The sequence below is a fragment of the Corythoichthys intestinalis genome, chromosome 12, assembly GCF_030265065.1.
Source record: "Corythoichthys intestinalis isolate RoL2023-P3 chromosome 12, ASM3026506v1, whole genome shotgun sequence".
Taxonomy (NCBI): Eukaryota; Metazoa; Chordata; class Actinopteri; order Syngnathiformes; family Syngnathidae; genus Corythoichthys; species Corythoichthys intestinalis.
In genome coordinates this window covers 39,938,440-40,372,137 of record NC_080406.1, presented here as the reverse complement: position 1 = coordinate 40,372,137, position 433,698 = coordinate 39,938,440, and the positions used below count along the sequence as shown (strand labels likewise).

The following is a 433,698-nucleotide window of genomic DNA, read 5'->3' as shown; positions in this document are numbered from 1 at the left end:
ATAGTAAGTTGAAAATGAGCGTTTTTTAAATTACCCATCATTCTTGAGGGGAATTCCAAATCAGGCTGCTTAGGCTATACTTTTCGCCAAGATCATATCCATTTAATATGGTAAGCCCACCGGTGTCTTGCCAATGTAGTTACCCCAGTCAAAAATTGTATCCCCTGGGTGGAGCCACTGCGCTGCACTGATTTGCTCGATTTCCGTGTTTTGTAGATGTAGTTATCCATGAGGTTTTAAAACATGGCACATCCATTAAAAAAAAAAAAAAAACACATTTTTTTTTCTGTCGCATAACGGAACATACGTACTGAATGTAAAAAAGGCAATGTTTCACTGTTTTACTCATAGGATGACCTATAACTGTTACTACTGTAATTCAAGTCCTGTATGGAGTTTCTCCATTTTAATAAACATCGATGTCCAAAATGTATAACTATGCTTCTTTTCTGACTTCAATTAATTGTTTAAGTCGACATAACTCATAACTAATGCGTGTGTGTGCGCTCCTGCGGCCAGTGGACACAATTTTTGACGGGGGTAACAACATTGGCAAGACACCGGTGGTGGCTCTGTTGTACAATTAGTGTCTTACAATTAGCGTCCAGTAGTTGTTGTTGCTTTTGAAAGCTTAGGTTTGAAAAAGATTATGTATATCCAGCTTGCCTCTTCGGTCCTCGGGTGGTTTTGGAAAAGCAAATGACGGTCTAAGGGGATAGTCACATGATCTGTTCGAAAAATCATTCTGACCCATTATAAAAATATCTTTTTTGTTCATTAAATTCATTTTTGTTGATTGTTTTATTGCTTTACAACTTTTATAGACAATATTTTCCCGGAAAATTCTTAATTTTAAAATCATATACAGTACTGTATAGGAAAGTCAATTGCACACAATGACTTTTTTCACCCACCGGGGGTGGGGGTGGCGGGGCTAGCGCCCCCCCCCCCGAAAATCCACTTATACTTCCGAGCAAATTTAAAAAATTTAAATCTCAAATATTTAACTCTTATCTGAAAGTTATAGGGTATGCAATATAAACTGACATCGAGAACATATTCACATTCCCACTCATTTTCACTAAACCCGTGTGAACTGATACAGACTATACTACTACACATTTTAAGTTGAAACAGTTGATGCAAGAAAAAAACAAAAACAAAAGGACAAATTGAGCACATCACAGAAAGAAGAAAAGTCGTGGAAGAAAAATCTTGTGTTTTTAAGTGTCATTATCTGATTTTTTCTTCTTTATTCGAAGGAGAAAAACGAATTCTAAAACCAATATGAGATACACTGTTAGTATTATCATTATTATTTCCTTAGTAATTAAGATGTTACGTTAAAGGTCATAACACCCAAACCTACTATGACTGTAATTGTAACCATTGGGGAAAACCCCCCCCCAACCTAAACCTAGTTTTTTTGCCCAGATAAAAAAGTAAAAAGGGCACAATGAATACTGTATCTTCCTCATTTTGTTATTGGTAATTGCACAAGCGAGCTGTGGCACGTTGGGAATTTCACAAATGACAATGTTGGTCTGATGTTATCCAATCCTCCAAACTTGGTTTCCTTTTTTTTTCTTTCTTTTTTTTTTTTCTTTTTTGAAGGCTTCTCACGCTACCTAGCACTGCTTGTAGAATTGTGCGTGCAAATGTGCACGTGTGAAGGGTGTATGCAGGGTTAAAGAGGGACAGAATACCACACAGTCACGCACACTCCTAGCTGGTGTGTGTCACATACACCAGTGTGTGTGTGTGAAAGTGTGCGTGTAATAATAGGCAAACCAGCTGCAAGTTGATAGTTATTTTAGAGATAACACTTGGAAGTGATTCAAGGAAGGGGTGTAGCCCTCATTTCAAAAGTTGGAGGCGAAAGGGGGTGTTCCAGAGGAAGCCTGTTTTTGTGAAGAGGAAATATCACCCTTCCTCACAAACATGTGCTTCCTATCATAATGGACAAAGAACTAAACCAGTGTCAAACTCAGAGCGAGGTTAAACACAATGTAAGTAAAGTATAACTAGCAGACTTTAAGAAACATGCGACCTACTATTAGGGCTGCAGCTATCCATTATTTTAGTAGTCGATTAATCGATGAACTAGTTATTTCGAAAATCAAGTAATCGGATAAGGAACATAAAAAAATAAAATACCTGAGCTGAGCTTCAAATGGTAAAGAAAAATGGATCTATGTTCAACAAAACAATTGACTAACTTACAGAGCAAAAGTCCGCTAGCTTAAATGCTATAAAATGCTAACAACTTTTTAAAAATTTTACATTGGTCAAATGGTTCAGACACATATTCCCACAAAAAAAAAAAACAGCTAAATGTACCTTTAAACTGAATTAAGAATGCATTAAAAAAAAAAAAAAAAATTAGCTCCAACAAAAACTTAGCTTATGTTGGTATTCCCAGGGAGCAGCTGGATTCAGCCATGTGAAATGAGGCAGTATATCCACCCAAATCAATATAACTAACAACAAACCATTACAAAGCCACATTAGTTAAACGAATACTTGAAGCAGCAAAATTTATTTCGGATCTTGTTTTCTAATCGAATACTCGAGTTAATTGATTAATCGTTGCAGCACTACCTACTATAAGTCGTTCTAACTTAAGATTTTAAGTAGACATACTTGAAAGTCTTAATTTCTCTTAAATAACTTGCTATTTTGTGTATCATTAACATTAACATTAATTTGATATAAATTAAATGAATTAACTTGCATTATCAAGCTGGTGGGCAATACTTAACTTTCTGATTACACTGAGCTTGAAATGTTTGTAGTAACACAAAATACCTTTAATACAAAAGGCATTTTTAAAATATAATTTCAAACTGTCCACATCCTTAGATTAAAACCTTTAGATCAGTGGTTTTTAACCTGGGTTCGCTCGATGAGTCAGTCTAAGGGGTTCAGTGAAGGTTAAGACATGCAGGGCCCTATTTTAGGTAGCTGACTAAATCAAGGCAAAGTGGCGTTTTTGATCAGGTTTTGGACTGGTTAGTCCTCAATTTACAGGCTTTATTCCAATTATTTCAGCTGATAGTCATCTATCTGATGGGAGGAGAAACTGGTTTGCTCAGTGGAAGTTTGAGTCTGACTTGGTATGAGGAAGTACAACAGACCAACAGGTAAAGTGCACTGCGTTTACATAAGAAAACGACATTTGTGTCACATTTTACGACATGGATATAGTATGTGAGGCAAGGATGCGATAGATTGAGAATGTCAACACGAATATAAAAATAGAAGCAATGTGAAATAAATTTGAGTTTATTTCCATTGTGAAAAGCAAATCAAAAGGCATAATCTTTTGTTGTAAATTCACCCTCTATAATGGATTTGTGAGAAGATTCATGTTTATTTTTTTTAACATAATGACTTTATGAGCAAGTTTGCTGGTTATTTTGTGCAGGGTTTTTCATTAAATTTGATATCATTTGAGATGTAAACAAGACAGAAATTGCACACTGAAGGTTAATGCAACCAAGCAGGTTTAATGTTAAACAATATAAGGTATATTAGTCTAAATATGAATGAAAAATTTTAAGATATGCGCATTGGGCCAGTCTTGGTTTAGCATAAAGATTAAAACATACATTTTGGCCTGTTTAAAAACATGCATATGTCTACAAGAGAAGAAATTTGAATGGAAATTCACTTAGGTTTTAGCTTGCTAGCTTTGAAATATTGATTTTAAATCTGAAAAAAGAAAAGGTTTTTCTGATTCCTAAGGGTTCAGTTAATGCACGTGTGAAACTCATGGGGTTCAGTACCTTTAGCGAGGTTAAGAACCACTGCTTTAGATGTAAATACTTTTGAATCACCATTATTCATTCATTCATTCATTCATTTTCCATGCCGCTTATTCCTCACGAGGGTCGCGGAGGTGCTGGAGCCTATCCCAGCTAACTTCGGGCAGTAGGCAGGGGACACCCTGAATTGGTTGCCAGCCAATCGCAGGGCATCACCATTATTCTTCTAACACTAATCAGTCACTAACCTGTCAAAGGTATCAATATGAAATCGGAATATTCTCTGAAATCGAGCTGAGGTATCTTTTTTTTCTGCATAGGTCTACTGAGGGTTTCTTTGTACCCAAACAAGATGGCCAGGTTACACAGTGTCAAACCCCAGTCACACATTGACAGACACATTTGACTGAAAAAACCAGAGGCAATCATTCCCACTAGGACTGGGCGACCTGTTGCCCATTAGAAGAAACAACCCCCCCCCCATATGGTCTGATCACGGTTCTTTTCAACTTTTTAAAAAATATTATTATTATTATTTGCAAAACTTGGATTTTATTTTTATTTTTAGAACTGGTAGTCTTTTTACACTGCAAAAACACTCCTCCTCAAAACTAGTTCAATTCTCGTTTTCAGTATAAATCTACTAGAAATTAGTGAAATTATCTGCCAGTGCTTCAAGTAAATTTACTTAGATTTCTTGAAATAAGAAATTTAGCTAGCTGAAAATAAGCTTAATAGACTTATTTTAAGCAATAAATAAGTATATTTAATCTTTAAAAAAGCTTGTTTGTCAGAAATGTTCTTGATTCAAGAATTGATATGTTCAAAACCTTATTTGAAAGCAAATTTTTCTTGATGAAGGTGAAAAATGACCAACTTTCAGATGGCTTAATCAGACCAAATAGTAATATTTACTTAAGGTGGGGGTCTTCAACCCGCGGCTCTAGAGCTGTGTGCGGCTCTTTAGCGCTGCCCTAGTGGCTTTTCAAAGGTTTTTGAGATGGAAATATAATTTTTGTTTGAATTTGGTTTCTGTATTAGGACAAAAATGACACAAACATTCTTTCAATTCATTAATATTGTAATGAAGTTAAACTTGAGGTGGCATTGTACAACAGAGTAGTCACGTGGTGTGTCATTCTACATAGGATTCACTGCATGGAAAATAAACATTTAATCATGAAGGCGAATAATGTACTTCTTGCCAACGTAGTCATTTTGATAGTGGGCTAATATAGCTAATATCGATACATACAGCTGGTGTTACTTTCATTATAAAGCTTATACTAGTACAAGGCTTTTAATTTTTTGAGGCTCCAGACATACTATATCATTTTTTTTTTTTTTTTTGGTCAAATCTTTCAACATTTTGGATTGCAACCCCTGACTTAAAGTAAGTAATATCCTGATGCATTAATCTTTAACACACAAAAAAAGATGGAGAAAGTTATTTGACTAAAGAAAAATAATCAGATTGAGACTATAAATTTGCAGCATACAATGGCATCTACCGATGTACGTTAGCAATAAGCTAGCAGACGCACTAAGAAGGAAATGTATTTTGTATTTTGGTACACAATACGTGTCATTTTCTTTGCTTTACAACTGACCTCACTTGGAATCTACAAAACTACTGAAAACTGTCAACATTAGAGGGAATGTTACCCAGCTAGTCATTATGCATTTGCATATGAAAAGGGTCTATTAAATTTCAAACGACTGATCACCGAGATCGATATACTGTATTTATTTTCGATCTGAACTCATTGGCCTATTGACATTGATAGATGTCCAATCCATTAGAATTGAAGGGTTGCCAGCAAATGAATGAACGTTTCCATCCCAGTTCAAATGGATTAGACATCTACGATAAACAAACACATTCAGAAGGATGAGAAGACCCATATGATTAGCCTTCTTCATTAGTGGCATGGGAAGTGTGGTGCTGAGGGTGCTGCAGCCTCTCCTGGAAAAAAAAAGTGTTTTGGTAGATTCTTTTGTTGTTGTTAAAAATAAACGAATAAATAAAACATATTAAAACAATACAGTATATAACTTTGGGGATAATGATCTTTATTCAGGAATCACACAGGGTGTCCATAGCACACACACCAACAGAGAAATGCAGTACATAAGAAAACATATGAAGAAACAGAGGCTAGAAAAAAAGAGGGCGTCGGTTTGGTCTCAACCTTGGTAGGGGCGATACAACAGCATAACCTGCATGTACACTTTTTGCTGGGGATGGGGCATTAATAAGGCCAAACAGATTGGGTGATCGGGTGTCAGGGCTACAATGAACCTAATTAACTGATAGCCAAATAAATTAAATCTGTATTGATTTATACTAACTTTTATGTGTACTGATTCAAGTGATGAACCGTTCGTTTCCAACCTTTGTTTTCAAAAAACAATTTAAGAAACATTTTTAAAACTTCCAGAATAAATGTCTGGATTTTATTAGCAAATTTAAATTGCAATATTTGAACTTAATTTAAATTATATTAGCATTAACAATAAATACAAATGTGTTAATAATCTCTTAACTATCCAAGAATGCAAAAAAAAAAAAAAAAGGTCTGAAAGACCACTCAACATAGTCTGTCTAAATAAATGTATTAAATATAACCGGGAAAAAAAAAAAAAAAAAAAAAAAAACTCTTAGTGACTTAGTCAGGGATGAGAAAAAAGATACTTAAAATTGGTGCCTTCCTTCAGGTAAAAAACTACTGGTTTTGTCCACAAGCATCTCAAAAGTGCATCAGTGGTTTGACCAATTATTCACTCGATTATGATCAATGTATGGTTATCTGCCAATTATTAACTGGATTCTTGATCGATGTATGATTATCTGAAAAAATGTTTGCATAAGCTGCAAATAAAAATACAACCCCTAGCAACAAGTATGGAAACACCAGTCTCGGACAAACACTCACTCGGACATTTTATCATGTAGAACAAACTCATATAAAAAGCTTGAAAAAAATAATGAATTAGTTCAAAAGTGCAACTCATTAGCATTCAGAATCACTAAAATGAATAAAAAACATTGTGGTGGTCAGTAAATGTTACTTTTATAGAGCAAGTGCGGGGAAATATATATGGAATCACTCCATTCTGAGGAAAAAATATGGAATCATGAGAAACAAACAAAGAAATAACAATCAAAACACATCTCTAGTATTTAGTAGCACCACCTCTGGCTTTTATGACAGCTTGCAGTCTCTGAGGCATGGACTGAATGAGTATTCTTCATCAATTTGGTGCCAGCTCTCTTTGATTGCAGTTTCCAGATCATACTTGCAGGTTGTAGCCTTGCTGTGGACCAGCACATTTCCACCACAGGTTTTCAATCGGGTTGAGATCTGGGCTGGCCATGACATTGACTGGATGAGTCTTACTCCAAGGAATGCTTAAACAGTTTTAGCTCTGTGGCATAATGCATAGTTATCTTGGAAAGTGACGTATTTTCAATTGATGGGGTAAGAAAGCTGTCTAAAATTGTAATGTAAACTTGTGCATTTATTGAAGATTTAACCACAGCCATCCCACCGGAGCCTTTGCCTGACATGCGGTCCCATATCATCAAGGACTGAGAGAATTTAGATGTTTTCTTCAGGCAGTAATCTTTGTAAATCTCACTGGAACAGCCCCAAACCAAAGTTCCAGCATCATCACCTTGTCCAGTGCAGATTCTTGACTCTTGACACCTTTTCCAATGCAGATTCTTGACTCTTGACAAGATGATGATGGCCTGATCAGCATGTGTTGTCTTTTTTCTTTTACAGTCAACATTTTCCTGCGAAACAAAGACTGCATCCTGGGACCTCTCTCTAAGCAGCTTCTTGCTCACGTTTTTCTGGTTCTATAGTTTCCGGCAGAGTTCACTACATTTCTCACAGTTTAATTAACGTTAACAGTCAAAAACACACACAAAAGGACACTGCTTTCTTCGCAGCTTTCTACTTGAGTTTTGCGGGTTTGCAAGTTCCCACAGATTAATGTAATGCTAACTCTGATGCAGGTCAGACTTTCAGTAGCAAAAGTAGTGGTGTGTTTCCCACCTCCATAACAATGATGCCTTTTTACATCACTAACAATGGCTGCAGCTGGCCGATACAAAACTTCTAATATCCCTCATTTTTGGCGGGGGCGGAGGAGGCAGAGTGTTGTCGACATGTTGTATTTTTATGTCAGGACTCAGCTCGGGGCTGGCTGCGTGTGGGTTGGTCAAGTCATCAGCCAATCAAAGGTGGGTTTGAGGAAAAAAATGGACTGGCACATTCAGCGAGTGAAAAGGGGTAAATTAAAGTCTGAACATAATGAAAATAATTAACTTAATAATGGTAGGATCTATTCTATCCTTAGAACATATGGAAAGACAATCTAAATGACCTATATAACTGAACTCATTATATAATGCAAATAAGGTTGCGTAAAAGTTGGTGGGGACAATTTAAGCTTCCTGGAAAGTTGGTAGTGTTATGTCCCTACCATCCTTATACAAACCTACGCTGTTGGGCCCAAGCTATCAGTGCACAATAAACAAGAGGGCAATAAACAGGCTTTTCCGGCAATGGCGCCACATGCTTGAACTATACAGTGTACCACAAACAGTTTGCTGAAGACATTTCAACAAAGCACATGGATTACAGGAACCATGTCCTATGGTCTGATGAGACGGGCGGGCTTTCTTGTGTACCGTCTTCAGAAGAGGCTTCCTCCTGGGGTGAAAGCCATGCACATCAATTTGATGTAGAGTGCGGCGTATGATCTGATAACTAATAGGCTGAACCTCCACCTCTTCAATCTCTGCAGCAATGCTGACAGCACTCCTGTAGCGAGTCACATGACATTTTGGAGAGAAAAGGACAAGCAGTACTCAATTTGGACATTTAGGAATGTACGTATTTACTAAGGGGTGTACTCACATTTGTTGCCAGGGGTTTAGATATTAATGGCTATATTTTGAGTTATTTCTAGGGGAAAATTTATTAACTCTATTATATAAGCTGGACACAAACTAGTTTTCATTATGTCAAAGTGTCATTTTGTCTGTGTTGTCCCATGAAAAGATATAGTTAAATATCTGCAGAAATGCGAGGGGTGTACTCACTTTTGTGATACAGTGTATATAAAGCTCTTTGTAGAGTCTGTTATTTTCATTAAAATATTATTTTCATATTCATTTAACGATACATGAAGTTAAACATCAAATTTCATAATAGCGCTTTAAAGTTGGGTAACCCAGAACTAAAAAAAAAAATTGGCTGGTGCTGCACCATTTAGGCACATGAAATAACAGCCTCAGCGCATCATTATAGGCTCATCAATGATTTATGTTGAAAAAGGTTTTTTTGTTAATAACATGGTCACCACCTGACATCTTGCCTGCTACCGGGTCACATTGAATAAGACACTGTTGGAAAAGTTAACTGTTGACAGAGGAGGCGTTAACATGGTGAAAAAAACAAATCAGTGATTAGTTTTCTTTACTAAAACAGCGTAATTTTCTAAAATTCAAATGAAGATGATTATAATGATAGTTCTATCTACCTTTGGTGTCTTCAAATAGGTAAGACATGCATGTATTGTAGCCATTATTGTTTGTTGCCGTGCAAAGCGCTGTTGGATATTCATGTGCAATTTATTTTAGTATTGTGAAAATAGGTGTTAAAATGAGGCTTATTGGACCCTTTAGTTTTCAAAAGTATTTGTGTGTCATTGTCTTGCTGCACTGATTTGCGTCATAATAAAGGGCGCTTTTATTTCGAGTACAAAACCTCTAACACACACTGTAGGTGAAATAGAACGCTGTCTTTGTAGTAGCCTAGTAGTTGTACAAAAACTACGAAACGGCCGTTTTTAGATGGGAAACACTAAAAAAAGATGCTCAGCACCCCTTACTGTGAGTGACTTCCAGTGCCCCTGATCTTCATCAATGGCAGTGCAAGAGTTAAAAAAAAAAGTCCATAATGAAATTCCCTCATAATAACATACTATTACAGTTAGTATAATGATCTCGTCTTCTGTTGTGGCATTTCTGAGCTTATTGGCTTTGGAAAGACGCCAGGTTTTAAGGTATAAAGGGTCCATTTAAGTTATCCCATTAAGGGCTTAAAATGCACATACACAACAGTCTAGACAAATCTCGGTTGCTTTAGAAATGCAATCAGAATTCAAAAGTTTCTAGTTGCATTTGTGGCAAATAGTAATGTGCAGAAATATGGAATACCCTCATCATGTAATGAAATATCAGTTGAAACAAGGCAAAGGGTGAAACAAGGTCAAAGGAACGTCAAGCCCACATGTTCAGGCGTGGGGGAGTAGAGGCACGCTCAAAGTAAACTTTGCACTGCTTTGCACAAATCAGTTGTATAATCCGTTAACAAAAGCCCTCAATCTTTCGCCTACCGCTGACTAGTTAAGAGGCAAATAAAACACGTTTGATGCTTAGACTGAAAATGTTATTTAAAAAGTTGAAGCTGTTTGCCTGTTTCAAAACGTGAAGAATGCTCAAAGTTCCATAAGACATGCGATTGGCAATGAGAAAGGAGCGTGGCAAGAGATATGATTGTGTAATAAAGAGGAAAATAGTCAAAAGCATATCAGCAAATGATTTACTGTTGTAACTTTACACCACTACTCTGTCTTGTGCTGTTGATGCCTGATATAAAAGCTTCCAAGGACCGCATGCTCGCTCACACCCGCACACACCTCAACTAGGAAAACAACACGGTCTTGCTCTTTTTTGGTCACTTTTGCTTCTAGGGAGAGAGGAAGCAATGACTGTCAGGGTGTGGTTTTCTGCTCTCGGGCTGCTGGCCGGGCTCTGCTGCTTCATTCTGGGGCCTGCCGAGGGTGGAAAAGTACTAGTTTTTCCCGTGGATGGAAGTCACTGGCTGAGCATGAAAATCTTGGTGAAGGAGCTGACTCACAGAGGACACGATGTGGTGGTTTTAGTGCCTGAAAGTGGAATGCTGATGGAGAACTCAGAGGGCTACCGGACTCAGTTTTTCCAAGTGCCCTACAACAAATCTGAACTGGACAGGTCGTTTAAGCAGCTCCAGGGCAGCGTCTTTGTCAAGGCGCCGGCATTCACAGACTTATTTTTTAACGTAGAGCTTTTGGTCAATTTTACGACATTCCAGGCAAAAGGCTGTAGAAGTCTCCTCAGCCAGCCATCTCTGATGAGTCAGCTAAGGGATGAAGGTTTCGATCTGGTGCTGACAGACCCTTTCCTACCGTGCGGCTCCATCCTGGCTCGTATATTTGGAATCCCGGCTGTTTACTTCCTGCGCGGACTACCCTGTGACTTAGATTCCAAAGCTAACCGCTGCCCTGTTCCTTTATCTTACGTTCCCAGATTCTACTCCGGTAACACAGATGTCATGACTTTCCCACAAAGGGTAAAAAACAATTTAATGGGGCTCGTGGAGTCTTATTTGTGTGGGCTCATGTATGCCCACTTTGACGATCTGGCCAGCGAGTTTGTGGAGGAAGGCATGACCTATAAGAAGTTGTTGAGCCACGGTGCTATTTGGCTCTTGAGATACGACTTTGTTTTTGAGTGGCCTAAACCCATGCTGCCTAATATGTTTTTAATTGGTGGTATCAACTGTGCAAGGGAGAAGCCCCTGCCTGCAGTGAGTATTCTGACCATGCATGACATCTGGATTCACTCATGGCATTCTATATGCACATTCTAGGAACACACACTTCCTTTTTATAAAACCAGGCTTAAACCTTCCATGGTGGTCAATCAGAACTAGCAAAATCCTGTTGTAACTCTTTTCTTTGACCCCTTCCTTGACCATTTAATTACAACTGTTTGAGTAGTTAATCAAATCACAAATAACCATTTGGAAACCTACATAAAGGATGAAATGGGATTGAAGGATTACTTGTATAATCTTGTTTGCATGTTTAGCAGATGAAAATGTTGTTAAAGAAAACTTTTTTTTCACTCTCTTGTTGCCTTTGTCAAAGGTGTGCCATGTAAAGTAAACAGAGTGGAAGGGATTCTGTGAATCTGCAACCTTGAAACTACACAACTGTAGAGTAGGAGAGACTGATGACAATTGCCACTATTACTCATTGCCGGCCATTGACTTATTGACATCAAATTCATTTACACTGTTAGGACAGTTATTGATGATCTTTTAGTGCCATCGACAGTGCTAGACGTCCACTCCATTTGGCTTTGGAGGAACCTCTCCTTGTCATAATGGATTGGACATCTGGTGCTGTCAATTAAAGCCAACACGTTAAATGAGTGCCCTGTAAAGAGTTAGCAGAGGTTTTACAAATTGCTATACCAAGGGTCAGCAACCAGCGGCTCTAGCTATTTAGCGCTGCCCAAGTGGCTCCCTGGAGCTTTTCCAAAAATGTTCAAAAATGATAAAAAGATTGGGAGGAAAATATGTTTTAGTTTTAATATCGTTTATATCGGAGGAAAAACATGACACAACCATTCTTGTAATTCATTAATATTGTAAAGAAGTTAAATGGGGCGGCATCATACAACAGTGTAGCCACAAGGTGCGTCATTCTCTATAGCAGTGTCAGTGACCTTTGCTGAGTCATGGCACATTTTTACATTGGAAAAAATCTCGCGGCACACTACAAACCAAAAATCTCCCAAAATTACTTTCTGTACGGTATATTTAGTTATAAAATAATTTCTCAATATTTATACATACTCAGTGTGAAGATGAACACAAAGTCGATATCCTGGCAGGAAAGTTCTTCAACAGCTCTCAGTCGCTCTCTTTTTTATTTATGTATTTATTTATTCATTTTTTTTATAGCAGTTAGGCTCGAATAGCTCAGAACTATAAGGCAGGGGGACTTTAGCAATGTCTTTTACCGCATCAGCATCTCGCTGACAATGACTTTGCAGCCAGGCCAAAGTGTGGCACTTTTTTGGATTTAGCAACAAGTTCAGCAACAAGGTAACTGGCTTTGAGGGATTTCTCATTTACCTTTATAGCTTTTCTCAAAAAAGTTGCCCGTTTCTCTGTGTTTTCACAAAGGCGAACAAAATAGTCCTTCGACTTGTTTTGAAGCGACAACTACTGCAACTGCTGATGTCGTGTTCAAGAACTGCTCGGATTTCTAGCCATCAGCCTTCTTGCTGTCCGCGACAATGTGTTGGAATAAAACACAGGGGGAGTATTGACGGTTGTTACATATGGATAAAATAGAAAGGCCACTTTCGTGTATATTGACACTTGACGTGTCTAATCAAATTGTTGTACAGTAGACGTGCTGGGGTCCACATCGCGGACAGAAAGGTGGCTGATGGCTAGAAATCCGAACAGTTCTTGAACGCGACACGAGCAATACCTCGCTCATCTGCACACGACCGTATCTTTCTACCTACTTTTTCTTTCCTACCGCAACTCAGTCCGACGACGTTAAAAAAAAAAAAAAAAAAGCGTTATTGGATCATTTCCCGCGGCACACCTGACGATATCTCATGGCACACTTGTGTGTCGCGGCACACTGGTTGAAAAACACTGTTCTATAAGATGCACTGCAGAGAAAATACACATTTACTGTATTTTTCGCACTTTAACGCGCATCGGAGTATAAGGGGCACCTTCAATGAATGGCCTAGTTTAAAACCGTTTTCATGCATAGGGCGCACTGCATTGTAAGGCGTGGTTGGCGTTGCGTTATGCATCCACATGATGGAGCTGAGCTAAACATAATGTCATGCCATGATTAACTAACATTGATCCATATACAGTATATTGTAAGGCACATCGGATTGTAAGGCACACTGTCGGGTTTTGAGAAAATTGAAGGCTTTCGGGTGCGCGTTATTGTGCGGAAACTATGGTAATCATGAAGGCTGTGCTTGTTGCCAATTTAGTCATTTTGATAGTAGGCTAATATAGCTAATATAGATACAGACAGCCAGTGAAGCCTTTATTATAAAGCTTTCAATTTTCTGCGGCTCTAGACATATATATATATTTTTTTTTGCTCCAATATGGCTCTTTCAACATTTTGGGTTGCCGACCCCCTGTGCTATACTAATCAGCCTCAAGCGTCTACTAATACAGTGGTACCTCTACATACGAAGTTAAATCATTCCAGGACGTTGTTTGTAAGTTAAAAGAATACATAAGAATAAGAATACATTATAATTCCATTCATTCGTTCCACAGCCCGAAAACCTACACTAAATCCTTAATAAATACTGCTGGTACCATTACAGAGGGCAATTATACAGAGCAAAACAAATAAATTAAAAATAAAAATCGGAATAACAATATAATAATAATAATTCCTGAAATAATGTCAAGAATCGGGTTCTAATGTGGCGGATGTGTTTTTCGTGCTGTACCGCTTGGCTGACGTGACAGTGAGATAGAGAGTGTTGTAGAGATTTTACTTTCTCTTTAGATGTCCTGTTGTTGTTGGCGCCAACTGCAGAGGACAGTAGACGTGTTCTGAAAATTCTGAAATAAAGGATTAAAAACCAGACGAAGCTGGCGATTTTTGTGTGATTTAACCACAATAATAAGTGTCACCTTAACTTAAAAAAACTGGCGAACGGAGATCGGAGGAGGACCGTCGAGACGGCCGTATTGTCAAGCCAGTTCACGGACACGCACACCATGCTCATATTTTTCTATCATTTATATCATCTTAATTTCAATGGTAAGCGTCACCTTTTTCCCTTTTTCACCACCTGCACTAACCTTCTTGGAACCCATGCTGATTTCTCTCATAAGAAAATATGCCGCGCGTCTGTTTTGGGGGAAAACGAACTGTGGCGCGGACATAAATCATCGTATTTCAAGCTTGTCGTTGGATGTAGAAACAAATGGCGAATCAAATCTTACGTCAGATGTCGAAAAGATCGTATGTCGAAGCAATCGTATGTTGAGGTACCACTGTACATTGCATAGAAAAGACCTTCTGCTACATAAAAAAAATGTTTGGCTTCATCTCTTTTTCTAAATAATTTAATTTTAAACCAGCAGTATTGCATCATGTTTAAAAAAACACACTAGAGATATATTTAATATACTGACAATATTGCCATGTATGATCCTGGCAGGATTTGGAGGAGTTTGTGGAAGGGTCAGGTGAGGATGGCTTTATTGTTTTTACCCTGGGCTCCATGGTTTCTAATATGCCAGAGCAGAAAGCGCTACAATTCTTGGATGCCTTTCGGCAGATTCCCCAGAGGGTAAGACACCAATAGTACAATCAATGACATGTTCCACTACATATCACACCATATTGCGCAAATGAACCTGTTGTCCATACATTAAACATGAGTATGTTACAGGTTTTATGGCGATATACTGGAGTTCCACTAAAGAATGTACCAAAGAATGTTAAACTGATGAAGTGGCTACCTCAAAATGATCTTTTAGGTAGGTTTGTGTTTTTAGTCAACATTGTGCAGGCTGGAATGTATTATCAATTGTAATCATGTTTCAAAAGCAAACTTAAGGTTTCCAGTTGTCTGTTTGTAGTTTGTGCTACGCTCCTTTAATGTAAACACTTCTTTTTCTTTCCAAATGCTGCTCAGCTCATCCCAAGGCTAAATTGTTCCTCACCCATGGTGGGACCCATGGTATCTATGAAAGCCTTTGCAACGGCGTCCCCATGCTCATGTTGCCACTGTTTGGGGACCAGGTGGACAATGTTCACCGCATGGTGGTGCGTGGTGTTGCTGAGAGGCTCAGCATGCACGATGTGACGACAGAAAAACTGCTGGTGGCTCTGGATAATGTCATCAACAACAAAAGGTAAGACAGGTTTCAAGTAGTAAATAAAGTAATCCGATCTTCTCAATGTTTATGAATGACAATTGAGAACATGATTGGTTCATCAAAACATGACTGCTACTTTAAATATTTCTCATCCTATCCTGATGAGTAATGATGTATGGTATTGTAATTTTTTAGCGTGTTTTCTTTCCACTTGGGGTTATTTTGGAATTATGTTCCAATCAAGTGACTGTCGCCAGTTCATTTTGGCCAGTTTCTTCACAAACACCGCTGAAAACTGTCTTGAGACGAGTAGTGCTGTGCGAAATGGAAAAAAATCTCCTATCGCGATATGGGCTATTTTATATCATGATATCAATATGCCTTATACAGTCCTGGCCAAAAGTAATGGCACCCCTGCAATTCTGTCAGATAATGCTCTATTTCTCCCAGAAAATTATTGCAATTACAAATGCTTTGGTAGTTATAGCTTCATTTATTTTGCTTGCAATGAAAAAAACACAAAGAGAATGAACAAAATTAAATAAATCATCATCATTTTACACAAAACTGGGCCGGAAAAAAGTATTGACACCCTCAGCCTATTACTTGGTAGCACAACCTTTAGACAAAATAACTGCGAACAACCGCTTCCGGTATCCATCAATTAGTTTCTTAAAATGTTCTGCTGGAATTTTAGACCATTCTTCTTTGGCCAACTGCTCCAGGTCTCTGAGATTTGAAGGGTGCCATCTCCAAACTGTCATTTTCAGATATCTCCACAGGTGTTCTATGGGATTCAAGTCTGGCCACTTTAGGAGTCCCCAGTGCTTTCTCTCAAACCATTTTCTAGTGCTTTTTGAAGTGTGTTTTGGGTCATTGTGCTGCTGGAAGACCCATGACCTCTGAGGGAGACCCAGCTTTCTCAAACTGGGGCCTACATTATGCTCCAAAATGCGTTGGTAGTCTTCATACTTCATTATGCCATGCACACGGTCAAGCAGTCCAGCGCCAGAGAAGGCAATGCAACCCCAAAACATCAGGGAACCTCCACCATGTTTGACTGTGGGGACCGTGTGCTTTTCTTTGAAGACCTCGTTTTTTTCCCTGTGAACTCTATGTTGATGCCTTTTCCCAAAAAACTCAACTTTAGTCTCATCTGACCAGAGAAAATTCTTCCAAAATGTTTTGGGTTTTCTCAGGTATGTTTTGGCAAACTCCAGCCTAGCTTTTTTAAGTCTCTCGGTCAGAAGTGGGGTCTTCATGGGTATCCTACCATAGAGTCCTTTTTCATTCAGACGCCGATGGATAGTACAGGTTGACACTGTTGTACCCTCGGACTGCAGGACACTTTGAACTTGTTTGGATGTTAGTCAAGGTTCTTTATCCACCATCCGCACAATCTTTCGTTGAAATCTCTGTCAATTTTTCTTTTCTGTCCACATCTAGGGCGATTAGCCACAGTGCCATGTGCTTTACACTTCATGATGACACTGCGCATGGTAGAGACAGGAACATTCAGGTCTTTGGAGATGGAGCCTTGAAATTGTCCATGCTTCTTCACAATTTTGCTTCTCAAGTGCTGAGACAGTTCTTTGGTCTTCTTTCTTTTCTCCATGCTCAATGTGGTACACAAAACGACACAGGACAGAGGTTGAGTCAACTTTAATTCATTTTAACTGGCTGCAAGTGTGATTTAGTTATTGCCACCACCTGTTAGGTGCCACAGGTAAGTAACAGGTGCTGTTAATTACACAAATTAAAGAGGCATCACCTGATTTTTCAAAGGGTGCCAATACTTTTGTCCGGCCCATTTTTGGAGGTTTGTGTAAAATGATTCCATTCCCTTTTGTGTTTTTTCATTGCAAGCAAAATAAATGAAAATGTTATGATTTACATTTACATTACATTACATTTGTAATTGCAATCATTTTCTGGGAGAAATTGGGCGTTATCTGACAGAATTGCAGGGGTGCCAATACTTTGGGCCAGCAGTGTATATGCCATATATTTGATGTGCCAACACGACGCACCCATTGGTTGGATGCGCAGGCACAATGTGTGTTAACTGACACCACTATTTACAAACAATGGGAGCGTCTTCAAATACCACACCAGACGCAGAATAAGTTCCTAGTTTATCAGTACCTACCGTTGACTGTAGATTCGTCCAATTAGCGATGAGTGTACATTTTAACCTGGTACCTATCTCTTTGGGTTCTTTATTATCATTTTTGGATTTGTCGTTGTGTTTTTTGATTGTTTTTTTTTTTTGCTATGTGATTTGCCATTGTGTTTTTTATTAATTTGCCCATATGTATTTTGATTTGCCGTTTTTTTATTTTTTATTTCGCTGTTAACACAGACGTGGGTAAAATAGCCAGCTTTAACAGGGAAGCCCAGACTTCCCTCTCCCCAGCCACTTCAACCAGCTCCTCCGGCGGGATCCCAAGGCGTTCTCAGGCCAGCCGAGAGACAAGACCATATTAGTCCAAAATGATGACACAAAAATCATAAATTTCAGACCAGAACAACAATACAAAACATCACCTGTCCAAAGAGCTTAAGTGCCTTCTAGTGGAGAAAAAAATTTGTTAACTCTGATTGGTATAATCGATGTGGTTATTGTTTGAATGTGAAACTGAGACGGCCACTGTCGGCATCTCTGGCAATAATAAAGTCAATATGTAGAATAAAAACAAAAAAATGTAACGACTTTAGTGTAGCAAAAGTAGGGGAGTAAAAGTAGTGTTTCTTCACAAATCTACTCAAGTAAAAAGTATTGCGTGGTAAAACAACTCTAAGAAGTACCGTGTTGGCCCGAATATAAGACGGTGTGTTTTGCATTGAAATAAGATTGAAAAAGAGGGCGTCGTCTTATATTCGCGGTCCTGACATTATACCCCTTCACGACGCTAGATGACGCCAGATATTATTGAAGCGATGTTCTGTTATGACAGATCTCAGCTACTCTCCCCATTCACGACGCTAGATGGCGCCAGATATCATTGAAGCGATGTTCTGTCATGACAGATCTCAGCTACTCTCAAGTTTAACCAGTTTGCATTATTTTATTGCAATGTTTTTCCTTATTAAGATTTGTTGCAAGATTACAGTTACAGTTAGACTTCACTTTGATGGTTAATGCAGTTTTGTTGTTTTATCACAATAGATTGGTTTATTTACATTTCAAAAACCAGAAGCCATTCATTTACAAATGTGATTGCACTTTAGTTTACATATTTAAATGTTCAGATATTAAGATTTGAATAAGGCAAAATAACATTTTTTTCCCTCTCAAATATATTGTTATTATTATTTGTTTCAGATGAACTGTAATTATTTTCTGTATAAAAATTAATTTGGTGTTCAAAAAGTCTTTTTTCAAACTTGAGTCTTGAAAAAGAGGTGGTCGTCTTGTAATCAGGACTGTCTTATATTCGGGCCAACACGGTAAATTTTTCTTAAAAAGTTACTCAAGTAAATTTAACTGAGTAAATGTAACGCGTTACTACCCATCTCTGGTCTAGAGTGTAAAATATAGAAAACTATATAAAAGGCATACACTATATACAACTAAAATGTAGTACAGATGTAAGTAAGATGTACAAGTGGAATCTAAAGTGACGGTGAATTAGGCACTATGACAAAATAAAAATGCAGATACAGCATTGTATGTTTTCTCACACACAATGTACTTCTGTATACCTTTGTAGCTATAAGGAAGATAGACATGTAAAATGTCAAAACATTTGTATCGATATACATCGTCATATTGAACAATACTAAGCCTGAGCTATGCTAGCTAGTTTGTCCAATTGATTTAAACTGGGAGGATTGGCGGTGACTGCTCATCTTTCAGTGCCGTTACGGTGGCTAGACAACCAATCCAATTTGACTTGGAGGGGCAAATGAACTATAAACGGTTAAAATATATCAAGTAGAAGGATGCAAAACGTCCCATTAGTCACAAATTGGTTAAAATATATCAAGTAGAGGGGTGCAAAACGGCCTATTAGTCACAAAATTGATACCCCTGTTTTAAATTGATGTGTTGAATGGCTTTGTACAGGTACAAAGAGAAAATGGAAAAACTGTCAGCAATCCACCTCGATCGCCCAATTCCACCTTTGGATCTGGCAGTTTTCTGGACCGAGTTTGTCATGAGGCACAAAGGAGCCGCACATCTACGTGTAGCCGCACACGAGCTCAACTGGTTCCAGTATCACAGCCTGGATGTCATTGGCTTCCTGCTTGCTGTGGTTGCAACTACGCTGTACGTGACTCTCAGATGCTGCTTGTTCTTTACCCGCAAAGTTTGCACAAAGGTGACTGTGAAGAGGAAATCAGAGTAAAACCTCTGAGATGGATTTACCATAAATATTATGTACTGATCTATAAATGTTTTAATGTGTGAATTAATGAATATGTGTGTGTGTCTGGGGTAACAGTCCTAATTTTAAGTTGATCGCTGAAAAAATTAAACTATTTTTGACTAAATGGCAAAGTTTCATCGGTGTATGTGCTGTATATTTTTGTAAGTACTGTCATATAACGGGCCTTGTCTGTGACGGGGCCTATTCCTAAACTGCCCCAGAACTTGAATGAAGATCAAGTTTTTAAAGATTGTAGCTCTACTATTTTGTTAATTTAAAAAACTAACCTCATAAAGACTGTGAAGACATCAGATTTTGGGTCATGTAGGCAACAGTATTAACATTTGGCATACAAATGTGACCTACATGACCAATCGTCACATTTTTAAATGATAATCATCATGTTCTTACATGATTGTTATCATGATTTGACATGATACCATCATGTAAAAATGTTGTACTGGACTTTTTTTTTATGGTTGCAGCGATATGCTTCACAAATGTATATAATTTCTATGAATAGATAAAATTCTAAATTACAAACAATGAATGAATTAAATTAAATTGAATAAAAATAAAAATACATTGTGCTTACGGCCCCAATATTACTTGTACGTTTTTATTATTTAAATTTCATACAATTTAAATGAGTGCCAAAAGAATAAACAAAAAAAAAAAACAAAAAAAAAAAAACATGAATATAGAAAGTTGCTCCATTGTCTTCTGAAACTCTAAGTATTTTATGTGCAGCTTTATTGGATCACAAATAGACCTACAGTACTTACAAATCTAATACATAATCTTCATGACTAAATGACAAATGAATTCCATTTGCAGAACAATATGTTTGATCTACTGTAATAATTACCTTAGTTGACCACTATGCATGTAGGAGGGCAAATTTCAAACACTGGCAAAGTATGAAATTGTCACATTAAATTGAAACACAAAACCATGCTACCATGCTCATCACTGAAATTTTAGCTATGCGCACCAGTGTTGTTTTCGTCAACGATGACGTTAACAAAAAAATTTAGTCAACGAACACTTTTTTCATGACAAAGATAAGACGATAACAAGATAAATACATGTTTTGGGAAAAATAACGAGTCTAATACCAGTTTATGTCTGACAAGAACAAGACGAAAATGCGCAATGGTTTCCGTCACATGTTCACAATATGTGATATTATATGCGAAGCTAACCTGCATCGTAGCAGTGTCTGGTTGTGTCACTGATGTGACGTGTTGGCCCCTGCCACTCACCAGTGCGGTGTCCTCTCCACTTTCAAGGCTTGCACACACGCACACTGTAAGATTTGTTTTCTTATATTGGCCAGAAAGAATATGCAATAATAATAATAATACATTTTATTTGTACAGCGCTTTTTTCCAATGCTCAAAGACGCTTTACAGTAGGAACAAAAAAACAGCAAACAACGAGAACAGAACAAAACAAAACAATAAAAAAAATTATTATACAGTATGTTAAAAGCTAGTTTAAAAAAGGTGAGTTTTTAACAGTTTTTTGAATGTGGGAAGGTCAAAGCCTACACTGCTGGCCAAAAGTATCGGCACCACTGCATTTCTGTCAGATAATGCTTAATTTCTCCCAGAAAATGATTGCAATTACAAATGCGTTGGTAGTAATATCTTCATAGTTCACTTGCAATGAAAAAAACACAAAAGAGAAAACTTAAAAAAAAAAAAAAAAAAAAAAGTAATTTTACACAAAACTCAAAAAATGGGCCGAACGAAAGTATTGGCACCCTTTGACAATTTGTGATATTTCTCTAATTTGTGTAATTAACAGCACCTGCTACTTAACTGTGGCTCATAACAGGTGGTGGGAATGACTAAATCATACTTGCAGCCAGTTAAAATGGATTAAAGTTGACTCAACCTCTTCCCTGTGTCCTTGTGTGTACCACATTGAGCATGGAGAAATGAAAGAAGACCAAAGAACTGTCTGAGGACTTGAGAAGCAAAATTGTGAGGAAGCATGGGCAATCTCAAGGCTACAAGTTGATTTCCAAAGACTCGAATGTTCCTGTGTCTACCGCGCGCAGTGTCATCAGTAAGTGTAAAGCTCATTGCACTTTTGCTAACCTCCCTAGATGTGGATGGAAAACAAAAATTGACGAGAGATTTCAACGAAAAATTATGCGGATGGTGGATAAAGAACCTCGACTAACATCCAAATAAGTTCAAGTTGTCCTGCAGTCCGAGGGTACAACAGTGTCAACCCGTACTATCCGTCGGCATCTGAATGAAAAGGGACTCTAAGGTAGGATACTCAGGAAGACCCCAGTTCTGACCCAGAGACATAAAAAAGCCAAGCTGGAGTTTGCCAAACCTTCCCTGAGAAAGCCAAAAATGTTTCAGAAGAATGTTCTCTGGTCAGATGTGACAGAATTATCATTCTTGATTCAGCTCAAGCTGTGTGCAGACACACTCTTGCGAGCTCCCACGAGCAACTTATCTCAACCGATAAGCGCTCAGGGCCAACTTAGGGCCAGCAAGCTCGACTCCCAGTATGGCTCCAAAGAATTTGAAATCTGGAGAGTTGGATGAAATAAAATCATCCATACAGAAATTGGAGGACTCCTTGACTGGCTTGATTCAAAGCCAGAATCAAGAAAATCAAAGGAGAACTCAAGAAAACGTCAGAGAGCTCCAGGTGTGCTGAAAACGAGAAACTCAAGCAGGCTGTCGAGGAGAGAGATGTTCGCATCAAAAGGCTGGAAATTTTGGCTGACGATCTCGACCAGTGCCGACGCGTAAATGAGCTCATCATTTCGGGATTACAACTGACGCCTAGCCTAGGTGATACAGTGGCGCAACTGGCAATCGCTAAGCTGAAAGAGTATGGAATAAACATGGAACCGCTGGACATCCGTCGCTGCTTTCTGCTCCCATCTGGGGGGAGACGACCGGCGACGGTGCTCATGAAGCTGGCAGACCACAAGACCAAGACTGCCCTGCTTAACTAGCGCCGCCACCTGAAAGGGTCGAAGATTTTTTTGAATGACAACTTGACTCGCCGAAATGCCGAAATTGCAAGAAAAGCACGTCAGCTCAAGAAAGCTGAGAAAATAGCCATTACCTGGGTCTCGGATTGCAGGATCCTTATCAAGATGCAAGATATGATGATTAAAGCTATAAGGAGTCTTGAAGAGCTGACCCCATTCGAAAATTTATGATGACATCTGAAGCCACACTTTAGCTTGATCCGGACCACAACTTTTACAATAGCATGTTGGATAACTGTAAATACTACACAGCGGACCAGTTTAACAACTCCGTGGATGGTAAACTGAAACTTATCAACGGCAGGAGTCTCTACAAGAATTTTGAACACATTAAGGATTATCTACTAAAGATAACAAAGGCTCTGACTTTAATTTGCACGGATATAACATGGCACAAATGAATCAGGCATCGAAGGGGGCAGGGGGTGTTGCCTTGTTTGTTAATGAAAATTTTAGGTTTGAAATCCTACATGACATGTGAATTAGGATTGACAATCTCCTGGAATGTATTACAATTGAGCTCCTTATCCCCATTTGTAAAAACATAATTATCTGCTGTGTCTACCGAGCTCCTGATTCAAATGTCCAGCTTACTGAGTATATGGAAAAGATACTGTTTAAAACAAATATTCTTTTGTTGTGGAGACATTAATCTTGTGAAAAAATATGTACAACATGTTGTTTGATTTTTCCTCACACATTCATGTCTGATGAAACTGTTACAGTGATCTTTGTGTGCGGCAATTGTTGCCACCATGTACACCTTAAGAATGTACCCTTTAAAGAGACTTAGCATTTTGAGTCGCTACTCACATCAGCTGTGATACACATAACACTTTTGCCACACACATAGCCACAACAAAATGTTCCCACAACAAATAGATGCTAGAATGTCAGGGACAATGACAAAGCCATAACCTTGTACGCCCTGAAACTCAGACCACTAAGCCTGTGTACGAGACAGCTAAGTGATCAACAACCGCAATGGAGCTGCATGACTGGACGCTGAGTTACGAGAGAGCTGTGTGATCAACAACCGCAATGGAGCTGCTTGACTGGACGCTGAGTTATTGTAAACCCAGATTGTTGTTTGTGTTATTGTACAGTTTGTGGCCATGTGATGTATGTAACTGTACCATGTCTGATTGTGCGTCTTTAGCTGTATGGGGGGACGGGAAACTGATAAGCATATGCTTCCTCACGTCTGCCTTTGTCTTTTTCCTCGGTTCTTTCTTCCTTCGGGCAAATCATATCACATTTTGTAATTGTCAATGATTGTAAATGATACAGATGATGATGACAATAAATAAATATTTCAATTTCAATTTCAAGTAGAGCTTTTTGGGAAAAGGCATCAACATAGAGTTTACAGGCAAAAAAACGGGGCCTTCAAAGAAAAGAATGCGGTCCCTACATTCAAACATGGCGGAGGTTCCCTGATTTTTTTGGGGTTGCTTTGCTTCCTCTGGCACTGGACTGCTTGACTGTGTGCATGGCATTATGAAGTCTGATGACTACCAACAAAAATTTGCAGCATAATGTAGGGCCCAGTGTGAGAAAGCTGGGTCTCCCTCAGAGGTCATGGGTCATCCAGCAGGACAATGACCCAAAACACACTTCAGAAAGCACTAGAAAATGGTTTGAGAGAAAGCACTGGAGACTTCTAAAGTGGCCAGCAATGAGTCCAGACCTGAATCCCATTGAACACATGTGGAGAGATCTGAAAATGACACTCTGGAGAAGGCACCCTTCAAATCTCAGAGACCCGGAGCAGTTGGCCATAGAAGAATGGTCTAAAACTCCAGCAGAGCATTGTAATAAACTCATTGATGGATACCGAAGCGGTTGTTCACAGTTATTTTATCTAAAGGTTGTGCTACCAAGCATTAGGCTGAGGGTGCCAATACTTTTGTCTGGCCAATTTTTGGAGTTTTGTGTAAAATGATTTTTTTTTTTTTTTTCATTCTCTTTTGTGTTTTTTCATTGCAAGCACAATAAATGAAGATATAACTACCAAAACATTTGTGATTGCAAGGCTGAGTAATCATCATACACGAAATGTAACTCATAGCGTTAGCATTCGTGTTAGAATTAGGCTAATGCTAATGGTGAGCGTCCTCTTAAACTCTCGGACAACTTTCTTTACATACAGTTCGTGGCGTCAAGGTGTGTATAATTAATTGAAAATAATGTACTGTTATTCTGCTGAGTGTACAGGGTGACCCCAAAAAAAGTTTACACTGCTATAATACAACTTAAATGCCATGTTTATTCAGCTTAGAATTAGAATTTAATCACAAATTATACATTATTGTAAAGAACATGTACAGTACACTCTATTTTTCAATGTGTCCTCCCTTAAGTGTCACAACAGCCTCCAGGCGCCTGCGGAAGGCTTCTTTATGTAGGATGCTGTCATCTTTTCCCAAGATCTAACAATGGACCTCTCCAAGGCTGCCACAGAAGTTTGTGGCTTCTTACAGGCACTGTCCTCCATAGTTGCCCATATGCTATAATCCAGGAGATTGAGATCTGGACTCTGGGGTGGCCACATATCACCTTGTCAATCAACTTTTTGGTCCGCACAGATCTTCACTTCCAGACCCAGGTTTTCTTGAGGCTGTTCCAGTATCTTTCAGCTTCTTTTTAACTTTGTAGACTGCACATCTGGATATTCTCAGATTTGCTGCAATCTCAGTATGTGTCAGACCGGCACGCAGCAATTCAGGTACAGCTAAAGTTTTCTTCATTTTCAGCAGAAGCACAGGAATTGTAGAGACGAGCGATTACCAGCTGCATTGAGTGACCTTAACGAATCACTTAAGTATGACAACCTATTTAGATATGTTTCAATGGCTTTTAAACAAGCAGTCAACTGAGTGTAAACTTTTTTTTGGGTCACCGTGTATATTGCCACCGGGCTGGCGTTGTCCTTGTAGACGCTACAGTATGTGCTGATCTTTCAATGTTCATTCAGAATAGTTGGAAACCTTTATTTATTCATTTTTGGAGTAAAATTTTTAATTTTAGTTTTTATCAACAAAAACTTGATAAACACATTTTTAGATGACTAAAATACAGTATGTCTAAGACTAATAAGTACTATTGTCCAAAAGGCCAAGACTGAGACGAAAATGGAAAGTGTTGCCAAAAACAACAATGATGCACACAAAAAAAAGTGTCACCTCCACCTCTGTCAGCACCTCCTATCAATTTCCTGTATGTATGTATTGCTTTCGAAATGACTTTGACATCAGCAAGTGTTCAACCTGCACAACTGTAATGATGTATGTCTTCGGCACCCTATTTGCCATTCAGCTGCTCTCTGGGTTTTCAGGTGAGATGACATTCAATTACTATCTGTACATAGCGAAGTACAAATAATATTAAAAACATAACTGGATGCGCTCTCTTCACATCAGAGGCAACAGGGAGCAGCATAGTGGGTGGTAAGGTTGCAAAGGCTCACTCCAAACCCTACATGGCATCACTGCACGTCAATGGAGGCCACACATGCGGCGGCATACTAATCCGCGAGGACTTTGTTCTCACTGCGGCCCATTGCAAAAAGTGAGTTTGGATGTATGCAGTGCACTTAAAATATCTCCAACTAGGATATACATTTTCATCATAACATTTTTTCATTTATCCCATTGTAAACCTAACCCCCCTTAGGTTGGATGTGGTGGGTCGATACATTTATTTGCAAGATTTATTAAAGATTAAAATTAAAAGATAGAGCTAATTACAGTGATCCCTCGCTACTTCGCGCCCTCAGTACATCGCAGATTTTTTTCAACAACAACAAAAAAATATACAGTATTTTATTTAAAAATGTGGCTAAATGCATGTTAACATGCACAAATCATTGTTTTCTTTGATATATACACTGTATTTAATTTATATCATATTTATTACAATAGCAGTGCTTAAAAACCTCAGTTACAGTGGTACCATAGGCAGAGTTTGACTTTTGGGGCAAGTTGATGACCCGCCAAAACGCAGTGTCAGCAAAGAAATTAAAGAATATTTAGGTAATACTTTACAATAAGGGTCCCCTAATTAACATTAGTTAATGCAATTTTAGATAATAACTAATGTTTAAGTAACATTACAATAAATAAAATAATTGCTTATCTAACATTTATTAATATATTAATTAACATGAGTTAATGCATTAGCTAATGCATTAGCTAATGCCATTAGTTAATGCATTAGTGATTGCATAACTAGACAGTAACTAATGGTTTGGTAAAAAAAAAAAAAAAAAAAAAAAAAATATATATATATATATATATATATATCTATAGGACTATATAGGGTTAGGGTTTGTTAACTTAGCATTTATAATTTCTTAGTTAGGGGACACATGTGCTACACTTTACAATAAGGGTCCAAAAGACATTCAGTAATGGTTAATTAAGGTTAAGTAAAACTTATGCGGTATGTTCACGTGAAATAATACCATACTTAAGGTTAGGGTAGCAGCACCCAAGGACTCACAGAGCAATGTTTCTCATTTTAAAATAACACAATCAATTACTAGTACCAGTATACATTAATAACTATTTATTAATGCACTAATGTATATGTGAATCAATGTTAAGTAATGTATTATACAGATATTATAACCTAACCTTAAGTATGGTATTATTTCACGTGAACGTACCTCATAAGTATTACTTAACCTTAATTAACCATTACTGAATGTCTTTTGGACCCTTATTGTAAAATGTAGCATGCGTATCCCTTAACTAAGAAATTATAAATGCTTAAGTTCTCCCCTCTGAACCTTTATTAACCATTACTGAATGCTTTTTGGACCCTTATTGTAAAATGTAGCACGTGCGTTCCTTGACTAAGAAATTATAAATGCTTGAGCCACCCCTCAACATTTATTAAGCATTACTGAATGCTTTTTGGACCCTTATTGTGAAGTGTAGAACATGTGTGCCTTAACTTAGAAATGATATATGCTTAAGTTAACAAACCCTAACCCTAAACCCTAATCCTATATAGGCCTATATATTTTTTTAATTTTACCAAACTATTAGTTACTGTCTGGTTATTCATTAACTAATGCATTAACTCATGTTAATTAATATATCAATAAATGTTAGATATGCAATTATATTAATTATTGTAATGTTACTTAAACAGTAGTTATTGTCTTAAAATGTATTAACTAATACATTAACTCATGTTAATTCATATATTAATAAATGTTAGATAAGGGATTAAATGAATTATTGTCATGTTACTTAAACATGAGTTATTGTCTAAAAATGCATTAACTAATGTTAATTAAGGGACCCTTTTCGTAAAGTGTTACCAATATGGATAATAATAAGTTGAAAATGATCATTTTTCGTTTCCCACCATTCTTGAGGGGAATTCTAAATCAGGCTGCTTAGGACAGCTATACTTTTCGCTAAGATCATCATCCATTGAATATGGTACGCCCGCCAGTGTCATGCCAATGTAGTTCCCCCTCATTAAAAATTGCACTGCGGTGCACTGATTTGCTTGATTTCAGTGTTTTGGTGATGTAGTTATCTATGAGGTTTTAGAAAATGGCCCATCCATCAAAAAAAAAAAAAAAAAAAAAAAAAAGTCGCATAACGTAACATACGTACTGAACGTATGGCATTGCTTTACTGTTTTACTCGTAGGATGACCTATAATTGTTATTACTGTAATTCAAGTCCTGTATAGAGTTTCTCCAGTTTAAGAAACCTCAATGTCCAAAATATATAACTGATTTTCTGGCTTCAATTAATTGTTTAAGTCGACATAACTCATAACTAATGTGTGTGTGTCGGCTTCCGCAGCCAGGGGATGCAATTTTTGACGGGGGTAACTCCATTGGCAAGACACCGGTTTTGGCTCTGTTGTATAATTAGCGTCTTAAGTGGAGCAAATTGAAACTCCGCTCACCATTTTGGCTGTGCTCTCTGGCGTTTCATGGTCCACGTTTTCAAACCTTGGTTCTTGCTTAGTAGTTGTTGTCGCGTTTGAAAGCGTAGGTTTGAAAAAAATTTTTGTATATCCATCTTGCCTCTTCAGTCCTCAGGTGGTTTTGGCTAAGCAAAGCAAATGACCATCTCAGGTGCTAGTCACATGATCTGTTCGAAAAATAATCTTTCTAAGAATCTAAGAATCTTTTTCTCTTCATTTCATTCATTTTTGTTGTTTGTTCTATGGCTTTACAACCTTTATAGACAATATTTTAACGGAAAACTCTTAATTTTAAAATCATATATAGGAAAGTCAATTACATGCAATACTTTTCACCTACCTATGGTTGGGGTTGGCCCCCTGGCCCCCATAAACTCCGAGTGGTACTTCTACATGTGAAGTTAGTTCACTTCAAGATCTTGTTTCTAAGTCAAAATGGTTTATGTCCAGCAAGATTTTCCCATAACAATACATTATAATCCCATTAATTTGTTCCACAGCCTGAAAACCTGCACAAAATCCTTGATAAATGCTGCTACTATTGCCAATAGTAATTACACAGAGCAAAACCAATAAATTATGAATAAAAATCATAATAATAATATATTAAAAGTAATAATAACAGCTGTAATAACGTAACAAATTGGGTTCTAATGTGGCGTTTGTGTTTTGTGTGGTGTACCTGAACACATCGCATGGCTGACTTCACAGAGTGAGGGAGGACTTTTTACTTTCACTTTGTTCAGCTGGGGCGGACAGTAGATATGTTGTGTTGTACAAATTCTGAAATAAATGATTAAAAACCGGACGAAGCTGGCGATTTGTTGGCAATGTTATCGTAATAATAATTGTCACCTTAACTTGCAAAGACTGGCGAATTGAGGTCAGAGGAGGACCGTCGAGATTCTCGACATTCTACGGCCTTATTGTCAAGCCAGTTTACGGACGCGCTCACGATGCTCATATTTTTCTATCATTTCCATCTTCATTACAATAGTAAGCAAGCCCGTCGACGGGGGGGATAACCGTGTATTTTGTCCCGGGTTTCAGGACCATAGGGGCCCCTGAATGACCCTTAATTTATTTTACTTTATATTCACATATTTATTTTTATTTAAATCATTGTCTGATTAAATATTATGTTCTACTCGATATATACTTAAAAACTTTAACATGTTAGATATTTCAAATATATATTTATTCCTTTTTTTGCACAACCCCACCCCCCCCACCCCCTCTGTCTTAGCAGAGAATGGTTTGACCCCGCTCTGGCGCACTCAAGGCTACACTACGTGCGTGCCCTGAAGTGGGAAAAATATATCTGTCTTCAAATATATCTGTCATTGTTATAAACATGGCGACTCGTCATAAATCAGGTGCACAGAAAAGAAAAAGAGATGAAGATCATAGAGGTGAACGAGAAAAAATTATGACGTTTATAAAAGGGGGACAAGAAGCCAGAGAATTAGGGCTAGAGTCGGTTGTGGACGGTGATGTCAGTAAGTGAACAACAGCCGCTAAAACTGAACATTTTACATTCGCGATCACCATGACCAAAGCCCGATTCGAGTCCGTCACCAGCCGCTTGTAGCCTAGTGAGGTGCGGTATGACAAGACATGTTGGTTAGTTATACTGTTTTGTTGCTTAGCAGGCAGGCATAGCACTCTCAGTTGTATTGTATTGTAGCCTACATGGGACAATAGATGGAAATAGTTTGTTTATATTGTGTCACATCACATTACGGTCTGTTAAATTCTCCTATCCTTATCAAATTAAATAATTTGAAAATTTACACTCATTGCTTGCAAAGCGTTAAAAGTACTGCGTATGTTGTCGTGACAAGCCGGTGGCAGGGGTGGGGTGGGTGGGCCTATAATGGTTTCTTGCCACGGGCCCCTGCAAGTCTGTTGACAGCCCTGATAGTAAGCCTCACCTTTTTCATTTTTTCGCCACCTGCACTAACATTCTTGGAACCCATGTTGATTTCTCTCACAAGAAAATCCGCTGTGTGTCAGTGTCGTCGGATGTTGAAACAAATGGAGAGTCAAATTTTACGACGGATGTCGAAAAGATTGTATGTTGAAGCCAGTATGTCGAGGTACCACTTTATACATATATTGTACATATAAAGTCTTTTTGTTGTTGTTTCGTTAACCGTGAAAAACGAGGGATCACCGTATATTAAAACTGTCAGTGAAAGGAAGATGAACCCAAGTTGCCTGAGCGGAAGTCTGTAACAAAGTTGTACACTTGTTCGTTTGTTCCTTTGGTTGTTAGTGAGTCAATAGAGAAAATGACAGTTATACTTGGAGCGCACAACATAAGCAAGCACGAGAAAAGCCAGCAACGGATCCACGTGGCAGAGTTCTATCTTCATCCACGCTACACCCCTGGAGGGTACACCAATGACATTATGCTACTTAAGGTAAACAAAAGTCATGAATTGTTTTGTTTGAAACCTGAAATGTTATTTTGATGCTTTCTAATAGAATGAATATAAATGTGTGCTAGTAAACTGCAGAATCACTCAATTAAATGAATTGTACATACATAATAACATACACACATAATAACATACACAATGAATTCTACATAATGTCACGGTACCTTAAGAGACATTTAAAAAAAAAATTGTTAATATACTTTTAATATCTGTTTCAGTATTTAATCTTTAAGTACAAGGCAGGCAAAAATTATATATTATATAAAGTATATATATGTATACAAATTTTAGAATAATTCCTTTATTTGTTCTTGAGTTATCTTGAGCACAAACATACACCAAACAGACAAGACGACACATATGGAACAGAATACATAACCTCTGCCTCCCATAGCTTTCATCTACCGGCAGAGGTAATGTCAACCAATTGTCAGAATCTGCTCTCTTACAGTTGGAACGTAAGGCCACGCTGAACAGAAACGTCCAATTTATTGTTCTACCAAAGAAGAATGGGAAAATTCCGGCCCAAACGAAATGTGTCGTTGCTGGCTGGGGCCAAACTGAGAAAGTGCCCACTTCTGATGTACTGAAGGAGACCACCGAGAAGATACAGTTCAATTTTGAGTGCAAAAATATTTGGCAGGAAATATTTCATTCAGATCACATGATATGCACCAGGCCCGACAAGAAAGGAGGGGTTTGTTGGGTAATGCATGTCAATCACTAAATAGCATGCAGACAAATGTATCACATAACATATTAAGTCACCAACAAACCATAACTTTCGTTTTGTGTCCCCTAGGGAGATTCCGGGGGTCCGTTAATCTGCAACACTACGGTTCAAGGACTAGTGGCCTTTGTCTACCAAGATGACTGCAGTAATCGCACGATTCCGCACGTCTTCACCAAAGTTCACCCCTTCCTTCCTTGGATTAAGGAAGTGATGCAAAGGAAGGTTGTGGTGTAAGCACATTGCAAAATTTCTTTACTTGCTAAACGCTTATTAGATGGCAAATTTCCATACACTGCTGGCCAAAAGTATTAGCACCCCTGCAATTCTGTCATATAATGCTTAATTTCTCCCAGAAAATTATTGCAATTACAATGCTTTGGTAGTAATATCTTCATTTATTTCACTTGCAATGAGAAAAAACAAAAGACAGTGGAAAAAAACCAAATAATTATCGTTTTACACAAAACTCAAAATGGGCCAGACAAAGGTATTGGCACCCTCAGCCTAATACTTGGTAGCACAACCTTTAGACAAAATAACTTCGAACAACCGCTTCCGGTATCCATCAATGAGTTTCTTACAATGTTCTGCTGGAATTTTATACCATTCTTCTTTGGCCAACTGCTCCAGGTCTCTGAGATTTGAAGGGTGCCTTCTCCAAACTGCCATTTTCAGATCTCTCCACAGGTGTTCTATGGGATACAAGTCTGGACTTATTGCTGTCCACTTTAGAAAGTCTCCAGTCCTTTCTCTCAAACCATTTTCTAGTGCTTTTTGAAGTGTGTTTTGGGTCATTGTCCTGCTGGAAGACCCATGACCTCTGAGGGAGACCCAGCTTTCTCACACTGGGCCCTACATAATGCTGCACAATTTGTTGGTAGTGTTCAGACTTCATAATGCCATGCACACGGTCAAGCAGTCCAGTGCCAGAGCTAGCAAAGCAACCCCAAAACATCAGGGAACCTCCGCCCTGTTTGACTGTGTTCTTTTCTTTGAAGGCCTTGTTTTTTTCCCCAGTAAATGTTGATGCCTCTTCCAAAAAAGCTCTACTTTTGTCTCATCTGACCAGAGAACATTCTTCCAAAACGTTTTTGGCTTTCTCAGATAAGCTTTGGCAAACTCAAGCCTGGCTTTTTTATGTCTCTGGGTCAGAAGTGGGGTCTTTCTGGGTTTCCTACCATAGAGTCCCTATTCATTCAGACTCTGACGAATAGTAAGGGTTGACACTGTTGTACCCTCAGACTGCAGGACAGCATGAACTTGTTTGGATGTTAGTCGAGGTTCTTAATCCACCAGCCGCACAATCTTTCGTTGAAATCTCGTCAATTTTTCTTTTCCTTCCACATCTAGGGAGGTTAGCCACAGTGCCATGGGCTTTACATTTATTGATGACACTGCGCACGGTAGACATAGGAACATTCAGGTCTTTAGAGATGGACTTGTAGCCTTGAGATTGCCCATGCTTCCTCACAATTTTGCTTCTCAAGTCCTCAGACAGTTTTTTGGTCTTCTTTCTTTTCTCCATGCTCAATGTGGTAAACACAAGGACACAGGAGAGAGGTTGAGTCAACTTTATTCCATTTTAAATGGCTGCAAGTGTGATTTAGTTATTGGCACCACCTGTTATGTCCCACAAGTAAGTAACAGGTGCTGTCAATTACACAAATTAGAGAAGTGTTACATGATTTTTCAAAGGGTGCCAATACATTTGTCCAGCCCATTTTTGGAGTTTTGTGTAAAATTATAATGATTTAATTTTTTTCCCATTCTCTTTTGTGTTTTTTCATTACAAGAAAAAAATGAAGCTATTACTAACAAAGCATTTGTAATTGTAATCATTTTCTGGAAGAAAGTGAGCATTATCAGACAGAATTGCAGGGGTGCCAATACTTTTGGTCAGCTGTGTAGTTGTTCTCAGTTTCTAGAGAAGTAGGTGCCGTTCATTCAGAAACAAAACCAATAACTATAGGAAAAAGTGTTCTTTATTGATTTTAGCATGAGACAAATACACAACATAAATAATTAAACACATGATGACTGTCATGTACGTTTGGATTTATAATATGAATAAAAAAATAGATGTATCCATCTTGTAGCTTCTTTATTTTTTTATCACAAGGTAATGTGCATATTTGACTGGTTTAAACATAAAATCATAATTGAAAATGATTAATGATACTGTAAATGTATTTGTCCATGGAATAAAAGAAAGTAAAACTGGTTGAAGGGACAGAAAGTTGTGTGACAAAACTGCTTTTGTTATCGTTTAACCACAGACCGCACTGTCAGTCATAGTGCAAAGTCTTAAAGTTGAATCGCTTTCGGTCCGTGAAGCCTGTCATCTGCACACACACAACGCATGTCTTTATGCTTTAAGACTTGAGTACATTTTAAAACATTCTGAACAATATTTAAATACTATAGGAGCGCAGTGTGGATTTTAAATTTTACAAACGAAATTCGTTAAAATCAGAACTCACCTGACTTGGATCTCTTGTGAAATATCTTTTTTCAATCACCTGTTTGAAGATACGGCTCATGTTTTTATCACATCACAGTATAGCTTCATGGCATATACATTATGTTAACCCAATATCGTATATCAAGTGCAGTCAATGGCTTCGAAAGATGCCAGTCCTCCCAGTTTAAATGGAATAAATAAATAAATAAACAAACTTTAGAGTGCTATATTTCCAGAGTGCATACTGGTATTATTATTTTTTAAATTGTATTTTTTTTAACTGAACATTTTATGACTAAATATTATTATTAATTCATGAAAAAAGATTGATAATAATTTGGAAAAAAAAAAAGTCAAGTTATATTCGAGACCTGGTGTCCACATGTTGACACCACAATTTAATTCATGTAGGGCGCACCCATAGGCGGAGATTGATTGGGTGGTTGCAGTGCGCTACCTGGTGGCCGAAAATGTCATTGCATGTAATTGATGAATTTCAAGGGGGAAGTTGAGAATTTTTGACATAAGGGCTATATAAAGCTTACTCTTCGAGTTAGTGGGGGTTTAATTAGTCAGTGGAGTTGATTTATACAAATTCTGTGTAGTTTGCTAGTTATTTGTTAGTCTCAGGGTCCCAGAGTGGCTAAGCTAGTGTGAGTCAATGGTGCCTGCTTTGCATAGCAAAAAAACAAAACAGAAAAAAAACGTATGCAAACATGAGAATCACCAATGACCCATGCAATCAATAGTGTTGGCTATGGTTCCAGGATAACATTACTAAAACTGACCATTGCATGTCAATAATTGTAGTATGAACAGTAACTTTTGTAATACAGCAGCTCTGCAGGGAACAGGTTGTCTAGGCAAGCAGGGCGGAGTGATATCACATTGGTTTTTTCAACGCCGTTTAATCTGTGGGAACGAAAGGGCCACCCCAGCAGACCGAGCATGAGTGGCCGAAGCACTCCTTTCTATTGTAGTCGCATTACGCATCTAAAAAAAAAAAAAAAAATAGTCCAGCAGAATGAAATGAAATACGGCAGTTTGGTGCGACATTGTTTTGGTCATATGGGTATTTCAAACAGTGATCTGCATTTTGAATTTATTTGACTATGTTAGATCTGTTAATATCATTTTTTTTATTGGCATGCTAAGCAGACATCAGTGTTGTTTTCGTCAATAACGACTATAACGAAAATATTTTGTCGAAGAACAATTTTTTCATGACGATAACGAGATCATTACGAGCTAAAAACGTGTCTTGGGAGACTAAAACATAACGACACAAATGCCAGTTTTCGTCTGATGTGACGAGAACAAGACGAAAATGCGCTATAGTTTCTGTCACATAATCACAATGTGTAGTTAGCCTGCAGTGTCTGGCTGTGTCACTCATGTGACGTGCTGTGCCCCCCGACAACTCCACCGCTAGTGTACTCTCCAGTCTCCCAATGCTTGTTTTAAAACACACGTAAGATTTGTCCTTTTATCTTTGTCCTTAAGAGAGAAAATGCAGCGTTGTTTTAGCCTTTAAAGGTCTGTGTTGTGTGATCATCACACACTAAATGTAACTTGCATTGTTAGTATAGCATTCACGTTCATGTTAGTATTAGGTTATTGCTAATGGAAAGCATCCTCTTAAACTCTCGGACAACTTTTTTTTTTAAATATACAGTTCGTGGCGTCCAGGTGTGTATAGTTCATTGAAAATGTACTGTTTTCCAGTTGAGTGTGTATTATCACATAATAAATTTTTAGAGGCTTGTAGATGCTATAATATGTTCTCGTATGTCAATGTTTATTCGAAATATTTTTTTTTATTAATTGGAGAGAAACTTTAGAATTTTACAGGCAAAAATATTGAGTAAACGTCGACTACAACTAGACAAAATTAGTCTTGGAGTTTTCGTCAACAAAAAGGAGACGAAGACAAAAGCATTTTGAAATGACTGAAAAAGGAATAAGACTAATAAGTATTATCGTCCAAAAGTCTAAGACCAAGACGAAAATTAAAAGGCCTGCCAAAAAAAACAACACTGGCAGGCACCATTGACTCGCATTAGCTTAGCCACTCCGGAACCCTGAAACTAACAAACTGCACGGAATTTGTTGAAATCATCTTCAAGATTAAGCCTACTGTCAAAAATTCTGAACTTCCACTTTAAAATAAAGACCTATTTGTTAAAATGTTGTCTATCAAAGTTGTAAAGCAATAAAAAAAAACAACAACAAAAATGAATGAAATGAACAAGAATCCTACAAAGTATTTCCTAATGGATTAAAATTATTTTTTTTCATAGATCATGTGACTAGCAACTTACAGACGGTCCTTTAGCCAAAACTACACCTGAAGAGGCAAGATGGATATTTAGAATTTCTTTAAACCTAAGCTTTCAAAAGCTTCAATAACTGAGCTTGAACACGAACAGTGTCAAGATATAAATATATATATTTTTAAATGTAATTTAATTGCTGACACTGCATTTCGGGGTGATCAACATGCTTTGCCCCTCCTCCCACAAAAGTTAAACTCCTCCTTTGGCCACACATGTATCCCAACTGCCTACATGATCCAAAATGTGATGTCCACCCATGTGGACAAAAGGTCTTTATTGTTAATTTAAGCTATTATTGCTATTTTTTCCTCGCGCCTTCTTGTAGAACCGCCCTTTGTAGAAGTGCAAACTTAACTAAAAAAAATACTTTCAGTCCACGTCAATAGCTGTGCTATTGCTATGTCATTTTGTCACTATCTCACCTTGTCAAAGAATCTGCTGAGCTTCACTGCATTGGATGTGCCTGCAGCCAAATATCTCAGATTGGTACAGTCCTGAAGGAACAAAGTAGAATTTGATATTTCAATTTCAAAGCTCAAAGATGGTCAATATTGTTGGTCTACAATAACATAGGATTTCGATACAGTATGTATCTCCAAACATCTTCTGTGCATGTTACATTGATGTTATTCTAGCAGAACAACCACTAGGGGTCACCATAACTATTTGGACTGCCAACGTGACGTCTTCAGCAGCAAGTTTTTGATTGCAGGTCTGATAGCAGTTTTCCTGAGTTAAAAACAAAACAAAAAAACCTTGACATACAAGATTGATCTCCTCCGCGTTGAAGTCTTCAGACAAGAAAGCCGTCCGTGTGAGAACTTCACTCCGTTTGGTTTCGGAGATCTGGTCAAACTTGGTGCCAATGAGAAGCAACGGCACCGGATTCTCTGCAAACTGCTCACGATCATAGTCACTTGCAGGGGAAAAAAAAGGATACGTTATCACTTCACAGATCACCCCAAAAAGTGTATTAAATTTCAAGGAACAAAATCAGATGTAAAAAATTATTAACTTATTATTTTTGGACCAATTGGGAGAAATTTGACAATTCTGCACGTCACATCTGTCAATCTCGCTTGAAAACACACATACCCATTGGAGACAATGACGCCCGTTGGTGACGAATCCTTGTTTAGCGCTTCCAGTGACCAGCGATAAAGATTCTGAGATGATTTCTTATTTGTCAGATCGTGGACTAAAATAATTCCTAAAATGATAAAACAGGTGAGAACAGCAATGCTTTCCAATATTGTACACACGTGGACACAACTCTACCGTTGACTGAATTATAAAAGACGGCTCTGGTGCTTTTTATACTGCTGGCACTGCCGACCGAGCCCCCGACATCCCATAATTCAATGTAGAATGTTTTTTCGTCTGGGGTTCCCTCTTTGTAGTCTTGAACCTGTATTGCAAAATTCAAAACACATTTGATGTGATATTATTGTTCACAATGACAAATCACGTACAACAGCCAGCAATCTTGTTAGTTTTATTCTTAATTGAAAGCAACCCTACCCGTACATCTACTGAGCATCCAACAGTCCAGGATGGATTCCCTAAAACCTGGTTCTGGCACAAAAGATGTACTAAGGAGGACTTTCCTACACCTGTGAACAGACAGTGCACAATGGACTGAGGATCTGAATAAAAGGTAATACCTTCTTAGTAATTAGAAAAGTGGTGCTCAAGTTGTAATTAATATTATCTAAGTTAATTCTCTTACCATAACCACAGCATTAAAATATAAAGTTGCTTATTTATTAACAGTTATTCATCCAGTGTTAAATAAATCAATAATAAAGTTAATTATATTTAGACTACAGTACAAGATGGAGCATGACCTATGGAGCTAGAACTGCGGCATAGTATATTTTTGAATATGGTATTATACCATGTACACATTTAGTCATGAAAACTACGTTATTCCAAAAGTATGCACTTACCGGAATCACCTAAAACTAGCACTTTAACTCTATCGAGAGAAGCCATGATTTGACAGTAGCAACGGGTGCCAGTTTCCGGAAGAAAACATGATAAAACCCCGCCCAAGTTCAAAATACCGCAATTCTACTGGCCATTTACAGTTTTGCTTCTGAGTATTATATCATCTTATTGGCTAAGCATGTTCTCATCTGCCAATTAAAATGACAAAAAGACGTTTTCTTCCGGTTTTGCGTTTTCTTTCCGGAGCAGCTGCTCAAATTCGAAGCAGAGTGAATGCTAGTAAACTTAGCCGGCGACAAACTTAAAAATCAGCAATTCCAGTGTTTCTCTTCAATGATGTTGTGATCACTCTGAAGTGAAAACGGCTCCAGAGGACATATTTTGCGTTTATTTGGAATTCAACGGATAAGGAGGTAAGTTGAACTCGTGAGAAAGCACTAAATCATCAGTGTTCTTCGCATTCAGATTATCTCAGGTACTACCTTTTAATTTCCTCTGGTTATAATATACCTAAATAGAGTGGCTAGCATGCAGTATTAATTGGTTTCATTTGAAATAATATAACGTGTTAATAGCTTCTGTTATTGATAGACAGTAGTGTGAATTAGATGAGTGATTACTTCTGAGTTTCACACACATCAAAAGTTGTGATAAGGATGTTTAAAAAAAAAAAAAAAGAAAAAAAAAGAAAGAAAAGCAACAGCAAAAACAACCCATCGACCGTGAATTACAGAACATATATGGGTGATTACTTCATATTTGTTACGAGTAGGCATGTGCCGGTATGATATTCTGACGGTATGATAACCTTAAGGCAAAATATCACGGTTTCACGATATTGCAATAGGGAATGGGACGTACTACGTCATTGTTTGGACGCGCCTCCATGCTGATAATATGCCTTACTTCCGGTCCGCCAAACTCAACGGGGATTGTAACGTGTGGTAGTGCTAAGCTAATTCCTTTGGTGTATTAGAAAGAAATTATGGGTGTGTATTGTTGTGTTACCGGGTGCAACAGCTTCTCCTACGACAAAAAAAGGGCGAGGAAAACTGGACTCACTTTTCACCGTTTTCCTGCATGGAGGACCAAATATCAGATCACGAAGGCACGACGGATGGCTGGGGCGCAGCGGTTCGTCGGAAAAGCATTTCTCTTGATCATATTTCTGCTGGAATGAGAGTGTGTTCCCGTCATCTCTACTCTTGTAAGTTGAACGATTTATCCGTTTTGGTTTCGATACGTTTTTTTTTTTTACCATTGTGTAAATCTGCCTCGGTAGCAATGCTAACCTACTACTCCTCCTCACCTACCTGTTGTGTTCCTAGGAAAACCTGCACATTAAATGCTGACAACACATCCCGATTGGTCACCATATCTCTTCTTGGGTTATTCTGAGGTCAAGCGCACCACATCGGCGCGTTATGAGAGGTTGGAAAGGCGAAGAGTGCACGCTGAAACTTCTGTTTGCTGTGCTCTTACAAACACGAGCCCAAGTGTTGTTGTGAAAAGTCAATAAAATATGAATACCAAAACATGACTTGAACAACTTCTTGACAAACTGTAACTGCTTGTTGTTTACTTCAGGTCTTCATAATAAACAGGTGTAAAAATGACAAAGTCAGGTGACTTAATGTTGTTATTCTATTTGGAATATGCATTGACAATTTTTGGACAGTGTTGTAGACAAGAACTGGGACTGATAAGTTGCAATAGATTTATTTCAAGTAATGCAATTTCTCCAATACGATATTTGAATTGACAGTTTAAAATCTTTAAATTAGTGCAAACAAGGCCCACCCTCTGACGGGGGCAGCAAATATTATATAATAAATTATAAGTAATACACAAATACAAGATTACAATAAACTTGTCTTTGTCAAAGCAGTTTAAAACACTATTTACTGGCCTTGGGTAAATTGCCAGACAGAATAAATATGTGCTTTAAAGTTCTTGCATTTCCATTTTAAGTATTGCAAGTACTAGTCTCCAACACAGTATTTGAACTGACAGTCTAAAATCCTTTTAGTACAAAATGGCCCACACTCTGGCAGGGGGCAGCAAATATTATAATAAATAATATAATACATTATAAAAAGCTATATACTATATAAATATAAGATCACAACAAAACCTGTATTTTTCAAAGCAGTTAAAAAACATCCAGTGGCCTTAGGTAAATAAAGGTGTATAAATATGTACTTTACAGTTCTTGCATTTCTATTTTAGGTATTGCAACTTTTCCAACACTATTTGAATTGACAGTCTAAAGTCTACATTAGTGCAAACAAGAATATTATAAATTAAAAATAAAAATAGAATATATAAATTCATCATTACAATGAAACGTGTCTTTGTCCTAGTGGTTAAAAAAAAACCCACTTCACTGGCCTTAGTTAAATAGCCAGGCAGAATAAATATGTGCATTAAAGTTCTTGCATTTTCACAAGTTAAAAGCCCGCAGTTTATCGACAAGAAGGGCAGACCCTGATGGCGTCTGCTGCAGGGGCTTGTTTGAGTCCGACACAGGACAAATAGAACCACTCCATTGAACAAATTTTCTTTGTCAAATGATCCAAGAAGAGAGATGGTGACCAATCGGGATGTGTTGTCAGCAGGTTTACCTAGGAACACAACAGGTAGGTGAGTCGTAGTAGGCGAGCATTGCTACCGAGGCAGATTTACACAACGGTGTAAAAAAGCAAAAACGTATTGGAACCAAAAGTGGATAAATCGTTCAACTTACAAGAGTAGAGATGACAGGAACACACACTCATTCCAGCAGAAATATGATCATAAGAAATGCTTTTCCGATGAACCGCTGCAATCCAGCCATCCGTCGTACCTTCATGATCTGATATTTGGTCCTCCATGCAGGAAAACGGTGAAAAGTGAGTCCAGTATTCCTCGCCCTTTTTTTTGTCGTAGGAGAAGCTGTTGCACCCGGTAACACAACAATACACACCCATAATTTCTTTCTAATACACCGAAGGAATTAGCTTAGCACTACCACACGTTACAATCCCTGTTGAGTTTGGCGGACCGGAAATAAAGCATATTATCAGCATGGAGGCGCGTCCAAACAATGACGTAGTACGTCCCATTCCCTATTGCAGTTTCAAAATGTGTTTCTTTGATAAATCTGGGTTAAAAAAATCCATTGAACAGGATTTTTATTTTTCAAAACATATTAGCAAATTGAAACAAGTTAAAAACAAATAAATAAATAAATAATGTAAATGAAATTAAAATAAATGCAGTCCTTTTGGTGAGCCTACACCCACAGCTCAACATTATTACCATCAGAACAAAAATAATTGAATTATTTTCCATAAAGCATGTGTGTATGACTTGTATCTTGTTTAAATTGTGCACATACTCTCTTTCTCAACACAGACAGTTGCAAGAGAGAAAAAAACACATGTTTTACCACCACTAAACACGCTGGAGTTAACTCTCGTAGCTAGTGGAAACGTTCATGACGGTGTTTAGTAAGCTTTAAGTTTGTGGAAATGCGAAATCATATCAGAGGTATTTCCTCCTCGGCAGCCATCCTCCGCAAACTTGTTTGACATGTCGGTTGGCCCTCCTCCTCTAAGCCATGGCCGTCTGTAACTTTTCTGTAGCCGAACTATTCCCGTACCAGCGATTTCGTTTTCTTCGATGGGGAAAAATGTTCAGGAGTTTCACCTCCTCCAGCCATCGTGTAGCACAGCTGACTCACTGACACTGAGCAACAACCGGTGGTGGAGGGTTGAGCCTTACAGCTGCAAGTGAGCGATTTCTCCTTGCATTTTGGGACATAAAAAATATCCAATACCTTAGGGACGGTATGATTGCAGTTTTGAAACCTTGACGTTTTCATACCACGGTATACCTTTAAACCGGTTTGTGGCGCATGTTTAGTGACCAGTGTTGGGCACGTTACTTTAAAAAAGTAATTAGTTATAGTTACTCGTTACCTCTTCCAAAAAGTAACTGAGTTAGTAACTGAATTACTCTATAGTAAAAGTAACTAGTTACCAGGGAAAGTACTGTAACTATTTCCGTTACTTTAAAAAGAAGTTGTAGTATGTCAAAGAATTTGAAATTTTCTGAGCAGTATTCGAGTCAGTTGAATAGAGAAGAACAGACAGGTAGTTGTGTTATAGAACCTTGTAATATTTATTGCACCTTACCAGCAACAGATTTATCCTACACTTAAAGTGCAACAAAAATAAACAGATTTGAATTGATTACCACAGATGTCGACAAAAGCTTTGCCCCGGGACATAAATTACACTTTACATGCACGGTCTTTCCTTTAATTTCGACCAACTTGAAATAGTGTTTATATCTCCACCTCGTAAAGGACAAATTTTCCTCTGAATGCTCTGCCATTATATCCCTCGGCATCTGTTTTGCGTGTGTGTATTTGCCGCACGCGCTGTTCCGGTTTGTGTGTGAAAACACCGGCTCTCAAGTTTGTTTAAAAAAACAACAACAACAAAAACAAAAACAAAAAACTTTATTAACAACGAATGCACGTGCGCTATTAGGCTTGAGCGTTTATGTCACAGAATGGGGGATCACGTGAGATTTGACAACAACGCAGCCATATTTAAGCAAGTCTGGCTCGCGGGACATTAAACTTTAACTTGCCAGTTCGATAAAGAGTCAAACTCGTTACTAAGGCGAAGAACAGATATGTGATCAAACTTAAGGATGTGAACAATGTTGAACCTTATGAGCAAGCCGAAGACAAATGGAGTAAAGATGTTGATGGGCTTCCACAATTACGCGAAATGGACATTCTGCTGTATTTATTGTTTGGTGTATGTTATTAAACTCATCAGCGATTCCGAAATTACAAATCGCTACAAAGCTACGAACAGTTTTGCTGCGGATGGATGCAGGACCTGCACATTATGACCGTATCAAACGACAACTCAATCGTTCTTGCAAAGGTAGGCTATGTGTGGTTACTATTTTCATTGCCACAAACCTGAACGCACCCCAAGTCTTGGATGGCAAATAAACAGAGCAGAGTAGACTCGCTATAGCTGGTAGTTTCTTCAATTTATTCAAAGTAAGTAACGCACCGCTTTTGACCGTCAGTAACGGTAACGGCGGAAAAATAATTAGTTGGATTACTCCGTTACTGAAAAAGATAACGCCGTTATGTAACGGCGTTATTTATTACGCCGTTATTCCCAACACTGTTAGTCACTATTTGAAATATTTTTCATAATCTTAGTTTGGACCACCTTCTTCCACAGCACAAGGTGATGGAACCAGAACTCTTGACCGAGGTCCCCGCTGCATTGAAACGTCTCGCCAAGATGGTAGTGAGGGGGTTTTATGGGGTGGAGCACGCCTTGGCCTTGGATGTGCTCATTCGCAACCCATGCGTCCGTGAGGAAGATATGCTGGAGCTGCTCAAGTTTGACCGGAAACAACTGCGCTCTGTACTCAACACATTAAAAGCTGATAAGTTTGTCAAGTGTCGTATGAGAGTAGAGACGGCACCGGATGGAAAGACAACGCGACATAACTACTACTTCATCAATTACAGGTGATTTATGGTTCATGATCGTGCCTTACTCATCATATATATTATCTTTAACACTAATTGAAAATTGTCGCTCTCCATTAAAATGTATGGAAAAGCCATAAATCTGTTCTAAATTTCTAATTTCAATGTGTTTTAAAATAAGGAAAACAGAAAATTTCATCAACTAATTGAGTGCATAGCATGTAGCTCAAAGTCAGGCCACATCATCAGTGGCTAAAAAGCCGTTTGTATTTCACGTTAAAAATGTCTATTCATCCATGACAGAGTCCTGGTGAATGTGGTCAAGTATAAACTGGATCACATGAGACGACGTATAGAGACTGATGAACGAGATTCCACCAACCGTGCCTCATTCCGATGTCCCTGCTGCTTTTCTACTTTTACTGATCTCGAAGCCAATCAGTTATTTGACCCCACGACAGGTAAGATTATAAAGTGACATCATTCAAGTAGGTAACTTTCATTTGGTCTAGGGGTGCACGATATCCATTTTTTGAAACCGATACCGATATCAATAACTTCCTGCTCCTCAAGGCCGATACCGATACGATAAACGATAATATATATATAATTTTTTAATGTATATCAATCAGTCAATATCATTGACGATGCCTCCCCTGAACAATGAGCACTGATCTAAAACAGAAACCCAAGAGGTATTGTGCTTTGTCAGCAGATAAAACATTTGGTGCAACAGGAGAGGAGACTTTTGTCGTCTTGGTCTATGAAACAACTTTCTTAACCTGGCAATTACAGAACAGCAAGCCTATCAATAACCAAAAGGCCTCTCAATGACTTCTAAACTTAACTCTGTAAAATACAAACATTTGCTAATTGCCTAGTAAGGTTTATAACTCAGTGAAGGAAAAATACGGCCTCTAGAACAGTAACAAGCCTTTGCATACTGGCAAAACAGGAGTGGAAACAAATGCAAATCCCAATCCGACACCAAAAATATTATTAATAGGCCCGATAACATGTATTGTTATTGGGTATATTGGGATGACGTCATAATTCCTATTATCGGACCGATAATTATCGTGCACCTCTAATTTGGTCATCTTTGTTTTTACTCTATGTACAGCTTGTCACTTATACACTACATAACCAATTGTAGAGGTGGGAGATTTATTTGTTTATTTGTGAGAATTAAAATGGTGTTGCACTTTACTCCCCACTGCAAGACGATATTGACTAGACCTGCACAATATATCATTTGAACATTGCCATCGCAATGTGCGCATGCGCAATAGTCCCGTGGGATTGTTTTATTTTTATTTATATATTTTTAAATGGTAACTTTTGTTTTTCTTCATAAAAGCAGCAAAAAAAGCAACCTTTTATTAACACCAGTCTTCCTCATTCACATATAAACCCCCTTAGCCTGGAATAAACGGTATTACAGTGGGGAGAACAAGTATTTGATACACTGCCGATTTTGCTGGTTTTCCCACTTGCAAGCCATGTAGAGGTCTGTAATTTGTATCATAAGTTCTCTTCAACTGTGAGGGACGGAATCTAATACAAAAAAACATAAAATCACAGTGTATGATTTTTAAATAATTGCATTTAATTGCATGAAATAAGTATTTGATACATCACAAAAATCGAACTTAATATTTGGTACCGAAACCTTTGTTTGCTATTACAGATACCAAACGTTTCCTGTAGTCCTTGACAAGGTTTGCACACACTACAGCAGGGATTTTTGCCCACTCCTCCATGCAGATCTTCTCCAGAGCCTTCAGGTTTCGGGGCTGCTGCCGGGCAACACAGACATTCAGCTCCCTCCATAGATTTTCTATCGGGTTCAGATCTGGTGACTGGCTAGGCCACTCCAGGACCTTAAGATGCTTCTTACGGAGCCACTCATTAGTTGCCTTGGCTGTGTGCTTTGGGTCGTTGTCATGCTGGAAGACCCAGCCACGACCCATCTTCAGGGCTCTCACTGAAGGAAGGAGGTTGTCAGCCAAGATCTGGCGATACATAGCCCCATCCATCCTCCCCTCAATACAGTGCAGTCGTCCTGTACCCTTGACAGAGAAGCAGCCCCAAAAAATGATGTTTCCTCCTCCATGTTTCACGGTTGGGATGGTGTTATTGGGGTTGTACTCATCCTTCTTTTTCCTCCAAACATGACGAGCCGAGTTTAGACCAAAAAGTTCAATTTTGGTGTCATCCGACCACATGACCTTCTCCCATTGCTCCTCTGGATCATCCAGATGGTCAGTGGCAAACTTCAGACGTGTCTGGACATGCACTGGCTTCAGCAGCGGGACCTTGCGTGCGCTGTAGGATTTTAATCCATGACGGCGTAATGTGTTTCCGATGGTTTTCTTCGAGACTGTGGTTCCAGCTCTCTTCAGGTCATTGACCAGGTCCTGCCTTGTAGTTCTGGGCTGATCCCTCACCTTCCTCATGATCAGTGATGCCCCACGAGGGGAGATCTTTCATGGAGCCCCAGAACGAGGCAGATTGACCGTCAACTTGAACTTCTTCCATTTTCTAATAATCGCTCCAACAGTTGTTACCTTCTCACCAAGCTGCTTGCTTATTTTCCTGTAGCCCATCCCAGCCTTGTGCAGGTCTATTATTTTATCCCTGATGTCCTTACACAGCTCTTTGGTCTTGGCCATTGTGGAGAGGTTGGAGTTTGTTTGTTTGAACATGTGAACAGGTGTCTTTTATACAGGTAACAAGTTCAAACAGGTGCAGTTACTTCCGGTAATGAGTGGAGAACAGGAGGGGTTCTTAAAAAAGAATTAAGAGTGTATCAAATACTTGTTCTCCCCACTGTATATGATTACGAGGGATGTCCCGATCGCATATTTTTGTACCCGAGTCTGAGTCACCTGATTTTGAGCATCTGCCGATACCTTTGACGCTCACATTGCCGCGAACAGCCTCTCAGTTACACAATGAATGAGTTGCCACAGCACAATTCAGACTTTGTACAAAGCTTAACGATAATTAACACATTTGTGCCTTTGATCGTAGAGCTACCGAGGCGTCCGTGGCCAGATCAAAGCTACAAACCTGTCAATCATCGTGAACTTTGAGTACCAAACGCTGCACTGGTGACCAAGAAAAACAATTTGGTTGCACTGCTTAGCAGCAGATCCTTTTAACCCGATACCGATCCTCTAAAAAAACATGCGATCGGCCAAATTTCCCATCATGAGATCGGATCGGGACATCTCTGATACCTACAATGTGGTCATAGTGATCCACCAAAGTATTCCCAAATGGAGCGATTCAAGTTATCTAGTGAAAATTCTTCTAGTTTTAATATGGCAATATATAGCAAACCCCCAAACAGTTTTTAAAAAAAATATCGTTCAGCCCTAATATTGACCGACAGCAAAATATGCCTTGTACAATATCTAATTAATTTTCCTCTCCACAAATGACTGTGGTTTGAATGTACAGTTTTTAAAGTTTTCTCTTTTAATTTTCACTTTGGCTTAGAAATATAATGTATGGTAAATGTCATAAAAATGTGTGACTTGTTATCCTGATTTTGTTATGCAGGAACATTTTCTATAAATTGGGTGTAGTCCCAATTGTGCTATTTAATACCCAGCTTTAATACTGCTTTGATCGGCTACTCAGTTACAACGTGAAGCAGCAAAATCTGGCAATTTCAATAAAATCAACACGTCAGCACTCTGCGTATGATAGCGAGCACTCGAGCTTAGGTAATTTTATACTTTTAACGGCTGTAATTAATTTGCAGGCTATAAGTGTAATATAAGTGAGAGGCTTGTGGAACCAATGTACAGTAGGACTAGTGTTACATTTATTTTAGGGGGGGGGGCTGATGGAGGACTAGCTACTGCGAGTTTCCATTTAATGAAGTAAAATGTGAAATGAAGGTTTTGTCTTATGGTACACAGTAGGGTTGTTCCGATCATGTTTTTTTGCTCCCGATCCGATCCCGATCGTTTTAGTTTTAGTATCTGCCGATCCCGATATTTCCCGATCTGATTGCTTTTTTTTTTTGCTTCCGATTCAATTCCAATCATTCCCGATAATTTTTCCCGATCATATACATTTTGGCTATGCATTAAGAAAAAAATGAATAAAATTCGGACGAATATATACATTCAACATACAGTACATAAGTACTGTATTTGTTTATTATGACAATAAATTCTCAAGATGGCATTTACATTATTAACATTCTTTCTGTGAGAGGGATCCACCGATAGAAAGACTTGTAATTCTTAAAGGACAAATGTGACTTTGTATATTGTGACTAAATATTGCCATCTAGTGGATTTTTATGAGCTTTCAGTAAATGATAATTCAGCCATTTAACTTCTGCCCAAATGCATGATGGGAAGTGCAACCATGACTGTGCGTAATGGTACCAATTGATATATCTTCTCAGCGTTGGGAAATAAATTAGGGTGTTAAAAAAAAAGATCAACTACTACCTTTCTTCCCCACATTGCTTCCCACGATATTTCTGATCGTTGAGAGAGGGAATGTAAGGCTTTAGCCAATTAAAAAAAGGCTTCAAAGACTGCCAAAATTCTCTCTACTCATTTTACGTTGCCCTTTAGTTCTATGTATATGTAATACGGTGCCATTATAGATTGAACGCAACAATGCGTGAGTGGGTAGTGCAGCGCATGCGTTAATTTCGTTAAATATTTTAATGTTATTACCGCTGTTGACGCGATAAATTTGACAGCCCCACTTTAAGCCAAAACTAAAGACTGGATGAGTGTAAGACATTTAGCCTATAACGTTAAATACAATTAGAAAACGATTTAATTTAAAAAAAAAAAAAAAAAAAAAAAATATATATATATATATATATATATATATATATATAATTAAAAAAGGCATGTCCGATATTTTTTTGCTGATTCCGATACTTTGAAAATGACGATTGATCGGGACATCTTTAGTACACAGCATTTACTGATGCCTTCAACCACAGTCCCTCATCCTTGATTGTTAAATATCAGTGATTCTGATCAATGAAGTGAAAATGTCACATTGTCTGGACGGTTTTGAGTCTTTTGACAATGTGACGTATTTGTATTTGTGAAGTATTACAAAGTTGGTAGATAATCATTACAGGTTCAGCCAATAACTCTGATGCAGATACATTGCTCATTTGAATTAAGAATTATTGCATTAACGTCTTACTTTGCATGTTTCACAGAGTTTAAAAGTTTTTTTTTCCCCATTCATTTTTTTTTTTTTTTTTTTAAAGTAGTTTTTTAGTGTGAATGGCTTTTGCGGGTGTCTTCGACACGAACAGCAACACACAAAGTAGACACGGGGATTGTGCTAATGCTGGAACAGTTCCCATTATTGACAGTGAAATCAGCACGGGAAGCAGATGGCCTCTTACAGGAAGCAGAGGATGTGTACACAAGGTCCCAAACCCCTTAGCCGCGCAGTGCAGTGTTCAGAGCATCCCCCTTGAGGAAAAAAGATGCACAGTGGAATAAATTACAGTATTTGAGTCTGCGTTGTCATTAAAGTGGAACGCATAGAGCATCCACTTTTTATTTTTTTTCTAACAAGCCAATCTCTGATACTCTTAAAATTGGGACACATGCATACAAACTATTGTTGTTTCACGGCATTTCACTTCATTTATTGATGTGGGGTGCAGAGCCAAATAGATGAGAATTGTGTTGATGCGTGGTGGTTGGACCATGACCATTTGGACATTTATGGCTGTCAGGGGATTTATTAATGACGTCACAGTTCACAAAAAGAGCAGGATGAATTCGGAACAGTTTTGCAATCATGTTATTTGCTCGTATTCAGCCAAATGCTCATTGAATGACGTGCCTCAGTGCAGATGGGCAATGAGTGGAAACATACTGTGCAAAAGTTTTTTTAAAGCAAAAAAAGTGGAATTTTGTTAAAAGGCTTAGTCTGTCACCTGACCTGAATCCGAACGAGCATGCATTGAATTTTCTTAATACAAAATTGAAAGAAATTCAGATTGTAATTGACCAAAAAGGATTTCCAACTATTCAAAAGTGTAAGTTTGAGTAATGACAGATTGTTAGTATTTCCTACTACCGTAATTTTCGCACTTTAAGGCGCACCTGACTACAAGCCGCCACCCATCAAATTTGACACGAAAACGGCAATTGTTCATAGATAGGTTGCGCTGGACTATAAGCCACTGCTGTCATTATTGTATTATAGGATATTTAAACCAAAAGATATTAACCGGTAACACTTTATTTGACAGCGGCATCATAAGACTATCAAATGAACCTCCATGAAGCTTTGAACCAATTGGATGCAAAGATCAAGCTTCATTTGACCATTACTGCTCCTTTGGGGAGACAGTCAACCCTGCTGCGACTTGCTGTCAACACTGTTGTAGTCCAACATGCCTCCGAGCATGCATTGCTGCGCTACAGATGCAAATAACAAACAAAATTCATGTTCTTTGCTAATTATTTCTTCAGTTATTGTTGTAGTTGTTTCATTACTTGCTAATTAAGGAATTTGGTAACACTTTATTTGACAGAGGGACCATAAGACATGACATGACACTGCCATGAGCATTAATGAATGCTTATGACAGACATCATTTCGTGTCATCCGGAAAATGATCTCACTTTTGAATGGATGTAAAAGATCCGAGCTGGTCATAAAAGGAGTTAGTGACATAAATTGCCAAATGACACTGAACGACACCTGTCATAAGCATTCATTATTGCCCATGATAATGTCATGTCATAAATTATCAATCAATCAATCAATCAATCAATCAATCAATCAATCAATCAATCAATCAATCAATCAATCAATCAATCAATCAATCAATCAATCAATCAATCAATCAATCAATCAATCAATCAATCAATCAATCAAATTTATTTATATAGCCCTTTACAAAACCCGAAAGGCCCTCAAAGTGCTTTACAACAAAACATGGCTCAAAATAAATAAAAGGCAGGAAAATATTATACAATGACATTTAAAAAATAAAATAAAACAAAGACAGTGCATCGCAATAAAAGTCCAGCAAGTAAAACAATAAAACCGATAAAATCGAAAAACATTAAAAAAGCCCTTAAGCTAATAAAACCAGGCTATCCTAATCTTTGTAAAAGGCGAGTCTAAAAAGGTGTGGTTTTAGCCGAGACTTAAAAAGACCTACATCCGTGGTGGTGCGGATTTCGGGGAGAAGGCTATTCCACAGCCTGGGGGCAGCAACCGCAAAGGATCGGTCTCCCCACTGTTTAAGTTTTGACCTCGGAACATCTAAAAGAAGCTGGCCGGTCGAGCGAAGAGTCCTGCCAGAGTTACGAAAAGGTAAAATTTCCGATAAATAAGATGGAGCCTGGCCATTAATAGAATTAAAAACAAACAGTAAAGTTTGAAATCAATTCTAAAATGGACTGGAAGCCAGTGGAGTGATGATAGCACGGGGGTAATATGCTCACGTCTAGGTGTACCTGTTAAAAATCAAGCAGCAGCATTTTTAACAAGTTGCAGCCAAGAAATCGAGGACTTGGGTAGGCCAACATAAAGTGTATTGGAGTAGTCCAGCCTTGAACTTATAAAAGCGTGAATTGCTTTTTCAAGGTCGTGGCGACTAAGAAAAGGCTTCACTTTGGCCAAGCGACGGAGCTGGAAAAAACTTGCTCTTACAACAGAACTAATCTGTTTTTCAAAGTTAAGTCTGCTATCGAATATCACTTCGAGATTTTTAAAGTGTGTCTTAAAAATGTCAGCCGGAGCGCCAGAGTTTGGCTCAAGGGCTTTCATCATGGAAGGTGTGCCAAAAGTAATAAATTCAGTTTTGCTCTCGTTAAGGTGTAAAAAGTTTTGTGCAAGCCACTGCTTCACATCAGATATGCACTCCATCAATTTAGCGAGAGCAGTTTTTTTGTTAGGTCTCAGGGGCAGATAAAGCTGCAGGTCATCAGCATAAAAATGAAAAGCGATATTATGTTTTTTTATAATTGATCCTAAAGGTAGGAGATAAAGCGCAAAAAGAACAGGCCCTAAAATAGAGCCTTGCAGTACCCCGCAAGACAGAGAAGTTTGTGAGGAGGAAAATTCCCCAATCATTACCGAGAATGTTCTATGTTGTGGGTATGATTTAAACCATTTTAAAGCGTTACCAAGGATACCTATGACATATTCTAAACGAGATACAAGGACTGAATGGTCACCTGTATCGAATGCTGCTGTGAGGTCCAGTAAAACAAGGATAGCCGGGTTTCCATTATCTACAGAAAGGGCAATGTCGTTATGTACTTTTAACCACGCTAACTCAGTGCTGTGTCTGGACCTGAAACCTGATTGGAACTTGCCAAGGGTGGAATTTGTCTCTAAGAAGGTTTGCAATTGAATAAAAACAACTTTTTCTAAAACTTTGGAAAGGAAAGACAAGCGGGAGACGGGTCTAAAATTGGACAGCGCAGAGGAGTCGAGATGGGTTTTTTTAAGAAGGGGTCTGACTACAGCCTGTTTGAAGGCAGCTGGGACAGAACCGGAACTGAGAGAGGTGTTTATGAGAGACAGCAGACTTGATCCAAGGCAACTAAAGACTTCCTTCAGAAGCCTAGTTGGTATTACATCTAATGGACAGTTAGTGGGTTTCATGCCACTAAGTCGGTGAGAGATGACAGTGAAATATGATCAAATTGCTCAAAGGCATTGAGCAGTTCTGAAGGACGTACGTTATCGGATGAGAAACCAGAGTTGCGGACATTTTGCCTAACTGAAGGCAAAAGTATGACGGTCTTATGGCAGTCTTATGACACCGCTGCCAAATAAAGTGTTAAGTATTAACCCAAATAAATCATCAAATAAGCCACACTGGACTATAAGCAGCAGGATTCAAAATGAAGGAACAAATTAGTTGTTTATAGTCAGAAAATTACTATTTTTCGTCCCTTAAAATGTGAAATCATATAAATTGTTGTAACACCTGCACTATTTAAGTCATTTGAACATATATATCTTTGTATTACAGCTGAAAGCCTTCATTTCAATCACATTTTGTTTGTTTCACTTAAAATATATTGTAATGATGTTTGGAGTCCGTGTAAAGGGCCAAATATTTATAAACCTGACTAACAAAAACTGCTCTGAGTGCTTTGTTTTATCTTGGCATGCGGTTCATGACACAAAGATACTCTTTGAGAAAAGGCACAATTTGTACTGACAATAATTAATCGATGAAAATCAACTTTTGACAAAGAATATTATTTTGGAAACCGATTAAATAAAATGTTTTAGGGCAGGGGTGAGGGATTTCATGATTCCTAGTCAACTCTTATAAGGGTCTTCACACAGGTACATTCCGTTGCACGTTCTGTCAAACGGAAGTGGAAGAAGATGAATCTGTGTGTCCTGATGCCAGGACACTGGTGGCACGATTTAACGAACAGATAGAGCCCATCTATGTGCTACTCCGCGAGACCGAGGATGTGAACTTGTCTCACGATCTGCTGGAGCCCGAACCCACAGAGATCCCTGCTCTCAAGCAGAGGTCAGTTTCTGCCACCGCAATCGTGATTTGGACCATCAAGTCCGGAAGATATGACTTGGCAGCAGAAAGCCACTAACGTGGATCTTTCTTCTAGCCGTGAACGCAACGCGGCGGCTGCGGCTAACGCTGCGAGCGGACCACACCGAGAAGCCTGGTCCAACAAAGGCTCATCCTACGCTGATCTCTACACCCAAAATGTTGTCATCAATATGGAGGCACAGGGTGACCTGCAGAAGCAAGCGAGTGAGGGCACGGCATCCAAGGAGAGGCCTGTCTGGTTAACACAGAGTACTGTGCAGGGCGCTTACACAGAGTCGGACTTGCTGAAAAACCGTAAGTGTGCTTTTTCTTACTCCTCTTAAGCTTTTTTCTTTACATTGTCAGACTTAAGCAATTAATATACAATAGAGCTGTTGGCTTGTTTTTATACAATGGCAACTAGCATTGTGTAGTAGCGTTAAACCAACAGTCGCTCAATTAGTGAAATGTATTTTAGTACACAATTTGTGTAATTTTCTTTTTCTTCACTGTTTACCTCAGTTGGAGTTTAATAAACCATGTAAAATCCATCCAAATTTCATCATATTTCAGGGATTGTTCAAAATCTACTAAACTAGTCAATTTGCGTATGGTCAATTAAATATGACACGGGTGCTCACTGGGATTGATCTACACTCACGGTGACTCACCAGCCACTTTATTAGGTACAACATGCTAGTAACAGGTTGGATCCCCTCTTGCCTTCAGAACCGCCTCAATTCTTCGTGTCATAGATTCAACAAGGTGCTGGAAGCAATCCTCTGAGAGTTTGGTCCATATTGACATGATGGCATCACACAGATGGTGCAGATTTGTCGGCTGCACATCCATGCATCCATGATGCGAATCTCCCGTTCCACCACATCCCAAAGATGCTCTATTGGATTGGGATCTGGTGACTGTGGAGGCCATTTGAGTTCAGTGACCTCATTGTCATGTTCAAGAAACCAGTCTGAGATGATTCCAGCTTTATGACATGGCGCATTATCCTGCTGAAAGTAGCCATCAGAAGTTGGGTACATTGTGGTCATAAAGGGATGGACATGGTCAGCAACAATACTCAGGTAGGGTGTGGCGTTCCACCGATGCTCAATTGGTACCAAGGGGCCCAAAGAGTGTCAAGAAAATATTCCCTACACCATTACACCACCACCACCAGCCTGAACCTTTAATACAAGGCAGGATGGATCCATGCTTTCATGTTGTTGAGACCAAATTCTGAGCCTACCATCCGAATGTCGCAGCAGAAATCGAGACTCATCAGACCAGGCAACGTTTTTCCAATCTTCTATTGTCCAATTTCGAAGAGCTTGTGCAAATTGTAGTCTCAGTTTCCTGGTCTTAGCTGAAAGGAGTGGCACCCGGCGTGGTCTTCTGCTGCTGTAGCCCATCTGCCTCAAAGTTCGACATACTGTGCGTTCAGAGATGCTCTTCTGCCTACCTTGGTTGTAATGGGTGGTTATTTGAGGCACTGTTGCCTTTCTATCAGCTCGAACCAGTCTGGCCATTCTCCTCTGACCTCTGGCATCATCAAGGCATTTCCGCCAACAGAACTGCCGCTCACTGGATATTTTTTTTTCCGGACCATTCTCTGTAAACCGTAGAGATGATTGTGCTTGGAAATCCCAGTATATCAGCAGTTTCTGAAATACTCAGACCAGCCCTTCTGGCACCAACAACCATGCCACGTTCAAACTCACTCATATCACCTTTCTTCTCCATACTGATGCTCGGTTTGAACTGCAGGAGATTGTTTTAAACCATGTCTACATGCCTAAATGCACTGAGTTGCCGCCATGTGATTGGCTGATTAGAAAAGTGTTACAGGCAGTTGGACAGGTGTACCTAATAAATTGGCCGGTGAGTGTATATCATATATATTTTTTTAAAATTAAAAAATCATGAAATCACCCAGCCCTAATGTATGACTAGCTATTAATTGGTTTAACTAATGCACAAGTTTTCCTTCTCGCCATTTTGCTAACGATGTCGTAGTAAGGGTTATGACCTTTAATTTATCAGGGGCATTTTTGGTGTATAGTATAAAAGTAGTGCTTTACTGGTATCTTTTAGCAATTATAGATAAGCCCACACTTTTTTTACTTGACATCGTAAAGTATTATACATTATTTTATTGCTCATCTTGTATATAATTTAATGTCAGAGTTTCTCATTAATGTAGCCATCTTAGCCATTCTCTGGTCATAGAAGGTTATCGCATTCGGTCAATGACTTTCACTGAGTTATCTTAGCAGCTGACATTTTTCAATAGCTGAGGGCACGTCGCAATCAGAGAATTTCTTTTGAATCATAATTGCTTAATTTGAAATATTTGTTGGATTGTTTGATTTATGAATGAGCAAGCTTTGCTCGTAAATGTTTCTTTGTTTTCAGAAATACTTTAATTTGTCACTAGGAACGTCAAATCCATTTGGACTAGCAAGCTGCAGTGAATTAACGAATGTGCATTCACTGCAAACCCTCCCTGTTCAAATGAATAGGATGTCTATCATTGTCAATGTCAGTTTTTGAGTCGCAAGTCACTTCCGAGAAATGAATATTCTTGGCGTAAGTGTTTATTTAATTTTCACAGGTGGAGACACTGTAGCCGGCATCCAAGATGGAGCAGGTCACCCTGGAGCTGGCCAGTCCGAAGAAAACGAGGAGGTAATGCGGGCCTTGCTCATCCACGAGAAGCGAGCTGTAGCGGGGCCAGGTGGAGGCGGAGCAAACGCCGCCTCCAGGGGACTGGCGTCCGCCGCTACCAATGCTAGCGACTCAGAGAGCGACACCAGTGAATCCGACGACGAGGCGCCCACTGCCCCTCCTCCTCATGTAGCCACCGCCGCTCCTCGACGAGTTGCGGAGGATGAAGAGGAGGATGATGATGACTTTGAGGAGGTGGGAGATGAGCCCACGGTGATGGTGGGAGGCCGGCCGTTCTCTTACGGTGAAGTGAGCCAGAGGCCGGAGCTTGTCGAACAGATGTCTGCGCAGGAAAAGGAAGCCTACATTGAAATGGGGCAAAAACTCTTCCAAGACATGTACTTTTGAGCACACATGCATACATATTTTGTACAAACTTAACAAGATGCTGCTTCCCAAATCAATCCATTCATTAGCACAGTGAATGATCCAAGTGGGCACATATGCTTTGTCAGTGTGCCTCAAAGGTCACTCAGCGTATAGTATTCATTCCGAAGTATGTTGTAGATTCTGCAAGCCAGCTATGCATTTTGTGCCAATGTTTTTCCTCGGCTGTTATTTCAACAGGCGTCTTTTTTTTGTTGGTATTAATACAGCTGTTTAATTTGAGACATATATGTCCAAATCTATCATTCATGCTACCTTGAGGGATTCTGAGCAACTTGCTCAAAGGCTCAATTAATTGCTCAATAAAAAGAGCAATGCGTTGTGACATTTCAGTTTTCTAAAAATAAATTTAATAAGTTTTGAATTGTACAAGACTCGCATTGAGTCAGCCGTGTCTCGACTCATCTTGTTATGCTTTCATTTCAACTGCTTTAATTTTCCTAGTCCCAGTCACTGTAAATGTCAATGCAGTTGGACTAAAAAGCTGAGGGCTAACACCATTTTAAAATGGCTATGTGTAAGGGACAAATGCTTCTGCTGCCCTTTCCTCAAGGCTAGACCAGGGATATTGAGAAAAAGGAACTGCTTGTCTCTAGTGACACAGCATCTGTGAGTCGACAGCATATTATTATTAACCACTGGGGTTGGAGCCAGCAACATGGATTTGCACGTATTATATACAGGTGGGCAAATAAGTATTTAGTCAACCACTAATTGTGCAAGTTCTCCTACTTGAAAATATTAGAGAGGCCTGTAATTGTCAACATGGTAACCCTCAACCATGAGAGACAGAATGTGGGAAAAAAACAGAAAATCACATTGTTTGATATTTTAAAGAATTTATTTGCAAATCATGGTGGATATATGTATTTGGTAAATACCAAAAGTTCATCTCAATACTTTGTTATGTACCCTTTGTTGGCAATAACGGAGGCCAAACGTTTTCTGTAACTCTTCACAAGCGTTTCACACACTGTTGCTGGTATTTTGGCCCATTCCTCCATGCAAATCTCCTCTAGAGCAGTGATGTTTTGAAGCCGTCGCTGTGCAACACGGACTTTCAACTCCCTCCACAGATTTTCTATGGGATTGAGATCTGGAGACTGGCTAGGCCATTCCAGGACCTTGAAATGCTTCTTACGAAGCCACTCCTTTGTTGCCCTGGCTGTGTGTTTGGGATCATTATCATGCTGAAAGACCCAGCCACGTCTCATCTTCAATGCCCTTTCTGATGGAAGGAGACTTTCACTCAAAATCTCTTGATACATGATCCCATTCATTCTTTCCTTCACACAGATCAGTCGTCCTGGTCCCTTTGCAGAAAAACAGCCCCATAGCATGATGTTTCCACCCCCATGCGTCACAGTGGGTACGGTGTTCTTCGGATGGAATTCAGTATTCTTTCTCCTCCATACACGAGAACCTGTGTTTCTACCAAAAAGTTCTATTTTGCTTTCATCTGACCATAACACATTCTCCCAGTCCTCTTCTGGATCATCCAATTGCTCTCTAGCGAACCGCAAATGGGCCTGGACGTGTACTTTCTTCAGCAGGGGACACGTCTGGCAGTGCAGGATTTGAGTCCCTGGCGGCGCATTTTGTTACTGATAGTAGCCTTTGTTACTGTGGTCTCAGCTTTCTGTAGGTCATTCACTAGGTCTCCCCGTGTGGTTCTGGGATTTTTGCTCACCGTTCTTGTTATCATTTTGACGCCACGGGGTGAGATCTTGCATGGCGCTCCCACAATTGCTCCCACAGTTGATTTCTTAACACCAAGCGTTTTACCTATTGCAGATTCAGTCTTACCAGCCTGGTGCAGGTCTACAATTTTGTCTCTGGTGTCCTTCAACAGCTCTTTGGTCTTGGCCATAGTGGAGTTTGGAGTGTGACTGACCGAGCTTGTTGACAGTTGTCTTTTATACCGATGAGTTAAAACAGGTGCCATTAATACAGGTAACGAGTGGAGCCTTGTTAGACCTCGCTAGACCTCGTTAGAAGAAGTTAGACCTCTTTGACAGCCAGAAATCTTGCTTGTTTGTAGGTGACCAAATATTTATTTTCCATTCTAATTTGGAAATAAATTCTTTAAAAATCAAAATGTGATTTTCTGTTTGTTATATTCCACATTCTGTCTCTCATGATTGAGGTTTACCCATGTTGACAATTACAGGCCTCTCTAATCTTTTCAAGTAGGAGAACTTGCACAATTGGTGGTTGACTAAATACTTATTTGCCCCACTGTATGTACTGTATACATATTACATACTGTACATAATGTACATGGGGGATGTCAAACTCATTTTTGTTGTGGGCCTTTGGAGGGCTATAGACCCCACTCACATGACGTCACAACCGCGCCTCTGCGCCATATTGTCCGTCAGGTCGTCGTGTTTACGCATTACCGCTACGTAAATTCCTCCTATTATGGCGTGTTTTTCTGCTCGTTATCATTAATAATCATAATGGTGAAGGCGTGTGTGGCGGTTGGTTGCAGTAAAAGAGAAGATAGACGGAGAGACTTGAAATTCTACCGTATTCCGAGAGACCCGGAGAGGAGAGCGAGATGGACTGCTGCAATTCGACGAGAAAACTGGGCACCAAACGATCACCACAGATTATGTAGTAGTCATTTTATATCTGGTAAGATGCATTTAATATATATTTAGAGGGTTTTGGGCTGACAACCACAATTAAGATCATCGCGAGGCTAATCGCCGACAACATACAGTTTCAAATTCAAGATGCTTATTTCTTCCACCATCATTATATTTTGAATAATATTTAGCTGGTACCAAGTGAAAGAAGCTGGCCTCGTCTACAGATCATCAGTTAAACAGGTCAAACCTTTTGCAAAGGGGGCCAGATTTGGTGTGGTAAAAATGCGGGGGGCTACCTTGGCTGATTTACATAGAACAATATATTTAAACAAATTTTAGCAAGCCCTTCTGTGTGTCACATTTGCTTTATTTTTTTAAATTCACAATTTCAACAGTCTCGTCTTTGTGGCGTTTTCTTTCGACACTCGGGCTCTTGCGAAATACTGCTGCTGTGAAATTAAACTAGCTTCAAGTTGCTATAATTTCTCACTGCGTATCTTCCCTGTAATGTTGTCGTACATTTCAGCGTGTCTTGTTTGGTAATATCGCATCACATCGAACTCTTTGAAAACAGCGACTCTGTCTTTACAAATGAGGCAGACACAGTTGTTGCGTGTTTTATTGAAGAAATAGTCCTATATCCACCTATCCTTGAAGCGTCGGCCATCGCAGTCAACTTTTTTTTTTTATTGATTGTCACCATTTTAGAAAATTGGAAGTAAAGGGTCACACGGGGTAATGTTGCTTAGAGTGCTGCTCTTAAAGTTTTTCAAACTTTCGTGAGAATAGGCTGATTTTGTGTGGACAAGATAGTTGTCGGGGTAGCAGATGTCAGGCAGAGAGGGCGAAGACAGCGGGTCGAAAAATATCGATTTAGGCATCAAATATGGATCTGGCGAATGGATAGACTGAAGCTTTTCCACATAACGCCTTTTATGCAACGCATCCAATGAGTTTACAGCATCTGAAAGCACCGGGGCTTCCATGAATTGCACTATAAATTGCACGACAAATTGAAACCATTGAGAATACGGATAAACAATGACGGACAATATGGCGGCCGGATACAGCGACACGTCATTCTGTGACGTTGGTGAGTAGGGTCCATTCATTATTATTATTCATTATGTTTGCCAAATAGGACTGCCAAAAATAATCGACTAATTGGTAACTAATCAATCATCAACTAAATTGACACATGGACTTCATAATGTATTGACGGGACACGGGGCGTGAGGCCGATGCATAGGGGGTCTATCTCCGTCAAAGCTGACCGAGTGGAAACACAGACAAAGAGCTTTTTCTGTTGAAAATTCTTGTTAATAAATGCTTAAATACCTGAATTCTTTATCGATATGGACGTAAAACAGTCTCGATTCTTGGTTAAAAAGCAAAAATACCATGCAGGGAGCATTTATTTTATTTAAATATTGCGAACTATGAGGCTAGTCAGTTAGGGAATTAGCGGCCGCCAAATGTAAACAAAGAACTTTTTTCCGTTGAAAATTCATGTGAATAAAAAAGCTTATATCTCTGAATTCTTTATAGATATGGACGTTAAAGAGTGTCGATTCTTGGTTAAAGGCAAAAAAACAACAACATGCAGGTAGGATTTATTTTACGTAAATATTGCGAATTATGAAGCTAGTCAGTTAGGAAATTAGCAGCCGTGATATGTAAACAAAGAGCTTTTTCTGTTGAAAATTCTTGTGAATAAATGCTTAAATCCCTGAATTCTTTATAGATATGGACGTAAAACAGTCTTGATTCTTGGTTAAAAGCAAAAAAAAAAAAAAAAGCGCAGGTAGCATTTATTTTATGTAAAAATTGCGAAGTATAATGCCAATGCTGTAGCGGCTAATTTCTCCCATTGACTTTTTTCACCATGTTTCAAAATGCATGCATGGTACGAAAAAAATAATAATTACCTTGATTTCTCGGACAAATCACTCCTGAGACAATCCTTCCTATTAGATGCAGTACAGCTTTCGTACTTTTTCAAACTAAATCCGGCGTTAGATCGCTGCATGTGACTGACTGCTAATAAATGAAGCAGAGTTTGGACGGTCATGTCAATACATTATGAAGTCTATGATAGACAGTTATTTTGGTAGAATTATTTACTTGTATAAAATGTGTCCAAATCTTGCCCTTTATATATGTATTTTAAATCTTTTTTAAATTTCTTATCCCCACGCACCAAAATGAGGGTAAAGGTGGAAATCTTCTTTTTTAATTCATTTATTATTTCAATTATTTTTTTTTTTTAATTAGAAAAATAAAAATGATGATTTTAAATTTAAAACACTTTTTAGCAAAAAATTAAGCTACATACAGTATATCTTTGAGGACTACAAATTTTTGTTAGATTTAATTTTAGCGAAAAATATGAAGTCGATGTATCTGATTTCCTTCTGTGGTCTACACTAAATGTTGTAGCGGGCCCGTGATGGGAGTTGATTGAACAGGAGACCATATAATCTTTCCCCACCAATGACAGCAGTAGATGTCCAATCTACCCTCCCACTTCAAATAGAGTGAACGTCTACTAGTGATGAGGTCATTTCAAAGCAAAAGTATGAAAAGAGTCACATGATTGTACCTCTATCATCTTCAATAACACTGAAAGATTTAAAAGGGGTTTTTCAAGGCAGACTATTCTACATAAGTGTTTTTTTCGGACCCCAAATTACCAGTCTGAACACCCCATTTTAAAGACCATCCTCATGTTGCTGCATAAGTTGATACAGTGCCTTGCAAAAGTATTCGGCCCCCTTGAACCTTGCAACCTTTCGCCACATTTCAGGCTTCAAACATAAAGATATAAAATTTTAATTTTTTGTCAAGAATCAACAACAAGTGGGACACAATCGTGAAGTGGAACAAAATTTATTGGATAATTTAAACTTTTTTAACAAATAAAAAACTGAAAAGTGGGGCGTGCAATATTATTCGGCCCTTGCGTTAATACTTTGTAGCGCCACTTTTTGCTCCAATTACAGCTGCAAGTCGCTTGGGGTATGTTTCATTCAGTTTTGCACATCGAGAGACTGACATTCTTGCCCATTCTTCCTTGCAAAACAGCTCGAGCTCAGTGAGGTTGGATGGAGAATGTTTGTGAACAGCAGTCTTCAGCTCTTTCCACAGATTCCCGATTGGATTCAGGTCTGGACTTTGACTTGGCCATTCTAACACCTGGATACGTTTATTTTTGAACCATTCCATTGTAGATTTGGCTTTATGTTTTGGATCATTGTCCTGTTGGAAGATAAATCTCCGTCCCAGTCTCAGGTCTTGTGCAGATACCAACAGGTTTTCTTCCAGAATGTTCCTGTATTTTGCTGCATCCATCTTCCCGTCAATTTTAACCATCTTCCCTGTCCCTGCTGAAGAAAAGCAGGCCCAAACCATGATGCTGCCACCACCATGTTTGACAGTGGGGATGGTTTGTTCAGGGTGATGAGCTGTGTTGCTTTTACGCCAAACATATCGTTTTGCATTGTGGCCAAAAATTTCAATTTTGGTTTCATCTGACCAGAGCACCTTCTTCCACATGTTTGGTGTGTCTCCCAGGTGGCTTGTGGCAAACTTTAAACGAGACTTTTTATGGATATCTTTGAGAAATGGCTTTCTTCTTGCCACTCTTCCATAAAGGCCAGATTTGTGCAGTGTACGACTGATTGTTGTCCTATGGACAGACTCTCCCACCTCAGCTGTAGATCTCTGCAGTTCATCCAGAGTGATCATAGGCCTCTTGGCTGCATCTCTGATCAGTTTTCTCCTTGTTTGAGAAGAAAGTTTGGAAGGACGGCCGGGTCTTGGTAGATTTGCAGTGGTCTGATGCTCCTTCCATTTCAATATGATGGCTTGCACAGTGCTCCTTGAGATGTTTAAAGCTTGGGAAATCTTTTCGTATCCAAATCCGGCTTTAAACTTCTCCACAACAGTATCTCGGACCTGCCTGGTGTGTTCCTTGGTTTTCATAATGCTCTCTGCACTTTAAACAGAACCCTGAGACTATCACAGAGCAGGTGCATTTATACGGAGACTTGATTACACACAGGTGGATTCTATTTATCATCATCGGTCATTTAAGACAACATTGGATCATTCAGAGATCCTCACTGAACTTCTGGAGTGAGTTTGCTGCACTCAAAGTAAAAGGGCCGAATAATATTGCACGCCCCACTTTTCAGTTTTTTATTTGTTAAAAAAGTTTAAATTATCCAATAAATGTTGTTCCACTTCACGATTGTGTCCCACTTGTTGTTGATTCTTGACAAAAAAATTAAATTTCATATCTTTATGTTTGAAGCCTGAAATGTGGCGAAAGGTTGCAAGGTTCAAGGGGGCCGAATACTTTTGCAAGGCACTGTAAGTGCGATACGTCATCTTTAAATTGTTTCGAGAAAGAAAAATGTTCAGATTCAAATGTCAGTCTTCACAGTGGAACTCACTGAGGTTGGGTACCTCTAGAGGGAAGCCCTCCTAGCCCATATATCTCTTTTAAGTCAGAGGATGGACACCTGTAGGGCAGAGCCTCAAAGGTCAGGAAGAAAACAGAGACTCAGCCTCATTAAAACAATCCCCACCCTTCAGGATAGTGCAATTAAAAACCTAATCCCATGCTGTGCCATTGATCCGGCGAGGCTAGCGCAAGAGAGGAAAATGTGTCGAGAAGTTGCATAGCGGCTAAACTGAATCCAACAAGGAAAACATAATGCAGGTGTAAAAACTGAAAGGTCCATGTGCTGTGTTGAGGTGATAACGGATTACTGTGGGCTATATTTTTTTGGTTTATCATAATTATGTTTGTAATAATAGATCGGATTAACGTGGACATCCAGAGGACAAAGGTGGCATGAGTTTTGTGGCTGTGTATGACTGTGTGCATTGATTAATGCTTCGCAGGGTTAGCCTGAGAAGATTACATAAGGATTGATTGATCGAGGTGTCGCTGTCACTCTTCATCCAATAAAGCCTGAAGATGAAGCGCTTAATGATCGACCTGGTTTGTGTGTCTGCCACTTGTTTTGAAGTTGCTTCCATGGTCCTTTCAGCAATAGGAGGGCTCTATAAAGATTGAATCCATCCACTGTTATTCGTCATCCTTTTTGGGAAGCGTAGTTTTACCTTGTTCTATTGTAACCTTGACATGTATCAATCTACGATTGCGCCCTTCAATGCTGTTTTGAGGTATGAGAATCACCGACATTTTGACTTGCTAAAAGCCATGCCACGGATTTTCCCATAAGGCCAGATATTAGTTGCCACCCTGACACTCATACTTAATTTATTTTCCTCTGATCAGATGCCTAATTATTTGAAGTAGGCACTCAACCATAAATCCCTAGATGAACTGGCAGATTACTGATTTCAAAGCTTTAAGTAAGTTATCACTTGCTCCTCATTACTCAACAAGACAATTGGATTTCCTGACTAATGCTTTAGGCATCTGTGTTAAATCATCTGTCTTTCTGAAAGTATTAGTACATCCTTACTATTTGACTTTCTCACATCAAAAAGTACGGGTGTAACGGTACATGTATTTGTATTGAACTGTTTCGGTTCGGGGTGCTCGGTTCGGAACGGAGGCGTACCGAAGTAGTTTCTGATGTAATGTAAAGTGCTGTCAAATTTAGCGCGTTAACGGGCGGTAATTAATTTTTTGAATTAATCACGGTAAAATATTTGACGCATTTAATGCAAGCGCGGAATGCCCACGCATGCATCCCATAATCCCACCGTTATTTACGCCCCACGGACGGCTCGCTAAGGGCGTAACATAAAACGAGCCACACACACAAGTTGCAAGTGGACACAAATTTATTCACATAAGTCGAACTCGCAATGAACAAAATATACAAAATGCGGAAGGAGATGGCTTCAGCGTAAGCCCAGGCCAAAACAACAAACAAAATGAAACTACACTTAAACCCCACCCGCTAAGTAAACCCTGATCGTAAAAAGGAAATTAAAAAAAAAAGACCGCCACTACCCTGGCTTCTACACTAAACAAAACGGGTTGAACGAAAACGGCAGTTTACTGCTGCGGTGCTCTTATTTACAGTGGTGAACAAAAACGATCCAATAACGAATGAACACAAAATACCTCACTGAAAAGCGGGAGTGTAACAAAATAGCGATCACAGGTGAACAGGTCAATGAATGGCGAGCAAACAGCTGGCGAGGAGGTACGCGGCATGTATGCTGTCAAATGCGAACTCTGAGTGTTGACTGTAAAATGACGAGCGGTCAGATGACTTTTGTTAACGCTGCCTTTATTTGGTTAACAAGACTCAGGCACAATACAACACACACGCGGGGATGCGAGCTCAAACAACGGCCTAATAGTACTACCTTGTATTGGCTTAGCTGCCGTAAAGCAAGTGTTGTTATTGCCGCAAATGTAAACAAAGGGCTGCACAATGGATACATGACAGACATCGGCTAGTTTCTGAAGTTGGCACCCTTCCTCGGGTGGCCCATCAGCGGCGGCGACATAGTCTGCCCGTCCGGCGTCAATCAGAGTACGTCACGTTGAGAGGGGAGGCAGCCAGCTGGTGGACGCGATGATCAGCTGACTAACAATCTCAAAAAAGATAACAAACGGCCAGGGCTGTCACACCACTCAGAACAGCAGCGTGAGCAGCGTGGGTAACGGTTAAATGTACAGTGGGGCAAATAAGTATTTAGTCAACCACTAATTGTGCAAGTTCTCCCACTTGAAAATATTAGAGAGGCCTGTAATTGTCAACATGGGTAAACCTCAATCATGAGAGACAGATTATAGGGAAAAATAAAACATAAAATCACATTGTTTGATTTTTAAATAATTTATTTGCAAATCATGGTGGAAAATAAGTATTTGGTCTATACCAAAAGTTCATCTCAATACTTTGTTATGTACAGTTCGCTAGATAGCATTTGGATGATCCAGAAGAGGACTGGGAGAATGTGTTATGGTCAGATGAAAGCAAAATAGAACTTTTTCGTAGAAAGAATACTGAATTGCACCATACCCACTGTGAAGCATGGGGGTGGAAACATCACGCTTTGGGGCTTTTTTTCTGTAAAAGGACCAGGACGACTGATCTGTGTAAAGGAAAGAATGAATGGGGCCATGTATCGAGAGATTTTGAGTGAAAATCTCCTTCCATCAGCAAGGGCATTGAAGATGAGACGTGGCTGGGTCTTTCAGCTTGACAATGATCCCAAACACACAGCCAGGGCAACAAAGGAGTGGCTCCGTAAGAAGCATTTCAAGGTCCTGGAGTGGCCTAGCCAGTCTCTAGGTCTCAACCCCATAGAAAATCTGAGGAGGGAGTTGAAAGTCCATGTTGCCCAACGACAGCCCCAAAACATCACTGCTCTAGAGGAGATCTGCATGAAGCAATGGGACAAAATACCAGCAACAGTGTGTGAAAGCTTGTGAAGAGGTACAGAAAACATTTGGCCTCCGTTATTGCCAACAAAGGGTACATAACAAAGTATTGAGATGAACTTTTGGTATTGACCAAATACTTATTTTCCACCATAATTTGCAAATAAATTCATTAAAAATCAAACAATGTGATTTTCTGTTTTTTTTTTCCCCACATTCTGTCTCTCATGGTTGAGGTTTAACCATGTTGACAATTACAGGCCTCGCTAATATTTTCAAGTGGGAGAACTTGCACAATTAGTGGTTGATTAAATACATATTTGGCCCACTGTAAACATGGAAGAAAAGAAAAGCAGGTTGGCGCTCTTGGTGGGGAATTCAAATAAAAAAAAAGAATATAGATGGAATTACGGTGGCCCTGAAGTGCAAAACACAACGGCAAATCAAAAAACACAACGGCAAATTAAAAAACAAAACCGCAAATTAAAAAACACAACTGCAAATCACATAACAAAATAACAAATTAAAAAACAAAACCCCAAATCACATAACAAAATAACAAATTAAAAAACACACCGCCAAATTAAAAAACACAATTGCAAATCACATAACAAAAAAACATTAAGAAAAACACAACTGCAAATCACATAACAAAATAACAAATTGAAAAACACAACGCCAAACAAAAAAACACAACTGCAAATCACATAACAAAAAAACAAATTAAAAAACACAACGCCAAATTAAAAAAACACAATTGCAAATCACAAAACAAAAAAACAAATTAAAAAACACAACGACAAATCACATAACAAAATAACAAATTGAAAAACACAACGCCAAATTAAAAAACACAATTGCAAATCACATAACAAAAAAACAAATTAAAAAACACAACGACAAATCACATAACAAAATAACATTAAGAAAAACACAACGACAAATCCGAAATGACATTACATATCGGCCCGAAATGAAATTACATTTGGCCAACCGGAAAAGGTAGGGACCAGTCAAAATGTTAACTCATCGCTGATTGGACGAATCCACCGGAAACAGTACGCTCGAGACGGAAGACTCGACTGCAAGACGGCGCCGACCAGCAGGGATAGTTACTGCTCGCTTTTGGTTCAACATTTGGCCAAAAATACGTAAAACACAACTGAATTCTTGAAGTATAATGTATTGCCAGACCTGTGGAAAGCAGTTGGTGGAATCTTCACCTAATTTTTGCAGCGGCTGTGACAAGAGGCTTCGAGAAGTTTCTAATGTCAATGACGCAGAACGTCCTTCGAGTAAGTAAAACAGTGCAGTATGACTTTCTTTACCTCTGTAAAACGATACATACGTTTACTGGAGAAAGCTAACATTATTCATTCGGATACCAGGCCTTAATAAGATTTCCTTGACATGTCCTAATTATATATTTTTATTTTGGGAATGAAAGCATTGCGTAATGCATGCCAATCAAATGATCTACTGCACTGTTGCCATTCTTATTTCAGAGAAAGTTGCAGCCGTTTCCCTGGAAGAAGTTCTGATGTTCACTACAGGGTTAGCAGCATTTCCACCAGCCCTTCCACGCATCGAGTTCTTGACACTCACGTTCCACTCGCCTACACTTGTGCCAATACATTGTCAGCTTTATTTTAAGAGATATATGGTGTCTTCAAGCAATCCAGAATTCACCTGGATTTGGGTATTTTTAATGTACTGTATTTACAATGTTTTTTGTATTACGTTTTGAGAAACATCCTATGAAATTTTTAAAGTAACAATTAACTCAATGCCATTGACGACGCTAGACCACGTGGCTCTTTTCAAACTTCAGCTGTGAATTTAAATATCACCAGCAGACATATAATCCATTTAAAATAGGTGGGGTGACAGAATGAACATCCATTCCTTTGCTAACCCTCCCATTTCAATAGATTTGACATCTAGCGTCGTCAATGGCATTGAGTTAATTACACTGTATTGCTGCGATTGTCCCATTTTCCGTTCGAGGTCTGTTCGCATTCTCATTGGGATGGCACAAAGACCCTTGACGCAATTAATATAATCGGTTGTTGTCACCTACGTCATCACGACCACCTGAGCTGCCATCTTTCGTGTATCTCAGTGACCTGGATTACATCCGTCCCGGTCACGTTTGTTTTGTTGACAATTTTGCGGGTAAGCAGCCACGCGAATATCACATCGAAATGGGAAAAAGCCAGAAGAACGACAAGACTCCTTATGTGGAGAAGCTTGAAAAGGAAGCGGGAGATCGGTATTTGTCAGTTATGACGTCAGTTATGGTGCCTCTGCTGTGGTCTGGAGACCAAAGATGACATGGTTGCGTGTGATAATGAGATCTGCCCCATTATTATTTAACCTGTGTTGGTTCTGCTCTCTGTGCTCCACTTAAGTTAGTGGTGGTTGGTAGTTTGTGATTTGTTTTAACTGACAATTTGGCAACATTAAAAGTACCTGGCCAAAATAGTTAACTGTCGTCCTTTGTATAAACATTATTATGCGTGTGTGTGTATATATATAATACAGTATTGACACATACTGTACTTACAAAGAATAGGATTCAAGATGACTTAATGTTTTATTAAATACAATCAAGTCACAAAATACAAAATATCAATAACAGCTAAGTTTGAAAGGCTGAAACGGTTAGCATAGTAAATGGTATAACAGTACAAACTACACAACAGTTGGGCAAAGGTTTGTAAGGGCACCGCATACATAAACAATCTTATCCAACAATGTGCAATCTTCGCCGTCACATGGCAGAACCAAGTTAATAGGTATAGTTCCTGTTGGATCTTATACTTCTGGCAAAGATTACCAATTACCTGTTCAACATGGATCCTCAAATGTGCTATATTCCTAGTCTCCTCCACATCTCTACCAGCTAACTGACAGCGACCGTTTGTGAAAGCAGGGAGTTTGACCTCTGCACATAACATACCCACATGTTCTTGAATATCAAAGCCTCTGTCAGTCAGGTTATTAGGTTATTAAAAAAAGCACTGTTCAAGGTGATATGTTTGTCACTTGTGCGACCACCCCAACCTTTTGACATCAAACAAATTCCCCCCTTTGGTGGGATTCCAGTTAGGTATTTCATGGTGTAGTTATGCTTGTAACTTGAAAACATTTGCGCACACGCCTTAAGATTTGATGGTTTCTCTGTAAAAATGTCAAAAAACTCAATAATCACTGCAACTCTGCGTCTGAAGGACTCAACAAACTCGTGAGGCATTGTTTTATAGAGTGTTTCTCTGTTGGGCCAAACAATTGCTCGTCTCAAGTTAGCATGTAAAAAGGGCACCATGCCACTGAACACTCAATACACAGTCTTACGGGAAACATGGAATATGTGTGCAATGTGTAGTGTAGGCAGGTCCAAACGCAGGCGCATGAAGGTCAGAAGGAGCATCTAAAGGGCGCTGACGGCTCCTCCTGTAGCTCACCAACGTCTTCCTCCATCCTCAATTTCTCACGCCTACTTCGCCTAGAAGAGCGGTCCACGTTGGTGGGCTGAACACATGTGTGTCCCAGGCGTAAGGATGGTGCCCAGTCAGGGTCTGCCTCATTTATTTCATATGTGGGTTTTCCTTAAATTATAAAAGTCATATCAGTCATACAACAGGTTAACATTAGTAACTTAAAATGGATTTTAAAGCTTTGTAGTGTGTCTAAACTGGTGGGACCTGACCTCATATGGCACTGATTTGTATGCAACAGACTTTTTTTTTTAAGTTTAACTGATCATTAGGCATAACAAACAAGCAGAAGATTCTTCTGGTGATTTAGTAGATCTGTAGTCTCCTCCACAGAGTGCTTGGTCAAGCATATCAGTAGCCTAAGCGGGAGGTAAATATTGCATTTTTTTCTAACACATCTCCCATACTTATAATCATTCATTGTGTGCTGTTACATCTTCATTACTACCCTTACTTTGTTACCTTTGAACTGTTTTTTGTGTACTAGTACCATATGGTGAACGCCTGTTGCTTATGCACAGTTAGCCAGTAGGGCTACAGTTAGCCTCTCTTAGACACTAGCGTGGTTAGCCAAAGTAAACAACACAACCACACGCCATAAGCGTTTAAATGCAGTCAGTATCAGCATCCGAAGAACATTAACACTTCCAGTTACTTACCTTTATGGAAATGTAGGGAACAGACCGACATGTTTTCAGTTGATGAATAAAAAGTGATGGCCTTTCTTCTCACCGCTGCCACCATTCGAAGCCTCTTGGTCAACTCATCTGAGTTCCATATCTTCTCTTCCAGGCGGGAATGCTAAAAAAAAAACATATCCCATCCTTTTTGCATTCGTTTCTATCATGGGACGTAGAATGGCAGTCTTTCACACAACACGAGTGTACCATTTTCAACGATTACCACGCAGAATGGATGCCTAGCAAAGGATCACGTCGCGGGCTTGTTGTTGTTCTGCAATACACGAAAACCCACAATGCATTGCGCCAGAAACGTCACGAGACAAGAACCGATTGCACGCGATTACAGACGGATTGTTGTTTGTTGCGCCACAAGCCAGCCACATTATTCTTCTCGAGAATCCATACACCCAGAGCCAGGCCAAAGGGTTTAAGTTTATCATAGCCATCCACGTGCCTGTTGTAATTTGGCCTCATGGAGTGGTACGTGCGTCTCACAAACCTTTTGCGAGTATGTCCAATAGGACTTCATACGTATGCCCCGGAAAAAAATATTCTTTTATAGCGGCAGCCATGTTCGCATCTTCGGTAAGGCTCATTTTGAAATTCCACGCCAGAAGCGGAGAAACTTTCTTGTTCATCAGTACTACGCTTTCCGATGGATTTGTCCAATCAGCGATGAGTTAACATTTTGACTGGTCCCTACCTTTTCCGGTTGCATAAAATGTAATTTCATTTCGGATTTGTCGTTGTTTTTCTTAATGTTATTTTGTTATGTGATTTGTCGTTGTGTTTTTTAATTTGTTTTTTTGTTTTGTGATTTGCAATTGTGTTTTTTAATTTGGCGTTGTGTTTTTTTAATTTGTTTTTTTGTTTTGTGATTTGCAATTGTGTTTTTTTATTTGGCGTTGTGTTTTTCAATTTGTTATTTTGTTATGTGATTTGCAGTTGTGTTTTTCTTAATGTTTTTTTGTTATGTGATTTGCAATTGTGTTTTTTAATTTGGCGTTGTGTTTTTTAATTTGTTTTTTTGTTATGTGATTTGGCGTTTTGTTTTTTAATTTGTTATTTTGTTATGTGATTTGGCGTTTTGTTTTTTAATTTGTTATTTTGTTATGTGATTTGCAGTTGTGTTTTTTAATTCGGCGTTTTGTTTTTCAATTTGTTATTTTGTTATGTGATTTGCAGTTGTGTTTTTCTTAATGTTTTTTTGTTATGTGATTTGCAATTGTGTTTTTTAATTTGGCGTTGTGTTTTTTAATTTGTTTTTTTGTTATGTGATTTGGCGTTTTGTTTTTTAATTTGTTATTTTGTTATGTGATTTGGCGTTTTGTTTTTTAATTTGTTATTTTGTTATGTGATTTGGCGTTTTGTTTTTTAATTTAAATTAATTTAATTTTAATTTAAAAGGGAAGAGGGCCACATTTATGTGTACACTACACACACTTTGCACACATTATAAATAATAGTTTTTTTTTTACTGTTCTAAGGCACTGTTGTGTGTTTGTTTTTGCAGAGAAAAAGAAAATGTCTTCAACAGAAAGAATGTTAATGTTAATGCTATCTTGTGGATTTATTGTTATAATCAAGAAATACAGTACCTATGTACAGTATGTTGAATGTACTGTATATATCCGTCTTGTGTCTTATCTTTCCATTCCAAAAATAATTTACAGAAAAATATGGCATATTTTAGAGATGGTTTGAATTGCGATTAATTACGATGAATTAATTTTTAAGCTGTGATTAACTGAAAAATTTTAATCGTTTGACAGCCCTTACCTAACCCTTACTTTTCGAGGCTGTGGTCATAAAGTTGATATGGGATACTTGAAACTGATCAGTGTTGCAACTGTTCAATTTTGCACATCAGATATTTTTTTTAACGAAATGTCTTCGCTAATGTTATTTATTTTTATTTTGTTTTTCAAAATATCTACATTTCAGAAAATTGTATCTTCTATTTTTGAGCATAATTCTAGCTTTGTATAGGCTAATGTTCCTATTGTTGAAAGCACAAAAGTGTGTAATAAACAACTAGCACATTTATATTTTGCATTTTGTTTTTTTTACTGTACCGAAAATGTACCGAACCATGACCTCAAAACCGAGCTACGTACCAAACCGAGTTTTTTGTGTACCGTCACACCCCTATCAAAAAGGGTTGAAAAATTATTGCAAACAAAATAAAGTCATTCAGTTTCAGTTTTTTTCTTTTTTTGGGGGGGGAGTGGGAGTGGGGGGGTTATGATATCTTATTAGCTGCCATTGACGCTTCTAAACATCCAATACATTTGGACTAGAAAGGCTTTTTTTCAATGAATATGTTGTCGGTGTTTTAAAAAAACTAATGTAATTTTTTTTTTTTTTTTTAAATTGAAAATTAGGTAATTTTTTTATAATTCTTTTGAACTGGGAGGGCTGTAAATGATCATGTTTTTTTTTAAATGAAAATGTTAGGGGTTTTCAAATATTTTACTGCTATTTTTTTTATTGTTAAAAATCAGAATAATTAAAAAACATTTTTTGATAATTCTTATGAATTTAGAGGGCTCTAAATGATCGTGTTTCTTTTTTAATAGAATAATGTACAAAAATATACGTATATTTTTTTAATTTAATGCATTTTTTAATTGTCAAAATGTTTTTTTTCTTAAATTAACAAAACATTTAAAAACCTCATCTTAAAATTTTGTTTTTCTTTTGCATCCCCTTTTTTCTAATGAACGTTTTTATCCGATTTACGGTAATAGATAACAATTCTTTTTAACAGGGAAGGCTAAAAATAATCATGTTTCTCTTTTTAAATTAAAAAAAAATATTTATAATGTAATGTTTTTTAATTTTTAAATGCCCATTCTTTTAAACTATTTTATTTCTAATTCTTGTTTGAATTTTTATTTTTATTTTTTTATTTTTTTAATGATCTTATTTCACTGCCATTGACAGTGATAGACTTCCAATACATTTTGACTGGGAGAGCTGTCAGCACCCCGTCAATGACACTTAACGAGGTAATTCAAACATGAAATAAGGCCTACATTCCATATATATACTGAAGATAAAAGAAAATCCCTATCATCTATGCCCTCGACATGTCTAATTCTAATCCGTTACATTCTTTTGTGTGTCGTTGTGAAGACGCGGTTCCTCCAGCACTCTCATTCTGGAGACTTGATTTGAGTTGACTATTGACAGAAAGACCAATAGTATGACCTTCCCAAACCTCTGATCATTTCTCACCCCAGTGGGAACGGGCAGAGGGCTCACCTATTTTCATGGCTGATTAGCTTCTGGCTACTACTCGAGCAAGTTCTACTGCTCCCCATTTTCGAAATACTAATTCGCTTTTTGGGAGAAGCGTTAAGTTTAGTTGAAAATAATAATGTGTATCTTTCAATTCTTGGTGGTAACCCAAGTGTGCAATCGATGTGGAGTACAAGTGTCTTCCTGACTTTTATGTTCCTGAAGTGCATTTGACATTGAAGTGTAAGGCGCCATCTGAAACATGCATAACAGAATAATGGTAGCAAAAATAAATGAAAAATGTAATAGTTCTTCATAACTTGTGTCTTTTGAATTGAATATGAACACAGCCTCTTTTGGTTTCCAGTCTGCCCTAGTGTTCTACCAAGCTGTCTTTATTATTAGCCAAGCTGTTCAGGCCACGAAATTGTCAATCAGTCTTTTGAACCTTGTCATTCTGTCTTACTTATTTTCGGAGATTTTATAGCACAGTATCTGCTGTTACAATCTGTCTTGGCCAGCACATTTCATAAATGACAGCAACATCTCCATAAACTGATATGCATGCTGTCACAATAATTTAGAAGGATGGCATAGGAGTGCAAATTACCAATTTCATGACAAGGGGTGTGACAAAATATCGAAATGGTGATATATCGTGATACTTTGTATCCCAAAAGGTTATCGATATGCTCCTGCCAAGAATCGAGATATCGTTTTAAAAAGGTGTCAATGTCTAAAAAAAAGAAAAATAAAATAAAAAGGAACTAACAAGTTGCTACCAAAATCTTCCACCATAATAGTGTCTCAGTTAACTCTAAGGCTGCATTGATGATGCTCGACGCCCAATCCATTTAGACTGGGAACATTCGTTCATTCAAAACCAGAGCGTTCAGTCATTCTGTCGGATTTTCAGGGCATTTACAGGTCATGCTGTTCATTTTAGGGTATTTACAGGTCATTTCCTGTTGAGTTTAAGTCACTGCCTATTCATTTGGGTGATTCTCAGGTCACTTCCTGTTCTGTAACTCAAAATAAACAGGAAGTGACCCATAAAATACCCCCAAATCAACAGGAAGTAACTGAAAATAAACAGGTAAATGACCTTAAATGGCCCAAATTACCTCATTGCCTAGCACTAGCTGCCACTGACGTCCATAGACGTTCAATCCGTTTGAAGTGGGAGGGTGGCAGCGTATGAACGAATGTTTATTCGCTGCCACCCTCCCAGTTCAAATGAATTGGACGTCTGCTTGTGATAAACTCATTCCAATTTACAACAGAAGCTTGTTTTTTCTGTTTGTTAGTTGTTTATAGAATATCCTATGTTAGGTTTTGTGTTTGGTTTCTCCATGTGTGACTTGTCCCTGTGATTACCCATTGCTCTCACCTGTGTGTGTTTTCCCAGTGTATCCTGCAATCTGCATCCACCTGTGTTACCCAGCTGTTCCTCGTCTCATTACCCCTTGTCTGCGTATATAATGACCCAGTTTCTTGTCACTCTTTGTTGCGTCATTCTGTTAGGGACGCGGGCAGGCAGGCAGGTTGTGTGGACCCAATTGCAGGGAAACAAAAAGCGAGGCAGAAGGGCGGTACAAAAGGTTTTAATTAATGCCAACAAAAAACAAAGTACCAACAAAACGACTGGGTTATCCAAAAACTCTTAACAAACAAAAGTCGGGCTAACAAATAAACTTACTTTCAAAGCAGGGCGAGTAACACGAGGAACTGTGTGGGAACGCAGGCATGAACGTGGACCAGTACATTGACATTGACATAGACACAAAAAGGAGTGACAAGAAACTGGGTCATTATATACGCAGACAAGGGGTAACGAGACGAGGAACAGCTGGGTAACACAGGTGGATGCAGATTGCAGGATACACTGGGAAAACACACACAGGTGAGAGCAATGGGTAATCACAGGGACAAGTCACACAAGGAGAAACCAAACACAAAACCTAACATCCTAGAATGATTTCCTGACCAATGTATCGATAATCGTTGTATTGCCATATCGTCAGATCATCGTTATCGTGATCTTTGTATAGCGTATCGTATCGTGAGGTACCAAGAGGTTACCACTCCTATTCATGATGATATGATATTGATTATTTGGACAACAATACAATACTTGCTGATATTAGCAAGTCAAAATTAGATTGTTAGATATGTAAACAAAGTGCCTGTGGCACCATAAAAAAATCTTAAATAGCATTATTATTGGAAGGAAAATCATATTTTGAGACGATTCAATTATATACAATAATTTGGAAAAGCCGTATAGCCACTCCTGTAATTATAGCGCTCTGGTGCCTCCATCTGGATAATGACGCCGGTGGAGTAGTGATTTGAGAATTCAGCCCAATGGAGGAGGAAGCTTTTTCAGCGATTCTGGTTCAAGGTCTTTCAAGTGACATTGTCGATCCAGAGGAAGCCTGTGGCATGCAGCCATATACAGTATGTTTGAGTCGTATTCGGAGGAGGAGGATGATTCAGAACGACAACAGAGCGCCTAGAGGGGTTAAAGTCTACACAATTGCATCTTCCCGGAGGACAGGGAGCATTGTCACCCACAAAATGCAAGCCACCTCCATATTAATACGAGTGCATGATCCCAGTATTTGACATAATATAAAACATGTACCTTACTCACTTCCTTGTCCGTCCAATGGTCCCACGGTTGTCGGACTTGTTTTGCCCATTTTTCGCGGTGAACAGAATCTTTTTGAAATAAAAGGCTCACACCAATTTTCCTGGTGTAGCAACAAAAACCTGCAGCTCATTGGGCTGGCGTGACACGAAAAATAAACAGATTGATCTGCAAAATCAGCTGGATCCGCAGTCCTTTTGCATACAATAGCTAACTGCATAGTGAAGATTATGTCTCCTGTTAACGTCACATTCGCCTTCTTCCTCAATTCGAGACCGTGGTCGGAAGTCCCTCATTTTCGTAGCGCGGGATTAAATTTTTTTTAATAAATATAAAAATATCGCGTCTGTTCACATCCGTGGTCCATTTCATTCAGGAGCATAAAATACCGGGTGTAATATGAAATAAACATGCTTTTTTGTGTCGCAGGCACTTTAAGACAATCACTTCATTTCACAGAAAGACATAAAAACCTACAGAGTACTCGGTTTTGTTCTTACAATATTCCAGACATTTGAATGATTTTTTTTTTTTTTTTTTTTAACAAAATAACATCTATAAGGTATTAATCTACATTGCTGGCCAAAAGTATCGGCACCCCTGCAATTCTGTCAGAGAATGCTCAGTTTTTCCCAGAAAATGATTGCAATTATAAATGCTTTGGTAGTAATATCTTTATTTTGCTTGCAATGAAAAAAGACAGAAGAGATAGGAAAAAAAACACATAAAATTCCACAAATGGGCCCGACAAAAGTATCGGCACCCTTTGAAAAATCAGGTGACGCTTCTCTCATTTGTGTAATTAACAGCACCTGTTACTTACCTGTGGCACATAACAGGTGGTGGCAATGACAAAATCACACTTCCAGCCAGTTAAAATGGATTAAGGTTGACTCAATCTCTGTCCTGTGTGCTTGTGTGTACCACATTGAGGATGGAGAAGAGAAAGAAGACCAAAGAACTGTCTGAGGATTTGAGAAGCAAAATTATTGTGAGGAAGCATGGGCAATTTCAAGGCTACAAGTCCATCTCCAAAGACCTGATTGTTCTTGTGTCTACCGTGCACAGTGTCATCAACAAGCGTAAAGCCCATAGCACTGTAGCTAACCTCCCTAGATGTGGACGGAAAAGAAAAATTGACGAGAGATTTCAACGAAAGATTGTGCGGATGGTGGATAAAGAACGACTAACATCCAAACAAGTTCAAGATGTCCTGCAATCCGAGAGTACACCAGTGTTAATCCGTACTATCCGTTGGCATCTGAATGAAAAGGGACTCTATACCCAGGTAGACCCCACTTCTGACCCAGAGACAAAAAAAAAAAGCCAGGCTGGAGTTTGCCAAAACTTACTTGAGAAAGCCAAAAACGTTTTGGAAGAATGTTCTCTGGTCAGATGAGACAAAAGTAGAGCTTTTTGGGAAAAGGCATCAACATAGAGTTTACAGAAAAAAAAAAAAACGAGGCCTTCAAGGAAAAGAACATGTTCCCCACAGTCAAACATGGCGGAGATTCCCTGATGTTTTGGAGTTTTGTGTAAAATGATTATTCATTTTTATTTCTTCATTCTCTTTTGTGTTTTTTTCATTGCAAGCAAAATAAATGAATATATTACTCCCAAAACATTTGTAATTTCAATAATTTTCTGGGAGAAATTGAGCATTATCTGACAGAATTGGAGGGGTGCCAATACTTTTTGCCAGCACTGTATGTTATGAATTTTGATCGATTTCGATCTGATTATGCTTAACAAATTGACATATCCTTTAGAGAGATTAATTCTAGTCACTAATTGAAGACATTTTTGAATTTGTAATAAGAAACAGAACTTATTGCAATATGTATCAGGGGTCGCATTAACCGAATATTTTCCGTCGTTGACCGATTTTTTAAAACGGTGACGGAAACAACTGAAGTCCATCCGTCATTTTGACCGGTTGCAATTCACACCCCAGACCACAGGGTGGCGAGTGAGCATATTAATTAGCTATTGTCTCTCTTGATGCATGACGTCGTTGGCCTTACTCTGAAAAATGTCAAGGCAACTGAGTGTCCGAAATTTCTTCAAAAAGCCCCAAAACGACGATGGTGTTGATAAAAGAGGTGAAAAAACAGGGACTGCACAAGCAGGCACGCAATTGAAGTCCATGCGCACCAGGAGGAAAGTGTGAGACTACGTTCAGGCCACAGCAGGTGAACTGTTAATTTCCTTGTTCCATATGCTACATATGGTAGGCTACCTACCTACTGGGGCCACAGTCAGCTGTTTTTGTCACTGCGGAGAAAAAGTTACATATTCATCTGCTTGATGTGTGATGGCACGGTGTGGATTCTCTGTTAAGCTTGTTCGGGCAGAATATTAATTTAAAATGAAAGAAAACTAAATACTATTGAATATGTTGAAGCGGTATGCAATGTTAAGAGTCTTGTTAGCTGTAGGCGCACTATCCTATTCCCCTCACTATCCACTCGCGGGGGCCTGCGCTTGTCAGTGACGTTCCTTATTCTCGCTATATGATTATACAACTTTAACATTTGTTAATAATACGCTCTGTGTGTAGTATCATCCATCGCTTTTCCTTTTTAAATGGGCACTTATAAGCGAACGCAAGAAGTAACAACGGGAACATTTTTAAACAGGCATTTCACGGGAGAGCATTTTGACTCTTCGGCCAATCATATAGCGAGAGCGAGTGGATAGTGAGGGGACGGCTCTTAAGTGTCTCTGTCACGTGACTGTCGTAGCCGGTAACGCGCTCGGCCAAATGGACACACAAGTACGGAAAGTGAATTATGCCAAACAAAGGGTCAGCACAATGTCATTATCATCATTTTAAAAATTTAAGTGACGGGTAAAAATAGATTATGACCGGATTTTTATGACCCTGTCAGTCAAAATGACAGACAACGAAAAAGTCTAGCGCAACCTCATATATATGCATATATAAAGTAACTTCCTGCAAGTCCCTGGTTTTGAGAAGATTTCAAATTTGCATCACTATAGTGAATGACTTTTCGTTGCTTAAGTAACAGCCAAAACAAAAGTCCCTCTTACAAGTTCCAATGTTGACTGATGCTTGATTGATCACCTAAAGGTTTTTTGTTTCAGTGAAGACATCAAAAGTAGAACAGAAAATACAGTTAGTACATATAATATGTATCAGTGAAGTGGCAGAAAAACAAACAAACACAAAAACAAACAAGCAAACACAACAACTGCACATACACCGAGACATAAAAAATATACAACCTACCATGAGGCTCTTGGTTCAATTATAATTTTTTTTTTTTTACCTGTCATGTTAACTTATCACAAACGTGTGAAATATGCAATCTTTTTTATCTTTAAATTGCATTTTGTCTTTCTCATTACGGTAAGTTGATTTCATTGTCTGCTTCCATGCTGGGTTTCACACTATCTCCTCCGCCCACCACCAGCAGGCCTAGTAGGAGAAGTCCCATGAGTTTGCATGTTGACGTCACCAACTCATCATGCCAACACTTGTTTCTATGCCACCCAGCTAAAGTCTCTTGGCATAATTAAACTTTCAGTCCCCCTTGGGAAAGTGACTATTCATTAATGTGTGAGTCATTCATTTCAGTTCTGCGCTCACTTTAAATCTTGTGCTGCCCAAGCTTTCTCTGTAGTCATTAACTGTGTTGAGTATGAATCAATACTGTCGTCACTCTACTATGTGGCACAATTATTACCTCTCAAATATAAACATTAGGTCATTGAGCTTTATTTGGCTCTATATCAGAGCCTCCCCTACAGCCATTCTTACTTATGATGACTGAAATGGGATTATTATTATTACTTTTTTTTTTTTTTTATTAACAAAGATTTTGTTTGAGCAGCAATGCTTCAGTATGCCAAGATAATTGTGCCCTAAAATGGGGAAATTAGTCCTGCCTTGAGATACATTTCAAGACGGTTTTTTTCCCAAATCAACTCCCTCCATTGAAATGAATGGCAATCCCGTGAATCCTTTCCAATTTTCTACAAAAAAAAAAAAAAAAAAAATTCTTGGAATTTTTATGATTAGGGAGGGCTCAAAGAATCATTCTCTCTTCTTCACCTTCCTGGTCAAGACACAAAAAAGGCCACTCCTTTATTATTCATTGATGAATCAGAATGAAATTTGGTAAGTATATTCTTGGGATGTATACAATTACGCAACCTTGAAGCCCGATTTTTTTTTTTCATCTTAGAGCTGATGAATTAATTGTAAATTGAATAAAGGAGTAATTACGGACTTGCTATGTTAGTTACCCCAGTTTTCCCAAAGATGTTAGCATTACGTCACATGCTCTTGTTTGGCTACAGGGCGATCACAATTCATTTGAACTTGTTTATTAGAAAAATATACTCTAATATAATGTACGTTATAAAACCTGTGTTCTTATTTACTGATCATATTTTACTTTTCATATTTTGTTTGAATTCTCTGGTTTATTGTTTTTGATTGTGTGTGTGTGTATTTGTAACTGTCAGCACCTTGCAGATGACTGCATACTTCAATGGTGTACCGCACGCAAAACGTCACTTTTGCTCATTAATATTCATGACGTTAGCAACTGTTGCTAGACGGGTCAAGCTCGTGTTTTTCCCTAATGCTAAATGCATGTAAATAGTGTACGAACGAGATGTTTACTGAGCTAAACCTACCAATTCTCTCTGAAAATTATGTCCGTAGTGCCAAATTCACTGGTAAACATGTGGAAGAACCAGGGCTGGGTGATATGGCCTTAAGTACGTATCACGATAAATTGAGCAGATTTACCTCAATAACGGTAAATGACCATAAATTCGCCCAAGCAGACAGTTATATTATTTGAAAATTTGAATCAATTCATGGAATACAAATTAACTGTTTCTCGTTAAATTTATTTACCAGCTTTCAATTTAACAATTGCACATGCAGTCTAAACATTAAGTATTAAAAACAATCTTGTAAACAATAAGAATTCTAGTGTGAACATTTATAACAGCTTGTATAACAACTTGAAAAATGTACAACATTATAAAAATCAATATGACGACTGTGCAAACATGTAATTCTAACACAAATGACTTGCAGCTTTAACAGTACACTTCAGACAAGTTATTGGTAATGGCTGCTGCGACATAATTATTGAACACAAGTGTTTACGTCAAGGTTTCAGTTTTTTATTTTCCCAAAACATTTTTTAATACATGCACCCCCCCACACAGACATAACCAGATTAAAGCTGTATTGCTCTGATGCCAATGAAACATTTAAGGTTTTATGATGGCAGAATAAAGCAAACACATACAGAAAAATAGCTGTGGCCATTAAACTGTCATATTATATATAGGCTTCACTGTTGGATTATACTTTATGCTGAGTGTTTTACCATCATGAAAGCTTTCAGACAAATCACACAAAGATGCCAAATAACGCGACATAATGATTGCTACATGAAGTCCGTTCCCAGTCCACTCATTAATTTCAGCCGTTTCAACAAGGTTAGAGCCACTATCAGACTCTTTCACGTTCTTTTGTAGCCGCTGTCATTAGCCTGTGGCTTGGCTACCAGAAGAAAGCACTGAAAGCATCCTCTCCTGAAATCGTGAGAACCAGGGAGGACAGCGGGTGAAAGCCCGTCTGGAACCCGCCAAAAGTTTACTTAATGTCGGGTGAAAGTTTGGCGACGCTAACTTAAGCCCGACTCCATCCCGTCCACTTGTAGCGTTAGCCGCTGGCGTTATGCGAGGCTGCTTCTATGTTGACTCACTTCTGGTTTAAGATGGTGACGTCACGCAAAAATAGTATTCGTGCAGTACACTATTTTGTTGTACTTGTGAAAAGATATTTATTCCTGTTCTGTTTTTTGTTTAGGTTTGTGTTTTTTTGTGTTTTTATTCCAATGAAAATCAAATGTTTAAAAAAAATTTGATTTTTTTTTCAGAGGATAAAGAATATAGTTGTACACGTACTGTAGGCATTGTTATATTACCAATATGTTGCTTTTTGTGAAGTTATGATGAGAATCGGCCAAATGACGACTCATTTCAAACCTTCAAGTCGGGTCACCCCTGCACAAGGATTTGTGGAAATGAAGTGCATATACCTGTATAGAATTCTATTCATTTTTCAGTGATAAAATGGTGCAGGAAACCTTTTTTTTTTTTTTAAAAATTCCAATCGCATCATCTCACAATGACGCCTAGTATAAAGTATTTCCATTGCTAATCGACTTGTCTTGACTCAGCAGTAGAGTATCTAATTTGCTTTGTTGCAGAAAGAAAACATGTCTTGGCTCTGAAGAGTTATGTAGAAAGGCAAACCATTCAGGTGGAACAGCTACAAGCGCTGAGGTAAGCGTCTCCCATGTTTTCTCTGTGAAGGTGACTTGCAGTTTTTTTTTTTTTTTTGAGGATGGCTTTATGAGCAATTTATGCTATCCCTGTAAATGGCGGCCAATGAGAGGGTTTTCAAATGAATGAATGAATGCCTTTATTGTTATTGTACAATATTACAATGCGGAGTGCAAAATAGTCAACTACATGCTTTTAATTTGCAATATTATTGAAAAACTACACATGAAATCACTAACCAATTGGATGGTGCAGTCTCTCAAACTATTGTGATTATGATTCAAATTACGACCGTTTGATCTGAGTGCCTTTTTCGTATGAAATATCAATAGACCGATTGAAGATACCAAAAATTCATTTCACTATCCCTAACATTTGATTCTCATCCTTGAATTTATTTGGTGTCATCATTTTGTGCAGGGACTGTCAGCCTTTCACATATGCTCTCAATAGTGATTCAACACCCAGAAACCAATTTCCTTGTTCCATGCAATCCGAGAGACAAATAGGCCTCAGACATTTGACTTGACAGCCTAATATTCCACGTGTCGAAGAGACCCCAAGTGCAATTATGTATGACGCCAAATGCTTCACCTTCAATAGCTTTCCACCTAAAACAAAAGTGAAATGTTTTATCAACCATCATTGTCTCTTGTACGTGCTGATTACCATGGCCATGGGAGTCTGCTACAACCCAGAAAAGTCAAAGCTGTATTACAGTTAGATCATTTCATTAGAGCTAGAATATACCGTGAGTTGGCTATCATTGTGTACAATTTGCAGTCGTTTGAGTAAGTTTTAGAAAGAGTGAGACATAAAATCAATTTGAACTTGGATGACTAGAATTTCACGATGATGTTTCAGTGCCATTGGCGGGGATAGAGGTCCAATACATTTGGACTGGGAGAGGCTGGCAGTGATCGTTCAGTCTGGGATGCTCATATTCGGCGCGATTGAAGGCGCGAGACGTCCAATCCATTATCACTCGTCCTTTTTACCCCTCCCAGTAAAAATGGATTGGGCGTCACGCACTGTCAAATGGCAGGTGAACTAGGGTGCCACAATTATTTACTAGGGTGCCACAATTATTTACTAATTTGATTAGCAAATGAATCGTCATCTATTTTGATAGTTAACGCACCATTTAGAGACATTGTTGACTTCAAATAGGCAAAATCATTTTTTGAGCCTGTGAATAAGCTTTTTTTTTTCCAAAGGAAAAAAAAAAAAAACGGGTGGGAAACAATATTCTCTTTGCTAACTTTGTTTTTTGTGACTAAAATAGGAATAACGTTAATATTACCTTGTTACATATCTATTCATTTATTTGTCATCTTTGTACTTTATTTATTTACAATTATTAATAAAAGGGAAGTATTGGTAAATGGTGCGTGTACCTTTGGTCATTCGTTTTTCCTTCTAATTTTGGAAAACAAAAAACTGAAAATTAGGCCCATTCCTTTTTGTTTTCATGTGTGTTATCATAAAAATGAGAACTGAATCGTCTCCCGATTGAAAACCGGTAATTCAATAACGGAAAACGAGCCTTTATACGTTTTTCCAATGTCAATTTATTGGATTGAAGTTAAAAAAAAAAAAAATGTGTGGATCACAGACTGAGACCAGAAATAGCAAAGAGGTTTGTATTTAATAAAAAGTACAACAAAGGAAGCATGCCAAACAGTACGCGAATTTATCAAAGTCCAATAGAAAATAGAGCACAAAAAAACCAAAATGATCAAATTAGGATAGAAACGGAGGAAACGTTGGAGAGCACTAAGAATATGCATAGACAGCTGTAAGCAAGGCAATCGTCTGACACAGTTGATAGACACAGTTGTCCTTAAATACAGTGTGCTCCTAATGCATCACAAAGACAGCGTGCTCCTTAATGCGTCACAAAGAGCAACTGAGAACAAAAACATGACAGCATGTGACACCAAGTTCGCTTTTACAATGAGCCCTGACCCGGAAGACGATGTTCTTCTTCAACAAGACGAATAAGACCCTGCTGCAGCTGCATAATATTAATTTATAAGAAAAAGACCCTGCTGCAGCTGCATAATATCAATTTATAAGAAGAAGAAGAACATTGTCTTCAGGGTTATGAATCATTGTAAAAGCTTGGAAAACACAAGTATTGGACGTATTTTGTTTTTCGACTTCAGTATAATAAACTGATATTGGAAAAACAGATTAAGGCTCGTTTTCCGTTATTGATTTACCATAATTTCTGGACTATTGGGTGCCCCTGATTACAAGCCTCACCCAGTACATTTTTAAAGGAAAAGCCATTTTGTACATACATAATCCTCTCCGTCTATAAAGTACGTGTGCCCACATAGTAAAATGAGATATTTACAAAGAAATACAAAGAGTTTTCTAAATTTTAATAACATACCTTAACTTTTCTTTCCAAACAGCGCTAGCAACACGGCAGTTACATAGCAGCACCACAGCAGTACAGACCTAACCGGGCTGGTTATTAGAAACATAAAAGTCTTTGTTAGCCATCTTCGTCTTCCTCCTGTGCACTGAAACCATGGAAGTCTTCATCCTCAGTGTCGGATATGAATAGGCTCAGATACACTTCTTCACGCACCTACTCAGTCTCTCGTTCCTTGTCGCTTTCAATGTCTCCTACAATGAGGCAAATTCACTCCTGGGCTTGTGCCGTCCTCTTCGTCATGTAGCAGACCGGCTTTTCAAAACCCGTTGGTGATGGTGGATTTTTTTTTACACTGCTCCACGCTGTCAGGATCCAGTGGCAGACTTGTGCAAAAGTTGCTCTTTGGATGCAGCCAGTTTTGGTAAACGATCTCTCTCGCCGCTGGTCATCCAAGCCTCCAATTCAACTTGGAGTGCCACTTTAATTTCTTCGAGCATTTTCCATGATGCGGGTCTGCTAATTTTACTCATGCACAAAGATTAGGGTCTGCTACTTTTATTCATGCACAAATCACAAGTTAAATTACCGTTAGCAGTGCAAACTAGCGTCTTCCTCGACACATATATTCCACGTGTCTTATTCTTACATTTTATGCTCGAGCACCCCTGGCGGCCGTTCGAAAAATCGGTAAATTAGCCACATCGTTGCACACGCTGAAGGATTCAAAATGAGGTAAAAAAGTAGCAGCTTGAAGTCCGGAAATTACGGTAGCAGTTTTTAATTGGGAAACAGGAGACAATTCATGTATCATTTTTTGTTAACACACATAAAAATAAAAAACAGAATTGGGCTCGTTTTCCGTTTTTTGTTTTCCAAAATTAGAAGGAAAAACAAATGTCCAAAAGGTACACGGACCGTGAACGTTGTCATTTTTTCATTTTTGGATTTAAGTGAAAACAAAGGAAAACATTTAATGCTGTTGTTTATTGTTTATTGTCATTGTCATCGGTATCATTGACAGTTACAATATAGCATTGCGATAAGATTAACCCGAAAAACAAAACAAAAACAAAGAAAAGACAAGGGCTGACGGAAAAACGAAGAAAAGACAAGGGCTGACGGGAGAAGCCTGGGGTTATTAAATCCCGTCCCCAATTAAACCAAAGGACGCACATCATTACATGATAGAGTAGGCGTTTCACATTGTGGTACAAGTACTGTATTTTATTTATTCATTTATTTAATTTTATTACACATGAATTATCTTCCCAGAAGTCATTGATTCAACGTAACACTTTGCACAAGCTTTCTGTCCTCTGTTTGCTCATTGATTAGGGTAGAGTTTGTCTGATTTGTTGAAGGAGGATAGCTGTGGGAGTCACGGAAATCCAGACGTGAAGGTGTTGGCCGGACATGGGTGTTGGCTCGATATAGGTCATTGTTGTGAAAATTGTTGTCCAGAGTACTTATTGACCAGTTACACAGTTCCATTATACAAAAATTGTTGCAGATTTAATCAACGCTCGACAGCATTCGCGTATGTCAGCAGTTGGAATGTTCAGTCTTTGCGACAGAGTTTATTATTAGGGCATGTTATGACTACCTTATCGTTAGTCTCTGAAAATCCTCCACTTTTTGTTATGGGAACACTATGTGGTGTCTGTGTGTCTGCCAGAACGCCCTACTTTGACTCTCGTCCAGTTGTTTTTTAATACTGGAGGTCAGTCAGGTAGCGACTAAGTATACTGTCCTTATATATTTTTTAAAACGCTGCTAGGTACCCCATGTTGGTCAGTGCAGAGTCAAGAGCATTTCAGAGCCGGGCCCCTATGTTAGTAATCGAAAATGATTTTAAGGTAGTTCTCACATGGCTATAGATAAACACATTTTCCCCCCTCAAATAATAATTTAATTCCCTTGCTTGGAAGCGAATTTGTAAGTTATGCGGAAGACAATTTGTATGTGCCTTGTACGTCATCTGAACAGTTTTGAAGTGTATCAAATCATAAAATCTTAAAAACTTAGACTTGATGTAAAGCTCATTTGTGTGTGCTCTTTATGGTGCTTTGTGGATAATCCTAATCGCTTTCTTTTGAGGCATCAGCAGAGGATGAAGGTGGGCTTTGTATGTGTGTCCCCAAATTTCCGCACAATAGTTGAGATACGGCAAAATCAATGCACTGTAGAGTAAGGGTGTAACGGTACATGTATTCGTATTGAACCGTTTCGGTACTTGGTGCTCGGTTCGGAACGGACGCGTACCGAACGAGTATCTGACGTAATGTAACCCTTACTTTTCTTGGCTGTGAGTCGATCAGGTTGCAGTTTCTTTGTGTATATTGTATGTACTCCGTCTTCTCTACTATAATGAGGACCAACACGGTAGGACAGTAGGCTATAACCCAGAAACGTCAACGGCGCGACAACGTGGCCGCCGCGAGAACGCAGTGAAACGTGGCCGTTAAAGTCAATCAGCCAATGCACACCAGTCGCAGTGCGGCCGCGTGTTGGACGCGTCCCAGAAGCGGCTCAACGCGATGCACGCGAAAAGAACGGCAGAGTTTATTATTTGACACGAGACGCGGCCCTCCTGCGTCAATACTACTAGCTAGCAGACCGGGCAGACCGGAAGTCACTCGCGTAAAAATACGGTGGATCCGGTCGATTTTCAAACTAATATGCAATCGTAACCCACTTCTTGAGTACATCAGATCTCAAGGTGGTAGATCGGGGCACAGTTGACTTGTCTTTGTTGATTTACAGTTGTTTTCTCTGCTATAATAATAACCAACACGGCCCCGTGTTCAAAACCCTCCTACCACAACAAAACAAGTAGGAACTAATATTCACATAGGAACTAAAGTTATACAACATAAAATGTACAATATAAATAAATACTACATCACATTTATAAAATACAAACACATAATAAAATAAATAATAGCCCATTTAAATAAAATACATTGAAATGAGCTATAACACCTGTAATTAAATAATAAAAATAATCCACAGATCTTGCTTACACAATTACATTTATTAATTTCTGTGTGGCGCTTTAACTTAAGAAAATCCACCAATAAAGCTTTTGAAAACCGTTTAATTAGGGGGAAAAAATTCATTGAGGCATTTCATTTATAAAATACATGTTAAAATCTTTGTCATTGGGATTGCGTTTCTCTTTAGCACAGGACTTCTTTTTTCTTCTTTCTTTCAGAAAGAAAGCTGACCAATACGTGGGGTCTGAAAGGCAAATTGTTGTTGGATTATTATCTTTAAATACCTGCTACTTTTTGAGCAGAATTCTAGCTTTGTATAGGCTACTGTTCCTATTGTTGAAAGCACAAAAGTGTGTAATAAACAACTAGCACATTTATATTTTGCATTTTGTTTTCTTACTGTACCGAAAATGAACCGGTACGTACCGAACCGAGATTTTTGTGTACCGTTACACCCCTAGTGTAGAGTTTTTGGAGAGCCTTCTCATCTAGCACATTTTGGACTCTAAAGGGAATAGAAATGTTTCTGGCTAGCTTATTTTTCAGATGGCTTACATGTGCCTTCCATGTTAATAAATCATCAATTACTACTCCTAAGACTTTGTGCTCTCTTACTCTCTGTATTGTCACATGGTTTATTTGTATGTTTAAGTGCTCCTTGAGACCCTGTCTGCCAAATAGCATATATTTTGTTTCTTCCAGATTTAGAGATAATTTATTAGCGTTGAACCATTGCTGCAGCTTTTCTAGTTCGACATTTATTAGCTTAGTTAGACCTATCAGGTCATTCCCTGAACAAAAGATATTGGTGTCGTCCGCAAAAAGTACCATTTTTAATAGCGATAATATTTTCTTTTATTTATTTATTTTTATTTTATTTTAAAAATCCTGAAAGGAAAAAAAACGAAATATTGTCTAATTTTTGGACTATGAAAATTTAAGATGAATTTTATTTTAGTAAAAAAACAACAACAACAACAAACGAACTAAAAAAAAAGTTATTTTCTTCTGCAGGCCACGTGAAATGAGGGGCTAGGCCGGATCTGGCCTGCGGGCCACCAGTTTTACACTCCTGCTCTAAATGATGACAAACTAATAAGCATTTTCCTCTAGTTAATCACATCTCATTTGTATTCTGCATTGATTCAAAGAACACCTCCTATCAAGGCTTTGAAATCAGAATCAGACAGAAAATGAGGAAAAAAATTCTTGTTTTCATCCGCTGGTCAGAAATGAATCTCCCGCTTAATCAAGCATGTATTTTCCAGCTCGTTTGTATGAGAACGATGAAGCACTGAAGCATCACAGCCTTTTCTTCACCTCCTCCACCTTGACTCAATTATGAGTGTTCTCGTTGACAGGAAGCAATTCGTAATTGGAAAATGATTAACTCATTAGCTGCCAGTGATGGTGCTGGATGTTCCAATCCATTTGAACTGAGAAGGTTGGCAGCGAATGAAAATTCATTCGCTGCCAACCTTCCTAGTTCAAATGAATTGGGTGTCTACTAGCGATAAATATCATCTTCGATGGCTCTGAAATAGTTAAAAACAATTTCCACTTTGTTTCTCTTTTTTTAAACGTCCGTCGATGTCGAATGACCTGACCTGATTTGCATTTAACACAACCTAAAAACACGAAAATGCTGCACGCCGGTTCTGACATTAAACATTTAAAAGCGCAGCTTGTGGTCCAAATGTAAACCAAAGGTCAGCCCTGCCCGGCATCAAAAATTGAACACACAAAAGTGGAGTCTTCAGCCGCTCCCAAACTCCAGAACAGCGTTGTTGGCGCTAAAACAGTCAAAGCGAAGATGGCAAATTATTCTTATTTTCTTGCATTTAAATGTAAAAAAAAATCTGGATTTCAAACAAGTTTCTATTTTAGATTGTAATTGAATATTTTTGAACATTTTGGTATGCATGAGTTAAAGCTTGCTCACTAAGAAGCATCTAAATTGCTAATTATCAATGAATATTTCATGGTAATTCCATGAAACTGCATTCATTTAATTTAGAGTTCCTGCAAAGGGAAAATATTGTCTTCTAAATTTTATACACCAAATAGAAGAACTATCGTAACAAGCCTGCCAACTCCAGGAGAGTATCAATTATATTTAATGTTGTTTTAATTTTTAAATTATTAATCTACATTGTTTCTTTCAATGTTTTTTTATGCTGAGGCAAAATTTTGAATTAATAACATTTTAATTAAAACAGAGTTTATGCCGGTCATTAAAAAGCATTCAAAGTCATTAAATGGATTTTGTCAATGTTTGAGACATTAAAAATTATATAAACTTGACGAATAAAAAAAAAGTTTTTTTTTTTTAAACAGTATTAGAGTTGTCTGATATTATCGGTCTGTGCTCGTCATCATACTACGACACCCAATTTGAAACATAATCAACAATAGGTTGATAGGAGAGCAGAATCACGTCACTGAAGCATGATGGGAAAGATCATGTCGAATAGACAAGTTTCCTGAGTGAAATATGGGCGGCGCCATCTTGGACAATGTATGCCTCGAGCTTCCGGTTTAGGACGATGTTAAAACTGCGAAATCAAGCCAGAGGAATCCACAGAATCTTCCAAAACTGATTCTGCACGACCTAGATAGACGTAGATGAGATTGGATGATTGTTCTTATCACTTTGTTAATCAATCGTGAACAAAATTATAACAACCTCTCAGCCTGTGTTGACGTGAAGTACAGATTGATACGCCGGCCAATTGAGTGACCAAAATGAGGCGAAATTACAAATTGTATTACATTTTCCGAGTGCAGAAAGGCTGACACTGATTTTGTTGTTACAAGGAAATACTACAAGGTATGAACATATCATATAAACCAAAATAGTATGTCACTTTTTTATTGCAGACATTTATCGCAAAAAAACATTAGGACAACATGATTCCATTTCCTGTTTTATTTAAAACGATTGGTGTATGTGCAAAACAGGTCAATAAATCACAATTTATAAAATTCTTAGAAAAATATTAACGAAGGTTGAGCATACGAGGAATGTGTTATCAGACAGCAGAGCTTAAGCCGCTTTTCCAAACATTCACCTGACATCACGGAGACTCTCGGCGGCATCCAGACGGACTTTATCCCGCTGTGTTCGGTAATTCCAGCTCCAATAGCATATCTTAAAGTTGCTGCAGTTAAAAAGCTAGTAATTGGATCTCGGGATCGAGCTGACGGTCCGCTTCGAGGCAAGCTTCCCCCAGGTAGAACAAAATAAGCTTGATATACCGTATTGGCCCGAATATAAGACGGTGTTTTTTGCATTGAAATAAGATTGAAAAAGAGGGGGTCGTTTTATATTCGCGGTCTAGACATTATATCCATTCACGACGCTAGATGGCGCCAGATATCATTGAAGCGATGTTCTGTCATGACACATCTCAGCTACTAGTTTAACCAGTTTGCATTATTGTATTGCAATGTTTTTCCTTATTCAGATTTGTTTCAAGACTAGTTACAGTTAGACTTCACTTTGATGGTTAATGCAGTTATTGCAATTTTGTTGTTGTATCACAATAGATTGGTTTACAGCAGTACTTGTCAATTATTTTGTTACGCCCCCCCAAGGAAGACGTAAATGTTTCGCGCCCCCCCAAACTCTGCCGCCACTGTAAATAGTATCATTTGTCTATTACTATTATAAGTACGCCTCTGCCTCACATTGTACCCTTTTTTTCTATTAGAGAAAATAAGAGATCAACTTATAAAGTATAACTTTATTAACATTGTTTTGTTTGTAAAAGAAAAGACTTAACACGCATCAATTTGCCTGAATTAAAAAAAAAAAAATCACATCCAAACTGTAAAAATACACTCAAGGTACATTTTTGACCATTTGAAACTGAAAAATAAAATCAGTAAATACTAACAAATTCAAATTGATTAGAAACATTAACTCATGAGGACAATATACCAAAAAAAAAAAAAAAAAAAAAGACCGAAAAAACAAAACTGAATAGAAGAATAAAAAAGTGTCTTTGGACAGAAGGACAGTTTTTATTTTCGCTGCTCTCAGTATCACCTCCAGTTTGCAATGACGTGGGGTTCTATATAAGTATTACCATTACCATATTGCACTGAGCATGCTAACAGCGCTCACCGGTTTACTGATATATCACTGACAAAGCGGGACGATTGTTTCCAATATTCGGCATGTTTTCGCTGAAAAACAACCAAGCAGCTTATCAATGAGATTGGGGTCTAATGTCTTTAAGTGGCGTCTTAATTGATTTGGCTTCTGGCTGTCCGCTATAATCATTTTTAGACACAGTAAACAGTGGTCTTTCCTCGTTTACCACTGTATTAAATGTCAAAGCCAAAAGGCAAACGGCCCGAAAAAAGCGCATTCTCGGCGGCCGAGGGAGAACCGTAGGTGAGGGCGGTCGTCGTTACGATCCCAAGCCGAAAATGGCACTTTTCAGGCGGACACGTGAGAACCGTAGAAGATAGTGAGTCGCTGCGTGAGTCTGGCCGGAAAACGGCTTTCAAAAACGGCGCACAGCTTTCCAGCTCTTCATTCATGAGTCTCTTCGGTGTGCTCTTGCTTACTTCAAAAAGACTGCGCGCACTTTGAAAATGAGAGCGCCACTGCCACCCACTGAGTGGATGTGCAAGTGCACTTTATTCTAGTACGGAAAAAAAAAAAAAAAAAAAAAAAAAAGCATGTTCCCCGAGGTCACACGCCATTCATTTACGAATGTGGTTGCACTTTAGTTTACATATTTAAATTTTGAGATATTAAGATTTGAATGAGGCAAAATAACATGCTTTTTCTCTCAAATATATTGTTATAATCATTTGTTTCAGATGTACTGTAATTATTTTCTGTATAAAAATTCATTTGGTGTTCAAAAAGTCTTTTTTCAAACTTGAGTCTTGAAAAAGAGGGGGTCGTCTTATAATCAGGGCCGTCTTATATTCGGGCCAATACGGTATGTCCATCAACGTACAGTAAGTGTTGCTGTGAGGCGCATCAATTTATATTCCCTTGCCTGACAGCATTTTCCACCTGTAAACAAACGAACAAAAAACTTGTAACGCCTTCTTTTATTCATGCCATCCAACACGTACTGATTAGCAATAGGCTAGCAGCAATAGTTGTAGTAAATGATATTAAAGATCATGATTACAATCATCATCATAACATAATCATATCATAATTTTAGGTTTCATATTTTCTGAGCACATGCCTTCCATAAGACAGCAGCAGCATGACTACACGAACTCCCAGGACCTGCGGGACAGTTTGCAGTATGGACGTCTCCCTATGGTGATAGCAGCACCCATGGTTTGTGGTAAGGAGCATTGAGGCACTAGTTTGGTTTTACATCCGCCTCCATGAAGACAAAATTCCTGTGATCGTGTATGAGGACACAGCGAACTTCGTGGCTGCGGAGGTACTGGAATGCCTCTGAGCTTCCTGATGGCGTTTCCATCCACTGCCATAGTGTCAATAAAATACGATAATATTTTACCTCAGCCACTTCTTTATTTTGTCTTCCCATGTCGAAATGGCAAAAGATGCGGTATTTCCAAATTGTGATTTTTCAGGGTTTTTAGTGAGTAATGCCACTCCAGCGCCATTGAAGTCAATGGTAAAAAAATTGGAAACGGAAGTGGTAGGCAGACATAAGGAAGTAAGGTGGAAGTCAGAAACTTGTCTGTAGGGCAGCAGGATCTTATGGCATGATTTAAAAGTAGGAAGTACATACAGTCATATGAAAAAATTAGAACACCCCATTAAACATTTGGTTCTTTATTAAGAAATGTTCACGTATCAATATCTGATCTTGGTTTTTCCTTATTGCTGCAAAATAAAGTGTTTTAATTGCAGGTAAACAACAAAAATTAACATTGCTTTACTCATTACACTCAGGACACCCTTCCAACTAATAGCTAGTGTTACCCCCTTTGGCTGAAATAACTTCAGTGAGAGGCTTTTTGTTGCCATCTACCAGTCTTTGGCATCGGTCTGAAGAAAGTTTGCCCCACTCCTCAACGCAGAATACTTTCAGCTGTGAAATATTTGAGGGGTTTCATGCATGTACAGCCCGTTTCATGTCACCCTACAGCATCTCATTGATTTTTTTCACAGATGATCTAACATGTTCCTCAAGCACCTTCTGATACACGATAGAATTCATGGTGGAATCTATGATGGTGAGGTGGCCAGGTCCTGCTGTAGTGAAGCATCCCCAAACCATGACACTTCCACCTTCATGCTTTACATTTGGTATGAGGTTCTTTTTCTGGAATGCTGTATTGGGTTTACACCAAACATGTCCTCTGTTCTGGTGGCCAAATAATTCAATTTTATATTCATCTGTCCAAAGATTATTCCAGAGGTCCTGGTCTTTGTCTACATTCACTCAGGCAAACGTCAGTCTGGCCTTCATGTTCTCCTTGGAGAGCAAAGGTTTCCTCCTTGCACACCTCCCATGGAGGTTAAACTTGTGAAGTCTCTTTCTGATTGTAGAGGCATGCACTTTCATATCAACAGTAGCAAGAGCCTGCTGTAGGTCCCGTGATGACATTCTAGGGTTTTTAGACACTTCTTTTTAGCATCTTGCGGTCTGCTCTCGGGGTGATCTTGCTTGGATGGCCAGACCTAGGCATGTTGGCAGTTGTTTTGAATGTCCTCCACTTGTAGACCATTTTACTGACAGTGGAATGGTGGATTTTATTATTATTTTGAAATCTTTTGAAATTACTTAGTAGTCTCATAAGTGTCTACAATCTTCTTTCTGAAGGCCTCAGACTGCTCCTTTGATCTCAACATGGTGCACACCAAACTAAATGTGAGGTTTAAATAAGGCAAGCCTCCTTCAAAACACTGGGTAATGATGTTCTAATCACGTGCACCTGATGTGATACGTCTTTGTGTGATTTTAGCCATTTTAAGTGAGATTGAATACGGGGGTGTCCTAATTTATTCCTCAACAGAAATTCCATTAATTTAAAATTATTTTTTTACTATCTGTCTATTTTTATTATCTGAGTCTCTCAAGATTGGTCAAATTAATATTAACTATCCATATGACCAAATATGTTAGAAAACACACAGGCTTCCATAGGGTGTCCCAATTTTTTCACATGACTGTACATATCTTCTACCCTTCTGTATTGTATTTTTGCCTCGTACAGTGGGGCAAATAAGTATTTAGTCAACCACTAATTGTGCAAGTTCTCCCACTTGAAAATATTAGATAGGCCTGTAATTGTCAACATGGGTAAACCTCAACCATGAGAGACAGAATGTGGAAAAAAAAAAAAAAAACAGAAAATCACATTGTTTGATTTTTAATGAATTTATTTACAAATCATGGTGGAAAATAATTATTTGGTCAATACCAAAAGCCAATCTCAATACTTTGTTATGTACCCTTTGTTGGCAATAACGGAGGCCAAACGTTTTCTGTAACTCTTCACAAGCTTTTCACACACTGTTGCTGGTATTTTGGCCCATTCCTCCATGCAGATCTCCTCTAGAGCAGTGATGTTTTGGGGCTGTCGTTGGGCAACACGGACTTTCAATTCCCTCCACAGATTTTCTATGGGGTTGAGATCTGGAGACTGGCTAGGCCACTCCAGGACCTTGAAATGCTTCTTACGAAGCCACCCATTTGTTGCCCTGGCTGTGTATTTGGGATCACTTTCATGCTGAAAGACCCAGCCACGTCTCATCTTCAATGCCCTAGCTGATGGAAGGAGATTTTCACTCAAAATCTCTCGATACATGGCCCCATTCATTTTTTCCTTTACACAGATCAGTCGTCCCGGTCCCTTTGCAGAAAAACAGCCCCAAAGCATGATGTTTCCACGCCCATGCTTCACAGTGGGTATGGTGTTCTTCGGATGCAATTCAGTATTCTTTCTCCTCCAAACACGAGAACCTGTGTTGCTACCAAAAAGTCCAATTTTGGTTTCTGACCATACCACATTCTCCCAGTCCTCTTCTGGATCATCCAAATGCTCTCTAGCAAACTGCAGACAGGCCTGGGCGTGTACTTTCTTCAGCAGGGGGATACATCTGGCAGTGCAGGATTTGAGTCCCTGGCGGCGCATTGTGTTACTGATAGTAGCTTTTGTTACTGTGGTCCCAGCTCTCTGTAGGTCATTCACTAGGTCCCCCCGTGTGGTTCTGGGATTTTTGCTCAACGTTCTTGTTATGATTTTGACACCACAGGGTGAGATCTTGCATGGAGCCCCAGATCGAGGGAGATTATCAGTGGTCTTGTATGTCTTCCATTTTCTAATAATTGCTCCCACAGTTGATTTCTTTACACCAAGCGTTTTACCTAGTGCAGATGCAGTCTTCCCAGCCTGGTGCAGGTCTACAATTATGTCTCTGGTGTCCTTCGACAGCTCTTTGGTCTTCCATTTTCTAATAATTGCTTCCACAGTAGATTTCTTTACACCAAGCATTTTACCTATTGCAGATTCAGTATTCCCAGCCTGGTGCAGGTCGACAATTTTGTCTCTGGTGTTCTTCGACAGCTCTTTGGTCTTGGCCATAGTGGAGTTTGGAGTGTAACTGACTGAGATTGTGGACAGGTGTCTCATACCGATAATGAGTGAAAACAGGTGCAATTAATACAGGTAACGAGTGGAGCCTTGTTAGACCTCGTTAGAAGAAGTTAGACCTCTTTGACAGCCAGAAATCTTGCTTGTTTGTAGGTGCCCGAATACTTATTTTCCACTCTAATTTGGAAATAAATTATTTAAAAATCAAACAATGTGATTTTCTGTTTGTTTTTTCCACATTCTGTCTCTCATGGTTGAGGTTTACCCATGTTGACAATTACAGGCCACTCTAATCTTTTCAAGTTGGAGAACTTGCACAAATCGTGGTTGACTAAATACTTATTTGCCCCACTGTATTCTGAAATGTCTTTTGTGACAAGAGGCAATATTTTCCCATTGAGGCATGTCGTAACCTGAAATTTCCATTTTTCAGCCCCTAGCAGTAATTGTTTTTTCTCTATTTACGATGCAAGTCTAGCTGATTACGAGATCAGTCTGCATCCGAGTTGCCAGAGGTCAGTAATCTGTAGACTACTTAAACTAAGGGTGCTGCAATTTTTACAAACAGGGCAACCTAAAATACGGTTAAAAACTTTGCTTGAGATGGCTTTTGGTTCAATATGAACTTGTCAGAGTTGACTTTTTAATAATCATCACAGAATCAAAATGTAAAAGCGGGCACATTGCGCATATGTGTTATGCTTAGAACAGAGGACATCAAACGTTGCCACAGGGCAGTGGCTACTGGTGATGTAAAAGCTTATGTAATACCACTCGCCCTGGGCATTAAGATAAGGTAATTATGATACCTGATTTCTCTTGAATATATATATATTTTTTCACATAGTATATTATGACATTTTATACCCAGTGGTATAGCAATAAATGTGGCTAATGTATTCATTCACACGCTGTGCATTAATATTTATGCATCTCATTCGTTTTAACCTTTTAGATTGGTCTTAAGTCATGCAGGGACGTTGTCATTTGTCCAATTTATATCAATAGCCTTGCACTTTTTATCAAGGGACTGTCACTTAAAATGTAAGTACTACCCAAAGTATAAATAGAATAAAAACAAAAGCTCGGAAGCATCTTCTTCTCTCATCTGAGTGTACTTGGAAAACAATTCTCACTCACAACATAAAGGAAAATAGAAAATAGTCTGAAGTATGTTTGTGGCCTTGTTAATGGAGAACTATGTGCAAAAACCACTCATGTGGGCTTTCTGATACCTTTAATGACTTTCTTTTAAAATATTAAGAATGGTCTTAAACCGGCCTGACCATGCTGAATGTCTCATTTACCACAATTATAAAACTAATCGACCCACAGGGCAATTTTACAGAACCTTGACTTTTACTACTTAAGTTATTTTTCCTTCTTCACAAGTCAGAATTTAAAATGTATCCTATATTAAATAGGTCAGACTCAATCACTTGTTAAGTTGAAGAATGTGAGAAATACATAAAAAGTGTATAACTATACAAATGTGTTTATAGTTGAACATATTCCTTTGGGGTAATCTTCAGAGAATCTCTTCAGTTTGGAAGGCTTTTAGTTGGCATGTTCTTTTAGCCTTTGCAGCAACGTGACGTGTTAATAGTTGTGCTACACTCACATTTCCTAACATAGGTCATGCGTTGCCAGTACACTATGAAATATTTAAATGTTTTAAAAATGCTCAAGAGGCAGGCTTTGGGCTTCATAGAGCTCAAAAACAACCAGTGAACTGAAAGACAAACAGGCTAAAAACAAATATTTTTTTATGTTTGTTACCACATGGATGTAGAGAGAGCGTGAGAGAGGTTTCAGGACATTTGAAATGTCTTTCTTTAAAACAACTGGATTGGATTATGTAGTATAGTGCTCAAGTGTACACAGGGACCTGATTTGGCCAGTAAATTTAATCATGTGTATCGACCTAATGTTTTGACTCTAAAGTGAAATTTAATTTAAAAAAGTTGTAGTCCAAAATGAATGATTGGGAACTACAGAAATCAGAGGATATTTATTGTCCCTGCACCCCAATGTTTTTTTTTTTTTTTTCAATTTAAAATAAAGAGAATAATTACACACTTTTCCCTTTTTTTGTTTTTGCATAATTAAAAAGCAACCAAATTAAAAAGAAAAATAAAGAAAACATGTTATTTTTAATCTTTTTAGTTTTTCTATTGAAAAATGTAAATGTATAAAAATATTTTACACAAAAAAAAAAAAATGTTTTTCTTTTTTTTTTTTTAAATACAAAAATAATAGAGAAAAATAACAATGAAAAATGTAAGAATATTTGGTATTGAAGGGCTCAGAAAAGATCATTTTTAGATCAATAATGTCTCTAACTGACTCGATCGATTGATTCAAAATATAGTAGTTTTTGTTTTATTTGATAATCCATTAGTTGTTGATTAGTCTCTTATTCACGGCAACTCCGAAGGAAACCATAATTACGTTTTTGCCCTTGGCAAAGATGAGTTTGACACAGTCTGGTTTGGAGTACAGGTAGTCCCCGGGTTCCGAACGAGTTCCGTTCCTATGCTGGGGACGTAATCCGAACTTCCGCGTGAGTCGTAATTAACCCTTTAAGTACCCCTAAATACTCCCTAAATCTCAAAATAACTATCGAAAACCATGTATTATACGTCCCTGCACTGTTCTTCCAAGATGTTAGAGCTAAGTCTTAGCTAGACAGCGAGCTAAGCTGTAATCTTTCCCCTCTCTCTCTCACGCGGCTGCGCGAATTCTTCATGGGAGCAAATGCATTCTCCCTCGTTTGTGCGCGTGCGCTTTTCTATGTGTGCAAATACATTCTTCTTCGTGTGTACATACGCTCTTACTTGCATGCGGAAGTACTACCTGCTCTACGCTTCCTGCGCCAAAATAAAAGCATGCGTGGGTGGTGGTGGGCGTCGGGGGTGGTGGCGCATCCCCCTTATCCTATCCCTGAAGGCCGGTTGATGGGGGTGTGGATGGCCTGGGGGACCACACTGGATCCCTGGGGGATGAGGATGGCTGAAGGCTGGTTGATGGGGGTGCGAATGGCCTCAGGGACCACACTGGATCCCTGGTGGATGAGGATGGCCCCTTTGCTGGGCTGCGGGAGGAGGGATGGGCTGCGCTGCCCAGGTGGCACCCACCCGGCATTTCCATTCATCTGCAGGACTATCACATGTTAGATGGCACTCACGCATGACTAGGTGAAAATAGACACACTAAAGTAGAGAACCTCGGTGTCAGGATTAATGATGAGACAGCATAGAATGCAGATAGAATTTGCAGATGATATGGTGCTGTTGGCTTCATCAAGCCGTGACCTCCAGCTCTCACTGGGGTGGTTCGCAGCCGAGTGTGAAGCGGTTGGGATGAAGATCAGCACCTCCAAATCCGAGACCATGGTCCTCAGCCGGAAAAGGGTGGCATGCCCTCTCCGGGTCGGGGATGAGATCCTGCCCCAAGTGGAGGAGTTCAAGCATCTTGGGGTCTTGTTCACGAGTGAGGGTAGGAGGGAGCAGGAGATTGACAGGCGGATCGGTGCAGCGTCTGCAGTGATGCGAACTCTGCACCGGTCCGTTGTGGTGAAGAAAGAGCTGAGCCAAAAGGCGAAGCTCTCGATTTACCGGTCGATCTACGTTCCTGCCCTCACCTATGGACACGAGCTGTGGGTCGTGACCGAAAGAACAAGATCCCGGATACAAGCGGCCGAAATGAGTTTCCTCCGCAGGGTGGCCGGGCTCTCCTTTAGAGAGCTACTCTTCCGCGTTGAGAGGAGCCAGTTGAGGTGGCTCGGGCATCTGGTTCGGATGCCTCCTGGACGCCTCCCTGGGGAGGTGTTCCGAGCATGTCCCACCGTCGGGAGGCCCCGGGGTCGACACAGGACACGCTGGAGAGACTATGTTGCTCGGCTGGCCTAGGAATGCCTTGGAATCCCGCAGGAGGAGCTGGCTGAAGTGGCTGGGGAGAGGGAATTCTGGGATTCCCTGCTAAAGCTGCTGCCCCCACGACCTGACCCCGGACTAAGCGGAAGATAATGGATGGATGGATGGACAGCATAGAATAGGATGCCAACCTACTCACACTCACAAGGGATTCACATAAATACTGGGTTCTAGACCACATGGCTGATTTGTGTACACTCCACCCCTCCCAATCACTTATCTCTCAGACCACCCCCCCTCTTTCCTTGGTTATCAGGCCCCCACATGCTGTCAACCGGAAATACAACTAGCTAACGATAGCACCAACATATTCATAGTTAGTTAGTGTAGGCGTTCAATGCATTTCTTGTCGTTGTTTGTGCTTCTTCTGTCTCTCTCTCCCTCTTTTCTTCTGTTCCCGAATTGCCCCCTTCCCCCTTCTGTTCCCCCCGCTGCTTTCTCCTAATAAAAGAAATAAAAAAAAGAATAAAGTAAAGAATAAGATACTGTGAGGTACTATAAGGTACTACAAAAAAACAAACAAAAAAGTCTACTACTGTATAGAGTAGTGCATAACAACAATAATAATAATAATAATAACAATATCCTAAAAGATAACGCAAATAAAGATACATTGTCGTCAATAAGGTGAGTTTCATTTTTTTCTCCAAAAAGTTTAATTCATTGAACTTCATATTTTTGTATGCTTTCTTTGTCAAATTGAACAAGCTCCCTGCTTTTTTTTCCAGTTAATAATCTGCAAAAACAGATTAGACATTCACACGTCTTAATATTGGAGCTTCCTGAAATGTTGAACATTAAAAACTTGTTTGACGTTTCACTTGACCTGCAAGCAGCCACCATGTTATTCTGCTGAAATTTTCATTTGCTATTGAAGCGCAAGAGAGCAAAAGCTAGAGAGAGAGCGATAGGCAGAGCAAGACCGAGGCAGGGAAAAAAGGAGGTGGGGCTAGGCTTGCTGAGTGTTTTCAGCACCGTGGACAGCTCCAGTCTCTGCATGTGTGTCTGGGCGACAAGCAATCACATCCACCCTCGAACAAACATCCAGCATTCATCTGTATCTTTGTGTCTCTCCGTCTTTGGAATTTGTGGGCTCTTGCTGCTCCTGCACCGTGAAAAGTGTTTTTTTTGGTTTGTTTTTTAAAGGAGTGGAACCTGCCTGCACCAAGTTCTTTTTGTTTTCCACTCTCATCAGAGCATGGCTGCGACTCGTCTCCGTGACTGTTGCTGACGTGTGGGATGTTTGTCCAACCCGCGCGGATCCTTCTTTAGGATCTAAAGAAGTTTGAGCGCTCCAGACACATTCATTCTGTCAGGATGAGGTGCCCGTGTGACTTTTTAAATTTCACTTAAACACAGCTGAGGAGAGAGTGGGCTGCACAGCCTGATACATCTGCAGCAGCAGAGCTTCTCATCTAAGTGTCTGCGAAGAGCCACATTTCATACTCTTTTCCATATTAGCGCAAGACAGAGACGTCAGAAATGAAGAAGTTTCGTAAGGTGTTGGACGGCTTGACCACCTCCTCTCCGGGTGGCGGGACTATGGGATCGCCGTCGTGTGGCAGCGCCGCCGGGACCCCCACAGCGGCGCCCACCCCCAAAGAGATCGACGTGCAAGAGACTCTCGTGTCAGAAAACTTTCAGCTGTGTAAGGTGGGTGCATGACTAAGCTTTGTTTGCCTTAGCCGGGCCGTGCTTCTGTCCTCCACGCCCTCTTTATTTACATTCACACACACACACTGTGTTGACACCGTGCCATTCTCTGCTACAATTTATGTTGAATTGTGCAACATTTTACCCTTTGGAACGTTTGTGAAAGTTCTCTTCGACAAAAGAACGTTGAATGTTTCACAGCTTGTTTGTCATCCATTTCCATGGGCGCGCATCTGGCTAAACTGACGCGAGTGCAGTTTTGGGAAGCTCCCACCAGCATGCACATGTGATCCAAACACCTAGAGAGCATGTCACTGAATAGCTGCCTTGCTGTTGCATCAGCGAGCACACATAAACGCTGTGCAGGCGATGACATAACTGGTGTCCCTCCCTTGCATACAAAGTGCACACAAGAGGGACCCTGCAGTACTGTTCTTATAGTTGACGTGCTTTTCATCGGGGGAGGGGGGGGGTGTTGTGTGGAGCAAGAGGAGGGGGCTGGTGCTGATGTGCGTGCTAGCACTGGGGTTATACAGTAGGTGTATTTATAGCACGATGCATTTCAGAGCTGACTGCAGTGATTATTCCTTGCGCTGGAAAGAAAAGGGTGAATTTTGGCGAGCTCTGTGAATAATTCATTAAGAACCCAAGAGAATGTGCGTTGTTTGCGGTGTTATATTTTGGAGTGGCGGCAGGGTGGGAGTTGGGCTTTTATTTCTACAAAGATTAGAGGAGGAGGTTGATTCACGAGAAAAGGATGCTGCAGAGCACCCTCAACAAGGCAGACGGGGAGGAGAAAGTGCTGGAAAACCAGCAGCGGGATTGGCGAGTCCCATGCAGGAAGCTGCGCCTTCTCACTGAGTGCCTTAATGCACTGTTGATATTAAATACGGACAGTGGATTGATTGAAGCTCTCGTGTAAAAAGCACAAGTGTATTGAATTCCGCCTCAGTACTGTGTGTGCAAGTGGATATGTACGTATGTGTGGGGAGGCTATCACTCCTTCCATCCATTTCTATCCTCAACTGAGTTCAAAGGGTGAGGGGCAAGTTATAAAGCTGTCTCATGTGGCGTATTATCAGTCTTAAATTTATGTGTGAACTTTGACCTCTCCAAGTCATGCTACTTATGTATAAGACTATTTATTTCACGTGTCTATTCAACCTCGGGTTACTAAATTATACTGGTTTTTAATATAAATTGCTGAAGTCATGCCAAAAGACAGAACAACTTAAATGCTCAATTGTGGAGAAGTAAAGTTAACTCAATGGCTGCCATAGTAACGGCTATAAATGATCTTTTCATCCTTCTGCTGTGAATTCAAAATAATTTTTTTACGGATAGATTAGCAAATGTTCATTTCAGTGTTGTTTTTGGCTGCCTGTTTAATTTTCTTTTTAGTCCTATGGAGGATAAAACTTATTAGTCATTTTGTAGTCATCTCCAATGTGTTTGTCTTCCTCTAGTTTTATTGTTAAAGAAAACTAAGTCTTGTATTAGTCATCGTTTACTAAATGTTTTTCTCTGTAAAATTAGTTAGCATTAGCCTAATGCTAATGGCGAGCGTCTCATGAAACTAGGGGTCAGCAACCCGAAATGTTGAAAGAGCCATATTGGACCAATAAAACAAAACAAAAAACAATGTCCCAAGCTGCAAAAAATTAAAAGCCTTAAATAACCCTAATAATGAAGGCAACACATGATGTATGTATCTGTACTATATTAGTATCTATATTAGCCGACTATCAAAATGACTAAGTCTAAAAATACATAATGAGCCTTCATGATTTAATGTTTATTTTCCCTGCAGTGCATCCAACGCTCCAGGTGACTACTCTGTTGTACAGTATGATGCCACCTCAAGTTTAACTTCATTACAATATTAATGAATTGTTTCTTTGTGTTTATTAAATTATAGTAATGCAATGAAGAAATCCGATTTTTGATGTCATTTTTATCTTGAGGTTTCGGAAAACAACAAAATGTAGCGTGTATAACATGCCACTTATCTGCGCATGTCTTTGATTTTCTTCATTATCTCAGTTTTGTTTTTTAAGTCCGCAAATAGGTGTTCTGATATGTTGATGAATGTCTCCATCATGTATTCACCATCTGTGAACGGTTTTCCACACTTTATTATCTCCCGGGTTGCAACAAAACATGCAGCAGTAATGGAGTTTGGTGATGCAATCCACTTCTTAAAGCTATTTTTGCGCTCCTCTAAGTTTTACAGAAGTAATGGAATTGCACTTTTTCTCTCACTCCCAACTGGGTACTCGGCTGCCGGTTTGTTTATGATAGCCACCTGCCTGGCACCCCACCCTGCTGATAGAAACGTGTGTCGCAGGCTATGACGCAAATCTTCGTTGACAGGAATGTTGAAATTTAATATTTATTCTACACATTTTTACAGCATTGGAAAACATTAAGAATGTTTCTGTCATTTTTGTCCACCTACAGAAACCATATAAAAACAAAAAAATTATTTCCCTGAACCATCTTTTTCCATTTTCAAACATTTTTTAAAATGCTCCAGGGAGCCACTAGGACAGCACTAAAGAGCCACATGCGGCTCTCAAAACAGATGTTGCTGACCCCCGTCTTAAGCTCTCGCAAATGCTGTGCTAATGCTATGAGTTGCATTTAGAGTGTGATGATCACTCAGCACAGATCTTTAAAGGCTAAAGCAACATTGTATATTCTCTCTATCCAAGACAGGAAAACAAATCTTACCGTGTGTGCAAGCTGGAGTGACTGGAGACGACACTGTCACTAGTGACACACCAGACACTGCTAGGATACAGGCTAACACACATTATGAACATGTAACGGAAACTATTGCACATTTTCATCTCGTTCTCGTCTCGTCAGACGAAAACTGGCGTAGTATATTTATGTTTTAGTGTCCCAAACATGTTTTTAGCTCGTTATCGTCTCATCATCGTCACGAAAAAAAGTATTCATTGACGAAATATTTTCATATATCGTCACCGGTGACGAAAACAACAATGGTTTATTTGCTGCTGTCCTTCCCATTTCAAATGGATGAGATGTCTACTTGTGACAAACTAGTTTATAGGCAATACTTTTGTCATATAACCAATTCCTGTCTTTGTCGTGTTTTTTCCCCAGCAACTTCCACCCCACGTCCAACCAAAGGAGAGGCAGTTTCCTTGGTTGCACGGTTTTCTCACTTAGTCCTCGATTTGCTTTTATTTTAATGTGTTGTTGTTAATTGGGTGAATGTTATCTTTAAGTAGAAATATTGAAGGAATATCAAAGCATTTTAGGACCTGCAAGATTTTGCCTTTTGATTGAAATACGACTGTTTTCACACATGGGACCCCGCTGAAGCGGGTTTGTGAAGTGAATGAATGCTTATTTTTGTACAATTGTGAAATAGAGAAGCGTGGTGTCACTGAAGAACGATTGTAACCACATGCTTTGGCCGTAATTTGAATGTTCAAGTTAAATCGCATCAGCTGCATGTTAATGAGGATTTAACTTTTGCAGAAACCCAAGCAAAGATGACCAACTAAATAGCTTGAAAAATGGCATTCTGGGCAATTTCAAGTCAAATTGTTGTGCAAACCTGGTAAAAGGGTTATAAAAAATAATGTAAAAAAAACAAGACCTTAGTGCCACTTTAAGATAATTGCTGAAAACACGCAGAAAGACTGAGAACTATTTTAGTGACTGAGAACTATTTTAGTACTTAGTTGTAGAGATGTGAAGTTAACTCTTTGGCTGCCATTGAGGGTGATAGACATCCAATCCATTTGAACTGGGATGGGTAGCAGTGAATGAACAATGGTTCAGTTGCTTTCAGTTCAAATGGGTTGGATATCAAATAGTAATAAACTAGTTACATTTAAAGAAGGAAGAAGCCACATGATTGGACATTTATCATTGTCAATGGTAGTGAAACGGTTAAACTGTTACAGTTTTGTTGTTGTTGTTGTTGTCATTTTTGTTGCATGACACTGTCCTCTAAAACAAACTCAACAATGATGGCAGACAGGCATGTGCTGGCATGAGATTCTGAAAAAAACAACAACTTTTTTTTCCATTGAATAGGATTTTTCTTTTTCAAAACATATTAGCAAATTGGAACATTAGTATAATGTTAAAATAAAAAGCTAATCAATTGATTAAAAACACCAAAACGTTCTAAATAAAATTAAAATAAATGCTAGACACACTAAACACGCTGGCGTTAACTCTCCTAGCTGGTGGGAAACGTTCATGACAGTGTTTACTAACCTTAAGTTTTGTATAAATGCGAAATCATATTGGAGGTATTGCCTCCTCAGCAGCCACCCTCCACAAACATGTTTTACATGTCCCGTCTGTAATTTTTCTGTAGTCGAAGTATTCCCATACCAGCGATTTCGTTTTCTTCGATAGGGGAAAAAGTTCAGCAGGTTCACCTCCTCCAGCCATCGTGTAGCACAGCTGACTCTCTGACACTGAGCAACAACCAGTAGGGGATTGTTGAGCCTTGCAGCTGCAAGTGAGGAATTTCTCCATGCATTTTTGGGACATAGAAAAATAGCTAACGCCGTAGGGACGGTATGTCAGAAAATTTTTGCGGTTTTGAAAACTTGACGTATTCACACCACAGTATACCCTGAAACCGGTAATCGGCACATGTCTAGCACACATATGATGAATATGCCATTCTGAAAACAATTTAGCAGCAAAATAAATAAATATAAGTACAACGTACCAGTTTAACTGTGTAACTTCACACCAGAAAAATATTTCGAAACATTTTTTAGCAGTCTCTGACATCAGTTTTTTAAGGTTTTCTTATTTCTGGCAGATATTTACCCACATTGTTTCCTTTTGGTTCTGTTTGCACTCGCTGTGTGCTGACATTGCAGCCACATGCTCTTATCATACTTGCTTGTGTCAACGCTTCCAGAAGAAGAGTAAGCAAAGAAAGGATTTTGTCTTGTGTGGTCCATGTGGTGCTTTTATTTTAAGAACATTTTATATACTCATTATTTTCAGCGTTCACCTCCGTGTAACCCAGATCCGGCAAGAGTAATAATGTTAATATTTCAAGCTAATGTAACGCATTATAGCCTATTATAGGAAGATATTAGTGAGTCAATTTGAAAACGATCTTGGGTGCGAGCCAAATTGAGAGTGCTTTTTCTAAGAGGTATTGTTGTGTTTTTCAGATGCTGGCTGGATGTTTTTTATAGCATGATTATGCAGGAATTACACAGCGGATTCCAAATGTTGTGAAAAAACAACAGCATCTTATGTAGTCTGATGTCATCAAGGGCGTCTGTATACTTCAGGCATGTCAAACTCCTCTTTGTTGTGGGCCACATCGTCGCTAAGGTTTCGTCGAACACCATTGTGTCGAGTAACACATACAAAATGTTTTACTCATTTGGGTTCCATTGACGGTGTAAAATGAAATAATCTACTGCAACAACAGTCAGAGGCAAAATTCTCTACAATGACGCTAGACAACCAATTTATTTTGACTTCTCCCAGTAAAATTGGATTGGACGTCTAGCACCGTCACTGGCGATGAAACTAGGCCTGACTCATCGACAACTAATCAGTTATCAATAGAAAAAAAATCTAGATTGATAGTCAGTTAATCATTTGACAATGACGTTGTTAAAAGAAAAAAAACCTTAACCCTAATAGAAGTTTTTGTTACTTTGTTTTTTAATGTTACTGTACTGTATTTCTCTTTTTGAAATAACAGTAATAATGAAAATAAGGAAACAGTAAATATTTTCTTTGTTATTTATTTTTAATATTTGGTTTGTTCTAATTGAAACTCGTAAAATTTTAAAAAGTTATTAATTTTCTTTTTTTTAATTCATTGTATTTCATTTGCAAATTTTAATTTAAAAAATGAGGGAAATGATAATCAAGCTCTTTTAATTTTGACATTTAATTAAAAACCCAGGAAAAAACAGTAAATTTCTCTCTCTTTTATTATTTAAATGTATGATATTAGAAAAGAAAAGACAACACTGTATATTATAATCTCCAATTTCTGGCCTACAGAAAGTTTAGATAAATTTATTTTAGCCACAACCTTGAAGATTATACACATGATATACCTTACTTTTTAATTTGACGACAGGTAGTCCCCGGGTTACAAACGAGTTCTGTTCCTATGCTGGCGGCGTAACCTGAATTTCCGCCTAAATTGGAAATAATGCTTTAAATTAGGGCTGTCAAAATTAACGCGTTAATGGGCGTTAATTAATTTTTAAAAAAATTAATCACGTTAAAATATTTGACGCAATTAACGCAGATGTCCCGCTCAGACAGATTTAAATGACGGTACAGTGAAACGCTCACTTGTTAATTGTGTTTTATGGAGTTTTGCCACCCTCTGCTGGCGCTTGGGTGCGACTGATTTTATAGGCTTCAGCACCCATGAGCATTGTGTAAGTAATGATTGACATCAACAATAGCGGGCTGCTAGTTTATTTTTTGATTGAAAATTTTACAAATTTTATTAAAACGAAAACATTAAGAGGGGTTTTAATATAAAATTTCTATAACTTGTACTAACATTTTTCTTTTAAGAACTACAAGTCTTTCTATCCATGGATCGCTTTAACAGAATGTTAAAAATGCTAATGCCATCTTGTTGATTTATTGTTATAATAAACAAATACAGTCCTTATGTACCGTACGTTGAATGTATATATCCATCTTGCGTCTTATCTTTCCATTCCAACAATAATTTACAGAAAAATATGGCATATTTTATAGATGGTTTGAATTGCGATTAATTGCGATTAATTACGATTAATTAATTTTTAAGCTGTAATTAACTCGATTAAAAATTTTAATCGTTTGACAGCCCTACTTTAAATACCCCCGAATCTCGAAAATAACTATCCAAAAACATGTATTATACGTCATTATACCGTCCTTGCCTAGACGTTGGATCTAAGTCCTAGCTAGACAGCGAACTAAGCCCCGAAATGACGATGTCAGACGTTCGTGCGCTTTTCTGACTTTACTCAGCTACACATGACATCAGCACTTGCAGAATGAAACTAAAAGAAAAATAAAATTAAATCAGTTTCATCTTCATTCACAGCATTTTAAATTTGCGTGTATAACTAGCTGCTGATAAAGCAATAACAATCCGCACAAACGATTAGCATGTATCAGTTAGCGTCCGCACGTCATCAAAAACCATCACATTAACTCACCCCAAGTATTTAACCGCAATTGAAAATGCACAATAAACAGTACAAAAGGTGTTATGTACAGGTGTTGCCTTTGTGGATGCTTCACAAGCAACAAATGTGCGCGCAGGCTTTCTTTCCCCTCTCTCTCTCACTCAGCTGCGCAACTTTTCCGGGTGTGGGCGTGCGCTCTTCTTCATGTGTACATGTGCTTTTACTCGCGTGTGGAAGTACTACCTGCTTTATGCTTCCTCCGCCAAAATAAAAGCATGCATCACAAAATAAAAGTCAACATTATTAAAAAAAAGACTGGATACAAAATAGTGGACGAGACCAGCTTTGTTAAGTTGAAATCGCATAAGTCCGGTACGTCGTAACCCGGGGACTACCTGCATTTTCAATTTACCTATTTTAATTTTTCACTAATTTTACGAATTCAAACTTACTTTCACGGGCCACACAAAATGATGCGGCGGGCCATATTTTGGCCTACGGCCCCCAATGTGACACCTGTGGTATACAATAGCTTGACCAGTTCACTGCTACCGTACAGTGATTATATCTCAAATTCCTAAACACAAGACGAAACAAACCTCCCAAAAAGATATTGAAACAGCAATTCATATCTCGAAAAAACTTGCAGGTTAGGTTACACAGGGTATCCGTGAATTGCTCTTCATGCATGAAAAAAAAAAAAAAGACAAATTGAAATTTTTTTAAGCCTAACGTCTGTCAAATAACCATAAAGAAACTCTTGAGTGTGGCTCTCAGCTCATCTTCTCTCAACCTTTTCTTGCTAGAAATGAGAGGAGAGATTCAATGAGTCGCTCAGCCACCTGCTACCTCATCGTTCTCCCTTGATTTCATTCAGTCTGTGGAAGAGTTTGAAAAAAATAAAATAAAAAATCAAAATGAAAAAGCACTATCAGCACTTCTGCAAGCACAATTTCTATAGCAGCCTGCTTTGAAATAACGTGAAACGAGAGAAAAAAAATGGCATCTTCCCACACTGCAACAGTGAAGACAAGTCATGACTAACTCTGAGAAGTAAGCCAGAAAGACTCCCACACATTACCACACACACACAAACAAACACTAGTGCATATACTGACATCACCATGAAAAGATCAAAATATTAACCCATTATAGGGCAAGTAAAAAAAGTGTGGTCACATTTTGCATCATGTAGGCCATAATATTAACATGTGGTATACCGTACAAGTGTGGCCTACAAGTAATGTCCACCATTGTCATGTCAGGTGTCCTTATACTACTACCTTATATTACTATGCATCGTATAATAAGTTCCGTTATATAGGTCATTTAGATTTAGATTGTATTCCCGTTCTTGTAAGGAGAGAATTGACCCTACCATTATTAAGTGAATTCTTTTTATTATGTTCAGACTTACATTTATGACTTACCCCTTTTTTCTTGCTAAATGTGCCGCTCCATTTTTTCTTCTCAAAACGCACGTTTGATTGGATGATGACTTGCACTGATTTAAAAATGTATTGATTTATTTTCTACATTTTTTATTTAAAACTATTTTATTTGCAGCCAATGCAGACATTTTTTCCATGTTATCATACATTAATAATAGTCAAGGTAAAAAGTTTTCATTTTTTTGTTGAGTTTTGCTGTGCTTGTGGATAAAATCAGTAGTATTTTACCTGAAAGAAGGCTCAATTTATATTTATTTTTGTTATACCCTAAGAATTTTTTAAAATTATACTGTACTTATTTATTTAGACAAACAATGCTGATTGGTCTTAAGACAAATGTTTTTTTTTTTTTTTTTTTTTTTCTCAACAAGTACAGTGGTATGAAAAAGTATCTGAACCTTTTGGAATTTCTCACATTTCTGGATTAAAATCACCATCAAATGTGATCTGATCTTTGTCAAAATCACACAGATGTAAAAACAGTGTCTGCTTTAACTAAAGCTACCCAAACACTTATAGGTTTTCATATTTTAATGGGATTAGCATGCAAACAATGACAAAAGGGGAAAAATATGTAAGTGAACCCTCTGCCTAAAGAGACTTAAAGAGCAATTGAAACCAATTTTTACCAAACAATTTAAGTCAGGTGTGTGTGCCCAATCACTGATGAGTGGTTTAAAGCTGCGCTGCCCACTATAAAACACACACCTGGTAACAACTGTCTTGATAAGAAGCATTGTCTCATGTGCATCATGGCTGAGTCAAAAGAGCTATCTGAAGACCTGCAATCAAAGATGGCATGGTGGCTGAGTGGTTAGCATGTCCGCCTCGCAGTTTTGAGATCAAGGTTTCAATTCCAGGCTCCGGCCTTCCTATGTGGAGTTTGCATGTTCTCCCCGTGCCTGAGTGGGTTTTCCCCGGGGAGTCCGGTTTCCTTCCGCATCCCAAAAACTTGCATGGTAATCCAAATTTTCCATCGCTATGAGTGTGTGTGTGAATGGTTGTTTCTCTCATTGTGCCTTGCGATTGGCTCGCAACCGATTCAAGGTGTACCCCGCCTACTGCCCGGAGTTAGCTGGGATAGGTTCCAGCACCTCCCTAGTGACCCCTGTGAGGATAAGCAGCATGGAAAATAAATGAATGAATGAATGAATGATGTGCCAGGCTGATCTGCAGCTACAGGAAGTGTCTGGTTAAAGTTATTGCTGCCAAAGGGGGGGCACAATATATTAAATGTGATGGTTCACTTACTTATTTTCCTCCAGCTGTCATTGTTTGCATACTATCATTAGTTAAAAGTTTTTCATCTGTGTGATTTTGTCAAAGATCAGATCACATTTGATGGTGGTTTTATGCAGAAATATGAGAAATTCCAAAAGGTTCAGATACTTTTTCATACCACTGTATTTATTGTGTACGTTAATATAATTTAAGTTATGTTCAAATATTGCATTTTAAATTTGCTGATCAAATCCAGACATTTATTCAGGAAGTTTTCAAAATGTTTCTATTATAGTTTTTGAAAACAGGTTTCAGTCGAGCGGTGTATCACCTGACCAATACACGTGAAAGTATCAGTCGTTACAGATTTATTTTGCATTGATCATTTAGCCTATCCATAATAAATGTAACCCTGACCCCCGTTCACCCAATCTGTTTGGTCTTATTAATGTTCCATCCACAGCAAATAGTGTAACTTGCTGGTTATGCTGTTATATCGTCCCTACCAATGTTAAGACAAAACCTACCCCATTGCTTAAAACAGTCTTATTTTCCGTGCTTTGCACATAATTTATACAGTTTTGGCACACATTTCAAGAGCATACGGAAAGTAGTAGATAAAATACCTTGTGCGCCCCAATAAAGAGGCCACTTGACACTCATGCATCATCACACGTGTTTGAGTGCTAAATGCTTAATATATCCGGATCTAGATCTTGTTAAAATATCCACCCGAGGGACATCTTCAGGCCATTTTCATCTGTGATATCCTTTAAAAAATTATTAATATATTAGATTTGTGTTGACCCTTTATGCTCGTAAAATCACTCTCCCAAAAAACCTTTCAATGTCAATTAGGATAATGGGGTAGGACACTTTTTAGAGGAAACTCTTCCGGCTTTTTAATTTTTTTCAGTTTTCTAGCTATCCCAATGCAGAAGTTGAATCTGAATTGTAATAAGATTTGACTGAGCTAACATCCATCTTTGCTAACATCTGGAGTTGATACTGAAAAGCTTTACAGCTTGGTTCTTTTTGAATAGGTTACAATGCATTTTGCCTGAAATGTCAAAAAGCAGTTGAAAATTGTGATAATACCAGGTTATTCATAAATAATTCTGTTCAAGACCCTTAGTAATGACATCTTTTGACAGCAGCTCAACAAACAAAAGCTCATTCTTCTTCCTCCTTTTTATTGGATTACATTTATATGATCTGCTTCAGTTACTCCGCATGAGTAGCGCTACTCAATATCGTTCTAATAGCTCTGTAATGTTGCTAGTAGAAGAAGGATTTGGCATTGTTTCAACAACAATGACTTGATGATTTGACTGTACTCACAGTTTTGCAATGAAATGAACACTTGGAAACAGCATGAAAAGTCCCCATATGGAGGATTTCTATAATTATAGAAATGAATTATAGTATTTTTGTTGAGAAAATGTTGAGTGATGCCAACCATTGTTCTTTAGGCATTATTGAACTGTTGTGAATTGTATTTGTTTTGTCTGATTCATGCTGATGAGTATGTAGCGGACAAAGGGGTAGGATGCGTATAAGTTTTTTACTTCTTCCTACTCCTTTTCGAATCTTATGTTTTGTTTGAATTCTTGTGTATCCATAATGTGATGCATGTTTTCGAAATAAATTCAATCAATCAATCAATCAATTTCCCTTGTGATATTTTTGTTTGACATGGAACTGATTACAGCTCACTATATTTACTTTTTGTAGCGTGAATTGTTTAATTTGGATCTAGCGTGAACACAATATTATAGTGTATTGTGTGGCATAGACTTCGTAATGTATTGACGGGACACGGGACGCGGGGCCGATACATAAGGGGCCTATCTCCGTCAAAGCTAACCGAGTGGAAACACAGACAAAGAGGTTTTTCCGTTGAAAATGTATGTGAATAAATGCTTAAATCTCTGAATTCGTTATAGATATGGGCGTAAAACAGTCTTGATGCCTGGCTAAAAGCAACAAAAAAAAAACGTGCCGGTAGCATTTATTTTACGTAAATATTGCGAACTATGAGGCTAGCCGATAAGGAAATTAACGGCTGCCAAATGTAAAGAAAGCTTTTTCCGTTGAAAATTTTTGTAAATAAATGCTTAAATCCCTGAATTCTTTATAGATATGGATGTAAAACAGTCTCGATTCTTGGTTAAAAGCAAAAAAAAAAAAAAAAAAAAAATTTAAAAACGTGCAGGTAGCATTTATTTTATGTAAATATTGCGAACTATGAGGCTAGTCAGTAAGGAAATTAGCGGCTATCATATGTAAAGAAAGAGCTTTTTCCGTTGAAAATTCTTGTGAATAAATGCTTAAATCCCTGAATTCTTTATAGATATGCACGTAAAACAGTCTCAATTCTTGGTGAAAAGCAAAAAAAAAAAAAAAACCTGCAGGTGGCATTTATTTTACGTAAATAATAAATAAATAAATAATTTTGACAAATAATAATAAAATGTTTCAAAATGCATGTATGGTATGAAAAATATAATAATTACCTTGAATCCTCGAACAAATCACTCCTGAGACAATGCTTCCTGTTTGTATGCAGTACAGCTTTCGTACTTTTTCAACCTAAATCCGTCGTTAGATCGCTGCATGGGATCGACTGCTAGTAAATGAAGCGGAGTGTGGGACGGCCCCCATCGGGAAGGCATGACACAGTGAATGGCGAATGTGTCACATCAGTACATTATAAAGTCTGTGTGGAATCAAAAGGCGAAGCTCTCTATCAGTTCATACCCTCACGTACTGTATGGTCACGAGCTGTGGGTCCCGGATACAAGCAGCCGAAATTATTTTCCTCTGCAGGGTGTCCGGGCTCTCCCTTAGAGATAGGGGTACTCCTCCCCATTAAGAGGAGCCAGTTGTTGTAGCTCAGGCATCTGGTTCGAATGCCTCCTGGATGCCTCCGTGGAGAGGCGTTTCGGGCATGTCCCACTGACGACCGAGGACACGCTAAAGAGATGTCTCTCGTCTGGCTTGGGAACGCCTTGGGATCCCGCTGAAGAAGCTGGTTGAGGTGTCTGAAGAGATGGAAGTCTGAGCTTCCCTGCTAAAGGACTCCCCGATCCGACCCCGGTTTAAGCGGCAGATAATGGATGGATGGATGTGTGGAGTCTACTTATCCAAGCCAACATGAACCACTTGAATCACAGAAAAATAAGATACCAATGTTAAAAGTGACGTGAACTACCCTCACCACATTAATTTTTTCCCCCTGCTCTTCTACCCTTTGGTTTCCCTTTTTCTTATAAAGAATTGAGAATCTGTTAGATATAGCTGATGGCAGCTATACCTAACAGATTCCACTCTCTGTTCCTTGTATCTGTCACTGACAGGGCTGGCGATCTCGTCCAAAAAAGATTATATTTTTTTCTTATCTTCCGCTCTTGATTCTTTCAGGATATTTTTAGCTTGGTTTTTATTTTAGTAGTTTTATACTATTGCGTATACGATTGTATATTAGCATTAAGCTAGCAGGCAGACGCCAACACTGGACACTTTTTTTTTGGGACTGTTCAAGATCTACCAAACTTGTCAGTTTGCATCTGCATATGCATTTGGTCGATTGAATATGACACGGCTGATCACCGAGGTCGATCTAAAAATTTGTCAGATCTTCGTATCTTGATAATACAATTGCCTAACCCTAGTTGCAGTTTTTCAAAAAATTTTTCAAGTTTCCTTAGGTGGAATGTAATTTAAAAGATAATTTCCATGTAGGTTTATGACATTGTTTGCCATCGAAGATGTTTATACAGTTAATTTGATATTATACGTACAGTATCATTAATTCAGAAAAGAATTGGAATCCCGATGATCTGGACACAGTTGTGGCTCATTTGTATAATTGCTTGACAAGTTGAAGCTGCTCCAATCTTTTCTGTCGACCATCAGGTCCTTCGTATGACATCGCCTTACTCTGTTCATAGCCACCCTGCGGAATCTCAGTGATAACGATGACTCATTGTGATGGGCTTCCAATGTATCTCATATTACCATGTGTCAGAAGCCTCAAGGGGTTTCTCGTGTAAGAACTTAAGGTGGTGATGTCTGCCTAAAATGGAGAGTTGAAGAAAAAAGAAACACTATGACAGATTGAGAGTTTGACATCAATTTAGAACGTAGAACTCTGCGGCACCAACGTAAGCAACTAGGCCTCTGAGAGCCAACTTAATCATGTGGGGTCACTGGCATTTGGTGCAGAAGGAGTCTTGAGTGAGGCCGGCATGTGCAGTCTCAGCAACACACTCTCATTCCCTTAAGTAAACCTCTGCAGTTACTCTCTCAAAAATGGATCCCTTGGCACAGGAGGAGCGGACTCCTCTGGAAGGATTAAGGAAATATACCCCGGTGCTTGTTGCACATAGCAAAGGCTCAGAAAATATGCTCAAAAGTACCGGCTTTGCTTACGGCCTAGTAATTCATAAAGCTAAACTTTAATGAATAAACCATTATCACCTTTACTCAGGCACAGGTGCACTTAAAACCCTTGTTACGAGGAAGGGCATGCAATCTGGGCATGCAATCTACTTGCATTTGATTGGCTAAAATAGTATGCCACTTCCTGGAAATACCTAATAAGTTTTTTTCTCCACTGTTATCGATTGTTCGTTTGTTCATTCATCTTCTAAGCCGCTTATCGTCATGAGGGTTGCAGGGGTGCTGGAGCCGGCACATTCTTCGGACTACTTTTCCATTTATAAACATTTTTATTCATATTTTATTCTTGTTGTTGCACAAATGGCGCTGCTAACTTACGACCGAATTGCACTATTTCTGTGTTGCACATATTTCAGTCTAAGCAAGCTATAATTACTTGCTTATAGCCCTAGAGTATATATTTTCCTATTCATTTATTTGATTTAATTTTAATTAAAATACATATGTTTTATAATGGAGTGCCACGTTAAATTTTGTTGTTCACAATGCTCATTCCGTTGCTGAAAATAAGAATAAAGATCTATTCTATTCTATTCTATTCTATTCTATTCTATTCTATTCTATTCTATTCTATTCTATTCTATTCTATTCTATTCTATTCTATTCTATTCTATCTTAACTGTAGACATTAGGTGGGGTTCACCATGAATTGGTTGCCAGCCAATCGCAGGGCAAAGGGAGGCAAATCTATTACAGATCAGAAAAGTGAAAATCTGTTTTTTTGGCAATTTATTTAACTGGATTTTTATCCGCTGGTATACATATGATGAACGTTTTTTCTCCCTCTTTAAGTTACTCTGGCTAGCTTAAACGATGATTTGGCTAGTCTCCAGGCTGCCGACCCTAATGAGGAATAGCTCTACAGCAAATGGATGGATGGATGGATGATTCTATCGTAAAGTACCAGCTTCTAATGTGGGTTGTAATGCTATAAGTAGAATACCGTCTGTCATCCTATTTCCAACCACACATCACCTACTTTATTGCTCCATGATATTAACGAACCAGCCGGTGACAATAGAACAAAGACTGAGAAAGTATTATCAAAGCAATACTAAAAAAGTGACTTGGTCGGACTGAGTACTTTTATAGCAGAGGAAGAGCAAAGTTTACTGGCGCATCTTTGACAGCAGCTGTGTGTCAGGAATGGAATAGCTCTTTCTGGAGGGAATGTGATACATTATTAGTTTTATACTTTGTGGGCACTCGGACTGAAATGAAAAAACGCCACTGAACCATGGCCTCTGTGCTATTCTTACTTTTTTTTCCCCTCTCTTTAAGTTTAGACATTATATCGTGTCTCTGGCTTCCTCTCTTTCTGTTACTAGGTAGCCCCTCCCAATATGGTGTCCCCTTGGTAAGAGTTGACAGCAACGCTTCTTTCATCACGTATCGTATACAGTGGTACCTTGACATACGAACAACTCGACATACGATCCTTTTGACATCCGACGTAAAATTTTGTCTTGACATGTGACGACATGCTCGAAATACGACAATTTACAACTGCGTTGCAATTTCATTGTTTTCCCCAAAGACGGCAGCATGGCGGATTTTCATGTGAGAGAAATCAACATGTGTCCCAAGAAGGTTAGTGCAGGTGGTGAAAAAAGGTGACGCTTACCATTGAAATCAAAATGGAACTGATGGAATATGTCTACGCTCTCAACGGTCCTCGTCCATCCTTCGTTCGCTAGTCTTTATAATTTAAGGTGACAATTATATCGGTGATATCGGTAGGAAGTCGCAAGCTTTGTCAGGTTAATAATTATTTATTTCAGAGCATGTGCAAGACAACATGGCTACTGTCCGCCGTAGCTGATTCTAACAACAACAGAACATGAAAAGTGAAAGTAAAAACTGTAACGCACCTCTCACTTCTCGTCTGTTACACAGTGTGTTCAGAAACAGCATGCAAAACACAACCGCCACATTAGAACCCGTTTCGTCAGATCATTGTTATTATACTACAAGCCCTAGCAAAAAGTATGGGTCACCTGTTAGACGAGCACTCACTCAGACATTTTATTATGTAGAACAAACTCAGATAAAAAGCTTGAAAAAAATAATGAATTAGTTCAAAAGTGCAACTCCTTGGCATTCAGAAACACTAAAAGAAATAAATAAAAAATATTGTGGTGGTCAGTAAATGTTACTTTTATAGAGCAAGTGCAGGGAAATAAATATAGAATCACTCCATTCTGAAGAAAACAATATGGAATCACTCTATTTTGAGTAGAAAATACAGACACACCCAGTTAATTTCCTTTCCTTAATGGGGCCCCTGCCTCAGATTAGATCTGCTCGTTAGTCAGCAGTTAAAAACAGTGCACTTATCACACCTTGGAGGGCTGCTGGACCAAGTGGATTCACAAGAATCATGGCTCCAACAAGAGTGATGTCTCTTGAGACCAAGGAGAGGATTATCAAACTTCTTGAAGAAGGTAACGCTACACGTATGGTTGCCAAAGATGTGGGCTGTTCACTGTCAGCTGTTTCAAAAATCTGAACCTAGTACAAACAGCATGGCAAGGTTGTTAAAGTTAAGCATGCCGGTAGACCGAGGAAGACATCCAAACGTCATGACAAACAACTAAAGGTCATATGTCTTGAAAACAGAAGATGTACAACAAGACAAATGAAGAAGAAATGGAAGGAAGCTGGAGTCAAGGTATGTGACAGAACTGTGCAAATTCGCCTAAAGGAAATTGGATTTTCATACATAAAAGCTAAAAGGAAACCATCATCGACACTTAAACAGAAAAGAACAAGACTGTAATGGGCTAAGGAGAGGTAATCATGGACTGTGAATGACTGGATGAAGGTTATTTTCAGTGATGAATCAAAAATCTGCATTGGGCAAGATGATGATGCTAGAACTTTTGTTTGGTGCCGTTCCAGTGAGATTTACAAGGATGACAACATCAAAATTCCCTCAGTCCTTGATGATATAGGGCTGCATTTCAGACAAGGACACTGGGCTGTGGTTAAATCTTCAATAAATGCACAAATTTACATTGAAATTTTAGACAGCTTTCTTATACCTTCAATTGAAATGATGTTTGGGGATAATGAAATCATTTTCTAAGATGACCATGCATCATGCCACAGAGCTAAAACTGTTAAAGCATTCCTTGGAGAAAGACTCATGCAGTCAATGTCATGCCCTGCAAATAGCCCAGATCTCAACCCATTTGAAAACCTGTGGTGGAAATTGAAAAAAAAAAAAAAAAAAAGGTCCACAGCAAGGCTCTGACCTGCAAGGATGATCTGGCAACTGCAATCAAAGAGAGTTGGCACCAAATTGATGAAGAATGCTGTTTGTCACGCACCAAGTCCATACCTCAGTGACTGCAAGCTGTCATAAAAGCCAGAGGTAGTGGAACTAAATACTAGAGATGTGTTTTGATTGTTATTTCTTTGTTTGTTTCTCATGATTCCATTTATTTTTCCTCAGAATGGAGTGATTTTATATTTATTTCCCAGCACTTGCTCTATAAAAGTAACATTTACTGACTACCACAATGTTTTTTATTCATTTCTTTTAGTGTTTCTGAATGCCAAGGAGTTGCACTTTTGAACTAATTCATTGATTTTTCAAGTTTTTTATCTGAGTTTCTTCTACATAATAAAATGTCTAAGTGAGTGCTCGTCCGAGACTGGTGATTCCATACTTTTTGCTATGGGTTGTATTATTATTCGAATTTGTATTTATAATTTGTTTGTTTTGCCATGCGTAATCGCTATTTGTAATTTTACCCACAGTATTTATGAAGGATATAGTGTACGTTTTTGGGCTGTGGAACGAAATAATCAAATTCTAATGTCTTTTTATAGGAAAATCCCGCTCGAGATACGACCACTTCGACTTACAACCCAGGTCCTGCAACGAATTAAATTCATATGTCGGTTTAATGATGTTTTTTTCTGATCTTCTTGTTCTTCTGACTGTTCTTTCTGGGAGGGCTGGTAGCGATCGGTCGATCTCCTCGGCCAGTAGATTGAATGTCTAGCGCCGTAAATGGCAGCCAGAGATAGTTTATGAAATAACATTAAAGCCATGCAAACAGAACGTTGTTGATCTTTTTGCTTAGTTTGAGTGTTGTAATATGTATATTGCTAAAGTTACTGTGTGGTCACTGTGAATATAGCTCATTTTTAAAGCAACTCTGGTTTGTCTAGCACAGTCAGCAGCTGATGAATTAACGAAATGCTATCTTGTTACGATTGGTGACGTGGGGGAAATTAGAGTGCACTGAAAATCCAGATTTAGACAATTTTGATATGTGTTTCTTATATTTGGCCTTTTTGGGTTGTTGTTATGTTGCAAGTGTTAACAATTTTTTGTTTGGCTTGACAACAACAGTTATTTTTCTATTAAAAGTCAATGAACTTTCTGAATGAACAAGGTATTGCAGTCGTAAATATGGTCGAGCTGTTTATCACTCTTGTAACATTTCGACCATTTTAAAGGTGATATAGTTGGAGTCATGCCTAGTTGATTTTTTTTTATTAGTGTTTGAAGGTGATGCTGTACTTATAATTTATTTCACTGACTAACCGGCAATATGAGTTCTCGAGACTGCAATGCATTTCAGGCAATTATTGTGCTGCGGAATCAAAGGACAGTGATGTGATGTGTTACATTACAGGTCATGCGAATTGTTTCAAACTAAATGTAGGAATTGTGGTTGAGCAATGTCCGTGTTTGTGTGTGATTGTGTACAATTTTGCTTCTGCTCAATTATATGTAAGCCTCCACAATGCTGTGTCCACTCGGTCTGTAGGCTGCGGACAGCTTGCTTCACCTCATGTTGTTCAAATGCAATCAGCTGAGCTTTTCAAACAGACTCTCTTTGCAGTTCAGTGCACTCTCTTTAACAAATCAAGCCTGGCAAGGGTGTCTCTTCTATAGCCATGCTTGATTAAGCGCCGCGCTAATATGCAGTAATTTTACTGACATGTGGCTTCTAGTGAGTGCAAATTCTCACATATGAGGCATGTGTATTGTGGCTGTTTTGTTTTTTTCAAGCTATTTACAAAGTACCTTCAGCTACCACCAGACATCATGTGTGAAGAAAAGTGAAACAGGTGAAACACTCTTCAAAAGTATAAAAGGAAGAACATGATACCCACTAAAAGACATTTGCCAAAGTGTCATTCAAGAACACAGCTTGTTAAAAGATGTCTTTTATAGGATTTTCTTTCATGTTTGTAGATTTCTTCAAAAGCGCCAGCAATTTTCTTTCTTCAAATAAAGCAGGAAATGGACTGATTTATGCACCTTTTAGTCACTTCTAATTGCACTCTTCAGACTCACAAAAATATGGGCTTGTGGTGCTTGTCGCAGACTTACTGTGATTAAAACCTGGCCTTTAACACAATAAAGTCTGAGAATTTGTTTGAAAAATCAAGCGTTTCGTTTCTGACGTTCTCGCTGTTAGCTTGTGAATCGTGGATTCAATTCTAATTTCAATGACAGTGTTAATAAAAGTGTGAATGGTTGTCTGTCTCCATATGTCTCCTGTGAATGGCTGAGGATCACTCTGTTTTAAACGGACCAGAGTTCTTTTTCTCAGATAGTTCGCTAATATGAATGTGCATCCAAACTGTAGTTTGTACCAAACAACTGAACTCTGGTCTGCTCAAAAATCGTAAGTCTTGGTCCACTTTAAACGCACCCTGCTTCGCTTGTGAATGCAATCGGAGAAGGATGCGCCTTGCTACTTTATGTGCAGCGTCACAGCGTGAAGCTGTTATGCTCTAGGCCAGGGGTGTCAAAACTTTTTGCAAAGGGGGCCAGATTTGGTGTGGTAAAAATGTGGGGGGCCGACCTTGGCTGACGTCCTTTACGTAGAACAATATATTTAAGAAAATTTTAGCAAGCCATTCTGTGTGTCACATTTGCTTTTTTATTTTTTTAAATGAATAATTTCAACAATCTCACAACTAGCCTTTGTGGCGTACTCTTTTGAATCTCGGGCTCGTGCGAAATACTGCTGCTGTGAAATTAAACTAGCTTCAAGTTGCTTCAATTTATCGCTACGTATTTACCCTGCAATCTTGTCGTACATGTCAGTGTGTCTTGTTTGGTAATATCGCCTCACATTGAACTATTAAAAAGCAGCGACTGTCTCTTTGCATATGAGGCAGACAGAGTTGTTGCGTATTTTAGAGAAGAAATTGTCCAATTTCCACCTATGCTTGAAGCGTCGGCCATCGCAGTTGATTGTCGCCATTTTAGAAAATTGGGAGTAGAGGGTCACACGGGGTAATGTTGCTTAGAGTGCTGCTGCCTTTTAGTGGGTAAATGAGGGGCAGCATTTAGTGTGTAAGCTACTTCATATGATGGTAGCAGTACTGCTGACCAATTTATTAAGTCTGTGTGTGGGCCAGACGTTATTAATTTTAGGACAGAGGCTGGGGGCCGGATGAAATTTGTCCACGGGCCGCATTTGGCCCCCGGGCCGGACTTTGGACATGTCTGCTCTAGGCTGTGACGGCACCAGCAGGGCATCCTTGGAAACAGAAGTATAGCGCGGACGCTATTCAAAATCAACAATGGCAAGATGACAGACGATTAGCCATGGCTAAATGTTGTTGTGCTGCGCAAAGCAGTAGCATTTGATACACAGAATCGGGTTCTAATGTGGCGATTGTGTTTTGCATGCTGAACGTACCGTGTGAGAGTGACTGGCCGAGATAGGTGGAGTTTCTCGGTCCAGCCGTATTGTGAGTCTCACTTAGAGGTAAGATCAGGCATAAAAAATCCAGCCCAATCCGGGTCCACGGGTATTAAAGCCCGACCCGTTCCGATCAATTAACTTGATTTGTAGGCCCGAGTCCGAAACCCCCCCCAAATTTTATGTTTTGTTTGTTGGCCCGAGCCTGAAAACTCCCCCGAAACTTTATGTTTTATTTGTGAGGACTCAGGAGAAGGAGGCAAGGAAGGGGATGCGTCAGTCAGACCTGGACAGAGCACTACTTGTGAAAATTGACTGGTTGCATTTGTGATAATGCCTGTGCATAATGACAACAAATTAAAGCCTATCTTTTGTAACACATTCTCCCAGTTAAACAATACTGTAAAATGCATATTCAATAAACATTTATATTGTTTATAATTGTGTGTCTGTTCTATCAGGTGGATAGTTCATGCTGCCATTTGACATTTATTTTAATTTCTTTGAGTTGGCAGGAAAAAAAAAAGTTTTCTTAATATTTCAATATTCTACATATTTTTATGATCGTTATAAATGCATTTACACAATGAAATAATGCTGGAAAAGTTTGTTAAATATATTTCTCGTATGAGAGCAAAGTGCCACATTCGTTACATTCATATGTTTCTGATGCATCTTCAACAATCAATTTGAAGCCTTTCCACACCCCACTCTTACCGGTGCGTGTTTGCCTTTTTTAATTCCCCCATCTTTCGTTTGTTTTTAACTTCTTGCTGCTCCATATCGAAATACCTGGTCAAAAATATTAAACGGATGCGTACTCGTGGAGGGGGAGATCGGAGACCACGAAGAGAGCGGGACCACAGCGTTCACGTGCGCATGGCATGTTGTGGCTCTGCGGCTCGTGTTTGCAAATACCATAGAGTGACTTCTCTGTTTTATCCAAATTATTTATTTAATAACAAGTATTCCTCAGTTTAACATCCATGCATCATTTTAGTATACATATATAAATATATACAGGCCCGAAATTCGTGTCAGGTCGGGTCGGGTTCGGGGTTAAGATCTTACCTCTAGTCGTGCTCTTCTGTAAATGACGACAATTTGACAGTCCAAACGAAAGTGAGAGTGATGCGCTCCTGTGTGATTTGGAGTCCCTTTCGTGGTCTAATTTTGTCCTATGCATTTTTTTATATGCTCCAGTTTTCTCGGCACTGAGTTGAGAGGGAGGGGCCCCGCCGCTGGCCAAGCGCCGACTTGCTATGCTTTGCTACATTATAATTTTTTTAAAAATTCAAACTTAAATGCATACAAACTTCTGCATCACAAAACAGTCAGTTGAAAATTGACACATACGGTTGCATGGTTGTATTATCATTGCAAAATAAAAGACAGTAATAAAAAAATAATAAACTATATGCAGTTTAAGATGTAAAAATAATGCTATGCTACATTACGTACAGTGTCACAGCACCACACTGTGACACTCCATGCTAAGTCCCCTCCCAGGAGGGAGGTATTTCCTCTTCTATTTGTCCAATCAATGAGTGCGCTTATCGTCTACGTTATGCTGCTCTGAAAGTTCGGTTGGTGCAGTGTGAATTGCTGCTTTTTTTTAATTTTATTTTTTTTATTTCAACAACTCATTTGCAAGTGATGCTGTGAGGTAGCTCTCCAACCAGACCCTGGTCCTCTTGGTCTAGTGCAGTGGTTCTTAACCTTACTAAAGATACTGAACCCCACAAGTTTCAAAAGTGGATTCATCGAACCCTTCGGAATTAGAATATAAAGCATTTTTTTTCAAATTCAAAGCCAATATATCTAGGCTAGCAAGCTAAAAATTTGGCAAATTCCTGTTCAAAAATTCTACTCATTTTGACAACATGTTTTATAAACAGGTCAAAATTTGAGACCACGGTGCCCATTGGTCTGTTGTATTCCCTCATACCAAGTGTGAGTCAACCTTCCACTTAGCAAACCAGTTTGTCCTCCGATCAGATCGAGGACTAGCAGTTATAAGAAAGACTCACCAAACCTCTGGGGTTCGATAGAACCCAGGTTAAGAACCACTGGTCTAGTGTGAAAATCCTAAGTTGGATAGAAAAATTCATCATTACTACCTATAACTAGAAAAAGCAATATCTGGAGAATTTTGGGGTGCTTTGCTCTGCTGGTCGGTAAACTCACATGGTTATTTTTCTGTTGATTTTGCGTCACTTCCTGTTCATTTTGGGCCATTTCCGGGTGATATCCTCTTCATTTCCAGGTCACTTCCTGTTCGTTTTTGATCACTTACTGATTTGGGGGCAATTCTGCTCCACTTCTGCTGATTTCGAGTCATTTCCTCTTGATTTAGGGACTTTTTTTTTTTTTTTTTAATTTAAAAGTACAACATGCAAATGTCACAAATTAGGATGGTTCTGTTGCAGTCTTGTTATTTGTCTAATGCCTTTACTTATTAATTTTCCCTCTAAATATCATTTGGCATTGGGCAAGTTAAAACACTAAGCGACACTTTGTATTCAGTCTCTTCTCAAATCGCCACAATGGAGTATCAGAACAAACTCCTCCTCCTCATCGTTTCTTGTAACAGATGCATTCATGGCTAGTGAACCCACGCTTTTATCAGAGGAAACATACGGCTAACCTTTTCAGTCGACCTAAAAGGTTTTCCCGCTTAAATGCTGCCAGACAAAATGCACAATTGTATCTAAAGGAAAGGCATATTCATCCATTATGCTGAAGCAATCAACGCTTATTTCAGACTGAATGTATGCAAGCACATTTCCAATTTGCAAACCACCTTGGCAACTGCTGTGCCACTTTTTGGTTGGCTACATAGCAAGTATGCTACTAGTTCTTTGTATGAAAATGATTTATGAAAGATAATTGGCTCATGTCTCCTTCTGCCACTGCCAAAAATGTGAAGAGTTTACAGCCTCAATACTTGTCCATTAAGCTTGAAGGGAAGCTTCTGACTTTTTAAAATTTATTTTCAACTACCGAGCTCTCATGCTGCACACTTATGCTTATTTGCGCTCTTTAGTGTGTGCATTCATCCTTGGAGAAAATCAGCCTTGGCATCAGTGTCGAATGTAATGCTTTCAGCAAAACAAACACAATAAGCTCATTTTTGGCTTAACTGGAAAACAGCGATGACTTATTTTTCCTTTTTCTTTCCTTGATGTGGCTATAGATTAATCAAGACTCCACTTTTTTTTTTTTAGTCAAAAGAAGTAAATATGAGTGTATTTGAAAAAAAAACTGTTGCTGAAATGCAATGTGATTTCAACTAGGGCTGCAGCTATTGAATATTTTAGTAATCGAGTAATCGACTGAAAATCCTATCGATTAATCGAGTAATCGGATCAAACATATTTTTTAGGTAAAGAGCAATTATAAATATACATGAGAAAACAAGACATTCCATCTAATATTGAACCATTTTCAGTCAATCAATGTCTTTATTTTCGATGTACATTGTTGAAAACAGCCAACAATTGCCTCTCTGATGTGACTAGAACAATAAAAAAAAGACCAATTCACTGCTTCCACTCCAAAAACTTTTAGATCTTATATATATATATATATATATATATATATATATATATATATATATATATATATATATATATATATATATCTTACCTGAATATGCCATTACGCTTGATAACACACATCACTTAAAAGTTAAGTGTTTTTCCCACGTGTTTTAATTGAATTTCCATTTGTGTCAAGCCATTTTAATTCTAGTTAAGTTTTAAGTTACTCTAAACTGTAAGTCCTGATAGAATTTTGAGTTTTTGAAGTGTTCAAAATAAATGTATTGTAACATATCAGGTTATAATATGGCAGGGATATTTTCACGCGTTCCTGAATGCACTGCATGACGTGCGGGGGTGAGGGAGGTGCGGGAGAGCGAGAGACCTGCCTTCCTTTTGTTGTTGTCGTTCCACAAGTTTGCAAAAAAAAAAAAAAAAAAATTGAAACCTAACGAAGCGGGTGACTCTTTGTCAACGTTACAGTATAATACCTGCTGTATTAGAGCACATTAGGGACCAGTGCTACTTGGTGTTTTATCCAGCAATGACTACTGAGCTAAAATTGACAGTTAGCTTTATCATATTTTCATTTTACACCCTCATCACTCTACAGCGCTATGTTTTCACAGATTAAATAAAGCCTGTATGTAAGACACGTTAGCCACGCATTGACAGTGGTCTTAATAGAAACCTAGCCCTCCGCAGGGCTAACATTACGTGAGCGAGTGACAGTAACGTTAATCGTATTTATTAGCGCTGAGAATTGTACTGCTTTAAGATGGCGGCTGTTTACTAACACCGCTGACTCTGTCATTTTGCATCTAGTTTAACATACATGTGATATCTATGAGACACAACAGATGCTACCTGTTACCACCGTAACATCATGCGGGCTAGTTTTTAGCAACGTCGGCGTAGTTTGGAGCAGCTGTCGGCTGCAGAAAGGTTTTTAAAATATTTTTTTAATGCTTCTTGCTCTAAGCACGTGACGTCAGCGCGTTATCACGCATTAAAAGTAGTCTGGGCAAAACATGATGCTTAGAGCTGGCTAAATTAAACGATTCCTCGAGGTGAATAAAATTACTCGGATCAGTTTTTAAACTCGAGTTACTAGAGTTCCTCGAGTATTCGTTTCAGCTCTAATTTCAACCCACTTCTTTATTATATAATACATCATCATTGAGGATTCAACATGGTGCATGCAGGCACAAATACACATGTAAAAAAAAACAACAACAAAAAAACTTCCTATTAGTCATGCGAACTTAAGATTTCAAGTACAAATAACTTCTTAAGTTCTCTTGTGTATTCCTAACTCGAGTTTATATAGCAAACACGATTAACCTTTTAAGGTCTGGGCCTATTTTGTCTGATTTTGCATGCCTTTAAAGTTGCCTTTATATTTCAAAGAAAGAACTGTTTACGATGGCCTGGTTTGGTCCCTTTTTTTGTGACACCTTGAACTTCATGTCCAAACTGTTGTTTCCTTCACTGACCAATTATAAATCATAATTTGGGCCCAAAAAGACCAAAAATTCCAAAATCATTTTGTCAAAATTTTTAATATTGATGTCCAATTGACAACCAAACATGCGTAACAAACCGTTTTGAAACTTTGTAATATTTATTCAACATGTTAGGATGAACATTCAACCAAAAAAAATTACAATAAATAGTCTTATATTTGACAATTCAACATAAACAACAGGTATAGCCATAGGCGTTTTTTGCCTTTATACATGCTCTAGTCAAAACAGGTTATATACAGCAGACCAAACAGTGAAGAACAGTGAAAAAATATATAACATCTAACACAAAAAGTGTTTAGAGGCCATCTCTTTATGAGTTTAGGTATTGCGGCCCATCACCTGATGAAAACTATGTACACACAATCAAGCTTCTTGAACACACATTTATATACACAAATTGAGAAGACTGATTGTGGGGAAATATATATATATATATAACATTGGGAAAAAAAGTATTTTCAAAAATATTTACAATAAACAAGTTAAATTTTTTTCAGGCATGCCACTCAGAAAAGCAGTTTCATCCTGGAATTACACACAGGGCTACATCACACAGCCCACACTTCCATGGGGTGTCGGTCCTCTTTCCACCCTTCCACCCTTCCATTTTCATTTCACTTTACTTTCATTGTCACTATAAATGTACATGAAAAAAAAGTCAGTATTTATGAAAATAATAAAGTATAAAATAAAAATATATACAGCAATAAATAATAATGGAAATCTATATGTATGACAATAGAAAGAATACCATAGCTGAACATGTGCTACATCCCTAATCTTCATATAGAAAGAAGAACACAAATGATAAATTCCTGCCTGGGATACACACAGTGCACGTACGACTTTGATCTGATATGCACATTTTATTATTATATACACAAACACACACTTATATTGCATCAAAATTAACTTTGTCTTGCAATATCAAAAGAAACTTTTTCAGCATAAAAAAAAAAAGTGAGTTGGTTTACCTCTGCTCGTCGATGGCGTCACCCACGTGTTCAAATCCGTCACTATCTTCACTCGAGGATCTCTTCCGAAGAAGACGATGATGACGAATTTGGACCATCCTCTTCCTCAAGTTGATCAAAAAGCACAATTGCTTGTGCAAAATTTAGTTTTCCGTTCATTCTCAAAGTCACACAAAGTCGCTCGCTCGATCCAAACGGTCTCGCTCGCCACCTCGCTGCTTCAGAACACTCCTCCCTCTCGTTCGGTGGAACCTCGCACGGCAGTTATAGTTATAAAAAAAAAAAAAACGCATTTTGTGCTTCCACTGTGACTTCGAAAGCGTTCGTTTGATTTGTGTTTTTTTCATGGAGCTTCCGTTTTGAAAAAGGACAAGAAATAATGGAAATATAGACATAAACAAATGATCTATGCAGCGTTTTAATGTTTTTTTGAGAGGACAATAAAACTATAAAACTTAAATGACAATATCTCACGTTTTAGTTGGTCAATTGACTTCAAATAATAACGAGAGTAAACCGCAACTTCCGCACTTTAAAACGAGACCAACCAACGGCATGTGGGTGACGTAATTAAAACGTGAGGGCGCTTCAAAGACGACGTGCGCTGAGGACGCGCCGGCGCGTCCTTCGACTCTCAAGGGTTAAATGAGTTGAAATAACTTGAATTATCAATTTTATGGGCCATATTTTAATTTCTGAGTAAGCTGAACTTGAAATGATAAATTGTGTGAAATTAGCATCACTCCTGTTGCCTTGTAGGCTTGTAGGCTCTAAAAAGCCAGAAATGTTCTCTTTTACTAAAATATGGTATTAGAAACACATATATTCTTGTAATTGATTTAAAAATCTATAATATTTAGTACATGTTTTGACCTACGGAGGGCGCCGTGTTTTCCGCGCGCAATGCACGCTAGTGGTGATGACGCGGTTGGGCTGGACTAGGAGAATAGCTGTGCTAGCTAGCAAGCGAAGCTCGTATGACGACAGGCATGATTTTGTTACATTCTGCTGCTAGTCAGATTGTTTTTTTACAGAGCTGTGAAATGAGTTCCCAAAGTCGTACCTGCACCCAATTCCAGCTCATTAGCAGTGTCTTTAAACCGATCCTAGGCGGCTTACCGAGATGTTGGCTTTCTGCGATTTGACAGTTTGAATTCTTGACGCCTTCATTGCGAGTTGCATCTTTGCCTTGGTTTTTCCGTTCGTCTGCCTCACATTGCGGTTTTCCCTCGGGTGTTTTTTTTTTTTTTTTGTTGTCGATCCAGATCTACTGTCACGGACCCTTTTTGTGTCTCCATTTTCGCTATCGAGTGTTTTTCTGTGTGTTCAATAAACCCTTTTACGCAATCCCTATGTTATTGTTCTCTGCTTGCTTCCGAATTCGCGGACCTTAACGGATTGGTTGGTTTTCATCTTAGGACTTGGTACTGATTGCATCTCATAGATTGGATATATCTTTGTGAGGAAAATCATGAGTCTGATGTGGAAGTATCTTCATGTGGTCAGCGCTCGTCTGTCGCACGAGAAACGCACGTTCGAGTCCCGCTGGAGACCTTCATTTAATTGCTTTTGCTGCTTGTTTTGCGAAATATTGACAGTGCTTTCCTGCTCATCACTTTTCCGCTTGGTTTCAAATTGGAAGGGCATAACCGACGACATGTTTGTGTAGCTAAAGAGTGACACTGTGGAAGCCCGGCAGCGCCACCCAGTGGCGTCACCGCCCAGATTGCATTGCGTCCTCAACAACAATGGCGACCTTAAACTAATTTTACAAGTTTTATTAAAACTAAAACATTAAGAGGGATTTTAATATCAAATTAATATAACTCATACTAAAATTGATCTTTTAAGAATTATATCTCTTTCTATCCGTGGTACTGTGGTTTACTTGAAATGTTCATGTTGTATGGTGTAAAGGATAGATAGTTGAAACAGGAGAATGCCATTGTCAGTGGCGTAAGGCAATGCACACAGGAAAAAGGTGTCGATAAAAAAGCTACCGTTGGGTCAGGTCGGCTCTTTTTTCAGTCTTTTTCAGCCCGTGACACTCAAGATGTTCTTCCACATCTTTACCAATGAATTTGGCACCAGGGACATCATTTTTGGACAGAACTGGTAGGTTTGGCTCAATAAACATCTCGTTCGCACACTATTTACATGCATCTAGCATGAGGGTTTGACCCCCCTAGCAACAGTTGCTAACGTCTTGAATATTAATAAGCAAAGGTGACGTGTTGCTTGCGGTACGCCATTGGACATCTATCATCGTCATTGGCACTGAAAGCGTTAAGAATTAAGAAAGTTACAGCTTGTACAGTTTTAAGTTGTTTAACTGTGTTAATCTTGTTAACAAGAGAGAATTAAGACACTAATAAGTTTTCAACTGACCAACATGATTTTGGTGTAATTGGAAGGTTTATCTCATGTTTATTTAGATTTTTTGGTTGGGGGTAAAAGTAATGTAGTTAAAATTTAGGAACTTTTGTAAAATACCTTGTGATTATCTGACGACCAGTGTATGGAGAGTTAGGATACACGGTGAAATTAAAAAAAAAAAAAAAAAGTTTTATAGCAATAATAACAATACATTGTATATCTAGGGCGCTTTTCAAGCCACACAAAGATGCGTCATGTTGAGTTTTACATGATAACCCTTTTTTTTTTTTTTTTTTTTTAAATTAGTTTTTCATCAAAATGTGAAAATTCAAATGAAATTGGTTAATTTGAAGTGTCTGAAAGTTCTGTCAACTTTCTATTCATTTATTTTACACTGTACATGCATACCTCCCACTAATACAGGTATTCGATTATTTGGACTAGCTTTATCAAAACCAAGGGATTCTTGGGCTAGTCAACTTATTGGCAAACATTGATGGCGATATATGTGATCTAGCACTGTCAATTGCACTAATGCTTAGAATTTATATACAGTAATGATATTTTTACATGAACCACTTTGTCAGAAATTAGAGACAGTGTGATTATTACGTATTCTCAATATTTGCAGCTTTAGCCGCTCAGTGTACAATCGGGTGGCAGTGGGAAACATGGGTGCTGCTTTCTATTTATAGAAACAGAGGTCTAGACCATCCCTGCAGCTCGGCACCGTTTGTAGAGCGATAGAGAGAGAATGGTGGGTGGCGCGAGGTGATAGAAGGCTGCAAGGTTTAGGATTTACGGGGAAGGCTATCCAATAGATCAGGCACGTGTGCTTAAAGGTAGTGTGGATGTAGAGATAAACAACACAGCAAAGTGAGAGAAAAGGGAGCCAGAGTCAGGAGCAAAGTTGATGTAATGCAGCCTCTGGCAGATAACACTGCTGCTTTGTTGCGGGTAAACAGCTGGTATATATCGAGTGACGTTTTTTGTATTTTTTTTGGGTCGATCTGAACTGTCGAGACAAATGATACACTGAAAAATAGCGGAGAAAAAGCCCGTTATAGCGTCAGCCTTGCAATATGTATGAGCTGCTCTTGGAAGCATCAAAGTAAATGCACTTCTCATCCACGCCTTGACTGTCTTGTATGTATATGTGGGGGTGGTTCTTCTGCATCCCAGCAACAGTACACTTGACTGGGGTCAGAGCACCTTATCTGGGTCTGATGGAAACTCCCAGAAGACGATCGTTTCTGTACATGAATGTCTCTTCTCCGTGTGCCTTAGCTTTAAATGTGGCTGACATGGCAATTGATTCTTGACATCATGGGAAAGAATATGACAAACATTGTTTGAATAGTAGCAACAGTGCACTTGATAGAATATTTTCAGTAGTGTGTCCAAATTTCTTCAGACATTTCGCATGAATAAAAATTGGACTTCAATGAACCACAAAAACATCGCTTGATTGCCAAGACAAATGATTCTTGACATCATGTTGAAAGAATATGCCTAACCTTATTTGAACATTTGCAACAGTGCCCTTACCTAATGGTAGATTTCAGAAATACTGTATTGGCCCGAAATAAGACGGTGTTTTTTGCATTGAAATAACACTGAAATAGAGGGGATCGTCTTATATTCGAGGTCTAGACCCATTCACGACGCGACATGGCACCAGATATCATTGAAGCAATGTTCTGTCATGAAAAATCTCAGCTACTCTCAAGTTTGACCAGTTTTCATTATTTTATTGCAATGTTTTTCCTTATTCAGATTTGTTTCAGGACTACAATTACAGTTAGACTTCACTTTGATGGTTAATGCAGTTATTGCAATTTTAATGTTTTATCACAATAGATTGGTTTATTAACATTTCAAAAACCAGAAGCCATTTATTTACGAATGTGATTGGACTTTAGTTTATATATTTAAATGTTCAGACATTAAGATTTGAATGAGGCAAAATAACATGCTTTTTCTCTCAAATATATTGTTATAATCATTTGTTTCAGATGTACTGTAATTATTTTCTGTACAAAAATTAATTTGGTGTTCAAAAAGTCTTTTTTCAAACTTGAGTCTTGAAAAAGAGGGGGTCGTCTTATAATCAGGGGCGTCTTATATTCGGGCCAATACGGTACATGTACGGTATGCCCAAATTTCTTAAAACAAGTTATGTGAATAAACTGGACTTGAACCAGTAGCGGAACAAATGTGAACAGGGCCCTGGTTGGATAGGCATAATCATTCCCCCTTCCCACCATGAGTGGACCGTCCAATGTTTAGGGGAGGGTGGGGGCTAGTGGGCCCCTACAGACAACCAGCTAGGCGGCTGGCAGAGATATTTTAACATCTAAACACTATATTGCAGCTCCGCTCGTCATCTTACCTTTCCGTTTGACCTGCCTCTCGCTCAACCACGCCCACATTATGCCCGCAAACTGGGCCCCTTGGAGGGCTCGGGTGCGGTCACACCTCCAGCGCCCCCCTAAATTCCACCCCTGACTTGAACTTTAGCTGCATTCCTGTGATGATTGTAGGGCTGCAACTATGGAATATTTTAGTAATCGAGTATTCTACTGAAAATTACATTGATTAATCGAGTAATCGGCTAAAAACCTTTTTTAGGTAAAGAGCTATTATAAATATACATGATAAAACAAGACATTTCACCTAATATTGAACCATTTTTAGACAATCAATGTTTTTATTTTAGATGTACATTGTTAAAATCAGCCCACAATTGCATCTCAGATCTGACTACAGAAAAAAAAATCACTGCTGTCACTCAAAAAAACTTGAAAACTTGAAAAAAATGTTCTTAGTTCTTACCTAAAAATGTCATTATGCTTGATAACATACAGCACTTAAAAGTTAGGTGTTTTTCCCACTTGTTTCAATTGTATTTCCATTTGTGTAAAACTATTTTTAAGTTTTAGTTAAGTTTTAAGTCTAAATTGTAAATCATGATAGTTTTTGCAGTGTTCAAAATATATGTATGATACCTGCTGTATTGGAGCAAATTAGGCACCAGTACTACTTGGTATTTCATCCATCCATGACTACCGAGCTAAAATTGACAGTTAGCTTTATTATCTTTTATTTACCACCCTCATCACTCTACAGCACTATGTTTTTACAGATTACATTACATTAGCAAGGTACAGTAACGTTAATCTTGTTTATTAGCGCTACGCTAACTTCATTTTACCTTGTCCCGAGTATCGCTCCTACGCTCTCGGAGTAAACGTGGTGCCTTCAGTGGAGCGGGGGCTAGGCGGGTGGGTCGCGCGGTGGGACCCAGCCCGGGTTTCGGGAGCGGTCATCGGTCGGCGGGGCCACCCGGGGGTAGTGTTATGCAAGCGCTGTCTTACTGTGAATACATGGAAACTAGGGATGGGAATCTCTGGCATGAAGCCGATTCGATATGTATCTAGATACACAGGTTACGATTCGATTAAAAAACGATACGTTTTTAAGGCCAACCGATTCGATACGATTCGATACAGTTTAAGAACGATACGGTTCGATACAGAGTGAAAACGATACGATAGTAAACATTTGTTGTGTGTGTTCGAACAGTATTTTAAACATATATAAAAGACCACATTTCTAATAGCAAAATTAAACAACAAAATTTCATACCAATGTTGTTTTATTTTTTTATGAAAAAAATAAAAATAAGGCTTACTATATGACCGTCATTTTGTTGGATGGGATTTATAATAAAATAAAACTCGAGTGACAGACAACAATAAAGTGCAGTAAATCAATTAGTGCATTTCCTGGTGTTTCGAACACAAGAGGTAAGCAATTTAAGTGCAAACTTTAAACGTAAACATCTTACCAACAAAAAATATTAATTATATGCAGCAGCTCTAGAAAAAAAAGAATTAAACCCGCAATGTTATCATAAATAAATAATAAATTATGCTTTACCACTGGTATAATTGGGGGAATAAAAACATGGCATTTTAGACAGACAGGTCAATAATCATTACTTTTACCTTATACACAGCAGTCTTTCACTTATGCCTGTGCTTCCACATTTTTTTTTATTCCTCATCACTGTCCATATCTTTTTTGAAGGGCAGTTTTTTTCTTGAGGAAGATTAACATTAACATGTGGATTAGTTTAAGTAGACTGCGTTTCGTGGGAAAAAAATCTCCAAAGGCGCGTGCTGCCCTTTCCACCATTGTAGTGGGTTATTTTTCCAGGGTTAAAAACTCACGATCCCTGTACCGCTCCTCACTTCACACTAGCTCTGTCTCATGCGAACAGATCTGGCTGCCTTCCTCACTTCAAAGTCCGACTTTTGTATTTCCTGGGTGCGTTGAAAATCAATCGCTGCACGTCGCTGGCGTCGGTGCTCAAACTGCCCATTGTTTTAGCATGTTGCTTCGTTGCCACTACCGGTTTCGTTTTCGTTTTGGGCTGTGAAGAAAAAGCTATGGAGCGTGCGTTACAGTGGTTTTATTAGCTCTTGCGTTGTGACACGCCCGTGACGATCGGGCAATGACGGCGACTAGTAGCGGTTCTGCCGAAATGCATGGGAATAAGAGGCAACCATGCCGTGAGTTGTGCTTGTCCATATTATAGCATGCGTGCTGTCTCAATCTAAGCGCGCTGTGTGGTGAATGACACAAGCGCAGCAAGTGAAGTAAAAGCTAAATTATCATTCCATTAAGCAATGCATTGAATTAGGCATTAGAAGCCGATTCTTGTGCTCGCGATAGCCGAATTACAGTTCTACTATCGGTTCGTTGAATATTTAATGGCAAATTACCGTTGAATAGTAACTTTACAATCGATACAGCTGTATCTCTCACCTGTAAAACCGGATATCCGGTCGTATCGGTTTATCGTTCTCAAGCTTAATGGAAACAGTGTTTGCCTTGGTCTCTAGTTGGACTGTCCCAAACGACTAATTTCCTCCCGATTAGTCAGCCGACTATTTTTACGATTAGTCGACTAATCTAATATATATATTTTTTTTTTACTAATTTAATATTGAATTTTTTGGTAAAGCTTATTAATTCACAAAAAACATTTTGGAACACCTACATTCTTTATTAACGTATAAATAAATAACATAAATATCAATAATAAATCACGAACAATGAGGTCAAATGCTGCTAGCATTAACTGGTGCAAAAAAAATGTAAATTGAAACACTGTGACGTTACCTTTTTAACAGGAGTCAAAACAATTCTTACTCTTTTTGCGAAATGTCATTGTCTATATCGTTGTAAATGTTAAAATTAATCGCAATGTCCCGGACAATCATTTTCAGAATACTTTGTGTGAGTTCAGACGCTCTTTCTGGTTGGCATTCCGCATTTTTTTGGCAGGGGAAAAACTGTTCAACCTTTTTTTGTTTTAACCTGAAAATAGATAAAGCCGAGGGCACACTGAAATATTACCACAAATATTTGAATGAAAGGCACACCTAGTCATAGTAGCAAAAATTAAATATATAGTATTAATTTTACAGTATACTACTATATGTATATACACAATAATACAATAATACTTTATAATATAAAGTAACTAACATGCAGTCATGGATTACAGTAAGAAGGCCAGTGTTGTGTTTCCATATATATTTTTAAATTATATTATGTATATACAGGATGTATATATATATATTAGGGCTGTCAAAATTATCGCGTTAACGCGCGGTAATTAATTTTTTAAATTAATCACGTTAAAATATTTGACGCAATTAACGCACATGTCCCACTCAGACAGTATTCTGCCTTTTGGTAAGTTTTACAGCAAGGCTTTTTGTGCTGCAGCACAACAGCGAACTCTTGTGGTCGCTTTGCGACATGGTTTATTTTTTTCTTGCTAGTTCATTATGGCTGCACGACGTCTCGGGCTGATAATGTTGTGCTTATATGATCCATGGACAAGATTTGTCCGTAAGTATGGTTGTTGTAAAGAATGCACATATTATGTTAGTAAGCGAAATGTTATATTTTTTGTATGAGACGCTTTTTGTTTATGTTTAGTGAACCTGTATAGCGCACTAAGCTAACGTTGTTGCTAATGCAATCCTTGTGTACTTTTTGTAGTTTTACGACGGTCTAAAGAGGACAATGGTTTGAGGCCATTTTATTAATAAATCAGATGAAAAAGGAAGAAGTCTAATTATTAAGGCATCGTTCACTAGCTGTCTAGCTTTGGAAAAAGTAGACGCTTCGGAATGAGGACAGCATAGACAGATTTAAATGACAGTAGAGTGAAATGCCCACTACAGTCTTTATGTACCGTATGTTGAATGTATATATCCATCTTGTGTCTTATCTTTCCATTCCAACAATTTACTTTACAGAATATATATATAATTTACAGAAAAATATGGCATATTTTATAGATGGTTTGAATTGCGATTAATTGCGATTAATTACGATTAATTAATTTTTAAGCTGTAATTAACTCGATTAAAAATTTTAATCGTTTGACAGCCCTAATATATATATATATATATGTATATATATATCTATATCTATATATATATATATATGTATATATATATATGTATATATATCTATATCTATATATATATATATATATATATATATATATGTATGTGTATATATATATATATATATATATATATATATATATATATATATATATATATATATATATATATATATATATATATATATATATATATATATATTTCCCCCCCAAGTGGGACCTTTCATGATCCTAATACATTTAATAATAATAAAATATATAATTACATTATATATATCATTATTATTATTATTTTTTATCAAATGAAAATGCACGTTGATACGACGCACATAAAGGCAACTTCAAAAAAAAAAAAAAATCGTTTGAAAGTTGTATGGACTTACAATCCGCTAGCTTGTTGTTTCTTGTTGTCTTCCGATATACACCTGGGTGACGGCGCTTCAAGTGTTCGTTCATAGCCGACGTGCTACCGTGGTATGCAGCTCAGCTTAGCATAGAGTCATCATCATCATCGGCGATCACTCGTAATCGAGTATGATAGTCCACCGGGGGGGGGGGGGGGGGTTATTTGTGGGTCCTCAGATGGCTGAAAAGTCCAATTCTAGGACCACAGACTTTCGTGCAGTGTGGGCATGGGTATGTGTTACTGGGGGTGGAATATGATGTGGCCTCATGGGTGGTAGTTTTCCTCTCCTTCCTGCGCTGTCTTTTGACTGTGGCAGCCCGGCGGAGATTAAGTTCATGGAATGTGGCTCCTTTGCATAGACTGTCTCTCCATGCAGACCTATTTTGGGCAAGGTCTTCCCAGCAAGCGCTGTTGATGTTGAACTGCTTGAGGCAGTTTCTTATGTTGTCGTTGTAGTGCTTCTTCTGCCCTCCAGGAGCTCTCTGGCCTGTCAGCAGCTCTGAATAAAGGACCTGTTTGGGCAGCCGCGTGTCTGGCATTCGGACAACATGGCCGGTCCATCTGAGTTGATGTTTAATGACGGTGGTGCTAATGCTGTCTATGTTTGCCTCCTCGAGTACCCTGACATTTGTGCGCTTCTGCTTCCACGTGATGTGCAGGATTTTACGTAGGCACCTCTGGTGGTAGGACTCCAGAGCTTTTACGTGCCTGCTGTAAGTGGTCCATGTCTCTGCTCCGTATAGAAGTGTAGGCATGATAACAGCCTTGTAGACAAGGATTTTTGTCCTTGCCAGCAGGTCGGGATTTTCAAAGACCCTTCTTCGGAGCTTTGCAAACGCTCCTCCGGCACAGGAAATTCGATGGTGTACCTCAGAGTCAATGTCTGCGCTCGAGGAGAGGTGGCTGCCCAGGTAGGAAAACTGGTCCACATTTTCAAGGACTGTGTTATCGATCATTATTGTTGGCGGGGTTATGGTGGAATCTCGTTGAGGCTGATAGAGCACCTTGGTCTTTTTAACATTTATGGCCATTCCTAGGAGCTTGTATGCTCTAGCAAAAGCATCAAGTATGGTCTGGAGATCTTTCTCTTTGTGGGCGACGATGGCATTGTCATCTGCGTATTGTAGTTCCACAATAGAGGTATTGGAGATCTTCGTCTTGGCCTTGAAACGGTTAAGATTGAAAAGCTTGCCATCTGTTCTGTAAATGATCTGGACTCCAGGGGGTAGGCTGTTACTAATTAGGTGGAGAATGGCTGCAATGAAGACGGAAAACAGGGTAGGGGCAATTATACATCCTTGTTTGACCCCAGTTGCCACCTTGAAAGGCTCAGTCTCACTTCCACTGCAGAGAACTGTTGCTGACATGTTGTCATGCATAGAGTACACACAGTAGCACACTCCATATTTTCCTTTAAATAATTTCAGGCTCTGGCTAGTCTGGTCTTCTTTTATGGCTTTATGCCGCTTTCACCATGTTACCAATTCTGCCCTTCTTGGTAATTGGCATTTTCAACTGCTCGCAGTAGTGATAAAGATTCACTTGACTCGTTGTCGTCGGTTCGTCCAATTTCCTCCTCAGGAAGGCGAAAACACCGAAAGAAGTCGGATGGCTTTTTATGGATACTTTTATTGACCAAAACAAAAACAGCCACTTAACTCCGCGCTGCCCGCACACTTTTCCAACTCTCACCGATCTCGTTCCCTCCCTCTCTCTCGTTCGCCCACTTTCTCTCCGCTCAATCTGACAATGCTGGTCACATTGATAATAACAGTGGCCTCCTTGGGGGTGCTGGTAACAACCGCTTGCATCGCGAGCGCCCGCCATTCTAAATTTTATCTGCATTTATTTTTTTTTAACCCATCATTACCCGTCGACGGTATGTTTTACCCGTCGACGCATTTACGTCATCGATGACGTCGACAACGTCGACTAGTCGGGACAGCTCTAGTCTCTAGCTTGAAAAGCTGCCACACTTTTGACATTTCCTTTCGCTTCGCTTTCGTCGGCTTCTTTGTCGCTACCTCTATATTCATGCGTGGTTGAAATAAAAAATATCCACCACCTGTCCCTTGTTCCTCTACACACGTGATGTCAGCGCGTTGTGCCACGTTAAAAGTAGAGATGCACGATAATATCGGTCACCGATAATTATCGGCCAATAATGGCAATTATGATGTCACACAGATAATCCCGATAAAACGAAATTCAACCGATAATGCAATCCGATAATTATATACTTGATTTAGCCTCCAAATGTGCGCAATCAACAGTTTTGTCCAATTCTGCTAGTTTTAAGGAGGTGTTTTTGCAGTGTAGTAATGTGATATATGTTAGGAATGGCTTACTTTTAAATGCATTTTGTGCAACTTGGGTGTTTACGCCTTAAGTAATTGTTGCCAAAAGCTTACTATTACACAATGTCATTGCCATTGTTTAGTTGTTGGAATTTACTACTTATTCACATTTGATGTGGAAAAAAATAGCACTAAATTACATTTTTGCACAGTAACATTTATCTTTGTATACTTTAAAATTTTACATACATATTTGAATAGAATTATTGGCGTGACATTATCGGTTATCGCGTGGAAGGGGCAGGTAATTATCGGTTTTCGATATCGGTTGAAAAATGTATTATCGTGCATCACTAGTTAAAAGTAGTCCGGGCAAAATATCATAGTTAGAGCTGGCAAAAGTAAACGATTCCTCAAGGCCAGGGGTCGGCAACCTAAAATGTTGAAAGAGCCATATTGGACCAAAAAAAACAAAAAACTAAATTTGTCTGGAGCCGCAAATAATTAAATGCCTTACATAGGCCTTATAATGAAGGCAACACATGCTGTATGTATCTGTATTAGCTATATTAGCCTACTATAAAAATGACTAAGTTGGCTAAAAATACATAATGAGCCTTCGTGATTTAATATTTATTTTCCCTGCAGTGTATCCCAAGCACCACGTGACTACTCTGTTGTATGATGCCACCTAAAATTTAACTTTCTGTTCTGTTTCACTGCTTTTATGAAATTAAAGAAATGCAATAAAGAAATCCAATTTTTAATGTCATTTTTACTTGGAGGTTTGAGTTTGGAACATGCATAACATTCCCCATATCTGGGCATGTTTGATTTTCTTTATTATCTCGGTTTTGTTTTTGAAGTCTGCAAATTGGTGTTCTGATACTGTATGTTGATGAATGTCTCCTTCATGTACTCACCATCTGTGACCAGTTTTCCACGCTTTATTATCGCCCAGGTTGCAACAAAACTTGCAGCAGTAGTGGGGTTTGTCGATGCAATCCACTTCTTAAATCTATTTTTGCACTCCTCTAAGTTCTTCAGAAGTAATGCAATCACACTTTTTCTTGAACTCATAACTAGGTACCCGGCTGCAAATGTAGCATGCCTTCCCTGGAAATGTCTTTCCACATTACTCTTTTTGTTATTTGACAACTTCTAGCCACAGAGTAAACATCCAGGCAATCCTTCCGCATTGGCAATGAATGCAAATGATTCGGTCCAAGAAATGTTGAATCCTTAGTTATTTTTCTCTTTTTTCCTTTCTGATCCATGGCCCATCACACAGCCGCTGGTTTTGTGACAATAGCCACCTGCCTGGCATTCCGCCCTGCTGATAGAAACGTGTGTCGCAGGCTATGACGCAAATCTTCATTGACAGAAATGTTGAAATTCAATATTTATTCCACACATTTTTACAGCATTGGAAAAGGTTAAGTTTGTTTGTGTCATTTTTGTCCTCCTACAGAAACCATATCAAAACAAAAAATATATTTCCCTTTTCCATCTTTTTAACATTTTTTAAAATGCTACGAGGAGCCACTAGGGGGGGCGCTAAACAGCTGCATAAGGCTCTTAAAACACGGGTTGCCGACCCCCGCTGTAGGCGGAGAAAATGGCTCAATCAATTTTTAAATTTGAGTTACTCGAATTATTCGAGTTATCTTTTAAGCTCTAGTTGATTGTGATGATAAATTATGAGGACTTCACTTATTCCTACTAGTTATACACATAGTTGAAAACGGAGTGAAAGATATTAATTTTGCTTATGTGCTGTAAAAGCTTAGCAAGTAGTTTTTATTTTGTATGGGAATTTACATTCATACTGAACTGGCATACATGCTCTTCATATCGCTGTTTGTGTTGTTTCTCATTTCCCCCTATCTAACTGCATCACCACCGAGTGAATTCATTGTGTTTGTCCACAGACGGTCATATTATCCTTCCAAATTCATGTCTGTGCATGCCTAATTAAAGCTCAAAGGGCCAAGAAATGAGGTAGAGCAGAGGGGTTACACAAATCTGGCAGCTATAGCAAACAAACAACCTCCAATATTGTTGATAGAAATCTATAATTAGCATCAGTCACATTAGAATTGTTTAAATTTACATTGCACATTGTACACCACTCCCACATCGGTTATGCCCATGCCTCCACATCTGAGTGGAGTAGATTAAAGGAAGTGAGGCAAAAGCGGGAAATGTAACATGACGGATGGCTGACAGCTGCATACATTGAATTTCGGAGAAGCTGCTACAGAAGCGGGATCAAGGTTGCTTTCATTTCTGATCATACCTAGCTGACCTCGTACACAAATTTTTGTTTTTGAATATCAATTAGAATTCAGCTCATCAAAATTCTGCTGCATTGTCACTGTTGTCCTTAATTATGTGCATACAGAGTCAGTAGTGTGTATGTGAGAGGCTTGCCTGGAATGACAGAACTGCCTAGGGAATACTTCTTGTTCTTATGAAGTTTTGTTGTTGTACCAGTGTTAGACATTGTTCATTTAATTAAAAAACGTGCTTTAAAAATGAAATATTTTTTTATTGACGACTCAGTAACTTTTGTTTATTACCATTTTTAACACTGAAACTTAGAAAAAACATCAACATTTCTATGGTTCTAGCAGCTTTAATATTGTTTCATAAATTAACTTACTGGCTGGCATTGATGGCGTTAGACGTCCAATTCATTTGGATTGGGAGGGTTGGCAGCCTGCAGCTGATCATATTTTGACCCAATGTCCTTTGATTCGAAAATATGGATTTACAAAATTTTAATTTAATCTAATGTCACACACTCTAAAGCATTCCTGTAGGGGTGCATAATCCTGCTTTCAGACATGCAAGAGATGTCGGTGAAAACACTTTGTTGGCTATTATTGGCAATGGCATACAGCTCGGAGGCAATCTTTCAGTTTTTTTTTATTGAATTAAATGCCACAGATGTTGAAAAATGCTTGAACGGAACAGTAGAATGTCACAGCCAGAAAGCATTGATGTCTGTTTTCTATTGTTTTTTTTGTTGCAGACGGTGCGCCATGGTTTCCCCTACCAGCCCACTGCTTTGGCCTTTGACCCTGTGCAAAAGATCCTGGCCATCGGCTCCAGATCAGGTGGTGTTCGAATGTATCCTTTCATCTGCTCACTCTAACCTCAGCGCGGAGAGACACGCAGCCCAACTGTATGTATGCTAAAATTTACACAAAACAACGTCAAGGCCAAATAGCACAACGCTATGTGTGAGGTCATATCTGACCAAAAGTCACCTGTGAGAGTTTGTGTTTGCTTGTCTAAATTTAGCTTTGCAAAATATATCAGTTCTTTTTATCTTTGTCAAGGTTATGAACGGAACTTGTTCCGCCCCACAAATTCATGTGGAGCTGTGCGACTCAGCTGAGAAAGAACCTATTTGGTTTCATCACGATAATAATCAATGATCCTTCAAGGGAAAATTCAATTTACACTGTTGTATATTTTTGTTGGATACTGCACAGAGAAGCAGACAACACGCATCCAGGCTTGTAAAGGCTAGAAATGATAGTGAGGGGTGAGTTTTAGGGAGGGATAATTGTGACTTGCTAACATATAGCCATCTTGGTAGCTCAGTATGCAAACTAGTATCTTGTCAAAAACTAGTTATGCGATATTCTTTCTTGATAGTGTCATTTTTTCCCCGTGCTAATATCCCACTTGGATGAAGTTATTGACATAAATTATCTCAGTGGTGCATTTCAAACACATTAAAATTTACATATTGCAAAAAGGCAGGCTAGTTTACCTGGTTATTGACATTCTTCTCTCTATGTATGCACCTCAATTGAGTTGTAAAGTGGCCATCTAAAGGAGAGGTATGCATTTTCTCACACTTCAAAACAGCATTTAGGCCTTGATGTATGAGATATGCTTCAGTTAGATAACCTCAAGTATCAGCACACGATTCATCTTCTTTTTGGAGCGATCTTGAAAGGAGTCAGGTTGGGGCTGGAGGCTGTAATGTGTCATGCAAATTCGCCGCAACTCACCCCATCTTATACTATAGGGTGTATCAAGTAAAAATGTGACTTTGACTCTTTGCTATCTATCTCGACGGAGAGACCCTACCCGGCACCATGGTAAGATAGAATAGAATGGGGGAAACCCAAAGGCAAGGCACTGGCTGTTCCGTTACATAGCGAAAAGATTCCATTTGTACACCACATAACCAGAGTAAAATATATTTAAATAAAATTTATGGAGACTTTTTTCTTTGTTGTAATATATATGTGTGTGTGTGTGTGTTTCATTTGGTCTCCAGTAATTTTTTTTTTAGTCATGTAACAGTATCTCAACCGCCATTTTGTCACCAGTCACGATCTTATTTTTTACTTTATTTTATCAATACGCGTGAATATGTGCTTTTAGATAGTTTTTTTTTAGATTTAAGGAGTATTTAGGGGTACTTAAAAGGTTAATTCGGAATTTGGGTTACGTCGACAGCCTAGGAACGGAACTCGTTCCTAACCCTATATATATGATATCTATATATACACATACATATACATACAGGTAGTCCCCGGGTTGGGAACGAGTTCCGTTCCTACGCTGTCAATATATATATATATATATATATATATATATATATATATATATGTATATAATTTTTTTAAAAAATCGTCGTCTTGCCCACCCGGGCGGTATGGTCTCTCCTTTCAAGCTCGGGTCCTCTACCAGAGGCCTGGGAGCTTGAGGGTCCTGCGCAGGATCTTAGCTGTCCCTAGGATTGCGCTCTTCTGAATGGAGACGTCGGACATTGTTCCTGGTATCTGTTGGAGCCATGCACCCAGCTTGGGGGTTACTGCCCCTAGTGTCCCGTTCACTACTGGCACCACTCTTGCCATCACTCCCCACATTTTCTCCAACTCTTCCTTCAACCCTTGATATTCCTCCAGCTTTAATGTTCTTTTTTCCTGATGTTGCTATCGCTCTGGATTGCTACATCTATCACTACTGCTGTCTTCTGATGTTTATCCACCACCACTATGTCAGGTTGGTTGGCCATCACCAGTTTGTCTGTCTGGATCTGGAAGTCCCACAGGATCTTGGCTCGGTTGTTCTCGACCACCTTCGGAGGTGTCGCCAACCTTGACTCTGGGGTCTCCAGTCCGTACTCGGCACAGATGTTCCTATACACTATGCCTGCTACCTGGTTATGTCGTTCCATGTATGCCTTGCCTGCTAGCATCTTACACCCTGCTGTGATGTGCAGGACTGTCTCAGGGGTCTCTTTGCATAGCCTGCACCTGGGGTCTTGTGTGGTGTGATAGACCCCAGCCTCTATTGCTCTTGTGTTAAGGGCCTGTTCTTGTGCTGCCATGATCAGTGCCTCAGTGTTGTTTTTCAGTCCGGCCTTTTCCAGCCACCGGTATGTTTTTCCCATGTCAGCTACCTCCTCAATTTGTCAGTGGTACACACCATGCAGGGGCTTGTCCATCCATGATATATCATCCATGATGATATATACAGTGGGGAGAACAAGTATTTGATACACTGACAATGGGAAAACCCACTGGCAGTGTATCAAATACTTGTTCTCCCCACTGTATACATACATACACATACAGTACGTACAGTATGTAGGGTCCGCCATATTTTGTCTTTCTCTGTGTAATTTTGTTGATACTTATTCAGTTTTTCTCTTTTATATGACATTTGAAAGCTGAAATCCTTTATTTGCTGCAACATAAAACATTGTTTATTAAAGCCTATTTACGCTACGTAGAGCTCAATGCACTTTGCTAATCTTTGAGGGACTGAATAAGCCAACATTTCAGTTCGATGTTCAACTGTCGTTGCCGTAACAGGCCGACCTGAGTGCGACAAATCTTCCACTGTACTGACCTCATCAAACTTTTTCACAAGACTCATATTTGCTGGATAGGTTGGAGGTGCGGATCGAAACTGCCTTTGAAGTTCTCGTTGGGAGAATGTCAGAGTCGGGGCTTTCAAGAACTACACTGATCCATCGCTACTCCGCGCTTCATACTTTTCCCATTCAGTCCATTGTGGATTTTTTTCAATTAAAAAAAAAAAAATACAGATGAGCTCTGTCAGGTTGATCACGTAGTCTCACTCTCCCTCCCTCTCCCTGCTCTGTGTTCGTCAGGCAGTGCACTGGAATTGCTTATTAAACTTAACAATGACTGACAAAAGTGTAGGTTTTATCTTTCCAGAAGTTCAAAGCGCTACATGCGTCAATCATCGTTTAACTTGTTAAACAATTGCTGTGGCAACTCATTCTGTGTAAGTGAGCAGCTTGAGCGGATTTGAGTGGACTCAGTCAATGAAGCATTTAATGAAGCCAAATTTTTTTCTACTACTTTATTCTTGTTTAAAATAATTCGGTGGTACAGTAACATGTTTAAAACTTATCATAATTATTACATTTAAAGTGCTTAGAAACTATTTATTAAAAAAAAATACTTTGGGAAAAAAATTAAAAAACATGTCTTATATGTATCTCTTCCAATGCTAAATCTGAATAAATACATTAACCTCACAGTTTAAAAAAAAAAAAAAATTTTCTTTATGCGTGGTTTTTGACTTATTGCGGCAGGTTCTTGTCCCCATTTACCGTGAAAAACGAGGGATCACTGTACTACAAAACCGCAATTTTTTGCAATTGGTTGGACATCATTAACATACAAGTATAGCTTAAATGAAAATAGAAATGCTTTCGGGATAAAAAAAAGAACAGCTTTAAAATGAAATATAGAAAAGAAATATTTAATAATTATGAAAATACAAGTATACTGTATATGTTATATCTAAATCCATATACTGTATATATTTCTTTAGTTTTTAGTATTTTTTACAATATTTATTTTTACTAATTAATATCTGTAGTAATTATTTATTCTATAATTAATTATTTAATATTGAATTATGAAATATTTGTAATTCAATTAATTATTTAATAAATGTTAAAAAATTTTTTTTTAAATCTAATATATTAATACTCTGCTATGTAATTTAAACTAATTTAATCCAAAATTTCTGGACACATCATCAGTAGTGTACCTCAAGTTCATCAGGTTATTCCGGCCATTACCAAGAGACACTTTCACTCGAAGAAGCTTTGATTAATTCCTACACAAATTCACTGATGCAAATTGGGATTGTGTACATCTCTGTTTTATAAATTTGCATAACTTTCTAGCACAAAACACTGTATGTGGCATGCAACAATTATCAATAAAGAACTCCCAACAGAGCCATGTGGGATCTTATAACTACAAGCATAGCTACGAGTCTATTGCATCTCAATGCACTCCTCCTCTTGCTCCTCCCTTTCCCTTCCACTCTGTCATTTCACATTGCATGGCTGTCATGTCTCAGGCTCACAACTGTCCCTCCAACAGCCCACGCCTTGGGTCACCCGGTCACAAGGAAAGGAGATGGCATGTCAGCGGGACCTAGGTAGAAGATTATACTCTCATAAATACACAGTGTTCCTAGCATCCCCGTCGGGAACCAGAGGCAGAGGCAGCAAACAATTATCGATGCTGCAGTTGTTGCGCTGCTGGTCTTGCTGGGGAAGATGATGAACAGACACAGTGTTCTGCTGCTAAGAGGAAATGGAAAAAAATCAATTGGAAAATCTGAAATGAGACATGCAGCAATGTTGTTTGAAGATGGGAGAGAAGGTGAATTTTAGAGTGGGAGAAAGAAAGTTGGATAAAGATGTCACTGATGAAAAGCTATTAAAACGTGTCCTGATTACGTGATAAGCGCCGCCAAATGAAGCAATGTGATCTCCTTTGTGCGTCTGACAATCGTGCCATCGCTTCCCTTGAAATTCTGCCATGGCTGTGAAACGAAACAGAGATTGCGGCTGGATGGAAGCCCTTGAGTGACTTAGCATTTGTATTTACATGCTGCACACATCGCAGTACTCTCATGAGGGCCCTCGCTTATTCTCATTCTCCATAGCTACACTTTAAAAGAAAAAAAAAAATGTTTTTCTACCTTGCCCTACATCACCTTTAACTCTTCTTGATTTAAGCTTGCATTTATTACATTAAATTACTCTACCCTTCACAGCCTTCCTCCCCCTTGTGTCCACCTGTCATGGTCATCCCATTTATTTCTGCAGTGCAGCAAAATGGTGGAATTTGACACGAATAGCAACCATTTCTAAAGGATTAATAGAAGTTAAATTACCAAGCAAAATTGTTCTATTAAAGACCACTTTACATTTTTTGAAAGTAAGAAAAAAATAACATCAGGTAGCTGTGATTACACTTGTTCACAATGTGGCACATTTTGGTTTTGTATGCTCTAGTCTACATCATACTACATTGGGTGTGCAGGCTTGGTACTGACAGTGATAGACAATGAGCTCTGCATACAGAGTGACATTAAAGCAGCAGGAAAGCGTTTCAGCTGATACAACAAAGAAAAAGGTGCGATATAGGCCACTGCAGTGTAAAGACATAAGCTATGAGGAAAGAAGACCAGTGTTGGGCATGTTACTTTAAAAAAGTAATTAGTTACATTACTCACTACTTCTTCCAAAAAGTAACTGAGTTAGTAACTGAATTACTCTATAGTAAAAGTAACTAGTTACCAGGGAAAGTAACTATTTCCGGTACTTTAAAAAGAACTTGTTGTATGTCAAAGAATTTGAAATTTTCTGAGCAGTATTCGAGTCAGTGGAATAGAGAAGAACAGACAGGTAGTTAACTTGTTAGGTGCTTCAACAGATTTGAATTGCTTACCACAGATGTCGACAAAAGCTTTGCCCCGGGACATAAATTACACATTACATGCAGGTTCTTTCCTTTAATTTCGACAAACTTGAAATAGTGTCTATAACTGTCACAGATTACTTGAAAAAGTAATTACTGTTTACTGATTATGCCTCAAAAAAGTAATCTACTCTAGTAATTACTTTACTGATTACTTTATTATCAAAGTAACTAAGTTACTTTAAAAGTGATTTATCGGTTACTTTTTCATCAATTTTTCTCTCTTTGCTGCCTCAACATAAGAATGACAACAGAAAAATGACATCACATGTAATTGACTTTCCGATAATTGAATTTAAAGAGTAAGATCAGAATTTTTCACATAAGGCTTAATCTTTGAGTTAGCGGGGGTTTAATTAGTCGATGGAGTTGATTTCAACTACCATTGACTCGAGCTACCTCAGCCATTCAAGAGGACTGAAACTAACAAATATCTGACAAACTGCATGGAATTTGTTGAAATCAACTCCACCGAATAATTAAACCCCTGCTAACTTGAAGATTAAGCCTAATGTAAAAAATGTTGAACTTCAGGTTGGGGGTTAGGGGCGCCAATGTAAAAATATGCAGATTGACTGCACAATAATCAACAGCACACAAATGAATTCATGCAATAAACAATGTAATAAACACAAATGTGGGGGCAGGCGTGAATGCGAGCACACAACCCGGAAGTGCGCCGTACACACACATGGTCAATTTGGCCACAAAACAAGGCGGCAACTAAGCACTTTACACTCAATCGGACGTACAACACATCCCAAAGATGCTAAACGGACCCGTCACCTCACAGCATAAATGTGCTACACGAATATGATGTAAACAATGCTTGCCGACTTGGAGCGATGACTACCCGCCGTTGCAATGGCAAAGCTACGAAACGGTCGTACATGTAGCAGCTTCAACCTATCAATGTAACCCTCCAGAATGAAGGAAAAATACTCACGCTCATTTATTGACACACACAGATCAACATTCCCTCGCACATCTCAACAGGTGGCTGTACTTGGCTCGAATGTGCACCCCATGTTGTTCACGCCTTTCTTAGTCCCAAAACACATAGCGCGTGTGACTCGAAACCAAAACAGGAATTAACATTGAACGGTTACAATGAAAACGAATCCGGAGTGAGAAGATGGGAATCGTTCTAACATTTTCTATTCGAAATGCAATGACAACATAGTAATGCACAGACACCGAGGAAACTAACTTTAATCAGATTACTGATTCAAATGAACGCAAAAAATGAACGCATTAGATTGCTCGTTACTGAAAGAAAGTAATCAGATTACAGTAATGCATTACTGACAACACCGGGTAAGATATTTACTTGCATAAACTAGGGGTGTGCCATCTTAGGCACCCCACGAGTCGATCCGTTTCCGATTCAGGGTGCTACGATTCATTTATTGAACGATGATCACGGTATTGACGATGATCACGGTTATCACGATTAGCATGATTATCGATGCATCTTACATTTTTAATTAATAAAGTAGCCAAACAAATTTATGTCCATTATTTATTTTAAATATCCCAATGATTCAACAGGAACAATAGAGGAACATTTTTTTTTAACAAGAAAGTGCAAAAACATTAACCATTTTAAAGGCAGTACTTATTTCTCAACATGCCCATACAACACACAGCTGACCTTGAGATACTCTTTTCACAAGAAGTCGCAAAAACATTAGCTGTTTCAAAGGCAGTACTTATTGCGCTCAACAATACAATAAAATATACACTAGTGGAATGAATTCCACATTTTTGGGGAAAAAAAAGTGTCTTTAGCAAGAAGACTTCTTTTAACCAATATACTTGGTCTTCACAGATTTCTGTACTATTTTGCATGTTTGTAGTGTTACCGCTGTACTTAATCCTGGTTTTAAACGTTCTGCATCTGTTTGTACACCAACAATCAACGCACAAATTGACATGGAAATACACGTTAGCGAATTCGCTAATTAGCTTAGCGCTCGGCGCTAACTGTTAACATCTCAAAAACAACAACAATAAAGGCTAAACAGTACAAGAGTGTTCGTGTACTCACCTCTTATAGACACACACAGGACTTAGCAACACACTCGGTACATTTTTCAATTGACATGACTTGAAACTACTGCTGGACAACTGAAAGACAAGGAGCAACGAACTATCTCTCTTCCTCTAAAAAATAACTTGCGCAGAGAAGCGCGACTGCCGGGCTCTGCCTGTCTCATGCACAAATTTATTTTCCAGTCTTTTGAAAAGGAGTAAATCTCGTTAAGTAACCGGCAGCATCCATCATAACATTGTGCGTGTCCGTTAAAGGTGTCCGGGCGGGTCTTGAATTTCGTTCCGCTACGAGTGGCTGTCATAAAGTTATTAGGGAAAATCATCGTTTTTGAACATTTATGAATCGTAATCGAATCGTCACGTGTCGAATCGCGATGCATCTAATCGATAATCGATTTTTTGGCACTTCCTTACGCGTAAACACTGTGACACATGACTACAACTGAAGTCAGACAGTATTTCAACAAAAGCTGACATTACCCCTATCAGGTATACCGCATGTCAAACGGATGACAAACAGCCATTCACAAAATTTAAACTCTTCAATAAATCAACTATGTGCAATGCATCATTTTAACAATATGATCTAGTGAGGAAAAGCATGCAGAAATGGTAGGAAGGTTCATTTCATGCAGTCCAAGTGGTCTTGTGTCAGAGTGTATAGCTTTTTTAATGCATTCTCTCCACTCCCTTTCATTTTTTACAATTGTAATAGGAGATGCATGCTCCATTTGTATCCCACAAGTGGCACATTCAGTAAACATCCGGTGCAGTAGTAGCCTCCTGGCTTCAATTTCACGTCCACAATATGCAAGTGATGCATTGCATCTACATAGTGAACTGAATTTAATGCTTTGATATTTCTGTCATATCCTATGGGCGTTTATATTACTACACACTTAATATTTATAGCTATGTTATTATATTACAGTATGTCAGTCAATGTATAACATCATTACATTTATATTCTACTTCATCACCCGCAACTCATATTACACCCGTATGAACTGTTCGTCATGGTTTATATTTTAAGTATAATAATATAATGATTTACTGTCAGTGGCTATAGCTGACAGGATGCACATAACTGTCTATAAAGATTTGCTGCTTTTGTTGTGCATATACTGTAGATTATTTTGATGAACGTTTTAGGATGCTCGTGACTTTCCCTCCCATTAAATGTGTTGCTGAACAAAAAGATGCCTCACTGATTTTTATAGATATTGCAACAATGATAAAACCGTGAAGTCAATTTTGTTCTTCCGAGTCTGGTTAAGGGTCACAAAATAGTTAGAACTGAAATTCTTTGAGAAAGAGGCTTTTCTATCCTTTTCTTTTAAATTCCATTCCATTTGAATAGTTTCTAGTGTTTAGCTTAAATTTTCACAGTGTTTTTTTTTTTCCCCCAGAAATTTAACTAAAGGTCACTGGGGATGTGACATGATATCTATATACAGTGGGGCAAATAAGTATTTAGTCAACCACTAATTGTGCAAGTTCTCCCACTTGAAAATATTAGTGAGGCCTGTAATTGTCAACATGGGTAAACCTCAACCACGAGAGACAGAATGTGGAAAAAACCCCAGAAAATTACATTGTTTGATTTTTAAAGAATTTATTTGCCAATCATGGTGGAAAATAAGTATTTGGTCAATACCAAAAGTTCATCTCAGTACTTTGTTATGTACCCTTTGTTGGCAATAACGGAGGCCCAACGTTTTCTGTAACTCTTCACAAGCTTTTCACACACTGTTGCTGGTATTTTGGCCCATTCCTCCATGCAGATCTCCTCTAGAGTAATGATGTTTTGGGGCTGTCATTGGGCAACATGGACTTTCAACTCCCTCCGCGGATTTTCTATAGAGTTGAGATCTGGAGACTGGCTAGGCCACTCCAGGACCTTGAAATGCTTCTTACGAAGCCACTCTTTTGTCGCCCTGGCTGTGTGTTTGGGATCATTGTCATGCTAAAAGATCCAGCCACATCTCATCTTCAATGTCCTTGCTGATGGAAGGAGAGTTTCACTTAAAATCTCTCAATACATGGCCCCATTCATTCTTTCCTTTACACAGATCAGTCATCCTGGTCCCTTTGCAGAAAAACAGCCCCAAAGCATGATGTTTCCACCCCCATGCTTCACAGTGGGTATGGTGTTCTTCGGATGCAATTCAGTATTCTTTCTCCTCCAAACACGAGAACCTGTGTTTCTACCAAAAAGTCCTGTTTTGGTTTCATCTGACCATAACACATTCTCCCAGTCCTCTTCTGGATCATCCAAATGCTTTCTAGCGAACCGCAGACGGGCCTGGACGTGTACTGGCTTCAGCAGGGGGACACGTCTGGCAGTGCAGGATTTGAGCGCCTGGCAGCGCATTGTGTTACTGATAATAGCCTTTCTTACTGTGATCCCAGCTCTCTGTAGGTCATTCCCTAGGTCCCCCCGTGTGGTTCTGGGATTTTTGCTCACCGTTCTTGTTATCATTTTGACGCCACGGGGTGAGATCTTGCATGGAGCCCCAGGTCGAGGGAGATTATCAGTGGTCTTGTATGTCTCCTATTTTCTAATAATTGCTCCCACAGTTGATTTCTTTACACAAAGCGTTTTACCTATTGCAGATTCAGTCTTCCTAGCCTGGTGCAGGTCTACAATTTTGTCCTTCGACAGCGCTTTGGTCTTGGCCATAGTGGAGTTTGGAGTGTGACTCACTGAGGTTGTGGACAGGTGTCTTTTATACCAATAATGAGTTCAAATAGGTGCCATTAATACAGGTAATGAGTGGAGCCTCGTTAGAAGAAGTTAGACCTCTTTGACAGCCAGAAATCTTGCTTGTTTGTAGGTGACCAAATACTTATTTTCCACTCAAATTTGGAAATAAATTCTTTAAAAATCACACAATGCGATTTTCTGTTTTTTCCCCCACATTCTGTATCTCATGGTTGAGGTTTACCCATGTTGACAATTACATGCCTCTTTCATCTTTTCAAGTAGGAGAACTTGCACAATTGGTGCTTGACTAAATACTTATTTGCCCCATTGTATAGTAGCTTGGCTCTTTCTATTCCAATAGGTCATCGATGCTCTCACCACGAATCGATATATTGTACATCGTTCGAAAAAGATGTTACTGTTTAAAAAAGGAACCAACCTGCTACTACCAACATTTGTCTCATCTCTATGTTCACTGGCTGCCATTGACGGGAGAGGAGGGGCGTTTATTTGTTCATTTCCCCTCCCACTCAAAATGAATTGGATGTCAAGTGCCGTCAGTGGAACTTGAACATGAGCATTAAAAGCAAATAGTAATATTGTACCAACCATAGTAGACACCTATATTAGAAGTATATCACATCTTTACTGTTTCAATATCAGTCTTTTCTGCTTCATTGTGAACATCGCTTTGCAACTTATTCCATAAAGTGACTCTTGGGTGCTACACACTCCTATACTACAGTTGGCAAGTAGAGACCTGTAAATGCTATCAGGAGACATTCAATCAGCAGCAAATGAGTCTGTGGCAGGACTGATCATGCCTCTCTGTGACAGCGTGTGCCGATGCATAATAGGCTTAAGTTTGGACGCGGCGTTTGTGGTTACAAAAATTATGCAAATATGCACGGCGTGTGTGCAAACACATCTCACACACTTTTGCATCTGATTATGGCTTTGGACGCACTCCGCAGCAGCTAAGCTACTGAGAGCAACAAAGTGATTGTGTTTGGGGGCTGTTCATACAGTCAGCTAATGACACAGTGAGATAGTACTGAATGCTTAATTGATCCAGTACAGTCATATTGTTTTTTTAATTGAAGCTATAAAGCTGTTTTGTCAAAAGCGTATATACAGTACTCTCATTTAGCTTTGAATTGACTGTACCAAAAGCTGCCTGACCTGTTGTGTGCACACAATCAATTTACATGAACCAAAATCCATTGAACGAGCGTGCTGATGTGATTGTTTCATTGCCTGCTATTGGCAACGATGGACATCCAATTCATTTAAACTGAGAGGTAGGTACTGGACCGTCATGAAGTTGGCCCCCCATCAGACAGAAATTTATATAAAAATGATGTCAATCATTTGTGCTACGTTTGTGCTTGTTTGTGCTGTAAAAAGTTTCGTTTGTGCTGCTTTCATTTTGAAGAGATTTACAATTTTTTTTATAGGTCAATCTGAGGTCAACCAGCCCAAATTTTGATTAAAAATGGCTAAAAATTGTGTCAGTTGTTTATGTTTCGTTTGTGCTGTTGTAAAAGGTTTCATTTGTGCTGCTATCATTTTTGAGACATTGATATATTAATTTCGAGTAATGACGTCAGGCAGCCCCCTATTTATTACAATATGGACCCATAATGGTACCAATCATTTATGCTTCATTTGTGCTCTAAAAATTTTCGTTTGTGCTGCTATTGTTTTTTTTTAGATATTGAGATGTTAATTTCGAGCGATTACGCCAATGGCGTACCGCAAGCAACACGTCACTTTATTCAGGACGTTAGCAATTGTTGCTAGGCAGGTCAACCTCCCGTTTGTCCATAATAGTAAATGCGTGGAAATAGTGTACGAACGAGATGTTTACTATGCTAAACCTTACAATTCTGTCCGAAAATGATGTCCCTGGTGCCAAATTCACTGGAAAAGATGTGGAAGAACATACATATGTTCAGTTAAAGACATGGCTTAAGTGCCGAGGGCTGAAAAAGACGGGAAAAAGAGCCGACCTGATCCAGATTTAGCTTTTTTATCGACACCTTTTTCATGTGTGCATGGCCTTACGCCACTGACAATGACATTCTCCTGTTTCAACAAGCTATCCTTTACCACCATATGCCTGGTCTTTCATATATAATATATCCTCTAGTTGTCTTACGTCTCTGACCATTGTTGGGGGCCATTTAGATTGCTATTTTTGTGTAGCTCTCGCAAATGCTGCTCAGTGACAGCCAACAAACACTTTTAATGTTTTCATTAATAACAAATCTTAATTCTATAATGAATTTACACTTCCCTCCTTGCTAAAGTTGTTTTTACAACAGAAAAGGTAACAGTGGCAGTCAGATACCATTTTAATTTTTTTCAGGTCATTCATTGTCAGACAGAAGCAGCACAGCAAAACGCTACGCTAAAAAATAAATAAAAATATCAAAATGGCTTACCTCTTCTTCCTCTGTAAGACTATGGCCCCCAACAAAATGTTTACTGTATATGAAATGTAAATGGCTTCACCTTGCTGGTCTTTTGGATGCCATGCAAGTTGATCCATTCTTCCCATTTTTTCCTCCGACTTTATGGTTTCGGGAAACATATGAAGTAAACATCCGTCATATGTCGTAATGTATAGAGTTGTTTCTACAAGTTCCACAGCAGCAGTGTTTGATCGGCATGTTCTTTTTTGAAAGATTACCGGAGAAAACAAACAGAAATAACATAGATTGTGTGCGAGGGCATGTCTATAACAACCCACTTCCGCGTTACGATAGTAACGTCACGGTCTAAAAATAGCAATTGTGCCGTACGCTATTGCAGCCCCTCTGTGGCAGCTGACGGAGTGTACCAACTCTCTCAATAACAGAGGGGTAGCACAAATGAATGGCACCTTCGCAGCCCCCTATTTACTGCAAAATGGAGTGCCATTTGTTTGTGCAACATTTGTGCTAGTTGTTTGGACACCCCTCTATTATTGAGAGAGTTGGTAAGCTCCATCAGTCATGGAGTTGGATAGGGAAAACCTGCGAGTGACGTCATCACTCGAAATTAATATCTCAATATCTCAAAAATGATAGCAGCACAAATGAAACTTTTTACAGCATAAATAAGCACAAACGAAGCATAAACGATTGACGTCATTTTTAGCCTTTTTAATCAAAATGGGCTGGTTGACCTTAAATTTGACCTATAAATTAATTGTAAATATCTTAAAAACGATAACGGTACAAACGAACCTTTTTACAGCACAAACGATTGACATCATTTTTATACTGTATAAATTAGCGTCTGATGACTTCACAGAGGTGAAGTTCAGTCAAAATGGATTGGATGCAAGGGCGTTGGTTTGGTCTCAATATTGGTAGGGACAATATAACTCGGGACGACAAATCTATAAGACCAAACAGATCGGGTGAACAGGGTCAGGGCTACTTTTCTCACAAATATGAACCTAATTAATTGATTGACTAAATGATCACTGCAAAATAAGTCTGTATTGACTTGATACTAACTTTCATGTGTATTGGTTCAGGTGATACAGCGTTTGATTCGGACCTTTTTTTTTTTTTTTTTTAAAACTACTAAAACATTTTGAAAACCTCCAAAATATATTTCTAGATTTTATTCACAACTTTAAATTGAAATATTTTAACATAATTTATATCAACACACACAATAAATGCAAACGTGTTAATAATCTCTTAACTATCCAGGATGGTAAAAAAATAAAAGTAAAAGTCTTAAGACCACTCAACATTATCCAGCTAAATAAATACATTTAATACAACTGAAAAAAACATCTTAGTCAGGGAATGGCAAGAAAAAATAAAATAAAATAAATAAAGAAATAGAATTGGAGCCTTCCTTCAGGTAAAACACTACTGCTTTTGTCCACAAGGACAGACAAAAAAAATATAAGGTCCTTTGGGCTTCTTTGGGACCACATAAATAAAATAAAAATTAAAATTGGGGAGAAGGGGCTAAACCTCCGTTCACTACATATCTCACAGTTTAATTAACATTAACAGTAGAAAACATATAGAGGAGGACACTTCTTTCTAAGCAGCTTCCTACTCGAGTTTTGCAGGTTGCAAGTTCACACAGTTTAATGACATGCTAACTCTGATGCAGGTCGGACTTTCAGTTGCAAAATTAGTGGCGTGTTTCCTACCTCCACAATGTTGACATCTTTTTACATTACTTACAGTGACTACTGCTGGCCGACAAAAACTAACAAAAACTAAAAACTAATATCCCACCTCTTCCTTTAAGGGAGTGGAGGAGTTGGCGTGTTGTTGACATGTAGTATTTCTGTCGGGGCTGTGTTCCTGTGTGTGTGATGGTGGGGGGAATCAAGTCATCAGCCAATCAAATGTGTGTTTAAGGGAGAAAAAAATGGACCGGCACATTCAGCCAGTGAACAGGAGTAAATGTAAATCTGTACGTAACGGAAATAATTCACTTAATAATGCTAGCTTCAATTCTATTCTTACAACATAGACTGAGTAGACAATCTAAATTACCTGTACAACTAAACTCATTATACAATGCAAATCAGGTTTCTTAAAAGTTGGTAGGGACAATTTGGGCATCCTGAAAAGATGTATAGTAAGCAAGTAGTGTTACAGTGAAGAAAATAAGTATTTGAACACCCTGCTATTTAGCAAGTTCTCCCACTTAGAAGTCATGGAGGGATCTGAAATTTTTGTTGTAGGTACATGTCCACTGCAAGAGGGATAATCTACAAAGAAAAATCCAGAAATCATGATGTATGATTTTTTTAAACAATGTATATGTGTGATACAGAAGCAAATACGTATTTGAACACCTGAGAAAACAAATGTTAATATTTGGTACAGTAGCCTTTGTTTGCAATTACAGAAGGCAAACGTTTCCTGTAGTGTTTCACCAGGTTTACACCCGCTGCAGGAGAGATCTTGGCCCACCCATCAGTCAGGTTTCTAGGCTGTTACTGAAAAACCCAGAGTTTGAGCTCCCACCAAAGGTTTTCTATGGGGGTTAGGTCTGGAGACCGGCTACACCATGCTAGAACCTTGTTATGCTTCGTACGGAGCCACTCCTTAGCTTTCCTGGCTCTGTGCTTCAGGGATTATCAAGGAAGACCCAGGCATGCCCCATCTTCAATGCTCCGACTGAAGGAAGGAGGTTGTTCCCCAAAATCTCACAATACAGTGGCCCACTCATCCTCTCTTTAATAGAGTGCACTCGTCCTGTCCCATATGTAGAAAAACACCCTCAAAGCATGATGCTACCACTCCCTTGCTTCACAGTAGGGATGGTGTTCTTGAGAACTCATCGTTCTTCTTCATCCAAACACGGTTATTGAAATTATGACCTAGGAGATCTATTTTACTCTCATCTGACCACAAAACTTGTTCCCCTGACTCCTCTGCATCTTACAACTGGTCACAGGCAAACTTCATACTGGCCTTGACATGTGCTTGTTTAAGCAGGGGAACCTTACGTGCCATGCATGATTTCAAAACATGACGTCTTAGTGTAATACCAACAATAACTTGGAAACGGTGGTCCCTGCGCTTTTCAATGCTTTTCCTCACCTTTCTTAGGATCATTGAGACCCCACGAGGAGATATCATACATGGGGTTCCACTCTGATTGTGATTGACCATCACATTTTGCTTCTTCCATTTTCTAATGATTGCTCCAACAATAGACCTTTTTTCACCAAGATGCTTGACAATTGCTCCGTAGCCCTTTCCAGCCTTGTGGAGGTGAACAATTATGTCTCTCATGTATTCGGACAACTCTTTGGTCTTGACCATGTTAGAAGTTTGAGCCTTACTGATTTTATGTGGTGGACAGGTGTCTTTATGCTGCTATCGACCTCAAACAAGTGCATCTGAGTTTTAAAAGGTGGACTCATAGGTATTTCAGGGTCAGAATTGTAGCTGATAGACAGGTGTCCAAATACTTATTTGCAGCTGTATCACACAAATAAGTGGTGAAAAAATCACGCACTGGGATTTTTGGATTTTTCTTTTTAGCTTCTCTCTCTCTCACAGTGGACATGCCACTACGATGAAAATGTAAGACTCCTCAATGATTTCTAAGTGGGAGAACTTGCAAAATAGCAGGGTGTTCAAATACTCATTTTCTCCTCTGTATGTTCTTACCGCCCCTATGCAAACCTACACCCTTGATTGAATGTCTAGCTTTTTCAATGGCAAACAATGAGTTAAATGACTGACAAATAAAGATGTCCAATTCATTTCAACTGGGGGAACTAGCTGTGAAGGGTCATGTTTCAGTGCCATTTCAGTAAATTACAGTTACTGTATAGTATTATTTAGAAACAACAGACATCTTATTAGTAGCGCAATACAATCCTTCAAACAGGCATAAAACATGCCCTCCCACTAGTAGACACGTGTAAGTTATTTGTGTTAACCTGCACAATTAAGCCCATACATAAATGAACAAAAAGATAAAGTCAATATACAATGATGCATTTTTTAACTCAAAGGAGTAAACATACCATGGACATGATAGCATCTTAATTTAGATGATTGATTATCAACCTGTGTGCCTGGCACCCTCGTGTGCTTTACATTAAAAGGCAAAAGGTACAATAAACTGGTGTAACCATTTGTTTTACCGTACATGCAACTGATTGTTATAATTTCTATCAGTTTTGTGTTCTATTAAAAAGCACGATATTTCACACTGACTTGATAAATAATTGTTTTCTAAGAATTGGCACTTTTTGTCAAGTTGTTTGTTAGGTTTGTGGTTTGTCAGTGTAAAATAGAGGTATTTGATCAATTCAGGTTAGCAAACACTGTCTTAAATATAATGTATTTCAGAGGACAATAAGTAGTAGCTCGCAGCGCCTCAGAAATGACATTTATTGATCGATCAACAAATGTTTTTTTGGAATCAGCATGATTGCTTGTTCAAGGTTTGTTGGATGTGTTATTTATGGGGAGCTGTGATTAACTACATATTGTCCTCCAACCTGTTAAGTGTTTATTTTTTTTCTTATTTGCTCCGCATTCATTTTAAATGTGCCACATTAAAAACAAAATCACAAGGTTGGTTATTTTTCTGTTAAAAACATCTGGTGTGTTTCCTTCTTTCTTTTTAAAGAGCTACTGTCTGTCCTCTGGGCTCCATTATTATGATGTCTCTCTGGTTAGGAAGACCACTCATTTCCTTTTAACGCCATAATGATGCCATCAACTGACATTAGTTCCCATGATGCTCTGCAGTTTGTAGCCTTTGCCACATGGTCTGAGTCTTATTGCTTTTGTGTCCTTTCTAACGTGAATAGCAGACTGGAGGACAATGCGATATGTTTCCTCGATTGCTATATATTTTTTTACCCTTTGTGGTTTCAGTTACTCTATTCATCCTTTCCCTGTTCTAGATTAAATTACTAGGATAAAGTGTACGTAGGTTGAAGAGTATATTAGTTGTCAACGTGTGCTTGTGTCAGATTCAAAGGAGAACATATGAATATGGTGTTTCACATTTAAGATGTAACTTGATCTAGAAATTTTCTGATTTACCATATATGCACTCTGTGTTTGGCAAATTTAACTCTTTGGTTGCCATTGAGAATGTAAGACTTGCAATCATTTGAGTCTTTCTATCATTCTGCTGTGAATTAGAATGAGTTTATCACCAGTAGACGTCAAATCCATTTGAACTGGGAGGGCGAATGAAGAAATGTTCATTCGCTTACAGCTCTCCCAGTTCAAATGGATTGGACGTATATTGTCGTCAATGGCAGACAAAGAGTTAATTGAGGTTCCCGACCTTGGTGAATTAAACGACCCTGATATGCAGTACAAATGTAAAGCAATTACTTTAAATTATGCTCATCCTTTTCGTCCCTACATTTCCCCATACCCTCCTTACTGTCATTATTTGCTCCTTGGGAGAAAGGGCGATAAGGTCGAGGATTGAAAGGTCAGATCACTAATAATAGCGGTGCTGAAAAAATCTCGGAAAGGCCACTGGTTTTTAATCAGGATTCATACTACTGAATCCATTGCAAAAATTATAACATGTCACAAGATATCTGCATTAATTCATAGGCTGCTTTTGACCATGCCAATTGAAGTGGGAGGGTGGCAGCATTTTCGTTGCCACCCTACCATTTCTGGATTGGACATCTACTACCGATAAACCAGGGCTTCAGACTGCGACCAAATTATCACATTTTGCGAGTAAAATTAGAGCCAGTGCTAGTAGTTTTTTCCATCTACTCGCACATGGGCTGACAAACTCCTTCACGGTTAAATCCACTGGTGACGATGTGTGAAGTGGTCGCCGCTGGTCAAGCGGCGGGCGGGTCGGCCCCTCGCGAGTTGATGCTGAGCCAACTGGAGTATATAAAAAATGCATATGGAAAAATTAAACTGCGGCTCAGAAAATGAATGAATGAATGAATGAAAGGGAACCCCAAGTCAAAAAGGCGTGCAATCGCTTTCACTTTCGTGCCTTTTTGGACTGTCACGCAACTGGCGCCAGCTGAGGATCTGCCTTTCTTGGTCCCTGATACACACGCGTCCACATGGTCGTCTTGCTTAGTTTCTGCTTCCAGGAAATATTCGCGGTGCCACACCATGTTTTGTATTTCTTATTTTCCAAATAGTGAGTGCGCAACTGCGCAAGGATTGTAACATCTCAAGTAATGATGTTACACTTTATAATTTTCTCAAGATTGATTTCAATCGCAACTCGGTGATTGCTTGTAAAAGCGGAGCGTGACCACGCTCTCCCTCCTGTGTAATGCATTAAAATGCGTTCCTGAAAGAAATAGCGCTCACAAAACTCGGACAAACTGGCAAAAGAACATTGAATATACAGTATAAATAGATATACAGTAATCCCTCACTACTTTGTGCTCAAACTTTGCGCCCTTAGTCCATCGCAGATTTTTTTTTCAATTAAAAAAAATATATATATAATACCGATGAGCTGTCCCGAGCCAATCGCCTAGTCTCACTCTCTCTCCCTCCCCCTGCTCGTTGTGTGTCAGGCTGTGAGTGCACTGGTGTTGCTTGTTAAAGTTAACAATGATTGACAGACGTTGATGTTTGATTTTGCCAGAGAACCGAGCTTCTAAGCACCGCATGCGTCAATCATCATTTAAATTGTTAAACAGTTGCTGTGGCAACTTATTGAGTGTAAGTGAGAGGATTTGAGTAGACTCACTCAATGAACAGGCATGAAAATGGGTCAGGGGTTAAAAAGGTGAGAAGGGTGTGGAGGAAATATGTTCCAGTACACTGTACAACCCAACAAAATATTGAGCTCTGTCGACCCACACTGTGTTTCGGCAGGGCCGTGCAGAGACCGTTGGAGGGGCGGGTGCTCGTCGATCAAAAGGGGCACATGAACATGTACTTACTGTAATACACCTTAAAACAACATAACTTCAATTTTAACCAGCTTTAGGTAATAATTGGCTGCAACTGTGACATAATTTAATTAGGAGGGGGCAACAGTGAATAGAAATCAACACTGTCATCAACACTTTCTGGCTGTCACTCAGTCTGTCTGCCTCTTTTCTTCCTTCAACCTCTGCATCAAAACTTCCTTCCTCAACTTGTTCATCTGAGAACAAACCACATCAGATGATCACTGAGCCACCAACAGCTCAGTTTTCTCAAAACTATTATTTCATTATTATCCATACTTAACAACTCTAGCACCTAATAATTAATAAAGCAACGGCATAAAATCCTATAGAAAAATAACATTGTAATTGTGTTTATAATTGTATTTTACACCCGACTATCCTTGCAAACTTATTCTTACCAAGTGTGCTATTCACCCTGCTGATGAGGTATCCACTGCCTTTAGCAGATTCATTCAACTCTTTTTTTATCCCTCAATCTCCTTTCCTTACAAGACATATCTATATAATGAAATAAAAATCTTATTTAAAAAAAAAAAAAAAAAAAAAATCTGACTCCCCGGTGGCTTTTATTTTTAAAGCTTTCTTAATTTCTTTCTCTCTCAATAACTATGGAGGTGGATTTGTGTCTTCATTATTCAATCCCCCAAAAAAGTTGCTTCAATCAAAAACAAAGTTGCTTCAATCAAAATAAACATTTTTAATCCCAAAAAGTCACTTCAATTAAAAAAAAATCGTTTTTGATTGAAAAAAATTAATTTGAGACACAAAAAAGCATTTGAAAACTATTTTTCTTGATTGAATCATCTTTTCACATTGAAGTAATGTTGTTTTGCGTTTGGGCCACATTTTGGCTAGGATATTTGTGTCTTTATTATTATTCAAACAAAAAATAAGTTGCTTAAAACAAAAAAAAACAAACAAAAAAAAAACTCACTTAAAAAAAAAATTCTACCATAGAAAAAGTTTGTACATGTGTCCATCATCGTTTTACAAAGTGAGCAGCCTCAGAGGGTTTGAGTAGACTCACTATGAAGCATTTAATAAAGCCAACCATTTTCTTACTACTTTATTGTTGTTTAAAAATAATTCGGTGGGGCAGTAACATGTTTAAAACATGTAATTCTTACATTTTGAAGTGCTTAAAAAACATTTATAAATGATACTTTGGGGTGAAAAGTGAAAAAACATGTCTTATATATGTATCTTTCCCCAATGTAAAATCTGAAAAAATGCATTGAACACGCGCAAAAAAATTGTGGGGGTGGGCGCTACTTCGCGGTTTTAACTTATTGCGGCGGGTTCTGGTCCCCATTAACCGCGAAAAACGAAGGATCATTGTATTTCTGAAAAGCTTTAAGAAGCAAGAATCATTCTCGCCACTCGTCGGGCCGGTGTTGTGCCGACACCGGCCGTCATCTCAAGTCCAAGCCGAAAATAACGCGTCTCAGGCGGACGATGGGAGCAATGCGAGGCGCCCCCCTCCATCCGAGAGCAGCCCGCTTAATTTGGTTCAACAGTGCGTTTCTTCGTTTATATTACCGCTAAATACACAAGCTTGACGCCAATTTAATGGGAGCTATTTTTTCACGGGAGATTTGCCTAGCTCTAGCAGTGTTCAACGCAATCTGCAACGAATAGCAGTAACTTTATTATATCGCAAAATATGAAAACGATTGAAACCTTTACTCACCAAATTCAGTCTGCTGGCAAATACAGGCAAGTGTGTATTTTGCGCTCTGTCTGCTTCGGTGTGGGTAAGGCCTGCTTTTTGTTTTCGCAGCTTTGCAATGCAACCAAAGGCTCTCCTAGCATTCCCTGTACGTAAAGAGTGCGCGCGATTGGAATAATGGAACGCAGTTTGGGCCGATGATTGGTTCTCGTCAGCGAAGCATCTGGAAGGATTTGCTGACTTTCCAAGTGTCACTGTTTTAAAGGACCGATTTCTGAATTGCTTCGTTTCCGTACTAAGTTAATCACATGATGATAATAATAATAATAATTAAATAAAATCTCCCGACCCCCCCCCTCCCAAAAAGAATTTCTCCTCGGATCTACGCAATTCACGTAGGTCGCCCTTTTTGACTTCAAAACGGCGAATTTCGCCGAAAGGTGAGAGATTTTCATGCCTGAATGAAGTGTTGCGAGTGCTGCCTAGGAACAGACAGGCTCTGTGTGCATATGCGCGGGCGGGGGCATAAGGAAGCGTGTGTGTGTGGCAACGTTCGAGGCAGCCGGAAGTGTTGTGTTCGCGGCAATAAACGCCACATGTTAAAAGTGATCCTGAGCAGTTTGTAATTTCCAAGAGTCACAGCCAAGGGAGGTACCAGAAGCATTTAATAAAGCCAAGCATTTTTCTACTACAGTACTTTATTCATGTTTAGAAATAATTCGGTGGGACAGTAAAATGTTCAAAACTTATCCTAATTATTACATTTGAAGTGGTGAAAAAAACATTTATTAAGATACATGTATATGCATTTTTCCCAAAATTATATTTTGGGAAAAAAAGTGAAAAAACATGTCTTATATGTATCTCTTTCCAATGCTATATCTGAATAAATACATTGAACATGGCGGGAGGGGGTGTGCTTTACTTCGCAGTATTTCACTTATCATGGCGGGTTCTGGTCCCCATTAACCGCGAAAAACGAGGCATCACTCTATATAGATATATATGTATTTAGATAAATGTGTATACACACACACAGACGCACACATACACACACTGTATGGCTCTTGTGGAATCACATTTTAAAATATATCGGGTGTTTTGGCTCTCTAGGTCAAAAAGATTGCTGACCCCTGACTTAAACCCATGACTCTCTTTAGATTCTGCTTTTAAAACTTTTTTTAATGTAAATATATATTTCTTTTGTCGTGAATGCGTCACTCCACATCCAGCTCGGTCTCTCTAAGAAAAACTTCCCATTTTAACCTAATTTGTAAGTAGTATACTTGTTGATGTAAAAACTGATAGAGAATAAAATATAGATTCAGAAGTTTGTAGTTTTATGCATTTATTATGAAAGTATTGGTTAGACAGTAAAAATTTGAGGAAAACTTTGCATGCCAATTTACAGTCTGTTCCCCTGAATCATCTGCTTGCACCCCTAAAATTTGAAGTCGGGGCAACTGTGCTCCGAGTGAAAAATGTTAGTCTGGAGCCGTGTAAACCCGTTTAAATTTCAAAGCAGGATGAAATAAGCCACTTGACGTCTATCATCATCAATGGCACTGGAAGAGTTAAAAGGATAGCAAGCGCTTTGATCAGTGTGTCTATCTACTGCTCCCAATGCTGCACTTGTGTAATGTACAATCGTTTCATATGCGGAATTTACTCTAAAAAACGACATAATGAAAAAGGAGAAGGCAGTGTCTGTTTGCCACAGTGTTCAGCTTTTGACTGTTGGAAAAGGATGGCGGGTAAATATAATAATTGGGCAAAGAAAGGCAACAAGCAGAACAAGAGCGAAGACTTATTAGGAGTGTGCGCCTATTTTATTTTTACTTCTTTCTACCTGTCTGTGCCTTTCACATTAAGGTCATTTAAACTAAATGATTACTATTTCTTTAAGTATGTAAAAGTATGATGCAATATGGTTTGGATATTACAGAATGTGTTCATAACACATTATGTATAAAATAGAAAATACAATAAATGATAATAATAATGCTATAAAATAGTAAAAAATAGATACCCTAGTCGTAACCAGTGCTGTTAATAACAGAGTTAGAATATAACGGCGCTACTAACGGCGTTATTTTCTACAGTAGTGAGTAATCTAATTAATTACTTTTCTCATCTTGGCAACGCCGTTAGCGTTACTGAGGCGGGATAGGCGTGCGTTACTATACGTTATTATGTTGGTTGACTGACGCGAGAAAAGTCATAGAAAGACGGACTCGCGGAGACAAGAAAGCAGGGCAGGAGTGGGGAGGAGGCAAGGGAGTGTGACGCCGTTGTAAAGACGATGCTACTATGCTAGGTGGCTCCAATAATACCTGACTGTAGCCGATAGCCTACAAACTACGTCCGCATGATGCTTCGGTAGATATCACATATATACAGAACTAGATGCCAATGACAGACACGGCGGCATTAGCAACATGTATAATAAAGAACTAGATGCGTTGGTAAACAGCGGCCATCTTAAAGCAGTAGACTTCTCAGGAAGGCTCTGTTGTAGAGAACCTTCCTAGCGAACCTAAGTAACTTTTTATCTCAAATGCTCCTAAATCGGCAAAACTCAACTTAAATCAATCTTTAAATGATGAAACAGTTTTAAAAAGGAACTAATGCAATAACGGGAGCAATTTTCCCAATTTTAACGGTTGATTCCCAACATTAAATGACTTCCACACATAGCAAAGGTTACTATCTAGTTATCGCAATATCCGCAATATCTCTGTGTCTAGTTATGTTTAGGGTAAATAATTGGGCCAATTGTCCCAAAAACTTCACATTGTGTGACCTGTTTTTTTTTTTTTTGGGGGGGGGGGAGAAATACAAACATGAAAATTATCACCAGTTACTTTGCCAAGTAACTAATTACTCTTACATTCAGGTAACTGAGTTACTAATGCTATTACTTTTTAGGAGAAGTAATTTATAATTGTAATTAATAACTTTTTAAAAGTAAGATTAACAACACTGGTCGTAAGACATTTATGTTGCTTCACAGATATTTCATAGGACCTCAAATTTTCTCACATCCATAAGGCACTTCTTTCTCATACAAGTACTTGTGGAGTCGCATCCTGTGAAGCGCAAGGTAACCTTCAGCTCTAAAGAGACAGAACAGCAAGAAAAGGACCTTTGCAACCTTTGATATCCTATAATAACAGGAGGATGCTTTGTGTGTAGAAAACACGGAGTGCAAAGTTTAAGCGAATGACATGAAGGTGCTGCAGAAGATGTATCACTCTTTTTTTTGCAGTGTTGTGGGAAGCAAAGCAGTTTACGAGGTCCCGCATGGTAGCACCGTTGAATGCTGGGACTTTCACTGAGCGTTCTTTAAAAATGACTTCACTCTTCAGGTTATTGCCTGATGTAAAAGAGTGGATCTTTGGAATTACACAGGACAAACAGGTAAAAGCTTGTGCTGGAAGGGTCAGTGATGTAAAAAAAAGAAAAAAAAAATACTGTAAAGTACAGACAGCTGTGTTTCCCAATATTTAACCGTAGAACAAACAACAACAAGAAAACAAAACAAAAAACAGGGAACCTGCACAAAATTCATTGTCAAATTAACTACAAACTTCATTTCAAATATATATTTATATATAGAATTGTTTTGAATCAAGGTAATATAAAAGGTATGTATGTGAAATCAGTCTGATGGTGGCGACATCACAGTTCTGCCTTTCTGGATCTCCCCCTTCTCCAACTGGAATTTGAACCCACGTTGTCACTGCAGTGTTGTTAATCTTACTTTAAAAAAGTATTTAATTACATTTACAAATGACCTCTAACAAGTAATTGAGGCAGTAACTCAGTTACCTTATTGAAGGAGTATTCAGCAGAGTAACTGACGTTACTTTTCATGTTCTACACATTCCATACGTTCTATAACACAGGTGTCAAACCGATTCCAGAAAGGGCCAAGTGGGTGCAGGTTTGCTTTCCAACCAATGAAGAGGACACCTTTTCACCAATCAGATCTTTTACATGTGTAATCAGTTAAACTTTGTCAGGTGCTGCTTGTTTCAGTAGGAAGTTCATTGGTTAAACTCTCTACACGGTATCGGTTGGAACAAAATCCAGCACCCACTTGGCCCTTTCTGGAATCGGTTTGACACCTGTGTAACATCTTTCACATCACATCACATCTTTAGATTTACTGATTGAAGAATAAAAATGCTATATACAGTATTTTAGAACATTTGGTATTTGTTTGGATCAAATATATTAGTGGAGGGAATCGTATTTTTTCTCGTATTTACCGTTTGACTGTTTGTATTACTCTAACACACTTAATATAATCAATCAGGGAATAGTATGTTTTCTCGTATGTATTGTTTGACTTTTTGTATTACTCTAACGTACCAAATGTAAAATAAATACCATTTATATCATACTTTAAGGAAAACAAGCAGAATATATTTGATATAGAGCATAAGAGATAAAGTGATGGCTTCTGACCACGGAAGTCCAAAGCGTGCGTCATGCAGCTGACTGAGCTAGCTTGACACTGACTACCAGGTGATAGGCAAGACATCTACATGCCCAAGTCTGCAACACCAAATCCCGCAATCAGCTCTTCAGGACAGTCCAGAACAAATGGCGGGACGTCCTGTACTACCATAACACCCAATAACAAAAACAACTCTACGCTTGATAGCTTGGCCCCTCTCAGACGTCAAGACAGGCCGAACCTCTCACCTCAGTTGCCTCAGTAATCATGACCCAGCAACGAACGGTGATTCACGAACTTGACCGCCCAAATATGCTACAGAAAATTTATCCTAAACAAGACCCAGGTACACCCTTCATCCGGCCCACCGTACCGCGGACTTTAAAAAGGCTGAACGTTTAGCTAACAACTGTCGCTTCTCGGGGACATTCCGATGTGCTCGTTGTTTTGCTGACCCTGGATCCAGAATTGCCTCTTTGTCGGGGAACTATTTGCTGTTTTGTCGTTTGATCGCTGTCGACCTGAATAAATTGTCAACTTGTGTTTCGAAGCCTTCAAGCCAGCTTTCAAAATGAAATCAGTACAAGGGGTTAAGACTAAGGTGAACGCGCGGAGTCTAGCCTAGTTAGCTGCGCCAGCGCGGGTTGGGCGGTTCGGCTGGCGTTTTTCCGGCAATCTGGCCAGAAGGTCAGATTCCTTATTTAGTCTGTTAATCTCTGAAACTGTATCTTAGGTCTACTGCACAATAAACAGAACACTATCCTTAAATATAAAAGTTTTTGAACACTACCTTTGAAATACCTGGCCCATCGCTGTCTTGTTGTGTTTGCTGGAGCATGCATTGAAACAGGGCATGATAACCACCTCCTTCCCTCCTCCCCTTTCCCGCTTTGCTATCCCCAGACAGGCAGCTGATGGTGACAAAATCAGAGAACTCGCCCTTCAATCAACCAAATTGTTGTAACGCGCCCCTTCACATCCTCAGTAACGGTAACGGTGTTGCAAACATGGGAGTAATTAATCAGATTACTCACTACTGAAAAAAATAATGCCGTTAGAAACGCTGTTATACTCTAACGGCATTATTAACAACACTTGTAATCAGTAGCACTGACCACTAAGCCAAAGGGACAATCTAGTGTCAGCTGCTAGTACACTCTTTTAAGATCACAGAGAGTCATGTTTTCCTCGCCTTCTACAGGCAAATCATCGAACTGTTCAGCAGTAGTTCAGTAGTTAGCAGTTTTAGCTGCCAAGATGATATGTGTGGGTTAAAATCCTGACATAGACTTCCTAATTGTACTGACGGGTCACATCCATCAGCTACTGTGCAACGCCTTCAAGTAGGGGGCTGTCCTACAGTCCACTTCAGTTATTCGCAGTAGGTAGCAGTTAGTCAACACATGCAGTGATCCAATGCCGGCTCTAGGTACAAAAAGTACGAAAGCTGTACCGCATACAAACAGGAAGGATTGTCTCAGGAGTGATTTGTTCGAGGATTCAAGGTACTTATTATATTTTTCGTACCATGCATGCATTTTGAAAAAAAAAAAATCAATCGGAGAAATTAGCCGCTACAGCATTGGCATTATATTTTGCAATATTTACGTAAAATAACTGCTAACTGCATGTATTTTTTTGTTTGTTTTGCTTTTAACCAAGAATCGTGACTGTTTACATCCATATCTATAAAGAATTCAGGGATTTAAGTATTTATTCACAGGAATTTTCAACAGAAAAAGCTCTTCGTTTACATATGGCGGCCGCTAATATCCTTACTGACCAGCCTCATAGTTCGCAATATTTACGAAAAATAAATGCTACCTGCGCAGTTTTTTGCTTTTACCCAAGAATCGAGACAGTTTTACGTCCATATCTATAAAGAATTTAAGGATTTAAGCTTTTATTCACAATAATTTTCAACGGAAAAAGCTCTTTGTCTGTGTTTCCACTCAGTCAGTTTTAACAGAGATAGGCCCCCTATGAATCGTCCCCGCACCCATGTCCCGTCAATACATTATGAAGTCTATGATCCTGACTGAAGATAGGGACAATGAGCAAAGTGCAACATGATGTAATCAAGGTACATATCAATTACAGTATAAAAATTAGAGCCGGGCGGTTTACTGAAAATGTACCGTGAACGAGATGGTTCACAATGACCGACATAATTTTGACCATGTCGGTAAATTCATTTTTCTAATGAAACAAAGAATAAAATATTTTCACTTTGGTTATGTGTTGTTTGGCTATGCTCATTCCCCTTTAAGAAAGCAACCAATGTGCTTATGTGGGAAGTCACATGGCTATCAGGAAATCAAACAAACAGAAGCCAGGTACGCTAATGCCAGCGGCTAACGCTACAAGTGAACGTGATGGATAATCGTGAAACAGTTACTGGTAGCTAGGCTACAGGCATTTCGGGTATAGCATTAGTCGACGCTCATAGTGTGGTGCCAAGAAAGTTGGCTTCACCACCTGTGATGGCGGCTCTAACCTTGTCGAAGCGGCTGAATTTAAGTAGTGGATTGGCTACGGACTGCATCGAGCAATCAGTATGTTGTGTTATTTTGTATCTCTGTGTGTGTTTGTGATATCTCTGATAGCTTTTATGATGGGTACAGCATTAGACATAATGTACTATATAATCCAACAGTGTTGCCAATAGTATCACCGTTTAACGGCCACAGCTATTTTTCTGTACGTGCTTGCTTTATTCGGTGTCATTACTGCCATCATAAAACCTTAAATGTTTCATTGGCATAACGGTTTGAGCAGTATAGCTTATTGTGTGTGCGTGTATTTCAGAAAATGCTCTGGAAAAAAAAAAAGCTGAAACCTTTAAGTAAACACTTGTGTTGAGTAATCATGTCACAGTGGTCATTAACATTGTTAGGTGTCGCAGAATGGAGGGGACCCCGGTGCGGACACGAAATAGCACAATGGTTGTGATTTCTGATGGCGTTTATTCAAACGAGGTTGATGAAGGTTGGGCAGGCGAGAGGCGGACTGCACTCCAGGGAAACAAAGTAATTTGTTCCTGTGACAATAAAAGAGTTCGTGAGCAGGGGATTAAGACAGAAAATATAAAAGGAACACACAAAGCAACTGATGACGAAACCAGACGAGTTGATTGGGCGATGAGGTGGGGCGACAACAGGCTGCATGCACCTGTGGCTGCTCCACTCGTCTGATATCCAACCTGCAATTAGATGGAAACATGCACACCTGCCCAAGGTGTTCAAGGTCTCAGGAGGGGGTAGGGGGGCAGAGGCCCTAACAACATTAAAGGCCAAATTATACCGGACGTGTTTGCGGTCCAGATCCGGCAAGATATAGCGCTGGAGCCAATCCGTTTCTATTCTATCCTATTGTTCAAATTATATCGGCCGCGTCAGCGCTACGAATTGACTGCAAACTATTTCCGACGTGCTAAAATTTTTTATTTTAGCCGCGGACGCATCCGTCAAGATGGGTGGAGCCAGGCCAGGAGTCAACAGGCCACGTGCTTATTCACGGTTTAAACACCAGCGAACATGGAAGAAGAATGGAAGTGGAAAGTCACAAAGTGATTTATGATGCAGCAGATCATTTTTATATTGACAACATTAAAACAAAGCTGCATGGTGTTTTTCGGGCAGAGATATCAAACACATGACGTGCTGACAACTTTTTTATTAACACACGGCGCTAACAACACTTGCACAACCTGTGGCTCTCAGCAAGCTGTGTCTCTCTCTCTCCCGCGTCACATGACCAAAACAACATCACCGTTCCGTGCAATTCAGGGTGCGGTGAGTTTTTATGCAAGTTATGTAATTTAAAACGGTAATTAAATAGTGACCCAAACCCATGGTTAAAGCAAAATTAATTCGGGAAAAAATGTTCTGTCAAATCAAGTCAGTCCACCTCTCTCTCTGCTTCTCTGTTGAGTACAGACGGCGTGTTTGTCGTTGTTTTTAATGCCACATTATCTCACGTGATCACGTGAGAGCTCACGACGGCATGAAGCTGCCGGACTGCAGTTGTGCGCAGCCGGTATGTTTTGTCCTATTTTTGACGTACTGCGGAGCACGCAGTCAACATGTAGATTGGTGAATTCGACAGAGGCCGGACTGGTATAATTTGGCCTTAAGTTGTCTGATACTCAGTCCTCTGTTTGAACTGTTCAAACCGCTCTTGCTGTTAATCATTTTTGTTACAATTACATTTTTACACAGTGGCCATATTGATATTTATAATGTTGAACATTGTTCAAGTCATACAAGAGGTTATAAATGTTCATACTTGAATCCTTATTGTTTACAAGATATTTTTATATACTTAATGTTTACACTGCATGTACAGTTATTAAATATGTTAAATTGAAAGCTGGTAAATAAATCAAGGAGAAACGGTTAATTTTGATGTCACACTTTGATTTAGATTTTCATATTATATGAAAGTCCGCTTGGGCGAATTTATCGTCATTTATCGTTTTTGAGGTAAATCTGTTCAATTTACAGTGATAAGTACTTAAGGCCAGATCGCCCAGCCCTAATAAAAATATAACAATATTGAATTTTACTATTATGATTTTAAGTGAAAAGAAAAATCTACAAAGATCGTCAATGAAACTGATGGTTACTCAAGCACTATAATGTTTTTACGTGTATTTTACAGTTTTCCCGTTTCTTTTTTAACAATAAAATTACAAATACAGCTGCCAATATTTTACCGTAAATTCAAAAGTTGTTTTTACAGTGCAACATGTAAAAAAACAAAAACAAAACGTGTTAACATGCTTATCATTAACCACGTATAAATTCAGTGCTGCCAACACGACATTACATCCAATCTGTTAGTCTTTAATTGGATCCGATTACGAGACCATTTGAATGGAATGACTTGACCCTGCTGATAGTTTCTCTAGCGTAATAATGAAGTTGCTTATGTGACTATTTAGTATTCCTTTTTTTCTGCATTGGTGCTTTTCAAAAGACATTATTTTACATACGGATTACTTTATTTGGAGCAACCAAAGGCGGGTTTTCTACATTTGAATCAAAATTGGAAGTACTGTGATATATTTCTTTAATCAAGTGGTTCAGTGAGAAAGCTTGTGTGCTTTGCTGTGCACTCTGGCAGAACCATTCCGCTGGAAGGGAAAAGAACATTTGAAATACAGTACATTATACCAGTCGCAGTAATTACACAATAGACAGAAAAAAATGCATTAGATAATTAATAAATGAATAACGTAACTTAAAAAAAAAAAAAAAAATAGTATACACAACAATCTACCGATAGATCATGGAGAATAGACAATCTTTTATTTATAATTTATTCAAAGTTGTATACTATACAGTCATGTGAAAAAATAATGATACCTGATAAAATATTCAGTTCTTTTTTAAGAAATGTTCACATATCAATGTCTGATCTTGTTTTTCTTTATCTCTGGAGGAGAAAGTGATTTAATTGCAGGCAAACAACAAAAATTAACATTTTTTACTCATTAAAATAAATATATCAAGAAAAATGCATATTCTGAGGAAAAAGTTTGGACACCCTACCACCTAATAGCTAGTGTTACCCTCTTTGGCTGAAATAACTTCAGTGAGACACTTTTTATCGCCATCTAAGTCTTTGACACCGGTCTGAAGAAAGTTTGCCCCACTCCTCAAGGTAGAATACTTTCAGCTGTGAGATGTTTGAGGGGTTTCTTGCATGTACAGCCCGTTTCAAGTCACTCCACAGCATCTCAATGGGATTAAGATCTAGGCTTTGACTTGGCCATTCCAGGTCTCTCCATTACTTTTCAGTCAGTCCTTGGTGGATTTACTGGGATTTTTTTGGGTCATTGTCATGTTGCAGGGTCCAGTTTTGCTTCAGCTTGAATTTTTTCACAGATGACCTCAAACACCCTCTGATACACAATAGAATTCATGGTGGATTCTATGATGGTTAGCTGGCCAGTTCCTGCTGTAGCAAAGCATCCCCAAACCATGACACTTCCACCTCCATGCATCACAGTTGGTATGAGGTTCTTTTCTTGGAATGTTGTATTGGGTTTATGCCAAATATGTCCACTATTCTAGTGTCCAAATAATTCAATTATAAATTCAGCAGTCCAAATAACATTATTCCAGAAGTCCTGGTCTTTGTCTACATTCACTCTGGCGAACTTCAGTCTGGCCTTCATGTTCTTCTTGGAGAGCAAACGTTTCCTCCTTGCACACCTCCCATGAAGGTTAAACTTGTAAAGTCTCTTTCTGATTGTAGAGGCATACACTTTCACACTTACGGTAGCAAAAGCCTGCTGTATGTCCCGTGATGACATTTTAGGGTTTTTGGAGACTTCTTTTAGCATCTTGCGATCTGCTCTCGGGGTGAACTTGCTTGGACGACCAGACCTGGGAATGTTGGTAGTTGTTTTGAATGTCCTCTACTTGTAGACTATTTTCAGGACAGTGGAATGGCAGGTTTTATATTCTTTTGAGATCTTTTGAAACCCCTTACCAGACTCGTAAGCGTCTACAATCTTTCTGAAGGCCTCAGACAGCTCATTTGATCTCACAATGGTGTTTTCTCTGACTTCAACAGACAGTCACTGTTGAAAGTTTTCTGCTTTGAGGGGTGGGGCAAACTTTCTTTAGAGCAATGTCAAAGACTGATAGATGACTACAAAAAGCGTCTCACTGAAGTTAAGGGGGTAAAAGAGGGTAACACTACCTATTAGGTGGTAGGGTGTCCTAACTTTTCCCTCAGTTAGAATATGCATTTTTCTTGATATATTTGGTTTAATGAGTAAAACAATGTAAATTTTTGTTGTTTACCTGCAATTACATCTTTTCCAGAGATAAAGACAAACAAGATTAGACATTGATATGTTAACACTTTTTAAAAAAAGAACTGAATATTTAATAGGGTGTCATAATTGTTCACATGACTATATATAAGACACACTTGGATGAGCTTCAGAAAGATAACTTCAAAGTTTGGAATAAGTCAACAACTACAGTGGGGAGAACAAGTATTTGATACACTGCCAATGGGTTTTTCCATTGGCAGTGTATCAAATACTTGTTCTCCCCACATATATCCCAAATAAAGTATATGTATCTTATCACTTTGATAAGTTAATATGATGCAACAGATGAGCAGTCTACTGTATTTGCGGCATCTGCAAGTGAGACAACATAAGGTGAAAACTGAGGTTATAGCATGCAAAAACTCTTGCTGCAATAAAGCTGACTTTACTCGTTTGTTGTAATCGCTGACTCAAATTATGCAAATCCAGGCATGATCTGTTTGCTTATGTCCACTTTTCGTTTTGCATTAAACACAGAATATTAACAAACTTGGAATGCATTGCATTACATTGATTGCACAACCTTAAAAGTAAAACTTAGTTGTTTGTCCAAAACAAAAGTAGTTGTTAATGTACTTTCCCCAGCATTTTGCCCTTCTTTGTCAAAGCCAGAGCCGCCCCACTGACTTTGAATAATGCAATTCCAAATGATTTGGGTAGCAGGTGTTGAAGGTCAGATTGATACTTTAGCTTTACTGCTGCGCTAATTGCAATTAGCAAGTGATTGTCCTCGCTGCTTTTCACTGATTGATTTGTGGCGTCACTCACTGTTGCCTGTACGATATTCTTTGTTGTCTCAAGGAGAACACATTTGTATGCGTGAAAACGTTAACATTTATTATCTCCTACCAAGGAATATTTAGGATCTGTACTTTTGACCTTGCTAGGTCAGCCAGCAGGGATGTGCAGAGGGGGGAGGGAGGGCGGAGGGTGCTTCAGCACCTGCCCTTTTGCCCCTACATGCCCAAAGTGCCCCTTTTTGACGGGCTTTTTTTTTTTGCTTGTGTGTTTGCTGGCCGACTGTGCAAGACATGCCATCGAGTACTTCCCTTGAACAACGCACACACCTTTAAAAAACAAAACAAAACAAAACAAAACAAAAAGTTCCTCTTTGACCTGGGTGTGTGGCGAGGAGTCCAAGGACATCTGGTGGTTGGAAACAAATGGTGTTAACCTTGCAAACCGTGTTCGAGCAAATAGTGAAAAATCTTACACCAGGTTTATTGTGGGGATTTAAAAAAAAAAAAAAAAAAAGTTAATTTCTCTGATAGTTTTCTACTTTAATAAAGAATTAAACCCCTCACCCAGCCCCATGGCTATTTCGATCCGTGTGTCTCTACTATCTATAGGCAACCATATTTGTCCATTCTCTTCACAACGTTATCTAGAAGGGTACACATCTTTAAGTTTTCATTTTAAACTAAATTTAATATTTGCAATCCATCCCTTTATTTCATTTTTCTTTGATTCCAGTGTTTGTATGAAAGGTAATGTGATAATTTGGTAAATAAATTTGTATTTTGTGGTAAAATTTATATTTTTGTATTGTTCCCACTTTTTAAGTGTTCTGTGTTCTCTCTTCACAACATTATTGCGAGAGAAAGAAATTAAGAAAGCTTTCAAAATAAAAACATCAGGCAATTTGAATTTTTATATCTAAGATTTATATTTTAGTATATAGAAAGGAGTTTGAGGGACAAAAAATAGATGGATGAGGCTGCTAAAGGCAGTGGATACCTCATCAGCTGGGAGAAGAGCACAATATGTAAGAATAACTCAGTTTACAGTGATATTCAGGTATAAAATCAAAAAATTATAAACACAATTACAATGTTTTTGTTCTATAACATTTTATGTCATTACTTTATTATTAGGTGTTAAGAGTTGTAAAATATGGATAATAATGAAATAATAGTTTTGAAAAAACTGTGCTGATGGTGGCTCAGTGAACATCTGATGTGATTTGTTCTCAGATGAACAATAAGTTGAGGAAGGAAGTTTTGATGTAGAGGCAAAGGAAGAAAAGAGTCACAGCCAGAAAGTGTTGATGACAGTGTTGATTTCTATTCACTATTCCCTCCTCCCAATCAAAGTCTGTCACAGTCACAGCCAATTATACTGTAAAGCTTGTTAAACCAGAAGTTATGTTGTTGTAAGGTGTATTAACCCTTAAATACCTGCAACATGAAGCAATTATGAGAGAATTCCAAAATTTGAAAAATAAGGTCCTAATGAAACTTTTTTTTTCAAATTTGTAAAAAGAAAAGTCAAAATGAATATGTGTAATAAGCGCTCTAATATCTATAACCCTTGCTAAATCCTGTTTTTTTTTTCCCTCATGGAACCTGCAGATGCATGTGTTGACTTGCATCCATCATATTTTTTTGGGAAAAGAAATGTCAAAATTCTGAATTAGTCTCAAAATCATGAAATTGTAGGTGTATCAAATGTGATACATTTGCCAACAAAGGGTTAAATTATTGTTCATATGCCCCTTTTGACCTATAAGCACCTGCCCCTCCATCGGTCTCTGCACGGCCCTGTCAGCTAGCATATTCAAACAGCTAAACACTCAACATACGTCTTATACACACTAGTCATCAAAAAACAGAGTACCGAATACTAGCTATTTCATAGACTGTTAGCATATAGCGCCCATGTTTGCATAGAGCTAGTGGTTGATAATTAGCCACAAACATCACACATATAAAACTAGATCAGTGTTGCACGCTGTGAACCAGTGGGAACCAACATTGTCATTTTGCGTCGGTGCCATTCGATAAACATTAAAGTCAGTGGTCAACATTATAGAAATAGCTGTAGCTTGCTCATTTTTTTCTCCACCAATTTTCAAAGGGCGTGGTTTGTCACAAACGCCCAAGATGCCGTAATTTTACTGCATACTTAATTTTTGATAACATTTCATCCAACTGCAGCCTGAATCATAGCCACATTCAATTCAATTTTAGTGGAGAAAATAACCCACCTTATACAGTGGGGCAAATAAGTATTTAGTCAACCACCAATTGTGCAAGTTCTCCTACTTGAAAAGATTAGAGAGGCCTGTAATTGTCAACATGTCAACCTCAGCCATGAGAGACAGAATGTGCAGAAAAAAACAGAAAATCACATTGTTTTATTTTTAAAGAATTTATTTCCAAATTAGAGTGGAAAATAAGTATTTGGTCACCTACAAGCAAGATTTCTGGCTGTCAAAGAGGTCTAACTTCTTCTAACGAGGTCTAACGAGGCTCCACTCGTTACCTGTATTAATGGCACCTGTTTTAGCTCATTATCGGTATAAAAGACAACTGTCCACAACCTCAGTCAGTCACACTCCAAACTCCACTATGGCCAAGACCAAAGAGCTGTCGAAGGACACCAGAGACAAAATTGTAGACCTGCACCAGGCTTGGAAGACTGAATCTGCAATAGGTAAAACGCTTGGTGTAAAGAAATCAACTGTGGGAGCAATTATTAGAAAATGGAAGACATGCAAGACCACTGATAATCTCCCTCGACCTGGGGCTCCATGCAAGATCTCATCCCGTGGCGTCAAAATAATAACAAAATCGGTGAGCAAAAATCCCAGAACCACACGGGGGGACCTAGTGAATGACCTACAGAGAGCTGGGACCACAGTAAGAAAGGCTACTATCAGTAACACAATGCGCCGCCAGGGACTCAAATCCTGCACTGCCAGACGTGTCCCCCTGCTGAAGCCAGTACACATCCAGGCCTGTCTGCGGCTTGCTAGAGAGCATTTGGATGATCCAGAAGAGGACTGGGAGAATGTGTTATGGTCAGATGAAACCAAAATAGAACTTTTTGGTAGAAACACAGGTTCTCGTACTCAGTTGCATCCGAAGAACACCATACCCACTGTGAAGCATGGTGGTGGAATCATCATGCTTTGGAGCTGTTTTTCTGCAAAGGGACCAGGGCGACTGATCTGTGTAAAGGAAAAAATGAATGGGGCCATGTATCGAGAGATTTTGAGTGAAAATCTCCTTCCATCAGGAAGGGCATTGAAGCTGAGACGTGGCTGGGTCTTTCAGCATGACAGTGATCCCTTAACATACAGCTAGGGCAACAAAGGAGTGGCTTCGTAAGAAGAATTTCAAGGTCCTGGAGTGGCCTAGCCAGTTTCCAGATCTCAACTCTTTAGAAAATCTGTGGAGGGAGTTGAAAGTCCGTGTTGCCTAACGACGGCTTCAAAACATCACTGCTCTAGAGGAGATTTGCATGGAGGAATGGGCCATAATAACAGCAACAGTGTGTGAAAAGCTTGTGAAGAGTTACAGAAAATGTTTGGCCTCCGTTATTGCCAACAAAGGGTACATAACAAAGTATTGAGATGAACTTTTGGTACTGACCAAATACTTATTTTCCACCATGATTTGCAAATACATCCTTTAGAAATCAAACAATGTGATTTTCTGTTTTTTTTCCCACATTTTGTCTCTCATGGTTGAGGTTTACCCATGTTGATAATTACAGACCTCTCTATAATTTTCAAGTGGGAGAACTTGCAAAATTAGTGGTTGACTTAATACTTACAGTATTTGCCCCACTGTATATCCTGCAGTACAGTCCGTCATAGGCTACTAGTTACTTATGCCACCAATTTCACCAATAGGCATTTAGCCATACATATAACAATTTGTGTCCACTTCATGACCGAGACAGGGAGCATAAAATAAGGGGTTAAATTCATTTATTTAGTGTGCATAACAATTCAATTGTTTTGCTGTATGAATCTTTTTGTCGTTTTGTCGAGAGCATGCTGAGAGCTCTTGAAAGGTTGGTAGGTTGCCATGGAAATGCCAATACATAAAAATGTTACAATTGAATGTTAAAAAAAAAAAGCCTACCTTAGGGGGCAAAACAGTTTTCAAGCATAAATTGTAGTGCCGTGTAGTTGGTGAGCAGAGAGAAGTTGCAGTGAATCTTTGCAAGGTGTCATGAAGTGGGAGTGTGCAGTGTAGCACATCATATCGCATTAATTCATTCTGTCTATCTTCTAAACAACAGACTCTTGCCGAAGGGCCTTTCCAGTGCCAGCTGCCTCTCTTGTTAATTTGATTCCTCACCTCATCGCCCGGGCCAGGGGCAGTCGCACACAAATGTCCAGGCGTTGTTGTCTAGACATCTGTTGGCCGTGACAAAAAGGTCTTTTTGATAGCATTTCCCTGATTTTCATGCATTCATTTTTGTTCCTGTTGGTTTGCCAAATTCACTACAGATGATGGAAAATGATTCATATTAGTGCTCATTACTGCTGCAGAGGAGCCTGATGAGAGGAGATAGACGTGGGAAATGATGCACGAGTGAGGCAGGTAATGAATGCAAACACTTACGGAGCTATTAGAAAATAATTTCTCCAATTTTTCAAAGGTTAACATGTAAATAGGCCTTTTTCTTTCTATCAAATAGCAAACAAAACTCTTGATTACATGTAATTACTTTCCATTTGTGCGTCCTTTACAGTTTTATTTCAATACATCACGTGCTATTTTTTTGTTTTTGTTTTTAATTTTAGTTTTTATACTGCAGGTTACTTACTGGCTCATACATGGAACACAACTGGTAATGAGGTGCTTGTATCATGAGAGTCCACTGTATATATCCCAAAAAGTTGTATGTCAAAAACAGTAGCAATTGCTATAAGACTGCAAGGGAAGCTCTTTTCCCTCAAAATGTCAAAAAATAAGTGATCAAATATATACTGTTGTGTGTACCATGCCATTGACTGACTGTACACTCAAGCTTTGCTCAGAATTAGCTTTTTATCACTGGTTATGATACGGCTTGCTTTTCATGCATTCGTGCAGCCTCACAGTTAGAGGTGCATCGACAACTAATTGATGAGCAAATTAATCGACAACTATTTTGATAACCAATTAATCGTTTAGGACAGGGGTCGGGAACCTTTGGCTCACGAGCCAGATCTGGCTCTTTTGACGGCTGCATCTGGCTCGCATAAAAAAAAAAAAAAAAAAAGTTTCCGTTTACTCCTTTGCACATTGTGCGAAACAGCAACGGTCATCGGTCATATGCTGGTGTTGAGCAGTAGTGAGCAGACGTGACTTTTGCGACGTATGTTAACTAATTTAATACTCCAACAACACTGGTGCAATTTGCACTACATATAATCAAATAGCAACCTAGATGTGCTACGTTAGATACCCCCCAAGTCCCATGCCATTGCCTGCGTGGGAGACGTAGTCCGTATACTACAACCGAAAGACTAGAAAGCCGGTTCGCAGTAATTTTATTGGGAAAGTGGCAAACATACATGTCGTTGTGTCTATCTGTATATTTATTTATCTATCAATTTCATAGCCAAAGCAGATGAGGCACAGACACTGTTCAAGTGGGGTCGCCGTATTTTGCTGTCGAAATAGCGGCCGATGTTCGCATGTACGTGAAGTAAACTTCCCTCGATTGTAGTTTCATTTTCCACGTTTGGCAGCTAATTTTAGAAACCCGTTTGAGAAGGTGGCAACAAGAAAAAAAGACGAGGATATCGTAATTTTCAGCAGGAATGGAATTTGTCTTTGTGGAGAGTTTTTGATCACTTTTCGGATAAAGACAAGATAAATAAACAGATAAAAATGACATGCCTATGTCGGCAAAAACTGTTCACGATCTTACCATCACAATGTCAAATCAAACTGAGGCAACGCAATTGAAGGACATAAATGTGGCATCGTTTTTTCTCTCGCTTTGGATGAGTCAACAGACTCAGCAATTTATCCCAAATCAGCGTAATTGCAAGGTTTTGACTATGAACGAGAAAACAAGAGGGGAGGATTTATTCAAGTCCTTCACTGAGTTTGTTAAAAAAATCTACCGATGGATAAACTTGTTTCGGTGTGCACTGATGGTACTCCGTGTGTGGTGGGGAAAAACAGGATTCGTGGCGCTTCGTGAACATGAAAAGAGACGCATCCGAAGTTTCTCAAGGCCTGCATGAAGCTTAACCCCACCCAGTATCAACCAGACTACAAATCCATCAGCAAAGCCATGCACCAGTAGTCACATTAATGGTAAGAAATACTCATCATTGATGAGCAACAGCATAACAATGTTATTAAAAAGACTTCAGAGACTTGTTATACTTTAAAAGTGTTGAAATTACATTAAATGCACACATTACTTGTATTTTTAGTTTTAAACATATTGTATGGCTCTCACAGACCCCTGGTTTAGGACCTCCTTCACTTTAAACTTTCTTGAAATTATAACATACATATAACTTCTCAGTTGTAAATATTGTCAGATTTCTTTATTATATTTTTGTTAAGTGATTTCTTCATTATAATTTTGTTAAGTCAAAGTAGGACATTAACAAAAATCTGCTTTTACTTTGGAAAACAACAACTAACATTTTTGCCAATTATCCGACATCTTACTGTCCAAACTAGCTTCTTCATAGGGCTGCAATCACTAATTCATTTAATCGATTAATATTGATCAATGAAATAGTTGCCAACGAATTTGATAATCGATACCATTGTAGACTACGGTTAATTCTGGAAGCTGTAATAAAATATTATTTTTGAAGGAAATAGCCATCCATTTTGTTTTCATTGTTACTTACAACATGCCTAAAACAGCTTCAAGGTAAATTGTGAAGGTAATTGAAAAAAGTGACATTTCTCCAATGAATTAGTATTGTATTTAATTAGTTGTACAATTAATCGATTTAATTGTTAGTTGCATCCCGACTCACAGTCATGTAAACAGTGTGGAGTGGACGCTGGTGTGTCTGCAGAATTGAGAGTGCATAGTTTGAGCGCCTTGAAAGGTGGAAAAGCGCTATACAAGTATAATACCATTTACCATTTCAACTTGAGCGAAACGGGGCAAGTCATTGGCTAAAGGCTGGGTTTATCCTGCCGACCGGACGCTGGGCATCTCTGGGGGTCTATCGGCAGTGGGCGGGGCTCGGTTAGCCCAAACGCTGGCTTCTCTGCATGATAATTTGATGATCTGTCTCAGGCTGAATCCCTTTTTGATTGACAGTGCAATAAGCAAATCAGTGATCTTGTCATATTAGAATCCACGGGAGGCATTTTTAAAATTTTTATTCCGTTGTTCTGGGTTGAACAGGAGACTTTCCTAATCATCGTTGTGATTGTGTTGCATTGTTAAAAACGACTTGAGAGAAAGTGAGTTTCAATTTTTGTGTGTGTGTGTTTTTTTTTTTTTTTTTTTTTTTTTTTAAATTGAAGCAGCTTGTGTTTGGAGACTTGACTTCTGGCATTTTAGTTTCTTTCCCTACTGAGCCCTCCACCGTCACAAAGCACTCATAGGCGGACACACTTTGAGCTTTCCTTCATTAAAAGACCAGCATCCTCCAGTGATCAACCAAAAAAACAAAACAAAGATACAACCTCTCAGAATCAAGACAATGTCCAAAACCAACTCATTATAACTTCAACAAATGTACTTCAAATAGTTATAAGGTATATTGTATTGTTATTGCATTGCACAGTGTAGCTACAAATCTTAACTTTCAGTTTCTACTCAATTGGAAAGAGGTGGAGCTAATTTATCATCACAGACACTTTCGCACTCACACCTATGATATATTCAGAGAGAAGATGTATTCTCGGGTTGTAGGAGGAAGCCGGAGTACTTGGGGAGGCGGGAGGTCTTGTAAAAGTACTTAATTAACAGTCTCTCAGTGCCATTGATGGTGACATCCAATCCATTTTAACTAAGCAGTTATAATAGTTTGGTTGTCTATCCCCGTCAATGGCAGAGAATGAGTAAAGAACATAAGACTGTTGAAAATTTAACCCATTAACATTTGTAGTAAGAAGTTTACATGAACAGTTCATACTAACCAAGAGCCTTAATATCATTTTGATCTTTAAATTATTAATTTGAGCAGTTATGCACTGCACATTTTCAATGATTTTCAGAGATTTTTTTGTTCCCCAGCTCAACACCTTTTGTGTTTGAATGTATTTATTCAATGTAAAAGTTTTGAGTGTTGGATGTTCCTTCACAATGGGGAACAAAGTTTTTGTTGGTTTGCGTCTGATGGCTGTTTTTAACAAAATTTTGGTTCTGTAATCCAAACTGTTCTCAGTTTTACTACATCATTATAGACAAGTTTCCGAGGTACGTCCACTTTACCTTCTTATGTCTGCCAACAACTTCTGTTTTCAATTTTTTTTACCATTGATATCAATGGCGCTGGAGTGGCATCACTCACTAAAAACCATGATTTGGAAATACCGCATCCTTCTGCCATCTCAACATGGGAAGACAACATAAAGAAGTGGCCAAGGGTGACCACAAGTAAAATATTATCGTATTTTATTGACTCTACGGCAGTGGATGGAAACGCCATCAGGAAGCACCAAGGCATTCCAGTACCTGCACAGCCACAAAGTTGGATGTCTCCTCATACACAAACACGGGAATTTTGTCTTCATGAAGGCGGATGTAAAACCAAGCTCGTACCTCAATGCTTCGTACCACAAACCATGGGTGCTACTATCACCATAGGGGGACGTCCAAACTGCAGGCTGTACATGTATCGCGGGTCCCAGGCGTTCTTGTAGTCATGCTGCTGCTGTGTTATGGAAGGTATGTTTTCCAAAAATACGAAAACTAAAATCTGGCGCATGAAACGACTTGTGCCTTTGCAATTGATATTACGATGATGATTGTAATTATGAAGTGTAATAATTTTTACTCCAACTACTGCTGCTGCTTTCCTGTTGCTAATCAGTATCTGTTGGATGGCACCGCATAAATCCAAGTGTTACAAGTTTTTGTCCTTTGTTTACAGCTGGAAAACGCTGCTAGTCAAGAGAGGACAACTTCATTTGTACGTTGATGGACATATATCGAGACTATGTGCATTCTACTTTGATGATGAATGACTCGACTCCCGGGGACGGCTGAGAACCAGGGGGCTGGGACAGACAGTGGTTCGCCTTGCGGCGGACCGTCAGCTCGTTCCTGAGATCCAACTACGAACTTTTTAACTTTAAGATACGCAATTAGAGCTGGAATTACCGAGGACAGCGGGAGAAAGCCCGTCTGAATGCCGCTGAGGGTCTCGTAATTTCGTGAAAAAGTTTGGCTCCATTAAGCCCTGCTGTCTGATAACAGATTCCTCGTATGCTCAACCTTCATTGATATTTTTCTAATCATTTTATAAATTGTGATTTATTGACCTGTTTTGCACATGCACCAATCGTTTTAAATAAAGCATGAAATGGAATCATGTTGTCCAAATGTTTTTTATTGCCATCATTATCAGCAATAAAAAAGAATGACTATTTTTGTTTATATGTACATACTTTGTAGTATTTCATTGTAACAACAAAATCCATGTCAGCCCTTTTGCATATGGCAAATGTAATATAACGTGTAATTTCATCTCATTTTGGTCACGCAAGTGGCCGGCCTATCAATCTATACCTCATGTCAACACAGGCTCACAGTGTTTTATATTTTGTCCACAAATGATCAACAAAGTGATAAGAACAATCATATAATCTTATCTACGTCTCATCTACATTGTGCTGAATCAATTTATGGAGATTCAGTGAGTTCCTCTGCTTTAATTTTGCAGTTTTAATTTTGTCAAAACACTGCTTACTTCAACCGTACTTCATGTTGTTTTTTTCTGAACCGGAAGTTCGAGGTAGACATTGTCCAAGATGGTGCCGCCCATATTTCGCTCAGAAAACTTGTTTATAGAAGCCAGTTTTCTTAACAAATATGAAAAACACTGTGTTTAAAATAGGGGCTTGTTTTATAGAACCAAAAAGAAAAAAAAAATATATACAATAAAATAGAAAAGGCATAACTGCAATGTTTATTTAACGTTATTTTGTTTTTACAAATGACTTTTTGTATGCCTATACATTAGTTCTATCATCATAAGATGCGGAGAAAACACTTGACATGATATAGAAACGCTGAGATCAGTTTTGGTTTCTGCACCCAGGAATGTGTTAAAAACACCTGACTTCCCTAGTGTAATCAACAACGGTTCAAAATTAGAAACGCTGCCTCAAATGTATACAATGTATACAGTAGATGTGAGCATAATTCTGATTGTTTCCATGTTTGCCTCATACAGTACACGTATTACGTATATCCTCCAAGGCTGGAGACAATGAGAGGCACTTACTGTACATTTTCCTTTGATCACATACAGGTATACTGTATGTGCTATTCCTGTTTATGGTATTATCATATCAGAAGAGCTTTTGCTGGTAATATCTCAAAAGATATGACTTTCCATATATAATACCACATCTATTTTTCGTCAGTACTTCCCCAGAGCCAGCGGGTGTTAGAGATGAGAACGCATGTCAATTGCCGCTATTCCCATCTGTGTTTGGTTTGACACCATAGACAAGATGAGAGACCTAAAGGAAAATCATGAAGAAACTAAACTCTTGAGTTGAATTAAGAAGACACTACAGGGATGTGGAAATCAAGCCGTTACAAAGGGAAGTGAAGGGGAGCCACAGGAGAGTGAACTGGAAGTGTTGATGCGTGCAGAGGGGAACTATGCTCAAAGTTGTGTGTCCATTCACTCTAAATGGAAATTGTTGTGTTGTTGAATGAATGCATCTCAACTGATAACTGTGTGCCTACTCAGTAGGGAATGTGGCAAATATTGAACTTGTCCATACGAATGTTTTGCATTTCATAAGTGACTTAAAATCTAAAAAGTTGTTTTTACCATGTAATCTGCTATGAACTCAAACAGAAACGTGAACAATACTTAATTACAATGCAATCTACATTCATATACATTAGGTGCTCGAAACTATGGATGTGACAATACATGTACAGTATACACACAATCACAATACACTTACAATACTAGGAATCCCAAAAGGTTATCGATATGCTTCTGTCAAGAATCGATATATTGTTTTAAAATGATGTCAAGGTTTGATAAAGGAACCAACAGGTTGCTAACAAACGATTTTCACAAGAGAAAAATTTTTCCACTAGAATAGTATCTACATTAACTCATGGGTTGCCATCGATGGCGTCAGATTGGACGTCGTGAAAAGAACTGGACATCAAAGGCACCCAAACATGTACATTCAAAGCCAGTCCTCACAGTTTAAATGAATTGGACGAGCATCATTGTCAATGGTAGACAATGGGGTAATAAAATCTTTCATTAGTTTACAAGAATGTTTTATTACTATAGTGTTTCTGTATCAATTTGCAGAAATGATGCACTGAAATTGTCCCCGTCTCTAAAGAGGACAAAAGTTTTTGATAAATAGTCAACAACAGTGCAAAAAATAAACAATGTTTTTACATTTAGAAATGCTGGTAGTCCCCAGGTTATGACATACCCGACTTATGTGAGTTCGACTTTATGACGCCAGAGTCTTGTCCGCCAATTTGTTTCCAGTTGCTATTTTTTTTTAATTGCGTACACAGTAAACAGTACCTTATTGTATCTCACAGTATCTTATTTCTTACTTTATTCCATTAATAATATGGGCGGCCGTGGTGCACTTGGTAGCTCGAATTGTCCTGGGACCGAAGGGTCAGCGTTTCGATTCCTGGCTATGACTGCCCACTGTCGAAGTGCCCTTCGGCAAGGCACTGAATTTTAATTTGCCCCCAATGGGTTGGCTGCACCTTGCATGGCAGCAGCGCCATTGGTATGTGAATGTGTGCTGATTTAAGGCACTCTGGGCATGGTAACCATGTAGTTAAATGTGCTATGTAAGTACCCTCCATTTACTATTTAATATGACAGTTCTGCCCTTTGAGGAATTTTATTTGATGTTGACTTTTGTTTTGTGACGCATGCTTTTATGTTAGCACAGGAAGCGTACGTGATTGCGCATACGAAGAAGAGCGAACATGCACACACAAGGTAGAGCTTATTTGCGTCAACGAAGAAGTCGTGCAGCCAAGTGAGAGAGAGGGGGGAAAGATTACAGCTAAGCTTGCTGCCTAGCAAGGATTTTGCTCCAACACCTTGGCGAGGACAGTACAACGACGTATAATACATGTTTTTGAAAAGTTATTTTGAGATTTAGAGGTTATTTAAGGGTACTTAAAGGGTTAATTCCGATTGATGCGGAAATTCGGGTTACATTGCCAATGTAGGATGGGAACTGATTCGTAAACAGGGACTACAAGTAGCTTGTTTTTCTTTAATAGTTGAAGCATAGACTACCGTAGGTTGATCTTCTGACTCATGTATCAATATTTGGTGTATTGCCATATTGTGAGATCGTTATCGTGAGCCATAACTAGCAAATCTTTACGTATCGCAAAGTTTCCACTCCTATTGTATAATTCCAGCTAAATAAATGTTGACTGACAGTGTGGTTTCGTGGGTTTCAGCACTACCTTGCCATCTGTAAGGAATACAAAGCAAAGTCATGCCCTATCCCATCAGCAAAGCCATCTGCATCATAATGAGCTATTAGTAGTTGTACATTCAATGCTCTTTCCTTCTCGCCTCATACTTGCAGAGGTGATGTCATTCAGCATGTTGTTATCTTCTCTTGTGAATGTGAGGGCATATTTTTAGATTTCTCTCCCAGCAGTCTGTTTTATTATTTTTCTTTTTTTTTTTTTTTTTTTTTTTTGGTACTTTTATCTTGTGAGGGTAATTTATATTTCTCCACAAACCCTCGTTCTGGGATGTAAATTAGTGGCACTGCCAGTTTGACAGAGTGAAGATGGATCTTACAATTTCAGGGTCAAAATAAGATATTGAGTTTTATTTGACACTAGGTTCAATTATATTTTCTGGTATTGTGATGCAACACTCGAATATCTCTCACATGGTAAGGAAACTGAGGTGAGGCACATGCCACCATTGACATTTTTAGTTCATTCACACTACTGAAATTTTGCCACACACAGTCTTTATTTATAAAGATAGAAGTACAATACATCTCTTTTACATTCTGTATGATATATCGTGGATAGATAAAAAAATAAAAATACAGTAGGTACTTTATAGTAAATGGAATGGACCAGCATAGAAAAGCGATTTCTAATCTAACTCCGCTAAACCAAAAAATAATCAGTGATAAATCGCTAAAATAGGGACAGTTATACAACTTTAATAATTTCTTTTTCTTCTGTGGCCTTGGACACAGAAATATGTGCTTAAAATGGATGATTGGATACAATATTGTTACAAACATCAAAAAATATTTGTGGCTGAAAACAGCTCCACAAATGAGGACTAGCCTTAAATGTTACATGTAACTCTGGGTATTGTTTAAAACGTTGTACCGAAGGACCTGAGGCAAATGATATGGTAAAATATAAGATAATGCTAGATAAGGAGTGGCACACCAAAAATGTTTTCATGAATTAAAGACTATATATACACTGAAGAAAATAAGTATTTGAACACCTTACTATTTTGCAAGTTCTCCCACTTAGGAATGGTGGGCGGGTTTGAAATTTTCATGGTAGGTGCTTGTCCATTGTGAAAGACAATCTAAAGAAAAAGAAAAAATCCAGAAATCCCAGTGTATGATTTTTTAACTATTTGTATTATACTGCTGCAAATAAGTATTTGAACACCTTTCTATTAGCTATAATTGTGAGCCTCAAAGACATGTTAGTTGCCTTTAAATAATCCAACAAATAAGTGGAGTGAAATCATGGATGAGTCTGAAATTTTCATCTTACGTGCATGTCCACTGTGAGAGAGATAATCTAAAAAGAAACATCCAGAAATCACAATGCATGATTTTTTAACAGTTTATTAGTGTGATACAGCTGCAAATAACTATTTGAACACATGTCCGTCAGCTAGAATTCTGACAATGAAAGACCTGATAGTCTGCCTATTAAAAGTCTACCTCCATTCCATGTATTATCCTGAATCAGATGCACTTGTTTGAGGTCGACAGCAGTATAAAGACACCTGTTCACCCCATACAATCTGTAAGAAACAAACTTGTAACATGATCAAGACCAAAGAGCTGTCCAAAGACACTACAGACAAAATTGTTCACCTCCACAAGGCTGGAAAAGACTATGGAACAATTGCCAAGCAGCTTGGTGAAAAATGGTCCACTATTGCAGCAATCATTACAAGAAGCTACAGTAAACATGACGATCAATCTCAATCGGAGTGGAGCCCCATGTATGATATCACCTTGTGGGGTCTCAATGATCCTATGAAAGGTAAAGAATCATCCCAGTAACACGACAGGAGTTGGTCAATGACCTAAAAAGAGCTGGGGCCACCGTTTACAAGGTTACTGTTGGCAATACACTAAGATGTCATGGTTTGAAATCACGCATGGCATATAAGGTTCCCCTGCTTAAACCAGGACATGTCAAGGCCCGTCTTAAGTTTGCCTGTGACCATTTGGATGATGCAGAGGAGTCAGGGGAGCAAGTTTTGTGGTCAGATGACAATAAAATAGAACTCTTTGGTCGCAATTCCACTAACTGTGTTTGGATGAAGAAAAATGAGTACTATCCTGAGAACATCATCCCTACTGTGAAGAATGGTGGTTGTAGCATCATGCTTTGGTGGTGTTTTTCTTCACATGGGATAGGATAAGTGCACTGTATTAAAGCAAGTATGATGGGGGCCCTGTATTATGAGATTATGGGGAACAATCTCTTTCCTTCAATCAGAGCATTAAAGATGGGTTGTGCCTGGATCTTCCCACATGACAAATACCCGAAGCAAACAGCCAGAAAAATGAAGCAGTGGCTCCATAAGAAGCATAACAAGGTTCTAACATGGCCTATCCGGCCTCCAGACCTAAATCCAATAGAAAGCCTTTGGAGGGAGCTGAAACTTTTTTCAGCGACAGCCCAGAAACCTGACTGATGGGTGGGCAAAGATCCCATTTGCGGTGGGTGCAAACCTGGTGAAAAACTACAGAAAACGTTTGACCTCTGTAATTGCAAACAAAGGCTACAATACCAAATATTAACATTGGTTTTCTCAGGTGTTCAAATAATTATTTGCAGTGGTACCACACAAATTAATCGTTAAAAAAATACATTGTGATTTCTGGATTTTTCTTTTTAGATGATCTCTTTCACAGTGGACATGCACCGACGATGAAAATTCAGACCAATCCATGATTTCTAAGTAGGAGAACTTGCAAAATAGTGGGGTGTTCAAATACTTATTTTTTTTACTGTACATACTGTAAATATACTAGGGCTGTCAAAATTATCGCGTTAACGGGCGGTAAATATTTTTTTAAATTAATCACGTTAAAATATTTGACACAATTAACACACATGCCCCGCTCAGACAGATTTAAATGACAGTACAGTGAAATGCCCACATGTTAATGTGTTTTGTGGAGTTTTGCCGCCCTCTGCTGGCGCTTGGGTGCGACTAATTTTATAGGCTTCAGCACCCATGAGCATTGTGTAAGTAATTATTGACATCAACAATGGCGGGCTACTAGTTTATTTTTTGATTGAAAATTTTACAAATTTTGTTAAAACGAAAACATTAAGAGGGGTTTTAATATAAAATTTCTATAACTTGTACTAACATTTATCTTTTAAGAACTACAAGTGTTTCTATCCATGGATCGCTTTAACAGAATGTTAATAATGTTAATGCCATCTTGTTGATTTTTTGTTATAATAAACAAATACAATCCTTATGTACCATATGTTGAATGTATATATCCATCTTGTGTGTTATCTTTCCATTCCAACAATAATTTACAGAAAAATATGGCATATTTTATCGATGGTTTGAATTGCGATTAGTTGCGATTAATTACGATTAATTAATTTTTAAGCTGTAATTAACTCGATTAAAAATTTTAATCGTTTGAGAGCCCTAATATATACATATATTGATCTTGAAATACTCAGGTTTGCAATGTAGTGCTACTAAAAATAAAGTGCTATGTGTTTTTGGTTAGCTCAGCAGACAAAATGATCTGTTTCTTATTGGTGGTTGTTTTGTTTTTATTTTTTATTAAAAAAAATTTTTTTTTTTTAAGGAAATACATAAAAAAGGGCATAACAGTAACCAACATGGCTGGGGATAAACATGTTTTACCTAGAAAGAAACAGACCCTTGAAATGTTGTTCAGGTGATAAAATTCAGCTATCATTTTAGTCTGATGTTGTAAGATTATTTTTACATATTTCTTTTACTTTCTGAGGTCCAAGACAAATAGCTGAAGCATCACTTATGTCCATCCAGGGTGGCATTTACAAATGTAAAAAGTGTTGGCCCTAAGACTGTACCTTGGGGAACACCATAGTTCCTTCTGTGACATCCTGACAAGTTGTTTTAACTCATGTTGACAAAAAGACTCTGCCAGTATGGTAATATTGGAACCTAGTTAACTCAAATGCTTCCATTGATAATGATTGATGTTCTAACCCATTTTAACTGGGAGGGCTGGCTATAAACCTCCCAGTTAAAATGGATTGGGTGTAAATCACAGTCAATGGCAGTGAATATGTTAAAAAGTGTTCCTTGGAGACTGAGCGTATTGTGCAGCTTGTTTAAAAGAATATTGTGGTCAAAATTTTCAATAGTGTGTTAGCCTTTTAGTACAGTACAGTATTATATTATTTAATTATGTTAGAGTCCTTAATTAGTTTCTTCTCTTTCAGCTTGCTTCCATTTTCATAAGATGTTTAATGTGGTTATTTGCACATGCTCTTTCTGAGTTGAATGGCGTCCTCTGCACGCATCCTTTTAAATGCTTTAATGTTGCAAGATCAGTTTAGCATCTGTATGTTTTCAGCCATGTATGCATTCAAAACATGGCTTATTCAGGCTCAAGTGCACCCGGGAAAGAGCTGTGCTTACATGGAGCCAGTTGTGTATACACTTGAAAAGGATGCACGCGTTCTCGTGCAAGCAGGTGTTTCCGTAGGCGTACGTGCGTGAAGGCAAGGATGAACACAGAGATGCCTGCGAGAAGATGAGAAGAGATTGAGGTTAGGATGAGAGATAGTTTCTTGGCAGTGGAGCCGAATTGGGCTGATTTATCTTCCCACAATATGACTCGTTGTTTATGAGGCATAAACTTCAGATTTGAAAGGACTTAATCAAAGACGCTAAGGAAGAGATGCTGAGAGAAGAGTGCATTGAGGATGCAGCCGTGGAACAAATAAAAATGAACGGTTTGAATTTTAGATGAAATTATAGGGCCACTGTAATGTGTATTGCTCTGGCTAGCTAAAAACTAAGCCAAGAACTGTAAAATTCTGGCTTTTAGGTTTGTGATGTTGAGATTCTTTGTTCCTAAGTGGTCCGCATGAAAAATGCATTGCTAGCATGAAGTAAATATTACAAGAATAGAATGTTGTTAAAATCATAGTATGGGAAAGATATTTTCAGTATTTTGCAACTCTGGATATCTTGCATCGGTTGTGAGTTTTTACAAAGCTACTTTAGTGCCTAAGACATTTTCAGTGTCTCTCGCAGCTTTTAGTAAACTTGACCCAGCAGCAGCTGTTCAATCCAAGGTTCATACAACCATTCTAAGTGCAACATCAGCGAGCAGAGTGTAAAGTCTGAAAGGAGAACATAATATAACCTACAGTAGTTACACATGGTTTGTTTGATGAAGGTATGTGTGGGAGGACTCCTATATTTGGGCAAATGCCTAAAGAAATTGCTGTGTTGAGCCAAGTAATAATGTGTCACTACTGGAAATGTGTAAAGTAAATACATGGCAAAGACTGCATTCATTATATTATTGTAAATTCATTAAAGGGCCCTCGTTTAACTCATTTGTGCCATTGACAGTGCTAGATGTTCAATCCATTTTGTCTGTAAGAGTCTGGCAGCTAATGATGCTAATTACTATTAGTGCAACACTATTACTACTATTACTATTATAACTATTACTATTATTATTACTATAAAATGAAACCAACAACAGTGCATTTCTGTTTTTATTCATTTTAATTGGAGTATTTTTGTTTTTAATTAACATTTTATTAATTCATAATTATGTATGGATCCAAATTGAATATAAAATAATATTAAAAATACTATCATGATCAATAGTATTAATAAAAAATTATTGTAATTTACACCATGGCCATGGCTATCACTGCTCCCATGTGGTAGACAGTCATCCTCTGCTCACACCTGCTATAAACACTTATCTAACATGCCTCCTAGCATGCATTGCAGTGCTAGAGATGTAAATAATCAAAATTCATGTTCTCTGCTATTTGTTTCTTCAGTTGCTCTTCCAGTTTTTTCTTAATTGCTAGCTCTGGTATTTGGTAAGACTTTATTTGACAGTGGCACCATAAAACGTTCACAAGACCATCATAATTATGACATGACACTGCCATGAGCATTAATGAATGCTATGACAGATGTCATTTTGTTTCATCCGGCAAATTATCTCACTCTTGAATAGATGTAAAAGACCTGAGCTGGACATAAATGGAGTTAGTGACATAATTTTCCGGTTGATACTTATTCGCATCTGTCATATGCATTCATTAATGCCCATGATAGTGTCATGTCACAATTACAGTATGACGGTCTTATGGCAGTCTTATGGCGCCGCTGTCAAATAAAGTCTTACCTGCTAACCCAAATAAATCAGCAAATAAGCCACACTGGACTATTAGCCGCATGATTCAAAATGAGGGGAAAAAAGTTGTGGCTTATAGTGCGAAAACTACGGTGGGTATATATCTATATCTATATGTCTATATCTATCTATATATCTATATCTATATATATATCTATATCTATCTATATATTTATATCTATATATCTATATCTATCTATATCTATCTATGTCTATCTATCTATACAGTATATCTGTATCTATATCTATCTATCTATCTATATATATATATATATATATATATATATATATATATATATATTATTGCCACATTGGTATTACAACTTACAGATTATTGCAAACATGGGTTGTTATTTCATGTTATGTTATGATAATATATAAATGTATATATAAAATAAGTAGAAATTTTGCCATGTGAGAGTCAACCCAAAATACGGAAATGGAGATGTCTCTGATCAGCACATGCTAGCTACTCTCCTTATACAGTACATTTTTTTACCATCCTGATTCAGTGAGAAGACAAATTTTTATAGTATATCTTTAATAAAGTCAAATGTTATTTGTCTTATAGCTGCTTTTCTCTTAGCTACAGTATTTAATGTTCCTCACTTGTTCCTCTGTTGCTTGCGAGTCTTGCAATGTTGTCATAGTACGTCATGTTGTTAAAGATTATGCGACTGTATGCACATACAGTACTGCCTGCTGCTATTGAAGATGCCAGTCATAAATGACCTCGCTCTTCACCCCCCATGCCTTTTAGCACTGTACCGTCAAAATTCAAATTCCCAAACCCCCAATGAAGCATCTTCAGAAAAGCTTTTTGTAAGATGCATTAACTGCCATATGTTTGCCAGTAATTATAACAATACTTAAAATAAAAAAAATGTTTGATCAAGACTGTAAGCATGCGGTTTACATTTGCTGTCTCTATAACGTGGATAAAAGTAAACAAAAATTAAACAAAATTAAAAAGCTAAATGCTTAATCAATGCATAAATGTTTCTATAGTTTACTTAATTAATTGACGCTGTTCATTGTAACAGCAAGACATATTAACAATTGACTATTGTTGGTATTAACAAAAAAAACCAACCTGACTTCTATATTATCAATTAGTATTGCAATGTTTTTTTTTTTTTTTTTTTTTTTTTTTAGTATTTTTTAATCATTCTTGTATTATAATATAACTTTTATAAATACCATCATACATTAATAATATTTAGAAAGAAAAAACAACAACAACAACAAAACAAAAAGAACAGCAACAACACAAACTTAATGAAAAAAAAATGAGTATAAACAGAAATACACACTGGTTGTTGCGTCCAAAAATTCCTAAATTGAATTTCCTAATAAGTTTATAAATTAACAGAATTTGAATGAAAACAAAATCAATACAATCAAAGTGAATAAAAATTGAAATACACTCTAGTTATGGCCCTCTAAACTCTTTTTATTTATTTATTTATTTTTAATTATTATTATTAATTTTTTTTCCTCATTGCCCGCCTTATAAAAATTGCCTGCCAACAATAAGAACTGAGGTCCAATTCATTTAAAATGGGAGGGGATACGATTAATCCTCATCTTTCTGTGCCATTGACGGGCCTAGATGTCCAATCCATTTTGCCAGGGAGGGCTAGCAGCGATCATTTGGTGCCAACCCTCCAAGGCAAAATATATTTGGACGTCTAGGACTGTCAATGCCAGCCATTGAGAAAGAGTTCATAATATTGTCTTTCTACAGCCAAAAATCCCACTCAAGTCTTTCTCTCACATTATCAATTTGTCTGTTTAGTTTGCTTGCCCTTTTCCTTACTAATGTTTTTCATTCTTAAACATTCTCTCTTCTGCCATTACCATAATTTGCTGTTTTACCTTTCCTATCTAATCCCCATCCTCTAATTTGTTTCTTTTCAGTCACCTTTATTTGATTATGTTTATGATTGTCATCTCTACATTCCACCCTCACCGGCATGGTCCCCTCCTTCCATTTGTGTTTATTCGCACATTGTCTCTCTGTTGATGGGGAGGCATTGAGGCAGGCAAACCGGCAAACAGGCAGGCAGGGCGATGGGTCATAATGATGGTGCTGGCTTCTATAAAAAGCCTGCAGGCAGCTGAATCAATATCTTCTGTTGTCAAACGGCACCTTATCTAGACAAAGTGACAGACAGAGGCTATTGGCTCTTGACTGCCGCACAGTACTCGCAGCATTGCATTGGTGGGCTTCTCCAATCTGTTTGTTGAGTGGCAATGCGTGTACCCTGGAAGGCTTGGCCGCGGCAAGCTCTTTTGTTAGCCTCACATATTCTTTGGAGCAGAAAATCTTGCCGGACTTGTCACTGCAGTACTTGACAAACAGCTCAGCGTTGCCATTTAAAAGACCACAACAAACACACCCATGCGCAAAATATTTTTCAGAGTCTTGCAAATAGAATAAAGCTTTCTGTATGCTTGTATAGAGGAAGTTACACGTGTATGCTCAGATCAACAAGGACCACATTTCTAATAATTCAGTGGTGCTTCGCTTTGAATATGCATTCCAAGCAAACATATCTCTCTGCCTAGGGTCAGATTTGCTAAGTCTTACAAGGGCAAGAGTTCATACGAAAGCTGGATATCATGTTTGAAGGGATTTGTTAAGGAACACCATTTATAGCTGATAACAGCAGTTCCGGCGCAAAAGTGTCTTTAGACACACTATACAACATTGCAGGAAAAATGAACATTAACCCTTATGCACCATCATCTACCATTTTGGTAAATTCGGGGAATTTTATGTTTAAATCATAAAAAACACAACCTAAAAAAAACACTAGGGGGCTAAAATTTCCCGGGAGTGTGTATAATGTGCTGAAGTTCCAAATGGCACCATGCTGATGTTTCTAAACCGCTGCAGTTGGGAGTTAGAAAAATGTAGTACGTAACGTACAAAATTTACCAAAATGGTAGCATTGACTTCCATTATAATTCATATTATTTGATCTATTGTAAACCTGATGTGTAAAAATGCATTTCCCGCGATTACCACATCAATTGCTTCAGTTGCGTCTCAAATGTCGTGTGCATGGCAAAAATGTGGCTTGAGAGTTTATTACACCTCTACACCATGAGGGGACGCTACATACTAACTCATGATCGCACTTTGTTGCATTGGCCTGCAACCAGACTTTCCTTTCGGCAGGGAATATGATCGGTATTGCTAGTAGAGGCATGTGTGTATTTGTGGGTCTTGCTGGCAAGTCCCCCCCCAAAGAAAAAATAAAATACAATAAAATAAAACTTATCCTTTGAAATGTGTAGTCTGCGCACGCTTTGTTTACCTTTGAATGGGAGCTCTGGAGAAACGCTCAACGCGTATGTATGTGACGTTGTTTGAATCTCAAAATTTCTGAGCCCCCGTTTGGTCAAGGACGGGGCATCGTTTCACTCTCGACTCGAGTAACGTCCGATACAGTCTGCACTGCAACAATGGCAAAGAAGACGTTTAGCGAACACGAAGCCCGCCTGGCATTTTTGGCAAGCAACGACAGCGATGAAGAAAAAAAGAACACTTGAATTAGACACGTCTGAAAAGCAATCTTCTAGTGAGTTTTCCCCGGATTACCAGCCCGATGAGAACGAAGAGTCTGGGGGACTCGGAGTCTCTCGGTTCCGATGGCCTAGCTCTAGAGGATCCACAGCAAGAATCAGACAACGACCAGGATCCACCGGGCAACGATGACCAGGTCACGACGTGGATTTCAAAAAATAAAAAAATTATTTGGCATCCAAGTGTTGCCTGGAAAACGACAGGCGTGTGTGCGCTTGCGCGGGAGGGGGAAAAAGGGAGCGCGCGCGCGTGCTGTAATGAGGAAGTGTCTGGTTACGTTGAGGCAATCGGACGTGTCTGTGTGCTCGGCAATAAACACCACAAGTTAAAAAGCGATCAAGAGCAGTTGTCATTTCCACCTGTCACTCCAGGAGTCTTGTAACTGTCAATGATACCGATGTTGATGATGACAATAAACAGCAAAAACGCCTTCATCCATCAGCTGATAAAGACGCGTCACACCAACATCAGTGACCCTCTGACGAAGGCGGAAGTGTTTGCCGAAGCATGTCTGGTAAATAAACCACCTACCATTGCCTGGGATAAAAGAAATGACGTATTGATACTGGCTGGGCTGTTTTGATCGAGGCATGAGGCAACAGCAAGCTTATGGAGCAGCAAAACCGGGCGCCCAAAAAGATTGCGGGTGCAACGTCGCATCGGCGATTTAGGGACGTCAACAATACTTTGCGATTTGATGACAAATTGAGCAGACCACATCGTCATCGCGAAAACAAACTGTCACCAATTGCAGAAATATGGAACAGTTGGAACCTTCGGCTGCAAAAAAAAAAAGTTCTACCCCGGCCACGAAGTCTGCGTGGATGAGCAGCTCGTTGGTTTCCGGGGGCGCTGTGCATTCAGACAGTACATGCCGTCAAAGCCAGTGAAGTATGGACTACATATATATATATATATATATATATATATATATATATATATATATATATATATATATACATATATATATATATATATATATATATCAAGCATAGTTGGTTTTGGTCATAGCACAGTACCGCTTTTATTCTCCATAGAGGGCAAAAAATGAAATAAAAAAATAAAAAACAATATGTGTATGGCTAGCTCTGACTCCAGTGAACATTTTGAGTAGTTGAAAGTAAAAAAAATATTCAGAAATGACTTGGTTATCACACCTGTAAAACACCTACCATTTTGGTAAAATATGTACGTTTCAGGGTATTTGCCCCAAAAGCTGCTATTGTCAAAAAATGGAAATGCAGAAAAAATGATGTTGTTATAACTTTTTGACTTATTCAAGGCTCTAATTATGCCAAATGAAAATTTCCAATTCAAATTTGTTTTATATATATATATCCACCATAATTGGTTTTGATCATAGCACAATACTGCTTTTATTGTCCATAGAGGGCAAAAAATTAAATTAAAAGAATAAAAACAATATGTGTATGGATAGCTCTGACTCCAGTGAATATTTTGAGTGATTGAAAGTAAAAAATATTCAGAAATGACTTAGATATTACACTTCTAACACATCTACCATTTTGGTAAAATATGTACGTTTCAGGGTTAGTTTTTATATGTTACCACAAGGTTAAATGAACTAAATGAATTGCATATGAAATTTTTCTCCAGCACAATGCAGAAACATCTTTTGTATTATAACTACGCGTACATACCTAATGATAATGAGATCTATGGCTACATTTGAATGCAGCAAATAGCCCTATTATAAGGCGATGTAAACAAATTCAAAAATCCAAATATGCTCGAAATCTGTTCTGATTACTGTAATTTGCGGACTAAAAGCTGTTACTTTTTTCCTTCATTTTGAATCCTGCGGTTCATAGTCTAGTGCGGGTTATTTGTTGATTTGTATATTTGACAGACTGTCATAATACCGTCATACTTTTGACATGACACTACCATGGGCATTACTGAATGCCTATGACAGATGTGTCATCCGGCAAATTATGTCACTAACTCCATTTATGCCCACCTTGGATCTTTTACATCCATTCAAAAGTGAGAATATTTGCCGGATAACACTAAATGTCATCTGTCATAAGCATTCATTATTGCTCATGACAGTGTCATGTCATAATTAAGATTGTTGAAGGACATAGTACCTTTTCTCATAGGCACCGTCTATCTGTTTGTATTATTCTAACACACTTAATATAATCAATCAGGGAATAGTATCTTTTCTCGAATTTACGGATCGACTGTTTGAATTACGCTAACATACCCAATATAAAATAAATAGGACTCATACCATAGTTTAAGGATAACAAGAAGACTATAGGGCATAAATGATATATGACACTTTCGTATCACGGAAGCGGGTTAGGGTGTAACCAAACCCTAAACCCAAGACTGACGCTGACAAGCCCACGTCTGCACCACCAACTCCAGCAATCAGTTCTCCCAGACAGTCCAGAACAAATGGCGGGACGCCCTGTCCCAACACGAGGCACACCGGAGATCACCCGATATCCAACTGATAAAACGACTGATAAGAGTCCAGGAGCCCCCTTTGACGCTGAGGTGGCAAAATCCACAACACTCGTTGCCCTGACAACAGTAACTCTTGAATCCTCCAGTCCAATCCACAAACAGACAATAATCCCAAACACACCCTTCTTCCTGCCCACGGCTCACCCCGCGAGAGCCGTCAAATGACTGAATGTTTAACTAAGCGTTGGTCTTTTTCTCGGGAAACTTTTGTTGACGTATGATTGGGTGACCTTGCCTGAGTCTGTTTCTGTTTCACCTTGCTGTTTGATCGCTGTCAACCTGAATAAATTGTCAACTTGTTTTCGGTGACCCTCCTTAAAACTTTAAAAATGGAGTCAGTACAAAGTGTTAAAACTAAGGTGAACGCGCGGAGTTTGGCCCTTTGGTCAGGATGTCGGAGTCCTGCTAGCCCGGGTCGTTGGAGATGCGCCAGCGCGGGTACGGCGGTTCTGCTGGCGTGATTCTGGTAGTCTGGCTAAAAGGTCAGATTCCTTCATTGTCAAATGACAGTCTTATGGTGCCACTGTCAAATAAAGACTTACCAAATACCATAAAAAGCAATTAATGAAACAACTGGAACAGTAACTGAAAATGATTTAGCATAGAACATAATTTTTGATTGTTGTTTACATCTGTAGCACTGCAATGAATGGTAGGAGGCATGTTGGACAGCAACAGTGTTTACAGCAGGTGGCAGCAGTGGTTGACTGTATCCCCCAAGGAAGGAGTGATGGCTAAATGAAGCTTCTTGAAGCAATGAAGCTTTGCTGCCAATTAGTTCAAAGCTTCATGGTGTTCATTTGATCTTATGACAGACACTTATAATACAGTGAGGACAGCTATGGCTTATAGTCCAGTGCGGCTAATTTATGCACAAATGCCGTTTTCGTGTCACATTTGGTGGGTGGTGTCTTATAGTCAAGTGCGCCTTATAGTGCGAAAATTATGGTGCTAGGGTTAATGAAGGTTAATGCTTTTCTGAATCGAATCTTGGGCCTTTGAGTACTGGAAGTTGTTTAAGGGTACGTTCACACTGCAGGGTGTGATGCCAAAATCTGATTTTTTGTAAATTGTGTTTTTTATCTGTAGCTGTCTACATTTCCAAAACAAATGTGACTCATAGCGGCGCGCAAACATGTTGTGACGTGACACGCATGCACACTGTAGCACATTGTCACGTCGCAGTGTTTGCAGAGGTAAATATTTCATGTAATGGGAGACCAGTATTTTTTAACCTAATAGCTTCACATGCGGTAACAAGAAAGCAAAAGGTATTTACTGTAGCCTGTCTGCCAATTCTTGTTTTCATCTGTTGTTTGTTTAGTCGAATAGCTGCAACGTTCATGATGTAAAGCTCGCATGCATATGGATCGCGTTAGGTCAGAGGCATTGGATTGATATCAAAATTTATAGCCACATATGAAAAAATCTCATGCATGTTGCATAGAAGCAAAGAAATTGGATTGGACCTGCGGTGTGAACGTAGCCCAAACCATGTCGAAAAACAACACAAAACTCTTTTGGAGTAGGAAGGGTACTGAAGATTACATAGTTATAGTTAAAGACTTGAACATATGATGAGATTTAACAAAAAGTTACAAGGGTTTGTTGGAATGCAGAAATGATGCGATTTGCTTCATCACGTACTCTGTGCATGATGGTGTTGCCGTGCAATAGGACACCCGAACACATAAATGGATAACCAAAACACTAAAAAAAATTAAAAAAAATTAAAAAAAACTAATATTGACCTTAACAATAAGATTGTTTTCATATAAACGTAGCCAATGATCGATGATTGTCAGCTGTCTTAGGCCTGAGCTCATCTGCGTATGAACGGTATAAAAACCGAATGAATATTTATCTGGCAATTAGTAAGGGCGAATTACTTGAGTAGTAATATGGCTCCTCGCTCGATAACGAGAGCAACTCTTCCAGTGTCATTGTCTCTTCTATCGACTGGTGCATTTAAGTTGGAGGTCTACTGTTTATTTCCATATAGAAAAAAACTTAACATGCATTGGCTTTTCTATCCTTTTTCATGAGGCAGTGCGCTTGAGTCTTTGTTTTGCAAATTAGAACCCCTGAGTTGGTAATTACATTCCTACCGACAGGTGATTTGTTTTTCTTGGCACTTTGGAACAGTAGCTCATGCAAGTATAACACCATCTCATCTGTTTCATCCCACAAATTACAGGTGGCATTTTGAAAGAGAAAAACATAACCCAGTGATCCAGCTGTTTTGGAAAATGTCATCATAAATAATTGTGCTTCTGTTGACATGACCACAGGAAACACACTGACCCTCAATATTTCAATCTGCTTGCATTGTATGCCACCCATCGCTTCTTGAAAGGTGCTTTGTGTTTTTTAATCACTTATAATGAGGCCACAGCTCGCTCCATTTCTCTCCATTTCTATTTCTGACATACACCAAAATCTGAAGGTGCAAGCTAATTTCCTCAGTCCAGCCAATCTGCGGGTTAATTACTCAGTGAACTAATTGTGTACAGCCAAGAGTGAACAAAGGCCAGAATGTGTGTAAGGAGCAGTGTTGTTAATCTTACTGAAAAAAAGTAATTAATTATAGTTACAAATTACTTCTCCCAAAAAGTAATTGCGTTACTAACTCAATTACCTGAATGTAAGAGTAATCAGTTACTTGGCAAAGTAATTGGTGATAATTACTTTTTTTTTTTTCCCCCCCTCAAAAAAAAAAAAAAAAAAAACATTGGCCACACTATGTGAAGTTTTTTGTGGAGGTTTTTGGTACAATTGGCCCGAGCCCAATTCTTTACCCTAATTTACCCTTTACCCTGAATCAACTGTTAAAAGTTGTTAAAATTGCTCCCATTATTGCATTAGTTCCCTTCTCTCTACTTTCGACATATGAAAGTTTTAAAACTGTTTCATCATTTAAAGATAGATTCAAGTCAAGATTTTGCCGATTTAGAAGTATTTTAGATAAAAAGTTACTTAGGTTCGCGAGGAAGGTTCTCTTCAACAGAGCCGTCCTAAAAAGCCTACTGCTTTAAGATGGCGGCTGTCATTTTGCATCTAGTTATATCTATATACAGTACATGGATATCTACCATGTCTACCATATCTACCATAACATGCGGGCGTAGTTTGTCCGGCTATCGGCTACAACATGTATTATTGGAGCTACCTAGCATCGCGTTTGCTCGGCGTCACAACTTTCTTGCCTCCTCCCCGCTCCTGCTCTGCTCTGTCGTCTCGGTGAGTCCGTCTCCCTCAGACTTTTCGACCAATATAGTAACGCATAGTAACGCATGCCTTTCCGTCCTCAGTAACGGTAACGGCATTGCCAAGATGAGAAAAGTAATTAATTAGATTACCCACTACTGAAAAAAATAACGCCGTTAGTAACGCCGTTATATTGTAACGCCGTTATTAACAACACTGGTAAGGAGGCACACATTTGTGTATGTATATGATGTATAAGTGTTTGAAGTTTGTATGTTCTCTCTGTAGTTGTGTGGGGTTTTAGTTAGAGACAGACCGATTATCAGCCGGGCCGATCATCGGGACAGATATTTGGAAATTTGACGTCTTTCGGTATCTGCCTTTTTTTTTAATCCGACCGGCTAACATGAAAAACTCAATTTAAAACTAGGTTATTGCGGCTTAGATGCCGCCGTGCCTCTCTCTCCTGCAGTAGTATTCACCCTGTCCTCTGATTGGGGAAATGGTAAATGGAGTTACATTTCTATTGCGCCTTTCCACTTTTTTAAGGCCCTCAAAGCACTTCACACTATCCTCATCTACCAACGCAGTAGCAGGAGCAACATGTTTTAGTATCTTGCTCATGGATCCTAAGGTCATCAGGACGGGGAATCGAACCCACAACCTCAGGATTGGGGAACAACTGCTCTACCACTGAACCACGTCACCCCTTATTATCCATCCATCCGTCCGTCCATCATCTACCGCTCAAACCTGGGTTGGGTCGCGTAGGCAGCAACTTTAGCAGGAAGGCCTAGACTTTCCTCTAACCAGCCAGGCGTTTCGTGGGCAGCTTAGAGACAGTCTCTCCAGCGTGTCCTGGGTCGTCTCTGGGGCCTCCCGCCATTGGGACATGCCCGGAATATCTCTCCAGGGAGGCATCCAGGAAGCACCCCAGGCCACCTCAGCTGGCTCCTCTCAACGTGGAGTAGTAGTTTTCTTCCGGTTACACAATAATGCCAACGTTGATGGAACGCTTGAATGTGGATCTTCAGCTCATCAACATTGAACAACAAATGTTGATCATACTGTAATGTCCGTAACTAAGCGCGGGTCCTTTAAGAGGCGATCAGACATCAAAATTCTTTTGACACCAAACCTGTGCTTTATTCTTCATTTACTTGAAGTGTGACATGTAAATAAGTCACACACTCACAGCAAACATATGTACACCATAAATGAGGAAGTGCACCAACCAAAAATACGACATGAAGTGATAAAAAGCTGGCAGTGTTTGGCCGACTGTGTCACCTTTTCGGGTAGTCATTCGCTTCCGAACACACACATACTTGTCTCAGTGGTTCTTCCATTTTTTATGCAATCGCTGACCTTGCCATTTGGCAATCTTTATAATGTCTTGACGAGACATTGTAGAAGTTGTCGTACTTGCTCTTCGATGATACTCTCGTCGGCTTGGTCCATTTTTGCGTGTAGCAAGTGTGATTTCACGCCAAACCGGAAACATCAATTTATTTGCGCCACGTCACCAAGTGTTGACGCGTCGACCAGTCAGAAAATTGTGGAGATGCATGTCAGGCTATGGCGAAGGGTCGTAAATCGGGTCTGCCTTGGCGGCGTAGGTCTGCCGCAGAAGCATAACTCAGCTTTAAGGGAGAGCCCGGACACCCTGCGGAGGAAACTCATTTCGGCCTCCTCATATCCGGGATCTTGATCTTTCGGTCACGACCCACAGCTCGTGACCACAGGTGAGGGTGGGAACGTAGATCGACTGGTAAATCGAGAGCTTCGTCTTCCAGCTCACCCCCTATTAGGTATTATTTTCTATTTGTGTGATTCAATAAACATGCTTTAGGCATTTAATTGAAGTTAACTGTTTGCATTGTCATTTTTTTCACGCCAATTTTCTACATTTACTCCAAATAAATATTGGTTCCCAAAATCGGTTATCGGCTCTATTAAGTACTAATAATCGGTACGGGTCCTGGAAAACCCATATTGGTCGATCTCTAGTTTTAGCAGTTGCTACCGCTTCCTCACTCATTTAAAAACATGCATAGTAAGTTCAGTTAAGATCCTCAGGTTCCTTTGGAGGGCCGTTATGTCTGCAAACTAGGGCTACTGCTGTACAATGGAGCAATTATTCATTCATTCATTTTCCATGCCGCTGTTTCCTCACGAGGGTCGCGGAGGTGCTGGAGCCTATCCCAGCTAACTATGGGCAGTAGGCAGGGGACACCCTGAACTGGTTGCCAGCCAATCACAGGGCACAAGGAGACATACAACCATTCACGCACACACTCATACCTACGGACAATTTAGAGTGTTCAATCAGCCTACCATGCATGTTTTTGGGATGTGGGAGGAAACCGGAGTCCCCGGAGGAAACCCACGCAGGCACGGGGAGAACATGCAAACTCCACACAGGATGGCCGAAGCCCGGGATTGAACCCTTGATCTCAGAACTGTGAGGCAGACGTGCTAACCACTCAGCCACCGTGCCGCCAATGGAGCAATTAATCAACAACTATTTCAATAGTTAATGAATTGTTTAGAGACATTGATGACATAAAAATTGTCTGTATCCTCTTTTTTGAGTGTCTTAACAGCAAATATTGTCCGATGTATTTTTTATTATCTATACAGTGCCTTGCAAAAGTATTCGGCCCCCTTGAACCTTGCAACCTTTCGCCACAGTTCAGGCTTCAAACATAAAGATATAAAATTTTAATTTTTTGTCAAGAATCAACAACAAGTGGGACACAATCGTGAAGTGGAACAAAATTTATTGGATAATTTAAACTTTTTTAACAAATAAAAAACTGAAAAGTGGGGCGTGCAATATTATTCGGCCCCCTTGCGTTAATACTTTGTAGCGCCACCTTTTGCTCCAATTACAGCTGCAAGTCGCTTGGGGTATGTTTCTATCAGTTTTGCACATCGAGAGACTGACATTCTTGCCCATTCTTCCTTGCAAAACAGCTCGAACTCAGTGAGGTTGGATGGAGAGTGTTTGTGAACAGCAGTCTTCAGCTCTTTCCACAGATTCTCGATTGGATTCAGGTCTGGACTTTGACTTGGCCATTCTAACACCTGGATACGTTTATTTTTGAACCATTCCATTGTAGATTTGGCTTTATGTTTTGGATCATTGTCCTGTTGGAAGATAAATCTCCGTCCCAGTCTCAGGTCTTGTGCAGATACCAACAGGTTTTCTTCCAGAATGTTCCTGTATTTGGCTGCATCCATCTTCCCGTCATCTTCCCGTCAATCTTCCCTGTCCCTGGAGCAGGTCCATTTATACGGAGACTTGATTACACACAGGTGGATTCTATTTATCATCATCGGTCATTTAGGACAACATTGGATCATTCAGAGATCCTCACTGAACCTCTGGAGTGAGTTTGCTGCACTGAAAGTAAAGGGGCCAAATAATATTGCACGCCCCACTTTTCAGTTTTTTATTTGTTAAAAAAGTTTAAATTATCCAATAAATGTTGTTCCACTTCACGATTGTGTCCCACTTGTTGTTGATTCTTGACAAAAAAATTAAATTTCATATTTTTATGTTTGAAGCCTGAAATGTGGTGAAAGGTTGCAAGATTCAAGGGGGCCGAATACTTTTGCAAGGCACTGTATATTTAGATTTTTTTAATTTAAAAAAGAGAGTATATTCTCTTTAGTTTCAAAATTTAATGGTTTTTTTTTGTATACATTTACAAAAAGGAAAAACAGTATTCTATTTTTATTTATTTATTTATTTTTTTGCATTTTTTATTAAAAAAAATAGGAGAAACTTAGAAAGTCTAAATTGTATTTGTTTATTATATAAACAAAACGAAAATTTAAAGATTTCTGTTTTTAAATTAAGAAAACATTTATTTTGAAGGGAAACAAACTGTAAATATTCTCTGATTTATGTTGTCCTCGATGACAGAAATGTTCTTAAAATTTCATCCTAGTGAAAACTAAAGATAGACCCATTATTGGCCGGGTCGATTTTCGGTGCCGATATTTGGAAATGTGACGTATATCAGGTTCGGGCTATTTTTAATCCGACCAGCTGATATGAAAAAATCCATTTAAAGCTACGTAAGTTATTTCGGTTCAGATGCAGCGGCCCCTTTCTCTCTCCTGCCTGCTGTCTCAAGCACCAGTATTCCCCCTGTCCTCTGATTGGTTAAATAGCCAAAGGTAAATGGACGTACACTTGCATTGCACCTTTTTAAGGCCCTCAAAGTGCTTCATACTCATCTACCTACTGGGGATGAAGAGCCAAAAGGAACGTGGGGTTTAGTGTCTTGCTCAAGGATACTAAGATGAGAATTGAATCCACAACTTCTGGGTTGGGGAACGACAACTCTAGAACTGAACCATGCCACCCCTCAAGGGGTAGAGGCATTTCAATGAAGTTCAGTGTTTGCATTATTAATTTTTCTTAGGCCAATTCTTACACTTTTACTGCAAATCAATATCGGCTCCAAAAATTAAATAATAATCTGTATCGGTCCTGAAAAACCAATATCGGTCGATCTCTAGTGAAAACCACAAAATTCATGCCTATGGTTTACTTTTGCATGGCACACAAAACAATGTGGCGGGCCAGATCTGGCCCCTGGACTGCAATTTGACATCACTGCTCTAAATTGTCCATATGTGTTAATTTGAATGTTAATGGTTGTATTTTTGGTCTATGATCAAATGAGCAGCTGCCTCTTGGCCAGGTCAGCTGGGTTGGCTTCTGACACATTCATAACCCAAGTGAGGATAAGTGCCCGAAAAAAAAAATGGGCCGGAAAACAAATATGAATGCATTTTACGTGAATATTAATACTACTGATGCCAAATTTGAGTAATGTAAGAGCCATGACTTGCCCTGTGTGGGCATTGGAAACTCCATCTCATTTAATAATTCATGTTTACTCTGTTGTTATAGATGGAACTTAATGGCAGGGCTTTGGCGAGAATGAGATAACAAGAGTGGAAGTGAGACAATTGCGGTTACTTATTACAGTTGTCTACCACGATGACATGTTTGGCCATAACCTTTAATCTTCAACTGTCGAAATGAGTCTGTATTAAAAGAGACATTAACGCTGTTTTGTCAGCCAGCTTTGTCTAAATCCTCAAATGTATTCTAAAAGCATCGACAAGCAGCCAACGATCACGCTTGCACACACTCATTTCACATCCTCCAATTTTTTGTCCTACCTCCTCTCTGCTGTGAGGTGATACTCTAATTTAAATTGCCCGACCTTCTCTCCGCTGCTTAACTACTATTATAAAACAAGCACAAAGTAATTACTATACACCTCACACCCATAGACACACACTCAGACAACGGAGATAAGAGGGGGAAAAAAAAATCCCTAAAAAGGAGGGGGTGATAGTAATTGCTAATCCTACAAGATGAAAATGAGATTTTTAACATGGATGGCTAGAGATACAAGAAGTGGATCTTAGGTCAGTTAGAGAACTAATGGTGGGATCAATACATATCAAAGTGCTGTGATATGATTCAGAAAATTGCACGCTTTGATCAGTGGTCATTTTACATGTCAGCACTCTAAATTGCAAGGGAGTCAAAGGGACACAAACAAATGGATTTTATTTTTGGCAGGTTGAACACGAGACAGTTTTAACCATTTGTAGAGCACTCGTTTAACTCAACACTAGATGTTCGATATGTTTTGACTAGGAGTTATTGGCATTGAAAGACGAGTAGTTTGAATTAATTGGAGGTCTATAATTGTCATTCTTGCTCCAGCCTTCACCGTGTACCGACGCACTCTCTGAGCTCCTGAAGCACTGTCGAAAATCAACGTATCCAATGAACCTACTCAAATTGACAATATTGCGAAATGCCATGGCAATCAATGACTTTTGGGAAGATATATGAGTAAAAAAAATGGACTAAGCAACTCTAACATGCTAGACTGTGCGTCCTGGGCTGCTGGGGTACGGGTATTGATAAGCATATGCTTTTTCCCGTCTTCCTTAATTATATAATGATTATTCCATATTCTGTGACTGTCAATGATTCTCTTTCTTGGCCAAACTATCCCACATTCTGTAACTGTCAATGATACTGATGATGATGACTATGACAATAAATTTCATTCATTCATTCAATGGGTCAATGAGTTAAATACAATGAAATAAAACAACAACAACTTTAGAGATCAAAAATGGTCACTCACCCTGTAAAGGGTTAAAGCAGGAAAATAGTTTTTTTCTTGGATACAGCAATAATATGGACCACTTATCCCAAAGTTTCAGAAATGACAAAATCTTAATAAACATGAAACAAGAGTGGCCGTACAGCCATTAATAGACATTGACCCATAAATGTGTGTTAAGAAATATGTGAAGCACTTTGGTCACTCTAAGGGTATAGCTAAAAGCTCTATGTAAATGTTTGTAATTCAGCATTTACCAAACCAACACTATTTCACTCAAGATTCCTAAGGCTAGGGTCATTTTGAAGGTCTTAATGCACAATTCCGATTTTTTTGTCATATCTGATTTTTTGGCGGGCCCGTTCAGGCTGCCTTTGTCCATTGAGCCCTTTCCAGTATCACGCATGTGCACTAATTTGGAGTCCGAGATGCGCTGAGCAAACGGACTCGCATGCACAGGAGCATCAAAACAAATGACTACACATGACGCACATACACACACATCCAGATAGAGTGGTACGTCTACATACAAAGTTAATTCGTTCCAGGACCTTGCTTGTAAGTCGAAATGGTCGTATGTCGAGCAGGATTTTGCCATAAGAATACCTTATAATTCCAATAATTTGTTCCACAGCCCAAAAACCTACACTAAATCCTCAATAAATCCTGCTGGTACTATTACAAATGGCAATTACACTTAGCAAAACATTTAAATTATAAATAAAAATCGGAATAATAATATAATAATAACAATGATAATTCATGTAGTGATGTAACGAATCGGGTTCTAATGTGACGGACGTTTTTTTCCGTACTGGAATGCACCGCGTGACTGACGTGACAGAGAGAGAGACGGATGCGGTTGACAGTTCACTTTCACTTTAAATTTTTTCTTGAGAACACTGTCAACTGCTGTGGACAGTAGACGTTCTGAAATATATGATAAAAACCTGACGGTGGTGATTTCTTTGGCGATGTTGCCACAATAATAATTGTCAGGACTAGCGAACGGTGGTCGGAGCTGGACTGTGGAGATGTATTGTTGAGCTAGTTTACGGATGTGCACCCCACGCTCATATTTTTCTATAATTTACATCTTCATTTCAATGGTAAGTGTCACCTTTTTCCTTGTTTTACCACCTGTACCAACCTTTTTGAAACCGGTGTTGATTTCTCCCACAAGAAATCAGCCGTACGTCCGTCTGCGGTGCTGTCAAGTTGTCGTATTTCGAGCATGTCGTCGGATGTAGAAACAAGTGGCCAGTCAAATTTTACGTCAGATGTCAAAAAGATCGTGTGTCGAAGCAATTGTATGTCGAGGGACCACTGTAGTTTGCCCCGACTCCCGGCCGTGTAAGCAATCTTGAAATATTGCTCATTTGGAGCAGAGAGAAAACCGGACATTCTCAGGCTTATCCTCAACCTATTTTTTTATTTATTTTTTTTTATGACTGTTGTCAAGCCCACCCCATCCCCAAAAGCTGCGTTCAAGCTAGGCGCTAACGCTAATGCACAGCTGCACCGCTACCGTAGAGCCCTGTCTCTCTCACTCTTTGTTGACGCAATTGCTGCATGAATTCCGATGTGGGCGACTTGACAGTTTAGACCGCAGCCACATTCTGGAAAAACGTGGCCCAGATCGGATTTTGACCACATAAGAAAGTGACCTAAAAGGGATTTGAAATGGTCCACTTTTACGACATTTTTTTCCATTCAAACTGTCAAGTTAATGCCTCACTCGAGTCGGAAAAACACGAAAAAATCGGATTCGTGCATTAAGACCTGCGGTATGAACCTAGCCTAATTGATTACACTCTTTAAGCCATCACACACTCAAAAAAGAAACACCCACACACAACTGGGCAATTTGTCCATTAACACAAAACAGAAAGGTTAGGATTTCTCAAGACAGACAGTATAAGGCCTGCTTTATTTACTTAGCCACTGCCATTGACAGTGATATACATTAAATCCATTTTAACTGGCTGGCACTGAGTTATCATGCTTTTCACTGCCATTGACGGCGATAGACGTCCAATCCAATTTGACTGGGAGACTAGGATGATCGCTGCCAGCCCCTCCAGTCAAAACGGTTTGGGCGTCTGTCACCGTCAATGGCAGCCATTGAGTTCAGATCCAAAACATAGTAAGCATAACAGAATGAACGTTAACTGAATGCTCAATATGACAAATTAAATGGTTTTGGAAAATGCCGAGGGTGCATGCAAGCTTTCGCGATGGAACATTCGGGAAAGAATCAAAAGTGAAAAATAACTTTCGGATTGATGGAAGTGGTAGTGTCAGAGGAAGAAGCAACCTAAACTTATCACTCAAATACAGAAGAGTAAATGTTTTATTTAACTCGTACGAAATGTGTGATAATTGGATTAATGTGCACATCCTGCCCAACGCTTAACCACCAGTGTAGCGATGTCGTCTCTCCAGGTGACGCTATTCAACTTTTAGTGATTAGTATGACCTGAATGACTCACAATCTACATTTTAAAAAAAGCAAAGTTAATAATAGTTTACCGTTGTAATTACACATATTGCAGTGTCTAATGTAGTGATCCCCTGGAAATTGCTGGGTGACAGTCCAGAGGCTTGCCGGAGTGAATGACTCATTGACATACACTCAGGATAAAGCAGATGTACAGAATATAACAAGCAAAAGTGGCCAGATGGCTCAGCCACAAAGGCAGATCATTGGCAGTATGTAGTTGTTTAAATGTTAAATTGGTACAGAAAAAAACCCAAAACAATGTTATTGCATAATTAAGTGTGCTAATTAGGATATAAAGGCTCTGTTAGTGTTTATGATCTTGCAAACGTGCAGATTAGAGCATGTTAATTTGTCTCCAGAAAGTACTCGCCAATCTGGTTTGATTAAAATGAATGTTTATACGGAAAACTGAAATGACTTTGTCATGTTGCACCTTCCCATTACCCTTGCAAGTAGAGTTGTTTGAAAATATCGGCCACCTGATAATATCGAAAAATATCGGTATCGGTTTTCCACCAGTATGTATTCTGGGTTATAAATTATGGAGCCTTTGTGCATGGACTGGTCACAGCTTAGCACAGCAGCTGCGCTTAGAGTGACCTTTCATTGTCTCCAAACTAAGATGCTATAAATTTGCTAACTGAAGTAAAGACCCTAATCACTCATGGTGCACAGATTGAATGAACAATAAATAAAAAATAATGAACTAAAAATTCATCACATATAACTTTTGCGTCACCAGAAATGCATAGTGATCGTTTGTAGACAACTTTTAGTACACATACCATTCTGGAAGTCGAATAAGCGTACCAGTGAATAGTAACTACCTTGTTCGTGGAAAAAAATCTAAGAGTACATAGTGTATTGTTGTGTACAGTACATTATTTTAAAAGAGAATAAATGTTAAGTCTGTATGAAAGATTTGCGGAGTTAGGTCTGCCTTTGACTCGGTCTGACAGCAAGTCAGAGTGTATGTGCAAAGTTTGGTGTTCTCTTGCACTTCGAACAAGATTTAATGTTGCACTAGTAATAGCAGGACACTGAAAAAGAGCCATCGAGTCACCTCTTTGTCACATATATGGCAAAAAAGACGAGAATGAAAAACACCTTCCAAAAAAATCCCTGGAGTATCAACAAGATACCTGAGCGAAATATGGGCGGTGCCATCTTGGAAAATGTCTGCTCCAAACTTCCAGTTTAGAAAGAACATGAATTGCGGTTGACGTAAGCAGTGTGTTGACAAAGCCAAAACTGCAAAATCAAGCCAGAGGAACCTACAGAATCTCCAAAAATGGATTCAGCACGATGTAGATGAGATTGTATAATTGTTCTTATCACTTCGTTGATCATTCATGGATAAAATTCTAACAACCTGTCAGCCTGTGTTGACGTAAGGTGTAGATTGATATGCTGGCCACTTGAGTGACTAAAATGAGGTGAAATTACAAATTATATTACATTTGCCGAATGCAGAAGGGCTGACATGGATTTTGTTGTGAGAAGGAAATATTACAAAACATGTACATTTAAACTAAATTAATTCTTTATTATTGTAGATATTGATCTCAATAAAATATTTAGACAAGATTCCATTTGTTTCATTTAAAATGATTGGTGCATGTGCAAAACAGGTCAATAAATAACAATTTTTTGAATACAATTGAATACAGAGAGGACCAGGCTGACTTGCCATGGATCTTGTATATGGCGGAGTAAGGCTTCAATGTATCTGCACATCTGAATGACATGTTTGTGCACCGTCTCATCTGTAGTGACTAATTGAGTCTACAACTACGGATTATGTTTTTTTCTGGCAAGGAAATATAGGACAAAGAATATCACACACTTTTATAATAACTCAATTCAGGTCAGTGGGTGTTGCCGCTTTGCTTCTGGCTTACGCACTGGAGAAAATGTAATTCTCACTCTAATGCAACTCATTACTCCCTCCATGTACCAGAAAACATATGTGCTAATGTGTCAATTGTTTTATATTCATAGGCGAGGTGACCACGAGTCACCTGAAATAATCAACATTTTCTAGAGCATGACAGCAGTCAGTCACTATGTGTTTATCTGACAACAGTGCTGTGTTTATATCTCGTATGGATGTAAGCGGTTCACCTTCACATCAGCTTTGTGTTCTGACAGTGTTTCGGTTGTTTTGATCTGGCCCCGAGTGTGATGTGAATTTGAATGCGATGTGTGCTAAGAGTGGTTTGCCAGGGGGTGAGTGATGCACACTGACACAGACCGATGATTTAAATCTGTTTCCGTCCACTCCCTTTTAAGCACTTAAATCACATACACCGGCTGTGATGGTCATTACCATCCAGAGTCAACAAACTACTGAGAAGCGAGCCGTATACTAAAAAGGTCTGTATTTCCGTAGCAAACTATATAGTGGCGTAATAGTTACTGAACATGTTCTTTGGATAATTTACTGTATATTCGTGCCCATGGACAAATCCAGTCATTATACATAGTCAAGTGATTTTTTTTGGAAATTAAAAAAACTAAACAAAAACATGACCATTTAAAGTCCTGCCATCCAAATATGTGGACATTACATTTGGGGCCTACACAACACAAGATGTGATGTTCACATATGAGGATGCCAGGTCTAAATTATTACTGTATATGATCTTTTTTCTTTTTTGCCATTAGTCAATCTTGTATTTTTCCCCACCATCCATCCATCCATCCATCCATCCATCCATCCATCCATCCATCCATCCATCCATCCATCCATCCATCCATCCATCCATCCATCCATCCATCCATCCATCCATCCATCCATCCATCCATCCATCCATCCATCCATCCATCCATCCATCCATCCATCATCTGCGGCTTAATCCAGGGTCGGGACACGGGGGCAGCAGTTTTAGCAGGGAAGCCCAGACTTCCCTCTTCCCAGCGACTTCAGCTAGCTCCTCCGGCAGGATCCCAAGGCGTTCCCAGGCCAGCTGAGAGACATGGTCTCTCTAGTGTGTCCTGGGTCGTTCCTGGGGCCTCCCGTCGGTGGGACATGCCTGTAACACCGCTCCAGGGAGGCGTCTAGGATGCATCCGAACAAGATGCCCGAGCCACCTCAACTGGCTCCTCTCAACGCGGAAGAGTTGCGGCTCGACACCGAGTTCTTCCCGGATGACCGAGCTCCTCACCCTATCTCTAAGGGAGAGCCTGGACACCCTGTGGAGGAAAGTCATTGCGGCCGCTTGTATCCGGGATATTGTTTTTTCAGTCACGACCCACAGCTCGTGACCATAGGTGAAGGTAGGAACATAGATCGACTGGTAAATTGAGAGCTTCGCCTTTCGGCTTAGCTCCTTCTTCACCACTACGGACCGGTGCAGAGTCCGCATCAGTGCAGACACTGCACCGATCCACCTGATAATCTCCCGCTCCCTCCTACCCTCACTCATGAACAAGACCCCAAGATCCTTGAACCCCTCCACTTGGGGCAGGATGTTATCCCCCACTCGGAGAGGGCACACCACTATTTTCCGGCTGAGGACCATGGTCTCGGATTTGGAGGTGCTGATCTTCTTCACACCCGCTTGACACTCGGCTGCAAACCGCTCCAGTGAGAGTTGGAGGTCACGGCTTGATGAAACCAACAGCACCACAACATCTGCAAAAAGCAGAGATGCAATGCTGACGCCACCAAACCGGACCACCTTAACACTTCGGCTGCGCTCAGAAATTCTGTCACTTCAAATTATGAACAGAATCGGTGGCAAAGAGCAGCCTTGGCTGAGTCCAACCCTTACTGGGAATGAATTCGACTTACTGCCGGTAATGCGGACCAAACTCTGACACTGGTCGTACAGGGACCGAACAGCCCTTACCAAGGGGCTCGGTACCCCATACTCCTGGAGCACCCCCCACAGTACTCTCCGAGGCACACAGTGGAACACCTCCAAATCCACAAAACACGTGTAGACTGGTTGAGCGAACTCCCATGGACCCTCAAGGATCCTGCCAAGCGTGTAGAACTGGTCCACTGTTCACATGCATATATAAATTAATAAATTATTAATAAAACAGTATTATTACAATATGTCACAATTTTGGGCGGGCAGGCCAGGTGGACCCAATCGCAGGAAAAACACAGGGAGGCAAGGCAGAGTACTCAAAACTGTTTAAAATGTTTTAATTAGTGATGTAAGAAGGTGCGCTGAGCCTTCTAAGCGTTTGTCGAATAATGAAGGGACGTTTCCGCGAAGTGCGTACTGAGGCTTGCTTCATTTAAGGGAGGTTCCGAAAACGAGGTCTGAAGCCTCGCTGCTCAGCAGTACCACGTGATTGCTGCAAGAAGTGCTTTAAATTTTCTCGCATGATTGGACAGCTCGCTATAGTACATAAACACGTCTGGCTACATTTAAAATTTGAGTATTTGAGAGAGTTACGATCAGGTGAGAGTTTGGGTAGTTTGGAGGTATTACAGAGTGACAGGTTTAGGAGTGACAAGAGGAGGAGTAGTATAGTAGTTGATAGGATAGAGCCAACAAGAAAGGACCTCTCCTGTGTGGAAATTTTTTTGTTTTTGAATGAAAATGAATGAGCCACCCTCATTCTGTACATCAATTTTTAAGTTACACTTTTACTGTCCTCTGCCAGATTACGCTCATGCCAATTTCAGAAAATACATTGCACAACCTCTCATATTCTGATAATACCATATGGGAAATAATTTTCCACACACTACACACTATTTATTACAGTAATCCCTTGCTACTTTGCGGCTGAATTTTCACACAGTCAGTGCATCACAGATTTTTAAAATCTTGTTGTAGGAATAAAAGAGTTCTAAAAACATTTATGTACACTTTATTTTCATCTACGTATTTATGTACATTTTACACACACCCCCACACACGTGTTATATGAGAGAATGTACAGTATGTATTATTTATATTCATATTTTTAAAAAAAAATATGTTTCAAACTATTCTTTAATAATCTAATGATCCATACTGAATGCAATCATAGGATTTTATATACACTTGTTGATATAATACATTCACAAAAAAATGTATGTTAAAAATGGGGGGGGGGGGTGTGGGGGGTGACTCTATTTCGCGGTTTTTCACTTTACGCGGTCGGTTCCTGTCCCTATTAACAACGATAAGTCATGGATCATTGTATGTACATACACTGTATGTGATCATCTACATGTACATAGAGGATTTGGTCAAACAATATTTTGTAAATGAATTCCTTCCTACCTAAACAAAAAAAAAAAAAAACCAAAAAAAAAAAACATCAACAAATCACTCATGTGGTTAAGAGACAACTGACTGTGATTATGCACTTAACCAGTAGGGGGTACCGTGTTCACATGAAGCTTCGAGAAATGAACCCTTTCTCGTACCAATTGGCTGAAGTGGTTCAATGCCTCACGAGGCTTCATCTCACCATCACTAGTTAATGATAGTTAACAAAAACACAAAGTATAAACAAAAGATTAGGGACCAAAAGGGCAAAGTCCGAACAAAACTATGAGTATGAACAAGGGACTAGGTATCAAAAAATTTTATACAGGGGATGCATAAACACAAGGCTGTGGACGCAGAAATAGACAATGACGCATCAAGGACTGAACAAAAATGGAGAGCTTAAATACACAGACAAGGGGTAACGACTCAATGAGGCATAGGAGGGTGACACGATAAGCAGCGGATTGGTCAACACACAACGCACAGGCACAACAGGTGACATCAATGGGTAATCACAAGGACAAGACACACTAGGGCACAAGCTTGACAGAACTTAACTCATACCATGACACAATAAAAATGAAACGAAACATGAACATTCTGGTTGTGGCACAAATCTGAAGTGTACATATATATTCATTTATTTTTTAAATTTCAGAGTATTTAACTCATTGCAGGGTTTCACCCGAAAACTTGCAATGGCTGGTGGTAGAGAAGCCCACCGGCAGCTCACCATGTTTTTTTGGGGAACAAAATAAATACAAATACAAATGTTAAATTGACAGAAATTGTGAAATGATGATTGTTAGATGTTATTATAGGCTATGAATTAACAATACACAAAAGGGCACAGTCTTGAAATAGTTTTAACATTAATTCATCTTATGAACCGCTTATCCACACAAGGGCCACGGAGGTGCTGGAGCTTATCTCAGTTAACTTCGGGCAGGAGGCGACGTAGTGTACACCCTAAACTGGTTGCAAGCCAATCGCAGACATTTTTAACAAACAAAAATACAATGCAATACAATTCAGTGCAACAGCAGAGAGCAGGGATAGGTTTATCGCATATTGACCATTAGACGTCGCCAATGCGCTTTCAACCATGTCACCGGGCGCGGTTAAATTGTGGTTCAAATATGTGTATTTTCTATACTTTTTGTAGCACTGTTTTAGCCTGGCGGAACGACAAGATTTAATATAATTGAATGGAAGATAATAATTACACAACAATACTCTTGGCCTGGCAGGCTTAAGTACTGCATTGACGGCCAACTCATTTAAACTGAGAGGAGTGGCTGTGAATGCTCGTTTTTTGAATGCCATTGAGGGCCCTAGACAGCCAATCCCTTTTGATTGAGAGGGGCCAAATCTATAGACCCTACTCACGTGACGTCACAGCCACGCCCCCGCGCTTCGTAAATTCCTCCTATTATGGCGTGTTTTTCTGCTCGTTAACATTAATAATCAAAATGGTGAAGTCGTGTGTGGCGGTCGGTTGCAAAAACAGAGAAGATAGACGGAGAGACTTGGAAGTTTTACCGTATTCCGAGAGACCCGAAGAGGAGACCGAGATTGACTGCTGCAATTCGACGAGAAAACTGGGCTCCAAACGACTACCACAGATTATGTAGTAGTCATTTTATATCTGGTAAGATGCATTTAATATATATTTAGAGGGTTTTGGGCTGACAACCACAATTAAGATCATTGCTAGGCTAATCGCCGACAACATACACTCAGATGTTGTGAATGAACTACCTGAAAATATATAATTATAAGGGGATAATCAGACAGTTGTCATACAATTAATTTACAATTTCACTATTGAGGTCAAAAGCCAAAAAATAAATTCAACTAGGGACAATCTGGAGTAGTGCTATCGCACTTCATATTTATTACATATTATATTTGTATGTAGTGAGAGTGCTATCGCTAAACCATATTAACATTAAAAGCCCTAGCTCCACTGACAAATGACATGAAATACATTAGACTTGACAGTGGATGTTAGCAAGAACAAAAGATTTTGAATTGAAAATTTCGTAACTCACCTTCCGAGCACAAGATTCCTGCCGAATTTTCGTGTACGAGGACCTGTTTCACCCAACCAGCAACGTAGCATTTATAAGCCTCCAAGCTCTTAAAGTTTTTCAAACTTTCGTGAGAATAGGCTGATTTTGTGTGGACAAGATAGTTGTAAATATCAGGGTCAGGAAGAGACGGCAAAGGCAGCCGGTCAAAAAACATCAATTTAGGCATCAAATACGGATCTGGCGAATGGATAAACTGAAGCTTTTCCACGTAACGCCGTAAAGCATCCAATGAGTTTACGGCGTCAGATAACACCGGGGCTTCCATGAATTGCTCTATAACTTGCTTGACTAATTGAAAACAATGAGAATAGGTCTAAAAAATAGGTACAATATGGCGGCCGGAAACAGCGACACGCCCATTTTGTGACGTAGGTGAGTAGGGTCTATTGCCTGGAACTCCAGACTCACCGCTGTTCCAGCGATAGAGTCTGGCGACCGTTCCGCGGCTCAAATTTCCAGGGCGGAGCAAGTCACAGCAAACAGAGAGTGGAGTGGACCAATCAGCGACAGGCAGACGTGATGTTGGTAAAGCGACAAGAAACTAGCGTGTCGAAATAAACACACGAGGAGAGCGGAGAACAGAAAAGTTTATTCAACGTCGCTAGTGCGAGACAGACTGTTGGTTTTAGCGACTCAATGTGTTTTTTTGTCATTTAAAACTGAATTTACCGCGGACTGGAACATATTCTCGCCTCTTTCGTTCGCTGTGTCGTTGTGGAGATGACTTCCGACGCGCAAGAGTGACGTTGCTCGTTAAGAACACGTCACGCAAATGAACAAATCTGATTGCAGGGATAATTTTGTTCTGGCTCGAGTGGCCAATAAGGAGCTGGGTCCCAGACTCTTCTCAAAGTGTTTGAAAAATACAGTAAGAACAGTCTGGCCGTGCCAGGCAAGCAAATGTACACCCTATAAAGGGTGAAACTGCCTTGTAAGTTTAACAAAACCCTCACCAGCACAAGGAAAACATGCAAACTCCACACAAGAGGGAGAAGAGATTTCAAACCAGGACACCTCACCGTGCTGCCCTCAAAATTGTTGCGATAATAACACTTGAGTGCTTAATAGGCGTTACACAAAGTCATACGACCGTTCCCTTATTTCCCCAGTGAATGAGTCATGAATCTTAATGACAGGATTTAGGCAAATGCAGGATAGGTGTATCTATAAAGGGGTGCAATTTGCTGTGCATTCAAATATGGATTGCAAGGATCTGCTGAAGGTGCAATGTCATTTTAGGTCATGAGCCAGATGTACATCTGTAAATTTGCTTCTTGATCCTTCTTCTCTTGCCTCCATACTCCTATTGCTGTTTCACGACTGGATTAAAGCCCTATCTCATACAAGCTGCAACGCTCCTGATGACTTACTGAAGCTATTCATTACAGCTTTTCACATTTTGTTCTCAAAATAACATAACAGATTTGTGATTGCAGCTCATAAAGGTTACACAATCACCTTGCCTGGAGCGGTTTGTGATCTGATGTGATGATGTGAGTCGACTTCATGCCAAGTGAGGTGGGGAGGAATCACACTTTGAGGGAAGAAGGGGGAACAAACTGGGTGCTTTGTGACTAAAGAGAGATTTGTGCACGCACAGGGTATTTAGGATTTTATCTTATTTTTCCTATTCAGAAATATGGTCAGAAAGAGAACCAACATTTCAAGTCAATACTTATACAAGGTTTTACATTGTCATGGCATTCACTGAGAACGAAATGCGGAAATTGAACTTACGTTAAATGTCTAGACTGTGGAAGACCTTGCACTGTCTACAGTGCTGACACAATGACATTCTCAGTGTTATACATAAAGCAATTAAAAGGCTGGCTCTCTCCTGGCAGAATCTTTTAAATGTAAATCAGGGTGCATTTTAATACAAAACCTGTTGCCCCTAATCTGTAGTTTGATTTTTGTTCTGTTCACACACCTAATCAACATATCAGAAGCCCTTTCCTTTTAACAACATGAACATGTAAAAGTAATTTGAAAATTGCTTCACAGAGTGAACACTGTTTACTTGAATTGGAGAGACAGCCAGCGGGGCTGTAAGGGCATTGTTCCTTCCTTGCCCGGATGTTTCACCGCTAACATGAGTGCCCTGAGGAGGGAGAGGAGTAATCATAATACATCAATGTGCATTTACTGTACGGTACACCCAACTCCATTCGTCTGATGAAGATTAGACAAAACACGCAAGATGTAGCTTTAGGTGAAGCTTAGTTTAGAAAAGATAATGCAGTGGAGTACAGCTATTGTTTGTAGAGAAACATGAAGTAGATGCACATACAGTTTAAAGTTTTAAGTGCCTGTGACAGCATAAAAAAATCTTAAATGTGAATTAGAATCATATTTTGAGACGATTCGACTATATACAACAATTTGGCAAAGCGTAGATGATGAGAAATTAGTCTTTTAATCTACCGTTTATCCCCGCCTGTCATTATAGTGCTCTAGGGTCCCCACCTGGAGGATGATGTCGACAGGGTCACGATTTCATCTGATTTAGAATTCAGCCCATTGAAGGGGTGTTATTCAGAATGAGGAAAATAAGACAAAGAGAGCAGCAAAATGTCATTGTTTCAATCTCTCTCCTCCAATATTTTTACAGGATATTCTTTTTATCTAAGTATTTTGCCTCAGTTGCCAAATAAATGGTATGGTCATGACAAATAACAGTCTTGTGCTAAATGGAATATGTAACATTAAAATGCATTTATTCAGGACTACATGGCAAATTACTCAATAATGGTCAAATCTCTCGACTTCTTGCACCTCCCAAACGATAATTTATGCCACCGGAGTTAGTCCGGATTTTCTCTTTTCCCTGCCCCAGCTTCGGAGAGCGTAAACAAACCAGGAGGCGTGACAGCTAGCCGACATGCTAACCCGAACAGAGCGGCATTTCAAAGTCTTATTCTTGCCTTTCGAAGCGAAAAATCACACAAAACTACCACTGATTATGTCACACAGTGGCAGGGTTGTCGATTGTCTTCATCGATCAGCAACCCCCCTGCGGCGAGAGAGTTACAGCTCGTCGTTCCCCTGCTGCGGGCAGGAGAGCTTGTTTGCGGAGGAAGCAGCTGGAGAATGACTGCCGGACAAACCGGCTGACGTTGGAGGAGCGCGTAGCTGCCTGAGCCCAACCCGAGTATAGTGGGCTTTTGCCTGGCACATGAAGGGGGCAGAGGGGGCTGTAAGTCTGTACAATATCGAGAACCGCACAAGCATAAGCCAAGTATAGTGCTCTCCCAGCGGCCACGTGAAGAGGACCGAGGGGGGTGTGCGACGAGCCGCCGGTCGTCAACCGGGTGGCATTCTTGGTGGACAAGGAGCATTGTCAGCCACGAAATGCAAGCCACATGTTGAAACATGTGCCATGATCCCAGTAATTGCATTGACATAAAACACGATGTTTACTCACTTCCTCGTAAGTCCAATGGTCCCACAGTTGTCGGACTTGTTTTGGCCAACCTCGGGTTGAACGGGAACTTATCGAAACCCAAAAAGGCTCACACACCTCTCCCTGGTGCAGCAACAAAACCCTAAAGCACATTTGGCTGGCATGATGCGAAAAAACGAAATAATCAGCAAAATCAGCTGAATCCACAATCCATCTGTATGCTATAAAGTAATGCTCTATTGTGAGATGCTGACCTGGCTGACGTCACATTTGCATTCCTCATCAATCCAGGAAGTCACTCATTTTCATGGCGCGGGATTAAAAAAATTGAATACATAAATCGATCGCTTCCACACAGATCCAAGCGGTCCATTTCATTCAGAAGCATAAAATATCGTGTGAACTATGAAATAAACATGCTTTTTGCTGTCATAGGCACTTTAAATTGAGTGGACCACAGGAGCATGACAAAGCATTTACCTTTGTTTGTTTTAAACTAGCAAATAAATCTAATAAGCATTGTAATGTGTAACATTTTTGCAAATTCTTTATAAATGTTCCTACATTTCCTTGACTCTGTGATGTCATCAGACTGGGTCGACCTGGGGTTGACTGCTTTTGTCAGCATGAGAGCGGTGCAGCTGTTCTTCAACTACAGTTCCTCATCAACGAGGTAAGACTTAGTATTATGGGGCACTTATCTACGACTGAGAGGGGGAATTTTATACAAGAATGTAGAAGAAGGTATCAAGCAAAATCGACTTTCACTGCAGTGGGTGTTGACTGCCAGGTTACCCAGTCAAATAAATTGGACAACATTTGTCATCAATGACAGCCATTAGGTTAAACAGAACCATTATCCAAATTTGATCAGCTTTAGAAAAATATCAAATGCATTGTACACAATTGGTGGCCATGGGCATACCTCCATCACTGCTATTGACAGTGATAGACGTCAATTCCGTTTTAACTGTGAGTGCTGGGAGCAACTGAAACAGAGTGAATCTAAATTACCGTTAACAGAAGTTAAAGTATTAACAGTAAATGTTCCTGTAATTTAAAGGGCAGTTGAAAAGTTCGTCGGATTTGGGTGTATTTGCGAGAAAAATGTGTTTTTTTTGTTTTTGTTTTTGTTTCTTAGTACTCGGTCAATACTGCCTTCCTACACCCGGAAGTGTGACGTCATTTACAGAAGGCAACAAAAGACATATCGGACTTTATCCATAGCAGTACCAGCAATAGTGATATTTCAAGCGAAAGTACCCAGTCAGGATTGCTTTTTCATGACGTTAGCGATGACGAGGGCTTACAGGAAATATTATCAGCAATTAATCCTTACATGGTTGAACCTGAGGCGTCAGATGACGACAATCTACTTGGCACAGCAGACAGTGGTGATGATGCCGATTGGCAGCTCGATTCCTTAAGAAAAGAACAGTGATAAGCTTATGTCTAGCATCGTGATTTCTCCTTGAACCTTTCTTTCCCCAGTTATTCAGTTATATAATTATCAGTAATATACAGTAATATATCAGCTATATACTAGATCTAGTAATAAATGTATCAAATTCACATAAATAGAGGAGCTGTCAGCTGTCCTAGCTACCTATAGCAGGCCAGCAAAAACGACAGGTCGCACTTCAACAAACAGGTAGAAAAATTTGCCCTTCCATATCAAACAGAATTGCATCAAATTCTAGAATTAGAAAAGCCAGTAAGGGTCTAGAGTATTTACGTCTTTGAAAAACCAAGGTTGTATTCTCCTAGGCTTTCAAAGCTTTCGTTGCCTTAATCTTGAAAGCAAAGGAGCAATCGAGAAACCGGGAAGAAGTTCTTCTTCTTGACTCTCACAAGTGACAGTCTCGAGTCTTTGTGTTTCATCACTACACATCGAGATGGGATAATGAATCTCACGAATAAAACCCAGACAATCTTTATAATATATGGCGAGGATAACGTAGTGCTGGCGAGGTCTCCTGTAAATTACGTCACCAGGTAGTGACCGGCAGCGAGGCGCGTCCCTCGTTGCTAAGGTGTTGCTATGTAAGTTCCTGTAAAAACTACGTGGTCAATTCAATTTTTTTTCTGTAGTATGAGTTTTGACACAGCGAATGATGAATTCAATACAAATTAACCAAATAAAATGCTCAAGAATTGAACTCTTCATCTGCCCTTTAAGTTTAAAAATGATTTTTTTTTTCCCTATTAAAAAAAAAAAAAAAACAGTAAATATACCTTATTTTTCGGACTATAAGTCATAGTTTTTTTCATACTTTGGCTGGGGGTGCGACTTATACTCTGGAGCGACTTATGTGTGAAATCATTTCACGTGTTATTTTGGTGTTTTGGAGTGACACTGATGGTTTGGTAAACTTGTTAGCATGTTTTTATGATATAGTTATCTGAATAACTCTCAATAGGAGGGGTGTAACGGTACACAAAAATCTCGGTTCTGTACGTACCTTGGTTTTGATGTCACGGTTCGGTTCATTTTCGGTACAGTAAGAAAACAATGTGCAAAATATAAATGTGCTAGTTATTTATTACACACTTTTGTGCTTTCAACAATAGGAATATTAGCCGATGGCGGAAAACACATACAAGACTGAAAAAGCAGTTTCTGCTCTTGCACTCCTCTTGAAAAGAAACTGCTGTATTTTAAGCCAAAACAACTGTTGTGTTTGATAGAACAATATGTCTATATGCTGCCATAGCAGATTCATGGCACATGAAGCCCCCGAACTATTTTTAATTTGTCCGTTTTACCTTGAAAACCCCCGTTTACAGACGTCGCGCAACCGTTTTTCTTTTAACCCTGCCATAAAACTAAGGTAATTAATGATATTTATCATTCAAAATGTCTGTCATTTTTAGCTTAGAATCATTAATTGATGTCTAATATTTAGTTTAAAGAGAAAAAAAGACTTTAAAAAATTATTCACTCACAGATTTCAAACTTTTAAACAAATAACGTCACAATGAAAAAAATGGCGACTGGAAAAAAGTCACGGATATCTAATTCTTAACTATCGCTTAATTGTATTTTTTTGTTACTGTCGTACTTTCTCCGATATGTTAGATGATAAATAATCGATCCAAACAAAGAAAAATTGAAAATAAAACGCTTAAAGGGGTAAATAAATGAAAAAGAAAATCTAGGACCACTCCTTGATGTCTGCGATTTCTGCATCGCGACCTTGTTATATTGCCATGTTTCACCCATAAAATCCCCTCAAAATCCAGCTGTGGGCATTCACAACTGTGTCTTGATACTCAGTGATACATGCTACATGGAGTTTTTGGATCGAAACAAGGTAAGTACCCGATAACATCTCGTTAAATTAGTGGCGTCTGTAATTCTGCTCTCGCCTCCAGATAGGGTTTTGCTGTTTAAAAAACTTTTTTTTTTTTCAAAATGCCCTCCTGTTCAAATTTTTTCTTCCCCCAGAAAATGGAGATTTTAAGCTTTCCAATGATGTATCACACATGCATATCGGCCAATTTTGAAATTTGGCCAAATTGGGGGTCTCAAAGCAGAACTTCAAGTCACCTGAGTGTTTTCCGCCCTATACAAAGCTAGAATTCTGCTCAAAAAGTAACGGGTATTTAAAGATAATAATCCAACAACAATTTGCCTTTCAGACCCCGCGTATTGGTCAGCTTTCTTTCTGAAGGAAAGAAGAAAAAAGAGGTCCTATGCTAAAGGGAAAAGCAATCCCAATGACAAAGATTTTAACATGTATTTTACAAATGAAATGCCTCAATGAATGAACGGTTTTCAAAACCTTTATTGGTGGATTTTCTCAAGTTAAAGCGCCACACAGAAATTAATAAATTTAATTGTGTAAGCAGGATCTGTGTATTATTATTATTTAATTACAGGTGTTTTAGCTCATTTCAATTTATTTTACTTAAATGGGCTATTATTTATTTTACTATGTGTTTATATTTTACAAATGTGATGTAGTATTCATTTATATTGTATATTTTATGTTGTCTAACTTTAGTTCCTATGTGAATATTAGTTCCTACTTGTTTTGTTGTGGTAGGAGGGTTTTGTATTGAACACGGGGCCGTGTTCGTTATTATTATAGCAGAGAAGACAGCAGTAAATCAAAAAAGACAAGTCAACTGTGCCCCGATCTACCACTCAAGAGATCTAATGGACTCAAAAAGTGGGTTACGATTGCATATTAGTTTGAAAATCGACCAGATCCACCGTATTTTTACGATTCTAGCTAGTAGTATTGACGCAGGAGTGCCGCGTCTCGCGTCAAATAATAAACTCTACTGTTCTTTTCGCGTGCGTCGCGTTGAGCCGCTTCTGGGACGCGTCTAACACGGGGCCACACTGCGACTGGTGTGCGTTGGCTGATTGACTTTAACGCCCGCGTTTCACTGCCTTCTCGCGGCGGCCATGTTGTCGCGCCGTTGACGTTTCTGAGTTATATACTGTCCTACCGTGTTGGTCCTCATTATAGTAGAGAAGACAGAGTAAATATAATCTACACACTGTAATCCGATCGACTCACAGCCTCGAAAAGTAAGGGTTACATTATGTCAGAAACTTGTTCGGTACGCCTCCGTTCCGAACCGAGCACCCCGTACCGAAACGGTTCAAGACAAATACATGTACCGTTACAGCTATGTTACGTTAACATACCCGCCACGTTCGCATTTTTTTGTTCATGCATAATGTAACATTTTCATACTGTACACTTATTCAGCATGTTGTTCTCTATTGTATTTTTGTTTTAAATGGCCTTTCAAGATGACATATCCGTTCTATGTATTGGATTTTATCAAGTTAATTTCCCCCAAAAATGCGATTTATACTCCGGTGCGACTTATATATATTTTTTTTACCTCTTCATTGCGCATTTTTGGGCTGGTGCGACTTATACTCAGTTTCAACTTATAGTCCAAAAATTACGGTATATATTTTTGTTTTAGAAATGATCATTTTTTTGTTAAATAACAAAAAAGGAACAAACTGTAAATTTATTATTTTTCTTTTCATTAATTTTTTTCAATTTAATTTAAAACGATATATTTTAATTGTCAAAAATAACAAAATACCTTAAAATCTATTTTAAGTGGGATGGTTGGCACATTAAAGCTGTTGAAAATTTAAGAAGATTGTTGATGTGTTTTCTTAGTTTGAGTGTTACTCTCTGTCTCTTTGAACTGTGGTTCAGCTGCCACCGTAAATGGCAGCCAATAACTTAATGCAGGTATTCTCCTCATGGTTGCTGCATGTCAGTGTCCTCTCATACATTCAAGTGTGTGGGCCGTTACTGCCCTGCTAATGGTTGCTTTCCCAGATTTGTCTCTTGACATTTAGTTTGATGTATTGACTTAATCTATTAGTACGAAAGTGGCCACTTTTAACAGGCGCGTTTCAATAATGACAAAATGAACCTTTCAGCACGTCGCCAAAATATTAATTCACCAGCGACATTCCAAACATAAGAATAATTATAAGAATAATAATAAAAATTGAAAGTTAATTTGAAGATTACAACAAAAAATGGAAAATTCTAAATGAAAAAAGTAAAAAAAAAAAAAAAAAAAAAAAAAATTCTAAATAAATAAATAAATAATTTTTGGGGAATAAATACATAAATATAAATACAATTGTGGAATAAACAGAACTAATAACATATAATTTTTTTTTTGATTAAGAAAATATCTTGTACTTATGTATTGCCCCAAAACTGTATGTATATTTGCTAAAGGTAAGTTCAGGTGTCAAGCTGTTAAGACAAAATTAAAATTCTTATTCGTGGTTGTTGTGAATAGTATTTTTCAAATTATTATATTGTGTGTTTGCCTTTTTCCGGATGTATAAACAATGCATGGCAGACAGATCCTCTCGCACAAGTGCAAAATATTTCCCTGGAACAAACATTTTTATTTCGACTGTGTTTATGTTGTACATCATGTTTTATTTTACTTTAATTGCAACAAGGAAGCGAAACATAAATAATTGACAGGGGAAAAAAACAGCGATATTATTTGAAAGGATGAAGAATCACTCTTGGGAGAAAAAGAAGATAAATGGAAGCAATATGTCGAACATTCGAGTAGGTCCTTACACCACTACTAATGAATCAAATACACAAAAAGAGAAAAAAAATCTGCACATAACTGGACTGGTGAGAAAATTACTCACTTTTCTTTTTTGACCTTTTTGTAACAAAATAGTAAAGATTTTGGAGAGGATATTGTCAAATTAACTGACTTGCTGCCATTAGTTATTTCACCACAAATACAACAAAAATGTTTTTTTTTTGTCATTTGTTGTCTAATTTATTCCTGATCAGTTCACATTTCGGCATGTTTTTTCGACAATGCTACTGATTTATTTCACCCTCCCTACACATTGTGTAGTTCTTTTTCACCATAAAGAAATTAAAAAACAAAAAATCTTAATCCTAACATCTAAAGGAGAAACATAAGCAGGGGCAGTGGCACGGGAAGTGTGGTGCTGAGGGTGCTGCAGCAACCCCAGGTGCTGAGGAGAAAAAAAGCATTTTGGTAGATTCTTTTTTTTTTTTTCATAAATAGAATATTGAAACAAAAGAAATAATTAAAAAATATTGAAACAATAGTTTATTTAACTTTGGGGATTACATATACAGTGGGGCAAATAAGTATATAGTCAACCACCAATTGTGCAGGTTCTCCTACCTGAAAAGATTAGAGAGGCTTGTAAGTGTCAACATGGGTAAACTTCAACCATGAGAGACAGAATGTGGGAAAAAAAAAACCAGAAGATCACATTGTTTGATTTCTAAAGAATTTATTTCCAAATTAGAGTGGAAAATAAGTATTTGGTCATCTACAAACACGCAAGATTTCTGGCTAACTTCTTCTAACGAGGCTCCACTCGTTACCTGTATTAATGGCACCTGTTTCAACTCATTATCGGTATAAAACACACCTGTCCACAGCATCAGTTAGTCAGTCACACTCCAAACTCCACTATGGCCAAGACCAAAGAGCTGTTGAACGACACACACCAGAGACAAAATTGTAGACCTGCACCACGCTGGGAAGACTGAATCTGCAATAGGTAAAACGCTTGGTGTAAAGAAATCAACTGTGGGAGCAATTATTAGAAAATAGAAGATATATAAGACCACTGATAATCTCCCTCAATCTGGGGCTCCATGCAAGATCTCACCCTGTGGTGTCAAAATGATAACAAGAACAGGGAGCAAAAATCCCAGAACCACATGGGTGGACCTATTAAATGACCTACAGAGAGCTAGGACCACAGTAACAAAGGCTACTATCAGTAACACAGTGCGCCACCAGGGACTCAAATCTTGCACTGCCAGATGTGTCCCCCTGCTGAAGCCAGTACATGTCCAGGCCCGTCTGCGGTTCGCTAGAGAGCATTTGGATGATCCAGAAGAGGACTGGGAGAATGTGTTATGGTCAGATGACACCAAAATATAACTTTTTGGTAGAAACACAGGTTCTCGTGTTTGGAGGAGAAAGAATACTGAATTGCAGCCGAAGAACACCATACCCACTGTAAAGCATGGGGATGGAAACATCATGCTTTGGGGCTGTTTTTCTGCAAGGGAACCAGGACGACTGATGTGTAAAGCAAAGAATAATTGGGGCCATGTATCGAGAGATTTTGAGTGAAAATCTCCTTCCATCATCAAGGGCATTGAAGATGAGACGTGGCTGGATCTTTCAGCATGACAGTGATCCCAAACACACAGCCAGGGCAACAAAGGAGTGGGTTCGTAAGATGCATTTCAAGGTCCTGGAGTGGCCTAGCCAGTCTCCAGATCTCAACCCCATAGAAAATCTGTGGAAGGAGTTGAAAGTCTGTGTTGCCCAACGACAGCCCCAAAACATAGAGGAGATCTGCATGGAGGAATGGGCCAAAATACCAGCAACAGTGTGTGAAAAGCTTGTGAAGAGTTACAGAAAACGTTTGGCCTCCGTTATTGCCCACAAAGGGTACATAACAGAGTATTGAGATGAACTTTTGGTATTGACTAAATACTTATTTTCCAACATGATTTGCAAATAAATTCTTTAAAAATTAACAATATGATTTTCTGTTTTTTTTTCCCACATTCTGTCTGTCATGGTTGAGGTTTACCCATGTTGACAATTACAGGCCTCTTTAATATTTTCAAGTGGGAGAACTTGCACAATTAGTGGTTGACTAAATACTTATTTTTTAACAAGTTTTCCTTTGTTAATAAAACCACCTGACATCTTGCTTGCTACTGGGTCACGTTGAATAAGGCACTTGGAATGGAAAGTAAACTGTTGACAGAAGAGGCGATAACATGGCACAAAAACGAATTAGCAAACTTTTTTTTTTTTTTTACAAAAGTAGCGATTAAATTCAATTCGAGGTTGAAGACGCCAAAATGAAGATCACTGTCCTTTTGGCTTCTTCAAATAGTTTAGATATATGCTTGCATTGTAGCCATATACACTATTATTGTTTGTTGTTGCTGTTGAGCTGCCGCCGTGCAGAGTGTTGCTGAATATTTGTGTGCAATTTAAACCTTTTAGTTTTCAAATGTGTCCGTGTGTCATTGTGTTGTCTAGTTGCGAGGATTTGCATTATAATACACGGACGCGTTCCAATACAAAAACTCCAACACACTCTAAGTGAAAAAGATTGCCGTCTTTGTAGTAACCTAGTAGTAGTATGTAAACTATCCAGCATGCGTGTGAACTGCCATTGTGCCCGCCTTGAATGGAAAAAACGGGCGAGCATGACAAATTTGGACCAAAACGGCTGTTTTTGGAAAGGAGAAACTAAAAAATATCTTCAGCACCCCCTGCTGTGAGTGACTTCCAGCATCCCTGAGCTTGCCTGGCACGGCCAGAATGTTCTCCCTGTATTTTTCAAACACTGAGAGAATAGTCTGGGACCCAGCCCATTAACAGCCTCTCGAGCAAGTACAAAATCAATCGTCAAATCAGATTCGTTTATTTGCGTGACGTGTTCTTAACGAGCAACGTCACTCTTCCGCGTCGGAAGTTGTCTCCACAACAACAGAGATGGCGAACAGGAGAGCTGAGAATATGTTCCAATCCTCGGTAAAACCAGTTTTAAATGACCAAAAACACATCGACACAAGTCATTGACAACTCTCTGTCTCGCGCTAGCCATGTTGAATAAACTCCGCTCTACTTGTATGTTTACTTCCGCGCGCAAGTCCTTCGTCGCGTTTCTAACGTCACATCTGCCCGTCGCTGATTGGTCCACTCCACTGTCTGTTTGCTGTGGCTTGCTCCGCCCTGGACTTCCAGACTCAATAGCTGGAACAGCGGTGAGTCTGGAGTACCAGGCTATCCCTGAGCAGTGGTGTTTTTTTTTTTTTTTTTTTTTTTTTTTTAAATAGGAAGCAGTTCCACACACAAAAAAAAAAACAAACTCATTTTATTCTTCTAAATGAGTTGAAGATTGTTCAAAATGATTTATAAGAACAATGTGGTGGCCCGTGGCCAGAGAGCAGATAATACAAACTGAAATTAATAAGAGTAAAAGTCTGCCTCCCATTTTTTAATACCAAGATTAAAAATTTTAATCTAATACTAATTCTTCCCTAGGCTGCAATCTTAAGTGTTCTAAGAAGTTCACCATGGGAATTATTTGTAAAGGCAATCAGTTATGCCTTGAACAAGGGTCGAGCAGTTTTTTTCCCTTATCAGTTTTAAGAGGACATTAAGAGAAATTACTAATTTTAATAATCATCGTAATTGGTTATTCACTCGTGTTTTTTTTTGTTTTGTTTTGTTTATTACCTTCTAGGGAGCATTAGTCACAGCCTGCGCAGATGACACGTTACACTTGTGGAATCTTCGTCAGAGGCGACCTGCTATCCTGCATTCACTTAAGTTCAACAGAGAAAGGTAAGAAGCACTCACAACGTGCACAGGGTCCAAGTCACTACCAATCCTGATGATGAGAAACATGACAGAAAATGGATGGGTAACCTGAACTTAACCTTGTTGGCTGTAACTTTGAAATGGATCATAATTCAATTGAACAATCTTTTTGTTGTTGTTTTACACAAAATAGCTGTCTGTGTAATGCTGATAAAAAGCATATTCCCATTTGTCTGCTGTCAGAGCTAAATGGCAGACAATGCCTTTTATATTGCAATACTGTTTTTGAAAACAGCTACAAAAAATGGAGAAAACATCAAAAGAGAAAATTGATTTTTCAAACGCCTTAGGTGGTTCACGATGGCACGGAGTCACAGACACGGACACATTTCATCATACAATTTTCCTCTTTTCTTATCAACGTTTTTTAATTCTTCATAGCTGAGATAAGAATCCTTGCAACATTTTGAGACAAGGCTTGTTTCAAGAATAATGTTTCAAACTAAAAGCTATATTTTTTTAGCAAAGAGCAATTACACAATTGAACAGGCAGTTTAATCAAAAAGGTTATTGTGCATTATATCAATGGTGTTTATATCAATGGTCTTTATTGTTGTAGTTTCCTTTATGTTAGCCAAATTTGGCTGCCACTGGTGATCGACCATTGACACCGAATCGATGATCAAATGAATCAGCAATCGTTTGATCGTCTCAATGTTTTTGTTGAAATTTTTGATTGACAAAAAACAAAATGAGGGGAACTACACTTTTCTCCTTTTAAAAATAATAATTTGGGACAATTTTGAATAGGAAAAATAGTAGATATTCTCCATTTTGGCTTTATTTTTATTTGTATTCATATGTCTTATCTATGTATTTTTTAATTTACATATTTTCAATAAAAATAAACAAAATAAGAAAAAAAAAACTATAAATACAGTGATCCCTCGCTACTTCACGCTTCAAACTTCGCACCCTCAGTCCATGGTGGATTTTTTTTTCAATTACAAAAAAAAAAAAAAAATACAGATGAGCTGTCCTGAGCCGATCGTGTGGTCTCACTCTCCCTCCCTCTCCCTGTTCTTTGTTGTTCAGTCAATACACTGGAGTTGCTTACCGTGTTTTTCGGACTACAAGTCACACCTGAGTATAAGTCGCACCAGCCATAAAATGCCCAACGAAGAGAAAAAAATATATATAAGTCGCACCGGAGTATAAGTCGCATTTTTGGGGGAAATTTACTTGATAAAATCCAACACATAGAACAGACATGTCATCGTGAAAGGCAATTTAATATAAAAAATACAATAGAGAACAACATGCTGAATAAGTGTACAGTGCATGAACAACAAAATATACTGTCCTCACCAGGACGCTACGGCTCGGTCCTGGCTATTCAGCAGGCTAAACTCCCAAATGCCGATGCTGGATGTCCGTATAATTTGCTCAATCAATTTCTTCCTCGATACCAAACAGGTTCACATCGATGTAAATAAATGATAATTAGTTGCTTTTACAGCAATGACATGACACAAACTGTTAGCATGTGTTCGCTAGCATTAGGCTCTGAGTGTCCGATCGCGGGTGGAAAACACACAACAAAAATAGAAAAGATGATACACACAGGTGTTGCCTCTGTACAGATATTTTACAAGCATAAAGAATGAACATAGGTTCTCAGCCGTGTTTCTCTCTTGCTAACTTACCCACTCAGTCAGAGCGTAGCTGTCGGTCTTCTTCTGGCGTGTGAGCGCTGTTCTTCACGTAAACAAGTGCAAGTGCGCCCCCACGTTGGCGTGAAAGCACCACAAACTGAAAGCATGCATTTCAATATAAAAAAGTCAATAATACAATTGAACACACATTGCCAAAGGCAGAACGTGAACGTGGCCATAGCTATTAAGTTATTCAGATAACTATAGCATAAAGAACATGCTAACAAGTTTACCAAACCATCAGTGTCACTCCAAAACACCAAAATAACACGTGAAATGATATCATAATGTGTTAATAATTTCACACATTAGTCACTCCTGAGTATAAGTCGCACACCCAGCCAAACTATGAAAAAAAACTGCGGCTTATAGTCCGAAAAATACGGTATTAAAGTTAACGATGATTGATAGACGTCTTCTGTATAATCTAACCACAGATAACTGGAAGCCTCGACATCAAAGCGCCGCATGCCTCAATCATCGTTTAACTTGTTAAACAGTTGCTGTGGCAACTCGTTGTGTGTAAGTGAGGAGATTGAGCGGAGTTTAGTGGACTCACTCAATGCAAAGCATTTAATAAAGACAAGCATTTTTGTACTTTATTCTTGTTTGAAAATAATTCGGTGGGACAGAAACATGTTTAAAACTTAAAAAAAATTTAAATATAGTTATTACATTTGAAGTGCTTAAAAACAATTTCTTAAAATATAAATATGGCGGACTTGAAGTTCCGCTCTGAGACCCCAAATTTGAAATGACCAAATTTCAAACTTGACCTACATATATGCATGTGTGATACATAATTGGAAACCTTAAAATCTCAATTTTCTGGGGGAAGAAAAATTTTGAACAGTAAGGCATTTAAAAAAATGAAAATTAAAAAATGAAACCCCTAAACCCTAACTCAAGGTGAGAGCATGAGAGAGCATAATTAAAGACACCATGATTTTAACGAGATATAATCGCTTACTTACCTTGTTTCGATCCAAAAACTGCGTGTAGGATGTCTTACCGAGTGTCAAGACAAAGCTGTGAATGGCCACAGCCGGACTTTTTGGGTATTTTATGGGTGAAACACAGTAATAAAACAATAGTCACAATGCAGAAATCCCAGACATCAAGGAGTGGTGGAATTTTTCTTTTGCAAATATTTAGCTTTTTAAATATTTTTTCCCAATTTTTCTTTGTTTGGATCGATTATCATCCAAAATATCGGGGATTATCCGACAGTTACAAAAAAAATACAATCAATTATGAGGTAAATATCCACGACCTATTTACAGACACAGTTTTTTTCATTGTGACGTAATTTGTTTAATAGTTTAAAATATGCGAGTGAATAATTTAATAAAGTTTTTTATTTTTTTTTAGCTAAATATTAGACATCAATTAATGATTCTAAGCTAAAAATGATAGACATTTCGAATAATAAATATAAATACTTACCTTCTTTTGGGTGCTGGGTTGAAACAAAAGCGGTTGGGCGGTGTCTGTAAACGGGGGTCTCCAGGGTAAAACAGACTAATTAAAAATAGTTTGGGGGCTTAATACGCCATGAAAGCATTATGGCAGCATATAGACATATTGTTTTATCAAACACAACAGTTGTTTTGGCTTTAAATACAGTAGTTTATATTAAAGAGGGGTGCAAGAGCAGAAACTGCTTTTTCAGCCTTGTCTGTGTTTTCCGACATATATATATATATGTTAAATATATAATGATCTTGAAATACACAGGTTCACAATGCAGTGCTTCTAAAAATAAAGTGCTTTGTGTTTTTTAAGTTGTGTTTTTTCAATTATCCTTTGGGGAAAAAAGTGAAAAAACATGTCTTATATACTAGTATATTTCTTTCCAATGCTAAATCTGAATAGATACATTGTACAAACACAAAAACAAAACAAAAAACTTTTTTTTTTGTTTGTTTTTGGGTTGGGGGGTGGCTACTTTCCGGTTTTTCACTTATCAAGGTGGGTTGTGGTCCCCATTAACCGCGAACAACGAGAGATCACTGTACTTTATTATTATTATTTTTTTTAATTTGTACTAAGGAATTTGATTTAAATTTAGTGGGGTGGAAAAAGAGCCCCAAAACAAGGTCAATGAACAGAGTTCACAGTGGCGGACAGACAAAATGACATGGCAGGCTCGATCTGACCGCATGTGATGTGTATGATATGAATTTGACGGTTTTAAAGTTAACCTGTAACAAGGCGCTATTTAGAACAATTGTAGTACAGCACAGCCACCCATTTATCCATTGTCTGTTCCACTTATCCCATGCTGGGCCACGTGAGGCTTGTCCTCAGTGACATTGGGCGAGAGGTGATTTAACCTGTGAATGACTAGTGATCTGTCTATTGTGACCCCGCCTCCTACCCGATGTCAGCGGAGATAGGCTCTGACTTCCCGCAACCCGGTAGACCGCATCAGTGGCACAGATGATTAATGGCTACTTCTACACTGCACCATGAGCAAGCACTTGGCAAATGTGACAAGGAAAATAGCTTAGTGGGTGAACATGCATCAACCTTGACCAGAGAGTACTGCAGTGAGGCACAGTGAGAGCTGAACGGGTTACAATAAAACTAAATTACTGGACCAGAGGTGTGTTATTCGGGCAGTTGTACTGTTGTCACAGAGGCTCTGGTTTTTGTATTCATCCATTTTGTATTCGGATTCCGTTCATGACAGCAAAATCCTACACCTGCTGACTTTGGGATGAAGTTGGATTACACCCAGGATTGGTTGTCAGTCAATCACAGGGAACTTGAGCACAGTCACTGAGCGGGAACTGAACTGAACCCATGGTGCCTGTGCGGAAGTCTGGTGAATTAAACATCGATAACTCCAACATCCTTTGATATTTATTCTCTGTCCAAGGGCCTAGGTTTGCTCTCAACATTGGTAGGGACGACATAACCTGCATGTAGACTTTTTGCTGTGGACGGGACATTAATAAGAGACTGGGTGAACGGGGGTCAGGGCTACATTTCTCACCAATATGAACCTAATTAATTGAGAGCCTAAATGATCAATGCAAAATAAGTCGATATTAACTTATACTAACTTTATTGGTTATTGGTGTATTGGTTTAGGTTATAGTTTAACCCTTCAGGTTCAATTCAAAACCTTTGTTTTCAACTACTACTAAAACATTTTGAAAATTAATGTAGAAATAAAAGTTAAAATTGCAATGTTTGAAAACTATTTTTATATATGGCGGAAAACACACACAAGACTGAAAAAGCAGTTTCTGCTCTTGCACTCCTCTATATAGGAAACTGCTGCATTTTAAGCCAAAAGAACTGTTGTGTTTGATAGAACAACATGTCTATATGCTGCCATAGCAGATCCATGGCGCATTAAGCCCCTGAACTCATTTTAATTTGCCCGTCTTCCTGGGAAAACCCTCGTTTACAGACGCCGCGCAACCGCTTTTGTTTCAACCTAGCCATAAAACGAAGGTAATTAATCATATTTATTATTCAAAATGTCTGTCATTTTTAGTTTAGAATCATTAATTGATGTCTAATATTTCGTTAAAAAAAACAACTTTAAAAAATTATTCACTCGCATATTTGAAACTTTTAAACAAATTATGTCACAATGAAAAAAACGACATCTGTAAAAAAGTCACAGATACTTACCTCATAACTATCGCTTCATTGTATTTTTTGTTGTTGTTTCAGTCGCATTCTTTTCGATATGTTAGATGATAAATAATCGATCCAAACAAAGAAAAATTGGAAAAAAAACATTTCAAAAGGTAAATATATGAAAAAGAAAATCTCGACCACTCCTTGATGTCTGCGATTTCTGCATCGCGACCCTTGTTATATGACCATGTTTCACCCATAAAATCCCCCCAAAATCCAGCTGTGGCCATTCAAACCCGTGTCTTGACACTCAGTGATACATGCTACATGGAGTTTTTGGATCGAAACAAGGTAAGTAAGCAATAATATCTCGTTAAAGTCGTGGCGTCTGTAATTCTGCTCTCGCGTACTCTCACCTCCAGATAGGGTTTTGCTGTTTAAAAAAAATTGTTTTTCTTAAAAATGCCCTCCTGTTCAAAATTGTTCCTCCCCCAGAAAGTTGAGATTTTAAGCTTTCCAATGATGTATCACACGTGCATATCGGATAATTTTGAAAGTTGGCTAAATTTGGGGTCTCAGAGCGGAACTATATATATATATATATATATATATATATATATATATATATATATATATATATATATATATATATATATATATATATATATATAATTACCTATATAACTGAACTCATTTTGTAATGGTTGGTTAAAAGTTGCTGGGGACAGTTTCAGCATTCCGAAAAGTTGCTAGTGTTATGTCCCTACCGTCCCTATGCAAACATACCCCCTTGTCGCTATCCCTGTGGCGCATTTTTTCCGATCAGAATTGAATTTCTTAAAAACTACGTGTTTAGTCTTCACATTATCACATGAAAAAAGGGAAGTTTAATCATGAAATTTTAAAAGGATTTAATACAATTCTGTTTCGAGCATTATGTTGGTGTTGAACCGATAGATATCATTTTTTGGCTCCCGAAACCAATTTCAACACCCGGTTGTGTGCTATTGGCCGACACCGATACTGTACAGATACCATGTTTGGTTTTTTTTTGTTGTTGTTGTTTTTTTTTTTTTTTTTCAATAAAAGACAATAATATGTATATATATTAAAAAAAAAACAAAACACTAAATTACAGCATACGCACTTGAATTTAAAGGCACTGCTTTAATTTATTGGCTGACAATCACAGCGATAGATGTCCAATTCATTTGAAGTGGTAGTTGATGGCAGCAAATGAATGTTTTCATTCGCTGCCACCCTCCCACTTCAAATGGATTGGACGTATCCTAGTGATAAACTTATTTCAATTGACGGCATAAGTATGAAAATACATTTCATCGCACCGTCCCAAAATGGCTTCATCAACATTTAGGCATTACATCATATATATGTATAATGTGTAAATGTTATCCATTGAAAGGGAGTGAGAGGAACCACATTGACTGGTGGCAAACTGAGTCAGTTGTGTCCTTTATTTAGCACATTCAATGCTATTAACGGCGATAGATATGAAATCCATTTTAACCGGAATGGCTGATATTGAATGATCATGTTTCAGTGCCATTGACGGCGCTAGACGTCCAATCAATTTTCATTGGGAGAGGCTGGTAGCGAATGATCGCTGCCAAATCTTCGATTCAAAATGGAGCGGATGTCGATTGCTGTCAATGGCATCCAATAAGTTAATTTAGGAAGGTTGTTAATGTGTTTCCTTTGTTTAAATGTTGTAACTGGTCATATTCCATTGTTACTGTGGCCAATGTAAAAAAAAAAAATCATTTTGAAGCAACTTTGCTTCAACTTCATGATAAATCTGGATCGTAACAACACAGCTTTTGGGCAGTGTTCATGTTAATAAACCTATGTATGCTTTGGGAAAGTAGTAGGGAGCCAGAATACCCGGTGAAAAACATGCAAATGCTGAAAACATTAAAATTTCCACAGGGGTGTAGTGCTGAAAACCTATGAATAACAACCCCTCAAAATGAGATTTCTGATGCATATTTTAATAAGGAAGAGGAAAATTATCCTCACCGTTAAAATCCCTCTGAGTGACATTTTTATACACATTTTAGTTACACAGTCAATTACCCACACAAAAATAAAGAAGAAAAGGTTTGCCATATTTTTGATCTCTGAACTGTATTGTACCTGTCTTGTGTTGCAATGGGGGAGGAGGCTTCTACAGCTTTCACAAGCAGAGCAGTGAATCATACGCAAAGACAAAAGGAAAAAAATAAAGGGGCCTCGTGAATCATCTCTCAAAGGTGGTGACTTACTATTTAACTCTGTCTCTAGGGTCAACCTAAAGAAAGGAACGCCTGAACACCTCCACTCAGAATAATGCATGAATAACTGGAGATGGTGGCGACTATTGTGTTGTGATAGCTGTCAGTCACTTCTTCCTTCTACAGTACTTGCATGAGTTTTTTTTCTTCTCCGCAGAATATTATTGAACATAATTGAAACCCTAGGCACACTTCTGTGCACAACTCAAAGAACAACTGCTTTTTCCCCCCATGTTGGTTACACAATCATGTAGCTTTTCATGTTAGCAAGCACTTACAGTGGGGCAAATAAGTATTTAGTCAACCACTAAAAGTTCTCCCACTTGAAAATATTGGAGAGGCATGTAATTGTCAACATGGGTAAATCTCAACCATGAAAGACAGAATGTGGAAAAAAAAGCCAGAAAATCACATTGTTTGATTTTCAAAGAATTTAGTTGCAAATCATGGTGGAAAATAAGTATTTGGTCAATACCAAAAGGTCCTCTCAATACTTTGTTATGTACCCTTTGTTGGCAATAACGGAGGCCAAACGTTTTCTGTAACTCTTCACCAGCTTTTCACACACTGTTGCTGGTATTATGGCCCATTCCTCCATGCAGATCTCCTCTAGAGCAGTGATGTTTTGGGGCTGTTGTTGGGCAACACGGACTTTCATCTCCCTCCACAGATTTTCTATGGAGTTGAGATCTGGAGACTGGCTAGGCCTTTCCAGGACCTTGAAATGCTTCTTACGAAGCCACTCCTTTGTTGCCCTGGCTGTGTGTTTGGGATCATTGTCATGCTGAAAGACCCAGCCACGTCTCATCTTCAATGCTCTTGATGATGGAACTATATTTTCACTCAAAATCTCTCGATACATGGCCCCATTCATTCTTTCCTTTACACAGATAAGTCGTCCTGGTCCCTTACAGAAAAACAGCCCCAAAGCATGATGTTTCCACCCCCATCCTTCACAGTGGGTATGGTGTTCTTTGGATGCAATTCAGTATTCTTTCTCCTCCAAACATGAGAACCTGTTTATCTACCAGTATTTTGGTTTCATCTGACCATAACACATTCTCCCAGTCCTCTTCTGGATCATCCAAATGCTCTCTAGCGAACCGCATCCAGGCCTGGATGTGTACTGGTTTCAGCAGGGGGACACGTATGGCAGTGCAGGATTTGAGTCCCACCCGGCGCATTGTGTTGCCTATAGTAGCCTTTGTTACTGTGGCCCCAGCTCTCTGTAGGTCATTCACTAGGTCCCCCCGTGTAGTTCTGGGATTTTTGCTCACCGTTCTTGTTATCATTTTGACGCCATGGGGTGAGATCTTGCATGGAGCCCCAGATTGAGGGAGATTATCAGATGTCTTGAATGTTTTCCATTTTCTAATAATTGCTCCCACAGTTGATTTCTTTACACTAAGTGAAGAATCAAGAGTTATAGAAAACGTTTGGCCTCCTTATTGCCAACAAAGGGTACATAACAAAGTATTGAGATGCACTTTTGGTATTGACCAAATACTTATTTTCCACCATGATTTGCAAATGAATTATTTAAAAATCAAACAATGAGATTTTCTGTTTTTTTTTTTTTTTTTCACATTCTGCTGAGCTATATCGGGAGTTTTTTCTGTGAGCTTCTTAATGAGCTATTGTTTTGTTTCATGTAGTTATTATTGAGTCCATAGCTCAATGTATCTCAGTGGTGGCTACAAACAATAATTTGTGATTGTAAATATTGACTGGGTTCAACCTGATACTGGAAACCCCAAAATGTTCATTCGGGAATGTCAGAATTTTGCAGACGTCGATTCCAAATAACGGTCCTAATGTTGTTATGCAGACTACAAATAACAGGGAATTAATATCTGAAATTATTTGTTGAACTTCTTTCAACAAGAGTGTTAAAAAATCACAAATTATTCACAATTCATCATACGGTTTCCCTACTCAAATTATTCTTAGTTCAAACCAGTGTTGTTTTCGTCAACGATGACTATACTGAAAATATTTCGTCAACTAATAATTTTTTTCATGATGATGACGAGACGATAATAAGCCAAAAACCTGTTTTGGGAGACTAAAACATAACGACACTAATGTGAGACAAAAATACACAAAAGTTTCTGTTACATGTTCACAATCTATGACATTTTATGTGTAATTAGCTTACATCTTAGCAGTGTCTGGTTGTGTCACTCACGTGACTTGCTGCTGCTCTCCAGTTTCCAGGCTTGCACAAATGGTAAGATTTTTTTTTTTTTTTTGCCAGAGAGAATATGCAATGTTGCTTTAGCCTTTAAAGGTGAGTGATCATCACACACTAAATGTAACTCGTAGTGTTAGCATAGCATTCACGGTCACGCTAACATTAGACTAATGCTAATGGGAAGCGTCCTCTTAAACACTCTGGCAATTTTTTTTTTACATATAGTTCGTGGCGTCCAGGTAGGTATAATTATTTGAAAATAATGTACAGAACGGTTTTATGCCGAGTGTGTATTACCACCAAATTGGCGTTCTCCTTGAAGACGCTACAATATGTGTTCGTTTGTCAATGTTCATTCAAAGTAACTGGAAACCTTTATTTACTTATTTTTTGGTGTAATTTTTATTTTTATTTTACAGACGAAAACATTTTTAATAAACGTCAACTAAAACTTGACTAGGTTAGTCTTGAGTTTTCGTCAACAAAAACTAGACGAAGACGAACACATTTTCAGATGACTAAAATATGACTAAGACTAGTAAGTATTATCGTCCAGAAGACTAACTCTAAAACGAAAATTAAAAGGGCTGCCAAAAACAACACTGGTTAAAACAAAATTCATCATTTCTTTTTAGACAGTTCTGATATAACTAAACTAACTGTTATTCGTGGAAGGATCAGAATGAAATTTGATAGAGCTAATTAATAGATTGCTGATTTGTTTTGTAGTTATTACGTTTCTGGGTTAGCGGGGGATCCGAGTGCAGGGATAATAGGCAAACTGGCAGTGTCAACAATTTATTGACAGGTTTGGCAAATGGTGACGAAAGTCAGGTGAGCCTTTTTGGTGGGTGAGCAGGCAGGCAAGTTGTACTAGGGAACAAAAGCAAAATTACCTAAATAACATATTGTCAGGATTCTTAACTGACTGAAGCTGGAGTCACGAACTCGTTGAGCTGAGTTGTTGATCTGGTGATGACGTGAGGTCAAGGACCAGTTTAAGTAGGCTGTTGATGATGATCACCTGCACTTGATCCCAGGCTCACCTATCTGTTAAATCCGGTAATCAAGCCCCCCCACACACACACACAAAAGAGGAGAAGCAGGACTCAGGGGCCCTGGCAGTAGTTACTCCAGTTATGCTATTTTTTGGGGGTAGCAGGTGGTTGTAGTTCATTTGAACTTTTGTTGCAATCACTTATTTTCATGGCCCACTTGTAGCTGGACGGGATTCATCTGGATCTGTCATATCTGCCCTGTGATTTATTAAAAACTTAGCATATGGCTTACCATGCGGTTCAAATGGAACAACTGCCATTGCCTTCCTGTGCTTATATTTGTTTTTTGCCAATTTGGTTTCCTACTTTAAGTTAGACTACATGTCATAGGGATAATAAATATATACATGATGCAGTGCATTAATTAGATGGGCCACATTAAGGTTTCCTTTTCTTCCAATGCTGCTGAATAGTTCTTTGATTAACTATTGACTCTGGCTGAGAATTTTCTTATTAGAAGAAGGCGCATGTGTCCATAAAAAAAGAGTAACAGGGCTGGGTGAAATAGGCAATGATACCCGGATGATAGGCACTGCTTGCCGGAGGGGAAAATAACAGGAGAGCCTTCCTGCCAAGTTTCAAATGAAAATTTCAGGATGAGTAGGCCCATGAATTCTATGAATGAGTCAAGAAATGGCTGGCATGGATGAGGGCAATTATAAACCTCATTTTATTAAGGGTGGTATGGTATGGTGCTGAATTCCAACATCACTGCTTTGCTAGCTGTCAATCAACAGGAGTTCTATATTTTTAACAATTACCTGCTCTGGAGAAAGTGCCTGAATATTTACATCTGAATGTTAACTGAAAGTGAACACGGAGCTGAAATTTAGATGAAAAAAAAACCTGTTGACTATCCAGTAATGACTATAATACATCACAGCGCATTATGGAACTCCCTAGATAGCATGCAAGTATGCCCCACACTCAGGGTTGTGTGCACTAAAGAGGATATCACTTAGTTAGTGCAATAAGGCAATCTTACAGAAAGATTGCAACATGAAATTGTGCATTATCCCATCATGGAGATTGTATCTTGGTCTTTTGAATGACTTTCAAGGAGATAATTTTTTTTTTTCACAATTTAAAACGGTCCCTTGTCTGACAAACGTCTCTTACGTTCTCAAAGCTCCATGATGGATAAAGCATTACACCCCACTTATAGTACGAGCTGTCACACTCATGTCAGGTATGTCATCTATTACCATGACAACAAAGACACTGATAACAGGGTTTGTCCCAGTGCTTGATAAGCCTGGCGGGCCACTTCACTTCTCAGTCATACATACCAGTTTGTACTTTCTATGCGTATCCTAACCGTTTTCCTCCCTATTTTGTTTCTTGTTCTTCAGGATCACATTTTGCCACCTTCCATTTCAGAGTAAATGGCTTTATGTGGGGACGGAGCGTGGGAACACACATATCGTCAACATCGAATCCTTCATTTTGTCTGGATACGTCATCATGTGGAACAAAGCCATCGAACTGTAAGTGCTACATACAATATAATTATGTACAAATGATTAGTTATGTGAGTTGAAACTGAATTTTTGCTAATCCTCGGCCAGTTGAACCCTTGAAGGGAAACTCGGACTGAAAGACTTGTAGGCTCTAATGGGCCACAATTGTTGTCTTTTTTACTAAAATATGTTATTAGAAACACATAAAATATTGCCATTGATTTAAAAGTCTATAATATTTAGTAAGTTTTGACGTACAGAGGGCGCCATGTTTTATGGACGCTCTGGGTGATGACGTAGATTGTCACTGTCACTCGATGAATACTACCAAGTTACTGCAACTTCTTCTACACTGCGAGACGTCCAACACATGCACTCATAGGTTAAATGCGGCGAGTGCTTACTATTTGTGTTTTTATTGAGTCTTTTATTACCTTTTCATTGCCTCAAAATACTTTTTGCATGTTTCCCTCTAATACTTTTAAGCATAGTGTTTTCTGCGGCTTGTGGTAGCTTTAAAGCAGATTGTTGATCTGTTGACCACATTTTTCACGTAGCATATTTAAACCACCTTTATTTGATATTACTACGTTTAAGTATTTTCTTAAGGCAGCTTTAGTATGTTCTGTCTGTATGCATATAAACTAAACAAGCGGAAAGCGCACGGTAGTACTATGGGTGTCAAATTTATCTCTTGTAAGACGTTTTGCCGGTGTAGCACATTTTGGCAGAACACAGTTTTTTTTTTTCTTTCTTTCTTTTTTTTTTTTTTTTTTGTCTTTCCTGTACATTTTGCTTTTGCTGCTCGTTTTGTGAGATATCCACAGTGCTGTCATGCTTATTATGTTCCTCTCGGGTTCAAATTGAAAGGGTTGAACATATCACATGTTTATCTCGCTAAAGTCATACTCTTGAAACCCGGCAGCGTAACTATGTGACGTCACCCCCCTCCGACGTCAATAACAAGTTAAACTAATTTTACAAATAGTATAAAAACGAAAACATCAAGAGGGGTTTCAATATCAAATTATTTTAACTCATAATAACGTTTATCTTTTAAGTACTACTAGTCCTTCTGTCCGTGGATCCGTTTAAAAGAGCACTAAGCAGAGTCATTGGCTACCACACAACTAGACGTCCAATGCCTTTGGAGTGGAAGAGGCTGGCAGCGAATAACGGCTGGCAGCCTCTCTCAGTCAAAAGGATTTGGACGTCTAGCGCCATCAATGACACTGAAATATGAGCATTCACAGCCATTCCAGCCAGTTTAAATGAATTAGACATATGTCTCGTCACTGGCAGGCAACAAGTTAAAAACTATAAAACAAACAAAAACAAAAAAACATGCAACAACTTTACAGTTATAAGTTTTTACATTTTATTTAATAATTTGAAAAATATTTTTAAAAAATAATGACTGATAATAAGAACGCAGTATGCATAAAGATAACAATTGAGACACATTTTGGTTTTTGGAAGCCACACTTTTACACTAAAATATGATGTCCACATATGTGGTTGACAGATATAATTTTTTTTAATTACCAAAAAAAGTCACTTGACCTATAAAAGGTTTATAATCAGGGAAAGCGAGAGAGAGAGAGAGAGAGAGAGAGAGAGAGAGAGAGAGAGAGAGAGAGAGAGAGAGAGAGAGAGAGAGAGAGAGAGAGAGAGAGAGAGAGAGAGAGAGAGAGAGAGAGAGAGAGAGAGAGAAAAAAAAAGGCTTTGCTCAATTAGACATTCATCACACAGGTATGCTCTTGTTGCGTTGTAGGTCAGGGTCACTGCGGTTTAACACTGATTAAAATGACATTCAACAAAAATGTCTCACAGTATAGAGTAAAACGATGAAGTCTTGACATTTTAGAACCCAAATGTCAGGGATGACTTAACCGCCTTTTAAGTTGTATGCACGCACAACAAAAACTGAACTCTGATCTCAGTAAGATACGCGTCACGCAAGTCCCAAAAAATGGAAAAACATACAATCGCCAATATAGATTGACATCTTATATAGCTATCAATAACAGCACTGTGGCATTCATGCGTTTGATGAGGTTTTTTTTTTCTCTCTCAAATGTCACCCACCCACATCACACTCCCTGGTGTTACACAGACAAGCTCCCTGCTACCATGTCAGTCACTCAGCACTTCCACACATAGCCATCTTGTTCTCTTGTGACAACCCAAACTACAGTGAGGAGTCATAACACTGGGCGTGTTTGTTTGTTTGTGTGTCTGAGTGGGAAGACTCTCTCGGAAAAGGTCTCGGGTGACGACTTAATGTTTAGGAGCCAATACAGAAGGCACATTTCTAACAATTTCTGTGGGTTCTTAGAAAGAATCTGTGAATGAAGGTTGTGCCAATTCATGCATTATTCACAATGCAGTGCAAAGTAACGTTTACTGCAAATCTGAAACATGTTGACTCCTAGAGCTGCCAAAAACTAATATTTTTGCAATGTGCCATTCATTTAAAATTCACATTTCTTACTGTTACAGTACAGAAATCAGATATTTTGTCAGGAATGCGGGCAGGCAGGTGGTGTGTGGACCCAAGTGCAGGGAAAGGGAAGCGAGGCAAAAAGGTGGTGCAAAAGTAATTTAATTAAAGCCGACAGAAAAACAAAGTACAAACCAAAACTGAGTTGATCCCAAAAAATAGTGATGTCACGAGGTGCGGCGAGCCTTGGAAGCGTGTGTCGAGTAATGAAGGGACTTTTCTGCGAAGCGCGTACCGAGGCTCGCTTCATTTAGGGGAGGTTCCGAAAATGATGCCGCCCGAAGCCTCGCTGCCCAGCTGTACCATGTGATTGCTGCACAGAGTGCTTTAGATTTGTTGCGCGGTTTGACAGCTCGCTACAGTCTATCAACACCTCAGGCTGCATTCAAAATGTGGGTGTTTGAAGGAGAGTTGTGATCAGGTGAGAGTTTGGCTAGTTTGGAGGGGGTTTGGAGAGTGGAAAGTTTAAGTGAGTTGAGAGAAGGGGACAGTAGTTCATACTTGGATGGAACCAGCAAGAAAGAGGACTTCTTCTCTGTGGATTTTTTTTTTTTTATAATAAAACAGAATGAAAATCCCCATCATCCTGTAGCTACAGCAATTTCCAAATTACACAGGCATAATTAGGACCCTTTTTCATGTTACACAAACACGTTTACTGTTCTCCCCCTGATTACGTGTAGGGTACACGCAGGTCCGTTGGCTTGGTGGTCAGAGCATCCACCTGCTGTGCTGTATGTGTGGTACGCATGGGTTCGAGTCCTGTCCTGGGCAAATGGGAAGCATTGTGTCGCATGGGGTGGATCCATGCAACACCGGCTACATACACATGTGTCCTTTTTGTGACATATTTATGTCACACTGCTGTTGCCATAGTGTGCACCTCCTGTGGGTGTGGTATTACAGTATAAAAATGAATCTCTGTTATGTCTCTGTGACATATATGATGAGAAGCACACTGAATAAAGAAGTGTTGTTCCATTCAAGTCTCGGCCTTACATGTACTTAGATCAGGGAAGTACAAAACACTTTTCAGAAAAAAAAACATTGCACAACCTGCCACATTATGATAATGGAATCACTTTCACACATACACCCACTACATTAAAAAAAACTATATATTGTTTGTAAGTTTTACTTCACGAGTGACGTATGACTGTGACTGTATGTGGCCACTCCTCTTACTGGACCCAAAAGTTCATACGTTTATATGTATAACTTGTCGTACGTTGATTTTTGGGGAGCTGCTTGGCACTGCTGACCTACAGGAGACATCGCCATATCATATATTTTTATGACTATGAGGTACTGTTTATGTCTATGTGTGTGTTTCTGTTTCATATGTATAGGTCCTTTTTGGGTTTTTTTCTTTTTGATTCAGAGGGTACTGCCCCCCATACATTATGGTCACTCAGGTTATGAGTTTGATCCCATTGCTGAAGATGTATGCCAAATTTAACTTCTGTGACAGGAAAACAATGAAAAGAAAGTTGAAGAAAAAAATATATATACTTATGTGGTAATCTATGTATATCGAGGTTTGGTGAGACAATATTTTGCTAAATAATACCCTCCCAACAGACACGCCCACAAAAATAAGCAAATTGCTTATGTGGTTGGGAGACAAATGACTGTCATTATACACTTAGCCAGTAGGTGGTTCCGTGGACACATGAAGCTGCGAGAAATGAACCCTTTCTCGAACCAATTGGCTCAAGTGGTGCAATGCCTCATGAGGCTTTATTTTACCATCACTACCAAAAATCACAGCAATCAAAATCCAGGGTATTGGCAAAAGACTGGTCTCAAAAAAAACTTACTAGGCAGAGGAACGCAATGGCTGGGGCACTGGAACGGACAAGGATCAACGTTGACATGAACTGAGACATTGACAATGACGAAACAAGGAGTGAAAAGAAACTGGGTGCTTGTATACACACACGCAGACAAGGGGTAACGAGACACCGAGGAACAGCTGGGTAACACAGGAGGATGCAGATTGGTGGATACACTAGGAGCAGGCACAACTGGTGAAATTAATGGGCAATCACAGGGACAAGTCACACTAGGATAAAACCAACACAAAACCTAACATATTTAGCTTTCCCAATTTTTTTGTTAGTTTTTTTTTTTTTTTTTAATTAAAGAAAAAAATAAAATTGCAGTAGAACAGTTTCTGATAAAATAAAAAATAGTATTTTCTACTGTTAACCCTAATCAGAAAACATTTGTCTTTCCCCTTTGTTTTATTATATTAAAATTTATGTATAAAAAGTGAAAGTGTAAATGATGTTTCCTTTTTGTTTTTTCTTTGTTTTATTTAGTTAAAATTATTACTATTTTTCATTTTTTGTATATACATATATACAGTGAGAAGCAAAAATATATACACCACTTGTGATTTTGCAAGTTACACTTAGAAAATAGGTAGAGGTCGGAAATTTCAATCATAGATGCATTTCTACTTATAGACACGTAATCTTAAAAAAAATCCGGAACTCACATCGTATGATTTTTTAATAATTTATTTGTAATTTACTGGGGTTCATAAGTATTTGTATCCCTGAGAAAATCAGTGAGTGCAGAAGCCTTTGTTTACAATTACAGAGGTTAGACGCTTTCTGTGGTTCTTAACCAGGTTTTCACATATGGAAATAGTGATTTTGGCCCATTCCTCCACACAAATTTTCTCTAGATCTGTCAAGTTCCGGTGCTGTCGATGAGAAACACCAAGTTTCAGCTCCATCCTAAGATTTTCTATTGGATTGAGGTCTACAGACTGGCTAGGCCACTCCTTGGTCAGTTTGGCTGTGTGCCTCGCATAATTGTCATGTCGGAAGATCCAGCCACGACTCATCTTCAAGTCTCTGACTGAGGGAAAGAGGTTGCGGCTCAAAATCTGACGATACATTTCACCATTTATCCTCTGCTTTATACAGTACAGTCGTCCTGTCCCCATTGCCAAAAATCAGCCCCAAAACATGAGGTTTCCACACTGGTACATCACAGTGGGGATGGTGTTCTTGGCATTGTACTCATCCTTGTTTTTCCTCCACACATGACAAGTAAAGTTTGCACCAAAAAGTTCTACTTTGGTCTCATTTGACCACATGCATTTCTCCCATGACCCGTCTGCATCATTCAGATGATCCCTGGCAAACTTCAGACGGGCCTTCACATGTACTGGCATCAACAGAGGAACCTTCTGAGCAATGCATGATTTTAAACCACTGCACTCTAGTGTTCTACTGACAGTAGACTTTAAAACTGTGCATCCAGCTCTCTTGACCAGCTCCTGCCACGTAGTTCTAGGCTGAGCTCTCACTTTTCTCATCATGAGTGATGCCGCACAAGGAGAGATTTTACATGGAGCCCCATTTTGAGGTAGATTATTAGTCATGTTTTGCCTTTTCCATTTTCTAACAATTGCTGCAACTGTTTATTCTCACCAAGCTGCTTTCCAATCGTCCCATAGGTTTTGCCCATATTAGAAGTTGGAATTTGACTGACTGCGGGGTGCACAGATGACAATAAAGAGCTCAAATGAGTGGTGGGTGGGTGGTTACTCATGGGGTAAAGGTGAACTTTTTTTTAAGATAACCAGACAACTCTTTGAGTGTCATAATTTTTGCTGATTCTCGGGGGTGCGAATACTTATGAACCCCAGTAAATTACAAATAAATTATGGAAAAATCCTACAATGTGAGTTCTAGATTTTTTTTAGATTATGTCTCTAGAAGTGGATGCATCTATGATTGAAATTTCGGACCTCTACCTATATTCTAAGTGGGTGAACTTGCAAAATCACAATGGGTGCAAATAATTCTGCTCCTCACTGTATATGGCCGAAAACACTCAGGTGACTCGAAGTTCCGCTCTGAGACCCCTGATTTGGCCAAATTTCAAAATTGTCCGATTTGCATGTGTGATACATCATTGGAAAGCTTAAAATCTTAATTTTCTGGGGGACGAAAAATTTTGAACAGGAAAGAAAGAAAGAAAAATTTAAACAGCAAAACCCTATCTGGAGGTGAGAGCACGCGAGAGCAGAATTACGGACGCCATGACTTTAACGGGATATTATCGCGTACTTACCTTGTTTTGATCCAAAAACTCCATGTAGCGTGTATCACTGAGTGTCAAGATACAGCTGTGAATGGCCACAGCTGGATTTTTTGGGGGATTTTATGGGTGAAACATGGTAGTAACAAGGGTCGCGATGCAGAAATCGCAGACATCAAGGAGGGGTCGAGATTTTCTTTTTCATATAGTTATCCTTTTATACGTTTTTTCAATTTTTCTTTGTTAGAATCGATTATTTACCATCAAACATTGGAGAAAATGCGACAGTAACATGGAAAATACAATTAAGCGATACTGATGAGATATCCGTGACTTTTTTACAGACACCATTTTTTTCATTGTGACGTAATTTGTTTAAAAGTTTAAAATATGCGAGTGAATAATTTTTTAACCCATAAATGGAATATTAGACATTAATTAATGATTCTAAGCTAAAAATGACAGACATTTTGAATAATAAACATGATTAATCACCCTCATTTTATGGCTGGGTTGAAACAAAAGCGGTTGCGTGACATTTGTAAACTGGGATTTTCAGGGTAAAACGGACAAATTTAAAATAGTTTGGGGGCTTATTATACCATGAATCTGCTATGGCAGTATATACACCTATTGTTCTATCAAACACAACAGTTGTTTTGGCTTGAATTACAGCAGTTTCTATTAAAGAGGAGTGCAAGAGCAGAAACTGCTCTTTCAGCCTTGTCTGTGTTTTCCGCCATATATTATTTTGAAAATTCATTTATTCACTCATCTTCCGCTCCGCTTATCCCCATGAGGATCATGGGGGTGCTGAAGCCAATCCTAGCAAACTATGGGCAGTAGGCAGAGGGACTGAAACATGATCATGCACTACAAGCATTCCCGGATAAATGGATTGGACGATCGTGTCCGTCAATGGCAGCCAAGGTGTAAATGAATATGATCATTGTCTTTCTCCACTCTTATCTTCTTATCTTACTCTCCCTTTACAGATCAACTAAGACTCATCCAGGACCTGTAGTTCACTTGAGTGACAGCCCAAAAGATGAAGGCAAGGTGAGTAGGTTGATAAAAAAGTGCTTTTCCTTTTTTCTTTTTTTTCCCATTTATCAACAGATCTAACATCAACAACGTGGGAATATTTTTCCCTTCCCTTGACGCACGCAAGCCGCTAACAAATTGTTACAAAAGTGTCAGGTGAAAATAGTTGCAGAGGAGGTCATTGACAAGCGCATTGATTTGCCCGATGGTTTTCATGGCAGCTGGAAAAAAAATCAGCCTTGACAAGCTGTGAAGACATGAAAACAAGACACACACTCACAGCTGCCACTGCTTGTTGCACTAAGTGACATCAGACAAAATTTTTCATGCTGCATTAAAGGGTTATGGACTGTATAGGGCACTTATTTAAACTCATTGGGTGCTAGTGATGACGCCATTTTGACTGGGAGGGCTGACAGTGATTATACATGATCATTCACTGTCAGACCTCCCAGTTTAGATGAATCTGACGTCCATCGTTGTCAATGGCTGGCAATGAGTTAAATACTGTACTACTATATATACAAAATAATTACATTACAAAATAATAATCATAATCAACTTTAGAGTGTTACTGGGGGCCCGAACCAAAGTGTATTTCGGTTGTTAGTTATTATAATGCTTTTTTAACATATCTATTTTTGCATCAGTGTTTCTTTTTTTTTTGCGGCATACCTAAAAATCAATATTAATTTTATTATTACTTTTTTATTTGTAATTTTTTTTTTAACTTATTGTTATTTATTATGTATTTTAATTGCCTTTCACGACTTGATTTATCATCTACTTGAAAGTAAAGAACAACTGAATGATTTTAAAATCATTAACGTTTTGGGATCATGGAGTTTAACATTTTCCTGCTCCTTAAATGTCTCATCAGACCAGGTACATGATAAGCATACCCAAAAAGCAGGCAGGCCCGAAAGTGTCCATGAAAACAGTGCATCTGATCATACTATTGATCCCAATTCTTATACGATTAAAGAATTTTTTTTCTAAGTGAACGCAACAAATGGCAGCCAATGGGTTAATCAACCTTGAAACAAACTAGGGGGAAAAAATCGGGCTCCAAGAATTGATGCGCTTACATCCCTAGAATATACTGTACGTCCCGAATTTCATTTTAATCTGTTCAGGATTAATGAAGGTGTAGCCATTTTAATTAGTGTCCTCACCAAGAAAAATAACAACAAAGTGATTGAGATTTGAAGTTTTCCCACTGGATGGTCTGTTAACATTTGGTCTTTTTGAAGTTACTGTTTTTTTTTTTTACAATGTTGTGGTTATGTAATGACCAGTGGCAGACTTGGCAATTTTGGGGCCTAAGGCGAACATATCCAGGGGCCCTCTTCATGGGTCAGGGGTTAAAAAGGTGAGAAGGGTGTGGAGGAAATATGTTCCGGTACACTAGGGCTGTCCTAAACGACAAATTTTCTCCTGATTAGTCAGCCGACTAGTTTTACAATTAGTTGACTAATCTAATAATGTTCTTTTTTTTTTCTTTTCTTTCTTTGTTTTTTTTTTTTTTTTTTTTTTTTTTTTTTTTTTTTTTTTTTTACTAATTGAGCAATGAAATTTTAGTTGACGCTTAGTAATTCACAAAACCATTTTGGAACATTTAAATTCTTTATTAAAGTACAAATAATCATGTAAATGACAATAATTAATCACAAATAAACAATGAGGTTAAATGCTGATAACATTTACTAGTGCAAAAGAGTGGAAAGTAAACAGATTCAGAAAACTGACTTTGCCTTTCCAACATTATTCAAAACAGTTCTCAAAAAAAAAATCTAGCAATAGTATTATAGTATACTACTATATATAATAGTAGTATAATAATTATAATAATTATTCATTGCCAATCATATTTGTCATAAAGAGTGTCATTTGAAAGCTATTCTTATTGTAGAATCTGTATTCTGTAGTATTTACTCAACATATTATACTATTAATTCTGAACTATGTGGGATTAACTCCAGAAATCGTTATTTATATGACAACGAATATGACGTGCTTTTATTTTGAAATGTTCACCGGAGGTACGTTCGCTAAACCGCTAACCGAAAGCTTTAAACTCCGTAAAAAAACATTCTTCGTCATTGCTTGTGGTGTCACTAATAGATTTTATTTTTAGCAAATGCTGTTAACCAGCTGTTGAGTGTTATTGTATGACTGATTGGAACTGTACTGCACTGTTTCGCCACAGGGTGTGCTGTCGTGTATTTTATGTTCAGTGTGAAGAAGAAGAAAGTTAAAAGAGGCGTTAGCGGCCTCCGACCGGTTCTTAACTTCTCCCTCACTGCACTTTGGCTCTCATGGAGAGCACGTTCGCCCATGTGTTCGAAATAAACGATAGCTGACGTGCAAAGTGCAAAGTGCGAAGTGCGACGTGCAAGTGAACTGTATAAATAGTGAGTTTAGTGGGGTGAAAAACGCAGGAGAGCTAAGTGAAGCTAACAAACAGCTAAGCGGAGCTAAGCGATGCTAAACAGAGCTAAGCGAAGCTAAACGGCGCTAAATGTAGCTAAGCGGCTGATACTCAGTCCGTCATCGCGGAACAGTCCATTGTAGTGCGTGTGTGGGGGGGTAGATAATATAAATGTAGCATTCAAATGGCTTTCATTTTTGTTTTGTTATTTGTTTGTTTGGTATGCTACCATAATTATACATGACGAATAGTTGGGGGTGCTGCTGGTTCCGTTGGCTCAAGCCCTTGCACGTTGGGGCTGGTTGTAGGGGGCCCCCTACTGGTTGGGGGCCTAGAGCGATCGCCTACTTCGCCTGAATAGAAGATCCGCCTATGGTTATGACCAGGGGCGGACTGGTAATCTGTGTGTTCTGGAGGATCACAGAACGGCCGGTGCCCTGGATGGCCGGCGGCCGCCAATCATTATGCATCCCTGTTTTTATCCCCCCCTAGCCTCTGATTATCTACAGTTCGCATCCAATCCGACAGATGGCAGCAATGCGCCTGCTGTTCATCGCCAGTCTTATAGAAGAACGAAGAAAGCACAAAGTAGCCTTCATTGGTTCTTTGTGGAAGCAAACTAGCGACTAGCGTCAATGCACAATATGGATGGTGGTGGCAAAAAAAGAAAAGAGAAGGGTGGCGCGGAGAAGGTTAGGGAGAAAAAAAATAAAGAAACTGGAGAGCGAAGCATTAAAATGTCATAAATTGACAAATATTTTCGCAAGCAGCAGTCCATACAACGGCCACGTCGGGTAACAGCAGCTCAGCCCCCGGCGATGGTGAGAGGGGGAGCGGAAGCCGCTCTGACTTGCAGCCGGTGCTGGGAGAGAGAAAAGAAGAGGGAGGGTGTAATGATAAGCTGGTGGAAGTTCCCCAGACAAGCGCAGGGCAAGTAAAAAGGGATAAATACGGTCACTTGCTCGGTATACTGGCAATTGTTATCCACCAGGTAGCTACATTTTAAATTAAATAAATGACAATTAAAGGGTTAGTGCCAGCTGGTCTGTTTGCAATCGTGTCAAGTTACAGTATGCTAGTCCTACTATCACTCTCCTAAGGAAAAATATTTTAGCTGTAAAACAATGTATGCACACGCAGCAGCAATATTAATTCAGAAGAAATATAACAAAATATTAATAAAATGAATGGTTTTACTTTAAAGTTTAGTTAACTTGATATGATATATATATATTTTAATCATGTATATATCGTTTTGTTTTCTGGTTAATACTTTCCAATGAAGGTTATGTATCCAGGATTTGTCTTGAAATGTTTATTGTATTTTCATTGAAATGTCTTATTTGTATGGCAAGATTAATTATGGCAGGGGTCTCCAAACCGGTCCTCAAGGGCCGTTGTGGGGCCTGGTTTTTGTTTCAACCGATCGAGTACCGACAGTTAAACCAATGAAGTTTCTGCTAAAACAAGCAGCACCTGACTGCAATCAACTGATTACACTTGTAAGACACTAGATTGGTGCATAGGTGTTGTCTTGTTTTGTTGGAATGAAATCCTACGCCCGCTGCGGCCCTATGTGGAATGGTTTGGTGACCACTGAATTATGGCATAAACAATGAAATCATTTTATAGACAGAGATATATAGAGATATATTATAATCAATTGGATACATAAAACTTGCTTTGAAAAATAAATTCTTTCATTTGTTTTTTAAGGTTGATCATAGAGCTAGTACAGAAAATGAACCCAACTCCAGTTCAGCCTTGCAATACTTTGAGCGCCCCAAGTCAGACAGTCACAGTCTAGACACATTTTCTTCATTTTCTCTCAAAGTGCACGAAATTGATGCATTTTACAATAAAATGCCCCCGGACCCCCTAGGGCAGACATGTCCAAAGTCCGGCCCGGGGGCCAAATGCGGCCCGCGTTCAAACTTCGTCCGGCCCCCAGCCTCTGTCATAAAATCAATTACGTCTGGCCCGCACACAGAATTAATAAATTGGTCATCAGTGCTGCTACCAGCATATGAAGTTTCTTTCTCACTAAATGCTGCTCCTCATTTACCCACTAAAAGGCAGCAGCACTTTCTAAGTAACATTACCCCGTGTGACCCTTCCAATTTTCTGAAATTGCGACAATCAACAAAAAAAAAGAAAGTTGACTGCGACGGCCGACGCTTCAAGGATAGGTGGAAATTGTCACATCTTGGAAGTCTTGTTAATGTTTTGTGTTGATTCATGTCAGATTCTTTTATTTTGGTAGTGGCGTGCCTCCTAGAGTTAACTTTACTTCCTGCCTTTGTCAATCAGGCTGATTGCGTCCACCTGTGACCCTCTGTATAAATAGCCTGCTTCTAACCTTGCCTAGTGTCGGTTTTTCTGCTATCCTGCCACGTCCTTCTGTAAGCCCCTTTTTGAGACCGATTCAAGTTTTTGAACTAATGCCTTTTTGTTTTTAGTGAAATCTACTCAGTTGATTGATGTCCAGCTGTTGCCGTGAATTTTTGTTAACTTCCTTTTTTGAACTGGAAAATAAATCTTTGTTTGGATTGAACTGTCGAGCATTTGGGTCCTTTAGTGCATCCTTGTCAGAAATTGGACTGTTTCTTCACTAAAATACGCAACAACTTGGTCTGCATCATTTGGAAAGACAGTAGCTGTTTTTAAAAAGTTCAATGTGAGGCGATAATACCAAACAAGGCACGCTGACATGTACGACAAGATTATAGGGAAGATACGCAGAGAGAAATTGAAGCAACTTGAACCTAGTTTAATTTCCCAGCAGCAGTATTTCGCAAGAGCCCGAGAGTCAAAAGACAACGCCACAAAGGCTAGTTGCGAGATTGTTGAAATTATTAATCAAAAAAATAATAATAAAGCAAATGTGACACACAGAAAGACTTGCTAAAATTTGCTTAAATCTATTGTTCTACGTAAAGGACGTCAGCCAAGGTCGGCCCCCACAGTTTTACCACACCAAATCTGGCCCCCTTTGCAAAAAGTTTGGACACCCCTGCCCTAGGGGGTCTGTATTTCCCTCTGTATAGCGATTCTTGTGGGCTGGGCCGAGTCAAAAGTCCAGGGCTGCTTTTTAGTCCCAGTCCCCCCCTGGTTATGACAATGCCTATATAAGCATTAACATTTTAACAAACTGCTATCAAATCTGCTTCTTTTTTGTGATCTCAAACATATCAGTATAACAAATGTCTCATCTTCCAATGTGTTAAAAAGCCAAGTTATAAAGAAAATAGAAACGGCAGGAGATCGTGTTATCTGAAATTGGGTCCTAATTCTGAGTTTTGAATTACAATAAAACTGGTTGGATGTGTTTTTCTAATTAAGAAATTATAGGCAATCATATTTAATGAGATATTTGATTACTCACCCTGATAAACCTGCTTCAGCGCATATTTTGATGGAAATATAAATCGTTATAATACTGAATATAATGGCACACTAGCTTTGAACGACACAATTCTTATTACAGACATCAAACGACATGTTCTAATTGCTAATGTCCTTGTTCTTATTTATCCTATTAGTGAATTTGATGGAGATTTGAGAATTAATGCAGTACATTTTTATTTGGAAAACTTAATGTTACCCCTTTCATGTAGATTTGCATATCAATAACATACCCTAAAGAACTGCTCTAAAAGAACTCAGACAACTTTGCTGACTGCGCAATTTCTTCTAGGCTTATTTCTTCTTCTTCCCCACCCTCTCTTAACTTCTTGATCTACCACTGTCAGATGTCACAGTCTTTCCTCTCAGCAGGATGAACACGTTACGCCTCTTTCTTTTAAAGGAACCCTTCCCTAGAATCGCTTCTATCAGTGCTGATGAAAGTTGTCAACTTAGCTCGACTTTCATCCAGCGTTGCATGTGGGCGCCGGGTTCCCGCTTTTGCCTAATTTTTTGCAACTGCATGTGAGCTAGAATGTACACAAATTTCTGTGATTTACACTTTTGGGGGACATGTAGAAAAATACGATAGAATTACAAATGTGGATAGGGTTTGCTTCGATAAATGTAGGTTAAATACATGAGTGTAACTCAGATGTTTCTTATTACTGTGATCAAAGCTCACTAATTGAACTTCACAGTGAAACTGTATTGTGTTACCGATGCAAGTATCGGTATCGATATCGATAAAGCACTAAAATGACGTTAATGGTATCGGGGAGTACTAAGAAATAACACGCCGATGCTACGCACTATGTACTTTACCAGATCTAGTTTCCAACTTCCGGTCGCCCTACCCAAGATGTCCGCCAGCTGCGCACACTGCAATAAAAATTGGAGCGCTTGTCGCCCTTCCCAAGTTAATGATAGACGTCCAGTCGTGTAGCATCCAATTTGCTTTCTGTTGCGAATTTAAATGAATTTAGTTTCTAACCAAGACACAATAGAATTGCTTTACATTTAATTGACTACGCAAAATTTTATAAATTTGGTTGTATATTAAAAACATTATCAGTATCAGCACACTATTAGCTCATACCACACATCTGGGTAAAGGAATAGGTATCGGGAGCCGAAATATAGTATCAGTGCAACAATACATCAGACAAAATTTTACAAGAATATGTACTGCAGCCTCAGTATAAAAGAGGCTCTTGAAGTTATGGTTGCCAAACTAAATGTGCAGTGAAATGGTCTGTATGTGCCCACTTTTCCCATTATGTGATTTGATCTTTCATTTCAGCTTCTGGTCGGGTTTGAGAGTGGGACAATAGTGCAGTGGGATCTCAGGGCCAAAAAGGCTGACTTCAGGATCTACTACGATGAGGTGAGTTTAGACATTAGTGAAATAATTGACAAAAAGGTTTAAAATTTACTCAAAATGAGTAAAGATTTAATGAAATTTAAATTCTTTCCTTTCCATGGGTTCATTTTACGTCTCTTCACATGCATTTATGTTAACCTGAGTTACCCGTTTCATGTCGACTCCGCTTTTTCCAACTCTGTTCTCAGCAGGGTAGCTGAGATGTTCCCATACTGCTGACTTAAATTTTTAGGGTCTGCAATTTATTATTAGTAGCACTGGCCATGTTTCTCCCTCTACACCGGTACACAGTTGACGATGATAGACGTCCAATCATGTGGCTCTTTTCATCCTTTGGCTGTGAATTTAAATGAGTATCACTATTAGATATCCAATCCATTTGAAGTGGGAGGGTTCATCTCAAATAAACATTTGTCTAGAGCCGTCAGTGGCACTGTACATGTATAGTACATACTTTGAATTGAGTGTTGATTTATGTCTTGAATAATTGGGAAAAAGGTTGCATTATTTGGTTTGAATCAGCACATTTCTTTACTTATTTTCAATCAATTTTGTCTAGTTATGGTCGAAGCAAAGAATATTTACCAGGAACTGCTTTATATGCCATCTTAAAATGGATTGGCCATCTATCGCCAATTACCGGTATATGTGCATTTTCTGTTTTAAGAGGCATTTTCGATTTTCAATTACAGGCCATCCACTCAGTCAGCTGGCATCATGAAGGAAAGCAGTTTATGTGCAGCCACTCAGACGGCAGCCTAACAGTATGGAACCTCAGAAACACCTCAAAGCCTATCCAGGTTACATTCCCACATGGTAAGACTAAAATTTGTCATTTTAAGATGGATTCCCTCTTTGAAAAAAAAACAATGGGCAATTATTTTTTTCCTGACCCACCAGCAAATCAGTGTGTTTTGATTGTATGTATGCATACGTACATTTTCTCCCACTTATCAGAGATCTGGTCGCGAAGGCAGCAGCTACAGAAGGGAAGCCCAGACTTCCCTCTTCCAGCCACTTTATCCAGCTCTTCTTGGGGGATCCCAGGCCAGCCAGGCCAAGCCACCTCATCTGGCTCCTCTCAATGCGGAGGAGCAGCTGCTCTACTTCGAGCCCCTCCTGGATGACCGAGCTTCTCACCTTATCTCTAAGGGAGAGCCTGGACACCCTTCTGAGGAAACGTATTTCAGCCGCTTGTATCCCGGATCTTGTTCTTTCAGTCACGACCCACAGCTCGTGACCATAGGTGAGGGTAGGAACGTAGATTGACCGGTAAACAGAGAGCTTCGCCTTTTGGCTCAGCTCCCTCTTCACCAAGACGGACCGGTGCAATGTCCGCATCACTGCAGACACGGCACCGATCCGCCTGTCGATCTCCTGTTCCAAGACCCCAAGATACGTGAACTCCTCCACTTGGGGAAGGACCTTATCCCTGACCCAGAGAGTACATTCGACCTTTTCCCGCCTGACGACCGTAGTCTCGGATTTGGAGGTGCTGATTCCAGTAAGAGTTGAAGGTCACGGCTTGATGAAGCCAACCACTCTACATCATCTTCAAAAAGCCGAGATGCAATACCGAACCCCCTCAATGCTGCAGCTGTGCCAACATATTCAGTCCATAAAAGTTATGAGCAGAACCGTTGACATAGGGCATCCTTGGCGGAGTCCAACCCTCACTGGAAATGGATCCAACTTACAACCAGCTACACAGACCAAACTCTGACACCGGTCATGCAAGGACCAGACTCTACGTATCAGGGATTCTGATACCCCATACTCCCGGAGCACCCACCACAGGACTTCCCGGGGGACAAGATCTAACGCCTTCTCCAAGTCCACAAAACACATGTAGATTGGTTGAGCGAACTCCCATGACCCCCCAAGAACCCTGCTGAGGGTATAGAGCTTATCCACTGTTCCACGGCCCGACGAAAACCACATTGCTCTTCTTGAATCCGAGATTCGACTTCCCGATGGACCCTGCTCTCCAGTACCCCTGAGTAGACCTTCCCAGGGAGGCTGAGGAGTGTGATCCCCCTATAATTGGAACACATCCTTCGGTCCTCCTTTCTGAAGAGAGGGACCACCACCCCAGTCTGCCAATCCAGAGGCACTGTCCCCGATGTCCATGCGATGTTACAGAAGCATGTCAACCAAGACAACCCCACAACATCCAGGGCTTTTAGAAACTCCGGGCGGATCTCATCCACCCATTGAGGAGCTTTTTAACCACCTAAGTGACTTCAACCCAAGAGATTGGAGGACCCACCTCGGAGTCCCCAGGCTCTGCTTCCTCATAGGAGTGTTCTGATTGTGTTTACTTTATTGAGCCTCGGAACAATTTTCAAATATAATAAATCCAACAACACAACAATGTCATAAAAAGTGAATATTTCAGTTCACTCACAAATCTAACACCCTTTAAAGTCTTTGTCATTGAATGACAACTTGTTGACTCATAATGTAGCTTAATTGTACCTTCGGCTATCCATTTTGAAAGCAATTAATTGTTCTGCACGTGTTGATATGCAACTAGCATTCATGCAGTAGATGAACCAAGATACAATCATTGTTTTAATAAATGAATCTTTAAACCAGATGGCTGGAAACAGATAGTTTGCCTTGGCACATCTGATTATCTCTCATGGGATACTAATGTTAATGGGAATAAGTGATTTAGCAGTTGCAGTACAAATTCTAATTTGAAATCTGTAGTGGACATACTCTGTTTTGTAGTGTGTGTCTTTTCATAAAGGAGAAAGGAATCTGATTTCCAACAAGGGTAAGTGTACGTATATTTCACGGTAACTTGAGGACTCTTCATTCAGGCAACATACTAGCCTTTATTTTTCAGCTGTGACCGCATCCGTCACTTATAAGTGAATGGCTATCAGTCTGTGGTCTTAATAGCTGTCACGATGATGATTGTCCTCTAGGAAGACAAAATAAGATCCTAGATTAGCACAGCAAATTATAATTTAATGTGATTTGACAGTGATCGACCGATATGTCTTTGCACCCCTGCCCAAATAAATTAAACAGGAATACTTCACTCGAGTTAAATGGGTTTTGATGAATGTTGAATTTTAGTCAAAATGTAATTTAAAAAAAAAAAAAATCAACCATAATATAAAGTAAAACACACCCACACAAACACAACACAAGCTAAGGGACAAGCAGGAACAATAAAAACCTACTTAGATCTTTGCAATAAACCCAAAACAAACAATAATCATATTCTTGGAAACCAGACAGTCTGCCTCCACTGCAATAGTAAATAAATAATTGTGACGAGCCGCTGTCAACAAAGATGTGTTGGTTTCCCACCGTTGCTTGATATTGACTTTGTAATTTTTGTGCAACTGGGTTCCTGGATACAACTGCACCAGCCGCCCCTCCCCACTTGTGTTGTTTGTTACACTCACACTTCCCACTGTGAGCTGAACCAGACGCCTGCCACTCACATCATTTCTAACTTGCTACCTGCTGACTCCATGAAATAAATTATCTGCTTCGCCACTAGCTACACTTTGTGGATCTTAACAGTTCCGTTGAATGTGATCCATTTGTTATCTGCTACTAGACTGTGTTGTGATGATTTAAATTTGTCATCTTTAACTCACTGGCTGCCATTGACTAGTTGCCCTAAAAATTAATCATTTTACATTGACTACACAGTAACTTTGGCAAAATTGGCATATTACTCACTACACTGTAAGTAAAGAAAAAGTTCAACAACCTTCCTACTGTTCAAATGGTTTTTATGTTATTTCCTAAATTCATTGGCAGCCATTGGCAGCGATAGACGTCCAGTTCATTTTGACTGGGAGGGACTGGATGATCGCTGCCAGACCTCCTAGTCAAAGTGGATTGGACATCTGTCGCCGTCAATAACAATGAAACAATCATTTAATGTCAGCCCTTGCAGTTAAGGTTTGCGTATTTCCTGTGCTTCAGGTAAAATACAAAAAGATGGAAAGAAGGAATCATGTAAACCCATACTGAAAGTGGATTACAAGACTTCAAGGAACAGGTGTGTTTTCTATCTTGTGTTATTGAACAGTAGTTAACTAATGTGGACATGATCTTGATCCTGCATTTTTTTTTTTTCGTCGGAGTAACAAACTCATCTTTGATGCAGGCCATATTGGTTTTCGTGCGAATCGGCATCTATTATGATAATCGATGAAACAGTAATTGCTAATTGGATATTTGGTTGACCTAAAAAATAAAAAATCTTAATAGCATGTATTGTGTTATTTCAATTATTTTATTTCATTCTTTAATGTTTTTGTATTTACTAGTAGCACTGTCAAGCGATTACATGTTTAAATTGTAATTAATAGCATGATGAGCATGAATTAGCTTGCAATTAATTAATTAATTAATAGAAATCATTTTTACATTAACAAAACAAAAAAAGGGACAAATATATTCTTTTTAAAATTTCAAAATGTATTTTCTACTTATTGTTTTCAGTTTTCATTTATTGTTATTTATTTTTTAAAAGGTAACAATTTTCTTTTTCAATTTATTTATTAATTTTTTTATTTAAAAAAAAGCAGTACGTATTATTTATTTATTTATGTTGTTTGAAAAAAAAAAAAAAACAAAAAAAAAAAAACGATTATTTATTCATTCATTTATACATTTTTAAAAAGGTACAAATCAGGAAAAAAATTCATATACCCAAAATACCCAACATACTAGTACAGTTGGATAGAGGATTTTTGGATTCTTGCAGACTAAGAACATTTTTTGAACTGTTGTTTTTCCCAACACAGTGAGCCTTTTGTCATCTTCTCTGGAGGTCTTTCATACGACAAGGCAGGACGGCGGCCTACGTTAACCATCATGCACGGCAAGGCAATCACAGTGCTCGAGATGGACTATCCTATTGTTGAGTTCATGACTCTTTGTGAGACTCCATACAATAACGGTAAGTGCAAACAAAAGTTGCGTAAGACTTGTCAAGGTTGAAATGTTGTACCTTCAATTGAAAATGCTGCACAGCAGTTGCAACTCATACACATTAAGGAGCTCTCACTTCTGCTTTTTATTTTACAGAAGTCCAAGATCCTTATGCAGTGGTGGTGCTTTTAGAAAAGGATTTAATAGTGGTGGATCTAACACAGAGCAAGTATGTGTTTCACAGTTATGAAAGTCAGTAAAGTCTCTAGCAAAGTTGGGTTTTATTAATACGACATACTTGTTGTCTTTGAAGAAGAAGCCATATCACCAGGAACCCTCTGAGAGACGAGACTAATTAGAAAAATAACAAGTGCAATAAAGTCAGAACAAAGGAGTATTAAGACGTTAACGTCTTTTCTTCTTGGGATTTCCGCAGCTTCCCTGTCTTTGAGAACCCCTACCCCATGGACATCCATGAGTCTCCAGTTACATGCACAGCTTATTTTGCAGACTGCCCTCCAGACATCATCCCTGTTCTCTACTCCATAGGCGTTAAACACAAGAAAACAGGCTACAGTCAAAAGGTATGCAGCAGTTTGAAGATCATTTTCTAACGTGAAAGCAAGCTAAATTCCGTAATTATGGTTAAAAGCATGTCATTTTAGCCACTTGAAGGCAAGGAAAAAAGTTGCTAAAATACATCAACACAGTTTTTACCTTGCTAGGAATGGCCAGTTAGTGGGGGAATGTGGACGTTAGGCTCGCACACCTACCCGGAGATCATAATCACTGGGTAAGTCACAAAAATTTTAATTATAGTAGTGCCTTTTTTGGGCAGTACGTTAGGTCATCATCTGCCATTGACGACACTAGAGGTCCAATCCATTTTTACTGGGAGACACTTTATTGTAAGTCATTTATTAACAATACTCAAACTTGTAGTCTTCCAGAAAGCCAGTCTTCAGCAAACAAATAAAAATCCAATGTAATTAACTCATTGGCTGCCATTGACGGCGCTAGATGTCCAATCCTTTTTGACTAGGAGGCGTGAATGGACGTCTAACTCCGTCAAAGGCATTGAATTACGAACATTCTCGTACAGCCCTCCCAGTTTAATTGAATTGGACTTCTACAGTTGTCAATGGCAGGCAAAGAGTTAAATAATATGAAAATTTAAAATAAATATATACTGTATATATATATATATACATATATACTGTATATACACCATATTTTCATGACCATGGGGTGCACCGTATTAAAAGGCGCAGGCTCATTTTCGGGTGATATTTTTGTATTTAACACACACACAAGGCGCACTGAATTGAATTGAATTGGGTGTATGAAAGACATACGCTAGAGTAGGCAGTGGGAGCAAAACTGTGTTCAATTTGACTTTATTAAAGAATTTAACAATGTACTTATCTTCATCAATCCACAAATCTCTCAAAGTCCTCATCTTCTATATCCGAATTGAACAGATGGGCTAGGTCTCCATCAAGCATGTCAAGTTCGTAAGCGTGTCTCTTCGCAGTAGTTGCCATTTTCTAGGGTCCTTCGCCAAACCAATGATGTTTAGCCTAACGCACATACTCGAACACTACATCTACTGGGGGAAGGCCCGCATCACAAGCAACCTTCTCCTATGAGGGGCCGTACAAGACATTTTTCATTCTGGCCCTCTCACACACATACATTCTCCTTTCACATACATATATATTCACTCTCACACACATACATTCTCCTCTCACATGCATACATTCTCCTTTCACATCCATACATTTTTACTTTCACATTCATACGTTTTCACTCTCACATTCATACATTTTCACTCTCACATTCATACATTTTTACTTTCACATTCATACATTTTCACTCTCACATTCATACATTTTCACTCTCACATTCATACATTTTCACTCTCACATTCATACATTTTTACTTTCACATTCATACATTTTTACTTTCACATTCATACATTTTTACTTTCACATTTATACATTTTCACTCTCACATTTATACATTTTCACTCTCACATTCATACATTTTTACTTTTACATTTATACATTTTCAATCTCACATTCATACATTTTTACTTTCACATTTATACATTTTTACTTTCACGTTTATTTTTCAAAGTACTTTTATTTTGAAATAATACATCAGAATTTTATCAGAGTACTTTAGTTCAATACTTGGGGTAGTCTAGTATACCCCAGAAGTGGAACCGTCCCAGGATATCAACCAGATTTTTTTTAAATCAATTTTTGAAATCGGGCGAAATGACAGCAAAAATGGGCAATTTTCAAAGTACTTTTATTTTGAAATGATACATCAGAATTTTATCAGAGTAGTTCGAGTCTTAGGGTCGTCTAGTATACCTCAGAAGTGGACCCGTCCCGGGATATCAGCGAGATATTTTTAAATTAAAATTTGAAATAAGGGTAAATGACAGAAATAACTAGCAATTTTCCAAGTAGTATTACTCGGAATTCCTAAATTATTTTTTATATCATAATACTTTAGTTTGGGTCTTGGGGTGCTCGAGTGCCTCTCTCAAGTGGACCCGTTCTTGGATGGCTTCCCGTTTTTTATTTATTCATATTTATTTATTTATTTTTTTTTTCAATAAAGGGGCTAGCGCTGTGAAGAACCCGGGGGACTTGCGCTGTGAAGCCACCGCGTTCCATTATGAAGCCAGCGCGTTGCAGTACCATAATGCACACAATGCAAACAATGATCCAAATGAGGGGCGGCTAGCTTGACTTCGTTTTTACGAGTGGAGGGTGGCTTGACCGCAGTAGTCTGGGAGCGGGTCATATTAGCTCCCGCTTGGACAGTTGAAGAGGTTCGAGAGTTGCTCGGTCTAAAAATGTCTCTCATTTCACTTTCGACTGCGTCATAATTAGCACTGTTGGGTGCAGCTGATTGTGTCCTTTGCCGCCGCTCGAGACAGGAAGCCAAAGAAGTTAGTTTCTGGGGTCGACAAAATGTTTTGCAAAAGTCCAACTGCTTGCCGAAGTGATTGTGCGTCCTCTTCCTTGTTATTTTATGAACAGTAACCCGCGTCAGGTTCTCAGCCAATCAGAGCTTACCATTCAGAGCTAGCCAATCAGAGCTGGCTTCCGTTTCAACTAGACTCTTTCCGTTTTCACTATACTTTCACTCATACATACTAGTGACGGGATCTGTCGTTCACTTGAGTAAACGAATCCATTCCGGTTCGTTCAGTAAAAAGATTCGTTCAAACAAATCGTTCAACGAATCGTTCGCCCCCCTCATCTCCCTCCCCGCCCAAACGAATCGTTCGGTTACTGAACGGGAAGTGACGTTGCCGAACGAATCACCAAAGACCGCTTCGCAGTATAACTGAACGGGAAGTGACATTCTTGGTCCCTCCCTCTCTTGCACACAGGCACCACTCGTCGTAGTTTCAGAAATGAGTGACAGGCGGTATCATTCTGCTTTCACAGACAGCCTCGTCTCCCTCCTGCTGCTGCAAAAGCGAGGGAGAACTTTCGCGTCGTCTGTCCTAGTTCTATGGGCTCAAAGTCATGCCTCGTGCTTGCATTTCGATTTAGGACACGGTTAAACATTTTCCTTTTGTGGGGGGAGTGGGGGTTTGGGGTCGGGGGCACACGGAGTTTTTTTTAGCATGATCTTGATCACATATGCTACCAGCCAACGCAGCATGCTTGCTGTCACGAAAATAAAAATAAATCGAAAGTTTAATTTCTAAATATGGAACGACCAACACATCATATTTACCTCTCGCTCTGTTGTATTTTTGTTTTTATGCTCATCACTATTATTTTAGGTCACTATTGTTAAAACTGAAGTGTAAATAGCTAGTTGTCAAATGTGCTGCTCTGAAATAAAAACAATACTACATTTTGATATTCGACAGTTTAATTGCAAATCAGTATTAAGATGATCGTATTGAATTTTTGCACTGGTATTAACAAATAAAATAATTCGGTCAGCTCCCCTGTCGCCCCCTCATCTCAGATTGTCAAATGCTGACGAGAAATAATTGTTTGTTCTTTACGATGTTCTACTCTCATTAGTCTGTTAAGAAAAATGTAGACATATTGCGACATCTCCCGTGTCCGCGTGCGTTGTTTTTGAGTAGCACATGATGGACGGATGGACATAATTTGTCAAATCAACACCCGACACGCTGACACGAAAAAAAAAATAAATAAAACAGTCGGAAAAAATTGACATGTATATACAGTTTCATTGCAAATCAGTATTATGGTGATAATACTAAATATTTTTTCTGTGCGCATATGAGGTAAATAACGCTGCCATGAAGCCTCCATATAGTGACAGTTCTCTGCCCCCTTCACTGCCGTGAGTGCCGTCACGCGACCGCAGCTCACTTTTGCTTGCCTCGTAGATACCCGTGTTTTTTTATTTATTTATTTTTAGCTACCCGTGTTTTAACTACTGCAAATTTGATAGTATGTTGTCAGTCATAGGTAGTCCCGAGTCTGTTGAGAAAAGTAGTACACTAAACCATGCTCGCTAGATTTGTGTGGTGTTTTGTCTGTTTGAGCAGCATTTGATAGGCTCCACGTTAACAAATATGTGACAAAGTCATTTCCTTCCATTTTATGACTCGTTCACCGCATAGTCATTACTGGAAAGTCAAGTTAGCGGCAAGCTAGGTCAGGCACCGGAGGACCGAATCACTGAACGGGAAGTGACAAAACTCAGTCTTTCCCCCCTGCCTGCACGCTGGCTGCTTATTGGCCACACGTGGAAATGAGTGACAGATGCCTTGATTCTGTTTCCGCTCCCTCCCCTGCCCGCGATGAGGCTGGCGTCTGATTGGTCGTGTGCGATGTCAGAAGACGCTGCCGCTTGCTCAACGCCCTCCCACGCAGCGAACAAGCGCCACCAACTTCATAGAACGAATCAGTGCAGATGGTGATTAGTTCGGTCTCGTTCACCCAAACAATTCGTTCAAAAAGACCGAATCGTTCGCGATCGATACAACACTAATACATACATACATTCTCCTCTCACGTTCATACATACTTTCCTCACATACATATATATTCACTCTTATACACATATATTTTATTTATACAAACATACATTTCACAGACTAAAAATGTGTGAATGTGAGAGTAAACATGTATGAATATCAGAGTGAAAATGTATAAACGTGAGAGAGAAAATGTATAAACGTGAAAGTAAAAATGTATAAATGTGAAAGTAAAAATGTATGAATGTAAGAGTGAAAATGTATAAATGTAAAAGTAAAAATGTATGAATGTGAGAGTGAAAATGTATAAATGTGAAAGTATAAATGTGTGAATGTGACAGTGAAAATGTATAAATGTAAAAGTAAAAATGTATGAATATGAGAGTGAAAATGTATAAATGTGAAAGTAAAAATGTATGAATGTGAGAGTGAAAATGTATGCATGTGAGAGTGAAAATGTATGAATGTGAGAGTGAAAATGTATAAATGTGAAAGTAAAAATGTATGAATGTGAGAGTGAAAATGTATAAATGTGAAAGTAAAAATGTATGAATGTGAGAGTGAAAATGTATGAATGTGAGAGTGAAAATGTATGAATGTGAAAGTAAAAATGTATGGATGTGAAAGGAGAATGTGTGCATGTGAGAGGAGAATGTATGTGTGTGAGAGTGAATATATATGTATGTGAAAGGAGAATGTATGTGTGTGAGAGGGCCAGAATGAAAAATGTCTTGTACGGCCCCTCATATTCTCCCGTTAAGGTTCTCATGATGTCTTGTACGGCCCCTCATATTCTCCCGTTAAGGTTCTCATGAGGCTCTAACTTACGTCCGCCTTTTCAAAGATTGCTCAGTCAGACAGACACATTTTGGTACTCAGTCCACTCAATAGGCACACCATATTGTAAAGTGCACAGTCTATTTTGGAGAATTTTTTTGTACTTTTAGGTGAGCCCTATGGTCGTGAATATACGTTATATATAATTATTATTATTATGATTCCTCTTATTTTAATTAAGACCAGGCTTTTACATATGTGGAAGAACTTTTAATATTGTGTCCACATAACAAAAAGTGATGTCAGTATGTGGATGCCAGGTATGTATGAGGTTACAGTGGTATGACAAAGTATCTGAACCTTTTGGAATTTATCACATTTCTGCATAAAGGCACCATCAAATGTGATCTTATCTCTGTCAAAAACACAGATGAAAAAACAGTGTCTGCTTTAACCAAAACCACCCAAACATTTACAGGTTTTCATATTAAATAAGTAAGAAAAAAATAAGTAAGTTGACCATCACATTAAATATTTTGTGTGCGCCCCCCCTTTGGCAGCAATAACTTCAACCAGACGCTTCCTGTAGCTGAAGGTCAGTCAGTCTGTTACATTGATCAGGACTAATCTTGGCCCATTCTTCTCTACAAAACTGTTGTAGTTCAGTCAGATTCCTGGGATGTCTGGCATGAATTGCTGTTTTTAGGTCATGGCACAGCATCTCAATGGGGTTCAAGTCTGGACTTTGACGAGGCAACCCCAGAATGTGTATTGTGTTCTTCTGAAACCATTCTGAAGTTGATTTACTTCTGTGTTTTTGATCATTGTCTTGGTGCAGCATCGATCCTCTTTTTAGTTTCAAATGTCTGACAGACTGCCTCAGGTTTTCTGCAAAACATCCTAGCAAACTTTTGAATTCATTCTTCCATTAATGATTGCAAGTTGTCCAGGCCCTGAGGAAGCAAAACAACCCCAAATCATGATGCTCCCTCCACCATGCTTCACGGTGGGGATGAGGTGTTGATGTTGGTGAGCTGTTCCATTTTTCCTCCACACATGACATTGTGTGTTACTCCCAAACAATTCAACTTTGGTTTCATCCGTTCACAAAATATTTTGCCAAAATTTTTGTGGGGTGTCGAAGTGCCTTTTTGCGTACATGAAACAAGCATCAATGTTTTTTTTAGACAGCAGTGGCTTCCTCCGTGGAGTCCTCCCATGAACACAATTCTCGGCCATAGTTTTACATATAGTTGATGTGTGCACAGAGATATTGGACTGCCAGTGATTTCTGTAAGTCTTTAGCAGACACTCTAGGTTTCTTTTTTACCTCTCTTAGTATTCTGCGCTGAACTCTTGGCGTCAACTTCGGAGGACTCCTTGGGAGAGAAGCAACAATGTCAAACTCTCTCCGTTTGTAGACAACTTCTCTGACTGTCGATTGATGAACATCCAGACTAGAGATGGTTTTTAATCCTTTCCCAACGTTATACAAATCAACAATCCTTGATCTCAGGTCTTCAGACAGCTCTTTTGACCGAGCAATGATGCACATCAAACAATGCTTCTCATCAAGACAATTCTTACCAGGTGTGTGTTTTATAGTGATTTTGACAATGATCAGATCACATTTGATGGTGATTTTATGAAGAAATGTGAGAAATTACAAAAGGTTCATATACTTTTTCCACCACTGTATACATACATATATATATATATATATATATATATATATTAGGGTTGTTCCGATCATGTTTTTTTTGCTCCCGATCCGATTGCTTTTTTTTTTTTTGCTCCCGATTCAATTCCAATCATTCCCGATAATTTTTCCCGATCATATACATTTTGGCAATGCATTAAGAAAAAATGAATAAAACTCGGACGAATATATACATTCAACATACAGTATATAAGTACTGTATTTGTTTATTATGACAATAAATCCTCAAGATGGCATTTACATTATTACATTACATTACATTACATTATTTTTGTGAGAGGAATCCACGGATAGAAAGACTTGCGACTTTGTATATTGTGACTAAATATTGCCATTTAGTGTATTTGTTGAGCTTTTAGTAAATGATACTGCAGCCATTCAACCCAAATGCATGATGGGAAGTGGAACCATGATATATCTTCTCTGCGTTGGGAAATAACATAAGGTGTTAAGAAAAAGATCAATTGCCACCTTGCTTCCCCACATTGCTTCCCATGATATTTCTAATCGTAGGGAGAGGGAGTGTAAGGTTTAACCTATTAAAAAAATGCTCCTAAGGCTGCCAAAATTCACTTTACTCATATTACGCTGCCTTTTATCTCTCTATAAAGGTGAAACGGCACCATTACAGATTGAGTGCAACAATGCGTGAGTGGGTTGTGCAACGCATGCATTAATTGCGTTGAATAATTTAACGTTATACATTTTCAAAAAAATTAATTACTGCCGTTATCGGGATAAATTTGATAACCCTACCTTAAGCCTAAACTAAAGACTCTGGATGAGTGTAACATATTATGTCTGTAAAGTTAAATACAATTAGAAAACGATTTAATTAAAAAGATATATATATATATTAAAAAAAGGCATGGCCGATATTTTTTTGCCGATTCCGATACTTTGAAAATGACGTGATTGGACCCGATCGATCGGCATCGCAAGTCAAAGAAAAATAATTCCTCAAACAATAGCTTTTGTCTTTATGGTAATTGCAAAGGGGCTAAGAGTTAAAGAGGTTTAACATTCTCCCTACCATTTTCCAGACTTGCAGTATATCAGTGTAATATTTTTTATGAAAAGTAGTTAAAATTTTTTTTTTGTTCTTTCTACTGCATGCTTAAAATGATAATAACACTGCTCTTATAATTTGTAAATACAACATCTCTGATGAATGGCTCAATTCTTACATGGCCCAGTTGTGTCAAGTACCAACAATGTATACAGGCTTTTGTTTTGTTTTCTCGTCCTTACTTGACATGCCATTCCAATATATATGCCTTCTTAGAAAAATGTTTTTTGTTTTCGATTCGAGGGTATATTTAATCCATACGAAAAAAAGATGATAGTGTTTTGCATTTGCTGTTTTGTGGGCCCTTTATAATTTTAGATTTGGGACTGTGCCAAGCCCAGCATAATGAGCACAGCGCAGAGTGGGGCCATGCCGCACTCTGAGAGGTTGGCAGAGATGTTAAACCATTCTGAAGCAAACACGCAAGCTGGTCTCTGCTGCTGCATGACTGCAGTCATGTTTTACCTTATATTTTAGTGTTAGTTAGTTATTTTTCTTATGGTAGTAGATGTAGAAATTATAGTGTATATCATTCACTTTACGCTGAAATTTACACTCAAATAAAAAATTACTTGGCAAGGAGGTATGGTTTGTCCATCTTCACTATTGTAGTGCTGCAGAATAGTCAGGCAGCCCACAGCTACCAATGCAATTTCAAAATAGGTCTAAGATGATGAAACATGACATAAGATGAAATAACTCCAATGTGTTATTATTATTGTACTTTTGACCTTTTCTCAGACATGCAGATGGATCAATCAAGTTTTGGGACGCGTCAGCAAGTAAGTCCGCACGATATTTCTTAATTTCTAGTGAAAAAAAATTTTTTTTAAATCACACACTCGCACACTCCTCCGCTAGCAAGTTACACTAACCTGTGTTCTTGTTTTTATTGCAATTTGTGTTGATTTTTTCTTCAGTGAAATAATTATTTTGTTGTATTTTATATTATTTGTTACTATGAATCAAAATAGGACTGAAAGTTGACGGATGTAAATTTTCACAGCTTGTTGATTTATTATATAGCCTATATAATAGAGGTGTGCATCGGTACTGCCCTCACGATTCGATTCGATTACAATTCGGAGGGCCACGATTCGATTCAATTCGATTCGATTCGATTCAGAGGGTCACGATTCGATTCGGTTCGATTCGGCAATGCATCGCGATGCCTTAAAGCCTGGGATGCATTAAAATTCTAAAGCAAAGCATATTTTTCGTGAATCATGAGGCAACACAAGCGGTCAGATATTAAACAACTTTTTTATTGGCTCTTGTGTCACTCCTGGTTGAAGTCAAATGAAAATACTTTTAGATATATATTTAAAAAAAAAAAAAAAAAAAAAAAAAAACAGTTCACAGCATTTAATTAGTGCTTTGAATGAGACCAGGGCTTTCTCTTTTTTTTACACACAGTAGCAGCCTTTCACACGGTGCAACATCTGAACTCCTGTGCAAAATCAGTAATAACAGTCACTGTATTTTAGTCACAACAACCCATCGATAAAATATTCAAGTAAATATTAAAGAAAGCGACAAAGAAAATATTGTAGTGCAGCAGCATCTTTATCGCAATATCAATCCAGGGATCAGTTCAGTTGCAAACAAAACATCCAACTAAATTGCAATGTAGAACAAAAGTAAAATGTAGGCCTAGTCCACTATATATGTGCAATCAACTTAGAAATGCAATCAGTAACTACCACATAACAATAAAAAATAATGAATTAAAATGAAGTGCAGCAGCATTTTAGCAGCCATAACAATTTGTTTCAACATGAGGAAATATCATTTTTTTGCAATTGAGAGAGCAGAGAGATAGTTGAGGTTAGATGGGGCCTAAAAAATCCAGCCCGACCCGACACGGCCCACTGGTATTGAAGCCCGACCCGGCTTGGAATGACGCGAAAACAAAACAAAACGCAGCAGCAGCAATTTATTTTCATTTCTTCGAGATGGCAGAAAAAACGCATGTTTCTTAATGTTTAAATAGTCTACATATTTTTGGGATCATTATAGAAGCATTTACACAACGAAATAACGCTGGGAAAGTTTAATATAAAAAAAAAAAAAACATGCGATTTTGCAGACACACAGAGGAGAAGATTCAAAAGGATCACATTTGTGTTGCCTTTGTGTGCATAAAATGTGTCTTTCGTAACGAATTCTCAGTTGGCAGAAAAAAAACGCAAGTTTTCTTAATGTTTAAATAGTCTACATATTTTTGTGATCATTATAAAATCATGTACACAATGAAATAACACTGGGAAAGTTTAATAAAAATAAATAAATAAATAAATAAAACGAGTTTGCAGACACACAGAGGAGAGGATTCAAAAGGATCACATTTGTGTTGCCTTTGTGTGCATAAAAAAGTGTCTTTCGGAACGAATTCTCAGCTGGCAGAAAAAAAACGCAAGTTTTCTTAATGTTTAAATAGTCTACATATTTTTGTGATCATTATAAAATCATTACACAACGAAATAACGCTGGGAAAGTTTAATTGGAAAAAAAAAAAAAAAACGAGTTTGCAGACACTCAGAAGAGAGGATTCAAAAGGATCACATTTGTGTTGCCTTTGTGTGCATAAATAAAAGTGTCTTTCGTAACGAATTGCAAGCGCCACAGCGGAGGAGAAGAAGAAAAAGCGGGCGGCGCCACTGCTTTATGTGAGTGCACAAGCAAATGCACAATACAGAAGAGCCTGCTCTCGGTTTTATTCCATTTTTTTATATATAATTTATCAGTCCGGCGCGGGGCGGCCCGACCCGACCCAAACGTGAATGCTTAACATTTTGGGCCCGACCCGTTCGGGTTCGGGCACAAGATCTAACCTCTAAGACAGGGGTGTCCAAACTTTTTGCAAAGGGGGCCAAATTTGGTGTGGTAAAAATGTGGGGGGGCCGACCTTGGCTGACGTACTTTACGTAGAACAATATATTTAGCCTCCTTTTCCTTTTAGCAAGCCATTCTGTGTGTCACATTTGCTTTATTATTTTTTTTTTTTTAATTAATAATTTCAACAATCTCGCAACTAGCCTTTGTGGCGTTCTCTTTCGATTCTCAGGATCTTGCGAAATACTGCTGCTGTGAAATTAAACTAGCTTCAAGTTTCTTCAATTTTTCGCCGCGTATCTTAGCTGTAATCTTGTCGTATATGTCAGCGTGTCTTGTTTGGTAATATCGCCTCACATTAAACTCTTTAAAAACAGCGACTGTTTCTTTGCAAATGAGGCAGACACAGTTGTTGCGTATTTTAATGAAGAAATAGTCCAATTTCCACCTATCCTTGAAGCATCGGCCGTCGCAGTCAACTTTTTTGTTGTTGTTGTTGATTGTTGCCATTTTAGAAAATTGGAAGTCAAGGGTCACACGGGGTAATGTTGCTTGAAAGGCTGCTGCCTTTTAGTGGGTAAATGAGGATCAGCATTTAATGTGTAAGCTACTTCATATGCCGGTAGCAGTACTGCTGACCAATGTATTAAGCCTGTGTGCGGGCCAGACGTTATTGATCTTATGACAGAGGCTGGGGGCCGGATGAAATTTGACCACGGGCCGCATTTGGCCCCCGGGCCGCACTTTGGACATGTCTGCTCTAAGAGATAGGACATAACATAACAATGGCTGAAGCGGAGAAAGAGGGAGCAAGAAAGATTCTTGATGTACCTAAGACATTGAAAGCTGACATCTGGAGACATTTTGGCTTCTATGAGGTTGGTGGGAAACTTGACCCGAGTTATGCAGTGTGTAAAAAATGAAACATGACAATAATAATACAAATGGGGAAACCAAATCCATTGCATCACCGGAATTGTGCAGAGAAGATTTTTGAACGTACTTACATATTTTAAAATGCGCTGAATCGATTCGGCCTGTTGCCCACATCGAATCGAATTGTCCATGCCCCGCATCGGGATGCATCGCCGCATCGATTATTGTTGATACCACTACTATATAATATAGGTTATGTCGAAGCTCTGTTGTTGGCTCTCTTTTGGTAATAACTCTCCGTGTTTGCGCTCCACTTGGAATATATTAGATTTTTTGGGATTGAACAAATTCAATTATTAATTTTTAGTATTTATTTTGTTTCAAAACACATCTTAAAACATTATTTACAAGCCCTTTATTGCTTTAACTGACACAAGCTATTGACGATGATAGACACGCAATCACGTGGTTCTTTTCATCATTTTGCTGTGAATTTAAATATCAGTAGTAGACATCCAATCCATTTGAAGTGGGAGGATGGTCTCCCACTTCAAATTGATTGGACTTCTATCACCGTCAGTGTCAGTGGCAGCCAATGAGATAAAAGAGTGCAGTCGGCGCCAATTTGGGAATGAACGCCGGTGACTTCACCCAGGTTCAATCAAAGTGGTTCGTCTCATTCCCATTCAACGCGGCACTCTGGTGGAGCATTAACAGTTTTGACATGGCAGGCTTCGAGGGCAGCCAACCAAACGTTTCCTGCTGACATTTATGCAACACAATAATAGTTTTGTGTTAAAATGAACAGGAATAACACAGAAACAAAAAAGTAAAGTAAATATGTTGTTAAATAAGACAATATTTCAGTATGCTGCACATCATTGTGATAAATGTCTTAACTACCACATCATACAAACACAAGGGAGGTTGACAGAAGTTAAATCTATTGGTGTGTATGTCATTTTATCAAGTAAATTGGAATGTGGTGGAAAATACAATTTTTCATACCATTTTTTAATAACTCTCAAGAGTCTGTGACAGTCTGCTAATAGGTTTAAGATGTTGCTTTTCATCACACTAATTTTATGAAATGCTTGTTTTGCATTTTGGTTTGAATTGTATTAACTTCTCAAATAAATATTTCCCCAAAAAGTTACTCTTCAGATGCTATACAAGTTGAAGACCAACAAAGTGTTTGAAAAGCCCAAACCAAATGAGAGTCGTGCAGCAGAACTGGTGGATGATGACCCCTTTGCAGTCCAGATGGTCAGCTGGTGTCCCCAAAGTCGCATCTTTTGTGTTGTTGGGATCTCGGCCCACATCATCCTGTACCGCTTCAGCAAATATGATGCCAACACTCAGATTGTGGTGAGTGGTGAGCACTTATTGATTAGCCATGCACATTCTCATATGATAATAATTTTGCCCCAACAAAGTCTTTAGAAGTGCGACTGCAGTGTGATCCAGAAGATGTCATCTCTCCATCTGAAAATGAAAACAATCCCTGCTTCTCAGAGCCCCACTCAGGCTCCCACTCCCCTCAGCCCCATCACCACCAACACCCACCGAGCCCTGGTGGCGGAACACCAGAGTCTTTCAAAGACAGCACACCCTGCCTTAAGTAAGTGAATATGTAAATATGTGTTTGGATGAAATAATATACACTCAAAGAATACCTGGCTCTTAGAGAACTACCATCAGGGCCAACATTAATTCACTGGCTGCCATTGACGGCACTATACCACCAAAATCCAATTCATTTTGACCCGGAGGGGAGGCAGCGAGTGCAACGCCTTCGATGGCCTGCACTTTGTTAAAATACATTATTGCAATAGCCGAAAATGTTCACGAAATAAATCAATAGATTTTAGTTATTTTTATAAGCCAAAGTGTAAGTGTTAAAACTGCAGCCACAGTGTAAGCATTAACACAGCACTTAGACGTTATAAAAATAAGTGAAAAGGTAATTTACTTAGAGATTGAATTACCCTTTTATTTTTTTCTGACTATAAACTGCTACTTTTTTACCCGCTTCGAACCCTACAGTTTATCATCCAAGGCGGCTTGAATATGGATTTTTACTGGCTGATTAGGTGCATGTCTCTTGGTGTAAATCAGGAGTGCTCATTGTTTTTTTCTACATACACTGGTACCTCTACTTACAAACGTCCCTACAAATGGGATTTTCAGTTTACAGCACACTTAAACGGGAAAATATTGTCTCTTGTTAAAAAGATTTCAGGTTACAAGAGGCAACAATACTGTACAGTACTGTAAAATATACCTATTTACTTCCTGCTTTCTGCTTTTTTAAATGTCACACTATAAGATCCTTCAACCCTGTTGGTCATAATTGTTCCTATCATGCCTCCGTAATGGGATTCTGCTCTCCTATAAGCCTACTGTTGATTACAATTCAATATGGGTGTCGCAGTATGATGACGTGCACAGGCGCGATGGTGTTATTGTTGATATAGCTGTTCGACATCTGAACCAAATGAGCACAAGGCTCCTCATGTTTTTGTCTCACGAAGAGTTTTTTTAAGCCTACAGACGGTTCATTAAATTAGAAGCATATTAGAGCATAGATCTCCTCTTGTTTTTGTGTCACGAAGCGTGAGATAGGCGATAGGCACCACTGATCTCGTGAAAGAGGATATTGCCTCACTCGAAAGGCAAGATATATATTTTTCATTTTTCTTTGCATTTTTTTTCTATCATCTACTTCATTAAAGGTATTAACAGTTAGGTTAGGCACCGTAATTTTCAGACTGAGGAGTCATCATAAGACTGTCATAAGACCAAATGAACCACCATAAGGCTTTGAATCAATTGGCTGCAAAGCTTCATTGCCTCAAGAAGCTTCATTTGGCCATCACTGCTTCCTTGGGGGAGACAGTCAACCTCTGCTGCCACCTGCTGTCATCTCTGTTGTTGTCCAACATGCCTCCTAGCATGCATTGCAGCGCTCTAGATGTAAATAATAACCAGAATTCATGTTCTGTGCTAAATATTTCGTCAGTTACTGTTCCAGTTGTTTCATTGATTGCTAGTTATGGTATCTGGTAACACTTTATTTGACAGTGGCGCCATGAGACTGTCATTAGACAATCATAATTATGACATGACACTGTAATGAGCATTAATTATATGCCTATAACAGATGTCATTTAGTATTATCCGGCAAATTATCTAACTTTTGAATGGATGTAAAAGATCCGAGCTGGACATCAATGGATTTAGTGACATAATTTGCCGGATGACACTTAATGACATCTGTCATAAGGATTCAGTAATGCCCGTGATAGTGTCATGTCATAATTATGACAGTCATATGACAGTCTTTCCAGTGTTTCCTATTAACCCAACAAAAGCAACAAATAAGCCGCACTGGACTATAAACCACAGAATTCCAAATGAAGGAAAGAAGTAGCGCCTTATAGTTAGAAAATTACGGCATATGGAATGATTCAAATGTGTTTGGCTGTTGTTTTATTCCGGTTTTACCCCAATTTCAAAATTGAATGTGGCGTGTCAGTAGTTCTTAGTAGTAAAACATGTCTCTATGTATGGAATTTTTGGGTTCGGAGACTACTTGCAGAACCAGTTAATATTGTAAGTAGAGGTAACACTGTAGTTAATTATGTTGTTCGTGCATGTTGCTCACACAATATAATTAACTATGTACTTTAACAAAAAAAAAATATATATATATACTGGACTGTCTCAGAAAATTAGAATACACAATATTCTAATTTTCTGAGACAGTCCTGTACATTAATCCACCATTTAAAGCAGGGGTGTCCAAACTTTTTGCAAAGGGGACCAGATTTGGCGTGGTAAAAATGTGGGGGGCCGACCTTGGCTGACGTCCTTTACATAGAACAATATACAGGACTGTCTCAGAAAATTAGAATATTGTGTATTCTAATTTTCTGAGACAGTCCAGTATATATATATATATATATATACATATACATATATATATGTTTATACATGAAGTGTATTATTATTATTTGTTTCGATGCCGCAAGCTACCCACACTAGCGTTGCGATCAACTGGTCGATTGTGGTCGATGTAATGGGCACGTCTGGTGTAAATATTGCTTAAAATACAATGTTGGCCCATCCCCATCATGGTATAGTGCATTTTATATATGGACACAAGTTTTATTGTAAGACACTGCTGGGTAGGTGCAGTCCATAGTAAAGGGATTATGGTAGGAAATGGTAATATACCATGAATTTGATCCTAAAGTAACAGTTAATAAAGATTACATGTGAATCGTCTGTAGTTTAAGTTGAATACAATTGAGTTGTACTTGATTAATGCACTGTACTGGATCAAATTAAAAAAAAAAAAAAAAAGAAATTCAGTCAATATTTTGCATACCACTAGAAAGAGCTCATGTACAACTGCTGATACTCGTACCACACTTTAAGTATCACTGATATAGACTATTTCAAACTTTTGGATGCAAAAGTTGCCAGGATCGTCGTGGGTGGCGAAAAGCTTTTGATGACTACTCAACTGAAATGAACCCTAACCCTATATGCCCCAAAAGGTTTTTTTTTTGTCTGAGTTTTGACCTCACCTATTTTTGGACTATCAAATTAACTGTCACCTCACCTCATATAACATTTACCTTACATTCAAGCTGAAGTGATAACGAGGAAGGCTATAATCATCATTCAAGCCATTTACTGGGGTTGGACAAAATAATGGAAACTAATCTAATATGGTGTAGGTCTGTTTTTTGCAGCAATTACAGTCTCAATTCTCTGAGGTATTGATTCATACAACTAGTGAATTGTTTCTAAAGGTTTTTAAGCCATTCTTCAGTTAGAGTCCCCTCCAACTCTTTTAGCGACGATGGCTGTGGAAATCGATGTCTTAATTGGATGTCTAATTAAAAAAAAAAAAAAAAAAAAAACAAGCATAAATGCTCAATTATGTTGACGTCTAGGGGATATGACGGCCATACTAGATGCTCAACTACATTAGAAGGTTCCTCATGCCATTCTTTAACAATTATGTTCAATGATTATGATGTGAAAATGTTAGGCGTTTCCATTATTTTGTCTAACCCTTGTACATTGGTTTCTCAATTGCTCTGCCATGATCAAATGAAGTGATCATGCTCAATAATGTTGACGTCTAGGGGATATGACGGCCATACTAGATGCTCAACTACATTAGAAGGTTCCTCATGCCATTCTTTAACAATTATGTTCAATGATTATGATGTGAAAATGTTAGGCGTTTCCATTATTTTGTCTAACCCTTGTACATTGGTTTCTCAATTGCTCTGCCATGATCAAATGAAACAGAAGTGTTTTATAGCAGGACCACCAGAGATTAATTTTTACCACCTGACTGAACGTGTGACATCATTATGAAATATCCCATAGGCACTAAATTGAAAGAAGCTGAAGAGATTTTAGGACAAGGATAAAAATATATCATGGTTGAACCGTGACGGCCTAGACAAAATAACAATGTGTGCACACTCTGAAAGAAACGTCCAATTATATAACAACTCTCAACATCTTTGTCTATTTTTAGAGTGAAGGATCGGGTGGTGCGGGTACCTCCTGGCTACCAGGCAGAACTGGTGATCCAGCTGCCTTGGATAGATGGAGAACCTCCACAGCAGATATCAAGCTTGGACATCAACTCCGCTTATGGCCTGTGAGTCATCATCTGTATTTTCAGCAACCACAGCAAATTGGAAAGCAGTACTGTTAAACAAGAATTGTAAAAAGTGCTACGAAAGATGGAATTCAGATTTAGTCATTAATTAATTGCAACGCTATCTTACCCAGCTGTGGATTTCAAGTATAAAAACCTTCCATAGTTTACTGCTGCTGTTGATGCAAAGCAGCTGGTGGAAATTGGAGCAGATTACATAAGAGGCAGAGTGGATGTTTTCTTTTTTGTAATTTACTGTGGAATCGTTGCAACTAACCAGCTGCGTAAGTGCTAAATGAGTCTGTCTAGGTGCCAAACAAGCACTTCATGGACATGGACACGCACTTTGCAGTACTGTAGTTATTTGTTTATTTTCATTGTTTGCACTACATTCGTATGCCATATGTTTTTAAAAAAAAAAAAATTAACTGAAAGTGTAGCTTTGTTAGCAAGTCACATTTGCTCCTACATATACAGGTTATGTTACTTTCTAACATTAGCTCAATGAGACGCAAAACATTACATATATGGATCACATTTCCACATTTCTACAAACAACTATAAAAATGTTATGTTGACAAGAACTTTAAAATCAGGACTTTTATGTGTTAGTAAGAGTAATTTGTTAACACTACTTAAAAGTATTACAAAAATGCCCAGTTTTGACATACAGTTTAAGCAAACAAATAAATGTATAATGCAATTAATTCCTTAAATTAATTAACCCTTCCTAATGTTTTCGTTTTAATTAAATTTGTAAAATTATTTTAACGTGTAGGTTGCCATTGTTATTGATGTCGCAGGGCGGTGACGTCATATGGGTACGCTGCCTCACTTCAACAGTGTCACTCTTTAACTACATAAACATGTCAGCGGTTCTGCCCTTCCGAATTGAACCCGAGTGGAACATTAATGAGTAGGACAGCAAATGCAAAATGAACAGGAAAGACGGGATGTGACGAGTAGCGTTCATGTGTAAAGTTCGCTAGTGACAGCACTCTTCTGCTCTAGTGACAAGAGCAGGAGAGTGTTTGATGTCAAAAACTGTTTGCAGATCTTCATGGTAAACTATTGTGTGATCCAACTTATTCCCAATATTATTATGGAGACAGTTAGCATCCAGAGTTGTGAAACACAGCAGATGGTTTATTTTTGCTGATAGCCCATGCATCACTGCACACGAAAACGTTGTTGCGGTGTGCCTCTACAGAGACGTCTAAGGAGCTCCATGACCGAGAGAATGCTGCCTTACCTTATTTTTGTCACCGAAAAGATGATGTCCAAATTGTTCATCATCCTGCCGGTGTTATCAGATTTATCAGACTTATCCGATGTTGCTCCCGAAGCTTGCTTCCCAGTGAATAAACAAAACGGAACACTAATAAGTGTATTAAACTTAGTTTGATTGCTGGCTATTCGTATCATTTTCAGCCCAACAGATTTTAATGCCACCTTATTTTGCACATTGAGATCTAAGAGGCAGAGAAAGGCGAGTGGACACAGGCATTCAGATTCGTAGCTCGGTCTGCGCCGTTTATTGGGATAAGCTTCGGCAACTCTTTCACAACATACAATTGAACATAAGTATCATATAGTGAAAATACAGCAATAATAATATTCATATCTCTCAAAATGTTCACAAAAAGAAAAGTGCTTCAATCTGTATTTATGAGGCCCTATTCAGTTAAACAACAATGCAAAGAGAAGTGGCCTTCACACATTCACAATCAAAATATACATAAAAGTTACTCAGACTTTGGTCAAACTCTATTTAAACATTTTAGCCACACGGTCAACCAACAATGCGAAGAGAACTGGCCTTCACAAATTCACAATCAAAATACACATAAAACTTACTCAGACCTTGGTCAAACTCTGTTTAAACATTTTAGCAACTCGTTTAGCTCAACAAATACACTGGCTGGCAATATTTAGTCACAATATACATACTATAGTGCTGGGAGCCATTATCAGGAGTCTTCTATGTTGTGAAGACAGCATACATTTGAACATAAGGAACAATGGACCCGCACTAAATAGGAAACTACTGCGTCAGTCAAGGGGAAAATCGCACTAATTGGGTTGATCTTTAATCAATTTAAAATTCACCATTGACACCTTGTGGTGTTTTTAAATAACTACCTTACATAGTTCAAGAGTGACACTGTGGAAGTACGGCAGCATACCCATGTGAGGTCACCAGCCTGCAACGTCAACAACAATGGCGAGGTACTAGTTAATTTTTCAGTTTAAAATTTGATACATTTTATTATAAGGAAAAACAGCTTTTCAATGTTTTAATATAACATTATCATAATTCGTACTAACATTTATCTTTTAAGAACTACATGTGAATAAGTGTTAAGTGTACCAGCAAAGAGCTGCGACAAATTTGTTCACATATCGAACATAAGATGTTGCCATTGTGCTTTCAAACCTATCAAATTATGTTTAATTTTTATACTTTGTTTAGTCTCACTGTTCAAGCCTGACGTGATTTTTTTTTTTTTTTTCTTAAAAGCCTAGCGGCCTGCCGGGCTTATAATGCACAGGGGGAAATCCTGCTGGATGTTTAGGAAAAAACGGTCTGGATTTTTCCTCTTTCCAAATAACTTTTTCCTGACCTGTGCTTTTGACCTTTCCATCTCTCTCTCATTTTTCTGCTCCTTTTGAGGAGAAGCTTTGTTTAGCTTGGAGGTCACGGTGAAAAGGAAACAGGGGAGCAAAGAAATAGAACAAACACAAGTGAAACATAATTTGTTGGAAAGGGCTGAAAACCTACAAGAACAACAAACACATTTCTTATGCAGGCTTTCAATGTATTTGGGGCGATCAGTGTTGATCCATCACTTTAATGCTAAACTAGTTCTAGAGCAAAGGGATAACAATCGGCTATGGATCTATGGGGAAATCAAAGTGTGACTAGAATGGCACTCAGTAGACTGAAAATCTGCCAGGAATGAACAATCCTAAATTGGGTTGGCATCAAATGGATCACCTTCACATGTACTCACTGTCATTTATCATTCAGAGGCATGCATTGTTAGTGAGAAAAATGTTCTCAGTCTTACATAAGACATTTTTTTTTATTCACACTGTTATCTAGATATGCACAAAATGTTTCTGAAAAATATATATATTTGTTTTTTGGTGTAATCCTTTTAACAAATTAACAGCAGTGTATTATATTCAATTAGTTTAGAATTGCAGCCCCAGTAGTGAGCAATTCAGACATGCACTCATCAATTTTATGTAGTACTTCTTTTCATTAAGGTTGCTGCTGGTAATTGCTAACTTTGGGCCTAAAATAACTGGGCATGCTAAGTTTGCAAACTTATTTTGAACTTATTTATTTATTTACTGATAGTAATACTTACAAATTACTGTATAGGTATATAACATTTCAACGAGAAGACTAACCAATGTTTCACTTTGTTTAAATACAGTGGTATAACTTTAAAATAAGAGTGATTTTTGATGTTTTATATATATATATGTATAAATACTGTATATACTGTATATATACATTGGCATATACGGTATACTGTATATTCAAGTGAAAAAAAAATAATTACGACCAAAACTATCCTCAATTCCTCCATCTTACCTCAATGGAAAAACATAAAGTGTTTAACTGAAGCTCTTTCATCATATCCAGTTTCCAATTCGCACACTTCTCAGGGAGGCACAAAAAAATTCACCATGACAATTTAATCATCAGATTTTGTTATTATACCTTTTTCCTTATTGAAAATAAAAACATTTAACAAACATTTTGGTGGTGTATTAGAAAAGGATGGCATGGATTTCCAATCATTTCAGCGAGAAAGGACTACTTGAGGTTCATATATATTGAATTTAATTGTATTCTAAAAATGAAGTCTCTATAGGTAACTCTCTTCCTTGCAAATAATCAATATTCGTGCACGTGTACTCTCCAGTTTGGCATTCGGGAACTGCAATGGCCTTGCGGTGGTTGACTACTTGCAGAAAACCATCTTGTTGTGCATGTCCACACTGGATCTGTACGGAGCCGCCGATCCCTATCAACGCCTTACCCGCTCCCCTCGCAGGAACAGACAGTCCACCTCAGGTAGTGAACACTCACATGTAGACACCCCCACACATACTTCCCCTGCACATGCATGTAGCCAACACAGAAACGTAACCAAAAAAAAAAAAAAAGATGTATAGGGGTTTCTGTTTTTTTGCACTCTTTTGTACTTCTTGTTCTCTGAAGCTGTTTGCATACATTGAGGTTGAGCGATGTTTGAACTGGACTATCCACAGGTAACTTTCTGGGTAATCAATATTGAGGGTGTTTAATTAGATTTCTCATGTAATCAATACAACTCCTTTAAGGCCTCAATCAAGCAACTGAGTTGGGCAAATTAACGCTGTCTCTTAACATAAATAGTGAAAAGGCAAACTTTACACACTTGTTTAAAAGATAACATACCGTACTCATTTTTAATAGATACACCTTATTCCTTTAGACCAGGGGTCCCCAAACTTTTTCCTGTGAGGGCCACATAACTTTTCCCTTCTCTGATGAGGGGCCGGGTCAGTTTGTAACAGAAAAAGTGTGACGATTGCAGGAGTGCCTAAAGGTAAGAATTTATTGTTTTTCAGAAAGCCACAATCAAATAACCCATTCTGGATTATTCACGGAACAAAAGTAAATAAAATTTATATATATATATATTGTATTATATTATATTATATTTTATTATTTTATATTATCATACCATATAATAATAAATAATAATAACACTATCAAATAAATAGATAATAACCAAATAACCATCTCTGCATTCTTCTCTGAAAAAAATCCAGGAAATAACACTATTGACAAAAATAATAATAATAATAAATAAATAAATATTGTTGAGGGGGCCAGACCAAATGTGGAGGCGGGCCGTATCCGGCCCGCGGGCCGTAGTTTGGGGACCCCTGCTTTAGACGAATATTCTAATGTCAACAACTGACGGAGGGAACAATGCAATCTGTTTGCTGAAAAAGAAAAAAAAACCTTGACCACTTGACAGTATAGATTTAACTCCCACCATATAAAATGTCTTTTATTATTATGATTAAACTAAAAAGAAGCTTATATTTGAATGCTGTATGAAATTTTTAAAATTTGGTTAATTTTTACAGTTCTATTTTCACGGCCTTGGTTAAGTTAGATAATTTGAGTGTTTTTAATGGCTACAACAGTTTTAATGTGCCAGATGGGACTAGTGTCATTCCATTGTGGTTGATTAATTGTGTTGTTTATTCAGTGAATAAAGCTGGACAAAAAAAGGGTTGAAGTGGTGGAGAACAGAGCTATTAGCCAAGCTAATGTTACCATCGGAGTAATTGTTGTTCCAGGTAACTGACAGAGCATCTATGGTTCGAATATAACCTGCAATTAAAATCCTTTAAGTCGTTAAATCCACTTTGATTAATTAATGTGTTCAAGACCCATCTCTAGTTTATATATACAATGGTACCTCTACTTACAACATTAATTGGTTCTGGAAGTAGTCTTGTAACCTGAAAATTTCGTAAATAGAGACGCGTTTTACATGTCAGTGCCCTAATTCGTTCTAAGCACTACTGACACGCCACATTAAATTTGATAATTGGGGGAAAAAACATATTTGAATCATTCCATTTACCTAACTCAACTGTCAATACCTGTACTGAAGTAGATAATAACAACATGCAAAGAAAAAATATAAAAATATATCATACCTTTAGTAAGGCAATGTCCTCTTACACGAGATCGATGGTGTCTATCGCCTATCTCACTCATCGTGACAAAAAATGCGAGGAGACCTATGCTGTAATGTGCTACTAATGTAATGAACTGTTTGTAGGCGTAAACAAAAACTCTTTGTGAGACAAAATCGCGAGTCATACAAGTCATTTGGCTCAGACGTCGACGCGTTACATCAGCAATAACACTATCTTGCCTGTGCACGTCATCATACTGCGACACACAAATTGAAACGTCATTAAAAATAGGCCAATTGGACAGCAGAATCCTATCACGGCGACATGAAGGAAAATATTATGATCAGTAGATTGGCAGGACCTTATTGTGCAAAATTTAAAAGCAGAAAGAAGGAAGCACATATGTATCTTTTACAGTATTGTACAGTATTTTTGCCTCTAACCTAAAATTTCTTTCTTAACAAGAGGCAATATTTTCCTGTATAAACTTATCGTAACCTGAAAATTACATTTGTAGAGACATTCGTAAGTAGCGGTACAACTGTGTGTATGTATATATATATATATATTAGGGCTGTCAAACGATTAAAATTTTTAATCGAGTTAATTACAGCAAAAATTAATTAATCGAAATTAATCGCAATTCAAACCATCTATAAAATATGCCATATTTTTCTGTAAATTATATATATATTCTGTAAAATAATTTGTTGGAATGGAAAGATAAGACACAAGATGGATATATACATTCAACATACGGTACATAAGGACTGTAGTGGGCATTTCACTCTACTGTCATTTAAATCTGTCTATGCTGTCCTCACTCCGAAGCGTCTACTTTTTCCAAAGCTAGACAGCTAGTGAACGACGCCTTAATAATCAAACTTCTTCCTTTTTCATCTGATTTATTGATAAAATGGCCTCAAACCACTGTCCTCTTTAGACCGTAGTGAAACTACAAAAAAAAGTACACAAGCATTGCATTAGCAACAACGTTAGCTTAGCACGCTATACAGGTTCACTAAACATAGACGAAAAGCATCTCATACAAAAAATACAACATTTCGCTTACTAACATAATATGTACATTCTTTACAACAACCATACTTACGGACAAATCTTGTCCAAGGATCATATAAGCACAACATTACAACGTAGGCGTCAGCCCGAGACGTCGTGCAGCCATATTGAACTGGCAAGAAAGCAATAAACCATGTCGCAAAGTGACCACAAGAGTTCGCTGTTAGACAGCACAAAAAACCTTGCTGTAAAACTTACCAAAAGGCAGCATACTGTCTGAGCGGGACATGTGCATTAATTGCGTCAAATATTTTAAAGTGATTAATTTAAAAAATTAATGACAGCGCGTTAACGCGATAATTTTGACAGCCCTAATATATATTTATATATTATTAATGAATGATATTGTAAATAAAACATCAATAATAACAAAAATCATACAATTAAAAAGAATAAGAATAGCAACACACTGATTATGGCTCAGACTAACTCTGAAGTTGATTTTTATCCCCATGATATTTCATGCACATTTTTCCATGCCATTGACAGCACTTTCTGTCGACTGCATTTTGAATAGGTGAACGAATGAATGAATTTTCATTCAACCTTCCCAGTCACTTTCCAATGGCAGCAATAAGTTACATGAGTGCCCTGTAAACATTTACATCTTAAAAAATAATTACTCCTCAGATCCCTTTTCCTTCTTTACTCTCTTGCTTTCTCTCACACAATTTAATACAAACAACATATGCGTACATATGCCTGTCACACATCTGCACTCGGATATGAGGTGCATGTTAACAGGATATGTGTTTCAGTCTGAGTTGCATCATTATGCATGTTTTCTTTTCAGTTGTGTCCCGTCTATATTTTAGCATTGCTTGAACAGAGGTCCTTAGTGGAAAGCTGTGGAGGTCTTGTCTTCCCGCCTAACCTACGCCTCCCTTCTCCCTGAAACTGATCTTCACTGTCAAAAGACCCTTTTCCACACTAACGATCTGTCAAAATGTCCGACCTTATCTCAGATATACATCTACTACATTGCTAAATGTTTTATTCTGAAATTGTGGGATATCATATAACCTAAAACCCACGTGTAGCCAACTTGATCCAAAAGTTTTTGTATGAAACAGCACCGACCAGGTAGAAGTTATTTTTGAGTTTTAAGGTAACTCTTCGACTGACTGTTGCGTAAGAGCTGTTTTTGGCTTCTCCGGCTCTTACGGTTTAAAAAGGTCTCTCTGTGCTGCTTTTACAAGATCAATTTGGAGAAGAAAAAAACAGCCACTGTGGCCTTTTCGTGCACCACAGGTGGTGTGAAATTTAACAGAATACAGTGCTTAACAAGAGGCCCAGACAACGCCAATAAATAATGCTTTTAAACACTTTCTGTTGGTACGTTTCTTTGTGCTTCTTCAAATATTTAAGCAAGCACACAAAAGTGAGGTGAAGCAACAACGGCAGACAACTGTGATGTTGCGTGTATCTAATGCACAGGTGTCAAATTCAAGCCCGTGGGGCCACCACATAATTTTGTGTGGCCCGTGTAAGAAAAATTTAAATAAACTTTCTGTAATCCTGTACAGAATATATTTACTGCTTTCCCCCCCCCTTTTTAAAAAATGAATTAATTTAAAAATGTTGAAGATGTGCAAATTAAAAGAATATTTACTCCTTATTAATTAGAAAACCAAATAATAAATAAATTAAAAAGAGACTATTTGCTGTTTTGTAGCAAAAATGTTGATTTAATAAAAAATTAAAAAATAAGTAAAAAACTGAATATGCATTCAAACAATAAATATTTGTTTCTCTTAAAAAACTGGAAAATAAATAGATAAAATGTTTAAAAATAAAATAAATAAATAAATTAAATTAAATTAAACAGAAAATGTGTTGTTTTGGTCTTTGAAAAAGGACAATTACAAGAAGGAAGAAGAAGAATGTCAACAACATCTCAAAAAAAAAAAAAAAAAAATCATCGACGATCAAAATATTAGCTGTTAATCGTGCTACCACTAGTTGGCAGACATAAATTTCCTCTGAAGGAAATGACTACGATGTCGGCATCAAAGATGAGTTTGCACCCGATGATCTAATTATACTGTAGGTATATACTTTTATTTTATTTACACATTTACATATTTACTTCATTTGAACATGACATTAGTATTTCTACAGCTCAGTTGCTGCTCGATTTCACTTTCTTTTACACTCTAAGACTGTGTGTTCTTTTCTCTTTCCCTTTTTTCCCTTCATTATGCCCTCACACACTTGCGCTCCATCTCCCCCTTCATCCTAAATGATCTCTTAATTGTTTTCTCATTCTTATACTCACTTACTTTGTCACTACTTCCTCCTTACCACCACATGTTCATTCACTCCCTTCCTCTCCAACCTAATGGTGACTCTGTGGCTGCTGGTGTGGGCATGCGGGCCTGCCTGACAGAGTTTTGCATGCGCGGCCTGTCTAACTTTTATTCCGATTCAAAGAAACGGATCCGTACATCCTACCAGAGTAAGTCAAGCCTACCTGATAGGTTATACGAGATGTTTGTTTTTTCTGTGTGTGAAGCTTGCTCAGACGACAGGGTTATTGGAAAGGGAGTGACTGAGGCAAACCAGAGAGATGCTTGGAATGAAGCTGGCTATGTCTGGTCTCATGACAAAACATCATAACTGAATTATTCAATAAGCCAGAGCTCCTTGTTCCAGTCATGTCCGATGTTTTGTCCTTTGCAGAAACAGACACTCATGGGAATCTGTTATTATGAATTATTATGAATGTTATACGATCCATTTGATGGCCTTTTTGAAAGTAAAATCAAGAAGTGTGGGTGAGGAAACCATACACGATCAGGATGTCCCTAGATAGATGTTGAGTACAAATAAAATGTTGGTAATTTGTTGTGCATGATGCATGTAATTTAATCCTGCATGTATGTTTTTTCTTTTTCCGGGGGTGGGAGGATGGGGGAAACATGTTGTGTATGCCACTTTAATGTGGGATTTGCACTACATAATACGGATCCTGAGATATTGTCACCTCAACATACTTATACAATCTGATCCTGTGTTGACTTAAATGATTCACTGCCATTGACAGTGATAGACACCAAATCCATTTTAAATGGGATGACGTTAAATCATCATGTTTCTGTAGTGAAGGGCGAGCGGGAGATGAATAAGGGACTGAGTCCAAACAAAGAGGCAGGTGAGACCGACGCTAACATGAACATGTAGGAGATCTTTTAATAATAAAAATAAGCTACTAAAGACTACTAAGAGAAAGAAACAAAAGGCAAAGTAGCAAATAGTAGCAAATTAAAATTACAATAGGCATCATGTCAGGAAACATTGACAAAATTGTTTTCTTAGTTTATGTGTTATATATGGTAATATGCCACAGTTACTGTGTGGTCACTGTAAAAACTGCTCGTTTTCAAAGCAACTCTGGTGCGTCTATCACCGTCAAAGGCAGCCATTGGGTTAATAATACTCAAAATGAAATAGAATGTAGTGCAGGTCACACCAGAATTCAGCCACTCTGCACCTAAAAGTACAAAATTTTGAAAATGGCAGATTATAAACTCGCTACATATTTATCTCACAAAACTGACATTTTCATGGGCAATATTCATCAGGGTTTCCCTCAGAAAACTAGAAACGGGAAAACAAAGTTTGGTTGTAGAGAAGTCCACAATGTTTTCTGGAAAAAAATTAAGTAAGAATGTTAAGTTGACAATAAATTTACAGTTATGACTATCATGTATAAATGTAGAGACTAAAAGGCAGTACTGAAATACAGTTTTACCAACAAACAAAATTACAATGTGATTCAGTGCAATGGAAGAGAGCTGGGACAGGTTTGTCCACATATCAACCGTTTGATGTCACAATCGGACTTTCAAACGTATCACCAGACACGGTTGTTAAAATATACTTTTTATATTTTGTTTAAGCCTGGAGGAAGGGGGGCAAGAAAATCTTGGTGGCCCGCCAGGCTTATAAAGTACTGGGGAAACGCTGATATCCAATCTATAGCCAAAAATATAACATGAATATTTGTTTTCTATTATTTATTTATTTGCTGAAGGCTCTGAGTGGCTGACACAAAACAAGTTTCAATTGCTGATTTTGTTCAAATAGTAATTTCAAAATAATCACAGTGTGTCTGTTCTTTTCCTCTGGCTGCCATCGGCTGTGGCAGGCCTTACTGAACTATCTGACAACCAGCAGTCTGTTGACATGGAAAGAAGCAAGTCGCCCACCTCAGGTAACCCACCACACACACCTGGAACTACACCACAATCATGCTGTGCTACAGAGAATGAACTGATGCGATGAGGCTACGCAGGGTTGTCATTATCGTCAAGCTTCAACGTCTAAGCTTCAGAACATATTGAGAAGGGCTGCAAATAATCCAAGCTGTTTGGTGAAAGAAAAAGTGCTACTGTTACTTGACTGGTTGGTTTATCTTTAAGTCGATAATGGGCTTGTTCGGTGTTGCATGTGATTTCATAATGCATTTGCAATGCAAGCTGTTTGCTGGACAAGACATAAAAGTCATGTTTTATTTATTTACTGATTTTCTTGTGGTTACATGTGTTTTGTTTGATTTTCTGTTCGCTGGTCTGTTGCCGATGTAACTGCTGTGTAAATTCAAGTTTTTTTTAAAATGCTTTATTGAAAAATTTTTAATTCTCAAACTCAGTTCTTGGTACCTAACTTTACAAGCAAGAAAAAGCAATAGACATGGAAAAATCTGTATAGGGAACATGTTTTTGCATTTATAGCGAAATGTGAACCTGAGAGGCACATGGTTAAGCATCAATGACACGAGGCCTTCCAATCTCGTCATTGTAGTTATGGTTTCCTTTGGAGGGTCATTAAGTCTAACACGTTGAATCGACTAATCGAAAACTAATTGATTGCCAAATAAATGAATTACTGTTATAATAATAGACTAATAATTTAGGAACGATGTTTTATTTAACTTTGATTTTCCAATTTTTGTTTTTTCGAGACTTTTCATAGCAGATAATTTTTACTTATTTTATATTTTTCAATTACTTTTTTATTTATGTTTTAATTAATAAAGGTGAAAAACTATATTTTTTCTTTATTTTATTTGTAATTTTTATTTGAAAGTGGGGAAAAAACGAAAACAGTAAATATAATTTTCTTTTTTTTTTAACTGTTTGATTTCAATTAGAAAAAATTACATTATCATTGTTTTTATCCTACATTTACAAAAATAAACAAAATAAAGACGTATTCTCTAGAATTCTTTAAAAAAGAACAGAAACTTTATTTTAGAGTGATAAAGTTGATGCCAGTGAAAATGATGTGGCGGGCCGGATCTGGCCCCCGGGCCTTGAGTTTGACCCTTGTTTATTACACCAAATTTAACATGATGTTTGAATGACACCTGGTGCAGTTTTGTGCCCCTTGACAAAGACCCTTCGTAATATTTTTATGTACTTGTACGTACAGTGGTACCTTGACATATGATTCTTTCGAGTCTTGACATTCGACGACATGCTTCGAAAATGACAGCGTCGCAATTTCATTGTTTTCGCTCAAGAAGGACGCACCGCAGATTATTTTTGAGCGAAATCAACATGGGTACCAAGAAGGTTAACTTAGGTGGTTAAAAAAGGAAAAAGCTGACGCTTATATTATTCTGATGTGTATTTATAATTTGTTTTGTTATGTGTAATTGCTATTTGCAATTGTACCTGCAGTATTTTTTAAGGATTTAGCATAGGTTTTTGGGTGGTGGAACAAATGAATCGAATTATGATGTATATGAGTCACTTTATGTGCGCATGGACAAACACACTGTGGGTGTAGAAAAAGGTCGAGGACCTGAAGTGGCTCTGCCCCGGATATGAAACATGATCAGTGATTAGTCCACTAATTTGGCAGCTAGATGGCTTTTGTATGACATCAGTCTTGCTGTTCATCATAGATAAATGTATTACTAATGCTCTATTTTGGTGGCCAGGCGTGTTGAGGTCAGGCAGACGTATCCACGTTGGTTTGAGTCTGAAGAGAGAAAGCCATGAGTGGCCAAGCTCAAGCGGTATGAATAAGCTCGGGATTTGTGCCAAGGCAATTTGAGGCACAAAGTGAGGTGTGTAATTGAAGCTCCCAGTGTCATGGCAACAGTGTGGGAGGACACATCATCAAGTGTGTGCTCACTCGTGTCCAGATGATAGTATACATTTCAACTCATTCTCTGGCATTGACGGCGCTAGACGTCCAATCCCTTTTGACTGGGAGGGGCGAATGAACGTTTCCTGTCAAATTTCATTGGATGTTTCGCGCCGTCAGTGCCACTAAAAGATTAACCTTCATAGTCCTACTAGTTTAAATGAATTGGATGTCTATCGTTGTCAATGACGGGCAATGAGTTAAAGTATCATTTCATTTGGGCTTGGGCCAATGAACAGATACTTTAGTACTTAGGATTCTTATTTCATATTTCACAGCTGTCTTAAGTTTAAAACGCATTCCTAGGAGGTGACATTGCATAATACTTGATAAGATTTTTAAGTGTCTTGTTGACAATTTGGAGCTGATGCGAATTACGATTGTTCGGTCCGCCCTCTCCTAAGTGCCATTTTGTTTTATGTGGTTTGTGATGATAATCTTGATCAGTGGTTTTAATACAGCGCCGTGTTTGTTTTGCAAAGTTGTCGTCATTGTCAAACAGGCAAAAAAAAACAAAAAAAAAACAGGTCCATATTTTAGGACAGAGGGAAGAAAATCATTTCTTGTTCCTCATCTCTTATTGTTATACAGTAATTCGATTTCACGACACGGTTGGGTTTCTTGAGGACAGAACCAGACAAGTTGAGAGAAATTAAATAATACTGCTCACCGTTCCTTGGCAGTCTTTTAGAACAGATGCGGAAAAGGTCATGGTCATTCTGATACTCATTAGTGTGTCATTTTCAAATTAAGACTTGGATCAGGGTGCTCTACTTGTCAACTAGTGAATAAGGGTGTCCCTGGTCCGACCATAATCGAAAATTTTCAGACACACTGAATTGGGTGAAAATGATAGGGTTTTTAAAATTTATGAATTTTATTTTTAAGGGCTACAAAGCAACAAAATAATCAAGATGGACAAGGATATTGTCAAAAAAATGTAGGTTTTACTAGCTGCTGCATGAAGCTAGCTAGTGATAATGTCTAAAGTATGAGCTGCAAAAATATGTGATCGTGATAACCCTACTAGTGAACCTTAGTGTTTATTCATTGGTCATTTAAAAAAAAACTTTAATATTACTATTATTTATTATTATTTAATATTATTGCTTATTATTATTATTTGATGGCAATAGACCCCTAATCCATTTGAACTGGCAGGGTTGGCAGCAATCATTTGCTGTCAGCCTCTCTTATATCGCCATCAATGGGACATAATTAGCTAATGCACAGTTAAAATAATTACCTGTGAGATTAATTGCTATCAATTGCATTCTGTATAATAATGAATTCAAAAGTAGTATTTAGCACACTTATTTTCAATGAATTGTCATATTAATAAAATAGTATTCTATATTAACTCACATCTACTCACCCTTTTGGCTTTATCCCCTCAGGGGTGCAAAGTTAAAATAATGAACTGTGCTAATTACTCACCCAGCCTTGTAAATTAATAAAATGTTAATAAATATCAGCTCTGCTTGTCAGTTGTCGCCCATGGGTCACTTTCTGTTGATTTTGGGTCACTGCCTGTTAATGTTGGGGCATTTATGGCTAACTTCCTGCAGATTTTGAGGGATTCTTGGGTCACTCTCCTTTGATTTCAGGTTGTTGTTGTGTTTATTTAGGTTCCATTCCAGGCCCATTGTTGGGTCATTTCATGTTGATCTTGGGTCACCTCCTGTTGATTTGGGGGCATAACCCCCCCCAGTCAAATTGGATTGGACATCTATCAACGGCAATGAAGCATGATTTCTCATTGTCAGCCATCCCATTTGAAATGGATTTCATGCCTATCACTATCAATGGTAGTGAATGAGTTAAATGAGTGCCCTAAAAAAGGTGAAAGTTTATCTAATTACAGCAGTATGAAAAAGTATCTGAACCTTTTAAAATTTTTCACATTTCTGCATAAAAGCACCATCAAATCAAATTTTGTCAAAATAACACAGACGAAAAAAACTGTCTGCTTTTACTAAAACCACCCACACATATATAGGTTTTCATATTTTAATGAGGATAGTATGAAAACAATGACTGAAGGGGGAAAATGAGTAAGTGAACCATCACATTAAATATTTTGTGGCTCCCTCTTTAGCAGCAATAGCTTCAAACAGACGCTTCCTGTAGCTGCAGATCAGTCTGGCACATTAATCAGGACTAATCTTGGCCTATTTTTCTCCACAAAACTGCTGTAGTTCAGTCAGATTCCTGGGATGTCTAGCATGAATCGCTGTCTTTAGGTCATGCCACAGCATCTCAATGGGGTTCAAGTCTGGACTTTGACTTGGCCACCCCAGAACGTGTTATTTTGTTCTTCTGAAACCATTCTGAAGGTCATTTACTTCTGCGTTTTTGATCATTGTTTTGTTGCAGCATCCATCCTCTTTGCTTCAACTGTCTGACAGAGGGCCCCAGGTTTTCCTGCAAAACATCCTGATAAACTTTTCAATTCATTCTTCCATTAATGATTGCAAGTTGTCAAGGCCCTGAGGAAGCAAAACAGCCCCAAATAATGATGTTCCCTCCACCAAGATTCACGGTGGGAATGAGGTATTTACGTTGGTGAGCTGTTCCATTTTTCCTCCACACATGACGTTGTGTGTTACTCCCAAACAATTCAACTTTGGTTTCATCAGTTCACAAAATATTTTGCCAAAACGTCTGTGGAGTGTCCAAGTGCCTTTTTGTGAACATTAAACGAGCATCAATGTATTTTTAGACAGCAGTGGCTTCCTCTGTTGAGTCCTCCCATGAACACCATTTTAGGCCATAATTTTATATAGTTGATGTGTGCACAGAGATAGTGGACTGTGCCAGTGATTTCTATAAGTCTTTAGCAGACACGCTATGGTTCTTTTTTACCTCTTTGAGTACTCTGCGCTGAATTCTTGGCGTCCTCTTGGGTGGACGGCCACTCCATGGGAGAGAAGCAACTGTGCCAAACTCTCTCCACTTTTAGGCGACTTCTCTGATTGTCGATTGATGAACATCCAGATTTTCAGTGATGGTTTTATATCTTTTCCCAGCTTTATACAAATCAACAATACCTCCTCCAGACAGCTGTTTTGACCGAGCCATGATGCACATCAGACAATTCTTCCCAGTTTTATGTTTTATAGTGGGCAGAGCAGCTTTGAACCACTCATCAGTGATTGGGCACACACCTGACCTAAATTGTTTGGTAGAAATGGGCTCTTTAAGTCTCCTTAGGCAGAGGGTTCATTTACTTATTTTCCCCCTTTAGTCATTTTTCCATGCTATCCTCATTAAAATATGAAAAACTATACTGTAAATGTTTGGGTGGTTTTAGTTAAAGCACATACTGTTTTTACATCTGTGTGATTTTGACAAAAATCAGATCACATTTGATTTTATGCAGAAATGTGAGAAATTACAAAAGGTTCAGATACTTTTTCATACCACTGTATGTGGCTACATTGTTTTCCTAATTCTTTTGTCCTCTATGTTAGAGAAAGCACCCAATCTTATTAAACTTCTTCTTCATTTGTGGCATCATATCAAATTCCCCACACATTTTGTCCTGCTTTTTGTCATTGGGTAGTTTTCATTTGCATTTTTCTTGACTGAAAGCGTCTCCCTTGCCTTCGGTGCAAGTGCTATTGTTTGAAGGAGCTTTGGCTGTAAAATAGCAGGGCCAGACCAGCTCAGGAGATGGGCTAATAAGCTGACATGCCACTGAGCTGTGCTTTGCCTGGCAGGATATATTTAGCTGTTAGCATGTCGCGGGAAGAAGTGCGTTGACATAATGTCACCTGCTCACTCTCTTGCTGGTCAAAGGGCTTTTTTAAAAAAGGATAGGAGATTTTAATTGACTTTGTTCATAATGCCAATTGTGTACTGTATTTTAGGTCAATAAAACGGCTTCAGGGTCTATATGAGCCACTCATAATGTACTACATTACACAAGAGTTTCATTCTACAGTGGTAATTGGATTTCATTTGTCTCATGCACATTTGCATAAATGTGCTTACGCAAATAATTATGATAATGATTTTTCTGACAAATAAAATGTTCCTACTAGAGATTTGCTCCCTTTATGCACCACAACCGCCAACCTACACCGATTTCCAAATTTAGCCAGGAGTTGCCAGTCACGATTCTGTACTGGAATGTAAGGAGCCGTTGAAACCGCTGCGCCTCTTTTCACAAAGCAGTTTGGGTGGGCGGCATTGATGCGCATCATTTTTTCACCTCAGTGACTCGTGTGCTGTCGGATGTTGACAGTAAGAATTGGTGTGCACAAGAGATTCGATTCAGGTGCACCTTTTTGACAACATGATGTGAAGGCTTTTCTTCAATAAATAATGAAACGTTGGCTTTTAGTCAATAAATGTATGTATGAAAGTATCGAATTATTGTATTTGGAGTTTTGCGTGTAACATTTTTATGTTCTCACATGGCTATCATTGAACATGTCCAATTCATTTAAAATAGAAAGACAGTTTGTGAAGACTAATTTTTTACTTTCACAGGTCCTCCTTTTGTATTGTTCATACGACCGGAATTCAGGTTTCGGACAACATAACGACCCCTCTTGAATTTGGTGATTCTACTGTCTCCACGCCACACTTTCATCAGAAATGTGTGCTATTCAACCCTTAAACATTGTAGAAATATTTCCTGTTATGAATCAGTTCCCCTTGTCTCCTACTGTTACTGGCAACGCTCTCTTTTCCCAAGTTCACCCATTATATGTCTCTCTCCCGTTTTGCTCTGAAAAGTCTTGTCCTTTCTGTTGGATCTCCTATTCCAGTTCATTACCCAACCTCCCTTCACAATGACCCTCGCATCCTGCCAGAGCCTGTGGCCAGTCTGAGAGCCAGCCACTGCAGCCCAGTGTTTTACTTATTGGACAATGGTAAGAGGAGGGATGTGTCGCAGATCCACCTCATAGACATCTGTGTGTGGCTTTTGCACCGTGTGCGGCAATGAAATGGATAATGGCAAGTGGGGTGTTTTTTTGACGGGTGTCTGGTTCAATGTTGCATCATGCATGCTGAGTGGGCTTCCACACTGTGAGCAATAACACCTGCAAAATACACTCTTTTTTTTTTCTTTTTTTTTTTTTAACTGAGCTGGATTTAATGACTTATGTAAGGGAGGGGGAAAAAAGCTTTCTTTTTTTTTAAAGACAATAAAAAGGTAGACCATGCTGTATTTATTTGTGGCAATTAATTTGTGAACACAAACCAAAACATGTTTGCTCAAGTTTTGTTTTAATTAAAACTGAAGCATTGCATAATCAGGTCACCCAACCCCACAGTAAGTCTTAACTGAGAGCTATCAATTTGCTTGGTTATGGACAGCCATCTGTAAATAATCAATGCCGTATTAGGTCCTTGTTTTAGTAGGCTACTTGTCCTCACTAGTAAGACAGTTGGGCAGAGAAGGGTAGCAGGCTGATACCACCTTTAATGTAAAAAAATGTTTGATGAACTTGAAATTTATAATCAACAGGTTTCACTTGAATTTTCAACCTTTAATGGAAAATAAAAACACAAAAAAATGTTAACATTGCAAGACCAACATTTTTAATAAACTGAACTTTTGTAAGTGTTTTAACTCAACATTTTAAGTAAGCTGGACTTCATTCAAGTACATTTACTAAATGTATTTATTTATTTTTTGGCAAGAAGGGGTTATGGGTGGAAGGAAAATAGAAAGGAGAAAGAGACAGAAGAGAACAAACAACAAGAAATACATTCAACGCCTACGCTGATTATACATATAATAAGCGGTGGGTAGTAAAGTGTTACATGTATTGTACTCCGTTACATTCACTTGAGTAACTTTTTGAGAAAAATGTACTTCTAAGAGTAGTTTTACTAAGCCATACTTTTTACTTTTACTTGAGTATATTTGTGAAGAGCAAACGCTACTCCGCTACTTTTGGCTGCACAAGAGTCATTACATTTTTTTTTTTATTTGACATATTAGATGTATTTATTATTTTTTTGCTATTGATGCCAAGAGTAGCTCTACCCTTTTCAACAATAAATCGTCGCAACATATTCGCATGACTACATTATACCAATCAGACGAAATCTTGCCATTCGATGATCACGCCACCCTGTTCATTCACGTGGCGTCTTTAAAGCACCGTAAAAATGAAGAATTTGATACAGAGCACCGCCCTCAACATGACTCGAAAGCACAGATTTTAACCTCTCTCCCAGTTTTTATTTGGCACCGACTGACCATGGAAAACTGGAGATATGATCCTTTTAATTTCATAATAGTAAATATGAAGGAACTATTCACTGTTCAAACTAGGATCTATTTTCTCCACTAGAGGGCACTCATGCTCTTTGGACAAATAATGCTTCATCTCTGTCTTTTTTTTTTCTCTCGCCTGAATTCAATGAATGATTCGTTCTTGCATTTCTTTGGCTTAATGTTGTTATGTAATGGATCATTGTACGGTATTATTATAACAGCAGTACATATAGATAACACTGTAGAAAAAAAAAAAATGTAAGCAGTTACTCACAGTGTTACTCATTACTGTAGTATTCTTTTCACCAAGTACTTTTTTAATCTTACTTGAGTATGTTTTTTGGATTACTACTTAGACTTTTACTAGAGTAATATTATTTTGAAGTAACGCTACTCTTACTTGAATAAAATTTTTGGCTACTCTATCCACCTCTGAATATAATAGTGGTATTGTTCGCTAATTGTATTTACGGTTGACACCATGTGGGGGGCCTGATGAGAGAGGTGGAAAAGGGGGGGGGGGGGGGGGTTGGGGTAGTCAGAAAGAGACTCAGCTCACTATTTTACTGTAAGTAAAACTTAAGTAAATATACAACAATTGTCTACAAGTGTGGATTGAACCTATATATATATATATATATATATATATATATATATATATATATATATATATATATATATATATATATATATATATATACAGTGGTACCTCTACATACGAAGTTAATCCGTTCCAGGACCTTGTTTGTAAGTCGAAATGGTCGTATGTCGAGCAGGATTTCCCCATAGGAATACATTATAATTCCATTAATTCGTTCCACAGCCCAAAAACCTTCACTAAATCCTTAAAAAATACTGCTGGTACTATTACAAATGGCAATTACACATAGCAAAACAAATAAATTATAAATCAAAATCGGAATAATAATAATAATAATAATTCCTGTATTAATGTAACGAATCGGGTTCTAATGTGGCGGACGTTTTTTGCTGACCCTGAACGCACCGCGGGGCTCACGTGCCAGAGACAGACCGGTGAGCTTGAGTTTCACTTTCACTTTGAATGTTTTCTTGATAACACCTCAATTGCGGCAGACAGAAGGTGTTTTTGTTTTGAATAAGTTGTGAAATAAATGATAAAAACGTGGCGAAGTTGGCGATTTCTCTGGAGATGTTACCACAAAAGGAATTGTCAGCTTAACTTATAAGGACTGGCGAACGATGGTCGGAGGAGGACCGTGGAGATGTATTTTTGAGCCATTTCACGGATGCCCACCCTACGCTCATATTTTTCTGTCATTTGCATCTTCATTTAGAAGGTAAGCGTCAACTTTTTCCTTGTTTCACTATCTGTACCAACCTTTTCTGAAACCAGTGTTGATTTGTCACACAAGAAAATCCGCCGTGCAATCGTCTGCGGTGCTGCCATTGTCGTCGTATTTCGAGCATGTCGTCGGATGTAGAAACAAATGGCGAGTCAAATTTTACGTCGGATGTCGAAAAGTTCGTGTGTCGAAGCGATCGTATGTAGCGGTACCACTGTATATATATATATATATATATATATGTGTATATATATATATGTATGTGTGTGTATATATGTAATTTTCGGACTGTATGGCGTACCTGACTATAAGCTGCCACCCACCAAATTTAAGACGAAAACGGCATTTGTTCATAGATAAGCCGTACCGGGCTCTAAGCTGGAGCTGTCCACACTGTATTATGGGAATGCTTATGACTGGTAACATTTAGTGTCATCCGGCAGATTATCTCAGTTTTGAATGGATGTAAAAGAGCTCGATCTGAATGGAGTTTGTGACATCATTTGCCAGATGACACTTAATGATCTTTCTTAAGCAGTCATTAATAATGCCCTAGACAGTGTCATAATTATGACGTCTTATGAGTCTTATGACGCCGCTGTCAAATAAAGTGTTGCCTAATAACCCAAATAAATCAACAAATAAGCCGCACATGACTATAAGCCGCAGGGTTCAAAATGAAAGGAAAAAAAGTAGTGGCTTATAGACTGAAAATAACGGTAATGGTAATTTAAATCATAATTTTTTTGGTACAGTATATTGAAGATGTGCCGAGTGATGCCTACTGTGCCCAATTGTATTACTGGTGAAAACAAATAGTATACTGCTACACATACCTTAATTCTTTCACTGCCATTGACAATGTAAAATGTCCAATCATGTCACTCATTTCATTCTTCCACCGTGAATTAAGAATGTGTTTATCACTGGTGCACATCCAATTCTTTTAAAGTGGGAGGGTGGCTGCGAATCAATATTTGTTCATTCGCTATCAGCCGTCCCAATTCAAATGGATTGGACGTCTACTGCTGTCAATGGCAGCGAATGAGTCAAGCTGAATCTTACGGATATCGGGGAAAAAATGCTCAAAAGGCCTTTATTGTTTTAGAAATAAGGTGTTCTAACCTTGTCAGTGTCCTCCTCACTTTCATGCAGGTGACTATCTCACTTCTCCTTTCATCACAGGGTGTATATGTGTTTGCTTTATGTGTACGAACTTTGACCTAGAAGAGCCTTCAAGGCAGGCGAGGGATGACAAAGGGTTTGCATCCTCAGGGCCACTTCTCCTTCGGGTGCTTCACTGTCCACATTGTCATCGAACACATCTCCACCAGAGCCACAATACGCTGTATTTGCCAGTGTGGCAAAATGTCATATGTTTGTATTTTCTCGAGCTACACATTCATAACTGTGTCTGTCTTGTGTGTGTTATTTTCTAAATATGTCGCAAATTGACTTCTGCTTATTTGGGGGCAACATTCCTATTTGCAATAATTGAATGGAATTGTTAATCAGTGTTATTATAGTACAATCCAGTTGGCCATATGGTCCCATTGACTTGACCATATTCACGTCATGCTAACGTGTTATTATTGTTACTGGAAGATCTCACAGACTAACACCCGCAGGAAATGGTGGATACTAATTGAGACGGAAAACAAAGGATTATGTTGATGATTAATTATGATAACAAATTCACAGGAAGAAACTATCCCTTAGCTCAATAAGTTGTTGAAAACATTTTTCTATATCACGATTTTGTTATCTAAGCATCATTACTGTATTTTGACCAGTTTTGCATCTGGTCAAGGTGCTTTATTGTGAACGTCACAAAGGAGCTTTCAGCTCCAAAGTGTAAAGAGTCATTTTAATTAAAATCTCCGCAGTCTAGCAAATATATTTTTCTTTCAAGCGATCTTCAATACTGAGTTCCTGACAAGGCCGTTCACACAAAGAAGGATGTACTTTAAAAGCAGACATATTCAAACAAATTCAGGGTCGAACTGTATTCACTAAAACATTTTTTTTGACTGGAAAACTCTTCATAGCATCTCAAGTTTTAAATTGCACTGTTATCTACCTACACTTAAAATGCTTGCAAAATGTGGTTTACAAGTCTTTTTGTTGGCACCAGAGTCTGTTGTTTTTGCCCCCTGGTTTAATCCGTTTTTGTGTTTGTTTGTTTTCTGGGCTTTCCTGTCAGATGCTCTTCTTCTGGGTGATTAAATGTTCAAGCAAAACCAGATTCGATGGGAGAAAAATTAAATGACTCTATAATGGAATTTGTCAATGCATCACATTGTTGCAGCTTGACAAGAGTGAATGCTGCTTATACTGTAATGAAATCTCTCATTCTTTATTCCAGCATATTCATTGATATGAACGTAAACAAGGTATCATGTTTCATGTTGAGTGCACTGACGAGAAACTCCATTTAAGCATGCATTTTAAAATCTGCACCTGTAGCATTTTGCATGGTCAGGTTTAATTTGAATTAGTTCAATTTTGTTTTTTCCTTGTTTGACTGAAATTAAGTTGTGTTTTATTTCTTACCTATTTATTTTGAAGGGATTAACTGGTGCTTTTTTTCCCCCCTATTCCTTTGTTTCAGTAAAGGGACCCGGCAGAAAGTTAAGTCTGCCAACAGATCTTAAGACTGATCTTGGTACGGTAGGCGAAAGCCAGCAGTTTACACGTGTGTTCCTTTGAGTCATTGGGTTTCTATTTTTGTCGTGTTTTCTAGGCTTTTGTGTTGCTTTCTTATTTTTACTTGAGTTGTTTTCCCTGTCACTCTCTCCTTTTGAACCAGTTCATGAGATGGCCCATTTTCTACCCATCGGTGTTCTTTGATTTGATTTTAATATTCATTTCTTCTACATTTTGCAAGTGTTTATAAAGGTGACTTGTAATCCATAACTCTTATTTCGACATGAAGCTCTTTATCACCCTATCGTGACTGGCCCATCTGCTTATTTTCTGCAACTTTTCCTCCATCTACAGCGTTGCTCGACAGTGATTGGATTCACACGCTGCCTTTTTCATTGTAACTGGATCATTTTCTTCTTTAACAGCATCGCAGCAACTCAACGTTCTCGCCATACATGTCTAACTGCATCTACATCATTGTGGGTTCCCTTTTGCTCTGCTTCTGCAGTGTAAACACGTGCTGTCTCGCCTTAAAACCTCTGCTTCTTAAACTGCACAAGTGCCTATATATTCAGATGTGATAACCTTTTTTTCTTGCAGCCTTAGTAAGAAATAAAGTTAATTAACGCATTCACTGCCATTCACAGTGATAAAATCCATTTTAACTGTGGTGGCTGGCATCGAATGATCATGTTTTAGCTTGATTGATCGGAGGATCATTCAAAAAATACGAAAAAACACAAAAACGTGAAAAACATGAAAAAAATAATGTCAGTTAAAAAAAAAAAAACGCAATAAACCGCCTAAACCATGAGAAACAAAAATACCACAAAAAAATGTGAAAAAGCATAAACGAGAACTGAAATCTAAATAATACAACAACAACAAAAAAAAAACTCATAAATATATGAGAAACCAAGAACTGCGGGGGGAAAAAAACAAAACAATGGCAGCCAATGAGTTAATTTTACCTGTACAGCCCAAACCATTAACTCATTTGCTGCTAATGACAGTGCTAGATGTCCAATCCATTTGGACTGGGAAGCTGTGAGCAAATGAAGAAATGTTCAAATGGATTAAACTTCTTCTAGTAACAAATTCACAGCAGAATGGATGATTGGACGCCACATGATTGGACTTCTAGCATCATTAATGGCAATGAAAGAGTTAAATAATTGTCAAAAAAATGTAATTCTTTGAACTTTTTTGGGCCCACTGGAACAAACCATCAATTTTCTAAATACAGTGGTACTTCTACTGAAGAATGTCTCTACATACAGTGTATCCCAAAAGTGAGTACACCCCTCGCATTTTTGCAGATATTTAAGTAAATCTTTTCATGGGACAACACTAACAAAATCACACTTTGACATAGTGAAAAGTAGTCTGTGTGCAGGTTATATAATAGAGTTAATTTATTATCCCCTCAAAATAACTCAAAATATAGCCATTAATATCTATCGTAAACTCTGGCAACAAAAGTGGGTGCACCCCTTAGAAGCTACGTGCATCCCTAAATGTCCAAATTGAGTACTGCTTGTCATGCATTTTTATTTGTGCTGTCAAATTTATCGCGTTAACAGGCGGTAATCAATTTTTTAAAATTAATCACGTTAAAATATTTGACGCAATTAACGCATTCACTGAGTGACCCGTTCATACGCCGGTTTAGCACATTGAGAGCGAAAAGACAGAGACATGCAAGTGGACACATTGGACCGCGCGTTTTATTGGGTTAAGCTGTGGCAACTCTTTCACAACATATATATAAGTATTGTGGCGAATGACGTGGGGAAGAATGACAGGAGACGGTCTTTTTCTTAACACGCTTAATTGAACACAACGCAGAACATACTGTATACCATTTGCAGCCAGCACTGACAGTCAAGTGAAGTCGCTACAGTATCATTTAGTGAAAGCACAACAGAAATAATATTCCTATCTCTCAAAAAAAATTATGTTCACAAAAAGAAAAACGCTCAATGCGAACTGTCAAAGAGAACTGGCATTCCCAATCAAAATAGCTATGCGAAATAAACATAAAACTTACTCAGACTTTGCCGTAGCTTGATTTCTTAAGTAATTTAAAACTTGCCAGTGACACCTTGTGGTGTATTTCAATCACTATCTTATGTAGTTAAAGACACTTTGGAAGAACGGCTGTGACGTCGCCGCTCGGCGAGGTCAACAATGGCGAGCTACTAGTTTATTTTTTGTTTGAAAATTTTACAAATTTTATTGAAACGAAAACATTAAGAGGTGTTTTAATATAAAATTACTATAACTTGTACAAACATTTATCTTTTAAGAACTACAAGTCTTTCTATCCGTAGATCCTTTAACAGAAAGAATGTTAATAATGTTAATGCCATCTTGTGGATTTATTGTTATAATAAACAAATACAGTACTTATGTACAGTATGTTGAATGTTTATGTCCGTCTTGTGTCTTATCTTTCCATTCCAACAATAATTTACAGAAAAATATGGCATATTTTAGAGATGGTTTGAATTGCGATTAATTACGATTAATTAATTCTTAAGCTATGATTAACTCAATTAAAAATTTTAATCGTTTGACAGGCCTAATTTTTATGCATTATAAAAGATTTATGTCTAAATATTAGGGGGCTTGCAACAGATTAGGGCATTTACAGGGAAAACGCGTCTTGCAGAACCAATTTTGTGAGTAGAGGTACTACTGTATGTATGTTTTCTTTTGCATTTGCCCTTCGGTTTATTTTCTTTCTTAAAAATAGATAAATGATCCTTTTCCCCTGTTAGATTATCTTTGTAATTCATGTATCTAATTGTACAGTTTTTTTCAGGGGAACGTGTAAATTCTAATATGCCAAAGTTAATGTGTGCTCATTGTAAGAACCATTCATTTTTACAGCAAATATGGATACTCTATCACTGTCAATGGCTGACAGTGAACGATTATATTTCAGTACCATTGATGGCGATAGACGTACAAATGATCGAATAGATTGAAAGTCTATCGTCGTCAATGAGAGAGAATGAGTTATGCTAATTGAAGAAATGGGTGATATAACAGAATTTTCCGAGTTTGTATGTGTGAGTCAATGATGTTATTTAATTCTTTACATTGAGATTGTATTGTTACTCTCTGTTCGTTTGCCAAATGATGTCTCGCATACTGTATCTGTTTAAAATCATACTGAGATGGAGTTAAATTAGATGGCTCCCTCTTACTCACATAATTTAATCAGTGTACTAAATCCAAGTGTTGCAAATACTTAAGTAGCACCCAATCATTTCTAATTATTTTAAATCAAGCTTTAAAGAGCTAAAATGTCGAAATTGTCAACAGCTAATGCATGCACTCGAGAATCGTGACTTAGAAAGAGTACAATGATAATTTCTTCTTAACTCTCTCAGTGCTGTTCTTAGTGTTGCACTGATATCATTTTTTGGCTCCCGATACCTGACTGTGTGGTATCAGTTGATGCCTATACTGCATTGATACCATTTTTTTAGGGGAAATAAATAAGGCTTGGTCACATACTGCTTAACTCTTTGGCTGCCACTGACAGCGCTAGATGTCCAAATCATTTGGAATGAGAGGTTTGGCAGCCACAGTCCCGCTGCAAAATGTTTGGATACCGCCTAATCATAAACTAATTTATGGGAGGTTCCATCTTGGCCAGAGGAAGAACAAACGAGACTAAACAATCCATTTGAAGTGGGAACAAATGTTTATTCGCTGCTACCCTCCCAGTTTAAAATGGATTGGACGTTTGCTAGTAGTAAACTCACTTAAATTTGCAGCAGAAGGATGATTAAATGCTGCAAGGTTGGACGTTTATTATCATCTTTGGAAGGGCGACGAGCGCTCCTTTTATAGGGCAACATGCATAGTTAGCGTCCATTTTGAGTAGGTAGACAAGCGGTTGAGAAGGAAATCCAGAACAGTAGATATTGCATATCATTGACACATGATTTCTTTGAACTCCTCAGTATCGATGACATAATTTCGATACTTGTACCAGTAACAGTGCAACACATTATCATGTAGCTCTTTTCATCCTGCTGTGAATTTATATTAGTTTATCACAAGTAGACGTCCATTTGAAGCGGGAGGGCTCCCACTTCAAATGGACCTTGAGCGCCTTCAATGGTAGCCAATGAATTAAGAATATTATAAATTGAGTGTCGATTGATGTCTTGAAAAGTTGTGGAAAAAGGTTGCATTATTTGTTTTGAACCAGCACAGGCGCGTTTTTATTTTTTCATAATGTAAATCTTGACTTGTTTTCTGGGAAACGGAGAACTGCCTTTTTGCAATATTAAATCAAATCAATGTGACCTTGAAAACTAATTACAACATACAATAAATATTCATCCTGAAAAAAAGGAAATATATGAAAAACCATTCAATGAAAGTGACATGCCTAATGACTCATGCTTCTTAATAGTCAACAGATTAGCACAATTTTAATTACCGTCTTGCTACTAGTATATGTCATTTCCGTGGTTAATTTGAATGAAGATTTATTTATTTATCTACTGAATTATGCATTCATTTGACTAATTGATGTCACATGTTACAGAGACAGAAATTTTATTTAATTCACATATGTACATTAATCTTATTTTAATGACGCTGAGCACCAAAGATCCTGGGAGGAATGAGGTTTGACTCCAAATAAAATATTTTTCACACAGACATACCATACACGCACAATGCACAATTTCACTGGACATAAATTAGGGTCGCAAGTCCTGCACGCCCTTGGGGGAAGCTGTGTGAAGCTGCACTGACAGTAAGTAGCAAAGGAGTCAAAGCACAAATATCATATTATTTCATCCACAGCATTTGGCGCTTTACAATTTCCAGTACTTACTTCTGGCTTTGAGATAAAAACGTCAATGACAGAAGAAACACATACATTCCAGAAACTATGAAACAAGCCTGTTTTGTCATACTTGTTAACTATAAATAGTCTTGCGTTATATTTGTTTCTTCTCCCTGTGCATACGTAACTCCACTCCAAAAATGTCTGTATGCATTTTCCTCTTACTACCATTTATCCTTTTAACACCGCTTGCCCCTGTCATGCCATAAAATATACCAAATATTTGTCATCAGAAGTCATGTACTGGAATACGTAGGATTTCAATCGATTAAAACACTTAATTGGCAGATTTTATCCTCTATAACACTACATGACTTATGTAGACGGATATTGAGGTTTGTAACAAATGTTGGAATGTGACATTTCTTTCCTAACGCTTTGCCGTTATTACAGATCATGTCAATGGACATTGCACTAGCCCCACCTCTCAACCCTGTTCCGCGGGGAAGCCTCGTGTCCCGATGGGTCCCGAGGGGCCACGGCTTGCCCGCAGAGGCCCTGGCCGGCCGCCGTTCCGCAAGGCCCAGTCTGCTGCTTGCATGGAGATCTCTTTGCCTGTGTCCCACACTGAAGGTGTGTGCTTGTCTTCCCAATTCCCACCTTTTAACCTCTCTAACGTCCCTTTCCCCCGATTTGTGCATGCTATCCTCTTACCCTGGTTAATGGGTTAAAAGACCATGCTAATGCAAGTCTGCAGCATTGGGTGATTTAATCAAGACTTTTCATTTAATAAATGAATAATTAAAAATAAAAACGATCTTTCTGTATTAGTCAGCAAATGATTCACTTCATACGCTATTGTGCAATGTTTTCAAATTAGTCCTAGAAGACTAATTTCCTTCCTTTTGCTCATGCTAAAAAATGCTAATATTTTACTTAGACTGAACTCAAATTCTTAGCTTATTATTGTGAGTATTTGTTATGCGTTTTGTCAAACTAATATTATAAACTTGCATAGACTTTATAATGTTATTGACGGGACATGGGGCGCGGGGCCGATTAATAGGGGGCCTGCATTGTTGGCGTGGCCGTCAAAGCTGACCGAGTGGAATCACAGACAAAGAGCTTTCCCGGTGAAAATTCTTGGGAATAAATGCATGAATCTTAATCTTCAATTCTTTATAGATAGGGACACAAAACAGTCTAGATTCTAGGTGAAAAGGTAAAAAAAAAAAAAAAATGTGCAGTTAGCTTTTATTTTACTTAATATTGAGAACTATGATGCTAGTCAGTAAGCAAATGTAGCGGCAGCATTATGTAAACAGAGCTTTTCCAGTGAAAATTCTTGTGAATAAATGCTTAAATCCCTGAACTCTTTATAGTTGTGGACGTAAACGGTCTCGATTCTTTGTTAAAAGAGCAAAAAAACGGGCAGTTAGCATAGGGTGACCATATTTTGATTTCCAAAAAAGAGGACACGCAACCCGGCCTCAAGATACTTGAATTTCACTTGAAGTTCACTCAAAGATGCCTATATATCACTTATATCACAATATATATATATATATATATATATATATATATATATATATATATATATATATATATATATATATGTGTGTGTGTGTGTATGTGTGTGTGTGTATATATATATATATATATATATATGTATATATATATAATGCAGACCCATAGAAATGTAGTCCGGTCAATACACATACACACAGTAGGCTATGTGCCAACTAAACATTTTTATAAATTACTATCACGACAATTGTCCTTGACAAATTGTTATTCCCATTCAATTGATATTTTCATTCAATGTTCTAGATTGCACACAAACAAAAACCGAAATAAAATGACAAACTATTCAACCAGCATGTTTCCAAACGTAGCAGTTCAAAACTACGTTTCCCATAATGCCTAGCGCGGTTTAGCTTACAGATAGCTAGCTGAGGCAAAAATCAAACTTTGCTTTAAAAGTTTACAATCATCAACAGCGCAACGATGCGACACCAAACGGGATTTTACAGTCAAAGCTCCGACAGAAGTCAACAGTTGCCACTATATACGTATTTATCCTAAAAAACTTAGGCGTTGTGGCCAAATCGTCGACCCAGTACAGTAGATGGCGGTAATGCCTCATGATAGGGGTAAACTGCCAACAAAAACAAGAAGAACTACTCCTTCCCTCCCTTCTAGTAGGAGCCATGTCAACTGCTGCCACCCAGCGGCCGGAGGGATTCTCTTCAAATTGGTCCCGTGAAAAATCATAAAAACTGGACATTTTTATGAATTTATAAAACCCGCCGGGACCACGAGGATACTACGTGAAAGTGGAACTTGTACGGGCAAAAGAGGACGTTTGATCACCCTAAGTTAGCATTAATTTTACGTAAATATGTCGAAGTACGATGCTAGTCTGTCAGTCAATGTGACGGCAGCCTTAAAACAAAGAGCTTTTTACGTTGAAAATTCTTGTGACTAAATGCTTAAATCCCTGAACTCTTTATAGATATGGAAGTAAACAGTCTCGATTCTTTGTGAAAAGAGCCATAAACCGGGCAGTTAGCATTTATTTTACATAAATATGTCGAAGTACGATGCTAGTCTGTCAGTCAATGTGTCGACAGCCTTACAACAAAGAGCTTTTTACGTTGAAAATTCTTGTGAATAAATGCTTAAATCCCCAAATTCTTTATCGATATGAACGTAAAACAGTCTCGATTCCTCTGTACGGGGGTCACAGTTCGGTGTTGTTTCAGTGCAACAGGAAAGACAAAAAGGGTTTTTTTTTCTTATAGCATTTGGAAGATAAAGTTTGTATACAGTTACACTCTTATGCAGGTGAAATTTACAAAAAAAAAAAAAAAAGGTAAAAGTGTGATTTTTGTTTGTTTTTGAATGAAAAAATCAATCAGTTAATATCAACATCTTTAATGTAAATGATGTTATACAACGTGAAGAACATGAAAAGCAACTTCAGTTACTTTGCTTAGTAACTAATTACTCTTACAATGAGGTAACTGAGTTAATGACGCAGTTACGTTTGGTGAGAAGTAATTTGTAACTGTAACTAATTACTCTTTTAAAGTAAGATTAACAAGACTGCAATTAATGCCTTCAGATGAGGATACTGACAAATGGCAGTCCATGTGTTTAGCTCTGTTGTCTGTGCGCTCTGCTGCCAATGAGCGGGCCCTGAGTTTGATTCCCACTTGGAGCAATGTATTATTTATTTACTAAAACGGAACTCTACTCTACTTAAAATATTTATTTCAGACTACTTAAATGCTGAGTTGGATAATTTGTTGTTGTTGTTGTTGTTGTTGTTTTTTGCGTTTTCCCTCAAAACTAGAAAATTCAAGTTAAATTGATGGACTTGAAATTCCAAGTTCTGTCGTTTTTTGTTTGTTTGTTTGTTTTTTAATTTTTATTTATTTTTTCAATTCTTTATTAATTTATTTTAGAGTGTATTTTCCCTGCTTCAGAAAACCCACTTAATGCACCTTGCATTAGCATCAAAACCAAATTAACAATTTATGGGAGGAATGCAAGAAATAATCTTGCATTTGTGTTGCTTGAATCAACCAATTTACAGGCTTGAAATACTTAAAATGTACCCAATGTTTTTCTTTTTCTTTCATATATCAAATACAAATGAGCGGAAAATAATTTCCACTGATATAGCTGCAGGCGAAGTTTGGCTAAATTTGTTGTTAGAAATCAATTGTGGATTGTTTTCACGCTGCTTTGTTCAGTCATGTCAGTCACTGATTAATAATACAAGAATACAAGAACAACTGAATGTGCTAAATGTTTGGAAACATCATATCAATTCATGAAAAAACACAAAATCAGCAACGTAGGAAATTACTATCATTATCTCCCAACATTTGAATTGACTAATAGCTACTGTCCTTCGCCTTTTGCTAGTTTTTGAATACCACTTTGATTGCAATTGTGATTAGAGTTTATTTCCAGAATGTACTCTTTGTGTCATTTTTGAAAACAATTGCTAATTTACAAAATTGACACAATATTATATTTTCCTTCACAACCAGCATTATCCAGTACATATGTACATGTATAGTATAGAAAGTTAGCTATTGTTTGGTAAAGATCAAACTAATTTTAATTGAATTTAGTAAAATTTCATTGACATTCTTTTCATATCCTCTCAGGTTACATACATGTTCTCTTCCGCTAAAATTGCTGCATGCCTGGCCGCAATTTAAAAAGCTTCCTATGGCGTGCGCCCATAAAAGAGATGAATAGAGAGACGTCAAATTTGATTTGCTCCCTGGCATTTTGACATTTTCCCTTCCCTTTTTGTATTCACACAATGACTTTGATCCGCGGCGTCTTTGAATGAAGTGACACAGCAGGTTATTGCCTGTGTGTACGCGGCTGAGTACACGTGTGTGAGCGCATGTTTATGCTATTATTTTTTCAGGCTTGCAGCTCTCTTTCCTGACAGTAGAAAATAACCAGCTAATTAAAAAAAAAAAAAAAAAGTCCTAGTGGTACAATTTAGAACTTAAGAAATTGCTGGCAAATGGCCACATTTAGCATGTATTTTTAAAATTGAAAGAAGTACTTTGCTGTGAGCAGTCATTTATAACACCAGATTCTCCGCCTGGACCCCCTGACATGTTCTCGCTGTATGATTAATTCTTTATGCACAGCACTTCTAGCTGGATACCTTTACTGGTTAAGATCCCAGGGAATACAATAATGGAAGTAAATCTGTCTTTCTGGTCATCCTTGTAGTGAATGGCTTTCACAGGTAATAGAAAGGGAGATATGAAAAGGGTATAAGGCTAATCGCAGGTTAGTGACCCACCGGATTTGACAGATATAAACATCATGATATTGAATCAGGTAGCAAAATCACTGTTAGCACGACTGTAATTTTATCTCTATTACAAGTAAACACTTACACATCTGTGTAGTGCAAGGTTTTAATAGTTTTAGATTTTGCATTATAGTGTATATATTTTTTGTTTTTTTCTTCTTGAATTCAATTAGTTTTAATTAGCCAGACCAAGAACTTTGAGGCAAAACCACGAAAATATCAGTTCTGAAGGAAAACTGTTTTGTTTTGGAGGGAAAATAAAAAGAAAGCGGTGGTTGATAGAGTGTTTGTAGATTGTTTAGGGCAGGGACAGATTTGTCTGGACAGCAGAGGTGGGGAGTAACGCCTTACATTTACTCTGTTACATTTACTTGAGTAACTTTGTACTCTAAGATTAGTTTTAGTAAGCCACCCTTTTTACTTTTGCTTGAGTAGATTTGTCAAGAAAGGCTACTCTTACTCCGCTACTTTAGACAGCTCTAGATATGACATTTTTCGTCTTCATTCTACATATTAGATTTTACTTCTTTTTATTTTTGCCAGACTCCAACAGTGGTTCAACCAGTTTCCCCAATGAGGCGTCGCAATAATAATCATATGACTTCATTATACCAATCAGACTCAAGCTTGCCACTCAATGGTCATACCGGCTGGTTCAATCACGCGGCGTCTTTAAAAGACCGTAAAAAGTTCAGTGGTACCTCAACATACGATCTCTGCGACACACGAAGTTTTCGACATCCGATGTAAAATTTGACTCATTTGTTTCTACATCCGACGACATGCTCGAAATACGACGATGTATGACAGCGACACAGTTTTTTGGTTTTACCGCAAAACAGACGTACGGCGGATTTTCTTGTTAAAAAAATCGTCATGGGTTCCAACAATGTGAGTGCAGGTGGTGAAAAAAGGAAAAAGGTGAGGCTTACCATTGAACTGAAGATGCAAATGATAGAAAAATATGAGCGTGGTGCGCGCGTCCGTGAACTGGCTCGACAATACGGCTGTAAAAGGTCTATGATCTTGGGGGTCTTCCTCCGTTCACCAGTCTTTATAAGTTAGGGCGACAATTATTATTATTGTAACATTGCCAAAGAAATCGCCAGCTTCTGTCAGGTTTTTAATCGATTATTTCAGAACTTCTGCAGGTACACCACGCAAAAATACATCTGCCACATTAGAATCCGATTCGTTACATTACAGGTATTATTATTATTATTACTATTATTATACTTTATTCCGATTTTTATTCATTGTCAATTTGTTTTGCTTTGTGTAATTGCTATTTGCAGTAGTACCAGCAGTATTTTTATTAAGGATTTAGTGTAGGTTTTGTGGCTGTGGAACGAATTAATGTTATCATAATGTATTCTTATGGGAAAACCCGGCTTGACATACGACTATTTCGTCTTACAAACAAGGTCCTGGAATGAATTAACTTCTTATGTAGTGGTACCACTGTATTTGACAGAGAGCGCCGCCCTCAACATGACTCTAAAGCGTGGATTTTAATCTCTTTCCCAGTTTTTATTTGCATCTATTTTCTCCACTAGAGAGCACTCATGCTCTTTGGACGAAAAATGCTTAATTTATGTAGATTTTTTTCTCTCGCTGGAATTTAATGTTTTTTTGTTGTTGTATTTCTTTGGCTTAATGTGGTTATGTAATATGTTATATTAGAGTATAGTAATAACAGGCCATATAGATAACTGTGCTGAGAAAAAAAATACCATTGTTTAAAGAAAATAAATAATCAAACATTTTAAGCTGCTGCTCACAGTTACATAAATTTTTACTTGCACTTGAGTACATTTTTGGATGACTACTTTTACTTGAGTAATATTATTTTGAAGTAACGCTACTGTTACAGTACTTGAGTAAAATTTTTGGCTACTCTACCCACCTCTGCTAAACAGTGATTAACTTATTGATTGCCACTAACAGTAATAGACAAACCAGAGTTAATCTAAAAATGAACGATGAATGAAGTTTTACATTTACCACACCGTAACTTTGGCATATACAACACTCAAACTAGGGAAACAGATCTACAACCTTCCCACTGTTCTAATCGCTAATGTTATTTCATCATTTAACTCATTGGCCATCATTAACGGTGATAGCCATCAATGGCACTGAATCATGATCATTCAGTGTCAGCCATCCCATTTCAAATCGATTGGACGTCTATTGCTGTCAATGGCAGTGAATGAATTACAGTGGTATAAAAAAGTATCTGAACCTTTTGGAATTTCTCACATTTCTGTATAAAATCACCATCAAATGTAATCTGATCTTTGTCAAAATCACACAGACGTAAAAATGGTGTCTGCTTTAACTATAACCACCCAAACATTTATAGGTTTTCATATTTTAATGAGGATAGCATGAAAGCAATGACAGAAGGGAGAAAAAACAAGTAAGTGAACCCTCTGCCTATGGAGACTTAAAGAGCAATTGAAACCAATTTTTACCCAAACAGTTTTAGTCAGGTGTGTGCCCAATCACTGATGAGTGGTTTAAAACTCCCCTGCCCACTATAAAACACACACCTGGTAAGAACTGTCTTGATGAGAAGCATTGTCTGATGTGCATCATAGCTCGATCAACAAAGCTGTCTGAAGACCTGCGATCAAGGATTGTTGACTTGTATTAAGATGGGAAAGGATACAAATCATCTCTAAAAGTCTGGATGTTCATCAATCGACAGTCAGAGAAGTTGTCTACAAATGGAGAGAGTTTGGCATTGTTGCTTCTCTCCCAAGGAGTCCTCCAAAGTTGACGCCAAGAGCTCAGCGCAGAATACTCAGAGAGGTAAAAAAAGAACCCTAGAGTGTCTGCTAAAGACTTACAGAAATCACTGGCACCGTCCAATATCTCTGCACACATCAACTATATGTAAAACTATGGCCAAGAATGGTGTTCATGGGAGGACTCCACGGAAGAAGCCACTGCTGTCTAAAAAAAAACATTGATGCTCGCTCGCAAAAAGGCATTTGGACACTCCACAAACATTTTGGCAAAATGCTTTGTGGACTTGATGAAACCAAAGTTGAATTGTTTGGGAGTAACACACAACGTAATGTGTGGAGGAAAAATGGAACAGCTCACCAACATCAACACCTCATCCCCACCGTAAAGCATGGTGGAGAGAGCATCATGATTTGGGGCTGTTTTGCTACCTCAGGGCCTGGACAAATTGCAGTCATTAATTGAAGAATGAACTCAAATGTTTATCAAGACGTTTTGCAGGAAAACCTGAGGCCGTCTGTCAGACAGTTGAAGCTAAAAAGAGGATGGATGATGCAACAAGACAATGATCCAAAACACAGAAGTAAATCAACTTCAGAATGGTTTCAGAAAAACAAAATACATGTTATGGAGTGGCCAAGTCTAAGTCCAGACTTGAACCCCACTGAGATGCTGTGGCATGACCTTAAGACAGCGATTCATGCCAGACATCCCAGAATTCTTGCTGAACTACAGCAGTTTTGTAGAAAAGAATGGGCCAAGATTAGTCCTGATCCATGTGCCAGACGGATCTGCAGCAACATTTAACCAATGAGTTAAATGATGAAATAACATTAGCGATTAGAACAGTAGGAAGGTTGTAGATCTGTTTCCCTAGTTTGAGTGTTGTATATGCCAAAGTTACGGTGTGGTAAATGTAAAACTTACTTACTTCAAGCGTTTGGTTGAAGTAATTGCTGCCAAAGGGGGCAGGGGACAAAATATGTGATTAAATGTGATGGTTCACTTACTTATTTTTCCCTCTTCTGTCATTGTTTGCATAATACACTTTTTAAAAGATGAAAACCAATAAATGGTTTACACTGTTTTTTCATCTGTGTGATTTTGACAAAGATCAGATCACATTTGATGGTGATTTTATGCAGAAATGTGAGAAATGCCAAAAGGTTCAGATACTTTTTCATAGCACTGTAAGAACGTGTTGCATTTTTACGTACCATTTTTAGAAATAATCTGTTTTGAAAGCCCAAATGTAAAGAAATCTAAAATGTAGGCTAATAAGAAAACAACATGGAAAATGAAGCATAGCCAGTCCGTCCTCCCCCGTATGTCCTGTGTGTGAACAGATGCTTTTCAGATGAGGCCATTACATGTGCACTCATCTATTTGCCACATTTAGCGATGTTGTTTATCTGTCATACTGCCTTACCACAGTGAAGAGCCAGCAGGATCACTGCAATAATTGAAGGTCAACAAGCAGTGGTAGAGAGGAGGCTGATGTTAATGAGGCCGGCATGACAGGTGAAAAGAAAGACGATGGAAATAGGGGAAGCTGGAATCAATGGACAGCTTCAATATCTTAAGCTTTAGATAAGTAGCTTGTGTAGATATTTCATGAAGGACGTTAAAGATGTTTAGGTACATGTTCCCTTAAAGGTGTATGATGGAGTATCACACAAACCTTACTGTATTGTATGAAAAACACTACTCAGCTAAGATGAAACAATCAAATAGAGATTTTTAAATAACGGGCATTCTGTGATATAACGTATTCTAAGACGGCAGCAACTCCTTCGTAACGTTCAAATGTCTTATGTTCTTTACATTGTACCGCCGATCCCCTGTTTAAGTGCACACATTACAAGACTTTTATTAGACTTCTGAAATATTTAAAAAGAAAATGATAGCATAGGTTTACGTGACTCAGTGACTTTTTGGCCAGATGCTGAAGACGCTTTCAAACCACAGTCAAGTGTACACCCACACACATGCATGGCTGCATTATATAAATATGAAAGCAGGAGGTCGGCTATTTTCTTGCTCTCTCGCTATCTTTCTCTGGATACCGAAACACACTCATCTGGATTGATTGTGTAGTATAGGACCCAACTGAATTGAAGCTCCAGTACATGTAGCGTTTTATTCAGCAAGGAATCATGACTGTAAAAACCATTTATTTTGGGGGGAAGAAAATATTAAATTCTCATCCAAACCATTGAAACTGAAGAAAAATGTTTTTATCTTATAGGCTGCCATGAAAGACGATAGACATCCAATCCATTTAACCTGCAAGAACAGGCAGTGATCATTCACCATCAATGGCATCCAATAGGTTAAATAATAAAGTCATGTATCAGTTTAAAAATATTAATTTTGACATATTTCAGACCATAGACTTCATAATACTTGACATGACACTGGAAACGGGGCTGATCCGTAGGGGGCCTATTTTCAAAAACTTCAAATTCAAATATTTTCAAAACCGAAGCTGTTACCGACCTAAAACCAAAACAGGCACATTCCTTAGCCATATAGACCCTACCCACCGACGTCACAAAACCACGTGCTCGCTGTATGGTTCCGCCCACTTGTCCGTCATTTTGTCTCTGTATTAGCATTGGTTTCAATTGATCGAGGAATTTAAAATGCATTTCATGGAAGACCCGGTGCTTTCTGATGCCGTAAACTCACTGGATGTGTTGCATAAAAGGCGTTATGTGGAAAAGCTTCGTTCTATACAGTCGCCAGATCCATATTTGATGCCCAAATCGATGTTTTTCGACCCACTGTCTTCGCCCTGTCTGCCTGACATCTGCTACGCTGATATTTACAATTATCTTGTCCACACAAAATCAGCCTATTCTCACGAAAATTTGAAAAACTTCAAGAGCTTGGAGGCTTATAAATACTTCGTTGCTGGTTGGGTGAAACAGGTCCTCGTCCACGAAAATTCGGCAGGATTCTATCTTGTGCTTGGAAAGGTGAGTTACGAAATTTTCAATTCAAAATCTTTTGTTATTGCTAACATCCACTGTCAAGTCTAATGTATTTCATGTCGTTTGTCAATGGAGTTAAGGCTTTTAATGTTTATATGGTTTAGCGATAGCACTCTCACTACATACATACGTGTATGTTGTCGGCAATTAGCCTAGCAATGATCTTAATTGTGGTTATTTGTCAGCCCAAAACCCTCTAAGTATATCTTAAATGCATCTTACCGGATATAAAATGACTACTACGTAGTCTGTGGTGATTTTTTGGTCCCAGTTTTCACGTCGAATTGCAGCCGTCCATTTCGCTCTCCTCTTTGGATCCCTCGGAATACGGTAAAACTTCAAGTCTCTCCTTCCATCTTCTCTGTTAGTGCAACCAACAGCCACACACGCCTTCACCATTTTGATTATTAATGTTAATGAGCAGAAAAACACGCCGTAAATAGGAGGAATGTACGTAGCCGTAACAGGTTAACACTATGTTTTGACGGACAATTGGGTGGTACCATTCAGGAGAGCGGAGTTGTGACGTCACGTGGGTAGGGTCTATATGAGTCTCCATGAGCAGCAGCATAAAAAAAAAATTCAAAGTTGTTCCCTTATAAAACCCTGATTAATTATCATTTACATAAGTATAACAAAACTAAAAATGGCTATAAAATTCTCAGATTTTACACTAGATGCACAAAAATCGCCAAATGCAGTGATAATCACTTACAGTATATTTTCAGGATCAATAGCAATATGTAACATATACAGTATGTTTTTGCCGAAAACAGCAACTTGATTTTTTTTTTTTTTTAATTTACTGCAAGTTTTCAATAGCTCATAAATCTCTCAATTTAACATCAGAAACTTAATACTTGAGAAAAACTTGCAGAATCAATTATAAATAATATAAAAATAGATCATTAACAAATTCTATATACAATCACAACTTATTATAAAATAGAATAGCCCTTTATTATAATTATACAGTTGTGCAATGAAATTGTGATACATGGCCCCCTACAGTGCAGGATAAGATAAGTTAAAATCTCAAAAGTGACAAGCAAGTATGAAATCTAAATAAACATAAATATATAATGCATATGAGATAGTCCTATAATCCAGGCAGTGCAATTAGTCGATGTGGTGTTACCAGGATGGGAGCCTCGTCTTTCAACAATCACATAGCCTCTTTCTATGCCTTGCGTTTTCTGGTCATCTTCCTCGACTTGTAAAAGTCCTTGTTCCTCGCCGTCTCCTTTCTGCCCTCCTCGACTCTGCTCCTTTTCCTGCCGGTCAGCCACTCCAAGGCCTTGTTCTTCCTTGCTTCTGAAGTCACATCCTTGGGCAGTTCGCACCAAAACAGCTGAAGTGGGACCGCCAGGAACTCCAGCAGGTGCTCTTGTGATTCCTGCACATGAGGGAGTCCCACAGCGACATTACAAAGGACGCAATATGGACAATGGGGAGAGATGGACACTTGAGGACCGCGCGGCCTGTCTCCGTGTCCCTGTGTCCCTCCTTGCCCGTGGTCATGGCGAGGAGCCTCAGCCCAGCGACCGTGTTGGCGTGGACGACCGCCGTGATGAGCCCGACACTCTGCAACTCCGTTGAAGAGTGTGCCAGCACCTTCTGGGTCAACTTGTAGCCGGCCTTGCGGACTTGTAGTTCTCCCACCTGGTCAGAACCTTCAGGCTTGAGAATCAGACCGTCCTCATCCTCTCAGTCTCCTAAGAAACATGTTTGTTTTAGAAAGATGTTTTGGTTTATCTGTTTTATGAAATAAATAATGCTGGCCACTTACTTCAGCCCCAGGACACCTGGGCAGCATCATGCAGCCGCTGATGTGAAAGCTGCTGTAGATGTTCTTCCAAAGGTGCACGGGTTCAAAGTAGACGAAGATCTGTTTGTTGCCGTCAGCGTAGGGGTTGGTGTAGGACCAGGGCCCCTCTGGGAGCTAAAGGCTGGCATAGTAGCCAGCATTGTTGGCGTGGTCGTCAAAGCTGACTGAGTAGAAACACAGACAAAGAGCTTTTTCCATTGAAAATTCTTGTGAATAAATGCTTAAATCCCTGTCTTTTTTATATATATAGACGTAAAACAGTCTCGGTTCTTGGTTAAAGGCAAAAAAAACCCGTGCAGTTAGCGTTTATTTTACGTAAATGTGTCGAAATACAATGTTATTCTGTTAGTGAATGTAGCTAGCAGCCGCTTGATGTAAACAGAGCTTTTCCCATTCAAAATTATTGTGACTAAATGCTCACTGAATTCTTTATAGATATGGATGTAAAATGGTCTCGATTCTTGGTTAAAAGCAAAAAAAAAAAAATAAAACATGCAGTAAGCGTTTATTTTACGTAAATATGTCAAAGTACAATGCTATTCTGTTAGTGAATGTAGCTAGCAGCTGCCTGATGTAAACAGAGATTTTCCGGTGAAAATTCTTGTGAATAAATGCTTAAATCACTGAATTCCTTAAAGATATGGACGTAAAACATTCTCAATTCTTGGTTAAAAGCAAAAACCGGGCAGTTAGCAGTTATTTTACATAAATATTGCGAGGTATAATACCAATGCCGGAGCAGGAATTCTCCCATTGATTTTTTACACGTTTCAAAATGCATGCATGGTACAAAAAATATAATAATTACCTTGAATCCTCGAACAAATCACTCCTGAGATAATCCTTCTTGTAGTATGCGGTCCAGCTTTCGTACTTTTTAAATGTAAATCGAGCTTTGTGCTCAAAAGCATGTGCGATTATTTCACTGCCAACGGCTTCTAACAAATGGAACGGAGTCACACAGCCACCTACGGGCAGGCGGGGCGCAGTGAATGAAGGCGCTGATGTGTCAAGTATTATGAAGTCTATGTTCAGACTAAAGTTAAATTACATTTGATACCAAAGACAAAGGTTGTTGTTGTTTTTTTTTTTCAAGGTGACTAGCTGCATTTCCATAACCCCTTGTAATTCGCAAAACTGAAATTTCCCAATGAAAAACTGGTCATCAAAAGACCGGAATTTTGAAAAAAAAAAAAAAAAATCCTTTTTACACTTTCGGAAGGTTTATCAGTACTTTCGATTATAAAATATCGAAACACTTTTTACAAATTTATATGCCACAGGACGTGACATATGCAGTCACTTGATCTCTTATTGGTTTTGGGCTTCCATATTCCTTCAGTAAAATTGCGAAAAATGTACGGAAATGCAGCATCTGTAGCTCTAAAGGGTGAATTGGTCTGTATGCTTGCACTACTGCTAAGATAGGTCTAACTTATTTAGATTGTTGCCTTCTACTTTATCACCTACCCAGGACTGACTTGCAGGACTCTAGCTCTCTTTAAGGGCCCCACATAGTGTCCTTGTGTCCTGTCAAAATACCACTGTGCCTGGCTTTAATTAGCCAGTGCCCCACTGTCTTTATCACAGTGCATAAACACACCCCAGACAGCGACCATCCAAGTTGATTCTGAAAAAGTTCTTCATTCTTTGACACATATACAGCAGTGTTGAGTCATGATACCAGTATTGGATTTGAATTTCAAAATACTATACTGTACAGTGGTTTGGTAAAGATCTACATCAATGTTAGTAGGATGAGTTATGAGACATGTTTGACTGATGTAAAACAGTGGATGTCATGCAACGGCCCTGTATAAAGTCTGTGAATATGCATCCGACATGGCCAATACTAATAGATGTGAAGAAACATATTTAGTCGAGCAGATGGTGCTGAAATGGTGTTTAGAGTATGGCAATATGTATAGAAGTCTCACTTTCTTTTAACTGTGAATATTTTAAGAAGTCGCTCCAAACTCAGCTGCAATTTTGTCTTTCTTTTCCTTTTCTGTCATTCTCTGGCACAACTGTTTGTCTTGTGTTTCTTGATTGTATGGCTACGCTTGTTTGTATTCGTTGCGTGTGTGTTTGTATGTTTTGTTGGGGCGTTGGGGTGGGTGGGCTGCTTTGTCCTATGTTGTGGGGGACGGTTAGGTTATGCATCCAGGAGGGCAATGCTCCAGCAGTTACATGGAGTCACAATGTACTCTCACGACGAACACCACTCCGCCACCCCCTACTGCTGGAGTGACAGAGGTAAGGGGACTTCAGCCACTAATGCATCCACTACGTATTGATGAAAACGTCAGTCTTTTTTTTAAAGTATTTATTTGTTTATTTATTTATTTTATCAGTATGTGCCATTAGTCGATCTGTTCCATCAACAATGTGCCTTAAAATGCTTCCTGTCCTCAGGGGGCAAATGGTGATGGTGTCTTTGAGTGTATTTTGCAGCATACTGTACAGTATACGTGGGCAAACAGCCTCTGCACAATATATATCCACACCCCCTATCCACAATCTTTTTTTAGCCTGTGCACACATTCTCATATCCCCTAGAATAGCTGCTAAAAACATTCGCGAAATAATTTTTGATCCTGATATGTGTCCACTAGGCCTTGCACCATCTGTAGTTGTTGTTACATAAACTCGGCACTCACTCACTGAGCCAGTACTGCTCATTGCCTGACTCTAAATAATTCAACCAGTGCTGTATTACAGAAATACTTTTATGATGGATGTGTAGCGTGTGCTCGAAATGATTCATCCTCTGCTCTCGGTTTTGTACATGAGTGTCCAACTGTTCATTTGTGTAGTATTTATTAGTATCTGAGTTTGTTGGGTTGCTGTTTGGACTGCATAATGTATGTGAAAATTGACATGCAAATCTTTTCACTCTGTTGAACAACACAAGTGTGTGTGTTTTGTTTTTGTTTTTTGGTCTCTATGTGTGTGCGTGCTTGGGATTTAATCAATTAGTCCACTAGTTAACGCATTGACTTTATAGCAACATTTGAAGCTTGGCAAATCGCAAGTCACATCTCATACAGATGACTTTTAACTCACCTCTGTTATTTGAGGTTCCATCATGTGAACAAAACTAAGAAAGGTTCTTTTTAACTGTAGTACAGTTGTCCGATAATGACTTTTTAATATCCCAATATTGTCCAACTCCAAAAATCCGATACTAACATCAAACGGATACCGATATATGAGGTCGTGGACTTAACATACTGTGGCTAATTTTATTGTGAGTCCTCACTGGATGCTTTACTAATGATAACATGTAACAACTAATGTCACAACTTTAAGGTTTGTAAAATATACATTCTGTGAAAAATAGGAGAACAACTTCAATTGAAGTTATGGGAAAAAGTGCCTTTTTATTGTTGAAATCAATCATTGGTTCACATATGCACATTCATATTTGCCCAAAACTGATGTTGAAAAACCAATGTTAATATTATTCCATATCATTTTAAAAAACTTTTATCGGCCGAATATCTGACAACTCTAGACTATAGGATCCCCATTTTCCTATATAAAAAACACTGTCCTTATCATATGCATTAGATTTATTAATCAATCAATTAATTAATCAATCAAATTAAATAGGGAAGTTATACATATGCATGACTGTAATGTTAGTTTAACACTACTGTGTTATGCTATAGTTGAAAGAAAAACACAAAAGTTATGGAAAAAGTGCCGATATTGCACCACTATATTTAATGATGAAATCAAAATAGTGCAAACATCAGTTTTTTGGATCAAGTGCAAGTGCAAAGTGCCAATAAGGCACTGCCATATCACATATGCACATGCATATTGGCCCAAAACGGAAATTGAAAACCAATGCCGATATTATCTGATATCATTTTAAAATGCTTTTATCGGCCGATATTATCGGCTAACCAATTATATTGGACAACTCTAAACTATAGGATCCCTATTTTCTTAAAATAAAAAATTATGGGAAAAAAATTGTCCTTATAATATGTGCTAATTTCATTAATCAATCAATCTATCTATCTATCTATCTATCTATCTATCTATCTATCTATCTATCTATCTATCTATCTATCTATCTATCTATCTATCTATCTATCTATCTATCTATCTAACGAAATATGGAAGATATATACAGTAAATGCATGACTGTAATGTTACTTTAACACTACTGTATTATGCTGTAACAGAAAAGCTTGATGTGTTGGACAAAAACTGACATCACTTTTGGATTTCACACCAAAAATAATTTAAATATATATATATATATATATATATATATATATATATATATATATATATATATATATATATATATATATATATATATATATATATATATATATATATTAGGGCTGTCAAAATTATCGCGTTAACGGGCGTTAATTAATTTTTTAAATTAATCACGTTAAAATATTTGACGCAATTAACGCACTAGGCCCGCTCAGACAGATTTAAATGTCAGTACAGTGAAAGGCCAACTTGTTAATTGTGTTTTATGGAGTTTTTCCGCCCTCTGCTGGCGCTTGGGTGTGACTTGCATATGTTATGTGGCGTAATGTCGCCCTCTGCTGGCGATTCAGTGCAGCTGATTATTTGGGTTTCGGCGCGCTTTTCTGACGTGATTATATGTCTACGCGAACTCACACTAATAGACAGTGCTATTCAGACCAGCTAACGTCCGCATCCAGTATTCAGTGGCAGTTCTCATAGCCCCATCACACTGTTTGTGTCTAATACATGCATCGCTTGTGAGTTATATTCCTCCTTTGTTTATATTCATGAGCATTAGATAGTTATTGACACATTGCCTTGTTATTTTCAGTTTTACAAAAATACAAGAAACGTGCTCCTGTCAAAAAGAGATGATTTCAGTAAAGCCCATGCAACGATGCCACACCGTCTGATTTCTTTTTGGAACTTATGTTCGCTATCTGTCAATTTGTGTACTCACACACATTGAGGACAGAATAGGGCTACTAGTTTATTTTTTGATTGAAAATTTTACAAATTTTATTAAAACGAAAACATTAAGAGGCGTTTTAATATAACATTTCTATAACTTGTACTAATATTCATCTTTTAAGAACTACAAGTCTTTCTATCCACGGATCACTTTAACAGAATGTTAATAATGTTAATGCCATCTTGTTGATTTATTGTTATAATAAAAAAATACAGTCCTTATGTACCGTATGTTGAATGTATATATCCATCTTGTCTTATCTTTCCATTCCAACAATAATTTACAGAAAAATATGGCATATTTTATAGATGGTTTGAATTGCGATTAATTGCGATTAATTACGATTAATTAATTTTTAAGCTGTAATTAACTCGAGCCCTAATATATATATATATATATATATATATATATATATATATATATATATATATATATATATATATTAGGGCTGTCAAACGATTAAAATTTTTAATCGCGTTAATTACAGCTTAAAAATTAATTAATCGTAATTAATCGCAATTAATCGCAATTCAAACCATCTATAAAATATGCCATATTTTTCTGTAAATTATATATATATTCTGTAAAATAAATTGTTGGAATGGAAAGATAAGACACAAGATGGATATATACAGTGGGGAGAACAAGTATTTGATACACTGCCAATGATTGGCAGTGTATCAAATACTTGCTCTCCCCACTGTACATTCAACATACGGTACATAAGGACTGTAGTGGGCATTTCACTCTACTGTCATTTAAATCTGTCTATGCTGTCCTCACTCCGAAGCGTCTACTTTTTCCAAAGCTAGACAGCTAGTGAACGACGCCTTAATAATCAGACTTCTTCCTTTTTCATCTGATTTATTAATAAAATAGCCTCAAACCATTGTCCTCTTTAGACCGTCATAAAACTACAAAAAAAAAAAAAAGTACACAAGCATTGCATTAGCAACAACGTTAGCTTAGCACGCTATACAGGTTCACTAAACATAAACAAAAAGCGTCTCATACAAAAAATAGAACATTTCGCTTACTAACATAATATGTACATTCTTTACAACAACCATACTTACGGACAAATCTTGTCCAAGGATCATATAAGCACAACATTACAACGTAGGCGTCAGCCCGAGACGTCATGCAGCCATATTGAACTGGCAAGCAAAAAAATAAACCATGTCGCAAAGCGACCACAAGAGTTCGCTGTTACAGCACAAAAAGCCTTGCTGTAAAACTTACCAAAAGGCAGAATACTGTCTGAGCGGGACGTGCGTTAATTGCGTCAAATATTTTAACGTGATTAATTAAAAAAATTAATTACTGCGCGTTAACGCGATAATTTTGACAGCCCTAATATATATATATATATATATATATTTATATATATATATATATATATATAATTTTATTTTTATTTTTTTATTTAATTGTTGCCCAGTGTAATCAATCATTGGATTTTAAATCGACTGTCACTGCATTGCAGTTGACTACAAAAAAAAAAACGTAGTCGTTGAACCCCTAGTCTTTGTGTTAGACTAAATATAATATTTTTATATCTATTCTCTCTTGTCAGTGAGTTATTGTTTTATGTGGCAATATGCTGGACAACTGTCATAGATCTTTGAATCGTCTCCTTGCGACTTTCTCTTGCTCCTTCCTTGGAATTTCCTGTCTTCATACGTCTTTTATGGCAACCATATTGTTCTTCTCTTCTACGTTTAATGTTGTCATAAATCGCTGTCTGCACTGTCATTCTCTCACTCAATTTCCCTCATTTTAATTTTCTTGATCTTCTCCCCTGCATTGTGTCTCTGCGTTGTTTTTATCTCACTGGTGGCCATCGCCAATGCAGAGAGCCGTGAAAACTCCTTCAGCCGCTCACGCAGCTCCAGTGTCTCAAGCATTGACCGGGACACCAAAGAGGCAATCACCACATTGCAGTTCGGGGAGTCTTTTGGGCGAAAGAGCGATACTCTGCCCACGCCATGTCTGTGGGTCGGGACTAGCCTTGGTGTGATCTTGCTCATCCCCATGTCTATTCCTACTGACCAGGAGGAGAGGATGGAGGAGGCCATCACCATTGGTCCCTGTGGTAAGTCCAGTTAAAAAAATCTAGTTTGTTGTTTATTTGATTGCCCCATTCTTTTCCGATGACAAAAATTAAGATGTCACAATTTAATGAGGCTACTTCTGCAGTTTTTGTCCATTTCAAATAATACACACATATAATCATTCATAAAATAAAAGCACAACAGTAAATAACTTAAAATGAACAAAAAGTGGTGTGGAAATGCTCCAAAATGAATAAGAAGTGACCAAGGAATTCCCCAAAATGAACACGAAGTGACACAAAATCACTAGGAAATGACCCGTAAATGCCCCAAAATGAATAGGAAGAGACCTAAAATCAACAGGGTGTGAACCATAAATGCCGTAAAGTCTATAGGAAGTGACCCACGGGAGTTTATAGATCATAAATGCATAGCATCCCTACTCGTTTTCTCTAGAAATTGCATTCTCAGGTTTGAAAATTCAATTCAAGACCAAAAGTTATTTAAATCTCCCAGAATCATGTTTGTTTCTAACTTTATATGTCCACTATGTCCATGTTCTGCAACATCTCAACATCAATTTAGGGGGAACTATTTTAAGTTGCCAATTTAAAGACCCACAACAGTAGCCTAAATTTAAAAACACATTTCACAACCGAACAAGGAAGCAGAAAGCTTCTTACGTAAAGGTCACAGATTTAAGCGTGGCTATTCTTGTTGTTTTTTCAGTCTGTCTTGTTTTGTGGTTAGTTGATAATGTCACACAGACTGAAATGTCATCGTGCTTCAGGGTACATCCACGACTATGCGTAATTGCAACTCTATTTGTGTCTTAACAATTGTGCCAATTCACTGCTTCTTTAATTCATCCATGGATTTTTTTCCCTTACATACTACCATAATTATTGTAAAGCACTTGAATGCATGAAAGAAGTGCTACAGTTGCCTTTGTACTTTTCAGCTGTTTATTGAATTCTGTCAGAACAGTCCAACTCATACACAATCTTTAGTTTCAAAGTGTTTTTATATGATCTTTCATATGTTCCTGACAACTCTATATGCACACTCTTAGGTGCAGTTCTGATGCTAAAGGGCTCTGTGTTGCGCTTTGGCTTCTTGGACTGCATGGGTGCACTTCTTCAAACCCCCTACGAGGTTTGGCGTGATCTCAATGCGCCAGAAGACCCTGACCGACCACGAAAGCGCAAGCTGGTGCACTACTCGCCCTCATCCTCCCAGGACACCTACGGAGATGGACATCTGGCTATTGTGTGTTCCGAGAGGCAGGCCAAAGTTTTCTTGATGCCCTCACAGTCTTGCCTCTTTGTCCACAACATCACGGAATCGTCATTCGTCCTGCGCTCTGATTTGGTTTCGGTGTGTAACAGTGTGTGCCTCGCATGCTTCTGCGCCAACGGACACGTTATGACGCTCAGGTATGAACTCACAAACAAATGTATTCCCACAAACTTAACTAACCAGTAAATGTGGCAATCAAAACATTGCCAAGTTGATTGCAAAACATATATAGACAACCAACCATTCATACTTTTCATCCTGCCATGCTAAAAATAATGTTCTGAACAAATATTCCAAAGAAGTAGTCTGAAAGTAATTGAAAAACACTTTTATCCGTCCATCTGTTCTCTAGACTGAGTAGCAGAAAAGCTGGAGCCCATCCCAGCCTCCTGTGAGCCAAATCCGTACAGATAGACACCTATGTTAATTGAACAGAAATCAACCCCTTGCAACAGCCGTGTCAAACTCATGTTCGCAGGACACATTTAAGTTATGGTTTCTTATAAATGTCAACATATATTGCCCGAAATTTTAGGGTCGCAAATAGAAAATGGATGTAAATTGACTCACAAAGTAAATACTGCCTTCACATGTTCACAATAAATAGCAGCTCATATATGCATTTTCACCAAAACTGGTCTTACAGTAGATGTAGAGCAGAAGTTTGTCAACAACAAAAAATATGAATAATAATAATGATTTAAAAAAGAAAACATTTGTAACTAATAGAAATTCACCGTTTTGAAGTCAAAAAGGGTCATGTGAATTGTGTAGATCCGAGGAGAACATTTTCAAGGGGCGGGGGATATGGGGGATTGTCGGGTGATATTTTTAATGTGGAATGCCTTGTATGCAAGCGGGGAAAGCGGCACAAAGCCAAAGGAGTGCACCAGAGTGGCCAAAACATTGACATTGAAACAAAGGCGGGTACACTGTTGTGTCCTGTCTCATCAATGCCAAGCTTGGCTGTACGTCGGCTGTGAATGAACACCTAAAGCGCCGTCACCCAGTTGTAATTTTGGAAGACGACAGGAGCCAATTACAAGCTGGCAGATTGTAAGTCCACCTAACTAATTAACGACATGTTTTTATTGAAGTTGCTAAGCCTGCCGCGAAATGCAATGAGTCCATTTATCGCACAGTAAATAAAAAAGAGAGCGGTAATTTTCACGGCTGCATTTTATTGTCGCGTGAGTGCGTGCATACATTTGTGTGTGCGTGTACACGTGCGCAATAATGGCATACAGTGGGTCAAATAAGTTTTTAGTTAACCACCAATTGTGCAATTTCTCCCACTTGAAAATATTGGAGAGGCCTGTAATTGTCAACATGGTTAAAGTCCGTGTTGCCCAACGGCAGCTCCGAAACATTACTGCTCTAGAGGAGATCTGCATGGAGGAATGGGCCAAAATACCAGCAACAGTGTGTGAAAAGCTTGTGAAGAGTTACAGAAGACGTTTGGCCTCCGTTATTGCCAACAAAGGGTACATAACAAAGTATTGAGATGAACTTTTGGTATTGACCAAATACTTATTTTCCACCATGATTTGCAAATAAATTTTTAAAACTCAAACAATATGATTTTCTGTTTTTTTTCCACATTCTGTCTCTCATGGTTGAGGTTTAACCATGTTGAAAATTACAGGCCTCTCCAATATTTTCAAGTGGGAGATCTTGCACAATTAGTGGTTGACTAAGTACTTATTTGCCCCACTGTATGAGACTCCAATTCCTTTCACAGATGTTTATTGGTCAACAACACGCCGTAGAATTAAAGTTCAGACAAACAATATAATGGGAAAAAAGAAAACCTTCAGACAACCTTCTTTAGCCTGCTTTAAAACATTGGCAGTCTTCTCCAAAACATAAACTTGCGGTTAAAAGGTAACACTTCAAACATGAAAAATCGCTGGTTGCATTTGCAAACAATTAAAAAATAATAATAATAATAATTACTGACACCACATTTAATGACAAAAAGAGCTTTTTTGGGGAGTGTAAAGCTTACTGTTAGCGGTTTAGCAAACGTACTTCTTTTGAAAATTTCAAAATAAAAGCATGTCATGTTCGTCATATTAATAAAAATTAAAAAAGGGGAAAAAAATATTAGATTAGTCGACTAATCGTAAAAATAGTCGGCTGACTAATCGGGAGAAAATTAGTCGTTTGGGACAGCCCTTGTTGTACAGTGTAGAGGAACATATTTCCACCACACCCTCCTCACCTTTTTAACCCCTGACCCATTTTCATGCCTGATTTAGGAGCAGTCTGGACACCACATACCTAATCTGAAATTTTACAATTTAAGCACGAAACATGAAGTGATTGGCCCACCAACCAGTTACAAGCTGCATAAAAGTCTGCTGATGGAAGCACTACATAGCCTGAAATTATTTAAACTAAAATAAAGATTGTCAAGGAAACATTGTGAGCGAGCCCCTTCTTGACAAGCACGTTGAAAGTTCCCCCAGAAAACTTGTCAAGAAAAGCCCACCAGGCTGATAAGGCACTGGAAGAAATATTGAAAGTACATATAAAGTGTATTAAAAGTTGTACTGAAATGTTTTTCTATGTAAGTGCTTTCTCCACACAGACAGCTTTAAATCATTTGTAAAGTAGTGCAACATTTTTTTCTATGTCAAAATATGTGCTGTTTACATTGTGTTGTTCAGCCTACGATGACAGGGGCCACTTAAACTAATTGCCTTCTATTGTTGTTGCCCACAGTTTGCCCAGTTTAAGACCACTGATGGATGTTAATTACCTGCCTCTGACAGACATGCGCATTGCAAGAACCTTTTGCTTCACCAACGGGGGACAGGCACTTTATCTCAGTTCCCCGACAGAGATCCAGAGAATTACATACAGCCAGGAAATGTATGACAATCTGCAGGTCTGTGGATGCAAATTGCCTTACATAAATGGCATTCACCGTGTGCTATTATACAAATTGACTGCTCAATCTATCTAACATTGTGGACAGTAAGTGTATACTGTCAACACAACAGTATGACCTATGGCTTTCTGGTTTTAGGGTAAATGATTTAGGTCAGAAAAGAGCAAGCTTCTGGGGATATTGCTTCCCACTGGACCAAGGCGAGCCTGAGGGTGTTTGAAAAAGCTACTGAGGCAGACAGTAAAACCTCCCTCAGGCAGAGTGACGTCAGAGCTCCATGCTACTGGCTCAACGCAAACCGAGATTCTTGAGTATTGTTGTGATCGGGATATAGAGTGGCTTGGCTCAGAGATTTTCTAATCTTTTTAGGCTGCTTGTCAGCAGAAAGGGAGAGGGAGGATTTTTGGAGGTTCATGTTTTAGATGCCTCTGTGATGGACAAAACCTCTGCTTCTCACACTGCAGTATGAGTATGCTCGCTGATATTTGCTATTGTTGAGCCCGGGTTAACTCATTTGTTGCCATTTACGTCCAATCCGTTTTAACCAGGATGGGTGGCAGTGAATGATCATGAGCTAAATTATAAGTATAAAAGCCGTTTGAATAGTAGGAAGATTGCTGATGCAGTTCCTTGGTGTTGTCAGTTGTAAAATGCCTAAGTTACTGCGTGGCCAATGTGAAAACAGTTCATTTTTAGAGCAAGTTCTCTTCGTCTATCACCGTCAATAGCAGACAATGAGTGAAAGACTGTAAAATTAATTCACAAATTCGTAAATGCATTAAGACGATTTCTGAAGACAAGTAAAGACCAGGAATTATGCGGTATTCAATTGCAACATGCTGTTACCTAGTTTACACCCACAAAATATCACTAGTACAGTTCTCTTCTCTGACTGCTTTAGAGTGCTTCATCGTCATCCACGAGTGAACGCTTGTAGAGGCAGGAGAGAGAGAGGAAAAAATTACAGTTTGGTTATAGGCCAGGTTCTGGTTAAAGGTGTGGCTGCTTTAGAGTGTTCATTGAAGTTTTTTAAGTTGTACGAGTGGTATTTGACATGTTTTCCTCATTGACCATTTTTATTCAATTTGGCATATTAGTTAACAAGACTGTAATGTATAGTAAATTACAGGACAGACTGTATTCTTTATTCTGGCGGGTCAGGCCTTTTATTTTATTTTTTAAATCTTGCAATGGGGAGTTTTATTAGTTATATGTAACCTCTCAGCATTCCGTGTGTGCTGAACAGTACAGTTGGTCAAAGCTTTGTTAAGGTGATAGTGCCACACTGCCCCCTTCAGGCAAATACAAGGCACTGCTATTCTGTCGAGCCATAATGGGGTAAGGTTTAGGTTATGCTGTCCACAGTAAACAACAGATCCATTTGAAAATGAAAACAACATGAGAATATTGTAAAATATAATAGAATGATTTATGTTAGCAGGACAAGTGACTAGTTTTGGTTTATTAAAAAAAAAAAGAGCCTCCGGCCACAGTATAAACGTTTGGTATCGTACGAGTCTTTGTGTGTGTGTGTTTTTTTTATGTTGTTGTTGTTATTTTTTATATGCATATTATAAATGAATAAAATTATTATATAATAAAATGTTAGTTGAAAATAAAATTGCAAATGAATAAAAACAGAACTACGCACCGGTTGTGTACCCAGTAACAGTCTAAAGTTGATGAATAATGAATAAAATAGCAATAATAACAAATACATTTCTTTAAAATTCTCTCTTTTATTCATAAAATATGAACAAGCCTTTAAAAACAATAGAATAATTGCATTTTTGAAGCTATTTCTTTAAAAAAAAAAAAAAAAAAACATTGAAATAAATATGATAATATTTACTGCTTTTTTTAAATTTTAAATTTTTAAAGTTTTTTTTTTTTTTTTTTTTTATGAATAATTAAAAAAAGATTTACTATTACCTCATTGCTTGGTATTAGTGTCGATAGATGTAAACATATTTAAGTGACATTGGTCGTGTTGGACATTCAATCCATTTTGACTGAGCATGGGTGGAAGCCAATGATCGCTGACAACCCTTCCAGACAAAATGGATTGGACGTTTAGTGCCATCAATGGCAGCCAAATATGTACAGTAGTTAAATGTGTGCGCACTATAAAGGCTTATATTCCTTAATTTGAATGACAACACCTGAAACCATGTTCTTTGTTACATTGCTGTAGACTTTTTAACAGTTTTGTCCCTTATAGGAAATGCTGGGAGAGCTCTTTACACCAACAGAAACACCAGAGGCCCAGAATAGAGGCTTCTTAAAGGGCTTCTTCGGTGGCAATGCACACACATTCGATAGAGAGGAGCTCTGTGTGTATTTACGCTCTTTTCTCTCATACTTGTCATGTAACGCAAGTCAGTCCAGTAAATTTTTTATTTGATATCGCCCACAGTTGGAGAGGCAGCAGCAGGTAAGGCTTCACGGAGCTTGGCCCAGCACATCCCTGGTCAGGGAGGGGTGGAGGGCATGAAGGTGGCAGCGAGCGGAGCAGTGGGTGAGCTAGCCAGGGCACGCATTGCTCTAGATGAGAGAGGCCAGAGACTTGGTGAGCTGGAAGAGAGAACAGCGCTCATGATGACCAGTGCAGAAAGTTTCTCCAAGCATGCTCATGAGGTAAGCACAATAGATTTTACATACGCCTTCAAAAAAGTCTCTAAAAATGATCATTTTCCGGCATCTCTTCACAGCTCATGTTGAAGTGCAAAGACAAGAAATGGTATCAGTTCTAATCACGAGAGGCCAACAGGTGGATTTCTGAGGGCTTTGTTCCAGGACAGGAATTGTAACTCCACTGATGACAGCAAATAAAAGTGAGACAGAAGAATGACTTTCTCTCAACGGCTTCTGAGCCAAGTGTGCGGCATTGTCGCTCAGTAAGAGGACAGAAGTGCTCCTCATTTGATCGTTAGCTGAGAAAGATGGGGAGAAACAGGATGGTAGCATTTGGAGGACGTATGTGTGTGTGCTGATGTATGTGTGTGTGTTCTGTGTGGGTTTGGTTTTCTGGACCTCACTGTGTAGATAGTTACTCAACAATTAAGAAATCAACAAGACATGCATGGATCAAAAAAGGAATGACTATCAAAATATCAAACTGCCATATTAAAAAGCAGCATGCTTACTTTTAAGCTACTTTGACAGGAGATTCAATTATTATTTTTTATTTAATAATATAGCCAACTACAGAAACTATTAAGAACTTTCTATTTTTTGAAATATCGACAAAATCTATATATAAAAAAAAAACAAAAAAAACAAATGTATACCTGCATCGCTATTAAGCCAAAACTTGTGTTCTTTTTCCCTTTCCTCGTTTTCCTTTTGACTTTTTTTTCCAGCAAATATTTACTGACACACTCTAAATGCACATAGTTAGTATAGTTCACATATTTAAAATAATACTGAAACTTCATACCAGGTATTCTTGGCTGCATAATTGTGCAACCATAGAAGAATTTTGCCATTACCTGCACAGTTTATGTCAAGTTTACGTTTGGGCTGCTGCTGCTTTCAAATACAGTAATTGATGAAGTTATAATCAACTCCCCGACTGCAATTTGGAATTCAGAAAAAAAAAGTTCAAGATGTATGCACAGGCTTTGAAAACACTCCATATGTTTAGATAAATCTCTATATATTATTCATGTGCCATAATAAAACAAGATGAGTGCAATCAGTGTAACGTTACTAAGAGCTAACAAGTGGTGGTTTTTATTGTTTCCGATTAAATACAGAAGAGACAATGATGGATAGTAAAGGAGCATTTACTGGAGTAAAAAATGTTTCGTTTCATAAAATAACACTTAAGAGACTTACATTTACGTTGTCGGTTCAACTTTTTGGTCTTTAGATTGCCATTGCAAGATGTGCAGGTTTTCTGGGAAATTAGGATGTGTGTGTGTGTGTGTGGAAGGGAAACTTTAAAAAAAAAAAAAAAAAAAAAAAGGTCATAATACAAGAATACAACACATTCAGTCCCTGCCAAAGCAATTGAAAAGGACTACTACCCTCTCATATCTCTTCAGTTCAGTTGTTACAAGTTGTGACTTGTGTATTTTCAGGATTTTAATGGACCTGTGTGTTCATAACAGTGATTGTTGCTGTCTGTGTGATGGCAGTGCAAAGAGGAGTTGGAATCACCATCCATTCAACCAACTTCCTTGTAAGGTGTTTATTGGTAAATGGTTCCACAAAAAAAAAAAAAAAAACAGTATTTTTCCAGTACTTTTCAGATGTGAGTCAGTAAAAATGTTCATGTGTAAAACAGCAGCAATTTCAACTAAAGACAACTGTGTTATTTTACTTCATTCAATATTGTTCTTGATGATTATGGTATCCTCTCGTCGCAGTCCTATATTTGATGGTGACGGCCTCTAAAGTGGAAGGCTCTTGTATGTTAAAAACAAAGTTTCATGATACATAGTGGTGTATCATATTGTGATTGTGTTGTACGTGTCAGTGCCAGGCGACACAGGCCAATGACATTGAGTGAAGAGGATATTTTGTACCTGTGTATTTGTCTGTATTTTAAAATGATCTAAGGAAAAAAACAAAACAAAAAAACTCACACATCAAGCCTTTATGCACACAAGCATCGACACAAATTTATCACTGCGCCTTGATTATGTCGCTATCACGCCTGCATTTAGGTGCACAAACATACAGCACACATGCAAAGTACAGAGAAAAATAACTATAGTTATGTCTCCTTGCATTATTAGATATTTAGACCTGCTTGTCAGGCTAATGAGACTCATTTATTTTCTCCAATTAAATTCAATAGATGAGCCACAAACATTTCAGGAATTCATTTTGGTTCAATGAGACATCTTAAACATGTCTAAAATATTTTTCTGTACTTACAATTCAATTTATGACACAGGTTGAATGGCAGAAAAAAGTTTGAAGACAAAAAATGTGACCTCAACTGACAGGGTGTTTTATTTACGGTATATGTTTTTGTTTATTTTGTTTTATATAATATTGTACTTTTCAATATTGGTTGAGACAAACTAAAATATGTTACATATGGGGTATTTTTCTCTATATTTGTTGTACCTGTCATTGCTGGTACTCTGAGTCTGTCTAAACCACTGAAACTCTGTTGCTCTTCACAAAATAATATCATTGAAAAAAAAAAGCTTTTCTCAAGTTTTCTCGATGATGGCAGCAAAGTTTGTCTTATTTAAATGGATTCTACCACTTTTCTTCTTATTCATATTATACTAGTGTAATAGAGATTACTTGACTAAAAGAGCTGAACATATGTTGATGCAGAAGTAAACTGAAATAAACATGGATTGGTGTATATTGTTGCTTTATTTGTCACTAGTGCAATATTTACCAGTAAGAACTTCTTAGAGAGTAAGATACTTCTTACTGAGAAGTATCTTTACTTACAAAAAAAATAAATAAATAAATCCGTTCATTCAGAGTAGATTTGCTCCAATTTGTCATAAGGATAGCTGAAACCAAATTGTTAATTCTACAGCTATTATGCATAACACATCGTGTACATACAGTATCTTGTGCGAACTGTGAACCAATGGAGACGGAGGGTCACGTGTCGGCCATTTAAAAGACAGCCGTTTGAGCAGAATAAGATTGAAATCAATGGAGTGTATACTTTGAAATAAATGTGGATGTATCATTTTTCAACCGAACCGCAGCGTTTTTCGTAAACGCCACATAATGCAGTAATCTTACCGCCTACTGACTTAGAAATAAACTTTCCTCTTTGATATCCTACGGAAGCGTATTGCATTCACATGAAAAATAAAAAATTGGGGGGCTGTTTTTTGCATTAATTTTTATTCAGCTCTCTGTTTTTCTGAGTAATTTATTTTTGGGTTTGTTTTTTGAATTAATTTTTTTTCCAACCTTGTTTTCTCAGAGTAATTTATTTTTGGGGTTGTTTTTTTTTTATTATATATTTTTTCTTGCTAGGCATTAGCATTAGCCAAGCTCAGGAAAACTTTTTTTTTTTTTTCTTTTTCGAAAAACGGCCGTTTGAAGGTGTCACGAGAGGTGTCTTGCAGTATTGAACTTGCAGAATTCAGTTCGCGCAAGACTTCCAAGTATCTTGATAAATTCACAACTGCTTGAATTTTCAAATTTTTTTTCCCTTGGTAGCCAAGCTCAGGATTTTTTTTTTTAAACGGGGAGAAAAAAATAATTATTTATTTTTTAAAAAAGGTGAAAAAAATAATAATTCAATAAAACAACCTCTAAAAAAATAATTTGAAAAACAAAGTTGAAAAAAAAAATTCAAAAACAAACCCAAAAATAAATTACTCAGAAAAACAAATTTGGGGAAAAAAGTTAATTCAAAAAACGATCTTCAAAATAAATTACTCAGAAAATCGAATAGCTGAAAAAAATGTATTCAAAAAACAGCCCCCCATTTTTTTATTTTTCATGTGAATGCAATATGTTTACGTAATATCCAAACAGTTTGTTTAAAAAAAAAAAAAAAAAAAAAAAAAAATCAAACTGTTATTAAATTCTTTAAAATTTCTGGAAGTTCATAATGTAAGTTCAGAATATTTTTTGTGGAGTAAATCACCTTACTTCGGCTACAGTAGAACCAGCCATTGAAGTATTCTGTTCCAAGATGGCCGGAAGTCGATTACGCCGCCGATCTATTTCTGATATTTGTGTGCAAAACCAAGCATTACTTCCGGATTCACCCACAGTCCAGAGTCTCATTGGATGGAGCCTCGACCAACCGGAAAGCTTTGCTCTACTGCCCCCTCCCTTTAACCAGAAGGATGAAGCGTTCAGAGAGAAGCTAAGGTTAGAGCTAATATTTTTTAGCAAATTATCACAATGTCCTTAGACACATTTAAACATTTAACAGTGCAAGTGGCAGACTTCAAACGGCAGTTGAACTAACAACGACTGGAACGGCACTGTTATTCTTTATATTACATATTATGAAACCGCCAAACATTTTAAGTAATACAATGGCCAGTTAGAGAATCTTAATTAACGCAAAGTCGACATTGACACTGGACAATCATGTTTCTCCAACTATGGTGGTCGCTTTTGGGTCTGGTTGTGTTTCGACCAGCTCGAGCAGACCCAGGACCAAGTGCCGTGAGAACTCTTGTATGGGGACCCGGACTTGAAGCAAATATTGTCCTGCCTGTTCGATTTTTTTTCATCCAAGCAGTGGACAACTCAGGGAGAAAGTAAGTAACAATATCCCGGTACTGTTTGCTGAAAACATATCGTGTTCTATCTAGTGTTGTCGATATAATTTTTTTGCACCCGATATCGACACTCTGCTGTGTGGTATTGGCCGATGCCGATATATATATATATTTTTTAATCATTCATTAATATACAATTTTTATAATTTCTTTTGATACTTAAAGTACTGCACTTGAATGTAAAGCAATTGCAGCACTTGAATGTAAAGTAATTGCAATCACGGCTTGGTCACACACTGTTTAACACATTGTCTGCCAATGACAGCGCTAGATGTCCCATCCATTTGTAGTGAGCGGGTTAGAAGCGAATGAGGTGGGACCAAATGTTCATTCGCTGCCATCCTTCCACTTCAAATGGATTGGACTCCCTTGTGATACATTAAAACTGTTTAGACCATAAGGACACTCAGATTCACATGCTTTGTCCTAAGCAGCTGAACAGGACAGGTAAAAATGAATAAATAAAATTGATTGAACGTTAACTATAGATAAAGTTGTTTCAATTTATGGCAGGAGCATTAAAAGTCCTTTTAATGCCCCTACCAAAATGGTCTCAGGGCAGCAATGTTGTTTCCATCAATGTCAATGCACAGACGTTAAAATTAAGTCATAACTGACTTATTTCTCAACTAATGTTAAAGAAATATTTAACCTATGTCTGCTATTTACTAACTGGTTGGTCTTGACACCTCTAGACGTCCAATCCATTTGAAGTGGGAGGGCTGAAAGCAAATGTATAAACAGCGGTATTTTAAGAAGGGCGACCAGCTGTGGGAAACAAAATCCCAAAAAGTACATATTGCGCAGCATCAACACGTCATTTCCTAGCACTTCCCGATACAGATGATGTCACTTTAGTGCCGTATCAGTACCAATGCCGACACTAGTTTTATCACCAACCTGCTGCACTTGGTCACATTTTCCTGTAGCTGTGTTGCATTCAAAGACTTGCAAAGTGTACAAGTTTTCTCACGGTACAGTGCGTATTTGACAGTTATGTTTGAACTCTTGATCTCATGTGCATGTGAAAAATCTCCATGGACATGTTTCGCTTCCTTGGATAACCTCTCCTCAACTACTATATGTTCTAATATCTCAAATTTCTAGTTCACACATATCCAGTTCATTTTAATGTCCATCTTGGGATGTTATCCAGGTGAGTAGAGGTGCCATATTTCAAAGCCATTATTGATATTGTGTGGCAGTCAAGAAAGACAAGTTGTAAATCTCTCCAGTGTATAATAACTCGGCTGTTGAAATGTAACCCATTCAATGGGGGGGAGCAGACATAAAAATATTTCCCCCCCGGGTGCAACATTTGAGACTGATTTCCTTTTACATCTTTCATCCCAAGCATCTCATGAAGGCATCCTGGGAAATAATTGTGTCACAAATCGTATCGTATTGGGAGGCACCCAGACGTTCCCACCCCGTTCTCATATTATACTGGTTGAGCAGTGCTAGCCATTTTCAGTACAGTAAGAACCTGACTGCCACTTACATTATTTCTTAGCGTTTTGAGTGATTTGTTTTAAGAACAAAGAATATCGAATCTACCAAATGAAGGAATAGAATCTTCTTTCGCCAGGAAATATATTTTGATTATACTGTTTTACGTAATTGGTAATCAGCAGTAGAACTTTTTTTTTTTTTCCCCAAAAACGCAGCCATTTTTTGTAACAACCTCTAAGTTGGACTTAATACGCTGATCATGTCCATCCATCAGGTATTAAAATGATCTCCAAGCTTCAACTTCAAAATAAATCAGCGTCACAATCTCCTGTAGTCAGGGGTGAAAGTGGTTGGAATTTCTAGCCGGAACTCCCTGACGTGAAGGTCGCCACGGAGCCAGAAATGTCATTTAAAAAAATTTTTTTTTTTTTTTTTCGGGGGGGCAAAACTACTGAAATGCAAAGAAAACCTTTTTGGTCAGTTATTTCTATAACACATACATAAACTGATTTTCAGTCAAAATGGTATTTTTGCAATGATTTGCAAAATAAAAGTTAACAAAAACAGGTATAACCTCAGCCCCCACCTTCAAACTTTATTTTCCCTCATTTTCTCACATACTTAATGCCAAATCTCAATTTTAACTACTTAAGAACATAGGATGTATATTAAAATTGAAGATAATGTAAACATTTACTTTTTGTTGTGTTTTTTTAAATTATAAAGATATAAGTAACATACATTCAGAAAAATACAAATGACTTATATTACGCAGAGTGAAATGGAATATATTTTGAGGATCGCGCAAACATTGACTTTTTTAAATCAAGGAAATGAATAAGTAGCCTAACATAAATGAAGAAATATAAGTCCAAAGTACTAGTAAAACTAAATATGATAAATAAGCCACTTTAACTCTTTCCTTGCTCTTAAAGATTTGATCCATTTTCTGTTGCGTTGTCCTTTTTTTTTTTTTTTTTTTTTTTTTTTTTGCTGTTTCAGAAAACATGCACATTTGAACCAATCAGAGCTAACTATCGCTGCTGATCACATGTCAGTATGTCAGCCAATTGAACGGATAAATGAGTCCAGGCATTTTGTTTTGCTGCGTGCATTCGCACATTGACGTGACTCATCAACGTCACACTCAGGAAACTGCAGCAGCTGGGGAAACCTCCATGCCCTCCGTGGAATAAAGTAAATAATAAATATCGGGGGAAATGGATTATGCTACACAAGCACTTTATTATGCTTCTTGTTAACACTTGTGTATGTAAATCTGATGTTGTTAGATTGTTTTCTTCTTGGAGATGAAATGCATGTGTGGCAGCTTAGCTTTTTTTTTTTTTTTTAACTTCGCGTTTTGACAGTTGCCATCATATTTTCGGAATCAAAGCATCGTGTACCGGACCAGCATTCCGGCCCTGAATCTTATACCGGAACTGCGTTCTGGCCCTGAATCTTTTTCCGGAACTGCGTTCCTGACCATTCTGTCCCACTTTCACCCCTGCGTGTAGTTTTATTTGAAAAATGTAATTGGCAAGTCTGCACATCAATCGCAGTGAAAGTCACACATCCAAAGTACCACCAAAATTCACTGTCACTGCATCAACCTAGCCAGGCTAACATGCAGTACTTAGCACCTGTTCCAAATAACATAAAATATATTCTTTTCTTCCCCGAAGTCTAACAACATCACCAGGGGAGAAAACCTTTGAGGTGAAGATCGTGTCTCCGTCGGAGCATTTCACCAGGATTTGGATTCAGGTTCTAGATCGCCAAGATGGGTCTTTACTGGTTCGTTACAGAATGTATGCAAGCTATGCAGACCTTCACATCCATGTGCTACTCGGCGACCAGCATGTGGCCAAGTCTCCATACGTTCTCAGAGGTGAAATACCGTAGGAGCTCTGAGGTTGAATTTTGTGGTGGAACATTTAAGAATAGAACTTTTAATTTGGTCTTTGAGTCAAACTGTCACTCATGACGAGCATGCAAATATTATTATTCATAATCCAAATAATGACCATGTTTTCAACTCAGGACCAGTATACCATGAGGGCTGTGACTGTCCGCAACTCGACGGCTCAGCTTGGCAGTCGCATATGCGCTGTCCTCACTCCTTTCCCCAGATAGAGCGCGATTTGTCCCATTTCGCCAGCATCGACCCAGAGCGCAACGATAAGGAAATTCCACAGCGCTTTGGGCAGCGACAAAGCCTCTGCCACTACACCATCAAAGATAACAAGGTATGCACATATGGTATTATACCATATACAGTAGGGAGAACAAGTATTTGTTACACTGCCGATTTTGCTGGTTTTCCCACTTGCAAGCCATGTAGAGGTCTGTAATTTGTATCATAAGTTCTCTTCAACTGTGAGGGACGGAATCTAATATAAAAATCCAGAAAATCACATTGTATAATTTTTAAATAATAAATTTGTATTTAACTGCATGAAATAAGTATTTGATACATTACCAACTAGTAAATATTTCAGCTCTTAGTTCTTTTTTTAAGAACCCCTCCTGTTCTCCACTCATTACCGGAAGTAACTGCACCTGTTTGAACTTGTTACCTGTATAAAAGACACCTGTTCACATGCTCAAACAAACAAACTCCAACCTCTCCACAATGGCCAAGACCAAAGAGCTGTGTAAGGACATCAGGGATAAAATAATAGACCTGCACAAGGCTGGGATGGGCTACAGGAAAATAAGCAAGCAGCTTGGTGAGAAGGTAACAACTGTTGGAGCGATTATTAGAAAATGGAAGAAGTTCAAGTTGACGGTCAATCTGCCTCGTTCTGGGGCTCCATGCAAGATCTCACCTCGTGGGGCATCACTTACCATGAGGAAGGTGAGGGATCAGCCCAGAACTACACGGCAGGACCTGGTCAATGACCTGAAGAGAGCTGGAACCACAGTCTCAAAGAAAACCATCGGAAACACATTACGCCGTCATGGATTAAAATCCTACAGCGCATGCAAGGTCCCGCTGCTGAAGCCAGTGCATGTCCAGACACATCTGAAGTTTGCCACTGACCATCTGGATGATGTAGAGGAGCAATGGGAGAAGGTCATGTGGTCGGATGAGACCAAAATGGAACTTTTTGGTCTAAACTCGGCTCATCGTGTTTGGAGGAAAAAGAAGGATGACTACAACCCCAAGAACACCATCCCAACCGTGAAAGATGGAGGAGGAAACATCATTTTTTGGGGCTGCTTCTCGTCCAAGGGTACAGGACGACTGCACCCTATTAAGGGGAGGATGGATGGGGCTATGTATCGCCAGATCTTGGCTGACAACCTCCTTCCTTCAGTGAGAGCCCTGAAGATGGATCGTGGCTGGGTCTTCCAGCATGACAACGACCCAAAGCACACAGCCAAGGCAACTAAATAGTGTCTCCGTAAGAAGCATCTTAAGGTCCTGGAGTGGCCTAGCCAGTCACCAGATCTGAACCCGATAGAAAATCTATGGAGGGAGCTGAAAGTCAGTGTTGCCCGGCAGCAGCCCCGAAACCTGAAGGCTCTGGAGAAGATCTGCATGGAGGAGTGGGCCAAAATCCCTGCTGCAGTGTGTGCAAACCTTGTGAAGGACTACAGGAAAGGTTTGGTATCTGTAATAGCAAACAAAGGTTTCTGTACCAAATATTAAGTTCGATTTTTGTGATGTATCAAATATTTATTTCATGCAATTAAATGCAAATGTATTATTTAAAAATCATACACCGTGATTTTCTGTTTTTTTGTATTAGATTCCGTCCCTCACAGTTGAAGAGAACTTATGATACAAATTACAGACCTCTACATGCTTTGCAAGTGGGAAAACCAGCAAAATCGGCAGTGTATCAAATACTTGTTCTCCCCACTGTAGTAGGGATGTGCCATAATTTCTTAAACTCTAATCAACAAAACCAATTAATCACCTGGCAAATTATATTTTAACAGAATGCCTTTTCTATTCCCAGATAAATAAAGGTATGTGCGTGTTAAAGGCTATTATTTCTTTTAACGGAATAGCAATTAGCACAGTGCCGTCCCTGGAACGCTGTGACAACAAGGTGTGTCCCTACAAAATATCAGTACAGCATTCAAGACTCCCTCAAAGCACAGCCAGCCAGTGTTGTAATTTAGCCCTTTTTACAGGCTATAATTTAAAGATTTTATGTTGTCAGACAGGCATAGCTGCTTAGACACGAAGAATACAAATCTGAGTGTCCTTATGGTCTAAACAGGTTTAATGTATCACATGGGAGTTTGATATACTCTCATTGTGTTTGTTCATTATGTTTTTGGAGTAGGCAGCGAGCAGGAAGGGGTTATGGGGGGCAGAGAGGGAAGAAACCAGACAGAAGAGGAGAAGAACAAACAACAGTTGAAAATGCATTACATGACTATGCTACCTATAACCATAGTGGTGCTATCGTTGGCTCATTATATTTACCCATGGACACCGTGTGGGCGGGCCTGATAACTGAGGAGAAAGAGGAGGAGAGGTGAGTCAAAGGAGACATGATTAGGCAGGTTGGAGATTACATAAATCAGCAATGTGAGGTGTGGAACACAGTATTACATGAATTATATGTAAGGTTGGATATGTTGACATCTTATTCTATGCTGCCTGATAGCTAATTCTGGCACAAACAATCTTTGGTCTTGAGTGTGTCTAATTGCACTCAGACATGCGTGAGCTCACTCAGATGTGCAGAAAAGTGGAAATGCTGCATGGGGGCCGCCCCCATTAACCGGCCCTCAAAGAAGCGATGAGGGGACGTGCCTCCGCCCTCCACGCCCGCCCCACAACCACCCGCCCACCTGAACCACCAACCAATGTCGCAACCCCCCAAATGACGCGGCACACCGCGGGACCCACATGGCCCACCAGGCCCGGGACAGGACAGCATCCCCACCCAGAGGGGGCGACACCCTGCCAGCCACCCGTGCCGTGGCCCAAGGAAGATGCTAAGGTAGAATAGAGAGAGGAAGGCGGAAGCAGGAGTGCGCCACGAGGCCAGCACGGGACCGGTGCCCTGAAACCCCCACCCCTGCAACTGACAGATCGGGCGAAGATGAGGCCCCGCCCCTAGAGCCCCGCCATAGAGAAAAGTGTGGGACCCACCTATAGCCCTATAATTGTGGCTTCCAAGTCCCCAACTGGCAACCACTACAACCACTACCTAACACCGTGATGGGATTGTCTGGGGAGGGTAGTGTAGTGAAGAGCCCGGCTTAGAGGGCAAATCCCGCACATTACACCGCCCCTCGTCGTAGGTCCCTCGTAGAGTATAAAGTATGTGGTGCATTAAAAGAGGGGCTGGAACGGCTGGCCAGCGGCGGCGAGGCAACTGTCACATCACGCCCCCACCCAACCAACCCCGGCGGACCCACATCGTCATCATAACTTTTTCAAAAATGTTTTTTTTTTGCTTTATTGTGCAGAGTAAACTGAAACTATGTAGTGGAAGTACGAATTATTTTTTTGTTTGATTTTGTCATATTTTCAGCTGTTGTGAAAGCATTATGATTTTGAGTTTATCTTAGTTGAGATAATTATAAATGATAATACAGTTTACCTTAATCCGCTTTAGATCTACCTTCAAACACTTGGTGAGCACGTTGGTTTCCGGATCTTTATGGATGCCATCCTGCTGTCACTTAGCAGAAAGGTGAGTTGTGTTTCATTACAACTGTGTAAAACTCATTGGGCATAAAGTGCATTATTATAAAATGCTTAATCCTTTATGGGTAAGTGTCTATTTATGGTCATTTAGAAAAATCTATTGCCCCCTATTAAACTCGTAGATAAAAAAACAAAAAAAAACATGGCATTTAATTTATTGTCTACCACTGACAATGATAGATGTTCTGGTTAATTTAAACTGGGAGCACCAGCTCTGAATGCTCCTTTTTCAATGCCATTGACGGTGCTTCGCCTCTCCCAGTAAAAATGGATTGGATGTCTCACGGCATCAATGCCAGCAAATGAGTTAAATGAGTGCCTTATAAAGTGTTAAGTACAATTTATATAGTGTTAGTTTTCCATATTGTTATTCCCGCATTTAAAGACCGATACAAAAATGTTATATTTTGAGGGGGCTGGGAAAAAAATCATTTTTCATTCTTTTTAATAGAGAAAGATGTGTGATGAGTATGGTCAAGTTAACCTCTCCATTACTCAATATATTGTTATGTGTTCAGGTGAAGTTACCTGACATGGAGTTTTTTGTAAACCTGGGTGACTGGCCACTCGAGAAGAGGAAACCCTCTCAGAATCTTCATCCTATATTCTCCTGGTGTGGCTCAAACAACACCAGAGATATCGTCATGCCCACATATGACCTGACTGAGTCAGTCCTTGAGACCATGGGCAGGTAAGCGTGCATCGTTCTCTATATGTGAAGACATTTTACACCCAGTGTGTTGTCACATGCAATGAACAGAGTGAGCCTGGACATGATGTCGGTGCAGGCAAATACAGGACCACCGTGGGCCAAGAAGAATGCCACTGCCTTCTGGAGAGGGCGGGACAGTCGTCAGGAGCGCCTGGAGCTTGTCAAGCTGTCGAGGGCCCACCCCCACATGATAGATGCTGCTTTTACCAACTTCTTCTTCTTCAAACATGACGAGAGCTTGTTCGGCCCGCTGGTCAAGCATGTATCCTTCTTTGACTTCTTCAAAGTGAGTGATATCATTTTAATAATGGTAGTGTTAAAAAGTTAATAATAGTGGAATCAGAAAGGCAATACTGTTAATGGCTGTTAATACTATGAACAGTCCCTTCATGTGTTTTGTCTGTTTGTTTCGGCCTCAGTACAAGTATCAAATAAACATTGATGGCACCGTAGCAGCTTATCGCTTGCCTTACCTCTTGGCCGGAGACAGTGTGGTGTTCAAGCAGGATTCAGGCTACTACGAGCATTTCTACAATGAGCTGGCACCATGGGAACACTACATCCCAATCAGAGCCGACCTCCGAGATCTGCTTGATAAGATACAATGGGCCCGAGACCACGATGAAGAAGTCAGTTTTATTTTTCTCATCACTTTCATGCTGGATGTTTCAGTTTCAGGGGGATGCATTAAGCATGCTGCTGTGATTACTGTCTTTCAGGCCAAGAAAATTGCACTCGCAGGTCAACAGTTTGCACGCAAAGAACTTATGGGAGACAATATATTTTGTTACTATTACAAACTTTTCCAGGTAATATCAGATGTTTTGTTTTTAAAATTCCAAAAAGTAATTAAAATTAAAGGGACATTTGAGAAGGATTTTTGAGTCATTCATTTAGATGTTTTTTTTTTTTTTTCAGTTAATTAGCATGCAATTATGAAAATCTGTTAAAATTGCTGATTATAGAAAAAAAATCAAATAATTTGAACTTTACCCTTGATAAATACTGCTTTCAAAATAGCCGATGACTTACTTTCAGTTATGATTGTCTCACACATGCAAAAAGTACATATTTAAGATGTGAAGCTGCTTTGTCTTGCACTGTTTTGTTTGGATCGTTGGTTGTACAATGTTTCAAATCCTCAGTTATTTGAAGCAAGACTTGGTTACGTTTCAGTTTTGGTCGATTTTAGCGACGCAGTTGGACAAAAACGGTAGTGTTTTGCCTTAAGTAAGCATTTCCGATGAGGACCAGTGCACAGCTTTGTAAAATCCTGAGCTCCCGGTTGCCTGCAGATGGATTAAACAACATTTCTGTTTCCAGCGGCTGTGTGAAGGATGAATAGTAATGAGGTGATGAGTCCAGTTGTGGCTAAACAATAGAATATGACGGTGTTGAAAATATGAAGTGTTTGATTTTGTACCATATTCCCCTACTGGCTCTCCGACACCATCCCCGAACTTGTCAGCGCTGACGAGTTCGGTTGGTGGGTGAAAATGAGTGGAAGGCGGGCCAATGTTTATTTTTGAGTGTCTTTTCATCCTGGTAGCCTACCTTGTTCTTTTTTTGTTCCTGCTACCCTCCTCAAAATTGATTAGTGCCAGTGAAAGTGTTAAAGACCCCCTCAAGATATAAAAGTGGTGCCATTCAGCTAGTTGTCAGTCAATATATCATCGCAAATGTTATGAAAATATTTTATAAAGGTTGAAAAGTTACCTAGTGTTGTTTTAACAATGAGACCCACAAGTTCAGAGGGAATTTAGGAGGGGGGGGGGGTCATTTCGCAAACAGATCCCGTACAATTGTTCAAGTAAACTGCAGAGTGCATTCCTGTCTTATTCAGGTGTATTTCAACGTTTTTAGGAAAAAGACCACGCCTACCAGGCTTATTCAGCTCTGTTTAATTGACTTTGGTTTGCTTTAGGAGTACGCTAAACGCCAAGTGACTCAACCCAAAATCCGTCAAGGCATGGAGTTGGTAGAACAACCTAGTGATGACCTCTTTCCGTGTTCTTGCCTCCGGACACAGGTAAGGACAACATGATTAAGTTCTTGTTTTCATGCTTAAGCAGTAAAATCACGATCAATGCTGTGATCAAAATGTAGTTTGAATCATTGAATGTTTACAAATATTAAAATTGTATTTTCTACTGTCCACTTTTGTTTGCAACCACAATCATCCTTTTTTTTTGTTTGTTTGTTTTACAGGCGAAAGATGAACTCTGACAGGACTTCCATGAAGACGGCCAACGTTATTGTTATTATTTTAAATCTTTTACTGCAAATTGCAAAATATGGACTGTATTGCTTTAAATGTGCCATTAAAATCTGTGCTACTATTCCTCAGATATTAAATATATTTTTTCTATTTTCAATCTTTGATATTTTTCTTTTTCTGTAATCTTTGACATAAACTGTTTACTTATAATACCGTCATCAACTAGCCCACCTTCGAAAACATTTATTTGTTTCGACGTTCTCATTTTGCTAATGCAGATGTCACCCTCTGCTGGCCGTTGTGAAGAACGCCTTGTTTAGCACTTCCGCAGAACCGGAAGTTGTGTCTGATTGTGGCAGCCGGTCATGGACATGTTTTGCGAGGTAAAAACAAAACAAGCCAGCCCGACAGCGTCATACTAATCGAACCGACTCATATACTTATGAACGTATTTAAAGCTGTTTTGTTGCTGAAATGGCGTATTCGGTAAACAAAATACACTATCGTCCATGTAAATAGTATTTTTAGGTATAGCCTACAGTATTACAATTGTTTTTTTAAATAGATTTTTAGGAACACATTTTACTTTTTTGACAGATTTTTATAATTGTGAGAGACACTACGTGACATAGATGTTATGTAAACCTAAACATTATTATTAGGCTCCTCTGCCTTGTATTTTGTGCTCTAAGTGTGAAATAAGTCACCTCATTCATTTCCGTTTCTTAGGAAAAACTGAAGGTTCCATTTGGAACGAAATATTTGGAGGCTGCGTTGTGTCGTCCTACCTCCTCAGAACATCACATTTACACAGCTGTCATACTGACCCATGGAGCTGGTGGAGACATGAACTTCAAACATCTTGTTTCTTTGGCACACGCTTTGGCCTCAAAGGGCTACTTGTGTCTCCGATTCACATGCAAAGGTTTAAATCTGGCCTGTAGAGTCAAGGCTTACCATGCAGTGTGGGTAGGTTTTTGCATTTCTTCTAACATTATGAGGCAGGGACATTTGTTAAAATCTCCTGTACTTGTTTTTCTACCAGGACTACTTGAAATCAATGCCAAACTTGATCATTAAGGACATATTCCTTGGAGGTAAGCAGCATTATAAGTGAAGAAGAAAAACATTTTTTCTCTTTTTAGAGGTTCTTATATTCTCTCAATGAACAGGAGATGATGACACACAATTCAGGAACAAAAATAAAGCAATAGTCACCTAAGATAAATACGTTTATTAAGGAAAGAATAATTAAAGCTGGCCGGCCAGGACAAATGTCCCCGAGAGCCCCACCTAGGTGCCTTCGAGAAGATCTGAACTGAAATCTCAACGCATAAACTTTTCGTTACGTCCAATGCAAATAGGCAGGTTCCCATGTTAACCCATGGAGTGGCTCAGAGGAAGTGGAATCTTACAAGACAACTGTGTTATCTGCTAATGACCTTGCTTTAGGGAAGAAGCTGAGAGCTGTGCAAATCATATCCTCTACAAAATGAAATAGAAATCAATGTACCAAGTGCAATGAAGAAACATATGGGAACAAATATCTCTACATAAGTCACATGAATCTACCTGTTTGAGGAAGAATGTTTGTCCCTAGGCAGGTCAATGGGTTGCCGTGCTGCCACCGCCCTGGCCAAACGGCTATGCGACGAATCAGAAGGTGCCGTGCAGGGTCTCGTCTGTTTGTCCTTCCCCCTGCACCCCCCAGGACAGACTCACGACCATCAAAAGCGCAGTGAAAATCTTCGGGGACTCTCTGAAAGCATGGCAGTTCTCTTTGTTTCAGGCACGGAAGACAACATGTGTGATAGGGTGTGTTGTATAGATGTGTCTTTTTGATGTATAAGTATGCAATTTTTGTTCAATAGTGATTAAATTTATTTTTTCCTTGTCAAGGTTCTTCTTGAGGGAACAGTAAAAGAGATGAATGCTCAAGTGGAGGTTTTCTGGGTGAGTGGAGGAAGTCATGGCTTGAAAGTGTCGGGTAGGTCAGAGGAGTCAATATTAGAGGAGTTGAACGCTTATGTTATAACCTGGCTCACAAAATGGGAAACAGAGACAAAACATTAGTAACCCTCTCTTGTAAGTTTTTTTTTCTTTTTCATGTTGGTACATTCAGTAAATACTCTTTTTCAGAATCTCAGGAATAGATGTATAGTCTTGTATATGTGGGGCACAATTTGTGTTATACCCCCCTGAGAGACTGCATTAAAGTTATTTTTGTTGCTTGATGGTCTTGCGATTTTGGCAAATGGCCAAATATCTGTGAAGAACGAGTTTAAACATGACACTAACTGTATTAATCCTGCGTATCTGTGTTTAGACGAAAATCTGAATAGATAATTAATACTAGAGTTGAATTGCCATGTGACTTTTGTTTTTTTTTTCCTTTGGAAATGTTCAAGACACGAATTAATACATTTTAAAAGAGTGAAATGTGTGGATTTTTTGAAAGATTGCATAAATTACCATAGTTTGCTGTTTCAAAAAATAGAGAAAATTGGAAGTCTTTCATGTTGCCGTTTATTTGCATTCATCACTTCATGTTCCTTTCTTATGCGCTGATTTGCGAGCTAACAGCCATTCAGAGTGATCAGTTTTTATCTTTTTATGATTTTTTTTAATTTTAGGATTTAATCATTTTTAGTTGTATTTTTCAGTTTTCTCTATTTTTTTAAAAACTCGTTGACTGCCCTTGACAGCGGGAGAGATCCAATCCACATAAGTGGGAGAGCTGGGAGTGATTGAACGATTGCTGCCATCTCTCCCAGTCATTGGATTGGACATCTATCGCCATCAATGGCAGTCAGCCCAGGTGAAATGGATTTGACATCTATCACTGGCAGGGAATGAGTACTGTAAATACTTTTATGTATTTATTGTAACTATGTTTTTTTATGAAGTGGGCTGCTGAGGGTACCTGGTGTTGGGGAGGAAAGTGGTAGATTTTTTTTTGTTAGTTTTGTCAAAAAATAAATCAATCATATTTAACTTTGGGGATTAAATATACTGTATGTGTTGAATTTTTTTGGGGGGGGTGGGGTTAATAACATGGTCACCACCTTGCTACCATGTCACGTTGAGAGAAGGCGCTATTGGAACAGAAAAGTTAACTGTTGACAGACAGAGGAGGCGTTAACATTGCGCAAACACAAATTAGCGATGTTTTCTTTACAAAAAACGTTTTTTTTCTAAAATTCAATTCGTGATCGAAAATGAAGATGATAATGTCAGCTTATAATAGTGTCGATCTATCAGCTATCGATTATTTTAGTAGGCGATTAATCGATGAACTAGTTAGTTTGAATAATTGAGTAATCGGATAAGGAACATAAATTAAAATGCCTGGGCTGAGCCTCAAACGGTATAAAAAAATTAATAAATAAAGATCTAAGTGCAACAAAAGAACAATTGGATAACTTACATAGCAAAAGTCTGCCAGTTTAAATGCTATAAAATGCAAACTTTTTTTTTTTTTTTTTTTTTTTTTTTACAATGCTCTTAAATGGTTCAGTCAATATACTGTACCTATGAATTGAATTACGAATGAATTAAAAAACATTAGCTCAAACAAAATCTTAGCTTACGGTGGTCTTAATAGGGAGCAGCTGGATTCAGCCATGTGAAATGAGGCAGACCAGAGGGAAGTGTATCCACCCTAATCAATAAAACGAAATTCAAACACTTTCAAAATAAACCATTACAATGCCACTTCAATTAAACGAATACTCGAAGCAAAAAACATTAATTTGAATATTTTTTTCTAATCGAATACTTGAGTTAAAGGATTAATCGTTGCAGCACTAGTGTCGAGTGAGGTAAAGTTAACTGCAGATTTTGACCATAGAGAAAATTGCTTGCATTGTTGCCACATTATTATTTGTTGTTGCTGTTGAGCTGCCGCCGTGCAGACCGCTCAGTGCTGTTGGATATTTGTGTGCAATTTATTTGAGTGTTGTGAAAAGTGGGTGTTAAACTGAGGCTGATTGGACCTATTAGTTTTCAAATGTTCTTGTGTGTCATTGCGCTGTTTAGCTGCAGGGATTTGCATTATAAACACGGGTGCTTTATTTCCAATACAAAAACTTTAACACTGTGCGAAATTGAACGCTGTGCACTGCCAATGTGCACGCCCTGTTTGTAGAAAAAGCGCGAGCAGGACAAATTTGGGCCAAAACGACTGTTTTTGGAAATGAAAAACAAAGTAAGTTCCTCAGCACTCCTTGCTGTGAGTGACTTCTAGCACCCCTGTATGTATGTTGATATAGGTGATTTACAGTATACTGATGCACCGATACCATCGGCAGGGGGGGCCAATCCGAGATGGTGGTATTGGTATCGGTGACTACCAACAAACAGGGCGCCGATACCATTTACCGGTCCAGCCTTTTTTCTTCCTGATGCTCACTACACTCTGTCTCTGTGTTGTGTGATGACACGGGATCCCTTTTTAGGCCAAGCAGCTATCGCTGTTGGCCTGCTCCAGACCAATGAGAGCGAGCCAATAGCAGCTCTTAACCAATGCCAGGGCAGCTTTTTCATATGGAGGAAAAACAAACCAGGAGAAATGGCGACAGTCTGAAAATATTTCAGCATAGAAATTCCGTCAATTACAACCAATGGCTGCATGCAAGATTTGCGGCCTGAAAATTTCGATAGGTGGAGTTAAATCGGCCAGTTTCAGTACCTCGAACTTGATAAAACATTTGAAGACGAAACATGTGAATGAACACAAAGAGTTTGAGGCTGCAACAGCAGGACTGCTGTCCAGAGGAAGGGAGCTGGACCGGCTGGACGCTGGTCAGTTCACCAGCTACTTTTATTGTCTTTTACTGAAAGAAATGCTGCAGTAATTTGATACCCGTTTCCAAAGTATTGTTGCCACTTTTCAGAAATAGAAATAAGGGACGCCCTCCTCCCGGCCAAAGCCGTACAGGCGGTGAAAAAAAAGGGACATCCCTAAATATCCTAAAATGCATAGAAATGTATCTATTTATATATTTTCCGTTTTGGTTCAATACGGAACGCAACTTTTAATTCCCAATTCGGAACAGTTCCTTATTTCAAAGGATGGGTGGGACCAGAACGACTGATCTGTGTAAAGGAAAGAATGAATGGGGCCATGGCTGGAGAGATTTTGAGTGAAAATCTCCTTCCATCAGCAAGGGCATTCAAGATGAGACGTGGCTGGGTCTTTCAGCATGACAATGATCCCACACACACAGTCAGGGCAACAAAGGAGTGGCTTTGTAAAAAGCATTTCAAGGTCTTGGAGTGGCCTAGCCAGTCTCCAGATCTCAACCCCAAAGAAAATCTGTGGAGGGAGTTGAAAGTCCGGTTGCTCAACGACAGCCTCAAAACATCACTGCTCTAGAGGAGATCTGCATTTAGGAATGGGCCAAAATACCAGCAACAGTGTGTGAAAAGCTCTTGAAGAGTTACAGAAAACGTTTGGCCTCCGTTATTGCCAACAAAGGGTACATAACAAAGAATTGAGATGAACTTTTGGTATTGACCAAATACTTATTTTCCACCATGATTTGCAAATAATTTCTTTAAAAATCAAACAATGTGATTTTCTGTTTTTTTTTTTTCTTTTTTTTTTTTCTTTCCAAATTCTGTCTCTCATGATTGAAGTTTACCCATGTCGACAATTACAGGCCCCACTAATATTTTCAAGTAGGAGAACTTGCACAATTAGTGGTTGACTAAATACTTATTTTCCCCACTGTATTTACCCTTTTAAATGTTTTTTTTTTCTCTATTTTTCTTTGTTTGGATCGATTATTTATCATCTAACATCTTGGAGAAAATGAGACGGTAACAAAAAACATACAATTAAGCGATTGTTATGAGGTAGATATCCGTGACTTTTTTACAGATGCCATTTTTTTCATTGTGACATAATTAGTTTAAAAGTTTAAAATATGTGAGTGAATATTTTTTAGTCTTTTTTTTTTTTTTTTTTTTTTTTTTTTTTACGAAATATGTGACATCAATTAATGATTGTAAGCTGAAAATGACAGACATTTTGAATAGTAAATATAATTAATTACCTTCATTTTATGGCTGGGTTGAAACAAAAGCGGTTGCGCGACGTCTGTAAATGGGGGTTTTCAGGGTAAAACGGACAAATTAAAAATAGTTTGGGGTGTTAACGGCCATGAATCTGCTATTGCAGCATATTGACATATTGTTCTATCAAACACAACAGTTGTTTTAGTTTAAAATACAGCAGTTTCTTTTAAAGAGGAGTACAAGAGCAGAAACTGCTTTTTCAGTCTTGTCTGTGTTTTCCGCCATATGTATAAGCTAAGGTTCAAAAGTTTGGGAAGAACCCAAACTTTTGAACGGTAGAGTACACACACGTTTCAAACAAAGCGGTATCGATATGATATCGGTCTCGGCAGATACTGCAGAGCCAAGTATCGGTATCAGGGCCAAAAAAAATGGTATCGGTGCAACACTAGCACTGATTTCTATCCCTTTTAATGTATTAAAGACCATTTTTCATAATGGCCACATGAGGTCGCCACAGTTATATTTCTCTGTCTGGCAGACAAGTTCACTTCTTCGGCACTGCTGTTGACCCTCTCAATAGAATGCCACTATTTTGTCATTTTATCATAACACAAGTATACATTTAATTCTTAATGCCCCAATAAAACAATTTGAAGTTTCACAGTTCTTACAGAGATAATCTAGATTGTAAAAACGCCATGATTAGGTGTTTTCCTATGCTTGGAAGTGGGCAAAAAAGATGATCAGAAATTGAATAAATGTGTCTCTGAAGGGTTAAATCTCATCAGTCGACTTGTTCCCTCCTAACAAAAGGTGGTCGCAGTGGCGGCGAGCACGTGAGTGTCTTGTATTGTAGATGCAGTGCGGGTGTGTGAGGATTGTGAAGACGCGCAGTGGATCGTGCTGAGTTCAGAGAGCGCACGGCGCGCGCACTGTGGGATACTTCACTTGACAGCCTCCTCCAATTCAAGCATTTGTCGGGATTAAGTAACGGGGAAGGATCGTTTCCATTCTGTGTCGATTTGATGTACAGTTTGGGCCATTGTGTTAATCGAGTGACTCGATCCATGTAGCACGCTTTTGTAGAGAAGCCAGGATTTTGGACACTTTGAACAAAGTGGATTGAAGCAGGATGACGCGAGATGCTTTGGCCAATTAAGTGAGCGATTACATTTAAAGAAAAAGGTGAGTTCAAAGCCACGAAGCCCATTTTAATGTTCTTTTTAATGTTTAAGTAGTAAATGTTTTATTGTACACTTTTTTTCTCCTACAGTTGACAACAGAGATGTTTGAGCGGCACATGTGGGTCTGCCCCAATTCTTCACATCTTCAGGAGGATTTAATCGTTGCTCTTCTTAATTAATACATACCCACACCCTTCAACAATCACTAAAGATGGGAGCCCTGCAAATATTCCTCTTTCTTCTACTCCTGCACCAGGTGAGACTTTTTGGACAAATGAGTTTTTTTTTTTTTTTTTTCCAGGGAATACACCCTTAAGGGGTTTGAAGGTTTTTGGAAATTTTAAATGGTACTCAGAGCTTTACAAATATCACATATTTAACTCAAGATTGTTTAAATATAGATACATGTTGTTTTTTTTTTTCATTTAGTTCCAGAAAATGTTTTTTTTTTTTTTTTTTTTGTCTATTGTCAATTATGTGAAGTGTTTTCTGGAATCAAAATGAACTGTAATGTATTTAATTGTGTATCACCGCTGAGTCAGTGTGCTCTCTTTGATCATTTAATTACAGTGTTATGTATTTTCAACAATATCCATGTATTTGATTACACAAAAATGTGCATTTTTTAATTTGGTATGAAGACTATTTAAGCGTATAGCGGTGAAAGTCGTGGCACATCTTTTTTTACGTTAAAGTAGTTTTCAGATGGTTACGCATGTTTAGGGTGCAAAATACTTATTTTTGAATTGTTTGCCATTTTGACAGTGTTCATAGTCTTTTCATTTATTCCATTCCAAACTGGTCAGAAACAATATATTTACTTTTGTTTATTCTTTATGTAGTCAGTTGTATTCCGGTTTTAGCATTCGCACAACATTCATTATGGATGTTTTTAAAAATGTTGACTTCTTAAGAAACACCCACTACAGGAGGTGTGAAACATAAAAGCATTAGTGCTCTAATTGCTACATGGTGAAAAAAACGGTATTGTGATTATCTGTTGCAATCATCAGTCCCAGTGAATGCTTCGTATTTACTGGAGATTTATTTTCTAAAACTCATCTGTTTTGATTGCACTAATAAGCTCTCCAAGGAGATAACCAAATCTTTCAAAGGTCTTTATTCTCACATTTTCTCTGGAAGCGGCTGATGTAGGTAGCTGATAACAAAGTAGGCTTTATCAGGATTGTGTTGGTTTGAAGGGCCTGTCGGCGCAATCACATTCGGATAGAAAACGGAGTTCTTCACATTGGTGCTCGGAGAGGGTTTTCTTAAACGCTGCCTTTGAGCGCGCAGATGTAGCTACAGCCGTGTTTTAGTCGATGAAAAACTGTGCCTCCAGAGCAAGCGACAGACTGTTTCCCTGGAGTGGCTCCTTCACATGCTTCAGTGGGTGCAGACTCACCAGTCTGACTAGGGACAGACACATTGGCCTTTATCAGCCTTAACCTCTGAGGGCTGAAATACCCTTAAAGACCACATCATAGCTCAAAGAAAGCTCTCACCACTTTAAATTCCATTATGATAGGACTCTCAAATGTGTTTGGGTGTTGCTAGCTACTCGGTAAATGTCACTTTTACAGAAGCACTCGGAATATGAGGAAAAGTGTGAAAACGTAACCCCGGTCATGACATCTGTGCGTTGCCCCCAGGGACAAATAAGCGGGTCAGTGCCATCCTGGGAGAATCCATTCTTTCTCGTGACATCTGCTGTAGTTATCCCCCGTGTAATGACAGCACAACAATTTACATACAACATACTGAGAAGAAGCTCTCATCCATCTTCATTCCGCCTGCCCCGCCTTTAATTCACTGATTGCATTCAGGCAAGAAGTCGTCTTTAGCGCTGTTCAAAGCGGAGCCGAAGGTGACATTGAAGTCTGTTAGACCATTTTGTCTAACGCAGGGGTGTCAAACTCATCTTTGTCGCGGAACACATCGTAGTTATGTTTCCCTTCGGATTGCCAAATAGCACTGCCACAATTACTCAACTAATTGACAGTTAATCGATTATTAAATGCATCAACAACAATTTTGATACATTGTTGATAATAATAATACTATATATATATCCATTTATATATATATATATATATATATATATATATATATATATATATATGATATAATAATATAAGAAAAAGAGAGAATATAATAATACATTGTTGTTGTACGTTGTTGATAATATTCTATTATTTTTTTTATTATAATGATTCTTTTTAAAAAACATTTTGAATTGAATCCTCCATCTTTCATGGAAGACTACACACGTATATATGATTTAAATCATGAAATAGATGCATTACATTTACTTTTTTGGTCTACTCTGAATGTTTATAATCATATTCAAATCTGACCTCTGGCTACAAGTTTGACACCTGTGGTCTAACTGTATTGCTACGTCACAGCAAAGCGTCACTTCTCATGGCCAAGAAGACCCGCGTTCCACTTCCACAGTCCTGTAACTCGTTCAAGAGATGAAGCTGAGCTGTTTACTCGCAAGCGTCTCTAGAGCGACATGCTCGGAGTTCATCCCCAACTTTGATGTGCGCTGATTTCACGGATTATGTGTCATTTCTCACGGGAGTTGGCTGCGATTTTACGCTCTTGTTGATTTCCTTCGACCCCAAAAAATCACCGATACCCTGCTGCAATTTGGTTCCGCTTCCGTTTAAACTACTGACATTGTAGTAAAGGAAGACAATAAGGCCTCCGTTCAAAGTCGAAAAGCACTTTGGGCAAGGACAACAGCTTGATCCTATTCTTCATAACAAAACACAAATGCTCTGAAAGTCCCTCTCTAAGGACACTCTAACCCTTCTGCTCAATTAGCTTTTATTATATTATTTATATATTGTGTATTTAAACGCAGCTAACACTAAGAAGTGTAATAAAAATGTACAGTGCGGGGGATTAGGAGCAGCTCTTTAATCTCACGCTTGTGATAATACCGCATAGGCTGATTGATTAGTTTTTCAGGAAGCTTATGTCAGAAAAACCTAATCCGTCTTTGGATTGTGCCAGCCTTGTAAGGTTTTCCGTGCCGCCATTTTATCATGGCGCCGAATTACAGAGCTGCCAGGCTGTGATAAGGTCCTCGTCTCTACCCCTGCGTCCACCCTAGCCCCACCCCCGACTCCTTCCCTTCCCGATGGACAATAAGAAATGTGTTTATACCCTTCACATCACGGCTCTACCGGGTCTTCACATCCACCTCTCTCAGGATTTGGTTTGTAAGAAAGCGAGCAAGAAAGAGAGAAAAAAAGAAGCGGAACTGGAGTTTTGAGTTTTTGAAAGGCAAGCACAGCAATCGTGTAGAATATGAGATGGAAAAGGCAGGCAAGCCAGTGAAATCTCTGTGGATGTGATTAAGCATGGATTTGTGGCATTAAAGGGCATTGCTCGCATGCATGTGGCGCCTTCCAGGAATCATTTGGGAACTTGATGTGAATCTTTGCTTATATTGGGGTCGCAAGCTTTAGGCCACAAGGCTTGGCTGTGTAATCCCTCCTAAACAATATTGTCTGTGGCATTTACAGTCCTCATCCTCACTTTTGTCCCACGCGTACACAGCAAAGGTTCTCATCTCCGCAGGTTGAAACCATCAAAGCCGCTCCGGCTGGTATTGACCGTTTGGAGCGCCGCAATCTATTTCTTTTCCAATTATAGGGCGTAATTGTGTTTAGTGGCAATCAATTCACGATAAAAGTCTCAACCCCTTACAGGACAAGTGACTATTTTTTGTCATTGGTTCTTTACCGGGCGCTCATTTAAATAATTGGCTGCCACTGAAGGCGCTAGATGTCCATTCCATTTTGACTGAGAGAGGCTGACAACTAATCTCTTACCAGTGTTGTTTTTGGCACCTCTTTTAATTTTCATCTTAGTCTTTTGGACAATAGTAGCTATTAGTCTCAGTCATATTTTAGTCATCTCAAAATGTTTTTGTTTTGTTGAGGAAAAATCAAGACTAATTTTGGCTAATTTTAGTCGATTTTTACTAAATTTTTTTCTTTAAAATGAAAAAAATTACTCCAAAAATAAATAAATAAAGGTTTCCTATTCCTACTATTTCGAACGAACATTGACAGACAAGCACATATTGTAGCGTCTACAAGGACAACGCCAACTTAGTGACAATACACACTCAGCAGGAAAACATTACATTATTTTCAATTAATTATACCCACCTGGACGAACCTTATGTAAAAAAAAAAGTTGTCCGAGAGTTTAAGAGAACGCTCGTCGTTAGCATTAGCCTAATTCTATCGCGAATGCTATACTAACGCTATGGGTTACATTTAGTGTGTGATGATCACTCAGCACAGACCTTTAAAGGCTAAAGCAATATTGCATATTCTCTCTGGCCAAGATAAGAAAACAAATCTTACCGTGTGTGCAAGCCTTGAAGTGGAGGGGACACTGCATTGGTGAGGGACTGGGGGGGTACAGCACGTCACATGAGTGACGTGCTGTACCCCACCTCCAAACCGACGCTACGATACAGGCTAACTACACATAAAATGTCACATATTGTGAGCATTTGACGGAAACAATTCTGCATTTTCGTATCGTTATCGTCCGACGAAAACTGACATTTGACTCGTTATGTTTTGATCACCCAAAACGCGTCTTTAGCTTGTTATCGTCTCATCATGAAAAAAGTGTTCGGTGACGAAATATTTTCGTTATCGTCATCGTTGACGAAGACGACACAACAAAAAGACAACGAAGTCTTACTTTATGTATAGAATTATATTTCACTTAAGATTAAACTCTTTTTAGGACACTCATTTAACACATTGGCTGCAATTGACGGCGCTAGACGTCCAACCCAAAATGGATTTGATGTCTTGCACCGTGAATGGAACTGAAGGATGAGCACTCAATAACGGTCTTCCCAGTTTAAATGAATTGGACTTCTATCGTCGGCAATGTGATTGTTCATAAAGAAATGTGAAAAATATAAAAATTCATTAATAAAGAATAATGTAATATTGATTAAGAGTTGGCATGTAGGCCACACTATTAATGTTTGTTATACAAGTGTGGCCTATATAACCGAAAATGTGATGTCCACACATATGGACAGCAGGGCTAAATTATTATTATTGTTTGACTGCGAGGGGCAAATCATTCAGTGGCAGCCAAAGAGTTAAATGAGTGCCCTGTGGAGGGTTAAAACAAAAGGAAGGAAGTTAAATGTGATTCATAGGTGTGACACGTTTGCCCTTTGCATTGACAATGATGTTCACAGGGGCGGCGAGATGGACAATTAAGGACTTGAGTCAAACAATTAGGAGCGGCATGATTGGTCTTGTGATGTGATGCGCCAACGCTGCCGAGCCCTTCTTTAGGAGTACTTCACACTCTCTGCTCTGCTGCAGGATCCATTATGTTTAATATGATGTTGAGTTTCCTGATCTTGGTCCACAGCTATGAATTTTTATGGCAGCCCGCGGCAACGTTAGATCCCAGCTTCGGCTATCTTACAGCGTTGCCATTACTACTCTGCAGGGTCAGGACCATTACGGCGCCCTCTGATGCACATCGTCACAGGGAACTTAGCCACTTAATGCGTTTCACTGCAGCGCTGCAACGTGAGAAAATGGAGAAAGTAGTGGAGCTGAAGCATCATGTTGTTAAGATCAAGACAACAGGAAAAAATGCAAAAAGTTGCTAGAAGTGAAAAATTCTGAACTATGTTGTTACTCACTAATGCAGCAGACGTGCTAAATTATTGTAAAGTACCTTAAATATAGCAATGCGAAGAAGGGGAAATTACTTTTTTAACTCATTCGAATGGAATACTGATTACATGGTCTTAGATGCTCATGGTTAAGTGATTATTGCACACAAATGTGCCATAGGAGTTAATTAAGGCTGCTGCGGTAAATGAATGATCTAATTTCACTAAATGTGTTTTTAAAAAAATAAAAAAATAAGAATTAAAAGCAAGCAATTTTTTTATGCGCGTTGATGTCAAGGTTTTTGCGCATCTGTCTCTTGCTAGTCATACAAATAATGAATGCTTTTTATTCAAATAAACGGGAAACATTTCACACTGTGTAAGTCAATTTGTGAGTAAATAGAGACATACTGTTGTGTTCAAAATGATTCAACCCACAATGCAGCATGGTACTGTCGCAAGTCTCACATTCATTTTTTTCATCTTATTATCAGATCATAAAGGGACTTAATATCAAGAAGAACAATTGTTGATTCTACAGTTCGTAATTTGATCGGATTATTAATGGGATGAAACATAAATGTCAAGTACTATACTGTATTGGGGTTTTAAAAGTTTTAAACACAACTTTGGTCGATATTTCATGCTTTTTCTGACATTCTCATTTGGTTGTGTGCCAGATTTCTCTAAAATATTTAAAATGGAAGCCCTGGCTCTATCAAGGTTGGAAACCATTTGCAAAGATTAATTGGGGGCTGGCGGGGCATAGCCCCCCCCCAATGGCTGAAAATATGTCATTTCATGTAATTGACGTTCCTATGTATATGAATTTAAAATTAAGACTTTTCCGGTAAAATGTCTATAAAAGTTGTAAAACAATAAAACAAACAAAACAATGAATGAAAGGGAAAAAAAAAAGTTAAAATTAAAAAAAAAAATTTTTTTCGAACAAATCATGTGACTAGCACCTTAGAGACAGTCATTTGCTTTACTTATCCAAACCTACTTGAGGACAGAAGAGGCAAGATGGATAATGACATAGTTTTTTCAAACCTAAGCTTTCAAAAGCGACAACAACTACTGAGTGGGAACCAAGGTTGAAGATGTGGACCATGAAACGCCAGAGCGCACCACCAAAATGGTGAACGGACTTTCAGTTTCCCCCACTAAAGACGCTAATTGTCCAACACAACCACCACTGGGTGTACCAAATGCAATGGACACTGATCTTGGCCAAAAGCATAGCTGTCCTAAGCAGCCTGATTAAGAATTCCCCTAAAAAATGATGGGAAACAAAAAAATATTCATTTTCAACGTATTATTATAAATATTCCTGCCTGGAATATTCAGTCAAAAAGGATGCCGTCACCTGTTTTGCATGCGGCTATTTTCACACTGATCAAAGTGAGGATTTGTTTCGCAAGGGTGTGAGTGACTGGAAAAAACTTAGCAGTAAATTGGATATCTACGTAGAGAGCAAAAATTGGCGTCTACTTCTCCACTACGAAAGACAGAAAAACGCGGGTGCTCACACACGCACCCCTACATTTTAATCAAATTCAAATAAATAATAAATATGAAAATATTTACTGTTAACTCTTTAGCTGTCATTGACGGCGATAGACTTCCAATTCATTTGGAATGGCAGAGTTGGCAGCAATCGAACAATTCCTGCCAGCCTCTTCCAGTCCAAATGGTCTATTATACTCAGTGCCACTGAAACAGGAACATTCAATGCCACCTGTCCCGTTTAAAATGATGACTATTTCTGTCAAGTCCAGTGAATGAGTAAGAATTCAAACAAATGTCCGCTAATTGACTGGATTTTAGACAGTAGCATGCATTGTTGTATTGAAAAATAATACAAAATGAGACGAAAAACTTAATCCTGCTAGATAATGGAGTTTTTAATCCTCCAATATTACCCGAGAATACATGACATCAGAAGTTCCTAATTACCACTAGAGTGAAGCTGGCATAGCTACCTCATGCCAAAGCTTTGAAAAATGATCGACTAGTTTAATTAAAGCCGTGAAACTTTTCTGTAAAAGACAGGTGTGACAGCTTTACAATAAGTACAATAAATCTCCTTTCTGATTACGCTCACTTTTGCTTTTCCCTTCGTCTGTCCTGTGAGCTTTGAGGCCTTCTTTTTTTCTTTCAGCTTGTCATTTCCAGGCCTGCTGAAGAGCCGTCAGCTCCCCTCTGTCTGTATTTATGACTTGTGAAGTGCTTGTCTTCACAGCCACCAAGAGAAAAAGGAAGCCACGTTTTTACTCGCTTGCGTTTCTTCTTCAAAGCGAGCGACTTGTGTGAAATCAACTGTGGCGCAATCTGTATTGCTACAGAAACAATTGTTCTGTCAAAATTCACTTAATGCCCTCACGAGCAAATTCCACCCAAAAATGTTTAAAGTTAAAACATTCGTATCCGTGGCTGAATGTTTCAACACTAAGTTAGAAGACGAACAAGAGAACGGTAACAGAAACAAACTACAAAAGAACCACTTAAGCATTTTAGAATTTTAGAATAAAACTTCTCAAGTATTAGTGAAGGATTTCTACAAGTTCATCTCTGATGATGTACAAAGTCAAAATGCATTTCAAAGTGGTCCACAGGATGATAATATGTTTCAGGGTGGTATTACCTCCTTCAATCCCTCCTATCAGACTGTGAGATGTGCTGCAGGTGTCAGGAGCTTGCGCAGGACTTGGCGCTTTGACCGTGTAAGGGGCTTAAAATGAAAGTGATGATGCGTTGAAAGGTAACGCTTGTCGAAAACGTGAAGTGTTTCTGGCTCTGCTGCTGTCACATGTGGCAGCTGTTGAGATAACGGTGAGTATCCGCCTTACCTGAAGGCTTCTGTCCAAGAGTGTTGTGAACACTTTCTAAACACCTACTGCAATAAAACTCTCAGCACTGAAACTTAATTGATTAAGAGAAGGAAATAAGAACGCAAATGCAAATTAACGCATTCGCTGCCCACTAAAAGTGATGGACGTTCAATCAATTTGAACTTGGATGGCTAACATTGAATGATCAGGTTTTAATGGATTTCAGCAATAGATGTCGAATCCATTTTGACGGGGTGACGAACAATAATATTTGACGAGCAGATGTTGCTTTGGTGACATTTTTGTCCACTGTTGTATTTTTCATATTTGCTGTACATTGCTACTGCAGGAAGAATTTGCATGAAGAAAACGCATCAGGCTCAGAGCGAGTGCTGTAGACTTCCTCATACGTAGCCTCTGAAATTGGTTGGTGCACATCATTTTTTCTCATTTAAAAATGCCACCCTGTATCCTAGCAAGAGAGGAAAGATGGAAGTTTTGGTGGCAAAAAGCAGACGCTATTCCATGACTAATAAGTCACATCACATTATCCATGCTGGCTAAAGCAGAGCTTCATGCCATAATTCATGCAAATCGTAGCATGCCTGCAGTTGGGTGACATAATGAACATCCAGGTAGTATTTTATAATAAGGCTCAGGTCGGGAAATATACTGCAACTAGTTCTTGTTTAAAAATAAATAAATGAATAAAAGTACATCACTTCAGGCTGTCTTGACCGCAAGCATCATGTATTTTCCAGAAATAGGAACTGTGATTTTGTTGTATTACCTGGTAGCCTTCTATTCTCATATTGTGTTGAGAAAATACCAGAAATGGTCAACTCATTTTTATTCATTCCTAACCACATAATCAACTTGAGCCCCAATTTGACGCATTGATATTCCCTGTCTGTGTTACAATTATTTTTCAAAAATAAAGTAGCACCCGCTGGAGAGACGGGACAACTGAAACCGTGGGATTATGTGTCCGGAAGAACTTTACCCGGTTCTCTTTGAGCTTGTTGACCACTCCTAACCACTTCTGCTTTATATTCACGTGTACAGAATTTCCCCGCCACTATAACTATTGTAACAATAGTTGCAATAGTTATTTTATTACTATAACTATTGCTCCTATTGTTGCAATAATTATTTGTGACTATACATTTCCCCTCCAGATGCAGGAGTATTTAATACAGAGGCAATTAAGCTTGTTAATGTGCATAAACGTCTACTGAAATATTATGGGTAGTCAAGCACTAAAATTTGTTCTCTCTCCACTATTTCCTGGTGACATTAGCATAGGAGCAACGACAAATATCAAAGTTATGCGTATGCCACAAAAATTTTGCATGCACCAGCAAAATAATGCACTGCGTTTATCCCTTACTGAATAATTCCCTAAAATTATGACTCAACAATCAACATCAGCTTTTTCACCACCAGATTTTATGGTAAATAATTGTTAAATTCAATAAGTACAGGTACTTCCCGGGTTAAGAACGAGTTCCTTTCCTACGCTGGCGACGTAACCCGAATTTCCGCGTAAATCAGAATTACCCCTTTAAGTACTCCTAAATACCCCCTTATTCTCAAAATAACAATCCAAAAATATGTATTATACGTCATTGCACTGTCTTGGCCAAGACGTTGGATCTAAGTCCTCGCCAGAAAGCAAGCTAAACTGTATTATTTCCTATCTCTCTCACTCGGCTGCACAACTTCTTCGTGGGATCAAATGCGCTCTTCCTCGTGTGTGCAAGCACACTGTTCTTCATGTGCACACGTACATTCTTCTTTGTGAGGAACGTGTGGAAGTAAAAGCTGCTTTACGCTTCCTGTGCCAAAATAATAGCATGCATTACAAAACAAAAGTCAACATTATAATCTAATACACATTTCACCAAAGTGCAGAACAGTCATATTAATGTAGTAAAAAATAAGATACTGTGAGGTAAAATATGGTACTGTTTACACGACTTAAAAAAAAAATCGACGAGAGACAAAAAGGCGGACGAGACTCCGGCATCATAAAGTCGAAATCACGTGAGTTGGGTACGTCGTAGCCCATGGACTACCTGTGTATAGATGATATATAGCGTATATAATATATACTTAATTATGCTGTGAATAAACATGAGTTTGCCACATGAGCCCCTTTTCACACATACCTGAACACTGTATAAATCCAGGGATTTAAACAGGTAGCCCTTATGTGTGAAAGCAGTTTCCCAGGTCAACTGACACGGATATTACGCAGCATTTAATGGGCCGGGTCTTTTTTTTTTTTTTTTTTTTTTTTTTTTTTAACTCATTCACTCCCAGCCATTTTCACCCACGCAATCCCCTTCGCTCCCGGTCGTTTTGCTGGATTTTGACTGATTTTCCCACAGAAAATTCTCTTCTATTGCTATATAAACAAGGAACTCACCAAAAGAAAGATTAGACTCTTTTCTTTCAGCAGGGAAAAAAAGTAAGTTCATATATTTTTCCATTCTTTGGAAATCAGCATAAGAAAATAGCTTAGTTTGAGCAATTTTCCAATATCTGATGAAAAAACAGAGAAATCGAGCTTTTTGTGAAAGCATACATTTCAAACATAACTTTGACTTTAACACAGCTATTTTTTGCTTTAGTTACATCCCAAACATCTGAATAATGTTTTCCTTTTACAAAATACCATAAATAAATGACCTAATATCCAGGTTATAAAATCGCGCCAGCCACCTTCCCTCTGTCTCTGAAAGTGTCCCGCGGGTTATTCCCGGGACGTCTCCTCCCATGTGTGTAGAGATGAGACGGGTAAATCCTGCGTCACCTTACACGGGATTTACCGGGATATAAATCTAAAATGTAGGGCTATGTAGTAGTAAAGGTAGACCTCCAATCCATTTGAAATGCAATGGCTAGCAGCGAATGAACAAATGTACATTCAGTGCCAGCCCCGTAAGCAGGGGTGAAAGTGGACCAGAACGAGCCGGAAGGGAGTTCCGCTATGAGTTTATTAGGCGGAACCGCCCAGAGCGCCACTTTGATCCCGCAAATATGACGGCAACTGTCCAAACACAAAAAAAAAACTACCACGCTGCCACACAAGCATCTCCAATAAGAATCTACTAATGTCAGATTTACATACACAAGTGTGAACAACAAGCCCAATAAAGAGCTTGTGCAGCGTCATCCACCAATATTTATTATTCATTTATTTCTTTGACGTAGTTCGTTCCAGCGTCTCTCTCTCTCTACCTCTGACAAGTCGCGTCACAGGTAGCAAAACAACAACAATAACAAAAACATGGACCCTGCTGTCTGTTCAATTGGCTGACATACTGACACGTGATGAGCAAGGATAGTTATCTCTGATTGGTTCAAATGCACGTTCTTTTTCACCAAGAGAGTTGGGTGCAAAACAGGGGACTGAGATGAGCGGAAGAGGAGCCTGAGAGGGGCGATTTGCAGCTAGCGCCCTCTCCGTTTTAGCCGCAGTAGCCTACAGTGGGGCAAATAAGTATTTAGTCAGCCACTAATTGTGCAACTTCTCCTACTTGAAAATATTAGAAATGCCTGTAATTGTCAACATGGGTAAACCTCAACCATGAGAGACAGAATGTGGAAGAAACCCCCCCCCAGAAAATCACATTGTTTGATTTTTAAAGAATTTATTTGCAAATCATGGTGGAAAATAAGTATTTGGTCAATACCAAAAGCTCATCTCAGTGCTTTGTTATGTACCCTTTGTTGGCAATAACGGAGGCCAAACGTTTTCTGTAACTCTTCACAAGCTTTTCACACACTGTTGCTGGTATTTTGGCCCATTCCTCCATGCAGATCGCCTCTAGAGCAGTGATGTTTTGGGGCTGTCGTTGGGCAACACGAACTTTCAACTCCCTCCACAGGTTGAGAACTGGAGACTGGCTAGGCCACTCCAGGACCTTGAAATGCTTCTTACGAAGCCACTCTTTTTTTGCCCTGGCTGTGTGTTTGGGATCATTGTCATGAAAGACCCAGCCACGTCTCATCTTCAATGCCCTTGCTGATGGAGGGAGATTTTCACTCAAAATCTCTCGATACATGGGCCCATTCATTCTTTCCTTTACATAGATCAGTCTTCCTGGTCCCTTTGCAAAAAAACAGCCCCAAAGCATGATGTTTCCACCCCCATGCTTCACAGTGGGTATGGTGTTCTTCAGATGTAATTCTGTGTTCTTTCTCCTCCAAACACGAGAACCTGTGTTTCTACCAAAAAGTTCTATTTTGGTTTCATCAGACCATAACACATTCTCCCTGTCCTCTTCTGGCAGGGTCCCCCCATGATTGATAAATCTAAATTCAAGACTTTTAAGACCTTTTTTTAATGCCATTTCAACTGAAAATTCTTACTTTTCTCGCACCCATTATTTAGATAATATTGAATCATATTAAAAAAATAAAGCACTGAACATCAAATTTAACCTCAATTACCACGTGTTTGACAAAAGAATGCACATTTACTGAAGATACAATTAAAACACATTTAAATATAAGGTCTTTCAGTAAAATGGATTTTACACTATTTTTGTTAAGCAACTTCAGAAATTACATTTGCAATACAACAGGTTTCCCTTTTAAGAGGACCTAGTCAAGGTGGTAGGTTGGTGATTGTCAAGTTGGTCACCTTAACTGGTGATTGTCAAGTTCGTCACCTTAACTGTAAAGTGCTTGGGAAAATCTTGCAATTGGCAGTGAAAGTTTAAAAAACAGCCACTAAATAGCAGTAGTTTACCATTAATTACCACAAAATATAAAAGCTACACATGACCATTTCCTTTGGTAATTGTTTTTTTCTAATCACAGTACAAGTATACGAAACACATGTTAATCCTTTGTTAGCTATTGAAGACATTTCTTTTAATCAGATAAAGAAAATCCATACTCTTCTCTCAATCAAGAAAAAACCTTTGAATATACCAGGAGGTGTTTTACTATCACCTACATTATAATTTGCCTATCACCATGCCATGTTATTCAGATCAACGTTACCCCGCACTCGTTCCAATAATAGTGTCAACCGTGTTGTGTATTTGAAGTTGATGGTGGTGTTGTGCCGAAAAATGTCCGCCCTGACAGGAACGCTTATTTATATCGCTTTATTGAGGTGAAAACATCAAATGTTTTCATGGACGCATTACAGGAATGGATTTACAACTGTAAAATCAGTTTTAAATAAATAAAGTAAATAAAGTAAATAAATAAGTAGTAGTACTGTATTTTAGTAACAAATCGTGGACTGGGCCAAATAACCACCTTTGAACAGAAATGTATTAGTCTACAGGTTTTCACGACCATATAAATGACAATCACAAAGGTATGACATTTATTAGTTCAGGCAGAGTAAAATAATACATATTCACGGTACAAGAAAATCGTTTCCATGTCCGTCGTTTGGTACGAAAAAGCTGTTTGTACGAGTGACGTGTGGGCGCTCAATAATAAAATAAATAAGCAAGTAAAATAAACGCTCAATAAAGCGTTATAAATAAGCGTTCCCATCAGAGGGGACATTTCACGCGAGGCGGCTATTTTTCGGCACAACAGTTGTTGATCTACGACTCCGGTTTATCCATGCTAAGGCTAGTGCACCTGCCAATACCCCATTGAACATGGCTAACTCTTGAGTTAAAACTACGAAATTCACATTCATTCGAAAGGCAAACCGTGCAGAAATACATTATTGCATCTAACACATTTTAATTGGAGAAATTGGCAACTTACTTTGAAATGTTAAGCAGGTCCACTGCCTTCGCATGACCCCTAAACTGCGACCCAAAGTATCTGGATGCGACTTGGTCGCCGATCCAATACCTCACATGCTGGTCCAACTGTTTGGACTTGGTTGTCTTGTTGAGGCTTTCGTCGAACATTACATCTAAGGCATCTGAGCAGTTCCTTACGTTAGCACACAGTACTGTGCGATTGCCTGCTGTTGTGATGTTCATGCTAATGATGCCAACAGCGCGCACGCACGAGGTGCATTATGATTTGTAGTGCAGTGGATCGTAAAAATTCTACGCGTCTTCGTTATGGATTTAAAAAAAAAAAAAAAACAACAACTTCATCACGGATATAATTTAGGTTGCACTGAAATGTTCTTCAAAATTAAAACCACGGTGAAAAAATTCCAGACTTACGACAGCTAATTTAATACTTTTAATACCTTTAATAATGGAAAACTAAATTCATTGCTTTTTTAATACTTCTAATAACCCGCGGGTACCCTGTCTGGATCATCCAAATGCTGTCTAGCGAACCGCAGATTGGCCTGGACGTGTACTTTCTTCAGCAGGGGGACACTTCTGGCAGTGCAGGATTTGAGTCCCTGGCAGCGCATTGTGTTTCTGATAGTAGCCTTTGTTACTGTGGTCCCAGCTCTCTGTAGGTCATTCACTAGGTCCCCCCGTGTGGTTCTGGGATTTTTGCTCACCGTTCTTTCTGACGCCACGGGGTGAGATCTTGCATGGAGCCCCAGATCGAGGGAGATTATCAGTAGTCTTGTATGTCTTCCATTTTCTAATAATTGCTCCCACAGTTGATTTCTTTACACCAAGCGTTTTACCTACCAGATTCAGTCTTCCCAGCCTGGTGCAGGTCTACAATTTTGTCTCTGGTGTACTACGACAGCTCTTTGGACTTGGACTAGAACTTTATTTAATTCATCTACTGTTTTTGACTGTGTATCATATTGCCTCTGCAAAGGCCTTTGAGACAACCTTGTTGTGATATAGGGCTATACAAATAAAATTGAATTGAATTGAATTGAATTGAATTGAATTGAATTGAATTGAATTTGGTCTTGGCCATAGTGGAGTTTGGAGTGTGACTGACTGAGATTTTGGACAGGTGTCTTTTATACCGATAATGAGTTAAAACAGGTGCCATTAATACAGGTAACGAGTTGAGCCTCGTTAGACCTCGTTAGAAGAAGTTAGACCTCTTTGACAGCCAGAAATCTTGCTTGTTTGTAGGTGACCAAATACTTATTTTCTACTCTAATTTGGAAATAAATTCTTTAAAAATCGAACAACGTGATTGTCTGTTTTTTTTCCACATTCTGTCTCTCATGGTTTAGGTTTACCCATGTTGACAATTACAGGCCTCTCTAATCTTTTCAAGTAGGAGAACTTGCGCAATTGGTGGTTGACTAAATACTTATTTGCCCCACTGTAATGCATGTGTTAAACCTTTCATTCATTCATTTTCTGAACCGCTAATCCTCACGAGGGTCACGGGGGGCTGAAGCCAATCCCAGCTAACTATGGGCAATATGCAGGGTACACCCTTAATCAGTTGCCAGCCAATCGCGGGGCACAAGGAGACAAACAATCATTCGCGCTCACAGTCATACTTAGGGACAATTCAGAGCGTTCGATCAGCCTACCATGCATGTTTTTGTGATGTGGGGGGAAACCGAAGTACCCTGCGAAAACCCACGCAGGCACAGGGTGAACATGAAACTCCACACAGGAAGGCCGGAGCCTAGAATTGAACCCTTGATTTTTTGCATTTCGTTGGTTTTAGGAGGTTTGACAACCCCCTACCCCCGATTTAAAAAATGGAGTCAGGGAGTTCCAGCAAGAAATTCTAGCCACGTTCACCTCTGCCCGTATGTGTAAATGAATTGGAGTCTAGCGTCTGCAATGGCAGGCAATGAGTTAAAGAAGGGATGGAAGTCAAGAACTATGGGGTAAAGGTATCAGACATTGTGAGACATGTCACCTGAGGTATGAAGATCAGCCTTGCCCAGATCAGACTGAGGTACACCATGAGTCAGATGCATTACAGTTGACGAAGTATGTTATAGAGTTTACACTAGGTTACCTGAGGTTTTAAGTGCCTAGCTGACACTGTGGGGGGACAAAAGACTATTAGCCAGGGTCGAGTAATGAACTGAGAGTGAATATGATGACATTTATAGGATGTTTACATGTGTCTGTTTATTAGTGTTGGCTTTATCCTTGCTTAGACGAACCAGAGTTGCCCTAAAAACGAACTGTTTAATTAAACATTACTTTTGGTATATTACCACTTACAGTACAACACTGCAAAAATAAGAAATTAACCTTGGTAAACGTTTGAAGTGGGAGGGCGTTAGCAAATGGATGAACGCTCAGTCACTGCCACTCTCCCAGTTCAAATGAATTTGGAAACGAAACTGAAAGACGAAATTATGAAATAAAAAGCCCAATGTTGAAAAAATATTATGAAAAAAATGACTGAAAAACGTATTTTATCCTGTAAATTCTCATTGTGCTGAAAAACGACATCGTGAAATAAAAATGCTGTTGTGGAAAAAGGCATTATGAAATAAAAATACTATCTGAAAAATGCTTTTTATCTTTTAAAATCTTTTTCATAGTAATATTACCTTATTTTACAATTAAGGGCCATATAACACAATTTGCGATAGACATCTAATATATTTTGACTGTCAGTTTTACAATTGTCAACAGCGGTGTTCAAAGCTTGACTGACACTGATGCAAACATTATGAAGACATATTTGATCAAATCAAGTATTATCTGAACATTATGTTCACTTGGATGCGTGCTGATCTATATTGCCCAGAGGTTCTGCAGAAACTTGAATTCTGACAGCAACCTGCCGCACACCAAGGATAGATCAGCCTGGACATCCATCTGAGGTGAGCGCTGCACAACCGACCGGCTGCTTTTCCCGTGGGTAGACGTATCTTTTAAGGCCTGACATAAAGGTAATTGCTACAGTGACCACAACTGGCCTCACGAAGGTTATTAAGAAGCCACTGACATCTGGATCTTCTGAAAAGATGCTGTTGAAATGCCTTTGAGGTGAGCAGCCGGTGGCGCGCCGATAGGCCGTGATGAGCAGTGTGCCGCGGGCGAGGCTACGCCGCCGTTTTGATGCCGATGATGGAATCGCTTTCAAGTCGACAAGGAAGGCTGACACTCGTGATCAGAAAGTGACTTTTCTTTTTTTTTCCTGGCTAGTGTTGAAGCTCGCTACATCTTAAGCAAATGCGAAACGGGGAAGGATTGGTTTCAGGAGTGTTTGCGAGGATAAACAAAATGGGCAATTAACCTGCTCATCAGCGCAAGAAGAGCACTTCCAATGATGCAGGCTGTTCTTCATGGATTTATCTGTGGAAATCGACCTCACTTTGATGGAATAATTCACTTCTAAGATAATTTACTAAGGCTGACGCATCTTTAACTTCATAGTCAAAATTGCTACTGTTAAATATGCATTTTTATTCCATGGTAAATCAAGGCTTTAACATCTAAATTTATGATTCGAATGGACCATGACTTTACTTCATAAAAGAAAAGTTGGCTATAGTTGACATTTCAAGTCGACCAATTTCCCTTGCATTTTTAAGTTTTAATTGAAATCTCATACAAGTTAACACTGTTTAACTCAACATTCTAAATTGGGTTGTTCCGATCATGTTTTTTTGCTCCCGATCCGATCCCGATCGTTTTAGTTTGAGTATCTGCCGATCCCGATATTTCCCGATCTGATTGCTTTTTTTTTTTGCTCCTGATTCAATTCCAATCATTCCCGATAATTTTTCCCGATCACATACATTTTGGCAATGCATTAAGAAAAAAAAAAAAGAAGAAGAAGAAAACTCAATTCAATTGCTCCAAGTATCTTGTTTTATTGTCCAACATGACATTATTCCACTGCTTTGGATCAAAACAAAGCTTATCAGCACTGTGCCATAAAATATGTAAACAATAAACATGTAAACTAAAACATTGAGTGCAGAATAGTGCAATAACAAAAATCTTCAAAAGAGGTAGTTTACCTACTTACTAGGCTTAAAAGTGACAACACAATAAATGGCAGGGGAGGATGTTTGTTGTTATTATGAACCAATCTTTAAACCAAAACTAAAGACTCTGGATGAGTGTAAGACATTTTGTCTGTAACGTTAAATACAATTAGACAACGATTTAATTTTAAAAAAATATATATATATACATATATATACTGGACTGTCTCAGAAAATTAGAATACACAATATTCTAATTTTCTGAGACAGTCCTGTACATTAATCCACCATTTAAAGCAGGGGTGTCCAAACTTTTTGCAAAGGGGACCAGATTTGGCGTGGTAAAAATGTGGGGGGCCGACCTTGGCTGACGTCCTTTACATAGAACAATATACAGGACTGTCTCAGAAAATTAGAATATTGTGTATTCTAATTTTCTGAGACAGTCCAGTATATATATATATATATATATTTAAAAAAGGCATGGCCGATATTTTTTTGCCAATTCCGATACTTTGAAAATAACGTGATCGGACCCGATCAGGATGATCGATCGGGACATCTCTAATTCTAAGTATTTGGACTTTATATAAAGTGCCAGAAAGTTGTTTTTTTTTTAGATTAGTTTTTCATAACCTTGGATACTATTTACCAGGTTTGCAAAACAATTTGCGTTAAAAATGCCCAGAATGTCATTTTGTAATTACTTAACTTTGTACTTTTGGAGCTCTTCTGCAGACGTGCAGTTTTGTTTTTTATTAAGCTCACAAGCTTAGTGGACCTAATTTGAATCCTCTTTTCCCTGATTGGCCGTTGTTGGAGTGGATATGTCGATGGAAAGCTCGTAGGTGTAGGGAATGGCGTACCGCACGCAATGCGTCATTTTTGCTCATTAATATTCATGACATTAGCAATTGTTGCTACGCGGGTCAAGCTCGCGTTTGACATTCTCCTGTTTCAACAATCTATCCCTTATCATCATATGCCTTGTCTTTCTTATATATTATATCCTCTGGTTGTCTTAAGTCTCTGACCGTTCTTGGGGGGTAATTTACATTGCTATTTTTGTGTAGCGATCGCAAATGCTACTCAGCCAACGAACACTTAATTTTTTCATTAATAACAAATCGTAATTCTATAATTTATTTGCACTTCCCCTTACTATTTTTTTTTTTTACAACAGAGAAGGTAACAACAGTGGCAGTCAGATACAGTTTTGATTTTTTTTTTTTTTTTCAAATCATTAATTGTCAGAAGCAGCACGGCAAAACGCCACGCTAAAAATTGAGTAAAAATATCAAAATGGCTTACCTCTTCATCTTCTGTAGGACCATGGCCCCCAACAAAATGTTTACTGCATATGAAGGTGAATGGCTTCACCTTGCTGGCGTTAAACTCGTCTTTTGGACGCCTGCACAAGTAGATTCATTGTTCACATTTTTTCCTCTTTTTTGGCTTCGGGAAACATCAAGAAAACATCCTTCCTATTTCGTAATGGCTAGTGTCGTTTCTACAAGTTCCATAGCAGCAGTGTTTACTCGGCATGTTCTTTTTTGAAAACAAACAGTAATAACATGAGTTGTAAGCAAGGGCGTGTCTATCGTGTCTATGTTGACCCACTTCCAGGTTATGATGGCGACGTCACGGTCTAAAAATATCATTCGTGTGGTACGCTATTGTGTGGTGACTTTGAGACATCTTAGAGATGCGGAGTATAATCGTTCATCAATGACACCAAGTTTCGCTATTCTACAATAATAGAAAACTAAAAATAATATAATAACTACGCACATGACATCAGCGGGAGTCCTGTGGTTGTGCATGCGTGCACGCAGAGAGGTGTACAATGTCATATAAGGCTGTCCCAAACGACTAATTTCCTCCCGATTAGTCAGCCGACTTTGTACGATTAATTGACTTTTTTTTATTTTTATTTTTTTAATACTAATTTAATAATGAAAATTTAGTTGAAGCTTATTAATTCACAAAAAACATTTTGAACACCTAAATTCTTTATTAACGTATAAATAAATAACCTAAATATCAATAATAGATCATAAACAATGAGATCAAATGCTGCTGGCATTAACTAGTGCAAAAAAAAAAAAAAAATGTAAACGGAAACAATGTGACTTCACCTTTTTAACAAGAGTCAAAACAATCCTTACTCTTTTTGTGGTATGTCTATGTTGTTCTAAATGTTAAAATGAATTGCAATGGGCCTCATGTCCCGGACAATTATTTTCAGAATACTTTGTGTGAGTTGAGATGCTCTGTCTGATCTGCAGTCCGTATTTTTGGGGGAGGGGAAAAACTGTTCAACTTTTGTTTGTTTTAACCTGAAAATAGATAAAGCAGAGGGCACACTGAAATATTACCACAATTATTTTTAATGACAGGCACACATAATCATAGTAATAAAAATTAAATACATTGTATTAATTTTATAGTATACTACTATATATATATATATATAATATATATATATATAATATATATATATATATATATATATATATATATATATATATATATATATATATATATATATATATATACACACAATAATATGTTATAATATAAAGTAACATTAGTGCAGTCATGGATTACTGCATAGTAAACAGGCCAGTGCTGTGTTTCCATATATATTTTTATTATGTATATACAGGATATACTGTATATATATATATCCCCGCCCCAAGTGGGAGCTTCCATGATCCTAATAAATACAATCTGCATGCCGTGCACAGAGATCTCGAGATCTACAGCTCTCGGGAGCAGCAGCAGAGTACTGTAGATTAAAACGTGGGGAAAAAACTTAATGATGCACATTGATACGACGCACATCAATGCAACTGCAATTGAAAAAAGTCGTTAGAAAGTTGCATGGACTTACACTCCGCTAGCTTATTGTTTCTTGTTGTCATCCAAAATTACACCTGGGTGACGGCGCTTCAAGTGTTCGTACATAGCCGACGTGCTACCGTGGTATGCAAGCTCAGCTTAGCAAAGAGTACACCAGTGCTTCTCAATTATTTTCTGTTGTGCCCCCCCAAGGAAGACGTAAATGTTTCGTGCCCCCCCCAAACTCTCTGCCGCCACTGTAAATAGTATCATTTGTCTATAATATTACTATTATAAGTACGCCTCTGCCTAACATTGTGTCCTTTTTTTCTATTAAAGAAAAAAAGTAGCATCAGGGATTCCCCTATATTCAACAGATTGTGGCGCACCGCCACACTAAAATGAAAGCCGCCACGCCTGGCAAATGAGATGTATTTTATTTATTTATTTAAATTAAAAAAAAAATTTTTTTAAGGCCGCTTCAAACTAGCGGCAGCCGAGTGGGAGGAGTTCAGCGGACACCTATTCATTGTGTATTGTAGCCTAATGTTCGTAACTATGCAGGCCCCCCCTTAAGAGACGCAAGGGGAACGAGTAGGAAGAATGGGAGAACGAGCGAGATAGCGAGAGATAGCGGTCGCATGTTGTAGCAGCCCGCTGTTATTTTGTTATTGTTTTTCTTTATTATTGTTACCACAATAAAGTGGGTAAGCAAATACAGACTTCTCTCCTTCTTGCCCATATCCGGGGCATTACAATAACTTGGATCGGACTTTTCGGCGAAAGTGAGCGGTGGACGGCCGTCTTGGACGGAAAGCAAACTTTGACTAACTTGCGCTGAGAGACCGCGGAGAGGCGGGGCCCAAAATAAAGCCTTGCTCTATTTTCAGAGCGTTGGTCACAGTAAACGATTTATCAGTTCAAGCAGAGTAAAATGATACATATTCACGGTACAAGAACGTCGTTTCTGTGTCCATCGATTGGTAAGAAAAGGCTGTTTGTACGAGTGACGTGTGGGCGCTCCCGTCAGGGGGGACATTTCACGTGGAGTGGCTATTTTTCGGCACAACACCGGCGCGCCAACTTCAGACAATTACGGCTGACGAAACTTTGATAAATGCGCCCCCCACCCAAATTTCGCGAGCTCTGGGACACTTGAAAAATGACTCTCATACCTCTCCTTGCTAAGTTAATGGTACCTCGACGTGCCTTTGTGTGGAAATTTAGTTTACGAACAACGGGGAAAAAACTATTCACCTTCTCACCGAATCAAGTAAAACTCTTTACACGGCTATTAGAATTCCCCCAGTGCTCTAAATGGGTCAGTTGACAGAAGGACTGTTATTGTTGTGGTAATGTAGTACTTATGAGGGTCAAATAAAAGGAAAAAGGAGGACTACGACGGTGGTCTGCAACCCGCGGCTCTCGGGCCGCATGCGGCTCTTTAGCGATGCTTCGGAGCTTTTTTTTTTTTTTTTTTCTAAATGGAAAAAGATGGGGGAGGGAAATATATATTTTTGTTTTAATAGGATTTCTAGGAGGACAAACATGACACAAACATTCTTTCAATTCATTAATATTGTAATGAAGTTAAACTTGGTGGCATAGTACAACAGAGTAGTCACGTGGTGCGTCATTCTCTATAGGATCCACTGCAGGGAAAACAAACATTTAATCATGAAGGCTAAATACGTATTTCTATAGTAGGCTAATATAGCTAGTATCGATAATTATAAGGCTTGTACAAGGCTTTTAATTTTTTGTGGCTCCAGACATACTGTATCAGTTTTTTTTGTGTTTTTTTGGGGGTCAAATATGGCTCTTTCAACAGTTTGGGTTGCCAACCCTGAGTCACTACGAGATGTAAGTCGTACTATTGCCACGAGAAAAAAAGTCGCATTAGTACATCGGGTAACGTAGCTGTAATCAGCTACGCATTTTACATACATGTACTGTAGCTGAGAGGTACAACATTAGCCTGGCTAATGAAATATTTCAAATATATCTTTGTTATGGTTCTTCTTGGGGGAAAAAATGAAGAAAAAAAAATTCGCTGTGGCACGACATGGTGAGGCTGTCCGACTCCGATGCAGCCCACCACCACAGCTTCAAAAAATCCTAGGGGAAACACTGAGCATAGATCCAATTATAATAAAGTAACTTTATTAGCATTGTTTTGTTTGTAACAGAAAAGACTTAACGTGCATCAAATTGCTTGAATTAAAAAACATCCAAACTATAAAAATTGACTCAAGGTACATTTTTTTGACCATTTGATACTGAAAAAAAAAATGTAATAAAATCAGTAAATAATAACAAACTCAAATTGATTAGAAACATTAACTCATGAGGACAATATGCCAAAAAAATTGACCGAAAAAACAAAGCTGCATAGAAGAAAAAAAAGTGTCTTTGGACAGAAGGACAGTTTTTATTTTCGCTGCTCAGAGAATCATCTTTGCAATGGTGTGGGGTTATTTTGCACTGAGCATGCTAACAGTGCTCACTGGTTTACTGATATAACACTAACAAGGCGGGACGATTGTTGGCAACATTCGGCACGTTTTCGCTGAAAAACAATCAAGCGGCTTATCAATGAGATTGATCTAATGACTTTAAGTGGCGTCTTAATTGATCTGGCTTCCGGCTGTGCACTATATTCATTTTTGGACGCAGTAAACAGTGGTCTTTTCTCATCTCCCACTGCATTAAAAGTCAAAGCCAAAAGGCAAACGGCCCGAAAAAAGCACATTCTCGGCGGCCGAGGGAGAACCGTAGTTGAGGGCGGTCGTCGTGACGATCCCGTGCCGAAAATGGCACTTCTCGGGCGGATACGTGAGAACTGGAGAAGACAGTGGGTCGCTGCGTGAGTCCGGCCGAAAAACGGCGTACAGCTCTTCATATCTCTTTTCTGTGTGCTCTTGCTTAGTTCAAAAATACTGCGCGCACTCTGAAAATGCGAGCGCCATTGCCACCCACTGAGTGGATGTGCAAATAAACGTTACTCTAGTACGGCAAAAAAAAAAAAAAAAAAAAACATGTTCCCCGAGGTCACATGCGCCACCCCTGGCATCGCTCTGCGCTCCCCTAGGGGGGCGCGCCCCACTATTTGAGAAGTACTGGAGTACACACAGTGGCACCCTCCATATTTTCCTTGAAATAATTCCAGGCTCTGGCCATTCTGGCTTTTTTGGCCTTATACCGCATTCACCGCTCGCGAGCGCCCGCCATTCTAAACTTTATCCGCATGTAATTTTTTTTTTTTATCCCCTCATTACCAGTCGACAGTATGTTTTGCCTGTCGACGCATTTGCGTCATCGATGACGTCGACTTGTCGGGACAACTCTAGTGTCATACAATACATACGACATATGTCTATATACGAAATTAATTCGTTCCAGGACCTTGTTTGTCGAAATGGTTGTATATCGAGCAGGATTTTCACATAAGAATAAATTAAAATACCATTAATTCGTTCCACAGACCGAAACCTACACTAAATCCTTAATAAATACTGCTGGTACTATTACAAATGGCAATTACATGTAGCAAAATAAATAAACTACATTGTATTGTACTTCATCACATAAAATGCACATGTAAAAATTTTAATTATATATTTTATATATATATACATACACTGTATGCTTAATGCGTCGCATTTTAGAACCAGGAAGTGGCAACCTCCAGATGGCTTCTCTAAGTGCTCAGCTCTCTCATTATTTGGAGTTGTGGAGAAAGTACAAAGAGAGCAGGTGTCATGTCACCCCATGACCAATTACAAAACCCACCATTTGCAGAACAAATTCACTTCAAATAGCAATTGCAATCAAATATAAAACTCCACAGATAACACACTTCTACCAGGGCACACCCTCATTTCGACCCATCTAATGCAAGAGACAGTTCAAAATATTGGAAAGTGACTTTAAATTTTGATCAAATTTATGTAACTTCGTTTGAGTACTCCTAAGCATTACTAATAGGAAGTTTTCTTTTTTTTCTTTTTTTTTTTTTTAAGAGTTTGCCAGCATTCTCTTACAACCAGCATGCCCAACCCCGCATCTGACATTAAAACCATTATAAACCCAGAATCCCCATTGCCGCATCCTTCCCAAGCTTCCCTCTTATGTTCCAGGGCGTATCATTTGTAATGATTCATGTCCAGAGCCTGTTGGAAGAGAGAAGGCCCTGGAGGTGCTTAGGCATCCCGGCGTGAGAGACAACACGCTCCTGAAGAATAGATTGGTAGTTCGAACACTAGAACTGCCTCACGCACCAAAGCCATCACTTTTAATCTGAGTTGTCTCAGGGGAAATGCATGGCAGGTGCTTCGTTGCTGTGCTGGATCGCTACAGATCACCCACACTGGACATTCCATGCTCATTACACAATGACACCATAAGGATGTGTGTGAGAAATCAGGATATCTAACTGCCCTAAGTGTTATATAGGAATCGATAGTATTTTGTCTCATTTGTGAAAGTAGTTCAAAGATTTTGAACTGCTTAAACCTTACGCTGTAACAGTAACATGATTCTTTTATTTATTATTAACTAGGGATGGGACTTTGACAAATTAATAACAATTACTTAACCCTTTATTGCCAAATGTATCACATTTGATGCACCTAAAATGTCATGATTTTGAGACTAATTCAGAATTTTGACATTTCTTTTTGAAAAAAAAAAAAAAAAAGATGGATGCAAGTCAACACATGCATCTGCAGGTTCCATGAGAAAAAAAAACAGGATTTAGCAAGGGTTATAGATATTAGAGCGCTTATTACACATATTCATTTTGACTTTTCTTTTTACAAATTTGAAAAAAAAAAAAGGTTTCAATAGGACCTTATTTTTCAAATTTTGGGATTCTCTGATAATTGCTTCATGTTGCAGGTATTTAAGAGTTAATTAGAAATATTTAATAGGTAAAACAAAAACATAACATATTTTAATTGCAGGTTACCTTCCTAACACTTAATATTTATCCATGCACAATTTTCTGGTACAACAACTAAATTGATACAATTGCTCAGTTAACAGCTACTGAAATAGAGAAATCCTGTTAAATAATCCCATTTTGTCTAAAACTCAAAATGTGGGTTAATTAAAATATATATACTTTACATAATTCACAAAATAAATTTTTGCTAATAAACATTTATTTTAAGATTTACACATTAATACTTTTTTGTCTTCTTTTGGATATTTAAATGTTGTACTGTTTAAAAAAAAAGTTCTAGAATGCAACTTTAACTTACCATAATAGATCCTTTAGTTTTGTTGTTGTTGTTGTTTGTAACCGGGTAATTGTTTTTCTACCATTTTGTATTGAAATGCAATTACTATTAGTTTTCAAGGATAAATTAAATGTTTCATTCATCTACTAAAATCATTTCAACTGAAAAAAAAATAAAAAATTCAAAGACATATTGCTACGTGATTTATCAAGATAAATTACTGTACGAAGTCCCTAATTAATCAGATTAGTTTTAACTGAGATCCACCTCTAATATTAATTTATTCACTGCTATTGACAGTTACAGGCTGCCATTGAATCATGAATGATCATGGTTCAGTGCCATTGACAGTCCATTTTGATAAGTATAGCAGCAATCGAATGTTGTGTTAAACATCAATAGAAACTATATACAGTGAGCCCTCATTTTTCGCGGTTAATGGGGCCCAAAACCCGCCGTGATAAGTGAAAAACAGTGAAGTAGCAATGTATTTATTCAGATTTAGCATTGAAAAGAGATACATATGACATGTTTTTTCACTTTTTTCCCCAAAGTATAATTAAAAAAAAACTTTATGTATATATATTTTAATGGTTTTTAAGCACTTCAAATGTAATAATTATGATAAGTTTTAAACATGTTACTGTTGCATCGAATGTTTTGCCTTAATTGAACGTTTCTTTGAGTGAGTCCACTCAAATCCGTTCAAGCTGCTCACTTACACACAATGAGTTGCCATAGCAACTGTTTAACAAGCTAAATGATTGACGCATGCGGCGCTTTGAAGTTTCGGCTTCCAAGCATCTATTGCAAGATCCAACCTTAAAGTCTGTCATTCATCGTTAACTTTAATAAGCAACTCCAAAGCAGCAGGAGGGAGAGGGAGACTACGTGATTGGATCGGAACAGCTCAACTGTGTTAAATTTTTTATTTGGGGAAAAAAATCCACGATGGACTGAGGGCGCGAACTAACGAAGGATCACTGTATAATCACTTACAAATCATATCTAACCTATATTTAATTGAATACACTTACTAAGACATTATGTTTAATGTTCAAACTGATACACTTTATTGTTTTTTTGAAAATAATCATTAACTTAGAATTCTATGACTGCAACATTTTACAAAAGAGCTGGGGCAGGTGGCAAAAAAAACCTGAGAAACTTGAGGAATGCTCATTCAACACCTGTTTGGAACATTCCACAGGTTCATTGGGAACAGGTGGGTGCCATGATTGGGTATAAATTAGAGATGTCCCGATCGATCGGGTCCGATCACGTCATTTTCAAATTATCGGAATCGGCAAAAAAATATCGGCCATGCCTTTTTTTAACATACAGTATATATATTTTTTAATTAAATTGTTTACTAATTGTATTTAACGTTACAGACATAATATGTTACACTCATCCAGAGTCTTTAGTTTAGGCTTAAGGTAGGGTTATCAAATTTATCCCGATAACGGCGGTAATTAATTTTTTTAAAAAATGTATCACGTTAAAATATTTACCGCAATTAATGCATGCGCTGCACAACCCACTCACGCATTGTCGCGCTCAATCTGTAATGGCACCGTTTTACCTATATAGAGAGAGAAAAGGCAGCGTAAAATGAGAAGAGTGAATTTTGGCAGCCTTTGGAGCCTTTTTTTAATTGGCTAAAGTCTTACAATCCCTCTCCCTACGATTAGAAATATCATGGGAAGCAATGTGGGGAAGCAAGGTAGCAATTGATCTTTTCTTCACACCTTATGTTATTTCCCAACGCAGAGAAGATATATCAATTGGTAGCACTACGCACAGTCATGGTTCCACTTCCCATCATGCATTTGGACATGGCTGCAGTATCATTTACTGAAAGCTCAACAAATACACTAGATGGCAATATTTAGTCACAATATACAAAGTCACAAGTCTTTCTATCCATGGATCCTCTCACAGAAAGAATGTTAATAATGTAAATGCCATCTTGAGGATTTATTGTCATAATAAACAAATACAGTACTTATGTACTGTATGTTGAATGTATATATTCATCCGAGTTTTATTCATTTTTTTCTTAATGCATTGCCAAAATTATCGGGAATGATTGGAATTGAATCGGGAGCAAAAAAAAAAGCAATCGGATCAGGAAATATTGGGATCGGCAGATACTCAAACTAAAACGATCGGGATCGGATCGGGAGCAAAAAAACATGATTGGAACAACCCTAGTATAAATAGAGCTTTCCTGAATTCAGTCATTCACATGCAAAAATGGGGCAAGGTTCCCCTCTTTGTGAACAAGTGCGTGAAAACATACACTTTTTGTGGGTGTCTCTTTTCATCCTTCTGCTGTGAATTTGAATGAGTTTATCTCTGGTAAACATCCAATCCATTGGTTCATACATTGCCAGTGCTCCCACTTCAAATGGATTGGACTCCTAGCATCAGCAGCAGCAGCCAGTGAGTCAAGGTGAATGTTCTTTAACGTAATATTGCAAGGACTGTTGGAATTTCATCATCTACAGTCCATTCTATCATTGAAAGGTTTAGAAAATCTGTTGAAATTGCTTTAAAAAAGCACAAGTGTCACTGAGTCAAACATTTTTGTCATCAGGTCAAAAATGTTTTTGTCACCGAGTCAAAAAAATTTCTTGGTGTCACCAACTAAATTTTCTAGGTGTCACAGAGTAAAAAATTGATTCCTGTAGCATTATGGCACAGTTCTTGTAGTCTGTGTTGTAGTGTTCCTAGGGAGTGTTGCATTGTAAGCTTGTTTGCAGTGACACCCAATCAGGTTGTTGACATATGATGTGTAATTATTTGTTAATCGCTGCTGAGTTAACTCAGGAGTGTCAATTATGCATGATGATAATGAAGGAGTGTGCCAGGCCCAGTCCAACCTGAGCGAGCGAGTCTCACATTTGGCAATGTTTGCCACACGTCTTTGCTTTGTGCTCTTCAAATGAGTTCTGCTGTTCTCAAACTCTATGAGGCTGCACTTATTGCCATTAGAATGTCTTATTTCAAGTCGCCCCTGAAATGCCTCTAGCTCGGCAGCACAGATTAAGAAATCTTAATTAAGCTTTTTGTAGATTCTCCTTCATAAGACCTTCCCTCATATTTTCCTTGTGTTTGTTGTACAAAAAGAGTGATTATTCCCCCCCCCCTTTCTCTCTAATGGTTGAGTTTCCAACACATCACTTGTGCCTAAATGAACGAGGTGCGTGTGCTTTGTCAGTGAGTGGCAGTGAGAGAGCAGCAACGTGAAGCTTACGCGTCATGAAGGATTTCAGGTTCTTTGCGCTTCATCTGTCTCAGGGCATTTAAGTAGATATGTCCTCTGCTCATCCCCTTGTTGCCACTGCAATTTCCTCACTTGCTCATCATACTTAAAACTACTCCTCTCATTTGCATCATAAACATCTCATGCAAAACTCACCTGAGATTGAGAACATTTGATAAGCTCACTGGAACTTGCTCAACAGGACAGGAGAACTCTCGGAATGTAAACAAAGCCAAAGGGATTTATTTCTTTTTTTTTTGGTTTGTTTAGCACGCAGATATTTTATTTAGACAGCAGAAGCTGATCTCAGTAAGCCAGAAGTTCCACCACGGTTGACTTGTTGTCTCTTTTTACATTTGCACTGTAAAGATTTTTAAAAAGTCAAGTTTTGAAAAAGAAAAAAAATAGTACTCCATGATAGTTTGAAGATCAGGTGAATCAGCGAATGTTTACAATTTTTTTCCTTCATTAAACATTTACATTAAATAACTTTTTTATATTTGCAGTGGTTCCTCTACATACGAATGTAATTCGTTGACGTGGTTTGTAAGTCAAAATGGTCGTATATTTCCCATAAGAATACATTATAATTATATTAATTTGTTCCACAGCCCAAAAAACTATGCCAAATTCTTAATAAATACTGCAGGTACAATTACTAATAGCAAATACACATAGCAAAACAAATAAATTATAAATAGAAATCGTAATAATAATGTAACGAATCTGGTTCTGATGTTGTGGTTGTGTTTTGTATGCTTCTCCTGAACGCAGTGGAGAGGTGCGGTAGTTTTTTTACTTTCCCTTTTCATGTTCTGTTGTTGTTGGCTTCGGCTACGGCGGACAGTAGTCGTGTTGCGCAAGTTCCAAAATAAATGATTAAAAACCTGTTACAATACAAATAGTAATGATAATAATAATGAGAGTCGTCCTCGAGATCGTAGACGTACAGTATTCCAGCAGGATTGTCAAGCCAGTTCACTGACGCCCACACGCTCATATTTTTCTGTCATTTCCTTCTTAATTTTAATGGTAAGTGTCTCCTTTTTTCACCACCTGCACTAACCTTCTTGGGACCCATGCTGATTTCTGTCACAAAAAAATCTGTCTTGCGGGAAAACAATGAAATTGCGACGCTGTCATAAACTCATATTTCAAGCATGTCGTCATATGTCGAGACAAATGACAAGTCAAATTTTACGTCGGATGTCAAAAGGATCGTATGTCAATGTACCACTGTATATATATATATATATATATATATATATATATATATATATATATATATATATATATGTATATAAAAAGAGAGACTATTTAATGGTTTTCTTTTTGCTTCTTTAAAATAAAAAATACAAAAAAACAAGATGCAATTTTTTTCCTTTTTTAATTAAGAAAATGAAAAAAATACATTTAAATAAAAAAATCAATAAAATTAAAATTGAATCAGAATAATAACAACAGTTTTAGCCCCTTATTTTAATTTAAAAATAATTAACCTTTTTTTTTTAAATTTATTTAAAAAAGAAAAAAAAACAGCAAAAAGTAAATTGTAAATAGAATAAGTTTAAAGTTAAAAAAAAAAAAAACTATATATTAAGAGGCTCAACATTTAGGTCAATAATATCTCAAAACAATCAATTATCAAATTAGTTATCGATTCATTTGATAATCAGTTAGGTGTTGATAAGTCGCAGCAGCTTCGTAGACATATCGGCCATCCGAAGGAAACCAAAACTACGATGTGGCCCGTAACAAAGATGAGTGTGACACCCCTCAAGTAAAGTGTTAGTCCCAAAAATACTCAAGTACTTTGTAACAAAATACAATACTTTCCGAAATGTGGTTTTATGTAACTCCGGCAGACAGACCTAGTTTGTTAGTTCAGTCCACGTGCACTTCACTAAGGCTTACAGCAAAATGGTAATTACTCTGGAAGTAGCGCACAGCAGCTCAGCGAGAGTTTAAACAGCCGCTGCTCTCTGAGTGCTTTCAACATCTGCTTCTCGCAGTGATCCCCGCAACCGGGCCTGGGGAAAGCCGGCACTAATTACTAATAAAACTAGCTAAGCTTATTGCGGTGAATTATTAACGCTTTATCTGAAGTGGACCAGGAATCACTCCTGAGGCTAAACAGCTTTGAGGCACAAGGAGGATCACAGTTCATCGCTGCGTCCGGATTAGCACTTAGCACGTACTTAACCAGCCTGATTTATTGTTGCCCACTATTATGTGTCAAGGTTCAGAGAAATGGAATGGCAAAGAAATGCGATACTGGTTGAGACCGAGCAGCATGTTAAGTTTGAGATTTGACTTGTTTTAACTGCTTGAGATACATTACATGAGGGGAACTGATTATTCTCATTTAGGTCCTTGGAGCTGAACAGAGGTTGGTAGTAGCGCGTTACTTTTACTTGAGTAACTTTTTGAGAAAAAGACTTCTAAGCAGTAGTTTTACTAAGCCATACGTTTTACTTTTACTTGAGTAGATTTATGAGGAAGAAGCACTATTTCGCTACTTTGGGCTATGCTAGTCATTACATTTTCTCCTCTTTATTCTATTTGTTAGATTTAACTTTTATTTTGTCAGAGACTCCAACATTGGCTTTAACAGTTTCACCACTGAAACGTCTCAACAATAATCACATCACGTCTTTGAAGCACCGTAAAAAAAATAAATATTTGATATAGAGCGCTGCTGTCAACATGACTCAAAAGCACGGGATTTTAAACTCTCTCGCAGTTTTTATTTGGCACCAACTGACCACGGTAAACCGGAAATATGATCCTTTTAATTTCCTAATAGTAAAAATAATAATAATGTTTTCTCCACTAGAGGGCGCTCATGCTCTTTGGCCGAATGACGCTTCATTAATGTAATTTTTTTTCTCTCGTCGGAATGCAATAATGGAGTTTTTCAGGGGGAATTATTTGTCTTAATGTGGTTATGTGATAGGTTATAGTACAGTATAATAATAATAACAGTTTATATAGATAACTTTGTGCTGAGAAAAAAATACCATTGTTTAAAAAAAAATCTAACACTGTAAGCATTTACTCACGATGTTACTCATTACTTGAGTATTCTTTCCACCAAATACTTTTTTTTCTTGTACTTGAGTACATTTTTGGATGACTACTTTTAATTTCTTGTACTTGAGTACATTTTTGGATGACTACTTTTAATTTTAATTGAGTAATATTATTTTGAAGTAATGCTCCTCGAGAAAACTTTTTTGCTACTCTACCCACCTCTGGAGCTGACTGTGAGCAGGAAACCGGATACACACTGATTTGACTGCCAATGGGTTGCAGTTCTATCGCCATTAATGGGGTGTTTTTAATATAAATTACTAACTACCACAACTCAAACAGTACTTTGTGAGTATTATAGACAAGGGTGTAGGTTTGGTCTCGATATTGTTAGGAACAATATAACAGCATAACCTGCATGTACACTTTTTACTGGGGATGGGACATTAATAAAACCAAACAGATTGGGTGAACAGGGCTACATTTCTCACGAATATGAATTGAATTGATTGATATGCGAAATGATCAATGTAAAATAAATCTGTATTGATTTATACTAACTTTCACACTGCAAATTTATAACGTCTTAATCTGATGTTTCTTAAATCTAGTAGAATAATTTTCTCCATCTTGTTTTGAGTGTTTAAGACTAGTTAACAGATTAATACGTCAGATTATTCCACTTAAGTAAGTATTACTATTTGTTCTTATTAGACCCATACATCTAAAAGTTGGTAATTTTTCACTCAAATCCAGAAAAATTAGCTTTCAAATAATGTTTTGAAATAACTTTATGCTTAAAGTAAGTATGTTAAGCTTATTTTCACCTAGCTATTGTTCTTATTTCAAGAAATCGAAGTGAGTAAAATTTACTTGAAGCACTGGCAGATCATTTCACTTATTTCTAGTAGATTTACACTGAAAACAAGGGAATTTAACTCGTTTTAAGGAGGTGTGTTTTTGCAGTGCATGTGTATTGGTTCAGGTGATACACTGTTCGATTCAAACCTTTGTTTTTCCAAAACTACTCAAGAAAAATTTTGAAAAACTTCCTGAATTAATGTCTGATTTTTATTAGCAAATTTAAATAGCAATATTTGAACATAAATTAAATTAACATACACAATAAATATACAAACTTGTTAATAATCTCTTAACTATCCAGGAAGCAAGAAATAGACATTTGTATTAGGACCACTCAGCATTGTCTGTCAGATATAAAGAAATTAAATGTGACTAAAATAAACGTCTTAGTCAGGGAATAACAAAAATAAATAAAAATGGAGCCTTCCTTCAGGTAAAACACTACTGCTTTTAGTCCACAAGCACAGCCAAACTCAACAAAAAATGAAAGCTTCTTTGGGCTGCTTTAAGAAAATAAAATTAAAATTGGGAAGAAGGGGGTAAACCTCGGTTAACTACATTTCTCACAGTTTAATTAACGTTGATAGTAGAAAACATATACAGGAGGATATTTCTCGCAAAGCAGCTTCCTACTCGAGTTTGGGAAATTCACACAGATTGATGTTATGCTAACTCTGATGCTGGTTGGTCTTTCAGTAGCAAAATTAGTGGTGTTGTCCCCACCTCCACAACATTTTTGCATTACTTACAGTGGCTGCTGCTGGCGGGAAAAAAAAACCTTCTAATATTATAAGACGGTGTTTTTTGTATTAAAATAAGACTGAAAAAGAGTGGGTCGTTTTATATTCGCGGTCTAGACATTATTTCCCATTCACGACGCTAGATGGCGCCAGATATCATTAAAGCGATGTTCTGTCATGACAGATCTCAGCTACTCTCCCCATTCACGACGCTAGATGGCGCCAGATATCATTGAAGCGATTTTCTGTCATGACAGATCTCAGCTACTTTCAAGTTTAACCAGTTTGCATTATTTTACTGCAATGTTTTTCCTTGTTCAGATTTTGTTGTTTTATCACAATAGATTGGTTTATTTACATTTCAAAAACCAGAAGCCATTCATTTACAAATGTGATTGCACTTTAGTTTACAGATTTAAATGTTCGGATATTAAGATTTGAAAAAGGCAAAATAACATGCTTTTTCTCTCAAATATATTGTTATAATCATTTGTTTCGGATGTACTGTAATAATTTTCTGTATAAAAATTAATTTGTGTGTTCAAAAAGTCTTTTTTTCAAACTTGAGTCTTGAAAAAGAGGGGGTCGTCTTATTATCAGGGCCGTCTTATATTCGGGCCAATACAGTATTTGTGATGGGACTGTGATTGTGTGTTTGTGTCTGTGGGAGAAGGGTCAAGTCAACAGCCAATCAAACGTGCATTTGAGAAAAAAAATGGACTGGCACATTCAGCAAGTGAAAAGGGGTCAATATAAGTCTAAACAGAATGAAGATACTGTAGTTCACTTAATAATAGTAGGGTCAATTCTAGCCTTACAAAATATAGGAAGACAATCTAAATTATCTATATAGCTGAAGTCAGTATATAATATAAATAAGGTTGCTTAAGAGTTGGTGGGGACAATTTGAGCATCCGAAAAGTTGGTAATTTTATATCCCTACCGTCATTATGCAAACCTACGCCATTGATTATAGATATACCTGGGTTGGCACTGATGAATTCCAAAGTTGAATATTCTGGTATGGGACTAAATTCACTTATGAGCTTGGTCAAGGAAACATTAAACTTATCCGTAGAGCGGGATGGCTCACAAGCATGTTTTTCGGGTCTGCAAAGCAACAAATTTGTTCACAATGAAACCAAATACCACATTTGCATAATTGTTGATCCATTTTTATGTGTTGTGTTTTCTCCGAAGGCCACATGCGGCAAAGCACAAGTGGGAGCCGCGGAGCTCATGGAGAGAGGGGACGGTGCACGCGAACAGACGTCTCCCACGGGCGCCAGTCCTCGGATCCTCAACCCTCTGCGTTTGTTTGCCAGGGCCTCCCCGGGGTTCAAAAGCAACATGAAGGAAATGTCCTATATACAGAATATGGAGGACTTCTGGGACTGGTTATCTAACCAGACAGATGTTCAGGATCCTCAGGCCAGAACTAAACGCAGGCCCATCGTCAAGACCGGCAAGTTCAAAAAAATGTTCGGGTGGGGTGACTTCCACTCCAACATCAAGACGGTCAAACTCAATCTTCTGATCACGGGCAAGATCGTGGACCACGGCAACGGCACCTTCAGCGTTTACTTCCGCCACAACTCCACTGGCCTGGGCAACGTGTCAGTTAGCTTGGTACCGCCGTCCAAGGTGGTGGAGTTCGAGATAGCCCAGCAGTCCACGCTAGAAACTAAAGACACAAAGTCCTTCAACTGCCGCATCGAGTACGAGAAGACGGACCGCAACAAGAAGACGGCGCTGTGCAGCTTTGACCCGTCCAAGGTTTGCTATCAGGAGCAGACGCAGAGTCACGTGTCCTGGCTCTGCTCCAAGCCCTTCAAGGTCATCTGTATCTATATCGCTTTCTACAGCGTGGACTATAAACTGGTGCAGAAGGTCTGCCCTGACTACAACTACCACAGCGACACGCCATATTCCTCCACAGGATGATGTGGCTCACCTGTGTGTTTGTGTTTGTGTTTCTGCGCGTGCGCCTGATTGTGAATATTTTTTTTTAACGTTTAAATCAAGCCAGGGGGCGTCTAATAGTGTTGCATCGATACCGATGCACCTATCGGTACCGATACGGCACTAAACTGACATAGTTTGGAGTACTAAGAAATAACGTGCTGATGCTTCGCAATATGTACTCTTCGAAATCTAATTTCTGAAGCTGTTCACCCTACCCAAGATGGCCGCGAGCTAGGCACGACGTCACTGTAAAAATAGAAGCGCTTATCGCCCTTCCCAAGATGATGTTGGACGTCCAGTTGTGTGGTGTCCAATCATCTTTCTGCTGTTAATTTTAATGAGTTTATCACATCCAATCCATTTCGAGTGGCTTGGCGTCTAGTCAAGGGTAGTGTCTGACGAAGCCATGAAAGAATTCCTTGAAATCCAAGTGTGTATCTTACCAGATAGCCGGGTATCGGAATCAGTATCAGGAGCAAAAATTGCTATCAGTCTAAACCAGAAAAAAATGATAGGTCGCAAGAACCGCTTTTTTATTTTTAAACTTTCATTTATGAAACATCTGTAAACCAAACTATCAATTGCCGTATTTTCCAGACTAGAAGTTGCATTTATTTTCATAGTTTGCTTCAGCGTGTGACTTATACTCAGGTGCAACTCATATATATTTGTTGTTTTTCCCATTAAAAAAAATATGTGCATTTATCCAAACAACTTCACAAAAATGCTACGGATCATCATTTTTGAGGACTGTGATCTGAAAAGTCAATCATTTCAACACATTAACTGTTTACATCCTCTTTATCCCGACTACGTTGTCCTCCACTGACACTGAGAGCAGTGCTACTCACAACTAGCGAGAGCGACTTGCTCTTGTAGTTGGCACTTTTGTCGGTTTTGATTTTTTTTAAAATGTTTTGTTTCTCTAATGGACGACGATAACTCTGCTTAATTTTCATTGACGTACCTACAAGTTTCTTTTGCTGCTCTTTGCCTAAATCAAGTCTGCAAATTCCGTGATGAGGGAGATTAGATTGTTTAAAAAATGACAACAGATTATTTTGATGCAAGTATGACAAGATTGAATTAATATTTGTGGTTCAGCACCCTCGGTTTGACGTACCGTAATTTTTGGACTATAAGCGGCTACTTTTTGTCCTTCAATTTGAATCCTGCCGCTTATAGTCCAGTGATTTGTTGATTTAGTTGGGTTAATAGGTAACACTTTATTTGAAAGCGGTATCATAAGACCGTCATAATTATGATATGACACTGTCATGGGCAATAATGAATGCACATGATAGGTGTCATCCGGCAAATTATGTCACTAACTCCATTTATGTCCAGCTCGCATCTTTTACATCCATTCAAAAGTGAGATAATTTGCCGGATAACACTAAATGACATCTGTTATAAGCATTCATTAATGCTCGTGATAGTGTCATGTCGTATTATGATTGTCTAATGACAGTCTTTTGGCGCCACTGTCAAATAAAGTGTTACCAAATACCATAACTTGCAATTAATGAAACAACTGGAACAGTAACTGAAGAAATAATTAGTACAGAACATGAATTTTGATTGTTATTTGCATCTGTAGCGTGCATTGCATGCTAGGAGGCATGTTGGACAACAACAGTATTGACAGCAGGTGGCAGCAGAGGTTGACTGTCCCTCCCAAGGGAGCAGTGATGGCCAAATGAAGCTTCTTGAAGCGATGAAGTTTTGCTGCCAATTGGTTCAACACTTCATGATGGCTCATTTGGTCTTATGATGCCTCTGTCAAATAAATTGTTACCGGATGATATCTTTTGGTGTAAATATCCCATAATACAGTGAGGACAGCTGCGGCTTATATTCCAGTGCGGCTTATCTATGAACAAATGCCGTTTTTGTGTCAAATTTGGTGCGTGGCCGCTTATAGTCAGGTGCGCCTTATAGTGCGAAAATTACGGTATTTGAATTTTTATATTATTTATTTTTTAATTTCTTGATTTTGATCTGTTTTGATAATTGACCTGTGAAAGCTGCTTAGATGAGCGTCATCATTCATCATTTTAACCCTTTCAGGGACAGTGGTATCTACAGTGGACAACTGTTCAGAATCTTTAACCCCTTATAATGCAAGTATTTTTGGTCATTAACATTTTTTTACTGTTATATATATATATATATATATATATATATATATATATATATATATATATATATATATATATTATAATATGAACTATTATGTTGGTTATCGTATATATTAATAATTATTATATAATATGTATGTTTTTCTTTTACTATTTTTATAATAAATTAATACAATGTTAATAAAAGATAATTCATTGAAATAAAATAAATAAAAACAGAAACACACTTTCCAAGTAACATTCTCAAGTAGTTTTTATTTTTTATATTATTGAATTCATTGCATTCTATTGACGGCGTTAGATGTCCAGTCTGTTTTGACTGAGTGGATTGGACGTCTAGTATGGAATCACAGGAGGACCAAAATAAAAATAAATAAAAAATGTTTAAAAATAAATAGATGTGAAGAGAAACAAATGAATAAACAAATAAATGAAAATACAAAAATTTATTTTGTAATTGACTTTTACTTTTTGTCATTGTTTTTTTTTTTCCTGTTTGGGATTTTCAATGACAATTTATGTCATTGACTTTTTGCAATTGAAAAACACAAATGAAAAAAAAGAATGGCAATTTTTTCTTTGCCTTTTCTACTTCGCTTTTTATTGTCTTTGCTTTTACTTTTACCGAAAGGAATGGTCTGCCAATCAAATGGTGTTGGGAGGGGCTTGTTAATTCGTGCATGAAAGGGTTAAAGGGAACCACGGATAGAAAGACTCGTAGTTCTTAAAAGATAAACGTTGTTATAAGTTAAAATAATTTGATATTAAAACCCCTCTTGATGTTTTCGTTTTTACATAATTAGTAAAATTACTTTGACTAGTAGGTTGCCATTGTTGTTGACGTCGCAGGGCAGTGACGTCACTGTGTTACGCTGCCAGGCTTCCAGAGTGTGATATAGTGACATAACCCGTCATCTGTTCACCCCTTTCAATTTGAACCCGAGAGGAACATTAACGAACATGACAGCACAGTCAATATTTCACAAAACTAGCAGCAAAAACAAAATGAACAGGAAAGACGGGATAAGACAAGATGAAAGTAGCGCAAAACCGGTGTTCTGCCAAAATGTGCTACTACTACTGTGTGCTTTGAGCTTGTTTTGTGTAGATGCATTCAGACAGAACATACTAAAGATGCCTTAAGAAAATATTTAAACGAAGTGATATAAAATAAGGGTGGTTTAAATATGCTATGTGACTAATTTGGTCAACAAATCAACAATCTGGTTTAAAGCTACCACAAGAAAACACAATGCTTAAAGTATGAGAGGGGAAACACATGCAAAAAGTATTTTGAGGCAATGAAAATGTAATAAAAGACTCAATAAAAACACAAATTGTAAGTACTCACCGCTTTTAACTGTTGTGCGCATGGGTTGGACGTCTCGTCCATAGGAAGGAATTGCAGAACACCGGTAGTGTTCATCTAGTGACAGTGATAAACTACATCATCACCCCGCGCGTCCATTGCGCGCATAAAACATGGGGCCCTCCGTAGGTCAAAACATGTACTAATGTTATAGATTTTTTTAAATCAATGGCAATATTTTGTGTGTTTCTAAAAACATATTTTAAGTATAAGAGAACAATTGTGGCTTATTAGAGCCTTCAAGTCTTTAAGTCCGAGGTTCCAAACATTGTCAATTATACACAGATTTTCACCAGTCGAGATTTGGCCTGGTTTGTATATCCACTGTTACTGCTTTTAAAAATTTATCAGTATGTTTTAAGAGTTTGCCTTTGTATGCCTCTGAATGGTAACTGCAATTTGCTCCACTTGGTATCAGAGCTCCCCCATACCCTGACCCTGCACATTTTAAAGCACTTCTAATTAGGACGTTAACCAGATGTTGCGTACAAGGCGAGGCCGCAGGCCTTTGGAAGTGCAAACCACTTTTAACAGTGTCAATGAATCCCTGGCTTCATTTAAACTCACACTCATGGAATGAAACAAACAGCATTTATCCTACAAGGTCTTATTGTGTTCGAGTTTTAGTTCAATGCATCTGTTTAGTACAAAGGAGTTGTGAATAATAGACACACTGACAAGCGGTGTTCAATCTTTCTCTTATTGATGAACTGTGGTTATTATTACTAAGTGCGTCTTACAAAAGAAACCGTTCGAGTCCGAAGAAGTGAAAGTGAGGAATCGTTAATCATTAGCATACATTTCTCAGCCTGCTAGCTAAATGTCTAATTGTGCTCTTATTCTTCAACACTTTGTCATCATTTCTGGGCGCTACAAGCTGTCAGTTGCTAGCCGGGTGAAGGTGAAAGTGCCGTGTTGCGTTCAAGTGTGAACGTGACACACAATTAGCAACACTTGACATGACCGGTCGTATTCACAGGCTTCATTTCATGGACATGAAGGGGGAAAATGTAGGATTTGGGGATTGTTAATCTGGAATTTTAATGAAGAAATGCACACACGAACAACTCGACATGAGGCCTACTTGACACTTTTGTGAAGTGTGTCATGTGTTCTGCCTTTTCTGACAATTAAAGGCAATACATGATTTTATTATTATTTTTTTTTAGCTATGTAGGGGAGTTCGGGGTTCGTTGTCCAATAAATTGGTTGTCACACGTGCTATAACTCGGCCATTCGGTGGTGTTGCACAATGTTAGTATTGCAATTATCATAATTGTGCTCAGACGATAACTACATTGTTTTGTAGTAGTAGTCACACACACATCGCTTTGCAGTAAGCGGTAATTTCATTTTGTAGGGTCAATATAAAACATCCCAGATAGCAGACAGACGTTGAAAAGATGTTGGATCAACATTCCGCTGTCAATCTTACATTGTTGAATCAATGTTGACACTCGACGTTCATTTGTCATCACTTTTGCACCCTCGATTAATGTTGTTTCAAAGTTGAAATCCTTACAAAACCTAAACGTCATTTTGATTATTAATAATATTAAAACAACGCTGAATCAATGTTATGTTTCCTTCATTTTCAACCATGATGTTATTAATGCTCACAAATATGCCCATATTTAGATGCCTGCTTTGTTTACAGACAGAAGAAACAGCTAGGCTGAATAATAAAATATTATACACGGAAAATATATATATATATACAGTATATACATATACGTATATATATATATATATATATATATATATATATATATTCATATATCAAATAGGTTAATAATCAATTAATAAATAATAAAAATTAAAAAATGGCTAGATTTAACATTATTTTTAATTGAATCACATCAATAGAAACTTCAAACAAAACTGCATTCACAGTTAATTCAAATCTAGGAATTCAAGCAGGTAACATGGGTCAGTTGTCAGCATTTTGTGGTGAAGTGAGTTCCTCAACCAATCTCAAACCAAATTGGGGCTACATGTGGGAACGGAGCTAGCTAGTTAGTTAGCTACGATGGAAAAATTACCGCACTGTCTTGATGTTCAGTAAATTAATTTAGACATGCCTTAATTGTGTAATATCTAGTGATTTTAGTGCTTTAATTGGAAAAAGAATTAATTTTCCCTGAACTAAAGTTTACTTAGCTAACATCCTGGCTAAATAGGTCTTCGCTTGTATGCCAATCATAGCAAATGCACGATTTTTACAATTTCGGCAATTTTGTCACATTGTGTCAGGCAAACCATTTTATATACAACTTTGTTGACAAATGCGGTATATTCTAGATACAGGCACTGAAGAAAAACAACAGGCTTACCTTTAAATATGGCTATCCTTAAATGAGGTGTTTCCAATAGAGTTCATTTGAGGTACGCTGTCTTCCAGGTCAACCACAAACACAACTATTTTTCAACCATAACTCCCGCTCATCCATAATTCAATGACTTTTCAATCATATTTCTTGGTCAATCAAAAATCAACTATTTGTCAACATTATTTCTTCAACTATAAAACAATGCTAACCCAGCCATCGCCTGACACACCATAGAAAAACGTTCTTTCAATGTCACTGTCAGGTGTCATCGGTATTTGCAATGTTTATTCAACATTGTTTATTCACGAAAATTTCAGTGTCAACCACACTGATGATTTTGATGGAAAATCAACGTTTATTCAACGTCGGTCTGCTATCTGGGATTTTAACGTAATATGTTTCTACTAAAGAGTTACTAATAAAAAGTATAGAGACATTTTTTTTGAGTTTTCACAATCTCTAGCTATCCAGTTGAATGGAAGCTGTTAGCTTAACTTTTAGTTAGAAAAAAAAAAAACAAGCAAGCCAGAGTTGGTTGTCAAGCCATCAACAGATCCAAGGATTCAAATGTTTTTTTGTTTTTTTTTGTGCTATGTTGAAGCAGCATTGTAAACCTGTTCTAATTTAATAGTAAAGTTTATAATGTATTCTTGTTAATGTTACATTTTCAGGGTTTATAAGCCTGGTGGATCACCAGGCTTTTCTTAAAACATGTGGCAACCAGCCCCGTTCTCCCCTTCCCTCATCAAATGTACAGTGAGCAACTCTTAAAGGAGGGGAACTTGTATCATAAGAAAAGAACTCATCTGAGTTGGTGTCTTTTTAGTTGCTCCTCCTTCTGTGTAAATGCTGTGTATTAATGTGTCGCAGATTTTAAACAACAACAAAAAAAGCCTGTACATAAATGGAGCGGTCCTTCCAAATTCTGGTGTTTGTATAACTTGTAGATTTATGTCCGATGTACTAATTTGAGTTACTGATTGTTTTTCTCTTTTTCCTTCACAAGTTTGTTCCAAAAGAGCCCTGTGCTGTGTATAGTGTAAGTACAAATGTTAATTTTTTTGGGCTACTTTAATAGCCAGGCATTCAATTGTCAATTCAAGGCATTAAAGTTGAGTTAAACTTCCCAAGTTGTTCACACTATTTTCGTTGTTGTTTTGTTTTTTTTTAAATTCCCTCAAGGACATCTCTGTAAAATAAACCCAGCGTTGTGTAGAAATGCATTTCAGTGTAGCTCTTAATAGCCAATACATCTGTGTCCGCAGGCGTGTGTGATACCAGAGGTACACCTCGGGCAGCACATCCATTCTGCTGGGGCCAGCGGCGACAGGCTTCTTTTCATTGGCTTCCATTACTCTTATCTGATCAGGGCCAGGTAGCCGCTCCTTCGCCATCAAGGCGCTCCCAGGTCGACCTGACCGACGTGTCCATATCCTTCGCTTTGCAAGCTTTTATCGCTGACAGTTAAACAGTATTGTCACACAGTACCTACACATTAACAATTTCATTTAACTGATTGCGTCCAATAGGCGTCCAATATACTTTGTTTGGGAGTGAACTAATTCTCTTTATGATCATATACAGTGGTATGAAAAAGTATCTGAACCTTTTAAAATTTTTCACATTTTTGCATTAAATCACCAACAAAAGTGATCTGATCTTTGTGAAATTCACACAGATGTAAAAACAGTGTCTGCTTTAACTAAAACCACCCAAACATTTATAGGTTTTCATATTTTAATGAGGATAGTATAAAACAATGACAGAAGGGGGAAAAAATAAGTAAGTGAACCCTCTGCCTAAGGAGACTTATTAAAGAGCAATCGAAACCAAATTTTACCAAACAATTTAAGTCAGGCGTGTGCCCAATCACTGATGAGTGGTTTAAAGCTGCCCTGCCCACTATAAAACACACACCTGGTAAGAATTGTCTTGATGAGAAGCATTGTCTGATGTACATCATGGCTCGGTCAAAAGAGCTGTCTGAAGACCTGTGATCAAGGATTGTTGATTTTTATAAAGCTGGGAAAGGATGTTCATCAATCGACAGTCAGAGAAGTTGTCTACAAATGGAGAGCGTTTGGCACTGTTGCTTATCTCCTAAGGAGTGGTCGTCCACCAAAGAGGATGTTAAGAGTTCAGCGCAGAATACTCAGAGAGGTAAAAATGAACCCTCGAGTGTCTGCTAAAGACTTAAAGAAATCACTGGCACAACCCAATACCTCTGTGCACACATCAATATGTTAAACTATGGCCAAGAATGGTGTTCGTTCATGGGAGGACTCCACAGAGGAAGCTACTGCTGTCTAAAAAAACATTGTTGCTTGTTTAATGTTCGCAAAAATTGGACACTCCACAGAAGTTCTGGCAAAATATTTTGTGGACCGATGAAACCGAAGGTGAATTGTTGGGAAGTAGCACCCAACGTCATGTGTGGAGGTAAAAAGGAACAGCTCACCAACATCAACACATCATCCCCACCATGAAGCACGGTGGAGGGAGTATCATGAATTGGGGCTGTTTCGCTACCTCAGGGCCTGGACAACTTACAATCATTAATAGAAGAATGAATTAAAAAGTTTATCAAGATGTTATGCAAGAAAACCTGAGGCCGTCTGCCAGACAGTTGAAGCTAAAAAGCGGCTGGATGCTGCAACAAGACAATGATCCAAAACACAAAGGTAAATCAACTTCAGAATGGTTTCAGAAGAACAAAATACACGTTCTGGAGTGGACAAGTAATGGTCCAGACTTAAATCCCATTGAGATGCTGTGGCATGACCTAAAGAGAGCGATTCATGCCAGACATCCCAGGAATCTGACTGAACTACAGCAGTTTTGTACAGAACAATGGGCCAAGATTAGTCATCATCGATGTGCCAATCTGCAGCTACAGGAAGCGTCTGGTTTAAGTTATTGCTGCCAAAGGGTGGGAGGGGGGGTACATAATGATGGTTCAGTTACTTATTTCCCCCCCTTCTGTCATTGTTTGCATACTATCTTCATTAAAAGATGAAAATCTATAAATGGGTGGTTTTAGTTAAAGCAGACTGTTTTTATCTGTGTGATTTTGACAAAGATCACATTTGATGGTGATTTCATACAGAAATGTGAGATTATAAAAGGTTCAGATACTTTTTCATACTACTGTATACCCTATTTCTCAGACTATAAGGTGTTACTTTACCTCCCAGCTTTTGACCCCTGTGACTTAAAGTTCAACGCGCTAGTATTATAATTTTTTGTTTGGTATTTATTCATGACAGTTGGCATTACTTACATGCTGTTACCGCTGTCCCTGTGGGTTGTCTTTAAATATATACATATATTATTACATTTATACCTATTTCTTTCAGACTAGACATGTGCAGATTACTGGTTTCAAGGTATATCATGGTATGAAAACATCACGGTTTCAAAACCGCTAAAATTTTACGTCATACCGTCCCTATGGTAACAGCTATTTTTTTGTCCCATAAATGCAGGGAGAAATCCCTCAATGCTCAACCCTCCCCCACCGGTTTTTGCTCAGTGTCAGTGAGTCAGCTGTGCTACACGGATGCTGGAGCAGGTGAAACTCCTGTTCATTCCCTCCTGTTCTATTAAGTTTGTATTTTTTCACTTTATTTTATACCTTTGCTCCAACTTGTTAATACGTTCTGAAAAATAAAAATCCTCTTCAACGGATTTTTTTTTTTAAACCCAGATATCTCAAAGTAACACATTTTAGAGCTGTAATTGCAATACAGTGATACCGTACTGTGATATTTTGGCTTAAGGTTATCATACCGTCACAATATCATACCAGCACATGCCTATTTCAGACTCATCCTGACGTGTGCAGGGTAAAAAAAAAAAAAAACATGCAGCTCCGCCCGCTGATCAGCGTCTGTATTGAGCCGTATGTGCTACCAGCTTTTTAAAAAAAATTTTTTTTTTAAATACAATGAGCTTTAATTAGGATGAAAGTGGTAAGGTAAGCCGGCGAAGAAAATGCAACTTTGCAAACCGTGTGATACGACAGCAACATATAACTGTGGAAACTTTGGCTTGTTGTAGCATCTCACAAGAGAGATGCTGCAACAAGGACCAGCCGTGATGAGAACACCACAGGTGCAGAGCAGGGAGGTAGGACTTCAAGGTTCAGTGAGTGAATATTAGAATTAATATCATCAATTACGTGGCATCTTAAAATAAAATTGACTTGAATTGATCAGAATGTTTTGCAAAAAAATAAAATAGAAAATGGTTCTGTTAAGTTTCTGCCTTGGAAACTATATGTAAGTATTTTACATCTATCTGTGTGTTTGAGGGGAAAAGTTATATGAAAGAAATTTGTTAACAAGTCCTCCGGTATGGAAACTAAGTTAGGTAGCTCAAGTTGGGCAGTGCACACGGAAATGCACTGTTTTGGACAGTACACTTTTGAACTTTTTAAGAGCCAAAAAGCAACAAAATAGTCCAGAAACATATCCAAAAGAAACAAAAATATTCACTATTTATCCTCCAAAACATTGGAAAAAGAGGAAGAGGAAATACACTACTGTAACATGTTTGGAATTTTGTTCATTTTTTTTTTTTAATGGAATCGGATAAGACTCTTTATTGGCAAATTCTCAAAATCACATGACTCAGACTGCAAAATATGTGACCAGGACATCCCTATTTTAAATGATGTGAAAATGAAAATCAGTCTCACTCGGGCCCTGGTAGGGACATAACACTAGCAACTTTTCAGGATGCTCAAATTGTCACTGCCAACTTTTAAGCAACCACATTTGCATTATATAATGAGTTCAGTTCGATAAATCATTTAAATTGTCTTCCCATATGTTGTAAGAATAGAATTGACCCTACCATTATAAAGTGAATTATTTTCAGACCTTACATTTACCCTTTTTCACTTGCTGAATGTGCCTGTCCATTTTTTCCCCTCAAACGCACATTTGATTGGCTGATGAATTCATTTACTTAAAATATTTTGCTTTATTTTCTACATTATTTATTTTAAACGATATTTATTTGCAGCCTATGCAGACATTTTTCCAGATAATAATACATTAATCATATCAGCGGTAAAACGTTTTCAATTTTTGTGGCCTTTAGCTGTGCTTTTGGACAAAAGCAGTCGTGGTTTACCTGAAGGAAGGCTCCCTTTTTTCTTTTCATATAACTAAAAACTTCTTAGTCAGGGTATTTACAGGATTTAGACAATGTTGAGTGGTCTTAAGACAAATGATTTTTTGCATTCCTAGATATATTATTAACAAGTGTGTATTTATTGTGTGTGTTAATATAATTTATGTTCAAATATTGCAATTTGCTAATAAAATCGTGAACATTTATCCTGGGAGTTTTCAACATGTTTAAATGCTTGACAGATGTCATTGTGTCATTTGGCAAATTATGTCACAAACTCCATTTATGTCCAGCCATAGACAGTCCAGCTTAGATCTTTTACATCCATTCATAAGTGAGATAATTTGCAGGATGACACTAAATGAGATCTGTTATGAGCATTCATTAATGCTCATGACAGTGTCATGTCATAATTATTAGGTTCTTTTGACAGTCTTTTGATGCCATTGTCAAATAGTGTTACCAAATACCATAATTATCAATTAATGAAACAACTGGAACAGTAACTGAAGAAATAATTAGCACAGAACATGAATTTTGATCGTTATTTACATCTGTAGCGCTGCAATGCATGCTAAGAGGCATGTTGGATGACAACAGTGCTGACAGCAGGTGTGATCAGAGGTTGACTGTCTCCCCAGAGGGAGCAGTGATGGCCAAGTGAATCTTCTTGAAGCAGTAAAACTTTGCAGCCGACTGGTTCAAAGCTTCATGGTGGTTTATTTGGTCTTATGACAATATTATGCCACTGTCAAATAAAGTGTTACCGATTAATATATTTTGGTGTAAATATCTCATAATACAGTGAGGACAGCATCAGCTGACAGTTCAGTGCGGCTTATCGATGAACAAATGCCGTTTTCGTGGCACATTTGGTAGGTGGTGGATATAGTCAAGTACGCCATATAGTCAGAAAATTACGGTAAACACAGCTGGAAGGCAAACACCGTCAGTGTGGCAAGGTAAAATGAGGTAATCAAAACATTTTACAAACAAGACATTTCATGACAGTGTTCATCAAAAACCAACATTTGCTAAGTAGAACCAGTTATCTTATTTTTATTGATGAGTGCATGCCATGTAGGTGCCTGCACAACTGAATGTGAGGACTTTAACTGCTCCAGGAAAAAGCTTATTAAATGTACAGTGGTTGCGTATGTGTGGGCACACGAGGTGGTTTATCACAACATAGCACCTGGGAAGCACAGTTGAATCATTTTTGTAGTCAAGAGTCCCTTTCTCCATGTGTGAGATGTGAGTGTGCCACCAAATTTGTGGAAATTTTACATTAGTATTAGGGTTTACAATCAGCTCAAGACTTTTGAAAAGCTTTGTGACACCTTGGGAGAAATCCCCCGCCTGACACAGACAGAGGATGATTAAAGGTGAAATAAGATTTAATGGTGCTCCTTAGTGAGACAGTAGGTGGACACATCTCGGTTGTGGTCCACTCTGAAGACGCAGAGCTTTGTTAGCCTTTATGTCATGTGGCTTAAGTAAGCGGCAGGAACTTCAAAGAGGATTACCAAAAAAAAAAAAAAAAAAACCAAGACAAGAGATTGCTGGAAAATGTTTTAATTGCTTAACGCAGCCATACCTGTGGACAATTTCCATTTTGCTGCTACCAAACATACATTTCAACATGTTGACAACGCAGAATGATGCCGTCTCTAATTTTACAAACGCTCCCGGTGTGTCTTGTGTCAGGTTACGCTAAGATGCACTGAAACAGGACAAGCTCTCGTTCAAGAACAACAAATGACATCGCCGGCAGCATCCTAAACGTCTCCAAGCATTTTGAGAGGAATTTTTGTCAATTCTTACCCCCCCCAAAAAAAAAAAAAAAAAAATCATTCTTGGACACTCCCCTTGACAATAACATGACCATGCATTTGTCTTCCACTTTGACTAAACCACAATATGATGAGAATATATATTTGCAGGTTGGCAATACTTAAGTCGAATTCGTATTGATGGTTAACGGACACGAGACGTGAGCCTGATTAAATACATGCCAATACTTCCAATATTTAATTATATATAAGGGCCAAAGACTTTTTTTCTGTCCCTATACAAAAGACGTCTTCTGAGGATGCTTCAGCTGTCATTTACATACAAATGGTGCCATCAATATGGGGCATACACATCTTTTAAAAAGTGTTAAGAACTGACCTTGCACTCAAAGTGTTCATGCTCTTTAACGTCGGGTCTCAAAACGGGCTAAACATTACAAATATATAATATTTCCCATTTAGTTCAACCTTTTGTTACGTTCCTATGGAACTCCATATGAAAACAACTATTGACGGGAACTAGTGCAACCTGGAGGAGGCCTGGTCTTTTGTGACAAGGCAGGCACAGAGTAAAATAGACAAAATGAACTCTGGAATGACTCCAGAGCAATGGCAGATATATTAAGGCCATTTTTGAAAAATTAAAAGGAGACCAAAAAAAAAAAAAAAAAGGAACAGTAGCAGACGGCTTGACTTGCTACCCACCCTGACCACGAACTTCACAGTCGGGCAGCGAAGCGAGTCTTTTTGTTTTTTTCTTCTTTTGCTCCCGCCCTTCCCCAAGTTCATTGTGCCAGCCTCCCCCACATCCCTGGTGAGAAAGGGCCACTCTCATTTATTCAAGTGTGTTCAGTTTTGGTGGAATTCATATAAGAGTGGCACCCTCACGAGTGTTTTCCTGCGCAGAGCCAGTGAGTCCCGGGCCGTCACGATTGTTTTAGGCGCTTGCGGGGGGGACCAAAGGGCGGGCACTGCGCCGAAGCCAAGGCACGGAAGGCCTCGGCCACCAAGTGAGGGTGCGATTGGATCATTGACTTCCAGCCCGCAGTCTCCATGATGTCCGTAGCGTGGCTGCGAGGACAAACACAATCAAGCTTAACGTGGAGAGATTCAAAATCAATGAACACAAGTGCCGAAGAAAATAAGTGGCCTTATAAATCATTCAAAATACAAGTCGCTGTTCAGCAGAGTATGCTTAGATTAAGGTAGAACCTTTTTACCAGTAAACATCTTTAATCATATTTTACTTCTGCTACATGATCAAACTTGCATAATATGTTAGTAATATGAAATGGAAGGGGTGATTGGATTTGGGTTCATGAGGTCAAACGTCACAGACGTCAGAAAAGGAATTTCACGGTCACTCAAAGAATAAAGGAATTGACAAACTTATGGGTATGTACGTAATATGAAAGATGAGTAAATTTGCAGTAATGATGTCAAAGTTCAAGAAAGGAATTTTGCAAAAACATATTTAAAGGGAGTGCCCACTCTATCAAATATGGCGATGCTTTTAATTTGGCTGCTTAAGCAGACGTCTGTACTTTCACAGAGTTTTAATTTGGGTATTTAAACCCTTTATAGAGCCACTGTCTAGGTTTGGTCATTAAAAAAACTTCAACATTATTATTATTCAATCTTTTTCATTCATCACCTAATAATTACATTGATCTAAATGCATGGAAAAAGGGGCAGGCGCTATATACTGTAAGTACTTTCCACTCTCCAAATCCCTTGCTTGCAGCTGCAAGGCTCAACCCTCCCCCACATGTTGCTGCTCAGTGTCAGTGAGTCAGCTGTGCTACACGATGACTGGAGGAGGTGAAACTCCTGAACTTTTTCCCCCATCGAAGAAAATGAAATCGTTGATATGGGAATATTTTATTTTTATTTATAAAAAAGTTACAGTCGGCTGCGGCTTAGAGGAGGGCCAACGAACATGTAAAAGATGTTTGTCGAGGGTGGCTGCCGAGGAGGCAATACCTCCAATATGATTTCGGATTTATACAAAATTAAAGGTTAGTACACTGTCATGAACGTTTACCACCAGCTACGAGAGTTAACTCCAGTGTGTTTAGTGTGTCTAGCGGTGGTAAAGCATGTGGTGCTTTTTTCCCCCTGGCAACTGTCTGTGTTAAGAGTGTGTACAATGTAAACATGATAAGAGTCATACACTCTTGCTTTTTATGGAAAATAATTCAATTATTTTTGTTCTGATTGTAATAATGTTGAGCTGTGGCTGCTGGTTTAGGCTCGCCTAAAGGACTGCATTTATTTCAATTTTATTTAGAAAATTTCAGTTATTTGTTATTTTTTAACTTAACATTATACTTATGTTCCAATTTGCTAATATGCTTTGAAAAAAAAAATCCTGTTCAATAGGGAGGGGGGAAAAAAGTTTTTAAAAGACATACATCTCAAAGTAAAACATTTTTGAGCTCTAATTGCAATACCGTGATATTTTGGCTTAAAGAGCATACGACACCAGAAAAAAAGTCTTAAATGGCATTATTATGTGAATTAGAATCATATTTTGAGACGATTCGACCATATACAACAATTTAGCAAAGCACAGATGACGAGAAATTAGTCTTTTAATCTGCCGGTTAGCCACGCCTACAATTATAGGGCTTTAGCGTCCCCAACAGGTGGATGACGTCAGCGGTAGACTAGGCTCATTGGTTTTACTATTCAGCCCATTGATGGGGAATTGTTCAGAACGAGGAAAACGAGACGAAGAGAGCTGCAAAATGTCATTGTTTCAGTCTCTCTACTCCCAATATTTTTACAGGATATTCTTTTTATCCAAGTATTTTCCCCAATAGCTATATAAATGGCTTGAGAAGGACCAGTCAGCCCGTCGAGGGGGAACTATTCACAATGAGGAAAACGCGACGAAGAGAGCGGCAAAATGTCATTGTTTCTGTCTCTTTACTTCAATATTTTTACAGGATATTCTTTTTACCCAAGTACTTTCCCCAATTGCTAAATAAATGGCATGGTCATGACAAATAACTTGTGCTAAATGGAATATAAAATAATAAAAATCCATTTATTCAAGACGACATGGCAAAATTACTCCATAATGGTCAAAACAGTCGACTTTACCTTTACTGTCACACCTGCCGAACGATATTTTATGACACCTAAATCGGACATATGTCATTTCCCTTCCCCGGCTTCGGAGAATGTAAACAGACCAGAAGGAGTGACAGCTAGCCGACATGCTAACCCGAACCGAGGGATGTTTCAAAGTCTTCAAAGTGGAAAATCACACATAACTAGCCTGGATTATTTGACATGACGACCCGGTTGTCGAGTTTCTTTGCGGATCGGCAAACCGCCCGGCGGAGAGCAATTTACAGTTCGTTCCCTGGAGGAGGGTGGCTGGAATTGTTGTGTAGCTAACGTGCTAATAGCTAACTGCTAATGAGCGTGAGGATAGCTTTTTACATGCCTATCAATGATCAAACGTAAGTAGTCCTTTATTTAAAGGAATTTTATAGTGTTTACTTTGTAATCACTGTATTCGTATTTGACATAATACAAAACAAGATGTTTACTCACTTCCTTGTAAGTCCAATGGTCCCACAGTAAATATCCACAGTGAATGGGAACCTTTTGAAACTCCAAAAAGGCGCATACGCCTAACCCGCATACAGAATGATTTTTCTGCAGCCGTTTGGCTGGCTTGATGCAAAAAATAAAAGTATTAATCCGCAAAATCAGCTGAATCCTTCGTCCTCATACACAACAGTACACTGTAGCGTGAAGAGGACGTCTTCTACCGTACACGTCACAGCGCCCTCCTCCTCAATGCGAGACCGAAGCCGGAAGTCACTCATTTTCCTGGCGCGGGATTCAAAAAACTAAATAAATATAGCGATCGCTTCCACACACATCCAAGCGGTCCATATCATTCAGGAGCATAAAATACCGCGTGTATTATGAAATAAACATGCTTTTTCGTGTCACAAGCACTTTAAGGTTATCACAGTCAGACTCTCATAGCGGCACTTGCCTAATATATATTAGATTTTTCATAATACATTAACAAATTATTTGTGTTAAAACTAAATAAAATAGAAATGATTACAAACAGAAATAACGCCCCAATAATACTAGTTTTCCCCCATAGTATTTAAATGAGCCCCTATTAAAGAATTTAGCCTTTTTTAGCCCCATTAGATTGACTTTTCTCCCAGTAAAAAACATGTCATTCATTTTTACAATTGATTAATTGACTGATACCCTGTAAATGCTTAAAAAATGTCCATATCTTTTCAATTTATTATCAAATAAGTGGTTGGATAATAATGGTAAAAATGTCTGTTGCATCACTTATTTAAAATGCTTTGGTCTGATTAAATTAATTTTGATTTTGAATTTGCACATGATAAAATAAAAACTCACACATGGATTGCCATTGACATCTAATCTACAGTATTTTAACTGGGCAGGCATTGAATTATTATGTTTCAGTACCATTAATGGTGATGGATGTCCAATCCATTTGGACTCTGAGGGCGGTCAGCGATTGCTCGATTGATGGAATATTTTTTGCTGACTGGCTAGACAAAATCATGTTTCGTACCCTATTGAGATGTATGTGCACAAATCGTAGAGCAGTTTACAAATGTCAGAAAAACACCAGACTACTCATTGGAAAGGCAAAACTTGGCGACCACACTCCGCCCATACGAAATGCGCAAAAAAGGCTCCATTTGCAGGGTTTCTCCAGGTACGAGTCTATTAATAACTTGGACACCTCGATACGACGTCTCAAAGTGAAAAGGCAAATAGTGCGCCTTCTGCTTGGGCTAAAACAATGAATTCTAATGCATCTGCGAGGGGCCCAGATAAGAGTGCGTTATTCATCTTGTGTCACATATATCAGCTAATTACATACTTGCTATTCCAGTTCTTTCCATCTTTACAGCCCAGCTGTCTGAGGACACTGCACCTATGGCAAGGAGATAAAAAGGTAAGCATTCAGGGATGGTAAACAGAAATGGCAGCAGAAATTCATCACTGGAGGTTTTTCCCCCCTTATTTCCTTCTTCCTCCTCCAGATACTTGCCTGTTGATAAAATCTATGGCTTGTGCTTTGAGCTGCTCGGCGCTGTGCAAATCTGCCAGGATGAGGGTGTCGGCCACATTCTCCACCGAGAGGCTGTTGCACAGGGCCTCTTCACACATGACTTTTAAACGCTCCAGCGCATACTGTAAGCACAGAGTCAGCGCTTAGCCACTGTATGTAAACTGCATTTGTCTAGGGACACCAAACGATAGTGTTCAAGTGAAACGACGTCCTACAGTATTTTGTGATTATGACAGGGAAGACATTGCGTGTAAAATAAGGGCAGGGAATGAGGTAGGACTGTAGATATCGATTGTTTTAGTAGTCGATTAATCTATCAACTAGTTAGTTCGAATAATCAGATAAGGAACATTTAATGCATTGCAGAATACATTTTAGAGCTGTCCCGACTAGTCGACGTCATCGGGGGGGTGTCTAACAAAAAATACAATACATATATGTGTATATATATATATATATATATATATATATATATATATATATATATATATATATATATATATATATATATATATATATATATATATGGAGGAATACACTCAGGTGACTTGAAGTTCCATTCTGAGACCCCTAATTTGGCCAACTTTCAAAATTGTCCGATATGCATGTGTGATACATCATTGGAAAGCTTGAAATCTCAATTTTCTGGAGGAAGAACAATTTTGAACACAAGGGCATTAAAAAAAAAAAAAAAAAAAAAAATTAAACAGCAAAACCCTATCTGGAGGTGAGAGCACGCGAGAGCAGAATTACAGACGCTATGACTTTAACGAGATATTATCGCGTACTTACCTACGTACTTACCAAAAACTCCATGCAGCATGTATCACTTAGTGTCAAGACACAGCTGTGAATGGCCACAGCTGGATTTTGTTGGGATATTATGGGTGAAACATGGTAATATAACCAGGGTTGCGATGCAGAAATCGCAGGCATCAAGGAATGGTTGAGATTTTCTTTTTCATATATTTACCCTTTTAAACGTTTTTTTTTCCACCCAATTTTTCTTTGTTTGGATCGATTATTTATCATCGAACATATCGGAGAAAATGGGACGTTTAAAAAAAAAAAAAAAAAAAAAAATACAATTAAGTAGGGCTGTCAAAATTATCGCCTTAACGGGCGGTAATTAATTTTTTTAATTAATCACGTTAAAATATTTGACGCAATTAACGCACAAATGCCCCGCTCAAACAGATTAAAATGACAGCACATTGAAAGGTGTACTTGTTTTGTTTTTCGGAGTTTTGCCGCCCTCTGCTGGCACTTGGGTGCGACTGATTTTATAGGCTTCAGCACCCAAGAGCATTGTGTAAGTAATTATTGACATCAACAATAACGGGCTACTAGTTTAGTTTTTGATTGAAAATTTTACAAATTAAAACAAAAACATGAAGAGGGGTTTTAATATAAAATTTCTATAACTTGTACTAACATTTATCTTTTAAGAACTACAAGTCTTTCTCTCCATGGATCGCTTTAACAGAATGTTAATAATGGTAATGCCATCTTTTTGATTTATTGTTATAATAAAGAAATACAGTACTTATGTACTGTATGTTGAATGTATATATCCATCTTGTGTCTTATCTTTCCATTCCAACAATAATTTACAGAAAAATATGGCATATTTCATAGATGGTTTGAATTGCGATTAATTGCAATTAATTACGATTAATTAATTTTTAAGCTGTAATTAACTCGATTAAAAATCGTAATCGTTTGACACCCGTACAATTAAGCGATAGTTAAGAGGTAGAGATCCGTGACTTTTTTCAGACGCCATTTTTTAATTTGTGAGATAATTTGTTTAAAAGTTTAAAATATGTGAGTGAATAATTTAAATCTTTTTTTTTTTTTAAACGAAATATAAAACTTCAATTTATGATTTTAAGCTAAAAACGACGGACATTTTGAATATTAAATATGATTAATTACCTTCGTTTTATGGCTGTGTTGGAACACAAGCGGCTGTGCGACGTCTATATGGGGGTTTTCAGGGTAAAACTGACAAAAATAGTTCGGGGGCTTAATCCGACATGAATCTGCTATGGCAGCATACAGACATTGTTCTATCAAACAAAACAGTTGTTTTGGCTTAAAATACAGCAGTTTCTGTTACAGAGGAGTGCAAGAGCAGAAACTGCTTTTTCTGTCTTGTCTGTGTTTTCCGCCATATACATAATAAAAATATATATATGAAAACAGCACTGGCCTGCTTACTATAATCCATGACTGCACTAATGTTAATGACTTTATATTATAAAGTATTATTGCGTATATACATATAGGAGTACACTCTAAAATTAATACTATATATTTAATTTGTTACTACGACTATGTGTGCCTATGATTAAAAACAATTGTGGTAATATTTCAGTTTGCCTTCTGCTTTATCTATGTTCAGGTTAAAACAAACAAATGTTGAACAGTTTTTATACTCCCCAAAAAATGCGGAAGGCACACCAGAAAGAGCATCTGAACTCACACAAAGAATTCTGAAATCGATTACCCGGGACATGAGGCCAATTGAAATTCATTTGAACATTTAGAACAACATACCACAAAAGGATTAAGAATTGTTTTGACTCCTGTTAAAAAGGTGAAGTCAAAGTGTTTCCGTTTACATTTTTTTTTTGCACTAGTTAATGCCGGGAGCATTTGACCTCATTGTTTGTGATTTATTATTGATATTTATGTTTATTATTTCTACGTTAATAAAGAATTTAAGTGTTCGATTTTTTTTGTGTGTGTGAATTAATAAGCTTTAAAAAATTCATTATAAAATTTATAAAATTGGTAAAAAAAAAAAAAAAAATTATTAGATTAGTCGACAAATCGTAAATATAGTCCGCTGACTAATCGGGAGAAAATCAGTGGTTTGGGACAGCCCTAATACATTTTAGAAGATGTAAAACAATGGCTTCCTAAGATTGCACTTTCAAAAGACCATTAAATGTGAACACAAAATAAAATTTGACAAATTTTTTGACAAAAGTCAAAATTGAAACTTGACACAATGATGCAAAATGGAGCAAACCAACACAAATTCCTGCTGATAATTATTTTTTACTGATTATAAATACCTATTAGAGGATTATAAATACCTATTAGATATAAAACAATGTTGACCTTAAAAGCGCTTTTCCTAACTAATGTATGCTGTAACTTACAATTCATTTATGGATGCATGTGCTGTCCTTACAGAGAAGCTGTTGTACTAATTTAGCTCCAGACACGTATTCATTTACCTGCTAATTTACTTTTCACGGTTGATTACTCTGCACTAAAATGCGGTTGAAGCCAAACTTACTGGTTTACTACTACTGTGCCCATACATATTTGTCTGATGTAGTGGCATACTACATTCAACAATATTTAGATTTTAATTTTTGTCACCCATCCAGTGTTGTTTTCGTCGACAATGACGATAAGGAAATATTTTATCGTCAAAAACAATTTTTTCATGACAACATGACAAGCTAAGAACAAGTGTTGGGAGACCGAAACATAACTGACGAATGCCAGTTTTCATCTGATGAGACGAGAACGAGATGAAAATTTGCTAAAGTTTCCGTCATAAGTTCACAATGTGTCGACGTTTATACCGCAGGTCTTAATGCACACATCTGATTTGTTGCCATATCTGTTTTTTTTGGCGTGCCCGTTCAGACTGCCTTGTCCATTGAGACCGTTCAAGTCCTACTCATGCTCACTAATTCGCGCTCCGACACGCGCTGAGCAAGAAGACCCGCATATGCAGAAGCATCAAAACAAATGACTACACATGCTGGCTGTCATCCGTCATTCCAGGGCGATCATGTATTGATTTCCAAAAAGAGGACACAAATAACACACATAATCCCCGTTTAGGCTTATATTCAAAGTTTCTGTGGATCGATAGCATGCACGCACTGTCCGTGCATGTTACACACACATACGCAGTTTGCCCAGACTCTCGGCCGTGTAAGCAATCTTGAAATATTGCTCATATAGAGCAGAGAGAAAACCGATCATTCTCAGGCTTATCCTCAACCCTTTTTATTTTTTTTATGACTGTTGCCAGGCCCGACCTTTCCCCAAAAGCCGTGTTCAAGGCAAGCTAGGCGCTCACGCAGAGCTGCATTTTTACATTTTACATTTCTACCTTAGCGTGCCGTGTCTCTCGCTCTTTGATGACGTAATTGCTGCATGAATTCCGATTTGTGAGACTTAACCAGTTCAGACCGCCGCGACGTTCTGGAAAAATGTGGGCCAGATCGGATTTAAACCACATACGAAAGTGACCCAGATCGGATTTGAAATGGTCCACTTTTATGCAACTTGTCCCGTTCAGACAGTCAAGTTAATGCCTCACTCGAGTCGGAAAAACACGAAAAAATCATATTTATGCTTTAACACCTGCAGTGTGAACGTAGCCTGTATGACATTTTCTTATCGTATGTGTAGTTAGCACGCATAGTAGCTTTGTTTAGTTGTGTCACTCGTGACGCGCTGCAACCCCCGCACACACACGCTCACTCACTGTTTCCTCTCAGGTGCTGCTTGGTAAGTTTTGTTTTCTTATCTTGGCTAGATATGCCATGTTGCTTTAACCTTTAAAAGTCTGTCCTAAAATTTTCAAAGAAATTTTTACTAGATGACTTGGATAGCTGTTTGGAAAGACTTAGGATGACTCATAATGACCACAGTGTACAGTATTCCATCGTTTTTCGCGGTTAATAGGGACCAGAACCCGGCGCGATAAGTGAAAAACCGCGAAGTAGCGCATCCCCCCCCCCCCCCCCCCCCCATTTTGTGTGTGTGTGTGTGCGCTCAATGTATTTATTCAGATCTAGCACTGGAAAGAGATACATATGAGACATGTTTTTTTCCTCCTTTTCCCCCCCAAAGTATGATTTTAAAAAATGTACCGTAATTTCCCGAATATTAGCGCGCACTTTTTTCCCCCTAAAATCAACTTGTAAAATCATGGCGCGCATATATAATATATAAACAGATTTTTTTTTATTGACACGGCCACGTTGTGTTAAAGAAACGTATGCGGCCATCCGTTGCCGACCATTACGGTACGTGACGTCACCATTTTGTTTCGGTCATACTTCACTGATCGGCCGAATGATTTCGTCTGTGTTAGATTCTGCTTTTTTCACTCTCCATAAAGCACAGAATTTAGTTTAACTCATTTGAGTCAACGTTTATTGCAGCGTCGCAACTCTGACCATAACAAACATAACAACAGACTTCCTGTGTGTGTCCGTCAACTATATCTGTCCCTCGGGAAACTCACCTCATGGAAAACACCATTCAGTAAAATTACATTTCTGTATCTGTACACGAGCTCTGTTTTCTTGTATTCTTCTATTTATTGGTGCTAAACTTAGGGTGCACGTTATAAACGGGTACAATAATTTCCCCTAGATTTTACAAGTAAATTTGGGGTGCGCATTATACACGGGTGCACCTTATATTCGGGAAATTACGGTATATATATATATATATTTTAATAAATGCTTTTTAAACACTTCAAATGTAATAATTATGATCAGTTTTAAACATAACTGTCCCACTGAATCATTTTTAAAAAAGAATAAAGTACTGTAGTAGAAAAATGCTTGGCTTTATTAAATGCTTCCGTTTACCTAACATGGCTGTGATTCGTGGAGTGACATGTAGAAATTACAAACTCCTGGCGTTTATTTTATATGTATCGAACGTCTCCACATTCTCCCCCCACAGACACACACATTCATTCCAGCCCGCGCTTCCTTGCAGAAACTGTTTAACAAGTTAAACAATGACTGACAGATTGCTGCCCGGCTTCTTTGGCCAGATCAAAGCCATCGTTAACTTTAATAAGCAAGTGCCGCAGTGACAGAGCTGGGAAAGGGGGTGAGAGGCTGTGCGAGCGAATGAAGCAGAACAAAGGTTTGTGGATTGGAAAAAAATAAAATAAAAAAACTATCGCACATCCTTGCGATGGGACTATGGCGCATGTGCATATCGCGATGGCGATGTTTAAACGCTATATCGTTCAGGCTTAACATATACGTATATAGAATCCTTGTTATTTTAATATGAACAAGATTAATAACATTAAAATATATAAAAATAAACTGTGGTTACAGCCTCCCCCAACACTCAATTTAATTTTCATAGCATTTAACTCATTGCCTGCTATTGACAATTATAGGCGTGCAATTCATTTAAACCAGAGAAGTGACTGTAAATGCTCATAAATGCTACTGACGGCGCTAGATGTCCAATCCACAGCGATCATTCGGTGCCAGCAACTCCCAGACAAAATGATTTGGACGTGTAACATCATCAATGGCAGCCAATAAGTTAAATGAGAAGGGATAAACCACAGCAAGCCAAAAAGAAATAAAAATTATAAAATAGCTGCAAAAGACTGTCTTTAAGAGTTAGCAGATCTAAACTGTTACCAGGCTTACTTTGTCTGCAGCTGCCAGCAGATTATCTGCCATCTTTTCAAGATTTGGGGCCTTCCCTGTGTAGATGAAGCCCATCATTTCCTTGAAGACATCCGGATCCACGTCACTTATATCTACACGGTTCTGGGAAGAGGGGGGGAAAAAAACAGGATTTAGCGTCCATCCAAAAACAAAAATAACATTCTAAATACAGTAAAGGGTGACTTTGTACCTTTTTACTCTCTTCCATTTCATGCTCAAACATAGCATTGAAGACAGGCGACCTTGCTGTGAAAAACAGATCCAAGACTGATAAACAAATCAACAAAAACCTCTTACAGGTACAGCACTTGTCAATGTGTTAAAGCAGTGGTAGTGCTGTGTTGTCAATTTTTTCTGATCTGACCACAGCATCTGCTGCCACCGTGTCCAAAGGACATTAGCTAGAAATGACTGCTAGGCTTTCAGTCTCCTGGATCAGTCATTACTAGGTCAAGCAGGCTAGTCAGGCGGATTAGCACCTTTTACAGAAGCAGGCTGCTTCAAACCTGCCAGGAGGTACAGAACCTTGGTGGCCTTTCAAGGTGCTTAAGGCTCTGTGAGGGAAGCCATTCAGAAGAGGCATGACATGTCTCACAAAGGCCATTTTCAGCATTTCTCCGTCATGGGCGCTTGCTAAATGCCTTCAGACCATATTTTGAAAGCAGTATAAATGATGCTTCCTAATGGACTTGCAGGAAGATCTGTCTTCCAGTCAAGTTACGATTGCAGTTACATATATTAAAACCCACATTCTTTCATAAAAGTCAAAATCTTAAACCGGTTTGGACCAAAGCGTCACCAAGTGCTAACTCAAGTTCTTCATACCTGCCAGGATGGATTTGTGGGCTTTGAACTCCTGCCCTCCCACATAGAGGCTGCAGTCTGTGAAGCGTGAACACTCCCAAAGGTTCCCCAGGTCATCAGACAGCTGACACTCAGGAACCTTCAGCATGTTCATGTTGGACTGGCCAGAAATGTTCACAGAGTCCTGGACAACACTAACCTGTTAAAAAAACCACACCAGAGCATTGAGCACAAAACATCCAAATAAGTAGAAGCAAATGCATCTAACACTTATAAAACGCGAGAACGCATTACTGCAAACAAGACTGCCATTTAACACAAAAGCACTTAAAATCAAATGAATCGCATTTCAAATGTCACTGGTGTAAACAATTTTTTTCTGGATTGTTTTTTTGCTCGCAAGTAGGCAGACATTAACAGAAGCAAGAATCAAGTACATTTATTTAAAGTATATGATGTGTCCTTTTAACGGATGAGTTAGTGGGCTCCATAAGTAGCCACGTTTAAATGCTGACTTTTATTCATACAGATTCAAATCATTCTGAATGGAAATTTCACATCAGCTGTTTACATGTCACTTCATCTATTCCGATCCAGCGTTTACATGTGACTGCCTTTATTCCGAAAGGACGTTTGACAACAGCCGTCTGACATGCGCAGATTAATCAAAACAAAGCGTCACGTTGCAAAACATGGAGATCGATCGTAAGATCAGCTGCTGTTTTAACGTTTCGAGAGGAAACAAAACTTCAGAATGATACGCCGTTCATTTAAAAAGTTGTGTGGGTGCGCTGTGCGTGTGCTTGGAAGCCATGTTGCAAGTGACGTTACTTACGTCACCGAGTGACGTCACCACGTCAGTACGGAGCATGCGCAGAAAGAACGCAACCAGACACCATTCCGCTTCCCTGTTTACATGATATAATTTTACTTCTAATCGGTTTGGGAAAAGGAATATTCCACCCCTGTGAATCGGAATGAAATTCCATTCGGTTTGGGCCTGTTCATTCCAAATGAGGTGTTTATATGGAACACAATTATTCGGTTTGAACAAATATTCCGATTGTAATTGGAATATTTGGCTCCATGTAAACGTGGCAAGTGACATCCAAACTAGTAACATGTAGCAACAAGAAATGTTTATACTTCTGAAGCATTTCCTGCCAGAAAGTGTTCTGGTACTGGTTGTGAAGCTGACTGCCAACTGTTTATGGCTCAACAGACCTATCCCCAATTGACAATATATACCGTAATTTTCGGACTGTAAGCCGCTACTTTTTTCCTTCATTTTGATACCTGTGGCTTATAGTCCAGTGCGGCTTATTTGTTGATTTTTTTTTTTTAGGTCACACATTATTTGACAGCGGTGTCATAAGACTGTTATAAGATCATCAAAATTATGACATGACACTATCATGGACATTACTGAATGCTTATGTCATTAAGTGTCATTTGGCAAATTATGTCACTAACTCAATTTTTGTCCATCTTGGATGTTTTGCATCCATTCAAAAGTGAGATCATTTGCCGGATAACACTTGATGACATCTGTAATAAGCATTCATGAATGCTCAGGACAGAGACATGTCATAATTATGATTGTGTAATGACAGTCTTATGGCACCACTGTCAAATAAAGTGTTAGCAAATACCATAACTAGCAACTGATGAAACAACTGGAACAGTAACTGAAGAAATATTTAGCACAGAAAATGATTTTTGATTGTTATTTACATCTGTAGCGCTGCAATGCATGCTAAGAGGCATGTTGGATGACAACAGTGTTGGCAGCAGAGGTTGACTGTCTCCCCCAAAGGAGCAGTGATGGCCAAATGAAGCTTCTTGAAGCAATAAAGCTTTGCAGCCAATTGGTTCAAAGCTTCATGGTGCTTCATTTGGTCTTTTGACAGTCGTATGATGTCGCTGTCAAATAAAATGTTACCGGTTAATATCTTTTGGTGTAAATATCCCATGATACAGTGAGGAGAGTTGCGGCCTATAGTCCAGTGCAGCTTATCTATGAACAAATGCCGTTTTTGTGCCAAATTTGGTGGGCTGCAGCTTATAGTCAGGTGCGCCTTATAGTGCGAAAATTAGGGTAGTCATAACATTTCCAACTTGATTTATGAAATAAAACTAAAGCAGTTCCAATCAGTGTTGTTTTCGTCAACAATGACGGTAACGGAAATATTTCGTCAACATGACGATGAGGTCACGATGATTGCACTGAAAATGTGTCTTGGGAGATTAAAACGAGATGGATGCCAGTAGTCATCGTCTGACGACACGAGAACGAGATGAAAATTCGCCATAGTTTCCGTCATGAATTCACAATGTGTGATATTTTCTTATTGTATGTGATGTGCTGCGGCTTCCCCCACCCCAGCCTGTGCCCATTCCAAGCTCCTTTTGTGAAATGTGTGTCAGGTGCTGCTTGGTAAGTTTCGCCTTATCTTGGCTAGATATGCCATGTTGCTTTAGCCTTTAAAAGTCTGTGCTGAGTGATCATCACACACTAAACTAACTTGTAGTGTTAGCATAGCGTTCACGTTAGCATTAGCAGTTAGCGCGGCGACTTTCTTCTTAAACTCTTGGAAAACATTTTATATACTGTTCGTGGCATCCAGGTGAGTTTAACTGCAAATAATGCGCTGCTTTCCTGCTGAGTGTGTATTATCATCGTGAAAATGGAGATATCCTTGTAGACTCTACAGTTAAGTGCTCGTCTGTCATGTTCATTCGAAAATTGTTGGAAACCTTTTATTGATTGATTTATTTATGGACTATAACGTTTGACTTTTATAGACAAATCATTTAGAAAATTGTTGACTAAAACTAGACGAAGACATTTTTAAATGACAAAAAAAATATTTTCGCCCAAAAGACAAAGATGAAAATTAAAATGGCTGCCAAAAACAACACCGGTTAAAACAGTAGAAGGTTAATGATCTGTTTCCTTGGTATCACTTACATCATTATTATTATTATACAGGGTTTTTGCAATAAGGCACACCCACAAAATTTGACAAGAAAACTATTTCTTCATATAATAGTAGATCTGGACTACAAGCCGCAGCTGTCAACATTGTAATATGGGGTATTTACACCAAAGCTGATTAGACTATAAATATCCGTAAAAAGGTGCACTGGACCATAAGAAGCAGGGTTCAAAGCTTGGGGGGAAAGTAGCTGCTTATAGTCTGAAAATTACAGTCACCAATTTAACATTCCTTTATAAAGTAGGGTTGTCATTAGTGTTGATACTGAAATGTTGTATCCAGATGCAATGTTTGTTTGAAAAATTATCAATACTTATTTTTTGTTTATGCACTCCCATTGTTCACCAGAAGCAAAAGCTGGCATGGGGTAAATTAGATTTTGCTGTACTTTTGATTAGAGCTGAAACGATTACTCGAATAATTCGAGTAAGCCGATTTTAAAAATTGATCAAGGAATCGTTTAATTTTGCCAGCTGTAAGCATGACGTTTTCTTTGGACTACTTTTAATGCGGCACAACGCGCTGACGTCACGGGCATACAGGAAGAAGAGAGAGGCGACTGATATATTTGATTTCAACCACTCATGAATATAGAGGTAACGACGAAGAGGCCGATGAAAGCGAAGAAAAAGTCACCAAGAAAAAGCAGAAAATGTCAAAAGTGAGAGAGCATTTCAAGCTGGAGACCAAAGTGAACACCGTTTCATGTATTCACTGTAAGACAGCTGCATAACACTACTACCCGCGGCCCGGCCGACCGCACCCCCAGTTAGACCCCGCGACCGATGACCACACCTGAAACCCAGGCCGGGCGCCACCGCGCAACCTGCCCGCCAGGCCTCCAGTTTACTCCGAGAGCAGAGGAGTGACACGCGGGACAAGGTCAAATTAGGTTAACATAGCGCTAATAAATAAGATTAACGTTACTGTACCTTGCTAATGTAGTTAGCCCTGTGGAGTGCTAGGTTTCTATTAATTATGACTACTGTCGATGAGTGGCTAACGTGTCTTTCATACAGGCATTATTTCATCTGTAAAATAGTGATGAGCTCACTGTCAATATCAGACATTTATTTTCAACACTGCAAAAACTCAAAATCTTAACAGGACATCTAGACCGAAAACTACAACTTAAAAATAGCTTGACAAAAAAGGAAATTCAACTGAAACACGTGGGAATGAACTTTTAAGTGATGTGTGTTATCATGCGTAATGACATTTTAATGTAAGAAATAAGATTTTTTTTTTTTTTAATTTATAAGATCTTAAGTATTTTGCGTGAAAGCAGTGAATTTGTTGTTTTTGGAGTCACAACTGAGATGCAATTTTTTTCAGTTTTCAACAATGTACATCTAAAAGCCATCGATAGTCTAAAAATGGTTCAATACTATGTGAAAGGTCTTGTTTTCTCAGGTATATTTATAATTGCTCTATATCTTAAAAATAGTGTTTTATCCGATTACTCTGAATCGATGGAATTTTCAGTAGAATACTCGATTACAAAAATGTTCGATAGCTGCAGCCCGACTCTTGATAGTAACGGAGTAAATTTTTACATGTTATAGGTCTTTGGCTGCCAACAATGGCGCGAGACATCTACTTTGACAAACTGATTTCAATTCACAGCTGAAGGATGATTGGACACCATAAATTCCACACAAGTACTCTTAGGATTATATTTCCAGCAATTTGAAGCACCCGATTTTAATCACTATAGTTAAGAGTTGAACATGTACCTCACAAAAAAGAGTAAGTTTATCATCAGGCAGAAGTCCGTTGGCTTCATCGAGGAGAAAATCTCTCCTGATAAACTTTTTAAAGCCCCAGTCCTTGCCTTGGACAAACCTGTAGGCTCTTTGGCTTTCTGCAACAGAAAGACGCATATGCTGTATGATGAAAAATGTTACCAAGTAATGGTAGAATACGTGGATGTCCTGTGTGCTCTCACTTACCCATCGCTTTTGTCTCCTCACGTTTAGCATTCAACAAGGAAAACTTGAATTTTGCTCTGACTTCACTTTTTGGACAACTAACAAGAAGTAAATACAATGACAGATAATCTTTGCTTTCATCATCAAGTCCCTTTGGATTGACTCGCAGACACCTGGCAAGTAAACAGAAGACCGCACGTCAAGGTCAAAAAGAAGTCAAACGCTCTGAACTTCTTTTGACAAAACAATTATGCTAAGCCTTCAGAGAAGAGCTTCCAGTTTATGACACACTGGCTCTAATTATCATGCAGGTACTTAAGAGATGATTGCTAGCATTTATAGTGCATTTGTATTTGAGACACTATTTATTTCTATATTTTTGGAAAATGCGTCACTGACCACTTCATCTTGTCGTTAGGCCCAGAGGAGAAGGTTGAACTTTTCAGCACTTCCCCCATTTCTTCTCTGCAAAAACTAAAGTTGTTTATGGTCCACATGTAGGAAAACTTGACAACCTTGACCTTGGAGCCAAAAGAAGAAACTTGATCATTTAGTATGAAGGATTTCATAGCGACATGATTTAAGATTACATTGCAAACCATGGGAAAGTAATGACATGGCTTTCGTGAGAACACAAGTAAAGTGTTGATTGCTCAAACCTGCGTATAACACCAGCTCTCTGCCACAGGTCCGCTTGACATCTCCCCAGGAGGAGGGGGGGTGGGAACCCGTGACATCACCGCTTTCAACGTAGCACGTTTTTAAAGGACTGGATAGTGCAAGAAAGAACACTTTTACTTTGGCAGAAAATATTTCTACAAGAAATATCCTGATCACATGTTTTTGCATGAGAGTCCGAGTCACCCAATTTGAGGATCTGCCAATACGGAGTTCAGATCCGACCTCAGAAATGTGTTAAGGATGAGGGTGGGGAAAGCATTTGTAAGTATTCTTTTCCCCAATTTGAACAAAGCAAACATTATAGCCAATTAGCCATTCAAAAAGGGCTTTTTTTTTTTGCAAGGCAGCTGTGCAGAACGAAATGAGTTTGAAAACTCATTTGTTACTATTGCTGCAACGAATAATCGATTGACTCGAGTAAATTGATTAGAAAAAAGATTCAAAATAAATTTTGCTGCTCGCGTATTCGTTTAATTAATGTCGAGTTGTAATGGTTTGTTTTGACAGTGTTTGCATTTGGGTTTATACACTGCCCTTTAGTGGCAACAGTGAATTTGACAACTCATTTCTCATGGGTGAATCCAGCTGCTCCTTGTTAAGGCCTATGACCAATATAAGCTAAGTTTTTGTTTGAGCAAATATTTTTTAATGCATTCGAAATTTAGTTTAAAGGTATATTTAGCAGTTTTCAAGGGGAATATGTGTTTGAACTAAAATAACTGATAGCTGCAGCCCCTATTTGTTACATTCAAATACTTTGTTTTACATAAAGTTGGTCATCCTATGGCCAAAAGTTTGGACACACCTCATTCAATGCAACACAAACCCCATTGATAAAGCAATAAATTGTATTAATCAACCCTGAAAATGCATACCTGTGCAGTCAAAAACCATTTCAGGTGACTCCCTTTGAGAAACATCAAGACAATGGCAAAAGTTTGCAAAAAAGTAATCATAGCAAAGGGTGGTTACTTTGAAGATACAAGAATATTACAGGTATATTTACGTTTTCAGCCATAGCAAAGGGTGGTTACTTTGAAGATACTAGAATATTATATTTACGTTTTCAGCCATTTCATCTTTTTTTTTGCTAAATACATTTTCCACACGTGTTCATTCATAGTTTTTTGCCTTCAGTGGGAATGTGTAAATAGTCATGAAATTAAAGAAAACTCACAAACAGGTGTGTCCAAACTTCTGGCCTGTACTGTATATTGATTGATATATTCTACAAATTGTATACAGCATTATTGTGTTTTTATTCTGCAATATCATTATTTAGTTGCTTGTAGCCCTTAACTCAGGAGGCGGCAACCTTACATACCTTATACCAGGGGTCGGCAACCAATGACACGCGTATCAGCACTGGCACACGAAGGGTTAACCAGTGACACCCGAGCGCATGGCAATTTTTTTTTTTTTTTTAAATGCGCATTTTTACCTGAAATCAAGATATTTTCATTTGCGCTGTTATTTCAGGGCTTTACAGCTTTACAGGGGCGCCCCTCCCACCCCCTATGCTGATGGCGTTATATGCCATCAATATTGGATTTTGACCACACCTCCTGCCCTTCCTCAATTTCTCATTCCTGCACTTGTGTTTTTTTTCTCTGCGCGCTCAATTCAGCACATGCAACTAACGTGTCACAAAGCCAACCAATCAGAGAGCTGGCGGATGTACACTGTGTACCAATCTGCACTTTTTGGTAATTGCGGTGCTTTCAAATCCGCACTGTAGTATAGAGTGGACCGGCGATTAACGTGGCTCGTTGTCGTCGATTCGTACGGTGATTACTTTGGAGAGGTGGCGATGTTCATAAAAACACAATGATGCGTTGGATGGCGTTTTGCTGGAGACCTTTAGTAGCAAAACAAAAACCAGCGGGGGGGACACAGCCTCTTTTCACAGTGCTCTCCGCGCAACTCTCAACACCTTGCTTCGCCCCCTCTCGTTTTCTCGCCCAGATGCCCACTTCTTCTACGCTTAACTAGTAAGCCGGCAGCCCCTTGGGGATGCCGATAACAACTGGTTGGCTGGTTACTTCCGCTAGTTGTTTGTGCATTATGCCTCGAGAGCATTGTGTGTCGCACAACAAGTGTCAAATGCCAGGGCCAGGGATCACATTAAGGTAGGCATCTTTTATATTTGTAATATAAAATCTAAAATTGTGCATATAATTCACTGTTTAAGTTACTAGTCAACAAGACATAATGTAAAAGTCGGCTGTTCTGAGTGTTCAGTTACTGAACACTCAAAGAGATCCTGACTAGATCTGCCTACTAGATCTGCCTAATAAAAGGAAGGTTTGCTACTTTGTTAAATCTTACAGTGCAAGAATTTAAATCAAATATTAATTTACATAATATAAAACTGAGCCGCATCAGAGGGTTCATAGAGCCGCATGTGGCTCCAGAGCTGTGGGTTGCTGACCCCTGCCTCAACTCATTCACTGCCAATTAGTTTCAGACATAAAATCCATTTCAACTGGGAAGGCTAGCACTGACTGTTCATATAGCGCTAATGGCAGCCAATGATTTTTTTTTTTTTTTTTTAATCGATTCTGATCCTGACATGATCAGGCCCGATTTTCCAAACATGTGATCTGATTGGGACATCCTTAATTTCTACAGGTCAACATTTGATGAATCTCTTAAGGTTTACATCACTCTGCGCATGTCACACGTCTGTAAAACTGTTTTGATGAAGCTTAATGACACGTGCACTACATATTGCAATGCCGCACATCACGTGTAATGCAAACAGTTGAACAGATATCTTCAATAGGAATGATTTTAATCTGCAAAGAGACTGCATGTGAACACAGTTATGTCCTTCATGAGACTGATCTAACAGGTTGGCTGTCTTTGTTTGCTGCAGAACAACCTGAGTAGTAATAACAATAGAGACAGCCAACATGAGAAAAGGCAAATACTGTACACATTTGTGTCTCGAAACATGGGTCAACATTTTTGCTAGGGTAGACTAAAAAAAGACTTGTACTGTTCAGAAGAACAGCAGTTGAGTAAAATGAAAATATAAAATGAGGCTTTACCTTTTAGCACTTTGAAGTATATAAAAAGCGGCCAATTTTTTAATATTTCACAGGATACGTCATGGTCCCATCTTCATGTTCCAGCCTACAAGGAAAAAGAGCAAAGGACATGCAAATTACCTGGCATCTTAAATTAAGAGTAATTAGATGAAGCTTTTACCTGTAAATAATTTTACTACTATAACCAGGAAGCGGCTTCTTTAGTGTTGTGAAACCTTTCATTATTAATTATACAATAACTTTCATCATTGCTAGGAAGATTTGAAAGTAACCTCACTGGACAATTCTTTGCAGCCCCCTCATTTTGTCTCATTTTTATAAGCTATTTCTTGTTGCCCCAATATTCAGACTGAGATATCACAGTCAGGCCTGCAGAACAAGATGACAATCTTGTGTTCTCATAATAAATAGTAGCCAGTAATGGAATGCTACTTTGAGTACTGCGCTGTGTGTGTTTGAATTACCTTTAGTCACACATTACAACATTCCTTCAATAAAGACTATACTAAAAGATTAGGAAAAAATATCAATACAATTTAAACAATCTAAGGCAAATATTAAATCAGGATCAATATATAACATTATCAAGATTCAAAAGCACATTATTTTAGTCCCTATCGCACACCTCTTAATTGATCAAACACTCATCCGGAAAGGTAAAGACAATTAAAGCAAGCAGTTTTGCGTTTACCTTGTTGCTTTGCCATTCAAACAGCTATGATGCTATTGACATTAGCACTCATCTAGTTTGGATCCAACAAAGTCATGTTTTAGCGTTACACAAACTTCATCATCTATTCATGTTTGTGGATGGTCAAATGCTCATTTCTTTTTAGATCACCTAAATTAAACTACATTAGATGTCAAAATCATATGAGTCAATATTATCCCACGTAATTTACTAGCATTGACGCCCTTAAAACGACAGACTTATATCGAAAAGAAAGTTATTCCCATGACCTGATTAACAGACGACCAAGTGGACTAACTAGCACGATAGTGCTTAAGCCAAACTAGTATTTAAGTTGTCAGTAGCGAGGCTCATCTAAGATTCTCGACCGCAAACGCGGCTAACAACAATCGGCTAGCTTGACACAAACATTTACTACACGCCTTGACGAGACCACGGACAGGTACAGCAATATAATTTTCACGCACCAAACTGGCTAAATAAAACGGAGTACGATAATCCTCTACTTTGCGTAATACGGGCCTCTGCGGTTCATTTCGGTCCAAGCTGATGGTGGAAAACAACGACTGCTAACTAGCTGTTAGCTCGAGCTAACATGGACATCGACTGCCAAAAAAGTTGGAAAAAACATCGTGACGGCATACCTTTCAATTTCATAATTCCGTATGTGTTAAGTAAGGTACGTCGCTGCTTAGTGTCACAGGCGCTCCTGTCACCATCCGTCACTTTAGACTGTTTTTCAGGGAGACTCTTCACAAGGTTTCTTTGTCTAATTTATATCTGTGCTAGCTAAGCTTACTGTGGCTGACTGTGTTCTGGTGGCTAGTTTAGCAGGCTAAACTGTTTCAAATGCGCATGCGCGATTCGACAGGCTGCCAAAGTCACAACAAAAACTAATTAAATATGGTGTAGGTCCGCCTTTTGCGGCAATTACAGCCTAAATTCTCCGAGGTATTGATTCATACAACTTGTGAATTGTTTCCAAAGGAATTTTAAGCCATTCTTCAGTTAGAATACCCTCTTAGACACGATTCTTGATTGAATCTCTAAAACTGACCATAAATGCTCAATAATGTTGAGGTCTGGGGATTTTAC

The 433,698-nt window shown here is 38.4% G+C and overlaps 9 protein-coding genes across 24 annotated transcripts; 7 read left to right on the top strand and 2 right to left on the bottom strand.

Moving 5' to 3' along the window:
- Positions 1 to 10,459: 10,459 nt before the first annotated feature.
- On the top strand, positions 10,460 to 24,223 carry LOC130927402 (UDP-glucuronosyltransferase-like). The gene is made up of 5 exons (XM_057853205.1): positions 10,460 to 11,413; positions 14,845 to 14,976; positions 15,079 to 15,166; positions 15,325 to 15,544; positions 19,578 to 24,223. Exons 1-5 carry the CDS (start codon positions 10,553 to 10,555, stop codon positions 19,858 to 19,860), a joined length of 1,584 nt encoding a protein of 527 aa, XP_057709188.1. The 5' UTR covers positions 10,460 to 10,552; the 3' UTR covers positions 19,861 to 24,223.
- Positions 24,224 to 25,941: 1,718 nt separating this feature from the next.
- LOC130927474 (granzyme B(G,H)-like) lies at positions 25,942 to 34,211 on the top strand. The gene is made up of 5 exons (XM_057853333.1): positions 25,942 to 26,249; positions 26,335 to 26,482; positions 31,149 to 31,296; positions 31,766 to 32,020; positions 32,117 to 34,211. Exons 1-5 carry the CDS (start codon positions 26,072 to 26,074, stop codon positions 32,279 to 32,281), a joined length of 894 nt encoding a protein of 297 aa, XP_057709316.1. The 5' UTR covers positions 25,942 to 26,071; the 3' UTR covers positions 32,282 to 34,211.
- On the bottom strand, positions 34,012 to 38,888 carry LOC130927475 (rab-like protein 3). The gene is made up of 8 exons (XM_057853334.1): positions 38,794 to 38,888; positions 38,366 to 38,457; positions 38,123 to 38,252; positions 37,940 to 38,054; positions 37,610 to 37,760; positions 37,267 to 37,338; positions 34,528 to 34,566; positions 34,012 to 34,389 (listed from the first exon to the last, which is right to left on the bottom strand). Exons 1-8 carry the CDS (start codon positions 38,837 to 38,839, stop codon positions 34,333 to 34,335), a joined length of 702 nt encoding a protein of 233 aa, XP_057709317.1. The 5' UTR covers positions 38,840 to 38,888; the 3' UTR covers positions 34,012 to 34,332.
- A 143-nt stretch (positions 38,889 to 39,031) lies between these two features.
- Positions 39,032 to 57,292, top strand: gtf2e1 (general transcription factor IIE, polypeptide 1, alpha). Its single transcript, XM_057853332.1, has 6 exons — positions 39,032 to 39,207; positions 44,053 to 44,348; positions 44,613 to 44,770; positions 53,652 to 53,847; positions 53,942 to 54,180; positions 56,480 to 57,292. Exons 2-6 carry the CDS (start codon positions 44,062 to 44,064, stop codon positions 56,938 to 56,940), a joined length of 1,341 nt encoding a protein of 446 aa, XP_057709315.1. The 5' UTR covers positions 39,032 to 39,207; positions 44,053 to 44,061; the 3' UTR covers positions 56,941 to 57,292.
- Positions 57,293 to 102,243: 44,951 nt separating this feature from the next.
- On the top strand, positions 102,244 to 341,282 carry stxbp5l (syntaxin binding protein 5L). 15 transcript variants are annotated; one of them, XM_057852736.1, is made up of 30 exons: positions 102,244 to 102,907; positions 144,562 to 144,659; positions 226,344 to 226,425; positions 235,558 to 235,658; positions 247,845 to 247,979; positions 255,513 to 255,576; positions 262,701 to 262,784; positions 263,474 to 263,597; positions 266,739 to 266,814; positions 267,566 to 267,720; positions 267,849 to 267,921; positions 268,129 to 268,276; positions 268,418 to 268,485; positions 276,996 to 277,036; positions 281,119 to 281,333; positions 281,402 to 281,586; positions 285,532 to 285,657; positions 289,599 to 289,750; positions 294,851 to 294,919; positions 296,612 to 296,677; positions 303,399 to 303,503; positions 308,798 to 308,851; positions 314,105 to 314,284; positions 328,242 to 328,343; positions 332,918 to 333,157; positions 334,189 to 334,552; positions 337,143 to 337,308; positions 339,533 to 339,644; positions 339,728 to 339,948; positions 340,023 to 341,282. In XM_057852736.1, exons 1-30 carry the CDS (start codon positions 102,737 to 102,739, stop codon positions 340,062 to 340,064), a joined length of 3,819 nt encoding a protein of 1,272 aa, XP_057708719.1. In that variant the 5' UTR covers positions 102,244 to 102,736; the 3' UTR covers positions 340,065 to 341,282. The 15 variants fall into 15 exon arrangements, with proteins under 15 accessions (XP_057708719.1, XP_057708721.1, XP_057708723.1 ...); XM_057852738.1 differs by lacking the exon at positions 294,851 to 294,919; XM_057852740.1 differs by lacking the exon at positions 303,399 to 303,503.
- A 155-nt stretch (positions 341,283 to 341,437) lies between these two features.
- Positions 341,438 to 354,743, top strand: poglut2 (protein O-glucosyltransferase 2). The gene is made up of 10 exons (XM_057852752.1): positions 341,438 to 344,528; positions 347,687 to 347,892; positions 348,045 to 348,250; positions 351,593 to 351,670; positions 352,203 to 352,375; positions 352,445 to 352,682; positions 352,816 to 353,025; positions 353,116 to 353,205; positions 354,321 to 354,425; positions 354,605 to 354,743. The coding sequence occupies exons 1-10, from the start codon at positions 344,356 to 344,358 to the stop codon at positions 354,620 to 354,622; spliced, it is 1,497 nt and encodes a 498-aa protein (XP_057708735.1). The 5' UTR covers positions 341,438 to 344,355; the 3' UTR covers positions 354,623 to 354,743.
- Positions 354,744 to 354,918: 175 nt separating this feature from the next.
- tex30 (testis expressed 30) lies at positions 354,919 to 357,992 on the top strand. Of its 2 annotated transcripts, none has more exons than XM_057852969.1 (5): positions 354,919 to 354,997; positions 355,344 to 355,583; positions 355,660 to 355,711; positions 356,215 to 356,429; positions 356,514 to 357,992. In XM_057852969.1, exons 1-5 carry the CDS (start codon positions 354,980 to 354,982, stop codon positions 356,685 to 356,687), a joined length of 699 nt encoding a protein of 232 aa, XP_057708952.1. In that variant the 5' UTR covers positions 354,919 to 354,979; the 3' UTR covers positions 356,688 to 357,992. The 2 variants fall into 2 exon arrangements, with proteins under 2 accessions (XP_057708952.1, XP_057708953.1); XM_057852970.1 differs by lacking the exon at positions 354,919 to 354,997 and adding an exon at positions 354,998 to 355,100.
- A 3,032-nt stretch (positions 357,993 to 361,024) lies between these two features.
- Positions 361,025 to 400,240, top strand: nxph2a (neurexophilin 2a). The gene is made up of 3 exons (XM_057853367.1): positions 361,025 to 361,823; positions 361,912 to 362,078; positions 397,331 to 400,240. The coding sequence occupies exons 2-3, from the start codon at positions 362,034 to 362,036 to the stop codon at positions 398,072 to 398,074; spliced, it is 789 nt and encodes a 262-aa protein (XP_057709350.1). The 5' UTR covers positions 361,025 to 361,823; positions 361,912 to 362,033; the 3' UTR covers positions 398,075 to 400,240.
- A 10,371-nt stretch (positions 400,241 to 410,611) lies between these two features.
- Positions 410,612 to 433,442, bottom strand: spopla (speckle type BTB/POZ protein like a). Its single transcript, XM_057852706.1, has 12 exons — positions 433,248 to 433,442; positions 431,913 to 431,997; positions 428,838 to 428,947; positions 428,578 to 428,699; positions 428,200 to 428,351; positions 427,984 to 428,111; positions 423,270 to 423,447; positions 422,635 to 422,690; positions 422,424 to 422,546; positions 415,948 to 416,090; positions 415,777 to 415,830; positions 410,612 to 411,938 (listed from the first exon to the last, which is right to left on the bottom strand). The coding sequence occupies exons 3-12, from the start codon at positions 428,913 to 428,915 to the stop codon at positions 411,794 to 411,796; spliced, it is 1,179 nt and encodes a 392-aa protein (XP_057708689.1). The 5' UTR covers positions 428,916 to 428,947; positions 431,913 to 431,997; positions 433,248 to 433,442; the 3' UTR covers positions 410,612 to 411,793.
- Positions 433,443 to 433,698: the final 256 nt, after the last annotated feature.

Excerpts from the sequence above, each read along its gene's own strand:
- LOC130927402 (XM_057853205.1), top strand. The coding sequence starts at position 10,553 with ATGACTGTCAGGGTGTGGTTTTCTGCTCTCGGGCTGCTGGCCGGGCTC. Across the intron at positions 15,167-15,324 it reads ACCTCAAAATGATCTTTTAG|CTCATCCCAAGGCTAAATTG; the intron begins GTAGGTTTGTGT and ends AATGCTGCTCAG. Across the intron at positions 15,545-19,577 it reads AATGTCATCAACAACAAAAG|GTACAAAGAGAAAATGGAAA; the intron begins GTAAGACAGGTT and ends GGCTTTGTACAG.
- LOC130927474 (XM_057853333.1), top strand. The coding sequence starts at position 26,072 with ATGATGCACACAAAAAAAAGTGTCACCTCCACCTCTGTCAGCACCTCC. Across the intron at positions 26,250-26,334 it reads GCTGCTCTCTGGGTTTTCAG|AGGCAACAGGGAGCAGCATA; the intron begins GTGAGATGACAT and ends TCTTCACATCAG. Across the intron at positions 31,297-31,765 it reads ATGACATTATGCTACTTAAG|TTGGAACGTAAGGCCACGCT; the intron begins GTAAACAAAAGT and ends GCTCTCTTACAG.
- LOC130927475 (XM_057853334.1), bottom strand. The coding sequence starts at position 38,839 with ATGGCTTCTCTCGATAGAGTTAAAGTGCTAGTTTTAGGTGATTCCG. Across the intron at positions 37,339-37,609 it reads ACGCGGAGGAGATCAATCTT|GACTGTACCAATCTGAGATA; the intron begins GTATGTCAAGGT and ends TTGTTCCTTCAG. Across the intron at positions 34,390-34,527 it reads TCACAAGAGATCCAAGTCAG|ATGACAGGCTTCACGGACCG; the intron begins GTGAGTTCTGAT and ends GTGTGTGTGCAG.
- gtf2e1 (XM_057853332.1), top strand. The coding sequence starts at position 44,062 with ATGGAACCAGAACTCTTGACCGAGGTCCCCGCTGCATTGAAACGTCTC. Across the intron at positions 44,771-53,651 it reads GTTATTTGACCCCACGACAG|GTACATTCCGTTGCACGTTC; the intron begins GTAAGATTATAA and ends GTCTTCACACAG. Across the intron at positions 54,181-56,479 it reads GTCGGACTTGCTGAAAAACC|GTGGAGACACTGTAGCCGGC; the intron begins GTAAGTGTGCTT and ends TAATTTTCACAG.
- stxbp5l (XM_057852736.1), top strand. The coding sequence starts at position 102,737 with ATGAAGAAGTTTCGTAAGGTGTTGGACGGCTTGACCACCTCCTCTCCG. Across the intron at positions 289,751-294,850 it reads GAACAGACAGTCCACCTCAG|AGTTTTGCATGCGCGGCCTG; the intron begins GTAGTGAACACT and ends CCTGCCTGACAG. Across the intron at positions 294,920-296,611 it reads GATCCGTACATCCTACCAGA|GCCTTACTGAACTATCTGAC; the intron begins GTAAGTCAAGCC and ends CGGCTGTGGCAG.
- poglut2 (XM_057852752.1), top strand. The coding sequence starts at position 344,356 with ATGTTTCTCCAACTATGGTGGTCGCTTTTGGGTCTGGTTGTGTTTCGA. Across the intron at positions 347,893-348,044 it reads GTCTCCATACGTTCTCAGAG|GACCAGTATACCATGAGGGC; the intron begins GTGAAATACCGT and ends TTTTCAACTCAG. Across the intron at positions 352,376-352,444 it reads GTCCTTGAGACCATGGGCAG|AGTGAGCCTGGACATGATGT; the intron begins GTAAGCGTGCAT and ends TGCAATGAACAG.
- tex30 (XM_057852969.1), top strand. Across the intron at positions 355,584-355,659 it reads AGGCTTACCATGCAGTGTGG|GACTACTTGAAATCAATGCC; the intron begins GTAGGTTTTTGC and ends TTTTTCTACCAG. Across the intron at positions 355,712-356,214 it reads TAAGGACATATTCCTTGGAG|GCAGGTCAATGGGTTGCCGT; the intron begins GTAAGCAGCATT and ends GTTTGTCCCTAG.
- nxph2a (XM_057853367.1), top strand. The coding sequence starts at position 362,034 with ATGGGAGCCCTGCAAATATTCCTCTTTCTTCTACTCCTGCACCAG. Across the intron at positions 362,079-397,330 it reads TTCTTCTACTCCTGCACCAG|GCCACATGCGGCAAAGCACA; the intron begins GTGAGACTTTTT and ends TTTTCTCCGAAG.
- spopla (XM_057852706.1), bottom strand. The coding sequence starts at position 428,915 with ATGTCACGGGTTCCCACCCCCCCTCCTCCTGGGGAGATGTCAAGCGGA. Across the intron at positions 428,700-428,837 it reads AGAGCTGGTGTTATACGCAG|GTCAAGGTTGTCAAGTTTTC; the intron begins GTTTGAGCAATC and ends TTTGGCTCCAAG. Across the intron at positions 411,939-415,776 it reads GGAAAGAACTGGAATAGCAA|CCACGCTACGGACATCATGG; the intron begins GTATGTAATTAG and ends TTGTCCTCGCAG.